The sequence below is a fragment of the Juglans regia genome, chromosome 9, assembly GCF_001411555.2.
Source record: "Juglans regia cultivar Chandler chromosome 9, Walnut 2.0, whole genome shotgun sequence".
NCBI classification, from domain to species: Eukaryota; Viridiplantae; Streptophyta; class Magnoliopsida; order Fagales; family Juglandaceae; genus Juglans; species Juglans regia.
In genome coordinates this window covers 23,662,047-24,219,842 of record NC_049909.1, presented here as the reverse complement: position 1 = coordinate 24,219,842, position 557,796 = coordinate 23,662,047, and the positions used below count along the sequence as shown (strand labels likewise).

At 36.3% G+C, this 557,796-nt stretch overlaps 66 protein-coding genes, 1 long non-coding RNA gene, 1 other non-coding gene and 2 pseudogenes across 142 annotated transcripts; 32 read left to right on the top strand and 38 right to left on the bottom strand.

The window, feature by feature from the left end:
* The first annotated feature begins 13,117 nt into the window (after positions 1–13,117).
* LOC108995045 lies at positions 13,118–20,664 on the top strand. Of its 3 annotated transcripts, XM_035694274.1 has the most exons (5): positions 13,118–13,199; positions 14,179–14,623; positions 15,388–16,555; positions 17,043–19,805; positions 19,884–20,664. In XM_035694274.1, exons 2-5 carry the CDS (start codon positions 14,457–14,459, stop codon positions 20,091–20,093), a joined length of 4,308 nt encoding a protein of 1,435 aa, XP_035550167.1. In that variant the 5' UTR covers positions 13,118–13,199; positions 14,179–14,456; the 3' UTR covers positions 20,094–20,664. The 3 variants fall into 3 exon arrangements, with proteins under 3 accessions (XP_035550167.1, XP_018826067.1, XP_018826076.1); XM_018970522.2 differs by having other exon boundaries at positions 17,043–20,664; XM_018970531.2 differs by lacking the exon at positions 13,118–13,199 and adding an exon at positions 13,258–14,101 and having other exon boundaries at positions 17,043–20,664.
* An 11,735-nt stretch (positions 20,665–32,399) lies between these two features.
* On the top strand, positions 32,400–38,313 carry LOC108995031 (WPP domain-interacting protein 2-like). Its single transcript, XM_018970492.2, has 2 exons — positions 32,400–33,965; positions 37,424–38,313. Exons 1-2 carry the CDS (start codon positions 32,969–32,971, stop codon positions 38,167–38,169), a joined length of 1,743 nt encoding a protein of 580 aa, XP_018826037.1. The 5' UTR covers positions 32,400–32,968; the 3' UTR covers positions 38,170–38,313.
* A 948-nt stretch (positions 38,314–39,261) lies between these two features.
* LOC108992147 (zinc finger protein 236-like) lies at positions 39,262–40,998 on the bottom strand. Its single transcript, XM_018966614.1, has one exon. The coding sequence runs from the start codon at positions 40,996–40,998 to the stop codon at positions 39,262–39,264; it is 1,737 nt and encodes a 578-aa protein (XP_018822159.1).
* Positions 40,999–49,155: 8,157 nt separating this feature from the next.
* LOC108994993 (uncharacterized WD repeat-containing protein C2A9.03-like) lies at positions 49,156–55,365 on the bottom strand. 6 transcript variants are annotated; one of them, XM_035694287.1, is made up of 11 exons: positions 55,130–55,221; positions 54,831–55,002; positions 53,177–53,339; positions 52,829–52,990; positions 52,621–52,707; positions 52,140–52,274; positions 51,905–52,015; positions 51,432–51,523; positions 51,253–51,358; positions 50,037–50,123; positions 49,156–49,934 (listed from the first exon to the last, which is right to left on the bottom strand). In XM_035694287.1, exons 2-11 carry the CDS (start codon positions 54,905–54,907, stop codon positions 49,521–49,523), a joined length of 1,434 nt encoding a protein of 477 aa, XP_035550180.1. In that variant the 5' UTR covers positions 54,908–55,002; positions 55,130–55,221; the 3' UTR covers positions 49,156–49,520. The 6 variants fall into 6 exon arrangements, with proteins under 6 accessions (XP_035550180.1, XP_018825993.1, XP_035550181.1 ...); XM_018970448.2 differs by lacking the exons at positions 54,831–55,002; positions 55,130–55,221 and adding an exon at positions 55,303–55,365; XM_035694288.1 differs by lacking the exons at positions 54,831–55,002; positions 55,130–55,221 and adding an exon at positions 55,254–55,271.
* A 7,719-nt stretch (positions 55,366–63,084) lies between these two features.
* Positions 63,085–71,114, bottom strand: LOC108995015 (ubiquitin-conjugating enzyme E2-17 kDa-like). 2 transcript variants are annotated; one of them, XM_018970481.2, is made up of 6 exons: positions 70,941–71,065; positions 69,971–70,298; positions 69,581–69,687; positions 64,465–64,592; positions 63,727–63,831; positions 63,103–63,481 (listed from the first exon to the last, which is right to left on the bottom strand). In XM_018970481.2, the coding sequence occupies exons 3-6, from the start codon at positions 69,648–69,650 to the stop codon at positions 63,338–63,340; spliced, it is 447 nt and encodes a 148-aa protein (XP_018826026.1). In that variant the 5' UTR covers positions 69,651–69,687; positions 69,971–70,298; positions 70,941–71,065; the 3' UTR covers positions 63,103–63,337. The 2 variants fall into 2 exon arrangements, with proteins under 2 accessions (XP_018826020.1, XP_018826026.1); XM_018970475.2 differs by lacking the exon at positions 69,971–70,298 and having other exon boundaries at positions 63,085–63,481; positions 70,941–71,114.
* A 4,781-nt stretch (positions 71,115–75,895) lies between these two features.
* LOC108994940 lies at positions 75,896–77,830 on the bottom strand. Of its 11 annotated transcripts, none has more exons than XM_018970395.2 (4): positions 76,895–77,830; positions 76,724–76,821; positions 76,545–76,608; positions 75,924–76,452 (listed from the first exon to the last, which is right to left on the bottom strand). In XM_018970395.2, the coding sequence occupies exon 1, from the start codon at positions 77,620–77,622 to the stop codon at positions 76,942–76,944; it is 681 nt and encodes a 226-aa protein (XP_018825940.1). In that variant the 5' UTR covers positions 77,623–77,830; the 3' UTR covers positions 75,924–76,452; positions 76,545–76,608; positions 76,724–76,821; positions 76,895–76,941. The 11 variants fall into 11 exon arrangements, with proteins under 11 accessions (XP_018825978.1, XP_035549661.1, XP_018825954.1 ...); XM_035693766.1 differs by having other exon boundaries at positions 75,924–76,385; XM_018970397.2 differs by having other exon boundaries at positions 76,545–76,599.
* Positions 77,831–83,206: 5,376 nt separating this feature from the next.
* Positions 83,207–99,147, top strand: LOC108994919 (proteasome activator subunit 4-like). 5 transcript variants are annotated; one of them, XM_035693901.1, is made up of 35 exons: positions 83,207–83,502; positions 85,636–85,738; positions 85,835–85,947; positions 86,168–86,290; positions 86,399–86,500; positions 86,586–86,751; positions 87,105–87,221; positions 87,330–87,397; positions 87,501–87,602; positions 87,686–87,902; positions 88,106–88,339; positions 88,433–88,557; positions 88,711–88,828; positions 88,929–89,144; positions 89,226–89,381; positions 89,553–89,629; positions 89,722–89,930; positions 90,612–90,828; positions 90,918–90,997; positions 91,113–91,224; positions 91,317–91,487; positions 92,210–92,378; positions 92,455–92,498; positions 92,609–92,651; positions 92,728–92,873; positions 93,020–93,114; positions 93,233–94,066; positions 94,873–95,006; positions 95,095–95,190; positions 96,466–96,644; positions 96,803–96,884; positions 97,184–97,308; positions 97,932–98,024; positions 98,851–99,004; positions 99,085–99,147. In XM_035693901.1, exons 1-35 carry the CDS (start codon positions 83,342–83,344, stop codon positions 99,121–99,123), a joined length of 5,220 nt encoding a protein of 1,739 aa, XP_035549794.1. In that variant the 5' UTR covers positions 83,207–83,341; the 3' UTR covers positions 99,124–99,147. The 5 variants fall into 5 exon arrangements, with proteins under 5 accessions (XP_035549794.1, XP_035549793.1, XP_018825899.1 ...); XM_035693900.1 differs by having other exon boundaries at positions 93,233–94,134; positions 94,728–95,006; XM_018970354.2 differs by lacking the exons at positions 97,932–98,024; positions 98,851–99,004; positions 99,085–99,147 and having other exon boundaries at positions 93,233–94,134; positions 94,728–95,006; positions 96,466–96,699; positions 97,184–97,292.
* Positions 99,148–102,039: 2,892 nt separating this feature from the next.
* LOC108992386 (transcription factor MYB80) lies at positions 102,040–103,331 on the bottom strand. The gene is made up of 3 exons (XM_018966947.2): positions 103,199–103,331; positions 102,978–103,107; positions 102,040–102,814 (listed from the first exon to the last, which is right to left on the bottom strand). Exons 1-3 carry the CDS (start codon positions 103,329–103,331, stop codon positions 102,043–102,045), a joined length of 1,035 nt encoding a protein of 344 aa, XP_018822492.1. The 3' UTR covers positions 102,040–102,042.
* Positions 103,332–105,153: 1,822 nt separating this feature from the next.
* LOC108994908 (vacuolar cation/proton exchanger 5-like) lies at positions 105,154–118,994 on the bottom strand. Of its 2 annotated transcripts, XM_018970314.2 has the most exons (15): positions 118,740–118,994; positions 118,527–118,632; positions 118,043–118,176; positions 117,608–117,868; positions 117,450–117,517; positions 117,337–117,365; positions 110,476–110,672; positions 110,184–110,381; positions 109,456–109,590; positions 108,716–108,832; positions 108,591–108,644; positions 106,379–106,495; positions 105,857–105,953; positions 105,679–105,728; positions 105,154–105,551 (listed from the first exon to the last, which is right to left on the bottom strand). In XM_018970314.2, the coding sequence occupies exons 3-14, from the start codon at positions 118,085–118,087 to the stop codon at positions 105,703–105,705; spliced, it is 1,344 nt and encodes a 447-aa protein (XP_018825859.1). In that variant the 5' UTR covers positions 118,088–118,176; positions 118,527–118,632; positions 118,740–118,994; the 3' UTR covers positions 105,154–105,551; positions 105,679–105,702. The 2 variants fall into 2 exon arrangements, with proteins under 2 accessions (XP_018825859.1, XP_018825878.1); XM_018970333.2 differs by lacking the exons at positions 118,527–118,632; positions 118,740–118,994 and having other exon boundaries at positions 117,608–117,771; positions 118,043–118,146.
* Positions 118,995–120,491: 1,497 nt separating this feature from the next.
* Positions 120,492–131,364, bottom strand: LOC108994898 (enhancer of mRNA-decapping protein 4-like). The gene is made up of 12 exons (XM_018970301.2): positions 130,493–131,364; positions 129,893–129,942; positions 129,658–129,814; positions 129,295–129,513; positions 128,917–129,045; positions 127,025–128,668; positions 125,896–126,255; positions 125,701–125,820; positions 125,391–125,561; positions 124,513–124,677; positions 124,220–124,345; positions 120,492–121,022 (listed from the first exon to the last, which is right to left on the bottom strand). The coding sequence occupies exons 1-12, from the start codon at positions 131,279–131,281 to the stop codon at positions 120,714–120,716; spliced, it is 4,239 nt and encodes a 1,412-aa protein (XP_018825846.1). The 5' UTR covers positions 131,282–131,364; the 3' UTR covers positions 120,492–120,713.
* A 14,129-nt stretch (positions 131,365–145,493) lies between these two features.
* On the top strand, positions 145,494–163,215 carry LOC108994885 (protein DNA-DAMAGE INDUCIBLE 1). Of its 2 annotated transcripts, none has more exons than XM_018970282.2 (16): positions 145,494–145,770; positions 145,900–145,932; positions 146,266–146,393; positions 146,848–146,956; positions 147,442–147,558; positions 148,418–148,483; positions 155,975–156,037; positions 156,120–156,164; positions 156,437–156,498; positions 157,315–157,408; positions 157,794–157,886; positions 157,997–158,066; positions 158,207–158,277; positions 162,428–162,488; positions 162,603–162,628; positions 162,884–163,215. In XM_018970282.2, exons 1-16 carry the CDS (start codon positions 145,705–145,707, stop codon positions 163,013–163,015), a joined length of 1,236 nt encoding a protein of 411 aa, XP_018825827.1. In that variant the 5' UTR covers positions 145,494–145,704; the 3' UTR covers positions 163,016–163,215. The 2 variants fall into 2 exon arrangements, with proteins under 2 accessions (XP_018825827.1, XP_018825835.1); XM_018970290.2 differs by having other exon boundaries at positions 145,495–145,770; positions 162,887–163,215.
* Positions 163,216–163,441: 226 nt separating this feature from the next.
* Positions 163,442–167,326, bottom strand: LOC108994876 (subtilisin-like protease SBT5.4). The gene is made up of 11 exons (XM_018970272.2): positions 167,163–167,326; positions 166,881–166,990; positions 166,683–166,780; positions 166,327–166,491; positions 166,056–166,164; positions 165,409–165,955; positions 165,182–165,279; positions 164,847–165,092; positions 164,578–164,692; positions 164,269–164,482; positions 163,442–164,138 (listed from the first exon to the last, which is right to left on the bottom strand). The coding sequence occupies exons 1-11, from the start codon at positions 167,241–167,243 to the stop codon at positions 163,573–163,575; spliced, it is 2,349 nt and encodes a 782-aa protein (XP_018825817.1). The 5' UTR covers positions 167,244–167,326; the 3' UTR covers positions 163,442–163,572.
* Positions 167,327–180,576: 13,250 nt separating this feature from the next.
* On the bottom strand, positions 180,577–181,035 carry LOC108992127. Its single transcript, XM_018966597.1, has one exon. It carries the CDS (start codon positions 181,033–181,035, stop codon positions 180,577–180,579), a length of 459 nt encoding a protein of 152 aa, XP_018822142.1.
* A 413-nt stretch (positions 181,036–181,448) lies between these two features.
* On the bottom strand, positions 181,449–183,898 carry LOC108994867 (BTB/POZ domain-containing protein At1g55760-like). Its single transcript, XM_018970263.2, has 4 exons — positions 183,384–183,898; positions 183,026–183,174; positions 182,656–182,774; positions 181,449–182,503 (listed from the first exon to the last, which is right to left on the bottom strand). The coding sequence occupies exons 1-4, from the start codon at positions 183,503–183,505 to the stop codon at positions 181,910–181,912; spliced, it is 984 nt and encodes a 327-aa protein (XP_018825808.1). The 5' UTR covers positions 183,506–183,898; the 3' UTR covers positions 181,449–181,909.
* A 6,286-nt stretch (positions 183,899–190,184) lies between these two features.
* On the bottom strand, positions 190,185–191,926 carry LOC108994846 (fructose-bisphosphate aldolase, cytoplasmic isozyme 1). Its single transcript, XM_018970243.2, has 3 exons — positions 191,796–191,926; positions 190,835–191,517; positions 190,185–190,726 (listed from the first exon to the last, which is right to left on the bottom strand). The coding sequence occupies exons 1-3, from the start codon at positions 191,821–191,823 to the stop codon at positions 190,364–190,366; spliced, it is 1,074 nt and encodes a 357-aa protein (XP_018825788.1). The 5' UTR covers positions 191,824–191,926; the 3' UTR covers positions 190,185–190,363.
* A 368-nt stretch (positions 191,927–192,294) lies between these two features.
* On the bottom strand, positions 192,295–200,716 carry LOC108994838 (uridine kinase-like protein 3). 2 transcript variants are annotated; one of them, XM_035693717.1, is made up of 15 exons: positions 200,592–200,716; positions 198,840–199,002; positions 197,600–197,691; positions 197,057–197,126; positions 196,510–196,625; positions 196,128–196,224; positions 195,455–195,534; positions 194,845–195,039; positions 194,610–194,693; positions 194,458–194,518; positions 193,856–193,916; positions 193,487–193,580; positions 193,326–193,398; positions 193,031–193,113; positions 192,295–192,901 (listed from the first exon to the last, which is right to left on the bottom strand). In XM_035693717.1, exons 2-15 carry the CDS (start codon positions 198,991–198,993, stop codon positions 192,722–192,724), a joined length of 1,440 nt encoding a protein of 479 aa, XP_035549610.1. In that variant the 5' UTR covers positions 198,994–199,002; positions 200,592–200,716; the 3' UTR covers positions 192,295–192,721. The 2 variants fall into 2 exon arrangements, with proteins under 2 accessions (XP_035549610.1, XP_018825775.1); XM_018970230.2 differs by lacking the exon at positions 200,592–200,716 and adding an exon at positions 200,145–200,513.
* An 899-nt stretch (positions 200,717–201,615) lies between these two features.
* Positions 201,616–207,845, bottom strand: LOC108994855 (protein transport protein SFT2-like). Its single transcript, XM_018970256.2, has 4 exons — positions 207,466–207,845; positions 202,445–202,712; positions 202,248–202,352; positions 201,616–201,945 (listed from the first exon to the last, which is right to left on the bottom strand). The coding sequence occupies exons 1-4, from the start codon at positions 207,663–207,665 to the stop codon at positions 201,835–201,837; spliced, it is 684 nt and encodes a 227-aa protein (XP_018825801.1). The 5' UTR covers positions 207,666–207,845; the 3' UTR covers positions 201,616–201,834.
* Positions 207,846–211,494: 3,649 nt separating this feature from the next.
* LOC108994817 (heat shock cognate protein 80-like) lies at positions 211,495–214,915 on the top strand. Its single transcript, XM_035694098.1, has 3 exons — positions 211,495–211,708; positions 212,629–212,770; positions 212,865–214,915. Exons 1-3 carry the CDS (start codon positions 211,586–211,588, stop codon positions 214,700–214,702), a joined length of 2,103 nt encoding a protein of 700 aa, XP_035549991.1. The 5' UTR covers positions 211,495–211,585; the 3' UTR covers positions 214,703–214,915.
* Positions 214,916–216,881: 1,966 nt separating this feature from the next.
* Positions 216,882–220,976, bottom strand: LOC108994830 (calcineurin B-like protein 3). 5 transcript variants are annotated; one of them, XR_004802422.1, is made up of 10 exons: positions 220,910–220,976; positions 219,411–219,492; positions 219,172–219,322; positions 218,783–218,865; positions 218,541–218,600; positions 218,318–218,426; positions 218,083–218,135; positions 217,927–218,007; positions 217,612–217,724; positions 216,882–217,175 (listed from the first exon to the last, which is right to left on the bottom strand). XR_004802422.1 is itself a non-coding variant. In XM_035694099.1 (10 exons), the coding sequence occupies exons 3-10, from the start codon at positions 219,289–219,291 to the stop codon at positions 217,118–217,120; spliced, it is 681 nt and encodes a 226-aa protein (XP_035549992.1). In that variant the 5' UTR covers positions 219,292–219,322; positions 219,411–219,492; positions 220,910–220,976; the 3' UTR covers positions 216,882–217,117. The 5 variants fall into 5 exon arrangements, 4 of the variants coding, with proteins under 4 accessions (XP_035549992.1, XP_035549995.1, XP_035549993.1 ...); XM_035694099.1 differs by having other exon boundaries at positions 219,168–219,322; XM_035694102.1 differs by having other exon boundaries at positions 219,168–219,322; positions 219,411–219,485; positions 220,910–220,955.
* Positions 220,977–229,087: 8,111 nt separating this feature from the next.
* On the top strand, positions 229,088–238,006 carry LOC108994804. The gene is made up of 10 exons (XM_018970178.2): positions 229,088–229,386; positions 230,256–230,348; positions 230,903–231,021; positions 231,843–232,600; positions 233,375–234,708; positions 236,056–236,135; positions 236,230–236,322; positions 236,391–236,464; positions 236,874–237,006; positions 237,742–238,006. Exons 1-10 carry the CDS (start codon positions 229,302–229,304, stop codon positions 237,823–237,825), a joined length of 2,853 nt encoding a protein of 950 aa, XP_018825723.1. The 5' UTR covers positions 229,088–229,301; the 3' UTR covers positions 237,826–238,006.
* Positions 238,007–238,812: 806 nt separating this feature from the next.
* Positions 238,813–242,673, bottom strand: LOC108994798. The gene is made up of 5 exons (XM_035694074.1): positions 242,510–242,673; positions 240,820–240,894; positions 240,133–240,356; positions 239,832–239,901; positions 238,813–239,200 (listed from the first exon to the last, which is right to left on the bottom strand). The coding sequence occupies exons 2-5, from the start codon at positions 240,863–240,865 to the stop codon at positions 239,004–239,006; spliced, it is 537 nt and encodes a 178-aa protein (XP_035549967.1). The 5' UTR covers positions 240,866–240,894; positions 242,510–242,673; the 3' UTR covers positions 238,813–239,003.
* A 968-nt stretch (positions 242,674–243,641) lies between these two features.
* Positions 243,642–246,949, bottom strand: LOC108992362 (farnesyl pyrophosphate synthase 1-like). 3 transcript variants are annotated; one of them, XM_018966920.2, is made up of 9 exons: positions 246,727–246,949; positions 245,881–245,905; positions 245,634–245,782; positions 245,373–245,471; positions 245,150–245,266; positions 244,950–245,035; positions 244,794–244,851; positions 244,175–244,261; positions 243,642–243,916 (listed from the first exon to the last, which is right to left on the bottom strand). In XM_018966920.2, exons 1-9 carry the CDS (start codon positions 246,835–246,837, stop codon positions 243,797–243,799), a joined length of 852 nt encoding a protein of 283 aa, XP_018822465.1. In that variant the 5' UTR covers positions 246,838–246,949; the 3' UTR covers positions 243,642–243,796. The 3 variants fall into 3 exon arrangements, with proteins under 3 accessions (XP_018822465.1, XP_018822455.1, XP_018822472.1); XM_018966910.2 differs by having other exon boundaries at positions 244,950–245,047; positions 246,727–246,946; XM_018966927.2 differs by having other exon boundaries at positions 244,950–245,047; positions 245,634–245,749; positions 246,727–246,945.
* Positions 246,950–248,153: 1,204 nt separating this feature from the next.
* LOC108994791 (E3 ubiquitin-protein ligase At4g11680-like) lies at positions 248,154–250,867 on the bottom strand. 2 transcript variants are annotated; one of them, XM_035694073.1, is made up of 4 exons: positions 250,230–250,867; positions 249,506–249,926; positions 248,702–249,083; positions 248,154–248,556 (listed from the first exon to the last, which is right to left on the bottom strand). In XM_035694073.1, exons 1-4 carry the CDS (start codon positions 250,285–250,287, stop codon positions 248,410–248,412), a joined length of 1,008 nt encoding a protein of 335 aa, XP_035549966.1. In that variant the 5' UTR covers positions 250,288–250,867; the 3' UTR covers positions 248,154–248,409. The 2 variants fall into 2 exon arrangements, with proteins under 2 accessions (XP_035549966.1, XP_018825698.1); XM_018970153.2 differs by having other exon boundaries at positions 249,506–250,867.
* Positions 250,868–257,929: 7,062 nt separating this feature from the next.
* Positions 257,930–262,470, top strand: LOC108994782 (protein CWC15 homolog). Its single transcript, XM_018970122.2, has 8 exons — positions 257,930–258,334; positions 259,313–259,468; positions 260,331–260,437; positions 260,599–260,640; positions 260,724–260,811; positions 261,428–261,521; positions 261,895–261,995; positions 262,084–262,470. Exons 2-8 carry the CDS (start codon positions 259,338–259,340, stop codon positions 262,205–262,207), a joined length of 687 nt encoding a protein of 228 aa, XP_018825667.1. The 5' UTR covers positions 257,930–258,334; positions 259,313–259,337; the 3' UTR covers positions 262,208–262,470.
* A 1,463-nt stretch (positions 262,471–263,933) lies between these two features.
* LOC108994774 (nucleotide-sugar uncharacterized transporter 2) lies at positions 263,934–267,167 on the top strand. Of its 2 annotated transcripts, XM_035694059.1 has the most exons (8): positions 263,950–264,128; positions 264,586–264,658; positions 264,834–264,985; positions 265,207–265,415; positions 265,507–265,600; positions 265,712–265,878; positions 265,969–266,139; positions 266,351–267,167. In XM_035694059.1, the coding sequence occupies exons 3-8, from the start codon at positions 264,950–264,952 to the stop codon at positions 266,637–266,639; spliced, it is 966 nt and encodes a 321-aa protein (XP_035549952.1). In that variant the 5' UTR covers positions 263,950–264,128; positions 264,586–264,658; positions 264,834–264,949; the 3' UTR covers positions 266,640–267,167. The 2 variants fall into 2 exon arrangements, with proteins under 2 accessions (XP_018825652.1, XP_035549952.1); XM_018970107.2 differs by lacking the exon at positions 264,586–264,658 and having other exon boundaries at positions 263,934–264,128.
* Positions 267,168–267,217: 50 nt separating this feature from the next.
* On the bottom strand, positions 267,218–273,782 carry LOC108994763 (GBF-interacting protein 1-like). Of its 2 annotated transcripts, XM_018970097.2 has the most exons (10): positions 273,457–273,698; positions 272,842–272,885; positions 272,565–272,631; positions 271,371–271,506; positions 270,388–271,019; positions 269,906–270,170; positions 269,180–269,471; positions 268,155–268,437; positions 267,994–268,076; positions 267,218–267,800 (listed from the first exon to the last, which is right to left on the bottom strand). In XM_018970097.2, exons 1-10 carry the CDS (start codon positions 273,650–273,652, stop codon positions 267,519–267,521), a joined length of 2,280 nt encoding a protein of 759 aa, XP_018825642.1. In that variant the 5' UTR covers positions 273,653–273,698; the 3' UTR covers positions 267,218–267,518. The 2 variants fall into 2 exon arrangements, with proteins under 2 accessions (XP_018825642.1, XP_018825632.1); XM_018970087.2 differs by having other exon boundaries at positions 267,994–268,437; positions 273,457–273,782.
* A 1,369-nt stretch (positions 273,783–275,151) lies between these two features.
* On the top strand, positions 275,152–278,514 carry LOC108994752 (heterogeneous nuclear ribonucleoprotein 1). Its single transcript, XM_018970077.2, has 6 exons — positions 275,152–275,326; positions 275,528–275,568; positions 276,038–276,201; positions 276,931–277,030; positions 277,180–277,349; positions 277,622–278,514. Exons 1-6 carry the CDS (start codon positions 275,271–275,273, stop codon positions 278,132–278,134), a joined length of 1,044 nt encoding a protein of 347 aa, XP_018825622.1. The 5' UTR covers positions 275,152–275,270; the 3' UTR covers positions 278,135–278,514.
* Positions 278,515–282,731: 4,217 nt separating this feature from the next.
* On the top strand, positions 282,732–286,924 carry LOC108994741 (ER membrane protein complex subunit 8/9 homolog). The gene is made up of 5 exons (XM_018970069.2): positions 282,732–283,151; positions 283,778–283,924; positions 284,040–284,099; positions 286,288–286,454; positions 286,584–286,924. Exons 1-5 carry the CDS (start codon positions 282,945–282,947, stop codon positions 286,612–286,614), a joined length of 612 nt encoding a protein of 203 aa, XP_018825614.1. The 5' UTR covers positions 282,732–282,944; the 3' UTR covers positions 286,615–286,924.
* A 2,479-nt stretch (positions 286,925–289,403) lies between these two features.
* On the top strand, positions 289,404–292,144 carry LOC108992121 (annotated as a pseudogene).
* Positions 292,145–292,463: 319 nt separating this feature from the next.
* On the bottom strand, positions 292,464–294,669 carry LOC108994673 (pentatricopeptide repeat-containing protein At4g21065-like). The gene has a single exon (XM_018969985.2). The coding sequence runs from the start codon at positions 294,410–294,412 to the stop codon at positions 292,532–292,534; it is 1,881 nt and encodes a 626-aa protein (XP_018825530.1). The 5' UTR covers positions 294,413–294,669; the 3' UTR covers positions 292,464–292,531.
* A 59-nt stretch (positions 294,670–294,728) lies between these two features.
* On the top strand, positions 294,729–305,712 carry LOC108994681 (annotated as a pseudogene).
* A 1,749-nt stretch (positions 305,713–307,461) lies between these two features.
* Positions 307,462–312,563, top strand: LOC108994691 (serine/threonine-protein kinase D6PKL1-like). Of its 4 annotated transcripts, none has more exons than XM_018970023.2 (3): positions 307,462–307,995; positions 308,610–309,700; positions 311,541–312,563. In XM_018970023.2, the coding sequence occupies exons 2-3, from the start codon at positions 308,742–308,744 to the stop codon at positions 312,400–312,402; spliced, it is 1,821 nt and encodes a 606-aa protein (XP_018825568.1). In that variant the 5' UTR covers positions 307,462–307,995; positions 308,610–308,741; the 3' UTR covers positions 312,403–312,563. The 4 variants fall into 4 exon arrangements, with proteins under 4 accessions (XP_018825568.1, XP_018825561.1, XP_018825552.1 ...); XM_018970016.2 differs by having other exon boundaries at positions 307,486–307,665; XM_018970007.2 differs by having other exon boundaries at positions 307,486–307,886.
* Positions 312,564–313,075: 512 nt separating this feature from the next.
* On the bottom strand, positions 313,076–313,148 carry TRNAF-GAA. The gene has a single exon. It is a non-coding gene; the product is annotated as a tRNA-Phe (tRNA).
* Positions 313,149–315,049: 1,901 nt separating this feature from the next.
* On the top strand, positions 315,050–320,105 carry LOC108994727 (phosphatidylinositol/phosphatidylcholine transfer protein SFH9-like). The gene is made up of 11 exons (XM_018970056.2): positions 315,050–315,319; positions 315,418–315,446; positions 316,103–316,186; positions 316,304–316,357; positions 317,230–317,307; positions 317,595–317,648; positions 318,058–318,117; positions 318,220–318,315; positions 318,882–318,983; positions 319,063–319,143; positions 319,527–320,105. The coding sequence occupies exons 1-11, from the start codon at positions 315,265–315,267 to the stop codon at positions 319,845–319,847; spliced, it is 1,014 nt and encodes a 337-aa protein (XP_018825601.1). The 5' UTR covers positions 315,050–315,264; the 3' UTR covers positions 319,848–320,105.
* A 689-nt stretch (positions 320,106–320,794) lies between these two features.
* Positions 320,795–328,015, bottom strand: LOC108994715. The gene is made up of 5 exons (XM_018970044.2): positions 327,356–328,015; positions 322,746–322,831; positions 322,350–322,655; positions 322,136–322,219; positions 320,795–321,545 (listed from the first exon to the last, which is right to left on the bottom strand). Exons 1-5 carry the CDS (start codon positions 327,725–327,727, stop codon positions 321,092–321,094), a joined length of 1,302 nt encoding a protein of 433 aa, XP_018825589.1. The 5' UTR covers positions 327,728–328,015; the 3' UTR covers positions 320,795–321,091.
* A 472-nt stretch (positions 328,016–328,487) lies between these two features.
* Positions 328,488–333,994, bottom strand: LOC108994605 (WEB family protein At5g55860-like). Of its 10 annotated transcripts, XM_018969940.2 has the most exons (5): positions 333,763–333,994; positions 333,252–333,314; positions 331,895–332,005; positions 331,157–331,373; positions 328,488–330,489 (listed from the first exon to the last, which is right to left on the bottom strand). In XM_018969940.2, exons 4-5 carry the CDS (start codon positions 331,331–331,333, stop codon positions 328,732–328,734), a joined length of 1,935 nt encoding a protein of 644 aa, XP_018825485.1. In that variant the 5' UTR covers positions 331,334–331,373; positions 331,895–332,005; positions 333,252–333,314; positions 333,763–333,994; the 3' UTR covers positions 328,488–328,731. The 10 variants fall into 10 exon arrangements, with proteins under 10 accessions (XP_018825485.1, XP_018825447.1, XP_018825454.1 ...); XM_018969902.2 differs by having other exon boundaries at positions 331,157–331,370; positions 333,252–333,994; XM_018969909.2 differs by lacking the exon at positions 331,895–332,005 and having other exon boundaries at positions 333,623–333,994.
* Positions 333,995–341,717: 7,723 nt separating this feature from the next.
* Positions 341,718–344,793, bottom strand: LOC108994597 (protein NOI4). The gene is made up of 3 exons (XM_018969876.2): positions 344,666–344,793; positions 342,343–342,525; positions 341,718–341,995 (listed from the first exon to the last, which is right to left on the bottom strand). Exons 1-3 carry the CDS (start codon positions 344,669–344,671, stop codon positions 341,951–341,953), a joined length of 234 nt encoding a protein of 77 aa, XP_018825421.1. The 5' UTR covers positions 344,672–344,793; the 3' UTR covers positions 341,718–341,950.
* A 717-nt stretch (positions 344,794–345,510) lies between these two features.
* Positions 345,511–362,020, bottom strand: LOC108994567 (E3 ubiquitin-protein ligase UPL1). Of its 2 annotated transcripts, none has more exons than XM_018969822.2 (16): positions 361,683–362,020; positions 360,177–360,272; positions 359,890–360,096; positions 351,682–359,673; positions 351,263–351,580; positions 350,534–350,735; positions 350,146–350,432; positions 349,688–349,977; positions 348,347–349,475; positions 348,085–348,231; positions 347,841–347,921; positions 347,439–347,664; positions 347,210–347,349; positions 346,570–346,676; positions 346,285–346,455; positions 345,511–345,880 (listed from the first exon to the last, which is right to left on the bottom strand). In XM_018969822.2, the coding sequence occupies exons 1-15, from the start codon at positions 361,713–361,715 to the stop codon at positions 346,353–346,355; spliced, it is 11,358 nt and encodes a 3,785-aa protein (XP_018825367.1). In that variant the 5' UTR covers positions 361,716–362,020; the 3' UTR covers positions 345,511–345,880; positions 346,285–346,352. The 2 variants fall into 2 exon arrangements, with proteins under 2 accessions (XP_018825367.1, XP_018825373.1); XM_018969828.2 differs by having other exon boundaries at positions 346,291–346,455.
* A 2,987-nt stretch (positions 362,021–365,007) lies between these two features.
* LOC108994578 lies at positions 365,008–368,043 on the bottom strand. Of its 3 annotated transcripts, none has more exons than XM_018969858.2 (3): positions 367,793–367,869; positions 366,826–366,893; positions 365,008–366,706 (listed from the first exon to the last, which is right to left on the bottom strand). In XM_018969858.2, exon 3 carries the CDS (start codon positions 366,662–366,664, stop codon positions 365,732–365,734), a length of 933 nt encoding a protein of 310 aa, XP_018825403.1. In that variant the 5' UTR covers positions 366,665–366,706; positions 366,826–366,893; positions 367,793–367,869; the 3' UTR covers positions 365,008–365,731. The 3 variants fall into 3 exon arrangements, with proteins under 3 accessions (XP_018825403.1, XP_018825385.1, XP_018825410.1); XM_018969840.2 differs by having other exon boundaries at positions 365,041–366,703; positions 367,793–368,043; XM_018969865.2 differs by lacking the exon at positions 367,793–367,869 and having other exon boundaries at positions 365,041–366,737; positions 366,826–366,879.
* Positions 368,044–369,865: 1,822 nt separating this feature from the next.
* Positions 369,866–377,103, top strand: LOC108994543 (probable ribosomal RNA small subunit methyltransferase B). 5 transcript variants are annotated; one of them, XR_001996712.2, is made up of 19 exons: positions 369,866–370,041; positions 370,488–370,550; positions 370,770–370,924; positions 371,211–371,324; positions 371,571–371,636; positions 372,176–372,259; positions 372,343–372,429; positions 372,897–372,988; positions 373,068–373,128; positions 373,333–373,392; positions 373,920–373,980; positions 374,265–374,372; positions 374,983–375,101; positions 375,181–375,252; positions 375,374–375,459; positions 375,936–376,032; positions 376,321–376,459; positions 376,543–376,620; positions 376,754–376,986. XR_001996712.2 is itself a non-coding variant. In XM_018969789.2 (18 exons), the coding sequence occupies exons 1-18, from the start codon at positions 369,891–369,893 to the stop codon at positions 376,563–376,565; spliced, it is 1,638 nt and encodes a 545-aa protein (XP_018825334.1). In that variant the 5' UTR covers positions 369,866–369,890; the 3' UTR covers positions 376,566–377,043. The 5 variants fall into 5 exon arrangements, 3 of the variants coding, with proteins under 3 accessions (XP_018825334.1, XP_018825357.1, XP_018825350.1); XM_018969789.2 differs by having other exon boundaries at positions 376,543–377,043; XM_018969805.2 differs by lacking the exon at positions 376,543–376,620 and having other exon boundaries at positions 369,867–370,041; positions 376,754–377,103.
* A 73-nt stretch (positions 377,104–377,176) lies between these two features.
* On the top strand, positions 377,177–382,323 carry LOC108994530 (poly(A)-specific ribonuclease PARN). Of its 3 annotated transcripts, none has more exons than XM_018969780.2 (7): positions 377,177–377,612; positions 377,972–378,102; positions 378,502–378,830; positions 379,779–379,892; positions 380,310–380,436; positions 380,521–380,791; positions 381,308–382,323. In XM_018969780.2, exons 1-7 carry the CDS (start codon positions 377,248–377,250, stop codon positions 382,131–382,133), a joined length of 2,163 nt encoding a protein of 720 aa, XP_018825325.1. In that variant the 5' UTR covers positions 377,177–377,247; the 3' UTR covers positions 382,134–382,323. The 3 variants fall into 3 exon arrangements, with proteins under 3 accessions (XP_018825325.1, XP_035549850.1, XP_018825327.1); XM_035693957.1 differs by having other exon boundaries at positions 377,193–377,612; positions 378,521–378,830; XM_018969782.2 differs by lacking the exon at positions 377,177–377,612 and adding an exon at positions 377,749–377,865 and having other exon boundaries at positions 378,521–378,830.
* A 1,545-nt stretch (positions 382,324–383,868) lies between these two features.
* On the top strand, positions 383,869–388,711 carry LOC108994502 (nicotinamide/nicotinic acid mononucleotide adenylyltransferase). 3 transcript variants are annotated; one of them, XM_035693890.1, is made up of 12 exons: positions 383,869–384,108; positions 384,297–384,623; positions 384,880–384,985; positions 385,106–385,187; positions 385,387–385,460; positions 386,142–386,227; positions 386,843–386,926; positions 387,125–387,209; positions 387,634–387,713; positions 387,956–388,057; positions 388,339–388,397; positions 388,493–388,711. In XM_035693890.1, exons 4-12 carry the CDS (start codon positions 385,111–385,113, stop codon positions 388,581–388,583), a joined length of 738 nt encoding a protein of 245 aa, XP_035549783.1. In that variant the 5' UTR covers positions 383,869–384,108; positions 384,297–384,623; positions 384,880–384,985; positions 385,106–385,110; the 3' UTR covers positions 388,584–388,711. The 3 variants fall into 3 exon arrangements, with proteins under 3 accessions (XP_035549783.1, XP_018825297.1, XP_018825290.1); XM_018969752.2 differs by having other exon boundaries at positions 383,870–384,108; positions 384,880–384,981; XM_018969745.2 differs by lacking the exons at positions 383,869–384,108; positions 384,297–384,623 and adding an exon at positions 384,686–384,801 and having other exon boundaries at positions 384,880–384,981.
* Positions 388,712–389,277: 566 nt separating this feature from the next.
* On the bottom strand, positions 389,278–409,403 carry LOC108994490 (NAD-dependent protein deacetylase SRT1-like). Its single transcript, XM_035693885.1, has 17 exons — positions 409,328–409,403; positions 408,865–409,103; positions 404,403–404,471; positions 404,149–404,262; positions 402,185–402,214; positions 401,135–401,227; positions 400,558–400,677; positions 400,005–400,105; positions 399,712–399,820; positions 399,377–399,456; positions 399,102–399,180; positions 398,072–398,125; positions 397,653–397,749; positions 396,828–396,910; positions 396,447–396,514; positions 390,370–390,472; positions 389,278–389,577 (listed from the first exon to the last, which is right to left on the bottom strand). The coding sequence occupies exons 1-17, from the start codon at positions 409,401–409,403 to the stop codon at positions 389,278–389,280; spliced, it is 1,815 nt and encodes a 604-aa protein (XP_035549778.1).
* Positions 409,014–414,872, top strand: LOC108994514 (nudix hydrolase 10-like). 3 transcript variants are annotated; one of them, XM_018969767.2, is made up of 9 exons: positions 409,014–409,143; positions 409,388–409,601; positions 410,160–410,225; positions 410,740–410,877; positions 411,021–411,098; positions 411,186–411,236; positions 411,335–411,369; positions 412,562–412,670; positions 413,270–414,872. In XM_018969767.2, the coding sequence occupies exons 2-9, from the start codon at positions 409,437–409,439 to the stop codon at positions 413,480–413,482; spliced, it is 855 nt and encodes a 284-aa protein (XP_018825312.1). In that variant the 5' UTR covers positions 409,014–409,143; positions 409,388–409,436; the 3' UTR covers positions 413,483–414,872. The 3 variants fall into 3 exon arrangements, with proteins under 3 accessions (XP_018825312.1, XP_018825318.1, XP_035550069.1); XM_018969773.2 differs by having other exon boundaries at positions 409,029–409,156; XM_035694176.1 differs by having other exon boundaries at positions 409,043–409,274.
* Positions 414,873–415,771: 899 nt separating this feature from the next.
* LOC118349484 lies at positions 415,772–416,462 on the bottom strand. The gene is made up of 2 exons (XR_004802439.1): positions 416,166–416,462; positions 415,772–416,050 (listed from the first exon to the last, which is right to left on the bottom strand). It is a non-coding gene; the product is annotated as an uncharacterized LOC118349484 (long non-coding RNA).
* Positions 416,463–416,728: 266 nt separating this feature from the next.
* Positions 416,729–417,649, bottom strand: LOC108994483 (protein TIC 20-v, chloroplastic). The gene has a single exon (XM_018969711.2). The coding sequence runs from the start codon at positions 417,604–417,606 to the stop codon at positions 416,974–416,976; it is 633 nt and encodes a 210-aa protein (XP_018825256.1). The 5' UTR covers positions 417,607–417,649; the 3' UTR covers positions 416,729–416,973.
* Positions 417,650–421,649: 4,000 nt separating this feature from the next.
* LOC118349471 (glycine-rich cell wall structural protein-like) lies at positions 421,650–422,603 on the top strand. Its single transcript, XM_035694158.1, has one exon. The coding sequence runs from the start codon at positions 421,834–421,836 to the stop codon at positions 422,347–422,349; it is 516 nt and encodes a 171-aa protein (XP_035550051.1). The 5' UTR covers positions 421,650–421,833; the 3' UTR covers positions 422,350–422,603.
* Positions 422,604–424,007: 1,404 nt separating this feature from the next.
* Positions 424,008–429,155, top strand: LOC108994465 (uncharacterized PE-PGRS family protein PE_PGRS54). The gene is made up of 2 exons (XM_018969691.2): positions 424,008–426,667; positions 428,702–429,155. Exon 1 carries the CDS (start codon positions 424,330–424,332, stop codon positions 426,451–426,453), a length of 2,124 nt encoding a protein of 707 aa, XP_018825236.1. The 5' UTR covers positions 424,008–424,329; the 3' UTR covers positions 426,454–426,667; positions 428,702–429,155.
* An 830-nt stretch (positions 429,156–429,985) lies between these two features.
* Positions 429,986–437,677, bottom strand: LOC108994452 (myb-like protein X). 2 transcript variants are annotated; one of them, XM_018969679.2, is made up of 12 exons: positions 437,328–437,677; positions 435,591–436,259; positions 435,464–435,497; positions 435,002–435,081; positions 434,648–434,707; positions 434,433–434,543; positions 433,934–434,014; positions 433,746–433,829; positions 432,206–432,680; positions 431,838–431,950; positions 430,862–430,892; positions 429,986–430,416 (listed from the first exon to the last, which is right to left on the bottom strand). In XM_018969679.2, the coding sequence occupies exons 2-12, from the start codon at positions 436,170–436,172 to the stop codon at positions 430,253–430,255; spliced, it is 1,815 nt and encodes a 604-aa protein (XP_018825224.1). In that variant the 5' UTR covers positions 436,173–436,259; positions 437,328–437,677; the 3' UTR covers positions 429,986–430,252. The 2 variants fall into 2 exon arrangements, with proteins under 2 accessions (XP_018825224.1, XP_018825229.1); XM_018969684.2 differs by having other exon boundaries at positions 435,591–436,242.
* A 1,134-nt stretch (positions 437,678–438,811) lies between these two features.
* On the bottom strand, positions 438,812–440,592 carry LOC108994436. Its single transcript, XM_035694174.1, has 2 exons — positions 440,190–440,592; positions 438,812–439,994 (listed from the first exon to the last, which is right to left on the bottom strand). The coding sequence occupies exon 2, from the start codon at positions 439,965–439,967 to the stop codon at positions 439,209–439,211; it is 759 nt and encodes a 252-aa protein (XP_035550067.1). The 5' UTR covers positions 439,968–439,994; positions 440,190–440,592; the 3' UTR covers positions 438,812–439,208.
* A 3,337-nt stretch (positions 440,593–443,929) lies between these two features.
* LOC108994428 lies at positions 443,930–447,335 on the top strand. The gene is made up of 3 exons (XM_018969650.2): positions 443,930–444,237; positions 446,636–446,736; positions 446,848–447,335. Exons 1-3 carry the CDS (start codon positions 444,183–444,185, stop codon positions 447,127–447,129), a joined length of 438 nt encoding a protein of 145 aa, XP_018825195.1. The 5' UTR covers positions 443,930–444,182; the 3' UTR covers positions 447,130–447,335.
* A 3,141-nt stretch (positions 447,336–450,476) lies between these two features.
* On the bottom strand, positions 450,477–452,770 carry LOC108994412 (two-pore potassium channel 1). The gene is made up of 3 exons (XM_018969622.2): positions 452,638–452,770; positions 450,910–451,852; positions 450,477–450,767 (listed from the first exon to the last, which is right to left on the bottom strand). The coding sequence occupies exons 2-3, from the start codon at positions 451,809–451,811 to the stop codon at positions 450,605–450,607; spliced, it is 1,065 nt and encodes a 354-aa protein (XP_018825167.1). The 5' UTR covers positions 451,812–451,852; positions 452,638–452,770; the 3' UTR covers positions 450,477–450,604.
* Positions 452,771–453,434: 664 nt separating this feature from the next.
* LOC108994400 (two-pore potassium channel 1-like) lies at positions 453,435–455,664 on the bottom strand. Of its 2 annotated transcripts, none has more exons than XM_018969600.2 (3): positions 455,600–455,664; positions 453,998–454,953; positions 453,435–453,806 (listed from the first exon to the last, which is right to left on the bottom strand). In XM_018969600.2, exons 2-3 carry the CDS (start codon positions 454,924–454,926, stop codon positions 453,692–453,694), a joined length of 1,044 nt encoding a protein of 347 aa, XP_018825145.1. In that variant the 5' UTR covers positions 454,927–454,953; positions 455,600–455,664; the 3' UTR covers positions 453,435–453,691. The 2 variants fall into 2 exon arrangements, with proteins under 2 accessions (XP_018825145.1, XP_018825154.1); XM_018969609.2 differs by lacking the exon at positions 455,600–455,664 and having other exon boundaries at positions 453,998–454,252; positions 454,348–454,420.
* Positions 455,665–456,308: 644 nt separating this feature from the next.
* LOC108992106 lies at positions 456,309–457,074 on the top strand. Its single transcript, XM_018966562.2, is given in 4 exon segments — positions 456,309–456,332; positions 456,463–456,538; positions 456,630–456,683; positions 456,686–457,074. Coding segments are annotated over 4 exon segments (543 nt in total).
* A 1,914-nt stretch (positions 457,075–458,988) lies between these two features.
* Positions 458,989–460,026, bottom strand: LOC118349443. Its single transcript, XM_035693883.1, has 3 exons — positions 459,648–460,026; positions 459,433–459,587; positions 458,989–459,275 (listed from the first exon to the last, which is right to left on the bottom strand). The coding sequence occupies exons 1-3, from the start codon at positions 459,933–459,935 to the stop codon at positions 459,200–459,202; spliced, it is 519 nt and encodes a 172-aa protein (XP_035549776.1). The 5' UTR covers positions 459,936–460,026; the 3' UTR covers positions 458,989–459,199.
* A 1,896-nt stretch (positions 460,027–461,922) lies between these two features.
* Positions 461,923–466,445, top strand: LOC108994387 (mitochondrial import inner membrane translocase subunit TIM50-like). The gene is made up of 10 exons (XM_018969579.2): positions 461,923–462,346; positions 462,699–462,787; positions 462,960–462,996; positions 464,450–464,511; positions 464,596–464,709; positions 464,952–465,056; positions 465,148–465,246; positions 465,476–465,635; positions 465,841–465,943; positions 466,096–466,445. Exons 1-10 carry the CDS (start codon positions 462,073–462,075, stop codon positions 466,139–466,141), a joined length of 1,089 nt encoding a protein of 362 aa, XP_018825124.1. The 5' UTR covers positions 461,923–462,072; the 3' UTR covers positions 466,142–466,445.
* Positions 466,446–468,623: 2,178 nt separating this feature from the next.
* On the top strand, positions 468,624–470,685 carry LOC108994377 (zinc transporter 11). Its single transcript, XM_018969551.2, has 3 exons — positions 468,624–469,183; positions 469,696–469,754; positions 469,929–470,685. Exons 1-3 carry the CDS (start codon positions 468,730–468,732, stop codon positions 470,430–470,432), a joined length of 1,017 nt encoding a protein of 338 aa, XP_018825096.1. The 5' UTR covers positions 468,624–468,729; the 3' UTR covers positions 470,433–470,685.
* A 1,236-nt stretch (positions 470,686–471,921) lies between these two features.
* LOC108994360 (DNA-dependent metalloprotease WSS1-like) lies at positions 471,922–475,504 on the top strand. Its single transcript, XM_018969529.2, has 4 exons — positions 471,922–472,195; positions 472,647–472,842; positions 473,719–474,342; positions 475,005–475,504. Exons 1-4 carry the CDS (start codon positions 472,041–472,043, stop codon positions 475,194–475,196), a joined length of 1,167 nt encoding a protein of 388 aa, XP_018825074.1. The 5' UTR covers positions 471,922–472,040; the 3' UTR covers positions 475,197–475,504.
* A 904-nt stretch (positions 475,505–476,408) lies between these two features.
* LOC108994337 lies at positions 476,409–481,794 on the top strand. Of its 2 annotated transcripts, XM_018969495.2 has the most exons (7): positions 476,409–476,648; positions 476,768–477,731; positions 478,806–478,900; positions 478,980–479,099; positions 479,436–480,260; positions 480,622–480,841; positions 480,962–481,794. In XM_018969495.2, the coding sequence occupies exons 2-7, from the start codon at positions 477,440–477,442 to the stop codon at positions 481,474–481,476; spliced, it is 2,067 nt and encodes a 688-aa protein (XP_018825040.1). In that variant the 5' UTR covers positions 476,409–476,648; positions 476,768–477,439; the 3' UTR covers positions 481,477–481,794. The 2 variants fall into 2 exon arrangements, with proteins under 2 accessions (XP_018825040.1, XP_018825033.1); XM_018969488.2 differs by having other exon boundaries at positions 476,409–477,731.
* A 53-nt stretch (positions 481,795–481,847) lies between these two features.
* LOC108994369 (pectinesterase QRT1-like) lies at positions 481,848–484,602 on the bottom strand. Its single transcript, XM_018969538.2, has 5 exons — positions 483,730–484,602; positions 483,132–483,327; positions 482,803–483,006; positions 482,417–482,652; positions 481,848–482,328 (listed from the first exon to the last, which is right to left on the bottom strand). Exons 1-5 carry the CDS (start codon positions 484,035–484,037, stop codon positions 482,181–482,183), a joined length of 1,092 nt encoding a protein of 363 aa, XP_018825083.1. The 5' UTR covers positions 484,038–484,602; the 3' UTR covers positions 481,848–482,180.
* A 1,739-nt stretch (positions 484,603–486,341) lies between these two features.
* Positions 486,342–489,137, top strand: LOC108994383 (30S ribosomal protein S10, chloroplastic). 2 transcript variants are annotated; one of them, XM_035694233.1, is made up of 4 exons: positions 486,342–486,677; positions 486,915–486,974; positions 487,861–488,193; positions 488,883–489,137. In XM_035694233.1, exons 1-3 carry the CDS (start codon positions 486,432–486,434, stop codon positions 488,170–488,172), a joined length of 618 nt encoding a protein of 205 aa, XP_035550126.1. In that variant the 5' UTR covers positions 486,342–486,431; the 3' UTR covers positions 488,173–488,193; positions 488,883–489,137. The 2 variants fall into 2 exon arrangements, with proteins under 2 accessions (XP_035550126.1, XP_018825110.1); XM_018969565.2 differs by having other exon boundaries at positions 488,810–489,137.
* A 2,402-nt stretch (positions 489,138–491,539) lies between these two features.
* Positions 491,540–501,917, top strand: LOC108994355 (DUF21 domain-containing protein At1g55930, chloroplastic-like). Its single transcript, XM_018969516.2, has 14 exons — positions 491,540–492,472; positions 493,998–494,095; positions 494,188–494,281; positions 495,261–495,338; positions 495,444–495,547; positions 496,763–496,844; positions 497,336–497,475; positions 497,581–497,659; positions 497,771–497,834; positions 498,650–498,741; positions 499,197–499,262; positions 499,944–500,060; positions 501,035–501,205; positions 501,512–501,917. The coding sequence occupies exons 1-14, from the start codon at positions 491,897–491,899 to the stop codon at positions 501,749–501,751; spliced, it is 2,001 nt and encodes a 666-aa protein (XP_018825061.1). The 5' UTR covers positions 491,540–491,896; the 3' UTR covers positions 501,752–501,917.
* A 4,289-nt stretch (positions 501,918–506,206) lies between these two features.
* On the top strand, positions 506,207–510,571 carry LOC108994315 (zinc finger CCCH domain-containing protein 18-like). 4 transcript variants are annotated; one of them, XM_035693699.1, is made up of 9 exons: positions 506,207–506,301; positions 506,460–506,568; positions 507,640–508,553; positions 508,641–508,808; positions 508,881–509,060; positions 509,378–509,454; positions 509,701–509,871; positions 510,001–510,118; positions 510,216–510,571. In XM_035693699.1, exons 3-9 carry the CDS (start codon positions 507,655–507,657, stop codon positions 510,283–510,285), a joined length of 1,683 nt encoding a protein of 560 aa, XP_035549592.1. In that variant the 5' UTR covers positions 506,207–506,301; positions 506,460–506,568; positions 507,640–507,654; the 3' UTR covers positions 510,286–510,571. The 4 variants fall into 4 exon arrangements, with proteins under 4 accessions (XP_035549592.1, XP_018825004.1, XP_018825000.1 ...); XM_018969459.2 differs by having other exon boundaries at positions 510,213–510,571; XM_018969455.2 differs by lacking the exon at positions 506,207–506,301 and having other exon boundaries at positions 506,396–506,568; positions 510,213–510,571.
* A 1,360-nt stretch (positions 510,572–511,931) lies between these two features.
* On the bottom strand, positions 511,932–515,147 carry LOC108994295 (transcription termination factor MTERF9, chloroplastic). Of its 3 annotated transcripts, none has more exons than XM_018969438.2 (4): positions 514,698–515,146; positions 513,853–514,119; positions 513,065–513,757; positions 511,932–512,800 (listed from the first exon to the last, which is right to left on the bottom strand). In XM_018969438.2, the coding sequence occupies exons 1-4, from the start codon at positions 514,995–514,997 to the stop codon at positions 512,483–512,485; spliced, it is 1,578 nt and encodes a 525-aa protein (XP_018824983.1). In that variant the 5' UTR covers positions 514,998–515,146; the 3' UTR covers positions 511,932–512,482. The 3 variants fall into 3 exon arrangements, with proteins under 3 accessions (XP_018824983.1, XP_018824993.1, XP_018824989.1); XM_018969444.2 differs by having other exon boundaries at positions 512,700–512,800; positions 513,310–513,757; positions 514,698–515,147; XM_018969448.2 differs by lacking the exon at positions 513,065–513,757 and having other exon boundaries at positions 514,698–515,147.
* Positions 515,148–515,667: 520 nt separating this feature from the next.
* LOC108994286 lies at positions 515,668–516,876 on the top strand. 2 transcript variants are annotated; one of them, XM_018969427.2, is made up of 4 exons: positions 515,668–515,976; positions 516,325–516,374; positions 516,491–516,575; positions 516,662–516,876. In XM_018969427.2, exons 1-4 carry the CDS (start codon positions 515,733–515,735, stop codon positions 516,706–516,708), a joined length of 426 nt encoding a protein of 141 aa, XP_018824972.2. In that variant the 5' UTR covers positions 515,668–515,732; the 3' UTR covers positions 516,709–516,876. The 2 variants fall into 2 exon arrangements, 1 of the variants encoding a protein (XP_018824972.2); XR_004802386.1 differs by lacking the exon at positions 516,325–516,374 and having other exon boundaries at positions 515,675–515,976.
* Positions 516,877–519,296: 2,420 nt separating this feature from the next.
* LOC108994277 lies at positions 519,297–520,594 on the bottom strand. The gene is made up of 2 exons (XM_018969418.2): positions 520,254–520,594; positions 519,297–520,021 (listed from the first exon to the last, which is right to left on the bottom strand). Exons 1-2 carry the CDS (start codon positions 520,438–520,440, stop codon positions 519,423–519,425), a joined length of 786 nt encoding a protein of 261 aa, XP_018824963.1. The 5' UTR covers positions 520,441–520,594; the 3' UTR covers positions 519,297–519,422.
* A 1,729-nt stretch (positions 520,595–522,323) lies between these two features.
* Positions 522,324–527,731, bottom strand: LOC108994223 (probable WRKY transcription factor 20). 2 transcript variants are annotated; one of them, XM_018969358.2, is made up of 6 exons: positions 527,324–527,731; positions 525,614–525,778; positions 524,550–525,102; positions 524,294–524,456; positions 524,052–524,210; positions 522,324–523,179 (listed from the first exon to the last, which is right to left on the bottom strand). In XM_018969358.2, exons 1-6 carry the CDS (start codon positions 527,549–527,551, stop codon positions 522,681–522,683), a joined length of 1,767 nt encoding a protein of 588 aa, XP_018824903.1. In that variant the 5' UTR covers positions 527,552–527,731; the 3' UTR covers positions 522,324–522,680. The 2 variants fall into 2 exon arrangements, with proteins under 2 accessions (XP_018824903.1, XP_035549990.1); XM_035694097.1 differs by lacking the exon at positions 527,324–527,731 and adding an exon at positions 526,007–526,059 and having other exon boundaries at positions 522,341–523,179.
* Positions 527,732–533,159: 5,428 nt separating this feature from the next.
* Positions 533,160–534,937, top strand: LOC108994268 (probable serine/threonine-protein kinase WNK11). The gene is made up of 3 exons (XM_018969408.2): positions 533,160–533,491; positions 533,824–534,327; positions 534,424–534,937. The coding sequence occupies exons 1-3, from the start codon at positions 533,489–533,491 to the stop codon at positions 534,811–534,813; spliced, it is 897 nt and encodes a 298-aa protein (XP_018824953.1). The 5' UTR covers positions 533,160–533,488; the 3' UTR covers positions 534,814–534,937.
* A 5,762-nt stretch (positions 534,938–540,699) lies between these two features.
* LOC108994243 (heterogeneous nuclear ribonucleoprotein 1-like) lies at positions 540,700–544,769 on the top strand. 5 transcript variants are annotated; one of them, XM_018969383.2, is made up of 5 exons: positions 540,700–541,001; positions 541,129–541,250; positions 541,526–541,752; positions 542,103–543,294; positions 544,121–544,769. In XM_018969383.2, exons 3-5 carry the CDS (start codon positions 541,531–541,533, stop codon positions 544,132–544,134), a joined length of 1,428 nt encoding a protein of 475 aa, XP_018824928.1. In that variant the 5' UTR covers positions 540,700–541,001; positions 541,129–541,250; positions 541,526–541,530; the 3' UTR covers positions 544,135–544,769. The 5 variants fall into 5 exon arrangements, with proteins under 5 accessions (XP_018824928.1, XP_018824932.1, XP_018824923.1 ...); XM_035694113.1 differs by having other exon boundaries at positions 540,701–541,001; positions 541,583–541,752; XM_018969387.2 differs by having other exon boundaries at positions 540,700–541,250; positions 541,531–541,752.
* A 3,285-nt stretch (positions 544,770–548,054) lies between these two features.
* On the bottom strand, positions 548,055–551,085 carry LOC108994208. Its single transcript, XM_018969347.2, has 2 exons — positions 550,511–551,085; positions 548,055–549,597 (listed from the first exon to the last, which is right to left on the bottom strand). Exon 2 carries the CDS (start codon positions 549,574–549,576, stop codon positions 548,278–548,280), a length of 1,299 nt encoding a protein of 432 aa, XP_018824892.2. The 5' UTR covers positions 549,577–549,597; positions 550,511–551,085; the 3' UTR covers positions 548,055–548,277.
* Positions 551,086–557,796: the final 6,711 nt, after the last annotated feature.

Sequence of the window (557,796 nt, the reverse complement as noted above, 5' to 3'; positions counted from 1 at the left end):
TCGTGAATTGAAACAGAGAGGCAGACCGATCGATCTCCTCCTTTGTGAAGTTAAAGAACATTTCGCCATCCTTAAAGTTTGGGCAATGCATAGAGATATCAACTTCAGGAAGAGGTTTCGGGGACTCCACCATGATATCAGTGAACAGACGGCGTCCCGCCATCACCTGAGGAGGGTCCAGCACTGGAGGGGGGACGGATCCCCCTGAGCATCCATGCAGCTACCCACACACAAGAAGCGATACAGGAAAACTAGAGAAAAAGAAACCTAAGTCACATCAGCAGGGGATCTAGAGTTCTGAAGTCACTACCCTTGACATCTTGCTTCTTTGCCGAATTCTTATTGGAACAATCTTGATGGTACTCATAATGATCATCTTTCCTTGCTCTCTTATTATAAAGGTTCTCTCGTTCCTAATATAATATCTAGATTTATCATCTATTTTTTCATCATTTTCTCATCATCTCATGATGTGACATTAGATGATATGTTCATAAATGAAATAATATAAATAATCTTCAATCATTTAATGTCACATCATAGAATGATAAAAGGATAATGAAAATTGGGATGTGAGTAGCATTACTCTAATATCTAACTCGGCCTCGAAACCTATCAATTTTAGAACTTTTTTTTTAATTTTTTTACCTTGGTACAAATATGTTTATTCCAAAGCAATCTCATAATTTTTTGTGAGTATTGCAAAAGTTCTTTCTGCCTTTATTTGTCACATAAATTACAGTAAGATGTTTTGATGAAAATCATATTAGTTAAAAAGTTTGTTCTTTCTTCTGCAAGACTCGGATTGGGGCTAATAGCAAAGACTCTTTTGCATGCTTATTAAGGGCTTAATCCTGTTCCAATCCCCAATTGTTAAACCATTTCAAATTGCCTGAACCACAATCCTTATATAACAATTACTTCATATTACTAATGAAATATTCTTATTCATAGATTGGTTTTGGTTTAGGAGAGAGACTGATTATTGTGACCGAACCACTTTCCTTGTCAAAACTCAAAAGATAGGAGAGCATGCCCATCGTGCGAGCTACTACCCTACTATATTTGATTGATATTTCCTTTTCAATTAGGTACTTCTATTTGCTTGCAATATAAGTTAAAGCTTCATAAATCAAATCATATTTCAAATTTTGACCCTAAGATCGAATTAGTGATCAAGCTAAGAGGGACAGGGGGATCATGACTATTAAATAAATTATCCTCCTCTAGTCCCAAAAATAAAGAACATTCGTAGTCTCTTTCAAAACCGGAAATAAACGCATCCAGGTTTATGCTAAAAACTTAAAACTTTGTTCCCAATCTTGAAACATAAATGCAAACTTTAAAAGTTCCGTTCAAAAGTTTTTTGAAAGTTAAACTTAATATGTCTCTGAATCCCTCATAACGTGCAACTTTCTTTTATTAAATCACACTCTCATTCTATTTTGATCATACTAGGCTGTATATGACACATTAATCACCATTAGATGATAAAGAAACATTCAATAAATGATTATTTAATTGTGATAAACGTGTCACACATACTTAGTGGAATGAAAGTGTGATAGTAGTATGGTGTATAGAATTTTTCCATTACAAACGGCCATGATTTTTCCCACCTCTTTGATATAAACATTGTTTGTCTATGAAAATTACGATATTTTTGGTTTAGTTAATTAGGAAAGACAAGTGCTATAGTCATAAATATTCTTTATAAAACTAATCTCACAAACTGACGTGATTTCATGTGATACGTTAGATTTATTTTATAATAAAAATAGTTTACGAAATCATTTCATACTGCTTTATTTTTTATTTCTTTAATAATAGGTGGTAACAAATTCAAATATATTTAATTTCCAAGCTAGCAAGCTAGGTCACCATTGGGATGGATTTGATAGCTCAAAATATTTCATTAATGTTTGAGATAATCGGTATACTTTGTGTTATCTTTTCAATTATTCATACTGTACCACAATTGTGCTCCTTTTCGGTAGTATTGTGGAAGGGAGGAATGAGGTGGAGACTTAGACTTCAAAGTGTATCTACTGGAATCTTCTGGTACGTTGCAGGCGGAGGGCTTCATCAATTGGTTGGTTGCACAAAGTGGAACTTATCTTTGAATACAAGGATGTCCCAGATCATATGAAGGTAAAACAAGCCGCCTTCAAACTGAAGGGTTGAGCGTCTACCTGGTGGGAATAGTTAAAGCGATCTCGAGAGCAACAGGCTAAAGCCAAAATTGGCGACTGGGAGAAGATGAAAAGTCACTTTTTGCCTTTCGGATACACTCAGACCTTGTTTCAGTGACTTCACATGTTAAGGCAAGGAATGAAGTCCGTTGATGAGTACACCGAGGAGTTCTATCAGTCAGAAAGAGCTTACTAACTCCCAAGGGTAATTCGGGTGAAGACTGGTTGATGACTAATATCTTCAACACTACCTACACTGTTTTTGAGAAGGTGTGCAAACTGATCATAAATAGTGGTAACTATCAGAACGTGGTCTCTATGGAAGCAGTTCAAAAGCTGCAACTCAAGATAGACCAGCACCTAAAGGTGTACAAAATGTTGTGGCTAAAGAAGGGGAGTGAGGTCACCGTTGACCAACAATGTTTGGTCTCCTTTTCGATTGGTCGAAAGTATTTTAACAATGCATGGGGTGACGTGGTAACCATGGATGCTTGTCATCTATTGCTAGGCAGGCCGTGACAGTATGATCAAAGAGTGATTCACGATGGGCGTAAAAACACATATTCCCTTAGCATTAAAGGGTCACCTTAGCACCTCGAAGGGAGGGAGCTGCTTTTGATCTTGAGGGTGAAAAGGGACACACACTTCTTTCAAAGGCTAGATTCTTGGATGAGGCAAAGAAAGAAGGCATGGTGTTTGCCTTGGTACCATGTGATGACCATGGCGGGATAGACTGTGAGATGCCACTAGAAGTTCAGCAAATTCTATCTGAGTTTGTAGATATAATGCCTGAAGACCTTCCCCCTAGCCTTCCGCCCATAAGAGATATACAACACCAGATTGACTTGATGTCGGGATCTAGTTTACACAACAGAGCAGCATATCGGCTCAGCCCCAAGGAATCAGAAGAATTGTAGCACCAAGTGCTAGAATTGTTAAAGAGGGCCTACATCCATGAGAGTATGAGCCCATGTGCAGTTCCTACCTTCCTGGTACCCAAGAAATATGGTTCATGGTGTATGTGCATGGATAGCAGAGCCATTAACAGAATCACCGTGAAGTACAAATTCTCAATCCTCCGCCTGGATGACATGTTAGATCAGTTGTCAAGCTCTAAGACCTTTTTCAAAATTGATCTTAAAAACGGGTATCACCATATTCGAATACGCCCTACAACGAGTGGAAGACGATGTTCAAGACGCAACACGGTCTTTATGAGTGGTTGGTCATGCCCTTTGGGCTATCCAACGCACCCATTACGTTTATGAGATTTATGCATCAAGTATTGTAGCGGTTTATAGGAAAATATGTCATCTTCTACTTTGATGATATCCTCATCTACAGTCCGACGTGGGAGACACATGTAGAGCACCTTTGAGTCATTTTCAAGACATTACAAAAGGAGGAGTGTTTGTCCGTCAACTGGAAGAAATGCTCATTTTTTGCCACTTCTGTTACATTCCCTGGATTTTTTTATCTCTACAGATGGTATACACAAAGATCAATCCAAAATAGAAGCCATTTTAGAGTGGCCAACCCCCAAGACCCTACACGATGTGCGGAGCTTCCATGGATTAGCCTCCTTTTATCAATGATTCATCCGTAATTTCAACGCTCTAATCACTCCCATCACAGAATGCTTGAAAGGACAGTCATTCCAATGGTCCGAGGAAGCAGAGACTAGTTTTCAGCTGGTCAAGCAGAAGATGACTGAAACACCAGTTCTAACACTCCCTGATTTTGAAAAGATCTTCAAGCTGAATTGCAATGCTTTCGGGGTGGGTATTGGTGGAGTCCTAATTCAAGAAGGACAACATGTTGCATTTTTCAATGAGAAATTGTCAAGATCGAAGAAAAACTACTCCACGTACAACTTGGAGTTTTACGCCATTGTACAGTCCCTGAACCACTGGCAACACTATTTTGTACAAAAGGAGTTCATTCTTATTACTAACCATGAGGCGTTGAAGTACATCAATGAGAAACAAAAGCTGAGCAGACAACATGCCAAGTGGATCACCTATATGCAAGAGTTCATGTTCTTGCTGAGGCACTAATCGGTGAGCTTGAACCAGGTTGCAGACACCTTAAGTTGACGCGTGGCACTCCTCACCACCATTAGTACCAAAGTGGTAGGCTTTGACACTTTCAGGGATTTGTACGCCGAAAATCCATCCTTTGGAAATATTCTTAAGGAAGTAACTGAGGGTAGGGGAAGTTTGGGAGAGCACATTATGAGTGAACTACATGGCTAGGGGCACTTTGGGTGAGAAAATACTTTGGCTTTGATCGTCGTAGATTACTACTGGCCCAAGTTGACCAGTGACGTGGCGTGATACATGGCGAGATATTTTGTGTGCCAGAGAGCGAAGGGAACCCTCACGAATCTTGGCATTTACACTCTGTTACCTATACTTGATGGTCCGTGGCTTGACATTAGTATGGATTTTGTCTTGGGTTTACCCAAGACCCAACGCGCCATGGATTCAATCTTCGTCCTAGTCAATCGATATTCTAAGATGGCCCATTCTGTAGCTTGCAAAAAGACCATGGAAGCCACCCGAATCACCTATCTTTATTTCAAAGAGATTGCTCACCTGCATAGTATTCCTCGATCTATCACCTCAGACCAAGATACAAAGTTTATGAGTAATTTCCATAAGAGTTTGTGGGAAAAACTCGAAACAATACTGAACTTTAGTAGTGCCTACCACCCCCAAACGGACGAGCAAACCGAGGTGGTGAATCGAAGTTTGGGCAACTGCTAAGAAGTTTGGTGAGTACCAAGCCAAAACAATGGGACATCGCCTTATTGCAGGTAAAGTTTGCTTACAACTGATCCAAGAACTGGACTACCGGGTTGAATCCATTTGAAGTTGTGTGCGGTCAGAATCCACCGGGCGTCCTTGACTTGAACCATGTCCCACAAATTGGTCGTCTAAACGTTATGGCCGAGGAGATGGCAGAACACCTTCGAGGAGTACACAACCAAGTCAAACAAGCAATTCATACGAGCAATGAAAAGTACAAGGTTTATGCCGACAATTGTAGCCGCCAGGTACTTTTTGATGTTGGCAATTTGGCAATTTTGTTTGGATTGTGCTAACCTGTAATCGTTTTCCTATTAGTAAGTACAATAAGTTTAAGAATGGGAAGATTGGACCTTGGGAAGTTCTCCAAAAGATCAACAAAAATGCATATAGATTATGTCTTCCCAGTCATATGAGGACTTTAGATGTGTTCAACGTCAAACACCTCAGCCTATGCTTTGTTGACGATGTCGTGAACTCAAGGCTAAGTTCTTTCCAACCCGAGGAGGCCGATGCAGAGGGATCCGAGTCTGATAAGGCTCAACTAACAAAAGTGCCATTAAAAGCATTGGACTACTTGGAGAAAGTAGACCAGCGCAAAACCAATGGGAAGATATGAGTATTCCTAAGATTTGGGCGAGAAGCGGTAGATTTGGGCGAAAAGCGATCTTCGTCAGATTTAGGCGAGGAACGACTTATTCTTCGGTTGGATGAGAAGTGGCGATATCAATATTTTAACCATAATTTTGGCTACAGGTGTCAGAATCGCGCATATGATTCCAACCCGGAAAGCTCTATTCGACATGCACGCCTTGGTCGTCAATCCCAAAATTAGTCATTTTTCCTTCTGAATCGTCATTTTTAATTAACTCTTTTATTTTTGGTCAATTTTCTTTTATGGTAATGTTTTTCTTTTGTAACGATTTTATCCAGATTCTTAGGCTAGATTTTAACCATATTTATCTTATTTCATATTCTATTGTTTGGCCTTAATTAAAATTTTATCATTTATTGTTAGCTATTTAAGCTGACTTGTAGGCTTCAAAAAATATTCAATTTATTTTATAATAAAATCTTAATCTCAAGAGTTTTTTTTTACGATTTTTCTCAATTTCAATCTCTAACTTTCATTGTTTAACTAGCTATCAAAATAGTCTCTTATTCATAGCATTGGCAATGGACTAGACAAATGTCAATGCAAGTCTAAATTTTAGCTAGATGTGAGAAAAAGCCTCCACATTGGACTAGCCAATGGTCCAAAGCTTAAGACTTGATGAATAGTAAATCTTAAGTCCTCTCCAAACATGGCTAGCTACTATTCACAATGAAAAGTAATATTTAATTATTTAATCACTTCTCTCTCTTTGAATGGTAAAACATACATGACATGCACATTATTTCTATTAATTAATAGAGTAGACACATTATTTCTACAAAACATGAAGATCTAAAAAATATATAAATTATATTTGTAAAAAAATATATATATATATATATAATATTATATTATTATTTTAACTTTATAATGGCTGGTCTAATGTGGACTCACATAGTTAAAAATTGATATTATAGCTAAAAATTAAGATTCTAACTAAATTTTAGACTTGATAATGACTAGACCATTACCAATACTCTCAAAATAATCTCCTATTCTGCCCGACGTCAAATACCTAATCTAATGTAAGCATTTTCTCTCCTATACTTTTTGACTGGCACTCGCATTTGGCCAAGCTGATGCCAAACACCAGTACCTGCAAGGCTGCAAATGCAAGCAAACGGTTACTAGACTAAGAAAGAGACAGAAAAGCATGGAATCAACTGCCCAGCCGGTGTTCCTAAACGCTAACCGACGAGTCTCTTAGATTTATCGAATTTCTTTCACTTCCCACCGACTTTCTTGGCAACCAGTTGGAGCAAGAAAGATTAATAGATTTTTCAAAAGCTCCACAAACTTATGCCTAAAAAAAAACCGGAAGAGGAGAGTTTTGGCTCAAAAGTGGAAGAAATGCATTTCAGCACTCAAAAGTGTAAATGAAAGTGTACCCTTGGCTCCAACAGCTATCACCACCTTCGACACTGCCTTCCTTAGCCTCAAATGGGCTAAAGAAAATCACACGTTATCAAAATATGAAGTACTGGCATTAGGCGAAGAAAATAAAAAAGGAAATGGAAATTCTCGGGATACGGAGAAAATGACCAAGGGAAAAGAGAGCTGACAAGTGACAGCCATGGGTAGCCTTTTGAGAAGATACGAAGATGGAAGAGGCAGCGCCCTAGGCTTCGTGATCTTCGTTCTACAGGTCATGAACAGCTCCATCGATAAACAATATATACGTACTAGTGGTGGCGAGACACGTATAACAGCTCTAGAGATGGTAAACAGATGAGATGATTCTAGAATGAAGAGTAAAGGAGTACCAAAATTTACCGAAAAGCCACTAAAATATAAGCAATATTATCTCACACAACAACCAATTGGCATTTGTACCAATTCGAAACATCTGGATAGAATCCCTCCCCATGTATAATAAAACTAGGATTGATATAATTATAAAGGAATTACATAAAAATAATCTCATAATTTGATGTGATTTTATCTGATCTATTAGATCTAATTTATAATAAAAATAATTTTATAATTTGACAAATCACATCAAATTACATCAATTTATATAATTATTTTTATGTAACCTCTTTATAATTAAAATATTTTCCTAATAAAAAACGACCAGCCCCTCTTAATAGTAGGAGCATTTTAGTCTAAAAAAGTCAAATTTCTTAAAAGCCATCAAATATAGGGGAGTACAAGAGAGTTCCACCCAACTCCCCTCCGCTTTACATATATAAAAAATATATATATTTATATATATATTATATATAAATATATATAATTTATTAAATACTTGAAATTGTATTCAAGTCATTTAAGTCAAGGCAATCTAATAATAAGTCTTCTATAAAAATCGACCTAACATGTCAAGACAATTCAAAATTTAATTTTAATGAGTTTAAATTTTTTTTTTATATTTATAAATCTTAATTTATAATTCAAATTAAATTATAGTTTGGATCTAAAAAAATATTTTTTAACAAAAAAAAATTTTAAAATCTAATATATTGACCTAGGCAAAGAGTGGGACGGAGGAAAAATTCCCACCCCACATAATGTGGGGAAGGGAATCCCACCCCGCACTATGCAGATATCAACCCTAACCAAATATAGGAGATGTTTGGATTTGCAGGGTATTTCAGCTCATCTCAACTCATCTCATTACTATTCATTACTATACAGCAACTTTAACTCACAAATCTCACTACTATTCACAACTCATCTCATTATTATTCACAATCCATCTCAGCTCATCTTAAATCATCTCAACTCATGTTATACTACTACACGACAAAAAAAGCCCTGCTCTTTACGAGGGATATTTTAGTCCCACAAACGCAACAAAACCTATACGCATGGTCTATAACTCTCTGTTTTATCATATTGTGCTGTCAGTATATAGATGTATAGATTGTGGCCAAGGAGATCTTCGGCCGTATGCGATGTTTTAAGAGCGTCCTTTGAATTAGGCAAAGGAAGGTTAACATCACATATTTTGTTTTTGTTTATCCTATTAAAAAATATTAACATTATTATTTATATAATAATAATAATAATATTATATGAATAATAAAATATTTCATATAATAATATTATTATTAATTTCATATTTTTTATTATTTTTATCTAATTTATTTTTATCATATTTTACAATTCTATCGATTATATATTAATTAATAATCATATCATAATTAAATTATTGTTTAAACAATCATATTTTCAATGGTTACCATCACAAATATAATTACAGATAGTTAAAATGATGTTATACAAAAGTCTACAAGAGGCTGGTGAAACTTTAATGTTGCATTTAGGTGTTGAATTGAGTTGAGTTAAATTGAGATGAAAGTTGAATAAAATATTATTTTTTAATATTATTATTATTTTATGATTTGAAAAAATTAAATTATTTATTATATTTTATGTTGAAATTTGGAAAACTTATAATAATTAGTTAAGATGAGTTTGAGATCCAAACTGACAACTAGGTTAGAGTTCAGAGTCACACATAAAGTCTGAAGAATAATGTTATTTTGTCTACTCAACTTGTCCTCTCATTTTGACACTTCATGTATTTAATTTTTTTTTATTTAATAATTAAGGAAGTGACTATTAGTGTATTGATATTTTTTTATATTTTGTAAAAATGTTTTAAAATGATAAAAAAATATATGAAAAAAAATTTGAAAAAAAAAGGTGATTTTGCTAAATTGCAACGGTCTACTCTAAGCGGCAGAGTAGCACAACACAAAATGAACACGTTGAAGATAGATATATTTATTCAGATCCTTGTTTATTCAAAAGTTGCCAAATACAAATAATCAAATAGTATGATCTTAACCTCAAAAGAATTTAAGTCGCACTCAATTGGGTTTTGGTTAAATTCATACATGTTGAGAGGTAGCTTGATTCATGTTAAAAAAATGCATTTCTAGATTGTTTGCTCGAGTCATGGTCTTGCCGCTCGAGCAAAACATCAAATAGATTGTTAGATCGACAATTACTCGACAGTCAGCTCGAGTGAGATTCAATATAGAATTTTCGCTTGACACTCAGATCGAGTGAGATCCAGGCAGATTGTTCACTCAATATTTTGCTCAAGCGAGTTCCAGACGTATTGTTGGCTCGACATTCCGCTTGAGCGAATGTTCTTAAATTAGAGTTTATGCGTTGTTAAGTATAAATACATGTGTATTTTCACTTAATGTCACTATTATTGCGACTAGAATACAGAAAAAGAGAGAGAAGTTCTTTTGTGAGATTCCTAAAAGTTCATTAGATGTATTGAGACTCTGAGATTGAAGACTTTTTGTGATTGATATCTTATATTCTACCTTTGTTTGATTGTAAATTCATAGAGATCGACCCCACTAGTAGACGTAGGCTTACTCTGAGTTGAATCACTTAAATCTTGATATATTGTGTGTGATTGTCATTTTTCTTTTGTTTACTTTCGCTTTTATATTTCAAATTAGCCGCTAATAACCAATTAATCCCAACAAAACCATATACCTTTTTCTTCTTCCTCTCACTCCACTTCACAAAGATCTGGTTTTGATAGGGAGATACATCTTATCTTATTTTAATATCCAAACACAACAAATATAAATATTTTTAATTTAAATTTTTAACTTTTTTATCTAATCATTACCTAATTATTATAACTTTCTCAAACTTCCAAACATAACACAAAAAATAATTCAAAATTTTCAAATCTAAAAATAAAAATAATATTAAAAAATAATATTCTAATAATATTTTAATTTTATATTATTTTTATTCAACATTTTCTCTCTCATTTCCTAAAACCCCATAAAATATTTTAACTCAAATAATTTTATTATTATTCATAAATTATTTCACTACTATTAATAAATAATCTCGAACTCACTATTTAAATCAGGTGTAAAGGCTTCCCATTCTTATTTAGTTCTAGTAGCTGAAAAAAAATGCAGCCAATTGCAAAGAAATATGTTCCCTTGTTTTACTCTGACATGGATTCATTAGCTCCTTTAGAGCATTGTTATCCGGTGTCCTATAACTTTTTTTTTTTTCCTTATAATTTGAGAAGAAATTTAGGAAATGCTTTCAAAACTTCCCTCCATCTAAATCTCTACTTTAACAAAAAGGTTTAGGGGATGAATAATGATTCTCCAAATATAAGAAATCACTATTTATCTCCTAAATCACTTTTATCAATATTTTATTTATTTTAATTAAATTAATTTTTTTTAATCATCTACACCTTCTCTTATACTCATATTTATTATAGTTTTAAATAATAGTTTTAAAAATAATTTAAATAACTACGAAAATATAAAAAAAAATAATTTTAAAAATATTAAAAATAATTTAAATTTTCATTTAAAATATTCACTAGAGTAATGGTTCAAAATATAAGAAAAAATATTGAGTAGTTAAATTTGTAAATGAAAGTGAGAGAAAAAATATTGTAGAAATAATAATGAAATATTATTTTAATAGAATAAAGAATGGATAAAGAATGATATGTATAAGGTTTTTTAAATATGAGTAAAATTTAAAATAAAATTATAAAGAGTATTCTTTTTAACTAAAATTTATAAAAAAATTTAAGGAAGCAGATAAATATGCTCTTAGCTGCATAATTTAACAGTACATACCACAGCCTGTGCCCAAAAATTAAGCCTTGCCTTGACATCTTCCGGATGGTCAACTAGACAGAGAAGGCGCCATAATGAAATTATGTATATTGTATGGTGTGTAGAAATAATTTATAATTTTTTTAAAAAAAGATATAAGACATGGGACCCTCCAGGCAATCGATAGCCTCCTTGAAAAGTCAGTCACTCCCATGAAAGTTAAAAATAAAAATTGAGAATAAAGAAAAATAAAGAAGGGAAGAAAATTAGGACTTGTAGGGTAGATATTGGATACGACAACTTTGCATATTATTTTTGAGAAATATAATTAGAGATATTATAAATATAAACCATATGATTTACTTAATATATTAGATTTTAATTTTTTTTGCGTAAGTTATGTCAATTTATAAAATCTATTTTTCAATATATAATACCTCTCTTATTCTTTTAACCCTCTCTTTCTTTATATTTTCTTAAAAAAAATATTACTATAGTTTTAAAGTGTTAGAATATTATAAAAAATATATAAATTATTTTAAAAATTATTTTAAAAAGGATTTTCATCCGATTATATAAAATGAATTGTAAAATATAATTAGCTACAGTAACTCGCTATATACCTATATGTAGCGGATTCTATTCATCCTGTAAATTATTTTTTTTATTATTGATATTTTATTTACTTCCTCATTTTCTTTTACTTTAATTTTTATCATGTAAGTAAATTATTTTTATTGTTCATATTAAGATAAATTATTATAATGATATTAAAACTTTTTTGTATTTTATAAATAAAATTGTAAATGTGAAGAAAATAAAAAATAATAATAATAAGAAATACTTACGGTAATAAATAGTGGAGATCATTTTAGCTAAGGAAAATATTAATTTGTTCCATCACTTTACCTCTTTATTTTGACTGTTTGTATATTTAATTGTTTTTATTTAATGATTAAAAAAATAAGTTTTAGTATATTAATAAATTTTTTTTATTTTTTAAAAATATTTAAATATATTAAAAATAAATAAAATAAAAAATAAAAACACACATTTATACTACGCAGCGGTCAAACTGGGTGGTAACCCTAAGACAACTCTTTAGCTAACATGTGTTTTACATTGATTTTATACAACTTAAAGAAGACTTTAATTAAACATATTGTTAATTATTTTATGTAAAAATGAAAAATAAGTAAGCCATGGTGACTACTGGGAAGTGATCACCATCTGTCTAAAGAGGAACATCAGACTAGCTCGACAGGTCATTTTCAAAAACATGTACTTTCGATTATTTTCAAAAACATGTACAGTGGATGTAGCACGAGACCGTCTAGATAAGAATAAAAATGTTTTTTTTTAAATTTTTTTGGTTAATTTTTCTTTTATATTTTTCAATATTTAAAAAAAATAATCATAACATCATTAAAAATATTTTTTAATTATTAAATAAAAAAATATTTATCAAGACCCAATCGAGAACCAACATTGGGGACTCTAATATTTTTGTTTTTAATAATGTATTGACTATATTTTGGTTCTAATTTACTAAGATCTATCATCACACATTATATTTAATTTTTTTTATTAAATTAAAAAAATTCTACAAATCATTTACATATTTAATGAGTAAAAACATAAAAAAAAAATAGATGCATAATATAAAAATATGAATAGAATTTATTTTTTCTAATCGGTACAGTTGTATTTGTTATTTGCTTTAATACAATTCCTTTTTATTTGTTAAAAAAAAAAAGAAAACAGAAAAAGGTACAAACCTGCTTTTGGTGGAGTGAGGGAGAGAACCTGATGCTTTCAGCCCTATGATGTGTGAGTGGGTGGTGCTGTTTCTCTCTCATCTTTTGTCGTTTATCAGCATAGATAGATAGTCTTCCCGGACTTCATTTCTCTTCTATTTTCTGTCCTAACCACATCCCACACACATTAACAGCTTCAAAAGCACGAGGTTTGTTTGCATATCATCTGCTCTGGATTTCTTATCTTTTTTATTCTGTTTCTTAATTCTTGTCCTACTTCTCACCTGGTTTCATGCTATTTGCTTCTGGATTTACTTTCTGGGTTTCTGGCTTCTTTTTTCAGCTTGAATGCATAGTACCAAAGCTCCTTGTAATTTCATGATCTCTCTGTCCACGATTCCGTAGTAGCTTCAATACTTTGACGGACTTACCCAGCAATCGCTTTTGATTTCCTTGGAGAAAAAACGAGTATATGAATCTGGTCTTTCGGCCTTGGTTTTACACTGGATTTTGTTACATGGTATACACGCTAGGACGACCAAAGATTTGGGCTTGCTAATTTTTACTCTCTCTCGACCATCAAACCTCCTCCTTCTGGATATGATTAATATCTTTCTTTGCTGCTCCTGATTTAGAGTTTGTGCTCTATTTCTTTCTTTTCGTCTCCAACGATCGCTGTGTTGCTCTCTTCTCCTGATACTTTCTTTGATTAAACTCTTAAATCTCTCACTTTATGTCATATGATCTTTCGCATAAACAATTTTACATGATTCTTCAAGTATGCCTTGGATCGTGGAGTCTAAAGCCTCAATTTAGGACTATTTCTTTCCGAGTCATTACCACATAAAATAACACTCGCTGACTTTGGGGTTGAGTTATAGTCTTTGCTTTGTGGTTTCTAATTCTGTTTTTTGCTCGATCCTTTGGGTCTCCGGTCTCCGTTGACGTGCGTTTAGGAATAGAGATTTTTTATCTAGTTGCTTGTGTGGGTGTGTGTGTGTGTTTTTTTTCCAATATTTTTTCCATCGAGACAACAGTATAAACAAGATCGGAAAAATGCCCGAACATTTAGATGGAAGGACTCCCATTACATAAAATAACGATCTAGCGGGTCTGGAACCTAACGGCTTGCCTTGTTCTTCTGGTTCTTCTTCTATGATCTCATGCTCTCTATTATTTCTCTTGCAGGCAGATGGACGAAGATTCTAGCTAGTGCTGTTGTTCGATTTAACACTTAATCGCAGCTTCGTATTGCTGCTGCGCTTTGTGTTGGTGGCTTTGTGGTGGGGTTTGCAGAGTAGGGAGAGAGTGAGAAAGTGAAAAAAAAAAAAAAAAAAGGAAGTGAAAGGCCTGTTGTTGTTATATATGCTGAAGTCTAAGTTAAAGATAAGGCCCAGTGGTAGAGGTAGTAATAGAGCTTGTGACTGTAGGAAATACAGCGCAAGACGAGTGAAGCTTTTCATCAGATGTTATCCATTGAAAACTCTCCACCAGATCCCTCATGCCCTTGCGATGTTTCCCAGCTGAAAACTGGTAGTGATGAGGGGGCTTCTCATAACCTTCCCTTGCCAGAGGTAGATCTGTCCAATCCAGCCCCATTTGGTGAAACCCCACTTCCCAGATTCTCCATAAGGTTCTCTCTCTCTCTCTCTGAATTTGTTTTCAGTGCTCTCTCTAACTGCTTCTTTTCCTCTGGTGGTGGTGATCTCAAAAGTTTTCGCATCTTAAGACGAGTTTGTCGAGTCAGATCCAGAGGTACAAGTTTCTTGTGGATCAGTCGAACACAAGAAACTTGTTCGCGGCTTTAGATAATAGCCGTATTGTCTCTATTTTGATCTCTGATGGATCTTGCTTTGCTTTGGCTAAAGAGCTTGTTCACAGCTTTAATTCGACCGGACGATTACGCTTCTTCATGGGCCATCTCTAGACTATCCTATTCGTCTGTGTAACACTCTAATTCGAATATAGTTACTTATTTTTTTAGTTGCTTTTCCTGCTTGATGCTGCTGGTGATTTCATGTCTCTTTCCCTACGATAATCTTCCCAGAGCTGCCCCTGGGATAATTGTTGCTAGCCCACTTGCAATCTGTACTTGTTCCGGGCATATCATGCTGCACACTTCAGATCACTTTTCCTGTGTTCACAAGATCAATATCGAATCTCCTTTGTCACTTGGGTTTTTCTTGGCCGTTGCTCCACTGTTCGTATGGTCATTGATTTGCTTCCTTGAGTCAACATACAATATCCTTGAGTCAACATACAATATAAGGGTCTAGTGACTCTAGTCCGAGTTACACACACATATTGTATATACCTTTCATTTCTAGATGGCGAGATTTGGATTAAATTTATTACGAGTCACTAAATAATTAACATAATCTAACGGTTGCACTGCAGAGATTATGTTTTTATTACCCGAAGCAAGGATATCAAGACGAATTGGCCTTTTTCTTCGAAAAGTCTTCATCTTTGCTTGAAACATGGAGTGAAGGATGTGTTGCCACCTTTTCAGCCTCTTGATAAAGTGAAGAACAAATGCTTTCAGAGATGTAAAGTTGAAAGTAGCGCATTTGAGGATAAGAACTTGAGTTATTTTGATGGAGAGCCGTCTGGGTCTGATGATCATGCTATATTAGACTTGTCCATAAATGCTCAACTGAATCGGAAGCCAGCAAAAGCATGCATAGAGACAACTTCATGTAGGTCTGAAGGAGATTGTGATTTCCCATCCACAATAACAAGTCTTTCTCGATCTGATATAGAGTCACTTCCCACCAATAGGCTGTCTAGCCCATCCATAGACGCTGATACCTTACCTGAAGACTCAGTCGAAGTTGCAGCTGCAGGTCCTGCTCTCAAGACTGAAAGCCCAACCCGACCCTCCGGTAAGAAGTGCAGATTGGTGGTGAAGTTCTGTGCCAACTCCGATCGTAGCTCAACTGAAGATATCTCTTCAAATTGTATCAGCATGTCAGAATTAACAATGGCTTCAAAGATATGCCCTGTTTGCAAAACTTTTTCATCTTCTTCAAACACCACCTTGAATGCTCATATTGATCAGTGCCTTTCTATGGAATCAGCTCCCAAGTGGATGGTTGATTCTAAACTAACCAAGCATAGAATTAAGCCAAGGAAGATGAGATTAATGGTGGATATCTATGCTATGGCAGCAAGGTGCACTTTAGAAGAGCTTGATAGAAGAAATGGTACAAGCTGGGCCACAGTTTCACGCTTGCCTATACAGGATAATGACAAGTCTGAGATGCCTGCTGAAGGGAACAAGCAAAGAATGTTGCCTGTTAACACTGCGGATACTGGTGATGTGGGTGCCGTTTATATTGACGCCAGTGGCACCAAACTGAGGATTTTATCTAAGTTTGACGGTGGACCATCAGCATCTCAAGTGGCGGAGGATCTTGGAGCAAGGAAACCTTCGAAAGGAGGTAAAGGAAGTAAATTCTTTTCAACCAAAAAGAAAAAGTGCTGTGCACCCAAACATCACAAGTACCTCAAACTTGCTCCTCAAAGCAAAAAAATTCTTTCTCACAAGGCCCATTCTTCTCAGGTACTCCGCACATGCTTTCTTTGTATGTGTTTTTTCTCACTTTCTTTTTACTTTTACATGGCTTCATTGACTGCTTTTATTAACTTTAGAGACTAAGATAAATATCTTTACCAGAACGTACCAATAAATTTGAGCATGCGTCTCACCAGATGATTTACATGTATATTTTGATGCCATGAAAAGCTTCGCATGCTATATAACACAGTAAAGACGGTGTTAATTACATTGTTCCCAATATTCTTGGATCAATAATCTTGGCACTGGTTTCTTTTGTGGGTAATTTCATTTTGGTCCTGGGCATGGACTGATTGCTAGAGCATTGAATAACTTTTAAACATTTCCTTCTCTAAAGCTACACTTTTTAGTATCCAATTCTTTCGATCCATCTTCCATGTTTATTATGAACTTTTTAAAACATCTTTTGGGTGCTGTATTGGTAGCCTTAGCATTCTACTGTTTCTGGTTCTGATATGTTGTTATTAAACAGATTTATGGGGTTCAAGGAGTTTATCATGGAGTGGAAGAAAGGTGCAAGAAGAAGAAATGTCCAATAAAGAAGCAAGTCAAACCCGGTGATTCTGGAAATTTAAGACGTTGGGTATGCTCCAAAAGAACTGGAGTTGCAAAAAAAGTAAAGAGAAAAGACAACCATCAACTACCAAGTGAGAGTGATCATTTATGTTATGATAATTCTCTCATGGAGAGAAGTCAGGTCTCGAAACTTGCAAATGTGTCTCAGAACCCAATTTATTCTTCTGAAAAAAGTGAGAGAATGAAGAATTCCTTTTGTGAAGCCCGAGCTAGTGACAAGAGGGAGCGATCCCCTAGGAGAAAGAGAGTGGGAAGTCCCTTGTTTGGATCCAGTACCAGTGGCACAGTTAAGAGTTCCCTTCCGTTAATGAAGAGACGAATGAATCAGTCAACCAAAGACAGCGATTCAGTTTGTGATGGTTGTATATTAAAATCTCCAAAGTCTGCTGGAAATTATGTATCTTTGTTGAGAAACGAGCTGGATGATATTGCTGCAGGGCCGCCAAGTCATAGTTCTGATATTCCTCTATTTCCTAGCACATATTCACATATGAGTCATCATTCCTTAACATCGAAAACCATGGGATTCTCTTCTTCAAGGGAGAATGTATTGGCTGTTAAAGGCAGATCATCTGTGACTGAATCCAGCCCAGATGCGACCAAGAAGTGTTCAGCTTTCAGGACTTCTCGAGTGCATTTAGCTGCAGAAATAGGCAAAAAAGTAGCGGCCTGGTATTCTGAAGCTGACGAGCAACATGATTTGATGCACAATCTAATGGACAATCATTCTGGAAGAGAAGAGATATCTAGAGAACTTTCGTTTGGCAGTAGCACTGGGCTAAAACTCAAGCAAGATAGAGGCGCAATAAGTATATCTCAGAGGCAGGAAGCTATGGCTTTGAAGAGTTCACAGTTAACTCCTCAATGTTATGGACATGATGAGGGTGAACATATGGATTCTTCTGTTAGAGTTGATGATTTTATGCACAAAGTTTATGGCTCAAGGTCTGATAAAAAAGAGATTTGGATTCCTGAGGAGGATATTTTCACGGAACCAGCCCCCAAAGAAGTTGTTCGGGATGGTTATACAAATCTTTTTGAATCTGTAGATCTTGAGCTACAACACAAGCTGGGGAGTTTTACTGAGAACCGATCCAACTCTGTACAATCTGTTGAAGATTGTCAAGGGCCTTTATGTGGAGATGAAACGCCGAGTGGTCCAAGTAAGCCAACTCTTTTTGATGGAAAAGACATATATAGCGCTGATAAAGTGGGCCATGGCTTTATTGGGAAACATGTTCATGTTGTGGAAGAAGTGGATTTTGATGTTGGGCAGGCAAACTTCTTTGCAGAGGTAGATCCAATACCAATTCCAGGGCCACCAGGATCATTTTTGCCAAGTCCTCGGGGTATGGGATCAGAAGATCTTCAAGGGAACTCATCATTAACCTCAAGCTGGGCTCAATCTTCTCTAGATCAGCATGATTTCATTGATCAGGATTCATCAGATTCTCCTATTTCTGCAGCATCAACTCTCTCTAATTCCACTGTGACTGGATATGATCAGAACTATTCTGAACCATTTTCATCTGTAGGAACTCAATCAGTTCAAGAGAAGATGAGCACAGGCTTCTCTGTTGCTAGCATCCGGCCTTCAGCAGAAAGTGTTTCTATAGTTCCACAGATGACTAGTGCAGCAGTAGAAAAGATTACTTTTGATGGGGAGAATTCTAAAATTAATAAGATCTCTATTGAAAAGGGTCCTCTCAGTTTCAAAAGTGATGAACCATGCTGTTGCCAAAGGAAGGAGAGAACTTCTCAGGGTGTTGCTTTGAATTATCAAGAATCACAACTATTGAAGCGAAGGGCCATAGCTTCAGTGACATTGCCTACCTTAGGAAAGCAAATGGGTTGTAATCTGAACACAAGACTGGGCAATTCTGACATGATGCCAGAAATATTCTCTCTGAACAGTTGCCTAAGTTCAAAATCTGAAAAGGTTGCTTCCCCCATCATAAAGTCCCCTGCAGGTCCCATTCCTTTTAAGCGTTCCCCCGATGCTGGAGTGAAGTTTCCAGGTCATGGTAATTGTGATTCTGCTAGTCCATCTGCCTCTAATCCCATTCTAAGGCTGATGGGGAAGAATTTGATGGTGGTCAACAAAGATGAAGATGCATCAATGCCGCTAGTGCAGGCTGAACCACATCCCAACCAGCTCAACTCATCAACTCCAAGGTTTCCAACATTTTCTGAAGTCTCTCCTGTAAATATCCAAAATCAGGCCCACTGCTCCAATCATCGTATGGTCTCACAAGTAGGCCAAGATTCACATGATTTAGTGGGGCCTTGTTTTGATGGAAGGATGTCAAATAGTTTTAGAAGGCGCGCTACCAAGCCACCACAATTGGCTGAAAGAGGGCCAGCAGGTTTATTTCCAGACCAGCCCCAGGATGGTGGTTTTATTGCTTTAATGGAGTCTCGTGAGTATAAAGGTCACTACCATGTGCCAACTGAGCAGAATAAGTCTAAGAATAGACCAATTTATGCACCCACATATAATATGCAGAAATGCTTAACAATTCCTGACTACCAACAGATGAGTGCTCGTTCTGCTGTCAATGCTAATAGAGAAATTATCATGGTTGATGACATGGCAGCTAATGAAGCCAACTTGACCACTGATGTCACAAAGTACTCTGCAGGGTTGAGGGAAAGCAAGGTAGTTTCATCTGGCATACCGATTCCAATGATTTCAGACTACAACTCAAGAGATGTGAATTCTTTCTCTTATTATCAGTCACAGGACCATTCTCTACTCGGTGAATTACCATCGGTGCCCAAAGCCAGCTTTCATGCAATCCCCTCCCGAGGAGCCAATGCAAGTTCTGCTAGATGGAGTTGTACTTCGGAAGGTTCTAGTGTGCTGCAACAGAACCCTTTTTTCGCTGCATCATCCTCAACAGGTCATCTGAGATCTGCACTGTATAATTCTCCAAGCTTGACCTAGTTGACGATTTTTTTTTTGGGATGGGCCATTTGCTTCTGCTCGCAAACCAGGTTTTTCTTCAAACCCATAATGAAATCTCGAACTGCTACTGCTTGGCAGAAACATCCGGAGATGACAAAAACGATGGCAGTTGATAAAAAAGAGAACCTGCACATGACAAGTTTAGTTGTGGAAATGTCTGCTTGAGCTGGTGTGGTATATATATATATATATATAATATTTGAGCATACCCGAGTGTTGGTCCACAAATTACGCAGCTTATGAGGCTTCTCGATCTCCTCAGGCACTTTTCCAGCTACCCATCGACCAGAAAGCAATCTATGAATAATAGTTGACAAGGAACTTTTGCTTACAGTCAATGGACGTACGTTGAGCGTCCCTTTGAGAAATATTCTCTCTCTCTGCAATTTCTTCTTTTTTGGGGGTGGGGGGGTTAAATTTTGTCAGTTCCAGCTGCCTTTCTCATGTGTTTTAACCTTCTAATTTTATAGCTAGACCTCTATGCAAGGTCTTCACAATCAATTGTGACATTGTGTTGAATGTCTACATCTGGTTACTTTTTCCTGCTAGATATAGTGGCTGACCAAACCAAATTGTGCTTGATCTTTCCCTTGTATCCGCTCCAAATAAAAAGCAGCCAGATTTAAATTAGAGAGTTAGAAAGCAAGACTACTATAGAAACAATACATACATACATATATATATATATATAATATACACGTATATAACTACCTGTACTAATTTAGAGCGACCGCCAAAAGGAGTACCCTTTGTATTTGAGCCGATCGAACATCAAAGTACTTAACTCTTGTATTTACTCGATCGTGACAAACTTAGCTAAATATATATGAAGTTTGTGAGGAAGGATACCGATCTCATTGGCTATATATATATATATATATATATTTTGATACATCTGGAGAAGGTGGTTCGAACTCCAAACTCATATTTTAGAAGTTGGAGATTATGCCAATAAGGCCACTATTACCGTGTCAAGATTCACGGTAATTTTCATCTCTCAGCTTGTTTTGGTGGGTACAACGCTCACATTTGTAAGGTCCAGTATTCCAAGAAGAAAAATTCAGGAGTGATAAATGCATGCACATGCAGATACACGTATGGTCATATAGTTTTTATTTATTTATTTAAAGAGAGACCCCACCGTTATATTGTACGTGCAGGGTCAGCGAATCTTATAGCTAGCCTAGCTTGTGGGGTATGCCAACTGCCAAGACATGATAACCCAGAATTAGGACCTATGCATCACGAAATTATATATTAGGAGTTTCTGTAGTTTTTACTCGTTCGTTCCATTTTAGTTTTTCAATTCTCTCTAGTAATTTTTTGTTTGTATATCTCCAATGATTTAGTTCTTAGAATGCGAAGAATAGGCGCTATGCGACCCTGTCCATGCTCAGAACCGATCTGAAGCATGCGATGCAATGCATGGATCATTGTGGATTTGTGGGTCATTGCTAGCTTGTCGGTCCACCCGATTATATCAAGGGCACATACTTGGAGTTAAAAGTCTTTAAAAAAAGATCAAGAAAATATTCACAGAAAATAAAAAACTATTGCATAAATGGTTGGAAAGCCAATCGATGGCTAAGCGTCTTGCATCAAAATGTGGTCGACATCCTATAACTTGATCTAGATGCTCGTGGCGGTCACATGCGTCGGAGTTGGTGCGTGGCGGACAGTAACTAGGCGGTGCGGTGATGGTGGACTCAAAACTCTAGAGATCTAGCCATCCCATTGATGAAGTAAGATGACAATCAACCAAGGGTCGGGCCGATTATTAAAAACAGAGAAATGTTTTAATTATAAAAATAAATTTATAAATATAGTAAATGTGATATGTTAAATTGTAAAAATATTTTTATTATAAAATAAATTTTACATGTTCGTATAAAACTATGGCTTATAAATTTATTTTATAGAATATCAACTCCAAAATACAAAATCCATTGGAATTATTTGGGATGGGAGCGATGTCTTAGACATTTCCTTGGTATAATCGATTAGTGTTTGCTCCTCTAAGTCCCCTCTTATATCTCGACATTTCTTTTGTTTTTGTTAGGAACCCACTTGTGGAGTAACGATGAAGAAGACTGAAAATGGATGTTAAGAACAAAATATAGACAGAAAATAGAAATGAATTGAAGAAGATGAAATTTGATAAAAGGACAATGGTTTGGGACGTTTGAGGCTCCCAATTCCTCCCTTAGTTTCAAACCAAAACACATTCCAGAATGTTGGGAATAACTGTATATCTAAGACTAACTCGAAGTATAGTAGCGGAAATAAACGAAAGAAATTGATGACAATCACACAGAAAGAACACCAAGATTTAAGTGGTTCGACTCAAAATGAGTCTACGTCCACTGGTGGGGTCAGTATCGGAGATTTCACTATCAACAAAGATGGAGTACAGATGAATACAACAAAACTTCACAAGGAAGTTATCTCTCAAACTCACTTCTTACTTCTCTCTCAAGAAATCACTTAAAACTAGACAAAAAAAGGATTTATGAAGTGTTTAAAAGAAGTGGGCGCCGTTTGGTATTTATAGGAACATTAAAATTCAATTCTGTGAACATTGGCTCGAGCGAACACTCGAGCGAGTGTCGAGCGAACGTAAGTTTTCTGCACTTCGCTCAAGCCAACAGTTGAGCGAGAGTCGAGCGAAGCTCTCTGCCTAAACTCGCTCGAGCTGGGTGTCGAGCGAGGGTCGAGTGAAGCTCTCTGACTTGGATACCGCTTGAGCTGCATGTCTAGTGAGAGTCGAGTGAAGCTCTCTGCCTGAACTCGCTCGAGCTGGGTGTCGAGCGGATATCGAGCGAAGCTCTCTGTCTGAATTCGCTCGAGCTGAGTGTCAAGTGAATATCGAGCGAAGCTCTCTGTCTTCATATTGCTCGAGCTGAATCTCGAGCGATGCTTGAGCGAGACTCTCTGTCTGACTTCGCTAGAGCCGAGTGAACCTCCGCTCGAGCGAACCTACGACACATGCACTGTTACATCTGAATTCAAGCCACCTCTTAACACAAAATGCTTCCCCCTTAGCTCTCTTCCCTTTTTACAATTCACTCAACACACTTAGCGTAACCGCCCAAACAAAAAGTGTCATTGATAAAATGATTATAGACAAACATAAGAAAATAACATACTATGTAAACTAAAAGGTTGGCACAAAACGCATAGCTTAACTAAAGACCCTCAAAAGACTATTGTAGACTACGACATTGTTTCACTTCAAGTTCAAAACAATCTCCTCCCCTTAGAGAAAACCTTGTCCTCAAGGTTTAGAATAGTGATGCACTCTTGGTTAACCAAGGTTCCTGTGTATACATTTACTGCTAGTAAAGTTCCTACCACCTGTGCCATGAACATCAATCTTGGTGGAATCTTCATGTAATGTCCAAGTTTAAAGTCTGGTAGAAAGGTTAGAGTTTGAGTCATGCTGATGTGTTCATACACCTTGAAGCACATGGTAGCAACGGAACACTTGTGCTATATGTACCCAATTGTGGTGGCAGCAATGATACCAATTGGGAGAGTGAAAAATTGTTAGTGCCATAAGCTAAATAAAAAAACCTTTCCACCACAGGCTGACATTACATATGAGTCATTCTTTGATAGGGCTATACAAGAAATTGCTCTTTCAAGGTTGACACCTGAGACACCATTAGTCATAAGAAGACTATTGTTTTGTTGCCAATGATTTGGAACGACACTGGCAGTTACCTTTCCACTTGGATTTTGTTCATTGCGTGTCCATTTTAGAATTCTGCATCTGTTATCTCCTTGCCTTCTTTACCTTTGGAGTGTGATATGAAGTTTTCTAGGAACTGGAGCAAGGTAAGTCTCATGAGTTGCCACAAAAAATGCAAGTATGAACCTTTTAATTCCCTATACAATATCAGTTCTAGCTATATGAACCAGTGAGAAATTTAATTGCTTCCCAATCACATCAACTATAACAAGAGGAGGCAAGTACTGGTCACTAGCTTTAAGTCCCTCCCTTAATTTCTTGACGCTTCAATCTCATATCCACGATAAGCACACATGGCCAAAAGTGTACTGTAGAGAACTACATTTAACCCCACCCCAGCTAGATAACACACCATAGCAAAGTGAAGCATAAGAAATGCTCCCCCCCCCCCTTCTCTTTTTTCTTCCTCTGTCAAAGGGCCACAATATTTATTCCTTTATCAATTGGTATTCACAAAGTTGTAGCAATTTATCACACAAACACCCCTAAGTGGCAATATCTCAAACAATTGAGGTGCAATATTTCCCCCTTCATCCAATTTATTACCATTCTTTGAAAGAGAATCCTGCCACTCAACAACTAGCAAACAAACACTTTTAAAATCAGAAGATGAAAAGGCACAAATGAGCTTGTACTTGGCAACAAAGTTGAGTATAGAAGGTTCAAATATGAGTGCAAGGGTAGGGTTAGACACATAATCGGCATTGGGTTTTGGGAGTTTCTTCCACTACTTAGTGATAGGATTGCAGATGTAGTAGGGGGTAAGGAAGAAGGAAATGGTGTTCTGTAGACCAATGTTTTAAATTTCGTACCGTACCGGCCGGTACGACCAAAATTTTTCATTTCGACCGTCCGGCCGGTACAGGTACTATATATGTTCCGTACCAGCTAAAATACCGGCCGTACCGGACTAAATTTCGGCCTGTACCGGCCTATATTTCGGCCTGTGTGTTTTTTTTTTTTTTTTTTCATTTTTTCAAACTACAAACTTATTTTTTAACCCCTTATTCAGACTAGACTATTTATAATTTTTATATATATGTATTTATAAATAATTTATTTATATATAGACTATTATTTTGGAATATAATTTTTATATATATTTATATATATAATTTATTTATATATCGACTATCCCGAAACGTTATCCCGAAAAGGTACTGGTACCGAAATATTTCGTTCCAGTGCCTTGACCGGTACGACGTCCGGTACGGTATTCAAAACATTGCTGTAGACTCTTACACTTCATTCCTTTAGGATTTATTTCCCTTCCTCAGTCAAAAAGCTCAAAAACCACTTTAAGTGATAATACAGCAAGCAAATAATGAACAACAAGTTTCTTACCCATAACAATGAGTCCATCCAACTGTAGCTTCACTACTTCACTACCCGAGAGGAGCTCTGAGAGCCAACTGGTCAAATGACAAGCATTCTCCACCTATCTTCTCAATCCTAACTCTCATAGACTCTGCTAACCTCATAGCAGTCACTTTCAGGTTGGAGACTTCATTCAATTGGATGTCATATGTCATAGTCCCAACAACCACGACAATCGTATCCCCTTTGCCCATCATGAAACAAACCAACCTGGAGAGAGACAAGGGCGGCTTGTTGTTAAGAACCTTGATATTCTTCAATATTTGTAACAAGGAAATAATATATAAATGGACTATGGTTGTTGCGAGCAGTAAGGAGGATGCCTGTAAACTGTTTGATAAAATGATGAAGAGATACAGGGATGAAGATGAAGACTGAATTCATAAACATAAATCACGTTGGAATTAGTTCAAGACAATTTATTTCTCCTACTACAACTACTGACAACTTTAGACTCCACATTTTAGACCCCCACTACAAGTCATTTTTCCTCTCTTATACCAGTAATTCTAACAACCATAAAAGGCAAGATAAAATGACCCTACTTGCTGAATAAAAACTCACAATAATTGAAAAAGCATCGTTTTGGTTTATAACTACCAAAACGTTGTGTGTTACATAATGAAAAACAAATAAAACGCTGCATAGCTGCTTCCTCTTTTATTCTTCTTCAACGCTGCGTTGCACCATGATTTAACTCTAAACGGTACCGTTCTGAGTTCTAGACTTCTCCATTCAAGTTCACTTCGTTGACTTTCTCCACTTCAGTTCCTTTCACTTCGTGTTTTCTCCTCTGAATTTTAGGGTTCCTAACATTCTCCCATTTCTTTATAGCATCTTGCCCACAAGGTGTGGGTAGTTCTGTTGAAGCTTCCACAGCCTTTCCCAGGTATTTTCTTCCTCTGTCATTCCTCTCCACTTGACTAACACCTTGGTAACTCCTCTGTTTCCCTCCCTTATTAGGCGTCGCTCTACAATGTCTTCCGGTTCTGGTTGGATTTCCCCGTGCGCATCCATGGGAGGCAAGGTTGCCAGTGGCTGGATCGAACTTCCTACCTTCCTCTTGAGGCACGAGACGTGGAAAGTGGGATGGATTTGGGAAGCCGACGGTAGCTTGAGAAGGTATGCAACATCACCGATTTTCTTCTCCACCTGAAAGGGCTCGAAAAATCGAGGAGACAGCTTCATGTTTCGGCAGTGGACGATGGATTTCTGTCAGAACGGCTGCAACCTCAGGTATACCCATTCTCATTCTTCAAATGTTCTCTCTGATCTGTGTTTATCAGCATGTAACTTCATACGATTTCTTTCCCTTTCAAGATTTTCTTTCAAATCTTTGAGAATCTGGTCCCTGCTTTGTATTGTTTGGTCAATTGTATGATTTGTTGTGGTTCCTGGTACATAGGATAATAGCATCGGTGGTGGGTACCCATAGGGGGCTTGGAAGGGTGTCATTTTAGTGGTTGTGTGGTAAGATGTGTTGTACCACCATTCAACGAATGGTAGCCACTGTGACCACCTTTGAGGCTTAGTTCCCGCGTAGCATCGTAGATAACCCTCTAGGCATTTGTTTAGGGCCTCTGTTTGCCCATCTGATTGGGAATGATATGCAGAATTGAGATTGAGTGTTGACCCCTGTAAGGAGAAAAAAGACTTCCAAAAAGAACTCATAAATATTGAGTCCCGATCTGTCACAATAGTACGGGGTAGGCCGTGTAACTTGAACACATGATTAAAAAACAAGCTGGCCACCCCAACTGCTGTGTAGGGGTGAGACAAGGGTATGAAATGCCCAAATTTTGTGAACCTACCTACAGCAACGAAGATCACATTAAAACCACAAGACATAGGCAATCCCTCTATGAAGTCCATAGAAATATATGTCCAAGCTTGTTGAGGCACGGGTAATGGTTGCAACAACCCTACTGGTGGTGATGTCTCATAATTCACCACTTAACAAATCACACTCCCTCACCACTTTTTTTTTATGTCTTTTTTCATGCCTTTCCAGTAAAAATCTCGCTTCGCCCTTTGGTAGGTTTTTAAGTAACCCGAGTGGCCACCCATATGATTATCATGTATATACTGCAGAACCTTACCTTTAAATGATGAGTCTGCTGCAATGACAATTCTGCCTTTCTTCAATAACAAGCCCTACTGTAATTGATAACTTTTAGCTGGAATAATACCCTCATTTAGTTGTCTAAGGACCTCCTTAAGCTCAACTGACTCTTCGTAGCTGGCCTTAAGTTCCTCTACCCATTCGGGTGTGGAAATGTTATCATTGCTAAGGATCCACCCTCTACTTCATTTTCATTCCCTTTCCTCGACAATGCATCCGCCACCACATTTTCCTTACCTTACTTATAAGTAATAATAAAATCATACCCCATTAATTTGCTCACCCACTTTTGCTGAGTTACGGTGCCCACATGTTGCTCCAACAAAACTTTCAGGGCCTGTTGGTCTGTTTTAATTACAAAAGATTGCCCTAAAAGATAGGTCTATTTTCTTACTGCCGTCACTAATGCGAGGAGCTCCTTCTCATATGTGGAGAGAAGGAGTTCCTTACCCTTCAAAGCCTTGCTCATATAAGCAAGTGGCTGCCCCACCTGCATCAAAACCGCCCACATTCCTCTTCCACTTGCATTGCACTCAATCGTGAATGGTTGGGTAAAATCCGGCAATCTAAGAACCAGAGGTTGTGTCACAACCAATTTTAGCTTCTTAAAAGCTTTTAAGGCAGCCTCATCCCACACAAAGGCATGCTTTTTAAGTAAATCTATTAATGGTGTAGCAATCGTCCCATACCCCTTTATAAATTTCTGGTAGTATCCCATCAACCCCAAAAATCCTCTTAAGGATTTGACATTCATTGGTACCTGCGAGTCCAGCATCGCAGCCACCTTCCGTGGGTTAGCCATCACCCCCTTTTCACTTACTATGTGCCCCAAATACTCTACTTCATTGACCCTAAATTGACACTTGGATAATTTAGCGTATAATTGGTTTCTTTGTAGTGCTTCCAATACCACAAGCAAGTGCATTAAATGGTCTTTCCAGAAGCTGTTGTACACTAGGATGTCGTAAAAAAACACTAAAGTTTCCTCAAATAAGGTCGAAACACCTCATTCATCAGCCCTTAAAAAATTGATGGGGCATTAGTCAAACCAAAGGGCATCACGAGGAACTCATAGTGCCCTTCGTGAGTTCTAAATGATGTTTTTGCCACATCCTCGGGTACCACCCGGATTTGGTGGTAGCTGGACCTCAAATCGAGTTTTGAAAAAACCACCGACCCATGCAACTCATCCAAGAGTTTATCAATAACGAGTACAGGAAACTTACCCTTTTTGGTTTCTTGGTTAAGTGCTCGATAGTCGAAGCACATATACCAACTTCCATCTGCCTTGTAGACTAAAAGCACCGATGAAGATAAAGGACTTGAACTGGGCCTTATTACACCCAATTCTAGTAACTCAACCACTATCTTTTCAATTTCTAACTTTTGGTAGTGTGGGTAACGGTAAGGCCTAGCAGTAATGGGTTGGGTTCCTTCTTTAAGGGATATTCTATGGTCTTGGGGCCTTGAGAGTGGAAGTCCTTTCGGAATGTCAAACACCTTTCCAAATTGTGAAATTAAATTCTGCACCTTCTCTCCCCTTCCCGAAGGCTATCCCACGCTAGTTTTAGTAACCAGCGTTAGAAATTGAAAACAACTCCATTTTGCATAGATGCAAGCATGACCATTCCCCATGTTGCCACAGTTAGGCCTTCTAACTTCAGCCCTAACAACTCCACTTTTTTCCCACAATACACAAACTTCATGGAGATCTCATGGAAATCCAAAACAATAAGGCAAGTGTCTCCAACCAATTCACCCCAAGAACTACATCACAACCACCAAGGGGTAAAACATAAAAATAGGGTTGAAATGATATACCTTGCACCTTGAGCTTGGCATTGCTGCAAAAGCCTAGGCCTTGCACAATCTGTCCTTTAGCAATTTTGACAGCAAGTCTCTTTCCCTCATCAACCATCAGCTTGGCTGTTTGAGCAATAGAGGGGTCGACAAGACTGTGTGTTGACCTGGAATCGACCATAAGCACCACTTGTGTGCTTCCCATCTACCCCATGAGTCACATAGTCTTAGAACTAGGGGTCCTCGTAATTGCATTTAAAGATATCTCGGGTTCTACCACAATCCCTTTCTGTTTTGAGTCCCATTCAATAAGTAAATCAGCAACCATAGCAATTTCCTCTTCACCTTCCTCCATCTCCTCTGAGTCCTCCACTCCTTGTAGAAGGTATACCTTAGCTTTTTTGCAATTGTGGTTGGGGTTCCATTTTTCATTGCAATGATAGTACAACCCTTTCTTACGCTTCTCATCCCATGCCGTGGAAAAAACTTTTTTGATAGGAGGACTATATTTCTGGTTGTTATTCCCAGTAGCACCATTATTCACATAAGAAATAGAGTTGTTACTGGAACTAAACTGCCATTTCTCACCCGAAAACTTCATTGGTTTCTTAGCACTATTAAGGTATTCTTCTTGAATTCGTGCTAATCCAAATGTTGTCGTTAAGTTGTGTGGGTTAAACACGCGAAGAGGCAACCTTATTTCGTCTTTAATGAGAAAGCAACTCAGCTTATGGTGGTCGGATAAGCCCCTCACTCTATTCGAGAGTGCCTCAAAACTAGCCTTATAGGCTACTACTATGGTGACTTGCTTCAACCTTGTCAAGGTTTCCATAGGGTCATCATAGGCAGTTGGTCCAAAGCGAACTAACATAGCCCTCACCAAAGTTTCCCAACTCACAAACTGGGCTGTATCCAATGCCTTTTGATACCATACTAATGCTTCTCCCTCCATGTGGAATGATGCCAATAATAGCTTTTGGGCAGGATATGTTTGGTGGTATTCAAAGTATTGTAATACCTTAAATGATACCACTTGTTAAGAACCTTGCTATTCTTCACTGTTTGTAACCACTGTTTGTAATAAGGAAATAATATATAAATGGATTGTGGTTGTTGCGAGCAGTAAGGATGATGCATGTAAACTGTTTGATTGAATGATGAAGAGATACATGGATGAAGATGAAGACTGAATACATAAACATAAATCACGCTAGAATTAGTTCGAGACAATTCCTTTCTCCTACTATAACTACTAACAACTTTAGACTCCACATTTCATACCCCCACTACACGTCCTTTTTCCTCCCTTATACCAGTAATTCTAACAACCATAAAAGGCAAGATAAAATGACCTTACTTGCTGAATGAAAACTCACAGTAATTGAAAACGCATCGTTTTGGTTTATAACTACCAAAACGTTGTGTGTTACATAATGAAAAATAAATAAAACACTGCACAGCTGCTTCCTCTTTTATTCTTCTTCAACGCTGCATTGCACCATGATTTAACTCCAAATGGTACCTTTCTGAGTTCCAAACTTCTCCATTCAATTTCACTTCGCTGACTTTCTCCACTACAATTCCTTTCACTTCGTGTTTTCTCCTCTCAACTTTAGGGTTCCTAACACTTGTTGACCTTGCTCTTGCCACTGACGACCAAATTGATACCCATGACTGCTAATGCTAGTGTTGAATCATGTCATGTTCTGGTGAAGAGCCCACGTCTTTCATCCGATGACACTAGGACTGTAGATGACCAAGGTTGCAATATAGTATTTTGGTACCTTACAATCAAAGCCACAACCCTTGGGTGATGCATGATATCCAGATCAGCAGTTCGCATGTGTTTACTCTGATTATAGATGCTTGAATCTGCTACTATTCCTCTTTTGATAAAAAGATTTTTCTTGGCCATCTCGGTGTACACCGACTTCGACTCCACATCAAACACCATTTCCTAAAGGGCATCTTTGGTGGCAACAGCAAGCTAAGGGCCACTCAAGGATGTGTGGATGCCGACCCTCATCTTTTGGACTGAATATGCCTTGCCAAGGGGTTCCTTTCGGTCCGAAAAACACTCAACGGGGAGAGGAGGCCTCTCAAGGGCGTGGGCCTCCCATGAGGGATGCCATACGAGGCGTAGAGAAACATCCCTACATCTACGATTAATCAGCCTCTTAGAATCGTCAACGTTGTTGATGAGGTGCATGTCGGTAATCAAGTGCTTCATCGTGGTGAGATCGATATCCGACGGCGTGTTAATGGAGGAGGGACACGAAATACGGATAGGGAAATCTGAGGGTTGAGACAATAATATGGGATTGCCAAAAGAATTTTCGAGAACAAATGAAAGAGGAATTTCTTTGGGGACAGCTACCGTGGGCACTGCCACTATCTCCTTGATCCACCTTTACTATCTTTTCTTCTTCCTTCTGCGCAACCTGGTCTTGCCACTCCATGAAGGATTGCTTGAAAACCTAGTAATTTTCATGATATTGGTCAACCGAGTCCTTGAGCTGCGAAATCACTTTGTGGAGTAAAGATGAAGAAGACTAAAAATGGATGTCAAGAACAAAATAGAGATAGAAAATAGAGATGAATTGAAGATGATGAAATTCGATAAAAGGACTACGATTTGGGATGTTCAAGGCTCCCAATTCCCCCCTTAGTTTCATACCAAAATACATTCCAGAATGCTTCCCCCTATAGCTCCCTTCCCCTTTTACAATTCACTTAGCCAAACAAAAAGTACCAATGATAAAATGAATGTCGACAAACATAAGAAAACAACATATTATTGTAAACTAAAAGGTTGGCACAAAACGCACAGCTTAACTAAAAACTCTCAAAATATTATTGTAGGCAACAAGATTGTTTCACTTCATGTTCATAACAGTTTTTTTGTTTAATTGGCAATTCTAGTAACCGCGTTGCTATGTCACAGAGAATTTCTACTCCGAACACTTAAAATCTTTTTTATTTTTATTTTTACTTTTACTTTTACTTTCACCATTTTTTTAAACTATTTAGATATTTTTTAAAAATAAAAAAAAATCACATATTCATTTAAAAATCCTTATTTAATCACTAAATAAAAATAATAATAAAAAAATTCCTTAAGCCACCATCGGTGACCACTTTCTGTGGGAAAAGCATTTCCCTTCTAGTAAATCTTGTTTTAGCTATAAAACTGCAAATACAACCAATCGAGAGGGTTCTCGTGCCCTTCCATTCATCTATCATCCTCTTCAAAGCTTCATTTAAGACTCGTGATATTAACGATACGTGCGCGTCACTCTCTCCCACTCTCTCTCTCTCTCTCCCTCTCTCATTTTCTCTACTCTCACTCTTTTTTCTCATTTTCTCTAATCTCACTCTTTTTAATTCAATTATCAATTTCCTGGATTGTAATTTACACTTACAGTTCGAGAGCATCATTTCCTCAGCTTTTTTGCTCTTTGAATCTGTCTTTTCCCACTTTTAATTGTGCTTAAATTAATACATTCACATTTATCCACTTGATATCGGATTGGAATTTGATCATTTTTCTCCTTAAATTTGCCCAAACCGAGGTTGATCTTTCTGGGATTTTGCTGTTCTTTGACTATGAGCTGGCATGATAGTTCTTGTTCTTGATCTTGATATGGCTGTTTTTTGGTGGGGGTGATGACTGTGAGAGAACCAGGATTTTGTATATGGATTAGAGTCATTTGACGAGGGAATGTTTGGTTCTTGAATCGGTGGAAGACAATGAAGTAGCCCAACATAGAACTCCACATGATGATGGCCGCGAGATAAAGAATAATGGGTCGTATCCTAATGATATTGGTAAGTTGCTTTCCACTGATAACTCTAGTGCCAATACAGATGGGGGAGGATACAAAAGAAGAGGATGTTGAAAGTGCAGATGGGAGGACTTCACCTCCGCCGAATGCCACATCTCCTGGTGGGAATTCACCTGGGGGTGGAAAGGGATATGGCTTGAAGAAATGGAGGAGAATTAAGAGAGAATCTGTTAGCTATGCAAGTGCACGTGTACATACTAGTAAAATTTTGAAGCGGGGTTTGTCTGGTTCTGGGAATCCAACTAAAGCTCAGCATTCGCCCCTTGAGATCAAGCAAAATAGTGAGGGTTCGGTAGGATCTGCAAATTTATTGACAACTATAGGATTTGTTGATGGTTTTGTAAAGCAGTCTAGTTTGGATTCTAGGCTTGCAGTGTCTGCTTTTGCTGTGGGTACAGATTCTGAGAACGGTGAAGATCGGACTAGCAAGTCTTTAACAGCACCAAAGGGAAGGTATGATCTGGGTTGTGTGCACGAGAAGAACAGGACAAAGAATGTTGGTGGGAAGATTTTGGGTAATTCAGCTCAAAAGGTTCATCAGGGAAAGGGATGGACTGAAGGCAGTAAGAAGCCTAGAGGAGAAAGGGTCAAACTCGAGAAGGAAGACTCTCTTTCCAGCATGGAATCTGACTCAAGAAGCTCCAATTTTGTCTTCATGCAGGGTGCTTTTAATGCAACTAGTAATGGAAAGCAAATTGGAAGGTCAGTGGATCATGATGGTGAGAATAGTGATGAGGCTCACACAAGTGAGGAGCAGTTCAGCGAGGAAGTTCATACTGGTTACAACAAAGAGAATGTGGGAAAAGTCAAAGATCTTTCACTAGATGATTTAGCTGAAAACTTGTCTTGGGAAGTTAAGGAAGAAAAAAGTGAGAACCATCAACCCTCAACAGATCGGGATCCTTTGGTTGATTCTCTCTTTAGCCTCCAGTCTGTGCAAGAAGCACTGGAAAAAGGTTTGGTTTACCCCTATCAGGACAACTCTGATACCCAGTGTTATGATGTTTTATATTCCTAGCTAATGCTGTGTCCCATGAGTTACTATTGGGTTTATCCTAATTTGATGATCCCAGCTGAAATAGTCTAGCATTGGTTGTATCAGAAGTTTCTTTTCTACTCATTTCCGATGGTTATCAATAGAAGGAATTATGAGGAACTGAGGATGATACAGTACAAGTCACTTTTATCATCTCATAACAAAAAATGCCAATGCAGTTACTATACGGGATCATGCTTGCACCTCTTATTGGATCTGCAAAGGGTTTATCCTTAATCTGTCAGAATAACAAAGTCCCGGGGGTTTATACATTCAATGTAAAGCTCATAGGTTTGGGAATTTTTAATTCAACATATGCCCAAAATCTTTGTGTGGAATGAGACAAGGAATTTAGTTGTTTGTGGCTTAAATCTGAGAGAGGATCAGAGTAGATGAACAGTAGCGATCAGTTGGACGGCAGGCTAAAGTTTCTATGGACCCCATATATACTAGGCAGATCACATTAAGGCGTTTGGCGTTGAAAGTTAATTTGGAGGGGGGCTAGACACTATGGCTAAACTATGACAAGTAAAATATTATCATGCGACTACAAGTTTCTATTTGACTTCCATTATACAATTTTATTTAGTCCCTCCTGGAAACTGTTTTTATTTTTGAACGACATGAGTGTTTGTTGTAGTAGTTCTAGCATTTGGATTGAAAAAAATAGAAAGATATAAATTGAGTGAACCTAAAAGAGAAAAAGATTCGATAATCCATAATCAAATTATTCCCGAATCGTCTATTCAAATTCGATTTATGGATTGTGCAACTTACTCATTGACAGAAAAAAGAAAAAGAAAAATCTAACTAATAGAACAAACACAATCATAACTGAAATAGAAAAAATGAAAAAAGATAAGCAAATAGGGTTTCTAACTCAAGAGATAAATATTAGCCAGACCAAAATAAGTTATGAAGATAAAAGATTAGAATCACCAAAAAACATTTGGCGAATATTAAAAAGAAAAAATCTTCAATTACTTCGTAAATTACATTTTTTTTTTTAATTTTTGATTGAAAAACTATACATATATACGGCTTCTCAAGATATGCCTTTTGTGAGGGATTGGAGTTTTATTGCAATGGTGGGAATGATCTGTAAAAGATTTATAGTAAGTGTGAAATTCAGGTGGTTTTTTTTTTTTTTTTTTTTTTTTAATTTCTGGAACTCTGGATGTTATTTGGTGTATTTTGGCCAAATGATAATTAGACATCAACGGTGGTAACTGAGTGGATTGTCAGGTTTGGGTTGACGCCTTTTTATGTGCAGAGAAACTGAGTAAGAAGGCAGGAAAGACTGTCCTTGAGCATGATTTTTTTCTCTGGTTTGTGAAAAGTTATAGATTGTTGTATCAATATTGTATTTAGAGCATTCTATTCTAGGTTTCTTAATTCTGGCTCTGGTTCCAAAATTACTGCACTGTAGTTCTCCAATAATAGATCATGATTGCAGTTTTGTGCTTAATAAACAGGGAGATAGATACACGAAGAGGAAGAGGGTTGGAGGGTAATTGTTCTTCTAGAAATCTAGGTAAGGAAGAAAAGAGGAAGGGTAGGGTTAAAAAGAAGCAAATGAAGTTATTTGAAGGATAGATATGTTAATAAACTCTTGACTTCAATCCAGTCTGGTGTAAAGAAGATCTTTACACACCCTTCAATGGAAAGTTGCCACAGATCTCTGGAAAAGACTGGCAGCACCCAATAATTCCCAATGTCATCCTATTGTTAGTTTTCCAACATTTTGCAGAAGTAAACTAAACCCAAAAGCTCAACTCCCTCTCTCTGTTTCTCTCTCTGCCCAACCTTCTTATCTGTGTTAGCCATTCAGAAGCTCTCTCACTTTTTATGGCATCACTCAAGTCAGTTTCTTCTGTTTCTTTGTCGAATATTAACTCCAACTGAATTCAAAGTTGACCCGATTTGACACTGATTTTCGTGTCATTCTCCATTGAGTTTCCTCGCTCATTAATCCATTCTATTGTGAAGAAAAAATGTAGTTAAAAATAGGGAAATGAGGAATCTTAAACTGTGCATCATATTCACCTCATTTTGAGCAATTTGCTGCATAATTCTCTACCTTCTAACCACGCCATCTGTATTTTCTGTAAACATTCCATCTGTGTTTCCAGTTTCTTCATTGCTAAAAAAATCTCCAAGTTTGTTTTCTAAACATTCAAACAATTTGAAGTAAAAGGAATTCAACCGAAGTTGTTAAAATATTTTAGTTCAATTTTCTGCATAATTTTCTATCAAATGCTCTGAAGCAATTCTACCTTGGAGAAAATCTAGGAGGTCAAGCTTGCTGCATACACTCTGATTCTGTACTTTGGTGATCTGTCACTGTAAGCTGAAAATCATAAATACCCGAGTTTGATTAATTCGAGGACTGTCAAATACACGAGGATCAGATGGAGAGGTTGGTGATGTCTTGTTGGGGGTCATCATGGTGGTGGAGGGGTGAGAGGACAGTCCTTGGCGTCATTGTCGGGCTCACCACCTTGTACAACTTCTTTCACAATGTAATACTGCTGCTATTCTCCAATTTGTTCATTGGTGAAATGGAAAAGGGATGTGAGTTTCCGATACCCTCGTCATAAGTTCAGTGAATTAGCTTTGACTGAAGGCCTGATGCCATCTTGTGGATGACATGACACAGCAGGGTGGAGTGTTGCGCTTGGTGAGATAAAGCCACAGGAGAAAATGAAAATGGGAGTGTTGATTTGCAAGTTAGGGTGTAATTTCAATTTGGGGGTGTATTGATTTACACCAAGACCTGATGGAAGTTATGCTCGTATTAACAATGCATAATAAGGAATGGTCAGATTGTCTTGTCATAAGTTTGGTGAATTAGCTTTCACTAAAGGCGTGATGCCATCTTAAGAAGAGTTATCATGGATTTTTCTTTCTGGAGAAAGACAGTTTGTGTTCTAATCCATCTTGCTGATTTATTAAATAAGTTTTGAGGTGGAGTCCAGGCTATTGGGGTGTTGCTTATCCCCCAGGGAATTTTGGGAAGGGGAGTGGAGCCTCAAGAAGCACTATGGAGAGGAAGATCCTGGGTCTCTTACTCTGTTCATTTTCTCTTAGGGTTCAACATTTTCTCTTCTGTTAAGCCTAAATATTTTGCCCCTCATTCTCTATGATATTCTTTTAACTGTAGTCATAGTTATTTAAGTATATTGAGGCCATGACCTGGGAATAAGCATACAAAAACTAAAAACTAACATTTCCCATTATCGGCTTGAAACAACAACATGCTTTATGCTGAAGTTCTTTTGGACTTTTATCTGTGGAATGGTTCTTAATGAAAATTTAGGCTATGACGGGTTTTTATTAACATTTTAAGCTAATAAACTTTCTGCGGTGCTGTTGCAGAAGTTCATAAGCTAAAGGATATTGGAAAGGAACCTACATCATCGCATGACAGTTCAACTACTGGTCGATGTATGCCAGCAGATTTCACTACTACTGATTCAGAGACCTACAGGCCAAGCTCATCTGACCAGCTGGGATCTGTAAAGATTAGACAAACTGCTTTGACTTCCTTGGAATCCCAAGTATTAAGCTTGATGAAGGATTTGAGATTTTTGGAGAGCAAATTGGAGGAGATGGGGGCCATGCTTGAGGCAAAGGACTCGAGGATTGTTGAACTTGAGGCCACAATAAACAGGAGCAAGTCACCAAAGGAAGAATCAAGCACCTCCATAGGGATACAGGATGAAAAATGTAGAGAGACAGAGACTGAGCTTGAGAGTCTCTTCAAGCAAAAGATTGAAGCTGAGGTTGAGCACCTGGCAATAACAAGGACAGTACAGAAAATGAAGGATGCTGCTGGTGAACAATTCTCAGAGGAACAAAATCTTCTGGCTGGGAAGCAAGAGCAGGTTCAGAACAAACTTGGAGAGGCACAAAGCAAGGCCATGATGCTTGAGAAACAACCAGAGTTGGAGACGTACTGTGGAGATAGAGTAGGGGCTAAAGAGGTTTTGAAGTTGCAGAGGGCGTGTAAACTGACATCGTGTTTTTTAATACAGTTGATATTTCTTGTTACGGTGTTTTGGTATGTTGTCTTGCAGTCATCGCCTCCACCTGGGGGGGTGGTGGTGGTGGTGCCGACCTAAGCATGAGAGCAGCGGATTTTTTTTTGGTGCATGAAATATTTGAATGTTAACTTGTTAAGTTTCATTGTTATTATGTGGAACGTTTTTACATCTTCCTTGTTAATTAGGTGTCGGTGCAGTATTAACAATCGGTTTTATGTCCAATCGTGCAATATTTTTCATACTAGAAATTTGCAAACGACAATGTTAATTCTTTTACATCAAATTCGACCGGAAGAGAAGAGTAGGATACGTATATATTACACAACAATAAAGCAAAAAACTATGGGAATATCTGGTGGCAACCTCTTCACTTTCATTTCTTTACACTATTTTTTCCGGTGTCTGCCTATTGTTAGCTAGGCGGGTCTTTTCACTAGTATTATTTAATATTCTATTATTACTTTATTATTATTTTGTCACTACTCTTCTTAACACTTCTTACTACCCAAACGTACCCACCAGGCTAGACCATTGCAGCTAGCTCCTAGCTAACAATTAGTTGCTTCTTGATCATCTAGCTAGCTAGCTAGCGAGGGATTCTCATGCATATTATATTATCTTATATTATATTATATGCTCCTCTCAAATTAACAAACCTTTTAATGTAGTCATCATGTAAATTGGCATGCATGCGTATAACCGGCTTATAAAATATATATTTTGAATTAAAATGGAGTAGTACTGCAAATTCATATAATAACCAGAAATTAGGCCGAATTATTAATGTTATGCTTGACTAATTATTTACTACTTCCCTCTCATCCTAGCTATAAATTAGATAGAGATCATCATCAAATTAGACGCGTACTGCAAATTTATAAGCCATTTCGGATCTTTCCAGCCAGCTAGCCTGCTGGACATTAATTAATACATGAAAGAACCAAGAGGGTTCCTCTTTACGTAACCGTTATTCTCACTACTGCATGCAACCAAGACCAGTCTAAAAAGAAAAAAAGATTTAATAATTATAATAAATTAATGAACTATATATCATGACAGAGGCAAAAAAAAATAAAATCCATTTAAGATTGAACTTGAACCGACCAACTGAATTGTTTGAGGATGAACCATAAAAATTAATTAACTAGCTGCTGCGTGTTCAGTCATGAATTAAATACGTACATACAAGACTGACTCAACGTCGATACCTTCTTCAAGTACCTCCATAGCTGGAAGGTCATTGAGATCAAAATCAAAAATCTTTCGACCTGTGATCTGACTGGCTTCTCCGGGTGATGTTACTTGACTAGATTGAGCTTTAGCTTCTTCAGTTAATTGACTCGATTGCAATTCCACATGACATCTTTTGTGACCCACAAATGCCTGGCCTGTTGGGAATGTCTTGTTGCAAATCTTGCATCGGTACGTGCCTGCTGCAAGTACATGAGTTTGATCATCCACTTGGTGTCCATAAATATCGTCGGTAGTGGAGTCATTTGCTGCTAAATGAGATTCATCCATAGTCTGCCTGTACTTCATTAATTTGTTATGGATGGACTTATGACCCCCCAAAGCTTGGTGAGTTGGGAATGATTTATTGCAAACACTGCATATGTATGATCTAATATTGGATGTTACTGGAACCTTATTAATGTGACTATGATTCATAGTCTTTCTGATTTTCTTCCTGACCTTCCTTATCATCATTTTCCCCGAGATCTCATCGTCAGAAACTAGCTCACTGTTATCAGAATAGTATAGATGCAACTGATCTTCATGCTCATGAGCAGCGCCGTTCCTGTAAAAGTAGTCTCTGGGTCGCCAGTCTCCATCCTCCCGCGATAATTTCCAATGCGCATTTGATGGAGCAGTTTCTAGCGTAGCCTTTTCGTTCACCTTGTCGTCGTTGATCTTTTTGGGTACATGTTCATCATGGCTGCTTAGCTTCTCGTTCCTCCATGTTAAATTCCTTGCGTTTGTTGGGGGATCCATATTGTCAAAGGCCACCTGGGGATCTGAGTCGTCAATTAATCTTTTGTTTGGATTGGAATTAGCCAGCATCATGAGATCGTAGATAGCTTCTTGCATCCCCTCCTCTAGACCCTGGGAAAGACCAGAAGTACCGTAACAGCGGGTGGAGGCCGTGATGCTTTTCCGGCCTCTCTTACCAGTGACCTTCCAGGCCGATAGAGAACCTGACAAATTAACAACGATGGCATCTGTAGATGTAATACTTGCACTAGCAGAACCAATCTTATCATCCGATAGGGTCGATGACGAAGAGCTTGCTTTAGTTTTATCTGGTGGAGGTGGTACAACTCCTCGCCAGGGCCTTCCAGGATGAGACCTCATGTGGCCAAACAATGCTTTTGTGGTCGGGAATTTCTTACCGCAAACGTAACAAGTGGGTTCGCCGATGAATGAAACGCTTGCATTGGTTTTGGCTCGACGAGCAGTGGAAAGATCATCAGCGGCAGTGGGGTGCTTCTTGAACTTTGGGTTCTGAATATTTTCGAGGAGCTCCTTGTTTCTGGCTTGGACATGCATTCTCATGTGACCGCCAAGGGCTTTGCCAGAGCCAAAGCCTTTATCGCAAATGTTGCAGATGTGAGGGAACTCTTTCGCAACAAGAGGAAGAGGGTGTTCTTGTTTCTGTTGTTGATCAACCAACTTGGCCTTGGCAACCTTCAGCTCGATGCAAAGCCTCCCATTCCCGTTGGTATGTATATTATTGCCCAAAATTCTTGACCTTGAGGAGTCTGCGTTCTCAGCCGCGCAAGGCATGTTATGATGATCATCACCAAGAATCCGACTCCCTTGATTTAATTCGTCCATTAGCTTAACATAATCATGTGTCGAAGAAGACTGGACAGCAGACTTCAGTGTCCCTCTCCAGTAACTGATCATGAGTTATCTCTTAATTAGAGGGTGCGACAGAGCACGAGACGACGAACAAGTTATGAAACAAAGACTAGAATATTCAGATAAATATTGGTAGCTAGCTAACAAGAAAACCGATTTTTTTTTTTAAGGGGTGTGTTTCCTCGAAGATTCTGATCGATCCAGACACAGCTAAGGAAATAGTACTGCTCCCAAATCCACGAAGAAGATTGAGGTGCATTGAGCAATCAAAGAGAGAAGAGGACTCTGGACCTCTGCTGTTGATGCAGTGTCTCTTTTATTTTTAACTTGATGATCAGTAGAGGCACATAGGTTAATACTCTGGTATACAAAACCCAAAAAAAAAAAAAAGGAAAAAGGAAAAAATTGGAAGAAGAGGGAGAAAAGGAGGAGAGAGCATAAAGGCTCAAGGAAGGGAAGGGTCTCTCGCTTTGTATGGAAAGATGAGCGAGCCTGTCAAGTTGATTGTCCCTTTACATCTTATTCCGCTCTTTCAGAATCTACCATAAATAAAGCAGTATCAATGCATATAAACCGTCGCTCCCAGTAATGGTACGCGTTACCAAGTAGAGCATTTTGTTTTTCTTCTCTTCTTTCTCTCTGGAGCTCGATCTGCGTGCGGAAGGAAAGCCCGAAAATTCCTTGTTTGCATAATATTGCATGAATTAAAAGCTTCATAATTTTCCGAAGATCACGATTATATATATATATGCTTTCTTGTTTTATATCTTTGCTTTAAGCCCAAGACATAAATCTTTTGATCGGGATTCTTAAAAGCTTTCAATGAGAAAATTTTTGGTTTTAAAATCCGTGCTTATTGCCATCTCTAGAGTAAGGGTGTCGAACCGGGCCCCATTTTTTTCCGGTTCGGTCTGAAACCCGGAATCCGGATGCATCTAGGGGGTTATTCGCCCTTTTTCCCAGTCCGGTCCAAAACCCGAAATTGGATGCATCCGAACGATTATCTGCCTGGATGTAAGATACTGGTTTTGTAATCCGATTATCCGTAACTTTTTTTTTTTTTTTTTAATAATCCTTACTTATTCTATTTCGTCTCTTCTAGCCTCTACTCTCTTGAATCTTCTCACTTCTCTCTCAAGTCTCTCTGAGTCCAAAATCGGAGAATCCTCTCAACTTCTCTTACCCATTCGATTTTGTCGTTTTGTTTTTCTTACCCAATTGAGCCATATTTTGGAGAGGTAATATTGAGTTAATTTGCTCAAGGACCTTACTTCCAACTGGCTTTCCTACCCAACTCCTAAGAGTTATCATCACTACTGCTCGTGGAGGATGGGTTGAGCTCATATTCGCTTGTGGCTCCATATTCACTGCTTCCATATTCCTGGCTATCCAATGACATCCTCCCCAATTCCAAATTTAAGACTTGAAGAGTAATAGATTGTATTAATTTAATTAGTATGTATTATTATTTATTTTATTTTTTATAAATTAATATTTTGCATTGAGAATTTGTGATGTAACAATAGTATTATTTATTTTGTCCTTTATTTTATTTTATTTTTTAAACTTTTAAAAAGTGTTTAAATTATTTTTTAAAAAAAATATGGGCAATTTAAACATGATATCATAATTCTTTTAAAAAAAGTGCTATAAAAATATTTTTTTAAAGTTTTAAATATATATTTTTTTTTTAAAAAAAAGAGTACTAATAAATCCGATTATAATCCGGATTAAATCTAGTTACAATCCGGATTTATAACTGAAAAGGAAAAAAATCCGGTTATCTGCCCGAATTATTTCTGGATTAATATAAGTGGATAACCGCCCGGTTTTAAGAATCTGAATCCGGTTATGGCCGGATATCCGGATCCGATTGCACACTCTAGAGTTGGCCGTCATCATCACTATCCTTTTTTTAATCACATTTTTCCTACTACTACTTGCTTCTGCTCGATTCACAGTAGAGGTGTGCAACCGAATCCGATTATGGCCGGATATCCGGATCGAGATTCTTAAAACCGGGCGGTTACTTGCTTGGATTAATCTAAAAATAATCTGGGCAGATAACCGAATTCAATCCAGATATCTAGGTTGTAATTAGATATCCAACTGGGTAAGAAAAACAAAACAACGAAATCGAATGGGTAAGAGAAGCTGAGAGGATTCGCTAATCTGGACTCGAGAGAGAAGTGAGAGAATTCGAGAGAGTAGAAGCCAGAAAATATGAAATAGAATGAGTAAGGATTTTTAAAAAAAAAAATTTTATATATATATATATATATATATATACGGATAACAAGGTTACAAAACCGGATCCGGATCCGGATGTATCTCACCCGTCTGGATGCATCCAGATTTCAGGTTTCCGATCGGACCAGAAAAAAATAAATAAAATAAAAAATCCAACCCGGTTCTACTCTCTTAATTCATAACGGATTTTTTTTATTTTTATTCTTTTATTTTATTTTATTTTTATTACCTTTCGAAGCTTTCATCTTGGTTTTTCAGTTTTGGTCCAGTGATACAATTTTTGGAAATATATTATTAATAATAATAAAAAGTAATTATGTAAACCTAGCATGACAAAGGAAATTTAAAAGAATAAAAGATGAAGGGGCCATGGCATTAATTTCACTTGGTAATTCAACAACAATTGAATCGTCACCTTAGTGGTCTATTGAATTAGGCCGTTTAAGAGAAAAATCAACCTCCTTTCTAGAGCTTGGGCCATTAATATACGACTTGGAGAGTTTGAATTCTAACTATGCCTCAATGCTATTTACATGGCCAGTTAATAAAACGAGGGCATTTGTACCGTGGGATACCAAAAAAAGGATGCTCTTCGAAAGAATGAAACCTGGAATCTTGTCTTTCCACCACCCTACAGAAAGCGATTCCAAAGCTATATAAAGTGATGCAATTGTATTCCATCAATATAAAAGAGATAAATAGATACTACTAGTCATGTTACATCGCTGCACCCTTCGACCTTCCACCATCTTTGCAGGGAGTGTACTGTGGGGAATAGTCTTTGAGGGTACCCTTTGTAAAGGAAAAATCGAGGGGAAAAAGGAGAAAATTGCAAACAACAACAACAAAAGCAGTGAAGAAGCCGTTGTCCTAAGAAATTGGAGCATTGATAACCTACAAGATGGAGATTAATGAGTTGAATCGTATCAAGATTTATACTCCAACATTTTGGTCCTAAGACATGTCGCATCCAATAACTATCTATCCAGCTAGTCTGCCTTGGAGTAGAAAAAACATTATTAAATAAAAAGAAAAAAAGAAATTAGTAACTCATGCACCTGTTTTCCAGCTTCTGTGAGATTGCTCCAAAGGAACCCAATCTTCTTGCCGATGGCTTTCTCTTGCCCATGGTACAAAGGCTTAAGCCTAGCATAATGCTCAGCAAAAAAGAAATTGTAACCACTCCTGTTTGATTTGGGCCAAGATGGATCACATAAGGCCAACTTGGATCTCTTTTGGTTCCGGCGAGTAGGGTTGGCTGAAAAATAAGAATTCTTAGGAACATGTTGAGGAATATGGTACAAGACACCTTTCAGCTTATCAGTACCCAAATTCACTGCAACCAGATATCCATTATCAAATTTCCCATCAATTGTTCCAGTCACCAATCAGCCAAGCGACAGAATTCGAGTTGTAGCTGCATACAAGAGACAACAGAGACTCAAAATGGAAATGATGTCGCTCAATATAAATTAATGTACAAACTAGTGCAACTTCATAACTTCCGTAGACAGCTTCCCTATTTATTTCCCACTGTTCCACCTTACTCAATTACAAGTTGAGGAAGTTACTGCAAAATGATAGAACACATAGATAGCACTGTTCATACGAGCCGGGTTTTTTCCTGGCCTGGTCCAGAACCCAGGTATCGGGGTTCTGGTTCTGGTTTTCGGCCCGAATTTGATCCAGGCCGGAACCTGCATTACAAAACCCGGACCTATACGGTCCGGATCCGGGTTTTGAAATTGGGTTTCGGATTGAAAATCCGGTACCCGGTTTTATATATATTTTAAAAAAAAACTCTTCAAATCCCAGTTGGCCAATCCCCACCCGTGAATCGTGATACTCTTATCTGCTAGGGTTTCCGCCCCCTCTTCTATATCTCATTCCATGGCTTTCTGTCAAACCCAAAAGCCACAACTGCATCTCTCTCTCTCTCTCTCTCTCTCCCCCTCTCTCCTCTTCGAGTTTCTAAGGCTGTTGTTCTACATTATCGAGATCCATAGAGGTCCTCAATGTGGTGGTTGAGGTTGATCTCTCTCTTGCTATCGTGTCTGTCTCGCTGGAGACCTTTCAGTAAGTCTCTCTCCCGATCTATGAACAATGAATGTAAATATGGGTAGATCTGATGGATAGTGACAGTGATTTGAGTTTGGCTAAACTTCGATCATCACGATTACAATCCACCCAAGAGATGTGTTTAGGGTGATATCTAGGTTTTGTTTTCAGTAGCTGTGAGCACATAAGGTATTAATGTTGATTATTGAAGCTCTCATGCTCAGAATAAATGTTTATTCTTCGATGTATAAGCCACAAAGTTCATAAATAACTTTCTAACTAAATAAACCCAAATTCATGCGACACAGGGGTGATGCCAGCATGACAGTGTTCGCTCGGAACTAGAAAAAGACTTAGCACACAGCCAGCTCGTGTGAGCGCCAGGACCGCCGTGGATGTCGGTTGCGGAGCGTGGTGGTTGTTACGATCTCACATCGACTAAGTATGAGATTGGTTGATGATTTATAAGTCCCTAAGCACCCTTCCCTTTTAAACTAGTTTTCAATGGTGAATTCTACCTAGTGAGTTCATAACAAGAAGGTTCTCTTATTATAATAAATGTCCCTTAAAAAATTGACATTTTTTTTAATTGAGCAATGATATCCATACAACATATTTTATAACATATTTCATAACAAATATTTTAAAGTGAAGATATTTTTATAAAGTAATATTACTTTTTTAAAATATTTTACTAAAGTATCATTCATTTTAAAATATAATTGTGTAATGTGTTATGAAAAATTATATGTATTTATCATTTTTCTTTCTAATTTGGGCCGTCGATACCATTCATGTATATAATAGAAGAGTAGTGCTTCACTTACCACGATGATGGGTCTCGAGAAGGCCAAATTTTCTTTGTTTTTCATAGATTTTTTTATATTTTTAAATATTTAAAAAAAAAATTCAAAATATTATTAAAAAAATACTTCATTAATAATTAAATTAAAATAAAGTATCAGAGACCCAACTTGGTAGATCTATCATTTTCGATAATAGAAATAGAAAAGAAGCTAATTCTCTTATAAACGACATGCAATTGTTAAATTGTTTAACCAGTTTCAATTAGAATAGAGTGGTTTGGATTCAGATATGAGTTGAGATAATTTGTGAATAGTAGAATAAAAATTGAATTATTTATTATATTTTGTGTAAAAATATAGAAAAGTTGTTTTAAAATTTGAAAAAGTTGAATTGTTTATTATATTTTGTGTGGAAATTTGAAAAAGTTGTAATGATGCGATGATGTGAGTTGAGGTGGGTTAAGATGGATTACGAATACAAACGAGGCAGGTGTAAGAGTCAAGTCGGTACGTAGAGTATACAATTTATATTATTTAAATGATAAAATTTAATTTATAAAATTTAAATTTTAAAATTTTTCTTTTAAATCAATTTATGTCATAGAAATATTTTATTAATTGTGTTATTCACACCAATTTATAAATAAAGATTTTCTAGATGCAATGGGCATGCTTCATGTCAAAAAGTTAAAATTAATGGATAAAAATGTTTACACTTCGGAAATCAATCATACATGAAAAATTATACTCATCATCTCTAAACCACACATCATACATAATTTTTTAATTTTTAATCTTTTTCCTTTTTCAAATGTGTAGTGTATGGATAATAGTAGAAGAACTCAATTAGTTTTGTAAAAATAAAATAAAAATAAATATGGTATGCGGTATGTAAAATAATGAGTAGCAAAACTCAAAAGAATTATGTCTAGTTTGGATAGAGAGATACTTTCATCTCATCTTAATATCCAAACAATGCAGATACAAACCCTTTTCAATTTCAGATTTTCCAACTTTTTCATATAATCATTTCTTAATTATTACAAATTTTTCAAATTTCTAAACAAAATACAAAAAATAATTCAACATTTTCAAATAAAAAAAATTATATTAAAAAACTATATTCTAAAAGTATTTAACTTTATAATTTTTTTCTTTAATTTTTTTTTTCATTTCTCAAAATTTTCATAAAATATTTTAACTCAAAATATTTCATTACTATTTATAAATGACTTACTATCATTTACAAATTATCTCAATTCATCTCATCTCAACTCAATACTCAAATCAGACAGCATAAATTTTAGCAAAGAAAAATGATGGATACATTTTGCACATCCTTTGCGCATGAAACATGACTTGTTAAAACACTGCGTTTTGGTTTGGGAAGAGAGAACGCCGAAGGTTCGTCCATTTGCATCCCTCCCCTTCTCTTCTTCTCCGATCTATGCAACCACGTCGTCTCCAATCTCGTGCGCGAAGCTGACTGAGCGCAGTGTAAAGTTGCGTTTAAATGTTAAACTAAGTTGAATTGAGATGATAAAATATTATTAGAATATTATTGTTTATTATTATTATTATTTAAGAATTTAAAAAAGTTGAACTGTTTATTATATTTTGTGTTGAGATTTGAAAAAATTGTAATAATAAATTGAGATGATTTTAGATTTCAAACGAAACCTAACTCTTTAGCAAATCACCACCAAGTACCATCTCATCGCAAGGTCAAACGATGATGTGTACTTCTAACATTCTCCACTTTTTGCCAGCTTTTCACTTTTGGTTTAGAGCAATGTTAGGTATAAGTTCTGAGAGAAATTATATGTATAAATTTTAAATAGACAAGTCTCGTATAAATCTATATAAAAAATTAGATCTAATCTTAAAGAAGCGTAAAAAAAATTATTATTTATTAGTGGGACCCATTGTTTTACAAAAGGCTCATATGTGATTTGTTTATTTGAGACTTTTATCTAGCATTATTCAAGTTCTAAATAGACAAGTTTCATACAAGTCTTTTGTTAAAAAATAGATTCTACTAATAAAAAATATTTTTTTTTTACACTTTAAGGTGTGGTCTATTTTTTTATAAGGGTTTATACGATGATTGTCTATTTAAGACTTGTCTAAATCATTTCTCTTTGGTTTATATGGTCTAATGCAGGGATGAACTTTGATACTCATCATCTATACGTATCACATTTATTTTTTTTAAATTAATTGATTTTTTTTATTCATCATCTATATACTACATATTTGATAAGAGAAAAAAAAATAAAAATAAATTATGTCTGAGAATGATGCATAAGATTTTTCTTATTTATTTAATTTTAATAATTTTCTAAAAGCCTTACTCAGCCAATAGACTCAATACAACACATGAGTCCAAAGGATCCCTGCCCAACCGATTGGTTCATAAAAAGCTGAGCTTCTTTAAAATGACTCTAGATAGTCTAAGCCTCGTCTACTTTAAGATAAGGGTGTCAAATCGTATTAACGAATCTTGTTCGTATCATGTTAAAACATGTATATTATACTATAAAAAAAGTCAATTATAACTCAATTCGTTAAGCTTTATCGTGTCAAAATCTCAAACACTAACATGACCCGTTAACATAACGAGTCGTATCGTATCAACCAATTTTGACCCATTTATGTAAATGAGTTGAACATAATTGAAATTAATCTGTTTGACCTAGTAAGTTTAGCATAATTTTATATAAATCTTAAAATCACAATATATATAAAAAAAATATATAAAACTAACTACAAGTCCAAAATTACAATCCAAACAATAAAAACAACAAAATTAAAATTTTGACAATTTTATTTTTAAGTATAAGAGTATAATTGTTACTTTAACTTTTTTAACAGGTTATAACAAGTCAAAAACAGGTTGATCTGTTATTAATTCGTTTTGATCCAAACTCATTAAGGTTAAATCCTAATCTGCTTCTATAATATTGTATGCGTATTAGATTAACGAGTCTTATCACGTATTGCCACCCTTACTTTAAGACAGCAGAATCTTCTTGCCACGACTGCAAGAATTCACGTTTAGCACAAGAACCAATATTGAGACGAGAAATAAAATATCCGTGAGGTAAGTTCCACAAGACAGTCTCTCACAAATAAATAAATAAATAAAGTCATAAAATTTCTAACATACAAGAAGGATGGCAACCAGCCATCCAGCCCAAGATATACTGATTCATTCTTTTCGCTTGTTGGCAAAGAAATGCCTCCTCTAGCCTTCTGTACATCCCCTCCCTTTTACACACTTTTATGACAAATCCTCAATAGCAACAAAATAAGACCAATTACCTACAATTGCACAACTTATCAAATATACAACTACAACCTCTCCAACTTCATGATATGATATCGATTTTCTCCAATTAAGCCTACTTATCAGCAACAACAACAGGCTTATTTTCAGGTGTCATATTCAATTTAAATCAGAGAATCGAGGTACGAGTAGTTTCGGCATCTACCATACTCGAGGAGGCTACCATAAGTACGATCCCACACTCCAATAAAAAGAGACTCTGTATCTGGACTGAATGATATGCCAGCTATCTCGCCAAAGAAATCAATCTCCTGTTCCTTATCGTACCCATTTTTCACATCATACACATGCACAAAATCAGCAGGCTCTGCTATTGCCATATACTGACCATCAGAAGTATAGCGGATAGACCGGATGGCTCCAAGGTTTCCCTTCAGAACAGCGATTGACTTGGATAGATTTCGGACATCCCAAACCCGGCAGGTTTTGTCCTGGTTTCCAGTAGCAAAATTCAAACCATCGGGGTGCCATGATGATGCAAATGAGAAATCCAAGTGACCGCGCAAGGACATTACTGTCTGCAATAATTTTTTAAAGAAGAAATTATATATGTTTGGATAGTAAAGGTCCAGATAGATAATCACAAAATTAGCCAAGAAGAATTAAAAAAGAAAGCGTACCTTTCCAGTTTGGGAGTCCACCATCAGACCATCTGGGTTGTCTCCCACAATTATGAGAAGTTTACCATCCGGACTCAGACAAGTATGCTGTGAATAGCAGTTAAAAGCATGTTATAGCAATATATAGCAGCCACTCGTTATTCAATTATTCGAACTAACCACTGTTTAGACCTAACGACTGTTTGCAATTTAGCTTTAGTATAAGCAACATCAAGGCGATAGCATCATACTCCCAAACTACAATATCAATTAACAAAAAGAAAAGGAGATAAAAATATGCATCTTAAACCACAACCATCCGAAACACAGCACACAGAATCAATCGACAATTTACACAATGTTATCTTGTCTGACAAAATAAGTAGAAGTATAGGAGCATTAACAAATACTACCAAGGGATTATAAGTAAAAAATAAATAAATGATATGACCCCATCAACAAAATTATGTGATATGACTGGCCACCCATCAATGATGCCCAAGCGTTGAGTAAAAAATGGTTCAACTATTCTGAAGAAGGCAATGATTCGTGTAGCTAAAGACTTCTATCATGGACAACATCATCAACCCATTAATTGACCCAAAAATTCTACTCATCATCGCCACACACCACACATAATTTTTTATTTTTTTATCTTTTTCTCTTACCAAATGCATAGTGTATGGATGATGAGTAGAAAAATTCAATTAGTTTAAATAAGAATAAAACAAAAAAAAAAAATTTAAATAAGTGTGGTGTATGAGGATAATGAGTAACAAAACCCTATATGACCTCAATCATACTAAAAACAAATTACACAAACATGGCTCCTGCATGCAGGCTTAAGTCATCTGCATTATTTGAGATGGAATTATCAGGAGCCTGGGCCAGCTTTTATGATTTTCCTGTACTTTTTCTACTTCCAATTACATGTTCTCCTTGTATATATCTTGTGTACTTGGACCGGGGGTTTGGATTGAGAAATCATCTCAACTCATTTGATTATTACAACTTTCTTAAATTCCCACACAAAATACAATAAACAATTCAACTTTTTCAAATCCCAAAACAACAACAATAATAATAATAATAAATAATATTCTAATAATATTTTATTCAACTTTTAACTTTTATCTAAAATCATCTCATCTCATCTCACTATCCAAACGGCAACTATGTCTTCTACATTTTCCATTAATAAGATTTACTATTACTTATTAAAAAAAAAGAGGCTCACATTCACGGGCCAGGGAAAACGGAAGTGCTTAGAAAGCTGAAATTTCTCCATATCAAAGTCTCTAACTCCACAATCATTATTTGAAGCTATGAAGTGAACTGCACCGCTGAGGATTAAAAGAGATGAGTCCAATTAGTTTAAGTTCATTGTTCCACCACCAAGACCAAGGCAATAAGTACCTGGAGCTGGCATAGATCTCAATAGCATTGGTTATGGCATTGTCATCATAAGTTGTTCTGGAACAAAAACTAACTCCAGGCCGATCCAGGTGCTGCAAACAAAAAAATACCAGTAAAAGAAAGTTTTAGCCCTGATGTTTTATCTATACTTCGCAACACAGCTTTAAAAATCTTAAAAGGTTAGAGATAGTGACAGAACTATAGTAGTTATCAAAAGCCTAACAAGGAAGCTTAGTCAATTCTCAAATATTAGAAGTTATCTTCATCTTGTGTCATATTCTATCAGTAAAGCTTGATTAATAAGAAACTCCAGGGAATGGAAAATTGATGATGCCCAATTGAATAGCAAAAGCCATGTATGCTGTCACCATGCACATAGGTGGACATGCAACTACAGTGCCAATGCTTCTTCAGTCCGTAATATCTTTGAGTACCTTTTGAGAAAATACTTACAGAAAAGGTATGCAACTTACCTTGCAAATAAGTTCTCCTTGGAACCCTCCAGCAACAAGCAACTTATCTTTAACAGAAAGTGTACTCGCTTGAGTCTGAGTAAATCCCTCCAACAGACTTCCTGGATGCTTCTGTATGGAAAAATAGATGGATAGATTTCAGGGAAGAGTATGATTAATGATCTAGCAAAATACATTTATTACATTAAAGATAAGATGCTATTATCAAACCAGAATATCTTCCCAGAAAACCAACCTCTGATGGTGCAACATGCCCTGAGACATTAAGAGGTTCAGATTTGCGGCAAGTTAAGGAAGACCAATGGATGACAGAAAAATGAGACATAAGGTAGACATCATGTTTTGAGGTAGCCCAAACCAAGTTCCTCAACTGCATCACCACACATAAAAAATGTGGGTCAGCCAATAATACCCAAAGTCCTGTTATCCACGAGGAACCATGCCCAGGTATCAGCAATTCATGGAATCCATGTCAGCAAAGCAATTCAACTAACCCATTTTAGCAATTCTATGTGAAGAGTTTGTAACTGAGAGGGCTCTGATGAGATTAATTCATGTGAGCTATTTACACCAATAATAGGATCAACAAAGTGAAGCAAGTCTAGTGAAGAGTGGTTGATTTCACAGATTTCACTGATTATGAAGAATGGGCTAAGAAAAAATTACAGAAGGAAATGGGAAAACCGAAGGTTATTACGATAATCCATTCACCTAACCTGAAAATGAAGAATGGTTGACTTCACAGATCTTGAATTCCTTCTGAACTCATAAAATGAGCCCCCTTTCTTGGTAACCTTACAATCCTGTTTGAAATAGATTCTTTTTAGAAAACATGTAATGGTATCAATTTACTCAGTTAAATTACAATCAACAAAACAACTAATAAGTATAAAAACTAAAGAAGACAAAAATAATAACTTTTACCTTCGCCGATCCCTCTCCAGAATGAGGGATGTTTTCATAGTTCTTGTATTGTTCTAGCCTAGTTTGCCTGTACTTCTCCCTAGTGATGCTAAGCCTATCCCAAGGGATCCCCTGGATGTCTTTTCCACTTCTGGCTTGCCCAGCAGTGGTAACTTTGCTATTCTGCACCAGAACTAGAATATTAAGATATTTAAGACATTTAAAATCTAGTTTTCTCCAACAAAAATCATAATGATTTCTGTAAATAAAAGCTACATTCCATACTAGCATCAAGTAAGAAGAAAGCTTATTTTTATTTAAGCGATGCACGTATGTGATCTTGCAAAACATATCAGTATAAACACAAACCGAGAGGTCATATTCATCGACATCGGACTCTGAGCCCCCCATTTCTCTACATCGAAACTCATCATCCATCTCATCACCTACATCTTCCATTTCATATTCTTCTGCCATGTATTCAGCATCATCTCCTTGATTCTCAGACATTTTTGGTCCAGCAATTCCACAGCTATTCAGACAGGAATTCAAGCCAAGTTGTCAAGCATCAGAAAGGACAACAAGGCAATACTTATTCCCAAAAATACCAAGTAATTGATAGGAAACCCTAACTACAAGGCTACACCACTAAACACAAGCATTTTTCAACTATTTACTAAGCACACGAGCCATTCTTTATTGTTTCCCCACCACCTGCTTTGAACATGCATAATATCCTTACTATACACTGGGATATCCTATTTTTTGTGCTATCACCAATCCAATTATCATATTTTAATAGTTTAGCACATATACAAAGAAGCTCTTCTGCTCCTCTCTTGGTAGAAAATAATTTTTTTTATACATAAAAATATTATAGAAGAATAAATATCTAAATAACCCTGCTTTGGCAGAACCAACAGAGCATAATGACCATTTACCTTCTAACAAAATAGCGAACATAAATATAAATTAAGCACCTGAACATGAACCAGACTGAATATTTATAAATGAATAAAATCTATTTGCAAGCCTATTTTTGACACACCAAACGCAAATGAGTATTGGTACTTTAATTTTTTTTAAGGATAGTGCTACAGCCACCAACAAAGTCTACCAAGACTTTTTTTATTTTAATAAGTAAAAGTAGATTTTATTAATCCACGTAATTAGGTAATGCCCGAGTACACAGGAAGTCTACAAGAATGAGCCTAATTACAGACTACGCGTTATGGAAAGTAGCATAAAAGTCATTAAAACTCGTTCCTTTCAATACAATATATGAAGCCCAAAGCAACAATGTATGAAAGAAAAAGGCCCTAAAACCATCCAAGCGCGTTCCCTATTGTCAAAACAATGTCCATTTCTTTTGTTCCATGTGCACCACATTAAGCATAGAGGCATCATCCTTCAAACAGCTGCAATATGACGATTGACCTGAATCCCTCTCCAACATGACAATAAATCTATCACCCTCCTAGGCATAGGCATTACCCATGCAATACCGAGCCTAGTAAAGATTTCATTCCATAAAGCCTCGACGACTTCACGATGAAGAAATGGTCGTTGTATACATAGTGTTAAAGTATTTTTTTTATTTCTTTTTAAAAGCATTTTGTGTATTTATTTTTAAAAAAATACAAAAACAAAAAAAAAAAAACACAAAACTAAAAAATAAGAGTATTGTTAGATACAATCGTGGAGTGCGCAAGTATTGCACAATCCTTTTGAAAAAGAGTGAGGTTCACAATTAAAAAATTTATTTCTTCACGTAAATCTTCACTTTTTTTAAAAAAGATTGCGCGACACTTGAGCACTCCATGACTACAAATATCATTTCTCTAAAATAAACAAACACAAATGCTAAAAACAAAAACTGATCAGTACAAATGATAGATACACTTTCCCGATGTAGCTATCATTTTCATTTTTTTAATATAATGGGTCAAACTGTAAATCACCCGCCCCACCCCCAAAATAATAATAAAAAAATACTAATCTTGAAAGTCAGCCAAGCCCCTACCCCAAAAATACCAATCTGATTATAGAATGAGTAATGCTAAAAAAGTGGGATCCATCGTTAAAAAATAATTTTTTCATGTATGCTCCAGATTTATCCACTTTATTACAAGAAATGGGCGAAACTTGCACAATCTAGGAAGTTTGAACACTCTTAGACTGCAAATATCATTTCCCTATAAACAAGATGAAAAGAAAAAATAAGGATCAAATAAGAGAGCAAGAATATGAAGCAAAGACAATAATTTAAAGAAAAACAAAACAAAACAAAACAAAATATAGATTCAGAAACTGTGTGCGCACAAGAGGAATCAATTTTTATCATCTGCTTCAAAGCAATCTTTAAATACGCGCACGCGCAGAGAGGTATAAACCGAACAAACAAAAGCCTAGGATCGTAAACAGGTCCTACATATATAATACTTACGGAAATACCAAAAATAAATTGTAAACCAATAAAATAAAATGAAATTCCCCTTTATTTTTTCGTCCGCGACAGAGGGTTGGCACGGAATTGTTTCGATCTGTAAAGTGTAAACCCCAAAATCAGAATATGATAAGCATCGTCGCAATATAAGAGCCCATTTAAAAATATATATATTTTTTATTTAAAATAATCTATTCATCATTTCAATTCTTATCATCTTTTCGTAATATGATATTAAATGATAAATTTATAAATAAAATATAATAAATATAATTATTTATTACTATATTATAAGATTATAAAAATTGAGATAATAAGTAGCATTATCATTTTATTTTATTTTAGGCATCGAATCGCTAGAAATTTTTTTTTTTTATTTTTTTATTATCAACCTAATACTTTCATTCCAGAGGTCTAGTTTATGACAATCGGACAATCAGATGATATGCCTTGGGCGCGAATCGTGAGAACTGAATAGCGAGAGAATAGAGAAAAGTTCTAGGGCTTCTGGGCCAGGTTGCGTACCAAGCCCAGCCCATCACATGGGTTCGCATGGACAAATCACTGTTATCCGAACGAGTCCACGGCTAATAAAATTTTAATTCAGACTGATATTAAGTTAAATCGAGATAAATTAAATTTTTTATAAATAATAATAAATTGAATAAATAAAATGAATTATATAGAGGATATCAAAAATAAATATAGATATATTTAAATATTAAGATAAATTTAATATTATTTATTAAAAATTAAAAAAAATTATAAATTTCTCGTATAAAAATATAATAAATTAAAAAAATTTTAAATTTTAAATATAAAAAAATTATAAATTGAAATAAATTTAATAATTAAAATTTTTAATATTTAAATATTAAATTCAGATTAAAATTACTAAACTAAATCTGGTAACCAAACGTGAACTTAAGGTTGCGTTTGGATGTTGAGAGGAGTTGATATGAGTTGAGTTTTTTATGAATAGTAATGAGTTGAGATTGTTGAATGAATTTAGTGGGGTCCACTTAAAGTGAGTTTAAAATATATTTGAATGTTAAAATGATTTTAGATATATTTTTATGAAAAGTTATAAAATAAATGGGACCCACCAATATTTTATACTGTTTATGTTACAGTAAAAACGGAATACTGCACGTATCTAGCGCCAAGAAACTCCGGTTTTTAATTTGGCTCCATTGGCACTGTAGCCAATGCTGCCAGCCTTGACCATGCAGGCCATGGAAAATTGCCATACGGTTTTTTTTTTTTTAATTGTGAATAGTGTCCGTATTCTTTGATTATTGTCGCTTTCAAAGAAGAGGAAAATATCGCTTTCATCTACAGTGTAGAAATGAGTTACGGTTTGAAACTCGGCTCAAAAGTACATTTGGATGGCAGACGAAGTTTAAGGAGAGGTTTGGATTCAAAACCCACTTCAATCCACCTCAACTCACCTCAATTCATCTCATCTCATCATTACAATTTTATCAAATTTCCATACAAAATATAATAAACAATTCAATTTTTTCAAATCCCAAAACAACTTTTTTAAATTTCTACACCAAATATAATAAATAATTTAATTTTTATTTTACTATTCACAAATTATTTCAACTCATCTTTGAATCCAAACCTCTCCTAAAAAAGAACTAATCTGAGCTGCTTTCAGCATCCAAACGAAGCCTAAAAGTTCTGCTACCAAGAGAGCTCCTCTATTTTGCACACCCTGGCATCCGGTGACGTGGCATTATTTAAAAATGAGTTTTGTTATACAATCTCTACCACACTACACACATTTTTTAAAATTTTAAAATTTTTAATATTTTTTTAAAATTTTTTTTTGAGTTTATTTTTTTAAAATTATTTTATTCATCATTCATATAATAAATATTTAATAAAAAAATAATAAAAATTAAAAATAATGTGGAGTGTGAAGTGTTAGGAGATTGTGAAGATTTTTTGTTTAAAAATAATAAAAGAGGCAAACAAATTGGGAAGGGAGGACGGAAGAAACGGAGGAAGTTCACCTCTCGCACAGTAAGTTCTCTCGCACAAAGGAAATCAATTGATTTTGGAAAATTGCTTGTGCGTCTATCCGATTATGGCTGCCCAACAGAAGCACTAGCAATTTAGCAAATTTATTCTCTCTCTCTCTCTCTCTCTCTCTCTCTACCTTGAAGATACTCGAGCTTTGTCCAAAAATCAGGCATTTTCTTCATTCTTCCGATTCCACTCAAAGTCTATGTTTGTTTACCACAAACCAAACCTCTACCTGAGTTACTTTCTCAAAAGCTTCAGAAACATGAGCTTTGTGAATCGAAGTACATGGGCCCAAACCTGTTCAATGTTTATGCAAGCAGGAAGATCCAGACCCCCACCTTTCCAAAACCTTCATCCTTTGAAGAACATACCCATTTCGTTCATATCCTCAGAATGCCGACGAAGAACCATTTATGTGGGAAGAGCCTTTCTGTAGATCCTTTTCGCGACTTGTGATTGTTTGAAGACGGTTTCCGGTCAAATAGCTGAAGGAGAAGAGAACTTCTCTCCCAAACGTGAAAAGTAAAATTAAAATTGACAATCACACCCAGTGATGTAGAGGGTGTGCGAGATAATGAAAAAAATTTTTGTAAACGATTTTTGTATTAATATTAAATATAAGATATTCATTTAATGATATAATATGAATTGAAAATGAAAATAATTTTCTTGAAATAAAAGACCTTATTTTTCTTTTAAAGATTTTTTTTTATTTTTTTATAATAAAAAAAGTTATGCCAGTGTTGGTATACGATTTAGCACACCAAACCGCTTGTACTTAGCAAGTCCCGCAAAATAAAGAGGTTTCTTCCATATTTTCACCCACTCTTCCAAAAATAGAATTTTTCTAATTTAAAAGGCAATGGACTCCCTTTGACCTTATTTTCACCCACTTTTTCTAATTATGATATTTAAAAGAATACCGAGATAAGATGGAGAAATTATGAGAATTTTGTAAATAATAATAAAATAATTTGTGAATAGTTGAATAATATGTAGATTAGGGGTGTACATAATCCAGCCGGACCGACCGTCGTCGACAGAGACCAACTGCCAAATTCATGAACCGGCCTAAACCGGTGGAGAACCGGTCGGCTAACGAGAGAAAATTAACAAAATTAACGTCGGTCGGTTCGGTTTCGGTTTAAAGCGAAGAACCGACCGACATATTATATATATATATTTCTTGTACAAAACGACGTCGTTTCAAGAAATGGCGTCATTTTGTTCTTAACCCTTTGAAAAAAAAAATTAAACAAAATGACTTAGACCAAACGGCGTTGTTTTTGGGTAGGGATAAGAATCGTTTGCTCTTCACTCCTCAGTCATCTCCCATACTCCCTCTCCCTCTCCCTCTCAGTGCTCTGCTCTCACTCTCAGACTCTCTCCTCTCTCATCCCCAACGGCCCCCACGCTCCACAATCCTCTCTCCTCTCTCATACTCCCAGTTGGCCAATTCTCCCGTCTCCTCTCTCCCACTCGTTTGATGTAGTGCAACGCCTGTTCCCGTTGTTCCAAATCCCCACTGTGAGTTTTCTAATTTTCTTTGTATTTTATGTTTTTGCTGTGTCCTATTTTTGTTAGTTGTTAATTTCTTTGTTCTTATGCATTTTTTATGAGACTGAGGAAATGAGATAGGAGAATTTCTTTGTTAATTTGTTATGCATTTCTTTGCTTTGCTTTGATGAGCACTAGATATTCAAGTCTTTGTTCTTACAGTAAATGAGACTGAGGCACTGGATAATGGATAATAGATATTCAAGTCTCTATTTTTGCATAAATAAGCATTGTGTGTGATAATTTGTGAAAAATAGTTTGATAAATTATGTGTGATAAATTACATGATGCATTGAGGAAAGATGAGTAAACTAAATTTAGATTAAAGTCTTAGACTTGTGATGTTTGTCATGTTGCAAATTAGCTGCTGTGTAATACTAATCATTGTAATGTACATGACAATGTGTAGTATTTATGTTTTCTTTTATAAACTAGATGGATTCTTCATCGATTCCGATTGATGTTGATGAATCAAGTTCAACCATTAACTTAGGAGATAATTTGGGGGAGACTCAGTCATAAAAATCATCTAGTGCCCCTACTAGTAGTATTTGTTCATTACCTAAGAAACGAAGAGGGAATGATCCATCGATTGTTTGAGACCACTTTACGAAGGTAGAAGATTGTCCTATAAATGATCCGAAGGCTAAATGTAATTATTGTGACAAGACGTATGCTTGCCACTTAAAGAGAAACGGAACTTCAAAATATAAAACTATTTGCCTTCATGTCCTAAAAATCATCGTAAACGTGGGCCTTTAGATAAGTACCAAAAAATATTAACAGATGAGGCAACACCAGAGGAGGCGGTTGGAGAGAGTGATGGTATATTAAGGAGTCTTGTAACCCACAAATATAGTGAAGAGACTGTGAGGTTGGTGATTGCAGAGATGATACTTATCAATGAGATGTTATTTAGAGTTATTGAAGGACAGAGATTTAGGAAAATGTGTTGGTCTCTTGAACCTCGATTTAAAGTGTCATGTCGTGTTACAATTGCGGGAGATTGTATGAAATTATATGAATTAGAAAAAAAAAAAACTTAAAACAATTCACTATGTTTTGCTTAAGACAATTTGTATGGTTTTTAGTTGCATTTTTCTATGCTTAAGACAATTTATTTATTTATTTTGTAGTATGGATTATGTAGTACTAAACATCTAGTGAAATTATTTTTATTTTTTTTAATTATGTAATAAGTAGTAAGTAATATAGTTACTAATAGTACAAAATTATAAATGACATTACTATTAAAATGAAATCAACTCAAAAAAGGTCCAAAAAGAACTTGGATAATGAATTGAGAAAAAAATCCCAAAACAAATGTTGAATTAGCCCAATTGGGCAAGAATAAAGGCCCAAAAAAGGGCCCAAGAAAAAAGCCCAAACCGGCCAAACCGATCAGCTCCAGTCGGTTTCACCCCTATACACCGGTCGGTTTCGACCGGTTTCTATACACATTTTTCTTTAGCCAGTCGATTTTGGGTCGATTCAGTTTTTGCCCCTAATATAAATAGTAATGAAATTATTTAATTTAAGATATTTTATTGAGGTTTAAGAAATGTGAGAGAAAATATTGAATAAAATATGGAAAATGCTATTTGTAGTTATAATTTTTATTGACATAACAATACGTGCTAACGTGTCAACTATTAATATACTGAAGATTATGAAATTTGAACAGAGCCGCTTTGGACCAGCCTAGTTGTAGTTGGAGGAAAAACAACCCACCAGTAAAAATGCGACACATCAGCTTGTGGAGGTTGTTTACAATAGAAGAAAAACAGATAATTATTTATATTCCCCTTCCCTCCCCATCCCCTTCCCTTTCCAGCACTACTGAAGCTTTTTTTTGTTCCAGGAACTCAAAAGTCACTATAAAATCACTCCTCCAAGATCCCTCTGAGAAGGAAATTAGCTATTTTTGTTGCCATCGCCGCCACCAATGGTTTGATTGTTGCACATTGTTTATTTCTTTTGTAGAGTCTCTTTCCAAACCAAAAAATGCATATAAGAACTGTATAAACCAACACATAGTTTTGCACTTTGTTTCTCTTGTAGGCATCCCCTAATTTTTGCACAATACCGACATATTATTGTTTCTCTCTTTTGCACTGGATGTAGAGTCTCGATTTTTATTTTTTTTTCTCCGAATTTCCTCTTATTTCACCCCTTCATGTTATTTATCAAAACAATAATGTGTTAAAAAATGTAAATAGAAATTGAGGACACTAATTGTTTATAAAAATGTCAGACATAATTTTTTGAAGAGTATTAATTTGGTCTAATAAAGAAATCGAAAGGAATAGTTTTGCATAGCTATCATTTACTTGGAATTATCTGGACAGTAATATAGAAATGCAAAAAGTGTTGGTGGAATTATCTGGACAGTAATTGTTGGGATGGAGTGGGTGCTGTCAGGTGATGGGTTTGAATAGGAAGAAAGGGGAATCAGATAGGCTGTTCTGGTGTAGTGAGATGAATGGTAATGGTGGTAAGAAGCTGACGTATCGCATTCTGATTGGTGGGCTGATTTTCTGAAATACTCAGATGGGCTGTTGCCCAGGTTTTCTCAAATTTGAAACTCAAAATTTGAATTTAAAACGAAAACTGATAAAATGGGTTTGTTTGTAAAATTGTAAGTACATGTAGCACTACTCTAAAAATATTATAAACTTAAGAAATTTTTTTAATATAATTTTTATTTTTTGTTTTAAATTTCAAAAAATTGTATAATTGTATTATTTTTTATGTTTTGTTTGAAAGTTTATGAAAGTTATATAAGATTTTGTGTTTAGATTATGATTAAATAAAAAGTCAAAAATTTGAAATTAAAAAGCATTCCAATTAATCTTCCTTCAAATTTTATTCTCCATGAGCTTATACACAATACAAATAGTTGAAATGTGTTGACTAAAAAAAAATAAAAAATAGCTGAGTCATGTTGATATTATATCCTTCTCCTCTTGTGTAAGAGTGTAAATTTGGATGTAGACCTACCTATCCGGCTATACTCGAATTCGCATTTGAGTTTATAATACGATTTGGATACCCGTCCAGGTTAACCTGGTTATAATTTAGATGGGTATTTGTTTTGATATCAAAACGACTACATTTTTTCTATAATAAAAAAATTAAAACATAAAATTTGATTATGGATACCATGTATTAATCTTAAACTTGCATTATGTAACTGTATCCACACCTATATAGGGGCAGATACAAAATTCGGATACCTGGCCAAGTAAAATCCAGGTGGATATCCACCCAGATGAACCTAATTTTTCAGATTTCGTGAGACAAACCTTAACTATAATGAACATAAAATTGTAAAGGCTAGGGTTAGGGTTTTCGAGCTTTGTGGAAAGGGGATTTCAAATCTGGGTGGAGAAGACGAAGGGGCCATTCGATGGGTTTGTGGAGAAGACTAAGGGGTTGTGGCTCTGTGTAAGTTTGAAAACAAAGACTATGACTATGGCTTCATGGTTTCGTGGGTTCTTGGAGAAGTCAAAGACTCACTGTGGAGAAGACGATAGGGGCTTCGTGGGTTGTGGCTTCGTGAGGCGGTGACTTCATGGAGAAGACGATAGGGGCTTTGGGCGGGGGTGGGGATTTTTCTCCCGTAATCCACCTTCGTCCATGCGGGTCAGGGTATCCCGTCCGTTGCACGGGGTGAAGGGGTGGACCTCCATCCGTTTGCCCCCCTCCTCCCCTCTTCGGCTTCCCCAATCGATTACAACAAACCCAAACACCAGAACAAGTTACAACCTCATATCAATAAAGAATCAGAGATTTATCTATCTCGGTGTCTTTTACCAATTCAGTTCATGCTAGGGTTTGACAGAACTGAAGGTAAGAACGAATTTATATTTGGTCGATTTAACACCAAAAATCCAAACCCGTCATTTATTGGGTTGGTGAACCGCCCATTTACTAACCCTGCATATGCCGATTCAGGTCGGGCCAGGCCACTCGATTTGCTGGGTCATATGCACAACAGGCCTAAAATTTATATCAAACATGTACACAGCACTTCGCTCCATATGCTTATCTAAACCATACACTTTGCCTCCCCTTCCTCTGCCTTGTTTGTTCCTCAAGGCAGAGCAGAGAGAATTCCTTCTGACTCCGAGTACAAGGCCTTCCCACATCCAAACTCTAAACAACCACCACAGGCCAGAAACAATCTGAATCTTTGTTTGTAGAGTACTTCCTTTAAAACATAGAACACAACCAATTATATGCGAATTATGAATGACGAGCAAAACAAAATACGATTTTGCCACCAAGTTCCACATAACTATGCCATGTCTTAAAAGTAAGATTATCTCACGCGAAGAAACCCCCCAGAGAGAATTTCCCAATGACAAACACAGGAGACAACACAACAGACCGTGCAAGTTCTTTAATCTTTATACCAGATTACATCTATTTATTTACTAATATCATAAATTTAACCATGATATATTCGCTCATACAGCACAACCACCCTAGCCCATGGCATACTTCTGGGTCCAGGATCGGGCTGTTGTCTCGTACTTCGCCCTATCAGTCTTGTACATGTGGGCTATCTCAGGCACCAGAGGATCATCTGGATTTGGATCGGTCAACAGTGAGCATATTGAGAGCAGGACCTGCAAAAAACCATCGTCACAATTATGGACCGTCAACCACAAATCTAAATATTTTCCAAGCATAAAAACAAAACCTGTGATTGAGCTGCTTTAATACCATGCCAATTCGAACCCAGCATATTATTGCCAAGTCCAAGCCAAACTCGATTGCAGTCAACAAGATCCAAATGATGCAAATAACTGAAATATTTTTTCTCATGCAATGCAGAAAGGTATATGGATGACAATTGAAACAATCACATTACCTTGGATATGGTAAGGGCAGGGCTCCATTGTTCTTTGAGGATGTCAAGACAGATGCTACCATTGCTATTGATGTTAGGGTGGAAAACTTTTGTCCGGAAGGAAACCTGTAAAATTGCATAAAAGAGCAAAGGTCATGTAAATGCATCAGCTAGGTAGCGCAATCAGCCAAGGATCACGTATCATTAGTTCAGAATCTCACTAGCCCCCTCCCCCGAAACAAAAAGTCATAAATGAGCATCACATAGCTGAACTACATCATTTCCTCGAGGAAAACAAACAAAGGCAGAAAACATCCTCGCATTATCCCTACTAGCATTACATATCATAATGTGTATAAATAATCAAAGATGAAAATTCTGGTCAAATCAACGAATTTCCACTTTTTTCTTCATTTAGTGAAATTGATACTTGCACCCATCTTTTAGAACCACGTGAGTTTTCATAAGCAATAGTCAAAAGCTAGAACAAGACAGGGGACCAAGCATCTCATAATCCACGATAGTTAATTGGCAGTGGGCGTTTCAGTCATGTCTGATGAATGCAGTTCTTAAGTTTAAACAAGTAGCTACATGACAGCTAAAAACAAGGGCACAAAGCTGTAGCATGCAAAGTTGAGATATATTCACCGTCCGCCTAGTCAAAGTCCTGCTTATGTGATGAGAAGCTATGCATGCATGAAGACAGATATTGCTTGGGGATTGAACAAATTAACTCAGACAAACGAGTGTAGTTTTTACCTTGGGTGGCTTGAACGGATAATCTGGTGGAAAGTGAATGGATACAAGGAACACACCCCCAGCAAATGGGCTGTCTGCTGGGCCCATAATTGTTGCTTGCCAGTGGAACATATCATCAGCCACAGGGCCTGCAACCATGGAGAACTGCCAATTACAAATTGAAACTACAAGAGTAAAACAAAATCAAAGGAAAAGGAAAAGCAACCATCTAACCAGCAGAGAACAAGGTATAAGTATGTTGGTGTAAACAGTTTAAGATGATAATTTCTTACCCACGCTCATTTATGCCGAACACCAAAACAGCCACCAATATACATGCCTTACATTGATAATTTCTTACTCACGCTTTATGTTAGTTTCACCCACTCGTGTCAACCATTCCCTCATTCTTATACTAGTATTTATTAGACTTAATTTAAATGATTAGCAAGAGAACATATTTGTTCTCCTATATTTCCATATACAAATTTATGATCTTTTTTTTTTTTTTATAAATACACAAATTTTATTGATCAAAGAATAGGCAAAGCCATATACATAGTTCTAGAACAGTAAAAAAAACCCTTAAGCTATAGTAAGCACATTATTATAGACAAGAAAATCATGCAGATCCATGCCATTGAAATCAACAGCAATGGCCCAAGTACAAAGTGTTCTAAAGAAAAAAAACTTTGAGCTCCTCTTGCGATCTCTCCTTATCTTCAAATGTCCTGTCATTACGTTCCTGCCATAAACACCACATAATGCATATAGGGATCATCTTCCATACATCTTTAATCCATTGCATGCCTCTTAGATTTGTCCAGCTGGCCAGCAATGCCACCACTATCTCCGGCATAACCCAAGACAAGTCTAATCAACTGAACACCTCATTCCATAATACCCAAGCAGTCTCACAATGCAGTAGGAGATGCTTTACAGACTCTCCTCATTCTCTATACATGCAACACCAATCTACAATGATTACCCTTTGTTTTCTCAAGTTGTCAATTGTGAGAATCTTCCCCAATGAAATTGTCCATACAAAAAACGTTGTTTTGGGAGGCGCCTAATGTCTCCAAAGCCTTCTCTACAGAAACTGAGTTTGGGGTTCTTGTGTGAGAGCCTTGTAGAAAGAGCAAACCGAGAATACCCCTTTAGCATCTGGTATCCACCACAGTGAGTCTTCTTGCTGAGTGCTTGGTAATATAGAGTATAGAAGGCTGTAAAAATCTGCAAAGCTGCTCATTTCTCAATCTTGTACCGCTTTACTAAAGGTGATGTTCCAACGGATCTAAACCTCGGATATCTCCATAACTTCCGCTACTGATACATCTTTAGCACTAGCAATATTGAACAGTGAAGGGAATATCTCTAGTAGAGTACTATTACCACACCAAATATCTCTCCAAAATTTAATCCTTGAGCCCTCACTCAGAAGAAGTCTAGTGTGTCTACTCAAGACCTTCCATCATCTTCGAATGTGTTTCCACAAACCCACTCCATACGCTCCCTTACTTCGTTAGTGCACCATCCCCGCCATAAATCTCCATATTTTCTCTCAATCACCAATTTCCACAGAGCTTCTGGTTCCTTATGATATCTCCACAACCATTTACCAATTAACGCCCGATTAAAGGTCCTCATACTTCTGATGCCCAATCCACCATTAGAAATAGGGCAACATATCGTCTCCCACTTGACTAGGTGAAACTTGAACTCCTCCCCCACTCAACTTCACAAGAAATCACGTTGGAGTTTCTCAATTCGAATCATGTCACTTGCAGGTATAGGAAATAAGGATAAAAAATATGTTGGTAAGTTAGATAAAGTACTTTTTATCAACGTAATCTTACCACCTTTTGAAAAATACATCATTTTCCATCCCGCTAGTCTCCGCTCTACTTTTTCAACCACTGTGTCCTATATAGAAGACGCTCTTGAAGGAGTCCCCAACGAAAGGTCCAGGTAAGTCATGGGGAGTGAGGATATCTTACACCCCAACGTGTTGGCCAGCTGTCGTAGATTGAGAACACCTCCAATGGGCACCATCTTTGATTTGTCGAAGTTCACTTTCAAACCGAATGTTGCTTCAAAACAAAGGAGCAAGACCTTTAGTGCTTGAATCTGATTTTGATCAGCCTCACAAAATATAAGTGTATCATCTACAAACAACAAATGAGATATGTTAATGGTTCCCCTCTCCAGGGTTCCGGTCGAAAAACCATCCACGAAACCATTATTAGCCAATGCTGAAGTCATCCTACTAAGCGCCTCCATCACAATAACAAACAACAAAGACGACAACGAATTCCTTGTCTTAGGCCTCTTGTGCTATGAAAAAATTCAGTTGGACTGCCATCTATCAACACTGAGAATTTCGCCGTTAATATGCACCAACGGATCCATGACCATCATCTCTCCCCAAAGCCACACCTTCAAAGAAGGTAGAGAAGGAACTCTCAGTTAACGTGATCACACGCCTTCTCCATGTCTAGCTTGCAAATGATCCTTGTTTTGCCAGTCTTTAACCTCCTATCCAGACATTCATTGGCAATAAGAACCGCATCAAGAATTTGTCTCCCTTTCACAAAAGCATTTTGGGGTTTAGTAATGATCTTCCCCAAAACCTCACTTAGGCGGTTCGCCAGCACTTTGGAAATTAATTTATAAACCCCATTCACTAAACTTATGGGCTGAAACTCCTTAACCACCATGGCCCCCACCTTCTTTGGTATCAATGCAAGAAAAATGATGTTAAGGCTTTTCTCGAATTTTTCCACCAAGAATAGCTCCTGAAACACCCGCATAAGATCTTCTTTTATCACTTCCCAACAATTTTGAAAGAAACCCATAGAGAAAACCTCCGCCTACTCAAAGGCCCTCTCCATCCGAGATACATCATTCACCTTAATGGCGTCAAAAGCAAGGCCATCAAGGGTAGGTCACCATCCCTCATGCTCGGTTAGGAGCTGCTCAAAGAAACCTACTACATGATTGTGGATAACCTGCTCTTCCTTACATTTAACATCGTCAATTTTTAGTATCTCAATATTGTTATTTCTCCGATGAGAGTTTGCAATTCTATGGAAATACTTGGTACTTCGATCTCCTTCCCTCAACTAGAAGGCTCTTGATTTTTGACACCATGACGTCTCTTCTAATAATATGATCCTTTCAAGTTCAGTAGCCAACATTTTCATTTGTGCTAGCTCGTCCTGTGTAAGAGGTCACGTCTCTTGTAATCTCTCGAGCTCCTGGATTTCCATCACCTTGCTTTTCTTGCGCTCCCCTATATCTCCAAAAGTCTACATATTTCAAATCTTCAGATCTTTTTTTAGCGCCTTCAATTTACCAACTACGATGAAGCTAGGGTTACCCTGAAACTGATACGAGGACCACCATTGTCTCACCCTCTCTACAAAGCCTTCTGATTCTAGCCACATGTTTTCAAAATTTGAAATATCTTCGCCTTCTTCGGATACCACCACAATCAAGCATGATAGGCTAATGATCCGAGCAAAGACAAGGCATTCGTTTTTGCCATACATCGAGAAAGTGACTTTCCCATTCTGGTGATATTAAGAAACGATCCAAATGAGACCAAGTCTGATTGTTTGGCCACGTGGTTGAACCCCCTACCAGAGGCAAATCCACCAAGTTCAAATCAAATATACATTCCGAGAACTTAGTCATTGCTGGCCTTACTCTTTGATTCCCCGAACACTTGCTTGGAAATCTTATAACATTAAAGTCTCCCCCCAATACACCAAGGGAGATCCCACCAGCTGCATACTCCAGCTAATTCTTCCCACAATAATCTTCTATTGTTATCCAAGTTTGAACCATAGACACCTGCAAAAGTCCACAAAAAATCATCTAACACACTCTTGAAGGAGCATGCCACCGAGTATGACCCTACAAAATCCTCTTTTTTCTCCACCACCCGTCTATCCCACATCAGCAACATACCTCTTGAGGCCCCAATAAAGGCCATATACACCAAATCCACGTGAACACAGCTCCATAAACTCCGCACAATTTTCCCATCAATCATTTTCATCTTTGTCTCTTGTAAACAAATAATGTCCGCCTTCCACTCACAAAGCAAGTTTCTTACTTGAAGACGTTTATTAGCCTCATTAAGTCTGCGGACATTCCACGATACTATCTTGGGTTTCATTGAGAGAAAGCTAGCCCCTTCCCTTTTGACCTACCCCTGCTGGAGCTATCCTCGGAATTCATAGACCAAGTCAATCTTTTCAGCTCACGCTGTTTTTTTTATCCAGTTTTTCTATGACTTTGATGCCCCACTTCAATGGCTGTAAGCAAAGCCATAAATTAATCCCCATAGCCTTCACACTCCAACCTCACAACTTTTTGTAGTTCTTTTACCTTTTGAAATACCCAATCTGAGACATTATAATGAACTAGCATCATGTAACTCAAAGGGACTGGATCACCTACCCTGCAATCCAACGACATACCTAGGGTCTCCTCCACCAGTGAAATATGTCCAGAAAGACTCCCAGAAAGTTCTACATCAGAAATGGAGGCTTGCTCTCTTCATCCGAGCCCCCCCCTCCTCCTCTTCATCCATCTTAGATTCAACAGAAAAATGTGCAAGTGGGTTCACGTACGTGGGGCTTTCACCCACTAAGCTTATCGGCAATTTTTGCCCCTCCACAGGTGTCGGGGATGCTGATTTGGGCTTCTCGATCGTGTTCTAACCTTTCAACACCTGTTGGCCTTCATCGGAGGCCACCACCATCATCGCCAGCGTACTTTGTGTCACCACCGTCACCTTCAGACCACCACCACCACCCCCCAATTGTTTCGGGGAAGCCAATAAAGGTTCGCCGGACTTTTTCTGCAAAACCAGCCGCTGCTAGCCGTAATCGGAGACCCCCCACCGACATTGCCAGCAGATTCTATGTCGCCGGCAGCTGCACCCCCACCGAAGGCGTGGTGGCACGTGGGCGGGGTGCGCTCCCGCCACAGAAAAGGGCCCTCAGGATCTTGTATTTATGATCCTTCATATTATAATACTAATGAAGCCATCAATCATCAAACTAGAATTAGAGGGGAAGACACAAGAGAGTATGCTTTCAAAAGGGGGTCAAAAGTTGAAACTTACCGGCACTGCATGAAGCAGGAGGATCTTTCTGGAGGTCCTTCAACTCCTTGTTGATCCTTTTCGAAGCCATCACAAAATCACTGGTGTCTCAGAATTTTCACGGCAGCCTAAAACAAACAGGGAAAAACATACCAAAATCATAATCCATGAAAAATAAAGAAATTTAATCCATGAAAAATAAAGAAATTCCATCAATATGCATATGTGCGCGCATATATTTTTTTATTAGTAAAAATATTATATATATTAAAATCAATAGGAGTAAGCAAGTACACTGGGCATATACAAGAAACACCTAGCCCATACTAGAGAGTCCCTAATGACCAATAAGCTGGTGAAAATTAGAAATCTATCCAAAATATACTAAGCCCGAATGGGAACAAAACATACCTCCCCAACCTCAACCCGAAACTCCCTCTACGAGGATAGCTTCATAATGCCCTCCCTTTAGTCTTCTCTCGACTCGACCTACTTCCCTTAGAGTCGTAGTTAATTGTCCAAGAAAAACATTTTAACTCCCTGCTTTTTTTAAATCTTGATTTGGTTTCAAGCGAGTGGCCCGCCTCAATCACAGTGAGTAGTGCTGCAAATTGGTCATCGCATCCCTCATATGAAAGCCCCACACACTGCTGAATCTCGTTAACTTTATGAAGAACCCAATCCGATGATGAACCCGCTATATTGTTTATTGGAGGAAGAGATATGTGTCCATATTAATCTGACACCCATTACAAAATATGGCTTCCATTCCTCTCAGCAACCAAAGTGATAGTCAAACACACACACACCCCAAAATTATAATCCATAAAAAATAAAGAAATTCCATCTATATGCATATGTGCGTATATTAATCTGACACCCATTACAAAATATGGCTTCCATTCCTCTCAGCAACCACACACACACAGAGATAAACGAAATTGGGACCTCCACATAATGCGTGCCTGATCCGAATAGTTGTTATGCACAAAACTATAAACTAGCAAACAGACGGGGTCTAAATGAGATACATATATAGAAACGGATGTAAGAAGCATTAATATATAAAACCAAATAAATAGACTGAAATCGTTGCAGACACGTGAAGATCTATTTAGACGCGAAATACAGTAATAATATTGAATAACATGATTTTGGTTAATTAATAATATTGTAATTTATTCGCAACGTAAAGACATGAACTGATAAATGAAGAAAGTGTATACAAACGCAAGATTCTGAACCAAAAAAAGATCAAAAAATAATTTCTCAAGAAATATAAACAATAATCCAAACTTTGAAAGAATAATTAGTTTGGAGTTCTGTTTTTGGGAGCTCCAAAATCGAACTGAGAGAGAGATAGAGATGAGGAGATACTTACTCTCTGAAGCAGTAGAGACCGAGAGAGTCTGCAAATCGATGTTTAGTGTGGGTGTGGCGGTGAGGAGATGGGAGGAGGGGAGGCGATCCGCTGTAAAATTCGATGCCTTTGTGGACACGTAACTTAAGCTTTTGCTTCCTATCTGCTTCGTTTTCTCTCTCTTTTTTTTTTTTTTTTTTTTTTTTAACAAGCAGCCACTCTTTGTATTTTTTTTTATTTTATTCTTCGTATAAAATGCAACTACTTCGGAGTTTAACAAATTTCATTACTTGCACATATAATTCTTCCAACTTTTTTTTTTATGCTGTTTTAACTAATAAATAATTATAAGGAGTTTATGATATACGCAGAAAAAAAGTACAAGGTAAACAGTAATAGTATCACTTTAACTGGCTTATTAAAATGTATTGTAAAATAATTAAACAAATTATTTTTCCATTCTCATTTTTTTTAAAAAAAAATCTAAAACATAAATTTTGTAAATTTGATGACATGTTGGTATTTTTTATTTATTTATTTATTTATTTATTAATATAACATAGACCTTCAATCATAAAGAAGAGAAGTACATAATCCATCACAGGACAATTACATGGTAGTATCTATAGAATGAATAAATTCTGGACATAAATACCATCGTTGTAATGTATCATCAATAAAATAAGCATATCTAGCAACAAGATGAGCAGCTTAATTCCCTTGTTGACCAATGTGAAGTACATCATATGAGTTAAAACTAACGAAAAAGACTTTGAATTTCAGTTATCACAGGCCACTGATTAGATAGATTAATGTCTTGAACGAATATTTTCAAAAATAGTGAACAAATCTCCTTCTATAATCAGATGAGACACACTCATATGCAATATTAACTGTAAACCCCTCAAAGCTGCTAAAGCTTCTATATTATCAACTTCAAAAATACCATACTCCTTATGACTTGCAGCCATCAAAACAGTTTCATGATCATCTTGTAGAATAACACCAATACCAGCCGACATGGAAGAATGAAACAAGGCACCATCAAAATTAAGCATCACCTTACCTTAAGGATGAACTTTCCAAGAAAGCAAATTTTCTTTATACACCACCACATAATGATTATTCACATGAAGATAACTCTCAACATACCCAAGACAGTTATCAGTTAACTCTAAAGGACAACAATCAGGATTCTAGAATACCTTAAGATTATTATATTTCCAAACACCCCATGGAATGGTAAGGAACATAGGAACTAACTTAGGATTGGATTTCAGCAATACCCATACCAAGTCTGAGAAACTCCCAACCTGCTATAAATAAGCAAGAATCTGCGGACAACAAACTTTCCAAGCCTCTTGTACTACCGGACAACAGACTTTTTGAGTTAGAGATCATTGTAACTGACAATCAACAGGAAGCCATCGATCTTGCTTTATACGAACTTTATCACCCTTCCCAATTCTCCAAATACAACCAGAAAACAAAATCTCCTTAGAAGCAAAAATGCTCCTCCAAACAAATGATGGCTTACGAGATAAACGTGCATGCAGAAAATCTTCATTAGGAAAGTACTTGGCTTTAAAGACCCAAAATAACAAAGATTGAGGTTCTGTTAACAACCTCCACCTTTATTTAGCAAGTAACGCCTAATTAAACAATTTCAGATTTTTAAAACTCATCCCTCTTCGAAATTTAGAAACACACATTTGCTTCCAACTCATCCCTTGCGTTCTGAATTTGGTTGACCCCACCAAAATCGAGCAAACAGTGCTTCTATCTCCCCGCATACTCGCTTTGGCAACAAAAAACAAAACAGCTCATTGTATAGGTTGGTAAGGCCTGGACAGCTGCTTTGATTAACGTCTCCTTTCCAGCTTGAGAAAGTAGTTGTTCTTTCCACCCCTGAAATTTACCCCACACCCTCTCATTAAGATCTTGAAAAGTATAACTTTTAGACCTCCCAACAAATTAGAGAAGACCCAAATACCGAGAATGATGCTGTAGAGAAGAAACATTCTATATAGACATTATAACATTAATCTCTTCCTCTCTCACATTAGGACTGATAAGCAACTCAGTCTTATCTAAATTCAGCTGTTGTCCCAAAACAGATTTATAACTAGCCAAAAGCTGTCTCAACACTTCATTTTCAGAACGAGTGACTTGACAAAATAATAGGCTATCATCCACAAAAAATAAATGACTTATAACAGGAGCCTGAGAACATACCTTAACACCATTAATAAACTGAAAACTTTCAGCATACCTCAGCAAAGATGATAAACCTTCATTGCATGAAACAAATAAATATGGTGATAAAAGGTCACATTGTTGCAAACCACAGGATGAAACAAAGGAAGAGGTGGACACCCCATTCAACAAAACCCTGTATGAAACTGAACTAATACATTATAAAACTAACTCCCACCCGACGATGATGAAATCCAAGTTTCAGCATAACTTGTTCTAAAAAGCACCACTCTACTCTGTCGTAGGCCTTACTTATGTCAAGTTTCACAGACATCACACCCCTTGACCTCTTTTCCTATTTTTAATAGCATGAACAAATTCATAGGCCACCAACACATTATTTGTGATAAGTTGTTACTGAACAAAAGCACTTTGACAATCTGAAATCACTTGTGGTAATATAAGTTTAAGCCTATGAACTATGACTTTAGCAATGATCTTATAGACCACATTACATAAACTAATAGGTCTAAAATCTTTTCATAATTTCAGATTTCTTCTCTTTTGGAATAAGCACTACAAAAGTCTCATTAAGGTCCGCAGGAACATACCCATGACACAAGCAAAATAAAACAGATTGTTGGGTGTCTTCCCTTTTCAATTGGCTGTGAAAAAGAAGCCTTTCCGAATTGTGTTTGTGAGCCTCGATTCCTATTGGTGCTTCTGATCTTGTGGAGTTTCATTCTGTAAGGGGAGCTGAGAAAGTACGTACTTGTTTGTTGGGCTTACACTTTAGATATATTTCTTTGTCATGCTTGACAATTTGCTGCATCTTGTGCTGCAATTACTCACATATTTCTTAACGTTCATTTTTTATATGGATAGGTACAGGCATATACTTAGCTGGTTTCCTGAATCTCATTTGTCTAGTTAACTGACAATGGGAAATATATTGGGAAAGAGTGAATCACTTAAACAGGTTTGGATAACAGAAACAAAGCTCGATGCCAAAATGGTTGAAGCTATGAAGCAGAGGGCATCAGCAGGAAGTGCCACGAAATCATTCAACAGCATAATCGATCTTGAAGTTCCCCATAACCGATGAGCTTGAGAAATTGCAGTGTATTTTTTGAGCAATTTGGTGGGTGGCCTTTTATATCAATTCTTTTTTGAATACTAGTAGTTGATAATTTCTTCTGGTAACACAAAATTTTGTGAATTACGACCATAAAATTAAGAAGTGCTTATTGTTCTCCGCATGTATGATCATATGATACACACATGTAACTGCTCAGATGTCTGTCTTCATTATTTCCGCCTAGACCAGGATTCAAATGGGGCAATAGATAGTGAGGAATTGGAAAAATGTTTTCATAAGCTGGAAATTTCACTTGCAGATGATGAAATCAACGATCTCTTTGAGGCACGGTATATTAATAAATAATAGGAATGTGGGTATGAAGTTCAATGAGTTCACTGTACTTCTCTGCCTCGTCAATCTTCTAAAATATGAGCCGACTGCCCTTCTTGATGTATCTAGAAAATATTTTCTGTGTCTTTTCTTTTTAAATCTCATTTTTACCCGATAGCTTGTAAAATCACAACTTATTCCAAAAGTTTAAATTAATGATAAGAGGTAGATTTTATTATTTGTATTATATTATTACCACTCTCCCTCACATATGAGTCAAACTCTTCCTCAATGAATGTCAATGAGTCCAACACGTAGAATATTTAATTAAATAGGTATAATGTAGAATCAATATTCGAACTCAGAATCTCAGCTCTGACCAAGTGAAATTACTACTTATTCCAAAAGTTTAAGCTAATGGAAAGATGTAAATTTTATTATTTACATTATATTCTTAACATAGTTGATGCATCAAACCTATACTTATTTCTTCATCTAGAGAAGGGTTGTCATATTTCATATGCATTATGCTTTTCGAGTCTTCGACCTTTCAAAATTGTCAAATAATTGATCATTTCAGAGAAAGGGATGTGTTCTCTTTTGTTTAGAGATTTCCTGAAAAGTTTCTGTGGTGCCTTATTACTTTTTTACTTGCTCTTTTGTGGAACCAGCACATATCTTAATCTCAAGTAGACACACACAAACAAAGTACATTTGTTTAAATTTAGTTGGTCCTGACTATGAAAAATATTAAAATATTTGGGTTTAATTTTATCCATCCACCAAATTTGAAGAACTACCAAAGAGTGCCTGTAGAGTGACTTTTTCTGGATATTTATTTTGACTAAACATCCCTGGTCCACACTTGGTATCAGTCATGTGATGGTAGGGAAATGCGAGTCATGTAAAAGGTGCAGATAGGCTTCATAAAAGGTGCATACATGGTTGGTTTATATACAATTTGAACACACACGCTTTATGTGTGTGAGAGAGTGCATTTTTTTGTATATTGTGTGATTCATCAGTAACAGATCAATCCTTTGTTTTGTCTTTGTATATTGTGATTCAAATTAATTCAATGCCTGTTGATTGAAAACCTTAATTCCTTGTGTTGTGTTGAATTATGTTAGATGGCTGGAGGTTACATTCGTATAGATTAGAATTTTCCATGTGATGGTTGGAGCCTGGAGGTTAGCATTTGTCCATGAGACGAAGAAACTTAGCATTTGAGCCTCTCCAGCCATCTCTGCTTATGATGAAGGATGTCACGAATCTCACACTCACACTCACACTCGTTGAATTTCCCAATTAGTGGTGTTATCTGCTGCACAAAAATGCCCTTAATTTAAACAGTTGTAGAAACAGGTCGTCGTGGAACGGAATGACTAATACCGAGCTGAGCTCAAATATTTCTCAAATCATTTAGTCAATATATATTTTACAAGCTTTTACAGTAAGAACAAGTAAGAACACAACACAGGCAGTGTTGCTTCTTCATTGGGAGGGAGCCAAGATCAGATCCTCCTATCCTATGTGCTGCCATTTTTTCCTTTTTACTTATTCAAACCAAACTAGTATTAGAAAGAATCCAGCGATCAGGGCAAACGATCGAAACAAGGTCTTTTGAATTTGCTTCTACCACTTGCAAATAAATAAATATATCCTCCCTACTCCCACAATCAGGCATCTCTCGTGTAAAAAACTGGAAGCCCAAGTTCAGATCAGAGATGGGAAAAATCCAATAAATTTCTTCCAATTTTCAGCCGACACGTAATCACAACCTCCAACGCTTGCGTAAATTGCTTGTTCTAGCGAGTGTAGAAACATAATTATCGATCGGACCGAAGATGCTTCATCCCCTGGAAGAGATCAATTTCTGCCATTACCCACCCATCTCTTCTAACATTGACGAAATGTTCGAAACTACTGCAGAAGAGGCCAGCCAAATATATATGTACTGTAACGGGAGCAGTTTCGCATTTGAAAGTTATCGAGGGCGAGATGACTGTTTCTTTTACCTTTGATGCTGTCAAATTCAACCTATTTCGCGTTACATTCTTCAAGATCACCCGTCTGCATAAACTACAACAGTATGTGAGATGAGACCCAAACCACATACTGATTAAGTACATATATCTGGAAAAAAGCAGAACCAGAAAATATTGCAGGAGTGAGTACTCATTAGGTTAGCCATTACCGTGACGCTGTGACAGAGAAGACCACTAAATTAAACAATTCCCACGATCAGAATTCAGAAGCCGCAGAGGATGAGCTTGCTAGCCGGAAGCCCCAAACCTGCAAGGCAAACAAGAGCTAAGGTCACCAGATTCCGAGAACAGGAGTGAGTACTCATTAGGTTAGCCTTTACCGTGACGCTGTGACAGAGAAGACCACTAAATTAAACAATTCCCACGATCAGAAGCCGCAGAGGATGAGCTTGCTAGCCGGAAGCCCCAAACCTGCAAAGCAAACAAGAGCTAAGGTCACCAGATTCCGAGAACACCAATTAATCGGCTTCCATTTTATCTCCACGCTCGAGCTTTTCATCCTCTTCCCACTCTGTGGCTCCTTCGACAAATCAAAGCTAGCTCCTTTCATCCTTAGTTCCTGAATGCACCTCGTGAGCGATCGCCCATCGTTTCTCTCCCTCTGCAACTGCCTCGACACCTTCCAATACCTGCAAAGTTTCACCTGGACGAAGAACACAAGGACAAGCGAGGTAGAGACAGATAATAGACCAGGTATCCACCATTTCTTGCAAGTCTGTTTATGCTCCTCTTGGGAGTTAACCGAAGAGGTAAACAAAATGGTAAAGAAAAACCCATGAAAGATAAAGAAGAAACAGCACAGCTGAAAAAGCTCTCTTTTTATCGAGTCCAATCTAGTTTGTTTGAGAGCGATGCGCCGGCCAAAAAGGTCCTCTTCTCTTTGCCAGAGCTTGAGAAGCAAGAGATGGCCGGGGCTCTCGGAGATTTCCATTAGTGGGTGATGATGCATTGCCGTCGAGATTGTGCTCATGGCAGATAAGAGTTTGTTCTGGTGCTCTTCGTCTACTTTGATTTCTACAATGTGCGCATCTTTGATTTGAGGAGCCATTGACGATTGATATTAGGGTAATCTAGATAAGAATTATACTGCCAAAATGAATTAAAAAAAAAAAATTGAAATGCAGATTTACTGAAAGAAGAAAACTGGAAAAAAAAACAGGCAAAGCGTTGGATAATTAAAAATGAAACAGAGAAGCTTTGAGATTTTTCTGATCAAATAGAGAAAAATAATATGATTGTGGTTTCGATTGCTTTGAACGTTGAGAGAAGAATATAAGAGGAAGTAGAAAGAAACACTGCTATTTAAATTGTTGCAGGAACGCCTGGGATTCCCCAACGGTCTTGTTGCGGTGTACATCGGCAACGGTCGGATTTCTTATTTTATTTGATTATATATTCTATCTGATAGTAATTTCAACGGTTACAATAGCCACCGTTTAGTATTTCATCTTTATTATTACAATTTCCTTAAATTCTTTTATAAAATATAATAAATTATTTAATTTTTTTAAATTTTAAAATAATAATAATATTAAAAAAATTATATTCTAACAATATTTTATTCAATTTTTAACTTTCATCTTAATTTACTATCTAAATAATATCAAAATATCTTTATTGATTCTCGTGCATCGCGTATCATCATAAACTATTTATCAATTTTGTTATTCTATTTAAACATATATATATATTAATGCGTAAATATGTATATTTAAATAAAATAATAAAAATAACAATTCATATATTGATATATCGTGTGAAAATGATTAGAAGCATTCCTATTCAAAATATGAACATCTCTATTTCATATAAAACTTAACATAGCAAAAAATTAGAGGAGTGCAACCGAATTTGGATCCAGATACGTGATCATAATCAAATCTGAATTTTAAAAACTAGGCAATTATCTGTCTAGATTAATCCAAAAATAATCTTGATGGATATTCAAATTTTTTTCCTTAAATTTGGATATCCGTATTGTAACTGATTTAATTCGGATTTAATATATGTTGTACATTTACGTACATGACTATTAGACTATATATAATGTTTGCTACGTACGAAATTTGCACCAGTAATGAGGAAGCTTCTGTTATATTCTCTTTTGTTTTTATATGAGCAGGAAGCTTCTCTTATTGGGTACGTACATCCAATACCAATTAACACTTTTTTTTTAAAAAAAAAACTGTTTAAACTTATAAAATATTTTTATAGCACTTTTTAGTAAAAAAAATTACGAAATCATGTTTAAATTGTTCAAATTTAAAAAAATAATAATTTAAACAATTTTTAAAAGTTTTTTTCAAAAAATAAAATAAATAACGAAATAAATAAATAATATTGTCCTTACATCACAATACAAAATATTAATTTGTAAATACCAAAATAAATAATAATACATCATAACTAATTAGACTAATACAATGCTACTACTCTTCACATATTGAATTTGAAATAGAGAGAAAATTGATTTATTTCATCCAAGTTGAAGCAATATCAAATCAAGTGATACATCATAATGGTGTTTGGAACTCAATTAAGTAATGTCTCTGAGATGTTCATGAGCTGCTGCATTTGAGTTAAAATCAAGTGATCATGTCATCTTCAGAAAGGGCTCACATTTACCTTTTGTGGAATAAGCTTGGTTGGATTTCATTAATTAATGGATCAGATTAGGCCTGCAAACCGACTAGAAAATACCGGATTTGTGTCCGACCTGACCCAAAAAGAACTAGTTAAGGTGCTAACCCGATCCGAACCAACCCATCAAAACAATATCGGGTCGAACCCGTATGACCCGACTTTGTCTTTAAAAATAAAATAAAAATAAAATAATAATGCTCTTTCTTTTTCATCGGCACAGGACCTTGTTTGTACCCATTTTCTACAGATGAAAATTTCCAACCCAACCAAGGAAAGCAAGTTGCATGATACATTAAGCTTATACATTTTTAGATCATTAAGCCAATAAGTTCTATTATTTTTTAAAACTCTCATCAACCAAACACGAGATCTCTGGACAAGAAAAAATGTATCGAAGACAACAAATACCCCAACAAATGAAAACCCAGAAAGCCCCCAACAAATCCTCCAACAACAACGAGATCTATAACAAATCCCCCAACACATAAAGCCCCCAACAAATCCTCCAACAACAACAGATCTACAACAAATGAAACCAGAAACCCAGTAAACAAACAAAATCATTGGATTCGAGGAAAAAAAAAAAAAAGAGACAAAGCGATTTTGATTGTTTTGGAGTTGTCTAGAGCTACAGCCTACCAAGTAATTAATTGAAGATTGATTAAGTACCAGGCCCCTCTGGACACCATCGGGCTTGAAGGTCAACTCTCTCCCTTGAAGGCTTTTGGGTTGTAGCTCTAAAAAGTGAGCTGGTTTTAAGATGATTTTTGTACCTAGTTTTATTTTTTCTCTACCGAAGAAGAGCAGATTTTGTTGCAACCGTCCTTCTTGGTGATTCTTTGTATCTCTCTACATTTGTCAATCTCCATCTCTTCGCAATTATTATGGCCATTCCCCATGCCCAGTAGACCCTTCTCAGTAATTAGGTAGTGGTTTACATTGTTTTTATCGGTCGGTTTACACCAAAACTCAAACCCGTTGTTTTTATCGAATCGGTGAACCAATTATTAGTAGCCCGTCAAATGCCGGGTCGGGTCGGGTCATGTCAATCGAGTTGGTCAGATTATCGAGTCATATGCACTGGCCTAGATCAGATTATACACATGATCTGACCAAAGAGTTTGTGCATTGATATAGCCTAACAATTGGAGAAAATTGTTGTTCTACTCATGCACACATGGTTGGTATTTGGTACTGGCACTCTCTACTTTTATCTGTTGCAACAACAATTATTGCTGCAAGTGTGTGTGTTCAAATTATGACACCCAGACACTTCCTACAAAAAGCTACCCATCATTAATTGGAGCAACTAATTAAAACTACAAATCAAATCTAGTGGTAGAGTGCAGAACTGAATTTTAAAGTCCAAAAAAACCCTAACTATTCCAAATTCCTTCTTTCGCAGCAAAGGATGAAAATCAACTGTCAAACATGGGGAGAAATAAGAAAAAGGGGAAAGAGGATCTGAGGATCAAGATTGCCGACATAAGCGATGGCGTCCTGATTCCCCTCAGCAAAGTGTTGGCTGAGAAGATGGGCTCCTACTTCATGTTAAAGTAGTCTGAGAGTAGCCTGAGAGATAACATAGTCGAGATGAACACTTTCTGGCTTCTGCGTCGAAGCATGATTTTTTTTTTTAAAAAAGGGACCCGATTATGGATATCCAGGTCATGGATCCGTAACCGGATCCGAACTTTTTTTACCGTCCGAGTATAATTCGAATATCTAGATTCCAGGTTTTGGATTTGACCAGAAAAAAATGGGGCTTAGACTCAGTTCTACGAACCTATGAAAAATAGAATATTTTCATATTTTTTGCATAATTAGTTTAATCATTTTAGAAAACTAAATTGCAAAGTGAGTTTCTAATTAAGGAAAAGCTTCAAACCGGTCGGAGCGTAACTTCCCCTTTTACCCCCTCCACTAAAAGAGCAACACGTAGTAGATTCATTGGACTTACGATGGGTGTGAGTCCATTCTCCCCTCTCCCCTCTCCCCTCTCTTTCATCTTCTCTCTTCCCCCTTGAAGCTCTCCCTCAATGCATCAAATCTCTTTCTCCATCTCTCTCAATAGATCTTATCTTCCTTCAAGAGATTTGAACCCATCTTCATCTCCGTCTCTCTCGACAAATCTCATATTTCTTCAAAGGATTCGAACCCATGTTCATCTCTGTCAAGATGGTCTTACTAGCCAAAATGTACTAGTCACCAAAATATCGAAGTTTAGGTCAAACTGTTCCAAGCGGTAAAGTGAGATGGTAACACCAAGGATGCAAGTGCTTCCAAATTACAAAAGAAAATCCCAACTTTATTTCAAAATAAAAGAATATCACATTCTTTCTTGTTTTACCGTCTCTCTCCTCATCGACATGTCTTTCACAGTAGAATTGAAAGCGTGAGCTTTCTCCTTTCAAACCCAATTATTTCGCTCCCTCTCCATCTCTGAATTTTGTTAATTTCTTTTTCATTTACCTGAATTTTGATTTAGTCGATGAATTTTGGTGCTTTTTTTTAACTGCAGTTGGAGAAAGGGTGGACATGTAAATTATCGACTTTGGACAAGTTCTTTTGCAGGTTGCAATTATATTTTTTCTTATTTCGTGAAGATTGGGTTTTGGGTGTAAGGGGGGACAACGGATTCATTGCATGTAGCTCCATGTTTAAATTAATTTGATAGAGTTATTACACGTCTTATTATTATTAGTGGGTGTAAAATGAAGTTTGACACGCTACTAGCCGTACCCAAATTTCTAAATATTGACGGTTAGGTAAAAACCTCATTTAATTTTTCAGTTTTCATGTGTTTCAATTATGCGTTTAAAGAAACTCCAAATTTAATTTTATAAATTTTAAACACTTCAGTACGTTGTTTCTGCAGACCTTTTTTAAAAAAAAATAGATTCCACTAATTAAAAAAAAAAAATATTTTTATTTTATACTTTTTCCTGTAGACTTTTTAACAAAAAGACTACACGTACTTGTATATTTGGGTATCATTACTCATAAAATTTTCCATTAACAATTGTAATCACTTTAAAAATAAGTATTGATTATTCATTTATTTTTTATAAGAGAAAATAAATTTAGAAACTTGTTTTAACGTTATTATGGGTCCTAGTATAAATTGTATGCTAACACACCATCCTATGGCTATATATAACAAAAACTCTTTTTTATAAATATAATACGATAATCAAATTTAGAAATAGCATCGCTTAAAAATGAAATATTCACTATTCAGTCGTGTAAACGATTATAACCTTTTTTTGTTTGGCCTTTGTACTATGCCGATTAGTGCCTCGCCCTTTTTTATAAATTCAGTCTACACCAATTAACGGAAAAACAGGGCCAAATCGCTGTTATTTTTCCAAATAAAATCTACACGATGTATGGACTAAGGCTATTTGGAGCTCAAATCGCTGTTACTGGGACTCGGAGACTGCTTGCTTTATTGCTTAAGAAAATCAGAGAAACGCTACTTATTTCTTTCTCGTTCTCAGTTTAATTGTAATGTGTGTGTTTGTGTGTATATATATATATATATAGTAATTATATCAATCTACCTGCAGGGAACTCTTTGTTATTATCCAACAAAACAATTAAAGTGATATATTTTTAGTATTTGTTTTGTTATTTATATATATTAGTTGTGTAATTGCATCCCCATTTTGCAAGCAGCAGTGGATGGATTAATCAAATATCTGACCTTAAAGACTTTTTTGTTTTTGGGTTTAAAAAGTAAAACCTTTGAGAATCTCATAAGGTAGATTATTCTCCCTGCTTTTGTATTTTCTTCTTTCTTGTGGACACCATTGGTTGTACAGGTGAATGTGCTTTGTTCTTTCCTGGGAAAGTGACGCGTTTAGTAGGTAAATGCACGCAAGCAGAAAAAATTGACGATTCCAAATTGAGTAGACCCATATATTTTTAATATTAGTAATAATAATAATAATAATAATAATAACTACTGATCGAAGACGACCTGTGCAGAGTAGACCACGGTCCACTGAAGAATTGTTGCCTAAAATTCATTTCATATCAACTCCAATCAATCAATCGAATCAGAGACGGAGTGTGTGAGAGGGGTTATTTTGGTATTGGTTTCATTCTCGTGGTGGTGGGAAATGCATTTGTACAATGCTTGGCTTCCACCACCGGTCGCCGAGCAAACAAAGAGAGAGAAGGAATCCTTTTCCCGGCTCGTCAGGACCCTCGAAGATTTCTCTCAATCCGATGATCCCGATTCAGTTTACTCCACTCTCACTTGGATACCTCTCATCAAAACGTCAGTACTCTCTCCTATCTGTTTTGTTTTCAAGTGTAATCAGTTTTACATTTCGTTGCCAATTCTGGTTTGTTTGGATTTTTAGAAGTACGTTTAACTTAACCCTTTGACTATGGATTCTGAACTTGGGTACGTAGCATCGACTATACTCACTCATCTTATCAACCGATGCATGCTTACAATGATGGAAAAGTAGTTACTTACTCTCACCAGCTCTAGAAATCGATATCCTAACGGACCGTTCAACGGGAAAATACTTGGGATCTCTTCTCTTTCGATCGCCTCTTTTGATAGTTTAATTTTACAACGGTAGGTTAGTTGAGTGAACCTAAGCCATCTTCAAAGTTCAAACATAAGTTTGGTAATTAAAACTTTGCTTATCTGAATCTTAATATCCTTTAGTTTTTATATAAATCCTTATTTCCAACTCCTACGCAACTGATAACGTGATAATTACCAATATGATATCATATGTAATATCTCTTACTCAAATAACGACTGGACAGAATCGTAACAGTATCTTGCTACTACACACCAGGCAACGTGTTTTTCTCCTTTCTCCGTTCAAGGTGTTATGCAATGCGTTAGATGCCCCTCTTGATGGACTTTGCCATGTCTTGGTGAAACTCTGGTGCTTCGTGTATCTGGCACGTAACAGTTTCCAGTTCAAAGAAAAAGAAAATGATATTAAAGGAATGAGAATTCAGAATGAGATTTGGATAGTGAAATAACCAAGTTTGAATCTAGTAATACACAAAACAAGCTTATACCAGTATCCATTTCATAAGGCATGGATGACCAGCACAGCATCCACTTCATCAAAGATTTCCATATTTTTTTTTTATAGGTAATCAAGAAGTTTTATTCATAGAAGTAGGCAAATTAAAGCCCAAGTACATTGAGAGTATACATGAGAATAACCTAATTAGATTTTGCAATCGAAAGGAGAAAATCATGGACATATTTAGCCCATTACAAACAATGGCCCCCCGCCCATAAGAATAATGTTTTAAAAAAGAAAACTTTAAGCTCATCCATTGTTCTCTTGCAGTCTTCGAAGATTCTAATATGTGGTGAGGATCTTGTCGAAAGATGCTGGTTACACCTATTATGGATTAGGTGTTCTCTCTTGTATACAACTAGTGTACTTGGTTACGACTATTGATATTAATAAATTTTTATTTATTAAAAAAAAAAAAACTGAAATTATATGTGGTGAGGATCTTGTCGAAAGATGCTGTCTATACAAAAAAAGCTGCTTTTGAAGTGATCAAGCATGTCTTCTAGCAATTCATGATAGAAGACTGGCATAAATAGATAAGAGTCAAGCATGCGTGATGTTTGTGCGCACACACGTGTCTGCATTTGATATACATCCTTCAACACCTATGGATCATGTCCCACCATGATTCACCATAAATTGTACCACACAAGCATCATCTGAATTCCATTCCCTCCATTAAAGGCTACTGTAGCGCAACACACTACCAAACGAGAGGTTAACTATTACGAGAACTAAAATAGAAAATTAATTAAGATATTAAGCCATAGAGAGAGAGACATACAAACAATGCCACATCAACTGTGTAGGCATTCATGTTATACTGATTAATCTCAAAGCTTCCAAAATTAATACTGAAATACCAACACTACACAGTATTTCCATCATAGGGGGCATCATGGTATGTCTTGTGAGTACAATTTCAACATGGGGGTTCTTCACATATATGTTCAAAGTATCACATAATGGCTTATTTCATGTGAATTGATACGACCATCAAGACCGGTCAATGTTTGTGTGTATTCCTACAGTTCTTCACAATTATGTTAAAAATATCACATAGTAGCTTATTTCATGTGAATTTGATATAACCATCGAGGCTGGTCAAAGTTCCTTATGTGTATTACTACATTCCACTTCGTTATTTCATTATCCAGTTCTCTATCAACAGTATTCTCAATTCTCATTCCTTTAACTTCTTTTTCTTTCTTTTTTAAATGGGTAACTATTTTCCATCTCTGTAAGCATTTATCTGTTGATAAGTTGAGTCGAAAAAATTGATGTTATCCTTGTTTAGAAACCAACTGTATGGGGTTAATGGCAGGAGTCAATCTAACTTATTTATTGTGCAGTTTCATAGTTGCTGAAAGTGATGTGGCTTTGGAAGATGTAGGCACACTTGTCAAGATTGGGTTAGAATTTTTTGAAAAATCGCAAAACAAGCTTTATGCACAGGTGATACATGTTTTTGAAAGGAAGCTTCTTCTGTATATGTTTGTTATCATTTTTTTTTCTTTTTTTCTGAATTATAGTTCCATTTGTGTTGATTAGGCTAAATGGGGGAAGATATTAATGTTATTACTCAGTCGGTATCGCAAGAAATTGTCATTAAAAATTCAGTGGCGGCCTCTTTATGATGCTCTGATTATAACACATTTTACCAGGTGAGTTTTAATGTAACACCATTCCATAGAATGCATTCCCTTTGTGGACATAGATTATTCATTTACTGGTAAAAAGATCAAACTTGTAGTAATTCTATCTGTCTATTTGTGTCTGTATCTCTGACTCTGTATATATCACACAATAGAGTATTTTTGATCTTGCATTTATACTTTTTGAAGCTCCGCATGCTGCTTACATTGGCCTATATACATGCTGCAGGAATACAGGTCCAGAAGGGCCAAGACTAAAACAACGTCATTTTGAGACTATTACTTCTCTTGTTCAATCCTGCAGGAGATTCTTCCCACCGGGTTCTGCCTCTGAGATATGGTCAGAGTTTAGGTAACTGCTTTGAGGGACTATATCTTGGTCAATTAGAACAATTGACTAGGTGACAATATTGACAGTTTAGTTGCTCTGATTTTTTCGTCTTACTTGATAAACTTGCAGGTCTTTGGTGGAAAATCCTTGGCATAATTCATCCTTGGAAGGCTCTGGATTTCTGAGACTGTTTCTCCCTACAAATCTGGATAACTGGGACTTCTTTTCATGGTAATAAGCCAATATATAGCTCTTATTCTTTATGGTTTCTTATGTGACACCGTTTCTAGTTAACCCTCCATTCTTTGCATGGCAGTGATAGGATTAAACAATGGATAGACCTGTGGGACTCAATACCAAATTGCCACTTTTGGAACTGTCAATGGGCTGGTGTTATAGCTCGTGTCATAAAGAATTGCAAGTTTGTCGACTGGGAGTGTTTCTTACCCACACTATTCATTAAATACTTAAATATGTTTGAGGTAAGCATGCCAAATCTTCAAGTAATATTGATTCTATATTGCTATAGAACGGATGATTGGTGGCTGGTTTTGAGTTATATAGTTGATTATGATTTACTTCTACCTGAAGTATTGTCCGAACTGAAGTTGAAGGACATTGTGGATACAAATTATACATTAACGTGGCTTATGAGCCTTTCTTATGAAGATTGTGGTTGAATTTTTTCTGTTTGCTTTCAGTCTCTTTCTCTCTGTCTTTCATATTTTTTCAGGAAGCTGTGATGTATAATTTGTCCTTATTCTATGTGTCTCTCAGTTTTCTGCTGCCATTTCGATTTCCATAATAAATTTCCTGCTTTCATTGGTAATCACAGGTTCCAGTCGCGAATAGATCTGAATCACATCCTTTTCCTCTGGATGTTCCTAAAAACATTAGATTCTTGTTCTCAAACAGCACAGTTTCCCTAGTGAAGGCCATTGCTAAATCAATTGTAAGGATGATATAATATGTCCTAGAATTAGTTGTGTTCATCATGCAATTCCCATAGGATTGCTTCCTCAGATATCATTATGCAATATTCTTATGCTTTGAATTTCAGGTTTATCTACTGAAACCTCATAGTGCAGCACTAGCACACCTTGAGAAAATCATCAACCTTTTGGAACAGTTGGTTCACAATCCTTCTAATGCATTTATCACTTTCTTTTCAAAAGCATATATGTTTGTAATATATCCAATTCATCGGTTGTTGTTGGTTTTCTTGACATAGATATTACCATCCTTCTAATGGTGGTTCATGGACCTATTCATTGGCGTGTTTTTTGATACATTTGGTCATTCAATTCCAGAAACGACTAAAATATGAACAACAGTAAGAATTTTTCGATATTATATTTTTTCTCCATATAATTGCACATATAGTTTACTATTTCTACTAAATTACTATTATCACAGGAACATAAATGACTGCGGACAAGCTGAACTGTATCTGGGAGGATCAGAAAGGACGTTCTTTGTGAACATGGTACTCAATTTAATTGATCGAGGTCAATATAGCAAGAATAATGATCTTTCTGCGACAGTTGCTGCTGCAATATCTATACTGTCCTATGTGGAGCCCTCCTTGGTTCTTCCTTTTGTGGCATCCCGGTATTATATAGCCTTGGAGACGGTTAGTGCCATTGGATATCTTTGTTTGCAGTTTGCACACTAAAAATTTTGGAAACTAATATGAATAACTTGTGATTTTCCCTTACAAAAAAACACCTCTTCACCTTTGATAGCATTCATAACTAGTAGAATATTCTCCTTTGAGTGTTTCTCATTCCTCGTTTGATCAAATTAAGTTATCTTTTATCATGCTCGTCTGCTCAGATGACTGCCACCCACCAGTTGGAAATTGCTGTGAAGTCCATATCATTTGTCACGCGTTCACTACTTCTCACATCCCTCTCACCTTCCTCAATAAAACTTGTTCATCTTGGAGGTGGTAATGAGTTCATCGATCTTCTGACAGTTTCATTATCCAATGCATTACTTGGCTTGGATGCCAATGATCCTCCTAAAACCTTGGCAACCATGAAATTAATTGCTTCAATATTTTCCAATGTAAGCACACAAACCCCTAACATTCAAGCAGACATGGCTCATATGCACCTACTTCGTGAATAAAATGTTTCACTAATCTGCTTTTAACTGCAGTTGGATACTTTAGATGATGATGTAGATGTGTTGTCATTCATGCCAATACGCTTTTCTCAATGGCTGGACGAGTTCCTGTCTCGCCTATTTTGCTTGCTTCTATACTTGGAACCCAGCAGTGTTCTGTAAGTAATGGTCCTCAGTCTCCATCTTTCCACGTCTTACATGTATTCTTTTTCCAGCAGAAGTATAATCCTCAATTTAATTATATAGGATTCATATCCTCATCAGCTTCCCAATTTGAACTTAAATTGGATCAATGATTACTGGTACTGCAGGAATGAAGGTCTATATTCACCAGCAACATCAGGAACTTTTCTTTGCGAGAACCATTCTTACTACTATTGCATGCTTGAAATATTGCTTGGGAGACTTTCAGAATCTCTGTATGATCAGGTCTTGGTTCTTGGCTTTAGATATGTATCTCTAATGGTTTATTATTCTTATAAGGCTTGGCTAAAATATTGCTTTAAACTTTTCCTCAAAAAACTAACAGGCTTTGAGGAAAATTTCCAAGTTTGTGAAAACCAATACTCTCCCTGGTTCAACTGAAGAAGTTGGACTGCTTTGCTGTGCATGCATCCATTCAAACCAAGAAGAGGGGGTCAACAAACTTATTGAGCCACTGTTGTTGTCTGTTTTGTCATCCTTAGATGATACGCCACTTATGGTGTTTGAAGGAGAAATCTCCACTGCATCAATGTCAATCAGGGTACTCCTGTTGTGGTGTTTTATTAGATTTTCTATGTACAATTAGTTTGTTTTTGTGAAAGTTCAATGATTTTATTTTCAGGAAAAACCCACACTTTCTCCAGCTCTTGAAACGACAATTAGTTATCGATTGAAAGTATTATCAATCGCCATCAGTTATGGAGGTCCTGCACTTCTACATTACAAGGATCAATTTAAAGAAGCTATCCTTTCTTCTTTTGACTCCCCATCGTGGAAGGTCTTGTAATGATCTGTGGTTAAGTGATTTATCTGAGTGTTGAGAATCCTCTCTAGTAATGTACAATTGTGTCTAAATGGGATTGTCACATACAATACTGTGACAGTCTGCTGATTCATATGGTTTAGTTAAATTTTACTTCTTTTTGTAAAGCTTCTGGTCATTTGGCAGGTCAATAAAGCCGGTAACCATCTTCTTCGATCACTCCTCAAAAGCCTGACACGCTATTATCCTGCTGATCAGTACAAGTATGTTAATATTTCCACTGGAACACATGATTCTATTTAACCTTTTTAATCTCTATCTACAGACAAATAAATTTAATGTTCCTGTTTGCTAGGTGCATATTGCGTCGCCCTGGTGCTACTACACTAGATAAATGGATTAGCACAAAATATTATTCTAATGATGAACTAACAATGGCCCCCAAGTGGCATATTCCGAGTGATGATGAAGTCCAGTTTGCAAATGAACTCTTGGATCTTCATCTTCAATCAGCTTTGGATGATCTTTATAGAATATGCCAAGCTAGCGTCCATTCTGACCCAGGTGATTGACGTGTTCATCCTTTTTGGTGGTTTTCCCTTATTCTGGACAGATGAAGTGAAGGAATCTCTTATTTTGAGGGGGTTACTCCTTTATTTATTTTTTGCTTTGAAAGCCTAGTAGTGAGTTGTGAAATCTTGAGTGTTGTAGTTTTTTTTAATCTTCACTTATAACCAAGCATTTTTAGGAACCCATAACATTTTCCAGAAGAGAAATTATTTAGCCACCAAGAGATCCCACAAAATAAACCCATAACCTGGCGTGGCTTGATGTAGCATGTTAGATTGTAAAACTGCTTTTATTGTAAAGTAAATCTAACGTATCATATGAAACTATGTCAATTTGTGGGTTTACTTTTGTGGGATTTCTTTGTGGCTGTAGCACTTCTCTTTTCAGAATTGATGGTGGTTGAAAGTTTACGTCTGACAGCTTTAATGAGTATTGGGGGAAATGTGGAATTCAAAAAAGTTCTCCTGCCCTAATACATCAGAGCAGAATGGTGTCAGTGGAAACAAGCATTGCCATATGACTTGACATTAATGACACATTCCTCTATTTAGAGGTTCCCATATATGTGTATATGTTCAGATATATACACTATCTATGCATTACTTATAAAAAAAAATATACACTATCTATGCATAAATCCCAGTACCTGACAGTTGCATGCAATTTGTCACCCAGGAGACAAGAAAGAGCATTTGAAGGTGCTTCTTTTACGTGTTAATTCCTCATTGCAAGGTGTTTTGTCTTGCTTGCCGGATTTCAATATGCCCTCCAGTAATGCCATGGTTGAAGATCCAGATAATGCTTCTTTCCTAATAGCTGGAGCAATAGGTTCAAGTGTTGGCAGCACTGAATTGCGGGAGAAAGCTGCCAAGATCATACATGCCATCTGCAAGTAATGTTTGAATTTCAGCGTTCTGTGTATCTTTCCTTCAATTGGTTGGTTATGAATCGCATTTATCTTATTTATATATTGTCGGGCAGATACTTATTAGAGGAAAAGGCAGACGACAGCATCTTATTGACACTTGTTATTCATATTATGGATGCTTTAGTAAACTACGGTAATGGACATTGCATCTGGATGAATTGAATGTTGAATTTTTGAGCTACCTAAAGTATCAATCCATATTTGTCCTGTCTGACCTTATTTTTCCCCGTTCTATGTGTGTTTCACAGGAAATTCTTGGTATGATCAGTGGTCTGGGGAGGTTTGGGATTTGGACTCTGCAGCCATAATAGAGCCTCCAATAAATTTTATTGTGTTATCACACTCTAGAGGAAAGAAAAGGTGAAGAATACAAAGATTTGGTCACCCTTTATCACATGAAATAAGCACCTATAGCTTAGCTAATTAATCACCGAGTCCTTTTGTCCATTTAGGCCAAGGTGGGATGTTATCGACAAGGCATACCTGCACAGTATGTGGAGATCGTTTAAGTCATTCTATCATAAATTTTGTACAAGTGGGAATTTCTATCCATCCTACCACGTGATTCCTCTAATTGATGATCTTCTAAAGCTCTGTCTGCATAACTATGGAACTATACGCAGGTGAGACAACTCTATGACCCTGCTACATGATCAAACTTTCTTAGAGAAACCTTCCATTTAATTTGAGTGCATTGTGACTGTATGCTGCATACCAGTGCGAAATGTGCCTTCTAGCTTTGGTAGCTCATTCAAAGCAAGCTAAAGATGACATATAGTGTTAAATTAGACTTTGATAAATAATGATGCACGTACCTGACGAAGCATGTGAAATCAATCAGAAGACACTGTCTGAAACCAATGTGGGTCTCCTTGATTCTGACCATTGCTGATAGATTTGATTATGCAAAATAAAAGCAGAAAAGATGAAATAATCGAGTTCTGATTTTTTGGACGTGGCATTTGTTTATTCTCCTACGGTTCCACCCCATTCCGCTATGTTTAAGACTCCAGGACACAAATTTTCGAAACTGCCTAATAAAACAAAATAGACTTAATTAAAACTTGAGAAAAACTTGGAATAATCAAGAAGCATCAGAAATTTCTCTAATTTAGGTGGTTGAATAGTGAATATTTTTCCTGGCAAGTGGTCAACTTGTTTATCATGTCTCTGTTTCTTCGATCATTTATATGTACATTAATTTCAAATTAATAAAGGATATCTTGTAGACATTTAGTTCTATGGAATTGGTTTCTAATCAAGTTAGGAAGTCATGCTCAAATTATTCTAGATTTTTATTGTAGTGATCCATTGTACTTAATTTAAATTTTGATATGGTACCCAGACTTGCTGGAAAATCTTTGCTGAAGATATTCAAGAGGTGGCCATCTATCATCTCAAAGTGCATTCTCTCTCTTACTGAGAACTTACAGGATCCCAACTCACCTGAACATGCTGTGCTAGGTTCTTGTGCAATCCTTGCCTCAAAAGCAGTTTTCAAGCATTTGGCAATGGTAGTCTTTTAGGATAGTGTGCTACAAAATTTTTTGAAAAGTATTTTTCCCTTGATATCTCTCTCTTCCACTCCAGGATCCAAAGTCATTATCTTCATTCATCTTTGGGATTCTTTCAAGGTAGGTAACCTTTTTTCTTTTTGAATTGTCAAATTCCAAATAACTTGTTGACATATACTTTGGTTTTCATTAATATTTTTGCAATGTGATTCTCTTGTTTCTACTTGAAGCTCCCACCATGAGTCACTAGAAGCCCAGAAAGTAATCAATGAGGTAAATACCATCAGAGTATTTACAATCCATAGTTGTGAGTTCCAGTTGTTTAATGTTAATATCTAAGTGCCAACAGCTTTTTGTTGCATACAACATCTACTATGCTGGAGTATCTAGAAGCATTTTCAGGATGTCAGATGATCAAATAGATGGAACAGATTTTGCAAATTTGGTTTCCAAGATTGTTTCTATGGGGTCTGATTCTATCAGCTTGCATTGGCGGTAATGGGTTGTTTGAATCTGCCTCTTATTTGTTTTTTTTTTTTTTTAGCAATGTGCAAGCACCAAAATCAATTAGTGGACATTCTACATCTGTAGAGATCATTATGTCCTTACTCTAAATTTGTACAGAATTTTGCTTTTGTCAGATATAACCTGATGGCCAATAGGGTTCTGCTCCTCTTGGCTATGACATCTAGAAATTACCTCAACTCCTCTTCAAAAATGTTGCGCGATACTGCTGGTCAGCAATTTTTGCTATGTTTTTATTTCGTCGTCTTTTTAATAGCACTAAGGCTACTGATTAAGTGCACCTGTCTTGATCTCATTTTTTTATTGTTTTATTGGTTATGCCTTCTCAGGTCACTTCTTGAAGAATTTAAAATGTAAACTTCCTCAGACTAGAATTCTAGCAATCTCAGCCCTAAATACACTGTTGAAAGAATCACCTTATAAATTGTCAATGGAGGAATGTCCTTTCTTTTCTGATGATTTTAAAGGAAAGACAAGATCGTCACTTGAAAAAGCTCTGACTCAAATTTTTCAAGAAGATGGCTTTTTTAATGAGGCATTGAATAGTCTAGCTCTTGTTCATATAATCACTGATGTTGAAGGCACATCTTCTGGAGGAAACCATGGAAGTTCTATTTTTCAGAGCCAAGCAGACAAATCCATTACTCGTTTTTACTTTGAATTTTCAGCTTCATGGCCACGTACTCCTTGTTGGATCTCTTTCTTAGAAAGTAATTCTTTTCATTCAAAATTTGCCCGGATTTTTAAGCGGCTAGTCCAGGAATGTGGCATGTCTGTTTTATTGCCACTTAAAAGTACACTGGAGGAGTTTGCCAATGCCAAGGAGAGGTCTAAGCAGTGTGTTGCTGCCGAGGCATTCGCGGGCATATTGCATTCTGATGTCAATGGTACTTTGGGAGCATGGGACAGCTGGATGATGGTCCAGTTGCGGAATATCATTTTAGCACAATCAGTTGAGTCCATACCTGAGTGGGCAGCATGTATACGTTATGCAGTTGGTGGAAAAGGGAGATATGGAACCAGAATTCCTCTCCTAAGGCAACAAATCCTAGATTGTTTGGCACAACCTTTACCTCCAAAAGTAACTACCACTGTAGTGGCCAAGCGCTATACTTTTCTGTCAGCAGCACTTATAGAGTTATCCCCACAGAAGATGCCAGTAGGTGAATTACAACTCCATAATAAACTTCTGCAGGAGCTTCTTGGTAATATGTGTCATTCCTCTGCCCAAGTGAGCTTTCCTCTTATGAATATAGTACAACAGATTTTCTAAAAATTAAATGTTTTTTCATATGCCCTTCTTAATTTTAAATTCTGGAGATAATTACACTTGGACATGTAGAAAAATCTTGAGTATAGCAATTCTAGTGTAAAACGTTCCAGAATAATATCATCTAGCTTTTTGCTTAATATTCTTGTTGAAGCAGAAACAAATATCAACTACAGTTTAATTTGAGGTAATCATAGATATAAAGAGAGATTGGTCGAGATTATTTTAACTAGTATTATATGTTATTTCACCCTCATAATGTTTTTCACACATTATGTATATAGATTATGAACTGCCTAAACAATAATTCTTGAACAGTGAACAACCAGAGCCATTGGAAAATAAAAAATATTTCATTGTCTGGCATTGGAAGGTGGTAAAATATTTTAATCTTGATTGTCTTTTTTCCAGGTATAAAAAAGAACATATCTTTAGATGTTCATTGGTAGAAAAGGAAAAATTGTAGTTTTATTCTGTTTTGCAACAACTAAGGGTTATTTTCTAGTCTATTTTGATGCAAGGTTTTGATTTTCTTTTTGGGTGGTATGGGACAGGTAAGGGAAGCTGTAGGTGTCACCCTTTCTGTGTTGTGCTCTAACATTCGGCTTTATGCGATATCTGATCATCATCATTCACATGAAGGAGCAAACAATGATGTCAATAATAGACTTATGGAAGATTGTTTTCAAATTTTAACAGAAAAAGCGTCACAAATGTTAACAAATATTCAAAATGCCAGCCACTGTGTCAATCTGGAGACTTCAAGGAATATAAGTGCTCCAGATGTGCACTTGAATGGCGATTCCCAAGATAATGTCAAATGGATGGAAACGGTAGGTCTATATGTTTAGATTTAGCTCAAATCGATTCTTCATTAGATTATAGAAACTATCGATAACTTTAATTTCTTAATATGTGCAGCTGTTCCATTTTATCATCTCTTCTTTGAAGTCTGGAAGATCTTCATGTTTACTGGATGTAATTGTGGGACTCCTTTATCCTGTAATTTCTTTGCAGGTATGTAAGTACAAATTTGGTCCCGTTCTTATTACTTCACAAGCATGCACTTGAGGTTCCTACTCGATTCTAAATTTTAATGCCTACTGCTCATGCTTCTGTCCCTTTCAATTCATTCTTAAGCAGATAATGGAAATAGTTGACCATTACGCAAGAGTCTTGTGGGAGTGAGCAGGAGTCTCGTGGTAGTGATAGATTTGTTTTCTAAATTGTGGAGAATTCCATTTCGAAAGGAGTAAGCCTAGAATAACGAAATTGCTTTGCAGCTGTCCTAGTTATCTTTTCAATGCCCTGCCTCTGTTGGTTTTTCCATACTCACCAAAAGTGCGAACACCCAAACGATGTGTGGGAAATTATTAATTTTTTAATTCTATTATATTCTTCCACGATTCTCATAGTTGTGAGAAGCTCGACATACTTGTCAATTAATACACAAAGAGAAGAGGGAAATTTAAAATAGAAATGAACCACCATGTTGCCTATGCAAGAGATAGCTAATGAAGTGGTAATCAATGGTGGATAAAGGGTGGAAGTTGACAAGAAGTACAAAAGACAGGAAGTGCAAGAGATGGTAATAAAGTGGTAATAAAGGGTGGAAATGTAATGTGTTTGTATTATAATTAGGGAATAATACAGTAATTAAAAAACAAAATTAAAATAGACAAATGCTTTGGAGGCAAAATATTTTACAAAGCGGATGTTTCAGCTTTTTATGTTGTAATAGATAGATGCAGCCGATAAATGGCCAAATCTAAAGCATAAAAATTCCCCTGAAATGAGATTTTGCTGAATTGTCAGCATGAGATTTTTTTATACAAACATTTGCCATGAAGATTCTGACTTTTAGTAACCACTGTCCCTTGGTCTGCTGATGCTACCCTGTCACCCCTTCCTTTTGGGTATGATTAGGTAAAAGATGTAAATTTATAATTTCCGGACTTATACAAGCTCTTCATCATCATGGATAGCATGATACATACTTTCTATTGCTTAACGGGCAGTTATCTATGTGCTCGGCAGTAAAGCATTTGAGCCATAGTGATTCACTGAATACGAATCTGAATATAAATTCTATGGAACTTTCTGATGTCTAGCATGTATGGCTTAATTAGAAAAGTCTAACATGCTCTTAGAGCACATTTTTCATTAGTTTGGAAGATTTTGATGTAGAAGTAATCTGCTCAAGATGTTCCGTCTTTTTTTTCACAATATTTTGTCATTGATTTGATTGGGCATGATAATACATGTTGGAGAACTGTTATTTGCTTTCTGAAGGAAACATCAAATAAGGATTTGTCAACATTAGCCAAGGCAGCTTTTGAATTGCTAGAATGGAGAATTTTCTGGGAACCCCATCTCCAAGAAGCCGTATCTGTGATTCTTTCTTCAGCTATTGATTCTAACTGGCGAACAAGATCTGCAACGCTGACATATCTACAAACTTTTATGCACAGGTATGGCTTCTTACAGGGGTTTACTTTTACACCATGTACTTCCCTATTATATAAGGTAACTGATTCTAACTTGACAAGATGATGACTTCGAATTCTAGCCTGTGCTGAATATTTGTTGAAATGAATATGCAAATAAAGTTGCACACTCTTTCTGACAGGCACACTTTCATTTTCTCCCGTTCAGAGAAACAAAAAATCTGGAGAACTGTTGAGAAGTTACTCATAGACATCCAAGTGGAGGCAAGTCTTGCTAAATAATTGAGCTCCAAATGGAAGTGAAATAACGGTTTTGGCATATCCTTATTTCGCAGAAACTAGTATTTGTAATTTCATGAATGATGGGGTGTCCTTATTGAGAACATTAATCTCATGAACCTAAATTTGTGATTAGAAGTCAGACCCCTGGAATGATAACATCTGGCCTGCAGTCATTTGGTTCTTAAGAAGAGCTTATGGCTTTTGTTATGGACCAGAGTAGTTGGCAAGAGATAGGATTTTGTTAGTTTAACTCATGTATTGTACTTTAATTTATGGCTTAGGTAAGAGAGCATGCTGCAGCAGTCCTAGCAGACTTAATGAAAGGAGTGGATGAAGACCAAGCTAGACATTTCCTTGATAGAGCTTACAATGAGGCAAATGCTCTCCATAAGAAGAGAAAGAAGATGTTAGTTTTTGTGCTTCTGAGCTCATTTAGCTGTCAGCTACTTAATGTACCTTCTAAACAAGCAGAGAGTGCTGTATGGATGAAATGTTTATGAAATTAGTCTTAGGACCTGCATGCATGCATATCATGTACCATGAATATCCATCCGTTCACTTTTATATTTGTTTTCCCTTTATGTTGGTAAAAAAAAAAAATTCATGGAAATGAAACCAGTGAACATAAAAAAGGGGGATTTTGTAGGCTTATAGAATATAGATACTTCGTGGAACAAGATGCCATTCCCGGTTTATTAATGCCATCAAAGCATCCAGTCTATCATTATGCAATGCTTTATAGTTCCTTTTCTTATCAAAATGAATCCTCCTGTGGTTCACCAGAAAGAAAACTTTATGTGAAACACGACTGCCTGCAACATCAAATATAACATGCTTGTTTCTTGAATTGGATTTTAGTTACTCATTTTTACACCCCATGTCATTGATGAACATTTGTAGCACACATGCTTAATGAGTGGGTAAAATGCATGCATGTATACAAAAGTGCTCGTATATTAGATTTTGAAACTGGGTTCTCCATGTTCAAGTTTATATTATGATCCTAAGTTTGGTAATTTACAAATGCAGAAATTTAAATGATGGTCAATCTGTAGCCTCTATTCATGGTCCTGTACTTGCGTTGGCAGCTTCGGTCCTATCAGCCCCTTATGATATGCCCAGGTGTGTAATGTTAAAATAAGAAATTAATATTATTGTGTGAATGCAGAACTATCTGATTAGAGCTTCATTTCACATAATTGATAAAGCTGATATGTATTGGACTCCTTCAACAAGTGCTGCTAATGTATTGGACTTATATTTGGATAATAAGGGAAACACAAATCAAATCATTACTGTAATTATTGAGCAGTTTCACGCATGAAACAACGAGTACAAGAATAGACATGAATAAGATTCCTGTGTCGGAATGTGAACCTGAAAGGCATGCGTAAAGGTAAGATTTTTGTCTGAATCTATTTTTCTGCATGGGCACTTAAGATGATCAAAGTACTTAAAAATATAATTCGACGGAATAGCTATTTAAAACCAATGTTCATGCAATCCAACTGTATTACCAAAACAAAAGAATGCAAAAACAAAACAATATAGAATGTTTCACAGTTCAGTAACTCAGCATTTGAAATTTGCCTAAAGAATTGGCAACTTGATGAGTGAGGCATCGACACCAGACTGTAGTGGCATGTTCTGCTTAAAGCCACAAACTACACCAGACATGAGATTAGCAGATTTGAGAGGAGTTGAACCACTCTTGTTTAGCCATGGTCTAACATCCAAACTGTTTGCCTGTTAGATGTCCAATGTGGGTTCTTGATTAGATCATAAGGAGTCATCTCAAGACAAAAATTTTGATAAGGTCTGCTCGAAGAATGGGACACTGGTTGAGAATTTAGAAAGATTTTGACTTTATTTTCTTCCATCCACACCTCAGAATGATGCTTTTTTTCTGTCTGTACATAAGCTAAAAATATTCATTGTTTCATTTCAGTTGGCTGCCCAAGCATGTTACATTATTGGCTCGTTTTGGTGGGGAGCCATCACCAGTGAAATCCACAGTTACAAAAGCAGTTGCAGAGTTCCGGAGAACGCATGCAGATACATGGGACATTCAGAAAAATTTATTTACTGAAGAGCAGCTTGAGGTATCTTCATTTTGAGGTTATCTTCCCACACAGGCTACATAATATTAGGATTTTAATTATTTATTTGGTTACCCTTGCAGGTTTTGGCTGATACATCCTCTTCATCATATTTTGCTTGATCTAGGATGTATTCCTAGTAAGAGAAAAAAAAACGCTGTTGATGACTTGCTTTTTTGGCAAGGGGGAGTTGTGTATACCAGTTACGAAATTATTTTGAAGCTGCCCCACTTTAAAGGACACAAGCTCTCTACAAACGAGCTGAAATCTTTGCTTTTAAGATTGCTGTATGCGTTGGGGCAGTCTTCCTTCTTGTCGGGACAGACTTGATTTAATTAGTGTAGTATGAAGGGGGACAGTCTTTTATAACAACAGTTCTTCTATATACAACCAACGGTGGGGAACCGCCGGGTAATCAGCTGGCATAGCATAATACCACATCAACCGATATATTAAAAAAAAAACCAAAAAGAAAGTTTTGATTTCTGTCGTCGTCTTCGTGGGAGGGGAGCTATTTCAGACAAACATTCGAATAACAAGACATATCTACCTGCCAATTTAATTCATGAGAATTTTACAGATGGTTGAATTGTAGGATTACTACTGGAAGACTTTAGAGGCCACCGAAGTTTGAATGGACTCTCAACATCATTCACAAAACTGTCTAAGAAAGAAAAAAAAAACATTCCTTTTCACACTTGGATGATTTAAATCATGAAAATAATGTCTTAAGAAAGAAAGAGCCTTCCTTTTTCAATGCTTGATCTCATCACGAGCTTGTTCTCATGGTGAATCTCTCGATGTCGTCCAAAAGTGGTTTTTTTCCTTAGGTTTTTTTTTTCGGTTCTTACTAGATTTCTTGCCAAGTGTGCGCTTTGAATCCTTGGCTTCTTTGTAAAAATCCTTGGCTTAGCTACAAAAATTCTTGGCTTGACCCCGGTCTCGTTACAGAACTGATGCACAACGGCCTCATCATGCTTCTGAATCCTCCACCCCAGACTCTTGGCCAGCCCCAATATCTTGTCCTTTTGCTCCTATGTGAACTTGGTCCTAAACCTCTTCTTCGAACAACAACCCACATAATTTCCCCACTTAGATTTTACCTTCTTGGTGATATAAGTAAATATGTCATTCTCCCTTTTAATTTTCAACTAAGGTAAAAAAAAGTAAAGAATTAGATAAATGGGTGTGGGGGAGGTGGTTAAGATTGTGAAATTTAGAAGAAATAGTGGTTTGTGGTACAGTTGGCTAGGATTGTGAAATTCCCAGTCTTATCTTCTCTCTTCAGCTTCGTCTAAGGAAGTGAACATCACAAAAGGAAGAAAAAAGGTTCTCTGTAATGGCAGTTTGGGAGAGAAAAAAAAATTGTGAAAAAAAGAAAAGTTATGCAGTTTGGAAAAAAAAACGTTGGGAAAAAAAAAAAAAAGGCTATGAACTGATGCAGTTTAGGGGGAAAAAAAAACTTTGACCACTCAGTAATGCACAATTGGATAGAAGCCCAAGGAGACAAAACTCACGAAGATGGAGATGGAGAAAATCAATTTCAAAGGATCTTGCGAAGATGGAGATGGAGAAGATCAGAAAAGACAAAACGGCGAAGTGGATGGGAGAAGGAGGAGGAGGAGGAGAAAAAGGGGAAAAGCTTTGTGGTAGATGACTACGGGTGAATCGTTAAATAATTTTGAATGAAATGAACCGTTTCATTAAGCCACCACATAGGACTCGATTATGCACCGGTTCCTCAAACCGGTTGCATTCAGCACTTTTCTTATAACAAAGCACTCTTTCCTTTTTTGAAGGTAGAGAATGTCATGTCACGTTCTTGTATGTTTTAAAAGCAGTAACATCCTTTTTTTCCTTGTGTAATGTCTATGGTAAATTTCAAATATTAATGTCCATTTGAGGGGTTTTTTTTTCCCTGAATCCAATATTAATCGAACTTTTCAAGATATACTTAAGTGGTAAAAAGGAGGAGTAAACAGAGAAAAGGACCGACTTGGAGGTATGGGAGTAAAGAAAATGGTAAATGCACCAGCAGTTGTCAAACTAGTAGAACCATTTGATGAAGCCTGAAGGTGTTTTATATGACTTCTCGAGGTTTATGTATGAAACAGAAAATTGTCGTTGAATCCTCACTGGTCAAGATAATTGTTGCATATCGGCAGACCAGAATACGAATTGTGCTCTATGATCTGATTAAGGGATGCATGGGGCATTAATTAATTAATTCTTTTAACAGCATTTCATTTTGTTTTGATCTCTTCCAGTTGATCATGATGGCCTCATGATCAGCATGTTACATTACGGCCGAGCTGGTTTTGCTGAGAATTAATTGAAATTCAAATCTATCATGTACAGTTACAACGCAGTTGCATCCTCGTGAGTTCCGGTACTAAACCCGTACGTGCGTGCAGATGATTTGATACACGCACGGCCTGTTTGGCATACGTAGCTGCATAGAAATATAAGTAGAGCTATATGTATTTACAATTTTACTTATAAGACTATTTTTATCAATTTTCTTTTAAAATTTAAATTTTAAATTTTAAATTTCATGATTTTCAGCAGCGTATCAATAACTGATACATAGAAAAGTAAAATATATATAACATTTTCCCAGAAATATTACTCCTCCAAGAAAACCAAACCAATAATATTGATCATCAGGTTTCCTGAAATTATTCTTCTTATTAATTAAACAGTTGCAGGTTCTGGCTGATGTATCCTCTTCGATCGATCGTCATCATATTTTGCTTAATCTACAATATTAATTGTATTATTCCCAGTAACAGAAAAAGGTAAGATCAGTTGAAACTGATCTATATATTGGCAAGAAAGAAATTCTGCCTTAATTTGTACGTTGTTGAATTTCAAGTACCTATATAATTTCATGGAATGAGCTTTATTAATTATTTACATGTTTATTTTTATTTTTATCTTTATATATTATTCTTTGCCATAACCAATATTTGAAGTAGAATTAGTTCCTGCAGCTAGCCTTCTTCTGCCTCGTCGATCTGTTGCATCGTGTGTAACCTTTGTTAAACGATTGGATATTTCATTAGGTCATGATCAGATGGTAAATCCCACAAGACACAGTCTGAAGCGAACATGCTGCTGGTTCCATTTCTGATTTCTTTTCCGCCCTCAGAATCCTCTCCTCCATTAATAATTCCTCCCTCTAGTTTTTCATGCAACCGAACATGCTGGTCCCCTGCAGTGCACGTGCTTCCTGTACAGATACTGATCTGGCTCCATGGCGATCGGTTCCCATCATTTCCAAAAGATGATGATGGGCCATACTGATGGTGATATCCTCCAGAGATAGAAGCAGGGAAAGCAGTAGTACTGCAGGCCCCTGCAAAATTTGCAGTAGAAGAGTCCCATGGCGTGTTTGATGGTAGCATGTCATGAGGACGTTCTTGTATAGCCCTTGATATACCGAGCTTGATCTTCTCGATGGTGTCTTCTTTTTCATCATTCTTACCGTTGATATTAATATTATAAGTAGATGGGGGTGGCGCTGCAGTAGTAGTACTAGTACTGGGGGGATGATGGATCTGGAAGTCAATGCGGTTCTTGGTAAGGAGGTGGAGCATTTCGTCTTTAAAGCAGCCAAGGGCCGCTTCTGCCAGGTGAGCCACCTGAGGGGGTGCCAGTGTGGTGGCAATTTCAGCCATGAGGTGCGAGAAGGGCTTGTGGGTGACGGGATCAATGCCCATGCCCGAAAGCTTCTTTTTGAGCTTGGTGTTCCAGTGATTTTTTACATCGTTGTCTGTGCGACCAGGCAGCTGAGCTGCGATTAGTGACCATCTGGATACCCAATGTACTCACCATGTCATTATTAATTAATTAATTAAGTAATTACTACTACTCAAATTAATCATATATGTTAAGAAGAACACATGCAATATCATTTATATATATATATATATATATAGAAAAGAGCACCAAGTATGATCATGAATTGGTTTACCGGTTGCCAACAACGGAATGAAGCTTCACTATAGTTTGCTCTTCTGCATCGGTGAATTGGCCATGCTTTAGATCAGGACGAAGATAATTAGTCCACCTTAGCCTGCAACTCTTCCCGCATCTTTGAAGACCTTTAATTAAGTGTATGAAATACGAGGAAGATGGAGTTAGTTTGTCGAGAGAGAGAGAGAGAGAGAGAGAGAGACAAGGCAGAAAGCAAACCAGCATTCTTGGGGATGAGACGCCAGTTACGAGTGCCGTGTTGGGCAATGTAGGAAGAGAGCTTGTTGTCTTCTTCCGGTGTCCACTGTCCCCTTTTGACGTTGTCCTTCTCACAACATGGAATCCTACCCATCCTCTGGTTTCTTTTGAATTTTTATTCTCCGAGAGCAGGAAAGAAAAAAAGGTTTTAATGCAAGGCAGGAAAGATTAAAAAAAATATACAGAGAGAGATGGGATGGATGTAAAAAGACGAGGATTATGTGCTGCTGCCACTCTTTTAAGAGTTTTAGTAGGTTAGCTAATCTTTTAGAGGTTTTGAAGAAAAACAAAGGAGCCCATTAACGTTTGTTTGGGTTAGTTTTCTAATATTTGAGACCCAGCTAAGTGTTTTATTTATATACATATATGAAAGAAAGGAATGGTGTTGCAATTGCATGGGGTTATTTTTGCAACATCAAAGGTGCATGATTTTATTAAAGAATTCAACGCTGTTGAGCGTGTGAGAGATGGGCCGGTAGCTCACCCACAAGACGCCCGGTCAACCCCTCTCTCTCTCTCTCTCTCTCTCTCTCTCTCTCTCTCTCTCTCTGTGCCCTTGTTGACTGCTCTGCTTTGCTTAATTGGGTTTGGGCTATGGTGATAAAATGTTGGGTGGCTTTCTGCTTCACTCACACAAATCATCAACCATTGAGAGTGAGGATTGCTTGTCTTTTAATTTTTTTAACCTTTTAAGGTGGTTGCTTCACGTGCAGGTCTCACGCAAACCTCAGAAACAATTGTCTCTCATTTTGATTCTTTATTTAGTTGGTTTCAACTTTCGTGCACACTTTGCTGGCTTTTAGCTGCTACTACTACCAAGGCCCGCCCAGCAGCCATTGCTGCTGCTCTTTCGAACGGTGTCCGTACAAAACATGCCCGAAATAATAGCAGTGTAGGATAGGGAGTGAGGGATCAAAACTATTCCAGCATCTAAAGCCACCAACATCCCACCTAAACCCACATCTTTTCAATACGAGAAATAATTTTTACAATTCTAAATTATGCAAGTCTTATATCTAAAAAAAAAAAAAAATTAATAATCTGAGACCCACATAAAAAAATTATTTTTTTAATAGTAGATCTATGTTTTTCAAAGAGTCCGTGAGACTTGCACACTTTGGACTATATCTAACATTACTCTTAACCAAACATATCTATAACAAGTCACGTATTTATAGATTTACTTTTATAAAAAAAAAAAAAAAATTGTGGTTAGATTTATCTTCTTCTAATGTCCCCGCGGGGGGGGGGGGGTTTATTTTATAGTCCATAGTTGTTGGCATTATGGCTCACAACAGGCTCCGGTCTGGGCTGCATGCTTTCCTACTCAAATCTAACCTTCTCATGTGTTTCGCTCGATCCGTGACACCATGCAACAACGTTTGAAAGAAGTATAAGTTGCTAAAAGATTATTAAAAAGTAAAAACCCACAAGTAGAAGAAGGAAGACTATTCATAGACAGCATAATTCAAGCTTGGTACTTCCTAGCAACCGGCCAAACGTAAGGTGTTTCATTTAAACATTTACAACTCTTTTTTTTTGGATCAAATTCAGGATTGGGGTTTCAAATTTAAGCAGCTTTATCCACATATTATTCCCTTTTGTTAAGTGTAGTCGACTCTTGCAAAGAAAAGATAGTTTCAAAAGAATTGAGAGGTTGCAATGTCACCTTTTACTCTTGAATATGTCGTGTTGATAAGCGAGCCTAGCCCGTGTTTAAAGCGTTATTCAAGTAGTAAAATCCTCGACGAAAACACAAGGGAGTTGAGATGACCGAGTGTTGACTCTTGAGGGCTATAAATTCCAATAATATCAACTGTTGCAAAACTAAACTATCTTTAATGTGACCCCCCAAACTGGGTCGACTACCAGTGAAGCTGCCTCATTTGAACTCGAGGGCAGGCCAAAGCAGGTGTGAAAGAAAAAGGACATTCTGAGGAATACGCATTGCCCCAATTCAATAAGGTTTCCATGTCCCAGATCAACCTCTTCCTTAAAAACTAAAATTTTACAACAATACAATACCAATACCAATACAGATAGTGTCACTTCTTGGCATTCCAAAACCAGCACCCTATCCACAGTCCTGATGGTTCTTATGTGTTCCAAAATTCCCCTTCATGAATCATTATTACAAATTAATGCCTTCAACTAAGATGTAAGCCATAACCATTTAATCTTATTGGATGCACGCCCCTTCGGAACTAAACTTGAATGTGCTTATTTATGAGGAAAAAAAAATCTTGATATTTCTATGATACAATTCTTTCTTCTAATCTTAGCAAACATTTGACAATTGACAGCCACGCGGTAGCTGAAGAAAAAAGAACATAATAGGTAAGACACTGGCCAACCGAATTCACTGAAAATCACAAGCAGGTGGAATAAACTACAATTTGAAATATATACAGCCAAATTGACCAAAGATTTTGGAGATCTACCTCAAGAATCGACGCCTTCCTTGACTAAGTTTTTAATTCCTTATCAGCATCTGCAAAATCATAATCCAATACGTATATTGTCACCCTCTAAGTCAAAACAAACTTCATTTACTGTATTCAGACATTGATAAATATCAATTGGAAGTTGGATCTATAGAAGCTTTCATTTATAACTCACCCACTGAAGAAGGATCTACATGTACAAAAAAACTTGCAGCGACTATTAGATAGCAGAGAATAAGCATTAGTCCTTTAAAGTAATTGGAAGTTCCTTCCTGCAAACAAAACATTGGCAACATCAAAGAATATGCATCTAAAATTACCAGAAGATAAGACTTACCGTGACAATTGAATCTGCAAAAGTTGGTGGCAGAAACTTTTCCAAACACAATGAATTAACAAGACAACTCAGAAAGCAGTTGGACTTGCATCTAGGATTAAATTAAATTAAATTACACTTCACCCAAGGATAGTTTGGGTTGAGCTCGGATCATTAACCTCAATCACATATGCTTTAATAGGTTTCAGCAAAAAAGATTTCTGTGGGTGAAGTATAACTTTTCAAAACACAGTAGGTAACTCGAACTCAACCCAAACCACCAGTGGGCGAAGAGTAACTTTCCCCTATATGTACAACACTTATTACTAGAGAGCCTTAAAATTATAGAGATTTGTTATTCTTAGTCGGTGAAATATTAACCTGCAGCATGAAGGCAACTACTAAGACGGTTATAAAAAGTGTTGCTGTCTCGAAAAGTTGAAAGTTTAAGTCCATTGGTTGCCCCATAATCCAACTGGCCACTACACAAAAAGGAATCTGCAAATATATAATGCTGATTTTAGTAGATATTGATCAGAAACAAAAATCTATAACAAAACAATCCCAACAAACAAATCATGAATGCAAAGGTACCTCCTTAATGAATGAGCCATCCGAGCATTAAATGAATTATATAGGGATACCATTCTGATGATAAGATGGATGTAGATACAAAAAAACAGAGGACCTGACTTGCTCGAAGCTACTGACTTGCTCAAAGGTTTGATGCTCAGGTCACAATAAACATCTCATCACACATAACAAAGATCACATGAACCGCATTTATTTATTCATTTTGATAAATAAAAATTTATGTAACAAGGCTTCAATAGGAGCATATCGCGAATGTTGTCCCGTAATAGTTTTCTGCAATATAAGTTGGCAACAATAGCTGTTTGGAAAGAAGTTACCCATGAAAACAATTATGACCATAACCTGTCCTTTTTAGCAGATGAGATGTAACAACCCACTCTCCACGGTTGAGAATAAAGTCAATTTTAAAAATTCTTGGGACCGGAGTGCTAATACTAAACTTGACTTTAAAATATTTTCTTATAATTGCGCCAGATACAAAGATTCTATAAAATCGTTCTTTATAAAAAATACTAAGATCATAAGAGGGAGTGTGCGAAAGCATTTATTAAAAATTTTCAAAGTCTATGCCATAAAAATCATAACTTAAAATCTCTATACACGATCTAAGCCACTTCACGCCTCCTTGAATTATGTCTCGTCCTGTATCTATACCTTCATAAATATTCTAACTTGGAGTGGTTTAAAAACATAAAAACAAACTAAAATGAGTTGATGACTCAGTAAAAAACTTATTATAAAGTAAATTTACTTAACATAAGGTTTTTCATAAAATATTTCATGCTGAGAACTTAAAATCATGATCATTCATACATATAATTATGACATGCATGATTTATCTTGGCTTATCTGGTTTATCTTATTTATCATATTGGCCCATACACTTAACCATGTGTGCAAGGTTGTACACCAGCCCCACATCCCACGGCCGCGAAGGGAGCCACTAATAGTATTCTAGCATACTATGGTGGACCACGCTTAGATCCGTGGCTTGCACATCCACCCATAAATCACATCGGTACCATGCATCTAAATGACCATCTTATTAACTGCTCTGACCTTATCTTACACTTGATCTTACGAAAACTTACGTATCTTATACAACATGAAATGCATGAGATGTATAATACATACATAACTATAATATGCAGAATGAAACATGATGAATGACGTGCTTGCAAATATCATGACATGTGTGGTACATAAACACTGGCTTCCAAAGAACTGGCTTTAATAATACTATATATAATTAGCTAACGTATGGTAATCCTAATTTATGATCAAACTACTTACCTCGCAACGTTAATCCAATGTTTCCGACATGAATTTGATCATGTGAACAAGAAGGAGAAAGAAAACATGAGGGATGTTCTGAGAGGAATGAGGCAATCGACTATTGGCGTGGTGAACGTGGGACACGCACAGTGCTGGACTGGGTATCTTGGGTTCGGCCGCTGCACTTACAGAGATTTATGGTTTTTCCAAATAACACACGGAATGAAAGATATTTATAGAGAGATTTGGGAGAGGGTGCCAACTAGTTCGAGTTTGAGTTGGACTCAGTCGTGATCATTCAAGATGAGAGTTTGAATTTAAAAACATGATCTAAAAATGCATTTAATGTAGGATTGGCAGTGACTGAGACTGTGTAGGGGACTTTAATCAGTGATAATTTTAAATTGAAATAAATTTCTAATGGTCGATCTTTAAATTCTAAAATGAGTCTAACTCGTTCAATAAATAATAAATAGGATTTAACTTAGTCATTAAGCTTAATTAAACCTCCTAATCAACCTCAATAATTTATTGTTCGTGGACTTATCCAATATGGCCCACTAAATATAATTTAGGCCCAATAAAAATTATCAATATTCCGACCTTAGGATTATTGGGCTTGGTTGTTACACGAGAACCCAAGCAGTAGTACTATCAACAAACACTTCTTCTAAGAGCTATAAATTGTAAAATACAAACTACGAACCCAAGCAGTAGTACCTACCCCAAACATGGATATTTGTGTTGATGATCCTATTGCCACTCCTAAGGAAATGTCCTGCAAAGAAACTCAAATTATTTCAATCTGGCGCAACAAAACTTGTTAAAAGAGAATGTCCAAAAGCTTACAAGCTTGTCTTTCATGGCAAACATAATAGCGCTTGCATGCTCTGCAGCATTCCCCACGATTGGGAGAACAATAACACTAATAAATGAAATTGAAATATTCCATGCAATAGATGCTCCCTGTAAAACAATAACCCAACAAGGAAGTTCATAAATCAAAGACAAGCAGAGAAACAAACCAGAGTTGATAGAATAATGTAAACTTTTGATCAGAATAAGTCGTCTATCCAACAGAAACTCTGGAAATCATATCATGTTTTAATCTGAAAGGGCATAGAAAACGCTTACAAGAACCAACAATAAAGAGAGGAGACAGCAAAGAAAATCCACAAAACAGGTTCTCATCTACATCATCCAAGATTTTTTTTTATAAGTTTGAATTATCCAAAATTTTATTCAGAAGTTCCATTTGTGAGGGTTTTGACCCTTTGACTAATGTCTAACACTAGCTTTCAGCCTTACACATGCCTGCAAAGTAACCACATGTAACAAACCAGCATATAAACAACAGAATTGTGTGGTACAGTTTTTTTTATCAGAAAAACAGCCCAGGTACACGAGACATATACAAAGCAACATCTAGGCATGATTGTCTAGTGATACAAGAAAGTCAGGGGTGCTAAGGCCATTGAAGTTGTGTAGTACAATGACACGTATGGCATGTATTCTTTTAACTCTTATGGATCTTTAAAAATGTAATGGTAATTTATCAGTGAGAGAAAGCAAGAACAAGAAAATATTACCTCTATTGCATGAACTACATGTTCAGAGAGGATTGAGATCCAAGAAGTCATAATACAAAGCCAGATTACTGATTCCCATTTAGATATCTCTGGACCATCATCATTGTCTGAGCCCTCTTCACGCTGATTCTCTTCCTAAGTTGATATCATACCATAAATCAATAATTGAATGATACAATTCAAATCATAAAAATGAATATACAAGTATACAAGATAGACAAATAAAGCAAGGCAGAGTAGTAAAGTCCTAGCAAGTCACTAATGTATAAAATACATAAATGATAGCTAGATAGATGGATAGAGAGAGAGAGAGAGAGAGAGAGAGAGAGAGAGTGTGTACATCGGCAAATACAACCAACCTCATTATAGGCCACATTTGGTTAACAGTTAAAAAAAATTCTAAATTTTTAAAAAGCCTTTTCACATTCAATCCAAATACCTTTTAATCTCAAATAAAATTCTATTTAAACTTTTCATCCAACCATTTGTCTAAATTTTAAAGAAAACTAAAAAACACAAAAATCAAAATTTCTTTTACAAAAAACAAAACAAAAACTACCCATAAAAAATTATATTCAAACAAACTCTGCCTATCCACTTTTACAAACCCCAATACAAAACATGTTTAAAAAAATTCAAATTTTCAATCTACCTTCACAAAATTCTATAACCAATACATATCAAAAAAATTCTCAAACATTCTCAAGATTTCTCTTAACCAAACATACCCATAGATTCTCTTGACTCTTTAGCTGGAAAAAGAGGTATGCAGCATATGCCACAAGCATGATGCAACTGCTAAATCTTGAAAGAGCCAACTCCGACTTTCCAAAATGAACCTCAGTGTGCGTATAATGAAGAACAGCTGGAAAAATCAGGCACATGACTGCCATCAACAGCAATCCGGAGCTTACAACAGCAGTTGCCTGCATGGCAACATAAATCAGCTTTAGCGTGAAAGGGAAGACAACTAAAATTAAAAGGATGAAACCTCAGGAAAAGATGCTAATACATCCCCACCTTATTAAAAAGCTGCTCCTTCTTATGAAAAACAAGCCCACCACAAAAGAAAGCACATCCAAGCACCAGCAACATGTTTGATAGAATTGAGCCCAATAATGACAGCTGAACAACACGTATTAGTCCACTTCTAAGTGCATAGATTGATATAATAAGTTCCGTTGCATTCCCAAAAGTAGCATTCAGAAGGCCACCAACTGCGAATTCCAATACGTTATATAAAATAAAATAAAAATCCAGACTGTACTGATCTCCAACCTTTAGATGAAGGAACAATGCACATGAAACAAATTATGCCAGCAAATACCAAATGTTTTGGGCACATGTGGATCACAATGTTGGGAGGATTACATACTGGCGCCCATAATATGAACATGGCGAAAAGATAACAATTATGACATGAAAAATTTTGCCTAAGACCCAATGCCACCCCTTGAATCCTTCAAATGAAATATGAATATGCCCAATAAAATGGAAACTAAAAAAGTAAAACAGAAAAAGAGTGAATATACTTCTTTATAATAGACTTTTTAACAAGATTGTGCTGACAAAGAAGAAACCAAGGTCATCTCTTGATCTCTTGATCAAGATGCATATGGAATCAATATCAGCACTATCTACTTAAATCTTTTTACTCCCTCTGCCCCACCCCTCCGTCAGGCATCCATCACTACCCACCCCAACACTACAACACCACTACTTCACTATGACATTCTGTAACATTTGTTTCACCTCTGCCATTGTGTTATGGGAATAATAAAGTGTACCTAAAATGTACTTAGATCCATAAAAATGGTTTAGTTTAGGGATGGGAGGTTGCTGCTGTTCTTCCTGAGGTTTGAGGAGTTCTGGAGTTCTGGAGTTCTCCCTGAGGTTTTCATCCATAGAGAAAGTCTGTTGAGTTTTTAGTGTTTTGGTATGGGTTTTCTTAAGCATCTTCTTATAGAGACAAAAGTCTTTGTTCTGTCCTTGGAGGGAGGTAACCATTGTCGTATCACAGAGAGGGGCAGGAAGGTCACCAAAGAGATAATCCTCAACCTGGCTAGTGCTCGTTGGCTGGCTAACTCAGTAGAGGAATGTCTACTTTCAGGGGGTAGGAAAGTTTTTTATAAGAATTACCGAGATGGTACCAAGGCCCTGTTCATTCACAGGCGCTTCAATGCGTATGGGCGTTTTCTGGAAGTCACAGATTATGGTGATGGCTCAGGAGGTCGAGGTCTCTTAGCGATCCCGGAAGGAGTGGAAGGAAAGGGTTGGAAGATTTTTTCATCAGAACTGATGAAAGCTTTGCCCAGGACCATCTCGACCAACCAGGCCCCTGCTTTTCCTCGGCTGGGCAGAGATGAAGTTAAGGGGAAGGAGAAGGTGGGGCTGTCCTATTCAGAGGTGGTGTGGGGTGGTATGGGCAGCAGTATGGTGGTGTCTGGAAATAACAAAGTAGGGGTTCAATCACGCGTACATGCAGAGAAATATGACAGTTCTGTACCCGGAAAAAATGGGTCAATGTCCAACGTCTGCAATGAGGATAGCCACTTGCAGAAGGCACTGTTGTGTTTGAAAGGGGAAGTTAGCGGGATGAAGGAGGAGTTAAATTCTGTTAGAAAGGAATTAGAACACTTATCATCGATTGTTGTTAAAGGTTTGGGGCTGGGCCTGAGCCCAGGCCTTGTCTCTCTTGCTGGGCGGAAGTCTTCCAAGCCCGTTAGTGGAAAGGCTAAGGTGGGGATGGGCTGGAGAAGCCCAACTCGTATGAGTTGGAGGAGGAAGCAGAATGGGCCTTACCTTGAGAAGGGCTCGTCTTCAAGGCTCGTTTCTGAGGCCCAATTCATGTCTGAGGCCCGTCTTCCGTCTGTTGAGGGCCCTTCCCTGGTGGCTGGAGCGGAGTCTTCGCCTGAGCCCACGACGGCAACCCGTGCGACAGGGACGTCGGCGTCGGTTCCCCTCCCGTCGTCAGCCTCTGCGACGGAGTCTCCTGCGACGGTAGCCATTGTACAGGACTTTTCTCTCCCTCCGCAAGTGCTGTGCTGCTCGAAAGTGCATGGGGAGAGCACGGATGGGCCGTCATCCTTGGAGGTGGCGCAGACTTGGTCGCCGGCAGGGTCTGGCTTACCTACCGACCCGCCGACGGTGGCTCAGAACCTCGAGATGTTAGTTAGCGTAAATAGCTCCAACGCGATGGGGCACGGGGTGCTTACGGGGGGGACGTCATCCTTGGAGGTAGCACAGACTGGGTCGCCGGCGGGGTCTGGCCTTCCTCCAGTGTCGTCAGAGGTGAAGTCAGGTCCGCCGGCGGTGGCCCAGAACTTCGAGTTGAACCCCGAGTTGGTTGGACAGTCGGGGCTTGCTGTGGCTCAGTCACTGCATTCGGCTCCGTCTGAGCTGGGTCCTCTCTCCATGGCAGTGCAGGATGTTGGGTCTTCGGACCAGGTTGGTTGTCAGGCTTTGGAGATGGCAGATGAGCCTAGATTTTCTGAGCAAGCTGGTTCTTTGGTGCTGTTTGCAGCAAACAAGGAAGGGGAGGATGAACCTACTCCTCTCTACTCCTATCATCCCAATGTGTCAGATTGGGTTACCCAGATGGCGATGGATATTAAGCATATGGTAGGGATTTCTTACGGGGACTTCGAAGCTGAATTTTTGGCTTTACTCACAGCCGTTGAGGCTATAAATGTTCAACCCAAATCTGATCAGTCTTTGGCTTCGGCTAAAAAGAGAGAAAGAGAACTTAAAAGGCTATCATGGGCAATGATAGAAGATAAGGGAATGAAGAGCTCTAACCGAGAGCAGAGTAAGGGGAGGGGTAAAATGGTTGTCCCATGAAACCAAAAATAGTATCATGGAATGTAAGGGGGCTGCATGACCCTAATAAGCGGCTCCAAGTCAGAAATTTACTTCGTCAATGGAAGGGAGATATCATATGCTTACAAGAGACTAAGTTGGAAGATATTTCAAGACAAATAGTTCGTAGCCTATGGAGAGGACAACATGTTGGGTGGTCTTTCCTACCATCCAACGGTGCTTCAGGGGGAGTCCTTGTTATGTTTGACACAAGGGTGGTGGAAAGGGTGGAGGAGTGTGTGGGTGATTTTACGGTTGCATGTTCTTTTGTTAATATAGATGACGGTTTCAAATGGGCTTTTGTTGGTGTATATGGCCCAAATCTTGACTCGAAGAGAAGACTTTTGTGGGAAGAACTTGCCGGAGTTCTAAGTTGGTGGGAGATACCATGTTGCATAGGGGGGGATTTCAACATTTCTCGCTTCCCAAGTGAAAGGTCGGGTGTTTCTCACCTTACAGCAGCCATGAGAGATTTTTCTGACTTTATCTCAGAACAGGAGCTCATGGACCTTCCACTATCAGGAGGCACGTTTACTTGGTCCAACAACCGTGACTGCCCTTCTTGGTCGAGAATCGATAGGTTCTTGCTTACTCCAGATTGGGAGGCGCACTTCCCCGATGTAGTACAAAGAAGATTACCCCGCTTATGCTCTGATCACTTCCCCATCATTTTAGACTGTGGTGGCATCCAAGGAGGTAGAATGTATTTTAAATTTGAGCATATGTGGCTTAAAACTGATGGTTTTGTGGACAGAGTTAGACAATGATGGACTTCTTACTCGTTCCAAGGCTCCCCAAGCTTCATATTGGCAAAAAAATTGAAAGCACTGAAACAGGACCTGAAGCAATGGAATGAACAAGTTTTTGGTAACGTGTCCCAGCAGAGGCGCTCTCTGGTGGAGGAGTTACAGGGTCTGGAAGGTGAGGAGGAGGCCAGATCTCTTTCTGAACTTGAAAAAACTCGAAAGAATCATGTAGTAGCTGATCTCGAAAGATTAACTTTGATGGAGGAGATCTCATGGAGACAAAAATCAAGGGTGCTCTGGCTTAAGGAGGGGGATAAATGCACGAAATTCTTCCATAAGATGGCCAACTCTCATAGGAGGAACAATGCTATTGATATGTTGATGGTGAATGGGGAAGTTTCTTCGAATCAGTTGGTAATAAATAATCATGTTGAACAATACTACCAACAACTCCTATCTGAAGATCACAACTGGAGACCGAAAGTGGATGGCCTATCTTTTTCCACACTAGACCAGCAGAGTGCAGGGTGGCTAGAGAGGCCTTTTACAGATGAGGAAGTGTGCAAGGTTATTAGAGGCATGGCAAGTGATAAGGCTCCTGGTCCAGACGGTTTTACTATGGATTTTTTCCAAACTTGTTGGGAGGTGGTCAAGGAAGATATAATGAAAGTTTTTCATGAGTTCCATACTTATGCTAGCTTTGAAAAGAGTCTCAACGCCACCTTCTTAGCCCTTATCCCTAAGAAGGTGGGGTCGAGGGAAGTGAGAGATTATCGCCCCATAAGCCTTGTGAATGGGGTGTATAAGATTCTTTCCAAAGTATTAGCAAATAGATTGAGCTCGGTGGTGGAAAAACTTATCTCAAAGCCACAAAACGCGTTTGTCAAAGGGAGACAAATCCTTGATTCGGTACTTATCGCAAACGAAGTTTTGGATGGTCGATTGAAGTCTAATGTACCCGGGCTACTTTGCAAGTTAGATATGGAGAAAGCGTATGATCATGTCAACTGGGATTTCTTACTTTACTTACTTGGTAGATGTGGTTTTGGAGGGAAATGGCAAAAATGGGTTGAATTTTGCATCTCTTCAGTCCGTTTCTCTATCTTGGTAAATGGCACACCGGTGGGTTTCTTCAACTCATCTCGTGGCCTGAGACAGGGAGATCCGCTTTCTCCCTTACTTTTCTTATTTGTCATGGAAGCACTCAGTAAAATGATTGAGGGTCTGGTGGATGGGGGGCTACTCCATGGTTTTGCGGTGGGGAATGGTGTCCTCAACATTTTCCATCTGCTATTTGCTGACGACACGCTCATCTTTTGTGGTGCACAACTTGGCCAGGTCCAAGCCTTGAGAGCGTTACTTCTTTGTTTTGCTGCTGTATCCGGTTTGAGCATCAATCTTGCAAAGTCAGAATTAGTGCCAGTGGGGGTTGTTCCCGATGTGGAGATCTTAGCTACTACTTTGGGATGCAAGATATCTTCGCTTCCTATGAAGTATCTTGGCTTACCATTGGGTGCCTCCTTCAAATCGGTGAGGATTTGGAATGATGTGATTGAAAGAGTGGAGAGCAGATTGGCCGCTTGGAAGAGGCTATATTTGTCGAAAGGTGGTAGGTTAACTTTGATCAAAAGCACTCTTTCAAACTTACCCACCTACTTTTTGTCTCTATTTCCGCTCCCTACAAAGGTGGCTAACCGCATTGAGAAGCTACAAAGGGACTTCTTATGGAGGGGATTGGGGGAAGAGTTCAAATTCCACCTGGTTAATTGGCCTACAGTTTGTACCCCATTGTCTGGGGGAGGTTTGGGGATTCGTCAATTGATGAAATTCAAGCAAGCTCTGTTGGGTAAGTGGTTGTGGAGGTATCAAATCGAACGAGAGGCCTTATGGAAGTCCGTTATAGATTCACAGTTCGGGGAAGCTTGGGGAGGATGGTGCTCGAATGAGGTTCGAGGCACTCATGGAGTGGGCTTGTGGAAAAACATTCGGAGTCTTTGGGGGACCTTTCGAGGACATGAACATATTGTTGTGGGTGATGGGTCGCGGGTTCACTTTTGGTCTGATAAATGGTGCGGTAACTATTGCTTACGAGATACCTTCCCTACTATCTTTGCACTCGCTAGAGAAAAGGAGGTATCGATAGCCGAGCTTCTGGTCTTCTCAAACGGCACCCAGCAATGGAATATTGACTTCACTAGGGAAGCCCAAGATTGGGAGGTAGAGCCTTTTACAGAGTTCTTTGCGGTATTATATTCTGCAAGCATTTCAGGGGGCACTGGAGACAAGATGCTTTGGAATCATTCTAAGAAAGGTCTTTTCTCTGTCAGATCCTTTTATGAAAAGCTTACGAACCCAGGTAAGTCTATGTATCCATGGAAGAGCATTTGGCAGACGAAAGCCCCGTCAAAAGCAGCCTTTTTTGTTTGGACTGCATCTTTGGACAAGATCCTTACTATAGATAATTTGAGGAAACGACGGATTATTGTCCTAGATTGGTGTTGTATGTGTAAGAAGCATGGGGAGTCAGTTGATCATTTGCTTTTACACTGTGAGGTGGCCAAGGGCATGTGGGATGATTTTTTCTCAAGGGTTGGATTAGCTTGGGTTATGCCGAGTAGATTGGTGGATTTTCTTGCAAGCTGGAGAGGACTATACGGTAATGCTCAAATAGCGGCAATTTGGAGGTTGGTACCAATATGTTTGTGTTGGTGTATTTGGAGGGAAAGAAACGCAAGAAGCTTTGAAGACAAGGAGAGAACACTGGAAGAGCTAAAAGTTGTATTTTTTAAGTTATTGTTCTCATGGGCGGGGGCCATAGTTTGTAACGGTCTTAGTATCCATGATCTTTTTCTTTCTTTTGTAACTTCTAACTAGGCACTTCTTCATGTATACTTCCTGTGTACTTAGGCTTTGCCTATTTATATGAATATATTATCTTTGATTACTTATCAAAAAAAACTTAAATCTTTTTTTCCAAGTCTGATATTCTCAATGAGATCAATAGGAAGGGAGAGGGAAGTCAAATGAAAATTATGGTGGTTTGAAGCAAGACTATGAGAGCATACAATGCAGAAATTATATGACATCCAACACTTTTTTAATAAATACATCCAACAAAAAGTTGAAAGGATATTTGGAAGTTCCAAGGTTATAAACCAAAAAGGACTTGTGAAAAAAAATGACATATATATAGGACTAGGACTTTGTGAAAAAAAATGGCATATATATAGGACTTGAGATTTCCTAATTTGAGTTCAAATATAATAAAAAAAATTACCTGTAGGTCCAGTGTAGAAAGCTAGCTGCCTAAACGAGAATGAAACCATCATATTAGCTACTTACCAATTCGTATCCTTAAAATAAATAAATTAGAGGAGCGCAAACTCTTACTCTGTAGCATAACCCAAACGCTCAGCCAAAGGTGTTATACCCAATAAGCTCAGAAAGAAGACCCAACCCTGTAACCCACAGCCACAAGAAAAATAACGGACAGAGAAGTCTGGAAACAATATTTGAAATTATTCAAGGCAGCAAGAGCTACAACTTACATGATGGCCAGCCAGTTTCTCAACAAGAATTGCTAATGGCCCAAAAGGTATGAGCAAGTTGAGCTTACTAGAGAAAACAACAGTCTTTATGCTTTTATACACAAGAGTCCTTGACATTAAATTCCTATCCGCTTGCGAACCCACAGAGCACGATTCACTCTTAGCTGCATGCATAGGATGCAACTTCTGAGAATCTATTTCTGGGCTAAAAGGACTCTTCTCGTTGAACTCATGAATTGATTTACTATCAAGAGATCCCATCTGTTAATCCCAGAAAACAAACGTAAAATGTATATATTTGATAATCATGCTTACAACATTGATAACTATAGGTGAATGTATGTAATGATAAAGAAGAACGTTGTTAAAACACTATATGCAGTATAAAGTTTCATTCATCAAACAGAAAAATGATAATGAAGTTTGAGGACTTACTTCAAGTTGAGATTTCATGTCGACAGTTTGTAACTTATAATCCATTTTCTACTTATAACAGGTCAATTGTTCCATAATCATTGGAGGGCATCGCCTACTAGATGTAGTTTCCTCAACGTCAAAGTAACGAACATCTGGTGCAGTTGATACAACAATAGTGATCGTAACATTAGCGAATAAAGAGGAAAAACAGACACAAAAATGAACCTTTATATTCAGATTTTTCCCAAACCTCTTAATCCATATAGAAAAGAAAATATAAGACTAAAAACTACATTCCTTTGCACGAGTAAGTTTCATAAGGAACATTTGGCTCTAGAAACTACTTTTTTTTGGCGTGTGGGGGTCTACATAACACTGTCAAAACAGTACAACGTGTAGGAGAAAAAAATCTTCCCCCATTTTTTAATATCAAAACCAGAAGTCCAACAATACAAAAATCTCAAAAAATAAAATAAAATATTAAACTTAAACTTATACATACCCACAAAAACACGAGAATCACAACAATAAATATCTGGGGTCTGCTATGACTAAAAGAAACTACCCCCTTGCTAATTTGGGTCGTCTGATCTGATATTTCCGATCAGCTGCAGAAAAAATCAACAGAAGTAACTAAAAATACAAGCTTTACAATCCCACGGAAAAATACTTAGAAAAGATGAAGGAAAAATAAGCAAGTAATAGATATAGATACATTGACGGGTTTTTGCGAGTTGATTCTCCCCTTTAATCGTTTGTTATAGCCTAGAGAGAGAGAGAGAGAGAGCAGTATCTTCTATTGATAACCAATAAACCAAACCGATATGTATTGCCCACCGGTCCAGATTTTCTCATCCAAAGTTCCAAACTCCCTCGCTCTCGGTGCCTGCGTTTTCAAAGACTTTCGTGAAAGCACGAAACCAACTACCAATCGACATTTGCGCGTAATATTTCTGTAGCCGTCCCATTGCAGTTTCCCGGAAAGTTCCTGTCTTTTATTCAAATTTTATTTTAAAATTAGAAATTCTATTTACAAGCGTAAGCGTATGTCAGAGTGACAGTCGACACACTTGAGTTAAGAAAAAGAATAATGTTACTCTCACCACTCTCTGTCCTGCTTTCGGTTCCGTTATATTTTTTTTTATTTTTTTAATATATATTTTTTTTACTTAATGATTAAGTAAGTATTTTTTAATGATATTATAATTTTTTTATTTTTTTAAAAAATATTTTATAGTGTTAAAAAAATACATGTATAAAAAAGTAAAATAAAAAAATACTATATTTTACACTGAGCGGGACTGAGAGCGGGAGAGGGAGCGGGGGCTGTAGCACGGTTCTAAGAAAAAAATATTTGGTTTTGGATTTAAAAAAAAAAATAGTGAAAACTTTTATTCATCATTTTCGTATTACATATTATATATAATTTTTTTATTTTCTTAGTAAAATAATTTATACACCACACATTTAGTAAAAAAATAAAAATAAAAATAATAAAAAATTATACGTGATGTATAATATGAAATGATAAGTAATAAAACTAGTGAAATTAATCATGAAAATTTTAGATTTAACAAAAATAGCCTCCATTTAAAATATTTAATTTAATTTATAATAAAAATAATTTAATTATTTGATTATTTGATTTATTATATTTATAATAATTAGGCATTTATAAATTTAGTTTTATATTAATTTATAAATTTAATTTTATAAAATTTATTTATGGACCAAATAATCTTTTATTTCTTTTATCTTATACGGCAACAATTTTCATAAAATTTATTTATAGATCAAGTGATTGCTTTTACCCATTTACACTATTATCGGGGACAGACCAGGTTATTCTGCAAGAAAGATAGTTGCATAAGGATAAATTTTAATTTATTTTATGTTTTTATGAACTTAACAAAAAAATCAAGGTATAATAATTATTTATAATAATTAAATAATACTAAATATAATCTTAATGTGTCCAATATGCTTATGGTGGTGCATTAGAAGAAAAATGAATAGCAAAAACTTTAAAGATCGAGAGCAATCAATGAAAGTGCTTAGAAAATTATTTTTCAATATTTTCTTTCATTGGTCAGTTGTAAATAATTTCAATAGAATAAATTTCTGTATCTTGTATCACTAAACTAGCCCTTTAAGGCGGCGCTCTAAATATGTCTCGTATATTTGGACTATTGCCTATTCTTATGATCAATAAAATTTTATTTACCGATAAAAAATATAAATATGTGCAAATCTCATACACTTATTTTAATAAGAGTGAGATCCACGATTAGAAAATAATTTTTTCAAGTAAATTCTAAATTTATCCATTTTTAAAAAAGGAATACTCAAGACTTACAAACCCTAAACTATATCTTCATAATAATTTGTCAACAGCTATGAAGAAGCTTTGATAGAAAGAAAATACTGATTCCAAATCATATGAAAGATGGGTATATCGGGTTAGACATGATCTTCAAAATGCAAAATTCCATTTCGGCAGAAAACTTTGACAAGTAAAACCAAATTTAAAATGAGTCTGGAAAACCTAGCCTATTTTTCTTTGATCACATATTCTAAAGACAATTTTACACGGTTGGAACCCTCCCTCCCTCCCTTTGTACCAACAAAAAAAAAAAAAATAACACTCTTGCCTCATGCGTTTTGCACAACAGTGCAGAGAAGGTAAGAGTCATTTACAGGTCATCAGCATGGAGTTAATGACATGCGAGAGGAGGCGGATACTTGAGAGCTCAGCACCAGTAATTGTAGGCAAACTACGTTGGTGGTTTAGTATCTTATAGACTTGATCAAAGATGGGCCGCACATGCACAGCAATCATTGGGTCTGCTGGGATTATGGCGTTAGCCACGTCTGTCATCCAAGAAAGTTTTCGTGGTGTATCATTACTTATATCACATGCTAACTGCTGCAAAAGAGAAAGCAGCACTCCCTGGCTCAAAGGAAGCGGAACCATTGACAAAATCCCCCTAAGATCAACCTGAAAGGTGCAGAATGGAGCACGGAGACATTAATTTACCACAATTTTCCAACCAGATTTCACTTAACAAGTTGAGTCGCATATCAGAGATGGAAATTGTATGCAGAAGGAATCAAAGAAAAAAAAAATAGTTGTTATTAAAGAGAGGTGAGTGAATATTATTAAAACTGTGCAACAGGACAGCAAAAAGAAGAAGCAATTTCAAGTTCAAAAAGAACTCATCCACATTCCAAACCAGAATCTCTCTCAAATCATTCCATAAAATTGACTGCAATTTTTTTCTGTCAGGATCGCATCAGAGTTCTTTCTAGTTCAAATAGGCTATCACCCAACCAACACAAAAAAAAATCCACTTTAGAACCAATGACAGAATATAACTAACCCAAACAACTACATTTAATTAAAATTTGTTTATAATTAAACTACGGAGAGGCCCTTTGAAGAAGATGAGATGCTTGGTGTACTAAAATGTATGAATAAACATAAAGCCCCGGGACCAGATGGTTTTCCAATGACTTTCTTCCACGCTTGTTGGGTTATTGTTAAGGAGGATCTAATGAGGATTTTTAGTGAATCTCACTCCTTTATGAAATTCGAGAAGAGCCTTAGGGCTCGTTTGTTTTCAGAGATGAGATGAGATGAGATGAGATGAGTTGAGATTAAAGTTAAAAAGTTGAATAAAATATTGTTAGAATATATTTTTTAATATTATTGTTGTTTTGGGATTTGAAAAAGTTGAATTGTTTATTTTATTTTGTGTGGAGATTTGAAAAAGTTGTAATGATGAGATGAGATGAGATGAGATGAGATGTTTTTGAAAAACAAGCAAGGCCTTAATGTCTCTTTCATCGCTCTCATTCCCAAGAAGGCGAGGTTGCTGGAAGTGAATGAATTTCGTCCCATAAGCCTAATAAGTGGGGTTTATAAGATCATCTCCAAAGTGTTAGCAAAACGGCTGAGTGAAATCATGGAGAAGATCATCTCGAAGTCCCAAAATGCTTTCGTGAAAGGAAGGCAAATAATAGATTCAGTCCTCATTGCCAACGAATGCCTGGAGAGCAGAATTAGAACTGGCATTCCTGGTATATTGTGTAAATTGGATACGGAAAAGGCATTTGATCATGTGAATTGGGATTTCTTGTTGTATATTTTTGGTAGGTACGGCTTCGGGGAAAGATTGTGTCAGTGGATAAAGCATTGTATTACAACCGTCAGATTCTCTATCTTGGTTAATGGCACTCTTGAAGGCTTCTTCAACAGCTCTCGGGGATTGCGACAAAGGGATCCACTATCCCCATTATTATTTATTGTAGTTATGAATGAGTTGAGCAAAATGTTGGAAGGGGCGGTAGATGGGGGCTTCATTTCGGGGTTCTCGATGGGCGGTTCTACGCATGGAAGATTGACAATCTCCCATCTTCTCTTCGTCGATGATACTTTGACCTTTTGTGACCCAAATCTGGATCAGATTCGCTCTCTAAGGGCACTTCTACTTTGCTTTGAAGTTGTATCTGGCCTTAAGGTGAATTTATCTAAGTCGGAAGTAGTTCCTATTGGCTTGGTTAACAACTTAAATGAGGTAGCTGCCTTATTGGGATGCAAAGTCTCATCATTACCTATGAAGTACCTCAAACTCCCCTTGGGGGCCCCTCCCAAATATAAGGTAATGTGGGAAGGGATTATTGAGAAAATCGAAGGCAAACTGGCAGGATGGAAGAGACTTTACTTGTCTAAGGGCGGGAGAATCACTTTGATTAAGAGTACGTTATCCAATCTTCCAACGTACTTTCTTTCATTATTCCCTATTCCGGCAGGGGTGGCGAATAGACTGGAGAAGATTTCCCGTGATTTTTTATGGGGAGGGCTAGAGGATGTAAAGAAATTTCATCTAATCAAATGGGATAAAGTTTGCACCCCGCTGTCTTGCGGTGTGCTGGGTTTAAGAAATTTGAAAACTTTTAACAAGGCACTTATCGGGAAATGGCTATGACGTTACCATCATGAGGGGGACACTATTTGGAGGAATATTTTAGATGTTAAATATGGGAGCATCTGGGGAGGGTGGTGCTCTAAGGAAGTCAGAGGGGCATATGGAGTGGGAATTTGGAAACTGTTCCGGAACAGTTGGGATGATTTTCTCGACAACTGCAGGTTCTTGGTGGGAAGGGGCAGACGAATCAGGTTTTGGCATGATATATGGTGCGGGGATGTTGCTTTGAAAACCGCTTTCCCCTCTCTGTATAGGATTGCGTCTAACCAGGGCTCCTCAGTGGCTGATAATATGTGCAAAACCGTTGATTCCTTTCATTGGTCTGTGAGATTCACCAGAGCTGCCCAAGATTGGGAGGTGGGAGCCATCACTAATTTCTATAGAATCTTATATGCGCTGAAGACTAGGGCAGGAAGGGAGGATAGCTTACTCTGGTCATGCACAGGGAACAAGAAATTTTCAGTTCGTTCATACTACAAGGCCTTGGTGAACCATTCCCCTAATGCTTTCCCGTGGAAGAGCATTTGGAAGAGTAATGCTCCTCTCAAGGTTGCTTTCTTTGCTTGGTTGGCCTCCCATGGTAAAATCTTAACAATCGACAAATTAAGCAAGCGTGGACTTTACATAATGGATTGGTGCTACATGTGCAAACGCAATGGCGAATCAGCAGATCACCTTCTTCTTCATTGCAAAGCAGTTAAGGTATTGTGGGATGTAATCTTCTTGAGGCTCGGTATCGCATGGGTCATGCCTAAGAGGGTGATAGATCTTTTGTCTTGTTGGCGAGGGATTAGGGGCAATAGCCAAATCGCTATTGTATGGAAGATGGTACCTTTATGTTTAATGTGGTGCACGTGGAACGAAAGAAATGGTCGCTGCTTTGAGGATAAGGAAAGCTCTCCGGACAGTTATAAGGATTTCTTCTTTCATACTTTGTTGCTCTGGGCCTCTTGTATTGTATGGGATGGGACAAGCCTTAATGTTTTGTTCACTACTATCAGTAGCACGCAATTTGTAATTAGGTGCTTTCTTCTACCTTTAATTTAATTAATCAATGAAAAAATGCAAAAGTTTTTTAAACTAAGCCCCAAATCAAAGTGATGATGATGCAACTACACAATTTAAATGTGAAAATATTGAACACAAAAAAAAAAAAAAAAATCTAAAAGCATACTAGGAGTAATTGTTTCTTGACTATATGGCACACCTGAGAACATAACCAGGATACTATGGAAACATCACTTCTTTGTAGGGCTGTAGTGAAAGCCTCCTCATATTTGCGGTCAGATACCAATCTTGATAGCTCCTTTGTTGGATCAACGGGAACCTCGACCTAATGCACAGATATGATTGCTTCTAATCAGTACAGCCAAATTAAACATTCATAAAAACAAAAATATGAAATTTGTTAGCCACATATTGAAGACCTTTGCTTACAGGTTCATAGCTATTTTGCATCTTAGAGAGAAACCAACAAGTAATTAAGAAAACAAAGTGGACCTTATCATGGAGACCACCCAAAGGTCCATTGCTCAGTTGGGAGACCAAGGGATTTACTGCACTTGAGTCTGCTCCTGAAGCTGCAAGAGATAATAGCTTTCTCTGACCCTCAAGCAATTCTCCACCTAAGGTTTGAGCCACAGATGATGCTGAATTAATGGCATCCTGCATAATAACATCAAAATGCAAAGTCAGATAAGAATACAACAAGAAGCATAGAGAGCTGCAAGCAACAGACAGGCAAGGACAGTAACAAGTCCCCCAGATTTATATATGTATTTATTCTATAAATGCAGTAACAAGTCCTCCAGATGACTCTTATCTTATGCAGAGTATATTATAGCTACAATTCAACCCAGGAGAAGCCTATCATCCATTCAACCCAATATAAACCCATTCGTTTCCAACAGTCATCACTCCCCTAGCATACCGTAACTGTTTTTAAGTTTATCTCACAGATCATCTCACACGAACAGAAGTGCAATACATAAAATAGTGGGGCATGGTTTAAAAAGAAATACCGACACAGATAAAAATAGAATAGGAATAGAAAAATTAAGTATTCAAGATTTAATATAAAAACACCTATGAAAATCACAGTCTAAATGGCCCCATATAGTTCATAGATATGCAGTGCTGAACTGCTGATATTATTATAGGGCTAGTTCACATCATTCTAGCGAATCAAACAATTGAGTATTTCTGCGACCAAGTAAACATATGCTGCTTATTTTATTAGATACAAAGTCCAATGTACTTGTCAAATTGAACAAAAAGGGGTTTTAACTCAAGATAAATACAAGAGAAGGAATAACCACAAATTGAAAAAAAAAAGACCCACTTTCTAATGACTGGTGAGATGGAACAATTGTACACACCCTTAGAGCAAGTGCCAATGGAGAATGGGCAGACTCAAAGTGATGCTGAGCTGCAGTCGTATGTTCAACCATGCCTTTCTGAAAGGTAGCATCTACTTGCTCAAACATAGCTTTACATGACATCTCAAAGGCAGGAATTACTGATGTTTCCAAACTGTATTTTAAAGCATCCTGCAATAAAAGATAGCTTGTTCATGTCATTAGCATGAGTTACCATTTCGAGGTTGACAATACTATAAATCCTATTCACATTAAAATAATCATATGTCCTAAGCAATAATTCATGTAATCCACACCACTTAATAAGCACCTGAAGAGCTTGTTTGCCAGCAGTTTGAAACTGTACTTGGATTTGCCTAGCAACAGTAGCTTCAAGTTTTGAATTGACAGATTTCTCCAGATGATTCACTGTCTTATCAGCGACTCCTCTCTGAAGCACAAAGCATCAGTTACATCCTGCAACAACAACTGTCTCATAGAAGAGGCAAGTATACAAGATCTTAACCTGAAAAGACTCCGCAATAGCTGAAGATATTGTCTTCTCAATGGCCGGAGTAATTGAGCGAACTACAGCTGGTCCTACAGCCGTCATTTCCTTCTTCACTGCTTTTTCTAACATCATCGGCAAGTCTTTATTCATGAAGTTATTAATCAAACTTGTTATTTGCTGTGTACGGTCTCGCAATAACTTCTCATTTTTTGCATTCTCTTCTTGAAAGCGAGCCCACAAAGCATCTGTATTGGCTTTGACAGCCTTCTCCATACTACGCCCTAGATTTGTCTCTAGTTTTTTACCTTCTTTGCTAACTGGAACAGAAATCATTGTTGTCATCTGCTTCTGCATTTCTTTTTGCATTGTCATGATCTGTACAGAATGGATAAAGAGGAAGGAGGGGGGTTGACAAAAAAGCCAAATAAAGATGGATGAGTTGAAAGAAGACAAGTTAAACATACATTATTAACCAAAGTGGGCCACATTACCATATAAGATGCAAAACGTAATGCCTTATTATACAGGAAACTTGCCAATTTGAAAGAAAAAATGGAAAATTGTTCCAGAGTTCTCATTTCTCAACCCAAAAGCTTGTAGAGAGGATGAAAATGACAGCAGCATTACTTTGTAGATGCAATTGTTGGCAAATAAAGATTATGTCATGAATAAATTATATGGCACAGGCCAAAGTTTCCATGATGAACCCGAGTCTCCAATTTAGGAATGAAAAAGGTGTTGCCCATTGCCACTCAGGTGTAGAGCCTCACTAATTTATTCTGTGGAATAGATATTTTTTTATAAATAATTATTTTTTTATTGGCACTTGGTGTCCGGGAACAGTGTCCCAACTAACCCCAGGAGTGCACAGGCCCTCGGCAATTTTTGATGAATTATTTTGTGGAATAGAAATAATGATGCCTTACCTATCAACACAACTTGAAATCATAAATGACATATTATATATACACTTAATGCAATAAACAAGAATGAAGAGGCTGGAAATGATTGAAAGTTACTTTGCAGTGTTTTCAATTACGACATATGGCCACTCTGGTAAGCATGCAAAAAAAAATACCGAAAACGGTCAGACATGACACATTGGTAATAGTATGTACAAACGTCCATGGTCTCAAGCAATTACCTGATTAAGCATCTCCTGCATGGCCAAAATTTGAGAAAAAGCAGCTTCACCAGAGGGGAGACTCGTACTCCCACTTGGTTCATTCAAAGAATCTGTTGAATTAAAAACACTTGGAGGTGGGGAAGATGGACCCAAAGCTTGAGAACTTTTACCCTTCTGTTTTTTTCCTTTTAAATTTGGTGTCGATGAAAGCAGAACTTGTGCGGACGTAGATGACTCAGAATCCTTCCCAGGCAAATTTTTTGTGGAGTCATGTACTTCTTCCTCATCAGCATTTGGAGGTTGGCCCAGTTGCTCCATTACACCAACACCATCAACTTGCCGAGCTTCCTCCACAATGTAGGTTTCAGATGATATAGCACAGCATTCTCGGGTCATCTCAATACCAAGATCTGAAGCCTGTGAGCAAAAGAACTTTTCCTTATTCTCTACCAAAAGATTTTGAGAATCTCTTCGAGGACCAAATCCATCACTCTGTGTGGATCTTGTTTCACCAACTACTTTCACCTCAACCTCAGTATTACCCACATCACTGTTCACAATCACATCCTGGATGCTTGTCTCTCCCTCGCTCTTGATTTCAAGAATGTTAGTTGTTCCAGAGGATGAATTGACTTTCAACTCAGAGGGAGTAACCAGATGAGTTGGTTGTTTGAACATGATATGAGGATTAATCACAGTTGACAAATCATCCTGTGCATTTGATGTAATTTTTGCCTTATCATTCCTAGAGTCATCATCCAATGAAGGCACATCAGACGAGTTTGCACGAATGGTGTCCACTAGCCTGTCAACCAAATAATCATTAACTGGTTGATCTCCAACATGGATACTGAGTGGGGGATTTTGTTCAAAGTTACTTGTTGGACTCCGAAAACCAGAAAGCTCTCTAGACAACCTAGGAGTCAAAGGAATAGGCAGTGATGTGACACAAACACCATCACCATCACTAATTACAGGTGTCAGTGCTACAGGCTTAGATTCCATACTGAAACTGTTAATTTCTTTTGAAGTGGCTGCCTCGGCAGAACTAGAGCTTACAGTATATCTCACTGAAGTTGCACACTCAGAGCTACTTCCTTGTATATTTTGTTTGGGTGCTGAACCAGCTAAGGGCAGTGCCTCATTTGGTTTATTTCCAGATAGGTCTGAAGCAGCAAATCCTTCAGCACTAGATGCATCACGCAGGACATTTGAATCCAGTGTTTCTAACCCCATGATCTCCAACGGTGGGGGTAAGCACTGGGCCAAGTCCAAAGCATATTGCTGAATAGCCTGTGTCTGGACACAATAAACCTGAATAATATGTTCACCGTGAGGTAATATATCACTTGTTCCCGTAAAACTCAAAATAGGCATGGTGACTGTGAACTCCGCTATGTAATCCATGCGGGTTGCTGCTGGATTAGGACCATATTCTAAGTGTACAGCATATATAGCATTCTTCTTGGCATTTGCAAGTAAGAGAAGGCCTGCTTGAGACAATGCTGAGACTTGATTGAAGAATGCCTCTTCAACTCGAGGTTCATCTGTACTCTTCAACTCCAATGTCTGAGTACACTTCCATGATTCTGCATCACTCGGCAGTAGCCAGCCTTCTTCGCTTGTCAAGGCCCACAGTTTCACTTCTCGATTCAGTGACCCCTACAAATAGGTATTACACAATTAAATAGTCCACACTGCAGAATGACCATCATCAAACAAAGCTTACTTCTGGAACATGTATATTGGAACTCAATTCCAGGAAAAAAGTCTGTCAATATTGGTTAAAGTTAAAAAAATAAATGAGCATGCATATTGCATATACCCATATAATATCAGAACTATCTATAAAACAACCAGCACCACAGCGACTTAGATTGAAAAAATAACATAGCAACAAGCTTATGTACCGCAGTGATAAGTATGATGTGATCCGGCCGATGGGGAGCAGTTAAAAACGTCGCCGAACAAACAGACTGCCCTTCATGTGGTCTGAATACAGCAAGTGGAACATGTTTGCGATCGTCCCAGATCTTTACCTGTTCACATGATATACATTTTGCAAGGCATAGTCATTAGCAAATTTCAATTTTTGGATCAAAATAATATGAATTTGCACGTGCAATGGCACACTCATGCAAACATTGCTTGGGCTAAAAAATGTGAAGAAACATGTTGGAAACATGAAATTTAAACCATTAAATCAACTAGTGAAAATTCAGAAAACAAACACCAACATAAACCTTTGCGTAACAAAAACAAGAAAAGTGATGGGGGGAAATACAAACCGTGCCATCAATAGAAGCAGAAACCAAACGGGTGGTCATCCACTGGCACATCGACAAATCAGTTACTTCTCCATCATGGTTACCAACCAACTGGACCCCATCAATGATCTTATCAACAGGACATTTGAGAGGTTCCTCAGCCAAATACACTTCACCCTTTCCAACTTTTGTAGTATCAATTCTAAAAATACGTCTTCCAAACCCAACAACCAAAATTTCCTGAATAAAAGTGTGTAAAAGTCAAAGTAACAAAATGTTAAGCAACTTTACAGTTGAAATGACCTCAATTTCTTTTATAACTATAATCAAACATAATGTTTAGACTGTCTTTTATTAAGAATGACAGAATTAATGTGTTATTACTTGTTTGTGGCAGTGCCAACAAACTCGTGGATGAGAAGCTCCCTCCTCTCCTATAATTTGGATCGCAACAATAGCATTTCCTGTAATCTGAGGCTTATCTTCTTCTTCTGGGCCTTCAGAAATCTTCCATACATAAACCCGTCCATCTATCCCAACACTGCACAAAAACAGCAACCTTCAACCAAATATAAACCAGAGGAAGGCAATTACAAATGAAAGATCAACCAAAAGCTACCTAGCCAAAAGGTGAACATCCTCGGCAAAGAAAGCCATGTCTGTGACCCTCTGAGAGAATAAATGGAAGCACTTATTAGATTTACCGAAGAATAAAGTTATTTAGAAACCTAAACAGAAAATGCATTTGCCCAGCATTTCAAATAAGCCACGATCAGTGGAAAACACAACAAAACAAAACAAGATTTAATATGAACAATAAAATGTTAAAATGACACCACATACTAAGAATTAATACCATCAAAGCTTAAATTTTGATTAAAGTAATAACTAACATGCATCATCGAGTAATAAACACGAAGATGAAGTAAAACCATCTCACTCCCGTATTACAGACAGATGTCTTTTGTTCTTTTTTTTTTTTTAATGTTAAACTCTACCGTTCATTGCATTAAATGGTTTCAAATTCCTTCGATGTATTTATGGTTCTCTTCAAAATTATATAGTTCTTAAACGTTAAAAAAAATACCCTCTGACGCACTGGTCGCAATCTATACTTCCATGCTTTATCCGAATAAAACTCTAGCCTAGCTTATTTTAACTCATTCACTCGTGTCAACCAATCCAAATTATTCATTATAGTGTGCAAGGGAAAACAAACCTGAGTGTGGCCTCGAAGCAAAGAACGCAAGGCAGTGATGCTATTAAGGACACGGATATTGCCCTGCCTCAATCCGTAGCAGATATAAGACTTGTTGACCGCAATCTGGCGGCCGAAGACGAGCTGAGGATCGGATTGGTACTTGGTAATGGGAGTGACCTCCAGTTGTGGATGTACCTCGCCTTGCAACCGAACATCCACGTCGTAGACCACGTGTTCGGAGGCCAAATGTCGGCCCTTGGGAAGCTTACTGCTGGGTAACCGAATCGGGCGAGGTCCGACGGATGGGGGTATGAAACTCATCATCGCAGAAGAAGAAGAAGAAGAAGAAGAAGAGGAGGGAGGGTTAGGAGGGGCTAGCGGGGCCTGATGAGAAGGGAGGTCAAGATTGGGGTTGAGGAGGGCCATAAGGCGGGCTCCGGAGTTAGCATTGGGGTTAGGAGAAGAGGAAGAGGAAGAGGAAGAGATGGGGGGTTGGAGAGGAGGGGTGGGGTAAGAAAGGGAGCGTTGGTGCTGCAAGTGGGGATGGTAAGGATAGGGTTGATGGTGGTGGAAAGGGTTGGGGTTGTGAAACGGTGCGGATTGGAGAGGGTAGGAGTAGGGGCCGGAGGATGGCGGGAGGGGCGCGGAAGGGTTTAGATTTGGAGGGTTTGGGGTAGAAGCACCGCCGGGATTGGGTAGCGGTAATTGTGGAGGCGAGGGATTTGTGGGTTTGAAGAAACTCTGCATGTCCAATGGCTGCTGGGGGTGTTGCAGCTGTTGGTGGTTGGGATTACCAGGGGAAGCCATGGACAAACCCAGAGAAAGACCAGAGAGAGAGAGAGAGAGAGAGGGAGAGTTTCAGAGTGTGAGATCTGAAGTGAAGCAGGGAGGAAATTTTTTTATTATTTTTGGGGGTTGGAAAATGCTAGATCCCTCTCTAAATTTTTTTTTTTACTTTGGAATTAAGTAAGTGCTTTTTTTATTAAGATTGTGAATTTTAAAAAAATAAGTAATATTATATATAATTGTGAAATATATAAATATCGTACAAGTTATTTTAAAAAAAATAAAATTTATTATTAAAAAATTAATTTTATTTTATATAAATATTATATATTTTTTTTAAATAAATATACGATATTTATATATTTATGATTTAATTATTATATTTAAAAATATTAAAAAAATAATTAAAAAAAAACTTAAAATAGACTGAGCGGGTGTAGACCCTCCCTTTTGGATTTGGGAGAGCAGCGACGAAAAAAGCTGCTTCTCGTTTAGAGGGTAGAGTGTTTTGAGAATATTTTAATATTATTTTTTATTTTTTATATATTTTTTATTATTTTTAATATTTTATTATTATTAACAAAATATTTTAAATTATGTCACTGTTCAAACGCGATGAAGAAAAGTATGTTTGGATGTTAAAGTGAGTTGAATTAAGTTGAATTGAAATGATAAAATATTGTTAGAATATTATTTTTTAATATTATTATTATTTTGAGATTTGAAAAAGTTGAATTGTTTATTATATTTTATATTAGAATTTGAAAAAGTTATAATTATGAGTTGAGATGAGCCAAACTCATCCGAAGACTCTCAAAGGGAAAAATAATTCGGGTGACTTTTTTGTTTTTGGTGACCTGAATTATGAATTATTATAATTTTATAAAAAAAAAAATGGATACGCCAGACATTATTTGTTTGTCTCTTGCATGTAAAATTAATTCCATCTTTCAAAAGTAGTGAGGTTTTTATGTTTCTTTATTATTTTTATTTTCGTGATTTTACTCAAAGTTGTGTATTGATAATTTAATAAATAATTCAATTTTTATTTTACTATTCATAAACCATCTCAATCCATCTTAATTCATTTATGAATCCAATCTATTTCTTACTTAATTTTTACTCTTTATACTATGGTAGAGGATATTATTTAGAAAGATAAATAATAATTCTTTTTAAAACATAAATTATTTTTATAATTCGAACTGACGGCATAGTTTTATGTTTGGGAGAAGCTACAGACCAGTCAGGTGAGCTCTTTAGTTTTACACCCATTGATAAAAATTTGACATATAGAAAGTTTATTAAGTTGAACAATAAGAATATATGCAGAGCATTCCATTCATTAAGTCATCTAATCTTCCCCCAATCCCAAAAAAAAAAAAAAAAAAAAAAAAACCCAATCTCCCCCCACGCCTCCCTCGTCAATCGTCGTCACTCGTAATTTCTATAAGTAATGAAAATATTACATAGTTATGATGATTTTAAGGTTAGGCTGAGTGTATTTGTTACTCTGTAATGGCAGAGGCTGGGGCTGTAGTTGATGACAACTTGGGTATATTTGCTCTATATTTACAGCTGTGGGTGTATTTGCTTTGTATTGATAGAAACGATGTTCAGAAAAAATAGAGGAAATTAATCAATCATATTTGATTTATGTCCAATATTTGATTTGCGTCACTTCGACTTCCATTTTTTGCGGTTGTATTGTTCAACATCTCAATATCTATTTTTAAGAAAGACTATTTACAAAATCCTGAAGAATTCCAAGTGTTCAAAGATGCCCCTTATCCTTCTAACATGTTCACCCAGCCAAAATATTTCTAGTATCAAATATATGGTTCCAGCCCATGAACATTTTTTGCGGCTGTATTGTTCAAAATCATAATATCTTTTTATTTTTTATTTTTAATGAGCAAAAAGATTAAATAAAAAGGCAGAAAACCATATATCCACTATTAACGAATAATTAAATAGTATATCTATTGGATTTGAAACAATATTCCCCAAGTTTCCAATTATGAGAAATATATTGGTTTTTTACCTAAGACAATCGCATTAACCTTCAGGATTGGTTTCCAATATATTGGTTGTACAATTCAATCGCATTAACCTTTAATAGCACTCTCACTTTAGCCACCACATTTTAAAGTTAAAGCAGCTTCTCTAAAGTTTTCATCTGTGACAAATGATCAAATCAGGATAAAAGAATAATTGTCCTTTGGTCCTATTTCTTTTCTTGTTCTTTAATCTCAAATTATTTCAAATCAAGACAAATGATCAAAGAGTCTCGTTTGTTTTCAAAGATAAGATGAGTTGAGTTTATATTAAAATTAAAAAGTTGAATAAAATATTGTTAGAATATATTTTTTAATATTATTTTTATTTTAAGATTTAAAAAAATTGAATTGTTTATTTTATTTTGTCTAAGAAATTGAAAAAATTGTAATGATAAAATTGTTGATTTTCAAAATTTTAGATTTTAATCTTAAAAATAAACCAAGTTAGAACCGCATTGTGCTCTTATCTATTGAGGTTTACCAATCAAATAGCATATTGTTAATTGGCAATCAAAATTGATCATGTTTGCTCCACTGGTAAGCTGAGTTACAAGTAACTCCAGCTAAAATTAATTTAGGAGCAAGTGAGGAGTTGATGTAAGGTTTTCCCAGCTGAAGGCTTGAAGCTAATGAATTTATGTTGCTTAGCGCATGGTATCATAGAAGACTTCTATTAGAAGTCTAAAGTTGAATTGGCTTCAGAATTTCAAATCAATCTTATTCATATGACTAACTCTCTCATTTCTGACGAGTCAATAGGCCAAGTGGCATCCACTCTTTCTTTAGATTCTCTATTAGAGTTTTATCACCTTTCTTCGATGCTCTTTAATGGAAAGTCACAAACAAAAAATCAGACATAACTAGAACCAACTCCTACAAAAATGTCATATCTACTAATGTTTCCCATCAATAACATAAGATTATTCAATACAGACCAAGCTTTACATATATTATAAATAATACAAACACTAATCTTACCAGACAATATTTTCACAAGAAGATTGCAATAGGAAAAAGAGACTTACGGGTTCAGGTGGTTCAATGGGATTCAGTGGATTCAACTGGGGAGTGGGTTCCAGAGATGGGATGGGATAGGTTCAATAGAACTCCAATGAGGTTTTCGACAGGTTGAGACCACTAGGTTGAGACGAGGGAGATTTTCGGGATTGAGAAGACGAAGGGTTGTGGGGGAGAAGATGATGGGTTGAGAAGAGGGAGATTTGTGGGGGAGAAGACTATGAGTTGAGAAGAGGGTTTACACTGGACTCACACTTACAATAAAGTCTCAAGAGATTATTACGTGTCTTAATTTCATTGGTGGGGTGTAAAACAAACAAAGTCACCCATCCGGTTTGAAGTTTTTCTCTTTATGTTATTATTTGTATGGTAATTGATGAAAGAGCGCATGTTGCCAACACTAATGCTACATACAGTATCGAGTGTAACCGTCGCGTAATTATTTTGAAAAAAAAAATGATATATATTATTAAAAAAAATTAATTTTTTTTCATGTGGGTACCGTATTTTCTCATTTTTTTCCAAAAAAATTGTACGACACTTGCGTACTTTACTATTGTAAATATCATTTATACCCCTAAAATCCTCTGCATTGTTTCCAAAAAAATAAAAAATAAAAGCTCTGCATTGAGTCAGCCAACTCTTATAGCACACACATACTCACACTTGGCTACGTTTGAATGTTGAGATATAAATAGTAGTATTTTATGGGTTCTATTGAGATGAGTTTATCTTTTTTAGGTTGATATGAGTTTAATTTTTCAGGTTGAAATGTATGAACTAGTTGAGATGAGTTTAAATTTTTTATGTAAAATTAAAAAAGTAGTAAGTTTTATCAATAAATATTTTAAAATGAATTGAGTTTGATTCGACAACCAAACAAATCCCACGCTTGGAGCCCGGAGTGCTGAAAAAATAAACCACAGACCACACCACACTACTCCTTAACACACCCATTTAAGGCGTTGCTACATGACACTCGTAGTTACAGCATGACCCTCATAGTTAACATTCTCCCAAACACACACATTTGGCTTTATGAGTGGTTCATTATCTGAGATCAATATTTATTTATATTGATATATTTATAGGATAGATAGGTTCCAAATTTAGTGAAAGTCCTTAAAAAAATGAAAACATATACACATGGATTTTCAAAAGCATCAAACACTGGAGAAAAGTGCTTAAACGGTATAAAATTCATATATATATATATATATATATATATACACACATATATACTTGCACAAGCACTGTTTAAAAAGACCATGTAGTTTTTGGATGTGATTAATAATGTACTTCAACACTCATAGTGCATGTATTAGCATAAACCATTCTATTGTGAATATTTCACCAGAGTCACATTAGTATATTCTAAAAGATGACTTATTCTTTTTATTATTTTCTATTTGTAACAGAAAGATTTCCTTGTCGTGTGTATAAAAGGATACTTACTCATGCAATACAATGATATAGAATTCTAGAAATGTGCCTTTCTAACATGGTATCAGAGCTACTTGACTAGCAGTCTTCTTGATCCATGGCTACGCACACATCTCCCTCCCTTTCTCAACCAAATTCCTCCATTATTTCATCCTTCTCTCATGTTGTTACTATCAAGCTAACAACAAACAATTTTCTTCAATGGAAAGTTCAAATATTAGCATAACTTAGAGAACAAGATCTCTATTGCTATTTTGATGGCACACTTCCATGTCCTCCTCAATTTCTACCTGTTGTTTCTGATGGTCCACCAAAAAAAATCTAAATTTTCTCTCTTGGACATGAACTAATCAACTGGTTTTTAATGTCCTCTTTTCATTTATTTCTGAATCGGTTATTGGACATGTGTTATTTGATGTTACAACAAGAGAATTGTGGCTTTCTTTAGCCTCTATGTTTGCCTCTCATTCACAAGCCAAGGAGTTTCAGATCAGGTTTAAACTTACTAACCTCTCCCGTGGAGATCAATCTACCTTTGATTACTTTAGGAAGGTTAAGTCAATTGCTGATATATTAGCTGCTACTGGGAACCCTCTCTCATACAAGTAATTTGTTACCTATCTACTTATTGGCTTAGGTTCAGCCTATGAGTCCTTTGTTACTACCAGATTCGAACCACTTTCTCATCCTGAACTCTATCAGCTACTGCTTATACATGAGAACCGTATAACTCACTCTTCCAAAAATATTTTTGAACCCTCTATTAATTATAATGCTAGTAGAGGAAGAGATCAACGCGGAAGAACGTTTTCTCAAAGTGGCAGACAAGGCTGAGGTAGAGGTCAATCTAATGGTCGTGGTGGCAGATACACTCCCACTTTCTCAGGAACTTTTCAACAAACACACGGTAGCCCTCGACCCACATGCCAAGTATGTAATAAATCTGGGCATGTTGCCCTCTAGTGTCGACATCGTTTTGATCATTCATACCAAAAAGATGCACCGAGATCCTTCTCAGCCAACTATACCACACCCATATTCTTCACCGACAACTCTTGGTACTCTGACTCAGCAGCCACTTACCATATCACCAACAACCAGAGCAACTTGAATTTATCATCTGAACAGTACAATGGTAGTGAGGCAATTCGCACTGGAGATGGAGCATGCCTACCTATTCAACATCTTAGTGACTCTACTCTCTCCTCAAACTCCTCCTCATTTTTTTTTTTTTACATAATTTACTTCATGTACCAAACATACCAAAAATCTTATTTCGGTACTTCAATTCTATAATGACAATTCATGCTTTTTTGAATCACTCTACCCATTTCTCTGTGAAGGATAATCGGACCAAGTACATCCTCCTCACGGGACCAACCCGTAATAGGCTTTACGTGTTTCCTTCCTCTAATTCTCACCCCTCGCTGTCGTCTGCACATCTCTGTGAACGGACCTCCTTCTCTCAGTGGCATTGCCAATTGGGTCACCCGTCTTTTGCCACTGTCTCACAAATATTGCACGACAACTGTTTGAGTTTTTCTTCAAATAAAGCTTCATTTATATGTTCAGAGTGTCTTTTGGCCAAGAGTAACCAATTTCCTTTCATTTTGCAGTCGGGTTGTGTATACAAAGCCCTTAAGTTAGTTAGTGCAGATCTTTGGGGCCCAGCCCTCGTAATTTCCAGAAATTGCTATAGATAGTATATATCATTTGTGGATCATTTCACTCGATTCTCTTGGCTTTTTCCGTTAAAGCTTAAATCTGATGTGTTCTTAATTTTCTCTACTTTTTTACCATATATCGAGCATCTGTTTAATACCAAATTGATTACTATTCACTGATGGAGGAGGAGAATTTACACATCTTACTCCTTTATGTCACAAACTTAGTATTACTCATAGATTTTCGCGTTCCTATACACATTAACAAAATGAAATTGTTGAACGCAAGCATCGACACATTCTCGAAATTGGGCTTGCCCTCCTAGCCCATGCATCTCTTCCCAATAAATTTTGGACCGAAACTTTTGAAACCGATGTCTATTTAATTAATATTCTTCCTTCTAAAATTCTAAAAAATAAATCACCTTATTCTCTTGTCTACAATCATGAACCTGATTATAATTTTTTTAAAGTTTTTGGTTGTAAATGTTGGTCCAACCTAAGACCCTACAATAAACACAAGATTCTTCCTCGGTCCATCTCTTGTCTCTTTTTGGTCTACAACCCACTCCACAAAGGTTACAAGTGTCTGAACTTACAATCCAATCGGCTTTACATCTCAAGAGATGTCCTCTTTAATGAGGCCTCATTTCCTTTTCACAAACCGAAGCTCAATAACACATCCATACCTTTTTAGTTCTTCATCTCAAACGACATATCTTCTTTTATTTTCTCCCTCAATACTCGGCCTAGGCCCAGGTCCAATCCATCATTTAATCTTATCAAGTCCTAACCTCTTAGATCAGTCTAACCTTATTCCCTCTTCTCTTGTAAGTTCTTAATCTCCTGCTCCCATCTCTTCTCCCGGACCCCCTCCCTCTGTCACGCATTAACCTATTGCTTCTCCAACTCTTCTTTGTCCTCCACGATCTCCCATCATAACCTGTAATCATACTCATTCATCTTGGCCTTGAATTTCTATAGATGACACTATTCCCTATCCACGGCAGCATTGCCTCCTCTCCACGAGCACTGTTCCAGATGAGCCTTCAAGTTTCTCGATTGCATCAAAGTTTCTTGAGTGGCATGAGGCTATGAGCAAATAGCACACTACTCTCCTTCATAATAACACATGGAGTTTGGTACCCTCTCATCTCTCTTTTAATATACTTGGTTGTCGTTGAGTATATCATACAAAACTACACTCTGATGGATCATTTGAATGTAGAAAAAGCCAAGTTGGTAGCCAAGGGCTATCACCAACAACCTAGCCTTGACTACAATGAAACGTTTAGTCACGTAGTAAAACCATCATTTATTCGATTGGTTACTTCTATTGCTGTTAGTTCTGGTTGGCCTCTTCACCAATTGGATATCCAAAATGTCATATTGCATGAAGAATTATCTGACACTATTTATATGCAGCAATGTGACGTGCCCAACCTCCACTTGGGATGGAGACTTAGAGCGTCGGGACATACAACACAAGGTTACATACCCCCATACATGACAGTTAATATATAATGCATCTTAGTATGCAACTAGCAGTATGCAATAATCGCAGCGGAAATAAAAAGGTTAAAGTATAAGATATGCTTGAATAACTAAAAAATCCCAACTTTATTAGAAGATCGTCATGTTCGACATACAAAAGTAGCATAGACTTATATACAAATTCATATCATTCCCTTCATGATATCTAAAGCATGAAGAACTTGGGCTATGAAAAACAGAATTAAGTCCAGCTTCCTCTCCAGATCTGACTCTTCCTCAATCATGCGAATCCAGTACTCCATTAATCTCATCCTAGTCAATCATTGACACAACTTCTATAATTCTGAGTGAAATGAAAGTGGTCCCATAAAAGGGTGAGATTTGCTCGAAATCTTAGTAAGTTAAACAACTAACTGACATAAAGATAAATCAATCATGAAAAATTATAAATATACAATGCATGAGATGCAGAAAATCAGTATGGATGTCTCCCATCCAGATTCTTCAACATCTTTTAAAAATACGAAGACACAGGTTTTTACTCAGTAAGTAATTTTATCATCATTTTTTAAAAGACATAACTTTTTCATAAGAATTTAATCATAAAGTTTCATCATCATAGACTTACATCATTATATTAATTAATAACATAACGTGTGGTAATGTCACAGTTCCACATATGCACTGTGAGTACCTGCCGGTGACCTTAATAAAACTTACGTTGAAACTACGTTGTCTACAGACTCGTTCTCAATGCATTGGTAAATAACATAACATCATAAAAATTATAACGTATACACCCACCAGCGTTAGGTGTCATAACAGGTTGATTTCGCTATGACGTTCTTTAAAAAGAACTCATTCGAAACCTGTCAACTGTTCTTCGTCAATCCAATGGTTACCACTCTATTATTAAACTCTCCAGAGTAGACAGATGAATTCCACCATAATGATTCCCCATCTTAGTATTTGGAGTCGTGATAAAATGGTTTACATGCAATGTTTTGAAAAATATTTTTCATAACATGTGCATATGTAACAAGTTTCATGAAAAGTTACATTTATATGCAATATGCTAAAAATGGAGAAAATATCACATGTCCTGTAAGTATGCAATCATTTTATCATATAACATCATATTTTATACTCAAAATGATAATTAAAATATAAATGAACCTTTATCAATATTTCATAAATAATTTATCAATATGCAAGTTAGAGGCCAACTTACAAACTTTTGATAAAATTCGAAATTAGCGTCATAGCTGCATAAATCAAGTGTAAACTAAGTTAGGGTTAATACTCTTGTGGATAGGTTCAAAATCAAAGGTTTCAAAAATTGGGCATTTATAAAAATATGCCTAAATTTTCAAAAATTATCATTTAGGCCCTAAATTTGTACTAATTGCAAACGAATTTCAAATTTAACCAAATTTCATGGACTTTATATTTTTGGCATTCTAAAACCATCTATATCCTTGGATTTTCAAAATTCAAAGTGGAATATTTCCAATTAATCACAACCCGTGACATGCGTCCTAGTTGATGCCTATGTGTATTTTCAACTATTGATCCCTATGAATGCATGCATATGAGATTCTCTTTAATCACTAATGATCACTAATATATTTAGGGACATTATGAAGTCTAATATTTGAGTAATCAACTTCATCCTCACACTTAATCAAAGCTAAGAAATCTTTAATCAATATGCTTAAAATCGATTTATGCTTGATAATCAAAACAAGATAGATTTAAAACCTATCATGTCATACTTCTAACCACAAATTTAACCTTCCATAATCATGTTAGGATAATGATAGATCATATCAAATCATGCTTAGGACATGCCATAGTTAAATTTTCAATTAAAAACATTCAATCATTCAAACATTCATTTAATTGATCCAGTTTTGCATTAAGCATCATATCCTCTCAAAACTCAACCAAATTTCGTACCAACACTTGAAAACAAAACTTGACATACTAGCTAAGATTAAAAGGAAGAAAATTTACAATTTTCGTGGCCTTCCAAGCACTCTAGACGGTCTTACACAAGAACACTCAAGAACTCACCAAAACTCATTCTGTTTGCACTCTTTTGATTAGGGTTGCAAACGGTCCGGTCTGGTCCGACGATGGACCGAATATTTTCGGTCCAGTCAGTTCGGCCTTTTTTTTTTTTTAAATAATTAATAAAAAAATTTATTTAAAATACTAAATTAAATTAAGTGACTTATTAATGTAGATTATGTAACAAACTCAATAAAAAAATATTTTATATGGTCAATGATAATAAATTAGATGAAAATTATATTATTAATTTATATAATTACTATATAATTAACTAATTGATAGTATATATTTATTATTTCATAGAATATTAACAAGTGTTAATAGCATATTTAAAATTTTATATTGCTAATAGTGATAGGTTAGATGAAGATATATATAAAATATTGTTAATTTATAGAATATTAACAAGTATTAATAATATATTTAAAAATTTATATTGTTAATTGTACAATTATTATATATAAAAAAATATTTTTTTTTTAATTTTTCATTCGGTTTGGTCTGGTCCGGTCCGGTCCAGTCTGAAAAAACCGTGGACCGTGGACCGGACCGAATGTTTTTGGTCCTCTAAAATATGGACCAGACCGGACCGGTCTAAGTCTCGGTCCGGTCCGGACCGAAACGGTCGGTTCGGTCGGTCCGTTTGGTCCGACCGGACCATTTATCACCCTTACTTTTGATCTCTAAGGGGGGAAAATGCTCTCAAAACTCAAGAGGATGCTTGAAGCTGTGGTGTGGGTGAAATGAGAAGGGGAATGAAGTATTTATAGGTGGTCAAAGGGTGAGGGGCGTTGGCTTGGGTGCTTAGTGATTGGGTGAAGTGGGAGGTGCTCAAATCTGAAAAATTTCCAGATTTGCTTGCATGAGCTTAGGTCACTCGTACAAAATAAAATATTGTCTTAAACTACCATCATTTCCTCTCCATAGTAGCTGTAAGAGTCCTGTAGATGAGTCTAGGTCGTGGGGCCTCATTTGAGTGGCAGAAGTCTCAAACCACCCTTGAAAACCGATGGATGAAGGTGGTTTTGTTGTGGCAGAAATTCAGTTCGGTTTTGGATGTTTTTGGGAAATAAAAATCCTTCATGATGGTCACGAGACTTTTTGGTGATTGGGTGGAGAAGGAGGTGGCATGGGGTATTGGTGCAAATCAGGACTAGAGGTTGGTTCAAATTCAATCCAAATGGTTCATACACAAACTAGACCAAGGTGCACCTGGTTTAGTTCTTTGAGTTGATTGATGCAACCAATTTCATCCAAGGTTCAAACTGAGTTTGGGAGGGTCTCATGAATTTTTTAGGGACCATATTACCCTTGAGGATAAACCACAAAAATGTTGGGCCAAATGGCAAAACAGTCAAAACATTACAAAGGGCAATGCACAAAACCGATTGAAGCATGGTTTGGACTTGTTATGTTATTTTTCTTAATGACATGTGAGATAGTTTAGCTAGGGTATTAATATGTTCTAATCATGATTTAATGGAGTATTAATTCAAGAAAAATTGAATTAAAAGTTTTAAGAAAAAATTAAGCATGATTAAGTTTCAAATAAAGGCTTAAAGTGCACTAATCTCAAGTATGATGGTTAATGACTTTAGCCAATTTTTAAAACTTAATTTGGATACTTTGAGTGTGATTTGGGCTTAAGGAAACCAATGATATGTTGTATTGGGCATTTGGTCTTGAATGGTGAAATGAGTTCAAACATGGCTTTAGGTCTAGTAGGCTTGAAAAGGGCCAATGGTCCAATCTATACACCAAAGGCCTTATGCCTTCCTATACTTGGGCCAACAATAGCCTTGATTTCTTAAGGGCTTGGTTCAAGATTTTCTTGGGCTAGGCCCATGAATGCACTTGGGTCCTAAAAAAAATAATCTCACCAAAATTACTAATGGGCTTGCCTCTCTTAATCCTTAGCTTATTAATACTAAGTACCATGATTAATGTTAGTCCCACTATCAATCTTAATGAAAGTGATTAACCCATAATTAATAGCCTAATCTATAGTACTTAAGGATTAATCAAGATTTAATTAAGCGGGGTGTTACAAGCAGCCGCAAAGGTTTATTGATTTGAAAGTTTCAAATTATGTGTGCAAACTGCACAAGGCCATCTATGACCTCAAACAGGTATCGAAGGCCTGGTTTTGCTCAATTAACCTCTTGGTTGCATGGTTATGGCTTTTCTGCTTCATAATCAAATTCCTCTCTATTCATTTTGCATAGTGATGATCTACATATGTTTGTTCTGATTTATATTGATGACATGATTATAACTTCTTCAAAGCCAAGGGCTATTGATACTTTTATCCATGATTTGGGCATGACCTTTCTTGTTAAAGATCTTGGTCGCTTGTCCTATTTTCTTGGTCTTGAAATTGGCTATTCCGAATCTAGATTATTTTTGTCTCAACACAAATATATCAAAGATTTGCTAACTCGAAGCAATATGTTACATGCCAAACCAATGATCTCTCTAACGGCAACTTCACTCAAACTTTCTTGGTTTGATTCTCCTTCATTTGAAGACAGTACACTCTTCAGGAGTATTGTTGGTGGGTTACAATATTTATCATTTACAAGCCCTGACATATCTTTTGTAATGAATAAAATATGTCAGTTTATGATCTGTCCTAAGCTCTCCCATTGGTATGCTATTAAAAAGATACTGCGGTATCTTAAGTTCACAATCAATTATTGTTTGATCTTTAAATTCTCATCATTTTTTACTCTTCAAGCTTATTGGGATGGAGATTGGGCTGGCTACCCAGATGACAGACGATCGACTGGTAGTTTTTGTGTGTTATTAGGTAATCATCTTATATCATAGAGTTTCAAAAAACAGAAGACAATGGTCAGTTCAAGCACGAAAGACGAATATAAAGTTCTTAACTCCACAACTGTTGAATTAATTTAGCTCCAAACCATGCTTCGTGAGTTAGGAATTTTTTTACCCAAGCTCCCCATCTTGTGGTGTGATAATATTGGGACTACTTACCTTTTGGCTAACCCTGTCTACCACTCAAGAACCAAACACAGGGACATTGATTATCATTTTGTGAGAGATAGAGTTACTACCAAGACCCTGAATGTCTCATTCTGTAGCTCAAATGATCAGATTGCTGATATATTTACAAAGCCACTAGTCTCAAACAAGTTCTCCAATTTTAGTTCGAGTCTCACTGTTGGTAACACCCCACTGGACTCAAGAGGGCGTATTAGTATAGACCATTATATTGTGAATATTTCAACTTAGTCACATTAGTATATCCTAGAAGATGACTTATTTTTTTCTGATTTTTTTTATTTATAACGAAAATATTCCCTTGTCGTGTGCATAAAAGGATACTTATTCATACAATACAATAATATAGAATTGAAATGTGCTTATCTAACAGCATGGTCAGTTTTCAATTTCTCTTTCAACCTGATCTATACATGAATAGCCAAATACATTAAATTGCCATTACATAACATAAATTGCCTTAATTGCAAAACTGCACTGCTAAATCTAAAGCAGCAATATTATGTATGACACCATACCATGTCATGATATCTATGACGTGCAAAAACAACTTCAGGAATTGTGCATTTGTCATGGGTCATGATTGTTTCTTTCGCTAAAATCAATCGATCCATCCATCAAAAGAATGTAAGAAAAAAACCAAGTATGGTGGCATCATGTACCATTTCCAATAGACCAAGAATCCTAGTGCCCTTTGCCGTGGTCTTGTAATCAGATAATTAACGAAAAACTTGGATCTAAATCCAAATAATAAACTAATTGAGAAAAAGATTAATCTATTTTTTATAAAAATGTAAATTTTTTTCTTCACATAAGAAAAAGGGCACGAGGATCGACTTCCAGGGGCTATCAAGATATTTATATATAAAAAAATGGATAGATGCTTACTTAGTAGGGTTGGTTTTGTGTTTTTAGGGATTGCTGTTGACTTATTATTAGCTTGGTTTTTTTTTAGATTAGATTAGATTAAGATTAAAGTTAAAAGTTGAATAAAATATTATTAGAATATATTTTTTTAATATTATTTTTATTTTAAATTTTGAAAAAATTAAATTATTCATTTTATTTTATATAAAAATTTTAAAATAATATAATAATAAGGTGAGATGTACTATAAAATAAACGAGACCTTCGAATTTATTCATGGTCATGACTCATAACTAGCCGGATGGTTTGCCTAAATTTACAAAGTTGTAACGTTCTGCACGTTAGCCTAAATTTAGCTCTTTAATGGTTTCAACATAACAATCTTTTACCAAATAAAAAAGAAATAAAAAGTAAAAAAATTAGAGATTGCGGCGGATGTGAATGAATGAAGTACTCTGCAGTATTTCTTTTAGTTATCACCAGACTGGAGAGAAGCAAAGCAATGTTATTTTCCTAACTGGACTCAACTAGTCGCCGACAATAAATTCAATTCTTAATTCAACACAACGACTTCGCCACAACTCTATCCGACTTCCCTCCCACTTGCACAATAACCATACAAAAACCTCGTGGGCTACGAAACCTCCAACCCTTTTCCTTTTCCTTTTCCTTTTTTCTTTGTCCTGTCCCATATTTCCAAAGTACGACGCTAATTCCTATAAAATACAGACGCACAGATTCACGGGGAGAAATCAGATCCAATCCTATAACCAAGAGAGCGAACAAGAACAAGAACAAGATGAAGATCACTGTAATGACCGCAGACGAGCAGATCATTACCGTCGACGTCGATCCTCACGAAACCGTAACTCCAAAACCCTGTCTTTTTACACACGCATACATTCCTGTACGCGTAATTATATGTATCTCCTTTACTGACACTCATTCATTAATTCCGGCCTTTTTTCTTCTTGAATTTGGTTTTTGGCTATAGGTTGAAAACGTGAAAGCGTTGCTTGAAGTGGAGGTAAGATCTATTTGATACGTTCTTTCTATGTTTTGGGTCTTGTGCTGTGTTTGATTGCTGAGAAAATATTGGGGTGGAAGTTTGTGGCTTCGAGTTTTCGATCTTTCGATCTTCCACTACTTCTTCAGTATCGCTTACTTAACTTCAAGTTCAATATAATTGAAAAATACATGCGGATTGTGAAATAAGCAACCGCAATATGGATGTATATTTATTTATGTATGGTTGATCACCGGTTACTTGTTTTTCGAGAAAACCAAAGGGGGTTATTGGGGTGAGGTCTTGGTTTTATTTTTCAAAATGCTAATTTGATTTCAATTTGCATATGAGCAGATAAGTGTGCCGCTTAAGCAACAACAGTTGCTGTATAATGGGAAGGAGATGAGGAATTTTGAGAAATTGAGTGCATTAGGTGTGAAAGATGACGATTTGGTGATGATGGTCTCCACTGCTGCATCTACGTATGTATATATTTTCATTCTTTATGCTACATTGCATTACTCCCTTAGGCTTCGAATGTTTTGGCAACCCATACGACCAAGAGTAATAAAATATTAGTTTTGGTTTTTATTTTGATGAAGTTACAGGCAGCCAGAATTACAGTAGGATAGCTACAAAAGATGTTAGATTGATATTATTTGTAAAGAAGTTCCACTTATCCTCTGTCAACGGTTTAAATCAAATGTAACATGAAATCTCCGTCTCATGAAGCACACTAATGTTTCATTCTGGCTTAACAGATGGCATCTTTTGTACATTATTTTAGGAAATCTTGTAAATTACTTCACTAGTATATTATTGTAAACTTTTCCCCTTTTTTTGCTATTGGGTCCTTGTATTCAAATAAATGTTATGTATTGAATCAGAGTCTAAAGCTTTATTCTATCCAACTCTTACAATTTAATGTTATTTCAGTCCGTCTACGAATAATTTGGGCTTCAATCCAGATGGATCTGCTGTGAACCCTGGTGCTTTCCAGCAGCATGTTCGAAGTGACTCAAACATTATGGCTCAATTATTTCAGGTAAAATGCTGATCTTTTTTCTCCAGATTATTCTTTGCTTTTTCAAATTGGGATTTGCTGCATGTAAATGGTCTCTCTGAATAATATGCTGGTCCAATCGCTTTATATATTGGTAGGGGCATGTAATGTTTCTCATTCTGACGATATTGCTGAATTTATGGATTTTTGTTCTTCTTTTATCCATTAAAGGGATAATTTCTTGTATACAGCTTGTGCACTAGGGTTGCGGGTCTGTGCTCTTCAATGAAATGGATTTACCTATTAAAAAAAAAGTTTATTTGAAGAGAAGAAATCTGCAATCAGATCATGTGTGGGAGCTTAAGTCCCAGCTTGGTCCTTATTTTATTCGCACTTTAACTCATTGTGCATTTGTTTTCTTCAATGGGAAAGAACACTTATATTGCTGTTGATTTTCCCAATTAATTTCTGAGTTATGTTCTGAACTTATAATTTCTGACAATCTAAATTGTATATCAAACTTACAGAGTGATCCTGAATTAGCGCAAGTTGTTCTAGGGAACGATCTCAATAGATTGCAAGAACTTTTACGAGAGCGTCATCGCCAGAGATCTAAATTACGAATTCAACAAGAAGAAGAGCTTGTAAGTTGCTTATCGGGGGGCTCTAACTCTTCTTCTTCTTTGTTGGCCTTTATTGTCTATGTCACATTGTTAATCATTATGGCATTTAGGTTCTTGGGATTTCTATATGTCTATGTACTTACTATTTTTTCTTTTCTTGCTAATTAAAATTTATTCATCAAATGCAATAGGCGAAGCCCAAGTACACAGGAAGTATATAAAAGAAACACTTAAATATATTCTAATACTAGAAAAACGAGGACAAAAACTCATTGACAGCCCCTCCATTGAGTACAATAGTTGAAAACCAACTAAACAAGGGACACATAAAAAGTTCCCAGAGTTCTTCTACATTGCGTTCCCTATTATTAAAACACCTCTCATTCCTTTACTATTTGTTAAATCATTATGGCATTTAAAACAAATCTATATATCTATGTACTTACTATATGCTAATAAGATGTAGTTAAATTATAATTATAGCTAAAGTGAGGGCATCATGAAGACGTTCTCGTAGAGGGAGTTTCGGGTGGAGTATTAGTCTTACGGGAAACAAGGGGTTGGGGAGGTGTGTTCTATTCCAATCGGGCTTGGTGTATTTTGGGTAGTTTTTCACGTGCTTTTTGGGTTATTAGGAGCTCTCTAGTATGGGTTAGGTGTTTTCTTGTATACGTCCAGTGTACTTGGTTACTCCTATTGATATACGTATAATATTTTTACTTATCAAAAAATAAAATCTGTAAGTTCTAACAAGAGCAATTTAAGTTGTTGGCTATTAGTAGATGGAGAAGCTTATAGAAATCCTTGAAGTTTTTATTTTCAGTAGTTTTTTTTATAGGTAAGAAACTGATATATATGTCCGTTTTATTTTGTGATATAGGCCCTTCTTTATGCAGATCCTTTTGATGTTGAAGCACAAAAGAAAATTGAAGCTGCCATTCTGCAGGTCAGTTTTATTATTTCATCATATGTGATAGTTTTTCTAGTGACAATGCATAAAATGCTTCCTCTCAACTGATTCGTTGGTGCGGGTGGTGGCGTGACTTTTGTTTGTACTCTTGCAATCTGCATCTTTTTCATCCTATTGAGATGTTTAGGTCATTATGATTGTTGAAATTATAATAATTAAGTTTTCTATTACAAAACTTTTTTTTGTTTTTTTTTTTATAAGTAAGAGATGAATATTATAGATATGAAAGAAGTAGACATAGTCATTGTACACAGGAAGTATACAAAGACCCCTAATTACATTCTAAAAGCGATAAATTAAAGACAATAAATCATGAACATTATCCCCATGCAATACAATAGCGGAAAACCAGCACATTAAAGTGTGGAGAAAAAAATTCTTCAACTCGGCCATTGTGCGTTCCTTATCTTCGAAGCATCATGCATTCATTTCTGTCCAAATGCACCACATAATGCACAACAGAATCATCTTCCACACTGCAACCACTTAATGACAGCCTTGCATCTTTCTTCAACAACCCAACAAATCCACCACCCTTCTAGGCATAACCCAAGCAACATCAACCCTTTGAAAAGTCTCATCCCACAACACCCTAGTTTCCTCACAGTGTAATAAGAGGTGGTCCATAGATTCTCCTTTCTTTTTACACATGTAACACCAATCAAACACTACACATCCTCTCTTCCTCAAATTGTCCGTGGTCAATATCTTCCCAAGAGCCACATTCCAAACAAAAAAAAGCTACTTTAGAAGGCACACGAGTCCTCCAAATATTCTTCCAGGGGAACGGAGTATGCTCGTGTTGTCAAGATGTTATAATACGCCTTCACTGTACATATCTTATGATCATAAGATCTCCACATCAATCTATCTCTCGATGCCCTATTAGTCCCCATAGAATATAGTAGGCTAAAAAATCTAAAACAATAGGTAATTCCCAGTCATGGAAATCCCTAATAAAAAGAATGTTCCACTGGTGCGTACCATGAGAAAAAGACCGCACATCTGCCACTGAAGCCTCCCTATTACCTGCAATTCGATATAGAGCCGGAAAAGCCATTTCCAATGCTTGATCTCCACACCACACGTCCTTCTAAAAACTGATTCGATTGCCCTCACCAACAACAAAGCGAGTTTGATTTACAAAACGTGGCCACCCCTTCCTTATAAATTTCCATACACCCACACCATACCCCCCTCTCACTTCGTTAGAGCACCAACCACCCCACCCCCAGCAACACCATATCTAGCGTCAATAATTTCCTTCCACAATGATCCCTCCTCCAAATGATATCTCTAAAGCTATTTCCCCAATAAAGCATTATTAAAAGTTCTCAAAGTGCTTTAGAAAGTGAGCTATATGACATTCTCTCTCCTAAATTTCTCTCTCCATACTACATGCATATTTTATTTTTCTCGTTGCTTTTTGAAAGTTCCTTCTCGCTAATGGTGAAGCGTTAATTACTTCTTAAGAATTATGGTGATCAATATGGGTTATCCCATAGAGGTGGTGATTGAATCCAAAAGATTTATTCTGTCAAAAGTGGGTGGTGGATCAGTGCGAGTCACCGAGAGAAGCTGGAAGTCGGATCATGCAGTGTTATTGGGTTCATCGTCAACGCAATGGCTGAGGAAGGTGTTCGAGGAAAGCTTAAGAGAGGGGAAGAAGGAGGTGTATTTGGCAACTAGAGATGGCTACTGCAGTCTTATTGCTCAACGTTGCACAAACCGTAGAGGAAGATATCTTGAAGTCTCTGAGAATAACCATGGGGGAGGAGAAATGTATTGTGCATTCCAGAAGGAAAGAATGGGTGGGGTTGGAGGAAAATGCGGGAGGTATTGTTAGAAAGTGGTAAGGAGGCCTCTGTTAATGGTGGAGGTCAGTTGAATATTGGGAAGGGGGCGGTGAAGTATCAGTCACAGTCGTATAAGGAGGCCCTCTCCTCGTCGTTGCCAAACGCTATGAGGAAACGGGAAGGTGGAGTGACAATTTTTTGACAGGAGACAAGGGAGGTGGAGTCGAGACGCAACTCCGAACCATACCCATGGCAGGAAATCCGCGGCGTGTCAGGAGGCGTGGGAGGTACGAAGACTGTTGATGGAGATTCAAGGCCAGCTGTGGTATCTGCAGAGAGGTATGGCTGAAATTGTGGAATTTGTTGGGATGTTTAAGGAAAAAGAAGATACGAAAGTATTAAAAAGGAAAATGGGGTGTTTTGGAGAACTGGGTGGACTAAAGGGGAATGGGGGGGCTGGGCCTAGTAAAACCCGGAAGGAGGCCCAACAAAAGAGAAAAGAAAAGGGGCGGGCCGTTTGGAGGAAGTTTAAGTGGGCATGCTTGGCCCAAGACACAGAGGGGCTCGTCCTCTTCAGTAAGGGCTGGGCCGTCTCTGCCCAAGGCCCAAACTGGTGGGCAAGGATCTGTTTGTGAAGGTCCAGCCCAGCGACGTGATACCCAGCACAGCGGCGTGACATCTAGCCTCGGCTTCGTGCCGGAAAGTTTATCGACGGCGGCGGTAGCACAGAAACCGCCGACGTAAGTCGTAGAGGTCGCCGATGAGGCATCGCTGGTGTTCTGTGCACAAAGGAGTTCGAAATGCGTGAATCTTCGTCGAAGACGACCCAAATTTCACCGACAACTATGGGAGGCATGGGTTTGGATTCGGCGGATTTATTTGTTAGACCCTTTGAGGGTTTTGAGTTGGAGGAAGGGGATGAGGAGTCCGATGACCTCATGCACTCGGTGGAGGAAGAATTAGTCCTCTCTGAGGCGTGCGATCAGTTGGGTTTAGAGGAATTTTCTGTGGGGGAAGATTTTCAGAAACTTCAGAGTAGCAATATTGGTGATCCAATCCCATTGAACTTTTGTTTTCCAGATCAAGCTTCAGACTGGGTATTACATAAGGTGAAAGAGATTCAACATTTTGTGGGGATTAATTGCGAGGGGTATGAAGAACAGTTCATAACTTTGTTAACTGCTATGGAAGCTGGGTATCAACAGAAAAGGAAGGGGGACTTGAAGAAGAATCAGGAGCTTAAAAGGTTGATGTTGATGAATTTGGAGGGTAGCTCTAGTAGGAGTAGGGTAAAAGGGAAGGGATCGGTTGTTCATAAATGAAGCCAAAAGTTGTGTCTTGGAATGTCCGTGGTCTTAACAAAATAGAAAAGCGTCTTCGGATTCGGCACTTGCTTCGTGAGTGGAAAGCGGACATCGTTTGTTTACAAGAGACGAAGCTAAAGTTAATCAATAGGAGGATTGTGAGGAGAATATGGAGTAGTAATTATGTAGATTGGGTGTACTTGGCTTCTTCGGGGGCATCGGGAGGAGTTATAATGATGTGGGATAGGCGGGTGGTGGAAAAAGTAGAGGATTATATAGGGAGATATATGGTAGCGTGCTCTTTTAGAAGAGTGGTAGATGGTTTCTTGTGAGCTTTTGCAGGTGTTTATGGGCCCAATTTAGACATGGATAGAAGATTATTGTGGGATGAGCTAGCTGGGGTTCATTGTTGGTGGGAGCTCCCTTGGTGTATTGGGGGTGATTTCAATGTTGCTCGATTCCAAAGTGAAAGTTTTGGAAAAAGAAGATTGAGGCCAGCAAACTTGGAGTTCTCAGAGTGCATCTTTGACTTGAATTTGATAGACCTACCACTAGCAGGGGGCTCTGCCACATGGTCTAATAATCATACATGGACTCAATTGGATCGTTTCCTAATTTCACCAGAGTGGGAAAGCCAGTTTCCGGACGTATGGCAAAAGCGGTTGGGCCGGTTAGCCTTGGATCATTGGCCTATCTTGCTGGATTGTGGAGGCATTCAGAGTGGTAGATGGTATTTTAAGTTTGAGAATATGTGGTTGAAATCAGAAGGTTTTGTGGAGAGGGTCAAACAGTGATGGATTTCGTATCAGTTCGAGGGTACACCCAGCTTTATTTTTGCAAATAAGCTGAAAGTTTTAAAAAGAGATCTAAGAGAATGGAATAAACAGTCTTTTGACAATGTGGAGGAGAACAAAAATACCAAGTGGATGGAAATACAGGTGTTAGAAAGACTACAGGAGGGGAGGCCTCTTACTGAGGAGGAACAAGAACAGAAAACTTTGTTGGGCGCAGATCTTGAGAGGATAATCTTGCAGGAGGAAATGTCTTGGCTCCAAAAGTCAAGAGCATTATGGTTAAAGGAAGGGGATTGGAGCACGAAGTTTTTCCATAGTATTGCAAATTCGCATAGAAGAAACAATAACATTGAGGTGTTGAAAATTGAGGGGGTGGAGTGTAGAGAAGAAGAGGTTATCAAAGAACATGTGGTTGATTTTTTTGAGAAGATCCTTACTGAGTAGGAGGGGTGGAGGCCTACTCTTGATGGGTTGGTGTTTAACATTATTGAACCGGGGGATGTGGTCAGGATGGAGAGGGCTTTTGATGAGGAAGAGGTATTTAATGTAGTAAGGAAAATGGTAAAAGACAAGGCTCCCGAACCTGATGGTTTCTCTATGGGCTTTTTCCAAGAATGCTGGGAGGTGATTAAAGAAGATCTTTTGAAGGTGTTTCAGGAGTTGTTCTCATTTGGAAAATTTGAGAAAAGCCTTAACTCCACTTTCCTTGCCTTAATACCTAAAAAGGCCGGGGCTATTGAGATCACAGATTTTCGGCCTATCAGCTTAGTGAATGAAGTATACAAGATTATCTCAAAAGTGCTTGCAAATCGCTTAAGTGAGGTTTTGGGAAAGATTGTGACTAAGCCTCAAAATGCTTTTGTTAAGGGAAGACAGATCCTCGATGCGGTTCTAATTGCCAATGAATGCTTGGATAGCAGATGGAAGGCTGGAAACCCAGGTATTATGTGTAAGTTGGATATGGAAAAGACGTATGACCATGTTAACTGGGACTTCCTCCTATATCTATTGGGTAGGTGTGGTTTTGGTGAAAGGTGGAGGTCTTGGATTAGGTGGTGTATCTCTACGGTACGGTTCTTTGTATTGATTAATGGTAGCCTTGAGGGTTTCTTTCAGAGTTCTCGTGGTCTGAGGCAAGGGGATCCGTTATCTCCTTTACTTTTTGTTGTTGTGATGGAGGCACTAAGCAGGATGATCTCGGCTTTGTTGGCTAATGGTTTTGTTAGGGGTTTCCAAATTGGTTCTCCAAGCGGGGGAATTACTACTATCTCTCACTTGCTGTTTGCAGATGATACGCTTATTACGTGCGAAGCTGATCAGGACCAGTTGCGGGTTGTGAAGGCATGTCTACTGTGTTTTGAAGCAGTGTTTGGTCTAAAAGTGAACTATGATAAATCCGAGTTGGTACCGACTGGAGAGGTTCAGAATATTAGGGAGTTGGCTGACACGTTGGGTTGTAAGATAGCGTCTCTTCCTATGACTTACCTGGGATTACCTTTGGGTATAGCTCCGAGGGCACGCTCGATTTGGGATACGGTAATTGAAAAAATAGAAAGGAAACTGGCAGGGTGGAAGAGAATGTACTTGTCGAAAGGGGGTCGGATTACTTTGATTAAAAGCATACTTTCTAATCTACCCACTTATTTTTTATCTTTATTCCCTATTCCGGCAAGTGTGGCGGGTCGTCTCGAGAAGTTACAGAGAGATTTTCTGTGGGGTGGAATAGGAGAAGAGTTTAAATTTCATCTTGTCAAATGGGAGAAGGTGTGCCGTCCTATCTCTAGTGGCGGTTTGGGCATCAGAAATATGCAGTTGTTTAATCGGACGTTACTTGGTAAATGACTATGGCGATATATCAAGGAACCAGAAGCCCTATGGAGAATTGTGATAAAAAATAAATATGGTGGTTTAGGAGAGGGTTGGTGTACTAGAGAAGTTAGAGGGGTACATGGAAGGGGGCTATGGAAGTACATTAGAAAAGGGTGGGAGGTTTTTCATTGACACACTAGATTTCAAGTGGGTTTAGGTGCTAGGATCAGATTTTGGAAAGATGCATGGTGTGGTAACAGTGCTCTCCAAGAGTTGTTTCCTATTCTATTCCTGATAGCAAGTGCCAAAGATGCTACAGTGGCAGAGGTTATGGGAATCTCAAGAGGGGGTATTCACTGGAATATCAATTTCAACCGGGCGGCACATGATTGGGAGATGGAGGTTTTTGCAAATTTTTATAGTTTTCTGTACTCTTATCGTCCAAATATCTAGCATGAAGATAGTCTCTAGTGGATTCCTGCAGGAAAAGGGGTTTTCACTATTCGTTCCTATTAGAAGGTCCTTGCACAAGTGCCAGAGGCACAGTTTCCCTGGAGAAGGCTCTGGCGACACAAGACCCCTCCCAAAGCTTCTTTCTTTGTATGGACAGCGGCATTAGACAAGATTCTTACTACATATAATTTGATAAAGAGGAGGATAATCATCGTAGATTGATGTTGTATGTGTAAAGAAGGGGGTGAGTCGGTGAATCATTTACTCTTAAATTGTAAGGTAGCCAGGACGCTCTGGAATGAGGTGTTTAAAAGGATGGGTCTAGTATGGGTTATGCCGGAATCCGTGGTGGATATATTGGCGTGTTGGACATCTATCCGAGGTGTGCACCAGATCAAAGAGATTTGGAAGATGATTCTTATTTGTATCATGTGGTGCTTGTGGCAGGAGCGAAATGAGAGGACGTTTGAATACAATGAGAGATCGATGGAGGAGCTAAAAGTTTTATTTTTTAGGACTCTTTGTACTTGGGCCATTGCTGTGGACTTTAATGGCATGAAACTTCATGATTTCTTAGTTTCTAACTTGCCTTCGTAAATAGGGCATACTTTTTTGTAACAAGCAGTTGTTGCCCATCTTTGTTAATAATACTTATTTTACTTATAAAAAAAAAAAAAGTTCTCAAATTACACACTCCCAACCGCCCCTTATCAAGTGAGACACATACTGTCTTCCACCTCACTAGATAAAATTTTTTCTCCTCTCCCATGCCTCCGTCTATTGCACAACTACTCTAGGAGTAATTGCTGAAGAGTTTTTATGCCTTTAGATTCTTTTGTTAATTTAAAATTTTACTATGTGTCTACAGACATCAGTTTTCTGCAAACAGTGTTAACATTGATTCAACATTCTAGAAGTCATGATTTGTAATTCAGTGCCATGTAGGATAAATTTGAGTAAATTTTAAGAAAAGGAATATGCATATTCATGGTACCAACTAATATCTGTTTTTTAGAATAATGATGTCTTTACAATTTTTACCATATTGATTCATAATGTTCTTATAAAAGCTTGTTTTTTAAGTGATTACACGAACTAATTATTGCTTGAAACTCTGTAACTTCATTCATTCTTCATACTTTTGGAATATATCCTTTTATGTAATTATGTACAACTAATACACTCGCATATAATATTTTTGTGGACTGTATCCTTTATGTAATTATGTATTCTCATATAATGTTTTGGCTTTCCACAAAACAGTGGATGCATAGTGCGGATAGTTACTCCATTTTTCTAACTTCTTTTCAGAAAGGAATCGATGAAAACTGGCAAGCTGCCCTTGAACATAACCCTGAAGCTTTTGCGAGGGTGGTGCGTGTTGTCTTGGACCTCCTGTTTCTCCTAATAATTTCCTTTTTATATTAATTTTAAATATTCTTGTTCAACTTTTCAGGTTATGTTGTATGTTGACATGGAGGTTAATGGTGTCCCATTGAAGGTACTAGGGTGAAAAATATTTCAGGATGAACTTCTTCAATTCATCGTTTGGGTTGCTTGGTCACTTTTCTTTACTTTTAAACATCTTACATTATAGGACTCCCCTACTTTCAGATGTGTTTCGATGAGATTTATGCCAGAATCTGATATGCAATGGAATTATATTGGAGTCATTTTGAATTATGCATTCCCCCTCAAATTATCTTGTTAATCCCACCCTGCGTTGACTGGGCAAATCACTTTATCTGAAAACTTATTTTCATTTTGTTTCAGGCATTTGTTGACAGTGGAGCCCAATCAACAATAATATCGAAAAGCTGTGCCGAGCGCTGTGGGTATGTGCTTTTGTATATCCAATTGCTGTTATTTGCTTTACACTGGCAGTGATAATATCATCTTTTAGTGTAAGAGTTAGTGGGCACGGTTAAAGTTTTTGTCATCTTTCATTATATGAGTTAGGGGGCATGGTAAACAGGCTTTATATCTGATTCTCCGATTTTGATCCATCATTTTCTTATAGAATACCTGGTTCTGTTCTCATGTATACTTTCTGTGTACTTGGACTTGGCCTTCTCTTATGAATAAAACTTCTTGATTACTTTAAAAATAAAAAACCTGGTTCTGTAATGCTAGCTAATGGGGTAAATTGAAAACACATGAAATCAAACTTGCTCTGCTCCATATAAAAAACCTGGTTCTGTAATGCTAGCTAATGGGGTAAATTGAAAACACATGAAATCAAACTTGCTCTACTCCATATACAATATAATTCTTCTAAGTGTGATATTTTGTTTCATAGAATATTTATATTTTCAAGCCTATTTATTAGCACCTATGAATCAATTATAGAAAGGAATTCATTAGCATTTTTACCATCATTTTAACCTGGAAACTAGTTATATAACTGAATCCAAGTGTGAGATTTTCATTTCCAACGGTTTCCCCCAATGTCCATCTAATATGGTGAGATTGAATTCAAGTAGCATAGAATTTTTTGTATCGGTAAATAATAACTTTATTGATGGTAGAAAGTAGGCATAGCCAATCAGCATAGAATATGCTACTATCTGACACCTTGTAGAAGTAGAATTTATGCCACAAGAAGAGTTTGAAATTGAAAAGCCTGTTTTTGTGGCCATGGTGTTTTCCAGATTGTTGAGGCTTTTAGATCAACGTTATAAGGGCATTGCTCATGGAGTTGGTCAATCAGAGATATTGGGCCGTATACATGTTGCTCCAATCAAGGTAATGTATCTATTAGTCTTCTATTAATACTTTATGCTTCTTATTTTTGGTACTGTGCCAGAATATCTTTGTGCATTCTAGGTACTAGGGGTGCTCTGTCTCTCTTCCTTTCTCTTTCCACTTGTGTGTTCATTTGCTGTGGTGCATATTTATGTTCATAGGTGTATATACATATGCTTTTATGCGTGCAGTTGCCTTGGGACTTTCCAGTCTCTTATTCTACTAGTAGAGAATTATCTTTTTTTTTTAATTGAGGATTCTAATTCAATCTCTTGACTATTAATTCTATCTCTAGGTTATTTAAAGTTTTCTTTGACAAAACAATCTATTAATCATCCTCAATGCTGAGTCTAACTTTTTTCCCCTGTTCACTTTGTTCCTGTAGATTGGCAATATATTTTATCCTTGCTCATTCACGGTACTGGATGCTCCCAATATGGAGTTCCTCTTCGGGCTGGATATGCTCCGCAAGCACCAGGTAGCATCCTCAGTCTAATATCTTATGTACCTGTCCTCCATTTCCTTGGTTCCATTTTAAGAAGTTATCCGTATTTATTATTCTTTTCTGACTCGAGCTAATGCCTGTAGTGCATTATAGACTTAAAGGAGAATCTTTTGAGAGTTGGAGGTGGAGAAGTTTCTGTACCATTTTTGCAAGGTTGGTCTTCTTAAATAGCACAACCAATTTCTGCAAATATGCTTGATTGCTTTTATTTACAACTCACAAAGACTCAACTATATTTTATGGTCAACCTCTCTGACAAAAATAAAATAAAATAAATCATGCATTATTTTCAGAAAAAGATATCCCATCACGTTTTCTTGATGAAGAAAGGTACTCCAAACAAGCATCTAGCTCAGTAGCCCCGGTGAGTTTACTTTCAATCGCATGCTTTTCCTGAGAAAGTTACCATTGATGATGTACTTTTGATTGATGATTTGGATCATTGTACTGTAGGTAAAAATCTGGTTTTTTACACAGTAAACATTGAATGCACATTCAATTTTGATTAGGGGGAATGGTAATATGGGGTTATGCATTTTGCAAAACTTCTTAAAAGCAGCTGGAATTGTTATTAGCTCACTAAAGTGTGGATTTTACAGTTCAATTTGTGCATAGAGGAAAAATGCATTCACATTCAATTTGTGCAAGTGGTAATATAGATTCAAGAAAAGTGAAATTGGCTGAATCTTTTTTGCCTTTTGGCGGCAATTTATTGGCTCAGTAAAGTGTGGACTTTACAGAGTTTCCCCCAAGGCGTTTAAATTGAAAGTAGTTGGTCTTGTCGATACAAGCCCACACCAAGGTAGGAGTTAGTTTGGGTTTAAAATCTTTAGAATGACAGATCTTTGCAAATTAAGGAAGGCCCTTGACCTTGGACATGTATTTCCTGAATCAGAGGAGAAGTCCTTGGGCAATTTGAAAGTCATGTTCACCTTAACAAGTTCCTTAATTTTGGGCTAGGATATTTATTGGGGAAAAAACAAATGGGGCAAATGATGTTTCAGAAAAATAAAATAAATGTCATTATTGTCATTTCAAGCACAGCTACTGGAAATTATGCATTAATTTTTCTTGTTTTCATGGAAGATGGCTCCTTTATGTATTCTTTGCTGCATTTGGTGTGAAAGAAATGATAGACATTTTTTTTTTTTTTATAAGTAATAACTTTATTAAGCACAATGTAATAGGCAAAGCCCGAGTACACAGGAAGTATACACAAGAAACACCTAATACATTCTAGAACTTAGAAAAACGAAGACAAGAACGCGTTTACAGCCCCACCCTTCAGTACAATAGCAGAGAACCAGCTAAGTAGAGTGCTTATAAAAAACTTCCAAAATGCATCTCTATTGCATTCCTGATCATTAAAGCACCTCTCATTTCTTTCCAACCAAATACACCACATAATACACAAAGGCATCATTTTCCAAGCAGCTGCCACTTGGGAACAAGTATGCATTTGAAAGTTGGTCCAGCATGTTAGGAAGTTGACCACTGCTTCTGGCATAACCCAGCACAGCCCAACCCTTCCAAACACACCATCCCATAGCACTTTAGTCATTTCACAATGAAGTAGTAGGTGGTTCACTGATTCCGCTTCTTTCTTGCACATAAAGCACCAATCCACAACAATCATTCCGCGCTTTCTCAAGTTATCAGTAGTCTGGATATTCCTTATTGCTGCTGTCCATACAAAAAAAGCCACCCTTGATGGAACATGAGCCTTCCAAATCCTCTTCCAAGGAAAGCCAATATGGTGTTGATTTAGTATCACCTTATAAAAAGACTGAACTGTAAATTTTTTAGAGGCTGTTTGACTCCAACAAAGTTGGTCCCTGCCCTGTCTTCTTAACTCCACTGAATACAACTGTCTAAAAAAATCAGTAACCTCCTCTACTTCCCAATCCTGGACAGATCTGGAGAAGCCTACATCCCAAAGCACCACTCCATTGGAAGATACCATCACCTCGGAAACTGAAGCTTGCTTATTAGTCGCCAACCTGAAAACAACCGAAAATGCTCGATACAATTCAATATCCCCACACCAAACATCAGACCAAAATCTGATTTTTGAACCATCACCAACCGAGAAGTTAACTTGTTTCAGGAAGCGACCCCAACCTTTCCTAATAAACTTCCATAGACTCACTCCATACGAATCCTTGCTCTCCATGGTACACCATCCTCCCCAATCACTACCATACTTGCGATCAATCACCCCCCTCCACAATGTTTCCTCTTCCCCATGATATCTCCATAGCCACTTCCCCAACAACGCCTTATTAAAACTACATAGACTATGAATACCCAGACCTCCATCAACAATCGGACAACAGATTTTTTTCTGACTTACTAAGGGAATTTTGGTCTCCTCTCCCAAGCCTCCCCAAAAAAAATCTCTATATAATTTTTCAATACGGTTGGCCACACCAACTGGTAAAGGGAATAAAGATAGGAAGTAAGTAGGGATATTAGAGAGAGTACTCTTTATAAGAGTAATCCTACCCCCTTTAGATAAGTAAGTCATTTTCCAAGCTGCCAACTTCCTCTCTATCTTCTCGATCACCCCGTCCCAAATGTGTTTGCCCTTAAAAGATGCCCCTAGCGGTAGTCCCAAATATTTTATGGGCAGAAATGCAACTTTACACCCCAGAAATTCAGCCAAGTGATGAATATTACGAACCTCTCCTACCGGTACCAATTCCGATTTGCTTAAGTTCACTTTTAATCCCGAGATGGCTTGAAAACATAGCAGGACAGCTCTCAAAATTTGAATTTGTTCCCCAACAGCCTCACAAAAAATGAGGGTATCATCAGCGAAAAACAAGTGTGATATAGTAGAGGGGCCACTAGAATTGGTTCCCACTGAAAATCTCGAGATAAATCCTGCTCCTACCACTGCCTCCACTATTCGACTCAAGGCTTCCATAACAATGTCAAACAAGAAGGGAGATAAGGGATCCCCCTGCCTCAAACCTCTAGAACTCGGAAAATACCCACAAGGCTGCCCATTAACAAGAATAGAAAAGCGGACAGTTGAAATGCAGTGACTTATCTAGCCACACCACTTATCTCCAAAACCGCATCTTCTAAGCCTATACAAAAGAAAATTCCAGTTTACATGATCATATGCTTTTTCCATGTCCAACTTACAAAGGACCCCCGGAGCCCCTTCCCGCATGCGGCTATCTACACATTCATTTGCAATCAACACCGAATCTATAATTTGTCGTCCTTTAACAAATGCATTTTGAGATTTGGAAATGATCTTCCCCATCACTTTGCTCATTCTATTTGCTAACACCTTTGAAATAATCTTATAGACACTACTTACCAAACTAATTGGGCGAAACTCCTTCAACTCCGAAGCACCCACTCTTTTTGGAATCAAGGCAATAAAAGTGGCATTCAAACTCTTCTCAAACTTTTGAAACTCATAAAATTCATGAAAAACCTTCATCACATCCTCCCGCACAATCTCCCAACAATCTTGAAAAAATGCCATAGAAAAGCCATCCGGCCCGGGAGCTTTGTCTCTCCTCATTCCACACACCACCCGATGCACCTCAAGCTCTTCGAACGGCCTTTCCAGCCAACTTGTTGAAGAAGCATCCACTGCTGCAAAGTTCAATCCATCTATCTTAGGTCTACAATCTTCCGTCTCACTAAGGAGAGAACTAAAATACTGCTCAGCATGCTCTTGGATCTCAGCAGGTAATGTAAGCAGATTATTTTCAGTTCTTAACATCTCAATAGCGTTGTTACGTCTATGAGAATTGGCCATTTTGTGGAAGAAGCTAGTACACTTATCCCCTCTTTAAGCCAAAGTACTCTCGACTTTTGCCTCTATGATATTTCTTCCCTCAAAAGAACCCTCTCAAGTTTTATTTTTACTTCGTTCATCCTAGACAAACTCTCCTCGCTATCCCCATCAGCTTCCAAGGATTGGAGCTCATCCCAGAGGACTTTTTTCTGCTGCTCAACATTCCCAAAACCCTCCTTATTCCATATCTTCAAATAAGCTTTTAAAGCTTTAAGTTTACTAGCCAAAACAAAACTAGGAGTCCCCTCAAACTGGTACGACATCCACCAACTTTTTACCATATCAACGAAGCCCTCCACTTCTAGCCACATATTCTCAAATTTAAAGTACCATTTGCCCTCATGAATACCCCCACACTCAAGAATAATGGGGAAGTGATCATGAATACTCCTTGGTAGTGTTTAGGAGTTTTTTTTTGGATGACTTTATTTATGTGGGCCATTACTCTAGATTTGAATGGTCTCAGCTTCCATGACTTCCTTGTAACTGTTTCTAGTTCATAAATAGGTGTATTCACATGTATACTTCTAGTGTACCTGGGCTATGCCTACTTTCTGATCAATAAAATATCTTATTACTTATAAAAAAAAAAAAAATTATTGTTTTCTAATGTACATTTGGTGATGTATAGTAGCAATGAGTAAAATACCATTTTGGTCTCTAACTATTGTTTTCATCTACTGCTCTTCAGGGGACATCAGGAACAACAGTTAGGAGCAATAATGTTGTCCCGGTAGGAGGTCAATCTTCTGGTTAGTCACGGTGTATAATAAAATATTTGCTATAGGATACTAAATTATGCATTTCTTGTTTGACCATGCAATAATTTTATTCATGGTCTTTTGTTGGTCATCTTTTGTGTACAGGCGGGTCTGGTGGTGATGTGGCCCAGGTAAACTTGCTATCAAGAATTTTTCCAACCATACTGCATGCGGAATTAATTTGTGTTGGTTGTTACTTGTTATTGCATGGTTAATCGCTGCAACTTTCTATAGGAGAACATTAGCAGCAGCAGGTTTGCAAATCCTATTGAATTTTGATTGTTGACCTCGATATGGTCTTGCTAACCAAGGGCTTACATTGATTGATGGAACTTAATTTAGTAATTAATTTGGTGATAAATATGATATGATTTAAATGGGTGCAGCAGGGAACTGTTTTTGAAGACAAAGTGGCAAAGCTTGTTGAGCTTGGGTTTGGAAGAGATGCAGTCATACAAGCCCTTAAATTGTTTGATGGTAATGAAGAGCAGGCAGCAGGCTTTCTTTTTGGGGGCTGACGACAACCTTCATTCATTTTTAGACTTAAATCTTTTCTTTTCTTCTTTTTTTTTTTTTTTTTTTTTCTTGCGGGTGATATTTGGTTTCAATAATTCAATTTCTGATTACAAATTCAAAAGATTCTGAACCGATAATCTTCTTCTAAGCTAGACGAGTGGTACAATTCAAAAGGAGAAGTAGACTAATTTGTGCTACTCTATACGTGGTGTGCTTCTCACCGGTTTTTTTTTTCCTCTCTCTCTCTTTAATATAAATTTTATTTAAATTCACTTTTTTTTTTTTTGGATTTACCTATATATGATGACAGAAATGAGTTGTTTTTATTTATTTATTTATTCCCCGTGGTTTTATCTTTGCTTTTTCTAGAAGAAACAGGGGAACAGAAGAATCCACTAAAAGTCGTAATACTCGAATACCCAAAAAAATAACAAATAAAAAGAATCTTATTTCATTTGTTTTTCAGAAAGAATGCATAGCTAAGTAGTTATAAATAATATAATTTTGATGAAGAGGTAGCAAATAATTTAATAAATTAAAATCATGACGACGGCCTGGCCTAGCTAATCTTTATTTGATCGCCAGTGGAGCTGACTGCAATAGGACTCCTGACGACGTGTTTGCCATCTGACCACACCAACTGTCCAAATACAAAATCTTCAATCTTAGATGAGGTCTTGAGTTTGAAAGTAGCCTTGAAGCTCTTCTTTTCACCGATTGATTTAAAATCCAGTGAAGTAGGTTCAACTGACACCATAACCCCTGCGGGTTCCTTCACACTAACCTTGTACGCACCACCGTTCGCAGAACCAACATTGGTTACTGTTCTCGTAACAGTCACGGGGTTTGCAATGAGATTAGGAACAGTGATCGAAGGGTAATTGAAATTTTCCAGGCGGAAAGACTTGGGACATTCATATGGCTGATCCGAAAATAATCGTATCAAGGTCTCGTTATAGCCCCGGGCACATAAAAAGTTGTAGTAGTCATCCACAGTGAGATCATAAACCAGTCCCGGGTCCATTGCACGGTTTGGTTGCACATGTCCTGCACCATAATCTATTGGCGTGGCTTTCAGATTGGACGAGTCCCGAATTGGCTGCATGTTGTTATCACGGGTTTTTGCTGCAGCATGCATGCAAGCAAAATTAACAAATCATGATCAATATTATAATAAATTAATTGAGTTTTTCATGCATGAAACTACGTGCGTGAGAGATCATGATCATATATTAATGGAGTAAGATGTTTCCACCGGTGGTCATGATTGCCGATTTGATAGCTGCTGGACTCCAGCTAGGATGGACTGATTTGATGAGGCCAACAATGCCAGAAACATGAGGGCAGGACATGGAAGTGCCAGAGATCGAATTGAAAGGAACACGGCGTTTATCAAATTCTATATTGGTTGGGCTTACTGCTTCGCTGTAGGCAGCCATTACACTCACCCCAGGTGCAGTTATATCAGGCTGAAATTTTAGTACCAAAAAGAAAAATATATAATATGTATAGTAATAATCACAAAAAGTAAAAGAAAATCTATCGACTTAAATATTAGCCAGACCTTGAGGATTGCTGGTTCAACGAGATTGGGTCCCACGGATGAGAATGAAGCCATTATTGGAGCTGGCTTTGTGTCTAGTTGTGTCATTACAGGAGTTAAGGAAGCTACGGGGTTCCTACATACATATATAATACACATGAATGATCGATCCATACATAAAATTAATTGTAAATTGGTATATATTGTCGATGGAGTTTCAAAAAGAAGATGATGATGAGTTGTAAAAATGGCGAAAGACAGGGAAGGACAAAGTCGTATATAGCGCGTACTTGGTACTGCGAATGTAAGCCAAGACATGTTGGCCGTCAGTGTAACCAATATGTGAAGCAGGGAGCAAATGAGCATCTGCTAGAATTCCATTCCCATCGCTCACATTATTAGCCAATATCAGACCCACAGCACCTGCTAAATAAGCCTGATACCCCTTGTCAACTCTTGGATTCACCCCTCGAATACATGCCAAAATCTTGCCTTTCACCTTCGTGGGATCAAGAGTTCCAGCCTGACACAGTAGACTGCATGCATGCAAGGGAGTTTTAATCAAAATGATTCCTAGTTTAGTGATATAAGGAAGACAGGAGCATTAAATATTATTTGTGCTTACGCATCATCAGTGGATGCATTAGCAGCTTTAGCATCTGCAGCACTGATCAATGGAAATAATTTATCAGACGGCAGGGCTGTAGCAGAAAGGCTTGCTCCCTAGAAATTAATTAAACGACCATTTGGATCGAATATGTCAGTAAAATTGCAGTTTCTCTTATGAATATATATATGAAAGGCTAGCTAGCTAGCCGATACTTTGACGGATCAAAAATAAAAAAATAATACCTTGAAATGCATCTTGTTGCCAAGAGAAACATAACTAGTGAAGTCTCGGTCCATGGTACTAGCTCCAACCGTGAACATCCATGGCGCGATATTTGTAACAGTCCCAGGACCAGGCCCATCGTTGCCAGCGGAGGTAACCACAGTGATGCCATTTTTGATAGCATGGAAGGTGGCTAATGCTATCGCATCTCCAAAAAATTCCTGAGGGCCGCTACCCAGAGATAATGACATCACATCAACGCCATCGGCTATTGCAGCATCAATGGCAGCCATGATATCCGCGTCAAAACACTCACCGCCATCGACCGGTGGCCAGCAGACCTTGTAGGCAGCCACTCGGGCCTTGGGCGATCCACCCTTGGCGGTGCCATTACCATATCCCAAGACATTAGCTCCCGGTACAAAGCTACCGCCTGCCGTAGATAAGGTATGGGTTCCATGTCCGTCGTGGTCTCGAGCTGTGAAGGTGGAGGCGTTCAGTTGAATATTGTGATTGGCTGCAAATGCAGCATAACCTTTGCTGAAGTACCTTACGCCGATCAGCTTCCTGCATGCATGCATACATACATATATACATAGCCGTTCATTACTGTTTGGTTGGAGACATTAAAACAAAAGGCAAAAGCAAAAAAATTATATAAAATGACCTGTTGCAACGAACTCCATCATTGTTTTCACTTTGACAGACGCCTCGCCACTTCGACGGGATGGGACCCATCCCTTCATCGTTGAAGCTTTCCGATTCCGGCCAAACACCTACGTGTGTATATATATATATAGCACATGAACCCCGGCCATTAATAAAAACACACACAAAAAGAAGAAGTCCCCCAAGATTGTGTGCAAATTGACAAATAACAACAGCTAGGATTTTATATATAATCTTATTGATCTAGTCGAGAAGAATATATAACTCACCGGTGTCGAAGTTTCCAATTATTGTATTTTCCCCGAACTTGGCAATGTTCCATGCTGAATCGGCTGGAATTGCTCCATTTCTCTCAAGTCCCATAAAATCCCATGACCTTGTTGTGTGCAGTTTTCTTCCTTGGTTTAAGAAAACTGATACTACATTTGGATCCTCTGCAATTTACAAAAACAAATCCGTTCTCACATATTGTCTTTAACTGTCTTAAATTCATTTAGACTGCAGCAGAGACGCGACCAAAAAAAAACAGAGCAAATTTGTGTCATCAATCCTCTTTCTTTCTTTTTTTTAAAAATTAAAAATTAAAAATATACAGATGAGCAACGTATAAAACTGTATTGCTCACTTGCAATCTCTGCTGCTTCTCCCTCCTCGAGGTTTGCTGCAAATCCATTAATATATCTTTGGTACGAGTAAAATATTGCATCCTGAGCCTTCTGAGGGCTGTGCAACAAATTTACAAGCATCAAAACTGACATTCCTCTTCAATATGAAGGAAAAAAACAGACTATTATTCACAACATGCTATCACATGATTTTATACCTTCCTAATAGTGATCCAAGAAGCTCGTAATGAGAACTCGTTCTAGCTTTAAAGTCAGCAAACGAAGGCTCCAGGACAGTTGAATGTCCTCCCATGTACACTATATAAGACTGCATCGAAAGCATAAAAAAAGTAGGGTCATTGATGGAAGACTTAAGAACACAGATTCAATGGAACATACAGATGAATCACCCACAGGTGCGCTGACATTCAAAACTTACATACTCATAAAGCAAAAGCTTTAGAACCATCATATGAATCAAAAAATCAAAATGTAGTTACCTTTTTAACGGCAAGGGCAGGCGTTTGAAACAGACAGAAAAGAACAAATGAAAGAAGTAAAGGGCGAATTAAAACACCCATTTTTTTTTTTTTTCCCTTCGAATATAACTTAAGAATAGAGGTTAATACAGTTTCTTCTTTCCCCTGTGTTTTAAAGTAAAAAACTGCTCTCCTTTTTATAACCGGAAACCGCAGGATTTTTAATTTTGAAGGGAAAAAATTTGTGGTGTATGGTGATTTTGAGAGAATAACTTCCCATTAAAATCGTTCAAAATGATAGCGGAAATAGTCATTTGGTTGGAAACGATCCATTTGTAAGTTGATGGCAGAGTCAATGTCCACGACAGGTGGGGGTGGGGGCAATGGAGAAAAGAACATGATCGCTATGACTCACTCGGGTCTTTACTAAATGTGGATTTTAAAAATAATAGTTTCGATCTGGTGCATGGAAGGCTTAATGTTTTTTTTTTTGTGGACTCAATTTTGTTAATTTATATTAACCAGATTACAGATTTCTTATCATCATCAGAAAGAAGAAGACATATAACGCTTGAGATCCTCCTTCTATCTTTGGATCTCATATTTTGTATTTTCACCTTGAGAAGTGATTGGTCTAATCTAAAGAATCAATGTAACGCCCCATGGGTCGGAGAATTACTAGCTGTCACTTATAAATATGTTTTCCAACATATCTAAAATCTCCAAAGATTTCATAAGCAATAATCAATCTCATATTTTCTAAATAAACACATTATAAACTCCACAAAGTCATTACTGCAATAATAAAAAATCAAGGAGTTCACAATCTCCTGGTAGTCAAACATACCAAACTGATAAATTCATAAGTCCTACTAAACCAAAAACATAATTAAATCTAAACGACATCAAATCTAAAAGACATAAAAAATCCTTCTTTTAACGGTAGTACCCTAGGGTACTCAACATCCTCTCCTCAGCTTAGTCATACTCACAATTCCTAATCCTGGTCTACAGTTGGACTCTCCACATCATCTAAAAATATTATGAAGATAAGGGGGTGAGTTATCAACAACTTAATAAGCAGGTGACATATACTAGCGTGTAAACATGAATATTTACAAAGTACAGTATGCAGAATAAAATATTTTCTAGAGTTATCATGCAGCACATTTTTGAACGTAACAGAGCAATAATTTTAAGCCACATAAAACTCAGAATACTTTGGGATTACATAACCTGAGCATCATCATCACATCAAAACAGAGCATCTCACAGAGCAGAGGCCATGTTTCACACCTGTGATAGGGTTATGCTAACCCTGGTGGCCAAACTAGGTAGAGACAATGGTGAAATATTTCCCTTATTACTCTCGGAGCCCTGAGTATGCACACATAAAAACCATTTTTTTTTCAAAGTGAGTGCTCTCAAATACAGATAAGTTGGTACCAACACAAACAGAGCAGAGCAGAGAGAGAATCAGACACAAAATCAATACACCATGCCAAAGGTTTTCAGATGCCATATCAAAACAAAACAAAATACCAAAACATATTCAGATCATACTCACATATTGAAAACAAAAGTCGGAGAATCTTTCTAAATCAATGCACAATTTTTGAGATTTTCAATATCGCTCTTTTTGAGATTTTAGAAACAACATGACAAAATATAGTCCATGTCTACACAATGCATGTCAGAAATATTTTCTCTTCTTCATACAAATTTCATGAGTAATGCAAATACGCGACTGAGATTTTTTTCCCTAGTTCTCATTTCATAACAAAACATGCATAATTTTTAGAAAGTCAACCTCAGTCTCAATAATTCGTGTAAAGCCTAACATAGGAACCCTGCTTACTTAACTCTTATAGTGAATTCTCTAAATTTTGAAACTGTACTCTAGCCGTGTCACGATAACCTATATTATAAAAGTTATGCACACGTTAATAACTATACCAAACTAGTATAAAACTTAAATAACCAAAGCTTACAACTCTTAAGAGATAAAACTGGGTAAGCCAATCAATAGCTAAGTTTATAATAGTCCAAAAATCAGTCATAGCACTTAATTCAACCCCAAATAAAATTCAATCCTAAATAATGTCACAACACACGGCACGCCTACCCAACCAACCTCTTCACACAAAGCATTCAAATAAACCATCCCAAAAGTTGACACAAACTCAAAAGTAACACCCAAAACAATCCATATATTTCCCCGGATAGCCACAAAATTTTATCATATCGCCACTATAACTCTACAATTTACACATATTTCAAAATAGCCAATAAATAATTCACAACAGCCAAACAACTTCCTTCTTAAAAATTTCCAGCACCTATACTTCCCACACGTAGGCTTTTTTGGATGTTGAACTGAGTTGAGCTGAGATGATAAAATATTGTTAGAATATTTTTTGTTAATATTATTATTATTTTGAAATTTGAAAAAGTTGAATTGTTTATTATATTTTGTATTGAAATTTGAAAAAGTTGTAATGATGAGTTGAGATGAGTTTAATCACCAAACGAAGCCTAACATCACCACCCAAACTTCCATAACAAATCTTTCAACAATACAATTCCACAAGAATAAAAGAAGTTTCCGAAAAAGTATAGCTTCAAGAGTAGTGTTCGTAATTACCTTTCACGATCTCCAAAGTAACAAACTGTTGATTTGAGTAAAAAAAATGGCGCTGCCTAAGATTGAATCTACCCTATAATTATCCATCAAGCAGTCCATAATAACGTAAACTCACTAAAATTTGGGATGGAAACTTCGAACAACAAGAGATAACAAAAATCAGATTTAGAGAGAGAGAGAGAGGGCTTGGCTTACCGTCGTGCGAAATTTTAGCAATCCAATTTGAAATTTCCACCAAAAATCGCAGCAGAGCAAGAGAAAGAGAGGACGTGAGAGGCTTCTATTGTGAGTGAGGTTGAAAGTAAGGAATAAACCAAAATACAAAGTGACGGAAGAAACCAACGAGATCATGAGATTCAGGAAGAGAGAGAGAGAGAGAGAGAGAAGACGGAACCTTACCAATGGGAGGAGCTTCAGACCCAATCTAGACTTTCACCCAAAAACACAGTACCAACACACTCTGAAAATGGCAGGAGATGAGAGAGAGCGTGAGGCTAAGGGAAAAATATGGAACTTGAGTAACTAAAAGGGGTTAGGGAGAAGTGGAATTTCGCAGGAGATATGATGCGGGAAAAGGGGTTAATGAGCAAAATTTTTTTCAAAATTTCATAAACTAATAAGGGGAAAAGAGAGAGTTGTCGGCGGAGGAAAAAAAAAAAGATCTTACTTGTCCACGACACCGTATTGCTCCTTAGAAGAGAGTTGGGTTTGGGCCAAGGCCTGGCAGTAGCTTGGTCTTACAATTAAATCTGGAAAATCAACTCTACCATTATGTAGAGTAGCTGTTATGTATTGTATATATATAATAGTTTGTTACAAGAGTTTACATAAGATAAGTATGAAACTTAAAGTAGTTACACAAGCCTAGGATAATGTTAAGATGATAAGGATGGTGATGATGGATAGTCGATGGACTCTGAGTGTTCAATATCCCCCCTCACGTTGAACGGTACTGGAAGAATGTTGAGCTTGCTCCTGAGAAAACTGAAACATTGAGAAGGCAGCAACTTTGTGAGGACATAGGCAAGCTGATCTTTGCTGGAGATGAAGCGGACGTCTAATGCCTTGCATTGAATTTTTTATCAGATAAAATGATAGTCAATCTCGATATGCTTCATGCAGGCATGAAATACCAGATTCATCGTGACATACGTAACACCCACATTATCAGACCAAAGAGTGGGTGGATGAGAGAGAGAGAGATGTCCATCTCACATTGGACAGACTGAACCCAGATGGACTCAACAGTGGCATTGGCGACAACTTTGTATTCGGCCTCGATACTAGGGTTGTACAGGAATCGAGAAAACAGGCCAGCACCGACTCAAACTAGCCACCAGAGCACTGAACCAACCAAAATCAACAAAGAACCGGTTGGCCGGCGGCAGGAATTAAGCAAAACTAACGTCAGCCGGTTTGGTCCTAGTTCAACCTCAGGAAAAACTGCTAAATCAGCCGACGTCAGCATGTTTCTTTTTTTTTTTTTTTTTCAAATATATGTAAATGAAACAACGTCGTTTTGGGGATGCAGGTTGTAAAAAAATATAAACGCAACGGCCCGTTTTGAATTAAGATAAAAGACCCTTGACGAGCCCTTCTTCCTCATTCTTCCTTTGAAATTTTTCCTTCATTCTTAGATTCTCCCCAGAGGTAGCCACCCCCCAGCCTCCCTCTCTGATGCGGCGATACCATCTCCCTATCTGACGGTGATGCTATCTCCTTTCCGATACGGTGATGCCATCTCCCTCTCGGTCTCTCAGAGCATCAGTCTCAAGTCTCTCATCTCCCTTTCGTCTCTCTCTCTCTCTCTCACTCTCTCATGGGATAGTTGATGTTTATTGTTTGAATCTGTATAGTTGATGTCTATTGTTGAATCTGTATTGTGAGTGTTGAGAAATTTATATGACTCATGGGAGCTGATGTTCACGCCGATGAACCGATGGCAACCGGTTGAAACTATGCCGGCCGGTTTTACCACTCCCCATCAACCGGTTAGTCGGTTGCTCCTCCCCTTTTTCTCTCATTGGTCGGCGTCGGTTTTGCCCAAAAACCGTATCGAATGAGTCGATTTTCACTCCTACTCAGTATTGCATCTAGCAATTGTAGGTTATTTCTTGGAGCTCCAAGAGATAATATTTGGGCCGAGGAAAACACAGTAGGCACCTGTGGATTTGCGATCATCGACACAACCAACCCAGTTGGCATTGGAATAGATAGAGAGAGTTGAAAGGTGGATCCATGGTGTAGAAGGAGACCATGATCAATGGTATTCTGGAGATATCGCAGGATTTGTTTGACTGTTGCCCAATGAGAAATGGAGGGATGAGGCATGTATTGACAAACTTTGTTAACGGCAAAGGAAATATCTGGTCTCATTAGGGATAGATATTGTAAGGCACCAACAGTGCTCCGATATAGATGAGGATCATCAAAGGCGGTGTTGTCAAACTTGGAGAGGGAGGTGGATGTAGACATAGGCGAGGAGACTGGTTTGGCTTCAGACATCTTTGTTCTCTCCAATAAATTAAAATTGTACTTGCGTTGATATAAAAAAAAGGCCATCCGAAACTTTGGTAGCTTCCACTCCTAGAAAATAATTGAGTTCACCAAGGTTCTTGAGAGAAAGATCATGATTTAAGGCTCGGATTAAAGATTCCACAGAGCTTGCATGTGAAGCAGTGATGATAATGTTGTCAACATAAACAATGACAAATAGGCTAACGCCACCCTGATGATAAATAAAAAGAGAGGAATCCGATTTTGAATAAAAAAAAACCAAGGGAGATAAGTTTCTCATAAATATGAGAATACTAGGTGCGAGGTGCTTGTTTCAGACCATAGATTGCCTTGTGCAAATGACAAACATGGTCGAAAAGCTTTGGGTGGACATAACTAGGCAGTTGAGCCATATAAATTTTCTCAGATAGGAGGCCATGGAGGAAAGCATTGTTCACATCAATTTGACGAAGGGCCAGCCATGAGGGATATCATGGGAGAGAACAGTCCTAATGGTGGTGGGTTTTACTACAGGACTGAAGGTGTCAAAGTAGTCAATACCCGGTTGTTGAAGATAGCCCTTGTCAACAAGGCGAGCTTTGCGCCGATTGAGAGTCCCATCAGAGTTGAGTTTGCACCGAAACACCCACTTGTTTCCCACAACATTCATACCTGGACTTCGAGGAACAAGAGACCAGGTGCCCTTTTTCATGAGTGCCGAGAACTCTTGATCCATTGCATGGTACCACTCTCTGTATTTTGCAGCCTCACTATAACATGTAGGCTCATTCGGAATCTCTGCTTTCTCCGTGAACAAGGCCTTAGGAAGAGGTTACTTTATGGTCCCATTAGAAAATTGTTTCGGTTTAGAGATGCCAACTTGTGAGCGTGTGGTCATTGGATGAGCCTAAGGAGTGGGTGAGAGCACCACGTCAAGACTAGGAGGGGGTAGTGACCGTGTAACACCCCGTATTTTAGTATATTTTTTTATTTATTTAAAGATTATTTGTTATTAATTTAAAATTTATTTTCTTATTTTAAAATTGTTGGATTTTTAGTTGTGTTATTTTTATGATTTTAATTTTGTGAAAATTATTTTTGGAAGTGCTTTCTCTAAATTAATTATTTTTATGCGTTTAAATTTCTTCTCAAATTAAATTAACTTGTTGTGGGGTTTAATTAATTATTTTCATTTTAATCATTACGTTTGAATTATTTTATTTTACTTGCTGTTTTAAAATCGTTTCCGTTGGATTTTTTTTTTGTGACCCAAGATTTAAGGATTGGACCTTATTTCTTTCTCAACATTTTCTCTTTCCTCTTTTCTTTTTCTTCTTTTCTTTTTTTTTTTCTTTCTTTCGTTTTCTTTTTCTCCCCCCTGCTTCCCGCGCGGACGTCTCTCTCTCTCTCTCTCTCTCTCTCTCTCTCTCTCTCTCTCTCTCTCTCCTTCCTCTGCTCTCTCTCTCTCATCTCTCTCTCTCTCTCTCTCGCCGCGTTTGTTTCCCATTGGTGAACCCTTCCGCCCCGGCCGTTAGCCCCACGCACCACACGAAGTCGCGGCATTCCTTGCGCCGCTGCGCCGCCGTCGCGCCACCTCCGGCCACCATCTCTTCACCACATCATCCTCGACCTCCCAGCTACCCAATGGACCCAACCCCGGCTCCGATCCGTCACCGGTGAAGCCCGACCAAGTCCATTTCCGATTTGTGCATTTTTGGCCTAAAACACCCCTTGCGCCGCCACCCACGGCAAACCACCACCACCATTGGCTTCACCGACCTCTCTAGGCCATACCCTATCAATTTTGGCTCTTGGTTTGTCCCCATTGAAAAGTGGGTTTTTGAGACCCACGGCCACAGTGTATTTTACACTGTTACGTTGCTGAGCCGCCACTTCTTGCAGTTTCGTGATCCTTCGGAAATCATTATATAGCAATGTAAGCATTTTTTTTCAAAGAATTCTCGTGAATTTAATATATTTTTGCACTAGCACATTACACTGTATTTAATTGCTGATTGGTTTTGCCGGACTGAGTCCGAGGAGTAACGGGGTTGATTGGATTGGGTGATGGAGTTGTTAGTATGATTGGTTTAGACTATGAGATTTGTTGGCTGTTCGGGTTTAAATATTGGTGTTTTGTGTATGACGTGGGTTGTGGTGGATATTGGTGATTTTATGAAGTAATGATATACTTTGGGATTATGAGGATTTTTTAAGTTTTGAGAAATTAAGATAAATTATTTTAGAAGCTTAGGCTTAAATATGGAAATCCATAATTGGTTGAAAATTTACGGAAATTGTGTGATTATTTTTTTTATAGGTGACGATTATTAGTCGACTCAACATTTTTTTGAAGAAATTTCTGAAAAGCTAAGAAGTCCAGGTAAGCGGGGTTCATATACTAGTTTTGCATAAAAGAAATAAAATGAGGTTGACTTTGAAAATAAACGTGTTTGTTTTTTAAAAGAAATGAGCTGAAAACAACCTCAGATGTTTATTCTGCATATGCATAAATTCAATATAAGAGAAAGTATTTTTCTGTCATGACTGGTGTAGACATGAGCTAGTTTTGTGCACTTTGTTTCTGAACTATGTAAAAGAGCGAATAAGGAATTCTAAAAGTTTTGTTATGAACAAATGAGAATATTTTGTTTATGTTTATCTCGAACATGTGAAATGATCTGAAGCCTTTCAGTATTTTGTTTTGATATGATGTGTCATCTGAAAACCTTAGCATGAAGTTCTGATTCTGTATATGATTGTAATCGGATTTTCGATGAAATCCGTTCTGTTTCTGTTAAGGCCCAGCCACGGGTATAATGGTGGTTTATAACCCTACCACGGGGGTGAAACATGGAAAATGGCCCAGCCACGGGTATAATGGTGGTTTATAACCCTACCACGGGGGTTAAACATGGTATTGTCCCGATGTGATATTAAATGAAGATAAGATTATAATGTTTCAGTTTAGAAATGCCAACGGATTCTATTTTTGGAATAAGTTTATTTTTCTGAAAATTTCGCTCTAATGTTTTTGTACAAGTTTTGTTTCTGCATTCTGAAAGTAAATGTTTTGTTCGGCTTATCAAATGTTATAAATGCTCATGTTTACATGCTAGTATATGCTCTCTGCTTACTGAGTTGTTGATAACTCACCCCGTTAATCTTCATAATATTTCAGATGACATCGATGGCTCAGCTGAAGATCAGTATTAGAGTCTATGGAGAAGATTAGCATTGATTTGTTGTTGGGTATCTCATGATATTAGTGTTGGTGTTGGAGGTTAATTATCTTTCTTAAGTTTGCTTCAATGGATTTAGACGGTTTATGGATACTTATGTTAATGTTATATTATTTCTAGTTGTTATTTGAGACATGAAGAAGAGTTGATTTTATTTGGGTTGTTGGATTGAATATTGGATAGATGAGTTTATTTGATTTATTTAATTGAAGTATATACGTTCGATTTGAGGTTTGGAAAAATGGATAAATTCTTGAATTTGGAAGTACTCTAGCCTTGTTAGAGTTGATTATCAGGTTTTATGAGTTAACTCTCCGGACCCTCGGGGTCAGGGTGTTACAGATGGTATCAGAGCCAGGTTAGAGATTCTGCATACTATAAACCTTGGAGGTTTAGATATCTGTGGGTTTAAGAAGGAACTTCAGATTTGAGGTGTTGAATTTTAAAGAATAAGAGATGATTATGTGGATATTGGAGGTTTAGATTTTACAGACTTTATGATTGAGTTTCGAGATTTTGAGGTTTAGGGATTTTAGATCCGACAAGCTTACTTGGTGGACTGTAGGAGATAATCTTTATAAGATTAATTTAAGGTTTAGATTTTTGAGGTTAGATTTCTAAAGACGAAAGAGAGTTTAGAGCGATGTCGGGTTTACAATATTAGATGGTAGGAATGACTATATGTGCTGATTAATGATATGACTAAGATTGGGTAAAACCATGTGTGCAGTACCAGAAAAGTTTAAAGGTTTAATTGGAAATTATTATTTTTATTTAACCTGAATTTATTTGGTTTTGTTTGATTTTATTTTATTTGAATTGAAATTATATTATTATATTTATTAAGTTTATTTTGTTTTGTTCGTTTCGTTCGAAGTTGAAAAGCAGGTTAAGGATTAAGTTATGGCAGGATGATGGTATGACTGAGAACGCTTTTGTTATATTTAGCAGAGTAAACTTGAACTTTTATCAACTTGGTGTGCATTTATAATATCAAGGTTTGAAAGGAACGGCATAGTCTGGGTGATCTATTTGGGGAGTAAGATATTTGAGATTTTCGATTTCATGGATGTATGACACGAGGCTTTAGAATAGAAGATTGTAAGTTCAACAAACTTTAAAGATAGACTTACGGAAATTTCACCAAAAGTTTAAGGTTTTGCAGATTTTCGAAAATGATTGTTATCATTTAATGTTTAGATTTTGAAAGCTTTGGGAGTCAATTTTTTTATTATTGGATATAAGTTCATCGATCTTACAGATTTCGGAAATTGATTCTTATATAATTTAAGATCTTAGAATTGCAATTTGAAGGACTGATTTATAATGAGATTGAAATTTTTAATTCTGCAAGCTTGGAGTGTTAGCGTGATTTATTTTGGAGACTGATTAATCTGTGACCATTAATGGGGTTGATCGAAGTTGAGTTATTAATATAGGAAATTTTAAGGGGATTATTTCTTTGAGGATTGAAGGTATTGGTCCAGTTTGGATAATAATTGTTATTAATTCGAGGTTTTAGTGGTAGGTTTTGGGATTAGATCCATATCAGATTTAAGGATAATAGTTGGTGCAGATCCAGGAATTAATTCTTGGTGAGTTTGAGGAAAGTGTGTAATAGTTCATGGTTTTGGAGATAAAGAATTTTCTACCAAATGTGGTGAGAGTTTTTTTGGTTAGTAGGCGTTGAGCTACCTCGTACTCAATGGTATTATGTTGTGTTATATTTAAGGATTCAAACCTTATGCTGATCTTAAGGAATTAGAGATTAAACTTTTGGTGGTGCGAAATTAGGATATAATTCTTGTTGATTTTGAGATAATAGGTCTGGATGATGGAAATGTTTATTGATGGTTAACTTTGGAAGTGGCTAATAGGTTACCAACTTGTAGAATTCAATTAAGGTTTGTGAGTTTTAACATAGGAGTCGATTGAGGTTAGCGCAGATCGTGTTACGAAAATAGTAATAATCATTGGGATTCCTTGGATGTTGTGTAAAGGCTCTTGTGGAAAGATGAGATTTTGGATAGTATTGCCACCCTAAGAATACTGGACGTGTTGTGCCACTGGGGGACTAATACGAGTATGATGGAATTGCCTATGAAAATAGACTTGAGAGAACATTACTCATGCTTGTTGGGAGTTGTTGTTGGTATGGTCTTTTCGAGCGTGTTTTGAGTTGTATCTGGCATTCTGCTTTAGCGTGATGTTTGACCTTACAAATTTCGAGGACGAAATTTTTTTTTAAGGGGGGAAGGATGTAACACCCCGTATTTTAGTATATTTTTTTTAATTATTTAAAGATTATCTGTTATTAATTTAAAATTTATTCTCTTATTTTAAAATTGTTGGATTTTTAGTTGTGTTATTTTTATGATTTTAATTTTGTGAAAATTATTTTTGAAGTGCTTTCTCTAAATTAATTATTTTTATGCGTTTAAATTTCTTCTCAAATTAAATTAACTTGTTGTGGGGTTTAATTATTTATTTTCATTTTAATCATTACGTTTGAATTATTTTATTTTACTTGCTGTTTTAAAATCGTTTCCGTTGGATTTTTTTTTTGTGACCCAAGATTTAAGGATTGGACCTTATTTCTTTCTCTACATTTTCTCTTTCCTCTTTTCTTTTTCTTCTTTTCTTTTTTTTTTTCCTTTCTTTCTTTTTCTTTTTCTCCCCCTGCTTCCCGCGTGGACGTCTCTCTCTCTCTCTCTCTCTCTCTCTCTCTCTCTCTCTCTCTCTCTCTCTCTCTCGCCGTGCAACCGTCGTGTGCGACACCGCCCACCCCATCGTGCTCCCCACCGGCCGGCGACCTCCCTCTCCGATTTCCAGCCCCAGCCGCGCCGCCGTTAGCCTCCACGCACCACACGAAGTCGCGGCATTCCTTGCGCCGCTGCGCCGCCGTCGCGCCACCTCCGGCCACCATCTCTTCACCACATCATCCTTGACCTCCCAGCTACCCAATGGACCCAACCCCGGCTCCGATCCGTCACCGGTGAAGTCCCACCAAGTCCATTTCTGATTTGTGCATTTTTTGGCCTAAAACCCCCCTTGCGCCGCCACCCACGGCAAACCACCACCACCATTGGCTTCACCGACCTCTCTAGGCCCTACCCTATCATTTTGGGGTCTTCGTTTGTCTCCGTTGAAAAGTGGGTATTTGTGACCCACGGCCACAGTGTATTTTACACTGTGGTGTTGCTCAGACGTCGCCTTTTTCAGTTTCGTGATCCTTCGGAAATCATTATATAGCAATGTAAGTATTTTTTCAAAGAATTCTCGTGAATTTAATGTATTTTTGCACTAGCACATTACACTGTATTTTAATTGCTGGTTGGTTTTGCCGGACTGAGTCCGAGGAGTAACGGGGTTGATTGGATTGGGTGATGGAGTTGTTAGTATGATTGGTTTAGACTATGAGATTTGTTGGCTGTTCGGGTTTAAATATTGGTGTTTTGTGTATGGCGTGGGTTGTGGTGGATATTGGTGATTTTATGAAGTAATGATATACTTTGGGATTATGAGGATTTTTAAGTTTTGAGAAATTAAGATAGATTATTTTAGAAGCTTATGCTTAAATATGGAAATCCGTAATTGGTTGAAAACTTACGGAAATTGTGTGATTATTTTTTTATAGGTGGCGATTATTAGTCGACTCAACATTTTTTGAAGAAATTTCTGAAAAGCTAAGAAGTCCAGGTAAGCGGGGTTCATATACTAGTTTTGCATAAAAGAAATAAAATGAGGTTGACTTTGAAAATAAACGTGTTTGTTTTTGAAAAGAAATGAGCTGAAAACAACCTCAGATGTTTATTCTGCATATGCATAAATTCAATATAAGAGAAAGTGTTTTCTGTCATGACTGGTGTAGACATGAGCTAGTTTTGTGCACTTTGTTTCTGAACTATGTAAAAGAGCGAATAAGGAATTCTAAAAGTTTTGTTATGAACAAATGAGAATATTTTGTTTATGTTTATCTCGAACATGTGAAATGATCTGAAGCCTTTCAGTGTTTTGTTTTGATATGATGTGTCATCTGAAAACCTTGGCATGAAGTTCTGATTCTGTATATGTTTGTAATCGGATTTTCGATGAAATCCGTTCTGTTTCTGTTAAGGCCTAGCCACGGGTATAATGGTGGTTTATAGCCCTACCACGGGAGTGAAACATGGAAAATGGCCCAGCCACGGGTATAATGGTGGTTTATAACCCTACCACGGGGGTGAAACATGGAATATGGCCCAGCCACAAGTATAATGGTGGTTTATAACCCTACCACGGGGGTTAAACATGGTATTGTCCCGATGTGATATTAAATGAAGATAAGATTATAATGTTTCAGTTTAGAAATGCCAACGGATTTCTTTTTGGAATAAGTTTATTTTTCTGAAAACTTCGCTCTAATGTTTTTGTACAAGTTTTGTTTCTGCATTCTGAAAGTAAATGTTTTGTTCGGCTTATCAAATGTTATAAATGCTCATGTTTACATGCTAGTATATGCTCTCTGCTTACTGAGTTGTTGATAACTCACCCCGTTAATCTTCATAATATTTCAGATGACATCGATGGCTCAGCTGAAGATCAGTATTAGAGTCTATGGAGAAGATTAGCATTGATTTGTTGTTGGGTATCTCATGATATTAGTGTTGGTGTTGGAGGTTAATTATCTTTCTTAAGTTTGCTTCAATGGATTTAGACGGTTTATGGATACTTATGTTAATGTTATATTATTTCTAGTTGTTATTTGAGACATGAAGAAGAGTTGATTTTATTTGGGTTGTTGGATTGAATATTGGATAGATGAGTTTATTTGATTTATTTAATTGAAGTATATACGTTCGATTTGAGGTTTGGAAAAATGGATAAATTCTTGAATTTGGAAGTACTCTAGCCTTGTTAGAGTTGATTATCAAGTTTTATGAGTTAACTCTCCGGACCCTCGGGGTCGGGGTGTTACAGACCGAATGGGAGTAGGGGACTTGGTAGTGGATGAGGTAGAGTGAGATACGAGTGAGTTGAATTTTGAATGATCTGGAGAGAGGGAGGCAGCTGATCATGAGGATAAGGCTAAATTGTTATGAGAGGGAGAATTTGAAGATGGAGGACCACGAGAAGAGTCACCACGAGTGGCAACATTGGCAGAGCTAACCGCCATATCTACGGTTGATTGTTGTCGTTGAAAGCGCAGCTCTTGAGTAAGAAGATGATTGTAAATCTCATCTACAGGCATGAGATCCACACGGGTGAGAATGGAGGTAACAAGGGACTCATAAGATGAGTCAAGGCCTCCCAAGAGGTAGTAGGTGTACTCAAGGTCATTTAGAGGTTGTCCAGAAGCGGTAAAAGAGTCCGAGTAGGACTTGACCTTATGATAGTATTTAGAAATTGAGTTGTTGCCTTTCTTAAGAGCTGCCAGTTGAAGTCGAGTGGTCATCACCCAAGCACGTTCATTGGTAGAGAAAAACTTCTCAATGGACGTCCAAACCGCATTAGAGGTGGTGAGGCCAACCATTGTTGCCATAATGTCCTCAGACACAGAGAATAAAGTAAAGAGCTAAGAATGACTTGGTCTTGATCCACCCATTGAGTATAGGCGGGATTGAGTGAAGGTTCGGAGGTAGTAGAAGACAAGAACTAGGCTGGGCAGGGAATACTGCCATCAACATAGCCAAAAACCTTTTGGCCTCGAAAGTAGGAAACCATATGAGATTTCCATAGGAGGTAGTTATCCTTGGGGTGACAACACGATGAAGGCTGACATTAGGTGGGGTAGAAGGTGTGATGGGGTTGGTGGTTGATATGGCTGATGTGTTTAAGTCAGCGGCCATAGGATCGAGGAAGACGTGAGTCAAAGGAAATTCTCTTATACCATAAAGAATTAAATTTGGAAAATCAACTCTACCATAATGTAGAGTAGCTGCCGTGTATTGTATATATATAATAGTTTGTTACAAGAGTTTACATAAGATAAGTATGAAATGTAAAGTAGTTACACAAGCCTAGGATAATGTTAAGATGATGAGGCTGGTGGTGATGGATAGCCGATGGACTCCGAGTGTTCAATATAGTCATGTGTAGCCAGTCCAATTCGATGCATGCATGACGAACCTACTGTACTGTGGTAGGTAAGAGCTAGCAGAACTCCCCCGGAAACAGTCTCTGCTTCTAAAATAATCAGAACATCTTTAAATCTAAGTTTACAGCAACAAATGAATTAATTGCATTTCATTTTATGAATAATATTAAAGAATGTGTTCCTCTCCCATCGAGTTAAAACATTCCTTTGATGTATAATTAATTCCATCCACTCCAGATTTTCCCAACAACTAAATACACAGACTTAACACACTTGTTCTTCTCCTTCTCTTTTGTTGGCAGGCAGGGTTTCAGAAACCTTTCCAGGCATCTAGAACTTCATGGAAGATATCAGCTATCAGGTCCCTATCTGCACACTGCAATAAAGAATTGAAATCTTCTTGTATGTCATATATCTTACCAAACCTCACAAGATATCGCATGCAGCTGGTCTTCAATTTTGGCAATTCATATAGATATGCATTCTGAAGTCTCTCAAGTACATTTTTTGCATCAATGTCTTCTACAAGACTCTCATGGCAAGCCTCTTTTAAGTCGAAAATATCATATTTATCCGCTGCACGAACAAGTGCCAGCCGGTGCTTGAGAAAATCTTCATGTTCAATGTCCCCATATATGTAATTGAGAAAAGCTCGGCAAGCTTCGATTGACATGTCAGGTATATCTATGGAAGACACCTTCGAGTTATGAGAGAACATGCTGTGGAAAACAGGGGATCTTGCACCAAGAACAGCACGATGGGCTCCAATGCTTCCATCAGAGGCATTAATTCTAGTATCTGTATGGATGCCGTCTGTCAACATTTGACCAAGAGATGCAAGAGCTGTCGCATTGGATCGTTTCTCCGTGAGTCTGTCAGCCCAAATAGAGCAAGGTTGTCGACCCTGTACATTCATTTACACAGCCATCATTCTCCGATCCAGGAAAATTTTCTAGAGTAAATTTATGGTCACTTTCTTTTAGGATAATTATGCTTTTCAATCAGTACAGTAGAATGGTAGTTAAACTAAAAAAAAAAAGGCAAATAGATGCTTACGTCTGAAGATGCAATCTTTAAGTCAAGGAATTCAATATCGATGATAAATTTCCCAGCTAATGGAACCTCTATTGCCCAGACAAAATCGTCGTTATTCTTGAGCTGCTTGTCTGTTATCTCTGCATGCATAGAAGATAGAGTTACCTGTTCTGACTATGTTCCAATGCATAATATATGGGCTTTTACTGGGTCAAAAGCATACCATGATATCAAAAAAGTCTTAATTTTCTAATCCCCCGAAAAAGAAATTCTAATGCACTAATCCTGAGTCCAAATGCATTTTGGTTGATAAATGAAGGCGCCAAAAGGCATCATCTTCGAAGCTTTTCCTATTTGTAAATGCAAAAGAAGAAACCATGATCGTTATTACCTGGATGAGTGAAGGTCGTTCTGCGATCTCCAACAGAAGTGACCACTCGGACGATGAAAGATGCAATCGGGGGATTATCTTTTGTTATATTCGATCTCTCTGGGAATAACTTAACAAACAACAAGCGATGCTTTTCCACAGATAAATGCCTTCAATACAAACACAAACCAAAAATTAAAATTAAAATTAAAACTCACTCTGTCCCAAAGATGATTTCACTTTCATCTTCTCGAGAGTCGATCGAGAACATGCTCATAAAAGACAGGTAAAGTGTCGGCTTCATGTAAGCACCTTCAATCCAATTGAAAGTATGATGATGCCAAAACATAGGTACAGGAGGATTGTTTTTGAGTTTTACCAGTTCCAGTTGCCCATCTTGAAAGGACCGGACTTGCGGTAGGAGCAGGAAGCCAAGTTGTCGATCCTCCATTGTGCGAGACGGGACGTGGTTTCAACTCTATAAGCGGAAGAATCGCTCATCCTAGCGAAAGCAAGTGCAACAATGATCTCATGGATGCAATTGAAAATACCTTGCAACAACAACTCTCCGGGATTTCCCAGGTTTAATTCTTCCGCATTCAGTTATCAATTAACATAACCTGGAAGAAACTAAACACTTGGACACTCTTTTCCCTAGCTTCGACCAGTGTGTGTTTAGAAACTAGCGTTGACAGTTGCTGGGTTAAAGTTCCATTTTCTTTAAATTTTGCTTTTGGTTAATAAATTCCTATATATCATGGTTTGGTGCACGCAAGGATTTGTGGTGTTGGCGTTGCTTTACGCCATTGATGGTGATGGCGTGAGTTTTTATCTGTGTTGGGAGTAGTGGTGGTGGAGGTAATGTTGGCTTACACTACACATTGAGGGAATTTGGGGCTGTGGTTGGGGGAAGACTGGGGAACAGTAAGTGTAATGTTTGAGAGAAGTTATTATAGTAGTTTATATTTTGTATTTACTGTATGATTACTTCTAGTTGATTGTTTTCAATATTTATTTGAAAAGATGTATGGTCTAGATGATGATACATCATGTGTACAAAATGGATGCTTTCAATAATGACTTCTATCTATAATTTTTTATAATAATATATATATATATTTTTTCTTTAATAATTAAGGAAGTGTGTATTAGTAAAATTATATATTTTTTTAAAGTTTTTTTAGTAATTAAGGATGTTAAAAAAATATTTAAAAAAAATTATAAAAAAATTTGAAATGTATTTAAGTTTTAGATGGATAGTAATAGTGATTGGAAAGTTGGTTTGATTGCTTTCTCAATCTAATAATAAGAGTGAGGACGTATATGAGTGGCAGTGGAGGCGGGGGATCTTAAACTTTTTTAGAAAGCTATCTATCTATCTAATCATACTAATAGCCATGGGAATGAAAGGATTATTTATAAGAATGAATGAATGAATCCTTATATATTTAGCGATATTGCGGCCCACGCCAATCTTCTATTTATTTATTTATTTATTTATTACCCATTTCTCTTGGGAAATGCAAACTCAAACGATGTTAATTATCAAAGAAGTAGTCATTGTACTAGTCTAGATGATTATGAGTGGTCATCTACAAAATATCCAACCTACCTACCTAACTAACTACCTAGGAAATGGAATGGTAGGCAGTTGTAATATTATATGAATAATGCTACATTCATTGCTATAGTTTTTGTTGAAGTTGCTCTGATTTTTTAGTATGTGTTTTTTTATAATTTTTTTTTATAGATTTTTTTTATAATTTTAAATATTTAAAAAAATTAAAAAAATTTATAATATTATCAAAAAATATTTTTTTAATCATGAAATAAAATAAAAATTATTTTATTCTGTGATTAAAAAAGTATTTTTTAATGATTTTTTTTATTTTTTTATTAAGGAAGTTTTTTTAAATAATATTTTAAATTTATTTTATTTTTGAAAAATATTAAAAATATTTAAAAAATTGATGTAAAAAATAACTAAAAAATATATGTTAGAACCAACTAGAGCTACATAATTCTAGCAGTACTCATATTATATATCCAACCGTACGTCACTAGGATCAAGTGGCAGCCACAGATAATTAATGCTTAGCAAATAATTATTACTAAAATAAAAAAAGAAATAGGAAACCAAACAAGCTCTTCAATATAGGGTCGGTTCATCTTTTCTTTCTTTGGTTGGGACTTGGGAGCCATAGAGACATATAGATCCGTAGAGTTTTCATATCATGAATACCATATGTACTACATATTATTATAAGTTCCTTCCTTCCAAGCACAACAACTTTCACCTAGTGGTCGTGACTATCTTGTTAATAATTAATTTATAATCAAATAAGATCTCGTTTGGATTAAGAAGTAATTTTAATTTTTCTTATTTTATCATTATAATTTTTTTAAATTTTTATCTAAAATATAATAAAAATTTTAACTTTTTTAAATTTTAAAATAATAATAATATTAAAAAATAATATTTTAATAATATTATATTCAATTCATTTAAAAGCATCTCATCTCTTAATCTAAATGAGGCCTAAGAATATAGATACGTTTTTAAAAAAACGAAACATATAATCAAATGGCTATGAATTACATGATGCTCATTCTTAATTATATAATTACTTAATTATTATATATTATGATGATTTAGCACTTTCAATTCTTATATATAACAAAATATTCATCCACGCTGGGATTTTAACGCCAGCTCGATCGAGTGCTTGTTCTAATCAACTCAATACGAACGTAAATACACGTAAATTTTGTATATCGCGTGTGACTGATTTCGTTTTCATTTTTTACTTTACCTTATGTTCTTATAGTTCCTACCACGTACTATTGTGAAAAACACACCAACAATGACAACTAATTTAAAAGCAATGATCAAGCAATCACATGAAACACAATTCATGTGGTTCGATAGAGTGTCTACGTACACAAAATTACAGAGATTTTTATTAATTTAAATGAGATTACAATCTCAACTCACTCACTCTAGGATTTTTTCTCTATCACAATATGTACTCACACTTTGCCTCTCTTTGTTCACTCTAAAACTGCTGAAAAATATGTGTAAGAGATCAAAATATTGCATATTTATACAAAACGGCGCTAATAACTCTAATTGGCAAAAATTACGTTTTTCGCTCAAGCGACATGTCGAGCACGCTCAAACGAACAGCGAATGAACATTGTCTCGAGTGATGTGTGGATCACATGAGCTCGAGCAAACACTAGGATTTGTGTTCCGCTCAAGTCCACTATCACGCGAGATTCAAACGAACTCGCGGGTTGAGTTCCTCTCGAGCGATAGTTAAGCGAACTCAAAAGTTGCATGCGCCTTTTCTACTCACAAACCAGGCTCCACATGTAACCCAACACGTACTACTGCTTTGGTGGCATGCATGCATGGTAGTTGCTCAGTCTACATTTAATCTGTACTACTTAGGGGTGTAAGAAAATAACCAGAAAACAGGTTGTACCGGACCTGACCGGACCGAACCAATGGGTTCGATATCCGGTGCAGTATCAGTTCTTAAAAACAAAAACCGATCCTAAATCGGCGCAGTATTGGTTTTCATATTTTGAAAACCGATTTAAACCGAACCAAACCGGTACATATATATTTTTAATTTTTTATATTATATATAGCTTTTATATTATTATTATATATATTATATGCTACATTTCTATTTAATATAACATGAAATGATAATCTTACTATTCAAGTCTATTAATCTTATAACATAAAATTAATATACTAGTATAATTAGTGTCCTAATTATACTATTTTAATCTTATTATTCAAGTTTATTAGTTTCACTAATAAGTTAGACACTACTTATATTATACTACTATAATTGAACATTAAAAAATTAGTAATTGTTAATAATAAATACTAAATTCTCACAATTAAGTTTAGTATTAAAAAAATTAAAATATTAAACATATATAGTGTCACACGTGTAAATGGTAAATCAGACCGAACCTGATCGAAATTGGAAATACTGAAAGTTTCAATTTTGGTGAACCAGCTTGTATCGGTTCTTAAATTTTCAAAACTAGTATATACCGGTTTAGTTCCAAAATTTCTTCAAAATCGGACCGGACCAATTACACTCCTAATACTACTCCTTAGAAGAAAGTAACACCCTATTATTGTTTGCAAGAGAAATGATACTTGCAGTCGTGAGCGTGCAGTCGCCGTGCAGTCGCTTTGAAAAAAGTGAATAAATAAGGGATCCACCTGAAAAGAAATTAATTTTTTAATAGTGGACCCCACTCTTTTTCAAAGCGACTGCACGGCGTTTGCGCATTCCACGACTGTATGTAGCATTACTCTTGTTTGCAATAATAGCCATGGACTGCTTGTGGTTTTATAGAAATCAAATCATTTATGGATCTCAACCTTTCCCTATTGATCAGTTTGTAGCTAACACCCTGAAGATTTTCAAGATCATAGGAATGCTTCGGTCTGTAAGTTCACTCAGGAAAACCACACTTGGGAACCCCCAAATATAGGACAAATTTCGATTTCATTTGATGTAGCAGTTAGGATTTCTGGTGGTGTAGCCACTGCAATAGGTAGGGATCATTTAGGTAAGATAGTGGACTCTATTACATAATTTACTTCTATTTGTAACCCAAATGGTGGGGAAGCTTTGGCAGCATTCATTGGCATCAAAATGGCAATAGAAAGAAAATGGAAAAACATCAACATTGAAGGAGATTCACAGGTGGTAATCTTAGCTCTACAAGGCACTCAATATGTATCAAATTGGTCCGTTGAAGACAGGACAAGAGATCCTCATCTTTTGCTCAGTAGCTTTAAAAGGTGGAAAGCTGTTAAAATATATTAGGTTCAGAATCGGTACGCGCACACTTCGGCATAATGGGCATCTTCAAATAATTTCTTTAAAGATATATCCATTATCAAGCTTCCAGATTGTATGTCGGAATTTCACAGTGGAAATTAAAAATTTCCACCAGTTTTTTCTTTATAGCTACTTCTATAATTTTGTAATAATCGTTTTAGGAAAAATCTTCAAATCGGTCAGGTGTTTTTTTCTTTTTTACACCTTGCAATCAAATTTGGATACATAAGAGACTTATAAGAATTACTATGGGTGTGACTTTTCCACGTAAGAGACTTATAAGAATTACTATGGGTGTGACTTTTCCCTTTCTCTGTTCTTTGTTCTCTCTTCTCTCTTCTCTCTTCTCCCGTCTTCCGAAACCCATTTCCAACCACAATTGGATCTTTCCTCTAACCATCTCTCAAGTCCCATTCCACCTAATCTCTCTGACCTTTCTTTCTTAGAATTTTTGCTTCTTTTCGGTAACTAGCTCATTGGCCCCATCCCAACTTCTGATTCCCTCCTCATTTGGCAAACTTATCGATTTAGTCACTCTTGGGTTGGCTTCATGTTCTCTCTCGAATCCAATACACCCAGAACTAGGACAACTTGGTCGAGTTGAGAATCTGATTCTCCAACAAAACTAACTCAAGGGTCCGATCCCTGCTGAGCTGTGTAACTGCTCCTTACGATCTTTACTGCTGCTCTCAACAGTCCCAATGGGTCAATTCCAAATGATTTGGGTCATCTCAAGAATCTTCAGATTCTTAACCTGGCCAACACTAGTCTCTCAAGTGAGATATCGAGCAAACTCAATGAACTGGGCCAACTCGACTACATGAATCTCATGGGAAACAAGCTTGAGTGTCCAATTCCAAAGTCTCTAGCTCAGTTGGGCAATCTAAAAACTCTCGACTTCTCAATGAACAAGCTCAGTGGAGGCATTCCAGAAGAATTTGGAAACATGGGTAAGCTAACAAGCTTGGTTTTGTCAAATAACAAAACCATGTTGCTTTCTCTTTCTCTTGTGCTACTGTTTTAGCTTATCAATGAAAGGTTGTATCTTTCGGAGAAAAAAAGAAAAGTAACACCCTAAATTATTTGTCCAATATTTATGTGGAGGGAGAATGACATGTCACTCGCGGCGGTTGGATTTTCAATAAATGCTTGTAATGCACGGCCTTAATTAGTTAATTTAGTTAGGATCGATCATCCATTTGATCAATTTACTAAATAAAAAGAGGTAATAATGAAAGCAATTCGATCAAGTACGTCCCACCCTTGACTTGGAATGAAAACAAATGGATCAACATTCCCAGAAGCTTCCTGGCAGCTATGAACAATGCATGATCATGAGCAGATCATCATGCATTCCTTTAATCCACGCATGCATGATCATCGATCAACGATATTCCTCTATATATTCCAAGGATACACTCATTGAATCTGACACAGTGGTCAACACATAAAGAAAAGTTCGATCAGAGAAATTAAAGAAAAGTAGTTTCTTTTTTTCTTCATTTTTCTGTTGATGTTATAGTACTATATTATATATAAGTATGGCAGATCATGTTGTGTTTCGCATGCAAATAAATCTTTATTTCTATACTGGTGCACTGAAAGATTTTCACGAGTTGAAGCGTAAGATTATGGAATTGTCTTGTTTGATGTTCAAGCATGCAATTGGTTCTTCCTGCAAGGAGGAGGACAACCCCAGAGCCAATGAAGAATCGGAGCTAACGCGCGCTTTTAACACACGATCGATAGATTAATCATGGGCTGCACGCACTGATGATCATCATCGAGGACAAAGTACGTATATATGCTCCCATGCATACATATATAGGTTCGATTACATTAAATATTAGTTTGGTTAAGATGTGGAATGGTGTGTGTGTGTGTAAGATGTTGAAATTTCAATTGAATACATCTCGATCATGAGAAATATTATTCGACCGTCTGCTGCATTAATAAATATACCTGGGCTTCTTGCTTTTGTTATATATGATCATCAAATTAGAATTAAAGAGAGAACAGTACTACTGGCCACCGAAGTTTGTCATATTAATTAAGGATTTAAAAGCAGATTATATATATATAGCTACTACACACACACACGTTCATGTTATAGGTTTAAGCCCTGATCTTGGGGTTTGATCTTAATTTTGGGATTTTATTTTTTGTGGCAAAATTAAAGTTAGTTTCTTGGAGATCTAGGCAAGAAATTAAATCGAAAGAGATCAGGATTTAATTGTCATGGTTAGGATGATCAGATGAGATGCAGGTAATCAATATTCTATATATGATCAATTAAGTAATAAATTAAGGAATTAGGAAATTGCATTAATACAATTAAGTAATATATATATATATATGAAAAGTGATTAGAAGAATATGTACCAAAAGTAATAAAATTAGCACATGATGAGTAATTAAATAAAGAGGGAACAGACAGATCAGGAAGATTCATGAGTCAGGCAGGCCAGGCCAGGCCCTGCTAGTATTTGTACCCCTTGACAAACAAACTCTCTGAAGCCAAACCACCAGCACTCCCCCCGCTATACTTTCCAAGAGTTGCCTCCGAATTGGCTTCGCACCTCCCCAAGAATACCTCCTGAGCTTTCCCCACATTATCCTTCTTTCCAGCCCATGTCTTGAGCGTGCTTTGCTGTAATGCTCGCCCAAATGAGAATGATAGTGTCCATGGCTTCAGCACCTCCAACCTATTCATTGCGTTAAGATTTTGTGTTGCCTCTTCTTCGCTTTGTCCACCCGACAAGAACACAATCCCCGGTACTGCGGCCGGGACTGTTCGGCGGAGTGCCGTGACTGTGTACTCTGCAATCACCTCGGGTGGTACCTTTGCACGCACCAATACATACGTCCATTTTAGGAAGGAATTTATCGTTGAAATAACAATAATAATGAATTATATTATAATATATATGCATATTATTAATATACGTACCTTTGGGCTATCAGAGCCTGGGGTAACCATGTTGGGCTTTAGGAGTGTGCCTTCGAGGAGAACGTGATGATCATTCAGTGCCTTGTAAACTGCTGCAAGCAGAGTCTCGGTTACCGCAGCACATTTCTTAATGTCATGAGTTCCGTCAGTTAAAATCTCAGGCTCAACAATGGGAACCAATCCATTCTCCTGACAAATGATGGCATAGCGAGCCAAGCCTTGCGCATTTTGTTGGATTGCCAATTCAGAGGGCTCGTTAGCGCCAATCTTAAGGACGGCACGCCACTTGGCAAAGCGTGCACCGGCCTTGTAGTACTGCTGGCATCGAGCTCCAAGCGAGTCAAAGCCTTGGGTGGTGGTTTCGCCATTTGTGCCGGCCAGCTCGACTGTGCCCTTGTCTACTTTGATACCTGGAACGACATTGTTTTCTTGAAGGACTTCAACGAAAGGCTTTCCATCTGAGGTTTTTTGGTAGAGGGTCTCCTCGAAGAGTATGACACCAGAGAGGCGGGAGAGGGCATTGGGGGAGGTGAAGAGGAGCTCGCGCAGGGCTTGGCGGTTGGATTCAATGTTCTCCACGTTAATGCTGGCTAGACGCTTGCCAATGGTCCCGGTGCTCTCGTCAGCAGCCAAAATGCCCTTCCCAGGGGTGGCAATGTACCTGGCATTCTTGATAAGCTCCTCTGCATGCATGCATGCATGCGCAAGATCATGAAATTAAACCATATATAATTTGCGTTAATGGATTTGTGTTATATATATAAGAAACTCCACACACAAGTTGCAAAGAATGTAAACAACAGAAGTTGGAAAGAATCTTAATTTGCTGCAAATCAGCTACTTCTAATTTCTCGATTGCAGTAGATTTAATTCTTTTGTGAGAAGGCAACTTCTGGTTGTTAATTTGATGGCCCATGCATGGCTCATCAAATAGAGAGTCAAGAGAGAGAGAGAAGAATACCTGCATACTTTCCTACAAAGGCCGACATGGTTCAGGATATCGAGTGCTCGATGATCAAATTACAGAGATCGGGAATGGATAGATACAGGACGAAAGTGCAACACCAGCACCGACCTATATAGATTGGATTGGCTTCCAATGGCATATACCCACTCCATGCCATTCATCAAACACGTGTCCAAAGATTAGCCCAACGAGGTTTATCATTTTCGGATAAAGCTACGAGTGATATATATCTCCCCTAGCCAAGTGGCAACTCCTCCACTTCTTCCATTATCCCTAGTTACCTCGCGCACGTACGTGAAAATAAATAAAAATTTGTGGAAAAGCTCTCAGCTTCCATCATCCACTTAATTGGTTCTTCTCACAACTTGTAAGCTAACCGGTGCTTACGAAAAAGACACAAACTTTGTGGTTCAGGCACGTCCAACCCGTCTCTAATTTTACATAAATAAATAAATCTAAGTACCTTTCCCACAATCCTTTTCTACTCAGGTGATGCTCAAAATATTCTTAACAAAAATTAAAGGGCACAAAATAGATACATAAAAACCCAGCATACAACATTACAGGGGAACTTTTATATGATAAAAGATACCAGCTGGCTTCAAAAATACATGTATATATAACAATGGAAGCTAGGCCTTTAACTTGCCATCCTGCAGATTTATGCTTGTAATGAAATGCTACTGAAACGATTGGATTTGCAATCAAACACCAGCTAGTGTGCCATGAGTTCCTTAAAAATAAAAAATAAAATAAAATAAAATTTAAGAAGATGATAATTTCTGAAGTTCAACTCAGCCAAAATTGTTTGTTATATCTGACTGCATCATGATATTAAGCAAGCTCAGCTCTTTCTCCAAACCCAGTGCTGATCATCGAGTGAAAATGAGGGTTTGAACTAATTAGCAGCCCTGATGAAACTACTGGCAAGGGGCCGCCACCACTTGCTGGTCGTCGTCATCTGTTCCGAAATACCTGTCTCCAAACTCACCCATGCCGGGTATGACACGGAAATCTTTGTTTAGACCAATCTCAATTTCAGAAGTCACAATCTTTATTCTTGGAAAGCATTTGCAGACCACATGTACACCCTGAGGTGCCTGGTGAGATAATAATATAGCATTACTAAGAGAGACTACGTGCATAGACATGGGGAAGTGGTAACTCAGAATGAAATTTGTTGCTAGGTAACGGGCTTTACAGAAACAATAACTTATGGACACACTTACTGATATGAGATTGAGAAATATAATGTTGGACTCTGGTACACCCTTCTTTAGAAGTAAGGAGATGGCTTGAACAGCCGAATTCCCTGAAGAAAAAAGGTAAAATTCTTACACCTGATTTTATCATAGATAACAATATAAACTTGCGACTGTTTAAACAATCTCATCTTATTTAGGGATTTCGTGAAAGAAATGGACAATAATGACAGCCCACATGAGCATGAAAAATATGTAGAGTCCCGTATGTAAAAACTAATAGCAACTCAAAAAGGATAATAGTTTCCAAATGAGAACTAACCTGTCCCTAGGATAGGATCCAATAGTAGCACATGCCTTTCCGAAATGTCCGTTGGCAATTTTTCATAGATTAGCTTTCCAGTGATTGAAGCACCAGAAAAAAGTCAGAACAAAGGAAATAAAACGCGTGCATACCCAAACACAGAGTAAAGAGTTACATACATGCTGACCATTGTCACCTTCTCTATGAATAAGAATCTTCCCAATCTTGATACCTTTACAACATGCTCGCAAAGCATTCTCCATACTTTCACCACTAGCATCAGTTACATAATGGGTAAATGACAGAGGAAAATTGCACACATTACAAGTGCATAATGGGTAAATGACAAAATGGCAGAGGAAAAAAAAACTAATTCTGAGTCTAAAGGATTGAATTAGTAATGTATGAAGTTTTTGTAATCTGATACTTCTACTTCAAGAGCATCCAAAGATTATTCATGATTTTAACTTATAAGTGTGAAATAAAAAAAAAAATTTAAAAATTGCTAACATATATGGGTGCCTTGAGCTTTTGGACTAGGTTGGTACCTCCTGATAACAGAGACACCACATAACCTCTTACAGAAATCCACACCAGTATACACAGACCCTGTATTTGCAGAAGGAAATGTTGTTAAAGCGGTAAATCATAAAGTAATATCTCATGATTTTAGAACATAAGCCTGACTTCCCATTAAAATAGCATTACAGAGTAAAAGTTAGAGCTGACAAGTTACCGCGTCATTTTACTTTAAATTTCTGTAATATCTTTATACACATGTACAAGGATAGCATAGATTTGTACTTTGATAATTTCTAGAGAACATTGGACACTGACCGACATTTTTCAATAATACAAGAAGTTGAACAATGAAAAAGCTTAATGGTGTTATCACAATACGAGCTCATTTAACTTGTCTAGTAAATGTACAACCACAAACAAACATTTAAGTAACCAAATGGCCAACGAATACATCGTCCATATCACAATTATGTACTGAAAAGCATAAATATTCACAGAATTATGTATGAAGAGTTTCTTCAGCTGACAGATTCAAGGTGAATAGGATCAACAACAAATAGAGTTCCCAAATGCACCAAAATCAGCATTTTGAGAACCTGTAAAGTATATTAACACCAAACCAACTTACCAGTTGGAGTCATCACTTGCTTTTCTGTAAATGGAAGATGTCCAAGGCCATGCTCAACAACCTAGTCAAGATTATATATATATATATATATATATATCGATAAGTAAAAGAACTGAGTAAAGGAACATTGGCTCAAAGGAACATATACCCACCAAACGGATCAACCGATCAGCATAGAAAACAAAGTCATGCTTTGTTGTTTGAGAATCACGTATGAGGGTATGCATACCCCGTATCTGGATGAGAACAAGAACAATCATTAGTTGCAAAGAACCATGATACATTAACTATTATAATCACATCAACCTCAGAGGCTGGAGCTCCAGCAAAGCTGTATCACTAGATCATGGTAAAACTTGAAAAAGTTTGATAAATAGGAAGACATACCTGAAAGGTTGATTGAATGACATATAAATTTGGGTATATTTTACAAAGATCATGCTGCCCAAGCTTTGTACGAATATGCTGTACAATCAAATCAATGGCTACATGATTATCCCCCCCACGGGGAATAATAATATCAGCATACTTCTTTGTTGGAAGGATAAAGTCATCAAAAGCAGGCTTCACAAATTTGGAGTACTGCATCAACACAATGCATCACCATATGTAAAACCGAAAACAGACATACACACTCAAACAATTAGCACAAAAACTATAGTTTGTTAACAAATGTAAGGAATAGTATAATCTAGTAAATTCAAGAGCTTAAATCCAAAATCTATATTTTTTGTTTTATAGTAGACAATTTAAAAAACAGAGAGAGAGAGAGATCCAAGAACACAGGATGTGTATAGGAGAATCCCAAAATAATTTCCTAAAACCCCAACACCCATCCAAAGAATAGTATTTCATTCATTTTGCATTGAGGGGTTGCGGCATGAAGGTAACTCAAGCCTTATTGTCCACTAGTGCAGCACGCTTAAAACCAATAACAGATCGACAGATTATGACAATGATCTTTATGCCAGTGTAATTTAATTGAAAAGTTGCTAACCTGATCAAGTACTGCACCAATATCCCTACCCTTCTCACTGGTATCCCTTCTTATCCTCCTTGCTAAACGAACATCAGCATCTGCACTGAAAATTGTACAATATGAAGTAACAGTCCAACTTAGTGACACAATGAAGTGACATAAAGTACAATGTTAAGTGCACATTAAAAAAAAACTTTCTTTTGATGGACATATCAGAAATTGGTTTCAATAATCTGCAAGAAAATATCAAGAGAACCAAAGCAACATAACCATAAAATTTGTAGCAAGCATAAAGCCTGCATAATCTGGTGGCTTCAAATTCTTATGATTCCAAGACCATAACAGTTTAATCATAAGCACAAATCTTATGTATTTTCATTAGAATCGATAGATTCCACTCACAAGAAGTGAAAGTTCAAAGCATCAAAACACTTTTTCAGGAACATAATAATGCAAAAGCACAAATTCAGGCAACAAATATTGAATAAAAAGAAGCAAGGTGACTAAAAGTTACCTTGAGCATTCCTCATAAAACTTCTTATGGCTGACAAAATAAAATACTGAGAACCTTAAATGCAAACTATAGGATATAAAACCACAATATTTTCTAAAATGTGAATGCTCGACAAAACCCAACAAGTGAGAGATGTACAATATATAAAATTACAAAAAAAAAAGGAAAATAGAGGACCTGTATCAACAAATATCTTCATATTCATCGACTCTCTGACACGTGGATCATGGAAAATGAGTATGCCTTCCAATAGTATAACATCTGAAGGGTTTATCTGCCAATAGCAAATAACTTCATATAGTAAGTATAATATATTAATAATATAAAAAAATTATATTCATATATGAAATCAAGAATGGGGCTCTATAGAACTCTAGGAAGGAAAAGAACAAAAAACCAACATTTCAATGCAAGAAGTTGCCAGTCCCAATATCTCTCCAATGGGCCTTTGACAACTCTTTGTACAACAAAAGAAGAAGGAAAAAAAAAAAAAGCCAAAATGAGCAATGATATGTAGAATAGTGCCTAATGGACCCCCCACAAATATGGAAAACAGTACCCTTCTTGCCGGAAACATGTTTTTGTAACTCTTGAAATCATAGTTTGGAATATCTACTGCTTGCCCATGCTTCAATTTCTCCATAACACACAACAGTTGCTCTGTGTCGAAAGCATCTGATAGAAAGGCAATTTTTCATTAAGAAGAATCAGTTGAACAAGCACAAAAGCTGAACCAAACAGCAAGCACCAGATATGAATAAAGAACACCGTACTTATGTATATTCAAGGCTACAAAAGGATCAGATCAGATGTGCCTTGACCTGTTTTTTTCAAAAGGGATACCTTACTACCTAACTAATGAACTATTTGGATCATTTTTCCATCCAATGATAAATCCAATAACTAACGGATGGTGCAGGAATTGACACTACCAGTATCTAGTAGCCCTCTGATAAGTCAATAACAGGAAGCTACTTGATAATCTACTTGAACCATTCCCCAAAGGAAGGACAGAGCTCATTCAAAAAATATAACAATAAGGAAATCCTATGCAGGTCATTGTTTCAAGGATATTCTTCAGACAGAAGTTGCAGAATTGCCCTCACCAGGATGGTCAAAATTGTATTCATGTACTCGTCTAAGTTCCTCCTCGTTCAAATCATGATAAAAGGAATCCTGCAACAAGAAAAACCAATACGAATATAATTTCCACTATCAAATGTAAAAGAAAGAAGAAGTAGAATATAATTATCCCAAAACTACAAAAGAGATCACTAGGAAATCCCAAGGAAATTTAACAAATCAAAAAGAGCACCAGAAGATTATTTTCACAAATATTTGATGTTTATAATTTTTCTCACTTTCTCAATAATTCAGTATTGTAAGTCAGAAAGAAGTAGAATATAATTATCCCAAAACTACAAAAGAGATCACTAGGAAATCCCAAGGAAATTCAACAAATCAAAAAGAGCACCAGAAGATTATTTTCACAAATATTTGATGTTTATAATTTTTCTCACTTTCTCAATAATTCAGTATTGTAAGTCAGAAAGACATTTCTCCCACCTTAATGAGAACCTTGAAAAAGTTCTATTTTGGAAAAAAAAAAAATGAAATTTGATCTGAAGTATTGAATAAAAAAATATTACCTGGTTAACAAGTACAACACGTTGATCATGAAGTTGCTGGATAATCATATCGCAAACCGTTGTTTTACCAGATGCCGCTCCTCCAGCAACCCCTGTCATAGAGTAAGTACATCAGAAAAACTGATGTGTTGAAGTATTTTTTATAATTGATGTGTTGAAGTATCAAGTGTGTGTAAAAGTTTTATGGTTCATTATTCTGATAGACATTGTAAAAAAAAAGTTCACATACCAGCATCATGCACCAATTTTTTTAAGTTAAAACTAATACTGTAAAATCAGGTAAATTTTTCACGCTTACAAAACTGTATGAATATAAACTAAATAATTAAATACACTTCTTCCATTAGCTTTAAACTTTTAGGACAATCGATAATTTAACCTAGTATTAGAGTAAAGCCCCGTTGATTGTTAAACTCATCTGAATTCAACTCAGTTCAGTCTAATTTTAAACTAAGTCTAACATCCAAACACTAAACTCTCACATTACTAAACTCATCCCAACTCAAAACCTTTTTACACGTGAGACCCACAACCTTTTTCAATTCAACACTTCTTTACACATGGAACCCACAACCTTTTTCAACTTCCCATAAAACATATAAACTCATCTTAACATCTAAACACATTTAAACTCATCTCAGGTGGATCCCACAAAACTCACTCTACCATCTCAACTCACTACTATTCATAAAGAACTCAACTCAGCTTAACTCAGCTCAACATTCAAACGCAACCTAAAGGTTCTGAGTTTGAACCCTGTTCCTACGCTTTAACCTTTATTTAATTAAATATTCCAAGTGAGGACCCACTTGTTAAGGGGGGTTCATCCGTGAGTTCGAATGCTGGAATATAGTTAAATAACAAGTCCTCTCTTACAGGCCTCCCCTTAATTTAAGCTTTTGGGAAAGCTGGTAACTTCACATACACATTTGGAACTCCACAACTAACTTTTTTAGTGTGCTTTGCCAAGGCTACAATTATTCCATTTGTTTCAAGTTTCTGAATGAGGCAGGAATGAAGACTGCCAATGGTAAAACCATCAATCTTCACCTCAGTGAGTTGGATTCTTCCATTTGCATACCAAACCAGATATACCAACCAACCAGTGTCCCTTTCTATCTTCCTTTTTTTCTTTTCTTTTCTTTTTTTTTGGGGGGGGGGCACTCGATAGTGTCGCACCACCTTTTGATACCCCAAAAGCCATAGCATAAATTTTCATATATTTCCACCCAACAATTACCAATGACAAACGGCTGTTTATGCATGTTTTCAGTTGCTGATGTAGTTGGTGCTTCAATGTCTTTAATTCTTTGCTTCAGGGCGTCCATGTGAAATCCAGAAAAATGAACCCCAGAGGAGGCCTCCATTAAATCCATGACTGATTTAGAAGCCATTGCAGAGACCTAAAAATGAAAGTTATTAACAAAGGATAAATAAGACCAGAGGCAGTGAAGAAATCAGCACAAAAGTTCAGCCTATACACAAATTGAGAAGTGTTCCACTCTCCCCTGAAAGTAAAGGTTGCCACATGAATAACTCACACACAAGTAGGCAACACATGCAATTAATTTATGCAAAAGAACTCATACTCACCCTTTTAGTTTGGTAAATACAGATGGGTCAAACCAATAATGAGGTAAGCATGCAGATCAAGATTACAATACATCATATGCTATGTAGAGGAGAAAAGAGGATGGGTGTTAAGTTAACCTTATTAATCACGCTTAGAAGTAAATGATGGAATTCTACTATGAGATTCAAGCAGATAGGAAAAGGTCCAAACTCAACTAATATGGTACAAGCATGCAACTAAAAAGAACCGAAAGAGTGAGAAAGCATAACACAGAAAGAAAGCAAGAGACAGAAAGCATCACACCATTCAATTACAAATTTTAATAGTTGGTGACTTCTATTGCATGCGAGCCCAACAATGTTTGTAAACTCAATATGCTTAGTGTGCTCAGATTTGGTTTTGGTCAAGCCACCCAATACCTCAAAGCCATACCCCAGACAACCTAAGGCTCATTATTGATCTTTTACTACAAAAGCCTGTCCACCTGGTTTATGATCAGGACCAGGAGTATCGCAAGTTCTTTCCTGGCATTTGCAAAAAATTGTCTTTGGAGCATATCACTATCTTCACAACAGATTAAGAAAGCTTTATAGAAGAAACTGAAGCTAGCCCATATGTAGTACCGGCTATAGGCTAACATGGCAGTTGTACCTTATCCAAACTTTCCCCGTGATCACCACTAGAGAGATGCTATTCCAAGAATAAAAGGAATCATTTCTGCCCCCATATACAAACAATCTTCAACTCAATGAAGTAAAAACAAAGATGGGTTTCACAACCTTCTTGTGAAGTTTCAATGACATCATCTTATTAAGCATAAAATCAATCAGACAAGATCCACATATCACATAAGCAATTTTTATTCCTTGTGCCGGAAGGCCCAATGTCCCAAGTTACATCAAAATAGAATACAATCAATGTAAACTCGGCAGCATCCCTATTTATCCCAAACAACGCAGAATGCAACACGACCTCCATCAAGTCAGCAGCAGCACGACACCTTAAAGCAACTCAGGAAACCTCAACTAACAGTACTTGTTTCATCATCGTGCATTTGCACTTGCAATGCAACATATCCACGTTTATAAATACAAATACTAATACACACGCATACATGCAGGCATATTTCTGAGACTGCAGTATCAAATTCCACTGATCTCCACCAAAAGCATCAGTTACTTGGGAAAATATAAGTAAACGGCATTCTTGGCAACAAAAATTTTCAGATCCAATCAATGGGAAGTAAAAACCGAAAACTATAGGTTAAATTGGAAAAAATAACAAAATCCAAAAGCATCCCAGATTCAGTGAAATCAACACACAACCCAAATCAATGAATGCAAGAAATTAACCGGAGCCCGTGATAAAAGGGCAAAAAAAAAAAAGGAAAACAAATGAACTGGAGATGATTAGATATACCTAAAGATGGAATCGAGGGAGACGTGGATCGAGGGCGGGGGGTAGATTTGGAGGCAATTTATTGATATCTCTTTATTAGTTTATTTTATGCAGAACAGTAGTACGCCCCCATGCGGACAAGCATTGGGTCAGAGTCAATGGAGGTGAGGGGGACATTTTAACTTGCACCCAAGTCCATGTTGACAAATACGGGGCTAAAGTTAGGATGAAATTACAGTGAAAGCCACTTCATAGATAGTATAGTGTATGTACTACGTAGTAGTAGTACGTAAAATACGTCGAGAAATAGGCAAAGAGAAACAGTAGCCATTGCCATTAATACATACATAATACTGAGAGATTAGTGGTGGGCCAGGGTGGATTGTTACGAGATTGAGCTTACACGTCGTCTCTGAATCGGGAGTGGGCTCCACCCTTCTATTCTCATCCCTTCTTTGCTTTTCTTTTCTTCTTTTACTCTATCCAATGAGCACCTCAAGATTAAAATAATAATAACAACAATAATAATAAAACAAAGCTTAATTTTAATTTTAACAACTTGAATGCAACATCTACGTAGATAAGTTGGGATTGAGAGATATCAATCCATCTCATCTCGTTATAATTTTTATATAAAATATAAAAAATAATTTAATTTTTTTAAATTTTAAAACATTAATAATATTAAAAAAATATTTTAATAATATTTTATTTCAATTTTTAATTTTCATTTCAATTCATCTCATCTTAACTCACCATCCAAACTTAACCTATTTTCATATATTATTAATTATCAAAATTGAGATAGTACGTCCTCAAAACTTTAAATAAAAATGAATAATGAAAAATTCAAATATTAAATTTAAGGGATGTTGTAAAGTGCTAAATTCATGATGAAAGTTCAATGTATTGGTGCATCCTTCTTTTTAACTGGCGGTTCCACCTGTACGCACGTGCGCAAGTGTAATCTTTCCAACTTGAGTCTTGATTGATTGGTGCATCAATATCGCTGGTTTGGGAGCTTATTAACAGAAAACCAATACTCTGGGTTTGTAGTTGGACATCAACTAATTTCAATACATTATTCATATATCCATCAACTGTTTGCAGAAATTACTCGACCAAATTCCTCGATTGCACCCTGATGGGTAAACCAAACCGAAATGAATAACCAAAAACATGCTACCTTCGTTTAGTTCGAGTAGCTACAACCAAGTAGGTGACACATATACAGGTCGGCAACCATAAAAACAAAAGGTCTGGATCACCTCCCAAAACATTTCATTACTGAAGAGGTAAGGGCAGATGAGAGAAATTTCATCCCAGCAGATCCACCAGGAAAGTATGAAATTGCGTAGTACAGGAGAGCGAGAACCTGCAAGTTCCAATGAAAACATCAATTTCATTGCTCAATTGGATGGCTCCTTATCTTCACTTTTAAGAGTTAATTGGTTGATAGACAGAATTGAGATCATCGTATTTCATTTCTCGGGTCTATGATAAATAACAAGTTAGAATCAATCGATGAAATGCCCAGAACATTGTTGCATCTTCTTCCGTGAAAATGAGGTGAAAAGATAAACCAAAAGTTATGGGGATGCATAAAGTACGACAATCCAAGGTCTAAAATCCAGTGAGAAAAATAATACACGCTTAGTGAAGCATGAAATTTGATACCTGTATCACAGAGAAAAGCACAGAGAGTATGTAGCTGTGAAGCACCATGGAGACATATATGGTACCCGCCATACTGCAGATAAATCCCAATGTAAGAGGTAGCCTCTGGATAAGTAAATAAGAAAAAATATGGCATTAGATGGCTATGTTGCAAAAGGTAAAATAAAAGGTGTATCTAAATTAAGCAGAGAAAATACCTCCTTTGATGACATGTGAGCGAGCTGATTTGATGGACCCCTGAGTGCAAAGAACGACCCAATGATAAAGCCACACCCAAGGGTAAAGCATATAGCAAATTTCTGGGGCATCAGCACCATGACTGGAAGGAACATGGTAAATGCGATGAAAACAAAGAAAACCCCAGTTGCCAGAAGCAAGCCAAAATACATAAGTGCTTTTCCTGAAGGAATACTACTAGTGGCGGACTGTAGATTCCCGGGTAGATCTCTCACTCCTTTAGAAACCCTGAACAAGTATCAAACAGAGATTGCATAACTGTAAAAGAAAGAAATTACGAGCTTTCAATTCAATATCACGCCTAGGGGTGTAATCGGTACAGTCCGGTCACGGACCACCCTTTTTCCGGACTGATTACCCTTATAGACTAGATTAGACCAGACCGTTAGCTATCGGTCTGGTCGGTCCATTCAGCCTAATTCTGTCCGGGTAAGTGTAAAATGGGCCAAACATACAAAAAGCTCAAAACCACTTCTAATGTGTATTTTGACTATTTCCGGCCCACCAATACAAAAATACAATGTTTACACTTTTGAATATCAACTATTTATCTTTATTTACACATTTTATACTTGAGAATAGCCTTTAAAAAATTGGAAAAATTATCAAAATTATCCATATCCATACATGAGAATTAGCAATCATCATAATGAAGTTAAAAACAAGAAATTGAGAAAATGAAATTAAAAAATCCAACATCATCCAAGAAAAAATCTATACAACCTCCACACATCATACCTTTTTTAATTTTTATTATTTTTTTCCTTTATCAAATATTTAATATATGAATAATGAATAGAAAAATTAAATTGGTTTAAAAAGAATAAATTTAAAAAAAAATGTTAATATTAAAAATTTTTAAAAATATGGTATGTGGAGGCTGGGGAGATTGTGTATCATTACTCATCATCCAAACTCCAAATACATATGTTCAATGGTGATAGGTTAAATGAAAATTACATAATTAACTTATTTTTTTTTTATAAGTAAAATTACACAATTAACTTATATAACTATTATATAAAATAATACATTTAAAAAATATTTTAAAAAATTATATATATACTTTAGTCGGTCCGGTCCAAAAAAACCAAATCCATGGACCGGACCAAATAACTTACACCCCTAATCACGCCCAATAGATCTTTCAGCCACGCAATCCAAAATTCAGGATTATGTTGCTTCGGCAATTATAATAACGAAACAATAGTACAAGCGTCTTTTGCCCAACTATTGTATATAAAGAAAACAAGACAACTTTCCTTTTGTATGGACTCTAATTTCATATGCTACATCCTCTAATAAATAAATTTTTTTTGATAAGTAATCAAGAAGTTTTATTCGTAATAATAGGCAAAGCCCAAGTACACAGGAAGTATACATGTGAAATACCTATCTATAACTGTACAACCGTAAGAAGAAAGTCATGAACATTGAGTCCATTACAAACAATAGCCCCCACCCAAGAAAACAAAGTTTTAAAGAAAAAACGTTTAAGCTCCTCCATTGTTCTCTCTTGGTTTTCGAACTTCTATCATTTCGCTCCCGCCAAATACACCAACACATACATATAGGGACCATTTTCCATATTGCTGCAACTTGTGTGTTTCCACGAAGGCCTCTCCAGCATGATAGAAAATCCACCAATCTACCGGGCATAACCCATGATAAACCAAGTCCTGTAAAAAAATCAGCCCACAGGGTCCTAGCCACCTCACAATGTAGAAACAAATGATCAACAGATTCTCCATCTTTCTTGCACATATAACACCAGTCTAATACCATTAATCGTCGTTTCCTTAGATTATTCGTGGTAAGAATTTTGTCCAAAGCTGTTGTCCAAACAAAAAAAACTGCTTTTGAAGGAGCTTTGGTCTGCCATATGCTCTTCCATGGGAATGAGAGCCTGCCCTGATTCGATAAAACTATGTGAAATGAATGGACCGTGAATCTACCTTTTTTGGAAGGGCTCCAAAACATCCTATCCATCGTACCCTCTGTCATACGTACTGAATACAAAGCCGCATAGAAATCCGAAATAACCTCCATCTCCCAATCATGGGCTGCCCTAATGAAGTCCACATTCCATTGAGGGGAGCCATTAGAAAAAGCCAAAATGTCCGCTATCGCTGCATCCTTTACTTGTGCTAACTCAAAAATGGCGGGAAAAGTGTCTTTAAGACAGCGTTCACCACACCATCTATCATACCAAAATCTTACGCGAGAGCCATCGCCCACCCCAGTATGTGTATATCTCCTGAAAGTCTCCCACCCCTTCCTAATCTTTTTCCACAACCCTACCCCATATGGACCACGTACCTCTTTCGAGCACCAACCGCCCCCATGCTTCCCCAACTTGTGCATCAATGACCAATTTCCATAAAACCCCCCTTTCTTGTTGGTACCGCCACAACCATTTTCCCAATAAAGCTTGATTGAATTTAATCAAGTTATGAATATCCAATCCACCCCCAGAGACTGGAGTGCATACCGTGTTCCAATTGACCAGATGAAACTTGAACTCGTCCCCCAAACCACTCCATAAGAAATCAAATTGTAACTTCTCAATACGGTTGGCAATCTTTACTGGGAGTGGGAAAAGAGACAAAAAGTAGGTAGGAAGGTTAGAAAGAGTACTTTTGATCAATGTAAGCCTACCACCTTTGGATAAATACAACCTCTTCCAAGATGTCAGCCTACGCTCCACCTTTTCAACCACAGGATTCCAAATCTGCTTTGATTTGAAGGAGGTACCCAGAGGTAATCCAAGATACTGAAGGGGTAAAGAGGATACCTTACATCCCAAAAGAGAGGCTAGAGCAGCCACATCAGGAACATTCCCCACCGGCACCATCTCAGACTTTGACAGATTAACTTTCAAACCCGAAACCACTTCGAAGCAAAGAAGTAGGGCCCTCAGAGATTGGATATTTCCAATATTTGCTCCACAAAATATAAGAGTATCATCAGCAAACAACAAACGAGAAATATCAAGAGAGTCGAAATTACCATTCCCCACCGAGAAACCGTGGAGAAAACCACATTCCTCAAGCCCTACAATCATCTTACTAAGGGCTTCTATGACAAATAGGAATAGTAATGGAGATAGCGGATCTCCCAGTCTCAACCCACAGGAGGAGTCAAAGCCCACTAGAGAACCATTCACCAAAATAGAGAATCGTACTATTGAGATACAAAACTCTATCCATTTCACCCATCTCTCTCCAAAACCGCATCTTGCAAGTAAATAGAGCAGAAATTTCCAGTTAACATGATCATAGACTTTTTCCATATCTAATTTGCAAAGTAACCCGGGTTCCCGAGATTTGAGGCGTCCATCCAAAACTTCATTTGCAATTAGAAACAAATCTAAAATTTGTCTACCTTTAACAAATGCGTTTTGTGGCTTCGAAATTAACTTTCCCATATGCTACATCCCATAGCTAAAACACAAATAAGAGCTCCACATTAAAACTTGAGTAAGGTTGTTTCCAGGATTTGAGGGATTCTGATCATAAATTAAAACTAGAGAGTATATATGATATTGAAACTCTTCACCAATATTACATTGAACTATGTATAAAATGTGCACATCGCAGAGCCTGCTCAAGCTAAAGCAAACTCAAAGCAAATTGGGATCCTAGCACCGTAAATTGGATTTCCACAAGGATAGGGCAATGAAATCCCTTCAACCTCTTAAGTTGATAAAAATAGACATCTTTGCATACTTTTTTTTTTATTGGCAAAGGGAGTCCGGGAACAGCATCCCGACTTATCCCGGGGGTGCACATACCCTTGACAAGGAGTTTCCCACAAGTGTACATCAGGTATATCCCCCAGTCCAATAGCCCCTATATATTGTTTGCACCCAGTGGGATTTGAACATTGGACCTTGGAGGGAGCATACCACCAAGACCAAGGCCTTACCACTTGAGTCAACAACCCCTAGGGGTTTCTTTGCATACATAATCCTCACTGCATACTTCACAAAATGAACAGCAAGCTGGGTGTACACGATTATCTACTTTAAGTACTGAGCTGCTGGTGATATAATATGCTGCCAAATAATTATTGGGCAACTCCATTGGTTCAGGACTGACGCATTCAAACCCGTCAAAAGAAGTCTCTAACAAGTAATTCATAATGAGTCATTGCCCAATGCTCAGCAGTACAACATATTTGGAAGCAGGGCTTTGTTTTAAATCTTCCCTATAACAGAGAAATGGATGCTCAATAAGATATATTAAACCAGAAATGCAAAGTAGATCCTGGCAATCTTTTTTTTTTCGATAAGTAAATCCTGGCAATCTTTCATTGCATTAACACAAGATATCAAGGCTAACACTTAATTTATAGATGAGACATGGGCGTGCGCAACTCTTGATGGTAGAGTATGACTAAGCATGCCCTTTCATCCACAAAGTGGCTCAGACACCTATCTTAAATTTCAACCTGACAACATCATACAAATTGCTGTCTCGGAAAAGGCATACTCTTAAAGAGTTTACATGGTGGCACCACCTTTCATCGAACTTCACGATTATATTTATAAGATTTGCAAGTGCATCAGCTTACAACTAACCTAGCTCCCAACGCAGTTCCCCATTTAAACGGATATCGCATACTTTATCCACAATCAGAGTTAATCTGTGAAAATTAGAAATCAAGACTCTAGGTTGATGTGATGCCCCTGTTAGTCTAACTAAAACCTCACTTTTCTAAGTTGTTTCTATAATTTGGCCAGTCGCTTCACTTCAATGCACCTAAACAGAAAAATCAAGCCCAAACGCAGCAAAATGAAACCAGCAACTTTCTACGACCTCCCTGTGGACAATATCGTTACTCCAGTAACCATCGGACTCCGGGATATCACAGCCAAAAGCCCAGATCCACATACTGAGCGCTTAATTCAAACAACAAAATAAAATAACAAGCAGATAATAAAAAAAAGGGGGCTTAAGTTCAGAAATCAGAGGCTTACACATTGAAAGTGCCAGAGACAGTGTCGTTAGCGGACCTGACCGCAGCTTCGAGATCGAAACCCCGGCCCAGATCAGAACCATCCTCCGAATCTTGTGAGGCCGCATAGGAATTCCAATCGGCTAGCAGAGTAGACGATGGTTTCTGCTGGTCTTCGCCGTTACTGCTCCCTGAGAACCATCCTTGCGCCATTTTCTGCATTATTTTTTTTTCATTTATTTTCCCGGTTACCAAACACTCTTAGCTAGTAGCTTTCTAGGAAAATATAATTAGAAAGGGCGCACTCCACGACTGTAGCTTTACTCGTGCACGGAGGCCATGCCAAACAAGCGACGCTGCCTGCTTGAGTTCAACGGCATTATTTAGAGAGTTCATTTTTATGCAAAATGACTGACAACCTCTCAATATAATATTTTTACTGCGTTTAACATGCTATTCATTTATATAAATAATTTAATTATTTTTTCTGTTTTTTTATTTCTCTCTCCATAGCACACATATACAGTTTTATATATATAAAAAATTCTATATACCATATTATCATCTCACTTTCATTCTACTAAATATAATCTGACATATTTATTACAATTAAATTATTATTTATTATTTTTTTTATCATCTATTAATGATAAATATATTACATACTATTCATTATGATCATAAGATAAGAATATAATGTATAACATTACTCATATATAAATTATGAAGAGTTGTAATATTATAAAAATTCTTTATTTTAATACAGAGAAATTACTCGTGATAAAGATTTTGCAAAACGTGAAGAAGTATAAAAATTTCACAAAAATTAGGATGAATGAGTTTTTTCTATTTTAATTTTCTTTTAAATTTTTTTATTGGACTATTAATGTCATTTTAGCAATAGAAAATATTGCAATCAAATTAATATATAAAAAAAACATTGAAATATATAAAAATTTTATAAGTTTAATGGTAGTTAGAGAAAATCTTTAAACTAAAAAAAAAAGAAAAAATAATATTTAAATGATAAATTTTTTTTAAAAAAAAGCTTATATATAAGGTATTATAATAGTTGTTAGCTAAAATAGAAAAAATAATTTTTTATTAATAATTTTATATGAAAGTTTAAATAAACTATTAGAAATACTCTTACGAGTTCGATAGCAGATCTATTTACTTTATATTTCAATAATTTAACATACAGGTGATATAGATGATGAGAAAGCATGTTAATTGTGTTACAATTATAAAAGCTTAACAAAATTTAATTCAAAATTGTTTATTAATGCATTCAATCGGTTAGTGCAGAAAATAAATATTTTGTCTACAAAAAAATCGTACAGAAGCAATTAATGCAGAGAAAATAAATAAAATGGTATTAATCCTGCCCTGGACTGGTCTTTTTCTTGGGCTTGCTGAGGAGTGAGAGCCCGTCGAGGAATGGGCAGCCTAGTTCTTGGAATGAGAAATGGCTCCTCAAAGCGACTCCATATATTTTCATTCATGCAACTAAAGAGCGTTTTTTTTAATAAACTTATATTTTGATTTGAAAATTATCCACTTACAATTATTTTTTTAAACTTTTATACAATTATATATTAAATAAATTATATTTTTATAAAATAATTTATAAAAATAACATCAATTTACACAAATATCTTTATTTTAATTAACACATAATTATATAAAAATTATAAAAAATAATTATACGTGTACCATTACTCATTTTGATTTAATATTACCATCAACTTATCAAGGCAATATTTTGTTTTAGATAAGGTGGAGTTAGACCCTTATAAAGTGTGCTTGATAGATAAACTTCGGGCCTCTATGACTAAAGTGTTTAAATAGTCTTAAAAGTTTTTTAAATATAAAATTAGGTTATATGAGTATTATATATATATATATTTTTTAATATCAAACAAGCTAAAAATTACATTTGAGAAAAATCATCATTTTGATATTTTTCCTCAAATGTAATATCGAAATGATGATTTTCTGAATAATAAGAAACCTAATTCTAATTTTAAAAAGATTGTTAATAGATGAAAATATCTATACAACTTCAATCTATAAAAAAAATATGATCATAATCTTTAAAAAATCAAATGATATTTTATGTGATTTCTACTTTAAAAAATATTTTTAATTGTTTTAAAAATAAATATAACATATTTGAAAATGCTTTTAACATGTGATTACCAAACAATAAATAGTTTTTTAATAGTATAACTTATTAGTTAAACTCTAAACTATAAGTTCTAAAGTTAAAAGTCATATTACCAATCCCAAACATACACTTTATAAAAGTTTTGGATAAAATAAATTTATAAAAATAAGTTTATAAATTAACACATTGATTCACATTATTTTATATATTTATTTATAGATTTAGTGTTATATATATTTATCATTTTATTTACAATATTACACGTATGGACTATTCGTCTCATTTTATTAATTTTTTTAATTAATTTTTAAATTTTAAAATATTTGCTATTTGAGTCTGTCATTGGTTTATCTATATGCAAATGTAAAATCACATGTGTAGGAGATTGTTTTTGTCATTCAAAAAAAACTCACACATTGAATTATGCATATTTGAGTCAAATAATAATAAAATAAATTTTTTTTTATTATTAATTTTTTTTCTAAAATTATTTATTTTTCATATATTTTACAATTAGCATCATATCAAAGATGTTGAAGGTAGAGTAAGTGGAGAGAAAACAAATTAATAAAATACACATTCATGCGCTATCGTAATGAGAGCTTTATCGGCCCCACACATGAATTTTCTAGAACCAGGGTCATCTGTGTTCTCTAGACTTGAAGTTCCACTGTACTTCTAGGATGGTGCTTGAGGGACAAGTGCCACCACAGTCTCGGTGTTTACATTTTTTATTTCCTCTAAGGTTGAAAATGTAGATATACAGCTTTCAAAATTGTAATTCGCTATTTTCCCATATATCTTTTACATTTTTTATTTTTCCATTGTTTTAGGTTTAAAAAAAAAACATAATCACTTGAATTTTTATTCATAGAGTGTGTCATCTACTCCGTCTTAATCAAAGTGTGGTGTTATTTAATTTTTATCTTAGGACATAATGGTCTTTAGACAGAGTGTTGTCTCTCAGATGGTTTATTTATAGAGAGTTACAAGAATTAACTAGACTATGTCAGTAAAAAAAAAAAATTTGTATATTGGGGAGCCTTAAAAGTAGTAGCTAGCTTGTATTCTATATGTTTTATATGTTTCAGGTCAAAGTTGTAATGTCTCGTTATGAATGAATAGAGTTTGTTCTACCTTAAAAAAAAAATCCTCTATACTAATGTAATGTTTTACATAAATGCTATATTGTATAATTTTTGTATAGATAATGATAGACTTACTACTTTCTTACTATTTTTTTATTATTATTCTATAGTGTATTTAAAATTTTTATTTTGTTGTTATTATTTTAACATCCTTAATTGTTAAGAAAACAAATTAAAAAAATATACAATTTCATTAATAGTTAATTCCTTAACCATTAAATAATAAATAAATAAAATGAATAGTAAATAAGTGACAGGAAGTAGTAAGTCCATCATTATCTTTTTTATTAACTTTGTATCCGTCTTTATCAGTCTTGTTTGTTTTCGTAATTATTTTATTTTATTTAATTATTATAATTTTTTTAAATTTTTATATAAAATAAATTATAAAATTTAATTTTGTAAATATTAAAATAAAAAATAATATTAATAAATATTTGATAATAATATTTAATTTAATTTTAATTTTAATTTTAATTTTAATTCATCTTATCTTACGTGCGAAGAAACGATTCTTAAATTTTCAAGCACGACGGTCCGTGCTACGGGACACCGACCACACAGGTAACCCAATGGAAACTTTCTTAAAAGTTAAAGGCACTCCGTGTGACATTCACATTCCCTCAGCCAAATAAAAAAGAAAAAAAAAAAAATAGTTAATTTATTACGTATAATTAGGCAACAGAAGGATCTAGAAACCCTAGCGAAGTCCACTATAAAGTCTCGCTTCCTCCTCCCAATTGGCTCACCATTTCCTCTGAATTTCTGATCACCCGTCTATTTCTTCTTCTTCGACTTTAGGGTTTATTCACGGCGAGAAAGGAATGGCGGAGACCGAAACGTTTGCCTTCCAGGCCGAGATCAACCAGTTGCTCAGTTTGATCATCAATACCTTCTACAGCAACAAGGAGATCTTCCTTCGGGAGCTCATCAGCAATGCTTCTGATGTGTGTTTCTCCATCTCTCGCTTTCTTTCTTTCTTTGGTGCCTTCCTCCCCTGAATCCCCGTGATTTTATTTCTTGTTCCTAAATGTTTCGTATTTTATGTTCTGATAAATGTTGACTTGGATCTTATGCCTTGTGTCGAGAACGTTTCGTTTCGATTTACTGCTCTGGATTCTTTGAGCTCGTTTCTAAGTCATGGTTTGTTTGATTTATGAGTCTGGCTTTTGGATTCCAACTTTTTGGCATCGTACCGTGCAATGTTGTGTAATTTTGTAGAATATATTATTGATATGATACAAAAATAAAATTTTCTTAGAACTTTTCCTATGTGCCTGTGTGCTCCTGGTGTTCGAACGGAGATGTAGATCGGCTACGTTTGATAAATCAGAACGTTAATATATGCTATTGTTTAGTATACATATTTGGAAACTATCAAATAATTGGACTGCTCTGATTTTTGTCATCTCAACCTTATTGTTGAATAGATTCGGAAAATCTTAGTGTTTAGCTTGACTGCTGTGGATGGGCTGTGTTCGATACCGTATCGTTTGACTGCATGTTTGTTTTGATTTAACCAATTTGTGATAGTATCCAGGCTTCGTACATTTGTTTGTATTTGTGTTTGTTTCTCGTCCAACATATTGAATTCAATGTTTTCAAGTTGTTTTCTTACCGAATGAGTTGCTACATGGATGGAAATGCATACGTATGCGCCCAAGCTTTTCTTTGGATTCAGTAAGATATAATGTCGTGTAGTTATATATGTTCTACTTTGATTATGGTTGTAATTCACAGAACATGTATATCGATTGACTTCGCACTTTGTGTATAAATTATTTTCTCGTCTTCATTCATTTGAAACTGCCGGTTCTGAATGCCTTCGAATGGTTTGTATGAATATTCTATTTGTTATCGTGTCCAGGCACTGGACAAGATCCGATTTGAGAGTTTGACTGATAAGAGCAAGCTAGATGCACAGCCCGAGCTCTTCATCCACATTATTCCTGACAAGACAACTAACAGCCTTACCATCATTGACAGTGGTATTGGCATGACTAAGGCTGGTAAGATATAGCAGGAGTTTGCTGCCAGTAATTACCTAATACAATCTGTTGCATGTTACTGTATCTCAGAATTTGCTAAATTGCGTCTGTGCAGACTTGGTGAACAACCTTGGTACCATTGCTAGGTCTGGAACCAAGGAATTTATGGAAGCCCTGGCTGCTGGTGCCGATGTGAGTATGATTGGACAGTTTGGTGTCGGTTTCTACTCAGCTTACCTTGTTGCTGAAAAGGTCATCGTCACCGCTAAGCACAATGATGATGAGCAATATGTCTGGGAATCCCAAGCTGGCGGGTCGTTCACTGTTACCAGAGACACCTCCGGGGAGAGTCTTGGTAGGGGTACTAAGATTACCCTCTACCTCAAAGAAGATCAGCTTGAGTACCTGGAGGAGCGCCGCCTGAAGGACCTAATTAAGAAGCACTCTGAGTTTATTAGCTATCCAATTTCCCTCTGGATTGAGAAGACAACTGAGAAGGAAATTTCTGATGATGAGGACGAGGAAGATAAGAAGGATGAGGAAGGAAAGGTCGAAGATGTTGATGAAGAGAAAGAAAAGGAAGAGAAGAAAAAGAAGAAGATCAAGGAGGTGTCTCACGAGTGGTCCTTGGTCAACAAGCAAAAGCCTATTTGGATGAGGAAGCCAGAGGAGATCACAAAGGAAGAGTATGCTGCTTTCTATAAGAGCCTTACCAACGATTGGGAAGAACACTTGGCTGTGAAGCATTTCTCAGTTGAAGGCCAGCTAGAGTTCAAGGCTGTACTTTTTGTTCCCAAGAGGGCACCTTTTGATCTCTTTGACACAAAGAAGAAGCCCAACAATATTAAGCTGTATGTTCGCCGAGTATTTATAATGGACAACTGTGAGGAGCTGATCCCCGAATACCTGAGCTTTATCAAGGGTATTGTGGATTCTGAGGACCTCCCCTTGAACATCTCAAGAGAGATGCTACAGCAGAACAAGATTCTCAAGGTCATCCGCAAGAACCTGGTTAAAAAGTGCATTGACCTGTTTTTTGAGATTGCTGAGAACAAGGAAGACTACAACAAGTTCTATGAGGCCTTCTCTAAGAACCTCAAGCTCGGCATCCATGAGGATTCCCAAAACAAGACAAAGCTTGCTGAGCTTCTTCGCTACCACTCCACCAAGAGTGGCGATGAGATGACCAGTCTGAAGGATTATGTGACCAGGATGAAGGAGGGTCAGAGTGATATCTATTACATTACTGGAGAAAGCAAAAAGGCAGTGGAGAACTCTCCGTTCCTGGAGAAGCTGAAGAAGAAAGGTTACGAAGTTCTCTATATGGTAGATGCTATTGATGAGTATGCTGTTGGGCAGCTCAAGGAATTCGAAGGGAAGAAGCTGGTCTCAGCTACCAAGGAAGGGTTGAAACTGGATGAGAGTGAAGATGAGAAGAAGAAGAAGGAAGAACTGAAGGAGAAGTTTGAGGGTCTCTGCAAGGTTATCAAGGATGTGTTGGGTGACAGGGTGGAGAAAGTTGTGGTGTCCGACCGTGTTGTCGATTCACCCTGCTGTTTGGTGACTGGTGAGTACGGATGGACTGCCAACATGGAGAGAATCATGAAAGCCCAGGCCTTGAGGGACAGTAGCATGGCCGGCTACATGTCGAGCAAGAAGACCATGGAGATCAATCCCGAGAACCCCATCATGGAGGAGCTCAGGAAGAGGGCTGATGCGGACAAGAATGACAAATCTGTGAAGGACCTTGTTCTCTTGCTTTTCGAGACCGCCCTCCTCACCTCTGGCTTCAGCCTGGACGACCCGAACACCTTTGGCAACAGAATCCACAGGATGCTAAAACTTGGTTTGAGCATTGACGAGGAAGCAGGCGATGGTGACGCAGACATGCCTCCCCTGGAGGAAGAAGCAGATGCCGATGCTGAGGGCAGCAAGATGGAGGAAGTTGATTAAAGCCTTTTGATTAAAAACTGTCGTAGTTTCTTTCTTTTTATTTTCCCCCTTTTTTTTTTTTTTTTTTTTTTTTTTTAATTTTTATGAACATTTTATCATCGTTTTAATATATATTCCTCTTTTGTGCCTCACTGCGAGGATCCGAACAAAATTTTGGCAGATGCTTATATGATTTGCCTTGGAATATCATGTTTGCTTTTAGATTATGGAAAATGCTACTTGTCCCAACATGGTCCTGTCAAGGTTTTTTTTTAACTTGATGAGTGAAGAAATGTTTTCAAGTGATGCTGTGAATTATTATTTTTTTAAATGTATAACGATATAAAAAATAATAATAATAATAAAAAGGCCAAATCACCTTATCGGATGGACTACACCTTCTGTGTGCGTGCAATTATTTTCGGTTTTGAAAATGAGCACTATCCAACTTCTTATCTCGTATTATATATATATATATATATATATATATATATTTTATCAAGTATTTAATATATAAATAATGAATATAAAAATTAAATTAATTTTAAGAAATTAATTTTAGAAAAAGTATTAAAAAATATTAAAATTTTAAAAAATATAACGTGAAGATTGAAAAGATTGTATAACATTACTCTTTCTTTGAAAATTTGATCGACTTTCCAAATTCTTTTAGGATCGGGGTGACACTGAGCCAACTCAGAAGGAGAGAATCATTCACGGTGCTAAGGCTCTGTTGGGCTATCAAGGAATTTTCAATATTTTTCAAATATTTTTATACTTTTAAAAACATTTTACATGTTAAATAAATTAAAATACTCTCAATGAGACCCACAAACTCATTTCAATCTCTATTCATAACTATTCACAAACATTTTATAATACTTATCACTATTATATATAAATAAAAAATAAAATCACTATAATATTTATTACTATTAAATATAAATAAAAAATTATTATAATATATAAATAAAAAATGTTTATCACTATTATATATAAATAAAAAATAAAATCGTTATAATATATAAATAAAAAATAAAATTACTATAATATTTATCGCTATTATATATAAATAAAAAATAAAATCGCTATAATATATAAATAAAAAATAAAATCCTATAATATATAAATAAAAAATAAAATCACTATAATATTTATCATTATTAAATATAAACAAAAAATAAAATATTATAATATATAAATAAAAAATAAAATCAATATAATATTTATCATTATTATATATAAATTAAAAATAAAATCATTATAATATTTATTAATATTAAAAAGTCACTATAATAAAATCACTATAATATTTATGGGACCCACACATTTTTCAACTACCTATCCAAAAATCAACCACTCAACATACTTTACATATCCAAACAATTCAAAATACTCTCAATAGGGCCCACAAACTCATTTTAATCTCTACTCGTAACTATTCACAAATATTCTCAATACTTCTCAAGTATTTTCACTACCCAAACGTACCTAATCTTTAGTGATTGAGAAAATGATTTTAAGTAAATTGATATATTTTTTTTATTTTTTAAAAATATTTAAATATATTAAAAAAATATAAAAATAAAACTACTAAGCATTACGCCAGCGGTAAGAGTGGGCGGCAGAGTAGCCCACTCTTTTTCCAATAGCCAGATGGTGTTAGAGCGCAGGCGTGCGTGTTTGAGATAACAAGGAATCGCGTGCATTTGTCCTACTGATTGATGAAATCAGTAGGCTAGTTTCTCTCCTTTACCTCTGCGCGTCTTCTAATCCCCGGAGTACTTTGAATACTAGCTGCCTCTCTGCCTTAACTTTTCAAGAGCAGAATCCACATCTAATCCTTGATCTGTCTCCGTCTAAGGCGTGGTCAAGCAATTATAGGGTGCCGTGTTTGTCATCTATTCCTTCTGCTGATTAGAAAAATGATCCATTAACCATTGGGACCTGTAATTACATTATCTGTTCTCCTACTTGTGATGTATGCATGGCGCGGACCAATACAATAGGAGCCGAAAGAGGTAGCATCATTTTCCTATGACAATTTTAACATGCTGCATAACTCGACGTCCCTGCGTTCGAGGGAAGAAGGGGTAGCTAGCTCTTCCAATATTGGATTTGATCATTACTACCTAAAGTCGTGTCAACTTCCCTTCGGAGAAGAACCTACTTACACAACACTTCATGCAAGTTCTGCACCTTAATAATTGAGATCTTTTATTAAATTTGAACCTATTATTTCTGCAACTTGCAATGTATAAGCCCACATCTATTGTGAAGTGAAAATCCGGTCATTGGATAAAATCCTCAATAAACAACTAAAATCGAAATGATGTAAACACTTTAGGGCCCTTCATACGTGTGCGGGCACAAGTTTGTAGAGACAAACCAACCATGATTAAGAAAGCCTTCTGAATTTCGGTGCAATTCTCAAGTTTAGGTATCATCGACTTGTGAATGGAACACAAAGCTTGGGAATGTTGTGGTTATGTCCCTGCTCAAACAAATGAAGCAGATCTCTATTAAAAACTTATCCTACGAAGATGCATGAGTAACTAGTTAACTTCACGATGTTTTAATAAATAAAAAAACAGCTTCTGACTATTTGTTCTCTGTTAGCAAGGTATCATGGGTACATCAGATACCGAAGCAATAGCATAGATTTGCAGACACAAAACTAGGATCACATCCATCCAAGACAGGTTAAATCCATCCAAGACAGGTTAATGTTTATGCTTGCAGCAGAATCATCAATAAAGAGTGATTTTATGAGTTTCCTTCCGTGAGGGAAGATTGGCAAATACCTGACCTAGGACTTTTTATTTGTTGAGTGGGGAGGACAAAGATCAGGAGTAATGCACAAATTTCACAGGTAATCATTTTATAACAGTGAGAGAAAAGAAAGATAGACACCGTAGTTCAGAACTTACTTCAGGTATTGAAGAGTCATATTCTTCAGGAGGGATGGATGTTGCAAAACAAGGCTTCTCCACTCTTCCTTGTCAATCTTCCCATCATGTTTTGTATCAGCTTCCTCAAAGGTCTGAAACACAAGGCTTTAGACTCTAGAGTTCATAACGTAATACTATTTATTTTTTATTAGTTCAAAAAGTAACACTTAAACTATGCGTACACATTCTTGCAATGAATTACAATGAAACACCTGGACTTCCTTCAGCAAGAAGTGACAATGATAATGAACACTATAATTAAGCATTAAGCTAACCATGAGGTTGAGCGAGCACCTTGTCAATAATACTTTCTATAACATCATCCGAAAGATTCATCCCAGATTCAGCAAGCGTGGCGACTACCATTTGCTTTACCTGGACAGAAGGCAGAACATTTGAAAAATCAAATCTAGCAATTAAAGAGATTATCCCTGTCAGAACAATATTTACCTCCTGTCGTTCGATGAAACCTTGCTGCTTTAGATCATATAGTTGGAACGAAACTGGAAGAAGACATTATAGTTAACGTAAAGAAATTACCAGGCAGTTGTATAACTGAGAAATGATGATGAAATTTACTCTTCTAAGCTAATGCATTCATGTCACAAATATGTTCATATGATCAAAATCTTTGACTAAAAGATGGGAACACAAGAAAAACTCTAGCCAAGCCCAAACCACGTACAATCAATCTTATCCTCAATAGGGGCGTTTGGATGGAAAACAGAGAGAGCACGAGCAAACTCTTCAAAACCTAGTATTCCATTGTGCTTTGTATCAAACAAGTCAAACACCTGCAATAATGAGTAATGCTTAGACAGTGAGAAACTTATGAGATACACTCTTATCTAATAGGTGCAGTGGTAAAATGGTTTGTTAAACAGAAAATAAAAATAAAAACAGGTTACCCGATCAGCAAACAGGCTCTCCTTCTTGTTTGTCTTGAATAACGCCAATTGAAACTCTTCCTGTAAAGGGTATACAATACACAACTTCAGAGAAGCTATAAACTGATTATGTAAAAGGAAGGATCATCAGTTTCATGTAAAGCACAATACCACAACGACATCCACTCGAATCATGTAAAAAATATATGCTTAGAGCATAAGTTGTCCAGTAGCCTGTACAAAACTACAAAACACATACAAACCTTGGTAATCAGCCCATCATCAATAACGGCACTGCTGATCTTCTTAAAGAGCTCATAAAGTGCCTCTATTTCACTTACACTGACTGCATCCAAGTAAGGAAAATATCAATAATCTTCAGTAAATCATTTTATTGTTATGTTGAATAGAAAGGAACTGCATGATAAAATACATTAGAGCTACAATCGATCTATATCTGTTTTTATTTAGTTCTACACACTGGAAAGCACAAAGTTAAAGCAAGATACAATCATACAAAAGCCATTCTAAACGATATGGCATTAATTCATAGGTATGTATTCATCTATCATTGTTAAAACTCATTGCTGCAATACATGATACAGATAAATAATGGCATGACAAACAAAAAACAGATTGATAGCATACAAACTGTCTCCCTTGCAAGAAGTTCAGGATCTTCAAGTCCTCTTGATTGCTTGTATAAATCAAGGTCACAACACCGCAGTAGGGAAGCACCAAAATGCTTAAATGCCCCTATGCACTGCAACATGATATTTTCAGCAAATCAAAACACTCCATACCTGTTTGAACAGAGGAAAGAAAAAAAATGTTATTTAGGTCACTCTATGCAAGAAAATGATCCATATGCAGGCAAAGAGCAGAATGGACCTTTTAATCATTTCCAGCTTCTGCTGTCCAAATTAAAATTGCCAAAATCTGTAGAAAAACTGGGGCCGCCAAGACCTGGTTCCTGGAATGAAAGAAAATTGTTCAATGTGACCTGATGCAGCAAGAAATCCTCAACCATACATGAGACATAGCTTTTGATAGCTGTAGAATGTCAGGACAAACTGCAACATGTTTCGGTCAGGACATGGACATATCACATGGTGCATGATGTCTGTTGAAATATTTGAAGTTGTTTTCTCTATTCCTTTTTGTCTTCTTTCCTTTTCTAGAATGTGGAGGAATATATATTTTTCTCTACCGCAATAGCATTAATTATCTAGACTCAATAGCTTATTTATATAGCATATTCCTGAGGGTGAAATTCAGAGATCTGTTTTCCTTTTTTAAGCCCAAATATAGGAGGCATAACCAAGTTAGACAGCTAGTGTACAAAAGAATAGCCAAACAAAAAACAGATTCCAGGATCAGAATATACTTCAAGTTACAAATTATGGTAGATAACAATGTCTATGGAGTGCACAGGTTGATAACGCATAATCCAACTTAAGATTTGAATGACTGAGAGTGGTAATTGGTGACTTGTGAGGAATAACATGCGTTTCAATCTTTTCAGCTGATACATCCTAACATTTTCATGGAAATTCATGGGAAAAAACAATAGAAATCTCCTGAACATTGAGGTTGAAAGGAAAAAATACAGTTTACTAGGTAATGAAGGGAGATACTAACCAAATTCAACCAAGTCATTCCCAAGCTGGCCTCAAAAAGCTAGCTCAAAACCATTTTTTGGAATTATTGCAATAAAAACCAGAATTGAATCACCAGGACCAAGAAAATCACAATTGCATGCACATATGCGAAACATTCATCAAATAAAAAACTGAATTTAATAAAAACAAAGTACCCCCCCCCACGTTTTTCTTTATTCACTAGACCCGAGCTTAGAATTATGACATCATACGACTAAATTAGGCGTAATTACGACACTAACTCCACTGAAATTCCAGAGTAACCAACAAAATTAACAATGAGACGATCACAGATTGAGAATCTACTATTAACAAACTTCTAGAATTCGCCCCTACGACACGAACTCCAATGAAATTCCAGAGTAACCGAAAAGATTAACAATGAGACGATCACAGATTGAGAATCTAATCTGTGATCCAAATACCATAAAAGACGTCTATAGCAAGATCCGATCATCCAATTGCACAAGCAACAAGTAAGCGAAACAAAATGTAAGTTGAAAACAAAACTGTACGATAGAATTAGTTAAGTGAGTTTTCTACCGTACAGTGATAAAGCTCCGAGATTTTCTGAATTCTGTGAACGATAATTAGTAAATAAACTCGACGATCAGTTTTTCAGCTCAGAAGCCAATTAAAGCAAAAGAAACAAATAAAGACCGAATATTCTTTCGTTTTCCCAGCGTTACTCTGCAAGCCAACGGCAGAGCACAAAGGGAAAGCGCTCACCTTGTTCCCGAAGAGTGAAGGGAAAGCTCTGCAACGACGCTTTTGAATTGTACACGCTTTCGTGCGCCTCGCGGTATTTGTATCAAGAAAAATGCTTTTTGCAGCCAGCCTGGTTGTAAGGGAATCTCCACGTCATTAAATAAAACGATGCGTTTCATTCTATTGCAAATACAGCAAATCACAGAAAGGAAATGAGTGGGAGAAAAAAAAGGAGACAGGTGAGTTTGGTTAACAAACTCATCTCAACTCATCTCAAATCATCATTACAATTTTTTTAAATTCCAATACAATATATAATAAACAATTCAACTTTTTCAAATTTTAAAATAATAATAATATTAAAAAATAATATTCTAACAATATTTTATCATCTTAACTCAACTCAACTCAACTCACTTCAACATCTAAACACAACCTGAACGGCAAGGAAGAGTCACAATCTCTCTCTCTCTCTCCACAGAAATACCCACCAGAGCTAAAGGAGACCGACGTCCTTTCCTTCGAACTGGGTTTCGGCATAGCTTCAGCACCACGACCACCAACGCCGTCAGATGGCAGCGAAATTCGAGCTAAAGCGCAAGCTTTTTAAGGCCTTTATAGATCCTGATCTCCCCGCGAAGGTTCAGGAACAGCAGCAGTACAAGCTGGCCAAGTTGCCCAGAAAGCGTAGAGAAGTAAGAAAGCGTCTTGGTAGAGAGAGCGTCTTGTTAGATCGAACGAACGAGATTTGTGCTTTTGAAATGAAATATTTGTTTGTTTACAGTGATGTTAGAAATAATTTCTCTGTTTTGGGATTCTTTTTATTTTATTTTTGAATGTTTGGCAAATGAGTTTCAGGAAAGTGAAATGCATGTGTTGGCATAGAATTTTCTGTAGTAAATTCTCTATGCAATCTGTGCAAAATGCTCTCACTCAAATATAAAACTTTTCTCAAATCTTCTTTCCGAGATTCTGCTTCCTCTCAGATGTTTACAGTCATATGGATTATTTTCTTTCTGAAGTTCTACTTTTCTCAAATTTCTCTCTGTTTTTTTTTTTAATTTTTCTGACAAATGCTGACGTGACAGTCAGCCGATTCCACGGCAGTTGCACACGCCGGTTGTAATTTTGTACCCGAACGTGAAAGATGCTCATCCTAAAAAAAAAGTAAAAGAAAAAAAGATACGAACATGTTAGAAAGGGGAGGGACCGATCTACGATCTTTTTGAAAAATAATTAAATTTATTATTAAAAAATTAATTAATTTTTTTTAATTTTTTTTATATAAATTTTATATTTATTTATTTTTTTAAAACGATTACTTAATGTACCGTAAATATCATTTTTTTTAAAATAAAATAGTTATTTCTTCATTTTTTTTGTTGCTTTATTATTTTCTATAGTTACTATTTTGAAAAAAAGTTATTCTCAAAATATAGCTAGTGAAATCTAAAATATACCTAAATTTTGTATAAATGACTTGCATTAGATTAGCTAAAAATCTTTAGTTTAAATTTTGAGTTAAGGTGACTCTAAATGAATTTTTAAAGCTTGAGAGTTATTATTCATCTATCAAACTCATATTTTACTCACAAATAATCAACAATATTTTATTAAATTCTTTTTAAAACTTTCATTAGTAAAAAATGCTATATTATGTCTAGATTTTTCAGAAAAATATTTTTTTTTTGTAAACAATGCTATATTATGTTAGATAATTAGGTTGATATAAAAAATAGTTGAGAAAAAATAATTTGGAATAAAAATTAAATTTTTAATTAATATATCGAATGTATTTGTAAAGTATACAAAAATTCTTAACAAATAAAATTATTAAAATTCATAATATCATATTATTATTTTGACTTTTGAATTAATAGTTCAATGTGTATTAATATCTTCAATGGTTTTGACATTAGTCAAAATCTTGACTTTTAATTAAATTTTAGACTTAACAATAGCTAGACCATTGCCAATGCTTTAAGAGATGATTTGATTATTAAGAAATAAAAATAAAATTTATTAAACTTTTTTAAAAAAATCTACAAGTTATAAGGGATTACTTTCTCCATCTAAATAAACATGAGTTATTATTTAAGTGAGATTAGAGCACTCATAATGTTTATTCATCTTATCATTTAAAATATATTATCAAAACATATTTTTTCTATTTTAAATATTAACTTTTACAATATACCACATATAAATTTATCTAATTTTTTTTATCTTAATTATTTAAGTATTTGTTTATACATTTCAAATATTTCCTCAAACTACCAATAAAATTTTCCGTATCTTTAATATTTACAATATCTCCTCAATCTCAAACCCTCCCTCATCTCTCTCACGAAACTCTAAACCGAAGTAATTTTTTTCCGTTTCAAATAGCTTTGCTTGCTACCATTTTAACCTAAAGCTCATAAACAAAGAGAAAACCTGCAGACCGGTCAGGCTTATTATTTGGAGATAACAGCCCACCAATCAAGTGGTGACACGTAGGCGGTTATATGGACGAATTGTTGAGCTGAATAGCATTAGATTTGAAGAGGTTCCTCTTTGGTTTGCATCCCCCATTTTCCTCCCGAAATCCCTAGACATTTCGCTACCTCCTCCCTCTGGTTTTCCTCCCCCCAGTGGGCAACTTCGCACGTTCCTCTCAGGTTTGCTAAATAAAAACAGCCAAAAGCCCAAAAAAAAGCAACATGAGTCTTGAAATCTATTAGATTCTTAAGTCCAAAGACGAGGGAAAAAAAAATCATATAAACTAAAATAGAGAGAAAAATAAAATGAAATTACATAGCTTACCCGGTAACTGAAACATCTCATTCCAAGAACCCCTGTGTTTCTGCACCAACTGTGAAGGGTTGTGCATGAGACTCACTTCCACAAAACTCCGACTCCTATCACACCCTAAGCCTCAACCCAATCCCAAACCTAACCCCAACCCATCGTCTTTCTCACCCATTTTCTCTCTAATTTCTCCCATCAAAACAACGTCCAAACTCTCTCTCTCTAACAAAACCCGCCAAGTTGCACTGTTTTCTTCTAGTAAATAACAGGCGTAGCGTTTGAGTTTTGAGAAAGCAAAACCGAAAAGAAGGGTAGGGAAATTACTGAAACTTTGGTAGGGTGGTGTGATGTCCACAGCCTTTCTTTCTCGCTCTTTCTGCAGTTGCAGTGGGAATAATGGATGGGACTCAGCTATGAACAACTGTTAGTTGCTGACTCTACTATGGTGGGCGACAAACCAGTTGCGATGGAGTGGGGTGGTGGAACTGCGCTTGTGTAGTGTGCAACGAACTTGTGGGCCAAAATTGGGAGAAACCGAGCTGGGCGAAATCGGCCAAAGAGGACACTGGTGGCGGTGGTTGCCTCTGGACGTGGTGGTAGATTGGTGGCGGTGGAGGCCTCCTCGACTTGGAAGCACATGGTCACGAATTCTGAAGGAAGCACAAACGTGTACGCTGAGTTGAAGCTTTTGTCCATTTCTATCCCATGCGCACGAGTCTACCGTGAGATTACTACATTTGCTGAGGTGTTGAGAGCTAAGTGGAGGGCTGTTATACAAGAGTTATCGGACCGACCGCTTAGAAGCGGTTCTCATAAACAAAACCTCCATTGATTCAAGTGAAGAATTCAAAAGTTAAATCTTAATACCATTTTCGGAAGAATTAATCAGACCCTGAAACTAAGAGGAAAAAAATCAACAAATTGGAAAAAGAAATTATACGAAGCAGCCTCTGCGATTTTGTGGTGTTTAGAAAGAGGACGAAAGAGAGGATTTTGTTACTTTTAGTGCCGGTGTTGTCAGATGAAGACAAGGCATCCATTGTTGCCGTGAGACAAAAGTCAGCGATGACATCGATGAACAACAATTTCAATTTTACTAAAGGAAGAAGATGGTGCCAAACAAAATACGGGCTGATGAGTTTTACATAACAGAGTGAGAATGCTCTTAGTTATTTCAAATTAGATATCATTATTTTGTCTCATTCAATTTATAAAATTTAAAATTTTATACAAATTAATTTTTTATAACCTTCATATGCGAAAGAAAATCTGCGGCATGTCATAAATATCCAAAATTAAAAGTTTTATGATTTTTTGGGAGAGATGGTTATACAAAAGAATACCTCGCATGTTTGGGTTTTTAAGAAAGAGCGGTGATATTCTGCCACTCAGACTCAAACCCAATGTTTTGAATACCGTACCGGACGTTGTACCGGTCAAGGCACTGGAACGAAATATTTCGGTACCGGTACCATTTCGGGATAGCGTTTTGGGATAACGTTTCGGGATAGTCGATATATAAATATATATATAAATTATATTTCAAAATAATAGTCTATATATAAATAAATTATATATAAATACATATATATAAAAATTATAAATAGTCTAGTCTAATTTAGAGGTTAAAATATAAATTTGTAGTATGAAAAAATGAAAAAAAAAAAAAAAACATACAGGTCGAAATATCGGCCGGTACCGGCCGGTATCTGCCGAAATATAGGCCAGTACAGGCCGAAATTCAATTCGAAATGGCCGGTACCGGCCGGTACGGCCAGTATTTTAACCGGTACGGAATATATATAATACCTGTACCGGCCGGACGGCCGAAACGAAAAATTTCGGCCGTACCGGCCGGTACGGTACGAAATTTAAAACTTTGCTCAAACCTCCAGAATAGCTTGTTTATTTTAGGTCAAAATGTTATTTTTTATTTTATTTTTATTTTTTTATAATTTTAAAATATTTAAAAAAATATCAATACATTAATAATTTATTTCTTAAATATTAAATAAAAAAATTATAATACACGGGATATGAGAAGATAAATTAAATAGGCAAAGTATCATTTTTTTTTAGTAAATGAGATCGACTTTCCTTCAGCGTAGGACTCCATGGTTGCGCTTGATTTGGCCCATACCTCATTTGGATTCCTACCTATCAAAGTTGGTAACTTTGATTTTTATCAAATAATTAATCATATTAAAGAGATTTCTTTCTTAATAACACATTAAAACAGGTTGTTAAGTAAACATCATGAAACCCATTATAATTATTAAATTAATTTTTGGTTTTATATATATATATATGTACTAGCAGTGTATGTACGTGCGATGCACGTTTGCCCTGTATTAGGTTATTCTAAAATATAAACATCTAGTGTAGAATAAGAGAATTTAATGATAAGGTCTATGAAGATAATATAATTAATTGTTTAAGTAAACTATAATTGTTTAAAGTCTCTGATAATAGATTTAGACAGACTATATGTTTAAGCAAGTCAGGAAAGTGAATATTACATAATTATTTTTTTGGTTACTGAAATTAGAGTCTAAAACGACTAAATATTACATAATTGTTTCTTTTGCTACTGAAATGATTTTAGTTAATTAAAAATATTATGAGATTTAAATTATATTAAAAACTCTAATTATTTACATGATTTTAATTTTTTAAAATATTTAATAAAATTCTTTCATTTATTTTACTGTTTAGAACTGTTTATTACTGTAATTGTTTATTATTGTTCACGAGTAATGTTCAGTACTGTTTATTATTGTATCACATACTATAGCACTGTTAATTACTATTTATACTGGTTAGTAGTATTTATTATAAAAAAATCTTCACTGCCTTCTAACACTCTACACTCCATATTATTTTTAATTTTTATTATTTTTTTATCAAATATTTATTATATGTATAATAAATAGAAAATTTGAAATAATTTAAAAAGAATAAACTCACAAAAAAATTTTAAAAAAAATATTAAAAATTTAAGAAATTCAAAAAAATATAAAATGTAAAATGTGATAGAAGTTGTGTAGTAAAATTCATTTATTATTGTGGTACTGTTTATTATTGTTGTATATAGCCGAGATAATTTATCATTGAATATTCACAAAATTATTATTTTATTTTATTTTTCAAGCATCTTTTAGAGTATAAGTTTATATACAATATTATTTTTAATAAGTACGTACTCTATTTTATCAAAATATTTAATTTAAATTTCAATTTTTGAAATTTTTAATATTTCAATAATTGATTCTATATAATTATATAGGTAAAACTATAAATATTGATATAAGTATTTACATATAGAAATAGATTTGTTGATAAAGTTTTCCTATATAAAAATTCTATATGTAGCCACTTTTATGTTTTATTTGTACATTTTATTAATGTAATTGACTGTGTTACAATTTTTAATATAATTTTTGCTGTTAGTTATATTATCTTGAACACATAAGATTTAAATTTTAAAAATTTATTTTTTAAATTAAATTATGTCATATAAATAATATATAATGTAAAAAAGAATAAACTCACAAAATTTTTTTTAAAAAAATATTAAAAATTTAAAAAATTCAAAAAAATATAAAATGTAAAATTTGATAGAAGTTGTGTAGTAAAATTCATTTATTATTGTGGTACTGTTGATTATTGTTGTATATAGCCGAGATAATTTATCATTGAATATTCACAAAATTATTATTTTATTTTATTTTTCAAGCATCTTTTAGAGTATAAGTTTATATACAATATTATTTTTAATAAGTACGTACTTTATTTTATCAAAATCTTTAATTTAAATTTCAATTTTTAAAATTTTTAATATTTCAATAATTGATTATGTATAATTATATAAGTAAAACTATAAATATTGATATAAGTATTTACATATAGAAATAGATTTGTTGATAAAGTTTTCCTATATAAAAATTCTATATGTAGCCACTTTTATGTTTTATTTGTACATTTTATTAATGTAATTGACTGTGTTACAATTTTTAATATTATTTTTGCTGCTAGTTATATTTTCTTGAATACATAAGATTTAAATTTTAAAAATTTATTTTTAAATTAAATTATGTCATATAAATAATATATAATGTAAAAACCTTCAAATAATTTTTAAACTAATTCGAAATTATAATTTGAAACAGTTCAAAGTTCATGCAGAATAAATATTGAATAAATGACATTAAATAATTGATTTAAAAAATTCTAAAATCAATGAAGCAAAATAAATTATTTCAGTTATTAATTTACAGTATGAAATTAAGAAGTTAAAGGATCCATACTTTTGATACTTTTATGAGTAGCTTGTTGTTGGGATATCTTGTTTCCACTTTCAACTTCACGGAGTTCAACCTATGTAGAAAATTCAACAATATAATATTACAGTAAAAACAAAAGTATATTTGTAAAGGAAAGAAAAAAAAAATATTATTATTGAACATTAAATTGTAGGACATATAAATACTTAATAAATGTATTTAACACAATTATTTTTTCTTAAACTCTCTCTCTCTCGTAGGCGATTCCGCAGCACGGTGGTTCTCCTCCAGCGCTGCCCGGCGCCGCCGAGTCCCGGCTATCGTCACGGCCAACGTCGGCGTGTTCTCCTCACGCCGGCGAGCATCCCTGGCAGTTTCAATCTTCCCCACGCGCAGCCATGGTCTCCTCCGTGGAAGGAGAACCGAAATGGGTCTCTTTGATTTTTTTGAGTTTCCGCCGCCGTACGTCGACACCGACGGTCACGACCACGACGGAGGAGTCCCCCTCAAGGCGGCGACCATCCTAGCCGCCTTCGAAGTGGGCCACGCTCAGCCCTCCGTCTCCCCCACGGAGACCGAACGGAAATGGGTTTCACCCATTTGTTTCACGTTACGCCGCCGTACGTGGCCACTGAACCTCACGACCACCACCGACGAGTCCCCTTCAAGGCGCCGACCATGGCACCCACCTTCGGAATCCCCCACGCGCAGCCTCCGTGTCCCTCACCGAAACCCACACGGAGAAAGAAGAAAAAAATATGCGAGAATTGTTCTGTAAATTTGAAGTGTTCTGTAAATTTGAGATGAAAGTCTGTAGATCAGATATCTCATCTCTTATATGTAAAGATTAGATATTTATTTTACGTTTATCTGTATGTAACGATTAGATATTTTGAGTGTGGAAATCGGAGCTGGAAATCGGAACTGAACGAAGAAGAAAAACAAGACTAAAATCGAAACTGAGAAAAATCAATTGAGAAAAAGGCTGATACTATTCACTACTGTTCATGTTTTATACACGCTTTTAAGTTATAGGGTGAGAAATTTGTAGATGAAAAAAAATGGTAAACGGGCTGGGGCTGGCCATCCAAAGTCCGGAGATGTGTAAAGTCAACTAGTCGAGTGCGAGTGCGAAGTGTATTGGGCCGGATGGTGGACACGCCATTGGCAAGCCTCTAAGCTCAAACACCCCGAATCGCGCCGCGTACTACTGCTGCTACTACTACTCGTTTTCAGTTCAGAATCCAGATCACATTTGTCAGCGTCTCCGAGTCCCCAACAACACAACGAAAACCATTCGCAATTTCGCATACTCAAAACCAAATCAATTGGTAAAATCGATGGGGAAGAGAAAAGAGCGTCGTCTCGCAGCTCTGAGCAACGCTGGTCGCCGTGTCAAGCTCGATCTCTGCGCGGAACCCTCTGGTATTCCCTCCCCTACCCCCCCCCCCCCCCCCCTCGCTCCGTTGTCTTATTAGGGTTTTGTAGCTGTTCACATTTGCACCTATTTCTTGTAAAGCTCTTTTGTGGTTCCTTCCTTATCTTAGGGTTTCCAATCGTGATAGATGACAGATAGTCTTTTTATGTGGCTGAATGAAAAATCACACTTTTTACTTGCAAAAGAAAATACGTCTTCTGTTCGCAATGTATAGGTTTTTCACCATGTATAAGGTTCCCTTTGTTAGCAATTATTTTGGGAAAATTCCATGGCCTAAAGGAAACTATAAGTTTCAGTTTAGATTGATATTTTACCTGTAACCAAATTGAACAGATGTGCTATTTTATTTTTGAGGCTGCACCGAAATTATTGACAATACGCCTCGTTTGTATTCGTAACCCACCTCAATTCATCTCATCATTACAACTTTTTTAAATTTTCACACAAAATATAATAAACAATTCAGCTTTTTCAATTTTCAAAACAACTTTTCCAAATTTCCACACAAAATATAATAAATAATTTAACTTTTATTTTACTATTCACAAATCATTTCAACTCATCTCTGAATCCAAACCACTCCTAAGAGAACTAGATCAATACATAGTTGTATTGTAATAGCATCTGCTTACGCTCTCTCATAAAAGCAAATGGGGGTGTTGTTTGTATCGTTATAAACTTGATCGGAAATTCAAAATTGTGGCTTGTTTTGATGTTGAGTTACTCTATTAAGTATCGACTGTTTCACTAATGATGATTTGTATGCTTCGGTAATTCTGAAGCATCACTGGTTTGCCTTCAGTTGAAATAAATCGTATTTTTTATTTTTTTTCTATATTTCTTTTACTTTTTTTAGGAGATTTGGGTGGCTCCACTGAGTATGATGAAATTGGAGTTGATAAAGATTCGAACCATCATGATGGGTTACCCAATTCACCAGCTTCTTCAGGTGGGTTCCGTCGGTTTTCTTCAAAAGGACTATGTAGAAAGGAATTGAGTGCTCAACATTTTTTTGGTGGAAATATGGAACTATATGTGCAAGACTTGTTATGTTTTTTGCCCCCAAGAAATTGTATTCCGACTGTAGGGTTGCTGTGGTGTTGGGAGCATTCATCTCAGATCAGGTTGGGCCCTCCCCAAGTGAAATTATGAATGACTCCCAATCGATATGCCCTTGGTGGTAGCATCAAAGGATTTTGGAGGTTTCGACAATTTTTGTTCTCATCGGTTCGTATGTCTCTGGCTTTATTTGCTTTATGCCCCACTGACAGTTTTATTCAATGTGTAACAGGTGGCTGTGAATAGGTCTTAACTGCTCACGTTGAATTTTAATATCTGCCTTTTTACAGAATCTCTTGTTTTCCCTGATATTGATTCCAACCACTTCAGTTTTATCAGAATATTCCTCAGCTGTCTGTTTTTAACATTGGGATATATTGATTATAATAAGTATAAAATAATGATATTGGAAGTATCTCTGACATGCTAGCTTTTTGTCTTCAGGTCAACAACCACAGAATCCTCTACTGTTGCTTGGACAATATAGTGATGATGAGTTCGATGAGGAATCAAATAAAGGACTTAATCATGCCGTTGCTGAAACCTCCTCACCTAATGAAGAGGTAATTAATTAACTCTTTATACTGCATTTGTTAACTTGGGATCTGAAGGATCCGTTGTTTAGGTTTTCCAATGGGGCAGAGATTAGCTTACTAGCGGGCTCTCCTTGATCAGGATGGCTTATTTGGGTTTTTTTTTTCTTTTTTGATAAGTAAAGAGCTCATAGGCTTTTCTCATTTTATTTTTGAATATATATCTGTAATTCCCCCTCTCTCTCTCTCTCTCTCTCTCTCTCAAAACACATTGCTATATATGAAAAACCAATTCACATCAGTTGGATTATGTTAATTTTGATGAGATGTGGAGAAATGGATCATTTATGACTGTATTACAATGTATTGCTTGAATTTGTTTTGGAAGTGTAAATGCTTGTTTGGAAATTTTTATGTTCACTAGATGATGATTATTATTATTATCACTATTATTATTATCACTGCTATTATTTTGATATAACTATTTTTCATTAGATTTTCAAATGCCTATTCTATGAAAAGCCTATGTTATGCCTACAAATTTGGTTTTCCAGAAAATACGATGTTTCATTATGATGTAACTTGATTTATCTGAAAATGTCCAAATGTGGTTAAATTTTACTTGTTTGTTCCCTTGATCATGGATAAATTTTGTTCCCTTCTCATGTTGAAAATCTGTTTCTTGTGCTTTACACTTGGTAAAAGGTTATCTATATTATCGAGGTGCATCTGTTAATAGAAGACACGCTACACGGCAAATTTGTAGTGTCTGTTCACTTAATAGATCCCACACTTTGTCATTTTAATTTTTGTTTGCTTGGAATGCTAATTGCATCCTTCTTGTCTATCAGGTTAAGCTTTTGCTTGATGAAGAATGCAAATATCTGGATGTCAATATTGGTGAAGACCTTTTTGTCGAGAAGGTCAAACAACAGGATAGTGAGCAGGAGTCTATGCCACCCGATATTACCCATAATATGGAGAGCTGTGATAGAGGGGAAAGCAATCCTACCACGCTAGGAGATTTACAAGAAGAAACAGAGTTGACGGAACAGAATTCCGTTTCTGGAACGTCTGATGCACAAGTTGTTGGTGATGTTATTTTGGGCTGGAAGATGGTAATGCATGAGGAGAGTAACCGTTACTATTACTGGAATACTGAAACTGGGGAGACTTCATGGGAAGTACCTGATGTTTTGGCTCAGGCAACTGGATTGACCAATGGTCTGACAATCTCTACTGTTACTGAAAAAACAGTATGTGCTCCTATGGCTATAGGGGATTCCAACATCATTTCAGATTCGATGTTAGGTGTTTCTTCAGCTGCACACCTAATTGAAGGGACCACGGATGCCAATATGGTTGCTCATGGATTAGACGCTTATGGGCATGGACACCAGATGGATGATTGCAGTGAAGCGTACAAAAATGAAGCTCAAAAAGACTCAAATTCGAGCACCGATGTCAACGCTAGTGAATTAGGAGCTCGTTCTGAGAAGTACGTGCTTGACACTGAAGCTACTAAAGGATATGAATCTGGAGTTGATCTTTCTTCTCATCTTGTGAAACAGTGTGAGTGTTTGTTAGAGAGGTTGAAGCCACTTAAAGGGTAAGCAAATCCTGCTTTGCTTTTTCTTCATTTTCTCATAGAATTTGATTTTAATCATTTGATGGCCAGAAATTATTTTTAGAAAATAAAAAGAGAGGATTATGAAATTTCTAGTTCTTCAACTTAAAAATATTTTAATAAGCCCCCCTACGAGAACATTCCCACGGAAGAACATATGGAAGACTAAGGCCCCCCCTAAAAGCTTCTTTTTTTTGTATGGATAGCTTTGTTAGGGAGATTTTCACCTTATAATCTAAGGAAATGCCGACTCATTGTATTGGATTAGTGTTACATGTGTAAGAAAAGTGGCGAGTCTGTGGATCACCTATTATTGCATTGTGATGTAGCCATGAGTTTATGGAATGATATCTTTGTGAGAGTGGGACTTATTTGGATAATGCCAAGAAGGGTTGTTGACTTTTTGGCCAGTTGGCAAGGCATCCAGGGTAACTCTCAGATTGTAGCTATGTGGAAGATGATACCGACCTGCCTATAGTGGTGCATATGGATGGAGAGAAACGGTCGGAGTTTTGAGGGTTCAATTTTGAGGATTGTGAACGGACAATGGATGAGCTTAAAACTTTTCTCTTTCCACACTTTATTCCATTGGTCGATTGTTTAATGGCATGAACATACATGATTTTCTTGTATCTTTAGATAGTCATGCATAGGTGTGGCTATTGTATATGTCTTGTGTAGTTGGCTTCGACTATTATCAATAAAATTCTTATTTACTGATAAAAAAAATTCTAATAACTTCAGTTTATGTTTCAGGTCCCATCACATGCAAGGTCTTGACTGGGTATTAGAGTATATTTTGGAAGTTGAGATTAGACTTTCTGATGTGAAGTCACTTTCATACTATGGCTCATCATTGCTTCCATTTTGGACATATACTGAAAAGCAGCTTAAACGGATTGAGAGTGGAATTAATGATGAAATCTCTAAGATTGCTGAATCTGCACACATGGATGAAGTTGAGGGAACTCGTGTTTCTACCTTCAATGGGAAGGGCGGATTGCAGGAAACTATGCGGGTTGAGTCTGAAGCAAATGGAACTGAAATGAAAGGTGTTCTTTCTGCTTCTGTTGATACATCAATGATAGTTCAGAAAGATTTGCACGGTAAAGCACCTCACGTAAATGCTGAAGACATTTCTTCATCACCTACTAGAGGTTTAAGAAGCGATGCGGGAGTTAGTGAACTAGTCAATGAGGCTGAATTGGGTGATGAATCGAATCACAAGCATGGGTATAATGCTGCAGAGGATGTTGACATGGACGTGGACATGGAAGTTGAAGATGCAACCTCTTCAGGCAACACAGCATTGAACCCAACACAGCTGAATCTACCTGCAGATTACCCCTCCTTGGTGCCAGAGGATGGGTTCACTGTGCCACCTCCTCCGGATGAGGAATGGATTCCCCCACCCCCACCTGATAATGAGCATATTCCTCCCCCACCACCTGACGAGCCACCTGAACCACCTGAACCCTCATATCCTCCACCTCTGCCCTACATGGAGACAGGGCACCCTCTTACTTACACTGAGCAATACAATTTATCATATCCAGTTTCTAGTTTTGAATATCATGGACACACAGTAGCTGAAATCCTGAGCAGTAGTTTATATGGACATGCTGAAGGATCTCAAGTTGCTGTGCCCCATGCGCCAATTTACTATAACACAGTTCCTAGTACATTTACCAACATAGCTTCTGACCTGGTTAACCCTGTTCAGCCTATAGTTTACTATGAGGTTCAAGATGGAACAGTCCCTGCAGTACCTGTAGTTAGTGGTGTGGACTCCTCTGGGTTTCAGAGTGAGCCAGCTCCTGTTAGCTATGACACGTTTTCTGCTGAACAAGTTGCCCCTGTCAACTCCTTTGTGGGAGCGGGTCATAATTCACTACTGAATGTGAACGCTAATATTTCTGGTGGTGGTGGTGAGACTGACAAGGCATCTATAGAGGTTCCGTCTACCTCAGCTACTATCCAAGCTCCTTCAACCATTTCGGTTAAAGACAATTTTCCTGTGCCACCAACTGATTCTATTTCAGCTGCTGTCGTTAGTGCCACATCATTGGGTACCAAGGTTCAATCTAAAGGTATGGTTACTGATTACCAGGGTTACTTAGTGGTCTTCCTGATTTGCATTCATGTTATGTTTGTAAGCATACTTAGGGCCGATGTACGAGTTACTGGATGATTAACATTATAGTTGTAGTTTTTACTTTTCTTGGATATTTGGTTCTCAAAACGGTCAAATAGAAAAAGTTTTCAAGGAGTCAAGAATCTGTTAGATTGTGTTACTAAATTATTTGTCTTAGTGATGCTCCTGCTGGTACTATTGATGGATTCTGTATCTATGTCAATGGTATACTGGCATTATGCTGTATCTAGAATAGGACATATATCTTGGTGAATTAAGGGGATGCTTGGGGAATGAGATAAGATGAAAATTTTGTGAATAGTAGTAAGATGGTTTGTGAATAATAGTGAGATAGTTTGAGTTAAGTATTTATTGGGTTTTGGGAAATAAGAGAGAAAAAGTTGAATAAAAAATATTATAAAATTAAAATATTGTTAGAATATAATTTTTGTTTTACTTATAAAAAAAAATATTGTTTTTGTTTTGGGATTTGAAAAAGTTGAATTGTTTTTTATTTTTTATTTGAAAGTTTGAGAAAATTGTAATGATTAGTTTGAAAAAATTGTAATGATTAGTTTGAAAGTGCGTGTTTGAATGATGTTTGGGAAGGAAATGAGATGGGATGAGATGAAAAAATTTTCCAAACATCCCTGAAATCTTTGTACTTGTCAAGTTATCTTTTTCTCTCCCATTTTGGGAGTAAGTCATGCCATATTTTGGGTTTTGTGTTGGAAAACTTGTTCTATTTATGACGAAAGAATGAGACTCTGAATTTCAGTGCTCTCGCTATCTAGGTAGTAAGCTTTTGGTTAATTGGTGCTCGTATTGTGGTTAAGTATTACATGCTAAACAGCTGTGTTTGTGTGGTTCATGGTGAATCTATTAAATACTTGGATATGTTTCTAATTTCTCCTTCTTGGGCTTTGTTAGGATCATTTTCCTAGATGGGCTTAGGTGCCGTTTGGATAGTGAATTGAAATGAGATGAGTTGAGATGAAAGTTGAAAGTTGAATAAAATTTTGTTAGAATACTATTTTTTAATATTATTATTGTTTTAGAAATTGAAAAAGTTGAATTGTTTATTATATTGTGTGAGAATTTGAGAAAGTTGTAATAATGAGATAAGATGAGATAAGATGAAACACTTTCACTATCCAAACGGAGCCTTAATGTTCATTATTTCCTTATATCCATTTCTGCTCCCTAGCTAGGTGTTTTCTTTTCTATACATCCAGTGTACTTAGTGTTGATATTAATAAATTTGTACTTATAAAATAAAAAACTTCCCTTTTCTTTTGATCAGGTCTGCGCAGTAAAAAGCGGACAATAGCAGCTGCCCCGTCCTTAAGGTCTAATAAAAAAGTCTCCAGTTTGGTGGATAAAGTATGTTTTTATCCTACTACATCCCCACCCCCAAAAAAAAAAGGGGTCGTCTTTGTTTGTGGTTCTTTTATGATTAATACATTTATTTTATCAGTGGAAGGCAGCAAAAGAGGAGTTGCTTGAAGATGAGAAAGAACCTGAAGATCCTTATGAGATCTTAGGAAGGAAGCGACAAAGGGAAATAGAGGTCACATCTGCTCACAAATTACTATAATTTTGGCCGTTGCTGGTTCCTTACATGTTTTATGATTGCAGGAATGGCATGCACGGCAAATTGCCACTGGAGAGGCCAAAGATAATGCTAATTTTCAGCCTCTGGGCGGGGATTGGTATGGGCCTAACACCCATCTTAACAATTCTTCATTTCATGAAATTCTTACGGCAATGTGCAGCACCAAGGATTATGTTATTACTTGGTTAATTCAAAAGAATTTCCTGAATGTTTGTTTAGTCTTTGTTTCACTTGAATTATCTGAGGTGCACTTACGGGAAACTCTTTGCCGAGATTGCCTGTTCACCCCCGGGATTAGTCGGGACGCTCACCCGGTGCCACTAAAAAAAAAATGTTTGTTTAGTGTTTGCCTTTTTGCCTTTCTGTGGCGATTAGACTCTTTTTGAACTTTTATTAGGATTTTGGACTCTCTCTATGCATGCTTAGGCACGTGCATACACATCTAACTTGTAATCAATTTTTATCTTATATCAACTCCATGTGTTGTGTAATTCCTATTTATTTAGGCGTGAGCGGGTGAAGCGCAGGAGAGCTCAGTTAGCCAATAAGGCTGCAAAGACTCCGCCAGAGGCAAATACTGATGGAAACCAGCAACCTGATTTAATAGAACTCTCGAGAGATCTTCCATCAGGATGGCAGGTATGTTTGATAATTGTGGTGACATGCTTAATGTGGATTGGGATTTTCTTGTTTATGAGAGAAGTGAAATTAGTTACCGATCTGCTCTATTTCTATGGTTATTATAACCCCTAGGGGTTGACTGAAGTGGTAAGTGCCCTGGGCTTGGGGGTATGCTCCCTCCAGGTCTAAGGATCAAATCTCCTTAGATGCAAACAATCACTAGGGGCCATCGGACTGAAGGATTTCCCCTTGCATTACTTGAGGTGCACTTGTGGAAAACTCTTTGTCGGGCTTGTACACCCTCGGAATTAGTCGGGACGTTGTTTCTGGACACCCAGTGCCAATAAAAAAAAAAAAAAAAATCTATTGTTATTACATAATGAGGTGATGTGTTAAACAAGTATCTTCAGACCCTTCATTTACCAGCATGTAGTTGGCAAGCTTTTGACTTTTTTTTTTCCTGGTATGGGAGAGGGAAAACGAAGTCTCGATCACCGAAGCATTGAGTGTCCAACATGGAAATCTACTTGGTCGATAATGTTGGACATACGGAGATCATATACTAGTTTGGTTTTCCAGAGACTTCTGGTCACTTGCTAGATTTTCTCGTTAGAGTGATCTTGATTTACAGGGAGTCTCATCTGGTCACTTGCTAGATTTTCTCGTTAGAGTGATCTTGATTTACAGGGAGTCTCATTTGTTCCCGACACTAATTTTATTTTCCAATCTTCCACTTTTTTACCCCATTTTCAGGCTTATTGGGATGAAACATCGAAGCAGGTTTATTACGGCAATTCCGACACCACAGAGACAACATGGACGAGACCGACAAAATGAGCCTTTTTGAAAATAGTGTTGTGGTTTAGAAGTTCATATAGTTTTGAGTATATCGGGTTATAATTTTTCATTTGTTATACCCATTGTATGTATATCTGCGAACGCTGATTAGGAATCAATTTTATTTCCCTCAAATTATTTTCCATGCAAGCTAAAATACAGAGTTGCCTTTTGTTATTGCTGTGCGCGCGCGCGACTCTCTTTTTCTTCTTTTTTTCCTTCTCTTTTTCTTCCACTGGTACCCCATGTTTCAGGCGTTGAGTGTTTGATTGTTGAACTAAATTTAACTCATCTCAAATTAATTTTTTTATAAAAAACGATGGGATCTGTTATTCTTTTAATTTTTTTATAAAAAAATTAAATTCATTTCAATCTATTTTATATATTTTAATTTAAAAATTTAAATTCATTTCAATCTAAAAAAGGTTAAATCATCTATAAAATATTACTATTCATAACTTAATTTATTTCAACATTCAAACGGAGCCTAGTGAAAAATGGATCGGTGCTAGCCAAGTGGCGTTCATATGAAAAATACCTACATTTCGTTTTAACCAAAACAATCAGGAAGTTTAGTAGAGGGGGAGCTATTCCCAACCCCCCAAAAAAAATCCCGTAACCATTGAGATGGAATTGTTCAAGTACTCTACGAGGAATCGGAATCTATATTACTACTACTACTACTAAGATGTGGCCACAGATAAACTCCTATACAAATTAAAGAGAAAAACTGCACCAATGACACCTGAAATATATCCACCAGTTTCTAGTTCTAACACAGTCAATACGCACCTACAACAACTGAGTTGGGTTTGGACAGTGAGTTGAGGTAAAATAAGTTGAAATAAAAATTAAAAATTAAATAAAATGTTTGTAGAATATTATTTATTATTATTATTATTTTGAGATTTGAAAAAATTGAATTGTTTACTCTATTTTGTATAAAAATTTTAAAAAAATTATAATGATTAGATAAGATGAGATGAATTCAGATTAACTTTGAATCGGCCTTAATCTCATATTTTCTAATATCCAGAATTGGCATGCTATACTCAAGGCATCTACTTTATAGGAAACACTTTTTTTTTTTTGTTAAGTTACTTTATAGGAAACTCGATACAGAAAGAATGCTGGACGAAAATACTCCCCAAAACTAATTAGGACTTCCAAACCTTTCCTCATCTTCTTCTTTCATCCCGATAAGCCCCCTCACTTTCCTTATCCTTTAAAAAGCCTAGAAAAGCAAGAAATCCAAAAAAGAAGAACCCACCCGACCAATTGCCTCCGCCTCCGCCACCTCCACCACCACCATCACCATCATCACGAGGTGGGAATCCGGACCCGCCGTCATCAAGTTGAGGTGACTTTTCCTTGCCTGAAATCACAGTTAACCATTATTCACAAGTGAAATCTTTATGTAACCACCCTATACCACACACTCATTTAAGAGTAATACGCAAAGCAAAAAGTACAAAGCTCTGACTAATGGATTGGCAGCAGACACTGAATGCCAAGGACAGTCCAAATTACAAACAAGGTGAACTGAACAGATCAAAGGGGCAGTTACACTAGAGGGCTGAGAAATGAGCCCCGAAAAGAACCAAAGTTGCATTATGGCAAACAAAAAAGCAGAGAAATGAGACATCTTTGGAAGTGGGACTGAATGAGTGGTGAAAAACAATCAATGATTCAGGGCATGAGAAATGATTTGTACAAGTTCTAAATAGACAAACCTCATGTAGAACTTCATAAAAATATGGACCCTACCTTTAAAAAGTGTAAAAGAAACTATTCTTTTTTAGTGAGACCTAATTTTTTACAAAGAGCTAGCACGGAACTTGTCTATTTGGAACTTGTATCTAGCATTATTCTTCAGGGCATTGCTGGATCCCAGCAGCTCACACCTAACTATGACCTAAGGCAGGTGGCTTGATGTCTTGATAGCAACACTTTCACAACATTAGTAGTAGTTTAGCCGGTTGTTCATACTTTAAAAAAGCTATTACCAGGAATGTGAGTAATTGTTGGGGCCTCCCGTGTAACAGTTTGAGTTTGCTCTGCACCACATCTTGCATTCTGTACAAAAAACCAAAGATGACGGTTGAAGAAAAAAGGGGGAAAAGAGAGCATATGATCAAACCTTAAAATCCTACTCTCAATTTTGCACGTGACCATGGTAGGACTCTTGATATCAAAGGAGTCAAGTCCCTCACAGCATGAGACAAGAAAAGCATACATGACAAGCAATGACCTTTTTTTCTCTCTTAACAAGGACAAGCAATAGGAGATATGAAAGAAAAAACCTACCAACACAGAATAACATCTAACAGAAGCAGACTGTGTTCGAGAAGAATGCATGAGAGGTTTTCTTTTATCAATAGGCAAAATTTGGGCACCAATCTCCAACGGTCTAGTTCTAGCAATTTCAGGTGATCGCATTTTCCCATTGAGCTGTTCAAATGAAATGAAAACCTTCACGAGATTAGATCGAGTAAGCCGAGTATGCCTGCTGCATTGACCCTCTCTTTTCCCTGTATAAAAAAACAGAACAGTGGAGTCGCATTATAAATAATCAGAATCTAAAGTTCTCTGGAAAAATAAGCAATTAAATAAAATTCCACAGAATGCGAACCAGAACTTAATATAGATGGAAAAGGAGAAGATATTTCTTCAAAATATAACAATAAGACAATAAATCTATCTCCCTGAACAAAAGGAATGATGGTAAAAACCTAAAGTAGGATGATAAACCCCCTCCCCCCGGGGGGTCATCTGTGTACCCACACCATTATGTGCACAATGTATTCAGGCATTTTACACAATTTTGGTATCAATCCAACTGAAGAAAAATTCATCCTCCCCGCTCATTTTATTGTATGTATAATCAAACTGAGGTGAAAAAGAAGTCTACTATCCAGTTTCAAAGTAAAACAAACACGTACTATATCACCGTACTTTTCTGCCAAAGTAGAGGAACAAAGTCATCATATTTACCTGGTACAAATTGATATGAGGAGGCAACAATATTTGCAGTCAACATCAGCAACTTGATTTGTGTGGAGCAACAACCTGAAATATTAGTGTTTGCATTAGAGCAAAATGCATCTGATGAAAAAACTGAAATAAAACTTGTTAAGTAAATGAAGATTGAACACTGACGCAATCAAAAGCTGTAAAAGAAAACAAACATAAATTGAAAAACCGGCTACTCTTTAGGTGGCATCCAAAATCAGTTTATCCAAAACATAGTAGACTTTTGTTCCACAATGTTATATTCCTTAAAATTGTTTGTGATATGAAAAATATATAATTTCTATAAATCTCAAATATAAGAGTCTTGTAAATAAAAAATACTGTCACAATAAAACCTAAGTCCTGTCACAATAAAACCTCAAATTGGAAATCCATTTAGAACTAATCATATTTTAGATCAGAGTGAGTTGGGTAAGACCTGCAATTCTTTTGGAGAAAAGGAGTAGTTCATGAAAGTTCTTTAGTCCCCAAAACAAAAGGTTAAAAATAACTTAAAACTTAGCCAAGGGTCTTTGTTCCTAGTTGAAAATAGAAAAAAAATGTATCAAACACGTCTTGAAAGCGCCTTTAAATTCCCAACTTAAAATACTCATGAAAAGCAAAATAAGAAACAAAGTTCAACCCCAAAGCACCATGTAGGGCTGAGCCCAACTGAGTCAGAGTATGTATGCAGGAAATCCAACTCCGGTCCGAATCCGACTTACATAGGCTCCACTCCGAGTGCGTAGTCTGATTTGGGCAAAATCTCATTCCAACCAATTGCATATAGAAATCAATACAAAGTTTCTTTGACTTTAAGTTTTTAATTTTATAGGTTAAGGTATACCACACAAATGGGTGGCAAAAATCTCTTATCATCGATCTGCTTCAGCATAGAAATAAAAAACCCACAAGAGCTTCAAAAAATTCCAGACTTGTTCTATAAATTATTCAAAACAAGTTAGAACTTAGAATTAAACCCAAAAGCAGCTATAGATTTTGAGGCAGAAATCTACAATTTACATCAGAAAATTTACAAAGCAATATTTCAAAGAACTCATCCACAAGTTTTCCTCGTCATTAGCAAGCCCATATCAAAAAACTCATCCACAAGAAATCAATCTCAGGGGACAGGGGAGATTACCGTGGATTGACTCAAATTGGAACCGACGGGGACGCCTAAGATATTGAAAAAATACCGAGAGGAAAAAAAGAACCGACGGCGAGGGGCAGTTCTAGGTGCTGCGAACGCGTAGAGGGACGACCGGGATGAGAGAGAGAGAGAGAGAGAGAGAGAGAGAGAGAGAGAGAGAGTTGAGACTGAGACTGAGTGAGGCGGTCGCCTTGGGGTTCATTCTCTAAGTTTCAAATAGATATACAGAACATAATTAACAAAGCTTGCCATTGCCCCATTGCTCTAATACGAAAAGAAAATTCCGTCCTTTGCGAGATTCTTATCTTCACGAATCATGGCATTGAAAAATCAAATTAAAATCTATCAGAACACTAAACAGAAATCTAGATCAGTGAACTCAGGTAATAAAGTTCTAATACGAAACTAAAGCTTTAAAAAACAAAAGCGTTTGCTTATACTGCGTTTGTTTGAGGAGAAAAACCACGGAAAATAGGACGATTTTACGTAGAACTGTGAATTCATCGAAAATGAGCTCACCTCAAGAAATCGAACGCTCGGACTATAGCAATTTGAAGGTGGGTTATCCTCTTGGTGCCGGAACGATTGGGAAAAGAGAAAAGAAGACAGATGAAACTAGAAGTAGTGTTTGGATTCGCGTTGAATTTATGGCAGCCAAACAGGGATGCTTACGAGGGATGCAAGTACAAGCGGAGGAGAAGAGAGTAATAAGTTGGACTGGGCTACGCTGTGGATTAGGCCTTGATCTGACCGGGCCGGCTCATCTGCTTACGAGGGAAGGCTTTTGCTACAATTTTTCACCCATATTTATTAGGGTTATTAAATCGTATTTTCAAGTAATATTCATGGCAGGTCTTATCAAGTTATAAACATTTAATTATATAAATCAATCCAAACTCAATTTATTAAGTTAAACGTATCAAATTTTTAAACTATAACCCAACCTATTTTAAATCATATCGTGTCACTCATTTTGATCCATTTAATAATTAATTTAGAAATATGTTAACACGACACGACTCATTTAAACTCGTTTGTTTTATATAAATTAGTTGAACTAAATCACATAACTCATTTGACTTGATTAATGTAATTTTACATAAAAATTAAAATTTATATTTATTATAAGCACAATATCTTAAAAAATATATATCAATATTTTTCAAATTTTAACATATAATAAAACTAATATTACAAACTATATAATAAAAAATATGAGCATAAGTTTAAAATTACAATCCCAACAATAAAAACATAAGGATACTGAGAAATTCCAATATTACAACTTAACAATAATAAAATTTTAATTTTGAAATAAATTCTAAACGGATCAAAATGGAATTGATTTCGTGTTAAGCAGGTTGACCCGTTTATAAATCGTGTCTTAATGGATCACTCCGTTAACATAAAACTCAAATCCACTAATTTTATGTCATTAGATTCACTGATCATGTCACTTAATACCACCCCTATATTTAACTTCAGGTGAGGAAGGAGAAAGTCAGCCTAAATTTGTTCAATCAAGACCTCATAATTCATAACTAAATTTTTTGATTTGATTTGATTTGATTTGATTTTTTTTTTTTTTTTGAGTTTTGTTACACATAAGTTGGTATTAATAGATTATTTATAGGGAGACTCATTATAATTTTAAAAAAAATCAATACACAAATAATCAATACACTGAGGCTAGAGTAGCCCAATATTGTATTGTATTGTATTGTATTGAATATTAGCCCCCCCGGGGCCGGGGGTGTTTGGATTATATAATCAATGCCAAGATTTCTGAAAGGAAATATGAATTTGTCACTCGTGTCCTTTTGTCAATAATGATTTTAACGCAGCTTGTACTGCTTTACTTGGATGAGCTTCAATGGATTTTACAAGCTTTCCGTAATTCTCATTCTCGTACTCCGCAGCCACACCCTGCAATATCATAACTAGTTTTTAAATTTAAAATAATAATAATAATTCAAGAAGAAAACCGGCAAATGAATATTGAATGAAATGATATGATCAGTACTGATTGAGTCATATATATATATATGCATTTTCTGACAAGACATGCATCATGCTGGGAAAAGAAAGAAAAACTTGGCTATTATAATTTGCTGTTGAAACAGCAGCTGTAACGCTTCAGCAATCAAATGAAAGTATGGATTCCTTTTTGCAACAAACAATTACCTGTACTTGAAAATAAAATCCCATTTCGACCAGAATGTTCTTCACATTAATATGATTTTCTCCAGATAAGATCAATGCACAAGCAACCTGGATGATACATATTGTATAAAGAATATTATTGAAGGATCTTATAAGTACTAGATTCACTAAATTTGGCATAAATAAGCACTTCTTAGAAAGAAGCACATGCAAAGTACTGAAAATTATGAGGGGAGGGGGGTTATATGACAGGTCCAATAGACACTGGTCTTTCTGATCTCTAATGGGTTACATACATACATACATAGGTATAGTCTTCTTATATATAGACATAAGAGAGACATATATAGAAGACAAAAGAGAGAGAGGAATCAGGAATGGGTCTTTCTCTACAAGGGTTTCATCTCATACAAAGCTGGTATTTGGATGCTTTCATGGGGGTGGGGTGTTTGGAGAGAATATCATGGAGCTAGCACCACTGTCAACAGATTTACTTCAAAGAATCACCACCAGTTGCGAGTCCCTTTGAATATTGGGATATATTTAATGAAATGGGCTCCATACAAAGATAAAATATATATTAATAAGACTAAGAAACGTACGAGAGATAGGAACGTCATAAAATGAGAAAAGTACTCACTGAAAGGTAGTGTGAATAATAAGTGGTTTTGTAGTACTGAACAATGCGTAGGTGGTGGCTGCATGCATGACAACACAAATATCCAGCTAAATTTTAGAAACATAAAATGATTGCAAGTTAAATTGTATATATATATATATATAAATTCTTACTTACAGAGGCATTGTCGACAACCTAGATAGATCTTTCTCTCCTACAAGCGTACTACTGGTAATTAATTCTGTCATTTTCCCTGACGCAGTCTGGAATTCCATCTGTACGCATGTAAATAATCATGTCTTTGGTTTAAAAGAACAGAACACTCACTGCTACGTACTTGTGCTGCTTTACAATATATGGAATATTGATAATCCAACCTCATTAAATAAATCGAGCAGATCCACGTAATAAGGCTTTTCTCTAAAATGTTTTTTGAGAATTCTTGTGATGTGGTTGTGGAGAATTGAGCCATCATTTACAGCAATCATACCGACCTAAGATTATTAATATAATTTACATAAGTTGGGAAAAAACATCAACACGCCTTTTATAGCTAGTAAGAAGGAAATGTATTCACTCTTTACTAAAAGTTCACATGACCTTGGGTTGCTTAAACCAACTGGGTTGACCACGGCGCTTCTCAGCATCTTCTGGGATATTGTCTGTGATATCGTCAAGAACACGAAAATATGCTTGAAGCTGCAAGCCTCATTGTTAAGATGGGAAAATTTTTAATTTGCTGGAAAAAAAGAAGTGAAATAAAGTGGTATATATGCATGGGTAATTGCCATGGGTGGATTAAATCAGGATCAGCTAGCCAAATTAAAGAGCAAAGAGGTAGGTTGTAGTAGTCATATATACCCATTCAATGCACCATCCTAGTGCACACGCGAGAAAAAACTCATCATCAGTTAGTTCCTTTCCTTCTTTCAACAATTTGTAGCTGTCAATGACACACAGTCCTCGGTTCAGCTTTCCTGCCAATAGTCCAATCCAACTATTTTCATTTTCTTTACATTGGAGGGCAATAAGTAGCTAGCATTAGCACGAAGATTTCATGAGAATAAAGTAGACAATTTCTTAAATATCATATCTGCAGTCTGCACACCTCTTGGTACGTTGTGGTCCATCATCTGCAAAGAGCGGGTGGCATAGACACGATTTAAGTAACTAGACTTTAAACCAGGGATAATATTCTGTTCATACCTTATTAATTAATTTATCGTTTTTCAAGCATGACAAAGACGGAAATGCATGGCCCCCAGGGCTCAAAAACAATCAGCAAAACTTCTTCCCTCCTCCCATATTTGGCGTGAATACGACGTTTAAGATGGAGGATAATAGTTGTGATGTGCTCAGGTTTGCAGTTAATGCATCGACTTTGAATAAATTGTTAAGGAATAATCTCACATTATTTATGAATATGGTATTAAATATGTTTATAAGGAGTGAACGATTATTTTTTATAAAACCGATTTCATGATATGAGTTAAGCTCATGAATTTTTTTATGATATCAAAGTCTACTATAGGACGACAAGATAAATGGGGACTATACTATTTATTCTGTTACAAGGATTAGAAAAAATACTGATTTGTACACAAGAAATTGTCTGTCGACAAAGTCTTGAACATGTTTATAAAAAATTAATAATTTTCTCTTATAAAATAGATTTTATGAGATAAATTAGATCTATAAATTTCTTCCTAAATTACAGGATTAAATAAGCTTTAAGGCTATTAAATAAGTTCGGGTTTGTACTCTCTCTTTTCTTGATCGAGCTCATGATCATACAATTATCTGCCGGTTCGACTTCTATTTCGGAATTTAAATGGAAACAAATTGTAGTTTTCTTGATATATATATATATATACACATATATATATACACACGAAAGAGAATGTGTACAGGGGTGTGCGCGCGATACTTGGAGAGAGAGAGAGAGAGAGAGTACCCGTTCGACCCACTGGCGAGAATCTTCGGTGAAATCGAACGCCGGGTCATGGAGGATCTCAGACTTCAACACAGAGTACACGTCCAAGAATCTCGACCTCAAATCGGCCATGGTTTCTTATTTCTGGAGGAACTGACGCAGAGAGAGAGATAGAGGTGGCGGGAGAGATGGAGGACGGGGGAGTATTTAAATGAGTAAGGGAGTAGTGATTGGGGCGGCGTCGTTTTGTATAATTGGTTGGGCTGGTTTAATTAAATAAATAAAAAATGTAAGAGGGTCAGCGGCTCTTGTGTTAAAGGAGCCGCCGCCTCCACCGCCACCGCCTCCGCCTACTACTACCACTACTAGACTTATAGTTGGTAACCTTTTTTTTTTCCTCAATAGTTGGTAACTTACTTCAAAGAAAGCCGATCGAGTGTAATCAATCGCCGCTAATAAAATAAATAAATAATATATTATTAGGTAGTAGCTTTCACATAATTCATAAACCGTAACCTAAAAGGCAATGAATGCTGGAGGGATTGAAAATATTATTTTTAAAATAAGGTAAGATGAGATGATTTGTAAATAATAAAGAAATAATTTATAAATAATAATAAAATAGTTTGATTTGATATGCTTTATGAAATTTTAGGAAATGAAAGATAAAAAATTAAAAAGAAATTATTAGAATATTATTTTTATTTTAAGATTCTAAAAAATTGAATTATTTTTTATATTTTATTTAAAAATTTAAGAAATTTTTAATGATTAAATAAAAAATTTAAAAATTTAAAAATTTAAAATATTTATATTTAAAATATTTAAATATTAACATAAAATGAGATGATTAAAAAGACTTATTATCCAAGTCAAGTCTAAATAAATTGTGGCGATCTGAGCTATTGCTATAATAATAATAATTAGCACCACCCTACACTAGTCTACTGCCGGAGGCTGAGCCCGAGCCTAAACCTGAGCTACTGCTACTACAAAACTTGGTGTTGTGGGGAAGATGAAAGTCAAACAAAAATAGCCCCATTGGCCTTTTATTTAATTTAGAAGTGAAAGGTTGTCCAGAATGCATTTCTCTTCACTGTTTCAACTTAACTAACTAATGTACTGACAACTTCCAAATCTTGTCTGGGATGGATGGAGGGAGGAAGCCACTGAATCCCTCTTCCTCTCGTTCCAAAATGGCGTGTTAGATCTATAATAGATCATGACATGTTATCTATTTTTCCTTTTTTTTTTAAATCAATCTTAGCAATTCAGTCTTGAAGAAGGGTGTAAGATGCAAAATGAGTGATTGTTTGAGTGGCTACAAAGATAACTTTACTAGGTTGGTGGTGATAGTATATATAAAAAGGATATCGATATCTTTGATGAAATTTTAAAAAATTACATACATGATACATTTTGTAAGATACACTGCTATACTCAGAAACTGAGAAGACTACAACACTTTATATGTATTGTATACTCAAACACGGTTGATTTCTTTTTCAGTGGTTACTGGTGACCTCCACTGTACAAGCAATACTCACTCAAGTAACCACGATAATCCATTTATTTCACACCACAGTGAGAAAAAGAAAAATGAAATATATATATATATATATATATATATATGTATGTGTGTGTGTGTAGTAAAAATAGAAAATGACAGATTGAACTTCTGCCTGTGGGTGATGATGTTGCTTTCTACCTCTCTAGTTCTTGTTTACAAAGAGGACAACAAGATATAATTTGGAGCCATTGATCTACACATTTGAGGTGGAACACATGGGAACATGGCAACTGCCTCAATTCTTCCTTGTCCTTGTACTTGGCTAGGCAAATGCAACATTCCTGTCATTCCCACCACAAATACAAAGAAAAAACAACAATCTATTAGCTCACCAATATATTCTTTTTGACTTAGAATCTACTAAATTTGATGTCTTAGGAAAGATATTAGCTTTTATCTGTAAGAGTAAGTTGAAATGAGACTTACTGGATCTTCATTTGCAAGGTCGGGATTACAGTGAGTATTAGTGCAAGGCTCTAACTTGGTGTCGACTTCTTTGTACCTCCAACTGGGAAGCTGAGAAATTTGATCATCGGATGCTCCTCTATCAGTTGACCCCGTGTTCATGTTGTATCCGACGAGGCTGCTAATCAGTGGCACGCAACAACATAGCAGCAAAAATAGCAGGAATGGAAATGAGTAGCATATTGCATTCCATGCCAGTAGGGAGATGCAGAGCACGTGAAGTTTTGGGGCTCGATGAAAGGACCCAAATCGAGAGTCGAATACCCAAACGTTACCCATCACAAACCATATTGCAAAGAATAATTCTAGTGAAGTTCGGCATTTGTTCATTAGATGTGAGATCCTGTATCCATTGCAGCAATCAATTAAAAGGTTTCGAAAAGCTCAAGTTGTCAAAAACTCTCGATGCAGGTAATTCATGAGTTTTTATCTTGTTTTCCATCATTTAAATATAGTGACCACCAACCATTATCAAATTGATTTGAAATTATTTGTTATATCTTGAGACTTTTAATCATATCACCAATGATTCATCACTACTAAGTTGTTTGCCTCAATAATTCCACCCGAAGAACAAAATCAAAGACTTATCTTCAATAACAGTTGCATGATGTTTTATAACTAGCTCACAAATCTTTGTAATGATCCCAATAGACGAGTTGTCACTATTAGTACAGTGCATGGAAACCGATGATTTTGTTTAAGAGAAAAATATAAATGAATCATAGAAGGTGAATGGGAGAACTGTATGTAAAGCTAGCATACCTGGATTCTTCACTGCCCCTCTGCTGTTCCACATCAGAAAGGCCGAAACCATCTCCATGAGTGAGATGATGCCGGTAGCGACCGTAGAGTAGTAGCAGACTAAGAACACAACCAATATTATAACCAACAATCCATATTCTCATTGGCCAAACAGGCTTCTCCTTCTTGGAAATGGCTATAGTAAATGTTGTGATGCTTATTTGAACCACCAAAGCTACAAACTCCATCAACATCCAAGTGCTTGAATTGAAAGGATTAGAGCCAAGATCAGATCTTGATCCATTTTGATAGTGGAATACTCTTCTTAAGAAAGAGAACCACCTTGCTCTAGAGATCCTCATCGCCATCCTTCCTAAAGACGAAGAAGGTAGAGCACGAGTAGGCCTGTGTCGGTTGCCCACAACCATACGATCTTCTCCTGCTGGAGGATTTGATGAAAATGAAATCTCACTTCCTGAATTGCACAAGGAGTACGGTGGAAAGAAGTGCCTGGTATTCATTTTGAATGATTTTTGTTGGACTAAAAACCAAACTCCAAACTCTTCCAAATAATAAACTACCGTTATCCCTCTGCCCACTATATCATCGCAAACAATCCAAATATATAGAATACCAGCGAAAGGAAACTTCAAAATCACAAAGATAATATTGTTGAATCATGAAAAAATGGCTTTCGGCTAATTTGTAGTGTAACGCAATTCATAAGATTTCATAATAAAAATACCATCTGGGTGGGGCGGCCCATGAGAACTGTTTTGAGGACCTTTCATCTCTGCGCACATAAAGCTCTGGGGTGAGCTTGTCAGCAGCAGTATGCCAAAACCCCCAATCCAGAAGCCAACTCTAGTGAATTCCAAACCCCAGAAAGCCCACGGCTTGATATAATGAAAATCAAGCACCAACCATGGATGGGTTTCTTTAATTAAGCCCCTCAGACTAATGAACTCTTCTAGGTCTCCGAACACCACAAAAGCTTGTAACTTTTAAGCACCTAAGATTCTAGACCCAAAAGCACACCAGAAAGCACCTCTCTTGGCACTAGATTTCAGAAGCTGTAATGGGTACTTACGTATAGACCTCAATATGAACATGATCCAAGGGATTTTCAACTGTATATAGAAGGAGCAGAGCAAGATGGGTGTAAAGCATATGTCAGGAAGGTGAAGTTGGGTGTCTCAGATGGTGACCAAGACTTCACCCGCAAAAGCTTTGCTTCGAGTTCAAGGGAATCAGAGGGTTTGGAGGGAAGCTAACCGTTGGCCTAACTTCCCTCTGGCTATTGTTTATTAAGCAAGCAAAGCTGAGAGAGCAACCGGTTCTTCGACTGCAAAACTCTCTCTCTCTCTCTCTCTCTCTCTCTCCTCCCTGATTGAATATTGAAATGAAAGCGAAGATATTTCAATGTATTAGAGTTTGATTAATTTCACTTAGAAGTTGGAACTTTAATTGGACAAGACTAAAGAGATTATCTGATGAATTACGTCTACTTTTTGTCAAGTATTAGAATATAAAGGATTAGATTTGAATTGAGGCGGGTACGGTGGCTTTAAGATTTGATGGTGGGCGGTTGGCTAACGTTTCCAATCCAACTAGAACTGCCCATTTGTAATTTTTTACCGAGTAGGAGCATTGCATGGCCCTCTTTATGCCATCTTGCATGTTGATTTTGGTCAAAGCTCATCAATCAGGTAGGATAGACGACTTGATACCTCGTAGAACTTCTATGATAGAAATAAGCCATGTGTTAACAATGGTCGACACATTCTAAGCAGCCTTCTAAAATATATTTCAAGATAGCTTATGGGATCTTCTAAGTTATGAGTATGTCATCATCAATTCCTTAATTAACAAGTTTTGATGTTCAAATTAGTCCTTATTGTTATTATTATTATTTTTTATATAATGAATGGAGAGTTTCAAACCGAAAATTTTCATTTAGAAAATCGGATTATATACTTTCAGTCCATTCAAACTCTTGGTATGATTATTATTATTATTTAGATCGGATAACTATGACTTTAATCTTATATTGACTGGAGAAAGGTCAAGCGGCATTTCCAAAAAAAAAAAAAAAAAAACAAGGACACATTTTAAATCGTTTTGTGAAGAATTATTTAGAAGGAAAGATAGGAAAAAGATCATTGATGTTGAGCCTTATTTTCAATCAAAATTACACTATGTTTGCAGCTAACCATGACCACCACAACTGATGATTTGGAAATAGAGTTGGTGAAGACAAGTTATCAACAAAAAATTCTGATTTAAAGTTGTTACCAAAAATACTACATCTGCTAACAACTCATTACCAAAATTTATTAAATTCCGGGAACTAACCTTCTTAATACATGTATTTTTACGACACAGACACATTCAACAAATGCTGCCTGCCGGTAAGTGGTAACTGTTGGGAAGGCGTTGGGGAGATGTAGTGCTTTATTTTTTTTATAAAAAAATGGTAAGTTATTGAATAAAAAGAACAGCTCAATATATATATATATATATATATATATATATATAATTTTATTCAAAAATTTTTATATCACACACCATCTACTTGATATAATTTAATTCGACAAATAGATTTTAGTGTCGTGGATGACTAAAAAAACTTAACCATCTTTAAAAGAGTAACTTGTTGATGTTGAGACTCATCAAGTCTTGTTTTGCTACGTAACATTGGATTTTGTTATTCATCATCTTTATATTACACACTATATATGTTTTAAATTTTTTTTTTGTTTTATTTCCTACTAAATTAATTGAGTTCTTATACTTATCATCTCTACACCACATACTTGTTAAAGAAAAAAAAAATAAAAAGATAATAAATAAATCATATATTGTGTATGGTATAAAGATGATGAGTAAACTTTTTCTTCCTAATTTCATGGGTAACCCAATAAGAGCATTGACAATAGTCATAATTTGCATAATATCATATAACTTTTCCGGAAATTTTTTTTTGTCACAAAAAGTACAAGATATCGCCACAATTATGATCTACGATTCAGTTTATAATGGTTGGAAAAGACTAATTCAGTGTTTTCAAAACATCGCTGCAACTGACTAATTAGTTTTGAAAACTCAATTGTGGCGATTATAAAATTGCCGTAAATGTATATTCCCAACGATTTTTGAATCGCTGTAATTGAGTTTTCGGTTTTGAATATCCAAATGTAGCGATTGATAAATCGCTACTTTTGAACCATTTCCAACAATTTAAGATCACCACAATTTCATATTCAAAATAAAAAATTCAACTATGGCGATTTCAAAATGGCTGGAAATGTATATTTTCCAGCGATTTCTGATTATGGTCGCAATTACTTATTTCCAACGGGCATGTTTCGCCGAGAAAAATTATTTGATGCGATATAATATCGCCACAAATAATACGTTTATGCCAAAAGAATTATTTTCGGCGAATTTTACTTGCCGGAAAATGTGTTTCAGAAAATAAAATAAAAAAAATATACTAAACAAATAATATACATCCAAATTATATGCTCTTGCTCAAATAAACAATTACACAAGTGGGAAGCACAACACCTGACTTACAAATAATTTGGTTTATTTGTAAATACACTAAGTAGAAAAGATTAAAAAGAGAAGATCTTCTCAATATTAAAAAGAGTAAAAATAAGTATCAATATTCAATAAGCCTATATTTATTTTCTTAGCTAACTCCTTTAAACTTAATGCATATCACTTACCATAATATTTCCTGTTTTTCATGTATACTTTTTTAACATGACAGCAACCAATGACTCCATGGACATGAATACGAATGTATGAATGTATGTTCTTCCCAACTCACACCTAAAAAGGTCATTATGATCCAAAGAAGGCATGCGGTACCTCTTTTTTTTTAATCGGTACAGTAGTACCTCTTCAACTGAAAAAAGAATGAAAATCGAATAAAATGTCACAATTTATCAAATGAGTCTCACAATCTCACAACCCATAAAACAAAATTTAATAGATAAATAGAAAAAAAAAAAGAAGAAGAATAAGTAATAGTAGCAAGAAATCCACCAATATAAAGAAAATTTCACAGCCAAATGAAATGAAGATACTCAGTTTAAAGTAGACTCCCAAGTTCTTCTTGTTATCCAATACCCACTAACATTCACATAAAGCTAAAAAGTTCACATATTTGCCACTGGGCCTTTCAGAAGTTAAAAGAACTATAAACCTATCAACTATAAGAGAAAAGAAGAAACAATACCACCTAATACTTATGGAGAGCCCTAGATAGAGAAAAGGAAGACAGATCAGTTGCTCTAACATTGCCTCATCAAAACAATACCACCTTATATTGCAGATCTTTTTCTTTTGCTCCATATTTGAACCTTCTTCCTTGACCTCTAGTCTTGCTTAAATAATTCATTTTCAATAATCCTGAAACAAAATAAACAATAACAGCCTTAGTCTTCAGCTTTGATATCAGTAAATAAACTCCTAGATAAAAGTGAGCCAATTCCTGAAGCTTCAATTAGAAATTTTAAACTAATTTTTCAATAACAATGTTACTAGGTCAGATTTTGGGGGAAAATTCTTTCTCTTGCTTCCTCATGGGAAAGTACACTTCATATAAGTTACCATTGCAAGCATGTCATATAATATGAATGAATGCATGCATACAGCCATATCCATGTAATTCATCAAAATCTAATATATTCCCCTAAACTGAGAATGCATTATGCAAAGAGTTAAAACAAAGAACATGCAAATTAGTTTGCTTTCCTGATTGAAAGTCAATCTATAGAAATTTAAGAAAGAACAAGAAAACAGATTTGCAACTATCTGCAAATGTGTCATGCGATACTTATAGGTTCTAGCTCTATCTATCAGGAAAAATGGTACGGCAGGCAAACAAGAAAAGTGTTCAGCAATTTTAATGAAGCAGCAATTACTGTGTTCAGCTTCATAAGTGTTCAGCAAGATTATCTACTTAACTACTTGCAGGAACCAAGATTATCTATTCCAGAATCTACTTGCAGGAACCAAGAAAAGTATTCAGCAACAATAAGGAACAAAATCTACTTGCAGGAACCAAGATTATCTATTCTTGCAAACAACACCATTAACTAATGATTGTTCTTTAAACAAGCCATAAAGGAGCTGGTTTCATTCAAGTATGATTTACTAATTGAAGTTGTATGGCTTCTAACCAAAAGAGGCAGAGAGAAGGAAAAAAAAAGTTATAGCAGAGGATTATGTGATTGAAACACATTTACTTTGCATCCATATTCCACATGAATCTTAAACTACCTAAAAGGTAAGCTAATCACCTTAAATTCCTCACAACAGAAGGTGAGGAGCCATATTCATGGTCTTCATATTCCATAGTTTAATTCATTGTTCAAGTAATCTGAGAATAAGATTTGGATCTTTATAGCAGAGGACTGGGTTATAAAGTTTTAGTTTTTGTTGTGTTGAGATGGTGAATTTAGCTTATTGAATTACTAAGTTTGGTTCATTGCAGAGTGCAGTGTTGTCTCTGCAAATTACCATAAATCCCTTCATTCCAAACTATTTATAACAATCTGAGAAAACTTTTTTCCATTTTTCAAATTATATATAACTCTTCATACATTAATTAGTACTACTTTATACTTGAATATTATATATAAAACAACATACTCTCTTTCTCTGTTTCTCAATCTCTGGTTTGTTCTACCCAAAAGATGACAATCTGGCCGTACTCTAATAAAAATCATTCACACGCAGGGTTTAATAGCTATTTGAAAAGATAAAAAGATTAGGAAAACCATATTGCAAAAGAAAGTATATAAAAGGATTTAAACCTAAAATTCCAACCAAGATTCAGTGCACTAGCAAATACCAAATCTACAAAATGCGATTCTGAGCAACTGGACATTGAACAAGAAGCAGTAGCTGGGCATGCGGCCGAAAATAGAGAGATTTTAATTTTGGAAAGATGATTAATTTCAGCCCCAAAGAAAAATGGTAGCTAACATCCTATTAAGATTTTAATGGATACATACATATGATGAGTACGGCAGCTTATATCATTTCTTTCATGTAAATAAACAGATTCAGTACATGTATTCCAGCTTCGTGGCTGCTAAACTACTCGTGCAAAATCTACTCTAGCTTGCTATTGACAAAAATTTCATATTTGAATAAATGATCATAAGGCATATCATACTTTATTTTGCATAACATGATATATTATAATTTTCTTTTTCATGGGCTACAGTTGAGCAAGCAGAAGCCTGAACTTAGCAGGCTAAGTTATAAAACCTTGTGCAACATTGGATTCAGCATAAATAGATGTGGGTATTCAAATCATGTCAAGATCCAAATATTCTTGATTCTATTGGGTGCCTAAAAGAGAAATTATTCATGACATGGGAAACATTCTTAACAGACAACAGTTAGAAACAGACAACATTCTTAACATATAAATATATAATTTGGAAGAAATGGTTTTCGTTAGTTTTTGTAAGTGTAGAAACTTTTATTAATTTGTTCTTAACATTCTTAACAGACAACAGTTAGAAACAGTTTAATTTATTCATATTAAGTTAATAAATATTTACAAGAAATATGGAAATATGTATTTTATATTTTGTTTAAAATCTGATCAAAATAAATATATAATGTGTTAATTTTAAAATTAGAAATTACAGTAATAAGTGTTAAATAATTTCATCATATAATATAATATAATATAATATAAACTCTCATCCTTTACAATTAAAGAAGAATTTTAAGCAAACTATACTATATTATAAATTATAAATCTACCTCAAATAGTGTTATTAATTTCAGGTTAGTTATTAAACTATTAAAGTTATCTGGACATGAAAAAAATATTTACGTTTCAAAATTATACATCTTAACAAATCATTAAATAAAAATTATTATTAAAAGAAAAAAATAATATATAACTAACTACAGATTTAAAATTTAGATCAATATTTACAGAACTCAAAATTAAACTAAACAAAATGTTGGACAACATTAAAATTTAATTTTTGAAGATTTTTTTATTAGAATTTTATGAACAGTTGAAATCAATTAAGAAGAAAAAAAATAAAAGACTATACCTAATTGTTAAGCCGAAACTCATTTATTGGGCATGTGTCTCCTACAAGTGCTTTTTATCGGAGTCATATGGGAACGTGCCACATAAGGGGTTCATGAAAAACCCAAGTCTTTGCGCTACAGGAGATCCCGTCTCTCTCTCCTTCACGAAATCCCTAACCCGAAATCACCTCTCTCTCCCCCTACAATTTCTGGGCTTCACCCCCATAACTGAGTCAAACAACGAATCTATGCAAATGCTTCGTAGTTCTGTTATGGTTATTTCCCTATTCATTGTTTTGTAAATGTACAAAGGTAAAATCAAATAATTTTTTTTTCATAGCCGTTATCGATGGACCTAGAGGAGGTTATAGAGCTCTTTGATTTTTAATGATTCGGCCTCCAAATTTTCAAGAAACAACTTCCAAATATATAGAAATTTGTCAAACTTCAAAGTAAATACAGATTATCAAATTCAAGAAAACCTGCAAAAACCAGAGATTTCTCACATCCACAAGTGGGAGACCAAAAGCAAAAGAAATGAAATGAGAGAAATATCTAGTTTGCCTCTGTTCATTAGTAGAAAAATCTATTTTTGTCTCTGTTCATTGCTAATGCATAGGAACCCCTAAGTTCAATCTTAGCGCTATTTGGTTGCTAAGAAAACCTAGGAAATGAATACAAAATCGTGATTTTTCTCTCAAAGTTTTATAGGAATACCGAATATTAATAACATTCGAGAGTCTGAAATAATAAATATAAGTGTATAGAAATATTTTGATGAGAAATTAAAATAAAATATACAAAATCAACGGGGAATCAATGGTGGAAGTAAGAGACCAACATCGTATCAATGGTTAACGATAGAACTATTTCAGATGGGGAGAGAGAGAGAGGTGATTTGGGATTAAAAATTTTGTGAAGGAGAGAGAAGAAGAGGGATGAAAGGAGAGAGAGAGGGGGGGTTATGCCTTGCAGCATCGACCCCTTACGTGGGTGGCACGTTCTCATTTGTATATGATTAAAAGCACTTGTAAGAAACACCAACTATAAGGGTGAGTTTAGATTCCAAACTCATCTCAACTTATCATTATAATTTTTTAAAATTTTAATATAAAAAATAATAAATAATTCAACTTTTTTTAATTTTAAAATAATAATAATATTAAAAAATAATATTTTATCATCTCAACTCAACTTAATTCAACTCACTTTAATATCCGAATACACTCATTCTCTTTTAGCATTATCTATTTCTTACATCTGAAGTCCAAAAAATTAAAATTTAAGCTCAACCCTCTCTCCCCAATTTTACACGAAAAGCCCAGCTCATGATCCAACACCCCCCGCCCCCAATTTCCACACGACACCGTTTAACCACCAAACCCTAAAAACTCTCTCTCCCCCTCTCCTTCCGATAAACTCTTACCATTTTCTCAAGAATCTCTCTCTCCTAACAACCCGTCTTCCATCTCTCTCTCTCTCTCTCTCTCCGTTAGTGAACAGCCTCTTCTCCTAGCGTCGCCGGTTCGCCGAGGTTCCACTAACAAAAGCTGCCACGCTCTTCCTCTGTCGGTGTATCTCCGTCTCAGAAACCCTCTGTTCCGCCTCCATCTCATTTTTTCTCTCGCTGTCACTCAGTCTCAATCTCTTCTCCCTTTTCTCTGTTCCATCAGCTTTCCACCAAGAGCAACCGTAAGCTTCCAGAAAATCACACAAAACAGCGTGTGATTTCAACAGAGACGACGAAAACGACAGCCATTGGGTCTGAGTGTAAGGATCTTTGAGATCTCCCTACTCTCTGTTTCTGTAATCATCTGAGAAATTTCTTATTTTCTTGTTCTCGTGTACTTGTACATCGGTATGATTTTTTTTCTTAACTTGTAGAAATTCCAACATCTCACAGACTTGTGTTTGGGTTTGGTTTGTGTTTGGGTTTTTTTAGTCATACCCACCCTCTGTTGGTTGCCGTCAGATCGTGTATATGGGTATGATTTTTTTTTGTGAATCTTTAGAAACTTAAAACAGATTGTGTTTAGCTTTCGTTTCGTTTTGTACAAATCCTATTGTTCATTTCTGTAGTGGCTGAAGAAATTTTTTTCTCTTCGTAAGATCTACACGTATTAGATTTTTTTTGGATTTGGTTTCCTTTCGTGTATATGGGTATGATTTATTTAGTGAATTTGTAGAAATCTCAAGGGATTGTGTTTGGATCTGCCTTGCTTTCGTCTATATGGGTATCATTTTTTTTGCTGAACTTGCACAAACTCAAACGGAATCTGTGTCAGTTTGATTTTGGTCTCATGCATATGCGTATGTTGAAGTTAATTATTCTGCAAGAATTAAGACATCCTGCAATCAGAGAGAGGAAAAAAAAGCATACCCAGGAGATGCCGAGATTGAGAAGAAGGAGAATCAATTAGAAGCCCATCGAAATGTTTGTGTGGAAAAGTGAGGAGTAGAAAATGAAGAGACGAAGAAGATGAAGGAAACGGTTTCTGGAAAGTTAAAATCAAATAAGTACAAAACAGATAGAACCATAGAAATGTAGAAAGACCAAAAAGTTAGTCTGTAGAAAAATAACCAAAACGGAATTTCATCATAAAACCAGGGGCAAAGCAGGAAAAAAATAATGGACGAAAATTCACTGTTCACCCTGGATTTGTACTTATTTAATAGAGGTAGATATGAAAATTTTGGATGGATTTCTTTGTATCTTTGAGCATAATACCTGGTCTTGTGATTTGATAGATATACGTGAGAGAATTGCGAGGAGATGACGACTGCGGCCCGACCCACTTGGGCGCCTGCAAAAGGCGGTAACGAGCAAGGTGGTACTCGAATATTTGGTCCATCCCAGAAGTACTCATCGAGGGACCTTGCAGCCCATACAACATTAAAACCCAGGTGGGCTTCTCTCGAATTGTGTGCTTTTGTGCTAGATACCTCTATCTTGGGGAGTTTATGTCTGTAACGTGAGTATACTTTCTATTTAGTGTGCTTGAGCATGTCTTCAATTTGGATGGTCCTATTTTTAATGGTTCCTGTGATTCTAGATTCCCTTTCCCTCTCCCTCTCTTGGGGGTAGTTTTGTGTTTGTTGGCACTAGAATTTTACTTCGTATTCAGGAAATCTGGCTCCTTTAATCATTGAATGGCGACTCAATGTGGATTTTAAACTCCTAACGCGAATTCAAAGTCGTGATAGAAAGAATTATTAGCTGTAAAAAGATCTTAAAGGGAAGAATATGGTTAGCCGAGGAAATTCAGGAACTGTTGTATAACTTCAAAAAAGGGACAGGAACCGGGTCTGAAGTGCCTTTTCTTTTACCTTTTAATTTTTGTTTCTCTTATTTTCTTTGGGATTGTGGATGGTTCAAGATTTTAAGTTCTTACATTTGTATTTGAGGGTGATATGTTTATAATTATTACCTGCTCATCCATCTGCATTTCAAAGGTCTTGTTTCTGTATATTCAGTACATATGGAGTTATATTCTGGAATGAGAAATGATGTGTACAAGCCCCAAATAGACAAGGCCCCTGCAACCCCTTTGTAAAAAAGGGGACCCCACCTCAAAAAGTGTAAAAAAACCTATTAGTATTTAGTAGGACCTACTTTTTTACAAAGGGCTTGCGTGGGGCTTGTACCTAGCATTACTCGGAATGGAATACCATTCTTTGTCTATGTTCTTGGTCCAATCCTGCAGTTTCTTTTAATTCATGCGTGCAAGTGCATATTTTTTAATGCCGCTGTTGTATGCACCTCCAGAAAGGAAGGGCAAGATACCCAGGATGAATTGCAGAAGAGAAACCTCCGTGATGAGCTTGAAGACCGTGAGCGTAGGCATTTCTCATCAAAGGATAAGTCCTACATTGGTAAGAAAGGAAAAGGGGAGAAAAAGAATATCTTCCAACTTTTTGTTATCCTGCAATTTCTTATTGTGAATGTATTGAATTTACCTCACTCACGAATTGCATCAGGAATGTACTTGCTAGCATTTTGCCTTTCAATTTAATTGAATTGTATGTTGTTGTAGATGAGAGGGATCGCAGGAGAGGAAGCCATCTCCTATTGGAAGGTGAATTTACTGGCTCACCTGATGTGTCCATCAATTTATTGTGTCTAATATAATTACATGGTCTTTTAACAATGAAATTACAGGGAGTAAGAGGGACACTGAAGATCGTATTGCTCCACGTAGCGTAGATGCAGATGATTCTGATGTGGAAGTAAAAAGTGACGATGAGAGGTTATTACACTTGACAGATACATCTCATTCACATGTGCAACAGAGATAATAGTCTACTTCTGATCACTATGTTACTTTCTTCCATTAAGTTTAAATGTTCTAAGAAGGAATGCTTACTATGTGATATCTAAATGATGGGCCTCTTGAATTGAATAAAATATTCCAACTTATGAAGTGCTTCAGCAGGGAAAAGCAATTTTATTGTTGCTGGTTCTCAGCTTCTGCTGGGGTTCTAGTTTTGGTTTCTAGGAACTCCAGTGGCAATACCTCTTAACTTCCCAATGGTTGCCTCTGTGCTGTCTGTTTGTATTTTTATTTTTTACCTTGTCCTTGAGCATTTGCAAGTACAATTTCTTCCTGGTCAGTGCTTTTTGGGGATGGGGGAGCTTGGTTGCTATTTTCTTCAAATCAGTTCTAATATGTATAGTTTACAGGCAAATTTTGGAGTTTTTTTTTTTTTTTTTTCTAAGAATTTTGGGCACATTTTTTTTTTTCCAAACAATATTATTTTCTTTTCTCTTTGGCAAAAGAGAAGAAAATGAAAAAAAGTTTTAGCATCTGGAATGGCATACCCTGGATTCCACTATTTCTTAATACATATTATCTGCTGTGCTAGTGATGAAAGTGACGATGATGAAGATGATGAAGCGGCTTTGATACTTGAGCTTGAGCAAATAAGGAAGGAAAGAGCAGAGGAGAAACTACGGAAGGTGTGTAACATTTGCTACTTTATTTAGGGGGTTCTGTAGTCTATCTATACTTATATAAGCTGGGATAGGTTTGAACACTACTTATTGGAGGACTTGGCTGTATAAAATTTGGTTGTGAGACTTGTAAAAAAAAAAATTTGGTTGTGAGGATGTTATTTGATTGCTGGCCAAAACAAAGGGAATGATATTTACTGTTTTCTGGGTCACGTTTTCAAACTCTTAAACATATCACCGAGAGCATGTGAATTTTTTTTTGTTTGAAATTGTATGTCTATGCCCCAAAGCGGAATTATTCCATTATCTGCAAACTCATCACCTCTACGTATCAGTGACTTTTGCTACGGTAGCATTACAATGCTTTGTGCATCTGTAGGAGCGACAAGAGCGGGAGGAAGAGCTTAAAGTCAAGGAAGCAGAGTTGCTCCGAGGAAACCCACTGCTCAATAACCCAACATCTTTTAACGTGAAAAGAAGGTCAGTCTACTCTCCACTGCTCAATAATTTTTAGTTGTCACTCGAATCCTGTGGTAATGCAATGTTTTGCGTTCATTCATTGGCTTAGATGGGATGACGATGTGGTGTTTAAGAATCAGGCTCGTGGTGAAACCAAAGCTCCTAAGCGCTTCATTAATGACACCATCAGGAATGACTTCCACAGAAAATTCCTGCAGAAGTACATGAAATAGTTTATTATTTAAATCTCGAGCCTAGAAGCCGAAGTAAAATCTTCGAAAGAAACCTCTGACGTGCAATGATTATATGTGTATTAGAATGTAGTAAATAGCTATGCTGGACATGGATGTGGTTTTCATCAGGATTCAGAACTGAATTATGGAATTTAATCTCTATCCTGACTAGAGTTTGATCTTTTTGATTTGTGTGATATATAAACGACCTTTGTAAGTGATTTGCCTTTGAATTAAGTTCTCTCCGACATCCATTTTAAACATACATTAAGAAACGTACTACACCTATCTGCTCAAAAAGAGTTAATGTTATTATTTTGAGACAAGAAACGAAACGTACCAATCTGTTCAGAGATTGCATTAGTTAATTTTTCTAGCTAGGCAAAAAGTAAGCACACAACCGGTAGAGCATTAGTTAATTCTTCCAAGCCACCATTCAGGAGAAGTGTTTACTCCCGAAACCAAAGTACAGGAACGACAAGTAGTTCAACCATCGCATGCACATTTCAATCGTTGATGTTTCCCGAAACAGAGCATTTACAAATTAATGATTTGGAATTAGAGTTTATTTATGAGCGCACAGGATCGATCTTTTGCAGCTTGGCCAAATGCAGGCAAAAGAAAAGTGAACCATCAAACTTGAGAGGGTTCCTAACATTGATTGGAGTAGTACCTAACCTAACCTTACTTTGGCTCTGCTCGTGTGGGGGACACAAGTACAACAACACCACCAACTTTGCCAGTTACCTGTTAAAACTTCAATTCAATTCAATTCTTGGGATGGCAGCAACTCACTTTCATATGTCTGTCGACTTTACTTTCTTGTGATAGCAGCAAATTAGCGGCATCTACCCTTTTCTTCTTTTTCAAAAAAATAAAACAACGTAGTATTATTGTTTGTGTATATCATCATCCTAATCGACCTTTGTATTAAAGTATACGTTGGTCTAATTCTTCGTCACAAAATTATTTCACAAGTCGTGCTATACAAAAATTTCACACTCTTGCACACTACTTAAAAAATGTGATTTTGTGGGGCTTAATGTCTATAAATTTTCTTATTTCACTCAATTTCAACTTCTCCATTCTCAAAACATGTTTTTTTATTTTTTAATCCTCACAAGAAGACCCATAAGTGCTTTGTAAGGATCAGAATGTTTGAACATGTTCAAGATAGTGTATTGAGAAAAAAAAAAAAATTAGGGGCCTCTAGATGTGAAGAATATTCCGATAGTAACTTCTACACTATTTAATTAAAAAACTAGTCAAACCTTGTTTAGGACTTTCATAAAAGTTAATAATAATAATAATAATAATAGTGCAAAATAAATAAATAAAATAAAATAGGGATGCGGCATGAAAAATATACATGGATAATTTATCAAATCTTGCTTGTCATGTACATAAAAAACAGTACTGAACGATCATGTAGGCTTATGTATTGACTCTTTCTTCATTACGTAAATTAATATTTCTTAACTTCTCCGCAAATCCATGCATATCCTACCTAGTATTGTATTGGGAATGCTATCCTCACCCACCTATATATACTCCTGGTATTCAAAGGAAAAACAAAAAACACGTGGCATAACATTATTACATCATTGGCTCCCACAATAGAGCAGAGCTGGATTATCAAAAACAAATCTCGTCCAAAATATATAATTAACTACTACTGTTGGTAGAACTTTATATAGGACTTGGCATCTATATATATACACTTGCAATCTCAACAAAACATCCTTCTTGTTTTGTAGTGTAGTAGTGTGTATACATAATGATGATTATTACTGCAGCTTTTTAAATAATATGTGATCCCACATATGCTTTTGTCGGGTTGTTATGGGGTTCTTCGATTCTTTGTTTGGGAGAGCTGCCAGAAAGTTCATCAAACGGAAAGACAGTGATGCAGGCGAAGCAGGTTTTATTGAATTAATGAATCTCTATGCTGCATTAATCTCATTCTCTCTTTTTAAGTTTCAATTTCCTGCATGTAATTAAGATGTTTTAATCCCTGCAAAATTCTTTATTTGTTCCTGTTCTTTTGTGTATTCCTCCTTCATCATCGTTGTATTGTGTTTGCTAACTCAAATCAATTCAAGTAGATGCATGGGTTGGTCTATGATATAGTCAATAAACGGGCTTATTTGTTAGTTTAGTTGAATGTCAATGACATTTTCCTTTTCTTCCATTTTTCATCAAATTGCTTCAATCAATGTGATATTTGTCCTTGGTTATGGTTAATTTTAAATCTTGGCTTGATGCTCTTTAGTATTGTGTGATTTCAGTAATGAGAGAGTCTCGCATGCCCTGAAAATTATAGTATATGTTAGGCAATCACAATTTCTCTAACCTCAGTTTCTAAAACGATCATGCAGTGTCAGAGATATGAACTACTATTATCTCTGAGACATGATGAACATTAATTTGTAATTCATGTTTCCAAACAAGGTACTTCCATTAGGTTTCATTCTTCTCTAAGGTATGGACTATTATTATCTGTAGCCACTTATCTATCACCACCCAGGAGTTTTCCACAGTGTGGATCTTTTATCATGAATGTATACTGTTGTTTGAATTCTTTTGATCTAGAATTCATTCTACTTCTCTTACTCCAAATTATCAGGTCGAGCACTGGAAGATCTCAGAAGTTCTCTCTACAATGAGCTACGAACCTCCGAAAGTGCGAAGCGCCAACAGCAACGGTTTTGTGGGCCAGTGGTGGCATTGACCTTTAATTTCATGGTTGCTGTAGGCATCATTCTGGCAAACAAATTAGTCCGTCCCTTTTCTTTCTCTTCTTTTTTTGGTAGTTTATGCTTGTAAGGAGTAAGCAAGTCGCACAGGTTTTTGGCTTTGGATTTGAGCTAATAGCTGATAGTTTTAGATGCCTGATTTTTTTTTGGGAAGGGGGGGGTTAAAATTTACCCCTTTAATCTGTCTGGCATATACAAGATCAAGTCTAGAGCTTAACATTTAGTTTTTGTATGTCCTTACAGGTGATGGGGAAAGTAGGATTTAACTTCCCAATTTTTCTTACATTAATCCATTACGCTACAGCATGGCTTCTACTTGCCATTTTTAAGGCATTCTCACTGCTTCCAGTATCCCCACCATCTAAAACTACTCCCTTTTCTTCTCTCTTCTCGTTGGGTGCTGTCATGGCTTTTGCCTCTGGCCTTGCCAATACCAGCCTAAAACATAACAGGTTCTAATCCAATATTCTACGTCTTTATATTAAATTCCTATTGATCCATGTCTTTTGAGTTTTGTGTCCTCACTCTTCAACTCATGGGCAGTGTCGGTTTCTACCAAATGGCTAAAATTGCTGTTACTCCTACCATTGTTCTTGCAGAGTTCATCCTTTTCAGGAAAACCATCTCTTTCAATAAGGTAGGCGAAAAGTTGTCGCATATTTTCTCTCTGTTGCTTTCATACTTATCGGGATTAAAATCATGACTTGCTAGTTTCATGCAAGTCATCAGAAAGTCCATGTTTGTGCAGGTTTTGGCCCTGGCTGTTCTCTCTGCAGGTGTGGCAGTAGCAACTGTGACGGATTTGGAGTTCAACTTATTTGGTTTTTTAATTGCAATTGCATGGATTATCCCAAGCGCCATAAACAAAATCCTGTGGTCTAATTTACAGCAGCAAGGCAATTGGACTGCTCTTGCGTAAGTAGTAATTCAATCTGGGCTTTTATCCCTGACAAGAAGATTTATATCAGATAGTCCTCTGTAAACACCAATTTCTTTTGAGTGTAGATTGATGTGGAAGACTACCCCGATTACAGTTTTCTTCTTACTAGCTCTGATGCCGTGGCTGGATCCACCAGGTGTACTATCATTCAAGTGGGATCCCAGCAGCACTGCCACCATTCTTATATCTGCTGCCCTTGGTTTTCTCCTACAATGGTCTGGAGCTTTAGCACTTGGGTGAGATACACATACCCTAGTATAATTCTCTTTCTTCTGTTGCCCTCTTCTAACAAATTTTAACTACTTTTCTTGTAGCAACTGCTCTGGCCTCTTGGCTTGCTTAATAATCATATAAAAAAAAAAAAGACAGATAATGATTGCATTTGTGTAAATGTTAAGTATAAGGATAACTTCTCTTAGTTCCTAATATCTGTTCTTTCTTACGCAGCGCAACATCAGCAACTTCTCATGTCATTCTAGGGCAATTTAAGACTTGCGTGATACTACTTGGAGGGTATCTTATTTTTGATTCAGATCCAGGGTTTGTAAGCATATGTGGAGCTTTTGCGGCTCTCTGTGGAATGTCAGTTTATACATCATACAACTTGCAAGAATCTCGTGAAAGTTCGAGTAAGCAGCTTCCAAAGATTAACTCACCACCTCCTTCAAGAGCAAAAGCAAACAGTACTGAGGAGACCTCAGAGTTGGATGACAAAGATACCACAAATGTTGTCTGAGAAGTGAACTAAGCAAAGCTTTCTTTGAAAGGGATGTCAAAGTTCTGTACAGAGAACAGCAGTCTCATCACTAAACCAAAGTCCAATGATCATGCCAACTTCGTTTCTATGCAGACCATGTTCTCAAATGAAAGTGTCGTGGGATTTATTTTTATCATTGCAAAGAATACAATACGTCTGTAACTGCAGCAGCAAAAATCAAAAGCAAGAAAGATCGATCTTGTAATCAAAACGTCCGAGTTTGCCAATTAAAACAAAGCACAAGTGTCAATTCTCTCATGTACCAATTGCAATTGTATGATCCAACGGTTTATGCTCGACCAGAATATAATTATACAGGTGGCGGCAAAAGAAGAAAAACTGATATGTTCCACCTATTCCATTGACCTCTTAGCTTCCTATAACCCTTATAACTAGAAAGTACAAGTTCTAATAAAACAGCAACTGTTCACTGATAAAAATAACAGAAATACTTTAGTCACAAAAAGATTTTATAAAAGTAAACTTACAAATTAACATGACTTGATGTGGTATATCTGATTGTAAAATTACTTTTATTATAAAATAAATCTAACGTATCACATGAAGCTGCGTCAGTTTGTAAATTTATTTTTATAAAATTTCTGTAGCCGTTGCACTTCTCCAAAAATAAAAGGCTGAAAAATAAATGAGGACAAAACTAACTCTAGGACACCACCTGCTTCCTGTCAAAAGTGTAATCAGTACACGAGACTTTATACTCAGCTATCTCCACAAAATATCATTTCCGAAAAGATCTGGGCCGAGTTCCATATTTACACTCAGGCTTGTTTTTCGTACTCTCCCAGACTTATCGACATCAATCATCTATTTCTATAATGCAGCCTCCCTCATGCCAGATCAAAAATTACTAATCCAATTCATCTGTGCATGTTGAGGCTGCTGAAAAACACCAGATGGAGGACCTCCTGTCTCAACAGCTCCTGCCAAGGCTTGTGACTGTTGCAGAAGCGTTGAAGAAGCAGTTAATGTCTGCCCCGCATAGATTCCAGTAAAGGCACCATGGCTGGCCTGAGCGGGTGAGAAAGACATATGCTGTCCATGAGGGGAGAAGTTATATGATGAATTGACTGGTAAGCTGGATATATCTTGGCTCGGAATCCAGACAGCTGGAACTTCGCTCTGCAAAATACAACAAAGAGAACTTTAAACATGGTATGAAGAAATAAGAAGGTTTATGAGGTACACATCTCCAGATGGGTTACAAGGGGGATATTCCGCACTAGAAATTGAAAACAGTTGAGCTTACAAGCCTCAACAAAAAATTTTAAGTTGAACAAAAAGAGGGGTTGAGAAAGAATTAAAGAAAACCAACCAGTGGCCCAGTCGTGTAGATATGATTTTCCTTCAATTGAGATGTTGCAAGATCCTCAATACCAGCTGAGCTTCCAGAGGTCACTGCTGAACCAGGACTGTAACCAACAGGGGGAGGTAGGAATGAACCACCAAATGAAAGTCCAATATGATTTGGGTTACCTGCATTTGCTTCAGGCTTCAATTGAGGCAGAGACGATTTAACTCCAGCGTGAGCAGCAGGTGCTGGAGTTAGATACACATTGGCAGTAGAAGGCTGCTGGGGAAACCCAATGTGGCTTAAATATTGGTGTAAATGTGGCATATAAAATGGATGGTAGTAATGGCCATACGGAATAAAGTTAGGAGGATAAGGCTGCCTTAAAACAGGAACCGACTGTGGAATCACAGAGCTCTGAAGAGGTGGAGTTGGAGTACGACTAGACAAAGCCGGAGAATTTGCACTCTACAATACAACATAGAATCAATCAGAAGCATACAATAACATCTAAATTTCAGCAAGAATACAAAAACAATAACCAGAAAATAAAAGCAAATTATGATGACCTATAATTCTGTGCAGCTGTATACAAGAAAAATCTTTGCCCATTTAGCAGGATTCCATATAAAACCATCAGTCTAAACAAGATGATTCTTACATATCTCATGAATTGTGCATTAAAATATAAAATCTCACTCATAGTGGGGATGCTATGCAACTGCCAATCTAGAGTGATGCCAGCCTGTCTTGTACATAAATTAGGATCGAATTTGACAAATTGACATTGTTCTCAATAGATAAAAAATTAAAAGAAAACTTCCACAAATTGATTGGCAATAGTGATCTGCCCAAAGTAGAATTTTCAGGGCACTCTAAATCAATGAATACAAATTACAAATGCAAAAAATTGGAGAAACAAAAATTGCAAGTGTGCAAAACTACAATAAGAAGCAAGGCCCAGTTTTTTCATATGTTAACTAGCGTACAATAAAAATCTGAATTGTTTGAACAGAACCAACAAAAAGTAAGATATTAAAACAACTTTTTTTTTTTTTTACAAGTAGAGTATATTCAACATCTTTCTTTTTTTTTTTTTTTTTTTTTTTTTTTTTTTTTTTATCGGTAGTATATTCAAACAACTATCAGGAACAAACAGATTAACATGAAAAAAGGGATATAAGAATGACAGTGAGCAGCAGGAACTTGCCAAGTTTGAATAACGAGATGTTTCTTGAGCCTGAGATTCAGATCCTTCAAAGTGCACAAGTTGGCTCCCTAGCATGGTCGACGCTAAACCAAGATTGTAGTTTGGTGCATTTTGAACAGTTGGGTTTGGACCTTCTGGAGGCGACGATATTTCCTGCTTCAACTCGTCATCTTTTGAGCCCGCACAAGCCACATTGGACTCTGAAGGATTTACCTTTTCAAGAACAGGCTGAGGGAGAGATTCTTCGTGATCAGGAAAATTATCATGTGCATTTGAGGATACAATTTGATTGCTGCATGTAGATATAAAATACCATGCTTAGTTCAAGTTTTCTTTTTCCTTTTTTGATAGGCACAATAATGGTTAGTTCAAATTTTTCGAGAAAGAAAAAGCCAGAATTCTTTTATTTATTGAGCATTGCCCATCAACCTTTATTTTTATTTTTTGAAAGATAAGAGATGATCTAAGGGTGATGAAAAGTATTGCACTTATAAAGTGGGATGAAAGTGGAACAGTAGCATGTAGCATTACCATTTATTTATATAAATGAAATGATAAAAAAAAAAGAACAGTAAAAATGGCAAATCCACATGGTCATAATTGACAACTATCCACACATTGATGTTCTTGTGCAAGACCATCCACAAACAGTAGAGAGAGAAATCAGAGTCCACTCCAAAATTGAAATGACTAAAATTAAGCTAAAAGAAATAAACATTCACCAACCTAGAAGGTTCCTTGGCAATTTCATAAATCCCCTGAGAAGACTCAACAGCAGAAGATGAGTTATTGCCACCACCAATTCCACCAACAGATTCCATATTTAATCCAGTATTAGAATCAAAGTTCCCAAAAGTTAATCCATTCTTCAGTGCTTCAGAGACCCAAAAATGATTTGGAAAAGTAACACGTGGCCTGAAATTAACATTCAACTCATTGGGTGATGGAGAGATGACTTCAACTATAGTAGTTGCAACTTTGGATGAGATCACTGTTTCAGAAACAATAAGAAGTACGAAAGTTCAAGCAGGATTTAAAGCAACGAATCTTTTTAATAAACAAGAAATCTTCATTAGAGAGCGAAAAAAGCAACCAAAAATTAATGCTTTACAATTTTTTTGACAAGTCATTAATACTTAACAAATTTGGAGGACTCAAAGAACCATTAAAATGAAACCAAAAAAATAATTCTACCAGCTAATTATTACCTCCTTTGGGGACATCAGACTCTTGTGTTGAGCGGCTAGCAGAATCTGAAGAAGAGCTAATGGCCAAAGAATTGTCTGATACTGAAGAAGGTAGAAATGACTGAGAAACAATATTTGTTTGAACTGCCGTGGACTTCTCTGATGACTCTTTTTCGTGGATGGAGCTCACATCCCGGGAAGCTGTTTTTTCATTCTTAGGCAACTCTAAGTCACTAACATCTTGGGGAACATATTTTTTTCCTTGAAGATGATTTGGTTCAGCAGCTAGCCTTTGGCTCCCTACGTGTTCAGTTGCATATACGGCACTCGGATGCTGGGAGAGAGCTGGCGTCAGAACTGGATCTAAAACAGAGGAACAGGCACTGGACACGGTTACTGGAGTAGCAGAAGGTGACAGTTGGTCAGAATCTGATGTAGACTTTGCTTGCTTAACTACTTCTGCAGGGCCAGTGGGAGAAATGGCTGCAACAGCAGCATATTTTGGTTGTGCACCCCTCAATTTGTTCACATCAACTGCTGAACTATCTTTAGGAACGTTGGTAAGACCACCCACAGATGAGTGGGAGGAAATTCCATTATGTGAATTGCCATCTGACAGACTTCTGGGTCCATTTGGTATGACAGTTGAAGCTCTGTAAATGATAAAAAAACTGTATTGTAAATTTACAAAGGCTATATATATGTTCCAAGGGGTTGGGGTTGGGTTTGGTGTATTGTTGGTTTTTTTTCACGGGCTTTTTGGGTTATTAGGGGTTTTCTATTATGGGCAAGGTGTTCTCTTGTATACAGTGTACTTGGTTACTCCTTTAATATATATATATATATAATATTTTTACTTATCAAAAAAATACTAGAATTAGATTTTTGATCAGTATATAAGAATGTTCCAATACTAGAATTAGATAAAACACAAAACACTGTGTATGAGTAACTAAAACAATAAAATTAAGAAAAAAAAAAAAGCAATAGCAAAAAAAATATACTTTTTTAGGAGAGGAGCTGCATTTTTTCCTGTTTTCTGTGCAACCGAGAAAGCAGAGGGCATAGAACGTCCTCTCTCTGTGTTGTGACTGACACCATTATCCTCTCTAGCAGCCACATTCCTTCCACCACTATAATCTGACAAAAGCCATTTGTAAGACGAAGTGAGATATAAGTAACAAAAAAAGTAACCCAGAAGCAATATAATATCTGTATCTATAAATGAAAACAATAGGACAAAAAACAGCAGGGGTTTTAAAAGTGTGCAATAGCTTAAGTTGTTTGAAGTAATTGCACATAGAGACAACAATTTAATCAACAAATATCCATGCTGTCTTGATCATAGCTATTTCACTACATTAGAAGGATAATATGCCACTAATTTTTACACGGATAACATTTTGGGCACAGACAAGCCAATGTACTAAATTCTTAGTTGCACAACTCAGAAACTAAAATAAGGATCTCCATTCACATAATAGCGAAAGAGAATGGCGCAGCACCATAAACTACTACACAGTAAGTATAGAAAGAGTAGTGCTACATCTACAAAGGGATATTACAAAAGAAATGCTAGTATGCCCCCTCATTTTGACCGTTCATGTATTTAATTTTTTTTTTTTTTTTAAATTTGCTTAATGATTAAGGAAATGACTATTAGTGTATTGGTATTTTTTTTTTTAAATCTTTAAACATGTTTTAAAAATGTTTGAAATAAAATAAGAGTTGTGCTACACATAAGCCCCACACCCTGCACACCCACTTAAAAATATGTGATTTTACTTTTTTATCCTCATATTTCATATTGAATTCAATATGAAATATGAGGATAAAAAAGTAAAATCACATATTTTTAAGTGGGTGTGCAGGGTGTGAGGTTTATGTTTAGAATTTTTCATAAAATAATAATAAAAAAAAAGTACAATTTGCACTAGGGGGCACACCAAGTGGGCAAGTTGAGGAGGCATATTAGCACTACCCATTACAAAAACAAACTTACAAACTAATGTGACACAATGTGAGATGTCAAATCTACTTTACAATAAAATAAGTTTTATAATCTAACGTACCAAATCAAGCCACCATTTGTAAATTATAAGTCTACTTTTGTAAGATTTCTTTGTAGACAAAACATTTATCTAATCTTTATCCAGCCATGCAAAGTAAAAATTTTCCAAAAGTTATTAAAAGAGTACCTTGACCACCCCTAGCCAATCTCCCCTGCATGAACCTAGAACCTTCAGATTTTCTGTTGCTCAAATTCTGCAATATCACAGGCTCTAATGAATAAATTCATCTAGCAAGCTTGATACAGTAAGCAAAAAAAAAAAAAAAGAAGAATCAATTTATTCCACCGCAGTGAGTTGCATCTTAGAGCATAAACTTCTAGAAACACAAGGTTAAGTGAGACATTTATCAGTGAACTTGTGGGAAAATTACTTTCGCCAGTGGACAAGGACAATGATATCTTACCTCTTTCCTACGATCACGTCTCCTTTTCACCTCATGGAATGTATCTGCCAACCAAAACAACACATACCTCCAATTTAATACATGTCACTATTTAATTATTTATTTTTGCCTTTTCATTTAAGTGAGGATACCACTCATTAGATATTGCACAGAATTGGACAATGAGAAACTGTAAACGGAATGAATAAAAAAAAAAAAAAAAAAATTATTTAAAAAATAAATAAAAGAATTCCTTTTACGCTCAGTTTCTTCGCAACCAAGCACAAAAAAAATCAATAACAGCAATGAAAACAAAAGCTGATAATAATGAAACTTCTACTAGTTCCGGATTATTATTATTAAGCAGTTGTTTTGCTGTGTTCTCTAAAGACTACAATTTTCCCTTTTTTCTCAGCCAGCAAACAAAACTTCTAAAATAACACGCAAACCCAGGAAAGATCCACCGATCAAAACCGCAGAACAAGAACCTCCGTCCTACCCTCCTCCCCCGGAAAAAGAAATAAACTAATACACATACATGTAAGCAAAAATCTAGTGCATAGAGAATGAGCTAAAGCGCAACAAAAACCCTAATGCAGGGAAGGCAAATGGATGGAAAAAGCATGGCATGTATACCTAAATAAAGGAGCTTCTGGGCGGTCTCATCGGGATCCATGGAGCACTCCTTGAGCACGGCGTAGATTTCATCGTCGCTGTGCTGCTTGCCCGTGATCTCCCTGATGTCATGGATCGTCCTCCGCACGTGGGAAGGGATCGACGTGGAAACCCTACCACCTCCTCCTCCTCCCCCGACAGCAGCCACGCCGTTCATGTTTCTTGTTGTGTTTAAGACACAGCAATGAACCAAAAAGAGGCTGTAGTATATATAAGATATATAGTTATATAACTATATATATATCTCTATATATATATAGACACACACAAGCAGACACAGCAAACATGAAAAATAAAAGGAAAGCATTAGGTTAGCAGGAAATCCTTGGGTTACAAGGAAATCCAATAAACGGATTTCTCTTTTATTGAAAACTTTTGATTATTTTATCTCTTTTTTTTCATCTTTGATTAGTTTAAAAAAAATATTATCTCACCATAAATTATTTTCATGTGTTAATTAAACGCAATAAATATTATTTTAGAACCATTTTCAAAATGTCAAGTTGTCATAAAACCATCAAATAATTAGTATTTTGGTTAAAAAATTTATTCTTACTTACAAGTGTTGTCTAAATAATTCGTTTGTTGTACTTCCACTCCTACCAATAAGATGTAATATTGAAAATATTATTTGTGTATTTTGTTATACATCAGTCATTATTCACCTTCACGTTTCATACTTGATATTTTTTTTTATAAAATGTGAAATATGGAATAATGAATAGTAGCTGATGAGAATAATTATTCATTACTTTTACTTTTGGGTAACGCTACTTACCCCTCATTTGACAACTTTTCATCAATTTTTTTTTTGGTTTTTATTTATTTATTTTACAATTATAGTTGGCAACCACTAATAAAAGTCACTATATTCTAAGAAATTTATTTATTTTTATTAAAATTTGTCAAATACGGTTATGAATGAGGTTCTATATAGCATTTTCCATTACTTTTTAGTTTTTATTGACTAAAGGAAAAGAAAAGTACTAGATTTATAAAAGCAAACTTAACAAATGATGTAGCTTAGTATAATATGTTATGTAAACTTTATAATAATAAAAAAAATGTTATGGAATTGTGCTATTTCTAAGTTTGATATGTCAACATTTAATTATAAAAATTAAAAACACTATTTATTAGCTGATACGATATGTTTCTCGACATCACTTATATTTTTTTAATATGTAAAAAACAAAATATTAGTTATATTTGTGATTTTATTCAAATAATCATACCTACGGATGTATCAATTATTAAAATGGTGACTGTTATAAAATTTAAGATTTGAATAAAAAAAACTAATAAAATGGGACAAAGTTCGTACATGTAGAAATAATCACGTCCAATTTCCAAATAGCTGTTAAAAATAAATAAAAAATGATATTTATAATCATAAAATAAGTAAATATTGTATATTTTTTAAAAAATATATAAATATAAAATTCATATAAAAAATTAATTTTTTAATAATAAATATTACTATTTTTTAATAATAAAACTCCCTTTTCCTTAAAAACAAAGCTTATATAGCACAAACATTTCTGAAATGTAGAGGGAGGGTAGTGCCGTAGTGGGACACAAATGGAACTAGCTCTCCAAGGAGGGGTAAATCAGAGATTTAAGCTGTACCTCCTCCTTTTATATTCTCCTCTCACTTATCCTCAAAAACCCTAAGCATCCTCCTCTCTTTCCCCCAATTGCCTAATCCGAAGTTCTCGATCCTTCCATTTCTCCCTCTCTCTTTCTCGAGAAAGTCCTAACCCCAATCAGACGCAATGGGTTCGAAATCCAGGAGCGATAATCCGCACTCAGGCGATGGCGCTAGTCCTGGGTTCCTCTCTCTCTCTCTCTCCCTCCCTCTCTCTCTGTCTTATTTAAATTCCGTTTGGTTCCCTAGAAAATTCTGGATCGATATGATTTCCTGATTGGTTTCTATTTTCTCCTGCGTTTCCTTGGGGACCAGACGGGACGAATTGTTTGTTTTCTTTATTTTTTTCCTAACATTATGTTATGTCTGTGTTCTGAAACGCAGAAAGATTTTTATTGGAGGATTGCACAAAGAAACGAGCTTTGGTAAGTTTTTTCGTTCTTTTACACACTGTTTCTATTGTTTTTTCTATTTCAATTGAAGACCTAAAATGTGAAAACTGTTTCCAGAAACTTAAAACCGATTTTCTGGATATTATATGTTTCACAAATTTATAGATTAATTTGAAGAAGAGGTCTACTTAAAGCAGGAGAAGCCTTCTGCTTGTACATGGCTATACGTGCAGTGCAATTTATACCTTTTTTTGTTCATTTGGTTGATCTGATTGATGTATGCAAGGTGTTGTATACCTATATTGCTTCTCTTGGGTGATTTGCGTACGAGTTGCCTCAATTGGGTTGGTTTGATGAAGTATGTGACCGTAGATGTAATTGGATTAACAGATCACATTTGGATAGCGCCTTAGTAAGCTAGGAATTTTGTCTGTGAGTTTATATATATCTTACCCATTTTCTTTCTGTTGTGCTTTTTTTGGCTGTGTTTTGGAACTATTAGGGACGTTTCGGAACCACTTTGAGAAATATGGAGAACTAACTGATGCTGTGATAATGAGGGATCGGTACACTAATCAGCCTAGAGGATTTGGGTTTGTTACCTATGCTGATCCTTCAGTAGTTGACAAGGTTATTGAAGACACCCATATCATCAATGGGAAACAGGTGACGGTGTCTATCTAATGCTTCCCTTATATTATGATATAGAACATCATCATTTAATCATATATTGCTGTACATATATATGTTCTCTCCTCCTTCCCCGCAGGAATGGATGATGGGCTCACACTTTAGCTGCTGTAAAACATCAGGAGAAAATAGAGTTCTATAAAAAAAAATTTGTGAAAAAATTTTGACGCTTGATTTCCCTAATATCGATCTTTAGTTAATTTTTCTTTACTTGGTAGTTGGTTCCTTAGAAACCACACACTGTAGGTCATTTAGCAATAGACTTTTCAGATCAACTTCTGTCTTTATTTTTTTGATCAGTAAAACAAGGACATTTTTAGGATATAAATAGGCATAGCCCAAGTACATGGGACATATACAAGAGTGGCACCTAAGCATGAGTGTCCAACAGATAAACTTCTAAATCGTACCAAGCAGTGTGAACCAATAACGTTTTATTGGTTAAAATACATAGATTGGATGAGACTTTGAAAACCAAAAATAACTTAGGTTCTTATTGTTGTAGTGAGGTTATATAGTTGGAATTAATAGAAAACATGTCAGTCCCCTGAATGGGATCTACAAAATTCACTTGCCGTCTTATGTGGTATGGTCATGTCAATATCCGTGTGTGCATTTATGATGCCTTTGACTCATTTATATGTTATATGGAGTAATTGTTTTTTAGAAAACTTAAGTTCTGCTAACTGAGTCAAATATGAGCAGGTTGAGATAAAGAGGACTATTCCAAAAGGCCAAGGGCAATCAAAGGATTACAAAACAAAGAAGATTTTTGTTGGTGGCATTCCATCTTCAGTCACCGAAGGTAGAGCTATTAGTTTATGTTATTGCCTTATGTCTTGATTGAAAATTGTTGTTTACTTTGTGAAGGTTTTAAATTAATGCATGCTGTGTTCTAGTTTATGTAGCATGTCTTTTCTCATCTTTACTTAATTAGTTTGTTTAATTTTTTAGATGAGTTCAAGAATTTCTTCTCCAAGTATGGGGAAGTGGTGGAACACCAGATAATATGTGATCATGAAACGCAGCGATCTCGAGGCTTTGGATTCATTATTTTTGACAATGATGAAGTTGTAGATGAAATGTTATCGAATGGAAATATGATTGAAATGGCTGGTACCCAGGTGAGCTTGTTTAGGTGGAGTCTAATAATTCAGCATGTAAACCAGTTATTGTTTATCATGGAGCATGCATCATTGCATTCTCCATATATATTTATAACATATATGTTAAGGGTTTTTATTTGCTCGGTTTTGGGTTTTTTAATCAAGAAATTGTTGTATTTAATTGCTTCTAATTTAGATGGAGGTTGTTACAGGTATAGACCTTCTCAGGAAAGGGCTATCATGGTAGTTTATGCAGCAGAACCTAGGTTAACTAAGTTGCTTTGTTGTAGGTGGAGATCAAGAAAGCTGAACCAAAGAAATCCTCAAACCCACCACCTGCCCCTGCATATGGTAGCAACTCTAGGTCTCGTTCTTTCAATGATGGCTACAGTGGCTTTGGCAGTTCTTATGGAGGTTTTGATGGAGGGTATGGTCCTGGTCCCTATAGGACACCGGGTGGTTTTGGCAGTAGGATTGGTGGTGGATATGGTTATGGAGGTGGTAGTGGAGAATTTGGGGGTGGTTATGGGGGTTTTGGAGCCAGTAGCTTAGGTGGCTACCGAAGTGAATCTTCCCTTGGTTATTCTAGTCGCTATGGACCCTATGGTGGTGGTTTTGGTAGCAGTTATGGAGGTGGCTTAGGTGGATATGGTCGTGGGGGTGAAGGCTACGGTGGTTATGGCAGTTCAGGCTATGGTGCTGGTTATGACTCTGGGCCTGGTTCTAGTTATGGTGGAGCAGGTGGGATGTATGGAAGGGGAGGCTATAGTGGCAGTAGTCGGTATCACCCCTATGCAAGGTAGAATTGAAATGCAGTAGTCAGTTTCATCCTTGTGGGAAGTAGAAATGAAGGGTTTTCACACAGGCTCCTCTAGTTTTGTTTCTCATGCATTGATAGATACCTTCTTGCAACTACTAGAGGTCCCCTTTTACTGCTAGAGGGGAAGCTTTAAATATCAGAAGAGTTCTACTAGCCTTTTTTCCATTGTATGGCATAGAGAAACTTATAGATTGATTCAGATTAGCCTGTCGTCTACTATGGAAATCATGTTTTAGTGTAATTTCATTTTAGCATGTTATGTAGACTAATAGACCGACCATCTCATGTGGTGTTTATTATAATCTACAAAAGTCGTGTTTTAGTGTAATATTTTTTTAGCATGTTTCGTAGACTGTTAGACTATATAGCCATCTTAAGTTTTGTTGTTATAATCTACTTTAGTTTGATCTAGATGGGCATTGTGTTGTTGGTATCTGTTTAGCCTGTTATTTTTTATGTTAGCATTTTGGATCCGTTGCTGTTTAGTGTAGATAGAAATGTCTTCTGTGGCTTAGTTTGTATTTATGGGGGATATTATTTTGGGGTATAGACAGACTTAGATATGCAAACAATTGTGTTTTTGACTCAGAACAGAGCCCTTATTTAAGTACCCAAAGAGTACAGATACCTAGTGTTCTCATCTTATATAACATCATATCATTAAAAATTGACACTGATGTATATTATTTAATGGGAGGATCATATCATCATCATCATCATCTATATACTTTTAACCCTCAAATTAGGGTTTTATGAGTTGCCTTGTGCAATGGACCGATATTTTTACATGCAATGAATGAAGTGGTGTATGGTATGGCATTAATTTAATATCCATCCAATGTAAACTTGATGTTGGAACTTTTTCTTCATACCAAGCCAACGTACAGATTCAGTGTCTGATATATTTTTTTTCAACTGCTGTGCGGGGTATGCTCTTATATCGTCAAATTATTGGTGGGATCCCAAATTTAGCAGTGAAAATCATGTCAATTTCGTCTTTTTATCTTCACTTAATGTGGAGCTTGGATTTTAATCTCTGATTTATTAATTGGTCCATATCTTTGCCTCCATTTTTCTCACATTCTTTTGTCCCTTCTTTTCTTGTTACTTTTCGTAAAATTGATGAATCAATTATAGTTTCGGATCGTTGGTCCACGTGTTGTTTTATTAGTAAGGTTAAATACATTTTCATCTTCAAAATTGCTATATGTTTTACATCTTGCAATAAGGTACATTAAATTAATACGTTTTATATCCATACAACTAGAAATTAATAACAGCCTCTGGTACAACTTTTTCAAACTTTTAAATAAAACATAAAAAATAATAATTTTTTCTAAAATTAGAAAACAAAAATCAATTTCAAATAATAGTTAAATTATATAATATTTTTATTTAATTTTTCTGTTTTTATTTTAAAAATTTAATAAAACATTCTAACTTAAACTATTTAATTACTTTTAAGAGAATTCTCATTATCCAATGTGCCCTAATTGTTAAGGTGGGAAAATATGAGTGATATTATATAATTCAAGTGTGTTTATTAAAAATGAGCCGTGACGTTGAATAAGGGCATAAAAACTTTTGAACTTCACAATTTATACTCGTAATAAGGACATGTATGTATATATGTACTGTATGGGACTTGAGGATGATGCATGTTATAACTTGGACTGTCGGTAATTAATTGTCAATTTCCAATCACTGACAGTTTTGGTCAAACAATTATGCTGCGTACAACTGCCCTTGTGAAATCTTGTATAATTGGATGACGTGATTTTGATAATTTATTTTTTTAAAGAAAAAAGAAAAAAAGAAAAATGCTGAGTACAAGCGGCTCATGCAAGCGGTGCGAAAACGTCGACTGATGTGGAAAAATGCAAACGCTGCGTTTTGAAAAATTGGAGCGTACCGTATTGAGGCTTTCATCAGTTTTCCTCTTCAATTCCCTCATGCTCTCTCTGCATTTCTGTTTATGCACCTTCCACGCACGAAGTGCAGCCTCCTCAGAACCATCTAAACTCACGAAACTTTATTGCATATTGACTCTCAGGCTGTGCTCTGCTGAGCCTCTCCTCCATTTTTTTTCACTTCTTTAGATCTATAGTTCTTCATGCTTAATTAGTAGTCACAAAGATCACTCACAAATGTGTAATTATTTGTCATGGAGATAACCTCTGGTATATTGCACAATCACTCTCTGGGAAAAATTCTTTCTGCAACGACCAAGTCTTATGCATTCAGAAACTTGCAATATTATGTGTTTTTTTTACATAGAAACATGAATTTCATCCACAACGATGTGTAAATCCCGGACACCAACCTCTCCTACCAGTCGTAAGTGTTTAAATCCAGGAGCTTTTGAGAGAGTCGACGCACCGTTTGCTGGGCATCTTGCTGAGGTGAAGCCGAAGACTCACAGGGAAGATGACCTAGGCAAATGGGTGAGCACAGATCCACTCAAAGACCACAGCACCACACAAGTAAACGATCTGAGACCTTGAACAACACCACGAAAGTTTTTGTCCAAAGCACCACGCAAGTAACGAGATCAAAGAAAGTGTACAATGGTACACCATCTACAGAATTAATCAGCTTGGAAGAGAGAGCTTTTTTTGGGAGAGAGTCTGGAAAGGTTGAGAAAAAAATGAAGAGAAAGGTTTACTCGGACAAAATCTGAAAACTGGGTTTGGGAGAAATACTCGAAATGGGTTTGGAAGAAATCTGTTAATCATGAAATCCAGCATTTTTCTTCATTGCCAAATGGAATCTAATAAATGGGTATTATTTTCTTGGGAAATAAATGCCTTTCGGAGGAAGGTCGATTTGTGGTTTTTGTAAGAAATAGGTTTGGGTTCTCATCTTTTTCTAACTACAAAAATAAGGTTGATTTGCAGAGAAACATTTTGAAAGGTCTACTTTCGCCTTTTTGTTTTTATGTTTTTTTCCTTACAGAAGCTATGCCACGTTCGCCGATTGTATGCTGCTTGCGCAGTGGCGTTTGTATGTAGCGGTATTGAAAAAAAAATTGAGAAGATATCAGACTTAAAAGAACGATTGAGATATTTTTTCTTTGACTTGCATGTATCTTTTGCGGACTTAACAAATTTTTTGGTTAGCTCATCAACCTCTCTCTAATTTCTTGAGATCATCCTTGGGGCATGTGAATATAATTACTTTACTATATCCATTGCCTTCTGGCGAGCTCTTCTTATACTTTGCCAGGCATTTTCACAAGACTTGGTAATTATCTTACATACATCATGTACATGCTCTTTCGTCAAGGTGGAATAATGGCAACAAAAAGCATAAGGTTCTTGTTGTGGGAGGTACTGGGTATTTTGGGATCCTCGGAGGAAGATCGTGACAGCAAGTTTAGCCCGAGACTACAAAACCTCTGTTCTTCAGCGGCCATAGTTGGGTCTTGCCGCTGATAGTGGAGTAAGAATTAAAGAACAACCAAACAATTTTATTGAGTTTTATGAAGTACACAAAAATAGAGTTTCTAGTACTTTGTAAATCTTTCAATTTTTTTTTCTTCACTATCTGAGATCTCTTTCTCTCTCTCTCTCTCTATATATATATATATATATATATATCTTTCAATGCATACACTCATAGTCTATTTATAGGCAAAACTTAAGAATAAAAGATACAACTATAGTTTTCAAATCAAATTTGAATTCTTCTTTTGACCTTTGACGTTTATGGACCATGGCAATTCCCAGCTTGCTTCATGGCTAAGTATAAAGTTGGAACATTGTGGATAATTATGAAATCAAGGATTAATTTCCAATAGGGTGTTTGTGGGTTCATGGAGACCACGAAGAATGACTGTGGAGAAGACAAAGAATGGGATGTGGCGGGCTGTGGCTTCGTGGGATGATGACTTCGTGGAGAAGACGATGGGTCTTCATATAAATGAATTATAGTTTTTGGTGGTAAATCAAACTGAGGGAGGCAGAGTAGAAATGTAAAAAAAAAAATTATTGAAAGATGCATTCGGCTACGTTGGTATTTCCCAACCTGATTGTAAGTAGAGTTTTTCTTTAGTCAAGTCCCACTGAAGAGTGCCATGGATAGACTACCTTCGTGCTTCTAGTTCTACTATATTGGTAAGCAACAAGCAATCCAAAGGGTATGTGAAAAGAAAGGATCATTGTCATGTTAATCCAAAGAGTGTTTGGTTCATTTTACTTTGTATAATAATCAAATCAAATACATTAAATAGATATTATTAATTTTCAATAAAATGGAGAAGATGATATTATTTTAGCACCAAAATACAGCTCTCCCTTTGTGTACTTTGGGTTGTCTTTGATCGATTCAATCAAGTCAGTCTTCCCTTAACCCAAAAGCACTATGGCTGGCTTGGAGGGCAAGACCTCTCCTTCAGAGGGATTCTTTCTTTTTATTATTGCAAGACTACATTATCTTTAAAAGAGTGATGTTATAATATCAACTTCAAATCTGAAAAATCCAAATAATAACACTTTTTTTTTAAAATTTTTTTATAATAATAGTAATATTAAGTTATAGAACAATTATAAGTCTTTCCTTGTTGATCATCATTGTAAATAAAATTAAAGAAAGCAACAAAAAATAATGGAGCCGGAATATAAACGACGTCGTGGGTACTGATCTTCAGAAGATTCCTGCAAATATTCTAGGCCAGTGCGGTGCCTGTGAGCAGTGAGCACCACCAAACTTGTCTGGCTCTGCCTCCTGACCAAGTTCTCCAATCTTTCTTTCGCGTAAGCGAGTCGGCGATTGTTTCAGTAACTCACTGAGTCATGGGCGGTGACTCACGTTACGAGATCGCACAGGACGCATACGTAAAGCTTATCCTCCATGCCCTAAAGCACAAGGCCTCCGCCGTCAACGGCCTCCTCCTTGGTCGCGTTTTCCCCCAAAACGACGTCGTCGAGATCACCGACTCTGTCCCTCTCTTCCACTCCCACATAGGTCTCCTCCCTCAGCTGGAGATCTCCCTCCTCCTCGTACGATTCTCTCTCTCTCTCTCTCCCCCTCCCTTCCTCTAGCGTTTTCATGGTTTATGATCCGTTTATTTTTGGGAAAATGAAAAACTAAATAAAATATCTTTCTTTGAAAAAGGTTTTCCCAAACTCATCTGAAAGCCCATTTTTTATATTTCCATTTCGTATGTGTGGGATTAGGACAGCTCCAGGTGCAAAAGTTCACAGTATATTAGAATCTTAACTATTACTATTGAACTAAATAGATTCATATTTTCCAATTCAGTGTTTAACATACAGCCTACTGCGTCATAATGATTTAAGAGCAAACGGAGAATTAATTAATTAAACGTTAACCTGGTCGAAAATCTAGAGGACGCTAGTCGCTAGTTTAGGGATATTCAATTCTATGTAATTACGGTTCTGTATAGTTATTAAAGGCTCAAGGCTCTGTTCTTTTTGTTTTTTGTTTCTTTTTTTGGGTGGAAATAACTTTCTGTTATCCTAGTTTTCACAATGCCACAAAAAGCGGCTTTATTTCTTTGATTATAACAGGAAAGGTTTCTTTGGGAACTTTAGTTGAAAATGTGAAAAAAAATAGGGTTTTTTTGTTGTTGTTGAATTCTAGCCTGGTTGGGTTCTTTTTGTAGATAGAGGAGCATTATGCCGCAAAAGGAATAAATATTGTGGGTTATTTTCATGCCAATGAGAGGTATGATGATTACGAGCTTGGCGGTGCCGCCAAGAATATTGGTGATCACATCTACCGGTACTTTCCGCAAGCTGCTGTTCTTTTGGTATGTGATAAGAAAGATTGATATACAGATTTTAGAATTTTGCTTTTTTCCTTGTGTTTATGGCTGGGTTTTATGTATTTTTATTTCAATCCCATTTTGTTTTGATTCTTCGCAGTTGGATAATAAAAAGCTTGAAGCTTTACCAAAGAGTAGGGACTGGAGCCCAGTAATGCAGGTCGGTACTTTCCATCTTTTGCATTGGTAAAGGTGTGTGTTTGCTTTTTATAGTTTTGTAATGGCTTCTAATGTAAAACCAAGTGACTTTCAATTTATCACGCTTTAAATTGAATTAATCATCTACTTATAAAAAAAAATTGAATTAATCATCTGATCCATTGGTGTAATACCCTAGATTTAATGTGTGAGGATAGTGAATGAGATCCCACATTTAATGAGAGAGAAGTTATTGTGTTTTATAATGATTCTAAGGAGTTCCAATTATAGTATTGATTAATATAAGTTAATAAAAAAAAGTAATGATTAATATAAGTTCAGTTGTGGTATAGCCTTACTTTGGGTTGTTACAAATGGTATAAAGTCAATCTATCAGAACTATGGGACTTGAGTTGTGCCACATACAATGGAATGACTTGACGAGGACATCCTGAATTTAATGATGAAATTTAGTATGAGAGGATTGTAAATTTATTTATTTATTTATAAGTAAAATAAGCTTTAGATCGAGAGGATCGTAAATGAGATCTTATATTGCCTGGAAGGGAGAAATTCTTACGGATTATGATTGTCCCGGATTTCCAATTATAACATTGACTAGTCCTTTTAGAGTATAAATCTAGATTTAGCTTGAGCTCTCTTTGAGTCATTACAAAGGCTCACTAGGTTTTTTGAAGTATTTGTTTAAATCAAAATCATACATCATTTTTAGAGTCAGATTTATTTGATGCTCTGAAAATTTATATGTACTCCAGTCTACTATGATTTGGCTTTTCTCTGGATAGTGGATGGTTTGTAATATTCTGCCAAATTTGAAACCATTGGCAGAAATATTAAATATAGTGCATGATGTTGCAGCATTGCGATTGGAATAACATATAAAGTAATGATATGTTTCAACATTGTGAAACTGTGCAATTGATTTATGTGCATATATGAAATTTTATTGCTGTGGTGATGGGCTTTGATTGGTATATGCGGAACTTTCTGGCAATGGTGGGGTGATTTGTATATATGATGTGAACAACTTAACTATATATGGTCCTTATAAGTTACTCTGTCACTCCCTAGAAGAAGTTGTCTTGTGAATAAACTTGCTTGAAATAGCCCCACCCCAACCCACTAGTGTTGCATTGAATGTCCTATTTTCGCTTATACTTGCTGCAGCAAAACTCTGCCTGTTAACATGCTTTAGAGAAAGAGCTCATGTCCTGGCATGAATGCAGAGGTGATTGGAGGAAAAAGAAGCTGAAACTTTCCGCTTTCATGGCACCCTGTTCCAGTCACACCCCCTCCCCCTTCAAAAACAAAAAGCGCCATGTATGTTTGATCATACACATAAGTACGGTGCATGAACATTTGGAAGAGTGAAGTTATCAGATCACGTAGTGACCTCAGATTAAGATATAATGTCAAAGCTATTGCGAAAATTGGCCTGGAATCAAACTTGCCTCATTTGTAAATTTTGTTAGACCTTATTAGAGAGAAATTGATATGCCCTGGAAACAATTTGATAGAGGCTATTTGTATATGTTGAAGAGCTGCATCAGACCATCTTTAAGTGCTACATTCCTTCAAGATCCTAACTTTTGTATAGCTGCTTCAGACCATCTCTAGTGCCACTCTACATCAATTCCAACTGTCCACCTGTATTATCTCTTCTTTTTTTTTTGAGGGAGTGGGATGGGCGGGCGGGCTTGGTAGGACATTTTATTCTCCCTTGATTGTGATTAAGTTATGGTGCTGTCCAGAGCAGCATGTTGGTCTTGGAGTAACTAATTCATTCCGATCAGGTGTATATGATCTTAAGGTCATTTCCTTTCTAACTGTGTATGCTGCTGATTAGGAACTTGGACTTTAGGTAAATTGCCAGGCGATGATTTATATGAAAGGACTTATAAAAAAAGGTTTATATAATTGAGTTTTCAAAAAACACTTATAAATAAAAAAAAAAAAGTTTTAAAAAACTTGGAAATAACTTTGCTGTTATTATTGTCTGTTAGCCTTGGTGGAATTATTGTTCTTTGTTCTGCTTGATAGTGTTTTACTTTCTTGTCTTTTTCTCAAAGTGGTGCCTTCTGTTGGATTTTTTTTCTTTTTGATGAGTAGTCGTCTGTTAGATTTCCGTTGACCAAAATTTCATATGTTGTTTTTTACTTGTAATTGTATGTTACTTTTCATTAAATCAGCTCTACACGAGGGATGCATCAAAGAATTGGAAGCCCGCAGGATCTGATGGAAGCAGTCAGTTGAACATTCGGGAGCCATCAGCAAATGTAGTACTACTTGATTATATTTCAACTGAAAAATGGAAGGATGTTGTAGATTTTGATGACCACCTTGATGATATCAGCAAGTGAGAGCCGAGACCCATGTCTTCCACGTCTCTTGTACCTCCAATTTATGTTGTTATGTAGTTAACTGTTACTAATTGAAACTGTACTCGCTCGGTGATATGCCTTTTATTTGTTTATATTTTGTGCAGGGACTGGCTGAATCCCCAACTCTTCAAGTAATCTTGTCCTTGGCTCCTGCCACCAGATTGTAATGCTACTGGATGTTTATGGCTAACTCAGTTTATTATACTGGATTTGGGATGATAAGGCTAAAATGGATTAGCTGGGCCTGGTTTTGGGGACAAGGCTAAATTAATCAGAGAATTTGGTCGACCCCCACATTGCTGTGTGTGTTGCTTTAGTGAGAGTTTTTTCTTGGTTTTGTTTGCATACCAAATGGAAATGTATTCTCTCTCTCGTTTTAGATTGAAATTCGTGGAGAATCTCATTGGTTTCTAGTATCAGCCTAGTAAAGAGTATTATTGGTCCAGGTTTCTATGGTTACTCATGGGTGACTGTTACTGTTGCGGTAGATGAAAGTTTGCATTGGCGGTGGGTCATGAGTCATGACAACTCAATCACAATTTTTACATAATTATTTAGTAAAATTATATTTTTAAAATTTATTTAGACTTTTGCTTTTGATTTGATGAGTTTAATTTTAATTATTTTTTAAAAATAAAGATATTATTTTATTTATTTTAGAGTTGTGTATAGGTCGTAAATTGGAAATTTACATTTTGAATTTAAAAAAAAATAGCAAAATGAGTGTTGTAAATAAAAATATAAATAATATTGTAAGTACATATAACAATGTTCTTTTTAATTAAATAAAAAATTTCCCAGAGTATCGTTGGGGGTTTCCCTTCCTTAGAGCATCCGTTGGGTTTTTGTCCAAAAGTGTACCCAACGGATGATGCATTTCATATTTATTTTCAATTTTTTTATAGTGTTGCCGCTACATGTAGTGTGGATTGTGCACAAATGTAAATATTATTTATTTATTTTTTTTCACAAAATATTAAAAATGTAATATTTAAATTATATAAATAAAAAATAGATAAGTTGATATATGATATATTATAAAAGTCAATATATAAAATATAAAAAATGAATTTTGGTGATGTATTTTAAACGATAGGATGAAGAATTTATTGAGAATGCTCTACGAGTAGTGTTATACACTATTTTTCCATCTTATTTTTATTTCGCTATATAAGATATAACACATTTATCATCACCTGATGATAAAGAATCATCTAATAAAGAATCATTCAATAGTGATAAGTTATATCTTATATAATGATATGCTAGTGTGATGTATAAAATTCACATGTTCACACCATTTAGGTACATGTGATTTTTTTTTTTTTTGCCTTTATATTTAAACACATTTCTTATTCTCACTCTTTCTCGTCCCCTCTCTTCCCCCCTTTTGATTTGAAAAAGTATTGGCATCGGCTACTGTTTGGGATCATCCAAAACACACCATAGTAAAATGACTAAAAACACTCCACAACAAAACCCACTTCCCTCTTATTTTAAATTTCATTTTTATTTCCTTCCCCCACCACCCGTGTCGCCCAAGGCCTTCCGCCCCTTGCCCATCCTTGGGCATCGACTGTTGAGATGGCGGTAGTCAGTAGTTCGATGGTGCAGGTTTGGCCGTGAGGGAGAAGGCATGTGAGGGAGAGAGAAATGGTCTGTGTGGGCGGTCGGTATGGGCTGTGGAAGGAGGGTATGGCTGAGGAGTGGACGTCTGGCGTGCTCGTGGGCGGCAATGCATGGCTGTAGGTGGCGGAATGTGAGCCGCAACGTGGGTGCGTTAGGTTGGGCTATAGGCGTGAGTGCAGAGGAGCTACGGGCCTTGGGCTGGGGGTGGAGGACGAGCTCCGTGGTGGTGGTCGGTGGCTAGGATGGGAGGCCGAATCGGCGACGGAGGCGACAGATCTGGGCTGCGACGGGGACACAGATGAGAAAATAGAAACGGGAAGGAGAGGGGGAAACATGTGAGAAGAGAAAAACGGGTTTTAAGGAAAAAAAAATGACACGTAACATGTTCTACACATCAGTCGTGAACAATGGATGATCTGTAGCATAGCTTTTTTTATTTTCACACGTCCTTGTTCTTCTTCTTCTTTCCCCTGTTTCATTCGCTTGCTCCCATTTCTCTCCTTTTTCACGTCACCGTCATTGATCTCCTTCTCATTCATGTTCTGGCGAGAACAGAAGCTAGGGTGGGCAGTGAATACGAAGGATTTCAGCTCCTCTAAGTTCACCATTCTAGCGAGCAAGACCTAAAGAGGGTTTCATTGGTATTTCCCTTCCATTTCCTCCTTCAATGTTCCTTCTCAGTTCGGGTTTTTGTATTTCATACTCAATATTTACTCTATTCTGATTTTTTTATGATTATTCCTCTTTGTTTGATGATTAAGGTAATTACTAGCATGCATTGTTTTCTTCAGCAAACTGTTCCTTTTTTTTTTCTTTTTTCTTTTCTCTTCTTTCTTGTTTGTATTGGTTAGGTTGTTATTAATGATGGATGGGTAAGTTGATGAGGTTTGACTTGGACTAGGAAGAAGATCTTCATATTAGGCCTAATTGGTAGTTAGTTTTTTTTTTTTTTTTTTTGGGATTGTTCTTTTCTTTCTTGGTTCTTCCTTCTCAGTTCTTCAGTGATAGATTTCTCAATTACAAACCGATGAATCTATGAAGATAATTTCAGATTTAGGGATTGGGTTTCAAATGAGTCTATGAAGACGAGTCTTCTTTCTTGGACAAAGGCGAGAACATAAGGGTTGCTTCTGTAGGTTTTTGCATGGTTTGATTTTCACCATTTCTATTTTTTTTTTCACGGCATCGGGTATGCGAAGTGTGTTAAATTTTGGAGTTACTGTGTAACACGACTCGATCGTGTCTGTCTCTCATATTCAACAAATATTCAAAAAAGAAAATATTGAAACAAATTAAACTTGAAAGTAATGTTATGCAGGGCATTGCATGAGAAGGAAAAGAGACCCAAGGGAGGAAATACAAGGCCACAATTCTTCTTCATAGTATTTATTTCGAGCTTCGCTTACTACCTTGTGGTGCCGATCTATATTTTTCCTTCAATTTCAGCTCCTTCCTTTGTACGTTGGACTTGGAAGGACTCTGTTACCACCCAACAGATTGGTGGAGGCCTCTATGGCTTCTTGAGCAACTCTTTAGCCACCCTCGGCTTTGCCATCGTCAATACTTTGGTGGGTTTGTCTTGATTGTCTATGTTCTTAACTCGATCGCTTATTGGAGTAACATATACGACGCTTTGAAGTTTCCAATATTTTCCTCCCACACTTTTGACCATACCGGTCAACCTTACAACTTATCTAGAGTTATGAATCCGAGACTTTCAATATTGATTTTGGAGTACGCTACAATAGTTACAACAAGTTTTATCTGAGTGTCTTCTTTGCCCTCACTTAACGGGTTGAGCTTTGCAATACAAGCAACTAGTATTTTACATGTCGCCCTGATCTTCCATGGAAGGTAGGTTTCTAACATTAATTACTAGTTCCTCCATCGTTCTTTTGAGATGACAACCTTTTTCATGAACTTTGTCTCTCTCTATGTTTTGGTTAAAGAAAATTTGAGCAAAACAAATTGGAAACTATCGAAAATAACTATAGTTGCAGCAAAAGATGATCTCTCGGATGTTCCAGGCCCTGCCTTAACCTGTCCCTAGACAGCCAGCCCTCACCAGGCTGCTGGCATTGCTAAATGCTCTGCCACTAAGCCAGCTCTCCCGAATACAACAGATGCGGCAGTGGCTAAAGAAGTCGGACGAATAAAGTTGTTGGGCAACTGTATGCACGAGGGTACATTATTAGTATTCTAGGAATTAGCAACATTGATAGAAAGAGGAAGAAAATGAGGTAGGAATAAGCTTATACAAGGCTTATGAAGAAGAACTATGAAGCAGTGCCTCAATTGTGGTTTCATGCCATCTTAATTGCAATGGTGGCTCTTGCCTTGTACGCTTGTGAAGGTTTTGACAAACAACTCCAACTTCCGTGGTGGGGACTTTTACTTGTTTGTGGTATTGCGATGGTTTTTACCGTTGGGCTATTGGAATCATTCAAGCCACAACAAACTAGGTAGGATCCATAACATTATGGTTTTCACTATTCTCTGCATTTTTGTACTTAAACTTTGTTAACATCAATTGCAACAACTAGGGTTTAATGTGATTATAGAGATGGTTATTGGGAATATTTATGCCGGGAAGCCCCTCGCTAATGTGACCTTCAAGACTTATGGCTATAATAGCATGGCGCAAGCACTAAGCTTTCTTAATGACTTCAAATTAGGTCACTATATAAAGATCCCTCCAAAATCCATGTTCACTGTACAGGTGGGTACCTTAAGCATAAGTTTGTCATTTTCTTTTCATATATGATTGATGTGGCTTTCTTAATCTATATTCTCAGTTAGTTGGAACCTTTGTTGCTTCAAGCGTCTACTTCGGCACAGCATGGTGGGGTGGCTTTTGACAACAATCGAGAACATCTGTGATGTATCGTTGTTGCCAAATGGGAAGTCCATGGACATGCCTTGGGGATGATGTTTTCTACAATGCTTCCTGTTAACATCGTGTTTCGCACACATTTAGGCCAGGCTCCGACAACTCATGTATTCAGAAATGGGCATGTGAAAAATACTAGAGAAGACAACTAGGAGAGGGCGGCCTTGGGGCCGGGGAGTCTCCGATGCCAAAGTTAGTAAATTCTCTTGGAAGTTTGCAAATAAGTAAATGAGTTTAAAGATCTGAGAGCTTTCTCGTACCTGAGGCTTGCTATTTATACCATGAGTTTAGGGAGGTGCAAATCCTGTTTATCTCTACGGAGTTCGTGCCCCTCCTACTATTCCTGCTGTCATAGTATTTTAATGCGGCGTGGTTCTGCGACGGCACCATAAATGTAGGATGTAGCTCGGTAGTGATACCTTTAATGCAGCGTGGTTTCCAGGCCTTGCTTTCATCCCTTGTGATTCTGATGATGGATTAAGGGTCTTCCGCATTTCTCGTTACGTTCTATGCAAATTTCTAAGTTTAGAACGCAACCGAGCGATGTTAGGCTGACCTGTCCTATCAGTTACTTGATTCATTTATCTGGTTGACACCTTGCTCCCAATATGGTCCTGGTGACCCTTGGGTCGGGTATTGGGCTAAGGCCCAATGGGTTTTGTGAAGTGGGAAAAATCCCCTTACACTTCCATTACATGGGGAGTCATTGGCCGGCTCCGAATGTTTGGAAAGGAAGGTGTCTACCCTGGAATGAACTGGTTCTTCCTCATCGGGTTCCTAGCACCTTTTCCCGACTGGCTGCTTTCACGCAAGTTCCCCAACTGAAAGTGGTTACGCCTCATACACATGCCTATTCTCCTTATTGGTACAGCGGGAATGCCACCAGCTAGAGCAGTGAACTACTGAGCTTGGGGAGCTGTTGGAATTTTCTTTAACTTCTATGTTTACAGAAAGTTCAAAGGATGGTGGGCTAGACACAACTACATCTTATCTGCTGGTTTAGATGCTGGAGTTGCCTTTATGGGAGTCATACTTTTCTTCGCCCTTCAATCCAAGGATATTATTGGACCAACCTGGTGGGGTCTAGACGGTCCGGACCATTGTCCATTGGCTTCGTGCCCAGAAGCACCTGGGATTTTCCATTGACATGCTTGATTAAATCACCATGGCCAATTTAAGGTCTTGCGCACATGTTACATTCCAGGTCCTCCAATGCTGATAGACGAAGATGAAGCAACGCTACACCATTGTTGATGAAGGTCTAAGATGAAGCAGCACTAGAGTTCATTATATTTCAAATATGTTACTTCATATAGGGTTAGGCATTGTAAAGATGCAAGTAGTTATTATTACTATGGTTATTATTGTTGTTATTATTACCATTTTGAAGTTCTCAGTTGACGGATAGGAATGCAAGTTTGCCTACAGATGAAATGGCCTGGCATATGACAGAACAAATCTTTGATGTGAAATTCAATTGAATGCTTTTCAAAATGATGAAAATTGCAAAATAGCAATCTACATGGAGAAACACTACCAGTAATCCCTGCATGTACAAGAACCGTTTTTAAAACAATGGAACCGATTTCTGTCTCGCACAACTATTTCTCGATCAACAATCTCTGAGATAAGTTTGAAAGCAGCATGACAGTCCTCACAAACACGAAGATTTTTCAGTATCCTAATCGGCATTCTGGATGGTGTTTTCATCAACCCAAAAGCCAGTGCTAATTTCTCGCTATGCCGATAAAGAAATTTCTCCTTCTCATTCTCGTCTATCTCCAGCAGTACAACTGAAGTCTTTGGTACATATCCTTTCAGCTTTATTTTTTGAAGTAGTTTGCCCCACATCTGGAATATCTCCTCAGCTTGAGGATGGGATTCGTCCCCAGCAACAAACTCATGAAGCACTCCATCTACCGTGATTGAACTCCACCCAGGGGTTTTCTTCACTCCATGCTCTCTCATCAACTTTCTCACTTTTGCCGCGTCCTCCCAGCGTTGTGATTCCGCATAAATGTTTGATAAAACCACATAGTATCCATCATTAAGTGGATCCAGTTCAGAAAGGTGTCGGATTGCTTCTTCAGCCATTTCAATGTTTTTGTGGACTCTGCATCCACCAAGCAAAGCTCCCCACACAACCCCATTGGATTTTATAGGCATTTTCATGATAAACTCGTAGGCCTCTTGAAGAAGGCCTGCCCGACTAAATAGATCAACCATACAACCATAATGCTCAATACTGGGAATTATCCCGTAATCTCTAGTCATGCTGGCAAAAAATTCGCGCCCCTTGTCTATCATTCCCATGTGGCTACAAGCATGCAATAGTCCAATGAAGGTCACATCATTCGGCTTCATGCCTATCTGAATCATCTTACAAAAGAGTCTCAAAGCTTCCCCAGCTTGCCCATGCATTGCAAGCCCTGCAATCATTGCCGACCATGACACAATTGTCCGTTCTTCCATCTCATCAAATAATTTACGAGCATCCTCCAAGCATCCACATTTGACATACATATCGATCAAAGTGTTAGAAATATGAATATTCTTCCCAAACCCACTTCTGTTTGAGTAATCATGAACCCTTCTGCCCAAATCCAAGGCACCCAAATCAGCACAAGCTGCAAGAATAGCCACCACTGTCACCTCATTTGGCTTCAGACCTTCCTCTTCCATCTTCATAAATAAGTGAATAGCCTCCTTGGGCTTCCCGCAGTGGACATAGCCAGCAATCATAGACGTCCATGACCTTACACTTCTCACGGGCATCCGCGAAAAGAAATCAAAAGCCCCCTCAATATCTCCCCTCTTCCCCAATTGATTTATCAATATATTCCACGTCACGACATCTCGTTGTAACATTTTCTCAGACATTAGCAGAGCATCGTCTAGTGCTCCGCACAGAGCATATAAGTGAACAATCATGTTTTGCAAAAATAGATTGGACAACCCAAGCTTCTCCATATAACCATGAACAATTCTGCCATTTAAAATATCCGATAACTGGGAGCACGCCTTAAGAACAAAAGAACAAGTGAAAGTGTCGGGAAAAACATCGAACTGACGCAATTGATAGAAAAGCAAGATTGCATCACTCGGAGAATCGCTTTCAGCGAAGGTTTTCAAGCACGAGTTCCAGAATGCGATGTCGGGCTTTCCGAGGCGGTTGAGGATTCGTTGGGCGTAAGCGAAACTAGGGGTGAGAGCGCAAACGGAGCAGAGCCGAGAGAGAGGGAGAATTGAGAGGGAAGTGTTGGTTTTGACGAGGTGGGCATGGACCTGTTTGAGTTCGAAAGGGGTGTTGAAGTTGTGGAGAAGATCAGGTGTGACGCTCCGTGGAGAGCGTGAGTGAGGGTTTGTAGGGTGAGGAAGAACGTGGACTCCTCCCAAGTATGCGGAGGAAAGCATCACCGTTACCAAGACGAGAAGGGCTATAGGGAAGGCCGCTCAAGTGCCGTACACCGGCTAAAGTGTATTTAAAAACCGATTAAATAAAAAAAAAAACAGAACTTTCTCGTAGTCAGCAGTTTTCCTGCGGCGTACGGCTGCTGGAGAAAGAAGATGGGAGAGAAAGGGGACTGTAACCCGTGGTGAGCAGTAAAGGAGAGGTGAAAGGTTGTGTTTTAAAATGGGGGTAAGATAAATATTTCACAATGCTGATTTGGACGGGTGTGCGGGGTTTGCGATTAACGGGGCTGTTATAGAATTTTTGTTCTCATAAACCCTAAAAACCCTATCCGAGAAAACATTCGATTCGACGACTTCCTCAGCTGAAATGGCCGGCAATAAGAGCATTGGTAATAGACTAGTTAAATGTAAATGCAAGTCTAAATTTTAGCTAGATATAAGAAAAATTCTTCACATTGGACTAGCCAATGGTCCAAATCTTAAGACTTGATAAATAGTAAATCTCAAGTCCTCTCTAAATATAGCTAGTTACTATTCACAATGGAAAATAATATTTAATTATTTAATCACTTTCCTTTCTCTTTGAATGGTAAAACATGCATGGCATGCATATTATTTCTATTGATTGATAGAGTAGACACATTATTTCTACAAAGCATGAAGATCTAAAAAATATATAAATTGTATTTATAAAAAAAAATAAAAAAATATATATATATAATATTATATTATTATTTTAACTTTATAATGGCTAGTCCAATATGGACTAATCTAGTCAAAAATTAATATTATAATTAAAATTTAAGATTCTAGTCAAATTTTAAACTTGACAATGACTAAACCATTGCCAATGCTCTAAGATAAAGGGTGCTAAGAGCATTAGTAGTGGGCTAGCTAAAATCAAATTTTAGCCAAAGAATAACTAAAGTGTAAAATAAAGTGTAGTAATTGGCTAGCTAAATGTACAGTAATTTTAACTTTAGATGAATAGGCTGGCTAAATTTATTGAGTCAAATAAGGCTAGTCAAATATTACTTTTGACTAAAATATTCATTCCCGCTGCTTATCTCTCCCACGCAGTAGAAGAAAAAGAAAAAAGAATTTCAGACAACTCTCTTCCAAAAACGTAGTTTCAAGAAAACCCAAGATTGCAAAAAAAAAAAAAGGCTTGACTCTGTAGCAAGACGTCTTCAACCCAACCCAATCTTCAACCCAGGTAAGCAAGGAAAAAGTTGTTTTTGAAAAAATAATCTGTTGCCTTTAATCTTCAACCCAATCTTCAACGTTTCTAAACTTTATTTCAATTTTTTTATTTCAGTATTCATCGAAGATTTTTTTTTTCCATAGCCAAGATGCAGTACCGCATTTTTTACTCACCCGTAGCCAAGTGTAAAATATAGCCGTTGAAAAAATATAATCGTTGAAAAAATTTAAATTATAATTAGAATTAAAATAAATAAAAAATTTAAAATTAATATTTTAATAGAATACTGAAAGATTTGTTGAACCTGTTATTTGATATTGTTAAAAAGTAACTAGCTAAATTTGTAAAAGTAGATTTCTTAATTAAATTTTGACTAAAGTTTATTGAGCCCGCTACCAGTGCTCTAAACCACAAAAGCCTCCTCCCATAAAGAAGCAAAAGAGTGACTTTTTTACTGCTAGACTTGCAAAGAAAGATGACTTTTCCGACCATTCTGACAGCATGGATGAAGTAGAGCAACACGAGGAGTTTGACGGAGAAGAGCAACATTTTGGCTCTGGTTCAGAAATTTCTTCTGATGGGGATGATCCTCTATCCGATGATTTCCTCCAAGGAAGTGATGATGATGAAGAAGGTATTACGTTACGCAATTGTTAATGTTCGTGATTTATTTATATCTTTTTGGTTACATGATATTCAGATTTGTTTTATTATATTTGTTCAGAGAAAGGATTGGGCTCAGACTCGGGTTCAGATTCGGATGAATCTGATATTGATGCTGAAATGGACAGGGCCGAAAAAGAAGCAGTGGAGGAATTGCATCTCAACATTAAAGAGGAATCTGATGAGTTTAGATTGCCAACCAAGGAGGTTGATTATTGTTGTCGCGTTACATGTTGTATTTTAATTGCTTGACTTTCGAATTTTATTAAATTTTCTTTTTGATTGGCTTGTATCGTCATGCTTATTTCTCTTCTACTTCTGAAATAACTTAGGAGCTTCAAGAAGAGGCACATCGGCCCCCCGACCTTCCAAATCTCCAAAGGCGGATAAAAGAGAGTGAGCAATATTTCTATTATTTGTTTTATGCGTTTACTATTTTCACGATTCATCTGCGTCCGTTTTCTTCAAAGTTGACTTCAACATTTATCTTCAGTTGTTCGAGTGCTTTCAAATTTTAAGGCCTTGAGGCAAGAGGGAACGACAAGGAAGGATTACATTGGGCAGCTTAAGAAGGATTTAAGCTCATACTATGGCTACAATGACTTCCTGATTGGGGCTTTAGTGGAGGTGGGTGGTCATCTGTCTCGCTCTCTCTTTGGTTCCCTTTATTAATTATATCTATGCTTCCTAGTGTTTCCGGGACTCTTTTACAACAATTTGTTGTTTTTGTTGTAGATGTTCCCCGTTGTTGAACTTCTGGAAATTATTGAAGCCTTCGAGAACCCTCGACCGATATGTTTGTGAACTAACACTTTAAAGGTGACGTAACAGTTTGTATGTAGATGGGTCTGATCTGTGACTTATATGAACTGAAGTTATTCTCAAAAGAGCTTGATCTGTGACTTGTTTTGCAATTTTCTACTCGATATCTTATATCGTTTAAAATATTGATTTTAATGTACTTAGACACGGAGGCGGGATTTGGCAGATGTTCTGATAAACAGAGGTGTAAACCTAGATCCCTTGAGCAAGTGGTCAAAAGTAAGGAGTGCTTTATCTGTTTATTTTTTCATTCTTTGTTGATCTTGTTTTATACACAACAGTATAAGACATACTAATGCTTTCCATTGCAGGTTGGACTGGTTGTATATGATTCACAAGTGCCCATTGGTGCAACTCCTGAATATATGGCTGGTTTCTACATGGTAGGCAGTTTCTTTAGTTAACAATCTGCCATGACTCCTGATTTTATTTTGCATATTCCATGTGGTTTACCTAGGGCTCTCATTCTGTTTGTTACAGCTTCAGAGTGCAAGCTCTTTTTTGCCTGTTATGGCCCTTGCTCCTCAAGAAAAGGAACGAATCATTGATATGGCGTAAGTAGTACTTACAGATGAAAGTACTCTCTCTCACTTACTCACACACACACACACACAAATGCAAATGTCAATCAATACATTTGGTACCCAAAAAAATATAAATTTCTGAAACATTCATGATTGATGTTTTCTTCTCGGTAGCTATTTTTGCTTATTGTGGTGCCAGCTTGGTTGTATATGTAAGCATTATATTTATTATAATATAAAAATACGAATTTACAGAATATTTATACAACTCTTGCTACAAGTACAATTATCATATTTTCTATTTTTACAACAATTTCTATCCTGTTGCAGGGCTGCACCTGGTGGCAAAATGACCTATATTGCTGCGCTTATGAAAAATAGTGGTATGTGGTAATATCTAAATGAATGTTCTCATTGCAGTTGTTCCCCCCTTTACATATTACAATCATCTGTATACTCAGGATTAAAAGGTCGACTCCATGAATGGAAAGCCACTCAACAAGTTGTAACTGAATTTTCTTCATCCTGCTTCCATTTATCTAATTAATGAAGCAACCAATCTTGTTAAACAGATTTCTGTTTGCATTCTTTTATGTGCTACTTGCCTTCTACGATGGAGAAACATAGTATGAGCTTTAATCTTGTTCATGCCTTAACTTATATTGTATATTTGAGGTGGAATTTTCATTATTTATATATTAGTTTCATGTTTCACCGTTAAAAAGAAACTTATCAAAAGTGTTGTATACTGAAAGAAAAAATTTTGTGTAATAAGTTTTGAAAACTAATATAAATGTTACTTATCAACATGCTTGCTATAGAGAAGTTATTACTCAGTGTAGATATTATATGAATGAGTGTATAATGTACTGTATCTCCTTGGAAGAAAATGTGCATGATGCTTTGTTGTTAAGATGTACACATGCTGCCTGGTCAATAATCTCTTTTCTCATCTGAGTATCATATAGAAGTTCCATAGTTCTATTCCCTTAATTTTCTGGTGTTCTGATGCAATTTTCACCAGGAATTATTTTCGCAAATGAGATGAAGGCCCCAAGGCTTAAGCCACTCACTGCTAATCTGCATCGCATGGGAGTGACAAACACCGTAGTTTGTAACTATGACGGGAAGGAGGTTTGCTTTTTGTTTCCAGTAATTCGTGTACAATCTACTGAAAGTCTTATTTGAAGGACTCTTATTTTGTTCATATTGTGAATTGGTTCTTTGTTGAATAGAAAAATGTTCTGAAAGACTTAAACTCAACTCATGTATAACATTTTTCCTTTGTTTTCTCATTCTTCCATTTCAGCTCCCCAAGGTTTTGGGTGTCAACACAGCTGATAGAGTATTGCTGGATGCCCCTTGCAGTGGGACTGGGGTAAGCAACAGGGCTGTCATGGCTGATGTTGAGTTATTTACTCCGTGTCTTTTCCTTATTTTATTGAGTATTTAAATATATTGAGTGATTTCTACTTTTTTGCAGGTTATTTCTAAAGACGAGTCTGTTAAAAAACTCAAAAAGCTCTGAAGAAATACAGAAATGTGCCCATTTGCAGAAGGTATATTGTACTTTTTGTCCTCAATAAAATCCTTGTTTTACTAATAAAAAAAATATTGTACTTTTTGTGTTAGAAGGGAGTAGAAACACGAAGTAACTATGGTATCATGGTATCACTCTTAGTACAAATATTTTCAGATACTGGAAAGAACTGCAATTTAATGCTAAAATCTAAAGTTGGAATCACTAGTCAGTGCTCCAGTTTACATAATATCTTGAAACTGAAATGCCCCAAAAATTCTAGTCATGCAACGTTTTTATCTTCCCAAAGAAAGGGTGGAATTACTCTATACTCTTTCTTCCTTACATTGATCATTTAAGATGTTAGCATGTAAAACTCTTTTCAAGCTGTTTTATTTTTTCTGTAGCAACTCATTCTTGCCGCAATTGACATGGTGGATGCCAATTTGAAATCTGGGGGATACGTTGTTTACTCTACCTGCTCCATAATGGTTGCTGAGGTTTGTTTATAACGATGGTTTGAAATTCCACTTATTCTTCCCCTGCCCCCTTCTTTCGTTTCTTTCCCATCTTAAAGTTGCATCTTGCAGAATGAAGCAGTTGTTGTGATGAGGACATCTTTTTATTACTATTATTTTGGTTCTTTTACTTATGTTTTCTTTATTTTAATGGACTTGGGCTTGGGCTTTAGCCCATAACCTTTTTTAGGTTTACTTGGTTTTTGTTATTTTCCTATTTAAATACTTGTAAGGAAATACTGAAGGGCAGTTGTTGAAGATTTAAGAATTGTGTGCTTGTGCAGCCGCCTCCTTCCAATCCCCATTTCTATTGCTTTCGGCTTCTTCTCTTCTCCTTCTGGTTCTTCTTCTCTTCTCTTTCTGATTCTTTCGTCTCTATTTGCTATTATTCGACGCCTATTTCTATTCTCATTCCTACCCTACATCATATTGGTATCAAGAGCCGGTTGTATTGTTTTCTCAAACAATACCGAGCCATTCGCTTCATCTCCTTCCTCCGAAAACCAACGCCATTCATTTTATCTCCTTCCTCCGAAAAACCAGCGCCGAAAACCCACCCACCTGAGTTCCCTTCGATCCAAGCCAAAGCAAAGCCCGTCGAAGACCTTGCCGAGAACTGGGTTCTCTTCAGTGATTCGACCCTCCCCGTTACCTCCGTCTCACCCTCGGCCTCTCCCGAAATACCCAGTACCGAGATACACAGAGACAACAGATACCAAAAAAAAAAAAAAAGAGAAAACAGCACAGACCTTCCCGAAATCACTAGATTGGAGGCAGACGACGCCGGAAACGCAGCATCTCAGCTCCGATTCTTCTCCCTCTACCAGACGTCGAACTCTCCTTTCGGGTTCTCCTCTCGCGCGACTTCTGCGTGGTTTCAGCCTATACTTCCGCGTGATTCTCAGCGATAGTGCACACCGCGTGGTTTCAGCTTATATTTCCGCGTGATTCTCATTGATAGTGCACAGTTATCAGAAAGAGGGAAGTTTACTATCTCCTTCTTTGGTTTACACTATGGGTTTATTTTAAAATTGTATCAATTGTTTTCTCTGTGCTGTGCTACCAGTAGTAAATTTTCCAGACCCACTTGATTGGATCTTTTGTTAATTTAGTTTCCGTGGTTACTTTTATTCCCATACTTGCTGCAGCCCAATTTAGTCAACTCTTGGATTTTATATTCCCATTCTCTCATCTTCATAAGACCAAACTTTTGTTCTTCGTCTCTTCATTATCTATTCAAAAAAAAAAAAAAAAAATCCTATGTGATTGGATTTTCTTGATTAGTATTTGGTCTTTGCTTTGTCATTTTAAATATCAGCATTAGTTGCTTGCCGTATTTGGATTTACGTAATCCCAAAAAAAAAAAAAAAAGACATTATTATTTGGCTCAGTTGATATTTTTCATTGCTTGCATTTATTGTTCATTGATCTCTCCATTGCACTTCATTTAGCGAGTGTTGCATTGCATGCAGTTGCGTAGTGGTCGTCTTGTCACCTCTAGTTCCAGTACCTTTACCATGGATCCTTCCCAATTTGATGCCCTCACTCGACAATTAGCTCAACTAGCCAATAACCAGCAACATGTTCAAACTCAATTAGCGGCTGTCCAAACTGAGATGGCTGCTACTCGTGAGGAGAACAGGGACCTAGCTGCTAGGTTGAACAATTTTGAGGAACTCCCGCATTCGTCTGACAACTCTGAAGTGTCCCAAAATAGACGCTATCGTCGTCGACGAGGTGATCGACAACATGTTAGACATGATCGTGGGGGTAGGGACTATGATCGTGAGCGAGGACGAGACTATTACCGTCAGGGTACTCAGTCTCCTACTCGTCATGAAGAGCGCTTATTTAGAAACATCAAGTTAGATGCCCCTACTTTTGATGGTTGTTTAGATCCTCGAGTTTTTACTCAATGGATTAAGGATATGGATCGTTTCTTTACTTGGTATGGGGTTCCTGAGGATCGGCGAGTTGAATTCGCTAGCTTGAAATTAATTGGCACTGCCCAACTCTTTTGGGAAAGTGTAGAGGATCTTCTTGAGAGGCGTCATGCGCTTCCTGTTGGGAGTTGGGAAGAAATGAAACGCCGCCTTCAAGAGAAGTACTTACCCCAATCTTATAGGGGTAATTTATTGGACCAATGGAATGCCCTCACACAGGGCAATCGGCCAGTGACTGAGTACGTTACTCAATTCGATGAGTTACGAATGAGATGTCATGTAGTTGAGGATGAGGCCATGACTTTGAGTAGGTTTAGACAAGGCTTAAAAGATGATCTTAGGCGCGAGCTTGTCCTTCGGGGTGTCACTACACTTGACCATGCTTACTCTTTAGTTCGAGACTATGAGTCGGTTATGAGGACTCCGTATGGAAGGCGTGGTGACAACCGCCCTTCCATCACCCCAGCGCCCACCCTTTCCTCTAAGTCTCTCTTAGGACCTCCACCATCTAATGTTTTCCCCTCATGGGAAAATAAGGGTAAAAGTCCTGAAACTCCAAGGACTTCCTCCCGCTTGCAGTGCTTCAAATGTAAGGGTTTTGGCCACATTTCTTCCAATTGTCCTAGTCGAACCCTAGTCATTGAGGAACATGAGGGTACAGTTGATGAATCGTTAGAAGATCAAGTCTATGAGCCTAAGCTTGAGGAGTTTGGTGATTTAGGTGATGATGAAGATGCCTTCTTAGGTTGCATTCGGACCCTCCCTGTGGGTCTAGGTTCTATGCCCTTTGTTCCCGACACACTCCGGTTAAGTGTTGTTCGTTGTACCCTTACCCAGCCCAAAGATACTGATGATTGGCGTCGTCATGCCATTTTCCATACTTATATCAAAATCAATGATAAGGGTTGTAAAATCATTGTGGATAGTGGTAGTTGCATTAATGCGGTTTCTGTGGCTACTGTGTCACGTCTTAGGTTGAAGCCAGTTCTTCACTCTCAGCCGTATAGTGTCTCTTGGGTCGATACTTCTTCCATAGCTATAAGAGAGCGTTGCTTGGTGCCCATCCAGTTCCTAGAGTATAAGGATCATATATGGTGTGACGTCATTCCTATGGATGTCGGTCATATCATTCTTGGTCGACCTTGGTTGTTTGACTTGGATGTAACCATCCATGGTCGATCCAATTCATGTTCCTTTGTGTTTAATGGGAAGAAGATTCACCTTAATCCGTTACCTCCAAAACCTGTTGGTTCACAGCAAACAAAAAAAATTGTGGAACGAAAAGGACTAAATATCATTAGCCCTACGGAGTGTGAGCATACACATGTGGGTAACTATGTTGTGTTTGTTGTGGTTGTTATGGAGGTCCAGGACAATCTTCGGGATTGGGCTTTGATCCTCCCTACCACTCACTTTGCATGTAACATTTCTGTGAATCGGTCTTTAGGCATGGGTCCCTTTGAAGTCGTTCATGGTTATAACACTAGGAAGCTTTTAGATCCTATTCTCATGTCCCTACATGCTAGTGTGTCTGCATCAGTTAAGGCATTTGTACAACATTTTCTTGATTCGCATATTGAGATCAATAAACAACATGAAGCCAGTAATGCATCATATAAACTTCGAGTTGATTTGCGTATTGAGGATTATGTTGTGATCCGAATTAGATTGAAACGGCGTCCACCTGGATCCGTTCCAAAATTGCAAGCACGTAGTGCTGGTCCTTTTAAAATTTTAAAGCATGTTGATACAAATGCCCATGTTATTGATCTTCCATCACATTTTGGTTGCCACTCTACTTTCAATGCTGAGGACTTAATTGCTTACAAGGGCCATTTCAATTCCTCCAATGATCTTTTTCTACCTCCATTTGTGAACCTTGACCTTGACTTTGACCTTGATCCTTTCGTTATTCCTACTCCAATACCATCTATCACAGCACACAAAGATAAAATTGATGCTATTTTAGATGAACAGATGGTATTGACCAATGATGGAGAGGTTCAGCGTTTCCTTGTTCGCCGGGTAGATCCCAGAGAGACACTTCAGCAGCTTGATTCAAATTTATTGGAGCTCTATCAGAGTCAGCCAGATCTTCCCCTGCCCGGATCACCGTCCACCCGTTCCAAGAGCGTTGATGGGGATACCAGATTCAGGCCTCCTCTCATTCGTGTTTATGGACGTTGGAAGAAGCTTGCTCAACCACTTAGCTTATGGTTGGATGATTGATTGCAGCCTTATTGTGTTTTGTTCACTCGACGGAGTCGAGTTTTCTCCACCCCGGGAGAGTTGATGAGGACATCTTTTTATTACTATTATTTTGGTTATTTTACTTATGTTTTCTTTATTTTAATGGACTTGGGCTTGGGCTTTAGCCCATAACCTTTTTTAGGTTTACTTGGTTTTTGTTATTTTCCTATTTAAATACTTGTAAGGAAATACTGAAGGGCAGTTGTTGAAGATTTAAGAATTGTGTGCTTGTGCAGCCGCCTCCTTCCAATCCCCATTTCTATTGCTTTCGGCTTCTTCTCTTCTCCTTCTGGTTCTTCTTCTCTTCTCTTTCTGATTCTTTCGTCTCTATTTGCTATTATTCGACGCCTATTTCTATTCTCATTCCTACCCTACATCATGTTGACTATGCACTCAGGAAGAGGAATGTTAAATTAGTGTCTTGTGGGCTTGACTTTGGGCGTCCAGGGTAAGGATATTTCCACTCTTTGTGGATCACATCTGCTGGCAAACTTAATGGATTTCCAAGTTTATTACGGTTTTCTGTCTACCAGGTTTATCCACTTTAGGGAACAACGCTTTCACCCATCCTTGGAAAACACAAGGCATTTCTATCCTCACGTAACCACGTTCAAAATATGGACGGATTTTTTGTGGCGAAAGTAGGTATTGATCTATGATATGATTTTTTAATTAGATAGCCAACATTTTTCTTTCATGGCTAAGCTTGTGAGTGTATGTGTGCGTGCACCCATGTGTGCCTGTGCTTTTTGGTTACCTGCACTTCCCCCGGGGGTGGAGGAGAGCCACACCTTAGATTAAAGATTAAACAATTCAAATGCATCTGCCCATTTCATGTGCGCTTAAATTTTTCATACCCAGCAGTGGAGGTGTATTTTTTGTACCAAGCATCCTTCAGGTGCTTCTGAGAATACTCAAACCTTTTAGTTTCTCAATGGCAACTTCTACCAGAATGAGTTTTCTTGAAAAGTTGTCCAAATTTATTAGTTTATGGTACATCTGGATTTTTTATGCAGTGCGATGCTGTTTAAGTCATATAGGTAATTTTAACTTATTATTGGTTACAAAAATATCCTGTAGTTGAAAAAAATAAGCAACTCAAAGCCAGTTGCAGAACTGGTGGAGCAAGGTTCAAGGACAAATGAGAGCAGCAGTAGAAAGAATACCGACGAATTGATGGTTGGCACTATGAAAGAAATTGAGGTTTTGGAAAATGGTATTGTTGAAAATTATAAAGAAGAATCACGGGCAACTGCAAACCAGGGGAAGAAAAGGAAGTTCCCATCAAGAGAGGAGAAGGGGAGAAAAAGGAAATTTCCATCAAGAGAGGAGATATCAAGAGCAAGGTAAAAGCTGTCTCAATAATTGATGAACCTCTTTGTGTCTATTTAAAGAATTGCATCTATAGATCCCATTGGAACATGGAAACTTAATATCTTTCAAATGGTTGGCAGGGAAGAGAAGAGAAGAGAAGAGAAGAGAGGAGCGTTGAGGAGGAAAAAGAGGAGGCTGCACCGCTGAGGAGTGGAAGTAGAGTCACCAGCGGCAACTCATGAATCACGATGGATAAAATTCCAAATGGTTAAAAGTTGTGGTACGCAAGGAGCGTTCACGAGAGAAGCTATAGCTAATGTTTGCTTTTTGCAACGCTGCGATCACAACAGAATCGAGGAATTGATCACCAAAAAGTTTTGGTTTCTCGAATATTGTTGTCGGACAATTATGCATCCTTATTAGTCTTAAGACACCTATGCTACTGTTACTCAAAATATTGGAAAAAGACATTGAAATGATCGGGTGGGTTTATAGTGGTTGATGGAAAAGATTCCACAATTGTCTGTCTTTAAAATAAAATCATTTTATTTATTTATTTTTATATATATAATATTTGGTGATTGCTGGGTGACCCATGTGAGCATGTGATGTGGGTGAACCTGGCCATTTGGAATATAGGAATCCTGTTGTTTCTCTGGCACAAAACAAAATATTTAAACATGTTTAAAAAATATTTAAAATAATAAGTTAAAAGAAAAAAAAAATTATAATTTGTACTAAGAGACACCAAATAGACCATATGCAAGGCACTCATTATATAGGACAGATACAGGCAGCCATAAATATATGTGTGTATCGTTGACCGATTTAATAAAAAAAATTATTTTTTAATTTTCACATTTTCTTTAAATAAAAATCCAAACCAAAATGGTTCAAATCGAGAAAGTAGATATTTTAATATTTTTCACACAAATAAAAGCTCACTAAACAAGCATTATTTAATATTAAATTAAATCAATGGTGAGAGCCCAAGTTCCAAAAAATGAAATGGAAAAAAAGTACTAAGTAATGGAGATTAGAGATGGGTATCATCAGGTCTTATGACAAATTGTTGCCTAAGATTTGCGTGCTATTTTATTATTATTAATGTGTGAAGATGTTGTCGCCACTAGTTTTTCAATATACTTGATTGATTTGCCACTTCTTAAGTGAGAAATGGTAGCAGATATCACCTTGCAATATCTCACAACTTGTGTGTCTGTTGAATGGTAGGAATGGCTATAATTTAATTACACCTCATCATCTTTATGCTGTTGGAATTAATGTTGAATATTGCGGTGAACATGTGAATGAATGGAGATATTGCACACATTTCTCCATTGTTTCCTTGTGGATGCTGATTTCATCCCAAAGCTGTACCAAAAATGCTTGTGGAGAATCCAGTCGAGACCAGCCAATTCAGGATCCCTGACCTCTCTCTGATTCCTTGGCCTCATCTCATTTCATGTTCAATTTACCATTCTTTTTTGTTTGGGCCAAGCTGCTTGAAATCAATTATCAGATGCAATTAACTTTGGATTAAATACACTTAAAAATGTGATTTAGGTATGATGGTATTGATATTAGCACCATGTGATATTTGGGATTAGAATGTTTCATCTGCTGCTAAGATTAGCCTTTATTGAAAATTGAGAAATGTTTTGATCATAAAGAGATCTTATAAAAATAAATATATAAATTAACGTGACTTAATATGATATATTAGATTATAATATTATTTTTATTCTAAAATAAATCTAACCTATCATATTAAATCTTATCTATTTATATACTTACTTTTATAATTGTAGCTGTTCTTGCAAATTTAGTCCATCATCACCCTCAGGCTCAGGCCCCCCAACCCAATAATAAGCAATCCCCAGTTCCCCACCTCTTCCAGTTACTCTCCTCCACCCATAGCCATCTATTTGACTTTTCAAAAACACATCCTGGCCCTCCATCCCCATCATCCCTAGCCTTTTCAACTACTAAACACTATCATGGACCATTTGCCTTTAACTTAATTATCAATAGCCAAAAAGGCGAAAATAGGCAACATTTGTGGACAATTTAATAGGCAATGAACCTCACAAAAACACACACATGAAACCTAAAAGAAAGATGTTGTATTGGGGGCACAATAGTCATTCAGAAAGAATTTGAAGCCCTAAATGGGAAACTCAAAAGGCACAAAACATGAGGGGACAGGATGGAGCCAGTGGAGGCCCATGTGTTGATCCAGACCCTTATGTTTTCGGGAACAAAATTCATTGAAATAATTGAACCAGAAAAAGAAAAGAAAAATCCTCCGCTTTTAACTTTGACCCTCCTCTCTCTCTCTCTCTCTGTACATGGATGGTAGCCCACAGAGACGCCCAAAGCTTTTTCTCAAACACTCAAAGCTTTTTCTTTTCCTTTCCTCTCTCTCCCTCTTTACATTTTGAGAGAAAGGATTTCTCACAAATTGCTCTCTTTTCTCTCTCCCTACAGTAGAGAGTAAGTGCTCTTTTCCCACTCTGCGAAAGCAAAAGGTCCCCCCCGAGCCCCCTCCCCCAAAGTCCTGATCTTTGAGGCTCTTTTGGGCTTCCTTTTTCCTCTTTACTTTTCTACTGGGTTTTCTGATTTGCTCAAGTGGGGGCTTTCTTTTTCGATTCTCGTTGCATTCTATATTGATTTTTAGCGTTTGGTGTCTTTGTGGGGTTCTTGGATCCAAATAGGTGGGTCTTTGTTTTTGGAGATCTGTCATTTCTCTTTACTTTGCTCTTATCTTTGGGTCTTTTGGCGTTTGTTGTTGTGTATTCAGAGCTATGAAGAATCTACATTTAGGTGGGAATTCGTTGAGTTTCTCTTACTTTTACATGGTTCTTTTATCCATTACATTTTTCCTCTTGAAAGTCTAATTTTTCATGGACAGAAGGATTGGCATTTTGAGGTAGATGTCTGACGTATTCCTGTCTTTTGAAAAATTCCAACCAGCCTTTCGGTTTATTTTTTTAATAGTGTATGAGCTATGATCTGGGCTTGCCTGCAATTTCTTGTTTGTGTTATGTAACTTTTGTTTTGTTAATTGCTAATCAAATCTTAAACTTTAAGCTACAAGAGCGGAGATTTTTCACCTCTTTGTTCCTGCTTAAAAGATAATTCATTGTCTAAGTTTTTTTTTTTTTAAATTTAAGACGGGGGTCATGTAGATTTAGTGGCGACTAATGATTCTTAATCTCTGATTAAGTTCCTCTTTTTACTCTCAGTCTGAACTCGAAAACCTCCATTCAAGCATTTTATGTATTTTGAACGGTGGTGATTTGTCTGACATGTTCCTCTTTTTGCTCTGAGTTTCCTTTAATTTTTGTGTCCTTGTTTGTAGTCTTAATTCGACAACTTTGGTTCAAGCATATTTTGTACGTTTCGGTGTGGTGATTTCTGTGATTGATGTCTCACAGATTTTACCCTACTATTGATGGATTTGGAGATGGAAATTGTTGGGGATGTCAATGATGGTGGGAGTCACGTCGTCAAATCGGGGGTTGAGTGATGGGTTTTTGTAATCTGATCTATTTGACTGCATTCCGTGGATGGCCTCGAGATCTGGTGCCGGAACTTCTCCGGAAAAGCAGAGAAAATTAATCGGTAGTCAAACAACAGAAAGGAATTTCCGCAAGCCTCCACCTTTACAGATTACGAAGACTAACAAATCGGAGCCAGTTACACCAAGGAAATTACCTAAGAATGTGCAACTAGTCACGTCAAAGCAGGTTTCTGTCGAAACCAGGGAGGAAGAAAGATCGCTGAGCTCTCGTCAAAAGGAGTCCAACAGTTCTTTAGCTGAGAGGTTAGATTCGACGTTATTATTGGGTGAGCCAAAACAAGTGCCAGCTTACGTAGTCTCCGTGGGGAAAGAGGCTAAGGGCTCAGTTGAAGGTGGGGCTGATCCAGAAAAGAAAACTTCAGAGCAAGGAATTAGCCCAGTTTCAGCTAAAGTCAGTGATGGAACCAGCAGTGTTGCCAAGACTAGTGGTAGTGCCAAAATTAGCGATCGAGCTGATTTTGTTGACAGCGGGAAGAGCAGTATCTGTAGAGGCAGCACAAGCAGTGATGTGAGTGATGAAAGTACTTGTAGCAGCTTAAGTAGCAGTATCAACAAGCCTCACAAGGCAAATGACATACAATGGGAAGCAATACAGGCTGTCCGAGCAAAAGTTGGTGTATTGGGTATGAGTCATTTCAGACATCTTAAGAAGTTGGGTTGTGGGGATATTGGAAGCGTGTATCTTTCAGAGTTGGCTGGAACTAAGTGCCATTTTGCACTGAAGATTATGGACAAAGCATCTTTAGCAAGCCGGAAAAAACTGCTTCGGGCGCAGACAGAAAGAGAGATACTACAGTCTTTAGACCATCCTTTCCTCCCGTCCTTATATACCCATTTTGAGACGGAAAAGTTCTCATGCTTGGTGATGGAGTTCTGCCCAGGAGGCGACTTGCACACGCTTCGGCAGAGGCAGCCAGGGAAGCATTTTTCTGAACAAGCAGTAAAGTAAGAAACCCGTGCCTACTCAATATCTACGTGGTTCATATATGGCATTCAATTTTTTCAACTGTTGTGTGTCAGTCCACGTTCATCTCATCTTGGTTCACTGGTTTATCGAAAACTCCTTGTTATAAGGTGGGTTGGGAGTTTTTATGAGCGTGTATCTATTAGTCTCATGCTGTGGAAAGAAATTTTGGTTTTGTCTTGCCGTTTGTGACATGATGAAAAACGACCTGTGCAAACAAAACCGTATCAGCTGGATGTATATGGACCTCCAGCAATAACTCTAGGAAAAGTTCATATTTGTATAAATATGAAATGGTCAAGTATCAATTTCCAGGGGATTTTATATTCTTTATTAGGTGTTGTGCATAATTGGCATTGAGGAGCAATTTTTCTTATGCATCATGACAGGATTTAAAGTTGTCTCAAATTAAATAGGAATCAATGGTAAATCCCTGTGCATCTAGAAGATCTTTCCATTAAATTTTTTTAACCTTCTTCCTTGTATCACTAAGCTAGCATGCATAGGCAACGCCCACGTATATGGGCCTTTGTCTGCTTTATGCTGAATAAAATTTATTTTTTTAACCTTAATTATTTATCTTTAAGATAGTTTATTCAGAGTTTATTCTTTCTTTTCTTCCACGATGGAATTTCCTCTTTGAAAACAGAAATGGGCATCCCTAGGATCTTGGAGAGGCTGATCAATTCTTCTTTCACTATTTATTGATGTGAACCGGCTTTCTTAGTCATTAGAGGGAATGACCGAGAGGCCACTGTGCTTTAGAATTCCGTGTGCTGAGGAAAATGGTGGTGGGGTTGTCTTAGCGGCCATATCAATAGAAGACATGTTTCTAGTTGTTTTGTCAGAATTGTTGATAGGACATTTACCGGAATGCACTTTGGTAATGCCAAGATGCTTCCTCCAATTAACGATATAGCGGGTTCAATATCGGATTGGATTTTGAATAAAGATAACGGGTTTCTACAAACCCTAGGACTTTCATATGGAGAATTTGAAGACCAATTTAAAACACTACTCATTGCAATTGAGGCGAGTCATGCGCTTGAAACCAAATCTAAGTTTAAGAAAAGCAAGGAGTTAAAGAATCTTTCATGGGCAATCTACGATATTAAGGGAGCTAGTTCAAGTCGAAGGAATGCTAAAGGGAGGGCTTTCAGGTAGAGGCTTTTACAGAATCTAGGGGCTGGGGTCAGGGAGGACAATGTTGTATTTTGGGTATTGGTGTATTTTAGGTAGGTTTTCATGGGCTTTTGGGTCATTAGGGGTTCTCTTGTATGGGTTAGGTGTTTTCTTGTATACATACAGTGTACTTGGTTACTCCTATTGATATATATATATATATATATAATATTATTATTTATAAAAAAAAAATGACTGGAATACTCTTGGGTTGTGATTCTTGGTATGAGAGGCCAGTATTCTTGTGCTGCTACACAAATTAACATGAAAAGCTTTTAACACAAATTATGATTTTGGTATCAGGCTAATAATATAAGCTAAAACAAGTTTTCTATATTATTCGATAGTGGCCTTGGTCCAATGGCACCGATCCGAATATCTTAGTGGTGATGTCTGGGGCTTGAATCCCCCTACCCATTAATAACAGCAGATCTGAAGGATCATGACTCTTCTTATAGATTTTTCTTGCTAGCCTTTTTATAGAATAATTACATAGCTAGAAGAAGTTCCATGTGAGTTGTATTCTTCAGTCCTGTGTTGAATAGCTGTTGCAAGTCAATTCTCTTTTCTGCCTTGCATAAACAATGGCTTGTGATATTAATTCATTCATGTTGTTATCCCTTAACCTTCAATATGCAGGTTCTATGTAGCAGAGGTTCTCCTTGCACTGGAGTATCTACACATGCTTGGAATTGTTTACCGTGACCTCAAGCCAGAGAATGTACTTGTGAGGGATGATGGCCACATAATGCTTTCTGACTTTGACCTTTCCCTTCGCTGTGCGTACAGCCCTACGCTAGTCAAGTCTTCTGCACCCGAATCAGATCCTATGCGCAAGAACCCAGTTTATTGTGTCCAACCAGCTTGCATCGAGCCCTCCTGTATTCAACCATCATGCGTGGCACCTACAACATGTTTTGGGCCTCGTCTGTTTTCAAGCAAATCTAAGAAAGACCGGAAACCCAAGAATGAAATGGGAAACCAAGTCAGTCCATTGCCAGAGCTTATGGCAGAGCCAACCAATGCCCGCTCAATGTCATTCGTAGGGACGCACGAGTATTTGGCACCCGAAATTATCAAAGGTGAAGGGCACGGCAGTGCTGTTGATTGGTGGACTTTTGGGATCTTTCTCTACGAGCTCTTGTTTGGTAAGACTCCTTTCAAGGGATCAGGGAACCGAGCAACCTTATTCAACGTTGTGGGTCAACCACTGCGATTCCCAGAGTCACCAGTGGTGAATTTTTCAGCAAGGGATCTTATAAGAGGGTTACTAGTGAAAGAACCCCAACATAGGTTGGCATATAAGCGAGGAGCAACAGAGATTAAGCAGCACCCCTTCTTCGAAGGCGTAAACTGGGCATTGATTCGGTGTGCTAGCCCACCCGAGATCCCCAAACCGATTGAGATCGAGCGAATTCCAGTCTCCACGGCATCAACTAGTGACAAAGCTGCTCCTGCTGCTTGCCCTGATCAAAATTATTTAGAATTCGATTTCTTTTAGTTACTTCAAGAACCAATCTTTTTTCTTTTCCTTTACTTTGTGAGAAACATGTAGATTTTTTGAGTTGTTGGTTATTGGAAAATCAATTAGTTTTTTTTTAATCCATAATGACATTATGTTTGATATTTTTATGAATCAATTTCAAATTTTTATTGCAGAAATATATGTTTTAAGTCCATGAAATAACTCGTGCCTCATTAAATGATTGAAGCATCCATGGTAACGAGCTCATAATCGGGCTTGCGTGCACACATGAACGTGTTCGCATCTATTATGTATGTTATGAGAGTACAATCGGGAGAACTTAAAAAATCCTGCTACAAGAGTTGAGTCCATCATTTTCCTCCTCTGATTGAGCCAAAAGTGTGGCTCTTGCTGTCTATGATAATCTCATCTGGATATCTTTGGCTCAACGATCACATATTTTTCTTGTTTTGCTGCTCCAATCTGATGTACTTACATTTGTCAACACTAGAAAGCTCGGATTCGCATGATATTGGAAACCGAAAAGAAGTCGGTGGAGTACGATGCATACTGCCCCCCTCCCTTCAGCTTTCTTTCAACCGCAGTAGTTGCAAAAATATCGCATATTTATCATATCATAATGGATGGACATGGCCGCCGCTTTGGTCAACCTTCAAGGATAATAGTTAAAAAAAAAAAAAAGTAACATTGCGGTGAGCGTGGATCGAACACGCGACCTTCAGATCTTCAGTCTGACGCTCTCCCAACTGAGCTATCCCCGCAGGCATGCATCTTTTGTTTGACTTTTATAAAAAAAATCCTCTCTCTATCTTGCATAGGACTTAAATATATAGATAGTCATTAGTATAAATTTTACTTTTTACTTTTTAATTTATCTTTTACATTTGTTTAACATATTTAAGTATTTTTACAAAATAAAAAAAAATACATCAATACACTAATAGTCACTTTTTTAATCAATAAGTAAAAATAAAAATAAATAAATACATAAACGATTAAAATAAGGAAATAAAATGAGATGGCATAGTATCATTATTCTAGACATATAACATATGGTGCCATCAAGAGTGGATATTTTTAGTATTTAATTAGATATTTTAGAGACTGGAAACTTGAGCATTGCATTGAAATAAATAATTATATGAGAAAAAGGAAATGGAGTATTGGGAGAAGAACAATATAGATGCCCTTTTCTTTTCTTTTCTTTTTATTTCCCAATGAGTAATAATTGTTTTGAGTGGGTGATTGGGTGACAAGAAGCCACGCTTTTTCCTTACCATCAATTAATGTCTTGACAAATCCCACCAATCTTTGATGCCAATTGATATTGTCCCTCTCCATTCCTTTAAAGCATTGGTTATGAAAGTTCATATGGCTTTTTGATTTTGAGGTCCTTGCAAAACATGTCTTTTTCTTTCCCGTCCTTTGTTTTTTTCTTTTTTAGTAAAAATTGGTGAACAAGTTTTTTTTTTTGTCATTTAACCACTATAAATATTAATTTTGAGTTTCAAAAAATCTTCAAATCAATGTGCAAATGTGGCATTGAAGCTTGTCTCCCTCTTTGCCTGGCATTTCCAAATGGGTTTTGGAAACGAAACCAAACATCACCAAATCATTGAATTTTGGTAATACGAAGTTTCTTTGAATTGTTCATTAATAGTTAGTTAATAGGTAAACAAGCAAGAAGAAAAAAACATGACAAGGAATAAAAGATAAGAGAGCATTATTTTATACCCTTTGCCTTTGGTTCTCATTTACTTACTGTTGGAGATACCAAGCAACAATGTTTAGCATATATATCTTGAGTTAGGAAAATTTTAATTGTAAGCGATTATGTGCACTAATATGTGCACTCATTCAATATGATTGATTAAAAAGTAGATTTTATTAAAAACAGTACTAATTTGAATTTAGAATATGAAGACAATAATATTAATATGCAGATTGATACGCAAACTTGTTTGTATATAGCAAAACTCTTTTTATTAAGCCAACCTAGCCTGAGTTTCTGTCTTGTTTTTGAGTGAAAACCCATCCAACACAGCATTCTTGGTTCAATTCTTCCAACTTCTTTTATTTAATTATCTCGTTAAATAATTACAGATTCTTTATATACATCACAGAATCATTAACATCATTCTCGTGATATTATCCACATTTATATCTGTCATGAGCATTATAAGATATATTTGAATGAGGTTGAAAAAACTCAATACGAGAGAAATAGGTTAATAACATCGATATTCACACTCGAATATCAAATAATTTCAATATATTATTTCTATATAAGTATAGTTATATTTATAATATGGTATTTAATTCTGTGCAAATAATTTCAACCCCTCGGATCTATTCAGCAAATTAGCCGCTCATCAATTTAGTATTAATTTTGATAAATTTCAAGTACAAATAAAAATTCAGACGAGGTGGATATACAAAATACAATAGAAAAAGGCTACTTTGCCTATCAATTTTGCCCACTTAATTTTTTTTTCTTTTATTTATTTAGTGATTAAGGAAGTGTTTTTAAATGTATTGATATATTTTTTTTTATTTTTTAAAAATATTTAAATGTATTAAAAAAATATAAAAAAATAAAAAATAAAAATAAAAAACGCTGAGCGGTACGCCAGCGGTAAGAGTGTGGCGGCAGAGTAGCCCCGCTCAATACAATGAACCCAAAATTTCTGAAAGGGGCACCCTCACATCTCTCTCAACTTCGGAGCTCTTAAACACGGAGAGCGGGAGAGAGAGACTGAGGGGGTCAGAAAACTCTAACCCAGTTGAGGATTTTCACGAATTCACCTAAAAGTTTCTGAATTTCTACCAACTCTGGCGGAGTATTTGAATTTACGCTTCAGAAAGAAAAAGCAGGAAATGGACGTTGCTAATGAGGAAGCGATCAAGCAGTTCCAGTCGTTAATGGAAGAAGGTGAGCTTAAAAAATCCAACTTGTCTTTTGTTTAAATTTCTTCTTTTAACTTTGTATCGCTAAAAATGTTTTCCCTTTTGTTTCTTTGATTTTCGCAGTAGATGAGCAACTGAAGAACACATTCAAGGTTAGTTTCCCTGATCTGTATCTGTTTTGAATCTTTGATGCTGGGAAAAACTTGTGATTTCCCTTAAAGTATTTGCTGCCTGAGAACACAAAAACCTCTTCTCAACTTAGCATTACTGAATCAATTTACAAAAACCTCTTCTTATTTGTTGTTCTGCTTTCTGAGACAGAAATTGAATGACTGTTAAATCATAGGTTAAGTTCAGTGTGATCTGGGTCTTCGATCTTGCTATTCTTTGATTTTTTTTTTTTATCTTAATTAATTGACTCGTTGCTGTCAGGTTCACCTCATTAACTTTAGGGTGGATAAGTTTTTTGACTCTGTAGTTCTAGATATTATTCTGCTTTAGGATGATGTTGGATTCCCTGTGAATTGGCTGATTCCTTTTTTATCTTAATAGTTTGATTTGCATTTTACGTAGAGCTAATGAGATTTTGGTTAAGATAATTAATAAGTTTCTTATAAATATGTATGTGTGTGTGTGTGTGGGTGGGTGTGTGTGTTTTAAAAATAAATTTGAAATTCTGTGCTTTTTTGGCTCCATCTATTGTGCCTTTCCTGGTTTCTGATTCTTTTTTGAATTGGTGTACAGTTTTTTCAATACTTACTGATGATCTGTGTCTGTCTTAACTTGAATCATGTACCATGACATTCAGAATATGCACCAGGGTTCTCCAATCGAGACATTGGTACGGTTTCTCAAAGCCAGAGACTGGAATGTTGCCAAAGCACATAAAATGGTTAGACCAATTTATGTCACTCTGTTAAGTTATTGTTTTCTAAAAATATTATCTTATCCTTCAAGCTCATTCATCTTTGATACTTCTGCTTTTACTAAACACACAAATCTGTTCCAGTTGGTCGATTGCTTAAAATGGAGAATACAAAATGAGATCGACCATATACTAGCGGTGAGTTTCATCATTATGGCACTTATAAAAAAAAGTTTGATCATTATGAGATTATTATTATTCTTTTATAGGTTATCATTATGGGTAAATTATCTAAACACGATATATTGTGATTAAAGTCTCTTGAAGCTTCTCTTTGGTGCTTGTATATCTAGTCTGTTCTGCGAATTCTTGCAATCAGCAAATACATTGACTTCTTGGCTCAAGTGAAAAGTATCATATGAATAGTAAAGTTAGAGATCTACAAATGAGCAACTGATAGGCAAGAAAGGGGAACCTAAGACTGGAACTGATACTCAATGCATATTTATAGCACTCATTGGATGGGACTTAGTGAGTGTGCATCTCATATGATGTATATTTAGTGTGAATATGTACATATGCCCTGTAAAAACCGTATTTAATATGTAAGTTGTGGTAGTATTTGTTCACGGGAGAAAATTAGCATGTACAGTTCTGGGCAGAGCATATATTCATGATCATCGCCAATCATATTATAGGCAATATCTAAGACAAGCTGGTATATTCTTTAATTGGCACTTCTGGTCTATATTGGTATTTTGTGGTTGATTTTTTACCAAGGCCAAAAGAGTAAAAAAGTTTTCATGATGAGTTGTAATGATGGTTAGGCATCTAACATTTGCATTGTAAGTTAATATTGGCCTATATTGAAATAAAGTTTTTGGGTGTTCTGTCCTCTCTTCTGCTTTGCATGTGTGGATTTTAGTCTTCAATTACTTTGATTAATGATATCTCAAAAGCATGTATTGATTAATGATATCTCAAAGCCATGTTGGATAAGAAACTCTACACTTAATTCGGTGATCAAGAATTTATTACATCACAAAATCTTCTTTTGTTTCTCTGTACAGAAACCTATCAGCCCCATTGATTTGTACAGAGCAGTGAGAGATTCTCTGCTTGTAGGATTTTCTGGTTATTCGAAGGAGGTATTCCTGTGTTTACTTTAAATTATTGTGGCCTTCAATCTCTATCATGTCCCATCCAACTTGCCCAGGCTGGTCTGGCATCTCAAAAGTTAGTTTGCTGCTAGTATTCTACTAAAACTCTTTGTGCCCCTACGGGCTCTCTCTCTCTCTCTCTCTCTCTCTCTCTCTCTCCGGGGAGGGAGGGTGCTTATGGTATTTTATTGTTCATTCATTGTTAAGCTAGGATTATTTCATCCTTGCATTCATAATTTTGTTTTCTTTTCACTTTTCATGCTAAATTTTTCCAGGGACTTCCTGTCATTGCTGTTGGGGTTGGGCTCAGCACATTTGACAAAGCATCTGTAAGGACATTATGCTATATTTTCCTTAACTTTCACAATTATAAAGTTCCATTGGATTAATGGGATGGGGTTTGCAGTACAATGGAAGACATGATGTGGGATTTACAGTATGCTTATTAGAGGATTTTGGTATATAATGGAATACTGGTTTTAAGGGCACAAAGTTCTCTCCCTTTTTCAGTACCAAGAATGTGCATTAAGCATTACGTAATTTCTCCTCAAATCTCTGTTTAAGGGATCAGGAAAGACTGCAAGTGGCATAGATATTAATAGTTACTCACGATGGATGTGCTTATGTTCATCAAGTTCGCTGGCATCTTCTTGTTGATAAGGCTGCATTAAACACTGATAAGTGCACATTTAACAATTGCATTTTCTTTATTTCATATTTAGTTTCTTTTTATTTCAGGTACATTACTATGTGCAGTCCCACATACAGATGAATGAGTACAGAGATCGCGTAATACTGGTGCATAATTAATTTAATCATAATTTTTTGTAAAGAAGATTGCTTAATCGTATATATGACTTGTGAAACCGTTCCTATGGCCTGATTTTAATTTTATTCTAGCCTTCTGCAACAAAGAAGCATGGACGGCATATTGGTACCTGTCTGAAAGTTTTAGACATGACTGGTTTAAAGCTTTCAGCTCTGAACCAAATTAAGGTATCTATCTGTATTCTATAATTTGCTAAGAAAGGTTTATTAGTTACTTTTAGGTTTTAGAACCCAATATTCATTTTGCACTCGATATTTCCTTTTTTCAGTAGATAGTTTGTCAGCTATCAGATATCAATACGTTCAATATGTGCAAATTCTTATGTGATACTGAGATAAAAGCATGCTGGTTACCTATGAGTGGATTATCAATACGTTCAAGACTTTCCATTTGGAAATTTGATTTAGTGTAAAAACAAAACCAGCCTTCTCTCTGTATATTGTTGCACTGGCAACAGGAAGCATGGTTCATCTTGGCTTACAGGTCTTTCATATGAAAATGAATCATAAGGTCTTGAGCAGTCTCTTCCTGTGTGCATTTGTGGCTAACACATGATATATCTTATTCTATGTTTCTCAGATGAGTGTGTATTATTTTATTTATATATCTTTAAGAAAAAAATCTTAAGTAGGCAAGTGCGTTCAATTTCAATATCAATTGCTAATATTTTGCTGCCCTCATACTACGGACCATGTATTTGACGCTTTGCACTTCTGGTTCAATCTTGATGCAGCTTTTGTCTGCTATATCTACAATTGATGACTTGAATTATCCAGAGAAGACAGAAACATACTACATTGTGAATGTCCCCTATGTATTTTCAGCATGTTGGAAGGTTTGTGCCTGGCATCAAGTTTTAAAAAGTGTATTTTCTTATTCTGCAACAAAATTCTTAGTGTTTTATCTGTTGGCAGGTTGTGAAGCCTCTTTTGCAAGAAAGGACAAGGAGGAAAGTCCAGGTTCTGCAAGGTTGTGGGAGGGATGAGTTACTGAATGTAAGCACGTTTTCCTGTTTGATTATCATGATGTTAAATTTTTATCATTATTCACAACATGCAAATCCAATTTTTCTTATGTTGCCATTGCTTAGTTTCTTAGAAGGGTTTGTCTAAGTTATGACGCATGCAATATAATTTCTATTTTGCATCCAGCTGGTGAATCTGTAATATGAATCTGTTATGTGAAAATTACTTAATCAAGGTGGGTAGATTTAGTTCCTCCAATTGATCTGGAAAATGCATTTAGAATCTTTCCTAGTCCTTGAATGCGACTTATCAATTGTTGTTTTTGTAGTGATAATGTTTATGGCCCATGAAATTGCATGCAACTGAATTGTTCTCTGACCACTGTTTCTATGACATTGTTGATTTGTATCCAGATAATGGATTATGGATCCCTCCCACATTTTTGTAGAAGAGGGGGCTCTGGATCGTCCAGGCATTATGGAAATGGGAGTGCTGACGATTGTTTCTCCTTGGACCATCCATTCCATCAACAGCTCTACGAATATATCAAGCAAGAAGCTTTGCTTATGGAGCCTGTTTCACTTACCAAGCAGGGTTCAGTTCATGTAGATGTTCCGGAGCCAAGCCTAGAAGATGCCAAGATTGCGAAGACCATAGAAACTGAGTTCCACAAGTTTGAAAATCGGAATGGTCTTGCCAACTCATCGAATGGCTTTAAATTTACCAGTGATTGAAACTTTAGGAATACAGCCCCACTTGCTAGCCTACATTACTACACTGTAACCTGATACTCAAAACGGCCAGACACTCTCGCCGGTGATTACAGTGAGAGAGGTCGTACTCCAATTATCAGACTTAAAAATGTTTACTTGCATCAGCTCGATGCAGGTTTTTTTTTTTTAATTATTATTATAAAGGACAGAGCCTAACCTGGTGTAGTTTGACATTACCACCTTAGGGTGTGGATGATCAAAATTAGTTTGATTAATGCATGCATGCAGCGTGAGAACAAGTGTTATAAAGCAAGCATAAAACTTCAAAAATCATACAAAGTCCCCTTCGAGTACGCTGTTTGGGCAAAGGTAATCTAGAAGATTCCTTGACCGCCAAAAAGTAGCGCACATGCTTCCCCTCCTCGTTTTGTGCTCGTTGAAGGCAGTTTTTGAGTCAATACATAAGACACTTCTTTCTCTTTTGTATTCACGACAGACTGCTGCTGCTGCTGCTGCAGCAACTGCATCACTCCTTTTTAGGGAAAAAAAAAAAAAAAAAAGAGATTGTGCTGCATGATACTTTTTCGTTGCCCCATCAAAGTTTGGTTTATAAAAACGCCATTAGTAAGTGCTTTAATTTTTTGGATGCTTTGAATTATCTGGCAACTCGGGGATAAGGTGGTTTGGTTCAACATGACAAAAGAGGAAGAAGAGTTTGATGAGGAAACTTTTCTCGATTTAGGATGGAAGCAAGTAAGATTGGATGTTGTGGGCAACAAATTCCAAATGATAATCTAGAGTAGAGGAAGAGTTTTAACCTGTCTAGTTCCAAAACAGCAACCAAATAAATAATCTTGTCCCAATAATGAGTAGTGCTTTCCATGCTTTTGATGTGTTCTTATGCCGTTTTTCCGTGCATTGTACAGGACTGTGTCTAGTTCATCAAGGATTCAAATGGCTCATTTAAAAGAGAAAAAGAAAATATACGACTAGTTCATCAAATGGACATGCCTTGAAGCTCTGTAGGGCGTTACATTAGGATGATACAAGGAAATTAAGTCAGTTTCTCGAACAAGATATATGAATAATGGGACATATCTATTTGATCATTTTCTCCCACTCTGTACCCTTCTAAATCCAATGATCCTTCCGCAGAGGCGTTACAACATGAAATGACACTGGTATCCTTTTAAGATAGGAAACAAGAAAGGGAAGAGTACTCTAAATCCATGTATCAAATCAAAACAACCATTTGATTGGGAGTTTTATCTCAGCTGTTTGTAGCAACTATAGGCAATGGAAACTGAAACCGCAGCACAAACAACAGCAAGAGCTGCATAGGTATCTTCATGCTCCCAGCTCTCGAACCATGTTGGCATGGCACGAACTTTGCGTGTACTAGCACCTTTACCACTATTCATCCGGAAATTTAGTTTCTTGCTGCTCTTTTTTTGGGCCGTCGCCTTTGCTGTACCCACATTGGCATCAAGACTGTCTAGCTTTTCTTCTAACACAGGGTTCTGACAGCAGTTGGACTTTCCCTTTTCCTGGCAACACGCCATTACCTCAACTTGAGGTCTACAGGCAGCAGTGAGCGTCTCACTCTGGTGTGTTTGTGTCAGTTCTTCAGTCTTTTGTTCTACATTTATCTCTCCATTCAACTGGAGTCTTAGTTCTTGAGAATTCTTCTGTTCTTCTTCTGATAAACCCATTTGCCCCCTGGACTCAGCATCAAATGTCTCATTAAGGTCTAGTCAACAATCCCAATTAAATCATACTTGGAGATAGAAAATGGAGCAGCATATATGTGACACTATACAATAAACTCTATATAGCCCCCATTTGGATTCAGAAACACTCTCAACCCATCTCATCTCATCTCATTATTACAACTTTTCCAAGTTCCTATACAAAATATAATAAACAATTCAACTTTTTCAAATCTTAAAATAATAATAATATTAAAAAATAATATTCTAACAATATTTTATTCAACTCATCTAAATCTATCTCATCTCATTTCACCTTACTATCCAAACGAGTCATATCTGCTCTTGGTTCTACATGGGTAAAGCACCAATTCCCAATTACCACTTTCGTTATCATTATTTATTTTTTTTAGCAACCCAAAATTGTACCTCCCAGCATTCCTACAGCTAAAAGCAGTTTCATAAGTGGATCCAGTTCGCTGTAGTCTGCTTCTAGATTAAATAAGGATATAAATAAACAAATGCGATAAATGCAAACTGCTGAAAGCTATCCTACAGTTTACCAAAAACATAGAAAGAGGAAGGTACAAAAAAGATTACCTCCACAACCTATCTACAATATCTCCTTTCACAACATGCTGCTCAAGCAATGCAGGTAGATCCTCTGGAGTAACATACCCATACCTACAGATTTTATGAATTTGTTTTCAATAAACTAGATACTGTTCGAATGAAGGACGAAAAACCACACCTGCTAGATAACAGATAAAAAAATCGAAGCAGTAAAAACAGACCAATTAAACAATCCCCTTACCAGTGCCCAGTGACTTCTCCATTGAGATTGGATCTAAATATGATAATATTTCCTGCATACTTATGGCCTCCAATGTGTGAGCATGGGCTAACAGACACTGTACTTTGAAGACCACGTAGTTCTATCTCTCCTTTGAATCTACTGACAAGGGCAGGTCCACAAACTCCACAACGGCGATCCCGGGACATATGAGAACATACAAAAACATAGGCACCCTTTAATGTTTCAGGAGTTCCAGGAAGCCATTCAACATCCTTAACAAGCACTTCCTCAACAAACGTGTCAACATCAAAATGTGTCAATCTCCTGCATTTTTCACTAAATTCTGTCAGCATTAAATTTGAGGGAGAGCTAAAAAAAGCATCTCAATAGATGCTGAATGAGCAAGAAATTTACCTGTATCTGATCATCTCTGGAAAGATTAGTACATCTCCATTTGATGTCTCAGTTCCATCATGTCCCTCACATATTGTCAAGCGGGTCTAAAGACAAAAGAAACATGATTGACACAAGATTGGGGAAGTGAGGAAAACAGCAAGCAACATGAATGACGCTATTTTTTTATTTTTTTTGTAAGTATGAATGACGCTATTTCAGGCAGCAAAGGATTTGCAAATCATGAGTTCTGATAACATCAAGGATCAACAAACAGAACCATCCACCATCTAACAAGAAACATTACCATTATTAAATTAATCAATTGATTTGCCTTAGTAACTCAAATGATGGTATATACCCATTGCCATTATGCTCATTATAAAACAGCTATACTTTATAATGGTTGCAAAATATGTATGTGCGTATAGATATACATACAAACACATACTAATGAGCATATACTGTTAGTGTCACAGTCCAGGAACAGTATACATGGGCTATAGGCCTATTAGTATGTGTTTGTCTTTATGTTATGTAAGGAAAGCCATAGAGTAGCTGGGCCGTTAGCTTGTTATTTCTTTTTATCTAGTCTGTTAGTTATTAGTTTTGGGTCATGTTTTATTAAGGTTGAGGCCTTTTCCAGATGTTGGGCAAGATTCTAGCATATATGTTCACTGTAGCTACCGAAACGACCTATCCAGAAAAGTTAATGCAAATGTTACTTCTCCTTCTCTTATCATCTTCTTCCTTTCTTCAATGGAGGTGCTCCTCTCAAAGTGAGTAATTTTCTTGTATTCTCTCGTATATTTTCTAGTCACCCAAACACCTACTATCAGGTGTGTTACAAGTAGCATCTAGAGCCAATATTTCCTTGACATCGGCTTCATCAATACTTGAGAATGGAAAACATCATCTCATCCTTACTCAATATCAAAGAGCTAATGGAACACGATCTTCAACGCTTCAATGTTCTTCAGCAACATCTAAAGGATTTTCAGGAGAGCCAAAACAAAATGCACCAAATACTTCAACAGTCCCTTGATGAATTTGCTAGCAACTTTCAGGAAAGCTTCAACCAATTAAAAGATCGAATTGGTGACATACAAGAGGAAGATGTAGTGACTGTGGAAAGTGACTTCGAAGTCTCTAGACCTGATTTCGAAATTGGCATTTCCAAAATCATGTATAGAGTCAGAGAAGGGCAAGAGAGGAAAATGAGCCGTGCGATTTTGGGGATTTCTCAAAGTTGGAATACAACATTACTACGGCTCCAGCCTCAAATTTCACACTCAGATTTTTAGATTAGGGAGTTTGATCCTAGTGGTAGCGATTTTCAGTGTCTCCATTTCGAAATTTTTCTGTCCTCACCCTCTTTTTTTCTTTCCCATGAGCGCCAAATTTTTTTTCCATTCTGTCCTAGCCCCAACGATCCAGCAACAGAAGACCCAAAATCTGTTGAGTACAAGACCCAAAAATGGGCGACAACACCTTTGGTCTAGAGTTCTTGAATTCATTTTTTATTATGTCTATAATAAAAAAGACCAAAGAACTGGAAGAAGCTCCGTCACTGTGCACCTTCCCTTGCTCTCAACCCGTCCTCTGCCTCCGCTAAGTTGACCTGCAAGCAGACTTACGAGTTCCTTCCGTGCACCACCACTGTGCTGGGCAACCTATTCCTCATCGTCATCTATGGCGACCTCATGTTACTCTCCGCCACGTATTTGTCCAATGGGAGTGAGCTCTTGTTAAAGATTCATGGCATCTTGATTCTAATTTCTGTAAAATCTGGGGAGAATGAGAGTAACGGGAGTAGCATTTGTGTTAGGGTCAAGAAAATTGTTTCTTGCCAATGTGCCTTCAATTCCGCGTCTTGCAAAAATGAAGCACTATGTACGCGCCATTTCAGTCATGGTGATATTGGAAGCGTATTGGAGATGATTGGTTGTGTTCAAAATTTACAAGGAAAGTTACAAAAGTATGAGGGTTCTTGCCAAGGATCGAGTTCCGAGCCCACGAAGTTGATGCCATGGAGAAATAGTCACTGGCGTGTTCAGAGTTTTTTTGGTCACCCGCAAACAATAAACAATGGTTCTAATCTCGAAATCATGCCCATAGTTCTGCAGGCAAACATGCCCCCTTCTGACAGAGGTGATGGTGTGCTAGCAATGGCCTATCTCGAAATCAGAAGGGCTGAAAAGGACTGCACCGTGACCTTGAGTTTAGATGATCGATATATAAAAGCATACTCACCTCGATCAACAGGTATTTTTCTGCAATCATACACTTGTCTTGATGGTCATGGAAGGGTGAAAGAGTTCAATACCGTTGGAAAGAAGACGACCCATAATGCCTTTTTGGTATTTAACAAAGCAAGCCCAATGAGTCTAGAAAGTGGTCGTGAATTCCCAGTCGACAAGATGGTTGAAATGGGAATGATCAAAATGGCCATGGAAAACCTATATAAGCCAGACTCTGGCAATGGGCGATTACTGGTGATGCTTCTAGTCAATCTCACGAAGTTGGATGCTAGCATTGCTTCATTACTACAAACTAAAGACGAGAGGCATGGACTGTATGTTATGAAGTTTGTGAGATCATTTTGTACAACCTCCAGGGAAAGTAGTGATGATCCATTTGAACACGTCGGTTCAATACTTATAAAAATATCAAAGCTGGAAACAGGAAGCAATCTTTTATTGGACCCTAAACGAGGTCTGAAGCAGATTATTAAGAATCATGCATTTCCTTCAAGATGGATTAATGAAGACTTGGGTGAGACTAATCTTTTACTAGTTAAAGAAAATCATTGTGTAGATTCTCATGCACGTGAGCCCTGTATAGATTCATTGAATAGTCTACAAAAGCAAGATGTGAAAAGTGCGGGTAAAGGCTATTCATCTTTTCATAACATGGAAGATTATAATGAGGTATTTTCTATGTTGTTTTTAATCTCTGGTGGAGGGAAATGGCAAATTTGTATGGGGTTGCAAGTTTTAGGAGATACGAAAATTGCCCATCAACTGCTTGATTTTTTTTTTTATATGGGTATTGATGAGCATTCACTCAAAACTTTCACATTCTTTGAAAAGGGGGACAATGGAACTTCTAGAGGCAGTATAGGGGCTTGCAAACTTGATGGGTTGCTTAATTATCGAGCATTTTCTGTTGCTTGGCAACTTACCAAGATGTCTCACTTGTCTGGTTAGATAAATATCTACTGGGGTATGCAGCAACGCCCATTGACGAGGTTATTATTGTGAAATGTGAAGTGGCTGTTGGTATAAAGAAAAATTTTGTTTTTGACCCAGGTGGTGGGACAATCGTGACCGCACCTTGTGGACAAGGTGTTTCTATGGGGGATGGTTTGTCACGGTCCAGGAACAATATACATGGGCCATGGGCCAATTTGGGCCTATTACTTGTTCTTTTTCTTTATGTTATGCAAGGAAGTGGGCCATAGAGTAGCTGGGTCATTAGCTTGTTATTTCTTTTTATCCAATCTGTTAGTTATTAGTTTTGGTTCATGTTTTATTAAGGCCGAGGCATTTTCCAGATGTTGGGCAAGATTCTAGCATATATGTTCACTATAGCTACTGAAATAACCTATCCAGAAAAATTAATGCAAAAGTTACTTCTCTTTCTCTTATCATCTTCTTCCTTTCTTCAATGGAAGTGCTCCCCTCGAAGTGAGTAATTTTCTTGTATTTTCTCGTATATTTTCTAGTCAACCAAACACCTACTATCAGGTGTGTAACAATTAGATTATTCGTAACTGCATATTTACAATACAAACACGGTGATCAGTCATTGCTTTTGGTGGATTGTTGAAATATGAGGCACTCTCTTGGACTCGATACCCAAAAAGATCAAGATAACAGAAAGCAAAAGAAAATGGACAAAATTCAGGCTGAATGAGCCATGTTATAGCCTTAAAGGAAAAAGGAAAAAAGAAAGAAAGAATAGAGGCCCTATGGTGTTAATATATGCTGCTATTTCTTTTTCTTTTTCTTTTTCTTATATACAAGTATCCATTTTATAATGTACAACTTAAAGGGCATAATTGTTTAGATTATCCAGAACTAAAATACCAGTCTTCTCAATCCCACATTCCTCAACTTCATAAACACAGACGATCCACAAGATACACCCCCACCCCCCCCCAACCAAAAAAAAAAAACCCTGAAAACGAAATAAATCCACAGATGATCAAACTAACGAAGAAAATCACAAACCTCCTAGAAATCCCAAAACAAAACCAATCCATAGAAAGCTAACAAAAAAAAAAACCGAACTGAAATTAACAAATGCAGAACCAACACTTAAATAGGTAGATTTGTAGTCATGTTTAAGGGGTTGTTTGGAAGTGAGAAAACTGAAAATCTACTCATCATCAAAAGTGAAAGCTAGAACCTTCAAATACTTCTAAAAACATAGTCAATCCTCAAAACCTAGAAACCAATCCCAATGCGCTCAAATCGCAATGAGCCCATATCAGAACTGAAACCAAGACGCTCAAAATCAGACCTCGAGCAAAAACAAAACCTTTTTCAATTCTTTAAATCCAAAGCAAACCTTCAACAAAACGGAACTTAAAACCCACGAATCACAACGACAGAACACGTACAGACCTCTTTTTTCATATCAGCCTTCCTAGCCATCACAGCAGCGGAGAGCAGCCTCGGCAAGCGATCGAACTCGGAGGCCTCGATTCTTGGGGGCCAGACCTGGGGATTCTTGTAACAAAGAAAGACATGGCGCTGGTAGAAATCGACTGTCCCGGCAAGTCGACTCGTCCCGAAGTCGGGGCGAGAGAAGCCAAACTCGGCGTCGCTGATGGTTTCGGATAACAACCCCTCGCTCTGGAAGCTTCCGAAGCTGCCGATGAGAGAAGGGGTGTCAGTAAGGAAGCTGTCGTGCGGGTCGGAGGCAATGATTGGGGACGATGAGGACGAAGGGTTAGTGAATGCCAAAGCATCGTCTCTGTCTCTGTTGCTCGCCATATGTCTCTCAAGAGAGAGAGAGAGAGAGAGGTGTCTGCGCTTGAGAACTGAGGCGGAGGAGAGAGAGAGAGAGAGTGTGTGTGTGTGTGTGAGAGAGAGAGAGAGAGAGAGAGAGAGAAAGCGTTCCAGTTGTATGGGAACTTGAAGGAGGGGAAGTTTTGTACCGGACGCCACGTGTGACGCTGGGGGAATTTCAGTCTCCACCCCCCATTTTCGGCAGAGGTTTGAGGTTTCCCGTCCACTTCTTTGACAAGTAAAAGTCTTACCTCCTTTAACAAACGTAAAGCCCTATTCTGTGCTCTGAAAAGAAAATTAGTTGACGTATCTGTCAACCAAAATCAATGGACGATAATGATATAAATAAATTATTTTATTTTCTGAGCAACGCATAGTTTGTTTTTTAAAAATTTTTCAATTCAATTCATCTTATCTATTTAATTATTATAATTTTTTAAAATTTTTATATAAAATAAAATAATTAATTAAATTTTTTAAATTTTAAAATAAAAATAATATTAAAAATATATATTTTAATAATATTTTATTTAATTTTTAACTTACATCGATACCATCAGCAAGTGGAAAAAAGCAGTGTCTACAACCATGAAGTTTTGCTCTCACATCATCAACTTTGAGCTTAGCTCAAGAGGCAGGCAAAAATCATTGTTAATTTTCATAGGATGCAATGTGGAGGGCCATCTGATCTCTCATCCACTAAAGAAGACAACCACTTGCGCAATTGGTTTATCATTCCGATAGCTACCAAAGTAAAAATCTCAGATTTCTAATGTAAACTTTCAAATGAATATAATCTACTCGCTTGTCTCATTTACAGATCACACTTCCCTGAACTTGCTACCAAGCTCATTTCCTGACAGTTCCTCTTCTTCCTCTCCAAACAGACGAGAGAGAGAAAGGGAACCTAATCCCATCAGTCTCAAATATACACAAAACGAAACAAGTTCCACTCTCAACCATGCATAAAGGTCTGGCAAACCCAAATATCACACAGGTTTCTCGCCAGGCAAGTATGAGGGAGACCCACCCTCAATCTGGTTCTTTCTTCTGTTAAAGATGTTGCTGATGCTAGGCAGAAGTACCTTCTTTGAAACGAACATCTTCTCTTTCTCTAATTTCTGGGTCTCGATAATATCTGCTGCTGGGTTCTGCTTTTGAAGCCTAAAGTGGAGAGGTGATGATTCTGACAAAATCTCTGTTTCTGCCAAAATCCGAGATGCAGCTTCAGCTGCCTTCTTTTGTTCCTGTTCACGCCACCTCCGGAGTTCTCCTTCCACTGCTCTCTTAGCTGCTTCAGCCATCTCTGCACTCTTCAAAGCAGCTTCGGTTGAACCCTTCATACCCTCAATCTCCTTCCAAGTTGCCTCTAACCTCTTGAGGGCCTCATTTTCACTAGCCTTCACAGCTTCTACCTGTGCCACGGCAGCAGCAACTTTCATTTCTGCTAATGCGTCAGACTCCTCAATTTTACGACTCAAAGACTCAAACTCTTCCCTTGATATTGTGATATTGGCACCGGACTCAAAGGTTGAGGCGTGTGCAGCATTAGTTTTCTCGGACAAGGCTTTAATTCGATCAAGGGCTCTTGCCTCAGCTGCTTTCGCTTCTTCAGCTTCTTCCAGAGCAATTCTCAGCTTATTTTCTGCTTCTTCTAATGCAATGTTGGTAGCTTCAGTTTCTTTCTTCAACTCCTCTACTTTAGTCTTCATCTCTTCTGCTTCTTGCCTTGCATTTGCGGTTTCTGAAGAAAGCTGGTTAAGTGTGGAGATCAGCTCCTCAGAAGTCCCTCTTGCTTTAGACTCCTCCACTAGGCATGCGTCAAGCTCAGACTTAACTTTCCGGTGCTTTATATGCAGATTCCCAGCAATGGATTCTGTTTCTGCTTCCTTCGCCTTTAGTTCAGCATGTTCCTTCTTCACATTATCCAGCTCCACCTTAAGAGCTTCCACCAAGCTTCGCAGGGAGGTTTCCTCTTCTGCAGTTTTCTGTAGTGACTCCTTGGCATCATCCAACTCTGAAGTGACAGTTTTCATGGAATCTAAATCTGAAGCCTTTGCATTTTTCATTTGCTTTTGCAGAGCCCCAATTTCACTCACTCTGTCAGCCAGCCGTGCTTCAAGATTTATGGTGAGTTCAGGATCCAATTCTTTCTTCAAAGCATGCAAATTCTGTGCTGACTCCTCTAGGGTAGCTTTATATGACTGTATCTGGACATCCTTTTCAGCAAATATCTTTGCTTGCTCTTGCTGAGCTTCTGAAGTGGCAAGCTTCACTTGCTCAAGCGATTCCTGCACGGTTGAAATTTCCTTGGAGAGCTCAGTAATTTTTTCCGTGTTTGCTTTGGCTGCATCTTTGGCTTCTGCAGCCTGCTTGAAGGCAGCAAGTTTTGCTTGCAAGGAAGCATCAAAGTCCTGATGAATTCTCCTTAATTCTTGCTTTGCAGCATCAAGTTCAGTAATCACTGTCATGTACTGCTCTCTTGTGTCTTCTAAGTCTTGTTTCAAAGCACCATTAGTTCCAATAGGATTGTCAGAGTTCTTTGTGGCTTCTGTAGCCTTGATGGCCGATTCCTTGGATTCAGTAAGCGAAGTCAGCTTTTGAGTCAAACCCTCAACGGTTCTTTTAGCTCTTTCAAGCTCTACAAGGGCTTGCAGTTTTGTAGTTTCAGCATTCTCTAGTTGTTCCTTCAACTTGTTTAGCTCTTTCTGAGCCAAATGGAGCTGTGTCTCCTTGGCCAGTATTCTCTGCAATGGAATAGACAAAATAAATAATCTTTGGAACTCAAAGAGAGCAACCGAATAATGGGTCTAAATACTGAGTAAACCTTCACAGTGTCACTTTGGCCAACAATTTCCAGTAATTGAACATCTTTTTTTTTTTTATAAGTAGTAATTGAACATCTTAATAGAACTAAGAGTGCCTGGATATTAGGAATGTTAAGTGGCGAAAAGAAAATTTGTTGGAAGTTCTTTAAAAAGGTAAAGATAACATAAGTTTATCCCCTAGTCCCTCCTTTAGAAATATCTGCTCCCTTTTAATTCAAAAGAAGAACCAAAAACTGAAGTATATATGTTAGGGACACAAGCACTAGTAAAAATATTTAAGGAACACTTCCAGACTTGCCGTAGATGCTTCCCATACTTTGCTGTCAATTTAGACAATGTGATTGTCAAATCTAAAAAAGATTACAACCACCACAAGTTAACAAGCTGAAAGTTCTTTAAAAAGAGAAAACAGTCATTTCTTATTCTTTTGTAAACACAAGGCACCATGCCTGCAATATTATGAAGATCACCGATGTTTGTGGGTAACCTGTAGTTCTTATAGTTTATTAAGCTAAATAAAACAAAAATCTGTACTATCCCATGGATATACTATATAACACTTGTAAAATAGAACCACCAAAAATACCTCTGCAGAGTGAGGTTTTGCCTTCTTAATGGTAGGTCTTTCCCCTGATAAAGCACCTTCACCGAAGAGGTTGACAGCATCTTTAACAGATTGAAATGGTGCACTGGTGTCTATCTCTCCCACCTCTGCTTTGGGAGTAGGAGAGTTGGTAGCATGTCTTTGGTCTTTTGCAACCATAATGCTTTACTATTTTCCTTATTTCTGTGAATCACACCTGCTGAAAGCAATTAAAAAAACTTAATTTTGAAATTGTTTGAAGAAAGGAGAAAAAGAGAGAGAATGGCCACAAGAAGTTGAAAACACAACATGTATCAGCAAGTTGGGGGTAAACTTCAACCCAAAAATCATAAACCTTAATATTTCTAAAGAAATTTGCTTCCACGTTTAAGGGTTAAAAGGAATAGAAAGGCAGGAAAGGTATATATATCTTTACATGGCAAGATCACATCACTTCCTAAAGCAGGATCCAACCATTCACAAAAAAAAAAAAAATTAACTTCAAAGAAACCACTCTCCAACCTGGAAAAATTCCAAAGAGATGTTGGTATTAGCCATGATATTCTCAAGGAAGATGAAGTCAATTTTGCAAACTCATGAAGAGATTCAGTTCAAATAAAATCTGAAGCCAACCTCAAATTTCAACCAGAGCTATAAGACAAAAATGAACCCCAAATGAAAAATAAATAAAAAATAATAATCAAACTACCAATATAATGGATCAAGAAAGAACAAACTCACATGCAATGAGACTACTATATAAGCCCCCATCTGCAAACACATAGCCACTAATCCTGATGTGCTAACAAACATTCTGGATGAGTGAACACAATGCCAACCAATACTATCATTCTGAACATGGAAAAAAAGACAAAAAAGTTACCGCTTCCAATCCAAATGACTCACTGATGCCATCTTTACAATATATAGTTAACAAATGTATCTATTAATTTCCAAAACTTTGTTTTTGATAGGTAATCAAAGATATTATATTCAAAGATATTATAATCAAAGATGTTATATTAATTTCCAAAACTCCAGGATCGAGTTTCTTAACAAACAGAGAATGGAAAATATACAGGGGATTTGAAATCCCTAGAGATAGAAATCCCCATAATTTTGCATACAAAATCCGATATAGCATGTGCATCTCCCAACAAAGAGTAAGTGATGAAAGATATAAAACCTCAAACAGTAATTTTAGGGCTTGTTTGGATACAGAAACCATCACATCTCATCATTACAACTTTCCCAAATTCCCATACAAAATATCATAAACAATTCAACTTTTTCAAAACTCAAAACAATAATAATATTAAAAAATAATATTCTAACAATATTTTATTCAACTCATCTAAAACCATCTCATCTTATCTCACTATCCAAACGAGTCATCATCTAAAGCGGATCGTATCTTGTACTACAGAAAAGCATGTCAACTCCAAATAAGTGACAAAAGATATTTTGGTTGCCAACAAAGAAACTTTTGAAAGACGGCCTTTTTTTTATGAGCAATGAAAAGACTAAGGTTTTTAATCAGCCTTCTGAGAACATAAGTGCAAGGAAAAAGATAATGCATATATGCTATACCCTGCATCAGAAGTTAACAAGGAAACTGGTGGGCATCATCTTAGTTGCACGCTAAATTGCTTTACTTTACCTATAAATATAAAAAAATTAGAAAATCAATTGACTTAATTTGTGACCGAACTTCTCATTGATGTATTGTTTCATCGAGATTGAATACAAATCACGATGTCCATCATTGGACAGATATCTCACCATCCTTTTTCCAAGTCCCCTCGACAGCTATCTCATCATCCTTTTTCCAAGTCCCCCACAAAAGGAAAATCCGGAAATCTAAGGTGGACCAAACACACTCCATATAAAACTTGTGATCCACATGGTTATTTGACTCCCAACCCAGAGTTGAGATCTAAACAAAAATAGCTCTAAAATCTTTTGCTTGGCACACCACCACCCCCGCACGCGCATTTAGAACGCAATGCAGTTGCTCACTGCTTTTGTCACAAGTTTCCAAGGCTATACCACACTTTTTAAGACAGAGCAAGAGAACAAAGTTCTATGTGAAACATACCGTATTGATCAATGGCTCCTTGAATAATACAACTGCCCAATTTGTAAGTATTAAACTCCAATCCTACTTGACCGTGAGCGCATTTACACACACAAGCACCAAATTAGAAACTTCGAACTTCTCCATGAAACTTTTATTTAGACTGCGGAAAATGTAAAAGAAAAATGCGAAAACTGAAAGTAGCTGGAAAGAAACAAAGAGAACAAGAACTGAAATTTGATAGATTACCAAGCAAAGTTGAGCAAGAAAAAGGGAGCTTGCAAAGCATTAAAAGAACAAAGGAAAAAACTTTCTTAACCAGAAACCCTAATCAAACCTAGAAATCATTCAAGGGTCAAAACAAAAAGAGCCACTCCTTAAAGCCACAGTACCACGAAACACGATGTTCCAATCGGAGACAATCTTCCTTCGATCATCCTCTCCGATCTTATTTCTTCTTGCAAAAGTAACAAAGGAAAAAGGAAGAAATAAAAGCAACTTTGAATTTCAACACCCAGAAAACAAAGCCCACCAAGAAAAATTGTCGGCTGTGCAAGATCCTCCGAGACAATTGGTCGAAAAAATTTCCCAGACTAGAAAATGCAGTTTATGGGATTGGAAAAGATACGGAGAATAATTTGTAGGGTTTGAGATCGCAATGGTATCCGAGAGAATCAAAATGTAAAAGAAAGAGAGATTGGATTGGAAAGTTCGAAAGCTGGTGCCCGTAGAAGACAAGTTTCATATGAGCAAATCGGGGAGAGAGACGCCTGAGAATCTAGTGTGTTGTTTATTTTGTGTATTCTCACTATGTGTGCTTCCAATGTTGTGCTTATTGTACATGTTTTGCCCATCTAGAGGCTTTGGTGTCTTATATGTACAACCCAGAGAAGCGAGGATGAGAAATGGCCGAAGCAGGGAATAGATGGCAGTGGAGTTAACGCAGGGAATATATTTTTTGAGGAATATATATTTTAATTTCATATAGATAAATTATTCTGTAAAAAATGTTCACAATTCATATAATAAAATAATTAATTATAATATTGTATTTTTATTATTATTATTAAAGTAATTATCTATTATTTAAGTGATAAACATAAAAATCTGTTTAAAATTTATCATAATAAATAGTACCGTTGTACAAAATTCTTTAAAGCAATACTTCCTTTTGAATGATTTAATATGCTGATTAAACAAATAATTATTTAAAATATATTGATGTCTAAAATTATTTAGATGTTAAATTGAGTTGAGTTGACATGATAAAATATTATTAAAATATTATATATTATTATTATTATTATTTTAAAATTTAAAAAATTTGAATTATTTATTATATTTTATATTAAAATTTAAAAAAATTATAATGATGAGTTGAAATAAATTTAATTTTTAAAAAAAACTGCCTCAAATGGAATTAGGGTGAGCCCAACTTTCAAGCCTATCTAGCTAAGCTAGGAGCTCATGACACATCAACATATAATATAACAAAAGGAAAAGAGTGGTGCTTGAAACAAACATGGGATCCGTACGTGTTATGTCCCAACCATTTTTTTAACAAAAGGCTGTGAGTAATGGCATGCATGCATGCATGCATGATTGCACGTGTTACGTGTAATATTTAATACTCTTCCCTGCGGAATGATCGAATCTTTCAAAGTCCAAATTAAAATGCATGCATGCATATATGGTAACCAACACAGTACGCAAAAACAAAATGATCATTCTTTAAAAATTTAAAATATTATATTTTAATATTATTATTATTTTAAGATTTAAAAAATTAAATTATTTATTATATTTTGTATGAAGATTTAAAAAATATGTAATGATGAGATGAAATGAGATACAAAGAGATTAAAATTTTGTGTCTTATCTCACCTCCAAACCTGTCTGTTCAAGATCAGAAAGGATCGATGCATCCGCGTACAATATGATTGATGGCAGAGATCATAAAATCCTCGTTACAAACATTTGGCCATTACAACATCATAAACATGTTTGTTTGGATATTTAAAATATCTATAAAATAATTTATAAATATTGGTGAAATACACAATAATAAAATAAAAATTACAATTCAATTAAAATTAAGACGAAATCTGTTTGAATTGAGGCACGAAAATCTCATTCTTTTTAAAGAGATTCAAATCATCAGTAATATATAAAGTTCTTCAAATGAACCGGTGCAACAGAACTTCTCTTGACTTGTTCATCTAAGATACAACAGTTCAATTGATCGTCGTATAGCTCAACCATACTCTGTACAAGTGGTTGAACCCAAAGCTCCACTCAAATAACACATATTTATTGTCGAAAAAATCTCTCAAAATAATATACACACTTCTTTTGTTTTTTTTTTTTCTTCTCCAACTCTTCTATATTGTACGCAAAAAATAAGTGACTCTTAAAACAGCCGTAGTAATAACCCCTCTAGGTGATATTTTTTTTCAAAACAATAACTAATTGCCAAGTAATTAAAACCTCAATAAAGATGCAAGGAAGGAATTATGAGTAATTAGTGATAGAAACGTACAAGAGGCCATAAAATTGGATTTTACTGTTTGTTTGAAAAATAGACAATCGTGTAGAGAGTTTACGAAGACTAAGGTCTCCTTTGTTTTTTTAGATAAGACAATATAAAAGTTAAAAATTGAATAAAATATTATTAAAATATATTTTTTTAATATTATTATTATTTTGGTATTTAAAAAAATTAAATTTTTTATTTTATTTTGTATAAAAATTTAAAACAATCATAATAATTAAATGAAATAAAATAAAATAAATTGAAATGAACTGTCAAAACAAACAAGGTTGGAGTTTGAAAGAGTCTGCTGAAAGCAAAGTAAGAAATTAGGAGCAAGGTTACACATCATAAATTTCTTAAAACAAATGGATCAAATTTAAAAGACACTCAATGGTCAATAATAAATCCAAGGTAATTCCTAACCTTAATAATTTCAAAAAACACCATTATAAACAAATGTCACAACTAATATTTATTAAAAAAATACCAACATTCCCTCACTATTTTTTAATAATAACAAAATAATATAAATAGGATAAATACTTCCAGACAAATAATAATTATTATGCATTACGAATGTGTGCTTTGCATTAGATATTCACTTAGTGAAATAACAATCTTTAGTACTCCAGAGTCAGTAATAGTCTCAGACTCGAATTATGATTATTTAAGGGAAATAAATAATTATTACTCACATATAATAACTCAGGTGTTGACATGAACTTTATTAGATAACACATTACGGCCTTGTGCTAATCCCGATTTCATGAGTATATTTGAGAATAAACTCAATTCATATAGAGAACGGCCTCACTCCCACACTCACATAGGTAAAATATGTCAAGTGTGCTTATGTAATTATAACACCCTACTCATAAGAGCTACAAAATTTTATTAAGAGTTTTTTCAAAAACTCATCTTCTAAAACATTACAAGATAAATGCATTCACATCATAAGAAAGAAAAATAAAATAAATAATACATTTATTACGACCATTATATGATTTGTTTTTCTCATTGAACTCAATTATCAGGATCTCTAGTCTCCAAATTGGATATCCTCATATATGACTCTTGAATTATGAATTTTAATCTTATTCTCATCAGATGTATTCCAGACTATTTCTCTTACCAAGACCTTGATTAGTGGATTTGCAATATTATTACATAACTTAACATAATCCACGTTAATAACACCATCCGTCAAATAAAATGTCACAATGCTGTATTTTTCTTCTTATAGATCTGAACTTGCCGTTATAATAAGGGTTTTGTACTCTACGAATTATAGCAGTACTATCAAAATAAATTAATATGAGTGAAGCTGATTTTCACAAAAGCATAATAAATCTTTTAACCAATTTGCTTAGTCCCTTATTGAAGCCAAAACCATAAGGTCAATTGCTATAGTTGACTTGGCAATAATACGGTAGCCAAAGCACTAAAGCACTTAAATCTTAAAAGGGATTGATATTTAAATCGGAACGTTGAAAAACATTTCGTTATGACAACAAAATGCCAAAAAGTTAATACATAATTTTTCGGTGCATCTAAATGCACTGAACAATTCACTGAAAAACATTTAAATACATAATTTTTTTAAATTTTAATATAAAATATAATAAATAATTCAAATTTTTTAAATTTTAAAATAATAATATTATTAAAAAATAATATTTTAATAATATTTTATCATTTCAACTCAACTCAACTCAACTTAATTTAAAATCTAAGTTAATCAGTTCTGACTTTACTCCCAAAAACTCAAAGAAAATAAACCTCAAGAAAAGTAAATACGCTGGAGCCAAAATCTTCTGAAAAAATAAAAATTATTGTCTATAAACTTGACCCCACTAATTTTTTGGATTTAAAAAAAAAATTTATTTTGATAAAAAAAATACAGCTCATTCAAAAATCACTTTATTCTAATATAAAAAAAATTGATGGAATACTATTTTTTCTTTCATATTTAAGAAAGACACAAGCGATAGTTTCATGGATAATTCCCAATAACTGAACAAATAAATTAAACTCATTTCTACCAAATTGATTTTCAACTTCATGGAAGAATTCTTTGAATTTTTTCAAAATCATCAAATTTATTATTTTAACAACTAACCATACGTGTATTTTGAAAAATTAAAATTATAAAATATCTATTTCCTCCACAAGTTAAAATTCTTTCAAATTCACAAAGAATGGTATGAATTAAATTTAACAATTTGATATTTTTCTCAACATTTTTATAAGGTCGTTTTATAATTTATGCTTGACTACAAGTTTCAGATTTTTTAAAATCCTTCGTCAGTTTGGAAATTAATCATAAACTACTCGTAATTGGAACATATTTACTATTGATATGACATAAGCATGCATGCCAAAATTTAAAGAAGAAAGTATATAAAGAGAAACATCATATGTTTTATTCTCAATATTCAATTTAAACATTCCATCACAAGCATAATTCTTGCTCACAAAAACTTCATTTTTTGTAATTTTATATTGATCAGATTCCATAGTTTATTTGAAACCCACTTTGTTAAGTAAAAAACTCAACATCAAATTCTTCCTCGTAGACAGTGTGTAAAGTATATATTTGAGCATCAATATACATCCATAAGTAAATTTCAGCTCGACCTCACCACTCTCAAGCATAATAGTCTTCTCTTATTCAAAAGGAGTACAATTTTTGAACCAACCTTTATTATAGCAAACATGCCTATTGGCATCGGAATTTGCTCACAACCCTTCAACAAATTGAACCATGTTAATTTATAGAATATTACTACAAACGGCTCCTCAATTATGTTAACTTGATAATTATTTTATTGCTTTCAAAACTTACAAATTAGAGTAAAGTGTCTACTTTTACTACAGACAAAATAAACTTAATTTTGTGAAAGAGATCCTTGATTCTTATCATTTTGGCTTTAAAAGCCTTTTTGTGAGTTCTACAAAAGTTTTAAGATAATTTAAGGAGATAAATATTTAATTTGATTGTAAACAATCATAATTATTTGAGTGATAAAGATCATTTTGACTGCTAACATTTATTATATATATAGATAAAGATATATGTGAAAATATTAAGATGATAGTTTTTTATCATTAAATTTGAAAATAATAATAAATATATTGAAAACCATATGATAAATTATCATCGGAAATTAAAGCATCCTCTTCTGTCCAAACCTTACAAAAGAAAAGTTAAAGGAAAAAGTCTTTTTCCTAAAAAAGGAAAATGTCCTTTTCTTTTTCTTTTTTCATAATAAAATATGAAAGCTAGGTTCGTATACGTGGTCCATACATATCCATGTTCTGGTCCCTCGTTGGCAGGTGGCAACCTGCACAAACTCATGCAATTTTGTTTTGAGTAATTAGCTCCAAGTTTTAAATGTATATGTACCTTCTTTATTTTAAAAAGAATTTTATTATTCATCATCTTTACACATTATATTTATATATATATATTTTTTTTTAAAATTATTTTTTGGTTTTATTTTTTAAAATTAATTAAAGTATTCTACTCATCATATATATACCACAATATTTTGTAAGAGAAAAAAATCAAAAAATTATTTGTGATAGTGTATGGTGTGAGGATGATTAGTATTATTTTCCTTTTAAAAAAAATAAAAAGTTCAAAGTTTTCCATAATGAAATTCATATTTTTTTATAAAGGGGTTGCGCGATATTTATAAGTTTTGAGCTTGTCTATATTATTTATCTTTTATTTTTCTTGGATCTAATCAAACTCATGCATGCAATAGTAATGTATATTTGAATAATTACAATTTAGGTTTGTGTAACTCTTGCCCTTTTTTTTAAAAAAAAAAATAGAGTAGGATTTATTTTTAAAAAAATTAAATTGCTCATATAATTCCCGTAATATTTAAAAAAAAAAAAAAACTCTAAGCTTATACAATATACACCTACAAATACCATATCTCTCTCCATCTTTCTATATATACGAGTAATTATATATACAATTGTAAAGTATGTAAATACTGCTTAACCGTTTTAAAAAAGAATGAGATTTATTATTAAAAAATTAATTTTTTTTTAATATAAATCTCATATATTATTATTTTTTAAATAATTACACGATAACGACACATTTCATGGTTGCACGGAGCTGATTACGCGAGTGGATCCGAACTATTGCTTAAAAAGACCACGCCAGCTTCTAATTTCTTCGAGTTTTATTGAAATTCTGTTGTCTCGGATTTTGACATATTAATTGGTCACGATAACAACTATTGGTCGTCTGATCATTACTTACAGAACTTATACCAAAAAATGGAGAATCGCATCGAAAATGTGCTGAAGATAGGTCGCTTCAAACGTCACAAGCATTAATTCTCAAGTTTCATACTTTTCTTTTGGAGATCGTTCAAATTTCGAGGTAAAAACTTATCCCCCTATAAATTTAATTTTGTGGATCAATTTTAACCAAAGCTTATGTTTTGTTGTATTATCTTATTTGGTTGATGAGAAAATAAGGGAATGAAAAGTGAGACAATCAAGGTAAGTTTTTTAACCTTCTGTTTTAAGGGTGTTTTGATCTTCCAAACATTTTTTTCCCTTTGTCTATAGATGAAAATTAAATTACCAAAATTTGCTATTGTCCTGCGGGCACTTTTTTCAAGCCTGCAAGTGGTGTTTGGAATTAGGTTTGTCATTGACAGGGAAGAGTGCTTCTCTCACAATATCCAATACGAAGGGGATACGGTTCATCTTTCTTTTGTTGTAATTAAGGTCGATGGTGCTTGGCATTATTCTCACTACACCTCATGGTAAGCTCCACATTTGGCTTTGTTGCTTTTTTCAAGTTCTTGAATTTTTTTGCCATGGCATAATGTTACCACTTGTACATATATTTTCTTTAAAGACTTGTCATTAATGCACATGAACCAGCTCTTGGGACATGAAACCATTCATCTCATGGCTTTGTTGTAGATTTTTTAGGCCTAACAGTGTGATATTTTTCAAAAGGGGTGTTAGCTCGACTATGATTCTAAGCCCCATGAGTCCACTTTTTTCAAGTCTTGTTTGTTGGTGTGAAAACCTCCATTGATCCTATTACGTGTTGAAATTTTCAGGTTAAAGGAGCTTCTGGTGGTCAGATTCGTGATTTTCGTGACAAGATAAGTGAGAAGTTCGAGTTTGATATAAAACTGATCTGTTCCACCAAAAACTCGAACTTTAAAGAATGAACTAGAGCTTCCATCAAAATTATGTGTCTATTAAAATACTCAAAAACGACAATACAATTTAACTTTTGACAAGAGGTTTATCTAAATGCGTTCTCTAAAGTGGGAGGAGTTTCTTGATTGTCTCACTCGCTCGAACTTGATTGCCATCTCTTTACTTTGAATATAATATTGTTGTGCATGTCTTAGGTTGGTTGTTCAACTCTCACCGAGTTTCATTGAAGTTGTGGTCATGCTAGGTGCAACAATTTTGTTTTTTAATGATCATGCCTTAACTGTAACTTCTCTTTTTGGTAATGAGGGAAGTCTGCACGCACGCACCTAGCACTTGGTTGAGAGCGCACTCGGACTGGGGATAATAGTAAAAAAAAAAAAAAAATACTTGGCTCTCCCCACAATTCAAAACTAGTTTAAGTATGTCCCCGAGTGTAGTTGTCCAATTGTAATGATAATTTGAATGGGTTAAATTTAATTTTCCCTATCATTGAGATTTGAGTGGGGAAGAGGGTAGTTTCGAATTCAGTATTTCTCCTTTCCTCTATTCCCCCCATATCTTAATTTTCACACAATAACCTCTGCTTCCACTATTTATAGTTCTCCCAACTAAAACTTTTTAAGAATAGTGAAAAAGAGAAAAGAGAAAAGAATCATATCTTAAACGCGGGCAATCTGATAAATACAAATAACCAGAGAAATGATACCACAGGCAAATCTCAAAAGCTCTAGCGGAATACAAAGGCATAAACGGAAAGAAATATCTGGGTTTCTTCTTATAAATAAACCGCAACATCAATACATATAGTTACAATAAGTGTTCGTCTTCTTCACCTATTTTCTCACCATAAATTGTTTTACAGCACACGCTAAATTCCAACAGGGCCATCATGGCTTTACAGTTACCATCTTCTTCGGGCAATATGGCCCTACATAAAAACATGCTCTTATGTTGAAGCTCTTACGAAGTAAGGAACTTATCAGGAGTGTGTAGGTGGGTCTTGAAGGCAGCAAAACCATTTTTTCTGAAAACCAGTCCACATAGCAGAAATGGCAGTCTTCAATCTCAAGCATTTTTTTCAAAAAAATAAAATAGAATTATAGTAATCTAGTTAAAATGAAGGTAGATATAATTGATATATATATATATATATATATGGACCGCACAGGATGATGTTAGAGCTACAAAAACTTCTCTCAATAATTAAAAGCCTTTCTTTCTTTCTCTTTTACTCTTCTTTTTGCAATAATTTTATCACATTTAATCAAACTGATATTCATCAAGTGCAACATCCAATAATATCTCAGGAATGTATCCAGTGGTAGAGAGAGAAGGAAAAGGGAAAAAGAGAGAAGTTATATAACATCTTACAGCCTGAGGCTTGCCAACATCCACTGCAGGCTTACTTTGAGAATCAACCTTTCCCGGTGACTCTGGGTTCCCACCGGTCTTCTTTTCATCCCTAGCCTTATTAAAAATCACAGTAAATCCCTCAGCCGAAGCAGGATCATTGACATCCCATTCCCCAAATTTTGGCAATGGTTGACCCTTGTCCTGAAACAGAAACGTAAAAGCTTTCTATCACGATTGAAGCCCAGAAGATCTTCATCCACCTTTCCATTATGAACTTCAGAAATGATACATATAATTATACCAATCACAATTAGCAAGAAAAGCCATTCAATTCCACCCAAGTACTTTTCATGCTAGAACTGCATGTAAATTTGTAAGACTTGTAAAAAATGAAGACTTAAGAGAGGAGGGACTGAGCATATTATATGGAGCATTCTTTATCCAACAGTAAGGTGCAAACAAGCATATACATGAAAACAACATAATGATATTGCTAACAGTGCAATGATGATCAGCTAGGAAATTGAATTAAACCTTTACGAAATGTTAAATAAAGTTTGAATATGTTTGTTTAACAGCCGATTGCCACAAATCAAGTAACAAATGACCAATTTTTTTTTTTTTTTTTTTGATGATGGGGGAACCACCCAACGGCAAAGCCCTTAGGACTCAACCATGAAACCTAAACCTCTAGGGAGACTAGCACAACTACCCACTGTCATGGCCTCCCACTTAAATCGCAGTTTGATCCCAGGAGGAATCGAACCTGTGACATGGGGCACATACACACGAGTTTGCCCTTACCACTTGGGCCACCCACAGGTGGGTGCAAATGGTCAAATTAAAGGGATGCTTTAACACAATTGCTACTTATGTAGTCATAAGTCACCAAACATAATTAACAGCTCATAAAACCAATATGCTGGATGGGCATCTGATTTCCTATTTTCCAAAAAGGCTGTGAACTACTCAACACACTTATCCCTATGCATCACACCAAGATTCTAGACACTCTTAAATTCATAAAAGGACAGATCTTCATCCTGTTACATCCCGATTTTATCTAGATTGACTGGCCAATCATGAACCCCAATACATCTCTATAAAAAAAATGATCACTATAATCCTGCCAAAAGACTTTGAGAACACATGGCATTCTTACGTTAGGTGTCCTGATACAAGGCATTCTCTTAAAATTATATTAGGCCCCTCGGCCCCACCAGCCAATCATACAATGAATGGGGTCACTCCAGCTTTACACACCAAATAAGGTGCCCAACCACAGTAGCACATTCACCTCATCCTAAAGACCCAAATTCTTGATCAGCTAAACTCTAATAGGTTGGAAGTTTTGGTTGACTAGATGAAATAACCCATCAGTATAATCCCACTGTTGGCCCATTTATTGTAGCTTTACAAATACTTTGTGCTAATTATGAGAAAAGGCATATTTGAAATAACCCAGGTTATTTCAGCTCTGCAACTCATAGTGAAGTGTTTAGACAAAAACTATGTAATTCTCCACAACTTTCTAGTGCCAGTGCCAGTGCCAGTGCCATAAGACAGCTTGTATATCTATAGTTTACTACATAACATTCATAGTTAGATAATCAGTGCACAGTCAAAGAAATTGCATGTAACAATACTAAAACTACAGCATAATCTTTTTTGGTAGGTGAAAGGAACACGCGTATACTAAAACCACAGCATAGTCATAGCACAAAACCTAAAACATGCCGGAGCAGCATAACACCAAGAGCAAGTACCAGAATGATATCGCAAACATGTCCTAGTCTCCTAGATCCATACAATTATACAAAGCTAATATATATAGCAAAATAGATTCTCTAATAATGTCATAACATACTCAATTTGAGATAAATATAACTGTGTGTGTGTGTGTGTGTGGACACACCAAAAAAACCTGACCTTTTGCGGCAAAAAAAAACTCTATTTCGCAATCACTATATGCTCTCCATGATCGTGTTTTCTTTCTTTTCCTATTGACTGTTGTAAATAAAATTTCCTCCAACAACAGAAAAACGAATACAAAGCTAATCCGAAATAATTAAAAAAAAAAAAAAAAAAACAAATCATTGGATAAAAAATCTTGTTAGAATAAATAATATTATCGATCGAAGTTAGAATAAAAATGATAACGATAGATTATGGAAAAAACAAAGGATCTAATCGATTATCAATGTTAACGAACCGGAACTGAAGCTCGAATCGATCAAACATATATAAAATCGAGTAGAATAAGCATCCAACACAATCAAATACAGAAATGTTGAAACAAGAAACAAAAAGGTAACTGTTTCTAGAAAGAGAAGCAACGTACCGACATGAATTTACAGGGAGAAACTTTTCTAGGAAGAGGAAGAGCAACAAAAAAGAAAACAGCAAGTGAAAAACAAGAGGGACTCGGAGAGAGAGATGGAGAGAGAGTAGTGATGAGGACGCTTGTGAGTTGGGCCAGAAATGGGCCTTTGTTTGTTGGCATGTGAAAGGGGGTATTAGTGACATTACACAGGATAGCGTTATGTTTGACGGAAATAATACGTAGACGTCAAACAGCGTCGGGCGTGACGTGGAGGGTTGCAGTGAGAGAAAGTTAGGCACAGACTACAGAGCACGTTGATTTGCTGGGATATCTGCATTTAAGTGGTAAAGGTATCTCAGAGAATCTGAATTTATTTTATAAATAGTAATATTTTATAAATTTTAAATATATAAAATAAATTGAGATATGTTTAAAATTTAAATATGCGAAATAGGTTAATATATGTTTAATTTTTTATGAAAAGTTGAGAAAGTAATAGATCCATCCATGATTAATTTGAAAGAGACTGAGGTGAACTCAGCAGCATCCAAACATACTGTCTACTGAGCTACTCCACTACATGGTAATCCATGTTGAACATAACATGAATCGGTTTGCTTTGGGATTTTGTTTAAGGAAATTGCTGGAAATCTAAAACTGGTGGCTGCTGCCATATCGAGTTTTGCATAGCTCTTTCAGGGTTGAAAGTTCCCAACATATATATATATATATATATATATATATATATATATATATATATTTACAACCAAAGTGGTCTGAAATCTAATCTCTCCATTATCTTCATCAAAGGTATTTAACCTCCTGCTGCTGCTGCTGCTGCTGCTGCTGCTACGAGCTAATAATTTTTTGAGAAAATCTAATATTACCATTCACGTTAAGGGGAAAAAGAACTGTCTACAATTAAGGCCATTACATATACATTCCCAGGCTACCATCTGCTGCTATGTAGTTTACAAAAAGCCTTGAATATGAACAATGATATATGTGTGCATTAACATTTTTTTGTACACTTCCTACTACCACTCGTTGACGGGGGCAAGAACCCAGCCTTAGATTTTCTAGCCATTTGTTAATGAGCAGCCAGCCTGTGATTCCTCAAAAGCATAATTTCGTCTGTTGAAATTATATAAACAACTGATTGCCAGCCTCGGGGAAGAAAAATGTGCTGAAGAAACTTCCCCCCTATTGCCGACCTGGAACAGTTGTCTTCATCTGCAATTAAGAGGAGATGCCAATAGAATTCAATGTTGTAGCCATCAAAACACGGTATAGACCAGTGACACGGGCATGCAGCACAGACCCACACAACTACATCAGGGGATTTTGACCCATTTGGGTGCCAAACAGAATGCGGGGAAGGAAAAAAAAACTCGCAAACTATTAGCTATCCTTTCCTCTCATTCATTGTTTTCTAGATCCAATCAAAGCCCAAAACAATTCTTGCATGATATATACCCTCCTCTAGGACCTCAACTTCCAATACTGAAAGATCTAGGGATGCAGTAAAAACACATCTTACCTTCTATACAAAAAACATCATTTAAATAATAACAGTACAGCAGATGATCAATGCGAAATTATAAAAAGAAATTAATGGAAAAATATGTCCAACTGACATGTACCAAGGGAACTTTGAAGGTAGATTGCTGGCACTGTGGGGCCACAATTCTACATTTATCTTTGGTCAGCCAAAGCCAAACCCTTCATTGGCTTCATGGATAGCAAGTAGCAGGCGTTCTTGAAGCTGTTCCTTGGAGGTATACTCGGGAAGATCAAGTTGATTAAAGCTGCATCACAATGTGGAAAAAAATGAGTTAATTAGTTTAAGCCCTAAAAGAACACGCATTGACTCCAAGTACCCCTCCGGCTAAAAAAGATGGGGTAGATATGTTTACACAAACCATGTATGAGCTGAGGGTAGGCGGTCAGGAGCTCCATATGCCTTGTGAATTTGAAACCTTTGAGGACCAGAGATACCTTGCAGGGCCCTAAAACCCTCCAAAGGAACCTGAATAACCAAAAAGTTGGACAAACAATTCATAATTACTACAACTAAAAATAAAGTATCACACACACACACACACATGAACCACTCTAACAAACAAGAATCCTGAACCAGCTTGAAATGCCCTTCCCCAAACCACATGGTTCAACATACCAATAATGAGAATAAAAAAATGCATACACCACTTAAAAGGCATACATCACAAAAAGCATTTCAGAAACAGGAGATTCTGTCACCAAGACATTAGCTTCTCCTATGTCCTAACCACAACTTGCATGCCAAAAGTATAACATGTCAGATGAGGAAACAACCACAAAACATTACCCAAACAAGATAAAAGAAACCAAAATCAAATTAACTGAACTAATGAAATCTGCTCATGGGAATTAGAGAACAAATTCTTGGAAAACCCCATATCTTCAGTAGGGTTTCATGGGAAAGAAAGATTGGCATTAAAAAAAAAAATACAACACAAAATACAACGTGAAACTTGTGTTGCAATTCTAACTAACATTTTATCTAGTGCACCAAATCACCTTAGATGTTCCAGTGACAAATTGCAGCAGTCTTGCCATGTCTTCCTTGTTAAAAGCCTTAACCACCTCCCAAAACCATTGAATAGCACTAGATGCTGCTGTATAGCCAGTGTACTCCGTGTTGGCCTTCAAATCATCCACTGCCAAAGCAATGACACCAACCACATACTTTTAAGTAAACCAGAAGCACACCGTAATTATTAAATAATTGCAAGGGCAGCCAACTTACAATCAATTTCTGGAAGTCCACTTATAAGTAGCTCAAGCTCTTTGTCATTGAAAATAGAGATAAGTTCCCGTGGTACCAATTCGTCGAATCCTTGTAAAAAGGAAGTAATTTGAGGACAGATGGCATTTGTCAGGATATGTCCAGCAACAAGGTCCACATACTCATGCTTTGTTTCTTCTGTAACCCTTATATTTCTTCCTCCGGGTTTAAGCTCAAAATCAGTAACCTTTTAAAAAACCACCACAGCCAAATATCTCTTATATTAGATTACTTGATATCGAAAAATATTCATGTCTTATGAAAATAAGATTGAAACTTCTGAAGATTTTACAAAGCAAAGAAGCTTGATATATTCAAATTTTCTGCAATTTAAGCAGAGATTATAATTTGTAATTTAAATACCTCACTTTTCCCATAAAGGATATGCTTTTCTTCATCTGCATCCATGCTAAATGTCAGGTCAAGAATGTCACTCACATCATTCTGAAACAGGCCAAATGAAAGAAATGACACAAAAATCAACACTTCATACAGAATAAGCCATAGGAAAGCATGAGTAGAACCACAAGGGTTAACGATACTGAGAACAACAACAACAACGATAACAGGAAAAGAAATCGGATTGTGAGTATATGAACCCACTGACCTCTAACATCCACTTCAAATTCTTGTAGTAATCAGGATCAACTGCCTCTATATCATGGTAGGTCACCTTGGCACGAAGTATGTGCTTGTAGAACGACCGAGTAAAATAAACATCCAAAAGTTGCCCATCAAACAGTGCTTTTGCAACCTAAACAAAAGTTCAAAGAAAAATTGTGAAAAAACTTCTTAGACTAGAGTTGCAAAAATATTTAAACAAAATAAAAATATGAAAACAGCCTCAGAACTGGTGTCTCAAGAATTACCACACGGCCCACAAACTTGAAGTAAGAAAGATGTTCTGTCTGGTAGACAGAATTGGGGTTTGGCTGGAAAGTTGCGTTGTTTCCCACAGTAGTGAAGAGCAGTGCCCCCTTGTCAAATAAAACCCTTGACAGTAATTGATACCATTCTCTAGTCAGACCTCCAGCATCAATACCCTCTTCACCTTGGAATTGCACATTCAATCGTCCCTTTAAGTCCCGAGTGGGACGCATCCGCAACTGATTGTAAGAATCCTCCAAAACATAAGCCCTCCGAACACTTATCCGCAGTGGGCCAGAGAGGAGCTGCTCATGCTGCTGCCTGATTCTTGAACGGAAATATGCTCGCTTATTGTCAAAATCAATCAGCCTTGGTGCCTTCAGCAACATCGAAAGTGACTTCTCTAGTAAACCTGGATTCTGTCTGATAAAAGCATTCAATAGCCGACGATGCTTCTCAGCAAACCTTGAAAATGTGACTCCACCATCAAGCTTCTTCTGAAAATCCACACTGTACTTGGCAGTTGAAAAGGTTGAACTTCCAGCAGATTCGTTTACTTCTCTTGCAGTTATATTGGCATGATCTTGCTGTGCGATGGACAGGTTTGCTTGTAACTTTTCACACAGAACAAAGAATGCCTCGATGAAGGGCAAGAGTCTCTGGGCTCCAGGAGGAAGAGGAGATGAAGAAGTCGTCCCCTGGACATGATCTCCTATGTTTATGTTCGACATAGTCTGAGAAGAGGAGCTTTGACCCAACTGTGTCTCAGTTACACTTATGCAATCACTTAATTCTTGCCACAGGGGCTCAAGTGCAACATTCAGCTTTTTCATAGTAGCCTGCTCCTCCTGCTCCCCATCATTCTCAAGTCCTGTACTCTCATTAATTCTAGATGAAGTGAGCGAGCTAAGTGCTTGTAGAACACGTAGGATTGCTGCACCAGCCATGGAACCAGCACTCAAACCAAGCATGTGTGTTTTCCGCAGAGTGACAAGCTCTTTGACAGCTGAACTGCTCAATCCATGGGCTGATTCAGAAAGCTCCGACATAAAGAACTTTCGATGGGGTGCAACAACAGCAGCCAACTTCTTCAACACCTCACCAGCAAGCATATACACTTTATCTGAAAGCCTAGATAAGTAATGGACAGGTTAGTCACTATCAAAACAATAAGGCATGAAAGAGAAAGGGGGGCAGAGAGGCAATGGATGCATAGCATAGATAAAAGTGAAACACAAGAAAATGGTTAGCGGGACATTAGAGGGAATGGAATTATATACGCTACAATATAGTAACAGAACATCTAAACCATTCAGTAATAAGAATCAGAGCATTAATTGTACCCCTCACGACCAAGGATGCTGCACAGATTGCTAAGTTCTGATTGGGGCAATCGCAAAAAAATACTATACATATCAATGCTCCTCTTTTCATCTGAAGCAGATGACTCAGCACCAGAACGGTTATCTTCTTGCTTAGAATCTGGTTCTGATATAGGAGGATCTTTCTGGACATCACCCGGAACTTCATTAACTGGCAAATCTAGGGTATTTGCTGTTGCCGTTTCAGATTGTGGCTGATACTCTAATTTTGATGCTGCAGTATAAACAACTACTTGAAGCAGACCCATGACCTGAAGCATTTAGAAAAATAAATACATTAAAACAAGATGGGGCTCTCAGTTCTTACATTTAAATCATAGAAAGAGTATCAACCAAGCTAGTATATAATACATAATTAGAAAGAGCAAGATTGTGGCCTGAACTATTTTGAAATCACTTGACCATGATATCAGATATACCTGCTCGAGGTGAGCAGTGCTGCGTAGAAAAAGTGGCCGATTCAAAAGCTTAAGGAAGAGTATCAATGGAATATCCCCATCCAGAGAGCTTTCCAAAGGTATTGATGACAGTCCTTCCACAATTTTCTCCTTGCCTTTATCCTTCTTGGCTTCCATACATATTGGACTTAGTGACTCTGGAACAAGTGAGGGATCAAAGTAGAATAACGCATTGGCAACAGCAGAATGATTAGTAGCCAAGTATGTGAAAATCTCAAAAGTTCGACGCAAGACCAATGGAGGAAGACCTGTAAAGGGGCAAATTTGGGATAACATTAATTAAAAATAAAAACAATGAGCAACCACAAAAATAAGCAGATGGATATGGTGATATCATATGAAATCTTACCATCTAATAACTGGGATCGACCATAAACAACATTTGACTGACAACCATATAACCTCTGGGAGTTCATTGTTGGAAATCCACTGGCTGAGCCTTCAGCCTCTGGCTTGATCATATCAAGCAAAAGACGAACTAGAATTGCCCTTGTCACACTATGTGCACATAGGTTTAACAAGAGTCTCTGCAAGAGGCCTTTGCCAAGGGGCTAGACGCATGGTAAAACAATTAGCCAATCATCATAATACAGCATAAAGCTCACCCAGATATATCACAATGCCAAAGCAAATTCCAGAACAATACTTGACTCAGTTTTCCAGATTTTTTTATTTTTTATTTATTATAATTAAGTCAGTTTTCCAGAATTTCCAAAGATACCTAAAATTCTCTTTAATGCTTGGGAACACATATTCTGAATTCTACAACAATTTTGACCTCTTTCCATATGAGATTTTTGCTTTTGCATTTGTCTATGACGAGTTGATTCATGAAATCATCAGTTTGGAGTAGTAATTTGTCACAGAAAAATTCATAATTCCTTTAACAGTTCGATGCAAATTTTGTTCATAATTTAAACTACCTCCAAAATAGATGCTGACCACAATTCCTTTGTATATAGCAACTAAAATTTATTTTCAACTATCATACACTGTCTTATATACCACTTTTGCAGGAAATCTGGTAAAGAAAACATAAATATTTCCCGACTAGAGCTAAAATAGAACATGATATTACCTGCGCCAATCGTAGGAGTCGGACCAAAGCTTTCAATGCATTTGCATCCAGAAGTGGCGCACCTTCAATTTCCTTCACCTTCAAGCTATCTGCAATGGTAGAAGCTGCCCTCCGACCTAGTGTAACTCCAACACCCCTGTCCATCACGTGTTGCCTGTCAAAACCCAACCCATTCCTCCGATTATTTAGCCTGTGGCTGCTTGCAAAAAGGCTGCGAGCCTGATAATGACTCATTGCCCGGTCCCTTAGCATTTGGGCTTCGGCAAGTAGGGGAGAAGGCAATGCAGACAGCACTGCTTCTGATGAAGTCAGAAGTACCTGAAACAGAAGCAAAAGACGAAGGATTGTTATAAACAATAATATAACTAACAGTTATCGCAACTCAAAACCTAATCAGAGAGAAAGTTGAAGATGCAAACCTCTTCACGCAAATCAGCAGGAAAAGTAGCAATGATTGAAGCATTATCCATGTCAACTGGTTGTCCTTCAGCCTGCTGTGCAACCCTCTGAGCTCTTTGTTGGGCCAAAACTTCTGTTTGAATATCTGGAGGAAGAGCAGCTAAAAACTCAGGGTCAATATCTTCAGCCAAAGGTGGTGCATAAGTTGGAGGCTGGATAGACTGAGCTTGCTGGGAAGCTAGTACTTCTGATCGTAGGTCTTCAGGTAGTGCTTCCAAGAAGGTGGGATCAATGGCATTAGCACCAGGCACCTCACTATTCAAACTAGTCTGCTCAGCCTGGTTATTGTCCATAGCAACCAGTGTATTTTGCCTTGACGAAGGCTCATTTGTACCATATTCAGAAGCAGACACGGGTTGCTCAGATTGATTTTCTCCAACATCAATATTATTCATAACAACATCAATACTTTCATGGATGGAAGAAGCATGACAACCATCTGAATTAGGCATTGGCAAACCAGAAACTGCCAGACCATGATTACTGGCCTGATCATCAGTTCTTGAGAATCCATCACAATCGGTGGCCTGAAGTAGCACATCATGTAGACCCGCAGGTGCTTCAGAAACCCCATCACATAGTATATCAGCATGGACGTCTGTAGATGAGTTGACAATTTCTGCCAATGTCCCTACCTGCTCATCAGCATTGCCATTTCCTTCACCAATTTCCATGTTATCAAGCCCATCTGGTGTAGTGTTCAGTGAAAATGGTTGGATCAACATAGGTTCGTGCTCCTGTAAACATTCGCCTGCATGTTCAAGAATGGATTCTGGATTAACTTGTTCTCCATGAGTTACACTCTCAACCGTGGGGTTAACTGTGGCTTCATCACCATTTTCTTCATGCCGCCCTTCGCTTTGTTGGCTGTTGGCGTTAGCACCCTCTGCCATCACCAGACTATCATTGGATGGAAGGGCATCTGGTTCCTTCTCCTGCACTCCCATGTTTTGGGACTGATTTTCATCAGGACCTATAGCAGGAGCAACACTGCGCAATTGGGAAATGAAATGTTCCTCTACTGCTTGCGCAATTGCAGCAGCTTGAGCACCAGCTTGTGGCAGACCATCATCAGTCCAACGACCATCACCAGGGCCTCTTCGTCCTGGTAACTGCAAGGAATCCATGCCTACAGAATAATCAGTCAAAGGTGGGGGTGCTGCCCCAACCAAACGGTCACCAAAGAGACTGCTTGGAGCATTATCATATGGAAGAACAGGAGAATCAAACATGTAGAAATGAGCTACGTCAAAGCTCCCAGATGGCAAAGCTTCTACATCTCTGGAAGAATTCCCACCAGATGACCACATTGAGACCAGATCCCCTGACTGGGATGATCTTAAAAGAAGAGGATGTTGAAAACCATTTACTTCTGCAACAGATCTCTCAAAGGAAGACCTACCTGTTTGACGCCGCCGTTCAAAGCCTAAAGGCCTTCGAAGACCAAAAAGATCATCCACATTAACTCCTTCAAAAGGCTCAGCTGCAACATCAATTAGACCACCTGCAGCCCCAGGTTGCCAAAGTACCTGCAAATCATCTAACCCATCAAGGGCTTCCCTCCATCTTACCTCTATGACACGATTCTCATGAAAATCATCATCCTCCTCATCAATCATCTCGTCATTGTAGTCATCTCCCAAGCCTGTATCATCATGGTCTTCTACATCCGTATCAGCTAGAGGCATCATGCCACCACCATCTTCTGCTATATCCTCATCGTCATCCTCCCCCTCATCATCATCCTCATCATCCTCACCTTCATCACCCATGTCATCGTCTTCATCACCCATATCATCATCTTCCCTGTTCTCAACCCTAAAATTCATATCAATTTGGTCAGTGTTGTGCAAAACACCACCCTCTTCCATCTGTTCATGCATAAAATTCATACCAATCTCCATAGGTGGATTGGTATCCATTATCTCCTCCATTTCTATCCTCATATCTTGCTCCACAGACTGATTAGGATTTTCATCATGGTTACCTTCATTTGAAGAAACTCCTTGATTCTGCTGTTCATTCTCCTCTGCATCTCTGGCTTCCTCTTGTCCATTTGTATTCTGATTATGCTCCAAAATGTGAACAGCTGACGGTGCGGTTGGCTGATCATCAGGTCTTCCACTTAACCCCATGGGTTTTTTCTTGCTTGTCCTCTCAGATTTAAAAATTTGGTCACTAGCATTAGCAGCCCTCGTTAAACATTCCAAAGCCTTAAGTATAAGATTCACAATTTTAGGAGCATCAGGATGGTCCAAATCGATCACTTGAAGAATGCTAGTCAGGCACTGAACCATTCCTCCATCTATCATGCTTCTTGCTATGTCAGGCGAACACCCACAACCACCAGGCAAGTTGCTGGAGGATGAATTTTTTGACAAAATAGAATACACCAAATCAACAAAAGCAAAGACCTTATCTGGCAATAAAATGGTCTTAGTAGAATTGCTCTCTATGTTTGATAACAAGAACAAGGTTTTCACAAGTTCACTAATTACTCGCCTACGACCTTCACCAGATCTACCGCACAGAACAACTAGGAACCACGAAGCCTTTTCAGACAATTTACCTCTCCATTCATCAGGTCCTGCAGATTTATCAACAGAAACTGGAACCAACTGATGTAGAATATGATGAATTATTCCACCACCATTTCCAGAACCATCTTGAGGATTAGATCCCCTGAGTTGACACAATTCCAGATCCCGTTTGAGTATAACTCCAACTGCATGTACATACATCAGAAGGACGTCACTTAATAACTTGAGGACAAAAGTCACCTTAGCAAGCCCTGCTGATCTTTCAGCTTCAGACTCTAATTTCATTGTCTCATCGACCTTTGATTTACCCTTTACCTTTGTAGCAGGTTCATCAACCTCCATAGAAGATAATTTACTCACACCAACTTCGTGGTTTTTTGGCAAACCATATTTTAACACTATATCAAGAAGTTGATCGATTACTTGAGTGAGATTGGCAGGGATCTTTTTGTGGCTTTTAGAGCATTTACCAGATCCATCAAGAATCTTATTTTCAGAAATCCGAACACATTCATTGGAAGATAATCCAGCTTCAGCGGAGGATGCCTTTGATTTGTCCTTTTCCTTCTCTTTTTCTTTTGATAACACCACAAAGGTCCTACCTGCAGATGTCTCCAGCTGACAAACAGCACTGGCAGCTTTCATGAAAACCACAGGATCCCTAGAGATAACAGGTGCCATTGATGTCAAAAAAGTTCGTGCAGAAACACGCCCAGCATGCCCATTTCCAGTCAGAGTTTGTCGTATCTCTAATTCCATTGCTGTTTGCAGTGTCTGGGGATCTTCAAGGAGATGACGCACAATAGCAGATGCAACAGTGTCATATCCAGGGAAGAAACAACTTCTTGGGAGACTAAAAAGAGCAGCCAAACCTCCATTTTCAAGGAACTGCAAAGCTAGGGAATGTGTTTTCGTCAACCGAGCACATACTTGCAGAACAGCCTGCATGATCACTGCTGGGACATGCTGTTTTATCAAATCACAAGCAACTAAAAGCAACTTATGACTCTCTTCAACAGTTAAATATCCAGTCGATTTTCCCAATATTTTTTCAAATGTCATACCAGAGTCTTTCTCAGGGGCATCTGAAGCTGGTTTTTTCTCTTGAACAGATGCAGGAGCTGGACAAGAAGTAAGATTTCCAGGCAAATCCAGCAGAGACCCTGCAGGTGTTCCTTCCTTGTTCTCAGAACAAATTTTGGGCCTGGACTGCAGCATGTTATCCAAGATAAGCAGTAAAGCACTAATGCACTTTGGGAACACAAGCTCCTTCCCTGACTCATTTCTAGCCTTACATTTCGTTAAAATATCTATCACAGCTGGTACAATACCATTCTCAGCAGCAATTTCACGGGTACTTCCATCCTCAAAAAGTAGTAACGCTATAACATGTGATAACATGCTCAATGCACTGATATCCTTTGGAAAGTCCAAAGGGCAAAGCTTCAGCTGCTGAATAAGATAAGATGCCACTCTTTGACGGTCTTCTCCTTTGTTCCTATTGCAAAGTGTAGTAAACAAATCCGTTAAAGGAAATGCCATTGTATCACTGCTCTGAAATAGTTTCACCGACGCCACAAGAATATCATCAACAGGGGGTGCCTTCATATGACCATCTTCTGTTGGGACATCTATTGACTTGTCCGCATTATCAACTTTAGATGTTTCTGATGAACTTCCCAGTGAAAGAGCAAGTGCTCGAGCTAGTTCATCATCCTCCTGTACAGGATCCTCAGCATGACTAAACAGCCATTCCATGGCCATTTCAACGCTATTTGTTTCCACTCGTCTTAATGCTTCTTCTGCTCTTGCTCTTGTAAAACCCATCTCAACAATGGTGGCAATAGTAGCTTCATCAGGTGGCGGGGGCATGAATCTCTGGTTTGTAGTCCCAGCAATGCCGCTGCGATTACGTTTCACATCTCCCACACCAGAGTATACATGTGTAACAAGTGAAAGAATGGAAGCAATGAAACCCAGACTACAATTGGGAAACATGAGGTGGTTCCAGACAGGAAGTACAACATCCAGAACCTGCGATTGCAGCATACGCACAAAGACTTCAGGATCCCTTGGAACTGGAAATAGCCCGATTGAAAGACCAACTGCAACCGGCTGCACAAGAAGCTGTGCTTGGGATGCAGAGGTTGGAGATATAAGTAAAGAAGAATTAACAAAATACTCGAGCACACGGCAATAGCTCTGTAGTGTATCAAGCAGCCATGTACTGTGAGACAATTTACTTCCTTCACCCGCCTTTTCATTCTCAAGACCTGACATGGATGTAGAGCATGGTAGTGTCCACAATAACTGACTTGTAGCTTCAAATGTTGTCAGTAGCTCCTTAAAGGTACCGTGAACATAAAAATTATTAACCATTGCAGTATAACAAGTGCGTCGCCTGCTGTCAAATGTAAGTGATGCCATGTCGTCCACTACCTTTCCAAGATATCGACATTTTACAGATAATGACATGTCAATACCCGCAGGAGCAGAATACCCAGAGAAATTAAGAGCATCAAGAAATACTTTAGCCAGGCCAGTTCCAAGAGTTTTTGCAGCTGAACTCAATGACCCCAAGTCGGCTCTACGACGGTTTGGTGATGTGAATCCCTTAACAAGAGCTGTGTAGAAAGAGCGCAATGTTGACGCAAGCTTGTTAAGAATCTCCAAAACAAGAACATCAGGACTTTTCTTCTTCATATCCTGGGAAGAAGATGTCTCCAGTACATTAGACGGAACTTCAGAATCCATGTTCAAAGCCTCAAGTTGCCGGCCCGTCCTTCCCCGAATGCGTGTCAACCCATGTCGACTGCGACGGTGCAGACCTTCACCAGAACGAACAACTGACAGAAACTCCCGGTCACCAGCCCATAAGGATTGAGAGCCATTCCTGAGGGACATTGGGTTCATGTATCTCACCACCGGTATGTTTGCATCATCATCGCTCTCTCTTCCAACAGCATTAGATGGAGCAGCCTCTGAACTCTCAGGTTCTTGGTCAGCATTCCACTTCTCATCCACCTTGGAATCATTACACAAAGAAATTTGCCAGATTATTTCCCTGTATGCGCTCCCAAGATCTCTCAATACATCAGCATCTGCAGTGCCAAGCTCTGAGACCACACTAGAAGTCCCCTTCAACAAAAAATTAGATAGAGACAGAATGCCTTCAAGACTGGAAAGATTTCTCAAAGCCTTTGTTTGCAGTGCGGATTCAATTACAGCAAGCTGAGTCCCTCCAACGGAAGCTAAGAGCTCATTTGTTGATTTCAGATGCTCCCTCAGAAATGAACATACTGCCCGAGCAAGAGAAGCAGAATGCTGTGGTGAGAAATTCTTGAAGGCAACAGAGATATTTTGACCAACGGAAACTGAAAGAGGCATTAAAGGCAAAGTAAACAATTGCAGAACAGCTTCAATCCCCTTCTTCTCTACAAATATACGACATGTATCAGAATTCTGAAGAATTGTTTCCAGAAGACGAGCAACATTGCTCACACAGTCAGAGAGGAATGACTCAATATTAACTATTGAGGAATCAGCAGATGGCTCAGTTGTCTGCTCCAAATGATCCATCTGGGATGCATCCTTATCATCTGTAAAAATCAAGTTCTTCTCTTCACCATCAGTTTCCATGGGAACAGGAGTAGAAGAGCACAAAGGATCAGTTGACAAGTCAGAAGCATCAACCCCAGATCCAATTCTCAAAATGGCATTCAAGATCTCAATCAACATATCCACTCCAGGCCCGCGCAAAGAAGAAGCATGGCGCATTAGTTCATCCAGTCCACTAGACAAGGATACTGGGGTATCACTAGTGAGGGCACGCAAATATGTTCTTGAAGTAAATATTTTCACAAAACACCTCAAAGCATTGCGATCTCTAACAGCCTGAAGGCCATTATTGTTCAGGCACAAAGCATCCAAACACTGAGGTATGCATGTTATGGCATCAGAAGAGCACAGAACTCCATCCATTATAGCATCCAAGAAGGCAGAAGGAAGACCGGCTGCATCCAACACAGGAAAACAAGTGGGATCTTTGTGAATCAAATCACTCATGACAGTAGCTGCAAGTGAAAACACCCCACCACCAAAATCTTTTGCCCTTCTAAAAATTAAGCATAAGCAATACGGTAAACTCTCTTCTGATCCATAAACACGTGCAGTATTTCCAGGGGCATAAGTTCCAAGGGAAATAGCACGCAGTAAAGCTTTCATCAGCAATCGCCTGTGATATGAAACTAATGCTTCAGAATACAGAGGCTGCATGTCATCTAGCTCACTGGAGGAGCCTGCAACCACTTGCTTACTCCCACTACAATCAGAACTTTCACCTTGTTGCTTTGAACCATTTTCTATATGTGACACTTCCAACTTCAGACGAGAGATGGTATCATCCAAACCACCCAAGTCCCTGAATAACGCAGCAGCTGGATTGCTGAAATCCATAAAAGCTTCTAGGATGTGCACAGTGGCACTTACCAAATGCAAGTGCTGTGGATTTGTGTCTTTAAGAAGGGGTAGAAGAGTAGGAATAAAGCCTGCTTCACGCATGGCTGAGCAACCTGAGGAAGTCGAGACCAAAACAGTGACAAGAGATAACAGAGCCTCAGCAAAAACTACAGACAACTTTGAGGCCTCGCTAATAACAGAATCAATGGCCTTTTGCATGAGACTGGAGAGGATGCCACGGTGACCACCCGATGTGACAGCAGTCAAGACAGAAGGCTGGCGAGACCTATCTTGACAAAGGGCAACCAAAGACAGCAGACACAGAATTCGAATCTTCTCAGGAACTGCATCTTCATAGCTTAATAACAACACTAATTCATTGACAAACTCAGGCTCAGTGTTGAAGAAAGAAACTAGCCCTTCTGCATCACCACTTGCTTGAACAAGAACCATAAAGGCATACAAACGAATGCAGGTATACTGCTGACGAGAAGCTAAAGAGCCAAAAGCCCTTGCAAACCGCAGTCTTGTCAATAGAGAAAATCTTAAACTGGTGGGTACTTTGTATTCTGCAACCAAATTGCTTAAAAGCTCTAGATCAGTCTCTAGGCAAGTATTGATATTGGATAAATGAATTATCTGCAAACCCTGGGTTGAATGTGCTGCAGCAGGGTGTTCATGTGACGACTCACTGGACACATAAAATTCAAAATGCAGGGTGCAACCCAACTCATAGGCAATAGGGTCACAACCATCCTGTACAGCAGTTGCAATTAATCCAAGCCCCTCTTCCTTTCCCCCCCAACCTTGTGCAAGAGCAAATAACTTTGAATTCAGAGAAGCATCTCTAATAGAGTACTTGCCAATCGTTTTTTTAAAAAAAGCAGCCAAAGTCTGCAGGCATGCCTCAACAACATCTGTATCTGTGGAAGCAAGCAGTAAAGAAAGATGCTGCTGCAATTACATAAAAACCAAGGGCATAAGAACTTATGAGGGGTAAAAGAAGAACAAAGCTTCATGTAAGAACTTTGAAACAGAATTCAAAACCACTACAAAGAATAACAGCAACAACATACTAGTATGGTTGTATTGACCATTCTCCAAGCCAGTACTATTCCCAAAAAAGACAAAAACTACAATTATTTTTTTTAAACAGAAATATAAGTGTACCTCATAAGAACTATAGAAGTGCTTGTTTGTGCAATTCTCCAAAACTATTCTTATAACACGGAGAATTTGAATGATAGCTTCTCTTGGAAAGGGAGGATCAGAGTCCTGAAAATTATCCTCAACCTGTAAATCCTTCCTTGATTTTATGTGCTTCTCAAAATATGAATCAAAATGATTAAAAAGATCCACCCAATGATGGAAATCTCCCTGCACCACCAAAATAAACATAAATCAAACCACATAGCAACAACCAAAACATTATAACATTTAAGGTGAAAAAAAGGCACCTTATCAAACTCCCAAATGAAACCTTTGAGGGGTTCTTGAATATCCTCGAGTGGAACAGCAGTGACACTATCGATGAAGGATCTAATTCTTGGAGGCTGAAACAAATAATCAGGTAAACATAGGTCATGTTTGGGCTTCGTATTTTTTTCATTTATAAAAAACAAATTCAATCCAAACATCTTTTAAATCTTACAAAAATCATATTTCTAAAAGACTTCCTCTAAGCATATGCCTAGGTTTTCGTAAAAAAACACAAAAAAAAACTTTCACAAAACCCCCAAAAAACATCTCTCACAAAAATTTTATCCAAACAAAATTTGCAATCTCTATACCCACTTTTACAAACCCCAATAAAAGCACATCTTGAAAGGTTTTTATCTAAACAATTTCTTGTTTTTCCTACCCACTCTCACAAAACTCAATAAAAGCACTTCTCAAAATTTTTTCAGAACTTCAAAATTTTTTTAAAAAAAATTCTACTGACCAAACATTGGCCATGGTTAGTTAATCTTTTAGGCATGCCATATTACTGGAAACATAGTTGTATCTCACCCATTAGAAATAGCCAAAAATAGAAATAAAAAACGGAAACCAGATTAATCAAAGCAATTTGTGAAGTACATAGCCCTGTGCTAACAGTTGCCTACCAGTCGTTAATCACAAAATTAAGACTACCAGAGCTCCCAAAAGGCTTTTCCAATGCCAAAGGCTAAAGGCACAAAACTTTCACTACCAGATATCCTGAAAGGCTTTTCTATGATCAATTGTGGTAGTGATCCCAAATTCCTCGTGAAAGAGTTCTCTTTTTTTTAAAACAAGATATTTTCTGACTTCCGGTAGCGGTGGCAATTGAATTCACTTCCTTACTTTTCCAATTTTCCCACATTTCCCAAGCAACCAAAAAAGGAGTAAATAACATATATTGGGGCCTTAGTTATTTCATTGAAAAACAAACCAACCTTTTCAACAAGAAATAAAGATGTGGCAAGCACTCTAATAAGTAGAACAACTGTATTAAATTAAAAGATAGCACTTCTTGACTCTTGGTTAGCAGTTTTTTCACCATGTGAACAACCATCTCACTGAAGCAGTTGTCTTCAGCTCAATACACTGAATATTTCCAAATTCACAGGCCACATGTGATAAAATTCAATAAAAAAGATATTATTCTCCAAATCCTAACCTTTATCTCGGAGTTTCTGGGTAACCAAGCAGAGAATGGGAAATATATACACAGAAACAACCAAAAAAAAGGCAGTAAAACAGCAATCTGTAAGCCATCTAATTCACAATCACAGCAACGCAGGCATAAAAGATGACTACGGAAAAGCAACCATTCCGCATAAACGATAATATTAGCACACTCATTGTATTCAAACATTTCGGGACATAATACATAACTATTGATGTATGTATGAGAGAAACAGATTAAACAATATATATACACACGCACACAAGCATAAATTTAGGCAATCGAATATTGTTTTATTAGTGAATATGCTGACCACTTCTAGTGCCCTCCTCTTCTTCAACTTCATCTTGGAATAAAAAGCATTTCAAGAATCCAAACCGCTTCAAGAAACCGATCAAATCCCCCAAAAAACCGAGGATCGATCGGAAAATCAGAAAACTCGAAATCGAAGACTAGAAAACGTTTGTTTCTTTTTTTTTTAAGTAGGGTTTGCTGTCAATATTCACAATGATCGGATCCTATGACTATGATTCCGCTGAATAGTCCGGTAGAATTGGAACGAAAACAGAGAGAATTCGAGGTTTTTAAGGTGGAGAATTGAGGTTTCGATAAAATAGCACGGAGAGAGGGATAGAGTTGGAGAAGAAATCCAACTGAAAAACCAAGTGCTGTGTTTATATAGATTGGTTAAGAGGAAGAGACGAGACGAGAAGAGAAGACGGAAATTGATGAAACTAATATAATTAGAAAGATTACTCTATTTTTTTTTTTTTCCTTAATTTCGTAATTTATTATATTCCATAATTACCCTTGTAATTATTTTAGCTGTTGGTTCTTGGTTTTTCACTTTTTTCTTTTTCTTTTCCCCCGACTAAATGGATTTTAAAACCAAAACAAAAAACAAAAAGGCTCACTCACTCTTTGATTTTTGTTCAAAAGTTTTCATAATTAATATATAATTCTTCTTATATAAATTTTAGATTTATTCACTTTTTAAAAAAAATTTTAAGAAATTTATACATTCTAAAATTTCAGATATTATTTCTCTTAACACGTATATACACACATACACAAAAATCAAAACTTATTATGCATATAATTATATTATAAATCATTTTATAACTAACTAATATTATAGTGTAACTTCATCAAAAATATTAAATTTTATTTGACATAACTATCATCCATTTAAAGTAAAAATGAACAGGTAATTATTAAAAAAAATCATAATTGTGTGATTCCTCATCAAAATTCTCACCTGTTAAAAGTCGTTAAAAAATATTATCTTTTAATTATATTGATTAATGATACATATCATACTTTCATCTTATTTTTATCTCATTTTATACTTAATCATATTTTTTTTTATAAAAAAAAAAATCAAAAGTTGAAGCATGAAGGCAATTGTCATGTTCATCGTAACATAATGAAGAGTTCAATGAGAGTGTGGAATATAAAAAAAGGGAAAAGTATTCTTACAAGTAAATTTGTGCATCAAATTGAGTACAAATGCTGACATGTAAGATATTTATTTAATAAAACAGTTTGAATTAAAGACGAAAATGATTTTCATAAGATAGAAGACATTTTATTCTCTCAAAATTTTTCTTTATATATTTTTCTTTTCAATAAAAAAATAATATCAACATCGATATGCGGTTTGGTGTACCCAAACCGCTTGTGCCTAGTGAGGCTTATATAAAAATATTTAATTCTCTATTTTTCATTTTATAGCCATTAAAGTTAATAAAAAATGAGTAATGTTACATGCAGTCGTGGAATACGTAAGCGCAATGCAGTTACTTTAAAAAAAAGTGGACTCTATTATTAAAAAATTATTATTTTTCATATAGATTTCGTATTTATTTATTTTTTTCAAAATAATTGTACTGCACACTCACAATTACAACTACCATTTCTCACAAAAAAAAAAACTGACCAAAACGACTATGCTATTATTATTAGACAAGCCATAAATAAACAAGCTCCATACAAGCATTTTGTAAAAGAATGGATTTCACTAATAAATAATAATTTTTTTAATATTTTTTTAAGGTAGAATCTACTTTTTTACAAAGACTTGTATGAGACTTATCTATTTGAGACTTGTACAAATCATTTCTCTTATTATTATTATTATTATTATAACTCATCTAAAATGAGTGTAACTTGTTCAACGTAACCTTTTTTCACAGCCATGGAATTCAGAAAGGGTTACTTTTATGGTAAAACTGGTCGTGCAAAATATGCTTGGACTTATCTTAGCGATGAAGGTTTGGGAAGACTAGAGGCCCACAGCAACTTTATTCCACGAACATTTAACAGTGAGAGAGGGAGAGAGAGACCTTTTTTTTATCAAAAAAAAAACAATGAACAGAGTAGCAGAACCAATAGGCATTTGCAACGTGTGGACTTCATATTTTGTTGTCTGTTAATTTGTCCACCGCTCATTTTTGGAGGAATAGACGCATGTATATTTACATATTTGATAAGTTAGTATTTGATTTGTAATGAAATTTAATTTGAAATTCAAATTGTATGGTGTCAGTAATATGAATATCTTTGGGAAATTTCAAATAAAAACATCTCATGACATTTTGTAGACGGTTTAAGAATATAAAAGATTTTGAGTCTTGACCACCCATTAAGTTTGGGAGTTAATCATAAGAAACAAGATATCTATAAAGATTATAGGTATGCCGGTGTTTCTACGCATTTTATTGTTGCTACGTTCTTATGTTCATTTTTTCTAATCGATGATCAAGACAAAGTGGTCGTGAAGTCTCCTATAGCCAGTCCAGACAAATAAGATGCAGCACACATTGATTTACCGTGACTTTTAGTCATAGGCTTACAACCTATCTATTAGATTATATTAAAACCGTTTCAAGTTGCTTTCCCTTAGTGTTAAATGGGTGTGAGCCAATTCTTAGCTCCAGATCGCCTTTTTTTTTTATTCCACCTGTGTTGTATTTATTTGTTTTGGGATGATTATTGGAGATTCTCACTCCATTAAATCTAGTATTACGTAACCATTTAGTTTATCTGTAAAGATTACACTCCTTGCATATATACATACTTATCTTTACACAGTAGAAACTCAAGATGTGAAAAAAGAAAAAGAGGGACGGCGGAAGTCCTTTTTCATTATGCTTTGCTTGGTGTAAAGAACCATTTTGGGCTACCTAGCTAGGTACCACTGTTTTGTTGCAAGGTGTCAAAAGAATTAAGCATTGGCTGTCCATAAGATACCGCTAAACGAGAGACAGGGTATAAAACATAGGAAACTTTCTCAACCAATCCACATGTTTCTTGTTGCTTTGGGGAAACAGATTACTTAAAAGAATCCTTTTTTTCTTCGCCATAGGGGTAAAGGCAAGAGAAAAAAGGCAACAATTAAAGCAGATTATTCCTTTTTCTTTAGATTTAATTCATACTAAGGCAACAATTAAAGCAGATTATTCCTTTTTCTTTAGATTTAATTCATACTTACTCCATTCTTTTCTTTATGGGGTGGGAAAATAATCTTAAAACTTGACTTGGACAAGCTGCTTTGGCTTTAGGAGGTTTCACTCCCTGTGACAGACTGGGTAGGATTATAGTGTGACCAATTGGTAAACTAATAGACTACCAAGAACTGACAAAGCTACCACAGTATTTATAGTCTCATCTTGCTGAATACAGTCTCAGCACAAACTCTTGGTCCAGTACTTCATAATAAATTAAAAACCCAAATCCTGTTTCCTCTATCTGTCTCTCAAGATTAATAGGTCTGGTTACATGCAAAATGGAAATTAAATTTACAAGACATTTCCACCTTATAACGCACGACCCTTTTACTTGTAAGCTTACAAGTGATCTTAATAAAATTATATCTTCTTCTATAAGTACTGCTGAAACTTGAAAATTGATCACTTGAACTACCCCCCGAGCATGCATTTCTTTGTCGAAGATTATTCTTCTTAAAGAACCTCCTAGACTGGCTGTCTTCATCTACTATGATATCCCCAAGTTCCAACAATGTATAGATGGAAGGCAACAGTTGTACCGGCATCATCCTATAAAAGATCACCATGGACAACTCCTGTTCAACCTAGATCACGAGTCTTGTTGCTCCATATTCATATTTTCTAAAGAATGTATAAATCGTCCCTTTGTTGTAGATCAACCTGAATCATAAGTCTGATTTTTGGTAAGCAGGTATCAAGGTTCATAGAAATAATTACTGATGATTCATCCATTCTTATCATGCGCTCAGCAGAAAAATTTATACCAACCAAGAGGCTCCTGCACACCAGGTCCTCCTCAGTATGAGCATAACCTAATAGTTGTCCTGGTCTGCCAGGAGGCCTCCAAGTAGTGTCAGTCATCACTGTCACTTATCTCAAAGACTGAACTTCTAATATTAAAAGAGGAATTGGGTTCTGGGACTTTTCTCTCTCTGAATCTGCATAGAGAAACTGCAGGCTTTTTCTTACTCCCAGAATTTGCGAGATTACATGAGGCCAGAATTAGACGTTTCCCAACTCCAGATCTTTGAAGCTTATCCTTTAAAGAGTCAGGAGTTGGGGCAGTTGGCAATGGCGACAGCAACATCCTTGGGGGTGTTTTGACAGTAAACTCTGGGAGAGCCTCAACTTGCATCTTTGAGTACATATCATCTCGTTTAGCCTGTGATTGTTCTTCCACCTGACTTTGAAAGGCTCTCTCCGTGGCATTGACACCTGAGTTTGCAGGGCTGTCAAAACTGCTTACCTCATTGGAAGCTGGAAAGTATCTCTTGATAATACCTGTGACTGATATTACTTCTGATGACACCTCACTTGGGGCCTCTGCTATTGGGCTAGAAATTAAACCTTCTCTAGGCTCAACTTCCTTTGCGGATGCACAAAAACCAAACCTCTCTTTGGCAGTGACACCAATTCTACCGCTGCATTCCTTCTTTATTTCACTTGCATTGCACTCTCTGAGATGGAGATTCTTCCAACTTTTAATTTTCTTTTTCTTTGGAATAGAGACAGTGCTGGGAAGTTCTTGGGTTAAAGGTTTAAGGTACTTTGATCCTCCTAAATTCATTTTCTTACATTCTCCTTTTGAGTCAATCTTACAAGTGCTTATAAGCAAGTTTGGTGGTTCCAAATAAACAGCATCTTTGCTACCATTGCACGAATGTTCCCCAACTTTTCTTGCCACACCCATGGATAGACCTGACCTACTTAAATAATTCAATGGCCCAGCTTGCATATGCAGAAACCATGTTCCTTTCTTTCCCTGGAAAGCATACTTTATAGGCATTGACTCTGGCAGATGGTAAAGGCATGATTTTTGCTTCACCTACTAAACGATGGAAACGGGCTCAGAAGCATTACTGAATAAAAGAAAACCAGAAAAAGAAAAGAATTCAACTACAACATAATTGAAACTATAATGGAGTAAAAATCAAAACGATAAGGCACCATTAATCCATGGATGGTGATCTTTCCAGCTTCTGGGAAACAGTTGAAGTGCACTCCTTCAGCTTCTCCTACAGACAGATTTGAGACTAATAAGTATTCCATAAACTAGAGCATGGAAGATATATTTAGATATTAAATGCCGCATCAAAGTTGAATGATATGCTCAGCACATGAATTGAAAGAAGAAATCATTACGACGCAAACTTCAAACAATGAGTTAGTCTTCAGGTGAAACTTCTTTTTTTCTTTTTCTTTTTCTTTTTTTTATAGGTAAACCAATAAGCTTTATTAATAAGAGAATAGGCATAGCCCAAGTATACAGTACGTATACATGAGTAACACCAAACGAGGATTTGGAACCGAAATAATAAATTCGTGGACACTTAGCCCATTAAGATCTATTGCCCCCGTCCAAAGGAGCGAGGTTTAAAAAAGTAAGCTTTCAGTCTTTCCATTGTCCGCTCGTGATATATAAGATGCAAGTAAACAAGAGGCACTTCAATTGAGATACATACAGATTCATAATATGATAAGTTAAAAACAAAAAACAAAAACAAGAAGGAAGAAAGTGTTGATCGGATCTCCAGCAGCAAAAAATCGAGACAGCTAGACATGTTTTGGTAATAAATATCATCATAAGTAACTCTTGAAAGAGATTTACTTATACAACACTACCTAGAATTTAATCTGCTCAAGTGGCACCACTGGGAATGGAAACCCAACAACAAATTTATATACTGCAAAGATTGCTACAACCCAGAGTAATCCACAGAATGGTTTTCCACAGTAAACTGTATTTCTATACTGCAAAGAGTATTGCAAATCATTACTCTGCAAAAAAGAATGGGTAGAACAAGCAAGGGCTACAGAACAAAATGTCGTAGCGAACTGATTTTAACCATAAACCAGAAGAAGATAAAGACTAATACATGAAAAGAAGAAAATGGGAGAGAGATTTTTGGCTTACTCTTGAAATCTCTTGCTGTGATATCTGGAGGGACAGCCATCGCTATGCGCGTGCCCAAGTTGGTATCAGTGAAGACTGGTACCACTTCGGCTGTCGAAGCAGCCATTTAAATTTTAATCGGTCCCGTCCAGAGGGAGGCAGAGAAGCCAAAGCATTCAAACAAAAGGAACGTGTCAACAATATGGTCAGGGCAAAGTCGCCCCAGAGGAGAGTAGGTTAAACTCGATTCCTAAACAGAACCCGCCATCATCCCAGGCCCGGACTAGGATACTAGGTGTGGGTGGCCGGGCCCGCCACCCCGTCTGGTCGAGTGGGGGCCCATCCACAAAATGGGAGATGTGCAGACAGATGCCCGCACGCAAGCTGGGCGTAGGGACGGGGCCTGAGCAGGGCCAAGCTCGCTCGATCAAGCTTATATATTTATATATATAAATAACATTTTTTAATAAAATTTTAAAATCACATAATTTTATCTCAACGATGCTCAAAATATTTCGTTATTATTTATTATTTTTTATCTATTTTTATTATTATTTACTATTATTTAATATTCTAAATTACTTTTTCAGTATTTTTCAATACTATTCATATAATATCTAAAAATAGATAGGGGGCCTTGCCCATGGAGTGGCAATCTTATAAGATACTCTTATTAAAGAAAAAATCAACTTATAAACTTATTGGATATAGTAAAATGATTATATGATATAATTTAATTTGAAATAAAATTTTTAAAATTTAAAATTTATAAATTAAATATTATCATTTTTTAATAAATGTGAATGATGCATTCATTTTATACACCGGCTTGATAATATAATAACTCTTAAAAGTTAAAACTTCACTATTATATTAGTTTTCAATTTTCAACTTCTCCTCAATTGGTTCGTAGTTATCTTCTCAATTTTTTAGCAGATAAAATGCTAATTTATTAGAGTATATGAATCGTAAAAATCAACATGCACTTGTAATGTTTATGTGTTATAGAGGAGCTTTTCTAAGATTAGTAAATAAAAAAAGAGTGTTGATATTAATATCTCATCTTAAAATTTAGATCATCTCTCTCCCCTTACTCATTTTTATGTTAATGATGGAAATTCTCGTGTAATTTACTTAAGAGAAAAGTGCTTCATTTTGTATATATAGAACTTCTCATAAAAATGGTCACATGGTATATCAAATACAATTTTTTTATATGCAACCGTCGGTGTGAAACCGGTTGACGTGGCACTACCGCATCAGCTTATATTTTATTAAAAAAAAACGGAAAACAAATTAAATGTTTAGAAAGGGAGGAAAACGAAACCAAAATAAGCTGAAGCTCGAGCTGAACCCAGAGACCCATCCTCATAAGGATTCTGTCTGTCGTCGCCGCCGCTGTGGATTAAAGAACCGGTTGTTGCGGTTGCCGTTTATCATACATTCCGCATCTGAGCCGTCGTCGACGAGGAATTCCCCTTGATTTATAGATTTACTTTTTCCCCTACCACGTTGAGTATTTGTTTATCTTCTTTTAGCTTTAATTTTATATTGTTCTTCACACATTCTCATGTATATATCTTTTATTGGTGAGTAAAAATCTATTTTTTAATTAAATTAGAATGACACTGTTTTCGAAACGTGCCATGTAGGACACGGTGACGCACCAGTTCTCCAAACCGGTTGTAAGTAAAATTTTTCTATCAAATAATTAGATCATTGAGAAGACATGTTTATAACTAATAAATACTTTATAAATAAAAAAAATCAATAGCTCGATTAGAAGAATTATATTTTTTAATAATTTTAACTTCATATATTATTTATTTATTTTTATTTAAAGTCACATAACTGGAGAATGGATGATTTTGACACTTCCTTCTTAAAAAATTATATATCGCTATGCAATTTATTCATTTTGATGTTTTAAATTAAGTATATTTTGAAGGAAGATTAATAATTATTGCACATTGAAAATAATCTAAAAAATTGTTAAATATATAAAAGGACGTTAATAATCGCGGTGCGCACGGGGGTGCATTTTCGTAATTCTGCAAACACTTGCAACGTTTGCATATTATTATCCAACCCGACCTCTTCCTCTCGGGGACAACTTGACATGGAAGTTGGATCAACAATGGCGCACCTGCTCCCTCTCCGTGTGAGTCTCCCTGCAGCTGCAGCTGAGAGTCACAAAGCTTCTTCGAAGCCACTAAAGTTTTCCAAGAGAACACGGGAGTCTAAGACACCTATTTACAATCCTAGAAAAGGTAAAAAGTAAGAACTTCCTACTTAGTTCCCGAGAATTTATGAAAAGGAACGGTTGGGTTCCCTTTGGAAAAAAAAAAAAAAAAATTTCACTTCAATGAGTGTAATAATTACCATTGTGCGAGGTTTAGGCTGATAATTACGTGTTTTTTTCTCAGCAGCCTGAGGATGGCGTTCTTCAGTAATTGGTTTCGTTTAATGCTAATGGAGAAAAGGCAAACTTTTTGTTTGGTTAGGGGGAAGTAGCAGGGAAGAATGAAATGGGTTCGATGGAAATCTATAGGCATCCATCTAAAAGAGTGCAATGGCACCATTGGGCTTAGTTGTGGTTTTGAATTTATTTCTCAGAAATTAGGGGGAGGGTGTGCATAGTAGTATTCGTAGTTTTTGTTTAACATGCTTCTAATTTACATTTTATGTCATGGTTATTGACTCAAAAAATGTGCAGGTTCTCACGCTGCCGCTAACAAGACCCAGAAGCTGAATTTGGAGGTCTCACCCCATAGGGCTGGTAATTATGGCTCTTCTCTGTGGGTTTCCCTATGTATGTTGTACAGTAGTTGGATTTTGGTGTTTGTTCCGAGGTTAATCAATTATTCATTTATTTGTTAAAATGAACTTGGCTTTGGGATATATCATAGGCTCATCTATATTGGTTATAAGAATATTTTTCAGAATTTATGTGCTTTTTTCAGTTTTCTCATGTCAATTTATTTTTGGCTTTATACAGTGTCTGCAGTGAGGCTGATGAGAATAGAGTTCGGTGGTGCTTTTGCTGATCTTTTGAATGAGAAAGGGAAGGGTTCTGGTGATAACGAGATGGGATATGTAGCAAGAACTCTTGGATTTCGCACCCGGGAGTTAGATTATCGGGATCTTAGATTGGTTCTCTCTCTCTCTCACTCACTCTTCTATCTCTGTTTTTGTACATAATTTTATTAATATTCTAAATTACAGTTACACCTTTTCCCTTAATCTCATTTCATTTTTTCAAGGAATAACTCAGAAAAATCTTGACCATTTGAAGGGTTTAAACCTTTTCGCATAGATGTTTTAGTGAAGTGGAATGCTAATGCTCTTTTGTAGTCTGCCAAATCTACCAGGGAACTGATCTCTTCCATTTACATCTTTACGTTTTCCTTTTTAACTTTTTTTCCTAATGGTTATATAGGTTACAGATATTGTTGGTGGCACCATCCGTTGGAGGAGGTTTCTTGATTACTTGATCTGTTCAATATGCCATGATGAGAACACATTTAAAAGCATGGAGCCTCTTCTCTTACAGGTATTTGCTTTCACACTTCTTGTTAGCTTATTTGTTTGCAACATCAACCATTTTGTAAAAGCAGGCAATATGACCAATACAATTGAGTGGCCTTGCGTGAAGGGCAGATTTTATGAAATTAAGCCTACACACACACATATATACATGTTTCTATAGTGGGACATATGCTACTCATTTATTCATATATGGGCATCTCCTAATCATTTACTCAGTTATGTGCAAATTTTTCTAAATCTTTCTGTATAGATTCTCAGAATAGGTTTCTACGAGATTATCAAGCTAGATATGCCACGATATGCTGTTGTGGATGAGGTAAATTTCTGCTTTTTTGTTTTTTTTTAATAAGGTTATTGTCGGCTAATTATGCAGTTCTCTGTTTTTTATTTCGGCTTAAGACGATTATCAGCAATTATGGATTAAATTAATTGGAGATATCTGTGTTATCATTTTCTTTGTTAAACCATTTGAGGTTGATATAGGTAGACTGAGCATTTTGTTATGAAAGCGGGTCCTAGGTGTGGGTTTTTAGGATGCACATTCATCAAAAACACATGTCAATCATTAACTGATCATACTTTGCCCACCCTTTTAGTGACTTCTGAATTTTTGGAAGGTTCTAGTTGTTTTCATGACATTACCATTTTGCTTCTGCCATGAACATGTCCTACGTACACCTATCATAAGTAGGGTTCAAACCTTTGAATGTGACAAAGTTAGGTCAAGTTGGGCATGGCCTAGTTTCAGTTCTGGCCCTATAACCTCCTAAAGCTTCACCCATGGGCATATAACTATTTCTTTAAATGTTTTCCAACTTTTCATTCTTTTATCGTAATTGCTACATATCACTGCAGAATGTGAGGCTTGCAAAGGTTGCCCTTAGACCAGGTGCTGGTAACATGGTCAATGGGATTCTGAGAAAGCTTATTTTGCTTCAGGTTTGCCATTATCAATTCATATGTGTTTTTCTCATGGTGTAGTTTCGAGGAATTTGTTGAATCCCTAGAACTTTGGGTTGCAGGAAAACAACTCTCTTCCTCTACCCAAAGTGGAGGGTGATGAACGTTCACAAGCACGCGCTCTTGCCACCCTGTACTCTCATCCTGTTGTAAGTACATAGTTGCAAGCTTTTGCCACTTCTGATAATGGTTGTATTAGATAGCCTAAGAGCATCCTTGGGTTAGAAAAATATCACAAGTAACTGAAATTTCCCCAGACCTTAAGAGTTACTAAAGTTTAAACTTCATTCATTAAAGGCCAATTCAACTAAAGGTCCAAACACTGGGTTAGCTATCTGATCGACATTTCTTGTTATACACAAGAAATATTGAAACAGTCTTCCAGATGAATGAGTTGATGCTTCATATGTTCTTTGAACAATTTGGTCAACTGTCAAGGCCTTTTCACTGCATCCTAGTGGATTTCTTGTTTGGTAAGAAGCATGCTTAATTGTACAACCATAGAAAATAGTTTTCTAGATCGTTTAAAGGAAAGTGATATTTAAATCTCTTAAACGAGAAGTCTGTAGAAATAGACATGCATTTTCTGAGCATATTCGTTATATCTCCTTTCTAGTGGATGGTACGGAGATGGACAAAGTATATTGGGCAAGAAGAAGCCATTAGATTGATGACCTGGAACAACAGTGATCCCAGTTTCAGCTTGAGGTTTTTTGCTGCACTATCCTGTTCTCCTTCTATTTGATGTAAAACAGATATAATAGCCGTCTTTTTATGGTAATGTCAGGGCAAATCGTGGGAAAGGTGTTTCAAGAGCTGACCTTGTTATGAAGCTTAATTTGTTGAAGGTGCTTGATTAACTTTTTGAAATTTCCTTAAAACTTTTGAGGGTGCTTATTGCTTGACATAAACCACTTTATGTAATACCACAACTCACCCCTCCATGGGAACTTACACACGCACATAACTCAGTATTTGTACTTTTTATCACTTTTCTTGGTGTTTCTGGTGCTAGACAAACTTATTACCAATTTTCTTCTCTTATGCTTCAGGTCCCACATGAGCTTTCTTTGCATTTGGATGACTTTGTCCGCATGAAAACCGGGTTGCAGGTACAAGTTCAGTTTTTGGTTTCTTCCAACAGCCACGGATTATTTAAATGGAGCACAAGAGTTTTGTTCCTGTTATATTTCCAAGTTGGTTTTAGGTGTTTCCGCTTGTATACTTCCTGTGTACTTGGGCTATGCCTATCTACTTGCATTAATAAAATCTCTTATTACTTATAAAAAAAAAAGATATATTTCCAGGTTGGTGTCTAGGATTGTCACAATGCAGTTGCTAGTTACTGGCATTTCTTCTGCACAACAACAGAATCAAGTGCAAATATATGGCTTCCATATTTTTTAACTTGAAAATTATCCATTGAATTTCAATGTTGATCAGTAATTCACTGCTATTAGTTGTTATGTGGCAATTGTGTGTGCGTTCTTTTTCTTGGGGTGGGGGCAGTTATATGGTTTCCTACAGAAAGGGGGCACTTTCATGATGCACTATGTTTTACCTATAAAATGGAATTCATTCTTGAAGCACTCAATTTCTTATTTATTTTCTACTTACTTATGTGCCGTCTTCATTTCAGATTGTCATACAAGCCGGCTTACTGAGAGATGGTTTATGTTCTGTTCAGGATGAGAGTGCAGGTGATTTTATCCTACTTCATTTGGGCTTGAGTCAGGTTATGGTTTCCACTAAAATAGGAAGTGGATTTTTTATTGAAAATTTTTCCATGGACATGTGGCCTTAGCGAATATGATGATCCTGTCAACATGACTGGGTGTTTGATAATCTCATCAAGACCAGTAATATTTAGATAGGCCATGCTTAGATATGTCCATCAAGAATCTGACTTTAGCATTTCAACTAGACTGTGTTTGAGTTTGTATATTGATTTATCATCAGATTCTTTATCACAATCTCACTGCAGGTATGGTCGTTTCTGTTGTGGATCCTCAACCGGGTGAGAGTATAATTGATTGTTGTGCTGCTCCAGGAGGAAAGACACTTTACATGGCATCCCATTTAAGTGGCAGGGGTATTCTTCGATTTGGAAAAAAAAAAAGTCATTTGCCAGTTTGAAGTGATTACTGCTATTTAGGAATGATTTTAAGTACTTATTTTTGCTTAAATAATGACTAGTCTGAGGTTTATTCGCTTTCTTTTGAGAAAGCAGAAATGCACATCAATGTTTCTTCTTATAAGCCAGACTTTTTCATCATAAGAGGGCTCGTGAGAGATTTGCCATCATTCTGTCAATTGAACATGGAATATTGTGTTCTTCCCTTTTTTTTTGTGGTGAAGAGAGTGGGTGTACGTGAGTACTTCATACAAGCTTCAAACCCAGAATCTTTTTTCCTCACGTTGCCAAAAACAAACTAAGATTAGGTTTTATGAACGTGGAAGACAATGCACCAGCTTGATCTGTCAGAGAATCTGCTCTTGTGGCAATTTTGATTGATGATAATATCATTATTTGCTTTAGTAAGAGAATATTATAACCTTTGCATTCATGAAGTAGATTTTTTTTTTATTTTGCCAGAATAGGATAACTTGCTCTATATTACATTGATGTTTAGAATTTTATTTTCTCAACTTCCCCCTCTGAGCAATCACAAATGATATGAAGATGTCTCATGGTGTCTCAGGCATGGTAACAGCGATTGACATAAACAAAGGCCGATTAAGAATCCTTAAAGAGACGGCCAAGTTGCACCAAGTAGATGGCGTCATCAGCACCATCCATGCTGATCTCTGTGTCTTTGCTGTAAGTTGTCGTAAGATCTTACATAAAACTGGAGTCTCTTTTGGAACTTGTAATTTTGTATGTTTTTCTCGTTTTACAGGAAAAAAATCCCACGAAGTGTGATAAGGTTTTGTTGGATGCTCCATGTTCTGGACTGGGTGTTCTCTCAAAGGTTATTGTCTAAGAACCACATGTATCTCCATGTTTCGTCCATGTTAACTATTAAGATTCTATTATTTTTAATTATTTTCTTGTATTTACCTAATGTTGTTTGCCTGTTTGACTTTTGGAAGAGAGCGGACCTGCGCTGGAATAGGAAATTAGAGGATGTTGAACAACTGAAGAATTTACAGGATGAGCTATTTGATGCAGCATCTCTGTATGAGCCAAAGTTCTTCCTCCCCCTCCCCCTTCACTCTCCACTATAACCGATGCACATCACCAACATAAACGCATTTGTTTTTGCTCAGGCCAACATGAATCTTGCTTCTTAAAAAATTATATAAAATCTTTAAATCTATGTAATTCTAAAAGTGAGATTCTTATGTTTATCATGGTTTACAATTTCAAACTTTGAACCTCACTCTTTTTGGTGCTTGCTTATTTAGATTTGAAATGAATTATCAAAAGGTGAAGATCAATTTGACTACTGCAAAATTCAAAGACTAAGCTTCTTTCTCCCTTCAAATAAACCTTTAGAAATTTATGGAGTTCATATTTTGAATGATGCTAAAGGACTTCACTCCCCCTTCGAGCCTTCAACATCTTTCATAGCTAGTGTGTGTAGGAGTCGAGTCTTCATATCCATTGATCAACTAATGCATTTTGTCTATTTGTTTTATTGTGCAATTATAGATTGGTAAAGCCTGGTGGAGTTTTAATTTACAGTACCTGCTCCATAGATCCTGAAGAGAATGAAGAGAGAGTGGCTGCATTTCTTCTCAGGCATCCAGTAGGTTTACTGCATGATCTTATTATATGATGTGGCATGTTTCCTGCTTATTCCCTCAAGAAGGATACAGACCGTTCCATAGGTGATAGTTCTGAGTTTTAGGAGCATTAAACTTACCAGTAAATCCAGGAAATCCAAATGTGACGATACAAATGTGCAGAGGATGAAATCTATTGTATGTCTGTCATTGTCCATAGGACATCTAGGATAAGTGATCAAACTGAAAATATAATTTTGAAGCTTTTCTAAGGTGCATTTTCCTTATGCATTAGTTTTATTGGGTCTCAGGAATTTTCTGTAGATCCTGTCGACAGATATGTACCATCTGATTTTGCAACGGAGGACGGTTTCTTTTTCTCCAACCCCATAAAACATTCGCTTGATGGGGCCTTTGCAGCTCGTCTAGTTCGAGACTCAGAAAGCAGACGTAAGTATCGTAACCTTTGTGATTTCAGTAGGTCTATTTTAAATTCTTGCAAATATTGACAATGATGATTGATGGGAATATAGGTAATAGTTCAATAGAAGCTTAACTTGGAGGCTTATCTGGAAGTTGATAAAAAAATGCAACTTCAGTTTAAAGGAAATGTACGTCTGTTTACAGGCGCGGGCAATCTTGTATCTAGGATGATTCCATTCCCATAATGAGGATCCCTTCTTTTGTTTTGTTATTTTTCTATCCCCCCTTGCTGCATGACTGATACTCTCTCAATTCGCAAAGGCGGTGGTACACCATGAATGATTATGAGGCCGGCCGGAGCACTGGAAGGATTCAATGTGCAGCACAACCACAATCAAAAGGGAGGCTCAGCCTTGGTGGTTGCTTCAATCAAAATCTGACTTGGAAGATGACGCTATTGGAGCAGCTCCACCAAACAATGGCTTTTAAATACTTTCATTTTTCTGTATAAATGTAATTGAGACAATCAGCTGAAGTACATCCATAATTTATTTATTTTTTAAACAAAAAATCTCTATATTTTACGGAAGGCTCTTAAATTTAGTTTATTTATTAATTAAAATTCCTGGCATCTGTTGAGAATATCATATGCCATAATCTAAAGGTTGGTGAGTAATATCATTGTTTGTACTTTTGTCGCCTATAAAACGACGTGCCGTTGTTTTAACTTCAGTAATTGAACTCGGTCCCTACTCCCCCTGTCTGGACTGTATGTATGTCTGCTCCTCCATGAACCTATAGACACTGAACGCAATATGAAGTACAAGCACCACCGTGCAAGGATGGCGCTCTCACGGGCTCTGAGCCTCCCTTTCTCCACCACCTCAACCACTACCCAACCGCCGCAATCCGCCCCCTTCCATCTCAAGCATGTCACCAAGTCCAACTTCGCCTCGGCCCTGGCCGACCTTCGCCGCCTTGTCCGATCCGCCGACTTCGTCGCCATCGACCTCGAGATGACTGGCGTCACTAGTGCCCCCTGGCGTGATTCCTTCGAGTTTGACCGCTCCGACGTGCGGTATCTCAAAGTTAAGGACTCCGCCGAGAAGTTCGCCGTCATCCAGTTCGGCGTCTGCCCTTTCAGCTGGGACCCTTCCAATCACTGCTTCCTTTCTCATCCGTAAGTGCCTTTAATGCTGTGTTTGATTTCACACCCAAAAAAGACAAGGAAAAAGAGAAACCAAATCATGTCTTCTTTGTAGGTTCGATCCATTGTGAAAAAAATGCATGTAAATTAGATATCGGGCAGGGATTAATACAACGAGCAAGATATATGATTTTTTGGTCTTATGCTCAGTTTGGTTGCACGGATAATTGCGCCTCTGGTTTGGGAACTGGCAAAGCTCGTTTCAGTGGAGTTTGGTTAAGAAAGTGTACGATAATGAACCCGCGCACCCCCAATGAAAAGCTCTTTTTAGCGTCAATCATTCTTATCAATTTTGTTTGATGAGACTGACAATGATTTATTTCCTTTGGCAGGCACAATTTCTATGTGTTTCCTCGTCAGGAGCTTCCGGTAGATGGCCCCTCTTACGAGTTCCTCTGCCAGACGACATCAATTGATTTCTTAGCTAGATACCAGTTTGATTTTAATGCATGCATACACGAAGGTAGTTATGTATTGGTTTTTGTTTTTGCTTTTTAATTGCATTTGGACCTTACGCTAACTTTTATGATTTTGACTGGTGTACATGCTTTGTTGCTTTGTTTGCGAATGTCCTGATATAAAGAATGTGTTTGAATGTGGGTATAGTGATTTAAAAATATTATCTATAAACCTTGAGAAGGGGGAGGGGGAATCCATTGCTTGGGTAGTTTTTGATGTAGTTTGATTACTTTCTCGGTAGCTCTTCAAAGAAAAGTTTGATAATGTGGGCTTGCTGCAGCTATTTAAACTATTTTGTCTATTGCTCAAGTGTTATGTTGTGCCAACTACTCTCGTACTTCTATCGTGTTAATTCATCATGCTTTCTATATGCTTTTGAGAGCTTAATCTTGGATAATCTCAGGAATATCTTATTTATCCAGAGGACAAGAAGACGATGCATTGAGACGACTAGATATGGCATACGAGGATGAGTTATCATATACATGGTGCAGCTCGAAAGAAGTTAAAGACAAATCGTTAAACCGCATGGCTGATGTTCTGTTCACTGAGCGAATCAAGATCAGGTTCAGTGAATGGTGTGATGGGTTGTTACGGGATAGAAGTGGGGGGTTCCCACTTCAGTGGACCTCAGATAACGCAAAGCAACAATTTAAAACCATTTTCTTTAAGATGCGTCCAGCTCTTAATCTGACCGGGTTTACTTCTCATCAGCTTAGACTAATTAAATTGGTAACGTGTGACAATCTCAATTCATTTAAGATTCTGATGCTCATTGACATTTAGTTTGGAACGTTATCCTTAGGGGCTGTTTGGAAGCTTTCCAAATTCAGTCAAACCTAGTCCATCCACTCATCCTATCTCCTCAAAGAAAATAATGGAAACCTGATTTCAAAGCATTGGTTTTTGATGCATAGATGGACTTTGGTAAAGCTGTATATTCCCTGAAAAACAATTTATGTATGAACATTAAAATCCTTAAATCAAATTTCAATTCTATCTTTTTCTAGTATGCCGGATAGTAAAGTGCAGTTTGGATGATTGATGGTTCAAAAAGATTGCAAATTGGTAGTTATGTTTTTTCCATTTTCTAATAGATTTTTATGTTTTATTGGTAAATAAGATTTTATTGATCATAATTATAGGCAAGAGCCCAAGTACACGGGACATATACAAGAGCAACATCTATGCGTGATGTTCTAGTGATAAAAGAAACCATTTCTCAGTAGATTTACCGAGAAGACTCTGCAATGAGTCTGCGTAATACATCTTTCATTTTAGGCAGTGTGTACAGTTAATCTAGCAGGAGTCACATGTATATGTGTCCTCTGTATATCTAATCGGATAGGATCTGCTGATTCCTTTATTTCCTTATGAAGTGGCTGCCTTCTAAACTGTGAGGCCCTTTTTAAAAATCTCTGAATTCAAGTTTGGTTTGCAATTTATATTCATGTCTAAATTCATTCATCTATTTTCTTTATTGTGGGATTTTTGGGATCTTTTGAGTTTTAGATGCTAGTTTTTCTCTTTGGGTGTTACTCTTTTTAGTTCCCGTGTCCTAGCTTGTGCTTTTATTTCATAATGAATTGATTATAAAAAGAATGTAATTTTGTAGAGAATATTGTAATTCTTTTTTTGCGCAAGGTCTTATCTCACTGAAAAGAAATTGGAAATATGCAGGTCATTAACAAGCACTTCAAAGATCTTACTTACATTCGTGTGAATAGTGAAAACAACTGTTCACAGGTGCTGGTAGTGTATACAGAAACCAAGGATGATAGGGACTTCATTATGGTAAGATAATTTCACAAGTCCTTGGGGAAAATTTCGGGAAGTCCACATACATGTGAAAGTCAAGTTTCCAAATGTTCTTCTCATTTGAAGGACTGCTTGGTGACATTTTTGAACTGTCACAATTATTAAACTTGTCACTTGAATTTGTTTTTCCCTTCAAGGAGGTCTTAGTGATTTCAAAATTGGGCTAGCTAGCATTTTATAAAATTTCAGCAGAGAATTTTAATTTCAAGAAATCAAAGGAGAGAATTATTAGAAAGATAAAAGTTAATGTTAAAAATATGAAGTCTCAAGGAATGGATTTTTGGCATCTTTTTTATTAGCCTGATGTTGCTGAAAGTGAATATGGAGGGAAAAATAAATTTGAAATTTATTTGTCATGTGATTTCACATTTATTTTTTCCCAATTTTCTGCAGAAAGAGGTAAAAGATGAGCATCTCCGAGGAGAAGAGAATAAAATCAAAGCTGCAATTGGGTTTCGTCATGTCATTGACCTCCTTTCCTCAGAGAAGAAGTTGATTGTTGGGCACAATTGCTTTCTGGGTAAAAATTATCATTCCAAGTTTCATGAAGAGGATATAACAATTATTTAAGTATTACTAAAGAAGCTCTCTATTTATGACACAGATATTGCACATGTATACAGCAAATTCTTAGGTCCTCTTCCTTTGACTACTGAAGAATTTGTCTCCTCTGTTAATAAGTACTTTCCTCACATTATTGACACAAAAATACTCTTGAATACCAATTTTTTACTCCAACAACGGATGAGAAAGCCCAGGACATCGCTATCCGCAGCTTTTGCCTCTTTGTGTCCACAAATTGCTCTTAGTTCTAAAAGCACAGGGCTGGCTTTACAACAATGTGTGCAGGTGGAGGTTCAAGTGGATGATTTGAGGTTTGCTTGCCCTTCTGCCTATAAAGAATATCTTGGTAGTATTTTGTTATCCGGAAAAGTGCACTTTGCACCCTCAAACTACCAGGAGTTTCACCCTTTGCAACCGAACTACAAAAACTGACACGTGACCCAATTCAAGTGCCAAAACCGTACATTTTGCACCTTCATTCAATTCTGGTAGTTACACATTACAATTAATAGAGGTGCAAAGTGACGGTTTTTAGTAGTTTGAGAGTGTCGGTTTTTAGTAGTTTGGGATATAAAGTGCAAAACCCCTAGTAGTTTGAGAGTGCAGCGTGTATTTACCCCTTTGTACTAGTTGATGCTATTAAGCTCCATAGGGGTTGCCACCCTCTCTCTAGGCATACATCAGAGTTGTCTTTGAGACTTGCATGGTAAAGAAAAAGTTGTTTTACCATTTTGGCTTGGCATAAAGGGTCAAATAGCGAAATAGTGTTCCTATACTCAGCTTTCTTGTCCAATCCGAGTGGATAACTCTTTCAAACACTTTTGCAGGTCATCCAACTGGAACTCTGGAGCCAAGCATGAAGCTGGTTATGATGCTTTTATGACAGGATGTATCTTTGCCCAGGCATGCAGTCATCTAGGCATTGATTTTAAACTCCATTTGCCCTCTGAAAATTTAGCTCATAATGAAAAGCTCCATAAATATATCAACCGTCTGTATCTCAGTTGGACCAATGGAGACATTATTGATTTTAGTACTGGAAACAAGATTACAGAGCCTTTGGGAACCATGAACTTCAAAAAGCTGTACCCCAAGATTATGTTTGAGAACATCATTTTAATCTGGGGATTCCCATCCAAGCTCAAGGCAAGGGAGATAAGAGAATGCATCTCTAAAGTCTTCGGCCCAACTTCTGTGACTTCTGTCTATCACTTGGATGAGACTGCAGTGTTTGTTCAGTTCAGCAAAGCAGGGTTTGTCTCTGACTTTCTGGTTCTGAAGGAAACTTTGGAGACAAGTGATAGTCTAATCTTCGTTTTGCATCCTCTTGCAAAGCTGTTGGAAGGTGGAAACACTTGTGCTGCTACTTATGAAATCTATAAAGAGATTTGCAGCTCACCCATTTCGAAAGTCTTGTTTGCGGATCAGGCAGAGGCGGTTGGTATTAAATCAAAGACTGAAGTGGTAGAAACGAAAGTAGCAGTACAGAGCCAAGAACAGGGAAATTTCAGCAAAGAAAATGAAGTAAATAATGTTCCTAAATCGGCTGAAAAGTCCAAGCAAGGGACGGTACACAATGTGAAGGAAGTTATCTTATCTGGCCATTACAAGATCACAGATTCCTTATATACAGCTGAAGGCAATCAGATTTAGAAGTAATAACATGTGACTGAGGGCATAAGCTGTCGGATTCGTTTCTTCGATTTACTTTTACCATTTCCAAGTAGTTAAAAAATTCCCTGTAAGCAAGGTATTTTATTGAATTTATTTTGTCAAATGTTAGGATTAGGAATGTAACAAATAACTGCAAATTAAAGGAAATGATCAATGTATGGCTTTCCCATCAGAATTGCTTTCTTTTGATTTTTTTAAGTACAGTTTATACCATGCAATATGATGATCTGTGAAATAATTTCACACTTCGTTAATAACTTCGTCTTATCATCAAAATGCAGCTCAGTCCTGGCCATATATGCATGGTTGCAAGCAGTGACTCAGATTATGATAAAATGAATTATTTCCGTCTCAATATTGGTGACTAAACGGTTCGAAGCAGTTTTATGAGATTCACAGTGTCTTGCTACAATTGAGATTTTCATATTTTGTCACCACAAAAAGGTAAAACTACAATTAATTAGCAATAAAATTAAGCAAAGCAGAAAATTAGATGATTAATGCTGATCATGATCTCCATATCCATATACATGGCCATGCATGCAGTAATTAATCTACAATCCCACTAAATTAACCTGATATATGAAAAGTACAACAAGGATCAATCTCCTATACATTAGGATTACCATTGTCACTATATATATATAGATCATGATAAATTCAATCCTACACGATGAACAAAGAGAGAATAACCAACACACCCCCAAGAAAAGTTAAAATGCATGATGCAGTACTATTAGACCGCTTGATGGTAGAATTCAGCGAAGGCGGCCCCCAGTTGAAAAAATCCCAATCATCATCGTCGCCAGAATCACCATTATTTCCTTTAGGCGAAGGTGCAGTTCTTGGGGTCTTTGCAACTTGGGAGGACTGCACCATTACACGGATAACAAGTTTCTGACCTGCTTTGCAGTGACCAGGCTGCCCACTGATGAAGTAGAAAAACCCGTATCGATCAATCCGTAATAGTGTATTTCCATCTGAAAATTTTGAAATTGGATTGAACACAATGCAGTTTTTGTAATCTGTGTAGTTCACTGCCAATACTGAGTCATTCGGCCGGTACCTGAAATCTGGAAGACGAAGAAAGAATTTTAAACGTACGATGGAGCTGCATGCCAGTACTGTTACTTGGTTAGATGGAAAATATTTAACCAAGAAAGAAGAAAATTTCAGGAGTAATTAAAGATGGATACAACGATCGAGTGCTCCCAAAAATTAGTTCAACAAGCTATCTAGCAGCATGCACGTACGTACGTACGCTCCTCCATTAAATTAAAAAAGGGCCTGCGTATAATGCATAATGCATGGTAGTAGTACGTAGTAGTACTGTAAACTTACAAAGAGTATCTCCAACATGGAATCTATTATTTGTTGCCCACTTGTCGTAATTAGTCATTGTCTCATTTCCAGAAGGCTTGATCCAACCTCTCTCACCACCAACTTGGAACTGAAACGAAGTCGCAGATACAGCAACCAAAGCGATACAAAATATTGTAGTAAAAATGACATGATAGACGAAGAGTACTACTAGTTTCGTTACTGAAGGAATTAAAGCCATCGATGATCTGTACGTAATTCCTCTCATCCAATACGCCTGGAGCTAAAATGCAGCAGCGAAGTGAAGGAATTAAGAGATCAGTTTATTGAGCAGTTATTTCGTACGTGGGTTAGAAGTGGCCGGCCGGGCAGTTAAACATAGTCTCAAAGATCATCACGTACTAACTGACCAGTACATGGCGCACGTGCGTATCTGGTTTCTCGATAGCTCGCTAGGATCACTAACAGGACACTGCATGCAGCTGCAAAGATGATGGCCCCGGCCCTCTCCCGGTACGTATCATGTTCAGATCATTCGGTTATAACTGATCTCCGTCACCAACACCTCGTCTCCAAACTCCTCATCGACGGAATTGCTCCTCCCTCTAGGCTCTCGGCCCATCAGATGCCAAAGGTAATTAATTTCAGACCTCTTCGATCCCTAACGCTATCATTTCATCTCCATTATTCTATTTTAATTCACTTTTTTTGTGGTTTTCTCGATCAATTGGAAAGCCTTTTTCTCGAACTACCTTTTGTACTTATTTTTACAATACACTGGCAATAGGGCTTGGATTTTAGTAATTTCTTTGTTTGATCTAGAATTCACCAGTCAATTGAAAATCAGTCTCCGAGAGAGAGCGCCGCCGGTCCGGGATGAACCGTGAGGATGGGGTGGCGTTTAGCGCGGTTTGGATTTCAAATTTTTGACTAAAGGAATTTTTTTTAGCCACGGTCAAAAGTCAATCTGGCCGTGATTTTTAAGTTAGACAAGAAGGTCACGAGTTGACATACAAATTCGTATCCTAACGTCCCATGTCTCCCCCACCGACGGAAGCATAAAACACGAACGAACTCTTTGGTGTTATTGCGAATCGGAATTTTGGCTCCTTTGGCTTCCATCTACCAACCGGCCCGCCGACGGTAAAGGTAAGTATTTTCGTGCGATTTTCTCCTCATCCCCTAACAGAAATCCAGGGAAAAGCCTCCCCACGATTCCTACATATCCATCGTATCATACACATCAAGTTTTTGATCATTTGTCCAGTCGACAGTTTCAATTCCATGTGCGCAGACTCACCTTCTTTTAATCCTTCACAAATAAAAGGTTACTAGAAGACATTCTATTATCGACGTGGCCTCTTTTTATTTAATTAATTATTTCACTTTTTTGACGATGTTACAGGCGATCAGTCCTCGGTCATCTCCGTCCCACTCTCGATCAGGTTCACAGAGTCCTGCGTTGTTTTACCGCGGAATCTCTCTCTGTCTCTCCCTCTCTCTGCGGGTTGGTAGTTTTCTTTTCCTTCCCTTGAATTCTTTACCTATAATTTTATTTCCCCTACTAAACATTTGTGTTTCAAAATGTATGCATATATACTCGATGCAAACTTGGCTGTTTGGTTTTTCAGGAGTCATGGATATCCCATTGCCTTTCTCTAAACTAGCTTTAGGGCCAAGCGATCAGGACGATTCGCCAGGAACCACAGCCAAGTTAGTATTACCTATTCAAGTACTTTTTGTTTCGGGGGAAAAGAACTCATTTCATAGTTTCAATTGTATAATCTGATTCAAAAAGATTTCTTTGGGATGCCCGCATGCGCCCCAACATTCCGATTTTTCCGAAAATTCCGTCCATTCTGCTTCTACCATATGCTTGAGAATGCAGTAACTCCCTCTGTTTTAAATTTAGGGAGAAGATAAATGTAGCTCTAGTGGCGACCGGAAGCTTCAATCCTCCGACATATATGCATTTACGCATGTTTGGTATGTTCTTGGGAAACCTTAATTTTATCTCTGAATTTTGATGGCTGTAATTTCCAATTTATATTTATGCGAATTGGACGCTTTTTTTGGGAAACCTTAACAGCACTTTCCTTACCCGTTTGCTCTGTCTGAGATAAGGAGCAAGAAGCTAGACGGAAGACCTCTAATCTACCAGTGTGTTATGGATTTCTATGGTGGTGTTTTCAGTTATGAAATTAAAGTTTGGGCTCTGGTTACACAACCACCCTGTGAATTTTGAATTGCGACCTACCATTTGAGATAGAGCTCATTGACTGCTCGTGAATTTAGTTCTGAGTTGAAGTCAATACATCGTTAAACCAATTCATATGGGATCTCACTTAATTGATGCCCTGCCAAAAAGAGTGGAATGGTTGCTAAATACCTTAAATGTAAACTCAAATGTAGAAATTTTTTATTTACTTTTATAACAATGCATGCGAACTGGTTTGTCCTTGCCAAACTGACTCCTGCATGCATTTCATTATGGACCTGATTTCTTGCTAGTTGTATGACAGGATGAGCTATAATTCGTGTTCATGAATGGTAAAACTTGTGGAAATTATTACTTGGTGCTATTTTACATGTATATTTGACTGTATTGAATTATTATTTTGCTTTAGATGTATTATATTGATTTGATCAATGTCAATTTTTTCTTAGAGCTGGCAAGAGATGCTTTGAGTGCAGAAGGCTATTGTGTTATTGGAGGTTATATGTCACCCGTTAATGATGCATACAAAAAACAGGTAATTGTTGTTTTTAGCATATTGATAGACATATAACTTGTAAATGGTTATTCAATCAGCAAATGAATCCTGAACATTTTACATCACATTTCCTAAACCCTTAAAGCTAAAGGCCATATTACAAAGTTTGTCTAGCTCAATTTCTCCAAGACCTCTCCCGATTTCCTATCCCCACTTTAATAATATTCTGACTGACTCTGCTAATGGGGAAAAACAATCTGAAAACCCTAACCCCCCCCTCCCCACCCCCCACAAAAAGAAAAAAAAAAAAACATGGAGAGGCACTTTGCAATTCAATAGGAATACTGTTTTCTAGGGACTTTCTTACCAAAATCACTCATATTGGACAACCTCCTCTCTTTTATTTTTTTTCCTTTTTCATAATTTTCCCATGGCAGAGGATGTGGATACTCAATAATCATTTATAAAGACCACGATTGACAGTTACCTTACATCATAATTGCATTGATTACTTGGTTGAATTTTTTTTCTATTGTGTTATTGCATGCCTTAGTTATCACCATCCTGCCTTCTGAAGTGTTATAACCTTTTTTTTTTTTTTTGTCATCAAACATCAACATGCTTTAACAAAGAAGTCACTTGATTACTTGTTAGGGCCTTCTATCTGCTGAACATCGGGTACAGATGTGTCGTCTAGCCTGCAAAAGTTCTGAATTTATAATGGTTGATCCATGGGAGGCAAGTTACATGCTCTCTCTCAAGTTCATTGTTGCAAATTTCTTGGGATTAGAGCTGATGCTTGATTTGATAGAACTGTGTTTCACTTTGATATATTCTAGGTTCTTATTCGCAAGTGTAAAGTCCAACGTTTGGTCTTATCTCATCATGTTTTCATAGTGGGAAATTAATTTTGAAAGTTCTAAACCCTTGTTACAGGCAAGCCAAAGTACCTTCCAACGCACTTTAACCATTTTATCTAGAGTTAAGGGTACTATATGTGAGAGTGGGCTTCTACCCAGAGGTATGTTCTGCAAAACTGGTATCTTTTATTTGCTTTCCAGTTATTAGGCTACATAATTGTGATTACATCCTCCTGAAATTAGCCCTTCTGAGAGAACTCATGCACTTACATGCACAAAAATTTGGATCTAAGTGGAGGGGTATGTTGTTGAAGAAAACCCTTTATAAGGGAGAGGTCTTTCTAGTTAGTTTTTACCAATGGGAGGGGGCACATTTGGGGAAAGAGGGAAAAGGCTGCAATTGGGTAGCTTACAACGGCCCTTACATGTGAAATATGTTTGTTGCTAACATTAATTCTATTTTTATATTCAGCAATTTTTTATTTATCATTTTAATGTATTCCTGTTCTGAATTGGGTGACATGTGTCTTCATTGATATTTTAAGCAGAATTGCATTGACTTGCTCTCTCTCTTGCTCCTTGTAGAACCCCTCAAGGTTATGCTTGTCTGTGGTTCTGATCTGCTCCATTCTTTTAGCATTCCTGGAGCCTGGATCCCTGACCAGGTATATACTAGTACTACCACCATATTTATCATGAAATTTGGGCATTTTCAGTTCTTTATTTTATGAGAATGCCAAAATTCCAATCATGTACAAAGTTAGTATATAAGAATTTATTTAAAAAGTTCCAATTTTCTTGGTATATAGATATGAGCTCTTTATAGGCTATGAGTCGACCTTTTGAATTGATATGTTCTTCATTGCAGTGGACTATGGTATCTAAAAATCTTGTTATTGTTGTCCAGGTCAGGACCATATGCAGTGATTATGGTGTGGTCTGCATTCGCAGAGAAGGACAAGATGTTGAGAAAATTATATCCAATGATGAAATTTTGAATGAATACAGGGTAACCAGAATCACCGACTCATTTTTGTACTCTACTATGGATGACCATGCAAATTATTTTCCCAGATTTTATCGTTTGATTAAATTACAGAAATCATCTGAAAAGTGCTGAACCGGTCCAAATTTTAAGTTGTCTACTGAAGAATTGTATATTTCCTCTCAAATTTTAAGCTTTCCTAGGGGCCTTAATTGGCTGAATCCTTCTACTTCATGGCTGCTTGACTCTGTGGCTTGCTGATCCATGCAAAACATAGTCTCTAATATTGGATATACATTTTGCAGAATAACATTAAGGTCGTGGATGAGCTTATACCAAATCAAATCAGCTCAACACGAGTAAGGTAAACAATAGTTTTATTTGACAAGATAATGTGACTTTTGAATTTGATAAAATCGACACTGAAGAGTTTCTCTTTCAAAATTAAATGTACAACAGGGACTGCATTTCCAGAGGGTTGTCGATAAAATATCTTTCTGCTGACGAAGTGATTGATTATATTAGACAAAATCATTTGTACTTGAACTGAAGTTGATAAATGAGGTTCACCATCATATTAGTAATCTTTATCTGTATAGAAAACATAATTTATCAATTCTTTCAAGGTACATGTAGCGTTTGTTTGTGTGCAAGTAAATACAAGGAACACTCTTGGAAGTGGACTTTCTGAATGGTGGTAATGTAACGTTAAATACTTCAGAGGTAACAACAACAAAGGAGGACGTAGCCAAGAATAATAGAAGGAGATCCTAAAACGAGAGCCATTTGGCCAAGCGTTACAGTAAAATATGGTAAAAAAAAAGGCATATCGAATTGAGGGAGAAACAATCCATGTTTAAAAAAAAATGAACAGATCTAGGAAAACCATGTTTATAAGTGCTCAAAGCGTGGGAGAAAGAGAGAGGCTTACTGAAATGCCAGCGTGAGAGCATTGAGAGAGAGACGGCTGCCGAAACTTAATAGTTTGTGAAATTTCGGAGAGAGAGAGAGAGAGAGCAAATAGGAAATGCTCGCTTAATGATCTCGAGATGATCTAGCTTGCCAAAATAAATCATGCCAACCCACTAACCATCACTGCTTCCCCTGCCCATAGCTGGGGATACCGAGTGTAGAATCTAACAAAATTCACTCAGTGCCTACCTAATTTACTTTTGCTACTCTCTTAATCAACCTCATATATACAAAAGTTAAAACCCAAATCATGGCCCTTCATTTGCTGATTGCTAATATCTAAATTTGCGCTTACGACCTTGTGACCGCTTCTTAGATGTTCCAGTACCGTTTACACTTTCTTTTCGCCTTTTAACATCGCTGTTACTAACAGAATCTGCTGAACCTTTGGAGGTTTTATTGTATTGAACAATGTTTGTCACAATGGCATAGACAGTAACCTCACTTTTCAGAGTCAAGGTGGCCTTCCTCTCAATAACTGCTTTCAGTCCACAGCATAAATCACGAATTGCTGTGTCTCTAAGCTTCTTAAGTATGGCATCTTTCTCACTGTTAAAACAATCAGTTGAAACCTGCAAATTAAGTGAAAGGATTTGTCAGGCTTTTATTGGAATGAGAGACCATTATCCGGTGCAAATTTGAGAACGAAAGGAGTACTTGCTCAGTCTACCTAGAAAATCTAGGCCAAAGGTCAATGAATATCTAGAAACATGCCTACATGTACATATATGAGTGCTCAAACAAGACTTGAGAATTCAATTCAAGACTTATTTCTTTATTTCAGTTCCTTTTTAATTTCTTTTTTAGTCCAGCACAAAATAGTTTTCAGAAAATGTTCCTTATTTCTCAATGCTGCTATACGTGAACTAAAAGTTGTTAGTCAAAAATAAATTTCTATGTTCAAGAGAAAACTATGCCCCAAACAGTGAAAAGTGGCTATATACTTTCCGTGTTTCTTATTTCCCAATGCTGCTATACAATTTTCATTTTCAAATGCCTAAAACTATTAGTGTCATTTAGCATTCATTACACTAATGGGGCCGTCAAACTAGGGGAATTTCCCCTTGAATACGATGTACGCTTGCGGGAAACTCATTCCGAGGGCCTGTGCAGCCCCAAGATTAGTTGAAACTTTGTCCCGAACACCCGATGCCATTAAAAAAAGATTATACAAGTCAAAAACCATGTCAGAAATGCCAAGCTCTAGATCTAGCTCAAATGGTGCCTACTCCCCTTATAAGAATGGGGTGGAGGGAGGAGTCATAAATTCAAGAACTACTTGGTGCATATATAATGTAAAAAACTATCAACCAAAAGAAATGCAATTTATTACATAAATAAGTAGAAGTAATCTATCCTCTCACCTTAAAGTCAACAGGGATATTAATTTCAGCGGACTGACAGCCACAACCATTACTGAAGTTGAGTTTTAAAAGCAATTCAAATGATCTTGTCCGCATGGTTCTCCTGATACAAATCAATAACAACTATGTAAGCAGAAAAGAAGGCAGCAGAATAAATAATGCATTACCAACATATCAGTGATGGCATGATTGAAAGTCAACAGTTAGAAAATTTTGCTACTGAACGGCTGAGCAACTTGATGGCAATCCAAATCACTAGTGAGGACTCTGCATGATGTACTGATCAAATCGCGTACATCATGAGTAGTTCAGTTTTTCCAGTACATTATGAGTAGTTACGAAGTGAGGGGGGTGAGTAGGAACGTTATTATTGATAAAAAAATGTTTTTGAGTTTAAGAAGATAAATGCAAGGTGGTGGAGAATCATTGAGAGCAGCTGTCGTGCTGTGAAGTTTATTTCCATGGATCAAGAATCGTTGGGTTGGTTGGCAGTCATGGTGAAGAAAGGTGCAGTTCTTGAGGGGTCTTTTGGTTTTCTCAGATCACGTAGAAATGGAAGTCAGGTTTTGGTGGTGCAGAGGCAGCAAAACTCGTTTGGGAATTTTCTATCCGTATCGGAGTTTGGTCAAGAGAAGCGGCGTGGGTTGCTTGCAATACCGGAAGGGAGGAAAGAGATGGGGTGGAGAAATTTTGGGGAGCTGTTGATGGAAGTAGCTGCAAGTTCCTCTGTATCGGGAAGGAAAAACAGAGGGGGTCTACAGTGGTTGCCTCTTCCTCCGTCGCAGGGGCACCAAGTCTATCCTTCGTACAGAGAAGCCTTACCTCGTGCTCCAAAACCTTCAAAGAGGTCAGGAATTACTTCCTCTTTGGTGATGGAGCAGTTTCGCGTAGACGATGGCAGGTGTGTGTCGGGACTGCATTTGGAAACTCTGTTGCATGCGTTGGTGGAAATGGAGACACGAGTGGGTACGTTGCAAACTAATATTGGCTTTATAAAATGGTGTTGAGGAGGGGTTGTAGAGGGACTTCGGTGATGGACTCCGGTGATGGACTCTTGGGGCTTAAGGGGAAGCAGGTGGCTTCAGTTGGGCTGCATACACAGGTTGGTCAAGTGGCCCAGAGGCCTAGTACGCAGGCCCAGCCTGCGACCCAAGGGCTTAAGGGCAGGGGCCTCACACACAAGTGGCCTAAAGGCCTAGTACGCAGGCCCAGTCCGCAACCCAGGGGCTTAAGGGCACGCAAGCTCAGCCCATGACCCAGGGGCCTCACACACAAGTGGCCCAGAGGCCTAGTACGCAAGCCTAGCCCGTGACCCAAGGGCTTAAGGGTTCACAGGCTCAGCCCATGACCCAGGGGCCTCACCAGCCTGTCACCCAAGGGCCTCACCAACCCGTGACCCACAGGCCTGGTACGCAGGCCCAGCCCGTTTCTCAGAATCAGGCAGAGAAGCCTGTTTGGCGACCCAGGGATGCCTGGTTGTCTGGCCCAGCCAGTTCGTCGGCGTGTGGGTCTCAACCCTCACCGTCAGCGGTGGGTCAGGGATCAGTGCCGATGACGGTGGATCTACCGGCGAGGTCTAGGGCGGAGGAGTTGGTGCCGGTAGGGAGCACAGTTGCAGAGCAGGAAATGGGTAAGGCAGTGAACTGGTGTCCATCGTCAAAAAATGCACAGAAACAACCGGAGGGTTCATCGGCGAGGTCTGGGGTATCATAGGGTTCATCGGCGAGGTTTGGGGTATCGAAGGAGGTGTCGGCAGTGCTCAATGATGAAAACCCGTGTATAGGCCGTGCCGAGAACTTAATTTTGACAACGGAGATGGCATAGAAATCGCCATATGAGGTGCTCGGAGACTTTTGTGTCTCTTTGGTACCGTCTATCATGTCGGGACTTGGTATGGGGCCTTCGTTTGTCTCTCATTGCTTGGAGATGGGTAGTTTTGCTGGGGATTTGATGGGGGACTACACTAGAAATGAACCTGAAGTTGAGATAAGGGCCTTTGATAAGGTACCCAAAGGTGAAGATGATTGCTCTAGTGGCTCAGTTTCAGATTCGGAATTGCAATTAGACTTGTTTGATAAAGATTGTGTGGGGGAGGAGGGGGTTGTTCTAATCCAGCTATGTTCACTCCCTCCCAGCTCTAAATTTGGGAATTGTCCTTCAAACTGGGTCTTCAAAAAGGTGGAAGAACTACAGGCTATTTTACAAAGATGCAATACATTGATAGAAGAATTGTGCGGAGTATATGGGGATGCTCGTATGTGGGTTGGTCTTACTTGGCCTATGAGGGTGCCTCAGGTGGAGTGTTACTTATGTGGGATAAAAGATTGATTGAGGCGATTGAGGGGTGTATTGGAGATTTCTCAGTAGCGGCTCTTTTTAGAAATGTTGCTGATGAATGGGAATAGGCATTTGTGGGCACATATGGACCTAATGTGGACAGGATAGAAGAATGTTGTGGGAGAAGCTGGCGGGTCTATACTTCGTTTGGGATGTGCCGTGGTGTATGGGGGGTGATTTTAACATAACTCGCTTCCTGAGTGAGCGATCGGGGCATATCGGAATTTTGTGGCTGTGGAGGAGTTTTCAGAGTTCATCTTTGATCTGGAACTTATGGATCTTCCACTAATAGGGGGCGAGTATACTTGGTCTAATGGTCGGGTCTGGTCCAAACTGGATAGATTCCTTATTTCTCCGTCGTGGAAAGCCAACTTTCCGGAAGTATGTTAGAAACGGCTAGCTCGAGTCAGCTCAGATCATTTTCCTATTATTCTAGATTGTGGAGGTATGAACAGGGGTCGTCAGTCTTTTTGAAAACATGTGGCTATTATCGGATGGTTTTGTAGAGATGGTGAGTGCTTGGTGGTCAGGATATCAGTTTTTAGGCACTCCAAATTTTATTCTCGCAAGTAAACTGAATGCCTTGAAGCAAGACTTGAAGAAGTGGAACTTGGAAGTTTTTGGGCACATTGACAATCAGAAGTCGACTTTGTTGGAGGAATTGCAGGAGATATAGAGCGTAAGGGATTTTTGCGTGATATTTCAGAGGTGTTATTGAGGAAGGCCACGGTGATGGCAAATTTGGAGAGGGTTTTGTTGTCGGAGGAGACTTCTTGGCGTCAAAAATCTAGGGCCCTTTAGCTAAAAGAAGGTAATAAGTGTACAAAGTACTTTTACAAAGTGGCTAATTCACATTGGCGTAGTAATGCTATTGAGTCATTACATTCAAGTACCCAGGTCCTATCTTCTCCTTCCGAACTAGAAAATCATATTGTGCATTATTATGAGACCCTTTTCACTAAATCGGCTAGCTGGAGGCCGAAGCTTGGTGCCTTGTCCTTCGAGGCAATTGATTCTCAGAGTGCGAGTGTCTTGGAGAGACATTTTGATGAAGAAGAGATTTATAAGGTTATCTCTGGTATGGCTAAGGATAAAGCGCCGGGTCTAGATGGTTTTTCAATGGGTTTCTTTCAAACTTGTTGGGACATAGTGAAAGGTGATGTTTTGCAAGTTTTCAGTGAATTTCATTCTTTCCAAAAGTTTGAAAAATTCCTTAATGCGACCGTTCATTGCGCTCATCCCCAAAAAGCATGGGGCTTCGGTTATTGAGGGTTTTCGCCCGATAAGCCTGGTTAGTAGTGTGTATAAGATTATTTCAAAGGTCATTGCTACTCGATTAAGTCCTGTGTTGAATCAGATCATTTCCAAGTCTCAGAATACCTTTATTTGTGGGAGACAAATTCTTGACTCGGTACTTGTTGCAAATGAGTGCTTGGACCATATATTGAGGGAGGGATGTTCAGGTATCCTGTGCAAGCTTGACATGGAGAAGTCCTATAATCATGTGAACTGGGATTTCCTTTTATATCTGCTTGGGAGGTGTGGTTTTGGTAATAGGAGGATTTCCTGAATGAGTCATTGTATTTCTACCGCCCGGTTATCAGTTCTAGTTAACGGTACACCTGTTGGGTTCTTTGATAGTTCTCGAGGCTTGCGACAAGGAGATCCACTATCTCCTCTGTTGTTTGTTATATAGTTATGGAGGCTCTTAGCCGGATGGTACAGTCTACTGTTAGTGGAGGTTTCTTATCTGGTTTCTAGGTGGGTAATGGCATTGGTGGCTCCATCATCATCTCACATATTTTATTTGCAGATGATACACTACTCTTTTGTGAAGCAGATAGCAACCCGATCCAAACTTTGCGTGCACTGTTACTTTGTTTTGAAGCAGTGTCTGGGCTTAAGGTGAATCTTGGCAAGTCTGAGATGGTGCCGGTGGATGCAATTCCTAAAATTCTCAGTCTAGCTAGCCTTCTAGACTGTAAGGTGTCCTCTTTGCCAATGAAATACTTGGGTCTTCTTTTGGGAACTTCTTTTAAGGCTAGAGTGATATGGGATGGGGTGGTGGAGAAGATAGAGACTAGATTGGCTAGGTGGAAATGGTTGTATTTATCAAAAGGGAGTCACCTTACTCTTATGAAGAGTACCCTTACTAACCTTCTCACATATTTTCTATCTTTGTTTTTAATGCCTGCAGGGGTGGTAAACAGGATTGAGAAACTCTTTCGGGCGTTTTTATGGGGAGATTTGAGGGAGGAGAAGAAATTCCATTTGGTTAGATCGAAGACAGTGTGTGCTCCAGTTGTGTTTGGGGGGTTGGGAGTGACCGACTTGAGAACTTTTAATAAAACTTTACTGGGGAAATGGCTTTGGAGATATCATTCAGATGAGGGATCATTATGGAAAGAAATTATTGATGTTAGATATGGAGTTGCTTGGGGCGGTTGGTGCTCCAATGAAGTACGAGGGGGGCATGGTGTGGGTTTATGGAAGTTTGTAAGGGGGGGTGGCCTTGTTTCATAAAACACATTCGGTTTGTAGTTGGAGAGGGCAATCGAATCAATTTTTGGCAGGATGTGTGGTGTGGAGAACATGCATTGGAAAGGGCTTTTCCAGCTCTCTATCATATTGCAGCTAATAGGGAGGCTTCAGTGGTGGATTTGTGGCTTTTTTCCCATGGCGTGCACCAATGGAATGTACTTTTTAACATAGATTTTCATGATTTTTCAATCTATTATACTTCATGGGGATTCCTATGGCACAACGTGACAAATTGAAGTGGAGGTACAATGATCATAAGAAATGCACGGTCAAGGCGTACTATAAAATCTTGTCAATACAGGATCTTACTCCATTTCTTTGGAAGAATATTTGGAGGGCTCGAGTGCCTTCTAAAGTTGTTTTTTTTTGTATGGAGTGCTTCTCTTGAGAAGATCTTGACCAATGACAATTTGAGAAAGAGGGGATGTATTGTGATGGGATTGGTGTTCTATGTGTAAAAAGCAGGGAGAATCTGTGGATCATTTCTTATTGCACTGTGAGGTAACAAGGATGTTGTGGGATGAGATCTTTCAAAGGATTGATATTGCTTCGGTTATGCCTTTGAGGGTGGTGGATTTGTTGGGGTGTTGGAGGAAGATGAAAGGTTGCTATCAAGTGGTCGCTGTGTGGAAGATGATCCCATTGTGCATCATGTGGTGTATTTGATCAGAACGGAATGTGCAATGCTTTGAAGACAAGGAACGCACAATGGCGGAGTTGAAGAATTTTTTCTTTCACACTTTAATGCTTTGGTTTTCTGCTATTATACTAAATGGGAACAATGTTTATGATTTCTTGTCTTTAACTTATCGCTCTTAGAATGTATTTAGGGGTCTCTCTGTATACTTCCTGTGTATACGATCTATACCTACTTCATTCGTATCAATAATATTTATCTCTTACTTATCAAAAAAAAAATATGTGCAATGAGTACCATTATGGGATTTTCTCATTTTGAAGTAAATTCATATCCAATACAGGGAAAAAAATATGATGTCACATATCTAAATTAAATTTCCCAATCCTTGGTAGAAATTCTACACAGCAGAATACATTATGACATTCCCAAATTACCGAGTTAGATAGTCTAGCACGATCCACATCATTTTCGTTTTCTTTTCCTAGCAGAATACATTATGGCATTCCCAAACCCAGTCAGTAACTACAACAATCTTCACATGCGATAGCATTAGAGGCACCTTTTTAACCGAAATGGTTGCATATGTAGAATAGCTGCTTTATAATCATGCTTGTCCAAGAAGGAAACCTGGGTACAATGCAGCAGAAAGATTAGCCCAATTGGAAGAAAAGACAATGCAAGAACAAAAGGACTTGGTAATTGAAATGTCTCATGTGACACAGGGATCCTATAGCCACCCTAAGTTTCCCTATGGAAAGTAGCTACACAAGTGGACCACTCTTACATATTAGTCAATCGCCTTTCAATTTATGTTTAATTTGATTACTGTACGCCCCAACTTTGAGGGTTAAGAGATAAAAAATCGCAGAAACTTGTGAGACTTCGAATAATGTTTTTCAAGGGAAATGGGCAGCAGCATGAATTTCTTAACATAAATCACCTCAACAGATTTGATGAATGGCAGTGGGGCTCTGTGTCCGTGTACACTTGATACTTGGAGGGTCCAGTTCACATTTTTTTTATCTGTACTTCAAGTAGACAGACTATGTAAGAAGCTATAAGACCAGAGACTCAAATTTATTACGAGGCATTCCTATAACTCCTGGGTTTTTGTTGCTTCTAGAATAACACCCAGGAACTTGAATTAGAAGGAATTTAAGAAATACCATATCTTTAAAAAGAAATACCATTTCACACACTGGGTTAGTTGATTTGACATTAACCCAGATAAAAAAAATTAATCAAAATCAGATTGTGTGAAGATACATATATCACTTTTATAAAATATGTCACCAATGCGCTTAGCCCAGTCAAATTGAGTGATGTGACTTCTAAAGATCTAGTTCAAATGGAATTTTCGAATTTTCTAATGTCTGTCAAAACAAAAACCAAGAAGAGAGAGAGAGAGAGAGCATCCTAACAAGGTATGCATTAGTCAAAAATAAATAACAAAAACCAAAGCATAAACTATAGTTGTTAGCGGAAGACAGAACGGAAACTCAAAGACACCCTGATGATAAGTATGGGCTCCACCGCCAAATCTACTAGTAATCCCAATGGCAAACAATTCATCCAGTAAAGTATGTAGATGGTCAGGCCCATCATGGCCACACAAATTTGTCATAGCTCAGAGCGTAGCATAAAAAGGGGCACATTGGAAGGATAACAGCATATGCGTCACACATATATCACACAAGTTCATGTGACTTTGAGTATCATAAACCAAAGTATAAAACATATTCATTATAAATCCAAAGAGAGTTACCTATACTCAAGGCTTGAGTTAGAATGACGTGGAAAAGATCAATCCTGACAAATGGCGGAATCTGCAGGTTAAGTGAGTCCATGACACCTGCAATAACCTGTTCTGTTGCAAATCAATACTTGGCAAAAGGCCAAGTCAAGACAAAATATATGTCGGATAATGAGCAACTAAATACTAAGTACACTTACATTATATGCATGTTGAAAAACTTCAAGTTAAGTATACTTTTATTACTAAAACTTGAATGCTGATCAGTTATATACATCCAATACATTGTATAGACTTGAGAGGGCAAAGAAGACCTCAACTAGGTAAAAGAAATTTCAAAGGTTGCTTGGTGCAAGTTTCACCATTCCAAAATCAGGGGGAAAATGAACAGAAAAGATCTCTCCGCAATCAAAAGACATAAATTGCAATACCTTATCTACACACCCATGGATCACCAAACTTGCTTTCTTGTCCTTAGGAGTTTTCTGTAAAGTTAAAGAAACCACAACTTAAGTAACCAGAGCATAGATGGCTAAGCATAAATGTACGATGCCACACCAGTGAAAGTGACAATTCAATATTGCATCAGTTTATTTTACCTTGTATATGGAACTGGCTACTAAACAAGAAAGAAAGAAGTTTAAAGTAGAGGGTTTAAAATTTTAAGCAAAGAAATCATAGAGCACAAGTTAAATGTCAAAACTTATCGAATCATCCTATAGTCAACTGGTATAAACCTTCAGCCAAATGCATACAACCTGATATGTTATCTAATAGCAGTAATGTGGTGACATATAACTTCGGAGCACTGGTTAGCAATTGCTACTTGACACACAGGAAATCATTATTCAATAATAACAGAATTAAGTTACTAGTATTAGACTAAGTTAATATTTTTTTATAAGTAATAAGAGAAGACTGAGTTAATATTTGCCAACTTCAACCACTCATCAGCATTCAAGATTTTAATTTGAGCAGTAATTGAGCTCTTAGGGAATGCTTGAGAAATGAGATGAGATAGAGAATTTTATGAATAGTAGTAAGATGGTTTGAGAATAGTAGTGAGATAGTTTGAGTTAAGTATTTTTTGGGTTTTGGAAAAGGAAAGAGAAAAAGTTGAATAAAAAATATTATAAAGTTAAAATATTGTTAGAATATAATGTTTTAATATTATTTTTGTTTTGAGATTTGAAAAGGTTGAATTATTTTTTGTTTTTTATTTGAAAGTTTGAGAAAGTTATAATGATTAGTCTGAAAATTTTATAATGATTAGTTTGAAAGTGTTTGTGTTTGAGTGATATCTGAGAAGGAAATGAGATGAGATGAGATGAGATGGGATGGGATGGGAAATACTTCCAAACATCCCCTTAATGCACTTTGGTTTTTCTGAGCAAGCAGTGAAACCATTTAGAACAAAAGAGTTTCTGAGTAAGCAATGAACTAGAACAAAAGAGGAAATACCTGAAGATTCACAATGACAATCTTTCCCCCACCACGGAGTGATTTAAGAGGAAGGTTACATGCTGGAGTTATTTGCAAACTACGAGGAGAAATTATGCACAGTCCATAAAAAAAAGCACGAACGGAAGAAAATTAGAAATAACAAGGGCCCTTATATTCAGTTTGCCCAAGATTTAAACAAAAGAACCGATAATAAGATTTCTGTATTTCTCAAAAAACAAAAGTTGAGAATGAAAGAAAGATGATTCACTGCAAGGATCAAACCTTACTCTTACCTCGTCCCCAAACATAATACAACATCAGCCTTCCTGCAGTGCTTCTCAGCAGGATCCATCTCCTTCGAGGGTAAGGCATCCTGCATATATATATATATATATATATATAGAGAGAGAGAGAGAGAGAGAGAGAGATTTCTCAGAAATTTGACTAAATTAGGCACCAGCTCCAACAAATTACTATTTATAATTAGTATACTTGCATTATAAACAAAAGGATTAGCTTGAAATTCCATGTCCAGCAAACCACGATAAACCAATTGCAATTTAGATTCTGAACCTCAACAAAATTAAAAATTAAAAATGTTTTAAAAAAAGGTAACTAAAATTTGTACCTCCCAGTCAAGAACCGTATCCTTAAGTTTTGCTCCACATTTTACATCAGAACAACGTCTTGATGTCTCCTTCAAACCAATAGTTTCCAACTCAAAGTCCCGCAAGTACCTAAACAGTAAATAGGAATCTTAAGCTTCAGAATGGAAAACAGAAACTTTAGGTGTATAATAATAAGAGCATCAACAAGTTATTATATTTTCAAACCAAAACAGCCCTAAGAAGGAAAGGAGAAGCATTCAAAATCAGAATGCTATAATTACAAATCAGTTCTAGTGAAAATATTTGGTCTTACTCGACTCCACAGGAAGGGCAAGCTTCCATAAAGGAATTTCCATGCAATTCAGCAAGTTTCTCCCTTGGAATCCCGGACCGAAGATGGAGGCCATCAACATTCTAGAAATTAAAAATAATATGTTATGAGAAATGAAACCAGAAAAATAAATTCATAGAGTTCCATATAACGCTACATATGACCCACTTCATGGAATAATGCCGAGAGACACAAGAAACACAAAGGATTTATGCGTTTCAACATTATTTTGTACTTAGCATGATTGGGAAAAGAATCAGCAAAAACATAGAATGTAAACCTAGCATTGGCAGTATGTCTGAATTGTTGCAGATAGCAAAAACTATATGTACCAATGGAACAACACAAGCTAATCTCAAAAATAATAATTTATCGAATGAAATAATGACTCATGCAAGCATCGAAAGAGAAAACAGATTCTAAGGAGAATTATAATAAGACTAATTTTGGCATTCATCTACATAGTTTCAAGCTAAAGTATCTCCCACTGGGATAGAAGCATACATGGTTAAAGAATGACACAAGGCATCCATACCTGACTAATAAGAAACTTCAAAATACCAGCCTTCTCTAGTTCAACCAATGCCATATGAGTCAGGCTAGGCATTGCACGGTGAAAAGGCAATGATGCTTCAGGCAAGGCTTGACCTTCACGCTGTACTATAATTCAGGGTCAGAAGAGTCATACAAAGGGATAATTATGGTGTTGATTGCTATCACAACCATGGTATGTTGCACATGGGATGACATGAGAAGCAACTGTGCAAAAGAATGCCACTGATTGACAAGGTAAAGAAAATTTTTCTTTTTTTAATTTTAAATTACAGGTCATTGTCTTACGAGTAAGATTCTAACAATAATAACAAAGAAATCCTCACGTTATGGATGATTCAGAAGGCAAAATTGTATGAGAAAAGTATACCATATGCTACTTGTTAAATTTAATTAGCCCATTCCAAGCTCAATAAGAGTTATTTAGGTAGAGGATGAAGGATTATTTAAACTAATATGCTTTGCCAAAAAAAAAAGATAAAAGGAAAGGAAAAAGATGACGAAGAAGAAGAAAAACAGAGGGTGTATTAAAGCTCCTGAAAAATTTCACAAATTTTCACCTGAAGTGTCCATATTCCTTTGGGGCCTCGGAAATCAGGTATACCACAAGAAGTTGATATTCCTGCACCTGTAAACACTACCAGATGCTTACTCTGCAAGTAGAAACAAAAAACTTTTTTTTTTTTTGATAAGTAAGATGAGTATTATTAACAAAAAGGCAACAACTGCCAGTTACAAAAATGTATGCCCTATTTACAAAGGCATGTTAGAAACTAGGAAATCATGAAGTTTCATGCCATTAAAGTCCACAGCAATGGCCCAAGTGCAAAGAGTCCTAAAAAAGAAAATTTTTAGTTCTTCCATCGATCTCTCCTTGTCTTCAAACGTCCTTTCATTTCGCTCTTGCCATAGGCACCACATGATACAAATAGGAATCATCTTCCAAATCTCTTTGATTTGATGCACACCTCGAATAAATGTCCAACATGCCAATATATCCACCACGGATTCCGGCATAACCCAAGCGAGATCCATCCTTTGAAATACCTCATTCCAGAGTGCCCTAGCTACCTCACAATGCAAGAGTAAATGATTAACCGCCTCACCTCCTCCTTTACACATACAACACCAGTCTACGATAATTATCCTCTTCTTTCTCAGATTATCTGTAGTAAGAATCTTGCCTAATGCCGCTGTCCACACAAAGAAAGAAGCTTTTGGAGGGGTCTTGTGTCGCCAGAGCCTTTTCCAGGAAAACTGTGCCCCTGGCGCTTGTGTAAGGACCTTATAATAGGAACGAACAGTGAAAACCCCTTTTCCTGCAGGAATCCACCAGAGGCTATCCTCATGCTGGGTATTAGGACTAAAAGAGTATAGATAACTATAAAATTCTGCAAAAATCTCCATCTCCCAATCCTGTGCCGCCCGGTTGAAATTGATATTCCAGTGGATCCCCCTTTCTGAAATTCCCATGACCTCCGCCACTGTAGCTTCTTTGGCACTTGCTATCTAGAAGAGAAACAAAAAACTTATAAAAGTTTATTGATATCATCTATCAAAACAAGTATCGCTATCATCGATGAGATGTGTGAAATGTTGTAAGTTCTAACCTTTTGTATCATCATGGCCAGTCGTTCAATCTGCCAAGACAAAACACAAAACAATCAAATAAGTTGAGGTCAGCATCGTTTGAAAGAAAAAACAAAAAAATTCCATTATGCTAAACACGAGAAGAAAACTTTGAGAGGACCACAAGCACATGAGATCAAATAAAACCAATTACATGTAAATCCATAATTCATCGCATTTTTTCTACTCCATCAATAAAAATAAAAGATGCGTATTTTCTATAATATCCTCGATGATCCCAAACCGCGACCTTCCATCTCTCAACTTTAGAGAACATGAATTTATGATGTACCTTGACTATCTACAGAATGCAATATAAATAATTATGAACTGCATCTCCACGGCCTTGGGCACGTATTTCCATCCTCTATTCCTGCTGCCGGCAGGGGTGGCGCATCGTATCGAGAAGTTATTCCGGGCTTTCTTGTGGGGGTTCTAGGGGAAGAAACCAAATTCCACCTAGTTCATTGAAATAAAATTTGTTCCCCAGTTTCGAGTGGCGGTTTGGGTTTGCGCAAATTTGAGGAGTTTCAATAAAGCTCTTTTGGGGAAGTGGCTATAGAGGTATCAAGAAGAAGGGGAGTCTTTGTGGAAGGAAGTTGTAGACTCTAGACATGGACGTGCCTCGGGGGGTTGGTGCACTAATGAAGTGAGGGGGGGGGTATGGTGTGGGTTTGTGGAAATATATAAGGGGGGATGGCAATGCTTTAAAAATAACATTAGATGTGTGGTCGGACAGGGCACACGCATCAAGTTTTGGCAGGATATCTGGTGTGGAGAGCAGACTTTGGAGAGAGCCTTCCCAGCTCTCTATAACATTGCGGCTAATAGGGAGGCTTCGATAGCGGATTTATTTGTGTTTGCCCAAGACTCGTATCAGTGGAATGTCTTATTCACTCGGGCCAACCATGATTGGAAGTTGACCATTGTTTCTGAATTTTTTAGCTTGATATACTCATCAGAAAGTTTAACGGCACAAGATGACAGATTACAATGGAGGTGCAAGGACAGTAAAAAGTTCTCAGTCAAAACTTATTATAAAATTCTGGCGTCGCAAGGTAATGTATATTTCCCGTGGAAAAGTGTTTGGAGGTCGCGAGTACCTTCCAAAGTGGCATTCTTTGTGTGGACTGCTGCACTTGGAAAAATTCTAACCACGGATAATTTAAGGAAGAGGGGCCTCATTGTGATGGATTGGTGTTATTTGTGCAAAAACCATGACGAATCAATGGACCATCTATTATTGCATTGTGAGGTGACGAGAAAGTTGTGGAATGGGATATTTAGTAGAGTCGATGTTGCGTGGGTTATGCCGGCAAAGGTGGTTGACCTACTTGCTTGCTGGAAGGGTCTAAAAGGTTGTTCTCAAGTAGCAGCAGCTTGGAAAATGATCCCGTTATGCATAATGTGGTGTATTTGGATGGAAATGAATGCACGATGTTTTGAAGATAAGGAGCGAACAATGGAGGAGATACAAAATTTTTTTCTGCACACTTTACTCTTAAGGTTTTCAGCTATTGTTCTTAATGGAATTAGTGTACAGGAGTTCTTAGCCATAACTTAGTTTATTAAGAATGTATTTAGGTGTTTTCTATTGTATACTCCATGTGTACATAGGCTATGCCTATCTTCATTCATATTAATGAAAATTACTTTTTATTGATAAAAAAAAAAAAAAACAATTGCTACTTAGCCAGAACATGAATGCCAAAACCAATATATGAGATCTCATAAAACAAGTTAGAATAGCACATGGTTACAGAAGCAGAATACTAACCATACTTTCTCCAGGATTAAGTACAGAAAACTATGTTACATTCATGGGTATCAGAGTGCCTTAAGATCATCAAAGTTATCAAACCGAAAGAACAATGACAATCAAATTGAAAAAACAAACAAACAAACTACGGAGCGAGAATGTGAATGAAAAACAAAAAAGCCCCACTTTTTCTTGCAAAATGTAAGGCGAGTCGAAATATTCCGCCATTCCAACTTTTCCCACATCTTCTATGTACGAAAGCTTCTCTGCATAGCCCAGAGAAATGGTCACTGATTGACTCTAGCTGCTTTCTACACCCCTTTCTCTCTCTAAGAACTAAATCTCTCTCTTTCTCTGAAAAGTTTATCAAAGCGAATGTGGGAGAGGGAGAGGGAGAGGGAGAGGGAGAGGCTCTTTATTTTCCTCCCTCCATTGCTCACATGGGGTATGCTGGTGTAATATTGAGGAGACCCCAGAAGCCAAGGATCACTGGCTGCAATCTGCATTCCCTGCGTATCAGGAAACAAATTTCTTATGGTAATAATAATATTAAAAAAAGGAATCAAATTTCTTTCGCGATATAAATTTGATTCCTTTTTTCATTTCACAACCGAAAGATTAGCATAGTCCCATGATTTTTTTTAATTGAATTTCGTTTCTTAAAGAAAAATAAAAAATACAATGCTACTTAACCTTCAATTCTAAGTTGATTGTTTAATTCCAAATAGTATATATTGTACTTAATTTTTTATTAAAATCTATTCCAGTTGTTATTGGAATATGAATGCTTAGAGATAAATATATAAAATGCGATCTATAATATTTATTATTATTTTAAGTATCATTAAATTAAATGCTTACATCTGGTATTCCTTTTAATATTTATGAGCAAATCCTGCTCTGAAAAAGGACGGATCCGGGCTGTTGCTAAAAGATTTAATACCATTAATTTTCTGTACAGCAAAGATTCTGTTATCAAAAATTCTTTACTACTTTCTAATATTTCATATTTTACATTATTTTTAATTTTTATTATTTTTTTATTTTATCAAATATTTATTATATAAATAATGATTAAATAATTTTAAAAAAATAAACTCAAAAAATATTAAAAATTTTAAAAAATATAAAATATAAAATATAGTAAAAATTGTGTCGAAAGCTCTTCTATTACTATGCCACCTGAAGTTGTTCGCTAGAGGTGTCTTATTGATGTGTCATCAACATGTGATATCACTTATTTATTAAAAATAAATAAAATATAAAAATATATAGAGAATTTAAAATTATAGTCCTCATTTTTTTATATTTTCACATTCTATTTTATTTTTAATATTTTTTTATTTTCTAATAAGTCACGTGGCATTGAGTGATGGTGATGTGATGGTGCCACATCAATTGGACGACTCCAATAATATATTTCAAGCAACAAGACTCTTCTATTAGTTTGTATATATATGCTCATGTATACTTTCTGTATATATGGATTTTGTCTATTGCTATTAATACAATATATTTGATTATCTATAAATAAATAAATAAAGAGGTTTATACATATTTGCAAAATGTTTTGATTCTTTGAGCCTTGAGTTGTTTTATTTATGGAGTTGGGAATTATGGATTTATGATTTGTGTGTGTGTGATATATATATATATATATAGAGTAATGTTACATACAGTTGTGGAATGTACAAATGCCGTGCAATCGCTTTGCAGAATAGTAGAATCCACTCATAAAAAATTAATTTCTTTTTATGTGGGTCTTATATTTATTTACTTTTTTTTAAGCGACTGTATGGCATTTACGCACTCACAATTACAAATATCATTTCTCAGATATATATATATATATTACTTATATGAGTTTTTTCAATACTTTACTGTTGAGATTAGTGACTAGTTCTAATTTGCGAGAGGGAGGACCGGAAAGTTTATGTTAAGCATAGTAGGTTTCTGTCTTGTTTAGGCATTTGGTGTCCTCTCTACCGGCCTACTTTGTGGTCAAAGCCATCTTCTTTGTGGTCAATGAAGAGGACAAGACAATCCTCCACTCTAGCGGCGAAATACATCATCCATAAACAAGCTTTGACTAACCCCCAATGAATTAGTTCTAAGAACCAAAGAAAGAAGGAAGAGGCGATGGCCCCCATACATCATAATGCAAAAGGCTAATGGAATTGAAACAATCAAAAGAGTTGGAATTCGTAGGTCTTGCCCATATTTGGCCTGTTGGCAACTTGAGTAAGTCCCAAGTTCCAAGTACCATTTGTACAAATAAAAATCTCTCTTTTGTTACATGATTTATTCTTTCATATAGAGGATATAAGCCCTATGCATGAGAAAGATAAACATAAATGATAGAAAATATAAAATAGAAACTAAAATGAAAAAGAGAAGGAAGATAATAGGGACTTTGGAGGCTACATATGTGCTATTTTTAGCTATAATTGAGTACAAAACATTCATTGATCTCTAATTTAAAAGAAATTACATATAGATAAGAGAAGGTAAAATAAATATCTTCTTCATAATCAAAATCATATCTCTTAATTTGATACAAAAATAAAATCAGTTAATTAATTAATAACTATGAAGTCAAATCAGGATAATAATCAAATCAAACTATTGATTTGTTATTATCTTCAACATTCTCCCTCAAACTCAAAGTGAAAAATTTTAAAATATTAAGTTTGAAATTTGAGTGTAACCTTAATATTTATTGATTGATCGTCAATAAAATGATGAAAGTGTCGGTGGTAATGAAGTGATTAGTAGCTAGAATATCAAACATGAGGTTTGTGACCAACAATGGGTTGACAATGGGCAAGAGTCAACAAATGACTAACAATAGAATGAAAGATTGAACCGACAATAGGTTACATATGACCTTGGTCAACTATAAGATCAAAATTGCCAAGGTCTTTTTGATTAGATGGCATAAGGTCTAGTCTCTAAATGGGTGAACTAGGTTCAAGCTCTCCATCCCCTATATAAATAAATAAATAAATTATAAGACCAAATCAAAAGGCAAAAAATCGATTTAGAGTTTTAAACAATACTCACAACATACCAAAACCTAATAAAAAACGGCATACAACTAATAAAGATATTCTAAATACATGGACTTGAGATAAAACATAGTTGAATGATGGTGAAATTTTGTTGAGAGATAACAAGCATAAAAACTTTAAAAGAAATAATCAATAGGATCATAATTACTGTTATTTATTTGAATATTGAAAATTATGTAAAGATTGTATATCGTATTTATCTGTCCCTCTTATAAAAATATAAAGAGAAAGGATCATGATTGAGTGGAAAAAAAAGGCTTAAGGAAAGTTGTGTATGACTTGTCCAAAATTTGTGAAATTTAAAGCAAAGTTGTGTATGACTTATCCATAATTTGTGAAAATTACTTGAAACAAATGACCCAAAACGTGCATACACACACAAAAACAAAAAAATAAAAAATAAATAAATAAATAAAAATAAAAATAAGAGAGGGAAAGTTTATATAATTTTCAGTGCTTGTCCCTTTCAGATTTACTAACCAACCAAACAAACAATGACTATCACATCCAGCCAGGCTGGAAATGTGTCTTGTCGAATTCCAAATTCAATCCTTTGAAGTTTGAACACACGATGTTCAAAGGACTAAAAAATATATATATATATATATCTTTGTGATATCTACATCATGTTTGATGTAATATTCAATTAATTTATTTATTGAAAAATAATATGAAGTGGCATACTTTATTTTATTTTTTCAAAGGTTGACTATCTATCTCTAGTACGTATATATTGACTATAAAAGGACAAACATACAGCAACAATCACTCTACATCAAATTAAAAATTTATTTTTTCAACTTAATAAAAAAAACATTATCCTTGTGACCGTTCAAAGCACCTTTAAAAAAATAGTAAAGATGATTTTGCAGCCACATAGATCACTTAAAAACACAAGGAAAGATTATTTTCGTTTTAAAAAACATGCTTACTAAAAAGTAATTTTGAAATTAAAAAGGAGTGTTACATGCACTACTCGCATCTCACAATTATTAAGGCATAAAGTACCGTCGGTCATTCCGTTAGGATCGGGAATATTTTAGTCATAAAATAATTTTATAAGTATAAATTTATTGGTACGATTCGATAATATATTAAATTATAAAATTATTTTTATTATAAAATAAAATTAACGTATAATTTATCAATTTATAAATTATTTTCATGAAATTTTGTTATGATTGTAATATTTTTTTTATCAAATTAATTAAAATTAAACAAAATTTAATTATATAATCTAATAAAATAGAAAATAATTTATACAATCATAAGGTATATAAATTATAGAATAAAACTATTTTGCCCTCCTATTTTGACCATTCTATTTGATTGCTGGTCAAATTATTTTTTAATTAGTAATTAAGAAAGTAATTTTAAATATATTAGTATATTTTTTTTATTTTTTAAAAATATTAAAATGTATTAAAAAATGTGAAGAAAAAAAGAAAAAACCACTGGACAGTACGTCCAACGGTAAGAATGGAGCGGCAGAGTAGCCCCACTCTAAATTCTATATAATCTCTTTAAAAAACAAATAATTATGAAACCCAATTCATTCACTATTTTTTAAGTTGATTGTACAAAATTTATACATTTAGAATTACATCTAGTATAATTAGTGCTACCGTCACAAAGAGATTTTTTAAAATTAAACTTATAAATTAATGTGACTTAATATAATCAACTATACTATATTAAATTATATCAAAATTATATATTTATTTTTATAAAATCTATTTATAACTAAAATATCTCCAGTTTCAAAAATCATCGTAATCAAAAGGATTTGGTAATCAAGCATTCATGAGTTGCGTTTGAACGAAATTATTGCTCGAGCCTTTAGACTGATGGGTGGTCCATAGCACTCCCCCATCCCCGTCAAGAAAAAGACGACGGCGGCTATGTAAGCGGGACCCATCCAAATGCTTCCAAGAGATCCCATGGGTTCGTACAGAATGAGTGGAACTACTGTCACCGAGCACTCGTTGCAGACGAGTTTTTCCCCGCATGTAAAGTACTTGTCCTTTATAAAATGGTCGTTGGCAACAGCCCTCAACAACCACTGTCTCCCTGATGAAGCTCAATCAAACAACAAAATAAGCCGTAGCCAGTATATCTTTTCGGTCATCACTTATTTTCAGAATAAGCTGTTATTATCCTGATTGTCTAGTTAGATGATGCTTTCTGAATTGATTTATGTTGTAATTCCTTGATGCATGAGATTTTTACGTTGCTTCAATCGTGAAGGATTCTTCTAGTTTTTATCGGATTTTATTATTTTTTATTATTATTACGAAGAACGAGGACAATATGGTTGTCACTGTTGTTTTCTTCGTCCTTCTTGTCATCCACAGTTTCAGGCTGTATCATCCGATTTGCTGATTTCGGCTGTGGAATCGGACCATGTCAGTTCCGGCACAGGTGTGTGAACATGGAATTGAGCATGTTGAACTGCTTCCGGCGATCAACGATGACGATGGAGGGATCATTGTGGAGATGAAGGAGGCCATGGACTCCGAGGTCTTTGTTACTTTGCTTAGAGCTTCTGTCTCTGAGTGGAGGCGACAGGTTGTCATTTCTTGCATACAAATAGATGAGATTGTTGCATTTTTACTCGGCTTATCATTTTAATTTTTATCATTTTTTCATCATCCTATAACGTAATATTAGATAAATAGATGGCATTAGGTGATTAGAAATTATTTATTACATTTTATTTATCAACTTATTATCTAAAGTCACATTATAAAATAATAAGAAGATAATGAAAGTTAAGATGATTAATAGATTTTTTCTTCCTGATAAATGGTCTGAAGCTCTGAAATTTTGTTTATGGTCTCAACTTTAATCAGTAATGACAAGCGTTGGCTTAAAATCTTCATCTCACGGTTCCCCCCACAAAAAAAAGGACCAAATGGGATGAAGTGGTGTAGCTTTTGGGCCCCTCGCTTAGTTTATGATGTTTCATTATAGCCCGCTTTTTCACTTTCTTTTACTACTTTCTTTCTATTTTTTCCTAGTTAATGTAATAAGTTGTCAATCAGCAGATTATTATCCGTTGGTGAAAATAAAAGCTTTTTCTTTTCTTGTTTTCAAGTTTGATTAACTTTAAGATGTAATTCGCAGGGCAAGAAGGGTGTCTGGATTAAACTGCCCATTGGTCTAGCAAGTCTGGTGGAACCTACAGTGAAGGTAATCATTTTCTGCTTCTAAGCAACCTAGCGGTGACAACAAATTGCCCTTCTATAGCTATAAGCATCTCAATACATCTTCCTTCAAATGGAACTGACCGTGTTGGAACTGCAGCATTTGCGTTATCTAATATTCTAAAAAGATTAAAAAAAAAGTCTTCATGTTGTATTTTTGAGTTTTAACTCGGTTTTCTTGAGGTTTTGGCACTGTGCTATATTGTGGCCCATGAGATAGTGAAGGTACCTAATTAAGGCGTAGAAGCATCAACATGATTGAGTAAGGGTCTTAGGGCGGTTAGTCCCGAGTCCTGAGTCCTGCAATTAATTTAAAGAAAAAAAAATTGTTTGGAATTTTGTGTCTATTTCCTCATCGATATATGTAGGTGGTTCATCAACACTATGTTTCAAATTCAATGATCATTTTCTATGTCATGCATTGTTGATTGAGGCATCTGATCCTTTAAATATTGATTAATTGATTTCTCTTTCGTGCAACACTTATATAATGCTGACAGGAGGGATTTAGGTACCACCATGCCGAGCCAAAATACCTGATGTTGGTTTACTGGATTCCTGAAACCACATGTACAATTCCTGCAAAAGCTTCAAACCGTGCAGTTATTGGTGCTATTGTCTTGAATGATAAAAGAGAGGTAGGAACTTCCTCTGGACTTACTAATATCTCTCCTAATCATTGTGAATAAACATACATTATGTCATAGAAAATGTCCAGTCAACACCCCCCCCCACCCCCCAAATATTGCTGAATTTGAATCTCTCTCTCTGTCTCTGCTAGTTGCTTGTTGTTCAGGAAAAGAGTGGTAAATTCCAAGGAATGGGTGTGTGGAAAATTCCTACTGGGGTTGTTGATGAAGTATGTACCTTAACAAAGCTGTTTTTCTTTGTTTGAAAACTAAATGCATTTTGTTATCAATCACTAAAGGAGTTCTAAAATTTGCAGGGTGAGAATGTTTTTGAGGCAGCCACAAGAGAAGTAAAAGAGGAAACTGGAGTATGTGTTGGATGCATATCGATAAATTTTGTTTGTAACTTTTAATTTATGTGCTGGTATGATTGTCTTATGAAGGCAACTGGTTTTTACTGATTCAGATTGATACAGAGTTCCTGGAGGTACTAGCAGTCAGGTATACATTTTTTATCGCCTATACTAGACCTTTGGGCTAGAGCATAATCCTAGGGTTTTGAATTTGCTTGATCTAACCCTAGAGTTTCAAATTCTTGTTCAGTCTCCTTGGTTTGTAGTTTGTTCACCTGAAAATTATTTGGCATGAGAGAAAAAAAATAAATCGAGTTTGCTGAGTTGTGACTTGGTTGAATTTCTGTTGGTTCAGTTTAATGAGCTGTTAGGATCAGGTATGCTGGTCCTTGGCTTTTGTTTGTGAAGGTTTCATTGGAGGTGTCTTTGGTTGTTGTATGCGTTGGTGTGGAGGTTGCCGGTTGTTGCTGTGGTGCTTGGTTGCTGTGAGGTTATCATCAGCATGTGTAGCAATGGTGTTAATGAGTAAAAAATTGCACAACAGGCCGGAATGGGAGAAATAGTCATTCCCAGCTCGCTATGACGATTCGGGCCTCAATCGGTGTAGTCTGATGCCCCAGCAGTAGTACAGTGCAATCATACGGTGTTGGTGCGTACATCCATGGAGGTGTATAGAAAAAAAAAATATAGGAAAAGTAAAAAGATTGAGACATATAGATTTACGTGGTTCGCCATAATGCCTACATCCACGAGCTTTTGGGAGGAGAAACTCATTATAATATGCTTGTTTACAGTTTCTCATATCTTATTATTTCTCACTGTACAATGGAAGCCAGAGATCTACTTGCTAGAGAAGATCTACTAGCCGAAGTCCTCTTTTATTTCTTCTTCCTCTTTCTGCATGCCTCCCTTTCCTTTGCATGTCTGGCCACCTCTCCCTTCCTCATTTTCTCTTGACACTGCCCCTTTGCCTCCTGACACACTCTTCTCCCTTACCTTCCTGTTTTTCCTCTTGTTTCCTAGTCGTGGCCTTGTGAGCTGGGCCTAGATATTTTGTCCCTTACACATGGCATAATCATTATTGTTGGTGGTTTGAGGCCATTGCCGGTGTCGCCAAGAAAATGTGGTCTCGTTGAGTTCGTCTGCATAGATGAATTATTTTTCATCCAGCTCTCAGCTCCATCTTGCTTTGTCTTTTGATAGCTCTCTTCTCAAAATGAACCTAGAAATTTCAAAATTTTGAAGCCTTTGCGTAGCATATCCAAAATAATTTACAAATTCTGTTGAAGTTAACATACTGCATTATTATTATTTTTTTTTTTTCCTGTTTTATCTTACAGGCAATCACACAAGACACTCTTTGAGATGTCAGATGTATTATTTATTTGCATGATGCGTCCTCTATCGCTTGACATCCAGAAGCAAGAACTAGAGATTGAGGCAGCCCAGGTAAATCTTGGTTGACAATGATAAACGAAAACACATTTTTCTGTTTTTTCTTCTTTTTGATTTGAGAGTTCATAATATTCTCAAAACTCAGTTTGCTGGTGCAAGCAGGCAATAAAAATATTTGATTCTAATGTGCTGCATAAAATACTTCTCCATAAACAATCTAGCTTCATCAGCGAATAAAACATGCTTACACACGCACCCCCATATTGTCTATGACAAGTTAGAACTGGTAATGCTGGAAAAAAACGAACATGAAAAGCACTTGAGCTTTAATAGAAGTGGGGGAGAACTTCAAGTCCCTGTTGCATACACACGTACCAGTATCAAGTTGGAAACCCAAATATTACTTGATGTCCCTTTTTCTTGGCTGCCTAGGTTGCAGATGAGCTGTCTTGCTAAAAGTGAGCTCTAGAATATCTGTTGAGATCAGATACTTGAAACCCCTAGCCATTTATATTGATTGTTCCCTCTAGCCTCCATGATGCAAATGTTCCTTATTTTCATAATTGAATCATGAACCGGCTCTCATAATGGCCTAATGCATATCATTAGTGACTAATATATTTTTTGGCATGGTCCACTTTTTTTCTATTTAGTGGATGCCATTTCAGGACTATGCAGCTCAAACTTTTGTCCAGAAGCACCAGCTTTTCAAGTACATTACTGACCTATGCTTGGCAAAGTTACATGGTGACTACAGAGGATTCTCACCGCTGCCTATAACGTCAACTTTCAACAACAGTACGAGTTATTTATATTTGAACAGCCGGGATCTAAATTATTCTGAACAATTTCTCAATTCCTTCTGACGGATTCTAGATGAAAGATAGAATTGGTATTTGTTGTCGGCGTATCAAACCCCTATTTCCCATATTATTTGATATTTTTAATGAATAAATACTCGATACAGAGCTGACAATGGCATTCTTTTTTCTTTTTTCATGTTTTTCTGTTCTACAAACATATCCCAATTCAGACACTATTATTAGAGCATGTGAGAGTTACCACCCTGCGGGATGGTGCAAGGGTCTTTTAAGGATTGTGTCTGTGAACAGAGCTGAATGGCAGAAAGCACTATGTAGTATTCCTATTTATGACCACCAAGGCTTGGTTGCATTGAGCTGAGAAAATCCTACTTTATGCTGTGCTAGTTTACTGCTTCCATGAAGTTGTCTCTTGAATATTAAGTCAGTCTGTGAAACGTGTCATTAGGTTGATTATATTTAAGACCAGAAACCATGGACTGAAGTTAGTGTATTCTCAGTGTTGTCACCATTGTTGACAGCATATAAGTCTTTTATGTCATAAAAGAAGACAAAGGAAAAATGGAAACAAACAATGACGTTGCCTGCATGTGGACTGTGTTACCTGTACATCATCATTATGACAGATGGTTGCCATGCGGCACCAAATCCGGGGTGCAGAAGAAAAAATGTAAGATATCCAGATTCCAAAGGACAGTAGGTTGTTGGGGTTATAAATCTGAAGAAGGGTGTAGAATCATCCGAACCATTCACAAGTGATCCTATCCATTCTATCTTCCTCTAGATACACCCTTAAATTTCTTATCCTAGTAGATACTTGATCCTATCCATCCTAGTTCTGTTTCTCAATTTTCTTCCGAGGTTGACTTTCTAGTAGGAAATATAATGTTTCTAGCAGAATATGTGTTTCTCATAGCAATATGGTTGTTGTCGGTGCCCAAACTTGGTTGCTCAGCGTCAGGGGAAGTTCCCGGCGATGTCATACCTTCTTCACCTATTGCTTGTATGAACTGCACACTTTGTCAGTCTTTATGCCATGCACCAGCTCCTCCACCTTCCTCTGGCTATCCTTCATATGAAACTCCACCGCCGCCTGCCCCAACATATGAAGCACCTCCAGCATACGAAGCACCTCCGCCACTGCCACCGCCACCGCCTGCTCAAGTAAACTGCCCAACAACTCCTGTTGTCCAGTGCTGCCAATACCCTCCTCCCACTACCTACGGATATGTGCCTTATGACAACTATTCCGCTTCATCTCCTTCGCCTATGTTCCTTTTTCCCTGTATGATGTCAGTATTTTCCTATGCCGTTTTGTTCCAAGCTGTGTGACTCTTGTTTTCATATTTTAAGTCGATCGGAATACATCATGTTTTATAAATTGGAAATAGTTTTGTAATAAATAAAACCCTATTGATTGCTTTTCAGATTTCAATTCCTGGCGTGTTTTCGATATGAGATGATTGACTATATGTATTCGAGGATTAATTGAAATGAATCCCCACGAATCATATCTTGTCATAAAAATTTTAAGAAAAAATGAAGGATTTTGAAGGTAGAAATACATTTTAGTTTCGAAAAATTATATTTATCATTATCTTCTTAATATCTCATAATTTGACATGAAGTTAAACATAATAAATAATTTTCAATTATTCAATATCATTAATTTATTTTTTATTTTAACAAGATAGACATGGCACACGTAGGTGGCACAGTTAATTGGACCGCCAAAATAATGGTGTGCCTTAATTTGTTAGGCTTTTAGATCAATACCCAAGCAGCCCATGGGAAGGAATACGCATCCCGTAGTTTTCAGGATCTCTCTAGTTTTCAATCCTTTGTTTCTCTATTTCAAATACCAATAATAACCAGCAAGATGGTCTAAAACAGCCTGCACCAATGATAGTGATGAATGCCTGAGGATCCAAGATGGTGGCCGCTGGTAAGTTAATAGTTCTGGATGAACAGCTGAGGAGACATTGGATATCCTGAGCTCCAAAACTTATAGACCAATGTGGCATAAAGCCGGTCCCGACTCTGTTGGATAGTTGATTATCTCATAGGCTTTGATGGGGAAGCATGCCACTAATGTCCTCTATTCAATCAGCTTGCAATAATGATCTATGAATGCGTACAGAAGAAACTTTGACCACAATTCTAAAGTTCTAAAACTGGCTTCAATAGATGAGAGGAATCTTGGGAACGGAACTCCAAACAGGAGCCGTTGAACATCATTTCAATTGGTTCCAAGTGTTTCACATTGGTACTAGATAGACAGGCCTCTACATCCATAAGATGCTAGCACAAAGAAAAGAACACCTGTTTCATTTGATACTAAGCATTTACACCATCTCAATACCTTGAGATGGACTAAAATTCACTAAATACCCGTTGGAATACCCAGACACTGACCAAAGTCTCGTATCAGCAATCTCCAATATCAGCATGCTCTCTAACAAAGAGTTCTATCTACCACCATGAAATGTCTTCCGCAATGGTTGTCTGGTATATGGATTACAAGTTCTTGCCATGTGAGCCATCAGGGGAACTGGCTCTCCACCATCACCACCTGCTTGGCAAGAGCCTCTACAGTCTACACTCAAGGCTTCCCTAAGCAGCACAATGAAAATCAATCTACCATGGCAACATGCCAACATACGTAATGCTATACACTGACAGAGATGTGATGAAACCAGTAGAGCATGGAAAAATGTACAATAGTTACCCCTGGCCCCGTTTCCAAGGCTCCTCCACAATGCAGGATATCCTATTTCTTTTAGTGAGGCTCCATTACCAACCAACATGCTCAATCTTTCAAATCCAGAAAACTGCAGGAAGATCACCTCTCTTATGGTGCCGCTACTGCTCACAAGACTAGATTTTAGATAAAATTCTCTAACCAATTGGTAACTATCTTCTCATCTACTATCTTTTCCTCGTCCACCAAAGGAAAACATTTCAAAGAGAAACTACGTGAGCAATAATGACATGAATTCATCCATTGTAGAAAAATTTTGTTTGGATGTTGAAGTGAGTTGAGTTGAGTTGAGTTGAGATGATAAAATATTGTTAGAATATTATTTTTTAATATTATTATTATTTTGAAATTTGAAAAAATTAAATTGTTTATTATATTTTATATTGGGATTTGAAAAAGTTGTAATGATGAGTTGAGATGAGTTGAGAGGATTTTTGAAACACCCAGGACCATTCAAGTACGCCTAAAAAAACCCCCAATATCCTAGTGTTCGGTATACTTCAATATCCCAAACATGAACATCAACCATCAATGTCAAAAGGCCACTCCTAAATTCCCATTATATATGGTACAAGTCAACAACCTGTTACCAAATCAAGAGTTTCCTCCATTTCATTGGGAAAAAAAAACATAGTGATACAACAATACCAGGAATGAATTGTGCAAGTTTCTTCCTTTCATAACGAGTACATCCTAGTGTAAAAATCTAGAGCACTTTCTTTAAAAATGAATTAAGATCGGCTAATAAAGCTACAGATGAGAACCAGACGGCTGCTCAAAGAACTTGCCTGTCAGCAGCTTCAGCAACAATGGGTAATCTGGGCACCTGACCCAGCAAGCAAGAAGAAGACCCATAAAGCAAAGAAACCAGAAGGAACAGAAAAACAGTGCTGTCTAAGCTCATCAACAAGTCCAAGCCCCACCCACCCCTTGGATTGAAGCTTCTCTCCAAAACATCAGGAAAAATCAGTAGCACATCAAGCACAATAGCTTGCATGGTATTGAACCTCACGTACCTAGTAAAGTTGCGGTTCCTCACAACCAAGAAGTAAAGGGTCAAGAACACCAAGAACCCATTAAAGGGAAAGCTCTTAAAGACCCTTATAGCCGGTACCAAAGGCTGGATAAGAGCTTGCATGGGAGTGATCTGGGTGATAACGTACTTTCCGTACTGTATGCCATCAAAGAAGGGGTAGAAGTAACATACGGCTGAGATTAAGCGGTCCGGGGCATCAGCTGAGCCGCTGCCATTGGACTGGGCATTGATGTGTGTTCTTCTGGGTTTTCTGGTTGGGCATATGGATTTCTTCGTAAGGTTAAGTTGTGCAAAAGAGGAATTAAGGAACGTGGAGTGGAGTAGGGGCCTGAGAGTGGAATTTAGTGGGTAGAAAAGGTTGGATATCGCCATATTCTTTGAGAGTGTTCGAGGATTGGTTTCTGATTATTTGGGAAGAAATAATTTCCTACAGTGAAAAAATATCTTTTATTTAAGATAAATGTACCAAACAAAGAACGCAGCCGTCGTCGTTTTCGGCCTTTTCCAGAGGCCGCAATAAAAAAATAAAAAATAAAAGAAGCTACGGTTCTGCCTATAAGAACACTTCTAATAGATTCTTTATCATATTTTTTAAAATATATTATTAAAATATATATTTTTATTTTATATATTAACTTTTATAATATATCATTAATTAATTAATTTATTTTTTTATATTATTTAAATAATATATTTTTTAATATTTTTTATTCATTTCAAATATGTTCTTTAATTATTAATAATATCTTTATACCTTTTGATATTTAGAATACCTCTCCATATATAATATCTTATTTTAAATTAATTCAAATTTATAAACTAAATCAAAATATAAATTAATTTAAACAATAAAAAATTATATAATAAAAATATTTTTCAAAGTACATGCAATGGGTTGTTGCACGTCTATAAAGATATACAAACCAATTGGAGTCATATGCAACTTTTTTTTTTTTTTTTTATCTGAGTCATATGCCGTTTTTTTTTTTTATTATTATTCATATGTAGCTTGTTTTTATATATATAGACCGAATATTGGAGTTACCCCAACCAACACAAAGGAAAGTGTAAGAACAAGAGAGAGAGAAAGAGGCCTGAAATGAAAATAGGAAATCTATAAGAAATGAGGAAAATCAGCTACTGAAGAGAGGGAAATTAATTTAAAATATTTACAGCCATAAATAATATTCTCTACATGTAGAGAAATTACGGTAACAAAATCTAAAATAAAAATGATATAAAACATCCATTGGACCTCACTTTTGTACAAATTTATTTATATTTTAAAGGTAATTTTATTTTACAACATCCATTGGAAGTGCTCCAAGGCCTTGTTTAGTTACGAATGAAATGAAATAAAAATTAAAAATTAAATTGAATATTATTATAATATAATTTTTATTTGAGAATTTGAAAAAATTTGAATTATTTCTTATATATTGTATGAGAGTTTAAAAAATAGTTATGCTTTTGAGCGATAAGGCTGCTTTCAACTTTATAACATGACCCAATCAAAAACTGACATCACAATATTACACAAGATAAAACAATGAGGATGACTACATAAGATTTCTACTTAAAATTAAAAACCCTAAAAAGTATTTTCCATTTCCTCTTTGTTGCTATCTAACCGGTATGGTTCAAAACAAAGAACTATCGAGGGTTCGAATCTCTCTCTCATTTTTTTTCTCGACGAATAGATTTTTTTTTTATTGATTTTATCATGCTCAGTATCATAAAAGAGAATGGCTTGGCTATCCCCCCTAGCCGAGCCATAATAGAAAAAAAAAAGATTAGATATAAATGAGTTGAAAATGAAAAGAAAGGAAAGACGTTATGCCTCTTTGTTCCTTCACCACCTATTGCCGCCACAGCCAGTTTGACGTAGCCAGTACGCAATCCAACGCAGCCACCATTATCGTCCTCTGTGGTTTGCTTTGAAGATGCATTTTCATTTCAGAGTCATCCTCGCCAACAACATTAAGATTTTGCTCCGATAATGCAGCCCACCCATGGATTTCAAGTCATCTTCATTTGGGAGTCATTTTCAATTTAAGGTGTTTGCCAAAAACAATAAATTACATTTTCAGTATGCCTTTGAAGATGCATTTTTCATTTCGAAGTTGATTTTCAGTATACTCATGTCCAATTGAACAAGATTTTTAATAATGCATTTTACCTTTTTGAGTCGATCTGGGTGAGGAGAGAGGACACTCTGTTTTCAGAAGAGAGGAACTTTCATTCTATTGTGTCGCGCATCCACTGTTAATCCATGGGTGGGCTATGTGGCAAAATATTATTTAAGGTTGTTTTGAGCCATTTGTCAGCATGACCGATGAGAAGATATTCCCTTGGAAAAATATAATAGTTAGATAAGATGAGATAGTTTATATAACCACACGAATCTGCTAAAGTTGCCTCCAATGTGATCTTGTCATGTGATGGCCACGTCATCGATTTATTTAAAATAAAATAAAATTGATGCTCGTCTTGGAGCATTTATTGTGATGGGATTTTGTTGTTTGGATTCGCGAGGGAGGTGGGAGGGTAGGCGGGAGGGAATCGGATTTTTGTCATAAATGGAGCTATGTCACTTTATTTATTATGCTTGGGAGAATTGCTACGTACAACCTTCCATGTGGAACCGTCGAGTAATTGATTGACGTGTTAACATAGAAATTTAAATTAAAAAGAAAATGAAAACCGAGAGAACCATCGGACTGAAGTCATTGAACCCAGAGAGGGAAAGGAAGAACGACTAAAATCCAGAATGAAGAGAGAAGGAAGGGCTGCGATTGAAACCTAGAAGGAATAAGGAAGAAGGAACGACTGAAACCGAGAAGTTCATATTTTTGTCGCCCAAACCCATTTCTATAGAGCATTTCGAGTGAAAGGAAGAAGACCACCCAACTGAAAAATGCCCAATCCCATTTCGACTACAGAGCATTTAGACTGAAAGAAAGAAGACCATTCTCCTCCTCCTTCCTCTTCTAATAGTTGTTGCATGAATTCTTTGATTCTCCTTAGTGAACGAATTGGTTCCAATCTCATGTGGTACCTCAACCACTCGTGCTTCGACGAGAAATCCAATTAACTAGAAGATCCTGAAAACAAAGAGAAACTAAAAGCAAAGCAGTCATTAATCGAAGCAATTAGCACCAAAAACGCCATGAATTTTTCTAGATTTTCATTCCTATTTTTTACTTCCATCTCCTGAATTTATTCTCTAATTATTGGGAATATAAATATGGTCTTCCCGATAATTCAGCACGCATAGTCGTTCACAACTGAGAATTATGTGCAGCCTGTAGGTTTTTTCCCCCCTTTTTTTTTTCCTTTTCCCTTGGGAATTTGACTCGAATGAATGGTGTTCCATCGACTTGGTACTACTTAAATTAAATTAAAAATAATTAATATGATGTTCTATCTTGATCAATGAGCTTTGTGGGAGAGAAGAAGAGAAGCTTGAGAGAGATAAAGGAGAAACAAATAGTAGGGGAGAATGGGGGATGCGATGAAGGAGAGCATAAGGGGAGAATGGGGGTTCACGATGAAGGGGGTTATCATGTTTTGTTTCTCCTGTCAATTCAATCAAAATTTGCTTGAATCCATTCTGAAATGAAGAGCATCATTTCATTTTCATTTTCATTTTCCACGAGGCTACGATTGCGTGCCGATTATCCCAGACGATTTGCAAGAAGCATTTTTCTTCATTCAAATGGGATAAATCGGGCAACTTTATATTGTCAGGATACTTTCCAGGTAGCAAAGTAGCAAGACAAAAAATGAAAATTTGTAACCTGTTTAAATTTTCTGAACATTGTAACGACAACTTTGAAGCTGTTATAATTGTTAAAAGAGTTCATAAAATTAGAGCTTCATTTTGTGTTGATGTTTACAAAAGTTATCTCTGTTACATGTATGCAGAAGTTTTATACATGATATTAACACGTTTATGTGCATGAAATTGTATAAATAACTTAAAGAAAAATAATATTTACAGTCTTAGATCGTATAAATTTCGTGTGAGCTTTTGAAAAAAAATGTGTGAATCTTAACCCACATGTAAGAAACATTTTTTTAACAATGGATTTTATTTTTTATTCAAATAGAGTGCTCAAGAATTTCATATATCCTAATACTACATCTTCCTAATTTATATTATTTTCAAGTTAATATAAGAGCAATGTTACGTACAGTCTCTAAATGGGGATTGCTCTAGTCAATTTTATTTTTTAAATTACAATAAAATGATACTTTTTTCATCTAATGAAAGATTTTGCACATACATTCCCCATTTGATGAAAAAAGATATCATTTTTATAAGAATATTATTGTAATTTTAAAAAAATTTAAAGATAAAATTTACTAGACCTATAATATAATCTCCATTTAAAGACTATAAATAAAATTTCTCTTGATATAATATTTTATCGTTCAATAAAAATACAAAGAAGGTTTTATTAAAAAAACAAAATCTGGTTACAATGCCAAACAAATGTGAATAATGTGGGACAGCCGAGGGGAAAAGGCAAACCAAAAAAAAAACGTCGGGAAAACTAAAAGGACAAAGCCGCCACGATACTCAATCCGCTCAAAATGATCCGTGCCTTGTACTTCGAATCCGAACCCGAGTCATCACTAACCGGACCTTGTGCAGTCTCCGTCGACAAACTCCCCGGCGCCGGACTCGGAGGACTACTGCTAGATGGAAACACTACTGGTGCCTCCCCAGGCATCGCAGAACTTGATGGAATGTTCGCCGAAGCCTCAGGAGCGATGCCACTTGCTGGAACGTCTGCCGTTTCGGGGGGGCTCGCGGGAGTGGTACTCGGAGAAGAAACCGGTGCAGGGAACCGTATTGGAGAAGGCCCATTTGTCGATGGACTCTGGGTCGGAGAAACGATGGGCTTTGGCGGACTTGCCGGAGACTTTTCCGGGGCAATGGAAGGAGATTTAACAGGTGAAGTCGACGGTGATTTCGCTGGCGAAATGGACGGAGATTTCGCCGGTGGGTTTGAAACGGGCTCAGGACTTGTTGGAGTGTACGTAGGCGGAGATACAGTCGGAGACTTCGAAGGCGATGCCGGAGAAATGGAAGGAGAAGGTGCCTGAGCAATTGACGGAGGGGGCGACTTTGTTGGTGGCCTCGTAAGTGTTGGGTTTGGCGAAGGAGCAGGCGCATTGTCTGCTTGTACCAGGCCGGAGCGCGAGACACACAGAACAGACATATAAAGTAGAAGAAGAAGCCTATGCATCTTTGGAAATCGAAGCTTGAAGAGAATGTATAGTGCGTTATGAATGTGTGTGTAACTTGAAGATTGTTTTCCGATGAATAAGAAAAAGGTTTCTGAGAGATTGAGGATTATATAAATGAGTCTGAGACTTGTATAAACGTTGTGACTTGCGATTTTCAGAAAATTTTGTCCAAGGAAAATGTGACCGTTGGCGTTGGGGCGGCGAGGGTGCATTCGTGACCGGCTATGAGGAGTGGAAGTAGCCGTTACTTGGAAGGAGGCGACTCGCTGAACCGGTCAACTTGTCGGACTCGAGACAATCCTGCTTCAATTGGGTACATACACTTTTTACATAGATATTTTTTGAGAGCAAAGGAAAATGTAAAAAAAAAAAAAAAAAAAAGTTACATTTTGATTGTGTGTGTGTGTGTGACATTCAATTGATTTGATTCTTTTAAGTAGAAATTTAGCCAATATTTTTTTATTATTTTAATTGATTAAATATAAGCTAATGAGATTTCACAATTTTGAGAAGTTAACTCTTGTTATATATAAGAGAAAATGTATTTATAATCGTGAATTATTTTGATCAGTTATTATATTCATTATTTTACACTTCACATCTTATTAAAAATACTTCACATTTAAAAAAAAAATATCATATATAGAGTGTTAACGTAAATAGTAACGGATATATATCAAAATCGTATATATATAATAGAAGTACAAGCCATTAACTTAAAGATTAAAAGTCTTTGAGCAGTATTATTTTATTAATAGTAACGCTAGATATAATTTAATCTCGCATATTTTTAAAAAAAAGTTAGTGAAGTGTCAACCATTTAACTTCCAATTTCCGAAATCATTCACGTATATAATCAATCGATAGATAAGGCAATCTTAAAGGGGAATATTGTCAACGTTAACCATTTTATACACATCAACTTAATTTGTTTCTTGGAATGGAATGAAAACACTCAACAAGTAACTTGCAATAAGACTGAAAAGATCACTTTAAACTTGCAATAAACTGTGCCTTTCCACACACAACCACTTGCTAACTGATGCTCCAACACCATCCATAACTGAAGTTCCCCAGCCCTTTAATTTCTATATTTTTTTTTTATTTAAATACTCAATAAGTGAAATGGTTGACGGCGTAGGGAATGAGATCCCGATGCATTTGGATTAAAAATTTTAATTTTATTTATATTAATTATCAATAACCGACACGTCAACATATATATTATTACATATATTATTACTTAAGCCAAAATTATAATTAAAAATATTATTTTTTATCTCATATTTAGCACAAATCATTTTCCTTTCGTCCAGATAACAAATGATAGATAATTAAGTACAACCGAGCAGTCCAACTTGGGTTAGTAACTTAGTAGTACTGCTGATACAGTGGATCGGATGCGTACACCCATGGAACTTGGAAGCTTACCTTAGTGAATCCGTGGATTAGTTTTGGACCATTTATATAACGTCATCACGCCAGAGACACAGATTTTATTTTTTATTTTTTATTTTTTTAAATACAGAGAGAGAGAGAGAGAGAGAGAGAGAGAAAACCCAGAAAATTCACACATTTTGCTCACAAATTTCCAGATTAGGGTTTCTACAAGTCTTATCTCTATCTCTTAAAGACCGTATTTTTCTCCTGGTAAGATCTCGTGACCAATCTGCTTTGTTTCTTGCTATGTATGTTTCCAGAAAATGCTTCCATTTCACTCCTCAAACCACCCTCAAACTTTAACCAAAACGCACCTAAACTTTAGATAAAAGGCGGAGGAGGAACCGGGGGAGGGGGGGAGAACGTTTGTTTCTTTTGAAATACTCAAAAGAAACGATGGATGACGGTGAGGGAGGGTTCGGGGAGGGCGCGGATCAGATGGATCAGTTCCATCGCAACGAGGCAATCTCGGCTGTTGCCGAAGAGGTTTTCCTTGGTGAAGAGGACGACGACTACGAGGATTTGTACAACGACGTGAATGTTGGGGAGGGGTTCTTACAATCTCTGAGAAAGGGCGAGGAAATAGGGTTTAGGAATGATGAGAAGGAGAAGGTAGAGTCGTTACCAAGGGTAGCACCGGAGCAGCACGGCGTGTCGATACCAGGCGTTGGTGAGGATAGTGATGGCGGTGGGGTCAGGCCTTCTGGGTCTCAGATTAACCAAGGGGTTAGAGGAAATGACGTGAAAGGGACGGATGAATCGGAGGCTGGTGGGGTTAGGGTTGAGTTAGGGCAAGGGAGCATGATAAGTAAGATGAATGAGGTGGAGGAGCAAAGTGGGAATAATATTAGTAGTTTAGGGGTTCAAGGGATTGTTGGGGGGCAGCAATCACATGGTGGCGCTGTAGGGAATGTAGGGAAGGTGGGGAATGAGGCTTTGGTGAGGCAAACTAGTGGAGGAGGGGGAGGAAATGTGAATGGGATTGCTGGTAATGGGGTTGCGAATAATCGTGGTGTTGGTAGTGTTGGTGGTGGCGTTATTAGTGGAGGAGGAGGAGGTGGTGGTGGTGGTGGAACAATACTGTTTGTGGGCGATTTGCATTGGTGGACCACAGATGCGGAACTGGAAGTGGAGTTGTGTAAGTATGGGCTCGTAAAGGAGGTGAAGTTTTTTGATGAGAAAGCGAGTGGGAAATCAAAAGGCTATTGCCAGGTCGAGTTTTTCGACCCAGCTGCTGCGACTGTGTGTAAGGAGGGGATGAATGGGCATTTGTTTAATGGTAGGCCATGCGTTGTTGCATTTGCATCGCCGTATAGTGTTAAGAGAATGGGTGAGGCTCAAGTGAATAGGAATCAACAAACGACAACAACTGCGCCAGCAAGGAGAGGACCTAATGATGCTGCTGGTAAGCCTAGTGGGAACAACATTGCAACAGGCGGGAATTATCAGGGTGGGGATAATAACAGGGGTTATGGGAGAGGGAATTGGGGAAGAGGTAATATGCAAGGAGGAATGGGGAATAGAGGGCCAGCTGGGCCAATGAGGAATAGGGGTGGGATGGGAGGGAGGGGTATAATGGGGAATGGTGGTAATGGGTTTGTTCAGGGTAATGGGTTTGGTCAGGGTATTGGTGCAACCCCGCCTTTGTTGCACCATCAGTCTATGATGGGTCAGGGTTTTGATCCTGCATTTGGTGGGCCTATGGGGAGAATGGGTGGCTATGGAGGCTTTCCGGGTGCTCCAACACCTCCATTCTCGGGGATTTTGTCTTCTTTTCCCCCTGTGGGAGGTGTTGGTTTGCCTGGAGTAGCCCCTCATGTGAATCCAGCATTCTTTGGAAGAGGGATGCCCATGAATGGAATGGGGATGATGCCCACTTCAGGTGTTGATGGCCCTAACATGGGAATGTGGTCAGATCCTAGTATGGGTGCATGGGGTGGTGAAGATCATGGTGGCGGGAGAGCTGGGGAGTCTAGTTATGGGGAGGAAGCTGCATCTGACCATCAATATGGTGAAGCGAGTCATGATAGAGCAGGTTGGTCAAATGCTGTGAAGGAGAAAGATAGAGTTTCAGAAAGGGACTGGTCTGGGTCTTCTGATAGAAGGTATCGGGATGATAGAGATCCAGGTTATGATAGGGACAGGCCTAGAGAAAAAGATGCAGACCATGACCATGACTGGTCGGAAAGAAGGAATCGCGATGATAGAGATATTGGTCGAGAGCGGGAGAGGGAGCGTGATCTGGACCGAGAGCATTCTCGAGATCGGGACCGGGACCGTGACCGTGAGAGGGATCGTGATAGGGAGCGTGACCGTGATAGGTACAGAGAAGACAGAGAGAGGCATGCTGATCATCATAGGAATAGGGACCGTGAAATGGATCAAGAAGATGAATGGGAAAGAGGGCGGACTTCAAAGGCTCACACTCACAGTAAGTCGCGGATATCACAAGAGGAGGAACATCGTTCAAGATCGAGGGATGCTGATTATGGGAAGAGACGGAGGCTTACCTCCGAATAATGGAATCTTATGCTCCTTGTTTTATGCTATCCATCAAGAAAGGGAACACACAGAAACCTAACAAACTTTGGATTCATCATGCTCATTTGGATTCTCTTTCAAGTGGTGTTTGCGGTCCTTAATGTGTTGAGCCTCGTTTTCTCACTCCATTGCATTAAACTTCTTGATTGCATATTCATCACAGAAGCTTGGTTTTATTCTAGCGCGAAGAAATGTAAGTTCCCGAAATTCTGTTTCTTTTTCCTTTACTATTTGTTAAGAGTGTTCATGAATCTCCTCTGGAGGTGGCACTTGTGCTGTTGTGCATTAGATACAGCGTTTTTTGCACATATCGTGGCTTATTAACCTGTCAATGTAGTCAAGTATGCTCATTGTAATGCCAGTCTTTATTTTTAATCGATTTGTTTGTGCCATTTTTCATGTTCTTTTTGTTGTCTTTTCTGTCATTGTGTTACTGCTGACTGTAGAAAATGTAGTTTGTGCCTGATGGACCAGTTTAATACTTTCACAATATAGATATGCTCATGTTACTTAAAAAAAATATGTTCATATTGACACCTTTCATTTTGTAATATTTTGATGCTGCAATAAAATTGCATTACTTATACCAAAAATTGTTCTGGTGCCTATTTTGAATGATTTTTTATTCTGAGGAACTTGGCAAAAATGCCTATTTGGTTGTACTTGGTATTGTTTTCTGTCACCGCAAATTTAAAGAAAAAATTGTCTGTTTAACTTGGAAATGGTGCTATTTGTTAAGTTTTGACTTCAACAAGCTGTTATGCTATTGCTTCTGAAGTTACTGCATTGTTCGTTTTTTAATTTATGCCTTGTTTGACTATGAGTAAAAAATTCTGTACTTTTGGTTTCATTTGAAATTTAGAACCAGTGCTTTCATTCGCACTTTTGGTTTCATGTGTTAAATATAGAGATATTGTTTCTTTGACATATATGTTGTCACTAAATTTATCATTTGGTGCATTCTATTTGTGTGAGCTCCTTTTCCTTGGTAGTCTAGTTTCTCTTGTTTTTAGGCCTTCATTTTCTTATGAGATTATGGTCAACATGAATGGGTGCAGAATGGGGCTATGATATCATTCATCATCACTACATTGATTCAGCATTTTTATTCACTATAGTTTATTTATAAGAGGTGTCGATTGGCCATTTGAAACCTCCCTCTCTGTTTGCTCTCACTATTTTTGAACCTTTGATAAATTAGCATTATTGTTACCAAGAGCAAGATTATTATGAAAATCTTTATTGCTTCAAGAAACTATAACATCAAAGACATACAACTTGGTATATTAAACATTGTAGATCATCAAGGAGAAGAAAATATTCCGTCTTAAGGAGAAGGATAAACCCATCCTGGGTGTCTTCTCTGTGTTTATTTATTTATTTTTTAATGTTGGGTGTGGTGGGGGGAAGGTTCATCTTTCATCTGCCTTCAGTCACGAATTTATTTGGACATTACTTGGGACACGATGGATGGGCTTTGGCCCGTACAACTCTCCATGTCTATGCTTGGGCAATTTGGAGTAAGATGAACAGGTTTACTTTTAATGGCGGTGAGCTCGATGGAAACTCGATCAAAACTACTCCTAGTTTGCATGCATTGGGCACAATATATAGTGGTTCTGCCTTGGATTTTACTGCCCCTTTGAATTTGCAATCATAAGCACTCAAGAGGATGTAGTTGACATGTGATGATTTCTTGATATTTTTATTGTGCCCACTGGTACTCCCCTGGCTGGCCACCCTGTATGTGGCATGCTTGAAGTCACCCTGATTAAGCCTACCTTCAAGTGCAGGCAACTTATGCTTTTTGCTGCTTGTAGTTGCATTACTTTATTATTCGCTGCTAGTTGTTTTGGGGTGCTTGCTAGCATTAATTTTGATTGTGGCAGCGAGATCTAGTTTACATTTTATGCGTCCTTGTGGAACAACGAAGGATTTAGTTGTTCCAAAATTTTCATATTAGACTTGATTAGTGATTACTTGCAAAGAACACGAGATATTTTTTAAATCTTATTGTCTATGCTAGGCCTTCATTTTGCTTTCTTATGGTTACTTTGTGTTAAGAGTTAAGAGAGACTTGTTAATCAAACGTTTCCTGTCTTATCATTGTTGTTGCTATCGTCTAGCAATTGGGCGCTGTGATGCTTCTCGTTTATTATTTATCGTTTTAAGAATTGACCTGATAGTTTCAAATGTATTTTCTCACCAAATTTTTTCTCTTTCATAGCTTGAAAGACAATTGATAATGGAGAACAAAAGCTGTTCAGCAGATCTTCTGGTTTTGGGAGATAAAGAGGACTTCTAACTTGTACAAGGGAGAGACAAGGGCATGGTGTTTTCTCGTTGCGTGATTGATATTGTAGTCGCATCCTTTTTCTTTCTGAGTTTTCAGCTTTCTTTTCGTTTTTGTTGTAGTCCATTAGAAAGAACCTGTTGAAACCAATGCTGTCGAGGATGATATGTCTTGAAATTGCTGTGAAATGTGCTAATATTCTAGATTTAAGGTATGAATGGCGATGTACTAGGATTTAGCTGAGAGGACGATAGTAATGTGCCCTTTTTCTGATTGTATTGTTATTGTTGTATCCTTCATTTTGTTTTGTTTTGAGTTGACCATGTTAACAGCCCCTTTTTCTTGTTTTGTTTTTGGTTCTGTTGAAGAAGATGTAGAGTTACTAACCATTCAATTAGTGCAATCATTTCAACCCGGAGAATTGTATAGTTCATTGTCTTTGTACATACCTCTTTATATGAAAGTTTTTATGAGTTTTCGTAATGTAAATACGTACTTGTTTCTTCCATCTTTTTTGTGTTTTAATGCTTTTCAGCGGCTAATTTGTATTTTTCTCCCCCATCTATTGTTACTACTCTCCATGAAGACAGATCAAATGGACCCAAGTCGACGATGCCATCCCTGTTGTGGTGGCACAAATTTGTTGTCGGGAAGTGAGATGTTAGTATAGTGTATAGAATTTTTTAAAGATTAATGATATTGTAAAAGTAATAAATATTGAGATGATAAAGTTATAACCATTTAATTTATAAATAATGAATGAGACAAAGTCAGTACAAATGATGCATATTTTGATATTTGTTTGTACATAACATATTTATTTAGTGACTGAATTTCCTTGACCAACCAATAATAAAATAATAAAAAAACTCAAAAAGTTAAGACTTAATAATCTTTTCAAATTAGGTGGGTGGGTTACAACCTCAAAATGTCTTTTTGGACATTACGATTTAGAAAGTGTTCAATCTCATCTCATCACCCCCTCCTTATAATATATATATATATATATATATATATTATATATATTTTAATTTCATTTAATGTTTGCTCATTTTTACCATAAAAAAAGTCAACTATATAAAACACGACTCTCGGTGTCTTGGGCGTTGGGATGATCCCATGACGGTGCAATTGTTCTTGCACTTAAATTAAGGTTGTCACATAGCTCGGCAATTACCAGTCTACGCAAACCATATGAAGAAAGGGTGACGACATGAATGAATCTGAAACTCCATGAAAGGTCACCTATATTGAAGACAGCAGAATTCCTACAATTTATGTTAATGTATACATACATTCAAGCCGCAATCCTACAGCACAGCTCGAGTCCTCTGCTAATTTCTAGTAACTACTGGTTTGCTTTCAGACAAATAGTGTATTCTATGAGATTTTGAGCGACGATGGGAGTAAGTGGGCATAACTGGAATTAGAAAGGAACATACAAATAGCTAACTATTTCCCTGCAGTCGCGTTCAATCCTGTTGTTCAGGTTTCCACTTCTTGGCTGAAAGACTGGTTTTCATCTTTTTCGGCATCACCTTCTCCATCTTCTTCGTCATCTGCCTCATCAGCCAGTTTAGTAAGCTCTGCCTGGATCATTAGCTTTATAGATGACTTTCTTGGGGTGAGATCCCTATTGAACTTCTTACCTGAAAATTTGACAACAGTTTTGTCAGCCACCAACTAATGCTAAGAAGAGCTTATCAACCTCTGTTCATTGATTTTAAGGTTTTTATTTCAAAGGTTTCTAATATTTCTTTCAATGATAAAGCAATAGTGGATCTGTTCATAAAAATGAAAACTGATTAAAAATAGGTTATCATATCAACTGAATGTGGACCTTTCCCCAGATCTTAGATGTATATTTTAACCACGCAATACATAAATTACAGTAGCGGACATTGCCACAGTTTACTATATAATGCAGCAGATGAAAGTTTTAATCCTTTTTTTTTTTCGTCATCGGAATATGTAGAGCTCAGACAAAGTTGTAATTCAATATATTCCAATTCAAGAAATCAATTTTTGTTTGATAAGTTATTCAAGAAATCATAAACCACTACCATAGTGAAAATGAAGATGAAGACATCATACCAAGTTGCTTCAGGATATCGGTAAAAGTGGCCTGCAAAATAAAGCAATACAATTTACTTCAGCACGACACAACCATTTAATAGCAAATATGATAAGGTATTAAACTCAACAAAGCCTTTAATTAAAACAAATTTCAAGAGAAATACCACAACATAAAATGTTTCCACATTCTCTCAGTTTGATTACCAAGATGTAGGAAATAAAGCAAGCTGGTAATATCACTTAAAAAATAAACATGCTGGAAATATAGCAACAGGAATCCATTACAACCTCTTATTTTTTTTTTTTTTATCAGTAAAAGATAAATATTATATATATGAATGAAATAGGCATAGACCTTGTACACAGGAAGTATACAAAAGTACTCCTAACTACATTCTAAGAACGATAAAATAAAGACAAGAATTCCTGGATATTATCCCCATCTAATACAATAGTAGAAAACCAACACATTAAAGTATGGAGAAAAAAATTCTTTAACTCGGTCATTGAGCGTTCCTTATCTTCAAAGCAACGTGCATTCCTTTCTAACCATCCAATTTTCTACAATACCTCAGCAATTAAAATGCCATTTTTCTCTATCTTTTTGTGCTCCTACTCGTAATGACAAGTAATGAAATATAGGCATGCATTAAGATGTTGAAAGAGAAACATCAGGGAGAAACGGATAGACAAGCATGCATACAATGATGTATAAACGTTGATACTTGAATACATATATAGTCGAAATTAATTGTATAATGGCTTCAAAAGATGTGAATCTAAAAATCTTAAGCTACAGAACTTGCAGGAGTTTAGGAAGAATAAATGTAGGCCCACAAAAGCATGTCCAGCATGATTACCGTAACAGCATGTCCAGCAATGCTTCATTCTTGCAGGCTAAATACAACAACTCAGCATGATTACCACTTTGAGTCAAGATCATTCTGAATTTCCATTACAACCATTATAGACAATATCGATATCGACAGCTTACCGTATTAAAGTCAACTTCTTTAAGAATTTCACAAATTGCATCCCTCAACTTATCATCACTTGGCCTGAGTTTCTCTTTTTTGACCTTGTCCTTCACTTTAGCAGCCTTTTTGCCTAAATGAACAATAACAAATTTTTAGTTTTGCTGATTATGAGCTAAAATAATATAGGAGCTTCATAATTCCTCCGTTTAATTAAGTTCAGTTCACAATTACAACTTATTTCTAAGCAAAAAATTTAGGCAACTATTATATTAATTGCATATCATCAAATATATTAGCAAAACCATTATTTTTCAGTCCGTCCTATCAACAGAAATACCACAATAGTATGCGAGCAATAAGGGGAAGGAAAGAACATGACTTGTACCAGATTTTTCCCTGGAGACTGATCTAATTTGAGTTGAAGCCTTTTCTTTTGCCGCAACCTTTTCATTTTTCCTCGTCCTTGAGAATGCTTTTGGATTTGTATCATTGTCATCATCACCCCTGGAGCGTTTAGAAGATGATTTCTTGGGTGTTCCTTTAGGAGGTATACTGGATTTAGTTGGAACTGTGATTTTCTTGGTTTTAGCTTTCCCAGCAGTTTCCTTTTTTCTAGTTGATGTTTTAGAACTTCGTTTGTGTTTCTCCACCTCCTCTTCAGATTCATCTTCAGAATCAATTTTCCCCTCATTTTCAGAATGCTTAGGCATCTCATCCTCAGATTTTTCTGGAACACCATTCTCATCCTCCTCCGCTTCATTCTCTTCATCCTCTTTCTTTTCCTCTTCGTCAGACTTGTCCTCCGCTTCAATTGAACTCTTTTTCTCCTCTTTTGATGTATCCTCAGTCTTTCTTTGGCTCTGGTGAATAGGTCAAAATTTTCAAAATAGAACAAAGGATAAATGGAAAAAGATGGTACAAAAATTTTCTATATAGACAAAAAGACAATGTGAGTTTTCACATTCTTCCGTTTCTTTTTAATCCCTTGGATATATATAGTTTAGTTCTTCTCGAGGAGTTTGAAATCCTATAATGATCAAGCATATTTTAGACATGCATTAGCCTTTGCTTAGCACAGTAAAAGAACTTCAAAAATTGTAAATATACAAGAATAGATTGAAGAAAAGTTTCCATATGACAATAAAAGCAATAGAAAAAAACATGAATATATCAGAAGTCACAACCACCCTTCTTTAAACTGGGCGTTTCTCCCATGTATACCTACCCGCAATATACTTGGGTTGTGCCCCTAGAAATCTTTAATAAAATGTGGTGTCTTTACGTATGTGTCTGTGTCATGTATTTGTGTATAAAGAAGTAGCAAGACACCTACTGATCAGATTGAAATACAAACCCCTGGCTGTGGACACCCTTGGGAGTTAGATCGAGACCAAATACAGTCTCTCCTCTCTCAGCCTATTACTTGGAGTCCTTCCTGTCTCCTACCTCTAAAATCCAATTTATAGGTATAACTGAAACAATGAAGAGCTTTTTTCTTTTAATAAGTAAAACAAATTAGCATTGTGTCAGAAACATATCTGGAGGGATTCTTGAATCCTGACAGCATATCAAACTTATAAAAAAAAAAAGAATATAATTAAAACTATAACAGCTATGCTATGAAGTAATGAAGTAAAACGGACTTAGAAAACATCATGGCCAAGGCCAAGGAAGGAGGACCGCTTACACTCTTACAAGATTGCCAGATGATATGGAATACCATGGTATTCACTCATACAACTTTACGATGGACTAGACTGGCAAGACAGTGTAGGGGGAAAAAAAGAGGAAAATGTCCAACCCAACAAGGAATTGTCTAAATATAATTTCCACCCTGTTCTTACCCATTGAAGAGGGAATTACCAATTTTACTGTACTTCTTTATCTCAAACCATATTTTGATGTCAATGAGATGAGAATAACACCTTTGCTGAACGCTTTGAAGCTGCACTTCCAGATGATGAACTTCCTCTTACCACCCTCTTCCGTTTTTTGCTGGATTTACTTGACTAATTATCATAAAAGGATAAAAAAGTATGAGGATCCATTACAAGATATAAATTCTTTGTAAAAATGGAAGGTCAGTAGAATATTAGCGGTCAGGTAATCAAACCTTCTCTTTTTCTGCAAGAAGCACAGTATTTGTAGCATGAGGGGCCACCAAAAAGTCTATCAGCTTTGCAACAATGTCTTCCTGGATGTGCACTTTCAGCTCATTAAAACAATATCACTTGACATGTAAAGCTTGAAGAGCATCAAAGCTAGCTCTTAAACACATGCTGCAAATGAATACTCATAGCAACTTTGGTTTCAGTAGAAAATATTCAAACTGTGATTAAACCCAGACAGCAAAGAGTGCAGGTGTCACCACATCACTGAAACTATCTGGCTACTCGGTTTACATGTTCACATGAACGAAAGGGCGATTAATAATACCCAGATTAATCAATTTGCAGCATATAATAAACAATTGAAAATCTTCCACCACCAACCTCCTAATTCAGTTAGTGAAAACTAAAAGAACCAATGTTTAAAATTGGGGCCAGAAAACAGATTCATTCAACCACAATTACATTCTAGAATCAACATGCAAAAGTAGCAAATCAACAAACCTTCCTTGTAGTGGCCTTGGCAATTGGAATGTCAAGGACATCACAAAATTCCGACAACTTCTCTTTGTTACACTTGTCAAATTTCTCTTTAACTTTGATCATCTGTTTTTCCTGTATTAAATGGAATCTCAGAAAGATCAAGTCTCACACTACAGCTTGCTATAAAAGCTCATACAAAGGAAGGATGTTCATTCATAAATATTTAATCCTTTTACCTCATTTTCATGCCACACAAAACCAGAAAACTGAGATATATTATTCTTGACCTGAATAGCCTGCAAAACCAAAAGTAGAAATTTACATTGAAGCAAGATTGGTGTAGTCAATGGTAACATCTTTATATATATATATATATATATATATATATTATATGAAGTAACGATAATTTAAGAATAATACGGCCCCATCGGGGTCTTAGCCAATGGTTACATACTAGATGAACCAAAACAACAGAATCAAATATACTGCCTTATGCAGTTCACCATATAACCAACTAGAAAGGTGGAAAAAAGAGCAAAGCCAAATGTATATGCAGAAAAACGCACTAAAGTCCTTAGAATATGCATTACCTTCCCTCTCCTTCCAAAGAGAATTGTATGAAGCAGTTTGAAAGTGTCATCAGTCTTTCTTCTTGATAGCTTGAATGCAACTGAAGGAGAAAACATACTCAGGTTCACTTAATTTCATCTACTGCCCGTAGATATCATACACTCACAACATGATTTGCAGAATATTTGGTCCATAAATATCTCAATGCATGCCTATAAAAGCCAGGCTTTTTACCGTTGGATATTTTTATTATTATAAACATATATTTTCTTCATCCTTGCCTTAGAACAGGTAGATCTAGTAAATTAAAGAGCTTGATCAGGTATAGAAAATTTAAAAAGAACGTATGAGTAATCAACCTATCTGAATTAATATCAGCTTGTGCAAATTTAAAAAGATTTGCACATAGTATTATAATTTTTTTTAAAAAAAATCTATATAAGGACTACAGACGTGTTGTTAAAATAAGTTAATAAGCATACCATTAGGAATATCTTTAAGTAGGGTACCACGGCCCTGCAATTTCAAAGGTAAATTATGAAGGGGGAAAAATCGTCAGCAAAAATACAATTTGAATTTTACGGAATAAAAAAAACTTTAAAAAATTACCTTTTCAATTTGGAATTCCTTGACTGCTTCTTTCTCAATCGATGCCACCAGCCTTTCAACAGATTTCCTTTCACGTACGGGGCGGTCAATAGTCGGAGTCCTTGGCTCTGGCTCCTTCTTCTCTTTAACTTCCTTTGTCTTCTCTTTTGCTTTCTCTTCAGTCTTTCCTTTCCTGCGCTTCTTTGACCCCTTTGCTGCCTTACTCTCTGCTTTCTCATCATCCTCGTTTTCTTTCTTCTCGGCCACATCAGCCTTTTCATCCACTTTGTATTTGGACTTGTCCTTTTCTTCAATCACTTCTTTTGCATTTGGACTAGCATCTTCTTCCATTGTCTCTGTTTTCTGATCCTCTGTTACTTCTTTTTCATTTTCTTCTTTGCTTTCCTTGTTTTCTTTTACTTCTACATCTTCATCAATTTTCGCAGCCTTGTACTTCTCATCATTCTTCATATCTTCTTCCATGTCTTCTACTCCCTTTTTCTCCTCTTTCTCCTCGGTCGCAGCTTTATTCATTTCCTCTGGCAGGCTAGTCCCATTTGCTGCTGTCTCAGCAACTTTGGCCACTGCATTCTCCTCACCCATAATCAACTTAAGTCAAGCAAATGCTCCAACAGCAGATGCCTTTTACCCCCTCCTAATAGAACTTGTCAAGCTTGGACAACAAAATAACTGCAGTTAAAAAAAATACCATGAATGATGGTTGAGTCAAGAGAGCAGAAAGACTCAAAAGAGTTGAATAACACTGTCTTTTAGTAGCACTGCCCTAAATTTTGCCCTTTCAAGAAAACAATAAATTCGTGCATTGATGAAACAATTCCATGGATGGCACCCTCGAGTTGTGGTGCAAACCTGGCCCTTTGAACCAATATACTCCTCAAATAATAACCCACTACACAAAATGTAACCTTGAAAAAAATTCCCTCACCATTAAACTCAAATGAACTACAAATGCCCAGAACAAACAGACCCACCGAATAAAATCTAACATACTATGGAAAACACGTCAAAATGAAAGCCAACGTATAAGGAAATGCGCTATGTTGAAAGACGTCCATCAACAATATTTTCAAGAAGAACATAAAATTACAAGCGTAAAGTAGCAGGCGTAGCGGATTAAAGTGCAATTGCAGATAGCTTAACATAATACAAAATCCCCTCTCCCCCAAACAAGATCTACAAAAAGGTCAGAAACTTGAAGGTAGCCACCAAAAGAAAGAAAACATAACATAAAAGTGACAAATATGACAGTCAAAATAAACAAAATTAAAGCAAGAATAACATCTAAATGATTACCAACCGAAGAACAAACTATAAAAATAAATAAAAATAAAAACTTTTAACTTGCGTGCAGCTCTAAAAGTGTCAAACTCAGCTAAAACAAACCTCACACTGACATGAGCCATGGTTCAGCTAAGCCAGCTGAACCCCTGGTTTTCTCAGGCCTAAATGGCAAGAAAAAAAAATCTTGAATCCAAATTCAGAATCTCTGAACGTTTCTACATTTTCTCGTCGACCAAACAGAACTAAATACCAATTTCACAAATAAGAAATATTAAAAAAAATAAAAACAGAAAACGAGCCTAAAAAGGCCAAAATTTTACGGAGAACCATCTCAGAACCCTAAGTTCTGAACCACAAATTCCATACCAGATCACTAAGAAAATTAACAGGAAAGAAAAAAAATAAAAGAAGAATGGTGACAATAATTGAAAGAAGATTTGTGTAATACTGACTTACAGAGAATCTGGGTATAATTTTTATTGGTGAATTCGAAGCCTTCTAACAGATAGTCTCCGTCTCTGTACTCTGAGTGAGCTCCGAGTAGGGGGAACAGATTCTGCTGCGATCTCTCTCTCTCTCTCTCTCTCTGGGGTATTTTCGGGATTTAGCCAAGTTTGGACTTCAAATCCGGATTTAAAATACAGAAATTCCACGTCGGAATCTGGGGTGTAAGAAGCGGGTTTGGAAGTTTGAAAACGGAAAGAAGAAAACTGACGGCTGGTATGGTGTTTGGATGCTGTCTGTGAGATAGATCAAACGGCCGATAATGACATCTGGCAGCATGGTGGGAACGAAGTCGAAGGTATTTGTCAGCGGTTTTAGGACAGACGATTGAAGACGCAACGAGAATCTGCAGAAATTCCTACACATTTTTTTTTAAATATATTTTTAATTTTTTCTTCAATACATGTATAGAATAAGTGGTGGTGGCGTAACCGTTTCGTTCTAATTTTATATAAAATTTAAGATCGAATCGTTATGCACTAATTATATATTTTTAAAAACCGATTATCAACTAATTATCTCCTATACCGATATATCTAATTTTTGCCGATTTGATCCAATTTTAAAATATATATACTAATTTATATATAGAGTTAAAATATATTACTAATAATAATATAGTATTAAATTATTAGTATTAAGCCATAAAATATAAATTATAATTAATTTACATTATATACTAATGTATATTAGTATTACTAATTTATTAATATATTATGTACTTATAAAAAAATATATATATTGAGAATTTATTATACCATAAAAATTTGGTAATAAGTGATTTTTTTTTTTGGTAAATAATATGTTAGTAATCTTATTTACAACTTTGGTATATAAATTCAAATCTTTTGATATTTAGGATTTTTTTTAAAATTAATGTGATTTATCAATTTCAGTTTAAAGTTTTACAATTTAAGTTTATTTTTAAATTAATTTATATTATTATATATTATATATAAAAAATATTATATATAATATTAAAAAATAATTTAAAATATATATTATATATAATCAGTCCGGTCCGAGTCTAAAAAGCCTAAAATCAGAACTGGACCAATTTCGACTAACTTTGCCATTATAAAAATGGGTTTCGGACCGGATCGGTCCAAAACGGGACCAATTTGACCTGTTTGGACCAATCCAATCCGATTTTCTGAATTTGTTTTACATCCCTAAGATAAGTTGTTTTGGAGCTTAAAATTGGTGTAAACTAATGAAAAGGCCACCCCATTCCCTTTCAAATAGTTCATGGAAACCTTTTGACACAGAAGAGAGAAAAATTAAAAAAGTAGATCATAAAAATGTTTGTTCTTATACATTTTAAAGCTTCTATCGATTGATATAAAGACTTCAATTCTGATAATTATTTTCATCAGTCATTATTTATCTTCACACCCCACACAACTGTTGTTTTTTTTTCCTTCGTGATAAGCAAGCAACTTAACGACATAGACTGGATCCTTTTCAAGGGAAACAAACAGGGCCTCAGCGGTGCCTATGCACATCACGGGAAAGAACGTGAAAAAGTGCAAATCCAACTAGGATTCCATGCCAAGCAAAATCATCTAAACAAGAAAGCCTCTTTTACTTTGTTTTTCCTTGAGTGCTTATTAAGGGATTATAAAAGCAAAAAAGGCTAAGCTAGGCGTGCTCTACTGGTCAAAGAGTCAAGCCTTGTAGAAAAGGCCAAGTAAATGAGAGGCAGAAGTCCCACAACTGGATGAACAAAAAACTAACAAACACCTATACCCTCATCTGAACCCTAATCCTCTCATGATCATCATTCATTGAGATCAAAACTTGCAACCAATTGATCTCTTTACAGTGCTAGTTTCAATCTCTAACCTTGAACATTTGATGGGGTCCCTTTGAAAGATCAATCTCGATCAAATTTTCTTCCTCGTTCATTTCATTGATCTCTGTCAAGAGCTCCATTAAGCTTTGTTGCTGGAAAATTGAATCCGGCAAGAGATCATGAATATTGGAGTACTGTGGCTTTTGCTTTGGCTCTTGATCATGATCTAGGACACCTGACTTGCTGCCCGGAAGGGATATTTCAATGAGGCTATCATCATCTTCATCAGAAACCGAAACATCTGAGATTGCTTCATCTTGTTCCATATAGTTGGAACTCATCAGATTGAGATCAAAGTTTTCACCTATTATAGAGTCATTGCTGCTTTCACTGTCTGATGAAAATAGAATATCCGGAGGCGATTCATCTTGGTACTCTTGCATCAGACCATTTTCTTGTTGTCGGGCGGCCTTGGTCTGGCTAGCTGTTTCTAGTAATGGCTCATGAAGTGTGTCTCCAACTTCTTTTCCATGCAGGATTTTCTGGTCATAGATGAGATCCTCATCATCTTGCACTGGATTATCATCCAAAATCACCCTTTTCTTCTTGAATGTGACAATGAACATGGTTGATAGAACCAAAATTGGAATGCTAAGAAGGAAAGGAGACAACCCAAAACTAACATGGAATGTGATAACTAAAGAAGGAACAAGGACTGCAATACATAGCCCAAAGGTTCTGGAGAAGCACAAGGAGGAACAGATTCGATTCTCAGCTGTTTTTCCCATGTCCAACATTGATAACAGAAGGTGGTAAAGATGGGCCTAACAAAAATTAGCAGAAACAGATGAAAAAAAGGTTGGATTGCAAGAAGTATAATTCAAAACTATGATAAATCTTTTGGAAGGTTTTTTAGCACATGCTAACAAATGAGCCAAAGACAAATTGGTGCTCGCTAAAGAATAAGTCAGAAAGTAGAAAGATCATATGAAAATAGCAAGTGAACAGCTTCCATTTACCTGATCTGAGCTTCCAAGGAAAATGTAGCCCTGCAGTAAGAAGCTTTAATCAGGCGCTGAAATAACTAGCCGTTTCCCTTAGCACCTTACTTCAAAGACATAACTGGTTCTTCTGTTTTCACTAACACCAAACAGTTTGTTCTCATCTGCAATCGATTATCTTGAAGAAAGCAAAACCCTTGTTTTCCACTATCTTTTTTACAACCTCAAAGCCTTGGAATTACCAAATGCATGTCGAACATGTCTCTGCTCCCCACATGCCCACAAATTATGAGACCCTTCAAAACAATACCAACTTACAAGAATGAGAACTCTATGATCTATATACAACTACTTTCAGGAAGGGTAAAAATCCTTAATTTTTCACTTTCTTCTTTCCACAAGCAAACAAAACCCACTAACAAAAAGTGAACACACTCAAAAAGGCAACTTCAAAGTTTTCCTTAATAATCACCCTTCTAGCTAACAAATTTTCCCAGCAAACAAGCTGCATCAAATAAGCAGTGTTTGTTTTTTCCACGGACTATATTGCAACCCAATGGATTGCTCTGAACCAAAACCTTTACAAAAATAAAATTTAGTGCTAGACTTGAAATAAGGGTCTGCTAGTATTTAATTTTTTTTTTCTTTTCATCATTTTTTTAACATCTTAAAGAGTTCCACTAACATTTTCCTGAAATAATTACACCCCACCAATTTTGTCAGAACTCAGAAATTCTATTATGAAATGTAACAGTTCTCCAGTAATGATGACCCATTTTCAATTGTCTGCAACACTGCCCACGAGTGTTAAAATTTGATACATTCAGGCTTCGTTTGGATTTTAAACTAATCTTAACTCATCTCAAATCATCATTATAATTTTTTTAAATTCCAATACAAAATATAATAAACAATTCAACTTTTTCAAATCTCAAAATAATAATAATATTAAAAAATAATATTCTAATAATATTTTATCATCTCAACTCAACTCAACTCAACTCACTCCAACATACAAACACAACCTCAATGTTTCTTCATGTCCTCCAAGTTTTAATGGAAGCCCATAACCATGAAGAGACCTTTTGAACGGTTTCGTCAGGTGCCATTACTCCTGTTTTGTCACAATTAGAAAACAGAGGTGATAAAAGGGTGCAAAGCAAAGCATTCACTGCATTGCATTTTGGGAAATTTACATTCTTGAGTCTACAAACAAAGGAGGGTATCACTTATGGGCATATTATATTCAAGTATTGCTATAGATTAAAGAAAGAAAAGCAGACGGTCACAAACACCGGAATTAGCAAAAGAAGAGGTGTCACTGTTGGATTTGGGAACCTTTTGTTGCTTTCAAACAATGCCTCGGGCTAATCAATTTCTCGTGCTCATAAAGTAATTACATGTATGTAAGAAGATTTCCGGATATCGGCAGTCAAAGATTTGTTAATCCAGGTCAAGCTGGTGACAGGGGATGACCTACCAACATCGGAGCTTGTGCACTTTGACTCGCAACTCCGATATCCATGTTCCACTTTTGCTTCCATGGCATTTAAAAACAAATTTGTCTTTTTTTTTTTTCCTAATTATGAAAAATATATTTACAGTTAGTTTGAATACTAAGATAATATGATTTTATATGGGTTGAATAAAATATTATTAAAATATTATATTTTAATATTATTATTTTATAAGTTAAAAAAATTAAATTATTTATTATATTTTATATAAAAATTAAAAAAAATTATAATAATGAGATGAGATTAGTTGAGAGTATTTCTATATTCAAACGGGACAGAGCATTCTCATCCCATTTAGTATAAAATTCTCTATGATTTAACTAAAAAGTTCCTTAAAATTTTTTCTTAATTTTTACTCATCTTTCAAAAAACTCTTACATCCCATATACTTTCTCTATTATATTAAAAAAATATTTATATATTATTTATTGATTATTTTTTCTCCCACTTCTATTTATAAACTTAACTATGCAATATTTTTTCTTATATTTTAAACTATTACTCTAATGAATATTTTAAACAAAAATTAATTAATTTTTTTTTGTAGATATGATAATATTTTTAAAATTAATTTTTTTATATTTTGGTAATTAATTAAATTATTTTTAAAATTATTATTTAAAACTATAATAAATATGACTGAGATAAATTGTAAATGTTTAGAAGAAGAATTTATTTTATATATTATAATAAAATATTGATAAAAAATAGTTTAGGAGACGAATAGTGATTTCCTATATTTACATAATCACTATTTATTTCCTAAACATTTTATCTAAAATAAGGATTAAGATGTAAGGGTATTTTGATCGTAAAATAAATCTCAAATTATAGGGAAAGTGGTGCTTTGAAATATCGGATGTGAATGCTCTTATAGTTTTAAAATGTATAAATTTAAATATATTTTTAAAAAGGTAATTAAATTTAAAATTTATATAAAAAATATTTTTTTAAATTGTTCTTAAAATTATACTTAACAATCCTCTTATAGATCGCTAGGTTTAGATGTTGAGGTGATATCAAATAATTTGAATTAATCTATAAATAGTAGTATGTTATAGATCTCATTAAAATATATAAAATAAATTAAGATGAATTTAATTTTTTTTATTAAAATTTGAAAAAGTAACTAATTTCATTATTGTTTTATAATAAGTTAAGCTCACTCCAACACCGGATATAAAAACTTAACGATCCCATATGTAATCCACAAATCTGTGGGCGACCACACGAGAATTATTCCCATTGTAAGTAATTACATATAACTCTCATTTTCCACTGTCGGATTTGAAATATGAATGGAAATCATGTGTGGGACCGAGACTCCAACCTCCGATGTTGACCTCAAGACGCTCGTGATCAAATCTAATTATGATTCATTATAAACTTACCCAACCACCCCTGATTTACCATGCCACGTACTCAAATTCTCCTTTCGTGAAATCACGAGTTCACCCTCAGGCCTCAACCCCTTAGATCATTCTCATTAGATTAGTCAAAATTAAAAGACAATTTTAATAAATATAAAAAAAATTAACTTTTAACTATTCTATTTACATAAATTTCTACATTAAAATAACTATTTATTTATTATATAATAATAAAATAATATAAAATAAATTTAATTTTGATTATTCATATTAAATCTCTATATTAAATTATATATTTATTCATTATATAGTAATGAATAACTAATAATTTCAAAAATATTTAATTTTTTTAATTATTAATTTATTTAATTTTATCATATTTTACTATTCTACTTATTATATGTTAATTAATAATCATGTTCTTATTAAATTAATATATCATTAAGTCAAATTAATACATTAATTGTGATAAAAATATGTGATAGAAATAAAGAGAGAGAGAAATAATTAATAAAATATATATTTGATGTATATACAGTAACTTTTAAATTTAAAAATTTTTTTAAAAGTCATTGTAGTTAAATTTTAAATATTTAGAATTTAACTAATCTAATATGAATATATTTTATTCTTAAATAACTAAATACTCATTAAATTTAACTTTTAATTAATCCAATGAGAATGTCCTTAACAGCATTAGCTAGAATAAAAGGTATACATTCCCCACAATATTTCATTATTTATTTTATAATATAAAAAATAAGATATTTTTTTTTTATAAAAATATTGTTATGTAAAGTATTAGAAAGAGTGACGTGTCATTTTTCAGGACAGATCTAAAGAGATTAAAAACATAATTTAATTAAATGATATGGAATTATAAGGAGCAATAGTTCTAGGGTTAGGGTTTTAAATTTTTAATTACTGTATTATCTTCTTCCTTATTTGGGGGATTCTTTAGGGTTTCTAGTTATATAGCTCTTTGCTTCAGAGTCTCAGACGCTCACAAATACTCAGTACTGGGGCCTTTTTCTTTGGATTCGAATCGGTGGCGATTGGCCGTGTCATCGTTTACTGGGCTTTTGCGCCCTTTGGCCGTTGAAATCCATGTTCATCAGTGTCCCATGGACTCGTCTCCAGTGCCAACCCATCCTCCATTTGAAGAAGAAGATGAGTGGGGTATCAGTTTTTCTTTTAATTTTACTTATATTTTGTCCGTGGCCCCTTTTTTGTTTGCTGGGAAAATGCTGGAAAGAAAACATTTCGAATTTCATTCGGGTTTCCATGTGGAATTAGTTTCTAATTCTCCGATTTTTTATGGTTAAAAATAGTATTTTGATTTGGTTATTTTAGTTTCACTGTGCTTGCCTTTCTGGGCGTGGGCACTTATTGTATTATAAGTTTTATGTATTTATTATTGGGTTTTTCTCCCTTCTCAGGAGCTGTTTACACATTTCAAGTGTTAGAAAAGTTGAAATATTTAAGGGGGTTTGATCAGGACTTGAAGTAATAAATATGCACATGAATATACATTTTTTGACCAAGAAAAAAAAAATCTTATGTATGGATTGAGCTAAATCAGATAAAAACCTGAAATCTGCAGTTCCATTTTTATGAAGGAAATTAGCTTCTTTCCATTGTTCTATTCGTTCGATATGCCCATCATATAATATAAAAACCTGGAATAACGAAAGTTCGTTTACATGGTCTAATATAGGTTGTTGGAGGTTTTTAGTTGTCAGCTTGAGGGGAACATCCCATGAACAATGTTTCTTGCATACATGCATGTACTTGGCCATACTTGGCAATTGGGCAAACATAGGTAATTGAGGTTATGGTTGTCAGTTTGAGGGAAACATCACAGGAGCCATGTTTCTTGCATACATGCATACACTAGGCCATGCTCATGTGGTTGTATTAAGCGATTTTATCATAATATAGGACAAACAATGCTACCCTTCATCCTAAACCTTATAATCCCCAGTCACCTTTGGTGATGTGGCTGGCACATGTCAAGTGGCTTATTCTATCAACCACTTAAATGGTAGCCGCTTGGTGATGTGGCAGGGATGATTACATCTAGGATGAAAAAGAGCATTACTCATATAGGACAAAAGACCTGTTTTTAAGTTGTGATTATAGGAATCCAGGAGCTCATCTTCATGCTTATTTTTGTGTGGAGAGGAAATACCTTTTGAGCTAGAGCTCCTTGTCATCAATTTAATCTACCACAAAACTGAATCTGCATGTTGGATTTATATATGATTAATCTCAATTGGGTTATTTTCCCCACAGAAAATTTGCTTCATCTGTTGATAAAATTTACAAAATTTTAACTTTTCACTTTTTAGGTTTACTTTACTTCAGACAGTGATAGGAGTTATACGTATTTTACAACACAAGGCAGCTGTTTTATGATGTTGCTTTGGGTAAGGCTGTGTTTATCTTGCTGTCTTATAGAATGCAGTAACGTTTCAAGTGAATGGTTCCCCTTTTGCATGGCACTTAATAATTTTTTTTTTGATAAGTAATAAGTTATTTTATTGATATGAAAGAGGCATAGCCCAGGTACACTAGAAGTATACATGTGAATACACCAATTTAGTGACTAGAAACAGTTACAAGGAAATCATGAAAACTAAGACCATTCAAATCAAGAGCAATGGCCCACACAAACAAGGTCTTCCAGAAAAAGTTCCTAAACTCTTCCAAAGAGCGTTCATGATCCTCAAAAAGTCTCTCATTACGTTCGTTCCAAATACACCAGAAAATACATATAGGAACCATCTTCCACACTGCTGCAATTTGTGCTGTTCCTGAGATCCCATTCCAGCTTGCTAACAAGTCAACCACCCTACCCGGCATCCCCCATGCTAATCCCATTCTACTGAAAAAATTAGTCCAGATATCTCGAGCAAACTCACAATGAAGAAGTAAATGGTCCACCGTTTCCCCACTTTTTTTGCACAAACAGCACCAGTCCATAATAATGAGGCCACGTCTTCTAAGATTATCAAAGGTCAGAATCTTCCCTAGAGCTGCCGTCCACACAAAAAATGCAGCCTTTGTCGGTGCTTTAGTCCTCCAAATATTCTTCCAAGGGAAAATATGCCTTTGGTGCATATTAATGGATTCATAAAAAGAGCTTACCGAAAATTTCCCTTTCCTAGAGGGGCACCAAACCATCGTATCTTCCAAAGTGGCAGCAGTGGTAATGTTGTACAGCATGCTCAGACATGGCACTTAATAATTAAGGACACTTTGAATTCACCGAGTTTGACTAATCTTAAGTTCAATCTGGAATATCTTTAACTCTTTAGTAATTGCTATTGGATTGGAGTGTGCATTCCATGGATTAATTTGTAGTTTAATTACATGTTAGTGTAAGAATGAAGTAGATGTGATGTTAAAGGTAATTAGGAGGCAGCCGTTTTGATAATTTCAATGATCTGTTTGCATGAAATCCATCATTGTTAAACGCACAGAGTTCTCTGGTCTCTGCAGTGCTAACTTCTGCAAATTTTGTGAGGTGTTTCTGGCAGTACTAACATAACTCTTTGGCCGGTATTTGCATTAGATACCGATGGATTCGTGATTCCAAGCTTGGAAATTGGAGACCCAGATCAACGTAAGCTTGATGCTCCAGAAGTAGAATCTCCAAAACCTCTTTCTCCGAAGGTCTGCTGCAAGAATCCTAGACTCTTAATGAGGAAGATAATCTGTATACGATGGGACTACTTATGCACTTAACCTCGTATCTTAGAAATTTTTGTTATTGCACTTGTGCAGGCCAAAAAGGAAGAGAACATCTACCTAGGACCACACGGAGCACCCCCTTCCCAGTCAAAGCAGCAAGAGCAGAATTCTTCTGGTCGTAAGCAGCGGTTCAAGCAAAAATTGAAGGAAGCAGACCGGAGGACTAGTGGGACAGTTCGGGAGAATAAGTTAGAAAGTCTTCGAGAACTTGTGGGTGGTGGCAAAGGAACTGTCAACATGGAGAAGGGCACTTCCAAGGGTTGGCTAGACCCACATTGCCAAGAGTCTCAATTTGAAAAGTGGAATCCCCAGTGACCATAGTATCTGATAGCGTATTCAACTCGGTGCCAATTGGTCTCTTTTTCCTTTCTGCTGTAACGCTACCGTAAGCTTTTATCATTTCGCAAGATTGAAATCATTGAGGTTATGTATCTAGGCGATAAATTTTCAATTGGAGGACCTTGGAGTATTGCTACAGTTGCTAAACATGATTTATTAAAAGTTATGGTTGTTTGCCAATATACCCCTTTCCATTGCATTTTCGTGGCTCAAGGTAAATTGTCTTCTTAGACCTACATGTTTGATCATTTCTCTTGAAAGAATGATCATATATCTTGTATAATTGCAGTTGACTCATTTCTCTTGACAAAACTTTAATTGTCATACTTTTGTAATTCATCTAGAATGTGATACATACTGTTGTCTCGAAGGGTATGAAGAAAAATCTCCATATCCTAATAAAAAGAGATGGCTCTATCCTGATCAACGCCAACCTCTGATTGTGGAGAAATATTAGCTGCATAGGGCGGGCTACTCAAGCTTTGGATGAAAGAAAGATATGAGAAACTCAAGGTCAAACTAACTCACTGGATGCACAAAAACTGCAAGGCAGGCGTGTTCATTATTTTAGGGGTTCGACTTTGGACTTTGGACATGGACTTGCACTTTGTTTGAGCTTTTTGTTCATTGGGTAACTCTCGGCCTCGAATTACCGGGTCCTGTTTTAGATCTTATCTCCCCCAACAAACCAACAAAATCCTCGTTTAAACCCAAACCCATAATTAAAATCAATTAATTAATAACCGACAGTTGCATGCAGCGAAGGGAAAGTGACAAAATGTCCTTGTGATTCTTTTTTTAAAAAAGATGACCATAATATCCCTCCTTGTCTCTTTGAAATAGTGAAATAAAAAGATTCTCCTTCTAAACAGAGTTGCAAACATAGTTTTTTGAAAAAAATATTACAAAATAGTAATAATATCAAAAAATCTTGTAAGAATGCAAAAGGTAATAATATAAATTCAATTTAATAATGATGATAAAAAAAAAACAAAAAAAAAACAAAAGATGATGAAGGAAGAACAATCTTAAATCTATTTGGAATATAAGGACTATTTAATTTAAATAGTAAAGATAAGATAAAATATTTTTATTTTTACTGACAAAATACAAATAATTTCTACCAATAAATACTGAAGAAAAGTAAGTGGAAATTAGATAAGCTGTAAACACACGGTGACAGGAGTAAAAAGAAAAGAAAATCACGCTACTCCCTCTCCTCCAGAGACCACCCAAGAACAAACAAACACTTCAGTCTCGCCTCAGAGAATCTCTGCATAGTGGAACTACAGTCCAATCGCTCCTTCACTTCCCTTCCTTTGTTAAAATCAAACTCCAACACACCTCTCCTTCTCTTTCTGATCTCTCTTCTCTTTCTCTCGCTCTCTCTGCCAAACCCAAGAAGCCATGGAGATCCCGGAAAAGCTTCTCGAGTACAAGTTCCACATCATCTTCGCTGTCACTCTCTCTCTCACCACCGTCTTCATCGTCCTCGTAGCACCCAGTTTGGTCACCATCTTGGCTTACTTCTGGCCCCTCTTTCTCTCCACCGCACTCTTCCTCTTCGCCGTGATCTTCTTCGGCCGGACTTCCGTAAAGAGCACCGAAGTCCACGGCGACGACAAGGCCGTAGAGGGACTCCTCGATTACGTCGCGGGGCAACTTGAACATCCGGTAGAGAGCTTCAAGTCCGAGTAGCAGCACGAAACGTTGAACAACAAAACCCATGTGTAATTTCGAAACTCCTCCCAACCCCCCTTCGCTTTTTTTGTTTTTGTTTTTGTCTCTGGTGAACTGTAAATACTTTCCGGGGAAGAATAATTTTGTTCATGACATTCGGATTCATCTTTGCATTATTATAAAAAAAAAAAAAAAAACTGGGTGTAGAACTTATCATGTTTGGAGGAGTGCGGTGAATCCGGATAGACGCTGAAGAGCATTATTCACATTGACTGAGAAAATTAGTTAAAATTTATATAATTAATATAAAAAATATCCCACCAATACAAATATAAAATAAGATGGATTTCTGTTAATTAAATATTAAAATATTAATTTGTTATTCTAAACAAATATTATTAGTTTTTATTTAATTTATAATTAAAAAATTTAGATAGAATTTTAAATGAATTTAATTAAATATTTTTTATTATTAACATTAAATAATTTTTGAAAATATAATTTTTTTAATATTAATTTAATTAAAATATAATTATTATTAATATAAAATTAATAAAATTATAAAATATGATATAAATAAATTAAATAAAAAATTATTAATTTAATAATATTTTATTATTATATATATAGTGAATAGTTAATTCAATGTGAGAATTAAATTTATATAAAATAGATAAATGTAAAAAAATATGATATTAATTAAATTTTAAAGATGCATCTGACTAAGCCAACCCAATAAAAATATTCTAAGACACGAAATTAATTTTTTTAAGATTTCGTTTGATTATTTCAAACTCATATCAAAACGCGTAGGATGTGATTGAGAAACGATGGGCTGATCGAAGTGAGAGGATGTCTTTCTAATTCTAGGAGTAGGAAACCCGTGTTATTACACGTCAGTCCATTTTTGTTTCATTTTCATTTTCCTTCCTCTGATATTATATTATATTATACCGGGGTGCGTATCTTATACTCTGCCAAGTGTGATGTGGAACGTTGGATACGTTTGTTGTGGGCCCATAGTTGGCGATGATGCTGCTATGGTTACATGACATCCCACTGAATTATGGGTCCCATCCCATGAACTTTTGGTTGCTCGAAACTTCAAGAGGGGCTGCATGATTGATTATATATTCGTTTGCCGGTGGTGTGGGGACCTTTGTCAAATCCATTGTCATGGCATTGAAACTGGTTGATTGCATTTGCACCACACTATAAATATAAATATAAATATAAATATTTTAATTACATAATTTATATCTTAATTAAAGGCCAAGGCTTTTCCAACATGAAAGCGGAAAAAGCAGTATGACGACACCTTTTGCAGATCTTCAATCATATGATCATTATTAATAAAACTTTTTATCTCATCTTATTATTATAATTTTTTAAATTTTTTAAATAAAATATAATAAATAATTTAATATTTTTAAATATAAAACAATAATAATATTAAAAATAATATTTTATTTAACTTTCAATTCAATTCATTTCATTTTAACTCACTATTCAAATGACACCTAAATGATTCTAACCCAGCTTCAGCCTGTTACTTCCATGGCCATCATCCGTTCATGCCCAAGAGGTAGAGGCCAGAAGAAGTACTGTTGGTGTTTTGTATGCGAATGATAATTGAGACTGAATTATTGGGCTACCAATATATTGATCATGTCAAAAGCCATGAACCAGATGTATCGATGATGAAAAGTTGATTTTACACACAATATTTCACATCTCTTTACAAACCAATTACCAGGTTCCCATGGTATGGTCACCTCTCTCGTCTAGATGATTGAGCAAGCATTATATCAGATACCGACAAAGTTCCAGACTGATCAACATCCAGATCTTCAAACTCTTCCATTACAAGTGAAATGTCTTCTTCAGTTATCTTTCCCATCTCTTTCAGCTTATATAGGATGAACTCAGCAGCACTGTAGAAAAAGAAAGCAATGTGTGAGCTTTAGTAATATATTAAATAATCTGAGCATGTTTTTTTTTTTATAGAGCTTGTGGAGAAAAGCATCCGTGACAAGAAAGATGTGCTCTAAAAAGAAAACAGATAAGATAACTCACTCAACAACCCCATCATCATCAAGATCAGCTGCTTCAAGATCAACATTTGTCACCTTTCGAGCAAGAACCCACTTGACAAGTGCCCTTTGTCTTCTTTCAGTGTTTAACTCAGCCAGGTATAGAAAAAACTGAGCCAAGGTAATAGTACTTGTCAATATCCAAACGACAGCAAAAGCACGCCCCGCTTTAGTAGAGAAGCTCTTATCTCCGTATCCTAGGGTTGTGATGGTAGCACAGACACAATAAAATGCATCAACAAGTTCTAATTTCTCAACAGTAGCTAGGAAGGTTGTCCCAGCTACCATGAGCACCATAAGAAGGACAAAGACAGTTATACATTTGTATTTCACTCGGTTGGTCTCAGCCTCCTTCAGAATATCAAAGGGACCAACTTTTTTACGCATATTGAAAGCTTTAACAAGTGATATTTCCTGCTTCTCTACCAAATAATCTGCTGCTTTACTCAGGACTAGCCCAATCAAAGCCATTCCCGTGAAAACAAAAGCACAAGCAAGTAGTTTTGTAAGGGCGCTATCAGGCACCAAGTCTCCATATCCAACAGTGGTCATTGTCACGATACAGAAGTAAACAGCATCCAGAATCCCATCTGTTTTCTTCCCCTCAATCTGGTTCCTTACAAGATAGAAGCATACTGCTCCTAAACCGAGATACACAGCGAAGAATATGGCTACTTTCTTAAAACTTGGGTGTTCTTTCCCAACATTGGAGTCGGAATTTGGAGTCGAGCTGATCACGTCTTTCTCTGGAGGAACAAACTCTGCGAGAGGAGCACTTTTACATCGCCGATATCTTCTTCTATTCAGACCTCCTTTCTTGTTTTTCTGAGCTGTGGGCTCCAGTGATGCTGACAACAAGGGCTCTCTCACACCATTGCTGGCCATTAAAATGATTCAACAAAATTGAACAGCTAGCGCTAAAAAACCTGTACCGTCTCATTCGAGTTATACTAATTACAATAATAACATAAAATGCTTTATTGATATCATCTCTAACAAAGATTAGTCATGTCGCCAAGGGTTATGATCTAAATTCAATAAAAAACAGAAATCCACCAGTCACATTTAGCATCTGAAATGTAGAAGCAGTAACTGCAACTCATACTGCTTCTTGTTCCTTTCTATCAATATTCAATAGCTTGTGCGTCGTCAACTTCCAATTGAAAGCTCGATTGCCGATTCGATTCAAGCAGAAATCATTGACTTAGCAAATCCAAGTTTATACATTTAAGAATATGGGCTTGAGGAAACATGAATTCCCTCCAGCAGAACAACTCTAATCATGGCTTCAATTGTGAGTTTCTGTTGTTTCATTCACAAAATCAAAGATCTATAAAATAATCGAACTAACTAACTGGCTGTGAGTCCAAATGCTTCACGCGATTGGATCAGCAAGGTTCTTACAGTATGCTTATTGCTTCACGCGATTGGATCAGCAAGATTCTCACAGTACACAATCGGCATCTAAAAAAGTCTATAGTAACAGTTAATTTGTACTATACATCCAGCAGCGTTTAGCCAACATAACACCCCTCTACTCATGCATGGGGAAAAAACAAACCAACTGAAGAGAAGAGGAAGTGAAATGAAGGGACACACACATATTGGAGTCAAACTGACGTTTTTAAAAGAGGTTTCCATAGAAAGTAACATAAATGGGTTTCCAGCAAGATTTAACGAGAGAGAGAGAGAGAGATGCAGACAGGCTTACCAGTGGAAAGCAGGGTTGGGTTTCGTTTTCCGATCGGTTTGAAGTGCAAACTCCCGAGGAATTCCCCGCGGAAAGATCTAACATTTTCAGCCACTTCGCAAATTTCGAGTATTTATAAGCGTTGAGACTTTTTCTTACAATTTTTTTTAATTCAATAATTTGTAAGCGAGGATGAAAGCGAGAGATCGTGAGATGGACTGGGCCTAGACCTTAAACTAGTGGGCCGAGTCTCTGGGCCCGTTGTTTTCTTCTTCTTTTTATTTTTTTATGAACAGTCGTTCTATTTTTAAATCAGTCCTATATATTAAAAATTTAATTTTTTATATAGTGATCATATTTACTTAATTTTTTTTAAAAAAAGTATACAGTATTTACGCATCATATAACTGCAAATATGCACTAGAAGTTTAAACTTTTATTTTATTTTTAATTTAACGTGTTAGCAACATGGAGAACACGTTTTTACACCAGCTAAAATTATTCCATTAGGTGTAGCATTAGGGTCTGATAAAAATAATAAAATAATCTTACAATCATTTCAATGTATTTTGTCAAATTTCGAGATCTTCCTATTTCATATCAATAATCTAGTTTTTATTTTTAAAATTTTCCTTATCTAAGAGGGATGGAATCCCATTTTTATTCAAACTTAACTAATTGAGAAGTTATTACAACCCTAGATAAAAAATATGAAGTCGAGATTATAAATATGAGTAATGTTAAATGTAATCTTAGGATGGGTAAGTTTTATGCACTCTCTTTGAAAAAAAGTTTTATGCACTCTCTTATGTGGACCCTAAATTTCTTGTAATTTAACAAAAAAAGAAAAGCATGCGAGACTTATATACATACTCTATACTGTATAAATCATTTTCCTACCAATACAAGAAGCTATTGCAACGCCCACATTCTTCTCTTCTCTTACTTGATGACAAGGGGCGAGTCGATTAGTACTGCCACCTCACATGAATTGGTAAAGTCACTTGTCTGCTTAGAAGCATCATACAATGATCAGAAAGTAGTACTGATCAATTAAGGTTCTTTGATTGATCTGTTAACAATCAATGTCAAGGTGTTCGAATTCCTCCCTTACAGCTCTTACAAGAGAAATATCATCTTTGGTTATCTTGCCCATTTCTTGAAGTTTATATAGGATGATCTCAGCAGCCCTGTGGATCAGAAAATGGACAGAATATATAAGAAGATTAAGTTGTATATATCATGTATAAACAAGTTTAAAAGAAAATTTGCTAATTTACTTCCTAATTATGATGAGGTTCACATTAATCTTACGTGCATGGTGATGGTGTTTGCAACAATAAAATTAAGAGGAAAATAAAACTTTAAGCATTCAAGTTACCTTACACAACTATCATCATGATCAAGATCATCTGATTCATCTGGTATTGCCTCTAGTTCATCATCTATCGTCTTCCAATTACTAAGAACCCTCTTGACCAATTCCCTATGTCTGCTCCCTGTGTTTAGGTCAGCAATGCAGGCGAAAAACTGAGCCAAAGTAATAGTACTTGCAAGTATCCAAAACACTGCAAAAACACGCCCTCCTTTGGTTTTGAAGCTCTCATCTCCGTATCCCAGAGTTGTGATGGTAATGCTAACACAGTAAAATGCATCAATTAGGTCCAACTTCTCAACAGTCACTAGGAAGGTTGTCCCTGTGATTATGAGCACCAAAAGAAGCATAAATACCAATAAACACTTGTATCTTCCTCCAATATTAATTGTCTCAACTTCATCTTTAGTACTTTCAGTTGGACCACCATTTTGGTATATATCCAAAGCTTTTACTAGCAAATCTTCATGCTTTTTAACCAAAGTGGCTGCTGCATTGCTCAAGAGTAATCCAACCATTGCCACTCCTGTGAAAGAAAGAGCACAGGCTAGTAGCTTTGTGAAGATACTATCAGGGACAAGGTCTCCATATCCAATTGTGGCCATTGTTACAATGCAGAAGTAGACACTGTCAATAAATGCATTGGTTTTCTTTCCTTTCATATGGGGCCTCAGGTTGTAAAAACACAAAGTTCCTTCTATTAAAGAGACAATAGAGAATATGGCTACTTGCATTAGAGTAGAGTCTATTTTCTCTAAAATGGGTGATTTAGTATAACTAGTAGTACTTGGAGCACCAGGTCTAGTTTTGGCACTTTTACTACACTGATATAATCGTCTTGATCTCTTGCGAGCATCTGTCATGTTTGTTTGAGACGTAGGAATTACTAATCCTGATAGCATGGACCCTTTCACTTTTGCATCATTGCCGACCATTGAGATGGTTCAGCAAAAGATAAGGACCTACATGCACGCGAAGTTGCATCAGGTTCAATCAAAATAATTATTAATTCATGTTATCCAAGTTGTCTATGATTCTATATTGCATACTACTTTCAAATCTTCATTAGAAAAAAAAATCACAAGCAATAAAGTTTCAGTATTTTGAGTTGCATATAAACGGTTTCTATCAACTTTTAGGACAATATACCATTATCAGTGCATTATATATTGAAACCTTTTCTTATGAAAATAAAACTTAGCATCTAGATTTTGTGATGGATGAATGTTCAGGTTCCAAACTATAGCTTAGTAGCAACACTAAACATCAACCTTGTACTTTTCTCGTATTGAATAAATCTTATTAATTTGTTTCTATATTCTTTTCCAGATTCAGAGACGCATTTTTTCCTCTTTCTTTTTCTTCAGACATCTCTTAAAAAATAGCATTTAAATACAACGTGATTATCCTATATATAATTTGAATAAAGAATGAAAAGGAGGGAAAATCAGCAAATCAAGTCAGTATTCTAACAAAACAAATCAAAGAAAGATTGTATTCAATTAATTAAAAAGACATGCATGATGCCTAAGAGCCTTTGTGCTTGAATTAAGCTCAAACAAGGGGTGAGAGAGAGAGAGAGAGAGAGAGAGAGAGAGAGGCCCTCACCAGTGAAGAAAGAGAGCATTCCGGGAGGGAGAGTCTACGGATAATACCAGTGCAGAAAGACATTTTATGTAATTCTTGGTTCTATCAGTACAAACTAATCGAAAAGTAAAAAATTGTTTGAAGATGCTCTTAATTCACTATATAAAGTTTTGGAATTTCCTTTAGAATAAAGGAGAAGTTGGTATTCGAGAAACCTCATTGGAAAACTAAGATTATATACATATTTGGTTCTAATTTTCATAAAAGTCCATGTGGCTCCCATGGGAATCACATTCCCATATGTCACCCACGAAATAAAGGTGTTCGTTTTTTGAGATTCCTTGTCTTGCGAGTCTGCATAACTCTTGCAATTTCATTAATTCGTATTGCAAAAGAAAGAAAAAAATAGAGTTTAATGATCACCTTCCATCATGCTTTCCATATATAAACAAGCTCACTTCCTGATTGCTTTTTATATAATTTAATACGATTGATTATTGCAGGAGAGATTTTAGGACAATCTTATACATATGCTATTGTTTTTTGGGATTTTTTTGACACCAAATATATTTATGGTATTAATGTACTTAGAATATTTCTCATAATAGTAACGACTTAAGAATCAAGGTCAAGGCATGACCATTTTTAATTACCCTTTCAGCAGTCAACCTTCAGAAATATTTTGAGTCCTAAATAGGGTAGAAAGAAACTCCATCAAAAGGTTTTGGTGATGGATTACTCCTCTGCAGAAGTGGTTAGATTAATGGAAAATGGATGTTAATTCTTTTGTTATTGGTTGTTGTTACGTTTCTTTATTTTTATTTTTATTTTATTTTTTCCTTTGAGATGATTTGTTAGATGTTCTTGGATTGTTGTCTTTGCAGACGTGTGTTCTTAAAGTGAATTCACAATGTGAGACGTGTAAGAGGAAGGTGATGGAAGTCTTGCAGAGCCTGCGTGGTATTTTTCCAATTCACATTTAATTGATAATTCATTTTATTTTAAAGTATTCTGTTTTAGCATCAAGTTTTTTATTTTATAAAATTGTTAGGAGTTTACAACATAACGATGGATGTTGATCAAGGGACAGTGAAAGTTATTGGGAGAGTAATCCAAATGTACTTCTGAGGGTGTTGGAAAGATATGGTAAACATGCAGAGGTAAAATGGATTAGATTTGAAGGTGAGGTCAGGGAAAGAGGTTATAATTATTATGGAGAAAATGGATTTGTTCCTTCTCCATATCATGGGATGTCATGCAATTATCCAGTGTTGGGAGCTCGGTATGATTACCCACCATATGGAGGAGGGCTTGACCACTATCCATTGTATGACACCTGCAGCCACATCCTTCCACCACCGTTGCAAATGTATGGGCCATCACTGTCGCCACCGACAATTTATCATCCAGTAGCGCTGCCCTTTTTTCCTGTCCCATTAGGACCCCAATCAAAGCCCAGAGTGGATAGCAATTATGAAAGTTGCATGCAGATGTGAGGAACTGATTTTTGGATCATGTTGATTTTTAAGGATTTAGATGTTTATGTTCTGACTTCATATCAAAGGCTTTAAGGTTTACAATCTTGAAGGGTCTGTAATTATGTCAACATGTAAGGGGGGTTTCAAGGATTTTTTTTTTTTTTGTCTTTTTTCTTTTTTCCTGAAATCCAAATTAAAGCCTACAATAAAAACAAGGTCACCCTCATGCACGATCAAACCATTCATTCACAGTCCCACATTATAACTAATTGTAGAGATTGCAGTATTATTTCAAACAGATGGTTAGTATACCAGATTTCGATGTTATCAAAAGAATGAAGGCAGTTTCATGAATGAATACATTAGTTGCTTTCAATGGAAGATAAGATCTAGAGTACTTGGTCATTCCTACAACGTTATATCTCTCTCTCTCTCCCATTAAGTCCCACCTAATTTGGAGGGGCCATAATCTCTCACCAACTCAAATTCACTCCCGTGCTGTATAGCCTTTAATGAGTGGGAATCAAACATGTTCATTTAAAATGAGATCAACCTCAAAATGTGAAGAAGAATAGGATAGGACCCTTCTGGAGAGAACCTGATTTCTCATGTAAATCCATCTTGGAGCTTTGAAAATGAAGGCTCTGGAGTTTCCAACCACATACTTGATTAAGTGTACAGGATTCAAGGTATATTGGGCCACATGTACAACCTATGCAAGCAAATGCCTCCTTCAATCCCTTTCAGCTATTGAAAACAATCCATGTCCTTTTGTTGTAACAATATTTTCTTCTTAAACTTTTTAATTCAGTATATTTCTGTTTTGATTATAAGACTTAGGCCTGAGATTGCATTGTCCCTGCTGAAGCAGAGAGAAGCACTGTGGCAAATAGAAACAAGTTCAAAATATCAAACCTCTGTTTCAATGTGATCAAAAGAATTTCAATCATATTGAAACAAAGGAAGGGCTAACCAACTAATGTGCTCATTAAGTTTTGGATGGATTGAAAAGACCCAAATTCAATTATTTTCATATTTGCCTCTTTTACTCATTAACATTATGTTGTTTTATGAACAACTATATCGGCATAGCCTAACAACTCATTTCAAAATAAAATTAAATAATTTCTATACGTTGGCTAATCTAGATAGAAACAACATAGCATATGGTCCTTCAATGGTTTTGATGCTGTCTTTGTGAAGTTTTTAGATAACTAGACGTCGCACATATGTATTTAAAGACGTGTCTATTTTTCTCCAAATTGAATCATTTAATTCCAGTAGAGAATCTCAATCCTCCATGCGTTAAGAATCATATGGTGTAGATGAGCACGCCCTGTCATATTCTTTCAAGTCAACAGCTTTATAATCATAAGTCAATCTTAATTGGTTAACTTGTGTAATTAGGACTTGAATCAAATGGTGATTTGGTTCGATTATCATGACACTCCAACCCCAATTTTGTTCATAATTTATTATAGATGGACATTAGCGTTCATGTTTATCTCAAAACAACTGATAAACTGAGAACTTCAAGGAGAAATGAGCAGTAATAACTGACCAGATGGGTTATGTCCCACTTCAATGATTGATCAGTTTCTCGTACAGCCTACTCATAATCATCATTTACACAATGCTTGACATTCTGCATCCATGATATATAAAAATAAGATCTAATGTGCTTAGGGTAACATATCAAGGTTCATATGTAGCTTCCAAGATCTGATGCGTTTGTTAATGAAACTCTTGTTTATCATAGAACAGTGCCTAAAAGTTTACTGCATGGATTTTACCATGCTTATTTTAGGGTTTGGACAACATGTTATATCAACCTATACCTGCAGAGCCACACATCTAATTTTCCTCCCCATACAAATGGATAGTGTGGCAGCTTTATATACCAAATAATGCAAAATATGGTTGCAATAAGACTACAGACACAATATTCACTGACTATTTATTCATATTACAACAACAAACAAGTACACAGATAACAAAATTACAAAGATGAGACAAGAGTTCTTAAAGTACATTTCACATATAGCTAACAGAAGTAGGGTGAACAAGTATTGGAACTTACAATTCACAATGAAGATTAGAGACACAGATGATTTTTTGAGTAAAAAATAATTCAAGGGGATCACTAGACCATAACTAGCTGTCGCTGAGCTTCAATTCTTATTTCTTCCTTCACCCTTCTAATAAAATCATCAAACTTTCTTGTTTAGTTCTTCTGTACTCAACTTCTCATTTCCTTCGTCTTCTTCTTCTTCTTCTTTATTGATAAATGAGCTAGTTGCTGACTCGTTTGGTTCCTCTTCATCTTCTGAGACATATACCACATATTCTCCTTCTTCTTCTTCTGAAATAAAAAACCTGCTTTCTCCTCCTTCCTCCACAGTTGTCTTTTCAATTTCTTTTTTCACATCTTTGATCAAATAGTCTATTTCTCTCCTTTGTCTCAGGGCAACATTCTCTGCAAAACCGACGATTTCTACCATAACCTTGTTCTCCAACATTGCCTCTGTGGTCTCTAATGTTGACGATTCGGGTTGCAAACCATGATCAACACATGTGATGTATTCCACCTACTGATAAGACCCTGACAGAGATCTTATTAGACCAGAGTATTTTGCAAGGAGAACCAAGAGTCCATTGCAAAGGAGGAATATGCAGTTTTTGTCAATAGTGTGGCCAAATAGTTGCAAAGGGAATGCGGATAAGAAGTCAAAAGACTGGGGGAAAGAAAACGAGGATGAGTGAGAAAAGAAGAAAGAAAACACAGAAACTGGGAGTACCAACTGTGTCACCTTCTTTAGAAACTGCATGCTTATAAATTGAGTCAGGGTTTGTAGTTTGTAGTACTCAATTAGATCCATTTTGATATCTGTTCTGGCAGAAGAGGCAGGACTTTGGAAAGGGAATATGTGGGTGGGAAAGGAGTTTAAGCTTTAAAGGGTATGAAACTGATTTAAGTTGTAGTTTCAGGCTTTCTCATATTTATATATATATATATATATATATAAGAGTTCTAATCTTGATTTACATCCGTGTGGATGGGTTTACAAAGCTACCCTTGGTTGCCAAGCAACATAGAAGCAAGAAATATCCCTTCAATGGTATCCCAAGGTAGCAAATTGCCCTTTGAGAAAAGTCACATCATTATTGAAGGTTCCCCTGACCAAAAATGGAGGTCTTTGTTCCCATTCACTTCACTATTTTGAACTTTCTAGCTGTTTCTTATTAAGAAAGACTAAGTAATCTCCATCTTACCAATTAGAGGTTGACTACCATCTGGCTTTATGATTGAGGGGTTGCATTTTCTTGAAGGTTCGAACCAATAACCATGAGCAGTGTGTAATAGAGATAGAGCCAGAGCCAGAGACAGATAGAGATAGAGACAAGTAATCCCCAAAACCACCCTATAAAATATGAGTGTGTGATATTGTGACAATGGTCCAATATATGTGTCTGTAATGCAAGAGCAATAAACTCACATTGTAGCTAAGTTGACACAATGAAACATCTGGTTGTGGGTATAACTCGTGCATTATTGTAACTTGAATAGCTTTACTCAAATCATATACCCTATCGTCAGTAAAGATGGCATAATTTGCCATGTGTGGTTCTGGGGCTCAACTTGGGGTTCAATTGTTTACACCTTCTGGCAAAATGTTACACATTTTCGGGGTTTCGTCGGTTCGGGTCAAACCCACCCAATATCCGATCGGGTTGAACCACTTGAACTTACATTTCATTCTATACAAAAGCATATGAAAGCTATCGAAAGACTTGAGTGCATGATTGTTTTCCCCTTGTTTGTGGGATATTTGAGTTCTTCTTGAACCATGAGAACCAAAATGATTTGATGTCCATGTTATCATCGGATCTTCATGACTGTATTAAAGCTCTTTTTATTTTGGAAGGGCTTAAGTGGTTTGGATTCAGAAATGAGTTGAAATGGTTTGTGAATAATAGAATAAAAGTTGAATTGTTTATTATATTTTGTGTGAAAAATTAAGAAAATTGTAATGATGAGATGAAATGAGATGAGTTAAGATGGATTTTGAATTCAAACGAGGACGTTCCCCCCCGCCCCCCCCCCCAAGTTTCTAGCTTTCCTCCCCACCCAAAACAAAATGGAAAAAAAACAACGTATTTCAGTTTATCTGTAGAAAGCTTTGAATTACTATAACTCTACAAGGCCCTATATTTGGATTCAAGTTTAAGATTTTAAAAAATTTTCCAATAAATTAACCAAAATGTTTACTTATTTCGATTCTACTCTTGATTTAGAACCGTCTAACAGCGACTCCCAAATACTCCTTAGTCCTAACCTTTAAGTAGGTGTGTAAATCAGTCCAATATGGTCTGGTGGGGGTGATGGATCTAAATTTGTTGTCTATCATTTTGTCCGGACCGGATCGGACTGAATATCTATAGACTACCGGTGGTAGTTATCGGTCCAGTCCGATCCAGTCGATCCATTCAGTCAAGTACAATTATTTATTATTATTATTATTATTTTTTAAATAAATTAATAAAAAAATATTTAAATTACGAAATTAAGATTAAATGAATTATTAATATGTATTATGTAACTAACTCATTAAAAAAATATTTTACATGATTAATAATAATAAATTAGATAAAAATTATATTATTAATTTATATAATTATTATATAAAAATAATATATTAAATTATTAAAAATATTTTTAAATATAGAAATTTAGTCCAATTCGATCGAGTTCGGTCTAAAATTTATAGATTCTGAAATCGGACTGAAATCTCGGTTCATAATTTATAAAACCGAAATCGATAGGTCTGAAGTTCGGACCGGTCTGGTCCGGTCGCTTTTCTCGGTCGGGACCGACCAGCTCTGGCAGGCTTCCAGCTCAAAGCCCCACCCATTTCCAAACAGGCAAACACCTCCCGTCCAAAACCCTACTTCGAACGCCAGAACACGCGGAGATCTCAGAGACAGACCCATATTAATAAATAAAAATTCCTAGGGATGTCCTTCCCCAGACTCCGATCCCGCCTCGCCTCCTTGCTCACGAAGCACCACCGACGCCCATTAAGCTCCGACGTCCAGCCATTTGCCTCGTCGCCTGCATCTGCATCTGCCGCTGCTGTTGCTCCTCCTCCTCCTAATACTACTACAGATACTCCTCTGGGTCCTTTCGATGCGAGCATTTCAAGCAGCAACAAAGGTTGGAGGTTTCTCAAGTACGGTCTCATCGGAGCCCTCACCGGAGCCACCGCCACTGCAGGCTACGCCTCATATGGTTCTTGCTTTTTTCATTAATACGATGTTGTTTTTGTTTTGAAAATTTCTCTTTTCTCTACTCTTTTTCTTTTGGGCATTTGTTTTTGGCTGAGAACTTTATAAGATTGATAATCAATCCTTTATTTTGTAAGTAAATACTAATAATTATGAAATATGACATTCATATGATAATTAACAAGGGTAAAGAAAAATTTGCTTTGCTGTTGTTTGTGTCCGCTTGTTTCCCCTTTTGAAAGCTAAAAAAATTTGTTTGGTTTTGGCTTAAAAGAACAGCGAACGCTAATTTCATTGCGGTTTCTGGATGAATAAGATAACGAGAGCTGTAAAAAAGGCTTGTATTTATTTTACAGCGTACACTTTGGATGATATCGACGTGAAGACGAGGGCATTACGATCATCAGTGAATTTCAATGCGACGGACGATGCCTCGGCTGTTGAAGTAAGTGTAGGGTCATTCTTTCTTCAAATAGGGTAGTTTGGCCATTTGCTGCAAATGTTTTGATTTGTGTGCACTCTGCGTGTGCGTTTGCTGCGTTTGAGGTTGTGCGGTGCTAGTATTTGCAATACAATATCGGATAAGGAGTAACATTTTTCATCGATCTCCCGTGCAGAAATTTAAAGGCTTGCTTTACTCTGCTGCAATGACAGGTAGGAACCTTAACTCTGTTGCAGTTTTGTCTCTATTCAGCTGATTATCTCTGCTCTGTGTTATATTTATGTCGTCAATCCAATTTTCCATTTGTAGGCTTTCATTGGATGGTTATTTCTGAGAGCATACCCTTTGTATTGCCATTCAAGTCTTAAAAGTAATATTTCAGGATTATGTAATTTGATGTTAATGCGGTGGTTGTTACTGACACTCACATATGAACTCTAAGACATATTGAAAAACACCAAGATGTATATATTCCCTACTGACAATGGCTGCTATGATAACTGATGCTACTGAGTAGCAGCAGCAGTAGGAGTATTAGTTTTCTTGTAGGTTTTTAACTCCTAGGAGTTGGCTCAAGTGGTCAAGGCCTTGGGATTGGAGGTATGCTCCCCCTTGGTCTAACATTCAAATTCTCTTGGGTGCAAACAATCTTTAGGGGCCATCAGATTGGGGCCTATCGGACTGGGAGATTTTTCCTTTGAATTATCCGAGGTGCACTTGCAGGAAATTCCTTGCTGAGGGTCTGTGCACCCCTAGGCTTAGTCAGAACGCTGTTCCTGAACACCCAGTGCTACTTAAAAAAAGGTTTTCTTGTAGGTTTCGACGTTGGCTATGTTACAAGGCAGGCTTCATTCTAGTAACTTAGATGTTGTGTATTATATTTTCTACAATTCTATCTATAGAAGATTTGGCCTGTTTCAAAATTTTCCATGTGGGCAGGGTATACTTCTTGCAGACAGTAGAGGAGCCTCCCCCCCACCTCTCTTGAAGAAGGCATAAATATTTACCATATTGGTGGATATAGACTTTATGATTATCATTGCACCTCATTATTGTTAGAAAAATAGAAGATTTGGCCTGTTTCAAACTTTGCCATGTGGGCAGGGTATACTTCTTGCAGACAGTAGAGGAGCCTCCTCTCCCACCTCTCTTGAAGAGGCATAAATATTTACCATTTTGGTGGATATAGACTTTATGATTATCATTGCACCTCATTATTGTTAGAAAAATAGAGCATATGGGCAATCTTGTGGGCTCCATTTCATTCTATTTGTAGCTCTCATTCCCCCCACCCCTGATTGATGAAATAGCTAGTTCATTGTGTAATTAGTAGTTAGTGAAGAATCTATAGGGAGCGCAATCTAGTGAATGTCATTACTCCTTATGTGTGTGTCTGGGTTGTGAAGACAGTCTGGCTGGCACACTACATGGGTTTGAGGCTGTGCGGAAGATGAATTAAGAATATTCTCAAACGGCTCTGAAGGCCAAAAATCATAATTTTTCTTATAGCTAAGCAAGAACTTTTATTGATAGCAATCGGCATAGCCCATGTACACAGGCCGCATACAAGAGAAACACCTAAGCATGATCAAGTCCAAAAACCATCTTTCTAGTTATAATTTATATTGATATCAACATTGATTCTTTTTTCCTCTAACATCTCAGTGCCTGCTAAAGCAGTTGAGCTTTACTTGGAAATGGGGAGGCTAATCGAAGAGCAAGTTCAGGTACATGCTTGGTTTTCATCTGTGATTTTCTACTCTAGCACAACCTTCCTTGTGTTTACCGAAACTTTTCGTGCTTCATGGCAGAGTTTTGCTGAACCATACGCAGAGAAGCTTCTTCCGGATTTGCATCCTGCAGAGCAACATGTTTTTACACTTGTTCTAGATCTGCAAGAGACCCTAATTCACTATGATTGGACGGTAAGGCGAGTACTCTTTTATTTTTTATTTTCTTTCAATTTGAAGCTTTTAAAGAAGGAAACAAGATTGCTTGGAATTATCAAACTAGTTGTTTAATAGTGTTATGCTTGCTTAATATGTGATGTCGTGATTCAAGTATTGGTTTCACTTTTGCCGTGTTTATTTTATATCAGGTTCTTGTGCTCATAGTTTTTGTGAAATTGCTTAATGTTGTAAGAAATTTATCTTTGTGATATTTGAAGCGAGAGAAAGGCTGGCAAACTCTCAAAAGACCTGGAGTTGATGCTTTCTTGGAACATCTGGCTCAGTTCTATGAAATTGTCATATATTCTGACGAGCAGAGTATGGTAATCTGATTGTTCAAATGCTATCTTGGTCATCACTGCTTTCTTATTTTAATATGGCTATCATTATCATGCTTTCTATTGATATGTGCAGTTTGTAGATCCTGTTGTAGAAAGGCTGGATCCTAAGCATTGCATACGATATAGGCTATCTAAGGGCGCTACCAAGTACCAGAATGGGAACCATTACAGAGTATGACCAATTGTTGATTCACATTATTTCCCCTGATTATATTCTATTATTTTCATGCGTCTTCAAGATTATTGCAATCTCTGAATTCTATCTCTTGTGCTGTATTTGAAATTCTTTGATTGTTATTCTCAGCTTTTTGCCTATTTCCCATGATTTATATTTGGAAATTATTTGTGATGCTAGACCAGATTGAGAAGTGTAGACAATAATATATAGTTTCCCTTGTCAGGATCTTTCAAAGCTTAACAGGAATCCTGGAAAGATTCTTTATTTGAGTGGCCATGCGCTTGAAGGTTGCCTTCAATCAGAGAACTGTGTTCCTGTCAAGCCATGGAAGCAGCATGAGACAGATGATACAGCTCTTTTGGATTTTATACCATTTCTTGAATGTAAGCAGTGTACAGTTCCTAAGTTCATGCCATATAATATTGAATGAGACACTCCTTTGCTCATAAAAAAAGAAAAAGAAAAAGAACGGGACACTCCTTTAGCGTTTACCATGTTGTTGAACTACTACTGTCCTTGTGAGAATACTACCTGGTTTGTTAATTTCTTGATTATATTATGAAAAAGTACTGCCTGGTTTGTGTACAGTTGTTGCCCGTACCAGTCCACCTGATATCAGACCAGTACTGGCATCATACCAAGGGTGTGAGATCCCAACAGAGTTCATTAGGCGTTCTAAAGACTATCAGAGGTAAAGGAAAAAAAAAACGCTGGTTTTGGTGGATATTTGTTTGTTTTTGGTTGGGAGAGGGAGGGAGCGGGTTTACATGCTCCAAATGGCATTTAGTGATCATACTTCTTATACTGCAAGTTACATATTAATGGTCATGCCAAATGATGCAGGCGAATGGAAGAACAGAAGCAGCATGGTCGTTTATGGAAGCGTTGAGGCCAGAATAAATGTAAAAAGAGGTGAAGGAAGTTGTAGGGCTTGATTATTAACTTGGGTTGACGAAAAAAAAAAAAGAAATACAAGGCACTGCTTTTGAAGGTATGAAGACAATTTTCTTTCAAGCCAAAAGCCATTTTGGCTAAAGATTTTGAACTGCATCATATAAGTTCTAGCAAGAGAATTCTGTAATTGGTTCACTGACATCTGAGACTGCGATTATTGCATCTTGATTATTTTTTAAGCGCGAGAAACATAATTTTGGCTTTTACATAAATTGAAGAAGTTTTGTGCTTGTTGATAAGTAGGTTGTGCTTGAGAAGAACATGGTTGTGACGTCACAATTGCCAATTGCTTGAAAACCAAAGCTTTTTTTTTTTTTTTTTGTGTGGGGCTTTTCCTGCAACAAGAAAAAATTATTATTATTTATTTCTTTCTCTTTGGATGCTTTTTAGTTATTTCTGAGTCTTCTCCGTAGAATCTACAGGGACTGAAATGTGCATTATTACAAGTCTTCTGGGTCGTCTTGGCCCAGACCAGGCTTTACGGCGAAGTTTCCTGGAAAGGTGGTGGCATTTTGGATTTTCTTTGTACCCCAAATGTCATGCGGTGGCCTTTCGCTTTCTCAATAACTGGTTCAGTTGAGTTTTCCATCAACTTAGGTTTTTTTTTTCTTTCTTTAATCTTGGCGTGGCGTTGGGGACATATGACTGGCTGCATCTCAGCTGTAGGAGTTATCAGTAGGAATTGCACTTCCATGTCAGCCTCGCTGGAATTCAAAATTCATTTCAATTCAATTCATCTATCTTATCATTATAATTTTATCAAAATTTTATATAAAATATAATAAATAATTTAATTTTTTCAAATTTTAAAATTATTTTTTTAAATTTTTACATAAAATATAATAAATAATTTAATTTTTATTTTACTATTTATAAATCATTTTAATTAGGGCTGCAAACGGGCCGGTCCGGTCCGGTCCGGCGATGGACCGAAAATTTTCGGTCCATTATTTTTCCGGACCGGACCGGACCGAACACCCAAAGGGACCGGACCGGACCGATAGCTATCGGTCCGGTCCGGTCCAGTCGGTCCGCCCTCTTTTTTTTTTTTTTTTTTAATAATTAATAAAAAAAATTTATTTAAAATATTAAATTAAACTAAGTGACTTATTAATGTGGATTATGTAACAAACTCAATAAAAAAATATTTTATATGGTCAATGATAATAAATTAGATGAAAATTATATTATTAATTTATATAATTACTATATAATTAACTAATTGATATTATATATTTATTAATTCATAGAATATTAACAAGTGTTAATAGTATATTTAAAATTTTATATTGTTAATAGTGATAGGTTAAATGAAGATATATATAAAATATTGTTAATTTATAGAATATTAACAAGTATTAATAATATATTTAAAAATTTATATTGTTAATTGTACAATTATTATATATAAAATATATATAAAAAATATTTTTTTTTTTTAATTTTTCATTCGGTCCGGTCCGGTCCGGTCCGGTCCGAAAAAACTGTGGACCGTGGACCGGACCGAATGATTTCGGTCCTCTAAAATATGGACCGGACCGGACCGGTCTAAGTCTCGGTCCGGTCCGGTCCGGACCGAAACGGTCGGTCCGGTCGGTCCGACCGGACCGTTAATCACCCCTAATTTTAATTCATCTTTAAATTTAAATTACTATATCGTCTTTTGAATTGAAAAATCAACTTAATTTATTTTATTTTATTATTATAATTTTTTTAAATTTTATAAAAAATATAAAAAATAATTTAATTTTTTTAAAATTTAAAATAATAATAATATTAAAAAATAATATTTATTAAATTTTAAATTTTTATTTAAAATTATCTACTTTTATTAAATTATAGGAGCCGAAAATTCTATCCTTATTGCAATCACGCGAGGCTTTAAGAGCGTAAGAGCGTGGCATTTACAGAATAGACAAATTAATCAATAAATAAATATAAAGGATGGTTTCAATCCATCACATCAAGAGACGTTGGAAAAATCTTCAAAACTTTTGAAAAATAACGTTATCTATTAAAAAAAAATTCTCGTCGGCTTCCTGAATAGAAAATAAAAAAATAAATTAATGAATATAAAATATGATTACAAATTTACAATCCATCACATCAAGATGTAGCTTTTCAAAATAATATTATTTATTAATATTATGTATAGATTATTTTTCATCTATTAAATATTCTCTAAACGATCAGCTGCGTAAAATATGAATAGAAAATAAGATGATAAAATTTTTAAAATAAAATAAAAAATATGAATAGGCTGGTGAAAGTGAAACAGCACGCCCCCAGTAGAGCGAGTGACATGGGGGTGAACACTATACAAACGCGGACCAAAACTGTCTGTTTCCAACCATATGTTTGGTGTTGTACTACACGCTCTTTCTTGACTTTGTCGTCTTCGCCCTTTGTACTACCTGCCTCTCTCTCTGGCCTCTCAAGTAGTACAGAACCTACGAAGATTTCTCTCTATACATATAACAAAGTTGAGAATGTAGAAAAATCCCGTATATCCTCGCACTCGCAATGCCTCGCTTCTTCCTCTTCCTCTCCCTCCTCCTCCTCCTCCTCCTCTCCGCCTCTGCTCACAGCGGCCACGACGATGGCGACAGCGACGCAATCGACCACGACCTTGACCTTCGCTCCAGGCCTTTGATACTGGCTAAGATATGGTGCTTGATAATTATCTTCATAGCCACTTTCGTCGCCGGCGTTTCCCCCTACTTCTTCAAGTGGAACGAGGGCTTCTTGACTCTCGGGACTCAGTTTGCTGGTGGTGTTTTCTTGGGCACGGCGCTGATGCACTTTCTCAGCGACGCCAACGAGACTTTCGAGGACTTGACAACAAAAGAGTACCCGTTTGCTTACATGTTGGCTTGCGCCGGCTACTTGTTGACCATGCTTGCGGATTGTGTTATCTCCTACGTGTATGGCAAGGGAAACGGTGCTGGGTCCCGTGCTGCTGATCTCGAGCATCAAGGTATGTCCCTGTTCATCAAAATTTTTTTTTTTTTTCCTGTATCTGATATTCATTATCAATTCCATTATAGGATTTCAAAAGATTAATGCTTTTTAGTACATCTGTGATGGGAATGTTGCGTTTGATTGCTTACAGGAAATATATAATTGGTTTGAGTCATTTTGAAAGGTAAATTATTGTCTTGGATTAGCGTACGAAAGGTTATGATTTGTATTGGGGAAAGGTTGTTTAGCAGACTAAAAGTTAAGATTACTTTTCTATTTTAGTATATAGATGTCAAGGCCATCATTGCAAGGGAGACAATTTAGCTTTATGGGAAAAATAATATGTCAAACACACGAGTGAATAAAGATTTTATTACAAGGGTAGCGGAAAAATCACGGCCAGAAATAGATGAAGCTAAACAAATTCAATCAATCGGGTATCTTCTTTGTGGACTCCAAAACCAGGAGGTGAACAAGTTGTGGCAGCTTGATTGATCCCGTCATTCATTTTTTTTTCTTTCATTTCAGGTGGAGTTGAGCAACGGAAAAGTATTAATAACGGCGTGACTTCACAAGGACAGCATCAGGTGAGAGATATGCTCATTGATCTCAAATTAGCATCGGAGGAGAAAACGACAGTCTCTTCTAGTTTAGATTAACTAGCCTATACTTAATTATCTGGGTTGTAATGTTGTACATATGGTAGATAACTTTCAGTCTTTTCTGTAACTGAGTCAATATCTGCTTGTATGACTTAATAGGTCCATCAAGGCTCCGTTGCTGCTGTGGGTTCACTTGGGGATAGCATTTTGTTGATTGTCGCCTTGTGTTTCCATTCTGTCTTTGAGGGTATTGCGATTGGAGTTGCCGATACAAAAGCTGATGCCTGGAAAGCCTTATGGACAATCTCTTTGCACAAGATATTTGCAGCCATTGCCATGGGTATTGCTCTCCTCCGCAGGATTCCGAACCGTCCTCTCTTGTCATGTGTAGCCTATGCTTTTGCATTTGCCATTTCAAGTCCAATCGGTGTGGCCATTGGAATCATTATTGATGCCACAACTCAGGGTGCTGTGGCAGATTGGATCTTTGCCATATCAATGGGTCTTGCATGTGGAGTTTTCATCTATGTATCCATAAACCACCTACTATCAAACGGTTTTATACCACAGAAGACTGTCACCGCAGACACGCCATCTCTCAAGTTTTTTGCAGTGTTGTTAGGCATTGGGGTTATAGCTGTTGTGATGATTTGGGACACTTGAGGTCATGCCGAAGTGGATGTGTGTTTGGTTCCTGCTTGATTGAACTTTGTTGGAAGTCAGCTCTCGTCTCCCTTCACAAAAGAACATATGCATACTGTATAGTTGAGACCTTGATTGATTGTATTGCACGGAAGATAAGCGCTAGTTTTTTTTTTTTTTTTTTTTGTCTACCTTAAGTTAGTCGTTTGTTATTTGAGTACTGTGACATATTCCAGTTAATAGAGCATTGCGCTGGGCATAGTTTCTACTTCAACTCTTGCATATATGTTTTGCAATTGGCATGGGTTCAGTTCAAAGATGATCTTTTTAAATGGCAGAGCAAATTCTGCAAAGTCTAAACAAATAATCTATCTGATTTTTGTAAATTGTAGTCGTAATCGTGAATGGTGGATTTGTTCCGGTAGGCTTTTCCTTGTATGTTCACTTTCGGTGTCTCAGAGATATGGCAAAAGGCCCATACCGAGTGTGGAGAGATTTGGCAGAAGGGCCAAGCATTAGCCGGACAAAGGAATATGAAAGAAGGTGGGGAATCCGAGCAAATACGACAGCAAATGACGAAGAAATTGGGAGAGTATACTTTGGCCGAGGAAAGCAAGGGCGTTCCCAAGCGAATCAACCATTGGAAGATAATTTATGATGCACAGAGAAACTCTTGGAGAGAAAAGGGGTCGGTTTTCTGTTCTTTAACATGCATGCTATGTACAAAAACATCTCTCTAAATAAAAACATATATATGTGAATCTGTTTCGGATAAGTATTTGTGGTCAATCATCACAGGGATGCATGGAGTTGTTAGCAGTATCATCAACTTGGTCAAGAGTCCTAAAGTCTTATGAAATAAAAGTAGTTTGTTAATAAATATAATGTATGATGTGTGTAAGTATCGTGTAATCGTTCTGAAAAATAATAAAATTTATTATTAAAAAATTAATTAATTTTTTTATATATTTCGTATTTATTTATTTTTTTAAAAATAATTACACGCATGGCATATACACATTTATTACTGTATCTATCATTTTTTTTTAATTATCCTCGTTTTAAGCATTACTAATATGTTATTAACATTCATTTCTTACGGTGAAATGGTTTTTCAACCAATTATTATAACAAATCCCGATAACGTAGAGTCTCGAACACAATCTTTAAGAAAAAAAATAAAAAACTGCATCATCATCTCACTTGTTATTTTGCAAAATTTAAAAAGATTTAACCTAAATATTATTAAAAATAGTCGGAAGGGATAATATTATTAAAAAAGAATAATTCTATATAACTATAAAGTGCGTAACCATCGCGTAATCATTTTAAAAAAGAGTGAGGTCTATTATTAAAAAATTAATTTTTTTATATAAGCTCCATATTTTATTTATTTTTTTTTAAATGATTACGCGACGGTTACGTAATTCACAGTTATAAGTATATTTTTTCATTAAAAAAACGCATAAACTAATTAAAATAATATGGAAAAAAGGACGTGATTATCAGCGAGGATGTCATATTGTTTCTCGACCCAACGTAAATGGATGTCATAATCCAGTGCTAAAACATCCGTGGTTTCATCGTCTGCTTCAATTGCCAGGGCTTCAGAATTCGGTTTCGTGGGCGATGAATTTGGACGATCTTAACAAGGTATGGGATATCAAAACCCTGAAAAAGCCTGGAGAAAACGAAGCGAGGAAGATTCTGGAGAGAATAGCGAAGCAGGTCCAGCCCATCATGCGTAAACACAAATGGAAGGTCAAAGTTCTCTCCGAATTCTGGTAAACTCTGCTTCTTTTGGATTCCTCTTTTCCATTAGTTCACTACAAATCGTGGAACAAAAGGAAACAGGGAGAAGATGAAATTAAAAAATTGAAACTTTATGCTAGGTTATTTAAACACCATCATCTTGAAAACACCATCATGTTTAGAAGCCGATTGGGCTTAAATGAGTGAACTTTTTTATGCCCTAATCAAGTATATAACCATTACTCGATCGAAGCCGATTTGGTTTCTCTTTGCCTTTCAACTAACTCTTTTTCATTAGCCAAGACGAGTTCTTATTGATTTTCTGTATTTCGTTTCAAGCTTCCCCAAAAGCCATCACTCCTCAATTACGTTCTATTTAATCTCTTGGAAATTGCATGATGTTTGTTAGTTTTGATTTTAATCTAAGTTTTCAGAATGCTATCTTTCAAATCGAATGGTAATTAAAAATAAGCGAATTGGCAGTCCAAACAATCCGTCTATTTTGGGGTTGAATGTGGGAGGTGGGGTGCATGTGAAGCTGAGGCTCCGGAGGCCTAACAGGGATTGGGATTTCTTCCCTTTTGATCAAGTTCTTGATACAATGCTTCATGAGCTTTGCCATAACGTCCATGGCCCGCACAATGCCAGCTTCTACAATCTCTGGGATGAACTCAGAAAGGTCTTTCTATATCTTCTTTTATTTTATTACAGTTAGAATTGGACTGTCTAGTTTTTTTCAAAGATGAGATGAGTTGAGATGAAAGTTGAAAGTTGAATAAATATTGTTAGAATATATATTTTTAATATTATTTTTGTTTTGAGATTTGAAAAAGTTAAATTGTTTATTTTATTTTGTATAAAAAATTGAAAAAATTGTAATGATTATATTAGATGAAATGAGAATAGTTGTGAAAACAAACAAGGCTAATTTCTTTTAAGGGTATTTTTAAGAAAAAAATTATTGTCAAATGTACTTAATGCTTCTTAAGTAATTGCAAGTCTGTAACCCTTTAGAAAAGTTCTTTTTTTTTTCCCTCCATTTTACATTAGTGTGGTCAAAGTCATCACAGCCATAGACAGAGCTATGTTCATGCGTCAATGGTCAAGTTTCCAATTCCAATCGAGGATCATGGAAATTTATTTATTTCTCCAAAGTTCTGAAGATATTGCCTTTTTGATGGCTAGATAGACTCAATGCAGAAATAAAAGCAGTCCTTTATAACTGGATGACTTATGATAATGTGCTCCATTTGAGGTCCACTTTTGTTATCCATTCAAAATGTTTTTATCCAACTTTCTGCGCTTGCTTGACCGGTTGTGTGGCACTGCAATATGTAGCATAAATTCACATATAAAATAAATAAGAATAAAAGATTTGACCTTTTGTCATTCTTGTACTTTTTGGATCTGTTTTGCGAACATCCTAGACCCACTTTCCTGCATTGAAATTGTTTCTTAAGAAAACATGTATAAAGCAGGCTTTTGGTGGCACAATTTGCTGTTTTATATTTTTCTTATTCGTTTCTTTATGCATGATGCTTTTGATTCCATGCAGGAATGTGAGGAGCTGATGGCCAAGGGAATAACAGGCACAGGAGAGGGCTTTGATCTTCCTGGGAGGCGATTGGGTGGTTTCTCTCATCAGCCTCCTCTTTCATCTCTCCACAAAAGTGCACTAGAGGCTGCAGAAAAGAGAGCACGATCAGGATCTCTGCTACCATCTGGACCCAGGCGTCTTGGTGGTGATAACACTATTATGGTTGCACTTAGTCCAATACAAGCTGCTGCAATGGCTGCAGAGAGAAGATTACAGGATGATATCTGGTGTGGGTCTCAGTCTTGCAAAGCTTCTGAGGATGAAGAAAGTAGTTCTGGTATTTTACATGACTTTGTATCTTCACAACAAAGTGGAGGAAGCTCGAGGTCAGATGGTGGTTCCAGTGCACATTCTGTGGATGCCAATTTTGTAGATTTATCTATCAATACTTCAAAAAGAAGTTGCAGATCAGATACCACTTCATTTTCTCAAGCTACTTGCCATCCAGAATCTAATTTTGTAGATTTATCTAGTCCGTTATCTTCTGATCTGGGGAGTAGTTTGGATACAATACGTGACAGAACACTGAATGCAGAGGAATTTCCCATGTGGGAGTGTGGAACATGCACTTTATTGAATGCTGTAAGTGTCCTAATGCATAAATTCTTTCATCTATTCAATTTGTTATGGACTTTTTTTTGTTTGTATGTCCTTTTAGGATATGGAATTAGCATTTTCGTTTAAATTTACTTGATACTTTTGTAAGCCTGTAAGGTTAATTCATTTCGTGCAGTCAAGTTTTATCTCACTCGTAATAGTTAGAACAGGTTTATTAGGAAATGTATTCATCAATTATTAGGAAAGCTGATAGAAATTAACATAGGCTTTGATAATTGCAGATTTTTTGGTTATATTATTTTTGACTTGTGCATAAAAACAAGAATTTAAACAGATGCTTGTAAAATGAGTGAGTACTATAGATATTATATTATATTGAAGAGAAGGAAACTTTTTTTTTTTATAAGTATATTGAAGAGAAGGAAACTTATTGCGATGAACCAGTTGAAATGTCTGGTTTCATTGTGTCTGAGGACTGTAGTTACTAGCAGACATTTTCTTTTTCTTTCCTGGGAGTTGTACCTAGAACTGAAAGCCTGAAAGATCCTTTCTGCCTTCTGGTGTGAAACCTGAAACCTATAAACATGTCGGGTTTCCTTTTTTTGAAATCCAGATTGCCTTCCTACTTCCTAGTATAACACTAACAAGTATTTTGCATGTGAACGATTGATGGTCTATCACTGCAGCCATTGGCTCCAATATGTGAGCTCTGTAGCACTCAAAAGCGAAAAGATGTTCATACAAACTACAAAGTCTGGTCCTGTAAATTTTGTACACTGGAAAACAGTGTGAAGTTGGAGAAATGCTGTGCCTGTGGTCAGTGGAGATACTCACACGGTGCACCTGTGTCCATCCAAGCACGGAATCTTGGAACTTGAGGGGTACCTTTTAATTGGCCAACAATGAACAATCTTCCAACATTGGTATTTTTTTTTTTACCAAGTTAAAGTAAAAACAGTAATTTTGCACGTCTACTTTTTGGTCAAGTTGTTATGGCCATTTTCTTGTGTCCATGTCTTTATTGTCAAGGATCGTATGGCTGTTGTGCAAACTGTTCATATATTGAGAATGAGCACTATGTAAACTTTAGATAGATAGATAGTAAGTTGTTATAAGTTGCTAGGTGAAGGAAAAATATGTAATTTGCAGGAAAAAAGATCATTTCAACACAGAAAAATGTTAAATTTTATGTATGATACCGTAAATAAATATAAAAAAAAAACACTATATAAACATAATTCAATATGCTTAAAGCACATCAAGGTAGTGACAAATTATAAATTATAAACCATGATTCTCTCTTCAATGGAGACTTACAGTCCAAAAACCACTAGGGGATAAACTTTTTGGATACAGTCTTATTGTACAAGTTCAATATGTGGGGAATAAAGACTTGTTCAAGTGTCCTGGAGAGTTGGAATAGAGCTCCAACATCTTCTTTAAATCTTAAATTTGTATAAGCTCATGCGAATCAAATAAAGTTTAGGAATGCTACTAAAATGAAAGTGCATGATACATCCCAAAGATGTGTTAAGTTTGTTTGTTTTGCTTCAGGTCCCAAAAATGGGGGAAAAAAAAAAGGGGAAGGAGCATCCACTATAATTTGTGATTAAGGAAACTTCTCAATTCATCTCATCTCATCTAATTATTACAATTTTTTTAAATTTTTATATAAAATAAAATAAAAAATTTAACCTTTTCAAATCTTAAAATAAAAATAAGATTAAAAAAAATATGTTTTAACAATATTTTATTTAATTTTTAACTTTAATCTCCTCATCTCATCTCAAAAATAAACGAGACCTAAAACTTCATATTTAGATTCACAGTACTCTAAGATCAGCTTTCAAATTGGAAAAAAAATAAGGCAAAAATAAAAATGTTTATTAATATACAAGGCTACAAGCAGAGAGAGAGAGAGAGGAGGGAGAGAGGGAAATTAACATAGAAGCAGGCCCATGCAGCCGAAACGGATCCGGCCTTCTTTGTAGCAAACTGGCATACGGAGGGGTTTTTTTTTTTCTTTTTTCTTTTTTGTTTTTTTTTCAATTAAATTTGTGCACCCTTTTATTTCCTCTCACACGCGCGCACTCTCTTCAAGCTAGCATTGTTTACCTATTCTCCGTCTGCCGCTCCCCTGTTCTTCTCTCACGTTCATCAGCGCAGCGATGTACCTCTTCCAAGTTCTCTTTTCAAACCTGTTTTAAGATATCCTTCTTCTTCTTCTGCTTCTTCTCATCCTCCGCTCTCCCTTGTACCCAAAAAAAAAAGGGGGCACGAAAACTCTTGAACTCACCTCTCTGTTGAAGTTCTCAGCATCACTATCACAGGTTCTTTCCAAGTATTAGAACTTGAACAGTTATTGTTATTTGTTATTGTGTTGAAGTTTCAGCCTTGGGATCTAAACTGAGACTCCCTATTCATTTTTTGATTGTTCTCTTGGAAACAGCAGCCAAAGCACGTCTTTGTGCCTCTAGGGGCTTTAAAGCCTTGACCTGCTTATGCTGATTTCGGTGTTTCTGATCTACTCGTAAACTTTCAAAGCACCTGTCTTTTTGGGTTCTGGTCAATTTTTGTTTGCCAAATACCAAGTTCTAGGTGGTTAGAGTTCTTCTGTGGGGTGATTCTTTGGGTCCGTCAGATTAGGGTAAACGTTATTCGAGATTTGTGCTTTTATTCAGCAGATTAAACATTTTGATTAGTCGCAACCTGCCAGGCTGTTTAAGGGAATTAAATCCATTGAGTTTGATTTATTGAGTCAAGTCCCACTTACATGGGGCATCCTTAGCTTTGTACCTGGGGTTATTTGATCTGCTTTTTTGTTTTCAAATTATGGGCTTTTGAGAATCCTGGTCCGTTTGACGTTCGTCCGAGTATTTCTTTGCTATTTGACTGATAGAACATGAGTTTTCCTTGGGCTAATAATACTAGGAGTATAAACAATTGCAAGATCGTAGATTTGTCTGAAGAATTTCTTGGTTATTGGGTATTAGTAGCGTAATCAGTTGGGTTTGTAGCGTTCTCTATTTCTGGTCGAGCGCTTCAGCCATGTATTTGAATTTCAAGTGGGTTTTTGGTGTCCTGTATTCTTGTTAGCCCCCTTCTGCTGCTTTCGCTCAAAATGACTGGAACTAGTCACTCTTTTGTGGAGTGGAGAGAAGAGTTTGTATCGCAGGAGCGTGGCAATCGTGTGGTTCACTATTTCCTAAAGGATTCCTCTGGGGAGTCCATCCTTGCAGTAGTGGGAACTGAGAGAAGTGTTAGGCACATGTTCTATGTTGTTTCCGAGGAGTTCTTGCAGGTATATGGGAAGGAAAGTTCTATTCATGCTGGTTATAAGTGGCGATCGAGAAGAGAGGTTGTAGACTGGCTTACGTCTATGCTATCCAAGCAGCATTTACATGGAGGGTCCGGTACGTGTTGCCCCTTTTTAGTATTTGGGTTTCCTTTTATTTCTTCCTAATTTATTTGTATATTGGGTAATTGCTAATTTTTGTATTAATAGTGTTGAATGTGTTAGAATGATACAGAGATATGATAAAAAACTGCGTTGAAAATTTTGGCGGCTTTATGATGGCAAGCATTGACAAAACGTAATTCAAATTTTGATGTTTCTTGCGGTCCTTCATATGTCACTTCTTTTTTATTTTCTTCTACATCTTGTGTTTTATGGGTCTATTACAGGATATAATTTTATGGCCTCGCTCCTGCATATTTTCCAAAGTTATCTTTTCTATCGGTGTTGCAATTGTTATTTGCTCTTTTCTTCGGAGTGATACAATTATATTTAACTTGCTTGAGTCATTGATTCATGAGATCATCATTTCTCAGCATTGTGGAAGTCTAAGTTCATTACTGTACCAGTTATAATCTATGTTTTGAAGAAGGTTGTGCCACCAATTCTCTCTCTCTCTCCCTCTCTTCCCCCCTCAAAAAAAAAAAAAACTTTTATACATATGCAAATGTCATTAAACTTCATTAAAACAAGATCTGAATTTTTTATTGTAAACAATATTCATTACTACATGGTCTATCAAATGAAACGAGGTACTTGCTGTCACAATTCATGAGAAATCAAGCGTTAAGTTTATGTTATTCTCCATCTGTGTTATGAAATTGGATTGCATGGCACATGCATTATACATAGCTTTCATTGAGGAATGGAATCATAAGTAATATGTTTTGGTCAGTATATGTGGGGCTTGGACTTAAAAGTTCTGGCAAGGCAACAAGCTGTGGTTTTGGATGTTATAATGGGAATACAAGTGAAATTCCAATTGAGTTGGTGCACTATGAGCACTTAATTCATTGCAGGAGATTTTCTATGTTCTATTTAACATTTTAATTTATAAATATAAGGTGGTTGTATATTTGTTGTTCCTCTTGCTAATGTTCTTATTAAGTGTGTGAGCCTTCAATTTATTAGTTAATTTTTATTGTAGTTTTTCTCTTGAATATTACATTTTCTATACCATTTTCAATGACAGAATTACCAAAATTTGATCCAATACAAGCTTTAGGGGCTCCCAACTCCGCAATGGATGGAATGGGTGCTCCACAGACTCAAGCAGCAGATGATACAGTATATTTTTTTTCACTGTTGTGAATGTATGTTGTTGTTAATAAATACTTTCGATGTTAACCTGAAACCTGTGTATCAGGGCCAAATTGCGATTTTCAAGGGACATCATCCAGATATTGTCTGGTCAGGTGTTGCATGGAAATGTGGCAAACAGCTCAAGCATTACCCATCATTTTGCAGAAATGGGACTACAATAGCTGTAAGCATCTTCCATCAAATTAAAAAGGGAACACAAGATATGGGTCGAATGAAATATTAAGAGCATGAGGTGTTAAGGATGTTCACTTCTCAGATTAAGTCAGAATAAAAATAGATCAAGAACGTGCTGCAATATAATAAAATTTTGTTTGAAGTCATTATCCTGGAGTAGTGATTCTAGTCTCCTGTTGATAATCTCTCTCCTCAAATGCTTCATAGTAGGAAATATGCTCCTCTCTCCCATAGAATGAAGTCACTTGCATCTTACTCTTGTTCTTCATTCTTATTGGCGTTCTTCTCTTCCTCTTAACAGTTTCTCATCTTTTCTGGTATCCAGATTCAATCCTTCGTCTTTGTCATGGCTAAGGGGGAAAATCACTATCTTGCTTATCTGGAAGATTTGTATGAAGACAAGAGGGGTCAGAAAAAGGTGAAAGTGAGGTGGTTTCATCACACTCAGGAAGTCGAGGGCATAATTCCTATACGAAATCCTCACCCAAAAGAAGTTTTCATGACTCCATATGTACAGGTCATTAGTGCAGAGTGTGTCGATGGTCCTGCCACAGTCTTAACTCGTGAACATTATGAAAAATGCACCTCTTCTTTTCCTCATCCTCAATGTGCCAGAATACATCTGTGTTATAGGCAGTTCAGAAACAACAGAGTGAAGCCATTTGACCTCAGCAAATTGCGTGGCTACTTTGATCAACCAATTCTCTCTTGTTTGGTTCCCAATCCCTTCTCAAGGCCCGAGTCTATATGCCTTGGCCTGAATGGGGAAGAAGCTGAACAGTTGAGTTCAGGTGAGAATGTAAAGGTGGGAGCTAAGAGGACAAGAAGTGGTAGGGCGTTTCGAAGTTTTGCTGCAGATCATTCAGGGGTCAGAAATTCTGTTAGAATTCACCAGACTATAATGTATGAACCTTACGAGAACTTAGACCATAGTTTGTCAGGCAGCGGGAGATTGCTTTCCCTAAAGCACGTTGGGTGTCACCTTTGGTATACTCCACTATTTAAGGTTGATGAAAAAATAGAGTTGCTCTGCCACGATAGTGGCATTCGAGGCTGCTGGTTCAGGTGTACAGTCTTGCAGGTATCACGAAAACAGATGAAAGTTCAATATGATGATGTGCAGGATGAAGATGGATATGGAAATCTTGAGGTGTGTGCAAGCATTTGATCACTCTCTATGATGTTTTCCATATGGTTGAAGCTCCAAAATAGATTATTTGCACCAATGGTATAATTTGATAATTGAAGTAATTTGAAGTCATAGCTTTTGCAGAGTACTACCACACATTTTTTAGTTACAGTTTTAATTAGCCCTTCATTGCAATTTCAAATATATTCTCATATCTGTAGTTCCATTACCTTAAAGAAAATATGATTGACCAATCATGAGTTGCTCTAACATAACTTGATTACCTCTCCTATAGTTCTATGATATAAGTCATGTGCATCTCCTAATTTTCTTTTGAATCCAGAATTCATATCTTGAAAAGAAAATGTTCTCCACTTTGTAGGAATGGATCCCAACTTTTAAAATGGCCATGGCTGATAAACTTGGCATGAGGCATCTGGGTCGCTCTGCAATTAGGCCAGCCCCTCCTAATGAGGAACAAGTAGACCTTGCAATTGAGGTTGGGACTGCAGTTGATGCATGGTGGAGTGATGGCTGGTGGGAAGGAGTTGTGACTGGATTGGATGATTCTGGTGATAGTACTATGCAAATTTACTTTCCCGGTATGCTTATCAAGGTTCATGTTTATTTAGTACTTGTCAAACTATTTTTTTTAAACGCATGTTAATTTAGTTTTTGCTACTTTTCCCTTCACTTTGTAATATAGTTTATATGGTGGTTAGGTGAGAGCATACTATTGAACGTACAAAAAAAGGATCTAAGAAAATCCAAAGATTGGATGGGAGATCGGTGGGTTGATATACAGGGAAAGCCCGACATACTCTCAGCCCTATCTGCAACTATTGGCTTGGACTCTAAGCTTTCCCCATCCTCAAACATTGCCAAGGACATCAAATCTGGTGTTTCTATGTCATGTGCTGATAGCAGTACTCGATTTAATATTGTTGTAGACGAAAAGCTCGACTTACCTGCAGTCACCAGTTCTGATGGCCTTCCTGAAGATATGGAAAGGGTCATTGATAATAAGTCACCACCATTAAATGACAAGGGAAATAGGTTTGATGGTGTTGACACGAAGGGCAGTTGTAATAATGTGGATGATGTCCATGGTGATGAAGATGATGACAATGACAAACATGACAATGATGGTGAGAGTGGTGATGAAACTCAGAATTTCGATTCTGGGCAGAATTGTAAAGCAGAACTCATGGAACTGGCAGGACAAGATGTTCAATAAGAGTTTTATATGCCTTAATTTATGATGGCGGTAGTACATTTGGTTAGTTTTGACTGCTTGGATCGGTTGTTTGGATGCTTGTGAATAGTTATACGGGTATAGGAGAAGCTGATTGCATTTGGACTTGACTTTTGTAACCTTTGTCGGTGTATAGGTTTGAGGTTTAGAATTTAATGATGGTTGTTGGATTCGGAGCGTATTAGAATTTAAATTCCTCTGCTTAGAAGCACTAGAAAGGAGTCCGATTGATTCACTTCTTGTATCGTGTACCCCAAATTTGCACTCTTATATAAAGTCAAAATCACTTTTTTTTTTTTTGTCTTATTTTGGATTGGGCTGGAAAACTTTTTTATTTTTTCTGCTCTCTTTTCTTCATTTACAATCTCACACCCACATACAAACACACGACATATAACCATGAGATCAGTATCAATTGCCATCATCTTATAGTGACATCGAGGAATTAGTGCATTAAAATAAAGAATGCATGTTCTATCATATCTCAATACAATGTGAGTACATACAGTTTTAGCTTACACCATCTTGATTATTCCCTTTGTTCTACCCTTGAGATGGAAAGAGAAGAGGAAACTCACTGTACCTTGCGCTGTTTTGGCCTCTAGGACATGTAGAATCCTTGGTACGGGAGGATGAAGAGATGATTAAAGAAATGATAAATCAATGAAAGCTATAGGAGAGAAGCACTAAAGTCTAAGCCATTGTTCTCCGTCTATGAATTTCTTGTCCAGGAAAGGTCTAACTTCCTCGTAACTGAAAGACTTCGACCATGGCACACGGCCTCTCTTATCTGCTCCTCTGCCCCTGCACTGGTATTCCCCGAACACAACAGTCCTGTATGAGCAAAATGTTCAGTTTCTCAGTTAGATCTTGGGAAAAGTGTTATACTACAAAGATAATTATCTAGTCGCTTAGGTTATACTTCTGCCTGGACGGTTCCATCCAATCACTCCATCCTGATGGAGTAATTATATCATCCATGTTACAGTGTGAGAATACTACTCTTGAATAGACTCCCCAAGCTCTTCCCAAAAGGATACTGCCAGTTCCAGTGATCCTGCAGTTTACAAAAGAGAACCCTGTATTTTCATATGGTAAATCCCTGTGATGAGCTGCAATTGCTCCCCAATTCTTAGCGGTCGACTGAATGACACAGTCCTGTTTCAAACACCCATTTCAACTCTTAGAATCATACAGAAAACATCCAAGACTTAGCTAGAAATGTATCGATCTTTTTTCCCGATTGGTTTAGCTGTACAGCTTAAATATGGGTTCATCTTCACAAAATAATGATGCTTGGCATTTTACCTCATAGAGTGATCTTGATCTTCCAAAGATGAAGTCAACACTTCCTCGAATGTGACTCTGGTAGAAGTAGTGTGATCCAGTGTCATCCAACAGAGTGTCCTGCGTCCCCAGAATCCCGACTCTATAGAACACTGCTTTGTCACCTGCTATTCTAAGTGCTACTGCTTGCATTCCGTGTCCTCCAGGCACTGCAACTACTGTGTTCTGCGGTCACCCATGAGGTTAAATAACGATTAAATTAATGCTGTAAATAGTACTAAATCATGCAATTTGTTTGTTGATATTCTGTTTTGTGACTCTGTGTTAAAAGAAAATTAATTGGTTGTCACCTCAAAAGTGATTCCAGTTGCACAAAAGTAATCAGACTCTATGGCTACAGAAGCTGATCCATAGGTTCCAAGTTGAATTCCGTTGCGATCTTTATCGGATGCTTTATCGTTCCAAGTAATTATGGTATCAGACTGTCCGTTCTGGTTCCCAATCAATGAAATATATGGCTTGGAACTTGGCACAAAGACCTTCTCTCTGCGGAAAGATAAAACTATACATAAAATGTTTCGATTCCCCCATTAAGTGATAAAGTTCAGTATATATATGAAGTTCATTATAGCATATATCTATAGAATATGACTCAAAACCATGAGAGAGAGAGAGAGAGAGAGAGAGAGAGAGAGAGAGCAATCCAGTACATATTGCGCATGCAACTACTTAATTCTAGCACCCACGTAGCCACTACTTGTTCTTTTTTTAATGGATGAAGCAAACAATATATGAAGATTGAAAGACTGCAGAACTTAAAATCGACTTTTGGCAGTTCTTTGTAGTATAGAACACATACAAATCAATGCCTTCAGATTTAAGTGCAAAAAATAGAAACACGCGGATTATGTATCTAAAACTGCTAAAACAATCATGTATTTTAATTACCTGTATATTCCTGGGTGAATATATATTTTAACTCGCTGTGTATTGTTCTCTGGAACCATGTCAACCGCTCCCTGAACCGTCAGAGAATCTCCCCTACCATTCTTGTCAACCACAATAACCTGCCTCTGTCCATATTTATCATCTCCGACGATCAATCCTGAGGCCACCTTCTTCTCATCGACCTTCAGATCACCCCAACTAATATAGTTCTTTCCATACACGTCCTGGCCTTCCACAGAACTGATCTCTTGAATACCAACCAAGAAAACCACAAGAAAAGTTGCTCTGAAAACAGAGTACAAACCCATGAGATTTTCAGTGATCGGCTCTAGTGTATGTATTAATCTCTCTGGATATCTCTGATAATTCCAAAGTGCTTAGAGTGCTTTGCCACCCAAAAGAGCTCCTAACAAAACCACGAAACAAGCAAAACAACCAGCAAACGCCATGACCTTCTCTATCCAAATACTGTTATTTTCCTTGTGCATGCAGGGTTTCTCCAATTTTGAGGGTTAATTAAAAGCTTAGGAGCTGGCACGGAGGGGTGTGAAAATGGTGAGAGTAATAAATGCGGGAGCGTGGTGCTGTGTCTCTTGCAATCCTTGCATGCGAGACTCCAACTCGCAGATCATCAACAGCAAACAGATATCATACTAGCGTATGTACGTAAGAACGATATATAAAAGTCGTGTTGCAGTTATTGTAGGAGAAAAAAAAAAAAAAACTAAAAGTACAAAGATGGTGCTCGTACGGGAAGTTTAAACTAGAGAGAATTCAAAGAGACTCCATCCAATTAAACTTGGATTTTATCACTTAAAACGAGAGAGAGTTCCTTTTTGGCTGATCTTAATTTGATCATGCTTGCAGATCATGATCTAGATAGAGAAGAGAACTAGGAACTGAAAAGAGCGGTTAAGCTTCTTTAGCCGGTGAAACTGACAAAAACAAAAAGCCCCTCGGATTTTTCAAAACATGTGTTTGTATATATATAGAAACAGTACCGTTTTTCCACGATTCGATGATGGGCGTTGAAAGTTGGCTTTTTAGGCTATTGGGTAAGGACTTGTAGAGTGTTTCTCGCGGACAGTTCACCCGAAAGTTGAGTTTGAGGTCATGCCCACTTTCCTACTAATCTGATTAGCAAGTACATCATTATCTTCGCTGCAGTTAAACTCGGGTAATCCGCCTAAGCAGTTGAAATATTTAGACAAGTGTTTTGTTTTTCTTTATAGTTGGAGGAGGGTTTCGAAATTCAGACATTCATTTTATAAGTTGAGATTATGCCAATCAGACCACATACTTTTGACAGAGAAGTGTTATAGATACATATAAATTACATAAATGTAAATTTATAAAATGACATAATTTTATGTGATATATATTTTTTTGCTATCCAAACCTTACCTAAAACGATGGTAACATATAGGAATAAGTAGAGAGCTATCTTCGATGTTCCATTCGAATGTCCCATACCCTAATCATTTTTTTCTGTTCTGAGGTAAACAGGGCATGTGCATGCAGTTTTATAAATGAATAACACGTCCAAAAGTCTTCACGCTGTTCATCACGCTGCCTGCTCCCTCTCCCTCTCTCTCTCTCTCTCTCTCCAAAACTACATATGTTTTGTTCTTTATGTAAGTCATGCTCTTTCCGACACTGAACCGAAACTTGAGCTGGATTAATTCAGGACTTGTATATGACTGAGACTGGGCTCTTGGGTAACTGTCCAATAGCCATGGGCTCATCATGAGGTTGATTTCATGCATGGTTAATTATGTAGTGTTCATTTTTTAGAGGCATTAATTGAAGATTAATCCATTTTCAAAAAATAAAAAAATTGAAGATTAATCCAATCCAAGATGGAAAACTCCATATACTTTGAAGCCTGCAAAAATTCAATTAATTCCTTTGCTAAAGAATGACATGCATCTTTGGATTTGACAATATTTTCCTGTCCATTTATCCTTCTTATTTTGTAACTATCTATTTCAAAACTCAGTCATTACAGGAAATTATAATTAATTAAGCTCCAACTTTATTTCATCCTCACATACTTTGTTAGACAAATTCAAACTAAATGCTATTTTACTCCATATCTTCTTGCCATTTAAGATTCTCGCATATTATCAAGACATGTAGTCTGATTGATATAACCTCCAGCCTCTAAAATGGAGGTTTGGAGTTCGAAATCCCCCTCCTCAAATGTTAAAAAAAAAAAAAAAAAATCGCATATTGTATTAAACAAAATGCTCTTTCAGACTCCATCGATCCGGTAATTCTTGCAGGCTATAAAATCAAAGGATTCAACCAAGTGTGATATCCCATCTCATACTCCATATCTCTGCAATTCATCAGTTGAAAACATAGTAATCATGATCTATTTTTTTATCATCTCATAATATGATATTAAACAATAAATTTATAAATAAAATATAATAAATTATCTTCAATCATCTTATGCCATGTTTTAAATGGTAAAGGGTGTAGTTTTGGACCCCATTAAAGCCCAGATTGAAGAAGACTTGGGTTTGGGCTTTGGGCCAAGGGCAGTCATGTAATCAGCAAAAAAGAAAATTAAAAAAAATAGTGAAATAGAAAATGAAAAAATTTGGATAATTCTCTCTCGGCTTTTGGCATCGCAAGCATAGCAGAGGGAGACTCTCACCCATCACACTACCACAGCAAACACAGAGCTTTCTTCAATGGCAATTTCTTCATTCTCTGCATCCCTAGTTCCTTCCATCCCTCTTTCAAATTCTTCTCCATTTAATTCGAAGCCAGCCCTCTCTTATGTTCCTTTCTACGCTGCTAAAACCTTAAAGCTTCAAGCCTTTAAACCCTCACTTTCATCGACTAGGGTTTATGCTGCTCCTGAAGTTCTGGAGTCCCCAGAAGCCCTAGACCCACCTCCTGAAATACTAGATGGTTCTGAGTCTACAAGCTTTGAGGTTTGCATCTCTTGCCCTTTTGGTTTTTTTTTTTTGCTTGTACTCTGTTTGGTTCCTGAGAAAATGTGGGTAAAATAAATTACTTTTCCTTTTCATAAGGCTATTTGGATTATTAGGTTTTCGACTTGCTTTTCTGGTAATTAAAAACTGATCGTGAAAGCAGTTGCTATGTTGGCTATGAAAGCAAAAGGCAATGGTATATGGCTTTGAATTTAATATTAATTATCGGTGTTTAAGGTTGGAGGTTCCGAGACTCCCAGCACGTCTTCGCTCAGTATCGGTGCAGATTCAGACAAGGTATATTTCTTACTAATGTTTGGTTGGTTTCCGTGGGGTGGGGGGGTGGTTGTGAAGAAGATAAAATTGTGGAAATTTCAGGTTATACGTGCATATATTTATATTTTTTAACCCAAGAAAACAAGAAAGTTTACCGAAGAAAATAAGCTTGATTGGCCGGGTCGATGCGTGTTGGGATGACAAACTCTTTTAAATGGCTGTGTGATACTGAGTGCAATTGGATGTAATTCCATGAGAATAACGTTCATTGCTAAAGAAATCTGTGAAGAAACAGAAGAAGACATTTGTTTCATGGTACTGCAAATATTCTTTTCTTTTTTCAAATGTGTTGAACATGTGGCTGATCAGTGTGAGGGACAAGGAATTGGTTGCTAGTAGGTCATCTTACAGTATTATAATTTAAAATTAAGTGAATCGTTTGTTTCTCAGAGGATTGAGATTAGTTGAGTCAAGTTCATTTTCCATTTTCTTTTTTGATTAATCTGAAAATGTTCTTGTAGATTCTGATTGAGGTCAGAACTAATTTCTTCGAATCTCGACGTCTGCTCCCATTCTCTTACAAAACCGTTACTTATCTATCAAAAAACTGTTACTAACTAGTTATCATTCAACGCCATGCCAGGTGGCAAGTGGCAAAGAGAGATTCTTTTCCTTGCTTCTTTGCTGATTTAATTCATGCCGTTCACTATCACCAGTCTATCTTTAAGTTGTTGAAGACCAATTACAAGGCCTACAGCAATGAAACCACAGTGCTGCTAGAAACTGTCCTCGATGTGACTGATCAAATTAAATATTTTTTCTTTTGAACTATGTGTGTATGTATCTATATTGTGTGTGTTTCAAGCAGAATCTTGACTCTCTCTACAAACGAGATTTTGTTTTGCAGATGGCACCAAAGCAGAAAATTAGAATTAAACTTAGATCATACTGGGTGCCGTTAATAGAGGACTCCTGCAAGCAGATAATGGATGCTGCAAGGACTACCAATGCAAAAACCATGGGTCCTGTTCCATTGCCAACCAAGAAGAGAATCTTTTGTGTTCTCAAATCTCCGCATGTGCACAAGGATGCCAGGTTCCATTTTGAGATCCGGACTCACCAGCGCCTCATTGATATTCTTTACCCAACTGCACAAACAATTGATTCTCTGATGCAACTTGATCTTCCTGCTGGTGTTGATGTGGAGGTCAAGCTCTGAAGAAACAATACTACATCTCAGGTAAATTTCTTACATTTCTAAAACCATAGTCGCAATTTCTTTTCCTAGTTTGATCATCATCGTTACTGTTAGTTTTCATTACCAGTGGCAGTGAATAGACATGATTCGGTTATATAATTTGCAAAAATATTCTTGAAGTGCTATGCATTTAAGATAGAAGTAATAAGGATATTTGGATTCTACACTCTTATGCTAATAGAAAAACTTGGATTCAGCTATGAATTGCAGAATCCATCTTTCTCTTCTAACTTTTCTAGTAAAATTAATTTTTATTGGCTGTTGAAATGCTTCCTTGATAGCGGCTGCATATTTAGGTCTTACGATCTAAAATTTGTTGGCTCAAATTTGTTTGTCTTGGGATCACTATATTTATGAGGTTCCATTTTGAGATCCTATACAACCAAATGCATACATGTTACGCTCAATGAGAAAATAGGCTAATTTGATCATAATGTCTTTGTGATTATAGTTCCTTTTGTGTTGCGTTAGACTTTAGTATCATAAAAATTTGATCAGTGCAGCGTTTTGGCCAAATATTTCTCGATGATCTTCAATAGTTTCTTTCTTGTTATCTTAATCGTTCTCGTGTATTCCTTATTCTTGCTTGTCTTCTAAGGTACTGACTGGATTGCTTCCTAGAGCAAATCTATCTCTCCTGAAGATTTTCATCGTCAAGATTTGCCTTGCAGAGAGGGGTGACCGCTAAAGAAGCGCATCGAAATGTTGAACCTTTTCCCACAAGTTTCTTTTGATCCCAAAACATTGCCCAAATAGCAAATGGGAGTTATTTATTAAATCCTTTCTTTTATTAGGGAATTTGGCCTTCTTTATAAAGGGTACTCTTATGTGCTTTCCCTCCAAAGTAGAATAGTTCTAACATGGCCGGGTGTCTGATTATGTTATAGAGAGCAGCCCCATTCATACACATTTTTTGTTCTCCTTGCTACTTGGGCTTGGAACCTTACGAATGTTTGCAAGAGAAGAGAGGGTTCGTTCATACAGAGAACATTTACATGCCATTCATATTTTTAAAAAACTTTCTATCCATAACGGACCAAAACTGGAAAAACCATCAATTTACAATACATGCATACATGGTCAAATCGTGATCTATGGTGTATTTTCCGGGCACATTGACGTTACTCAGGCGTAATTGGTCCCAGTGCACAAGTAACGGGAAATTCAATTCAAAGTTCCAACTTGCGTATTTCTCTTTTCTTTTTCCTCAAAAAAAAAAAAAAAAAAATCATTACTACTCTTGGGGGTGATCTATCTCTCATATGCACCTCCCTGTACAACTATCCAATCCTCGATGTCTTGATGTTAAGAAAAATCATTACAAATCAATTGGCGTGTGAGATTTAGGTCATGTCCAACGTCTACAACTTTGAATGCCACACATTCACCATTGATGGATTCAACATCTTTCTCATCTCTTGCCTCATTTCACCACCTCCAATGTGTAGACTCCACGGCTGATGGTGGTGCAAATACAAGAACGAGTGTTTTTAACCATTGTTGACTAGGGCTGCCTAAAGCTACACATTTGTCTATGCTATTGCTTTGTTTAACCAATGATCGATTGTATGGAAGAGGAAGCAAGTCTTTCCATAAATTGATTTTTATAATAATGAAAATGCACTAGTATACAACTTGTCACAATCTTCAACTCCCAAATTGGATTGTCCAAAGACTTTCGACCCTCTCTTTGATGACTGTTCAAAAATTGTGAGAACGGGTGAGGAGGTCTCACATCCATTTTTATTTTTATGTTTCACATGTGACGTGTTAATTGTAAGGAAAAAGCTCACAACCAGTCGGGTGAAAACTCAATTTTAACACCAGCCAATAAAAATTCGCCACATAGGATGTGCATCAGACCAAAATTTACACCCACATGTATTGGATTACTTTATTTTATTTTTATCTCTTCCCCCTCTTCTCTCTCTCCCTCCCCCCACCCCCCGTCGCCTGCAATCCCCTCCCTCCCCCCAACTCATTAGAGACAAAAAGAAAACACATAACCCAGTGAACTAATTAATTAATGTTGGTATACTATTGTATATTTGTGCAGGGAGCTGGATAACCTAAAATGGCTGACTTAATTGAAAAATGTCGAGCAAGAGATCAAATCAAGCAAGAGACCAAATCAAGCAAAATCGAGTATATTGAAAGAATTTGGGGAAAAAAAATCAAACGAAATCCAGATAAATACATCTTACCCACCAAACATATCATAAAAAAAAAAAAAAATCATAGTACTGAAAAAAAAAATAGATGAAGAAAAATGGAGAACATCTAATTTATCGAAAGAATTTTGGGCCTAGAAAACTAGTGGAAAACTTTACAAAGACAACTTCAAGGAAGTCCATATATATATATATAGAGAGAGAGAGAGAGAGAGAGAGAGAGATCAAAAATAAAATGAAGTAATCTATTGCATGTTGGTGTAAATTTTGGTTTGTTGCAATCCTACGTGGTAGATTCTTATTGGTTGGTGTTAAATGGGATTTTCACTTGACTATCTGGGAATTTTTTCCTAATTATAATTGAGTATTTGTTGGGTATCCTACCCGCTCTTCTAATTGGAAATGATTGCTTAAAATAAAATACCCCTAAAATAATTATGAAATAGAAAGAAGAAAATGTATTATTCAAAAATATCTGGTAGACTGTCACCACACTAGACCAGTCTATAACTGTAAGGCCTGGTCACCCCCAACAACCTCAGACGATCATTAGAACTACCTCAAAAGTCAAGAGACCACGCTTTCTCAACCGAACATCCAAATAAACTATAGTAAATAATCTTGATAAAAGTTTCTTATTTTTCAATGAAATTTATGTTACTATCTCATTGCTTCTCCGTTTCCTTATTTAACAAAGCCTCCATTTTACTCTCAGATCTTAATATGTGATGTGTGGTGTAAAGATAATAAATAAAATTTTTCTAAAGTTGAGGGTAACAAAATCCCAAAACTAAGTTTTTAAATTTGTAAGAGAATATATTCTTAATATTACAATCAATATCTTTCATGTTCATACAAGTATGAAAGAAAAAAAAGAAAGAAAAATGAATTCTAGCCTTTATTTAGTATATAGTCATTTCAGTCTTCATTCCAACCCCTCAGTATTAGTCATATATTATATTTTAAGTGATTAACAAATAAAATTATTTAAAATAAATCGATTAAAAAAAAACACAAAAGGATGATATAGTTTGCTATAGTATTTTAGGACTCCCAAAATAAATAAAATTATTGACTGACGCGTCAGCGGTATGACCGTTGTTAGCTGGAAAAATCAAGATATACCCTTGCGATTTGCGAAGTTCTGCTGTAGACTGCAGTGCTGACTGCTGCTGACCGAAACGGGCAAACGTAGAAAGGGAAAAAAAAAATAAAAAGAAAAGGAATAGTAAAAGAAAAGAAGACCAAAGCTCGCCAACGACTAACATGTTGCTGACAAATCTCACTCTCAATCTCACCACAACCCTCTGTAGGGTTTCTCTTCAACCGCGACGCCCCATCTCCCACCTCCCTTTTCTCTCAATTTCCCACTAAAACCCTACCATAACGATTTTGCCTTTTAGTTTTTGGTGATTTGTTTTATACTATAGTCGATATAGTTGGTGGAATATCCTTTTTTACTTTTATTATCCCACGATATTCACTTGTTTTTGGGTGTTGAATTTTTGGTTTTTATGGCGCTTGAAGCTTCGATTTTTAATGCGCCGAGGTTCATTTCCGGCCCGAAATCGTTATGTTTGGTGCCTTACTTCGATCGGCAAATGAGAATGCCGATGAAGATTTTGGAGAAAAATAAGCTGCACCCATTGCGATTACCATTGAATTGCGTTGGTCCTTGTGGTTATAGGAGCTATTTCAGTACTAGATATCAAGAAAAAAACTTGCTTTTAAGTAGTGCTGGTTCGAAATTTGTAGGTGAAGATAGTGAGAGTTCGTGTGGTAAAGATGGGGTTTCAGTTGTGAATTTAGACTTTGTCACAAGGTTAGTGGCGCTCGGGATTATTTTGGCGGCAATGGGTTGTGTGGTTTTGGTGTTTGGGTGTAGGAGAGTCTTTGCTATGGAAGGTGCGGTGAATGCTGGTTATGGTGTAATTGGGCAGAACATTTTGTTGTTGAGGAATGCGTGGCCAAAGACTTTACAGGTTCTTCGGGTTTTGAAAGAGCAAGGTCTGGTTTTGGCAGCGCTTTTGGGTCTCTCAGCATTCTTCTCAATGGCAGAGACTTCGATTACTACGCTTTGGCCATGGAAGGTAAATGGTCTATTCCCTGATATTGGAGTAAGTCTTTGTGTCATGATTGCTAATATTTATTGTCACAAATGACGCATTTCCCCATATCTTAGAATTAAGTTTAGAGTTCATAAGGGTCGCTTTAGTTCATGCAATTTTTGCGTTCCCCTCTTTATGAAGATAGCAAACACTTTTTTTTGATAAGTAAGAAGTAAATTATATTGATGTGAATGAAAATAGGCAAAGCGTATATACACAGGAAGTATACAAAAGAAAATGCCTAAATACATTCTATAAGCGCTAAATTAAAGAAAGGAAATCATGAACATTAGTTCCATTAAGCACAATGGCTGAAAACCAGAGCAGTAATGTTTGTAATAAAAAATTCAGAAGCTCCGCCATAGGGCGCTCCCTATCATCGAAACACCACGCATTCCTTTCCGACCAAATGCACCACATAATACACAACGGTATCGTCTTCCATGCTGCCGCCACCTGAGAACAGCCATGAATGTCCTTCCAACAAGCAAGTAAGTCAACCACCCTCAATGGCATTACTCAAGAAACATCAAGTCTTCTAAAAATCTCATTCCACAATGTACTTGTCAACTCACAATGCAATAATAAGTGATCCACTGACTCTCCATGTTTTTTGCACAAATAGCACCAATCCATCACTATGAGTCCCCTTCTCCTCAAGTTTGTCTGTGGTCAAAATGTTCCCAAGCGCCGCAGTCCATACAAAGAAGGCAACTTTGGAAGGCACCCTGGATCTCCAAATACTTTTCCACGGGAAAGATATGTTACCTTGTGATGTCAATAATTATAATAAGCCTTCACGGTGAACTTCTTACTGCCATTGGACCTCCACTGTATCTTATCCCTCTGTGCCGTTATCCTACCTGTGGAGTATAACAAGCTGAAAAATTCTGAAACAGTATGCAATTCCCAATCATGATTGGCCCTATTAAATAGGACATTCCACTGGTGAGAACCATGATAAAAAAGCACAAAGATCGGCCACAGAAGCCTCCTTATTAGTAGCAATACTGAAAAGAGCTGGGAAATATAGAGATAACAAACATAGTCTTAATCTTAGGAATATTACATCGATAGCAAGGCAAAGCCTTAATGTAGTGTTCATTTTATTGTGTCTTATGCTAGTTGCTCTGTCTTGTTTGATATGCAGTTGGTGTGGGAGTGACTAACTTGGATTATAATCCTGGTTGGCAGGTTGTATTGTGAGATGTGCATGTTGACTTTTAAATTTGTTTTGCAATGTGGCTCTACAAGTTCATAGCTTAAAACTGCTTATTTCATATGGTTCTAAAATAGAAGATTCTTTGATCTTGAAGCTACCTAATCTTTTAACTTGTATATCCAGTTAAAGTTAATTTAGATTCTCAGACCATGTGGTTATACATCTGTCTAAAAAAATTCATGGGTACTAATAGTTGTATATAGATTGATATTCTCTTTTCATTTTCCAGTAAATGATGGGGTCTATTATTATCTTCAAGCTCATTTGATTATCAATCTATATTAGGTGCGTGAGTTGGCTGAAAAGGAGCCTGAGAACGGCGTCTTCAGAAAGCTTCGCAGTGATGTCACCCGGTTCCTAACTACTATACTTATTGGCACAACGTACTGACCTTTCCATGTTTCTCAGGGTTTAGATTTTATTGGCTTGAATTTAAAATGTCGTTTATTTTTTTGTATTCTATATATTTAATCAGAGTTGTCAATATCGGAGCAACTGCTTTAGTCACAAAAGCCGCAACAGCAATATTCGGTGAAGCTGGTGTTAGTGCAGCAACTGGAGTAATGACCGTATGTCCCAATAACCCCTTGTTTGATTAATAGGAGATATGTAGTAGGAAGGTTAAGAGTTTGAGTTATAGTAAATGGCTTGAAGACCTAGACTTGGAGCATAGAATTAGTGCCAAAGACTGAATAATACAATATCATCTAAATCCAAGCCCTAGGTTTTTAAAGTTTGCCTTTTCCTCCTGACTATATCAATACCTGCTGTTCTATAGACTTGCCAACTTAGCAATAATAAAAGCATTTGGAGAGGTGAGAACTCAATTTTGGAGTGAGAACTTAGAACTTTCCTTTTTAATACCTGTTCCATTTGTCTATTAAAATCAGCATTCATGAATTACTTGTATCACTAGAACACCACTACTAGGCATTGCTCGTGTATGACCCGTGTGCTTGGGTTTTTGCCTATCCTTATGATCCATAAAATCTTATTTACCAATCAAAAAGAATTTGGAGAGAGAGAGAAGCAGACAAGCGGAAGAAGAAGAATTTAGTTGATTCTCCCTCTTGTATACATTTTGTGTACTTGGACTTTGCCTATTCTTTAATATCAATAAAATTTTCTTTTACCTATGAAAAAAGAATTTAGTCGATGTCCCTATTAGTGTTTTATTAGGCAATAGCAATTGTTTTTCTTGAACTTTTGTCTTCTGCCACTTATCTTTTTAAAGTTTGCCCCCTTTATCCATTCTCAGCCTTGCCTTTTGTTCAACTGTGACTTTTTTTAAACGTTACTTATTTACATTTTAATAAACAGAAAAAATTGGGAACTTTTGTTTCAATTTTGCATGTGGAATCTTGTTTAGAAATTAGGTAGAAAGGCATTTTTGAAAGCTAACATTGTTAAATCGTCTTTTGTTTTCCTTTCCCTAACAACATCCTAGCAGGTCAAAGTATAAACAAAGATGAGGAAATTTATATTCGTTTCATCATATGTTTCTTACAGATCGGTTATTGAATGGTTTTTTTCCCTTAATGATACTAGGTAGCCATTTTGCTCCTCACAGAGATCACTCCAAAAAGTATAGCTGTTCATAATGCCACTGAGGTTGCTAGGTTTGTGGTAAGTTTGGATGGACTTTATTTTTGCAAACTAAAATATGTTTATAAATATGTTTTAGCTGTTCATCTGTTATACGTGACAAGATTTTATCTGCAATGCTTCTAGGTCAGACCAGTGGCGTGGCTTTCCTTGGTATTGTATCCTGTTGGGAGAGTTGTTACATATTTATCTATGGGGATGCTAAAAATCCTTGGTTTAAAAGGAAGAAGGTGTGCTTTATCAACTTAACTACATCTTGATCTCTTGGGCCCTTGGTAACTTCCCAGTCATATTGTATTATACCTCTCAAATCATTTAAAAATTTTCCTTAGGTTTTCTAAGTATTTTTCATGGAATATATATATATATATATATATTTTGTTTCAATGAGGTTGAACAAGTTTACAAAAAATAAAAGAGCATCTTAAATATAAGATGAGAAGTACTCATTTTGTGTTTTGCTGGTGTGGCTTGGCAATCATATATTACTTTTGAAATGTTCATTATTTTTCTGTATAATTTGATCATGAGCCATTCAAGATACTATGTATTTTGGAGAATAAAAGAATGCAGGATCATAATGAGGATAGTTGTGATCTAAGGGAGGTTGAAAGATTTGTTTGTCATCTAAAGTATTACATTAGACTGGTGAATCGGTGGTGCTTTAACAGAGTAGATTTAGCGTGGGTTATGCCAGAAACTGTGGTGGATGCTTTGGCCTGTTGGACCTCAATTGGAGGTGCGAGACAGATTAAAGAGGTTTGGAAGATGATTCCAAACTGTATTTGGTGGTGCTTATGGCAGGAGCGCAATGAGAGGATTTTTGAAGACAAAGAGAGATCAATAGCGGAGCTAAAATTGTTATTTTTTAGGACCCTATGTACTTGGGCTAATGCTGTGGTCTTTAATGGCATGGAATTTCATGAGTTTTTAGTTTCTAATGCTCCCACCTAATTAGGATGTGAGCATTAGAACATTTGTTTGTAATTGACATTTGGTTGGATGAATATATACTTATTTTACTTATAAAAAAAAAAAAGTATTAGTGGTTGTTTGGTTTTTAAGTTGGCACAATAGAACTCAGTTTTGAGCATTCGTTTGTTCCAATGAGACAAAGTTTACATTTTTTCTTCATTTTCTTTCCAGGTAATAAGTTAATAACAATGTAAATAAGTAAAATAACAATATCCTTGTAAAAGAAAAACAAGTAAAATAATCTTTAGTGCTATAGGTCATCATTTTTAGCATTTAAAATTTAGTGATGGCTTTATTTATTAAAAAGGTTTATTTCTTGGGGTACTTCATTGTTATTCTTCCTCTCCCCACCTCCCATCCCCCCAAAAAAGGTTGGTATTGTTAATGTACAATGGACGTTCAACTTGAAGTAAATGGTTCCTTTTATTGTGAATGAAATGGTTAATGTTTGTCAACTTTTATTGTATCAGTGAACCATATGTAACTGAAGAGGAGTTGAAACTGATGTTGCGAGGGGCAGAGTTGAGTGGGGCAATAGAGGAGGAAGAACAGGTAATAGAGTGGGCTAATGTGGAGTGTATTGTGCTTGTAGTATTCTTTGTTTTGATAATATAATGATTACGTGTTGCAGTTTCCGAATGATTAGAGTGAAGAAAATTGAGCAATGTAATGCATCTGTCACCAAGTATTTCATTCCTACCTTGTAATTTGTGTAGATAAATGAGAATCTATCTCGAAGGCATTTAGGAACTTAATTTGGATGGTTTCCGTTGCCCACACTTCTCAAAGTGACAGGAGAAGTGTGGGCAACCTATGCTCGACTTTACACCCTATGATAAAATTTACATTTTGACATTCTGAAAAATCTCATTTGGAAGAGTATTGTGCTTGAAGTGCACGTGCAATGCCACAGATGTTTTGCTTTCTGAACTCACATAATGATGTCCCTTCTACTGAGCAAAAAAAAAAAGTCTTTTTCAATTTTTGCAGCTTTCTTCCTTTGTTTTCTGATTAATATGTTCTTATTCTAAATTTCTTGTCAGGATATGATTGAAAATGTGTTGGAGATTAAAGATACCCATGTTAGAGAGGTGATGACGCCTCTTGTAGATGTAGTTGCAATTGATGACAGTGCTACGCTTGTAGATTTTCATAATTTGTGGGTGACCCATCAATATTCAAGGTACATAGACATTAAATAGACACCTTGCGGATGTACCAAGATCTTTTTTCTTTTCTTTTTTATTTTTAAAATCTTAATAGGATAATAATATTTCTGTGTTTTCAGGGTGCCTGTTTTTGAGCAGCGTGTTGATAATATAGTGGGAATTGCATATGCCATGGATCTGCTGGATTATGTTCAGAAGGTTTTCCAGTTTCTACTCTTGTTTCTCCTACTTTTGAGTTCAATTGATTTCTTTATTGATTGTATGCCACAATCTATAGTGTGCAGAATTATAATATGTTTGATTTTGAAGGGTGAGCTGCTAGAAAGTACCACTGTTGGAGATATGGCTCACAAACCTGCATACTTTGTGCCTGGTAATCATTAATTTTTACTCCAATTTGTGGTGGGAGTAATTTGCTTGTTAGATTAGTGTCTCTTTATGCCTAGTAGAGCAAGAGAACAGAAGATATGGATAGAGTACTAGGGCAGAACATATTATCTTACCCCAAGTCTATTCAACACAATCTGGAAGTTTATTTTTCTTGCTTAAATGATTGTAGGTATTTTCCCACTATTGTAGATCTTCTGTCTAATAGGATGGTACCCCCCACCCCTTTGGATATTTATTTCAAAAGTGAGTCCGACTCAACTAATCCCCTAATTGAAAAAAATATTAAAATCCAAAGAAAGAAACACAACTTAGAGTCAGCTAGAAGGCACAGTCAACAGCCAAAGTATTGTCATATTCTTTAATAAGGCATTTCTAGGAACAACCAAATAGTACATCACTTAGTTGCCATTTTTTTACGTTGTGCATGAACTCTTTGGCTTGATGGATCAAACTGTTGAACATCCTGTTCCATGGATCAAATAGTTTCATGAGTATTATGAATATATGATTAATTGACCATCTAGGAGTGTGAATCTGTGTGACTATCATTTTCATTTATTATTTGCCTTCACTCGAATGTTCATAGTTTTTATGGAAGTTACAATACAAGTTTCTCGACCCTGCTTGTGGCTTAAACTGCTGGTGTCTATTTACTATCTTTCAGAAGTTCAATTTATTGGCATGGACACGTTTCTTTTGCTTTTTCTCTTTTTGACGGGCAGATTGTCATAACAATGGTGTTTGTATGTCTAAGCTATAAAGTTTCCAATGAATCAAGTCATATTATTGATTTTGCAGATTCAATGTCAGTCTGGAATCTCCTTAGAGAGTTTCGCATCAGGAAGGTTCACATGGCTGTTGTGCTTAACGAATATGGTGGAACTGTGGGAGTATGTACACACCCATTGATATTGAATCTTGCTATTTAACATTGAATGCTGAGGAAATATATGGTAGCACTTACAGATTCAGATGCTAGGATATGAAATCAGTATGAAATTCCGGATGTGAAACACCAAAACATGCTATTGCCCCATGGACATATCTATCTGGTCTTTATCATCATCTTATCTTCAATTGTTCTCTTCTGTGCTTCTGTTGTATACCTCCAGTGTACTTGTTTGCACCATCTTTTGACGATCTCATAAAGTACTTAACAAATCAAGAGGTGAAAATAATGTTTTCCAGGATGGCAAGAATACAGTAGAGTTTCCCACCAAGTAATTGCTATGTGATCATAAAATTTAACTTAAATCTTATCTTGCTTTAAAGTTTGCAGGATTAGTTGTGCGGCAAATGTACTCATAACCTTTATTCATTAGTTTCTTGTTTGTGATGCAAACAGCTTGTAACCCTGGAAGACGTGGTTGAGGAGATTGTTGGTGAAATTTTTGACGAAAATGATTCAAAGGTAAAGCTCACTGATAGTCTGTGCAGTTTTTAGTTTACCTTGGAAAATATGCCTGATTTCTTTTTCTTGATGAGTGTATCTTGTATACTGTATTCTCGAATGATTACAATGATTGCAAAGCTTGGATTAATGAAAGAAAAAAAAATCTAGGTGCAAGACTGGTATCGAAAGATTTTAATATTTCAGTGTCTAGTATATGACGTAAAATATCAGAAATATTTGGCATGTGGCTCCTTTGTGTTATAGCCAATTGACTCTAGTTGATGAATAAAGAGACATACTTTTACTTTCATTTTTTTTTTTTTGTCCGTGGAGGTTCTGACATTTGAGCAGTCTTGAGAAAATGATAGCTTAGCATTCTCTGTTTTGTTACTTCGTGGAATAATTGTTGGATTTTGTCTGCTTTGGCATCATTCTATCGTTCGGCAGTATTTGACCCAGTATGGCCCAGTTGTTAGATTATACTTATCAGACGTTTCTACTATTGCATATCTTAAAGTGGCTTTTCGACCATAAGTTTTATATCACTCCTCAATCTATTAAAATCCAGACATCTTCAGGTAAACGCTATGTACTTATCCCTCTAAGGCTTTGTGCTGGTTGCTGACATAATAATTATATGATCATTAACATGCTGATTTTTGTTTTCAACTTCTCATTATTTTGTTTGTAATATAACAGGAAGAGATTCAGAAGAAAACTGGCTACATTGTAATGCGAGCAGAGGGAATATTTGATGTGGATGCAAACACTTCTATTGATCAACTCTCTGAAGACTTAAATATCAAAATGCCAGAGGTATTTGCTAATCTATATATTACTTAAATTGTTGTGTTCAATTAATTCTTCTGATATGTAAATTGCCTGAGTTACACTATGCATGCTCTTTTGACGTACGAAATTCTTTTTCTTGGTCTGTATAGAAAGGTGTCAGCGGTTATACCTTTTCTGTCTTAGTTTCTGTGGGACAATTACTGAATGGCTGAATGATCAATCTAATCTAGACATTTATTTGTTAATGTCAGACCTGTGTGACATATTGCCAATGATTATAACTAACCCGGATTACAGGTGGATGGTGAATGCGATCCAGCATTTCATGGCAAAGAGAAGTTCCTGGGGTTTATAATGATTCCAATGGGCGCCATTTGTGACAATGGCTTGCCCTAAATGTGGCTTGAGCTTTGGGTCATTAGAATAACTATGCTGTTTAAGATATTTATATTTTCAAATTGTATAGAATCATATAAATATTTCAGCATGTCTTGAAATAGACTTGTCTCATAATGCCTGTAATCCACGACGATGGTTGATCTTGTACAGCCTGAAAATAATAACCTCTGGTTCTGTTTTGGGTTTACCAATTCGGAGTTTTACCTTGTTGTGACGAGTAGGCTTCTCAAACACCCAGCATGCCAACAAAAATGGATCATAGGCACGTTCTACCCATAGCTTGCTTAGTCTACCGATATTTCTGATCATGACTGATGAGCTGAACTAAAATATTTTGCAGTTGCCTATATTCGTGACAAGAATTCCTATTTCATTGCTATTAATTAACAGCCTTCCTACATACTTTGTAAACTGTATCTTCTTCCTTTTCTTACGTTTTTGTTATTCATATGTAGATTATAAGGTACTTATTAAAAAAAAAAAAATGTAGATTATAAGGCAAAGATCAAATGAATGAGACTGTACCGTAGTATTCATGCAATTTCCAATACACTTCGTCAAATTCCCATTGTGTTCACTTTGCACCTGTTGTGATACAGGGTCATCAATATGAGACAGTGTCGGGTTTTATATGTGAGGCATTTGGGTATATCCCGCGGACAGGTGAGAGTATAAAAGTGGTCCTTGAAAAAGCAAATCAAGAGGAGAATGATGAGTCCAAATCTGACAACCAGGATCAGAAGGAAAAGCATCAAATTTTTGAACTTGAGGTACAGTTTGGATTCTTTTGAGCTTGCAATTAATTGGGGAAATCATTACATTGGAATCTTATTACAGGGCAGATGTATAGAATCTTTCAATTAGATACTGCTTTTATCAACTCCCTCAAAATGGAATCTATTCCAAACATATTTGCCATGGTTACCTTCTAAGCAATACCTTCTATGAGATTCCAAGTTTTTGTATTTCCTTGTGCTTTCTCTCAGCAATTGTGCAGCATATAAAAATTGAATTGTACTTGATCTTAATTAGCTGCATTAACGGAGTAATGCTTTTGTGATATTGTCTTGGTACAGATACTTGCAGGAAATGCCAGGAAGGTCAGTGCTGTTCGATTTGAACGGATTAACAATGGTGACACGATGTTGGAGACCAAAGAGGTGACTCGGTTGTTTCCCAAAATCGTGAAGAGGAAATGGAGTGGTGATGAGGACTCGGATGGTACAGAATATGATGGGGACTCATTCCCGAGGACACAGGAGGATGGCCTCTCTAATGAAGATAAAGATGATCATGATAGTCGCAGTAGACAATAGTTACACTTCTGTTTGTATTTCCCTTTCTTACAGAACCATGGAAGAGGTAAAAGATTGACAACAAATTAGCGAAAATGAGATTGAGTAATGGTCAAACATTGTAAAAGTTTTTACAGATGAAGAGAAGTGTCAACATCTGAATCAACAAAATTATTTGTTCTGTCCATGACCGAATCTGTCAAACCCAAGTTTGCCAAAAAAGGAATCTCTGTGACCTGAATATCAGTGTGCTTGCTATGAAAGTTTGGTTGGAGGTAGAGGGAGCCTTGTGGCAGTGGACTAGGCGAACGGATCAACTCAGAGTTAAAAAGCAACCTGGTAGCATCGTAATGTGTGGCTGGATTGACCCGCTCTGGTTCAGTTAACAGCCTCCTCAAGAGCTCCTGAGCCTCTCTCATCTCCTTCGCTCTCTGCAATTGTCTAAACCTCTCCTGCAGAAGGGCAATGGAGGAATGAATGACACCGGCATCACAGCTTTGCCTACCCATTGGAGAAGTGTAATTTGCCAACAACACTGATATGGTGCCTTCTGATGTGTCCTTGTTTGCCTGGTCCTATATATATATATATATATAGCAGATGTGCGTTCTAATGGATTTTTGAAATGCCGAAGAATCGGGAGTGAGGTGTAAAGTCCAAGAAAGGCAAAGTTATGTGACCATCCTTGTTTAGTAGATGTGAGGAGAGGCAAAATGACTTGTTAGGGAGAAGATGGTTGGAAGGAAAGTCCAAAAGGAAGCGTAAGGTAGGTTTCGCTGAGGGAATAAATTAGTGAATCATGCACTGTCAGCTTGTCTCCAAGGGTTGGCCATGGCTTTGGAGGAGATGTTCCCCTCGAAAGCTGGGATTTTGTTATTTTACATTAAAACATTCTCTTTTCACTTTGGTGGAGTGCAAGAAAGAAATTAGAAGTGATGATGAGCAGACAGGACAAGAACCATTGTTACTGTTAGAAGAGGGAATTAATGGATTTTTTAGAATAATTTAATAATAATATTATTATTATTATTATTTCATGGAGCCCTTTTTTCTTTATGGAAATGAGAGAAAGACTACCCACTAAAGGGCACAAGGCTTCATCCCTCTCCGTTTGTCCCCCCACTGAGAAATGGCAAAGCATAGCCTGCCTGCCCCTCTCTCCAAACCTTCTTCTGTTTGTCCTTGAGTAGTTGGAAGGAGATGGCATGAAAGCAAAAGGGTTATGGTTATTTAATACTTTTGGTGACTGTTCTTGTAGGACGCTTGTGTTTAACATCATAACTCCCTCCCTCGATCCCTCCTCCATTTGTCATTTGAAACCATAAAAGGCAGCTTTGAAGAAGTGGGCGCATGCTGAGAAGCATATCCATTATAATCTTACATGTAGTAGGTATGTCAAGGCAGCATCTCTATTCAAAGTAGTGTTGGTGAAAGAGCTTGTTCCAATTTCAATTGGGTATACCCTTGGATGTGTTATTTCTTTATTCCTCTACAAAACATGCTCTAATTTATAATCTTTATTTGATATTTTGGCGATGAAAATTACTCGTCAACTTGAAACTAATATGATTGATTGTGTCACTTTTTTTTAATATAAAATAACTGATTTGGCTCATCATATCAATAGAGTGCGCAAGAAGTATACAAAAGTGACTGTATGTAACAAAATTCGGTTAAAACTCATAATTTGTTTTATCCTTATCAAACTCTCATTTAGTTATAAAATACGAATATGAGATAATTCTTTCAAATTTAGAATAAGTGGAGATATATATATATATATAATATTAACATTTGACTGCATATAAGATAATTAAAAACATGTTAAAATTTCGTAAATTAATTTCTGTATGGGGGGCTTTAATCATCATCTATCAATCATCCTCATGCACAATTTTACGCATAATATTTATAAGTATTGAGTGACAATCCTATTTTATTAGCATTTTTTTTTCAATTTAAATATTTAAATTTTCACAATTTTTAATAATTTATTGACAAATTAACACGTATCGTTAATTTTACATTATATTTCCCTTAGCTAGCTAGAATTAGGAGAGTTCCATCTAATTATCAATTGAAAATGATTATTTTAAATAAATAAATAGAAAAATATGGATTTTTTTTTTTTTTTTTTAACGATGGAATTGTTTTGTTCATACATATACTTCGAAAACTACAAAATTGGCTTTCGGCTAAAAGAAAAAGTGATAGAAAATGTGAGTATATAAATATATATATATTATATAAGTATAAAGAAATGATATTGTGAGAAAGCGCCGCATCGCTGTTTATTTTATTTTATTTGAAGTATCTGATAATGCATGTAGTGCATGATCACTTGTTGAAAGACAATAGAAAGGCCAACTTGCATGCCAATCATTGATGCTTGTCTAGTTGTCTCATACCATGCATGATGCTGCACCACTTCGACTAAAAGGGTGCCACTTTTTATATTAATTATTACTAAATTATTTATAAAAAAAAAAAAAAACTTTATATGTTTCTAAAATTTGGAGCCAAGTTTTTAATAAAGTTAGCTCCTATTATATTTATTGGGATTTCGGCGCATGCCCTCTACTTTGTAGGTATAAAAGAGGAATCCCTTAAATTGCATCTAGCTGTGAAATGATTTCATATGATTTGAATTGATTTATAAATAATTATATTTTGTAAACTTCATTGATCAAATGTATTTGAATGTGTGACGTGACTAGATTGAGACGTATGTTTGAATGTATGAAATATATTAAGATGTGTTTAACTTTTTATTTAAAGTTGAAAAACTAACGGATCTCATCAATGATTGGTTGAAATGAATTTGACACTCAAATATAGCATTAACTACAAAAATATTTTACAAAAATAAACTTATAAACTGACTTGGATTAATGTAGTATGTCAGATTATAAAGTATATATGACATATTATATAGAGACATGTCAGCTTATGTATTTAATTTTACGAAATTTTTTTATGATTGTAGTATTTCTCTATGATAAAAAAAAAATGAAAATGAAAGAGAGAGTCGTAGAAGATGAATCATATTTAAAAGAAAAATAATATTTACAGTGGTGGAATGTATAAACGATACATAATCTCTTTAAAAAATATGAATAAATATAAAATTTGTAAAAAAATTAATTTTTTAATAATAAATTTTATTTTTACTAAAATAACAGCATAATACTTGTGCAATCTACGAACGAATAAGTAGCATTACTCGGTTTAAAATGAAGAATAGAATGCACGCTCATCTCTCTCACAAAGATATTTTCCCAGGTTGACCGGTAAAATTTCACCGAATCCAGGCAGTTGAACCGGTCACTCCCTATTTTTTATTATTTGTTACCCAAAGTTGCTCAAAAGTCTCCAACTGACTTCTTAACAATCTTTAATTACCAATCCATCCCCCACGAAATAATTACTTTTGTTTGTTTAAATAATAAATAAATAAAAACAACATTAATGAATAATGATTACCACAGGCGCCCATAATGAATGATGTTAGATGTACGTGGGCTCATCATTTTTTGACCTTTTTAGAATCAAAATAGTACGTACACTCCCTCTCTCTCTCTCTCTCTCTCTCTCGTTTTTATTCTTCACAAAGAGAGAGATGGATCATTTTTGTGTGAAATAAATGCTTCAATATTCATAAATTATTTGCAAGAACAAGAAATTAATTTATATTAAAAAAAAACTATTACATAAAAGAATACATAAAAATAAATACACATAAAATTTATATGAGTAATATTAGATACAATTCTAAAATACACAACCTTACATACTCTGATCTTTTAAAAAAAAGAGTAAAGTCTACTTTTAAAAAAAATTCGTAAAAATAATTATACATCAACTTTGTATATATAAACAAAGTTGCAAGTTGTGTGCTTATTAAAAGAAGTTACTGAAATTAAAAAAATAAAAATAATATTTACAATTCTAAAGTGTATAAGTCTCGTATATTCCATTTTAAAAAAATAAATAAATATGAAATCTATATGAAAAAATCATTTTCTTAAAGATGAATCTCACTTTTTTTTAAAAAAGAATACATGAAGCTAGTACATTCTAAAACTGTATCTATCTAATATTACTCTTTAAAAAATATTATTAAAAAACCAAATAATAGTAAGTTTTGTAGAGTACTAAGTTCTATATCCTCTACAAATGGTCCCCATCCCACCGCATTGAGATGAGAGGTCAGAAAATCTCGAGGATGATCCAACGGTTGTGATCCGAGGAGGACCATTTTGCCGACGTGTGGTTGGAACTTCTAAATTTAGCATATTGGAATTTCAGAATTATTATTATTTTTTTGTTCCATATAAAAGAATTATGATGGGATATGTTCTACTAGAAAGGATAATGATGTCAATCACGTAGTCCATGCAGTTAAGATCACTTTCGGAAATTCAGCGAAAAATATATCCTTTCGCTGTTCTTTTTTACAGGGGAAAAACAAAAAATAAAAAAATGAAGGGAATAGCCTCAATCTGGTGTTTTGAAAAGTTAAAACAAAACTCTCAAATCATAAACACTGGAGACCATGTCAGTAGTATCTGGTAAGTTATCGACGAAAACTGCCCTGAAAAAACAAGCTATTGACAAAAACTAAAATACCTTCTCTTTTAAAAATGTGATTACTTAGTGTATTTTTATTTGAAATTGGGTTTTTAGATAACCACGATGTCTGTTTTTTGTTTTTGTTTTTTTTCCCCAGAGAGAGAGAGAGAGAGAGAGTCAAACATGGCGTTTGAAGAAGATCCTGATCTCTATTGGTTCGTTGAGTTCTGACTGCTGTTTGCACTGTATGAGACTACGTAGATAAGGTGGGTGTGTTTCATCTGTGGTGTGTGTTCCAATTTCTTAGTCAGTCTTTTTGCAGTTGCATTTTCTATTCATCTGCTTGCTTGAATGAGAGTTATATTTATGCAGATTTTTGCTTTATACTTGCTTGATATATGTTGTTGTTGTATATATATGGGCTAAGTCACCTGATCCAGATATCTATCAAGACTGAAATTTTGCTGAAGGTTTGCTGCCAAATGACTGAAAAAGTGTTATTTTTTCCCGCAAAGTCATAACTCCTGGAACTTCAAGTTGATTTTTTTTTTTTTTGGTTTCTATGAAAAGTTGTATCATGGGAGTTGATTGAGTGGTATGGATGATTAATTCGTTTTGCGTAGGGTTTCCTTAGTTGCAACTTGTAAGTGTTTATTCTGTTTCTTCTTCCATATTCTGTTTTGTGACGTTGGTGACATAAGGTGTTGTGTTTGATTTCTATGGAAAGAGAAGTTTTTTCTGAAAATGTGATTTTTATGGTAACATGTTTTCTCCATTTTCCTTTTTCCAGATTTGAGAGAAATTTGTATATCTAGGTCTTATGGTGGTACTGGCAATCATTTACTGCTTTTCTGGGTTTGCATTCTGTCTTCATTTCTTTACTGTGTTCCCTTATATGGTTGAAAGCAATAGACTTTGCCGAGATTTCTTTTCTTTTCTTTTCTTTTTGTGTCAGTGTGTCTTGGTGGAACAGATTTTTCTCTTCTCGAAGATTCTGATAGTAATTGATGTTCTATTTTGATTGATTATATTTATAGGGATGTTATAAATTAGGGTATGCTAGATCTCCATTTTTTCATTGACTGGAAGCGTTAGATTCTATTCTCTTGACTCATCTTTCTTTACTTCCTTTATATTTTATTTTATGTATATTTTCTTTATCACTCCTGATGAACATTTCTTTAGGTGCATATTTTACCATTTATAGTGTATGCTTCTATGATAGGATATAATTCTGCTTTATTCCTTTCCCTCTTTTGTTTTTCCCCCTTTTTTTTTTTAGTTCCTTTTGGGGGGTAGTGATTCTATTTATTCAACGTTTTTGTGTTAATTTGCAGTTGGGTACATAATTGATGGATTTTTCAGACTATACAAAACTTGTGTTCGACAAAATCAAGAAACTAGAACCAGAAAATGCTACAAAGATTATAGGGTATCTTCTTTTACAAGATCGTGGGGATCATGAAATGGTTAGGTTGGCTTTGGGTCCGGAACCCTTGATTCTTGAAGTGATTTTCAAAGCCAAAGCTGAACTACAACGGTTAGCTACCAAGTCCTCACCATCTCAAATGTCACCACCCACCAACCCAGTTTTTAGTCCTCTCTCACATGTTTCTTCAAGGCCGTTTTCATCACCAACAGCTTTTGGCGTTTCATCACCTTACTGGGATCCTCAGCTAGTTATCAAGCACAGTTCTGATTTCATTCCATCACGGAGCTCGGATTCTATTGCTGAACTCCAAAACCAGGCTCAGTTTTTGGGTTCAGAGGATCCACCTGGCAATTCTGGAGTCTCAGGATTTTCAAATGATTACCTTTATCCTGATGCTGCAATGGGAAAGTTAAGTGCAAGAACAAGTAGACGATTTTCAAGCCTACCTGAAGTTCCGATTAAGACGTGTCACTATTTCAACAAGGGGTTTTGTAAGCATGGAAGTAGCTGTAGGTATTTCCATGGACAAGCCATGCCCGAGAGCTTCTCTCAGATGTATGGAAATGATGCCATCAATGAGGACCAATTTTTCTCGCCTAGGTCGCTTGAGAAGTTAGAAATAGAAATAGTTGAGATTCTAAAATCAAGAAGAGGGAATCCTGTTTCAATTGCTTCTTTGCCTATGATATATTATGAGAAATTTGGAAAAGTTCTTCAGGCAGAAGGGTACCTCACTGAGAGCCAGAGACATGGTAAAGCTGGTTATAGTTTGACAAAGCTTCTTGCTCGTTTGAAAAACAGTATTCGATTAATTGACAGGTACACTCCAATTTTAGGTCTTCAATGGAGTTGTTCATCTTGTAACAAGTACTGTTTTTCAGGTATGTTCATTTTTATGATCTGCAGGCCTCATGGGCAGCATGCAGTAATTTTGGCAGAAGATGCTGAAAAATACATAGACAATCGGAATGAGAAAAGTGACCCTGGTCCAATTGTCAGTGGATCACGACAGATATATCTAACATTTCCGGCTGAAAGCACTTTCACAGAAGAGGATGTCTCCAATTACTTCAGGTAATTCCATCTTAAACTCTTCTGGGTAGAAAGTTGCGTTAAGAGGTTTCTAATTGTGGGTTTTGTTTGTAGCACTTTTGGTAGAGTTGAAGATGTGAGGATTCCCTGCCAACAGAAACGGATGTTTGGGTTTGTAACCTTTGATAGTGAAGACACGGTGAAAATTATTTTGGCAAAAGGAAATCCGCATTTTGTTTGTGGATCTCGCGTTCTTGTGAAACCTTACAGGGAAAAGTCAAAGCTTAATGACAGGTAAATTGGTTGTCTGTCCACACTGTCAAGAACCCATCTTTAGATTATATAGAGATTGATATGTTGATAGATTTTTCAAATTTTGAGAGCTGTGAATTGAGCTTAGCAAGCTTGCGTAGATAAGTCTTTTTCAGCTTAGTTATTTCTTACAGTTTTCGACTGTTGACCAGAGTTAATTCAGGGTTGCTTGATATTTCATAATATCGTGTGTTGGTATGCTTTTTGCTCCATTTTTTGTTCATTGACATTATGGATTTTATCATCTGAAGTTTGAATGTTGTGACTCCTCTCTCACTTATTCACTTTCATGCGATCAGGAAATACTCGGACAGAATCGAGCCTCAAATGTACTATTCTCCGCACTATGTTAACATGGATTCTGAGCTTCATGCAAGTGAGTAGAGTCTGTTATAATTTACCCATTCTTTTCTGAAAAGCTGTTACTTGTTTTTCTTAACAGTCTAGATCTATCTACATATAGCTTGCAGTTGTGGCATTTGTTTCCTTATTAATGCTTCTTATTCTATATCATTTTTGCTGAGTTTTGTCCTTGCTTTTTCACTTGGTTGCTCTATTTTATATAAAAAATCAGTGGTGATTATTGAGTTTTTATGCTGTCTGACGAATGATTCTTTTTCAGTGCCAAGAGGATATGAAACCTCTAGGTTGCTGAGAAAGCAGCTTATTGAAGAGCAAGAACAGGCATTTGAACTTCAGAGGATGCGCCTCGCAGGGCTGCACTTGGCACAGAAACCTCCAATTAATCAGCCCTACTTTGGCTACTCAATGGAGGGGTTAAAAGTTTCTGATGGTATGATTTTTCATCCATTTGCTTACCTCACCACCTAGCATTGTGGTTTTCGTACTTCGTTTCTTTTGTTTTGCTTTATACTGAGTAATTTCTTCTTCTTAATTCTAACTCAAATCATACCTGTCACAGATCCTTTAAATTTCCCATCTGCAGAACGATTTGAATATCTACTGGATGTTTTGAGCAGTGGTTCTGCTAGCAATGACAGTAAACACAGGCATACAGACACCCACACTGACCCAGAGAGGTATGAATTAACTTCTGGTAGAGACCCCTACACAGACGAGTTATGCTTTAATTGGTTTTCTGATTGGGGTTTCCTTTTGTTTTCTGTTCTTCAGCAGTCAAGCTCTTAATCTCCCTGAAAGCCCATTTGCATCTCCAATAGCTAGCGGCATTTCAACAGCCATATAGATTCAGCAACACAGAAGATTATAGAGATAAGAGTACTGGTTTAAAGGCAACTTCTTTGGTTTGATACAAGCTTTTTCCCTTTTACCCTTTTTCGAGTTGTTCGGCAATCAATCAAAGTTTTCTGCAAGTATATATGGCCTAACAAAGAAACAAAGGAGGAATTTCCTCCCTATTACTTGGATTGAAGTAGAAAAGAAGAATATGATACATAGAAGTATATGTCAGAAGGCGTTCAACAGTTTCTTAATTTCAATCACAGAAAGAAGGCAAGAGATTTGAGTATTTAGCCGAGGATGTAATTATTATTAGTCTTTAGTGTAAGAAAGGAACCGAAATATTAGCAGTGTTCAAAATATGTTTAGAATCTCTACGGCACTGATCGGCTGATCGCAATAGATTAATTAACTTCAACAAAAAAAGGTTTAGCAGCACAGCTTATTACAGTTTACCTCTAGTGTATTTTTTGTTAGTTTATTGCACTTCTTTGCAGATACAGAAAGAATGACCATCCTCCATCTCCAAATATGTTTTGGTTTTCATATCTGGTGGATTTGGTTATACTTGTGTATCATAGCCTTGCTTTTTTCTTTCAAACTGCTCGCTTGATTTTGCATTTGACAAGCCCTGTAATCAGATCAGAAAAATTTCTGTCCCAATAAATAAGAGCGACATCAAAATAATATACAAGTTTGCCATATATTACCAAAAATTTCAAATACTATATATGTTTAGGCATAGTAATATGACCAACAAAATGATTGATAAGACAAACGGAATTAAAAAGGCAAGGATGGAAATAATATGCAGTGTTCATCATCTTTCACTATTTAAAGGAAAAATTGACACCACCCATTGATGGGATTGGTACCTTGTATGATATCTCCCTGGCTAAGTTGGACTTCTTTGGATGCTTGCTTTTCGGCTACTGACAGCACAAAATACCCGCAAGTTTAGGAAGAATGATGGGTTTTGAGAGAGCAGGTGTGAGAGGCTCGGCAACCAAATTGCATAAACTTCAACTAGAAGACTTTTACCCTCAAACGTGGCAATTATCCCTCTAGAGCTTATTCAATATTCATCATCTTTTAATTGATGTATATAGAAAGCAGGTGGATTTGCAGTCTTCCAACTACCATTTTGACCCTTAATCGTACTAGCATTTTGCAGATTCTTTCTTTTTCCTCTCCCTCTTATGGTCATGAAAAGAATAAGGCAACGAGGGAAAGGACCTGGTTTTGTAGTAAGTTCAGAAGAAAACAAGATATCTATGATTGGGTCAAAAACACCATCACCGTTTCTGCTTTTGTCCCAAAGAGAACCCGCATAGACTATCACGGGCAAGATATCAACAGTATCCAAGAATCCTCGTGCATAATTTATTTAAATCAAAAGTCTCTATTAATAAGGGTAATTTGCATCAAATCTTCAATCATTTGTGGGGCAGTTTATAACGTTCAAGAGATTAGAATAATTATCAAAGACGACAAATTCGAGAGCTTTTTAACTGAGATTTGCTTAACGTCCCCGTGGTTGGTAAAATTTTCCTTGACATACTAAAATGCTTAAAAAAGGGGAAAACAAAAAGCATGCCATGCCATCTGATAGGAAAACACCTGTTGTTACTAGAACGGATTGGCGCAAATGGATGGAGAAGCTCGGATGCATAATGTAGCAATCAACTAATACAACCTTTTACATTGACAAAATCATTCATGGGAACTATCAAATGGGGTCTAACTCCAAAATATATACAGATTAGGAAAAAAGAAAGAAAGGAAGAAGAAACTCCCGCATATATCCACTATCTGGCGCTTGTAAACCGCATCGTTTGACAACATGCCACTTCCATTTTCATTCACTTTCTTGTTCAAGGATCTAAAACTCTTCCACATAACAGCCTTTTTGATGATGCCGTCTCGCCTTTAGATAACCAGAGCTTAGAAAATAACTCTCGCCTTCAAACATCAACTTTGCCACTCGAGCAGCTTCAGCACCAATTACAGTGCTGAGTACCTCTTCGCCAAACCATGGCATAGCATTTACTTACTAGAGGCTTACAAAAGTCAAAGATGCTGAGATTCACTAAAACCTCAGTGAAATTAAACAAAAAAAAGTTTTTTGTTGCCGAAGTTAATGAAGAGACTGCTATTCAAATACTTGTATCGTAAGCCAAGGACACAATAGAGAGGGCAGAGTGTTATCCTTTCTTTTCGTATTTCTTTGCAAACTCCTTGAGTAGTAGTCTCTGCCGAAAAGCCAAATATTTATCTAAACTGGTTCCAGCCCACTGCTGACAAAAGCATTCATCAGTTGGAACCAGTGAACTGAGAGGAAATGGCCCCTTTGGAGCTTTCTTAAGGGCAACCAAGAATCTATGGCGAGGACGAATTCTCTGGTCCAAAGACAAACTTAAGTACATAGGATATTTTGTCAAGGAATGCACCTCGTTACGAAGTTCATTGATCAAGTACATATACTTAGGCTTCAGATTCTGCTCCAATGATAAGGATAATACCTGCAAACATAGAGTCTGATGCTTAGGGGAACATAAATGGAATATATCAGACAACAAGATTGATTAAATTGAACAACATTTGACTCGAAACTTTTGGCAGGATGAAAAAATTTACGAGGAGAAAAATATGAAAGACTAAATATTGAATGATTAAACATCTCTTTACAACACATAAAAATAAGCACTCCAATCTCTGACCCGCCAAAGAAAGGAGTTTTAAGAATTTTAAAAAATTAAAATATGCATACAAGGAAACAAATTGACCTGTGTAAGGCTGGTCAAAACTTTCAAGATGTCAGAATTACACATCCCTATACCCCTCAGGAAATTGATCCTAGGCAGTAATCCATCATCAATACTGTAATGGAGGAGCTGAGGATGTTTAGTCACCATTTTGACTATACTATCTCTTGGTGCTCCCAATTCCTTTGACAGAAAAGTATAACGCGTGTTCCACGATATGCCAATGCGTTGGACCAGGATTTGAGGGCTAAGTTGTATGACTTTACCTAAAGCTTTTTCCTTGATGCCGACCTCCTCAACCAAATATCTAACTGTGGGTTTCAATGAGTTCTCAATACTGTAAGAAAATAGAGATGGTGCAGCTGAAATTATCTGCCCTACTCTGGAACTTGGAATGCCCAAACCCAGCAAGAAAGAAACATGGGACTTCAAATTGTTCTCTACTGTGTACTCCAAAATTTGCGGCTGCCTCAAAAGTATTCTTCTCACATCTCTATGTTTGACACCAATACTCAACAAGTATTCCAACCTTTCTCGTGCGGAACACACATTAATTTGAAGGGAAGGCATGTGCCTTTCATACATTTGTATAAAGTGTGATTCCTTAAGGCCAAATGTGGTCAAGTAATCAAGAAGGGGTAACCATTTTTTATCCAAATCTATTTCTTCACATAGCCGAGGATATTTGTTCTCCATAGATTTCCTTGTCATCAACTGTAATCAAAGAAAACATCTGTAATGCTACTTGGTCCCATCAGTACAGTTCATAGGAAAACTTGATAGCTCATCGTGTTAATATGTGCACTTACCTTCCCTCTGCCATTCATATCTACGGATCTGATTTCCTCTGTTTCATTGAAATCATGATAGGAATCTCCAATGTCACTCCTTTGTATAGTGTTCTCGTCATTTCTCGCATCCAATTGATCTTCATCAATTTTGAGGCTTTGTCCAGGTTTGGATGCTCTGAAGCTCCAGTCTCTCTCTGGTTGTCTCTGTTTACCTTTTCTTGTTTCATGCTGGGACTTCAATCTCTTTCCCTTAAGATCAAGTTCTGCAGTTTTGGCAAAGTCATCCTGCAGACTCATCCCACATTAATATCAAAACGTGTTAGAAAATCTAAGTAGCAAGTTGTATCAACTCATGCATCTGTATGCATGTAACAACTACTGGCACACCATCATGCTCTAATGACATACAAACTGATGCTTATCCATGATTGTGAACATGCCACTAGCTAGAATGGGAAATGAGGCTAAAACGTTTCAATTGGCTCCATGACAATACAGCTCTTGATCCAAAATGAGGTCCAAAACTTAGCTCCAATTGTCGATTTTCTTAGAATTTTAACCAGTCCCATTATCTAGAAATTAACGTATAAAGCAGGTTCGAGTCGGTCCGACAAAGTATGAAACTCTTTCTTTTTCTAAGCACGAATAAGAAAGCAATTCTACTTCCAAAAGCAGTAGGAAAGGAGCTTTAACAAAACAAAACAAATCTTGAAAAAGAAAAAGCCGGTTTTTTTATAATTTCGTTAGCAAAACCAAGAGCACGAAAGGATCTTCCAAAAAGTGCAGAGTCAAATCCTGACTAATAAGACTTCACTTAAAGCAAAGAAAAAATCTCCAAGTAGGCAAAGCGCAAGTAAGCTCACATTGGGCGCCGAAGAATCATCCTTCACCTCGTCGTCTTCATCATCAAAATCCTCGTCGTCAGTATCGAACGGCGAAAGTAGGTGGCCGTAGCGCGATCTCCGGTTGGACTTGAGGATTCTAGGGGTCGAGTGCGTCGACAGCGCCACGAACCTGCACGTTCTGCCCCTCGGCTTAACAATTCCACCCCCGCTTCCTCCAATAAAATTTGAGAGGGACTGTACGGTCAAGTGCGAAACTGAGACGTTCAAAGGAGTGCAGAGAATGGTATTGAAGGGATAGAGAGAGAAAAAAGCCGCCATTTTTTAGAGAGAGAGAGAGAGAGAGAATACACCCAAAAACCCTAACCAGAAAAATATCTTCTTCTTCTTCTTCATATATCTTTTTGCCGGTAGTGTGGACTCTAACTCAGCTTGTGGAAATCTGAATCTATTGGACTAATTAGTTACTTTGGGGGCGTTGTGGACGTTAACTACTTTAACTGTTTTATTTCTTTGAAGATGAAAGACGGGCAGTCGTTTTTAGCTTCATTTCGGCTAGTTTTTTTTTTCTTCTTCTTCTCGTAAGAATAGACGGTGACCAGCGTAGCAACCCTTCTAGCGTAATTATAAGAGTCTCTTTCTATTACGAAATGTCCGATTTAAACTATAATTACTACATTACAGATGAGTCCGTCACCATAATACTCTCAAAATATCCGATCGGTTCAAAATCAAAACTTATCTTATAGCCTAATGGTAAGAGTTTACCATCACAATTGATTTCAACTCATGAAATACCAACTCTACAAACTACTACATTTATGGTTTCGGCCAGTTGCTCTGCTTTGCTTGATTGTGTACCAAACGGCTAGTTGCTTGATAGATTTACAATTTTACACGTAACCATAATTAGTTGAACGTTAGGTCGTTTATGTGTTGACGGAGAAACCGACGTGGCCAAATATAAACGTCCAGATTCCGGACCACGAGGATTGATCACTGAGAAGCCAGCAAGGCCAACACTCTCCGAGTCTGAGACCGTCTTTAGGCTTTCCCATGGAAGCTTTGGTCCCTTCAGTTTCTTCATCGCTGCTTCTTCCCACACTTCCAAACTCGAACTACACTCTCCTTAAAATCGTATCCACAAAATCCCATCTTCTTACTTCCCGAAAGAGATGCACCCATTTGAAAGGAAATAGGAGAATATCAACGACCAGGATTCCGGCAATAAACGATGTTTCGGCGGTGACGAGTCCAGCTGGGGTGGAGCTCACCTGGCAAATAGTTGTCGGTGCATTAGGTATGAAAATATCCTGTGTTTTAGGTTTAGTCTTTAGACATTGTGGTTTCTATTTTATATAACATATACTGTGTTTTACCATCCACAGTGTTTTCAGCCGTTTGGGTCTGTTATTAACTAATAGGAATTAGCATCTTTCGGATGTTTTACGATTCTCTTGTTCTTAATTCCTAATCATTATTTTTATCGAAGAGTCCAAAGCAGATTAGTTCAGTATTTAATATCTCTCCGTGTTCTTTTAAACTGATATTGTTAGTCAGAAAATTGAACTATTTGATTGAAATATTGACTCCGTCATGTAGTTACCCTTTAAAATCTAGTGCTAAAAAGAAAATCTTGTTTGTGCAACTGGAGTTACACCCTTTGTGGTGGCAGGGATAGAGTTCAGCAAAAGAATTGTAAGCACATATATGTTGATAAAAGAACATTGCTTCCTATTTTCATCCCTCTGTGAAGTGTATTACATAGTATCTTACTATTAATGGTTTGTTTAATTTATTATGTTGCGTGGCAGATGGCACAGAGAAAATGTGAGGTATGTGGAGGGTCAGGGCTTGTTCTCAGAGACAATAAGTACTATTTTCGATGTCCCGGATGTGGTATGTTTGATTCTATATTCAGTGTTATGTCTACTTTTGTTAAATTAGGCAAGCATCTGTGTAATTAAACTCATCTTCTCTGGCAGGTGGATTTCTCCCATGGCAGTCGTGGAAACGATTCTTTTCTGGTTAGAGTTGGCCTATTTTTATGTCAATAATATACATTCCTTCAATGGTACAGTATGAATCCAGGAGAGATCGCTTATACAAGATTATCAACGGTGCACCCAATTATATGTAATGTCAATTACTTACTAAGTTTATTGTTTTTACAGTAACATGGATGTATAGTTTCTACGTACATATCTGCCTGTCTTTGGCGCAATTTCAATTGTAAACAAGAATGCATGACCGTAATGCAGAAGCTAGTAGGGTTTTGCATACAGAAAACACCTTGAGTCAAGATGCAAAAAGAAAATGGATATTGTGGAATCTCACTGAGTAAGAAGTTTGAGTGCCGTTTTCCCCTTTAATTCCTTATCATGAAAGTAAATTCTGAAATTGGCACAAAATATAAGAGGAAACGAATAGATTGGCATCAAATTAATGTGTTAATGGCATGATGGTTATAGAAAGAGGATGAGAGGGATGCATTGTCCATCTAGACATTCTTCTGCCACATGCATTAAGACCTAGTGAGAATCTCTAAGTTTTTAGGAGTTTGATTGTACAATTGCCTTGGTTGATACAGTATTAAATGAGAAAGCGAGTTATTTGACTGCTGCAGACTCCTGCTTATGTACCAATACCGTATACAATTGCATATGTTTGCCCTGTACTCCTCTGTTACTTGGGAAAACCAGCTTTCAGTTGTCCTGTGACTCTGTGGTCCAATCTGATTACACGTGGGCATTTAACCTTATCCAGAGCAATCATCATTGTTAAGGAGAAAGCTTGTCCTGTTCTCCTCTTTTACTGTTTCTTTGTGACCTACTCGTAGATAGACTTGGAGATTTTATTTTGGACCCTTGGAATCGATTATTGGAATCTTATGGGGCTATAACACACACTATGATGTCCTAAGAGCATTGGTATTTGATTGACTATTTTATTCTTTAAATTTTGAAGAATATGTAACTTTTTCACTTTTAACTAACCATTCAAAACTTAAAATCTACATTAGATTAGTCATATTATTCTCTATAATAATAAAATATTATTATTTTTTATTTTTTTATTTTTATATATAAAAAATCTACCAGAAATCAGAAGCTTTGATAGTCATCGATTATTCTTTACTACTAGTTTCTAGCCAATATGGACTATGGCAAATCTAATTCCAAAATCAGAAGCTCCAATAATTCAAAGTGCATTACAGACCAAACATTGACATGCAAGCAACTCTATATGTCAGAGACATCCAAACAGGAACCACGAAGAAACTACCCAAACAGAGGCAATCTGAGGTAAAATCCCAGAAATCAAACCCAAACAGAAAGCAATCTGAGAACATCAACAGAGGCAATCGTTTGAAGAAACTACCCGAGACCTTCGACTTCAAACCCAAACAGAAAGCAATCTGAGAACATCAACAGAGGCAATCGTTTGAAGAAACTACCCGAGACCTTCGACTTCAAACCCAAACATCAACAAATTCAAACCCAAACTTCAACAAAATCAAACCAACATCCGGAAAAATCAGGGCTAGAATCAAAGTTAGGGTTTCGAATCAAACCCAAACATCAACAAAATCAAACCAACTTTCGGAAAAAATCAAGGCTAGAATCAAAGTTAGGGTTTCGAATGATTACCGTGTGCTTGGGAGTGCCGTGCTGCCGCTATGCTGTGCTGGAGAGCTCTGTCGCAGGAGAGAACGGTTGCGGGGGGAATGGTTGCGGGAGAAGAGAAATGGGGAAGAGGAGAAATGGGGAAGAAGAGAAACAGGGGAAGAAGAGAAAAAAAAATGAGAAGAAGAGGAAGAAGGAAGAGACGCGGGAGAGGGAAGAAGAGGAGAAGAGAAAAAAAAAAAAAAAAGATGAAGAGAACAGAGAGGAAGAGACACGAGAGAGGGACGAAGAGAAGGAAGAAGGGAAGACGAAACGCGGGAAAGGAAGAGGAAGAAGAAAGAGAAAGGGAGACGTGGGAGAGAGCGACGAGATATAATAAACAATTAATTTGGAGATGAAATAGTGCTTTTCATCTTTGAAGAAAAAGATAAAATTACTGTAGTTAATATTTAGGATGAAAAGCGTTTGGCTAATTCAATGTGAGTCAACTATTGATAAAATTATTTAAATTTAGAAATGAAAAGTGATTTGAAGAAGCCAATGCCAATGCTCTAAAGATTACTGTGGTTATTTACATTGTCTTTCCAAGCAAATAGAGTCCGCATGTACGTAGGGTTGGGGGGCGGGTTGGCCGGCCCCCACCTTCCCTGCACCCCAGCCCAACCTTAGTACCCTCAGCCCAACTTAAAATACTTATAAGATATATATATATATATATATATATATAAATAATTAATAAAACGACATCATTTTGGAGTTGGGTTTAACCTAAATCTAACCCCCACTGTCCTTGGTAGTCTTTATTTCTTTCCCCTCTCGTTCTATCCTTCCCCTCGGTTAAACCGAGGTAGAAACCTTTCAAGTGATAAGTTGTTGCTTGAAGTCTAATCCCATTACATGTTACTTTTTGTATCTGTTAGGAATAAATAACCTTTTCTCACACAAATCTTGTTCCTCATCTCAGGTTACTAACCTAAAATTCACTTAGAACATCAGTAATGGAATGCAAAACAACGTGTCTGGTTTCTAGCTATTACATTAATGGCATTAGTTAAATTATAAGCAAATCTGAGCTGGATTATTATTGCTCAATGCAAAAAGATATACATGAACATCCGGATCAGTCAAAAACTATAACGAAACAGGGAAGTATAGCATTTGGATTTGGCACTATCAAGCACTCCAAGTTAGAAAGCAGCCCACTTCCCACTGAATCAAAACCTTCATATTCCCCATCCCACATATTACCTATGCTCCCAGCAATTGCCCTGCAAACGATGACAGCCCTCTTTATATTGTTCACTCTTGTAGTGGCAATCATGTTCTCACTCGAGTCGTCACTACCAGTACTCAAACGGACACCATATCTTCTGGTGCGATCTGTGTCAAAATTAGATTCAATAATCCTGCAGACTTCACAAATGGGATCTTTACACAATTCAGATACTCGCTTTGACTTGCCACTGCAGCAAACCATAGTAGAGCCATAGAATCGTAACAGCTCGTTCCCGTCCACCGTGCTTCTTGGATTCCTTTTATATCTCTCGTAGGCTTTCTTCTTCACCTTCTCTCTATATTCTTCAAACCTGTCAAGAATTTCTACGGAATTCTTCACCTTGAGGACAGTTTTTATCTTTCTTGATGGCTTAGAGGGGTTCATGGACGCTCTTTGAAAGATGAGCTCAACGATGTTTCTTGATGGGTCTCCAGTGTTCAACCCTTTTTGAAAATGGCAACGGAAGGTTTAACAAAATAGAGAATTCATGCCAAGTGACAAAGATTCACAAAGTTTTTCAGCATTTTTTCTAGCATTGTTCAGAATCATAGAAACAGGAGTAAGAATCGTACTCCACTGTAATCTAAATGTTTTGTTGATACTATCATGGGACAGAGATACATTGTTAGAGTTGAAATTAAGCCTCAAAAGCAGAATGGAGAAGAAAACACTTACCATAAAGCAATGTTCGCGTCTGGCCGAAAATAGCCTTGCGAATCGGAGTTGCCGTGCAATGGGCAGGCTCACGTTCCAGTATATCCTTTTCACTTCTGTTTCCACATGTTCCGGCCCGGCTAACCACATTCGTCAGCTTTACTCTACAGTTAGCTGTCTCCTTAAGGGAGACCCAGATAGCATGCATCTCTCTCTCTCTCTCTCTCTTTCTCTCATACTACACTGATTTATATATATATTGTTTAAAACAATATTTGTGCCATGAAGCTAAAAAAGATAACTTTTTCTGTATATGCATCGGTTGAAACTTTTGGGGTGTTGATTTGGGAAGATAGCATCGGTGGAGATTCGATGCGCAACGTGGTTGCATAGTCTCTCAAAGCAAGCAAAGACAAAATACTGAATAAAGGGTTATTGGATTCTATCAACAAAAAATAACTTTTTCTGTATATGCATCGTTTGAAACTTCTGGTGTGTTGATTTGGGAAGATGATAGCATTGGTGGAGATTGCTCAACGTGGTTGCACAGTCTCTCAAAGCAAGCAAAGACAAAATACTAAGACAAAATACTGAATAAAGGGTTATTGGATTCTACCAACAGTGCATTTAAGGACCAAATTGCAAATGTCAGTCACCCTTCCAAAAAGCGCCAAAATAGTACAGTGAATTTTCAGCATCTCTGTATTTGCTATACAAATGGAACTTCGCTCGCAGTTTCTTTCGTGGTTTCCAAAAGGAAAGTGAGAAAGATCATTCCCTTTTACAATTTTTTTTTTTTAATTCAGTTTTAAATTAAGGATAGTTTTATAAAATAATAGTACTTCTATAATATTTACAATTTATTTCTACTTGCAAGTAGGTGTGGAGGATATCTTCCGCACAGCTGATATGGAGAAGCTAGTTTGCTAGTTCAATATGAATGTGCCTTCCATACCAAGTTCCAAATAAATTTTTTGTTCAAAAATGGGATTTCCTAGATGTTTCTAACCTTCTCTTATTTTGGGATAGTATTTCTGTCAACTGTCAACTGTCACAAGGATTGAATTCTCTCTTTTGGGTGACACCAGGAATGCAATGAGAAGTTGTATTCCTTTGAAAAAGAGCCTCCTGGATTTGTTTGCCCAGTTGCTTCACCTGCATGAACTAGAATTAGAACATGCTGTGTTTGGCTGCTGAGACCATCTCATACTACTTTACTATTATTCACATACAATTCAATATTATTCACTACTATTCATTAACTATTTTCTACTGATGATATGAAATACTCTTACCATATTCAATTCTCTACAAAAATGGCAATTATGGTTTGTTTGTCCTCCCCCAACAAACGGAACCATTAAAGGGTAATTGATATTTGTCATTTTGTTAGTTTCTAGTAATGGTAACCTTAAGTCCTGTTTGGAACTTAGACTGTCTCAGTTCAATCTAATTTTAAGTTGAGTATGACATCTAAATATCAAATTCTAAAATTATTAAATTTATCTTAACTCAAAACTTCTCTACACATGAGACCCATGCACAATCTTTTTAAACTCAACATCTCTTTACACATGGGACCCACAACATTTTTAACTCTCATAAATATATTTAAACTCATATTAACATCCAAATATATCTAAGCTCATCTTAGGTAAGTCACACAAAATTTACTCAACTATCTCAACTGATTACTATTCATAAAGAGACTAACTCATCACATCCAAACGAAATCTTAGCCTACCTACTGTTTGGGGATAGCCCTTTGGCCCCTTTCCCAAACCAATCAAGGACTCGAATCCAAAACCAGACATGTCTCTTGGTGAACATACAAAATCTAGCGACAAGCATCAATGGCAATTTTTTACCATGGATCATCGCTTCATAATCATACAAGCAGAGTACATAAGAATAGATATATATATATATATATATATATATATATATGCGTGTGTGTGGATGAATGTATGTATACGTTGTGGCATTCAGAATTTTGCACGTTTCCCTCGACTGTTGCCAGGTGCAATACCGTATGGACTCCAAAGCTACTTCATCGGTTACACCCGTTACTTCCATCGAATTACAAGTCCATTAGAAAGCGAAAATGAAACCATACTTCCTTCCAATATCGTACAAGTTCTTAAGTTACAATAAAGTCTTCCTGTCAGAAAATCATACACCAGTCTTAATTTCATATTTATACAGAGTTTCACCCAGAAGTCAACATTATACAAACAGTATTGGACTTAAAAGAAATTTGCTGGGGGCAGTCAATGTCAAGAACAGCTCTCAGATATTAAGGTAAAATTAAGACGAATCCTGTTTCATCTAGAGACTCGTCTTCTTGTCCTCAACTGCTGAAGAAAGAAAGGAAAATACATATAAGTAAAAAATAAAAAATAAATCACACCGTATTTTATTTTTGTTATCATTGCATTGTAAAGAATCTCAAGGACCCGTCAGTATCTTTCCCATGTTCTGTGGAAATGGGTAAGAGGAATGGTTTAAAGGTGGAATTTCAATCTTTCGGCCTTCACTTGGATTTTCTCTTGATCCATATCGACTTAAGCCGGTACTTAGAACACCAAAATATGCTGAAACTGGGGTTGCTTGAAACACCTTAAAATTTGAATTGCTAGCGTGAGATTGGACTCCCAGAATTTCAGAATGATGTGCCTGCCTGGGCTCGTTGGACCTATTTTCAACAGCTGAGCTGATCCCAACCCCAAGATCAAGGCTAATGGTATCACTTTCTTCTGATCTAATAATCCTTGACGGTCCACTCACAGTTGTGTGTCCTGCTGTGTCATGGCTACTTGTCCTTGCAGTAGGCACATCGTGATTATGTTTTCCCTCATATGTGGTTATAACTGCTTTGGGATCATGAGATGCCCTCTCCACATGTTTTCTAACAGGGCATCCAGCATTTGTACATTTGTAGTAGCTCCTGCATAAAATGTGACCACGTCGAGCAACGTACATGACTTACATCAGAAAAAGATATTGCAATATAAAAATAGGTCCTAGCCAGAAGATTTGTATATACATAAAGAGAAAGTACATGTTGGAGTCATATTTGAGCTTCCCATCTATATCCAGGAAACAATATGTAAATACCACTTTGATACTTGCACGCATGAGATATAGTCAAAGACCTTTGGCTTTAACTCTCACCAGGAAAAAGCTAAGGTGCCCAGCAGTCTTAATACCAAAAATTGAGTTTGAGATTCTAGGAGTTGATGTGAATTACTGTCAAATTGATAGTCAGATGTAATGCACAAAATTCAACAAGCAGTTTTTTGCACTGCAGGAAACATTGATATAACGAAGGGAAAAAAATTGCCCCAGCACAGGAACTCATTGTCATTAATGGGGTCCTTCAAAGTGCAAACACCCAGAAACCCATTTAATGCAGACTGCTATATGAAACTCAAACTAGGTCGGGCATAAAAGAAGAATCTCAAAGATTTCCACAAGCATTGACCAGCTTACTGAAGCACTGACTTATGCTGGGCCTATGTTTGTCCATAACTAAATGCAATTTTCTACCAAAGAATTTATTAAAACATATTGGTTTAAAAATATAAGACGATAAGTAGAAAAACCCATCTTTGCACAATTTTTACTTGGTAGTGGTATATAGACTATGAGGATTGGGAAGCAATGGATACTGTAGCAGGACATAGGAGAAAAAAGTTCAATGGACTTGTAATATATTCACAAAATTATTCTGAGAGGAGTAGAGGACATGTGGAAACAGATCATGCAAATAAAAGACTATCTGTAGATGCATGCTTGTCATCAACTTGTAAAACATACCTTGGATTAGGATTACCTCTGACCACTTTCTGCCCATATTTGCGCCAGCGATACCCATCATCCAGTATATCTACCTCACTAAGAGTTTGGACAACTACACGTGGTTCCCGGATAGGTTTAACCACTGGAGTGACATCAAGCCCACCAATGTCCATTTTCCTGCTTAATAATTCAGTTCCTTGTTTAGCACATATGCACAACTTTTGAAAAACTTAAGAGCCTCAAATTGCGAAACATTATACCTCCGTTTGGAGAATAAATCATCATCCTCAACATCATCATTGTTCCTATTTGGAGTTGAACCTGCACCATCTAGACTATCATCATTTGCCATGACAGGAGATAGGTCAGGAGTACCATTTGGCTCAACTGCATGGGATGTTTGTCCATAGATGCCAGACTTCTCTGCAATGCAAGAATCAGAGCACAAAGAAAAAGCACATTAATTAGTCCATAAAAGCACCCTCAACAGAAATCACCATGAAGTTTCTTCCTTACCATCTCGACCAGTTAAAGATGGAGCCTTATCAGATCTTTCTTCTTGGACAGTCATCATGGTACCAGAAGTATACCGACGGCTTGGTTGGGGTTTAGGATGATCATGTGTACCCTTGTAGATAATCTCAGTAATCTGTCCATCATGAGAGCGCTCAAACAGCTTTTTCACTTCACAGTTAGGATGTGTACATTTGTAATAGCTACGTGGAAATTCACATCCTTTAACAAGTTTCTGTCCATATTTTCGCCAGTTATATCCATCATCCGATGGCCTCTCAGCAACAGCAGAAATTCCACCTCCTTTAGACTCAGATTGTGAAGCTTGAAACCCAGTATTTGGGGTTCCTCTATGGTTTAGCTCACCTGAATCAACTTCAGCCGGTGCACTAGCCCCTGAAGTTACCATGTGAATTGGTGCTGAAAGACTCAACTCGTTTGAGGAAACTGCCATCTCATTTTTCACTGATGCTGATGATGCAAAGGCGTGAGGATGGCACTGACCTTGGACTTGGATAGATTGTTCATTTCTATGGTGGTTCAGATCTGCAGGAACCTTGTAGTAAATATATAATATCAGGCAACCGGTACCTCACAGTTAGCAGAGGATTCTTTTTTTGCTTTTATGAATATATAATTAGTAAGGCCATATTTTACTGCTCAATTCTTATGAGAGAGAGGGAGAGTTACAAAGGAGACTCATCTATCATATCTTTTGCAAAAATCTTCAAATGACAACATATAAGTCAAATTAATTGAAAAGCACCAGCAATTAAACTAGAAGTTGACATACAGAAATCAATTATAAGTAACAGTTAAGTGTTAATATCTGTAAGGTTTAATACGATAAGACATCTACTGAATTGTTCAACTTGAGCCTTGAGGAGCCGATAATACAATTTTTTTTATAAGTAATGGAGCCAGTAACACAATTTAAAACAGGTTATAAACTTAGGCAAACTATGATTAACAATATATCTGGATCTAAGGGCCCATCTGATCATATATCTACACAGATCATGTCTCATTTTTAAATTTTCATCAACAGAATACTCATTGAACAATACCATATTTGATGTGGCATGAGGTTTAAATTCGAAGAAGCTGGGATTTCTTTCATTGAAGGAATCGGTGTTGGAGCAAACTGTAGTTCCCGGATGTGCAGCAGAACTAGCAGGGCCATGGATCACTTGAGGCTTCATAAAGGAACCGGTGGTCGGAGAGGGCTCTGCCTGCAAGATAAGTGGAAAAATATCGGAGAAAAATCTTATCAACAAACAGAAGAACAATATCAAAGTCTTGGTAAAAGGAGGAAACCTAAAATAGAAAAAGGGAAATGCATGCATGTTTTGCACCATCCATGAAATCCTATGACCTAAATCCAGCACTACTTGACAAAACTATTCCATGGCAGTTCCTAACAAGGACTATCTGACAAAGTTTTCAGATATCATTCTTACTAGAATTAATAGAAGGAGTTCAAGCTCATCTGATCAATGAAGTATGTAAATGAATTCTAGCAACTTTATACCATGACAACTCCATTTAAACAACCACAAAAGGATAAAGAAGAATTTTAATATGAATTCATTAAAGGAAAGCATAAGCAAAAGTACGTACAAGTTCTTTTTACTGATGAGTTTAAAATTCATTTATCGCTCGTACGATACCCATTTGATAATTAAAGAAATATGGTATGCATCTATATGCTCAACTCAACAGAACCATGCCTACACAAATTTTAAACCAAATATAGCAAATACACCCAATAATAAGACTCCATCAGTCTCAGCATAATCTCATATTTTCTCATCACCTTGACCCACATTCTCTCAAACCTCTCTGCAGCTACCGCCCGCCATTGCGGCACATTTATCAAATAGTAATCCTCACTACTTAATGCTGACGCATTTATTCGATGTTCTACAATATGCAAATGGAAAAGGTTCGGTATCCTACACCGTTAAAAACAAAGACAAACAAAAAGGGCAAAGCACCCAACAAAAAGAGAAGATTCATTATGTGAAAAAACAACACTGACATTAAAGAAAAATAAAAAAAAAAATAAAAAAAAAAAAGGCCATTCAGACTTTGTGAACGAAAGCCCGTATTTGATATTCCCCCAAAGCAAATTCCATTAGAACAATCAATTCCCTCAAAGCAAATGCTATATAGCATGGCATAAAGGAGCCAATGCATAAAAATACAATAATATATGAGCAAGCATCGGAATCAAACGGTCCCAGCTCGAGCACCCAAATAATAAAATTTAGTAAACCATATGGAAAATCAAAAACTAAATTGTGATATGAGATTGAAACAGGACAAAAAATTATCGAATTTTTACTGAAAAACAAAGAAAGCATATTTTTTGGGCTCAATTCGAGATATCTATAAATATCTATATCACATCATTCAAGTCCTAGGAAATTCGCCACTATACTTTTTAACACCACGCTGCAAAACACTACAAAATTTGGGAGCCGCAACGACACGAATTTCTGAGAGATAAAGTCCGTTTGGTTGATTAGGAATCGAAGGAATAGAAGCACGAACGAAAAGAAAGTAAAAAATAGGTTTTGAGTTCGAAAAGTTGAGCTAAGGAACACGGTCTACGATTCAGAAAGCTCGTTTCTTTTTCATCTTCCATCACTTTCTGACCTTTTTTTATTTTCTCGGTAGCCAAACAGAAAGTAGAAACCTGATCCAAAGCCGCACCACATTTCGAGGAAAGAATTAAGAACTCAAAAAGAAAAAGACACCGAACCGAAGCTAACCTTCATGTTGGAGAGAAGCACAGGGGACTCGAGGAATGACGTCGGGCTAAGCCCGGGTGGGATCGTGATGCACGCGGACCTCGAGATCGGGAGCTTGGCCGGCGACATGAGCTTGTATTTGGCGGAGTTCGAACCAGGGTGACCCGAATCGTCGGCGTTTCCGGGTGCCAAGTCACCGGAGCTACTCAGCCGAAACTGGGAGAGAGAGGAGGTTTGAGTCTGCGACATTTCGAGCGATTGGGATGGGAGAGTGGGAAGAGAGCGGAGAAGTGTGGCTTTAATGGTATGGAAGGGGAGAAGGGATGGGCAGAATGGTAATTTAGAGGCGATTGTGTGTGTGTGTGTGAAGTTTGTCAGAGAGGAAAGTGAGAGAGTGAGACGCGGTTGACTTGTTACAATGGATCTCTCTCTGTGTCTGTGTCTATGTCTGTTTCTGTGTGTCATTGGCTTTTGTCATTTTAAACGTATTTGGGGGTTACAAAGACCTTAGCCCAAAGCCATTTACTAAAAACATTTTCTCCCATCCATTTTACATTTATTTACCATTTTATCGGGAAAAAAAAAATATTTATTATTCTAGATATAATTATTAAATATATAAGTTTCGTAATCCCTCTTTGAAAAAAATTAAATTTTAGTATTAAAAAATTAAATTTTTTCATGTAAATCTTATATTTATTTTTTTTTTCATGTAAATATCATTTTTTTTATTACTTACAGAAGTTAAAATACTAAATATATAATTAATATAATTTTGTTTTAATATTATACCATTTACACACCAAATTATTAAAATTTGAGATTTTTTTTATTTTATTTGTCACAGTAAAGTAAATCCAATCACCTGTATCCCAAACTCAAACTGACCCTCCAATTGAGGGAAGGCAAAGGGCAAATAAGGGGTAAAAAAAAGGTCAAATTAATTTAATTTTATTAACCCTAGATGAGAAAGATTGTAAGCTGATTCAACCAAAACCAGGGTGTGCTGTGCATGAATGGAAAGTGTGTCAAGTGAAGATGGAGTGGCTGATATATATGCAGCAGTCATTGTTGAGATCAGGTGTGGCTACAAGCTTGAAACATCCACGTCCAATGTACTTTGAAGAAGAATATTAGATATTTCTTTTTGGTACATCCATCCAAAACCATCAACTTGAGTTTAAAACAGTGATACATCCTAATCCCCGACATGCTAACTTTCCAAGATAATTTGAATCGAAATTGTAACCTAGATGAGGTGAATTTTCCATCTGCAGAATGCTACTTTGGAACCATGGCACCAAATCCATGCAGCTACTAGGTAGGATTCTTTTCTTTTCTCTTTTCTTTTTTTCTTTTTTCCTTTTTTCTTCCCTTTTTTTTTCTGGTTCATCAGTAAACTAGCAGCCATAAAACTCAGTTTAGAGCCAATCACTCAACATTTGCTTTAATCTATCCTTGTTAGGTCCAAGCAAGAAAGCAAACAGCTTGAGAGTTGTGACTCCTTTTCAGAAGTTGTGACTTTCTGTTTAACAAGACAACACAACCAAAAGTTTTTGAGCATGAAATGAATTTCAAAGATTCATGGTAAAACCAGAGAGGCAGAGAGGCCCTATCTCCTGAGTCCTGCCTTAATAATTGTGATAATTTATTTTATGCTGCTTTATGGACCAAATAATTCCCTCACCTCACCATCCATCTTACCTCCATTCAATTCAATTATGTGCTTTTAACTATTTTGGACAAGAATCTGAAGTGTTATTATTCAAAGGCCAAAAAACAAGAAATATGGGTGCGTAAAAGGTCTGTAGTCTGATTGACATAAACCCTCAACCTAAAAAATAAAGATGTTGGATTTGAAACTCCCTCTCCAAATGTATAAAAAAAAAAATAGTGCAATAAAAGTTAAAAGACAAAATAAATATACTGATGCATATCCAGGACCATTTGACATATACATAAATGTGGTATTTTTTTTGGTGAAAATTCATGTACATCTCATCAACAGCTGAACGACCATTCAAGTGCACATTTATAATTGAGATTCAATACCCACTAAACAAAAAAAAAAAAAAAAAGTGGGTTCAATAGCCAATGGTGCATTGAATTCTTAAGAATACTCTGTCATTCGTCACAGTTCCAATACTAATTTCTTCTGCAAATTGCTGAAAAAGTACCCATAATGTCACAAACTACTCTTCTTAAACAGCATATCTAGTTGCTTATACTGTAATCATGGTAATAAAAAAGACGAGCTATATATGCCTTCTGATAACCAGCCTGCAAAGTGCAAAGGTGAAAAGCTATCAAAGAGACAGAGCACCTAGATCTACTGAGGATAGTAAAGATGGATGGTATTCAGGTGGCACACCACATCCATCACAGGTCGTTGGCCTATCATAATTACCAGATGGTACGTACGGTTCGGATGAGTATAGATAAGAACTAGCAGAGTTTGGGTTCCTAGCAAAGAATACCCACAGGGGTTTCAGACAAACCATATAGCCCCCCCACCTGATGCGCCCGTGTAGATGCAAATGGCAGTAGTCTGCGCCTATGGGTAGACGACGACACTGTTCATTCTGATGGGGGCAGCCGCGTTACGAGTAAGATATTCTCAGAGAATTAAGTTACTAAATTCATGGAATGGCATAGGTTACATTTATTTTATAATAATAAACTTACAATCAACATCAAATCGTGAGTTTATTTATTTATATTTTAAAATTGTTGCCCTTTGGCTGTTGCGGCTGCTGGGATTTGACAGGATCAGCTGCTGCAGGTCGTTTTCACTTTTCTCTTTGGGGGATCAGCTTCTACGGCACATTATTTCATCCGAGATTGGAACATTTGATCCTACTTAATTATATAAGGATAGAGTTGGACGATAATAAGGTGTTAATACGATATTATAAACATATCACATCATGTATAGCCATTCATGAAAATCTAGATATTAAAGATTAAGTCACAACGAGTTTGAATAAATTATTACAAGTTGATCGATTAGATCAAATTAACTATAACATGAAGATCTACTTGCTTTATGTGAGGCCTATGGAAATTGGGCTTGGTGCCCCCCACCCCATAAACGAAAAACCGAGGCCATCGTGACTGCCGAGGCCTGGATATACAAGCTGTGTATGAATGAGTTTTCTTGCAAGAATTGAAGTCTTCCCTTCATCTCCAAAGGAGAAGGATATAGCTATGAATGTTGCCTTGGAACTTGGAAGGGGTGCCTCACTGCAAGACTTTGATACGTACCCACCCTTTGGGCGAGACATCAATCATCAAGTGGGCGTTTTGCTACATTTCATATGGGCTAAGCATGAGGTTCCAAATTAAGGCTCCGAATCTGAGAGGATTTGGTCTGGGTGCATCAATGCTAATCAAGCCATGGAACAGTGAGGGAGAGCACGTACAAATGCCTTGGTACCTTAGAAAAATTACACATTATTAAGGAATATCTTCATAATATAATCTCGTCTATAAACGACAGAAAACCAAATTGGTGGCCAAGTATTGGCCATTTTTGTGTAGAGCATGATTCTATTTATGAGCAATTCAGTTTGATGATTCAATTTGACAATAACTCGTTATAATTTTCTGGTGAGTTTTTAAGGAGACTTGGGCCATGAAATGAAGGCTTAATCCTTTTTTGGGTCTCGCCACTACTCGACCTACTAATTAGGATTTATTATATGTTGTATAAAATCATCCGCCATAAGTAAGAGCATCAATAAAATTAGAGCGTCATCTTTTTTAAAAAAAAAAAAAAAAACATATATTATATTAAATACTTATACGGCCGTCACAGTGTATCTTTGATTTTTCATATATAAATAAAATCTTCTACAATTCCGTAAATGTAATGCACGTTGTTAATATATATATGTAAATCTTCTGTCGTGTGTGATTAATTATTATACTTTTTATTTTACTTCTTTCTCTGATGATTCTTAACTATTAGAACTGGCTAAGTTGACGCAGCCAACTCGTATATATTTTGCTTATTTACTATTCTTTGTTGAAGCTAGTCCATTTTGGCATCGGAAATGGAATTAAAGATCACGTACGTCCATGCAGCTTTGAGCTCTAGTTGCTGCATGCCCAGGACCTTGTCAAATTCGGTGGTTCCATTCAATTGAATGAACCAAGTCTGCCAAGAAAAATCTTCTCAAACGTATTTCATGTGATATTACATCGAAGAATCTGAGTTGATAAAGTTAACTAGCAGCTAAAACAATCTGATGGTTTCAGTCTGGATTCAATTGATGTGAACACGTACTTTCCTATATTAATGCTAGTAAAATTAAGTTGAATGTGATGAACTGGTTCGTTCGATGTTTGGGGTCATCAAATTGGAACTACCTATCTAGTAATTAAGATGGCCAATTTGAAATATATTAATGTTGTTAGTCACGCAATTCATATCTCATGATTAAACTTCACGGGAAAAAAAATGTGTCATAGTTTGTCTTTGAACTTTCGACCAATGTAATAAAGTTGATTTCACTATTCTTTTTTCTTTATTGCTACCATTACTTCTGATTTGTGTAAAATATCTAAAAACATATGATCTTGTGATAGTATATATAATATTTATGTAAAAAAAATTATTTTTTTAACAGTAGATTTTATTTTTTTTAAAATGATTATGCGAGATTTTGAACACTCTTAAACTGTATCTAACATTACTCTATATATAATTTATGAAAAAAAGAAGGGATTTTAGTGTTTGATTTTTTTTTCAAACAAAATTGCTTTGAACATTAATGATATTTTAAGCACAAAAGATGAAGAAAATGCATGGAATCAGCGATGTTTTCAAACGCATCACAGGTCTCCTAACACTTATAGTATTCCCTCTCAGGAGAGGCAATGGCCAATATTAGGGGCTAATCACAAGCTCCTTCGTGTGTTCTTTATTCCATGCATCACAAGCTCCTTCGTGTGTTCTTTATTCCATGCAAAAGCCTAAGATCACAAGAGAAGGCAAACCTACGATCGACCTACACAGGTTCAGGTTGGATGATTTTATTTTATTTTATCTTTAAAATCAAGAAATCTTGTTGGGTTTTAGGCTTTAGCTAGCTAGCTGGGATATTATTCACATCCATGTGAGCGCAATTATTTTCAACGGAAATCAACCATAAAAGTTTGGTCCCATTGTGAAGGGAAAAAGGAAAACAATTAATAAATGAATGAAAGGACATTTCAAGAAAACTTTAATTTGTTTTACAAAAATGTAATAAGCACTGGTTTTTGTGTACTATTTATATATGAATACTACTACTATCTATTTATTATTATTTTTTTTTAATTTTTTAATTTTATTTAATAATGAAGAAAATGTATATTAATAAAGTTATATTTTTTTTTAATAATTAAATATGTTAAAAAAATACTTCAAAAAAATGATAAAAAAAAATTAAAATACTCTTAAATAATAGATGAATAATAATAAAATAATAAATCTATCACTATTTTTATGTATTTAATTGATGTGATTGATTGCGTATGTTTTTAATATAAAATATATGTTAGAAATAGTGGCGACATAGACTGAATCCGCTTGTTATTAACGTTGGAAAAGCTCTAATGCTCCAGCGAGGCCATCCAGGTTATGGAACCCACCAAAGTGAAATTTGACGGTCGAGATAGCTGATTCCAAGGTTCCAAAGTTGACCTTTTGGTTTCCAACTTACACAAGGAAACAACGCTCAGAACGACAATAAATCCCTAAAAACTCGGTTAATTGTGGTACAGAAATGGTAAATCAGGCTCACTCCCCATATATATCGACCCAACCATTCTTCACAACACTTCAATATCAAATTGTTCTCTTAACGGCTTTTTGACTGCCGAATGCAAGAGAACATAGTTAAATCAAAATCCTGAGACGTTTCAATTACGTACCTTATCCGATAATTAAATACCCATTAATCCTGTAATTAACCATGGTTAGCGTTTCCTAACCTTGTGTTCCCCTTGGTTCCTATAAATACTCTTCTGCAGGACCCTCATGTTCTTCCATATTTCGAGCTTTGTTGGCTGTGCTCCTACCTTTTCTCAGAGTTTATTCTTCATATATATATATTTCTCTGATTGATCTTGTACCTATTTTGTTAGATAAGAGACTGAAGCAAATCTGTTGAACTTAAACGACATAAACTTTGGTGTTTTATGGTAAGAGGTCCTGGGCTCTGTAATGATTTGCTTCCTTGCTTTTTGTTATGCGTTCTTGCACATATCAATCAAACGCTTCAAACCCATATTTTTCTTTTCAGAAAAGATTGAAACTTTGTTTTGGCTTATAATACAAGTTGCTGTTCTGGGTCTCATTTGGATTTGGTGTGAGATTTCCATCATAGTTAGAGCTCAATGATTTTTTTTTTCTCCAATTTATGTTTAGAGTTTAGTGGGTTTAACAGTTTGAGAATTGTCCTTCATATTCAAATTGATTTTAGTAGTACTGGGTTCCGGTACATTTTAAATATTTCTGTATGTTTTCTTTGAAGATGCCTAGGGTGAACCCGGATCCATCTGACAAAGATTCGGAGCCGTTCGTGGAGATTGATCCAACGGGCCGATACGGCCGGTACAGCGAGCTACTTGGGTCTGGGGCAGTGAAAAAAGTCTACCGCGCGTTTGATCAAGAAGAAGGAATAGAAGTAGCATGGAACCAAGTCAAACTAGGAAACTTCACAGATGATCCCGCCATGATTGACAGGCTTTATTCGGAGGTCCGGTTGCTAAGATCCTTAACGAACAAGAACATCATTGCCTTGTACAATGTGTGGCGGGACGAGGAGAAAAACACGTTGAACTTCATCACCGAGGTGTGTACCAGTGGGAATCTGAGGGAGTACAGGAAGAAACATAGGCATGTATCGATGAAGGCGTTGAAGAAGTGGTCGAGGCAGATTTTGAAGGGTTTGGACTATTTGCATACCCATGAACCTTGTGTCATTCACAGAGATCTCAATTGTAGCAATGTTTTTGTTAATGGGAACGTCGGTCAGGTACTCACACTCGCTTATTAATTTTGATCCATTTTTTGGAACTTACAAATTAAATAATTAATTATTTTTATTTTTGGGTTATTGGGTTTTTAAAAGGTAAAGATTGGTGATTTGGGTTTGGCTGCAATAGTGGGGAAGAGCCATTCGGCGCATTCAGTGCTGGGGACGCCGGAATTCATGGCGCCGGAGCTCTACGAGGAGGATTACACGGAAATGGTCGACATATACTCGTTTGGAATGTGCATTTTAGAGATGGTGACTTTGGAAATTCCCTACAGTGAGTGTGACAATATTGCCAAAATATACAAGAAAGTGTCGTCCGGGGTGAGACCTCAGGCGTTGAGCAAGGTGAAGGATCCGGAGGCGAGGGCATTCATAGAGAAGTGCCTTGCACAACCAAGGGCAAGACCCAATGCAGCCGAGCTCCTCAAGGACCCATTCTTTGATGAACTTGATAACGATGAAAATGATGAATCATTTTCTTGATGGAGGCAAATCATGCTGTCATGCATGTATATGGTCGAATTTGTACTTGTCTAATCTTAATTATTGTTTTTAACATGTATATGTTTGTTTATGATGATTGGGGTGGCTTAAGGCTTTGAAATTATGTTCATTTTCTTTCGCTTTTTAAATGGAGGAATTGGATAAAAGTTTGAAATTAGGATAGAAAATAGAAATTTGAATCGGAGCAAAAGTGTTTGTGTTTTATTAGGGATGGTGTTCTTATGTAAATTGGAATTTGAAGCATGAATAAATAAAAAGCTTGTGCATTCTAAATTTGTTGTCGCTAGCTAACCCTTTTTAAAATGCGCTCTTTTACGTACAAGCAGATTTGTAAACTAATCTGTGCACTAATATTGACGCGAACTATTTTGACAGATATTAATTAAAAAGAAAAAAAAAAGATACAATTTCATTAAGAAAAATTATATACATAAGCCTCACACTCCTGCACACCACTTAAAAGTATATGAATTTATTATTTTACCCTCGTGTTTCATGAAATATGAAATATGAAATATGAGGATAAAAGAGTAAAATCATATATATTTTTAAATGGTGTGTAGAGTGTGAGGGTTACGTGTAGAATAACTCTTTCATTAAAATCTACATTTCCACCTCAGCATTAATGTGAATATTGGCACGCAAATCCGCTTACAACCAGATTTTACCTTTTCAAACGGTACCAACTTGTTTTCTCAATAGAGATGTGACATGTGGTAGCAGAAGCGATTTGAGATTTGAATCGTATTATTTGAAGTAAAAGAAGGAAAAAGGAAGATTATAATAAAAAGAAAGTGAAGACAAAGGGTAGGATTGGGCTGTAACGGTACATGGGGGCCTAGAGATCATGACCTTGACAATTAGCAAATGGCCTTTGACATGTCATGTCAAAAGCGGCTATTGGCGTAAGGCAAAGGTTAACAATGAAAAGGGAGAAGTGGCGGTGGCCTTGGCTTTGCTGTCACGCCCAAAGTTGTTGGGGAAAGAATTGATAATTTCCTGCCTGGCAAGGGCAGACTGTCGATGCAGATCTATGTATGGCCTTTATAATGTGAAGATCAGGGAGTGCTTGCCAAACAGAATATGCTATCAAAGTCTCAATTTTGTATTCCATAATCGAATATGATTAGCGAGCAAGTAATGTGCAGTTGAATGATTATTAAACAAAAATCGTGATCACTAAGAATGCCTTTGTGAAAGTATCGTGGACGTAAAGCATATAATCAACTCAATTATTTCTTGGTTGCAGATCGACTGGGTGGATTAAGAAGAAAGTAAAGAAAATAATATGCCAATGGTGTGGTAAGAGTGGAAATACGGTCTTGATACCAGAAGTTTTTTCCAGAGAAACTTGTTTTGTTCAGTCAGACACTTCATTAACAAGTAAATCATCTCTCTGCTGATTCATTGCCGGTTTGTTAGTCGATCTGTTCATCCTATGATCCATATCAATAGATATTATTAGTAACTTGTTTTTATAATAATCTGCTGATTTTGCCAGCAATCTGCAGGGTTTGGCTCAAATTGGAACTGATGGAGTGTGTGTCAAGATTCATTGCAGAAATGTGTAGTGCATGCTGTAGAATTTAGCGGGTCAGATGTCATGTTGAATTGTATAGCTAGCGGTATTGTTGGTTCCCCAAACTAGGACTAGACTTTGTATGGGAGGATTCTTGACAGTTTTCCAACATAATTATGCAGCAAAGAATAACAAAGAAAGAGATCTAAAAACATGTTTTTCCATTCCATAAGCAAACCAGGCATCATGTGTAATTTTAGTGACCCAGAATGTCCAAGTACTGATCAAACAACAACAGCTGTTTTATTTTTTCTGAAATGGTCCGAGTCTCTGAGAACATAGCAAACAACAACAGTTATCAACAAAGTCAACTTTGTAATTAGTCCAGTAGATCCCAAAAACACTCTTCAATATTTCTCTTTAATGATGGCGTTGCCAATTCAAAGGTTGTCTGCTTAATGTCATGATTCTAAAGTTCGTCACAAACGACCATATACAAGACTACATGACATAAAACTTTGGTTTTGATAGCTGGGAAACCTGCATAGCTCTAGTTCTTGGAATTGGTTTCTTTTTCTTCTCCGTTTATCAAATACATGGTGAGCGAGAAGGCCGCAAACTTAGTCCAAGAGAGGGAGATTCTCTAGTTCTTATTTCAGCTGATACTTTTGGTTATCTGCTGACTACATTGAAGCAAAGCTGTAGAGAATTGCACACACTGGCAGGAATTTATTCCATTAAGCAATTCGTGAGCCAATCAGCCAATAAAAATAAATAAAAAACTGATTTTTAATTCAAAATTAATTTTCACCAATAACAGTGTTCTAACTTCTGAGGTGGTAACGTATTTTTGTGACAAACTAAGAGAGTCACAGACCCTTGAGCTCCTTTCTGTTTGCCCTCTTACATCAGGGATCGTAAAGAAAAAAAAAAACAGCCCTTTTGCCAATGGCAGCTATTCTGCAACTCGGATATCACCATCTACATCTACATGAAACGTAAAAATTGCGCCTTTAATGACGCCTAGCTGCTTCTTTCTGGTACTGTCTTCCTGACCATCTGGAAAAAGCTATAGAAGGCAAAGTTTATAGAAGAAATTTCTATTTCTTGACGACGTTAAAACATAAAATTGCATTCAAACAAAGTCAATCACAGTTACACTCAAAATCAGAAGCCAACCTGAATTACAGGGTGAGGTTTCCTCATCCACAGGAATAAATACACTAATTAATAAGCATTAATGGTTGGGACCTCTGTTAGCTAGCTAGCTAGCTCTCAGCTTGGCTGGCTGTGCTTTTCTTGGTCTAGTCCTTTATGCCTTTATTGTTTTGCCTGAAAGGATAGTGGTATTGTGACAATTTCTTAGTAATATACTTGTGTAGATTTTCCTAAACTCCATTCATTCTTGCAATTATTTAAAGTTTCTTTTCCAGGCAAGACTAGAGATTACCTCATAAACAGCCTTTTCTCTCCATGAATAGTCGACAAAACCAAAGTAAGTACTACAAAATTCACTGGTCCAAGACGTGGTAATGAGATTTACATGAGCTAATATGCGTATAAAAGTTTATTAACTTTAAATACTACTTAATGGACAGAGGATGCAAAGCTAACTTTTGGCTACCTCAATAGAATATGCTAGGTACAGTCCCCACTTGGGGACTGCATGTGCAGGTCTAGGTTATTTTAACTTTAAAATTTTATAAAATTATCCCTCCTAAAATAATGTTTTCTCTCATTTAAGCATGTGCCTGCACATGCAGTCCCACTTCAGGACTGTAAATAGAATTTCTCATAGAATATTACCTCCATCTTCAGTTTACTTGTAGCTATTTTCGAGTGATGCTAGGGAGGGGCTCCCTTTTTTTCGCCCCATTGGGTTTTTTAATTTTTTTTTAGTTTTTTTTTTTTTTTATGATTAAGAAAATATTGTTTAAAATATTATGAATTTTTTTCTTTTTTTTAAAAAAATATTTTTTGGCTTTTTTTTCACATCATTTTTTTATTACTTAATTTTTTTAAAAAAAAATTACAATATTATTAAACAATATTTTCTTAATTATTATGTAAAAAAACACTTAAAAAAAATTAAAAAACTCAATCGGGTAAAAAAAAAGGAGTCCGTTTCGCAATTTTTTATTTGTTTTGGATGATATCTTATTTATGCATTTTAAGTCACTCAAGTCGGTGTTTGCATTTAATACTTTTACTTTGATATTATGTAAAATTACTATTTATCTTAAAAGTTTAAATCGATTAGAATAAGTAAATTTAATTATTTGTATTATATTCTTGATAAAGTTAGTGGTCTGAAGTATTTTTGTTTCCATTCTTTAGAATCAGTAGAATGTTAAACTAAATTAGAATAAAACAAAAACAAAGAGTTGTTAGATCAAGAATCTTCTTAATGTAGCCAAATAACTAGACAATAAAGAAGAGAAGACTGTAAGAGCTACACCCATCAAATATGAAAATAATTCAATTCTAGTTTTTCCTAATAAATTTAAGAGAAATGAGAGAGAACAAAGAAGGTGAGAACAGTCATATGCAGGATTTTAAAAAGATTTGAATAAATAATAAATTAGTTTAATAAGAATAAAATAAAATAACGAATAATTTTAAAATATGTAAAGTATGTGTTATGTATGAGATGATGAGTAGCATCTCTCTTTTAATTTTTAGAAAAAAAAATGATATGTCTCCTCTGACAGATGTTTTACACTTTGCACATTAAAATTAAATCTAATATATTATATCTTTATAATACTAAAAATTGCAATGTGAACATCCCTAAATTTTTATAATCAAGATTGTGTCACGTGTGAATAATGATATACACACAACATATTTTATAACATATTTTATAATAATATTATAAGATGAGTATATTTTTATAAAATGATATTATTTTTATAAGATATTTTATAAAAATATCCTTCATTTAAAATATAATTATGTAAACTGTTATGAAAAATATAGTGTATAAATTATTTTTTCATGGTAATAATTCCAGTTTGCAGGTTTGGTTGGCTTATTGCCTTGGAGGGTTTGGGAAATCGTACAAGGAGGTAGTTACCCGTTTGTTTTCAGAGATGAGATAAGTTGAGATTAAAGTTAAAAAGTTGAATAAAATATTGTTAAAATATATTTTTTAATATTATTGTTGTTTTGGGATTTGAAAAAATTGAATTGTTTATTTTATTTTGCGTGAGAATTTGAGAAAGTTGTAATGATGAGGTGAGATGAGATAAGATGAGATGAGATGTTTTTGGAAAACAAACAAGGCCGACCACTCCTTACGTTTCTTGGTTTTGATATCGACGTATATCACAATGCCGGCCTTGAATTTTGAATTCGTCAAATAGAGTTTGGATTCAACCATTTTACATGTGAAACTTGCACCAAATGCCGTATATTTGTATAATCTTTCTTGTACCAAACGGCAATATTAACTTTATAAAACTTTTATGATGTCATTAATTTAGGGCTAGTTTATTTTTGCAAATAAGATGAGACGAATTGAGATTAAAGTTAAAACGTTGAATAAAATATTGTTAGAATATATTTTTTAATATTATTTTTGTTTTAAAATTTGAAAAAGTTGAATTATTTATTTTATTTTGTATTGAAAGTTGAAAAAATTATAATAATTAGATGAGATAAGATGAGATGAAATGTTTTATGAAAACAAACAAAGTCTTAAGCTTTAGCTCAAACCTATTCGGAATGTTTTCTCTATGAAATAAATGTTTTAACTATAAAAAAATCTCATAAAAATAAATTCATAAATTGATATAGTACGTAAATTATAAAATTATTTTTATTATAAAATAAATTTAATACATTATATAAAACTATATTAATTTGTGGATTCACATGAATGTAAAAGTGCTACAGGAAAATGCTTAAAAGGGCGAGGTTACTTTGATTTTCTTAAAGGAGGAAAGAAATATGAATCTGAAAAGACATAAACATTAACCTTGAATTGAACCTTAAACTCTACATACGCATGCAGAGAGTTTTTTAAAGTCTCTTGGTTTCAGAGCGAGAGAGCTCAAATTCTTTAAAATGGTACATCTTTTCGAATCAATGTCTTGCGTTTGTGAGTAATAAAAATCAACTTCCCATGTGATACATCACCTCTACTAAAGTAATCCAAGATAATATTCAAAGACCAAAAATGGAGGTCCAATCTATGGTTGTAGGCTTCTATCATTGCATTCCGAGCAAACGACACCATCTGAAATGCCTATATGGCTATGGTTACAACTCATAATGATTTAAAAGAAAAACAAAAAACAAAACGAGTATATAAATTTCATTTATTTTTTCTTTTGGAAAAATATCATCTCCTGTCATCCCTCTTGGTCCTCCAAATATTCTTACACCAGATGATTTTGCCACTCTCTCTCTCTCTCTATAAATTTTGCAGCCCAATCCTCAGCAACAAATTTCATTTCTTTTGATTTAGTTAAGGGATGCGCAATAACCAGCGAAAATATATATAAAAAAAAAAAAAAAAGATAGGTAGAGACTAGAGAGAGAGATATATATATATAGAGGAGCACATCCTCTGTTTCCATTACCATTAGTCCTCTTCTTAGATCTTAGTTTTCTCTCATTTCCTCATCCGTTTCCTCCGCATATGGTAAAACGCTCTCTTTCTCCCATTTCCTTGATCTCTTTAGGAAAATTGGATCCTTTTTTTAATCTGTATCTTTGATCCACCGGAATTTTTGTCATTCTGTGCTTAATTTTAATTTTTGGGTCGTTAGGAATTCTGGGTGTGTTCTGATTGGTTTACCAAGGTTCCGATGGTATTAAATCAATTGTTATAGTACCCACTTCGTGTTTTGATCGGAGCACCAACCCAATCCTATCTGAATTCCCACTAAAGGTATGGATTTTGTTGCTTGATTTATGTTTCCACATTTTGATCATGATGTTTGGTTCAGAAAGATTCAATCTTCTCGGTTGTGTGAAATTGGAAGACTTCTACCAATTTACATAAGTTTAGGATTTTAGATGGGTTGTGATGCCGAAAGTTATAGATTAATTGTGAATTATGAAATTTGGTGGATTGTTGAATTAGAATTAATTCGGGTGCTTTTCTTTGAGTTGTTTAATTATTTGAGTAGTGATATATGAGCCAATGGATTACGTTTTTTTTAGAAAAGATGGAATCAGATCTTGGAAAACTCTTCATTGGTGGGATTTCTTGGGACACAGATGAAGAACATCTCAAAGATTATTTTAGCAAATATGGGGAGGTGGTTGAGGCAGTGATCATGAGAGATCGTGCCACCGGTCGTGCTCGCGGCTTTGGTTTCATTATCTTTGCGGATCCTGCTGTTGCAGAAAGCGTCATCATGGATAAGCACATGATTGATGGCCGCACAGTAAGTGGTTTCTTTGCTAACACATGCCTTTTGCTTCATGAATTTAATTAGCATTCTGTTAGTTATCTTTTTTGTTGCTAGAGGATGTTCACTCCTTGATTTCTAGGACCATTCCCAATTAGATTGTGCATAGATATTTTTCATACCAAATTGCAGGTTGGATTAATTTGTTGTTGCCCCTTCCCACTCCCTCCCTCCCTCCAGCGACATATGAAAGAGTTTGAGATTTTCTGTAGCCTTGAATTCTTGTAATCTGATTCAATACACTTTGCCCCCCTTGTCAATGTGAAACCGAAAAATGACATGCAACTGTTAATTTAGTTACTGGTTCTCTCAATTTTGATTTTCAGGTTGAAGCAAAGAAGGCTGTTCCTAAGGATGGCCAGCACATTTTAAATAGAAACACTGGTAGTTTTCTTGGTTTTCCAGGTCCTGGACGTACCAAAAAGATTTTTGTTGGAGGTTTAGCATCCACTGTCACAGAGAGCTACTTTAAGAGATACTTTGATCAGTTTGGTACAATTACCGATGTTGTAGTTATGTATGATCACAACACCCAGAGGCCAAGAGGCTTTGGCTTCATCACTTATGATTCTGAGGATGCAGTGGATAGAGTGCTGCATAAACAGTTTCATGAACTGAATGGTAAGATGGTTGAGGTCAAGAGGGCAGTCCCCAAAGAGCTGTCCCCAGGGCCCAGCCGGAGCCCTCTTATAGGATATAACTATGGTTTGAGTAGGGCGAATAGTTTCCTTAACAGTTATTATAATGTGAGCCCAGTTGGAGGTTACGGAGTCAGGATGGATGGAAGGTTTAATCAAGTTGCAAGTAGTCGAGGTGGGTTTTCCCCATTTGGTACAACTGGTTATGGAATGGGTTTGAATTTGGAGCTAGGGCTGAGCCCAAGTTTCGTTGGCAGTTCCAACTTTGGCAATAGTCTTGGATATGCACGGATGTTGAGTCCTTATTATAGTGGTAGTTCAAACAGGTATAGTACTCCTATTGGGTATAGTGGGGGTAATGGTAGAGGTGGTTCTCTTTCAAGCTCAACCAATCGGAATGTATGGGGAAGCGGGGATCTTAACAATGTTGCGAACCTTTCCAGCCCTGTTACTTACTTGGATTCTGGAAGTGGGGCTTTTGGGGATTTTGGAAATAGCAGTGCAAATTGGGGCCCTTCTCCTGTTTCAACCCAAGGTGGAGGGAGTCCTCCCGGTTATAATAGCGGGAGTATTGGGTTTGGCAATGGAGACAGTGGCTTTGGGTTGGGAGGGGGAGTGTATCGAAGAAACAGTAGCTCAAGTGTAGCACAATCATCATTATCATTTGCTGCATCAACTGCAGGCTATGAGGGGTCCTATGGTGATTTGTATCATAGTGGTTCAATTTATGGTGATTCAACTCGGCGGTCTGCAACTCCTGAGCTGGACATTTCTGGATCATTTGGTTATGGGCTTGGCAATATATCTTCAGATGTTACCAGCCAAAGTCCTGAGGGTTATATTGGAAGTTACAATGTCACAAGTAGACAACCGAATAGAGGTAAAATTTTGTCTTCATCAAATGATCTTTGGTCAACATCTCCCCACTTAGTTTGGTTTATAACAAAAGCACAATGAAGCAGAAGTAGAAAACCTATAATCTTGACTTTAAATTAAACTTGCTGACTTCAGAAGATGAATTTCTTTTGCTAGAAGTTGAATAAAGATTTGTTCTAGCAATAGTATACTGTTACATTTACTTCTGTGCTAAATATTGGTCAATGTGAGGCATAACTCAATATAGAAATCTAGGGTGGTTTAAACCCAAGATTAGCAAAAACGGGTCTCATTGCAATTGCTCATGATACTAACCACTAGGCTGACTTACCATATGCTCGTGTGTCTTTTCCTCAAATCAGGCCAACTCATCTCATATTTATATTTACAGCAAGGTCTGATTTATAGAGTTGAATTTACAGCGACTGCAGGGGCATAACTGGAATCTAGCAAAAACTCCCAGAAGTTAAATAACAACTTCTTTATATGCCAGTATCTCAGGATATAAGCATTACATGCATGATGACAGGCTTTGAAAAAACTAACTATTATAAGTGGGTTACCTAACAGTATGTTCTTGGTACTTACAGTTGTGCATGCTATATCCACATGCTGCAAGCATTTGCTGATCTAGGGCCATATATTGCCCAGTTGTTGATTAGTTAAAAAGTATGTAATTGAATTTTTAAAATCATTCAAAAGTATACGAGAAGATTAGTTTTCATCACTATGCAATCGTTTGACTGTTGGCACTTGGTTTTGAGCTCTTTTTTGCTTATATACATACGTAGAAATATTCAGAGTCATTGATAACTTATCCCTTGCTTCAGGAATTGCTGCATAGGAGATTTGTTATGTGGATATCGCATTGTAACTGTAGGCTAAGAGATACTGGTGAAACAGGTGAAGGATTCTGAATTTCATAAATTTCACTACAAAGATAATTTAGCTTACAAGGAAGTTGATCGTATAAAGCTAGCTAGTGAGGTTCCTGGATTTGAAGTACACTTATTCGAGAGAGAGCAGTTACAAGGTATTTGTGTAAGGTTTGGGATTTCTTTCTTCTTTCTTCTCTCTTCAGAGCTTAGGTTCCTTTCAAGGAATTTGGTTGAGGTGTAAAATCAGATTGAGGGATAAATACTCAGGAAGGTTGGTTCCAATTAATGTATCATGCATCTCTGATGAGGCGCACCATCGGTTTTGTGTTTTAGAAGAAAATAGAGTGCTGATATTTTTTTTTTTTGGCTGCTGTAATGCCTGGCAAAGTTGCCGGTTCTTTTCATATTGCTTGTGGGATTTGGTTTTTTTTTTTCCATTGTTGGGATTTGTTATTTGTTTATCTCAGCTTGTATGTGAGGTTCAGGTTGATTACTAGTGTGAAACATTATAGGGATGTCCTTCTAGGATCCCCATCAAATAAGTTACTGAATATTTCGGTTCATTTTCTAATTGGACATTTACAGAGAAGTTTATACTTGATATGCCAATGCCAATGAAATGAATTGCTTGATTTTACTCCTGTTTTCTTGTGGTGATAATCCTGATCAGCCTACAAGTACATGTAAGCCAATAATACTCCTTTTTTTCCTCTCTAAGCTCCTAGAGTAGTCAATATAATTGCAATAACCCAACATGGTTATAACTTGGAATCCTGGATATGATGCATTTTTTTTTTAAAGGGTCGGTGGTCACATGTCCAAGAGTGACCCCTCTCCAAATTTATTAGTAACCCTTACTTATGGTGGAAGAATACCGTAGTAACAATCAAGTCACAAGAAAATAACATATGCACAAGAAAGCCCCATCCCATGTAACATCACTTTATTTACGAATGTAAGGCAATTCCAAAAAGTCCATGCGCAAGAGATCACGCAACTGTCCCGGAACAATATTATTTCTATCAAAATCTAAGTTTTTTCTTATTGCACCTTCTTTAGCTAAAAAATCTGCTACCATGTTGGCTTCCCAATAACTATGACAAATTTGGCAGTTAAGAGTATGAAACAATGATTGAATGTTTTCCCAAAAATCCCACATATACCTAAAGTTGCAAGCACCCAACTTAATACAATTCACCTCAACTTTAGAGTTCGATTCCACCAACACATTTGTAATGCCAAGTTGATGAGCCATACGTAAACCATCAAGTAAGGCATGTCCCTCAGCCATCGTATTAGTCAAAACACCATACGAGTGTGCAAAACCTGTCACAACCAAACCATGCTCATCTTGAATAATGCCTCCACCACCTGCAAATCCTGGATTGCCATTCGATCCTCCATCCACATTGAGTTTAAAGCAACCACAATTTGGTCTCGACCAATTAACAATTTTGAAAATATTCATAGTCAGCGGCACAACAGGACAATTTAGCTCTTTCAGAAGATATTCATCCTTTCTAGTTAACTTTTTGAATCGGCCAATTTGATTAGATATATCCAGCAACACAGTTTTGACACTACAAATCACAACACCCCAATTCAGCAACTTATCCTCCATACGAGCCTCGCATCTTGATTTCCAAAGTGCCTAGGTAATTAAGATCGGAATAATACCAGACCATACAAGCCTCGCATCTTGATTTCCATACGACCTTGAAGCACGAAGCCACCAGATATTCATAATACCCTGCCAAGATCTCACCTGCGGCAATCTAACACCAAATATAGCTGCAAAATAATTCCAAACTTCTCTTACTAATTCACCTTCTCCCAAAACATGATCAATCGTTTCTTGATGAGGAGATGTGCAACATTGACATTTGGAAGCTAAAGAAATACCAAGCTTCAAAATTAAATCATCCACCGGTAATGCTTGTTCATGAGCTCTCCAACAAACAAAAGACATCTTTTTAGGAACATACTTATACTAAAGCCACTTCTTTAGCTGTATCTTTGATGATCTTTTCAATTGTCAATTGATTTTTTGTTTCTGATGTTTTAAGGCGATTGTGCGAATCGCTCCCTCCCTCTCTCCCCGCGTGCACGCACACACGCACACATACATACATACATAAACATTGGTTCTTATTTTTGGAATACATCTCGACCAACCATCTTAACAATAATGAAAATTAATATGATTGAATTTAAGACTTCATTGTCATTGATAATTAACCTGGATATATGATTGTTTTGGGGGGTTTTAATTGTATCACAGCCTTAAAATGTTGAGCTGCATTATAAATATATATATATATATATATTAAAGCCATTCCGCCCTCCCCACCCAAAAATTTAAATAAAACAAAACAACTGAAAAAAGAGTTGATAAAGTTAATTATCTTGTGCACGATGAATATGTCCAGTGCTTAATGGTTATGCATCACAAGTTGGCAAACTCTGTTTTTATCAGTAAAAAAAGTTTCTTTTCCAGATATATGGATATAATATGCCCTCTATTGACGTCATAGATTATAGGGGCCCATTGAGACATAGACATGTGGCTCATTCCACGTCAAACGAAATATGAACATCAATGCAAGCGAAATGATGGAAGTGCGCATTTGAAATTCCACAAAACCTTTGAGAGATTGGAAAATGAAAAGAAAATATAAGCTTCTTTTCTCCAGATTGCAGAAGTGCTCCAATGCATCTTTAACAACTTCCAGTTCAGTCTCGCGAGGCCACGTCCTACATCGGTTTGTTAGCAAAATGTTGGTTCATTGGGTCAGAGGTAATTCGAGGAAATCTAGCACCCCTTCGATAATTGAGGAGCCAAGTTTATCAAGAGATTATTAAATTTGGTACGCTTCCTTCTACACAATACTTTGAGATAACGACATAAATAATTATTATTATTATTTAAAACGACCATAAAAAAAAAAAAATTCTCAATATTATAGTAGTATTAAAGCCAACATATGGGTCTAATCCGTAAAAAATTAATTTCAATGACAATGACAACAAATTTTGAAATATAGATATGGATTCCTTTATTTCTTTATTTGAATCGTGATATGAGAATCTTTTACATTTCGAATAATGCGGATTACATATGAACATTATGTACTTTCTTTTAATCCAATCATCATATTTTAACAAAAAAATATTGTTAAAAGATCGTGATCTATAGACTAAAGAAAAGTTTGAATGCAGCCAATTTAAGGGATCAATCAGCATTCAAAGTTGAATCACCTTGGCCGGTGATCATCACGAAGCATAGGAGAGAACTGACCTTGACAGAGGTGGGTCGCACAGAGGAATTCCCTTGAGTGGCGGAGGTAGGTTGCGTACAGGGGAGACTATCGACACAAAGGAGACCGACCGAAGGTTAGACAAAGAGATTTTGGATGAGATTTGGGAGAAAAGACACAGACGAAGGAGAGATGAAGGGGATCTGATGAAGATGATGTCTTATTCTTCGTATTTTGTTTTTTTTTGTTTTTTTTTAATATAATATAAAAATGGCATTTGACATTCAATCCATCTCAGCATTTGGTACATGGTTGGTGCCCAATCCACCTGTACGACACTGACCGCGTACCTAGAAGAATTGTTTAGATAAAACGAACCGTTTTAATCTAGGTGGAGCGCGATTGGTCTCCGGTTGCATTCAGACTCTTCCATTATGATTTGATGTGTCGAGATGAACCTATTGAATCATAAAGTCAAAGACGCAACTTTCGCTTTAATATCATATAAAATTACAATTTATTTTAAAATTTAAAACTAATAAAAAGTAATAGTCAAAATCTAGGATGCTTCTGCCTAGCTAGCCAAGTTGTAGCTTTGAATCGGCATGTGAATGTAGGAGTCAGAAAGAAGAAAAAAACGTCAGAACACTTGGATATATAAAATAGCAGCAATTGCGATAAAACAAAGCTTGTGGCTGGTACAAAAGTGTCATGATTTCCTGTCATCTAAAACCATCCCAACATACAATGGAAAACATCACGCTAGATCACATTATTATGTTTCCATCACTGTTCTAAATCTAAAGTCACTTGTCTTAGACATGTCTTCCCCTGTACCAAGTTAACAGAAGCTCAGAAGAAAGCCCTACTCCCATAAAACACACGGGAACCAGTACTCTTTGATGCCTGTAATTTCGGATCAGAGCTTGAACTCCCTGAGTTGGTTGGTCCATCATTGTCAATGTCCAGAGGCAGCTTCATCTTTGCCAATGATTCAGTAAACTGCTGCATGCTTTTCATGTACATGTCCACTATGTCCTGCTGCACCACCTTCTGTTCTGTCTCAACGTTAACCGTGACAGCAGGCTTTGTCAGTGCATCGCTTGGCACCCCACCAGAGGATTCACTCTCACCATCTTTAACATCCCCAATATTCTCTTTCGGGGCCGAAACACCTTCCAGATTCGAGGATTTTGATGCTTCCGGAACATCAGAAGGCTCCAAGCAAGCAGGGTTTGAAGGAGAAGAAACTCCATTAGTTGACACACTGCTCAGAGGAGAGTCGACATTCGTACGTTGGATGGAATCAGCTGAACCAGTTGAGATGTTTTCTACAACATGAACACCCTCTTCCGAACTAAGATTATTTTCAGCATCAGAAGCAGTCAAACTATCAGAGCTATGAGAATCCACACTGTTACATGGCAACCCAATATACTCGGAAACCATCAACTGATCTTCGTTCACAATCTTAGGATCAGGGAACTCAATCTTATCTAAATCACTTGGCACAGCCTCGGATATTTCTGTATCCTGAACAGTTGCATTTGTGGCCAAAGCAGTTGGCATTGCAGGAATAGCCATTACTTCGGGCGAAGCCCCGTTATAGGAAAGAGACAACTGAACAAACCCTGCTGGGGAATGGAACAGATCAGTTGAAGATAGAGAGAATTCTTTTTCCAACTTCCAGTTCTTCATAAAGACTTCAGATAATGGCACCAACGCAAACCCCAGCAACTGATCCTCAAGATAATTCCTCACCCTGCTCAACATCCATATCTCACATTTGAGCGAGGAATCTATTGTCCGGACGTTGAGATGAACATTATCGTTGAAGACCGGATTCCTCCCACCACCATTAATGATCTTGGTGGAGACTGTGTTTTCAGGATCACTAGTCAGGCAAAGCTTCGCATAAACATCTTGCTTGTGGTAAATACAGATGTTGTGGATGTCCCTAGCCTGGTGTACGTAAACCTCAAGAATACCAATGAAGTCCTCCATGTTACACACCGCAGCTTCCTCGCTGCTGACCTCAATTCCCTTTGACAAGGAGCCAGGGCTCCGTCGGAAGAAGTCGGATTTATCCTTCTCAGTCTCGGCTACGAGGGAGTTCTTGAATGGTGACACAACAGATTGCGGGGAATCCATGATATCGCCCAGAAGTGAAACCTGGCAAAGCACAGAAGGATCTATTTGAAAGAAAAAACCAAACGACCTCAAACTAAAGCCTCAGATTAGAAAAGTTTATACTCCCCTAATCAGTCCCAAACCAAAAGAAATCGAAGACGATTTTGATTTTTCTTACTCAACCCAAAATATTTCAGAAAAACAAAAAAAAAAAGACAACCCAAAAACTAAGAAACAAGTTAACCCAAAATTAGAAACTCTTGGTCTGGTAGAAACCGAACACCTCAGATCCAGAACCTAAGCCAAATTGCGAACAGCTCACATGCATCCAATGAGCAAACACTAAACAAACTGAATCCCCGGCCTAAACTGAAACAAAAGCAAGATTCGCAACTCCGGAAGTCAAATTCTCAGAGTAAGACTTTTCACATGAACTAACAAAACCTAGCCGGGAGCCTCTAGACCAACTTTCAATTAGACAAAGGCCAGTTTTGAGAGAGAACCGAAAACCTGAGCTGAGTTGAAAATTAACGCTGAAATCTCAAACCCTACAAAACAAAGAACCCCTTGGCAGAAGTGAGCATTTTACATCAACTACTTGAAAACCCAAACCCACAAAGCAAAAACCAGACGCCTAATCTCCTAAAAAACTGAGGCTTTCAAGTGAGCTGCTCCAAAACCCAGAACCCCAAACTTAAAAAGCAAGCGAGACCCAGAAACAGTAGCCACCAGATATGAACAGATTCCAATAAAGCAACCGACTTTTCCTTCACAGAAACACTACAACCGGAATCCAAGGAAGTGAAACGAGGAAAGCAAAATTAAAGAAAAGCACAGTGACCGAGATCCTGTCACGGCATTCTAAAAACAAACCCACTTGAAATTCCTTCGTACAATGAAACATCAGGAAACAATAAATTAAAAAAAAAGGCACAAAAACAAAAATCTGTGTTACCTTTGGGGTCTAACGAGTCAAACAGATATTTGGCTCTAGAATCTGGTGCACTAATCCAAAACCGTTAACGACCCAGTTCGTCAATTGAGATGGTTTTGGAGAAGTAAAGCTACGAAGTAGTGCTTGTAAACGGAGGATTGACGAATATCAAGAAACGGAATAAAATCTATCCAATTACACTGTCCTGAAGGCTGAGGCTTTGTCGGATGGATAATATATATTTTATTGTCTACCAGTAATTATGAGGTGTTTTTGCTCTTCTGAGCCTTTTATTATTATTATGGAATAATTCATCGGCCTTTTCGGCTAAGATCGAAGTGTTGTTTTGATCACTTATGGAATATTTTGTATTAATTATTGTTTGGGAAGATAGAGAGAATGGGTTTTGCAGAGATGCCGCCCCACGCGTCGCCTCGGCCACACCAATCAGAGAGGATGTTAGTGCGCTTTTGAAGGTGGGACATGGAACAAGGGCGCACACTGTTCCGACTGTACACTTTGTCATATTCTCATCTCAGCAGGCCATCTTTTTCAGCTTGTAAGTTGGGCTTGCAATCATGTTGTGGGTGACCTTTAACAATGAATTGGTCTTTTTAAAAAAATAAATCAAACGGAATAATATCTTTTAGATTTATATCCTTTTTTTTTTATTTTTTTTTAGATTTATATCCTTGTCTAACTACTCATGCAAGATTAAAAAAATAATTATAATATGAGATGCATCATGCGAGAGATGTTTCCATCCAATGATCTTTAAGATTAGGAACAAAAACTTGATGCATTACCGACTGTTTTAACCCAACTTACAAAAGACTCCGATTGAGGAGATAATAGCATTGCAACAAAACAAACACACATATATAATAGGATTTTTCTTAAGGTTTCGTTTAGTTATTAAACTCGTGTCAACTCATCATTATAATTTTTTTAAATTTTAATATAAAATATAATAAATAATTTAATTTTTTTTAATTTTCAAATAATAACAATATTTTATCATCTCAACTCAACATTTAAACATAAATTATTGTGGTAATGGTTGTACTGTCATTTTTCGTGAGAGATATTGTGACAATGACTTTACAATAAAAGAGCAAATGAATGAAACATTTCTTTTGCTGCAAAAATAAAAGAATAATGATATGTACAAGTTTTAAATAAATAAATTTATATAAATTTTTTATAAAAAATGATCTTATTATAAAAAAAAATAAAAGTATACAAAATAAAAACTTATTCTTTTTAAATAAGATTCACTATTTTACAAAAGACAAACACTTTATACTTATATCTAACATTAAATTTTATATTTTAAATGCGGTGAATTACATATAATAGATTAATTACCTACAAGTGGGGGAGTTTAGGATAGGTATTTGGTGAAGAACAATTACACTTATCATTTCTATGTCATACACTTTAATTTTTAATTTTTATATTTTATATTTTTTCTTTTAATAAGTATGTGTTATAGTAATGACAACTAGAAGAATTTTATTAATTTTATAAGAATAAAATATTAAAACAAATAAATAAAACAAGTATGCAATGTAGACAGGTGGATAGCAAAGCAGATTGAATTTACAGTTCAGTTCCTCCTCAAGTTCACTAGCTTCCTTCACGGGTCCCAAAGGATACCACCCCCAATGTATATGTCTTGTACTATCAAAGCCTAGTTAGGGATTGTGGGGTCCTGATTAGCATTTTTTTTTTTTTTTTTTTTGGGACAGGGATCTTGACTCTTGAATTATTTTCTATAAGGTTAAAATGACTAATAATTCACCATTTCAATCATCTTTATTAAGCTAAAAAGTCAGTTTGAAATCATGCAATCCAATCCAATGAAGACTTTTGAAGAGATGGCCTCTCTCCTCTTGTCCAGAAAGGTCACTTTCCCCTTTTCTTGGCCTTAAAAGAGTCTCCCATGATGGGTATAACCTGACAAAGAAGAAACTCACTTTCTCCTCCTTGATTGTCTTTTGTTTTCTTTCTCTCTTTTTCTTTTAGAAAGTGATGGAAAATGGATGAGAGGAGACTTGGAAATAAAGAGTCATGAACTATAACTTTCTTCCATCTATCTGCCTTTCTTATTATACCTTCTCCTGTTCATGTTCTAACTTAACACTTGTGTTATTACATGTTCAGACTATCAGGTGCCGTAATTTGCGTACACTTTTTAAGACTCTTTGTTTTGTATTGAATGAAACGTTCAATTTAGCATCAAAAAGATAAATAAAATAAATAAAAATGGAAATAATATCTACACTTTTGAGTCTGTCTCGAAGACTGTGATGTTGTGTCCCTTGACTTATTTTTGAAAGGTAGAGATTGAGGAAATTTGAAAATTGGATTTACATCACTATAATATATGATCAATGTTATACAACCTCTCATCTTCCACGTATTATATTTTTTTAAAATTTTTAATTTTTTTTTGAATTTATTCTTTTTATATTAATTCAATTTTTTTATTCATTATTCATATATTAAATATTTAATAAAAAATAATAATAATAATTAAAAAAAATATGGTATAAGGAAGTTGTGTGAATAGTAAGAAATTGTATAGATTTTTTGAGAATATATATCAATTTTAATGGAAAAATATTATTTACAGTTTTAGGATTAAGTCTTGCATAATTGTTTTTTTTTTTTTTAAATAAGTTTGAATTGTATCTAACTTTACTAACTTCAATGGTTTAGGACTGGTTTGGATATTGAAATCCTCAACTCATATTATCTTATCATTATAAATTTTTTAAATTTTTATACAAAATATAATAAATTTCTCAAATTCTAAAATAATAATAATATTAAAAAATAATATTTTATTCAATTTATCTAAAATCATCTCATCTCATTATTTACGAAGAGACCGCTGGTGATGGGTACTGTCAATTTTGAGCATTTGAATTCTTTTGGAAAAAAAAATAATTGAAAAAAGTAGAATTATTGGATGCGATATTGTTTGTCTCGTTTACATTCAAAAACTACATCAATTCATCTCATCTCATCTCATCTCATCTCATCTCATCATTACAATTTTTTCAAATTCTCACACAAAATATAATAAACAATTTAAATTTTTCAAATTTTAAAAAAAAATTTCACAAAATTTCACATAAAATATAATAAATAATTTAACTTTTATTTTACTATTCATAAATCATTTTCACCTATCTCTAAATTCAAACAACTCTAAGAGATATTGACTCATCTCGTTGAAATCGTCTTCTAGAAGACGACTAGTAAATAAACGTCTTATGTGTTTTGAAATTGTGGCAATGCCAGTAGTCCCTCTTTTTGAATCACTTTTTAGTATTTGACTTTGAAAATTAGCTCGCGTCGGTACTGCCTCGATCGTTAAAATGCTCATCTAATCCCACATTCCTATAACATTGTCGTTATTTTGATGAAAATTTTTATTTATAAATTTTATTATTTATATCAAAATTTATTATTCAACGTATTGCAAATTATCTTTAAATATGATTATATCAAAAATTTTGAAAATTTTTTTGTGTTTATCATTTTTCATACAAACAATACAAATGAACCCTTGACCATTATAAAAGAACAAAGAAAATTAAAAAAATAATAATAATACCAACCCGAATATGTGTAATGCATAGGATTCCCACAAATTAAGGTAAAGGATTTTTTATTTTTTTTTTATTTCCGTTCACTTGTATTACCCAATATTCGTATCAAAACTCGTGAATTTTTGGGTCAAAGGATAGGAATGAGGGTGGAGATTGAAAGAGTTTCATCATTCATGACATGATGGGAGAGAGAGGGAGAAAAAAGAAAAGACATTTAGGATTAGTTTGCATATAGAAGAAAATACATTTAGAGTTATTTGAATATAAAAATTATCTCACGTCGTTTTATTATTATAATTTTTTTAAATTTTTATATAAAATATAATAAATAATTTAATTTTTTTAAAATTTTAAATAATAATATTAAAAAATAATATTTTATTCAACTCATTTAAAATCATCTCAACTTATTATCTAAAGAGCAGTGCTACTCATAAGTCTCACACCTTATACAGTCATTTAAAAACATATTATTTTATTTTTTTATCGTATTTTACTTATAAATATGTATAGAATCATTTTTATTGCGTGGTTAAAAAAATAAAATAACGTATTTTTAAGTGGGTGTGCAGGATGTGAGGCTTATGTCTAAAATTTTTCTTCTCCAAATAAGTCCTTAAAGAAAAAATTATTGTAAAAAAACAAGGTAAAAACACCAAATATCCAACATAACATTTTTATTTATTTTTTTAGAAAACAAGTCCTTAATGAGATAGGCCATATAAATCATAAATCTCACAATAGTATTGGTAAATAATTGTGGAAATCTTACCATACAAAAGCGTGAAAAGTTGATGTCTAAATTGGTGTCAATTGTGTCACATCAACTTCTGACGATGAGAGGACGGAATTTGTAATCTTCGAATTCACCATGCAATCTGCTTAAAAGGTCCAAACCGAGAAGGTGCTCCATTATTAAAACAGCCAAACTTGTAATAATGCTACACAAATCGAAACTTGCCATTTTGAATGGTGAAATGTCTACTTTCACTTTGTTGTCCAAATTCGAGGTACAAGATGCCAAAGATATTTGGATAGTGATAAAGATATTTGTTCAATTGATCTACTCATTATTTCTATACTACAACACATATATTTTGATTTTTTTTTTAATCTTTTTTATTTTTTTTTCTTCGATAAGTATGTGGTGTAGAGATAATAAATAGAATAAATCAATTAGTTTAATAAGAATAAAATAAAATAAAAAAATAAACTAGGAGTGGTGTATGGTGTAGGACTAGGTAGCATTCCTCCTTATTCAATTTAGTGTGCGGGTATATATATAAGTAATATTGTATACTATACTCTCATCTTATTTTTATCTCACCACGTAAAATATAACACATTTATCACCATTGAATGATAACAAACTTTACAAAAATTATATGTTTGAGATTTGTACAAATCATTACTTTTATTTTATTCATTACATACTTATTGTCTTATCTTGGCTGATTGATTGTGTCAAACTCTAGTCTTTGGCATAGTACTTGAATTGTTGCTAAGAGTGCAAAAAAATCGAAATATCGATTGAACCGGATCCAACTGGTGGATTTGATTCGGTTTGTAAGCGGTCTGCTGCGGTACTAGCTTTCATATTTTGAAAATCGATTTAAACTAAACCAGACCGATATATATTTATAATTTTTTATATTATATCTAATTTCTTATATTATATATATACTAAATTTCTAATTAATATAACATAAATTTCTAATCTTACTATTCAAATCTATTAATCTTATAGCATAAATCTAACATAACATGTGATATTATATAAAATTAATCTTATAATTTAAATATAACATTTGATATTAAACATAAATTTTAATATTATAATATAAAATTAATATAACATAAAATTTTGATTTTAAAAATAAACATTAATATTAAGTTATTAATATAAACTTACTTTTGATATATATGTATATAAAGGATAAATACATTTTTGGCATAATAAATTATTATATATAAATTTTTGTTGTAAATAAACTTTTACATGTTTGATCATATCTACTCATATAAAAAAATATACAACTTATATATACTATAGTTAAATTCAATACTATACTAGTATGTGTTAATTATTATAAAATAATGTACTTATATTTTAATATAAATAGAATAATAGTTTAGTTTATGTAAACATCATATTATTAGTAACATAGATAATCCATAAAATTAAAAAAGGACCAAACCGAAAACAAAAAAATCGAAAGTTTCGATTTCTGTAGTGAATCAGTCAACTATCGGTTCTTTAATTTCCAAAACCAGCATATACATGTTCAGTTTTTAAAAAATGTACAAAACCCAATCGAATCGGACTTGTTATACCCCTAATTGTCACAAATTTGATTTATTTTTGAATTCAAGCTATAATACTTATTAAAAATTTAAAATAAACCGGAGACAATTTAACAAGCAATAGAGAAAAATGAGAGAAAGAAAAAAAAAAGTAAATATATATATATAGTGCTATATATATTTACACTTTTATTAATTTTATTTATAATACTTATTTTATTAGTTTTATTTTAAAATTTAAAATTAAAATTTTATAATTTTTAATGTATCAATAACTTATACAAGTAAGGTTTTTATAAATTTTTTTAAAAACATTTTCTTCGCGGACATATTTTGACCATGTTGAGAAGCATTGTAAATGCTAGTAAATAGTGAAAGAAATCGAACACGATACGACGTTAACCGACACCTATTGGACTAAGGATCTGGCAATGCTTGAGTTCTGTTTGCTGGGACCCTTCGGAGATTTTGCTGTAATCGGCCAAAAGTGACAGCTGCGGTAACGCCGGTAAGCGTAACTTTTAGATCCACATGCTACAACGGTTAGTTATCTGAAAGTTCCAGATTGACAAATCTATCCCTCAAACCCACGTTCTCGTAATTTTTTGAAGAATTTTATCTAGAAACAAGTGCGGAGGATACATATTCTAATATTACTTATCATTCATACGTTATACATTAATATGTAATTTTTATTTTTTTATTTAAATATATATTTATACATCAATATATATTTATTTAAATAAAAAGATAAAAAGTACAAATCATATGTTAAAATATGGTGTAAAGAATGATAAGTAAAATTTTTTATTCTATAATTTAATTTGTAAAAAAAAACTATAAATTAAATATTACAGACCAAATCTTCTAACCGGCATAAATAATTTGTCATTACTTACTATGTTGGTATTAATAATTTGTCATAAACTATAAAAAGAAGACGAAGGTATTATTATAAGAGGTGAGCAAGATATTTTATGTTGGAATTTTAAAGAAAAATAAAAGATGGGCTCATAAATGAATTTTATGATATTTGTTACGACATTTTCGAAAATTCATTGACGTAAAATAAAAGATATTTTACATATGGTTGATGTAAAAAATTTTCACATCAATTATCTTAAAAAAATAATTATTTTTTTAATTTTTTAAAATTAAATACACTAGCTTATATATATAGCAAAACTCTAAAAATGTCATTTATTTTTACATATAAGATGAAATGAATTAAAATTAAAATTAAAATTAAAAAGTTGAATAAAATATTATTAAATTTTTTTAATATTAATTTTATTTTAAGATTTGAAAAAGTTGAATTGATTATTTTATTTTATGTAAAAATTTAAAAAAATTGTAATAATTAGATAAAATGTGTTGAGA

Excerpts from the sequence above, each read along its gene's own strand:
- LOC108994715 (XM_018970044.2), bottom strand. The coding sequence starts at position 327,727 with ATGGCGAGCAACAGAGACAGAGACGATGCTTTGGCATTCACTAACCCT. Across the intron at positions 322,832-327,355 it reads AGGCTGATATGAAAAAAGAG|ACCCGCTTGACAATATGTGA; the intron begins GTCTGTACGTGT and ends TTTTGTCTTTAG. Across the intron at positions 321,546-322,135 it reads ATTGTAGATAGGTTGTGGAG|GGGGCAAATGGGTTTATCAG; the intron begins GTAATCTTTTTT and ends TGCTGAGTCCAG.
- LOC108994567 (XM_018969822.2), bottom strand. The coding sequence starts at position 361,715 with ATGAAGTTGAAGAAGAGGAGGGCACTAGAAGTG. Across the intron at positions 347,922-348,084 it reads ATTTGAAGTGGATGTTAGAG|AATGATGTGAGTGACATTCT; the intron begins GTCAGTGGGTTC and ends GGCCTGTTTCAG. Across the intron at positions 347,665-347,840 it reads TCCTTTATGGGAAAAGTGAG|GTTACTGATTTTGAGCTTAA; the intron begins GTATTTAAATTA and ends GTTTTTTAAAAG.
- LOC108994355 (XM_018969516.2), top strand. The coding sequence starts at position 491,897 with ATGGCGCTTGAAGCTTCGATTTTTAATGCGCCGAGGTTCATTTCCGGC. Across the intron at positions 497,476-497,580 it reads GTGACCCATCAATATTCAAG|GGTGCCTGTTTTTGAGCAGC; the intron begins GTACATAGACAT and ends CTGTGTTTTCAG. Across the intron at positions 498,742-499,196 it reads AATATGGTGGAACTGTGGGA|CTTGTAACCCTGGAAGACGT; the intron begins GTATGTACACAC and ends TGATGCAAACAG.
- LOC108994782 (XM_018970122.2), top strand. The coding sequence starts at position 259,338 with ATGACGACTGCGGCCCGACCCACTTGGGCGCCTGCAAAAGGCGGTAAC. Across the intron at positions 260,812-261,427 it reads GTAAAAAGTGACGATGAGAG|TGATGAAAGTGACGATGATG; the intron begins GTTATTACACTT and ends CTGCTGTGCTAG. Across the intron at positions 261,522-261,894 it reads CAGAGGAGAAACTACGGAAG|GAGCGACAAGAGCGGGAGGA; the intron begins GTGTGTAACATT and ends GTGCATCTGTAG.
- LOC108994691 (XM_018970023.2), top strand. The coding sequence starts at position 308,742 with ATGGCCTCGAGATCTGGTGCCGGAACTTCTCCGGAAAAGCAGAGAAAA. Across the intron at positions 309,701-311,540 it reads TTTTCTGAACAAGCAGTAAA|GTTCTATGTAGCAGAGGTTC; the intron begins GTAAGAAACCCG and ends TTCAATATGCAG.
- LOC108995045 (XM_018970522.2), top strand. The coding sequence starts at position 14,457 with ATGTTATCCATTGAAAACTCTCCACCAGATCCCTCATGCCCTTGCGAT. Across the intron at positions 14,624-15,387 it reads CTTCCCAGATTCTCCATAAG|AGATTATGTTTTTATTACCC; the intron begins GTTCTCTCTCTC and ends GTTGCACTGCAG. Across the intron at positions 16,556-17,042 it reads ACAAGGCCCATTCTTCTCAG|ATTTATGGGGTTCAAGGAGT; the intron begins GTACTCCGCACA and ends GTTATTAAACAG.
- LOC108994543 (XM_018969789.2), top strand. The coding sequence starts at position 369,891 with ATGGAAGTTGGATCAACAATGGCGCACCTGCTCCCTCTCCGTGTGAGT. Across the intron at positions 370,551-370,769 it reads GGTCTCACCCCATAGGGCTG|TGTCTGCAGTGAGGCTGATG; the intron begins GTAATTATGGCT and ends GGCTTTATACAG. Across the intron at positions 376,460-376,542 it reads TCGAGACTCAGAAAGCAGAC|GTAATAGTTCAATAGAAGCT; the intron begins GTAAGTATCGTA and ends ATGGGAATATAG.
- LOC108994337 (XM_018969495.2), top strand. The coding sequence starts at position 477,440 with ATGACTGGAACTAGTCACTCTTTTGTGGAGTGGAGAGAAGAGTTTGTA. Across the intron at positions 477,732-478,805 it reads GCATTTACATGGAGGGTCCG|AATTACCAAAATTTGATCCA; the intron begins GTACGTGTTGCC and ends TTTCAATGACAG. Across the intron at positions 480,261-480,621 it reads ATGGATATGGAAATCTTGAG|GAATGGATCCCAACTTTTAA; the intron begins GTGTGTGCAAGC and ends TCCACTTTGTAG.
- LOC108994277 (XM_018969418.2), bottom strand. The coding sequence starts at position 520,440 with ATGCATGCTATCTGGGTCTCCCTTAAGGAGACAGCTAACTGTAGAGTA. Across the intron at positions 520,022-520,253 it reads GACGCGAACATTGCTTTATG|GGTTGAACACTGGAGACCCA; the intron begins GTAAGTGTTTTC and ends ATTTTCAAAAAG.
- LOC108994483 (XM_018969711.2), bottom strand. The coding sequence starts at position 417,606 with ATGGCGATATCCAACCTTTTCTACCCACTAAATTCCACTCTCAGGCCC.
- LOC108994876 (XM_018970272.2), bottom strand. The coding sequence starts at position 167,243 with ATGGGTGTTTTAATTCGCCCTTTACTTCTTTCATTTGTTCTTTTCTGT. Across the intron at positions 166,781-166,880 it reads CTTGGATCACTATTAGGAAG|CCCTCAGAAGGCTCAGGATG; the intron begins GTATAAAATCAT and ends TTTGTTGCACAG. Across the intron at positions 164,139-164,268 it reads ATCGGCAATCATGACCACCG|CAAAAACCCGTGATAACAAC; the intron begins GTGGAAACATCT and ends TGCATGCTGCAG.
- LOC108992127 (XM_018966597.1), bottom strand. The coding sequence starts at position 181,035 with ATGGTTGGCCTCACCACCTCTAATGCGGTTTGGACGTCCATTGAGAAG.
- LOC108994452 (XM_018969679.2), bottom strand. The coding sequence starts at position 436,172 with ATGGGTGAGGAGAATGCAGTGGCCAAAGTTGCTGAGACAGCAGCAAAT. Across the intron at positions 432,681-433,745 it reads CTTCAAAGCGTTCAGCAAAG|AGCCAAAGAAAGACTGAGGA; the intron begins GTGTTATTCTCA and ends CCTATTCACCAG. Across the intron at positions 431,951-432,205 it reads AGTCTCCAGGGAAAAATCTG|GCAAAAAGGCTGCTAAAGTG; the intron begins GTACAAGTCATG and ends TTGTTCATTTAG.
- LOC108994490 (XM_035693885.1), bottom strand. The coding sequence starts at position 409,403 with ATGATACAGCCTGAAACTGTGGATGACAAGAAGGACGAAGAAAACAAC. Across the intron at positions 399,181-399,376 it reads GTATTATGTTTGGGGACGAG|TTTGCAAATAACTCCAGCAT; the intron begins GTAAGAGTAAGG and ends TTCTCCTCGTAG. Across the intron at positions 389,578-390,369 it reads ATATCCCTGTTGACTTTAAG|GTTTCAACTGATTGTTTTAA; the intron begins GTGAGAGGATAG and ends CTTAATTTGCAG.
- LOC108994830 (XM_035694099.1), bottom strand. The coding sequence starts at position 219,291 with ATGTTGCAGTGCATAGGGGCATTTAAGCATTTTGGTGCTTCCCTACTG. Across the intron at positions 218,008-218,082 it reads GTTTCATCGAACGACAGGAG|GTAAAGCAAATGGTAGTCGC; the intron begins GTAAATATTGTT and ends CCTTCTGTCCAG. Across the intron at positions 217,176-217,611 it reads ATGACTCTTCAATACCTGAA|GGACATAACCACAACATTCC; the intron begins GTAAGTTCTGAA and ends TTGTTTGAGCAG.
- LOC108994919 (XM_035693900.1), top strand. The coding sequence starts at position 83,342 with ATGCATTTGTACAATGCTTGGCTTCCACCACCGGTCGCCGAGCAAACA. Across the intron at positions 85,739-85,834 it reads AAAACAAGCTTTATGCACAG|GCTAAATGGGGGAAGATATT; the intron begins GTGATACATGTT and ends TGTGTTGATTAG. Across the intron at positions 86,291-86,398 it reads GAGATATGGTCAGAGTTTAG|GTCTTTGGTGGAAAATCCTT; the intron begins GTAACTGCTTTG and ends ATAAACTTGCAG.
- LOC108994360 (XM_018969529.2), top strand. The coding sequence starts at position 472,041 with ATGAATTTGGACGATCTTAACAAGGTATGGGATATCAAAACCCTGAAA. Across the intron at positions 472,843-473,718 it reads TCTGGGATGAACTCAGAAAG|GAATGTGAGGAGCTGATGGC; the intron begins GTCTTTCTATAT and ends GATTCCATGCAG. Across the intron at positions 474,343-475,004 it reads CATGCACTTTATTGAATGCT|CCATTGGCTCCAATATGTGA; the intron begins GTAAGTGTCCTA and ends CTATCACTGCAG.
- LOC108994908 (XM_018970314.2), bottom strand. The coding sequence starts at position 118,087 with ATGGATTATAAGTTACAAACTGTCGACATGAAATCTCAACTTGAA. Across the intron at positions 110,673-117,336 it reads TTTCTACACTGGACCTACAG|TTGGTGGCCTTCTGAATGCT; the intron begins GTAATTTTTTTT and ends TGGAATTCGCAG. Across the intron at positions 105,954-106,378 it reads TAGTTGCCTTCATGCTGCAG|GAAGGAACTTCCAATTACTT; the intron begins GTTAATATTTCA and ends TTTTGTTTGCAG.
- LOC108994741 (XM_018970069.2), top strand. The coding sequence starts at position 282,945 with ATGGGCGGTGACTCACGTTACGAGATCGCACAGGACGCATACGTAAAG. Across the intron at positions 283,925-284,039 it reads CGCAAGCTGCTGTTCTTTTG|TTGGATAATAAAAAGCTTGA; the intron begins GTATGTGATAAG and ends GATTCTTCGCAG. Across the intron at positions 286,455-286,583 it reads CACCTTGATGATATCAGCAA|GGACTGGCTGAATCCCCAAC; the intron begins GTGAGAGCCGAG and ends TATTTTGTGCAG.
- LOC108994514 (XM_018969767.2), top strand. The coding sequence starts at position 409,437 with ATGTCAGTTCCGGCACAGGTGTGTGAACATGGAATTGAGCATGTTGAA. Across the intron at positions 411,237-411,334 it reads AAGTAAAAGAGGAAACTGGA|ATTGATACAGAGTTCCTGGA; the intron begins GTATGTGTTGGA and ends TTACTGATTCAG. Across the intron at positions 412,671-413,269 it reads TAGAGATTGAGGCAGCCCAG|TGGATGCCATTTCAGGACTA; the intron begins GTAAATCTTGGT and ends TTTTCTATTTAG.
- LOC108994465 (XM_018969691.2), top strand. The coding sequence starts at position 424,330 with ATGGATGACGGTGAGGGAGGGTTCGGGGAGGGCGCGGATCAGATGGAT.
- LOC108994383 (XM_035694233.1), top strand. The coding sequence starts at position 486,432 with ATGGCAATTTCTTCATTCTCTGCATCCCTAGTTCCTTCCATCCCTCTT. Across the intron at positions 486,678-486,914 it reads CTGAGTCTACAAGCTTTGAG|GTTGGAGGTTCCGAGACTCC; the intron begins GTTTGCATCTCT and ends TCGGTGTTTAAG. Across the intron at positions 486,975-487,860 it reads TCGGTGCAGATTCAGACAAG|ATGGCACCAAAGCAGAAAAT; the intron begins GTATATTTCTTA and ends TTTGTTTTGCAG.
- LOC108994791 (XM_018970153.2), bottom strand. The coding sequence starts at position 250,005 with ATGAATACCAGGCACTTCTTTCCACCGTACTCCTTGTGCAATTCAGGA. Across the intron at positions 249,084-249,505 it reads AGGGGCAGTGAAGAATCCAG|GATCTCACATCTAATGAACA; the intron begins GTATGCTAGCTT and ends CAATGGATACAG. Across the intron at positions 248,557-248,701 it reads ACCTTGCAAATGAAGATCCA|GAATGTTGCATTTGCCTAGC; the intron begins GTAAGTCTCATT and ends TGGGAATGACAG.
- LOC108992386 (XM_018966947.2), bottom strand. The coding sequence starts at position 103,331 with ATGGGTAGGATTCCATGTTGTGAGAAGGACAACGTCAAAAGGGGACAG. Across the intron at positions 103,108-103,198 it reads TCTCATCCCCAAGAATGCTG|GTCTTCAAAGATGCGGGAAG; the intron begins GTTTGCTTTCTG and ends ACTTAATTAAAG. Across the intron at positions 102,815-102,977 it reads CATTCCGTTGTTGGCAACCG|ATGGTCACTAATCGCAGCTC; the intron begins GTAAACCAATTC and ends TTGGGTATCCAG.
- LOC108994530 (XM_018969780.2), top strand. The coding sequence starts at position 377,248 with ATGAAGTACAAGCACCACCGTGCAAGGATGGCGCTCTCACGGGCTCTG. Across the intron at positions 378,103-378,501 it reads TAATGCATGCATACACGAAG|GAATATCTTATTTATCCAGA; the intron begins GTAGTTATGTAT and ends GGATAATCTCAG. Across the intron at positions 380,792-381,307 it reads GTTCAAGTGGATGATTTGAG|GTCATCCAACTGGAACTCTG; the intron begins GTTTGCTTGCCC and ends ACACTTTTGCAG.
- LOC108994436 (XM_035694174.1), bottom strand. The coding sequence starts at position 439,967 with ATGTTGGACATGGGAAAAACAGCTGAGAATCGAATCTGTTCCTCCTTG.
- LOC108994885 (XM_018970282.2), top strand. The coding sequence starts at position 145,705 with ATGAAGATCACTGTAATGACCGCAGACGAGCAGATCATTACCGTCGAC. Across the intron at positions 146,957-147,441 it reads TTATGGCTCAATTATTTCAG|AGTGATCCTGAATTAGCGCA; the intron begins GTAAAATGCTGA and ends TCAAACTTACAG. Across the intron at positions 156,165-156,436 it reads TTAATGGTGTCCCATTGAAG|GCATTTGTTGACAGTGGAGC; the intron begins GTACTAGGGTGA and ends ATTTTGTTTCAG.
- LOC108994400 (XM_018969600.2), bottom strand. The coding sequence starts at position 454,926 with ATGGTCGGCAATGATGCAAAAGTGAAAGGGTCCATGCTATCAGGATTA. Across the intron at positions 453,807-453,997 it reads CATGATGATAGTTGTGTAAG|GGCTGCTGAGATCATCCTAT; the intron begins GTAACTTGAATG and ends TCTGATCCACAG.
- LOC108994502 (XM_018969745.2), top strand. The coding sequence starts at position 384,759 with ATGTGCGCAGACTCACCTTCTTTTAATCCTTCACAAATAAAAG. Across the intron at positions 387,714-387,955 it reads GAGCCTGGATCCCTGACCAG|GTCAGGACCATATGCAGTGA; the intron begins GTATATACTAGT and ends ATTGTTGTCCAG. Across the intron at positions 388,058-388,338 it reads AAATTTTGAATGAATACAGG|AATAACATTAAGGTCGTGGA; the intron begins GTAACCAGAATC and ends TACATTTTGCAG.
- LOC108994804 (XM_018970178.2), top strand. The coding sequence starts at position 229,302 with ATGGGGAAGAGAAAAGAGCGTCGTCTCGCAGCTCTGAGCAACGCTGGT. Across the intron at positions 231,022-231,842 it reads CCTCCTCACCTAATGAAGAG|GTTAAGCTTTTGCTTGATGA; the intron begins GTAATTAATTAA and ends CTTGTCTATCAG. Across the intron at positions 236,323-236,390 it reads AGCGACAAAGGGAAATAGAG|GAATGGCATGCACGGCAAAT; the intron begins GTCACATCTGCT and ends TTATGATTGCAG.
- LOC108994763 (XM_018970087.2), bottom strand. The coding sequence starts at position 273,652 with ATGAACGGCGTGGCTGCTGTCGGGGGAGGAGGAGGAGGTGGTAGGGTT. Across the intron at positions 271,020-271,370 it reads GCAGCTCCTCTCCTAAAAAA|AGCTTCAACTGTCATACCAA; the intron begins GTATATTTTTTT and ends TATCATTTACAG. Across the intron at positions 267,801-267,993 it reads TCTACACGACTGGGCCACTG|AGCGAAGTTCCAGCTGTCTG; the intron begins GTTGGTTTTCTT and ends TGTATTTTGCAG.
- LOC108994223 (XM_018969358.2), bottom strand. The coding sequence starts at position 527,551 with ATGTCGCAGACTCAAACCTCCTCTCTCTCCCAGTTTCGGCTGAGTAGC. Across the intron at positions 525,103-525,613 it reads CTCATGCCACATCAAATATG|GTTCCTGCAGATCTGAACCA; the intron begins GTATTGTTCAAT and ends ATTTACTACAAG. Across the intron at positions 523,180-524,051 it reads AGAGGTAATCCTAATCCAAG|GAGCTACTACAAATGTACAA; the intron begins GTATGTTTTACA and ends CATTTTATGCAG.
- LOC108994268 (XM_018969408.2), top strand. Across the intron at positions 534,328-534,423 it reads TTAATGGGAACGTCGGTCAG|GTAAAGATTGGTGATTTGGG; the intron begins GTACTCACACTC and ends GGTTTTTAAAAG.
- LOC108994846 (XM_018970243.2), bottom strand. The coding sequence starts at position 191,823 with ATGTCGGCCTTTGTAGGAAAGTATGCAG. Across the intron at positions 191,518-191,795 it reads CTTTGTAGGAAAGTATGCAG|AGGAGCTTATCAAGAATGCC; the intron begins GTATTCTTCTCT and ends GCATGCATGCAG. Across the intron at positions 190,727-190,834 it reads CAGGCTCTGATAGCCCAAAG|GTACCACCCGAGGTGATTGC; the intron begins GTACGTATATTA and ends GTGCGTGCAAAG.
- LOC108994286 (XM_018969427.2), top strand. The coding sequence starts at position 515,733 with ATGGAAGCTTTGGTCCCTTCAGTTTCTTCATCGCTGCTTCTTCCCACA. Across the intron at positions 515,977-516,324 it reads AATAGTTGTCGGTGCATTAG|CTGGAGTTACACCCTTTGTG; the intron begins GTATGAAAATAT and ends TTGTTTGTGCAA. Across the intron at positions 516,576-516,661 it reads TTTTCGATGTCCCGGATGTG|GTGGATTTCTCCCATGGCAG; the intron begins GTATGTTTGATT and ends CTTCTCTGGCAG.
- LOC108994208 (XM_018969347.2), bottom strand. The coding sequence starts at position 549,576 with ATGGATTCCCCGCAATCTGTTGTGTCACCATTCAAGAACTCCCTCGTA.
- LOC108994377 (XM_018969551.2), top strand. The coding sequence starts at position 468,730 with ATGCCTCGCTTCTTCCTCTTCCTCTCCCTCCTCCTCCTCCTCCTCCTC. Across the intron at positions 469,184-469,695 it reads TGCTGATCTCGAGCATCAAG|GTGGAGTTGAGCAACGGAAA; the intron begins GTATGTCCCTGT and ends CTTTCATTTCAG. Across the intron at positions 469,755-469,928 it reads CTTCACAAGGACAGCATCAG|GTCCATCAAGGCTCCGTTGC; the intron begins GTGAGAGATATG and ends ATGACTTAATAG.
- LOC108994867 (XM_018970263.2), bottom strand. The coding sequence starts at position 183,505 with ATGAGCGATTCTTCCGCTTATAGAGTTGAAACCACGTCCCGTCTCGCA. Across the intron at positions 182,775-183,025 it reads AACGACCTTCACTCATCCAG|AGATAACAGACAAGCAGCTC; the intron begins GTAATAACGATC and ends CTATGCATGCAG. Across the intron at positions 182,504-182,655 it reads TAAAGATTGCATCTTCAGAC|GGTCGACAACCTTGCTCTAT; the intron begins GTAAGCATCTAT and ends ATGAATGTACAG.
- LOC108994597 (XM_018969876.2), bottom strand. Across the intron at positions 341,996-342,342 it reads ATGTTGGCAAGCCTCAGGCT|AAAAAATGGTTTTGCTGCCT; the intron begins GTAAGATGTTAT and ends ACTGGTTTTCAG.
- LOC108994428 (XM_018969650.2), top strand. The coding sequence starts at position 444,183 with ATGGACTCGTCTCCAGTGCCAACCCATCCTCCATTTGAAGAAGAAGAT. Across the intron at positions 444,238-446,635 it reads TGAAGAAGAAGATGAGTGGG|ATACCGATGGATTCGTGATT; the intron begins GTATCAGTTTTT and ends TATTTGCATTAG. Across the intron at positions 446,737-446,847 it reads CAAAACCTCTTTCTCCGAAG|GCCAAAAAGGAAGAGAACAT; the intron begins GTCTGCTGCAAG and ends GCACTTGTGCAG.
- LOC108994578 (XM_018969840.2), bottom strand. The coding sequence starts at position 367,898 with ATGGCTGCTTCGACAGCCGAAGTGGTACCAGTCTTCACTGATACCAAC. Across the intron at positions 366,894-367,792 it reads CACAGCAAGAGATTTCAAGA|GAGAAGCTGAAGGAGTGCAC; the intron begins GTAAGCCAAAAA and ends ATCTGTCTGTAG. Across the intron at positions 366,704-366,825 it reads TCACCATCCATGGATTAATG|GTGAAGCAAAAATCATGCCT; the intron begins GTGCCTTATCGT and ends ATCGTTTAGTAG.
- LOC108994295 (XM_018969438.2), bottom strand. The coding sequence starts at position 514,997 with ATGGCGGCTTTTTTCTCTCTCTATCCCTTCAATACCATTCTCTGCACT. Across the intron at positions 514,120-514,697 it reads ATGATTCTTCGGCGCCCAAT|GATGACTTTGCCAAAACTGC; the intron begins GTGAGCTTACTT and ends ATGAGTCTGCAG. Across the intron at positions 513,758-513,852 it reads ATATGAATGGCAGAGGGAAG|TTGATGACAAGGAAATCTAT; the intron begins GTAAGTGCACAT and ends CTTTGATTACAG.
- LOC108994412 (XM_018969622.2), bottom strand. The coding sequence starts at position 451,811 with ATGGCCAGCAATGGTGTGAGAGAGCCCTTGTTGTCAGCATCACTGGAG. Across the intron at positions 450,768-450,909 it reads GATGATGATGGGGTTGTTGA|TGCTGCTGAGTTCATCCTAT; the intron begins GTGAGTTATCTT and ends CTTTTTCTACAG.
- LOC108992362 (XM_018966910.2), bottom strand. The coding sequence starts at position 246,837 with ATGGCCGATTTGAGGTCGAGATTCTTGGACGTGTACTCTGTGTTGAAG. Across the intron at positions 244,262-244,793 it reads ATTATTCACACTACCTTTCA|GTTGCTTGTGCATTGATCTT; the intron begins GTGAGTACTTTT and ends TGTATCATCCAG. Across the intron at positions 243,917-244,174 it reads GATTTTATTTTCAAGTACAG|GGTGTGGCTGCGGAGTACGA; the intron begins GTAATTGTTTGT and ends ATGATATTGCAG.
- LOC108994369 (XM_018969538.2), bottom strand. The coding sequence starts at position 484,037 with ATGGGTTTGTACTCTGTTTTCAGAGCAACTTTTCTTGTGGTTTTCTTG. Across the intron at positions 483,328-483,729 it reads ATTCACCCAGGAATATACAG|AGAGAAGGTCTTTGTGCCAA; the intron begins GTAATTAAAATA and ends ATCTTTCCGCAG. Across the intron at positions 482,653-482,802 it reads GATCAAGATCACTCTATGAG|GACTGTGTCATTCAGTCGAC; the intron begins GTAAAATGCCAA and ends TGTTTGAAACAG.
- LOC108994855 (XM_018970256.2), bottom strand. The coding sequence starts at position 207,665 with ATGCAGAAAATGGCGCAAGGATGGTTCTCAGGGAGCAGTAACGGCGAA. Across the intron at positions 202,713-207,465 it reads GTCTCTGGCACTTTCAATGT|GGTTTCTAAAGGAGTGAGAG; the intron begins GTAAGCCTCTGA and ends ATACTTGTTCAG. Across the intron at positions 201,946-202,247 it reads TGCTTTTCTCTGTGATACAG|GTTCTCGCTCTCCTGTACTA; the intron begins GTATCAAATTTC and ends TGGAACTTGCAG.
- LOC108994838 (XM_018970230.2), bottom strand. Across the intron at positions 193,114-193,325 it reads GGATCCTATCCTAGGGACAG|GGAATTCGGCTGTTCAAGCC; the intron begins GTTAGTTCTCAT and ends TTTTTTCTTCAG. Across the intron at positions 192,902-193,030 it reads TATTTCTCAATCTCATATCA|GCACCTCAGGGTGTACATGT; the intron begins GTAAGTGTGTCC and ends TTATCTCACCAG.
- LOC108994387 (XM_018969579.2), top strand. The coding sequence starts at position 462,073 with ATGTCCTTCCCCAGACTCCGATCCCGCCTCGCCTCCTTGCTCACGAAG. Across the intron at positions 462,997-464,449 it reads TTACTCTGCTGCAATGACAG|TGCCTGCTAAAGCAGTTGAG; the intron begins GTAGGAACCTTA and ends CTAACATCTCAG. Across the intron at positions 465,636-465,840 it reads TTTTATACCATTTCTTGAAT|TTGTTGCCCGTACCAGTCCA; the intron begins GTAAGCAGTGTA and ends GTTTGTGTACAG.
- LOC108994993 (XM_035694287.1), bottom strand. The coding sequence starts at position 54,907 with ATGAAAAAATTATTTTTTAACGATGGATCCCACTTTTTTAGCATTACT. Across the intron at positions 52,708-52,828 it reads CTGGAGAGGGATCGGCGAAG|GATTGTAAGGTTACCAAGAA; the intron begins GTAAAAGTTATT and ends TATTTCAAACAG. Across the intron at positions 50,124-51,252 it reads GTTTTCCCTGGCCCGTGAAT|CATACTTGTCTGAGTCCGGA; the intron begins GTGAGCCTCTTT and ends TGCTATTCACAG.
- LOC108994315 (XM_018969459.2), top strand. The coding sequence starts at position 507,655 with ATGGATTTTTCAGACTATACAAAACTTGTGTTCGACAAAATCAAGAAA. Across the intron at positions 508,809-508,880 it reads GATGTCTCCAATTACTTCAG|CACTTTTGGTAGAGTTGAAG; the intron begins GTAATTCCATCT and ends TTTTGTTTGTAG. Across the intron at positions 509,061-509,377 it reads AAGTCAAAGCTTAATGACAG|GAAATACTCGGACAGAATCG; the intron begins GTAAATTGGTTG and ends TCATGCGATCAG.
- LOC108994774 (XM_018970107.2), top strand. The coding sequence starts at position 264,050 with ATGGGGTTCTTCGATTCTTTGTTTGGGAGAGCTGCCAGAAAGTTCATC. Across the intron at positions 265,879-265,968 it reads GGCAATTGGACTGCTCTTGC|ATTGATGTGGAAGACTACCC; the intron begins GTAAGTAGTAAT and ends TTTTGAGTGTAG. Across the intron at positions 266,140-266,350 it reads TCTGGAGCTTTAGCACTTGG|CGCAACATCAGCAACTTCTC; the intron begins GTGAGATACACA and ends TTTCTTACGCAG.
- LOC108994605 (XM_018969902.2), bottom strand. The coding sequence starts at position 331,333 with ATGGTTGCAAAAGACCAAAGACATGCTACCAACTCTCCTACTCCCAAA. Across the intron at positions 330,490-331,156 it reads CAAAACCTCACTCTGCAGAG|AGAATACTGGCCAAGGAGAC; the intron begins GTATTTTTGGTG and ends ATTCCATTGCAG.
- LOC118349471 (XM_035694158.1), top strand. The coding sequence starts at position 421,834 with ATGATCCGTGCCTTGTACTTCGAATCCGAACCCGAGTCATCACTAACC.
- LOC108994243 (XM_018969383.2), top strand. The coding sequence starts at position 541,531 with ATGGAATCAGATCTTGGAAAACTCTTCATTGGTGGGATTTCTTGGGAC. Across the intron at positions 541,753-542,102 it reads ACATGATTGATGGCCGCACA|GTTGAAGCAAAGAAGGCTGT; the intron begins GTAAGTGGTTTC and ends TTTGATTTTCAG.
- LOC108994752 (XM_018970077.2), top strand. The coding sequence starts at position 275,271 with ATGGGTTCGAAATCCAGGAGCGATAATCCGCACTCAGGCGATGGCGCT. Across the intron at positions 276,202-276,930 it reads ATATCATCAATGGGAAACAG|GTTGAGATAAAGAGGACTAT; the intron begins GTGACGGTGTCT and ends AAATATGAGCAG. Across the intron at positions 277,031-277,179 it reads TCCATCTTCAGTCACCGAAG|ATGAGTTCAAGAATTTCTTC; the intron begins GTAGAGCTATTA and ends TTAATTTTTTAG.
- LOC108995015 (XM_018970475.2), bottom strand. The coding sequence starts at position 69,650 with ATGGCTTCGAAAAGGATCAACAAGGAGTTGAAGGACCTCCAGAAAGAT. Across the intron at positions 63,832-64,464 it reads ATCCGTTCAAGCCACCCAAG|GTTTCCTTCCGGACAAAAGT; the intron begins GTAAAAACTACA and ends GCAATTTTACAG. Across the intron at positions 63,482-63,726 it reads CTGCCCTTACCATATCCAAG|GTCCTGCTCTCAATATGCTC; the intron begins GTAATGTGATTG and ends GGTTTTTTGCAG.
- LOC108995031 (XM_018970492.2), top strand. The coding sequence starts at position 32,969 with ATGGGTCGTATCCTAATGATATTGGTAAGTTGCTTTCCACTGATAACT. Across the intron at positions 33,966-37,423 it reads GCAAGAAGCACTGGAAAAAG|AAGTTCATAAGCTAAAGGAT; the intron begins GTTTGGTTTACC and ends GTGCTGTTGCAG.
- LOC108994898 (XM_018970301.2), bottom strand. The coding sequence starts at position 131,281 with ATGGCTTCCCCTGGTAATCCCAACCACCAACAGCTGCAACACCCCCAG. Across the intron at positions 129,943-130,492 it reads TGCTTCGAGGCCACACTCAG|AGGGTCACAGACATGGCTTT; the intron begins GTTTGTTTTCCC and ends TTATTCTCTCAG. Across the intron at positions 128,669-128,916 it reads ACATCATACTTATCACTGCG|GGGTCACTGAATCGAGAAGT; the intron begins GTACATAAGCTT and ends ACCTATTTGTAG.
- LOC108994673 (XM_018969985.2), bottom strand. The coding sequence starts at position 294,412 with ATGCTTTCCTCCGCATACTTGGGAGGAGTCCACGTTCTTCCTCACCCT.
- LOC108994727 (XM_018970056.2), top strand. The coding sequence starts at position 315,265 with ATGGACGTTGCTAATGAGGAAGCGATCAAGCAGTTCCAGTCGTTAATG. Across the intron at positions 316,187-316,303 it reads TTGCCAAAGCACATAAAATG|TTGGTCGATTGCTTAAAATG; the intron begins GTTAGACCAATT and ends AATCTGTTCCAG. Across the intron at positions 318,316-318,881 it reads CAGCTCTGAACCAAATTAAG|CTTTTGTCTGCTATATCTAC; the intron begins GTATCTATCTGT and ends ATCTTGATGCAG.
- LOC108994940 (XM_018970401.2), bottom strand. The coding sequence starts at position 77,622 with ATGGCTCCTCAAATCAAAGATGCGCACATTGTAGAAATCAAAGTAGAC.
- LOC108992147 (XM_018966614.1), bottom strand. The coding sequence starts at position 40,998 with ATGATCAGTTACTGGAGAGGGACACTGAAGTCTGCTGTCCAGTCTTCT.
- LOC118349443 (XM_035693883.1), bottom strand. The coding sequence starts at position 459,935 with ATGGATCTAATTGAGTACTACAAACTACAAACCCTGACTCAATTTATA. Across the intron at positions 459,588-459,647 it reads CTCTGTCAGGGTCTTATCAG|ACCACAGAGGCAATGTTGGA; the intron begins TAGGTGGAATAC and ends TCAACATTAGAG. Across the intron at positions 459,276-459,432 it reads GAGGAAGGAGGAGAAAGCAG|AAAGTTTGATGATTTTATTA; the intron begins GTTTTTTATTTC and ends GAACTAAACAAG.
- LOC108994817 (XM_035694098.1), top strand. The coding sequence starts at position 211,586 with ATGGCGGAGACCGAAACGTTTGCCTTCCAGGCCGAGATCAACCAGTTG. Across the intron at positions 211,709-212,628 it reads TCATCAGCAATGCTTCTGAT|GCACTGGACAAGATCCGATT; the intron begins GTGTGTTTCTCC and ends TATCGTGTCCAG. Across the intron at positions 212,771-212,864 it reads TATTGGCATGACTAAGGCTG|ACTTGGTGAACAACCTTGGT; the intron begins GTAAGATATAGC and ends GCGTCTGTGCAG.
- LOC108994798 (XM_035694074.1), bottom strand. The coding sequence starts at position 240,865 with ATGTTGACTGCAAATATTGTTGCCTCCTCATATCAATTTGTACCAG. Across the intron at positions 240,357-240,819 it reads CTCATATCAATTTGTACCAG|GGAAAAGAGAGGGTCAATGC; the intron begins GTAAATATGATG and ends TTTTTTATACAG. Across the intron at positions 239,201-239,831 it reads AACAATTACTCACATTCCTG|GCAAGGAAAAGTCACCTCAA; the intron begins GTAATAGCTTTT and ends CTGTGATTTCAG.